Raw genomic sequence first — 531166 nt, 5'->3', positions numbered from 1 at the left:
ACCTGTCCGTATCTTAAGGGCTAGTCTTCCAAGTATACATCATGATGCTATGTCTATCTCTTTCCTAAGAGGAATTCTGCCTGCTGTTAAAATGACAATGTTTCTTCCTGAATTCAATTGGTATGTAGCTATTTATTTTATAATCATTACCTTCCAGAATTCTCCTGCTCTAATGTTTCTTCATTTTTTTCCTTGGAGTTTCTAGCTGAACAATTGTATTATCTGCAATAACAATAGCACAGTCTCCATCTTTCCCAACACTTACACTCCAGTTCTTGGCAATTTTAACAGAAAGGAAAAGTAAAAAGTTTTCATAAATCATGTGATCCTTAAAAAAATCCCAAGTCTAAGGCTTTGTTTTTCATGCTAAGTGATCTTTATCTATTTATCATTCGCACTCATGCTTAGCCTTAGCAAAGCTGAGAAATGAAGAAGCCCCTGACTCTCCAGAACTGAGGGAGTTTCTGGAAATCCTGCTGATTATGCAGTGAGTGCCGGGATTTGCAAGCCAACTTCCTACTTATTCGATGCTCCCTCTTGGCAACTTTCAGCTTCCTTAGCAGGGAGTTTCTGTAACAGATCAGTCCCCAGCTAATCAGCTTCTGAGAATAAGCAAGCAGTAAATTCAAGGGCGCATCCACTCCATGATACAAGCTCATATCACCCTGCCCTTCCATGTAAACCCCTCCAGGATTTGTGTAGAAACTTCCTTCGTTTCTCCACTTCTAGGTTCAGTGTGCTTCAGTGTAAAGAGCATGGGACTTGGCATCAAACCTGCAAGGATTCACATCCTGGATCTTCCACTGATAGACTTAGGATCCTGTCCAAGTTACATAAGATAGCTACGCCTCAGTTTTCCTGTTAGTGAAATGGGCCCAATAAAATCATATCTAGGCTTGTTGGGAGGACTCAGTGAGACAATGGATGAGGCCCACTTAGTATAATTCCTGGTCTTTGAACCTTGTTTTTTACTCAGTATTTTTTTCCCCATGAAGTTCAAAGCCACCTCCTTAGACTGTAATCTGCAGCTACATTCTGCATTTATAATTAAGATAAGTGACATTTATATTTGAGCACTGATATTTGTCAGATACTATGCTAAGTACTATACATGCAATTTCTCACTAGCTACTCACTTTTACTTCTGACCCTTTATTTCCTTAAAGAAGCAAAGTATCAGAAACAGTTGAAGCCCCGTTTGAATTCATTTCCCCATTGAATTCAATTCGCATTCCCCTCCCTCAAACTGAATTTTGAATTTTCTGAGCATCTTTCTTGATTTTTTTGTACCCTTGCCTCATATCTACAGGCAATATATCATGGACGAAATAGTACTGTTTCTGTGTTTTTAAAATTCACATAAATGGTATTATACTATACATTCCTTCTCCAACCTGGATTTTGGAATGGACAGTGTATTCTTGAGATGTACTAGTTTATTCATTTTAAATTGTGATATAATATTCTGCTGAACAAAAATACTATACTTCATCACTTAATTCCTCTATTAATAAGCAATTAGTTTGTTCCCAAATTTGCACTTTTACAAGCAGTTCTGCAATGGCTATCCTTGTGTTTTTCTCCTTGTACCCTAATTGTATTATTTTTTTAAAGATAAATCCCCAAGAGAAGAACTTTGGGGCACATTTTTCAGGCTTTTATTATCTACCACCAAATTTTATTCCATCCCTAAACATCATCATTTGTGGCATCACCACCAGGGGATGAGAATGTCCATTTCTCCACATCATCTGATTCATTCTGTGTATTGTGATTTATTTTACTTGCTGCTAATTAAAACCCCCAAAGCTACCATCTCATAGTTTTAATTTTCCTGTCTTTAGCAGTGAGGATGAACATCATTCTATATGTTTATTAGCCATTGGTAAATTTGTTTTGTGAGTTGCTTATTCATGTCTGGCATATTATCTTTACCTTCCATATATTATGCATATATTATATATATATATAATATTTCCACCAATTTTTTGGCTTCACAGTAATTTTTACATATAGAACTTTTGAATGTTTTCATAGTCAAGTGGGTCAAATCTATCAACACTAAATTGGGTCCTTTTTTTTTTTTTAATAATTAAGTTTTATTTGCGTAAACTCTACAATTATATCTGCTATGTGAAAGACCTGAGGGTTCCAAACAATAGTCTTTTCTAGTCTCAGGAATTTATAGTTCAGTTGTCAGACAAGATACTCAAATAAAGCTGTAGTCAATAATACAAGCTGTCTATGATGAGTGTCAAATACTTGGCTCAAAAAATGGGGGATTTCACTTTGGCTGCCAGGAGGCTGAGAGTAAAGAACACTATTGGATGCTGAATCATAGTGACTTGATTAGCTTAGGTGACTCATGGAAATGCAGAATGGCTGGGCTGGAATGATCCTAAGAACCATCCCAACAAAAAACCTCCACTTGAAAAAAAACCTTCTAGAGTTTTAGCTTTCAGTGTTGACTGAATTCCCACAAAGATGTCCTGTCAGCAAACCCAGCAGCAGTGCTAGCCCCCACCCAAGTACTCTCCCCAGCGCCCTAAAAGTACCCTCTTCATGCACTCTCCAGACTCCTCCTTTGTGGCCCCAGGTCCGGGAATGGCTACCATCTGAGCCACCAATGCCAGCTTCTGAGGGCTGCTGCTGATCCTGGAGTCTACGGAGAGCAAAGTTGAAGAAACCAAAGGGCAGACGATCTACCCCAGCCTGATGCGTCTCCTATCCTCACTCTTTTCTCTTCTACATGGAGCTAATAGAGCCTATGTTGGTTGAGTTTTTCATGCAGAACTTTCCATTTGATCTGAAAACTCCATATTCATTTTGGATTCTGATTTCCTCCTTTTTTACTTGTTACAATGTCAAACCAATTATTTCTTATTCACATGATATCCTTGTTACTGTGAGGTTATTTGCACACCTTCCAAACCTCCAAAGCCCAGGGCCTCAGGAAACTCTTTTTTAAGAGCTGTTCTAAGCATGACTACTTCTTCCTTTTTTTTTAAAAATAATTATAGATTTATATATCTCTATAAATAATATAGAAAGGCCCTATGGACCATCAGTTAGACTACAGCTCTTACTCATATTTCACCTGTTTTTAATGCATTCATTTTTTTGTATGTCTTTGTGTCTAATTCTATGATATTTTAGCAAAAGGGTGTATTTGTATAACCAATACCATGTCAATATGCAGAACTGTTCCATCCACTAAAAGGAACTCTTTTCTGTTCCCATTTAAAATCAAACCTTTATAAGTCCTGAACCCTAGAAGGCCCAGCCTCTCCAGAACATCAGCTAGTTCCATCTCCCTACTCCATATTATTGACAGCCCCTTCCAGCATGAAGAAGTTAGAATGGCCATAGCTCAAATACCCCTAAAGAAGTTGGACAAAAAGATCAAAGGTGATGGTGGAATTATACAGAGAAGGTAGGGTTTAACAAACGAATATGATTGCTGAGTCATTATATTGATATTTCTTTTAGTTTCCTTTATCTTAGAGCAGCTAGAACTAAAAACCTAAAATTGTGGAGTTGTAATCCATACCAAACTCTGAAATCTGTTCTACAGCTAGTTGTTGTGCTCTGCTTTGAAATGTATTGCTTTCTTTGTATATATGTTATTTTCCACAAAAAAGAAAAAAAAGTCAATTGTGATGAAAAAAAAAATTATTACCTCTAGCCTCCTATATTCTGGAGCAGCTAGAAGGAAAAATCTGAGATGATGGTATGGTAGCCCATGACAAACTCTGAGATCTGTTAAGAGTACTTTGAAAACTATTGCTGTTTTCTTTCTTTGCTTTGTATATATGTTATATTATACAATAAAAAAAATTTTACAAACAAGCAACAACAACAACAAAAATTAAACCTATCTTTCCTGTCCTATTGACTGGCAACCACTTATCTGTTCTCTATTTCTATAATTCATTTTAAGAAAGTTATGTAAATGGAAGTGTGGAACTTTTACATTTGCTTTCTTCCCTGGGCATAAAGCCCTTAAAGTCCTTCTAAGTGTTCTTTTTTTCATTGCTGAGTAGTATTCCATGGTGTGGACATACCACAGTCTTTTTAACCATTTGACCAGTGAAGGGCATTTTCATGTAAAGATGTTACATGAAAAGCCAATGTAAACAGTTGTGTATAGGTTTTTTGTATGGATCTAAGTTTTCACTTTGGTAGGATAAATGCCTAAGGGGACAATTTTTGGGTTGAATGGCAAACTTATGTGTTTAATTTTTTGAGAAACTATCAGACCGATTTCTGCAATTTCTGAAGTTTCAGTATTTCCACATCCTTACCAACATTTGGGCTTATCAGTATTTTCCATTCTAACAGTCCTATGTGGTGAATCCCATTTTTTTTAAGACAAGATGATGAATGTAAAGTAACAGTCCCAAGGATGCATGGCTCCTCGAGGAGCAGAGATGAAGAAGTCGATTTGTCCAGCTGGAAGTTGGACTATCATCATGGGTATAGCTCAAGTTCCTGGAACTAGTTGAATAAGTTTAAGTGTACAACAGTTGTATAGGCATTTTAGAAGTGAACTTTCTTAATTTTTGTTAATAGCAAAATATAAATATTTCTAGGGAATTCTTTCCTGCCTGGATATTTTAGGAGGTTTTTTCAAGAGTATCTGAGAAAATAACAATTACCAGGCCATGCTTCTGATATCTATCAATGTTTTTCAGATTTATATTTGGAAAGACCACACTGAACAGTGACTGTTTGGGGTGATTTTTCTGAAGATTCTAGTGACCAAGCCCATCCTCACTTTGGAGTCATGGTACCTTTTCACTTTGTTTTATTGCCTCCTAACCACTTTGCTCTCAGAAATTAAATTCCTTGTGGAATTGTTTCCTGGTTTATTGTCTGCCCTTTCCAGAAAGGCCGTGAGAGCTGGAAGTTTGTCTTGTTCTCCGAAATTCCCCAGTTCACAGCCTGAGGTCAGGCACATAGCAGGTGTTTAATAAATATTTGTGAATGTGTAAATGAAGGAACTGTATTTTCAACACCTGAAAGAGGCTCTTAAAACTCTCCCGGAAAGACTGGATTTAAGTACCTATAAATAAATCATATTAATTGAATAGTGTGAAGGAGAACTAGCTCTTCCCCTCACCAGCTCTGGAAGTGGCAGTTTGTGATTTAACTACTTTGTTTCTTATCTGCAATACCACCTTCTGCACAGGGTGAAGCTCAAGGGAGACAATTTGTGTACTTTGTGTGTCCTCCTCCTCCTCTTCTCTCCTCCTCTCCCCACCCCCTCCACTCCCCCTTCCTTCCTCATCATCACTACCACCATCACCACCATCATCTCCACCCTTGGGAGAAGAGAAAGCATCCAAGCAACTGCAAAAATAAAATCATGGTGGGCTTTTGACATTCCATCCAGTAGAGGGCAATAATTTCTACCTGCTGAATCCAGTGCCTTTAAGCATCAAGTTGATATACCCATTACAACATATAGTTGTTTCTATTTCTTTATTTTAAAAGGAAACACACATATCTACCCTCATCATCCTTCCATTCATCAATCTCCAGGTATTCTCGATGGGTACATTGCCTCCTAGCCCAAGTTTCTTTTGGAAACGTCTGACTACCAGGAAAGTTATTTTATTTTTATTTTTAGTATTTGCATTTTTTCCTCTCTTCTTGGTTGGCTGGGTAAAATGCAGATCAGATTTTGACTGAAGAATTATGGAACAGACATACTTCTCTTTTGAATATTTACATCCTTGGCCTTGGTATTAGAAGGCAGAGTAATTCCTTATGCTTGATTAGGTTACCTGAGAATTCTCCAAATCCTTAGGGATAGACCTAGATTCTCTGCTCTACTAGCATTTCATACTGGGATTGGTGGAGAGGGTTTTGAAAATAAATGAATCCTTTGAGTCTATCTTTGCAGATAGAAAATCCCCTTTGGAACTTGTCAGCACCTGGATCATTAGTACAGGGACAGACAGTGTGTGCAGTTGGGTCTTCGATGCACAACTTTAACCTGCTTCCAGGAGGAACCACAGTAGAGTAAACCAGTGCTACCTTCTCTGGATCAGCATAAGAAAGAAAGAGATACACAAGGTAGCCTGGTGCTTTCCAATAGTTAGAACAATTTGGGGATTCTCAAACACTAATAAACACTTACTCACTTACTCACTCTGGAGAGGATCATGTTTGGTCCATTATGGGGCAGAGGGTGGTGACTAAGTAGTCCCAGGATTCCTCTTTTTTATGGAACTTTACTAGCCCTCATACTAGATCCTTTCATTAAGGAAAGCACCAAGATATCTAAACAAGGTTGATAATACATTTGAGTATCAATCTTTCATTCATTCACTCATTCACGTAACATGCATTGAAGGTCTACTATGTGCCAGGAATCAGATATTCAAAATTAAGACTGGGACCCTTCCCTTGAGTAGCTCCCAGTCTCATTACATTAATGACCATACAGAAGAATAAATGCTATAATGGAGGTAAGAGCACAGAGCCATGAGACCCCAGTAGAGTGGTGATTACCTCGTCTATGGGAGGCTCCTCTGGAGATGGCATTGGAGATGGGTCTACTTCGTATGGGAAAAGTTTCAGGGGATGAAATTTTCATCTTGTTCCCTCCATGAGCAAACCTTGGTTCTCATCTATGGGGATGCTGGATGAGAAGGACACAGTCAGATTTGATCGTTATCAATCCCCTTCCAACCTTCTTGGGGTAATTTGTGATTTGACCTGACAGTCATGAGTTGGTTATCACTATGGCGTGTGCTGGCACACAGTCCCTGAGAATTAAGGAGTAGAAGCTAGAACTTGCGTGTGGGGCCTCTTTGGGAAAACACTATCTTTCTCAAATTTCCCATGGCTATGCAAAGGGGAGAAATGAATTGAACTTGTCTGATTTTCTTTGGTCGGAACCACCCTAACATGTTTCCAAAACAAGGCGTGCCTCCCAGTATTCTGCCACAGTGATTTTGGGGCCACAAAGAGCAAGTGCTGACTTAGGAAGAGGACACTGCCATCTTTAGATGGGAGATAAGGCCTTCCCCCAGAAGAAAAGCCCAAATTCTTCCACTGAAGCCTTATGTGAACTCAGGTAATTTATTTTCCCTTCTTTGGAACCACAGCATCCCAAATATTAACTTGGTCATTGTGTACAACATTGTCCTCTCAATGTTGGATCCCCAAGACACTTTAAGATATTCTTAAGGGCACAGGGTTTACCTTGTAGCACCTTGCATCCTCTGTGGTTCTGAGCACTGGCCTTCTGAGCAACGGGCATTGATTTTCTGTTCCTTGGTGGGGTAAGTGAGTAGAGCTGACACTCAGTAAAGCATCCAAAGCTGTGCACCCTCCAAGCTGTGATCAAGCCTGGAGCAGAGCCCAGCCCCAGGGATGGCGCAGCCCACAGTCCTGGGCTAGGAACATTTCAAATTCATATTGGCAGTGCTCTGGGCTGGCCATAGCCAGCTGGGACACTGAACCATTTGCTTGTTCTGTCAGCAGCCCCAGAGAACTGGAGCCCTTCCCTTATGGGTAAAGTCTAAATTTAGCCCTGAAGACATTGCCTTCCCATTTTGCTAGAGAAAAGCTCTTTTCACTAGAATGGGCCTCTGCTTTGATTAAGTGGGAGAACCCACATCTGGGAATACATAAACTTTATTGTCCTTGGATGACAAAACGGTTTCCTTGCCTACTGGTTTTCCGCCTTTTTAGCCTGGGGTGTGATCCTCTCAGCTGATGACTGTGCTGGCCAGAGCAAGCTATTTTGCTGTGGATGAGGCTCCTGAAGCTGAAGCTGATACCTGGGGAACACCTCCTGAGGTCAGCTCTGTGAGTGCAGAACAGGACAGACAGCAAGAGTCTGGGTTTCTCCAAATGATCCTGGGAGAAAGTGAAGCCCCAGTTTGTACCCCCCTTGGACCAGATCCCACGATTGTAGGAGGCCTCAACAGTCCTAGGCCTCTCTTGAAACGGAACCTTCAGTAGCCACCCTGGGCCCCCAACTAGAGTGAATGCAAGACTCCCATCTTGGAAGACACCAACCCTAAGGGGTTCACTGGACCAGGCACAGCTTCTAGGATCTTTCCTGGCCTTGAGCAGACTCCATGAGTGATTCCCACCCTAGATTCCCTCAGCCATTTGAGTCTTGCCTGAAATGCTCTTGAGTGAATATTCTTTTGAAACTCCCCCAGTGCATGGTCAGGTCCTTTTGAAAAATGTTGACTATGGTATCCAGTGATACAAACCCTGGCTAACACATCCACATAAGAACTTCTGAAATATAGGGCAAAGAATACTGGACTTGGATTCAGAAAAGCTGTGCTGCTGGGTGGTCTGCTTTTATTGCTTATTAGCTGCATGTCATCAGGCGAGATACCTTCTCCAAACTTCTGTTTTCTTGTTTGGAAAATGGCAATAATAAGACTGTACTCATAACTCAGTGTCAAGTGAGATGTTGTATATTTTCAAAGGCCCTTCGTAAAAGTAGATTGCTTTCTCTATTAGGTGATCTTGGCTGGTGGCAAATGTTTGCTTGAATATGATGGGTTCCCACCTCTTCTCCCGTGGCACCATGAGAATCCTCTTTTCTTTCAGTAAGTCCCATGAAGTACACTGGGGGCTTAGCAGACCAAGGAAACTCTTATTTTATTTAGATGCTCTGTCCCCAACTTTGCATGATCTAGTAAATACCACTGTATTTGCTAGCAGAATGATGGAGAGGAGGTCTGGGAGCAGGGCAACATGGCTTTTTAACTGATCCAGCTGCTGTTTTTGCTGAATACCCTGAAACAGATTATATTTGGTCAGTCTCTTTATCCACAGACTGGAAATAGGCCATGGCAAATGACTTAGTGATAACTCAGAGAGGTGGATTATAATTATTTACAGTAATTTACCTCTGTGGTTATTATCCAATTCTGTAATATTTTCTAATCACTTTCCTAGACTATCCTGCCTGGCACTCAACATTAGTATGGAACAAGCTTTCCTACTTAACAATTCATAAAATAGAAAGAAATCAGACTAAGTTAAAAAGACAAAAAAAGCCTCTGGGCAAAGAAGAGTCAGAAAGACATAAGCTTTTTGTAATTTTTCAGGATGCCCTTGATAGTCCCCAGAAGTTGTCAGTATGGAAAGAGCTCAGAAACATTTTATAAGCCAATAAAGCATTGTCTGAGGGGCAAAAGATTATTTGGAATTTATCTGCAATGTTGACATCATCTTTTCAGCACAAGGAGCCAAACCGTCTCTATGTCTGTGGCCCCTTTCTGGAGTAATTTCCCAGTAGTTAATCCCAAGTGACCCTTTAGGCCATTTTCTTGACAGAGCTGTTGGTTTGCAGCAAAAAGTGGCTCTTTTCAGGGTCCCTGAAGATGGCAATGAAACTCAGTCTTTAAGCCAAAATGAGAGGGAAACTGGTAGCTCCTCTGGGTTGTCTCTCCTGCAGACCAATATCCGGACCATCCAAGCCTCATCTTCCCCATCTCTTCACCTCCACACCTTACAGCAATGTTCCCCTCACCTCCAAGGGAGGTCAGCATGCTCCTCCACACCCACCTTGGAGGACAGGCATGTGACTTCCCGCAGTAGTAGACAAGGCAGCCCCTTGCTTTCTCTAGGACCATGCTGAGTCCCAGGCTTTGACATGGTTGACAATGTCACCATCTTTCCTGAACTTAAATTATTGCAAAAAGGTGTTGATTTTATTTTGGATATTTGGAAGAAGTGGCAGAGGATTCAGTGAGGGAAGGGAACGAATTAACACTTACTAGGCGCCAATTCTATGCCGGGCACTGTCCTTAAATATTTTAATGTACATAATCACATTTAGTTCTCAATCCAACCCCCTAGGCTAAAGCATTATAAATCCCATTTTACACATCTGGAAACTAAGGCTTGGGGCTCTCAAAGCAAAGTGAAGGGTTCCATGGCTTTATCTTGATACTCTTGGGCTCTGCTTCTCACTAGAGGTTCTGGGAGCACTAGAACAACAATTCCATCAAGTACCAGGAGGATTAGAGCCATGATTTCAATGTCACAGTGACAAGGTCCACTAAGGTCCTCTTGGACAGGTCCAGTCCCATCAAGAGGCCATCGAGAAGCAACCCAAAAGCACGATGGGAATTTCTGGGCAAACTACCCTACACCTTAACTCTGGGTCCAAAATATTGCCATTTCTTGCTGCCAGCATGGGGTGACCTTTCAGAGACAAGCTGCTCCCAAGAAACCCCTACAGATCCCCAGTCCTGGGAGCCAGCAGTATTCCGAAAGCTTCTGCTGCCTAGATCAGCCTTGGGAAACAGGCGTCGCTCTCCAGCTGGCCTAGACCTTGGCAGTGACTCACCTGCCCCTGAAGCTGGAGAGTCAGTATGTCTCCCCTCCCTGCTGCTGGGGCTGCCAAAGGGGATGGCAGAGGCTGGTTCCCATCCCAGGGCACTGTTGGTGGCCCAGCCACAAGATGGGGTGTTCCATGAGCCCTCTGCCCGCCATCCTTGTCTGCAGTTTACTCTCCCATTCTTTTCTCTAAAAGCCCTGTGACTCAGCCGAGACAAGAGGGACCTGCAGCCCCCTGTCACTCAGAAACAGCACAGATTTTGATTCTGAAGACACTGGAATCTCCTGGGTGTGAGGCGGTAAGGTTGAGAGAGGCTGCCACTGGCTGTCCTCAGAAAAGCTCTGCCACTTTCTGACCTGGTTTTGACCTTAACACATGAGGCAGCCACTCCCCTGCCATTTGCTCCTGCAGACAGAGAGCGGGACAGATGACGCCATGGCACTTTTTGGAGTGCTGAAGTGAAGTTTTGACAAATCCCAAGGAACTTCAAAGTGCAGAACAGCAGCCAATCCATCACCGCCTGTCACCAGGGCCTCCACCCCTGATTATCACATTAAATCAGCCAATGGGCAGATTTCAGCCGAGGCTCTACGGACGCCTAATGAAACTCAAAGCCTCTCCTCCTGGAGTTAAACAAATATGTCAATGGGCACATTTAAAAATCAGTGTTCCCTTTTCTGCATTCAGCAGCTGAGTCTTTCATTACAGACACACGTACACATGTGCTGTAACTGCCTGAGGAACAAAATATTTCTAAAGAATACCAACTACGGTGGGCCGCGGTGGCTCAGCAGGCAAGAATGCTTGGGTTCGATTCCCGGTGCCAGAGGACCCGGGTTCGATTCCCAGTGCCTGCCCATGTGAAAAAAAAAAAAAAAGAATACCGACTAATTTGGCTTAGTTAGTCCAGGGGAATAGATTTTGGAGCTGAGTTCTAATCTTGGCTCTGCCATTTAATAGCTTGAGATCTTTAACAAGTTAATTAATATTCTGGACCTCAATTTCCTCAGGGGGATATAGGGACAGCGAAACCTGTACTTCCAAAATTGGCATCGGGAGTTGTTACAGGGGTTCGACATTAGCTCTTGCCTGGTAGCCATGGGCAGCGTTTGCCAGTCATAATTGTTTCATATTTATTTCTTGATGTGTTTATTGCATGTAACTTTTTGGATCTAAGAAAGATAAAACATTCCTTTCCATTCCAGGTTTACTGAGAAGTGCCTGCGAGCGAGGGGATGGAAGCCATCGGGTTTGAGTTTCAGGTTATGAAGGAAATACTTGCCGGGCTGGTATTTCCCTGGGTAAATTCTCACTAGGGCTGGAAGCGGAAGGTAGCTTCAGAAAGAGCTTATGCTGATCTTCAGAACTGTTTTCCCCAAACTCTGGGGCATCCAAAGAAAGCAGCTGTATCTGCCAGAAATGTCTGAGAAAGAATAGCAGTCATGTGAATTGAATGCCACACGATAAGGCATAAGAAATGGCACATTTCTTTTATTACTTTAAATCAGATCTGATATGCTGTTGGAGCCCTCCTGCTGGGTGATAGGAAATTCAGTCTCAGGCCTTACTGGAATAGCGGACTGCCCTCTTCCCTTCCAGTTCCTGGGAATGCCCAGTGTCGATGTAATCCAGAGCATTCAGGGAGGACCCTCCTGTCTTCCAGCCAACTTGGTGCATGCTGATGTGGTGTTTTACCAAGTCTGCGTGGTTTTAGGAGGCCGGTGGCTTCACCCTTTCTCGGCAAAGCTTAGCCATCCATGCCTGTTATTTCTCCCCAAGGCCCTTCCTCCTCCCCAGAATTCTACCGAGGAGGGAGATCCTCTCTCCCTAGGATCAGTAAGTCTCCTTCCCCTTCCAGGCCTGGAGGTGGCCCCAGACCCCTTTGCAGGCTGCCTTCTCTTAACAGCACAGTCTCCCCCTCGGCCCACTGCAGAAGGTAACTGGTACTCTCCCTTTGGAAGACCTTTAGAAATGCAGTGATGGCCTCTCCTTCCTGGGGGTGGGGGAAGTTAAGTAATTTAGGTTAACTGGAACTAATTAATTTTGTTACTAATTAATAGGCTATGGGATGGGATTGGAGAATTGGCTTGGGGACTGAGAGAAGGAAATTCAGGAGAGAGAGTTAAAGAATTGTACGTAAAAACTGGATTAGATTCTGCTCCTTCCTAAAAACTTGTTGCTTTCTTTTCTTAAACTTCTACCCTTATAAAATAATCAGAGTAGGGAGGAGGGGACTTGGAGGGTAGCAGAGGAAGAGAAGTGCTTTGTTAAGTCCCATGACCAATAGATGAAACTGATGCCAATCATACAGCATTTATCTCTTTGTAAATGTACAAGGGGTTTGTTCAGGTATGATATGATTTCCCTGTCATAGCTACTCTGCAACCCTATTTTTTAGATAAGGAAACTGAGGTTTCAATTGTTTAAAAGACATGACCAAAGTTACAAGGCTGGTGATCGACAGAGCTGGGCATGATATCCAAGTCTCTTGACTTTTTCTTCAAGACCCCACAACATCACTCAATGTTTGGGTTAGACTTAGACTAGATCTTTCAGTGATTTATGATATTTGCCCTCTGCCAAAAAGGACTAACAGCCAGCTGTCTGGCCTTCTGGAAACTTGCCAGTAGAGTTTGTCTAACTCTTGTGGCTACGCTATTCTTTGCTATTTTCGGGAAGGGAAGCTAGAAGGAGAATGCATTTCTTATGAGAGAATATGCTCTGGACTTTGATTCATATTTGGTGGGTCTCCAAAGACCAGGTTATTGCAAATTTAAAACCATGTTGCTAATTCTATGTGCATTCAATAAATTACCCCAGCAAGAGAAGTAATCAGATATAAAATTATTAATTCAGGTCTCCAAGAATAATTGCAGGAAATGGATTTCTGACTATTTAGAAGTGACTCATTATGGGACTATTTGAAAACTATATATTATTTTTATCAGTTAATAGGATTGCCTATAGTCAATGTTATCTCTTCCCATCCAGGGAATTCTAAGATCCGGTTACCCATTTCCCTCAAAACAACTGAGAGCAAAGCTGGGAAAAAGAAAACCCACCAGCTATCTGCAAGGCTAACACCTCCCCTAGACCCCACTGCAAGCTGATAACACCACACCCTCCCCTGGATAATAACAGAAGGGCAGATAAGATGGAAATTTTCATTCCAGTTCTCAATAATTTCCACTGCCAGTGAGATATCAGGATCAGAAGAGGTTCCATAACCAGAAAAATCTTGGCTGGAGATTCACAGTCTGAAAGTAAGAAGGGAAAATTGAAGAGTGTCTCAGATATCCTTTCTAAGGGGGCTTATGTCAGGAAAGGTGATTTTGAACATTTAAGTTGAAACAAAGTATGGCTAAGTGTTCCTACTTTTCAGTCCCCTCCTAGTGAAATGTCAGACCGTATAAAATAGCCTTTTTATAGAAACTCTTTGGAAAATCCACTTTTCATTGGTTGGTATGTGGACTCACCAAGGTGACGCAGGAGAACTGAATTCCTTACCTGCATCAGCCAGATTCTCTCGGGCACAGTATCCACTTCCTGAAGCCTGCTGGTCCCTGAGTTGTAGAACTTCCTAGCCCTAGGGACCTTTGCTTCCAAGATGGCCTCCATGGAGCAAGACTGCCAATTGCAGAGCAATATCCCCAGGCGAGGTAGCTCTCTGGGGCTTGCTCCTCTTGGAGAGAGGTCGTCCAGGTCTGTCATTCATTCTCCCCAACAGTCCCTGGGCTTGACACTTCCTGAGCAAGCTGGGCTTGTTTCCTTTGTTTGCCACCACTCTGGAATGCAGCTCTTCCTGTTAAGATGATAGTCTTTACAGAAGGGGCAGAATTTGTAGGAAAGTAAGATGTGAACAGCAAAGAGAAGGGATGCAAACTTTGCAGGGAAAATAAATGACAAACCCAGAAATCCAGGGATAAGAACAGAAGGCGCGTGACTGAGGGCTGGTACGGGAAGGGTCCGCTGGGGCAGGGAAAAGGTAGGTCTGAAAAAAGGCGCGATAAGGGCAGTTAGGACCGCTGTTCAGGGTGAAGCAACCCAGAGTTCTCAACACCAGCCTTAGGAATCTGGGCCATCTTCTAAAGGTGTTGCCATTCAAGGCATGCATGGTCCCAGGACCTGTAGCATCCTTGTCACCTGAAAACTCGTTAGAAATGCAGACTGTCAGGGCCCACACGAGCTACTGGGACAGAGTCTGCATATTAACAAGATCCCCAGGTGAACTGCATCCTCATTAAAGTGCTCTGCCAGGCTAAGAGGCATCATGAAAGATTTTGGGGGTGGGGGAAATGCGACTGGAAGAAGTGTTTGGGCAGGAGCCTGCTGGAACGGGTGGGGGACGCTCGCCCAGGGGCCAGTGGCAAAAAATCAAGTGTGGACTCAGTGAGAGCGAAGAGGAAGAGGCCTAGGCCTGTTCACACTGCAGCGCAGGCATCTTCTAATTCAGACATTAGAAAATATGTTAGGAAAGTAGGCGCCCCCGGGATCCATGTTTTTGAAGTCAGATTGCATTGCTGTGGTTTATTATAGACCCTCCCTGCACTCCCCCATCACGGTCTTGCTCCTGTGGCCATGGGGAGCCAGGGATAGCTCTGAGTGCTGCCGGCACCCTGCGGCCACACAAATATGCTCCTGCTCCCAGTTGAGCCAGAGCTTCTGTGAAAGACATTTCGGAAGTTTCCTGTGGCTGCAACAAATTGTTCAGGTCTGCACCGCGGCACTGCCATGAACTGCTTTTCTAAATCTGAGGGAAGCCAGCTTTGAAACTGGAAACTCCCCAGTGGCCCCCACGGTCGCTGCTCCACACGGAGCGCGAGGACTGGCCTAACGCTCTGCCTCTCTGATCATGCATGGCAGCTCTGCTGAATGGCTGGGACAGACTGCGTTTCCTGTACCTCTGACTTCCACAGGGATTAAGAATAAGGAGGCAGGGATCTAGGTCCGGGATGGGGTTAAATCTGAATCTGGAGGCTGGGTGACATGGAGAGAACGCTTTCATTTGGCAGATTCCAGAGTTCTCAATTTGGATGTAATAGAAAGGGCATAAACTTAGTCGTCAGTTCATTGCTGCCCTTTTCACTCACTGCTGTGTGACCTTGGCAAATTAGTTAACCTCTCTGAGCCTGTCTTCTATGTAAAATGAGAGAAACTTCTTGAAGATTGTGAGAACCCATGCATCCTACATGGCACAAGATGACTAACCAAGTTTACATTGTCTACCCTCTTTCCGGTTGGGTTCTTTCATAGAACTTCTGCATTGAATAGTTCATGACTGAAACTTCAAATGAATCGGAGAGAAGCCAAGTCTTGAATACATAAAATTTTGAATTTGAAGACTTTATTGTAAAATAAATGTAACCAGTTGCTGAAATGCAGCTCTTTCCCGGAATGGAGTTCTTAGGGGACCCCTTCAAGAAACAGACCAGAATGTAATTAGCATGTTAATTATTTGATAAAAATGGGTTCTCTTAGGACATCGATATAATTAAAAACAGTTTGTTCTGGTGTCTGCAGCTTAAATGTTGCCCATTGCATGCTTGCTTCTACTTTTAACTTGCCTGTTAAATCCAAACTTTGTTAGTTCAAAAGCTAGTCTCCAGTTAGTCCTATTTATTCTACATATATTCTAAAAATAATGGTTAACACAATTTTAAGGTATTTTCTGTTCTTTACTCTCTGGAGACTGAGAGGTTATCAATATTGTGGAAAGCCTACGACCTTTTCCTCTAATATAGGCCTTGGGAGCACAGAAGACTCCTTGAATGTTCAGACTTACCTTTTCCCAGGCCCATAAAAATATATATATTTTTGTTTCCTACCCCCAAACCCAGTGTAACTCACTTCCCATTTTTCCTGGGAGATTGTGGTAATATGGTAGGCCTGGGGGGTCTCCAGGATAAAGCAGCTTGTAAAACAACTGTGGGGGATTCCAAATCTGACTTAATCAACATTTCTCAAGATCCATAGACCAATAAAACTGTTTGCTTTCTTACCACAGTTCGGCCGGCTGATTTATTTCTCTCATTCTGCTGAAGCCATCCCTCCTCAAAGCCGTTCTTTTGTCAGGTTGAGAGAATTACAATTCACAGGACCTCTCACTAGTGCTGTCCCAGTTTATAAATTTCACGAATTACAGTTTACTGCTGTGCACCCTGCAGAGCCTCATATTAATAAATTGTGTCTCATCTGCACAAGCACGTGTATACGGCTCCCTTGGACATAGACTCACAGTCCTAGAGCTATAGACCAGACCGCATGAGGCCAACACACCAACGAACTCCTTCTGAGGGAGCCAAGCCCCCAGCCACAGTGGCTTCAGGTTCCTTTGTCCCTTTCCTTACACTGGTCATTTGTGGGCCCCAATTTTAATGTTTGTATCTCTATAGTAGAGATGCTCTTCCACGGAAAGGAGGCCAGACACACTGTATCTGTCTGTGTAGTGGTTGCCACAGTAAGGAGAACTTAATTCCTTCCAAAACCCACAGACTTTTCCCATACAGGTTGCATCCATCATGGATACAAACCCTCCTTTCACCAGCTCTTGTTCTTATCAGCCACGAGGACCTCAACTGAAGCTTTCTGGGCATCCTGACTGAGTTTCTCACATGCTCTCCGAAGCGAGTCCCGTTGTCCACAAGCCGTTTTTCACATCTGCTTCTTTCCCCTGTGCTGGCGTCCCCTGCTGGCCATTGCTGCTGGCTCAGGACTAGCCCCTCATAGCTTCACCCATTACCCCTGTAAAGCTGCTGCACCTTTGTTGCTCACTGAACATCTGCTGATCAGGTCGCACTCCCACTCTTTCCACTACTCTCAGTCTCCCACCAACATCTAAGTCCCCTACCAGGAAATGACCTGAGTCTTCAGGTCAAGACTCAAGTCAGGTGTAAGAGCTTGCTGCTTCTATGGATAGTTTGCTTTGAATCAGGGGCCCCCAAGCTCGCTGCTTGGCCTAATGTCTTTCGGTGTTTTCAGGACTAGCCCCTGCCCCGCCTGCCCCACCCTTTGCTCCAGGTTCATCTCCCCTGGTTCATATACCCTGTGCTCCAATTGTAGTGGACCAACCACTGCTAGAAGCAACTCTGGCTTTTTGTTAGAGCAGAGGAACCTGGCACCACACTGATCCTGCTCCGTAACAGGGAGGGAGACACGGCTGCTGCCAGTGATGCCACCCAAGGCGGAGATGAGGGAGATGCCACCCTCAGTCTCCATTGGATGAGGGAACCTGCTGACATGGGAGCCTGGGAGACCCAGCCTGCAGGGGTCAGCCCTGGCAAATAGAGCAGAGCAGGGCAAGGCAATTTTGGGAATCTAGGAGCAAACGGACTCAGGACTGGCTTACCTTTCAGACATCTGTGTTGGTTCCCTGGGGCTACCGCACAAATTACCCTAAACTTGGTGGCTTAAAACAGCAGAACTTCTCCTCTCGCAGTTCTAGAGGCCAGAAGTCTGAGATCAAGGTGTCTGCAGGGTCCAGGGCCCCCCTGCAAAGGCTCTTGGGAGAATCCTTCCTGCCTCTTCCAGCTTCTCATGGCTCCAGGTGGTCCTTGACTTGGAGCTGAGTCACTCCCGTCTTTGCCTCCATCATCACATGGCCGTCTTATCCCAGGTGGCTTTCCTTCATGTTTCTCTTATAAGGACAAGCATCATTTGATTTAGCGCCCATTTGGGAAGTCCAGAATGATCTCATCTCAAGAAGACTCCTTTTTCTACATGAGGTCATGTTCATAGTTTCTGGGGGTTAAGATCGGGACATATCTTTTTGGGGGCCACCATTCAACCCATCGTGATCTCCTTACCTGGGAGAGCCCTTCAAGTCTCTGCTCGGGGGTCACCTTCAGTGTGAAACCTTGCCTGAACTACAGTCTCAGACAGACCTCCTCCCAACCCCTCCTGAAGGGCAGTTCTTTGTCCAGGATGTGGCTCTTATCGCTCCGATAGTCCTTTCCAGTTGGATCACATGCTCCGCAAGGGCAGTGCCTGTGTCCTGGCTCTGAGGGCCCAGGCTTCACTCTCTCAGCTCCCCTCTTCCAGGAGACCAAGATCTTTCCATCCAGACTCCACTTCCCTCTTCCTGTTTCCTTACACCCCCCTGAGCTCGCGTGGTGCTGCCCTCCATTTGACAGACATTAGTTAAACACCTCGCATGCCCTTGCCTACAGGGAATATGCACCTGGTTTACCTGAACCCCCGCCTTGCTGGACCTGCCTCAGGAGAGGCTCATCAGCAGTCACCCGTAAAGAAAAGCTGCTTTTAAAGAAGTTCTGTTAGAATCAATTTTGGCCAGGACTCAAGTGGAAATGAAGCTTTTGGTAGTCATAGCACTTCTGGCAGAGGAATTTATTTGTAATTTGGGATGAAGAATGGGTCTAGTCCTTTAAAAATCGTGTAAAACTGAGAGGCGCTTTTGTGTAGTGAACGAAGATTGCTTTTCATTCTGAGAAGTATTTTAAAAGCCTTCTGAAGTCAACCCTTGATGACCTGGAATACTCGGGAAACGGGGTGCTTTGTTGTTGTAATTTTGAGGTGACCTAGGGTTGACCATATCCCCTTTTAGTTTTTCATTCTTGATGCTATTTTTCCTAAAATGCATCTATCTTTCTTGCTTTCATAGGACTTGGGCCACACGTGGGGTGCAAAATTTCTGCTCAGACATTACCGCAAAACCCATTAGGTGTGGGTCTGGGGATGGATCTGAGTAATCCTGGGGCATGACCTTAATAAATCTCTTTATCAACTTGTTTGAGGGGGATTTTCTTTTCTTCTTCAAAAGGAAAAAATAGTCACATAGGGGGAGGTGTTTTTTGTTTGTTGCTAACCTGATTAATTTGGCTTCCCTTCTGATGTGCTCCAAATATTTTATCAGCAGTAATCATTGTGGAGGATTGAGAATATCATAAATGCTGTTATAGAAAGAAGTTTTGGCCACTTTTCTATGCTTCCTGGTGTTTGCGTTTTGGTGGTGTTAGGTGCATGTGTGTGTAACAGTGTGCAGGGGCAAAGGAATTAGCCTAAAGTGAATAAGCACCAAGGCAGAGTGAATGAGAAAAGCAGTGGATTAAGCACCAGAAAACTTTTTTGGGGGGTAGGATGGGGGGGTGCTTGGTGCATGGTCAGGGAATGAACCCGGGTCTCCCTTGTAGAAGATGAAAATTCCACCATTGACCCACCTGTGTACCCTTCAGCACCCGAAAATGTTTTGTCCCTAGTTTTGCTGTTTATCAGTGCTGTGACCTTCAGCAAGTAAATCTGGTATGCCCACTTTCTCATGTGTAAAACCAGGTGTATTTCCTACTTCTACGTGCCTTAGAGGACTGTTGTGAGGATGCACTAAAACCTTTGGAAATGATTTAAAAAGAAAAGACTGTACAGACTTGGGCATTACAATGACACTAAGTCCTCTGAAGTGGCGATTTTATTTACTAACATTGACTCTGCTTTTATCACATCCTAGTTTCTGCTTTGGGCTCTGGCACCAACAGGCCAGTTCAGGGTCCATATCTCCAGCCTCGATCACTCCTTCCCTTGCCTTTTCTTTCTACAGCCAGCCATGTGTGCCCACTTATCCTGGTACACAGCCATTTGTAATATTCCAGGGAGAAGCTAAACTCTGCTCTTTCACCCTACATAAAACCTCGATGCCTTGCTTATGTCCAAAAAAGAAAAAAAAAAAAGCATTAGACGCCAGAGAGACCCTATATATAGTTTTCCTTTGACTGCTGGAAAAGATAAGTGCCTGAAAAGAGACGGGAATTGTTTGCCTATAAACTGAGTGCCAGCAGGTTTATCAGCGAACGCCGTAGATTATGTTGAGTGGAGTCATCAGGAGGAAGACTGGGAGGCTACAATAACACTCTGATAGGGGCCTATTTGGGCTCCACAATCAAACCCTCCTTGACTTATGCCCCTTGGGTGGAAAGTGCTTAAGTTACAAAACAGCATGAGGCCTTGGCCCCCCGATACTCATGTGTCACGCAGGCAGTGAGGCGGTCCTTTGCCTGTTAGATCGGTAAGCTCCTTGGCAGGGTCAGATGTCCTTGAGAGGACTGAATGGGATGGCGGGGATGGCAGGGGCTTCCTCCCACAGGGCATGGAGGTGCCCCTGAGCCGGATTCCCGGGGGGCTGCTAAGAAGGGCAGGAAATGCCTGGTGTGGAATAATATTTGGGCAGGGTGTTCCTTGAACCATGGGAGACTTGGAGTTTTCCAGGTCTCCTTCCTCCTGCAGTTCTGGAAATTGCAGGTGATAAATAATTTCCCCAGTCCTAGCGGCGCCCTGTGTCTCCATGGAGCATCAGGTGAGGCACTGTGAGGGTTGCAAATCACAGCTGTGGAGCCTCAGGGACTCATGGCAACTCCCTGGAGCCCCAGAGGCTTTCTGCTTGGTTGGTGCTGTGGACTCAGTGCCGTGGTCTGAAAGCTGAGGTTCCTCTTCCAAATGGCCCCGGTGCAATGGAGGCAAAGCAATAAAGTGGTCAGAGAGCAGCGGGCTCGAGTGGGACACCAAGGATGTCCATGTTCAGCGGGTAAGCATAAATCAGCCCGGGGAGACTTCTCCTCCCTTATCTTGGCAGCAGGTTTGCTTTCTTGAAAAATCACCCTCGTCACCAAATGGAGTTGGCCCAGACTACGTTTCTCCTGATCCTGTTATTTACTGACATTATGTCTCATTTGTGACCCCAGTGGGCTCACAGAAGGGTCATCCTCGGGCCCCAGAAAAATGGACATTCTGCATCCCCTGTGGGGCCTTCTGAGTAAATAACCTCTGCCTGGTAGGACATGGCGCTTGGTCAGAAATAGGAGCCCATGGTAGAGCCTCTTCCAAAAGCCTAATAGCTGAACTTAATGCTTGCAGATATCCCAGGTGCTCCCAATGCCTTCAGAATTAAGCATGATCTCCCTTGTGAGGCACCTGCCTTTCCAGCCTCATCTCTTTCCACTTTCTGCCTGGGCACCCTTCTCTCTCTTTAAATTCCTCCAAATAGCAGGGTACTTATGCCTCTGGGCAATGCTCATGCTAATCCTGCTTCGACTCAAATGCCTTTCTTTCTAGTAAACTCCTACTCATCCTTCAAAACCTAGCTCAAGTGTGCCCTCTCTGTAACTTTGAGGGGCATCCATCTTCCCCACACACCGCCTGAAATAGACCAAAATGTTTCCTTGTCTGCACTCCTCACTGCAGATTGTTTATCTCTCTGGAGCACGATAACTGTTTGTTCAAGGTCTGCCTTCCCACTAAATGGCCGGCTCCTCGAAGGCTGAGGCTTTGCCTGTTCATCTTTCAAAACCCAATAATCTGCATATGCTAGTTCCTTAATTTCTAGTGATCTGAATTAAAATAATGTACCTGTAATACATGCAACAAAACCAAGTCCCAATACCTGGTTATTCACTGAAAAGTTAAGCAGTTAAAGATTATCCATGGAAAAATAGGCTCATCTATTAGCTGCCTTATAGCACATGATAAGTGAGAGTAAGAAGGAATAATAGTCAGATGGGCTGGAGACTTATGGATTGGGAGTGAGGGAGAGGAGAATCCAGATCATTTTGTGGGGATAATCCTTTGCCCTTACTTTGATTATCCATTTTATCTTTCATTCAAATTTCTCAACTTCTATTTTCACCAGCAAGAAGAAGTGAGAGTGTGATTGTTGAGTAGAGTAATAGTGGATTGCCAAGCAAGAACCCAGAGTCAAATCCTAACTCTGCCACAAATCATAAATCATCTTTGCCTCAGTTTCTCCACCTGTAAAGTAGAAAACAGCTCAGTACCCTCTCACTCACAGAACAGTTTTGCAGTTAAAATGAAATCAGCAGAGAAGTATTATTTTCACTCTACCACATGCAGACATTGTGGTGGGGTCCTTACACAGCTTACTTCTGAGGCTCATCGCACTGCAATATGTCTGGCTTCATTGTTATCCTCAAGTTTCAGGCAAGGAGTCTGAGGCCCAGAGAGGTTCAGAGGGTCCCTGTGATCAAGTGGGACCTAACAGAAGAGAGCGCTTCAGGCTGAGGCCTAAGTCCAGAGCTCAGGGAGGCATACTCTGCCCACTGGTCCACACTGCTCATATTTTAGATATAAGGTGTTAAATAGTTTGATTTATTTAGGCCTCTCAGAAAGGGCCCATGCTCTCTGCGAAACTTAATCTGATTATATAAACAGAATTTTCTTTTAAATATTCTAGGAAGTTACTGCATCTAGTTTCTGCTCCTCATTACAGCCAGAGTAGTGTTCCTTCAATATAATCTAATAATGACCCTCCCCTCCCTGAAACCTTCAATGGCTCCCCATTGCCTGTCAGATAAAAATCGAGATTCTCAACAAGAACTTCAAGACCCTTTATGAGGCAGCTCTTGCATAGATCTCCTACAATCTTCACCTCCCACCACCATTAGAGTGAAGCCATGCGGAAGTAATGGTGTTTGCCCCCTGTGCCCACGCTTCCTGTTGGCTTAGTGAGCTGTGCATATATTCTCTTTATCTGAAAAGGGCTCCCCATGTATGCTCCTTCTCAGCCTGCCAGACTCCTATTTATTCCTTTAAGCCTTATGGAGGTAGTTTTTTTCCTCTGCAAAGATTTGCTTGCATTCCTTCAACTCTAGAAGTTAATTATTCCCTTTTTGTGGTAGGCTCTTCTACTTGCTCAATCCATATCCCATCCATCTCTTCTTTCTTATTTACCATACTGGTTATCCATTGCTACTTTAAAAAATCACTTATTCAAAACTATAATCCTTTACAGTCTAGTGTGGTTTCTGAGGGCCAGGGATCCAGGGGTGGTTTAGTGAGGTGGTTCTGGCAGAGGGTCTCTAAAAAAGTTGCAGTCAGATTACAGCTGGAGCTGCAGTCACCTGAGGGCTGGACGTGGGCTGGCGGGTTCCCTTCTGAACTGATTCACTCACAGCAGGCGCGTACATGGGTGACGGTTGTCGGCAGAAGCCTCAGTTCCTCACCATCTGGATCTCTCCATAAAGCTGATGGAGTATTCCCATGACGTGGTGGCTGACTCATCCCAGCTCTTCTTCCTTTCTTACTGAGCTCCAACTTTGTACATTGCTTTAAGGGGTAAAGCAATGCACCCACCTTAAAAACTTGAATGCCCAGCCTCAACTGCTGAATAATATTCCATCATATATATATATATATAAATATATATATATATATATACCACATTTTGTTTTTCCATTCATTGGCTGATGGACACTTGGGTTGCTTCCATCTTTTGGCAATTGCTACAAACATCGGTGTGCCAGTGCCTGTTCTCTTCCCTGCTTTCAGATCTTCTGGGTATACCCTGAGTAGCGGGATTGCTGGACCATAAGGCAACTCTATACTTAGGGAAGCTATTACTTTTGTAGTAAAAACAGTAGACTCATTTGCCACACGCCTTTTAAATTTCACTCTTACCTGTTCTACTTCCCAGAGCTCATTTTTGATGTCTAGATGTGCAAGCAGCATCTTAGAAATGAAAGTCATACACTAAAGAGGGTGGAGGTGAAAAATAAAGGGAGTTGGTCCTTAATGGCTTCATGGAGCGTCTCTGTCTGACCATGGACTGTCCAGCTCTGCACTTCTCTTTACCTGAAAAAGATGAACCCTTTTGGTTGCATCACTGTTTTCTGTGTCTTCTTACATGCACTGGGACACAATCCTAACCAACACACTGTTTGTGTTTTTGTGAACTTGTGAAATTTCTATTACTACACATGTCACCTTGAATTTTCACTATTTATTTTCATGCACCTCTCAACTCTTCAGTGAGTTACTAGAGGGCAAACATTAAGGCCATACTTAGCCTTATACAGTACATTTTTATAAACTGGATGAGTTTATATTTTAAAGAAACTTTTAATGGATCCTTTGAGCTTTGACCTTGGAAGATAAGATCAACTCTTCTATTGGAGATCAGCAGATCTGGTCTCATCTGACTTTCTTTCCTGCCAGTGTCCAGACCTAGGTCAGAGAAGAGAGACATTAAAGGCGGTGGGAGAAGGGGAAGACCTGTTTGATGTGAAAAGAAGAGCGGCAGGGGCGGGGTCTTTGGGGGGTCGATTACAAAGAAGCAGTTCTTCTGAGAAAGTGGCTGCTGGCTCACCAGGTCATTATTTTTGCCATTCCCCTCGCATGGGTCAGAGGACTCGAAGACAGATTCCTGCAGCCAGAGAGTCTAAGCTGGTTGCAAACATGACTCGAACCTGTCACTGGATGACCCTCCTCCTTCTTTCTAGGGCCTCTGCCTTAAAGGATAAGCACGGACGAGTCAAAGTTGATTCCAGGGTGATGAGATAACTAAGAGGATAGCTTGTCATAAAGAGAAATAGGTGGCCAGGAGCAGGGGGGCAGAACAGAGCGGGCTTATTTCCACATGTTTTGAATTGGAGGTGCCGGCAGGACATCCGGGTGGAGATATGCAGCAAGCCGGCAGGGGTTTAACTTGGAGACAAGTCAGGTTGGATGTGACCCCTGAAATATGGGTCTAGAAGTGCTCTGTAAGAGGGAGGGTAAAACTAGACGAGAAATAGGGCAGGATCACAAGTTTGGGGACTCTCTAAACCATGGTGAAAAGAAAAAAAAAATGAGTAGAAGGGGAACAAAAGGAGTCCAGTGTTTTGACAACCAAGGGAGAAGGAAGATGTATTCCGGAGTAATGAGACTGACACTAAATTGGGAATCAGAATAACTTACATTAAGCCATTTACTGTGTGTGACTTTAGGAAGTTTATTTATCATGTCTGTCATGGCTGGGGTTCAGTGTCCTCATCTGTTGTAATGCATACATAAGACATTAGAGTGTTGTCCAAAGCTCGGTAAGCATATTACTATTGGGTTTGGAGATGCTTGAATGGCCTTTAATAATACTGAATCATCTACTGAGGAAGTTATCTGTTTTCCAGGTCAATTTCCTCCCTGATTTTGTTACTTGGGTGCTAGTATTTCTTGGAGGTAGTGGTTACTAGCTTGATTTTAGCGAGGCACTCTGGCAGTGAGGGCACCTGAACGAGGTGTCTAGCCTATCTTCCCAGGGCCACAGTTCTTTGCCTCTTCCATGGGCAGTTGCAGAAACCTGCAGGAAACTGGGTGTGGGCAAAGCCTTGGGCTCTGCTGCAGTACTTAGGGGAGAGATGGTGCTGGGCTCCGTGCTGCGGGCTGGGTGATAGTTGGGGAGCAGCCTGTATGCCTCGGTCCTAGGAAGAACATGGCATTTGGGAAGAGGGTTGGGGTCGTTATTGACCCTTAGCAAGTGAGCTGAGCCTCTGTAACCCGGAAAGCCTGGGCGGAAGCTGACTAAGTGGGCTGAGCCTTCCTAGTCTCTGAGTTGGGAGTAGTGGGGAAACCAAGGACCTGAAAACCTTGCTCCAGAAGCTCAGGAGTCCACCTTAGACCACAGCCAGGGCCAGAATCACTTCAGATTTAGAAGTAAATAACATTATTTTATTTTCACTGCATTGCTTTGTATGGGTGCTTCTTATTTTGGACAAATAAAGTTGATTTTCCACTTTTGAGATTAATATGCCTTTTTCTTCCAATTAACACAGGTTGAAAATATGTGCGTCAACTTAAGAAAAATGCTAAGTAAACAATTATTCAGGAGTAAATGGATATGGCAAAAATTGGGAAGGTGATATGATATTCTAGACTCAAGTTTGGGAATCTCTGAGATAGTATGTGCTTTTTTTCACCAGATTGTGAAGCTCAAATGATAAAATATGTGTGAAAGCATTTTATTGCTGTAATGCACCCTTTGGATGTAATATATCATCATTTTCATGACAAAGGCTGCAGAGTTGATATAGCAGGATGGTACTGGCAGAAGTCTGATTGTGGTGGACTAAAGAGTAAGCCAGAGGTTTAGAATGAAAACAGGTGTAGGCCATATGTTTAACAGGTTTGGTGGTGAAGGAAAGAAAATGAGGAGCAGTGTACTTGTTTATTTTTTTATTTTTTTTTTTAAGAATGGGAATACTCTGCTCTCTTAGATGGAGCAGAAGGAACCTCATTTGGCAATCCATGTGGGTCAAAGTACATGTAATGGAGCAATATTCTGGATAAGACATCTTGAGGTGGGGTTATGGACAAGAGCAGGAAAGATACAACTGTTTCTCAGAGGCAAAATTTCACAGAAAATGATACCCTGCAGGTGGAGAGGAGAGAGGGTGGAACACAGAGGGTAGATGGGGCTCTTGCGGTCCTCAAGGAAGTGCAAATGAGACTGCAGGGGTCTGCAGTTCACTCTTGAAATGCATGGAGGCCACTGGGAATGGAAACCCCGGGGTGATGCTCTGCAGACTATATGACCAGAATGCATATTTCTGACCTCTTCACCTTGATGCTACTTAAAAATTTTTGGCCATGGGCTTAGGAATTGCATTTTAACAAGCACCCAGGAGTCATGGTGCCAGTGAACAGCTAAACACACTTAGAAGACACAGCAAGGAAACAGAAGGTGAACAAAAGAGATTGTTGACAACTTGGTTGGACTTAGAGCTCATAAACACTTTTATTTATTTCACCCCATTTGATTTATCCAACAGTTATCTGTTGAGTTCCTGCATGTCCATAGCACTGTGGGCAACACAAATACAGGGGGTAGAGCTCCTCCACCCATCTGCGGAGGCCAGAAGAAATTCTACGCTCTGTTTTCCCTCTGTAGAGATTGGGGTTTATGACTTGGAGCCGATGCTGAAAAGAGTTTTTACCCTGAGAGGAAACCCTAGGTTTGAGTGTCCAGAGAAGTAAGGGGCACCGTTTCAGCCTGGAAATTTAATTTCCCCTGCCTATAAAGATCATTTTTAGATGGATTCAGGGTAAAGTAAGAAAACTGGATGACACAGCCAAGAGATCATAACTAGGATAGGGATAGATAGACGGTGACTCAGCACTTTGCAAAGTAGCAGTCTAGGGCCCTGGGTCTTTGATGATTTCTATAACATCAACTGCTATTTGTCACCTCATTAATGTGCCACAGCTGAAAGGGGCCATGGTGAGGCCACTAGCTTGCAGACCTGAGTCCAGGCTTTATTCTGCTTCCTTCCTTAGAATGACGCTGGCTCCTTCTGGTTTGGAGCTGACGGAGTGCCCCTCCTGATGCTGGTGGTAGAATCTTCCAGACAAGATTAAAACCTCAAGTGCATATTGAGTATGTCATAAACAGATCCTACAAGCAATCTTGTTTGTGGAGATATGCTCTCTGCAATCATTCTTGGGAATGGAATCTGGAGGTTTTTGACAGTAGCAGGTGAAATAGTGTGGCGTTGGTATTGAGGATTAAAGATTGCAGCATTACTACATTCAGATGGACATGATTCAGAGTAAATTCAGATAGTCTCCCCTTCAGAAATCTTTGCAAATCTGAACCCTGTGTGCCATGAGGCTTGTAGGTAGTTGGCTGCTCATGCATTCACATGGAATTTGGACCACGCATCTTGCTCCCTGCTGCCACCACCACTGGACTGTCATTAGCACCCACTCCAAGCCCTCGCCTTGCTGGTTTGGTTTCCTCTATTCTGTTGGGGTCTTGGTTTCTCTTCCCCAGTCCTACCTTCATGCCACATGACCTTCCTTTTAGCTGCACCAGATCAACTATTCAGAAGCAATAGCAGTTAGGCAATCAGAGACTGTTTTTTTCTACTGCTTTCCTAGAAAGAGGCCATAGCAGCTCCAAATAACGGCAGCTTTGAAGTGGGGAAAACTTGTTGTTTTTGCGGGGGGAGGTGGGACTGCCAAAACCCAGGTGGGTGGATGCAGCGTGATGAGGCAGATGATGGTAGAGTCTGCCAACCTTGGATTCCCTCTTCTAGAGGATAAAAATTCTGAAAGCATCACATTAGTTCAATATCAGTGACTGCCAAGGAACTGGGTAGCACCAACCATAACAAGCCAGAAGTAATCTATCAATTACCATATTTATTTACACTTTGTATTGCATAAATGCCTGCAAAACAAGATGTAATTGAATTTGAAATTGTTGGCAAAGGTATGACAAAGGGGAAAAGAAGGCTGGAAAGATAAGAGAGAGCCAAGAGTAAGGTTGGTTACACAAAAAGACACGTCATGAAGTACAGTGAACTTGCTGGGGATTGCAAGGACATTTGGCTCTGAGCTTCCTAAATACCTATAAGTAAAAAGACAACACAATCACACATCCCACAGTATCAATAAAATAAAAATAAATTGGATATTCAGAAGAAGCACAGCTATTCCAAGTACTAAAATGTGTCCTAGAAAAGACATAATTTTTTATACTTGCCCCAACCCTCCACACTTTCTTACACTGAATACAAATATGAGCTTTGTGGGACTCTTTTTCATAGTTTCCCTCAACATACTTTCAGGGAAAAACTCTGAAGTTCAAGTTGGGAAAAGCAGTTTAGGATGATACAGAGTGAGCTGCTGCAAAGGTACATTGTGGGAACACAGGTTCAGGGCACAATGGAAACTTTCAGCAAATGAATCTTTCATTGTACAGAATAAAGAGTCCAGAAAGGGTGAATTTCCATTTCACTTACATTAACCAAAAGAGCAGGGGAAGAAATCCATCACAGCTGGTCTCTTGGGTTGACAGGTGGCAGCTTGGTGCACCCCACTTCTGCCAGAGAAGAGGGACCCATCTACACTGTTTGCGCGTGGTTTTTACCCACCTGCCACTGAGAAATCCTGCTCTGAAAAGCATCTGGGGTTGCTTGTTTGGGTGTTTTAGGTTTGGCAGAACCTTTTCATTAAGACTCATCTCCCCAGGTTGTAGAAAGGCACACACTTAGAATAAGAGAAGGGGCCAGGCCAGAGGATGGCCTCTTAGCATGTATTTGTGACTTCCCCAGAGAATGAGGTGATGGTAGGTGAGGGTGGGTGATGGCTACTTCACAGGTGTCCGTGATTTCCCTAACAGATCCGGGTGAGGGCAGGACTGGGAACACAGCTAGATGAAAAGATGTTCCACATTCCCGAGAATCCACAAAATGCAAATGAAAACGTGGTGCCACTTTTCAGCTATCAGATTGGCAATGTATAAATAAAATTTCAACATAATAATATTGCCTAGTACCTAGGAGGGATGTGTGGAAAACAGCACTTTTTCTATTACTAAATTGATGCAACTTTCTTGGCTGGCAGCTTGGAAATATAAAACATTCATTAAAGTATGCATAGCCTAGAGGAAGACTCTTTCTAGGAAATTCACCGGAGATAATCATAGGTATGCCAATAACTACAAAAATGTTCATTGCAGTGTTGTTTCTAATATCTAAAAATTATTAAATAAGGAATTAAATACATTGTATAGTTCATCCATATGATGGGATACCACATAGGCATTACAAATCATGTTAAAGAAAAAATATTACAAAATCAACCATAGTGGAAGATTTTAATGACATGGGGAAATATATTTTTAATATATTAAGTGGGTAAGACAAGCATATTATCATCCACTATTGACTTAGCTTTGCCAGAGCTGCTATGAAAAATACCACACAATGGGGAGACTTAGACAAGAATTTATTGTCTCATAGTTTAAAGGCTAGAAGTCCAAGGTCAAGATGTTAGTAGATGTTACCAGAGTCATAGCATTCTGGAGATGGCAGACCTCTGTCACATGGTGATGTCCTTGGTCTCCTCCTATGGCTTCCTCTGAATTTTAACTTTTAGTCTTCTCGTTTCTTCTGATTTCTGGACTCTATTGACCATAACTGTATCTGAATTTCCTCTCTGTAAGGCTTCCAATAGTATACATTAAGACCCCCACCCTGGCCCAGTTTGGACACATAAGAAGATCCTCTTAAGGTCCTATATTAGTTAGGGTTCTCTAGAGAAACAGAATCAACAGGAAATATTCATAAATACAAAATTTATAAAAGCGTCTCATAACTGTGGGAATGTAGAGTCCAAAATTTGTAGGGCAGACCGTGAAGCTGACGATTCTGATGGAGGGTCTGGATGAACTCCACAAGAGAGGCTCACCGGCTGATGGAAGATGAGAACCTGTCTCTTCTGAATCCTCCTTAAAAGGCTTCCAGTGATTAGATTAATCATCATTTGTTGCAGAAAACACTCCTGTTGGCTGATTAGAAATGGAATCACCTGTGGATGCAGCTGACATGATCATGATTTAAGTCTATGAAATGTCCTCATCACAACAGACAGGTCAGCACTTGCCCAACCAGACAAACGGGTACCACCACTTGGCCAAGTTGACACATGAACCTGACCATGACAGTCCACTCCTTGTCAACTTGGCAGCTATACACATCACCTTAAACCATACTTAATTTCTAAATAATAACAATAAAACACACATTTTTTCTTTCATCTAACAATACTCAATTGTCCTGCATATAACCAGAAACACATTAAATCTCTCCAGAATAGGGCGCAAGTCCTTGGCCAACATTCATTCTTAAACTTACAACCTAAATAATATAACATGAACAAAACAGTCCTTGCTTCTGTAACAGATCATGTGGTCATAGTTCATATTTATCACTACCTTCTTCTACTACCCATTCCGTGTTCCCTTTACCTTCAGCAAGCACTTCACTGGCCATGGTTCTTTGCCTGGTGGGGTGACCCAAACCTTCATTCCTGAAATTTCAGAGACATTGGTAGTCCTGCCTTGATTGGGTTGTTGCAGTTTTTCATTGATTTTAATCACAGGGCATGGTAGTACTAAAAGACGCCCTAGGGGATCTCTTATACGCCAGGAAAACTCTTCTTTACCTCCATGGTGTAGCTGCAGTACTATTTCTCCCTGATAGTCAGGGTCAGTCACCTCAGCCAATAATGTAATCCCCTTCTTGGTTTGTCAATCCAGGGACATGAGTAGCCCAAAGTGACCAAGTGGCAGTCTTAGATTGCAGTTCAATGGAATCATTGTTGTTTCTCCTGGTGGAAGCACTCCCCCTTTTGGATCTAAAACCTGTAAACCAGCAGAGTTCAGGGTCACAGGGACAGGAAGCAAAAATTTTCCTAGTGGATTACTAGGGGTAATAGTGAGTGGTGCGACTCCCATCCCATGGATCCTGTCTATTGGAGAAACAGCACCATAGAGTGGATGCTGATTCAGAGCATACACAGCTTCCTGGAGAACATTACCCCAGCCCCTCAAGGTATTGTCACCTAGTTGGCACCATAATTGAGTTTTCAAAAGGCCATACCACCGTTCTATCAATCCAGCTGCTTCTGGATGATGGGGAACATGGTAAGACCAGAGAATTCCATGAGCATGTGCCCATTCCTGCACTTCATTTTCTTTGAAGTGTGTTCCATGATCAGAAGCAATGCTGTGTGGAATACCATGATGATGGATAAGGCATTCTGTAAGTCCATGGATGGTAGTTTTGGCAAAAGCATTGCATGCAAGGAAAGCAAACCCATATCCAGAATAATGTGTCTATTCCAGTTAGAACAAATTGCTACCCCACCTGACCATGACAGGTCCTATTTACATATGCATTCACACCCACAAAAACTCCAATTAAGGTTGAGAACCTATCTTAATCTTAATTACACATATACACATAAACCCTAGAATTATATACATCAAAATATAAACAATGGTTTTCTTCTTATAGTGGTATTTTGAGTAATGTACAGATTACAGTTTTTCATTTCATTTTGTTTGCTTGTTTGATTGCTTCTTTCTTTCTTTTTCCTTGTCTTTGTTTTCTAAATTTTCTACACCAGGAAACAACATGTCCTTTTTAAAGTGGGGATGGGAGGAAAGGGAAATCATTTTTATGCCATTCAGATACTCTTTTGTCATGAAGGCAGAGAGCAGAGGGGCAAAAATATATTATGCTATTCTCCAGGGGGGAGTGATATGAATTTTCTCTCTCAGAATTGTCTCCCACATTATTATTCAACACCTCCACCTCTGTAGTCGCTTGTGACAGGATATTTTCCATTTAAGTGAAATGTCTATTTACCAAAGGAATGGCTTTCAAGGAACTAACCCATCCAACATCCCCTGGGTTCCTTGACTGCCTCACCTTTTTCTCCCCCATTCAACTTCAGCTACTCATTCCCACAATCAAGCAATCAAGACCTGGTCTTTGTTATTTTCAGGAATCAAACATCTCGGAAATCAAATGCCCCACTCTCCCACCTCTAGACTCTAACCCTTTCCAGCCATTTGTTTAACAATCTCCTTTCCCTTTTCAATTGTTCTTAGACTTGATTGGAACCTCTTGTCCATTGACCAGTCCCACTCCCCCCGCTTTTTCATTATGCATTCCTGCCTCCTGTCTTTATTTTCTTATTATCCAGCCCAGATTTTATAAAAGCTTTTCTCTTGCAAATGCAGTAAGTTTGTATGCCAGCTTGTTTTTCCAAGATGGAAGCAGAGAAATCCCAACCTTGTATCAATCCAATATCCACCTTTCCCTGGCACCTGCAAATCACCAGGGGAAACTTGCCCAAATGGGTAGCTTTATAACAACATGTATTCTGGAATAACAGAGCTAACTGGTCTCTCAGTGGAGTGCAGCAAGCTTACCTTGTGTTCCTAGAGAGCTCGCTCTCCTTGTTCTCCATCTTTGTACTTCCATCCTTTCTATGTTCCCTTCAAATCTTGGTTCAACCACAACCCTGCCTCAATTTTGGCCTCATGGTGTAGTCATCAGTCGCAATCTGCGGCCATATCTACAACCCATTCTTCACTTCTGATTTCAACCTCACTGGAGGAATATGCTGGGAAATACTCCTCTGTCTTCTCAGGGGTTGCCTTAAAGGAGTTAAATCCTCTTCATCATAGCTTCTCTGCTCAATTAATCCCACTCACGATTCAAACATACCTTAGCCTTTCAAGTCTCAAAAAAAAAGACAAGCAAAAAAGACAGCATCAAAATCCATCAGAAAGTGTGGCATCTCAGACCCTCACTCTGGAACTGGCTAAACCCCAGGAGAGGGGTTTTGGTTGGTGAGAAACAATAACCTTATCTTGTGCAGCCACTGCTGCCATTTTGACTGGTAAAGCAGCTCACCCTGATTCGACCAGCCACATTAATCCTGTTAAAGATGGATGTGACTACTTCCATACTAGGGTGGGGCTTCTACCTAACACTGGTGAGTTCTGCACATAAGAAGAGTCTTCTGGATAACTCTGGAACAGGATGTTGGACAAGGTGGAGGACACTCAAGATTTCTTAGAAAAGGGCTAGAAGTTTCTTCCTTAGATTGGGCGGAAGCTATGTTTGAGTTGTACAATAGTGGGACAAAAACCACTTTAGGGAAAAGACGGCCCCCTGGCAGGATCCTGCAAAGGAAACCAACAAGAGTTTTGAATGGAGAAATGTATACAAAGATCTTGCTCATATCAGCTAAACTGGCATTTCTCATAGTATGGCTCATGGAACACCTGCATCAGAATCTCCTGGGGTCATGAGGCAAAAAATTCAGATTTCTGAACTTGTGTCAGATTGACTGAATCAAAGTGTCTGGGTGTGTTTGTGAAATTTGCATTTTTGAACACTGATAGGTTATGCTTCTATGTACTTATTGGCCTAGATCTTCAAGGTTGATTAAATGATCTTCAGGGACTCTACTTTCCCCTGAATAACATTCTATTTATCCTTATAAAAACAAAAAGGTGAAGGTCAGCCTTACCCACTTCTCTGTGCCTGAGAGCTTTATCAGGGGGACCTGGGCTTAAACACTGGAAAGGAATGAGTCTTCCTCCCTCTTTAATAGCTGATGAGTTCTGACAATTTTAGAAAATGCTATTAAGGATGCAAAAGTCCCTGATAACACACAAACACACATGCACACACATCTCCCAGTGACTTGAAATCTTCTCATTGCAACCACTTCTCCTTAGCTTTGTTAATGGGGGAAAATGGCTGGAGGAACAACTTAGACAGAATATTCTTAGGTGACTTTGCTGAGAAAAGAACAGACCAAACTGGAAAACAGACATTCTAGTGACAGTTGGAATCCTGGTGGACCTCTGCTGTTCTTTTTACTATGACTGTTTGAAGAAAAATCAGTATTACCTGTTTTTTCCTCAGGGTTGGGCCAGTGGTTCTGAACAGAATGCTCCTCCCTGAACATGGCACCCTGCCATCCCTCCTGGCATGCTGGTGGCAGTTTGTCTAAAATCCAAGGACATTACATACACACACACACACACACACACACACACACACACACACACACACACAGATTCTAAACCTGCAGAAATTCCTATAAGGCTCGGTGGACAAGATGTCAGGCAGGAAAACTACTGCAGTAGCTTTTGTGAAGAATAGTCACAGAACCATAAGCCCAGGAAGGATGAACTCATTCTCCACAGGTAAGTTTCCTTTCTCCCCTTCTCCCTCTCTTGTCCATTCTTAAAAAGGGGTGCATGAGTGGTTTAGTGGTAGAATACTCTCCTTCCATGCAGGAGATCTGGGTTTGATTCCTGGACCATGCATGGAAAAAAAAAAAAAAGCTGGGAAAGTTACCGGTGGCGCTGGCAAAGGACAGGGAATGCCACGGTGGGGGAAGGGTTCAGGTATCATCTTAGAGGTGGCTGGCAGGACAGCCGGATCAGAGAAGGGCTGGGAGAGGTGGAAAAGTCGTCTGAGGAGAGCAAGGAAGTCCCTGACCTTGTTTCCTTCTCTATCAGAATTTGTCTTCCTGGATATAAAAAAAAAAATGAAATCAAATAAGGGACAAATAGAAGAAAAGGAATGCAAGAAGAAAAGAAAGGCAAAGAAGAGGAAGAGGAAGAGGCAAAAGAGAGAGAAGAGGAATTCTTTTAGAATTAAAAAAAAAGGTAGAGTTACAAGGCAAACTAAAACATTGCCAGCAAGGCCAGAAAAAAACAGAGTAAAGGAAAAGGAATAAAGTACTACCTAAAAGTAAAGTTTAAAATATTTTAAAGATAAGGTACATGAAATAAAATGGGCTACATTTAAAATAAAAGATAAGAGACAGAACTAATTAGATAAAAAGCTAAAACTATGAACATAGAAGAGGTAAAATATTGAGATAAAAGGCTCATGAGATGAAAGGCTAAAAATGTAAAAGAAGATGGGATTAGCAATTAGGTTCAGGAATTCAGGACTAAAAAGTCTAGGGTAAAAATACTAAAACTCTAAGATCTCCGACATCTTTTAGAGTTGAATGCTTCAAGAAAATAATAGGCTTCCCTGTGACGCTGTCAATTCTCCAGTGGCTTCTGTGACATCTGGGGCTTTGTCATAGGGTCAGTTTGTCCCCCAGTGAGATATGTTCAAATCCTAGTCCTCAGTACCTGTGAGTGTGAATTTATTTGCAAATAGTGTCTTGCAGGTGTAATTAAGTTAAGAATCTCCAGATAAGATTATCCTGGACTTAGGATGGGCACTTAGTCCAGTCCCTGGTGCCCTTAGAAGAAAAAGGAGAGAGAATTCTGAGGCACAGCGACTCAGGAAAGTAGTCATGTGATGGTGGAGGCAGAGATGGGAAAGATGCTGCCAAAAGCCAAGTAGAACCAGGAGCCACCAAAAGCTGGAAGAGGCAAGGAAGGATCTTTCCCTACAGCCTCTGGAGGGAGCTGGATGCCCCTAGCACATTGATTTCGGACTTCTGACCTCCAGAAAGGTGAGAGTCATTCAGCAGAATGACTGATGGAAAATGCTCGTTATTCCTCGCCTACCTCCTTCTTCCTTATCTCCAATGGGTCCAAGGACCGCTCCGGAGGCTGTGCAAGGCAAGCCCAGTCTTTCTTCAGTACCACAGCTCTTCGGATCCTTGGAAAGGGCTCTGGAGTTTTCCACACTTGGATCAGCACACCAGGCTCCCTCTCTCTTCTTGTCTCTCTGTCCTCCTCTATGTCCCTAGCACCACCACCCACCTGCATCTGCCTGCAGGCTCCTGGACTTCAGTTTATCATCTCCTGGTCCTGATATTCATTTTTACAAATATGATAATCATTATCTTCCTTTTCTAGAACATTAAAACAAACTTAAATCCCCACATTAATACTAAGATATCTAAGTCCAGCCTTCAATTAACATTCCCTTTTGGGGCAGCTTATCCCACAGAGTGATTCAGGAAGGGTTTCTTTCAAGGGGTGTCTCTGCAATTGCTGCTGGGTAGCCCTAGGAAACAAGTGGATGTCCTGGAACACCCCCACCCACCCACCCACTGCCCAGCAGCAGTATCAGGTTTCCTACTTGTGGATTTCTTTTCCTTACCTTTGCTCCCTACTACCAGTTTTGGGTTTGGACTTAAAAACCTAGGGTGTCCTTACCTGCTCTCTGCAGCTCACAGCTCTCAGGGCACATGTCAAGCTCCTCGATTTACTTGACAAGAGGCAGAAGCAGGAAAGTATGCAGCCCTCTTCCCCACCCATTTATGTGCCTGGCCAGGCTGCACCACGATCTCATGCTTCTTTGCCTATTACATTCTAATCCCTTTGCCTGGAATGCCACTCCTCCCTGATTTTGGCTGGTTAGGTTTTACTCACTATATGCAATTTTATTGCAAGAGTTATTTGCCTTTGGAAAGCTTTTCTGAATCTTATTGCCACCATGCTCCCTCTCATCCCCAGTTTGGTTCAGTTATCTAACACCCTGCAGAATAGCTCTTACCTTGCTTCTCTCTTTAGTCTTCTCTCAGGAGATCAAAGATCAAGGACCACTGAGCAGTAAAATGAAGTAACAATAATACTAATAAAGCACAGCCCATCCCTTTTCTCATTGTGTCCTCAACAACCGTACAGAGAGGCCCTGATAGCCACCTTCTTCAGGTTAAAAATCACCAGTTCAGCCATTTATTTCTTTGAAAACCTTTGCAGACCTCTTACTGTACCAGGCATTAGGAATTAAACAACTTGTCCCAGGTCACCCACCTAGAAAGTTTCAAAGCCATCTGTCGAACTCAGCTCCCTTGGATTCCAAGCCTGTGTCTTTTTACCACATAGCAGGCACTCAATAAATGTTTGTTGAACAAATGAATGAATGAGTGAAGGCTGCAAGTGTCTCAGGTAATATAAAAGAGAGTGAAGGCCTTGGGAATCCATTCCCTGCTCTCTTCTGGGTGCCCCCTCTCACAATTGGCTATGATATGACTACTCAGAGGCATTCGTGTTTGCATCTTTCCATCTTCTATATAGGTTTCTAAATAAGGTGCAGCTGAGTGAGTGGGATGTGTTAGATTCCAAAGGTAAACATCCAGGTTGCACTAAAACTTCCCTGGGAATCTTCCTTTGAGAAGACAAACTGGACATAGACTCTAGAGTTTTCAAGTCTTTGTGACTTGGAAGATTCTTTTTTATGGTTTGGGAGTGGAATGCATGGTTTAAGCAAACACAGTTAAATCCAAATTACCCGTGTCCAAGCAGCTACTTGCTATCTTTCCGTGTGAGGAAAGACGGAGCTTTTCAGGGCTAGAAAAATATCTGATAAAGTTATGAAATGGCTCGACCTCTTCCTTTTGCTTTTTGTAAATGTTCACTTAAAGCACACCAGATTCCCAAGGCGGGGACTGTTTATTTTTATTTTCTTTTTTAAAGAATTTTAGTGGTGTAGAGCATGAAATCTATTTGAAAGGCCCTGCTTTTTACTGAGAAAGATGTATTCTCAAAGTCTAAGTTGAGAAACCAAATGTAGCTTCTGCCTCTCTGTGGTCCTTAAAATGTCCTGGTGTTTTTCCTGCTAAAGATTCTTCAGAGACACAGTGCAAGCTATTTGCTGTAACCCATATTGAGTTGATTTATATGGATATTGTTGAAAGCAAGCCCCAGATTTTCAGTAGAGTGTGTCCCTTGATACTTCGTATAGTGTTAGAAGGTCCCCTCTATATGACTGAAGTAAGCCATTTGAATAAAGTACCAGATGGAAACCATCCTTCAAATTATTCCTTTCCCACCACTTAAATGCAAACAGCAAAATGGGAAGCATCTTCCATAGCTTCCAAAACAACAACAATAATAGTAACAATAACAATAATGAAAGTATTAGAACCCTTGGCAGATACCGTAAAATAATATGGTATTATAATGACTGTAGCTGCTGTAATGGGACTCGTTTATAGACGGCAGCCAAGGCTGATCAAACCCTTCATTAGTCTGTCTAAAAACTGTCATATACTTTCTCTTCTTTATGGTTCAAAACACAAAAGTCCCTTTGTGCCCTTAGGAACTTAGCTGCAATTTCAAATAAAAAGAGAAGCACATTCACTGCTGTTATGCATGAGCCATATCATCAGCATAAAAATGAATTTGTAATATTTTGCCACATGTGATGTATTATTGCCAGGCTATGTAAACAATACTGGGTCTGAAATTGAGCCTTGGGGACTCCCTTTACAACTGACAAATTGAGAAACAAGGCCATCAACTCTCACACATTGCATCCGGTGAGTTAAATAACTCAGCCAAGATCCATTTCCAGCCCGGTCTGAGATAATCTCTGTCCTGTAATAATAAATCATCATCAAGGGCATTGGATGCCCCAGGCAGATCTATAAACCTGTAAACACTGCTATGCTACACAATTTTGATCTCTTGCAAAAGCTCAAGCAAATCATTCATGGGTTTAATCCCCGCATTGGTCATGATTATGGCTCACAATTCCTCTCTGCCCATCAAAAATAGCTGGGTGGCTGTTTGGAATCAATCAAGGTAGTAAGTAGCCTTCTCTCTCTGTGGGTCCTTCTACTTTCCCTTCTGTACTCATGGATTCAGTGAGAATTGGTATCTGTCTTGAGAATCATGTCATGGAGATTGCAGTGACAAACTCTATTTATTCCGGAGAGAGGAAGCAGAGAATGATTGGATGGCCAAGTTGGGTTGTTGAGGCAAATGATTCCATAGTCACAGGGTTTGCAATGAAGGTTTCAGCCAGCACTGGCCTAGGGAGTGGTACATCTGCTCAGTTCTTATCACTTTTCTTCACTTGGTTTTGGTGGAGTATGCATGTTGTGTCAAAGTCTCAACCATTCAAATAGCAGCTATGTTGGGCACAACAGAATTGTTTATACTTTTTGTTTGTATAGAGTCAAAGATTATACACAAATGACGATTGGCTGCTCAAACTACGGGTCTGGTAATTCTCAGTCTATTTAGTTCTTTAATTTACCCTAAAATTCATAACAGAGTTTATCTATTCCTCTTTTCATGCTTTATCTGCTGAACCCAGAACATATATGAGCCAAGAGCCAAAGCTAGGGATATCGGCAGAAGTACTGAAGGGAGAATTTGGAGTTATTGGCAAGATGTACAACTCATTTGATGAACAAAACTGGCAGGAGATGGAATTAATGTTTGTTAAACACATACTAAATTCCAGGCACTGTGCTGTCTGGCTTGGAAATGTTATCTTCTTTAAACCTCACAGTAATCCTAAAGACGGATGATATAATCCTCATTTAAGAGATAATAAAAATAAGACCCAGCAGGCAAATAATTTGCCAAAGCACAAATAGCCAATTGAGTGACAGCTGGGATTTGAACTCAGGTGATTGTGATTGTGGGTCCATTCCTTTTTTTTCTATGCCTCCCAAGAATGATATCTTAAATGGACGTGACCCCTTTGTTTTAAGGCTGGGCAGGCCAATAGGATTTATGCCCAATTCACTCAGTTAGTAGTAGTGCCTAGATCGCTGTGCTGAGAATGACTCTTAGTGGGCAGAGTTCTGTGGTTGTTCAATGATGTCTGCACACTGCTGCTGGGGGTGGGGGTGGGAGACTGGGGGCTGCTTGCGGAGGATTTCCTGCACTGTCCTCCGGCTACTGGGAGACACAGACCACCTTTAAGCAGAGTAGTGCCTGTGTAAACTCTGGGTTAAATAGTGACGCATGTCCACGTGTAACCTGATGGTTATATAAATTGGTAGGAATATTTTGTTTCATGTCTTGTTGGGAAGAAACTTCCACCAAAAAAAAAAAAAGGCCTCCCAATTGCTGCTTTGGAAATCATCAAATTGTGGTCAATCTGCATTTCAGGGACTTCAGGTTCTTGGAGTTAGAACACACCTGAAGGCACCCTGGCCATACTTAACGACACCCTGCCCTTAAAGCCTCCTACTTAGAGAACACTTATTTTCCATTTTGTTGAGCTGGAGGAGCAGTGATGAGTGAACGAAGCCCAGGTAAATGATCAAAAACAAAAACCCCTCCACACATTACATGGTGCTAAATTAATGGCTAAATGTATAAAAAGCTTTGTGGCTTGCTTGCTGCCTACTCTATTTTCTTCCCACATTCATTTTAGTTCTCTGTCTCCTTTCCACTGACACCCTGTCCCCTCCAACCCCCTCAAAATAAGTAAACCAGACAATGGTGCAACGAACACATATCAACACCAATACTCCTTTTATTGTGGTTTTTTTTCCTTTTCTTCAAAGACCCCATATTTTGAATGCTTTGGTTTAGCAAACTTCATTCAGGAATAAAAAATCATTTTTGAGTTTTCATTGATCGAAGACTATTAGAGCTTTTGCTCAGAATATGATAACGAGTGTTAGAAATAGAGTTTCTCCAGCTAAAAACAAGAAATTTAGTATTTTAGATAGTAGGCCTATATAGTTCTTATCACAAGATAAACATACAGATCCCACTGGATTTTGAAGCAATGGAAATTGTTCACCAATACTCATTATCCCTTTGAAGACTTCTGGGAGGGGGTGTCTTCAAACTCCAGGTTGAGAGCCAAATCATTAGTTCCTGGGTGCCTGGTAGAAATTTTATAAATACCAAGATACTGTATTATTGTAATGTAATATTGCCTTCCTAAATGCAATACTTACTGCTTACCTTTATTGCTCGAATTTGTTGATACATTCAAGCTCCTTCCCCAGGATTCAATTTTCCATTTCAGATGCTTGCTTGCATAAAATAACATCTTACGTTTTGGGATCTTAACATTCACAGGAAAACTAGGCCACATTTAGTTTAAAAGAAAGCACTAAAGGTCTTGAAGGATTAGTTGCTAATAGTAAAAAAGACTGGAATTCAGAACACTAGGGAATCACTCATAATTTTAACAATTAGACAATACTTCCTTCCAGCTACAATTTTTAAGACCTTCAATTAAAAATAAACAGATTTTTTTTTCTGCAAGACTCCAACTTTGGTTTTATTTCCAGTTAGACTGGAACTCAGGAGTCCAGATGTATCTGAGAGAGGAAAGATAGTAAGACCAAATGTTGCTCAAAACCTTGGAGACAAGCTTGGTTCCAGCAGGAACTTGAATTTTACTAGATTGGGGATTAATATGAGCCATGTCCCTCAATTCCTCTGCATTATTTCCCACTGCCTAGTGAGCATTATAGCACAAGGGCCAATGACATGAAACTCCTTAGAAATCAAAATTTGTGAATTCAATCACAAAGCACGTTTATTATATGGTTTCTTTCACTGACAGGGAGAAAGAAGTTTCCTATCAGACTAAACTTAAAAGAAATGAAAGTTTTATGGCAAAAGCAATTCCTAGCCAGTCTTCACATTATGAGCCAATCCCAATAGTCATCTAACCAAGGTTGTTTTTTTCCAGAACTCTATCCCTGACTAAATATCTTCCTAATGACATGCTCCAAACTGTTTCAGGTGGACTCACACCAGACTCAGACCAGACGAGAGAGTTGATTTTTTATGTTTCCCCAAAAGAAAGAAGCTAAATAGGATTTAAGCATAAACATTGTCAAGAAAATTAAAGAAGGCCTTTAAAATTTATCATTTGCCATTTAATCCGTGCAAGGAGATTATCGGTCTAATAAGAATCTTTCAAAAAAGCTTTATTGGGATGATTGAAGGAAGCCACTGAGTAGAGCCCCAGGATGAGATTTTTCAGAGCCCATTTGCTATATTCTCAGTATCTAGATTGTAGAGCGCTCAGGAGGACAGCAAAGTGCAGCTATGTCTGAAGAACCATCTAACAGGTCGAGAGGTTGATGGCTCAGTCAATGCAGACCCAAAATAAATGGACAAATTTCAGAGGCACTGAGTTTATGATCCACAGGATCCAGAAAGCAGTGTATGAATGAGTGAAATTTGGTAACCTTCACAGATGAAAAGAACCCTCGACTCCCCAGAGCGGTGCTAGATGTGGCTGGAGTCTCCATGTGGATAGCCATTCAGGTATAGTCCATGATCCTGGAGCAGAAAGTATGAACGGAGATCTACAGCTCCATGACTTTCTTTCTCTGGGGCTGTGCCTGGTCTGAATATAAAGATGCGTTGAGGAGATGATAAATCCAGCCCATGACTCTGGCTTCAGTCCGGTTCCTCACATCTCCCTAAAAACAGGTCTCAGAGCAACTTGGAGCTTAATGCAGAGGAAGGTGATTCTTCTAACTGTGGAAAATCTTGGACCGTGAAACAGGTGGTCAACACTGCTTGTAAAATCCCTCTAACAATTGGGAAGAGTGGAGAGGAGATTTAGACCAGTTCTCTGCCCTATAAGCCTCAGTTTCTTCATCGGCAAAGTGGGGACTGTGATGGTATCTACCTTACATGGTACTTGTGAGGATTAAGTGAGGAGTGTAGGTAAAGCACCGAGTCATGTTTGTTGTAAGTGATCAGCAGAAGATATTTTGGAGAGAGGCTCTCCCTTCCTTTCCTAGAGGCTGGAGATTCTAGCTCATTGTTGAGTTCAAGGACTCTTTCTGTCTCTCTACGCATACACACTCGCACACATACACACACACACACACCTATGGCCATAAAGGAAAACTGTACCTTTAAAGCTGTCTTGTGCTTCATCTTTTACGGCTTAATGAAAACTACAGCCCTTCTGCTTGAACAGCCCCTTAGACATTACTTTATAAAGTATTAAATGATGGATGGTGAAATGTTAGACTAGTTTCTCACTGAACTGAAACATATCGTTTTTGTTATCATCCTTATGAAATAAAATTTTCAGTTTTTTTTCAGTGACTTTAGTGCCTGGAGATATGCACGCTCGTCCTGAGCCTAGCCAGAGGAGACACCATTACCAAGGGCACGGATCTGGTTCTGGCACAGCAATCTTTTGATGACTATAAGCACTGTGCTAAGTGTTGCACACGCGACCTGGTGCAATGTTCACACTGACCCTAATGGGTAGCCATTATTTGTCTCCCCATTTAATTTAACCAAGGTCAGAGAACTAATTTATGCTGAGCTAGGATTTGAACTCAGATCTGTGAGAACCAGAAATCAAGCCCCTAATCCCTCCCTTTTCTGCACTGCCTCCCATTCTGCCATGCTGACATGAATTAAACCATACTGCAATATTGACTTGGGCCCTAAGCTTCAGAGTGGGGCCTTGGGGAAATGGGCTGTCATGGGACTTTCAAGATTGTTGCCTGTTGCTTTCCTTTTCCAGAAAGCAGGTGCTTTATCATCCCAAGCCCTTTTCCGTGAACTCTGCTTGCTGTCCTTTAATTTCATGATTCTGGCTGTCCCTTCCCATTGCAATTTAAGAGAGATCATCAAAAGTTCATCTCAGCTATCCCTCTGCCTCTTAGTGGCCAAATCAAAAGCACAAAAAGATCTGATGTTCACTGAGAATTGCAAAATTTATTGAGCATCTTATATATGGCAACTCTTTACTCTTACCCCATTCCTATGAGGTAGGTGCTATAATCACCAGTCTGCAGATGAGGAAAACAGAGCTCAGGTCTTTGGACCTTTCTGAGGTCAGAGAGCCAGTTGATCTAGGTCTAGCTGAATACAAAACTTTTGTTTTTTACTTATGCTCCACTTAAATGCAGTGGTTCTGAACCAGTGGCGGTTTTACATTTTGGAGGTTATTTGGCCATATCTGGAGTCATTTGGGGTTGTCTCAACTTGGAGGTGCAAGAGATGTTGCTAACTATCCTACAATGCACAGAAAGACCTCCCATAGCCCAGGAATTATCGGGCCCAAAATGTGAATGCTGCTGGGGTTGAGACACTCTACTCCAACAGTCCAGGGGAGGCTGTGTGGCACGGTGGAGAAAGAACAGGCTTTTTAATGCTAGGCCACCCACAGAGAGTGTGTCTCATACCCTGACCCTGAAGAGATGTCTGATTATTCCCACTTCACACATAGGGAAACTGAGGCTCCGAAAAGCTAAGGGACTTGTCCAAGATTACATAATTCGTAATCAGTGGAGCAGAAATTCCAGCTAAGGCCTCCTGATTCAAGTGCACAAGTTTTCTTCTTTATCATAACTACTTCGCTGGACCCTTGCTTTTCTTGTCAAATTTAGGCTTTTAGCCTACAACTCTCACATACATCAGATTCACAGATTACTGAGCCCTACACAGAGTTTCTGAGTCAGTAGGTCGATGGTGGGGCCTGAGAATTTGCATTTCTATCAAGCTCCCAGATGAGGTTGATGCCGCTGGCCCAGAGGCCGCCCTCTGAGAACCACTGAGATAGGCTGTGCGTTTCCTTTTCTTCTTTTCACTGGAGTCTCCTTCCTCCTCCTCCTCCTCCTCCTCCTCCTTTCCTCTTCTTCCTCCCAACTGTCTGGGGACATGAGAGTGCTGAATTTGCAGCCTGGCTCCCAAGGACAGGCTGAGGCTGACAGGCCAGTGAAATATTAGTGGAACATGTGAAACCTTACGAAGGCTCACTGCAAAGCTCAGCCAGATTACATGTCTTGCTGGTCCAAATGTTCCTCATGGCCTCCTGGGAGTGAATTAAAATCATTTGCTGGTGACACGGGCAAGCAAGCTGGTTCTGGGTCTGGTCTAATATGGGTCAAAATGCACAGGCTGAACTGTCATTTGAAACCCTGCCCTTTCCCTGGCATCTCCTGGGGGACTGTGACCACCTGCTGTGCGCAGAGACCTAAAGCAAGAGGGTGATGGTACCGATGGAGCTCTGTTCCTGTCCTTTTGTCCAGCAGCCGCTCTCGTCACAGGGTGGTCTGCTTAAGGGGTTGGGAAGCCAGGCTTCCCACAGCACTGGCGAGTCCCTCCAATTTATTACCTCTGAGTGCTTGGAACATCTGATGTGCCCAAAGTCCAGGAATTTGTGATGAATGTACAGTTGAGATTTATGTTGTGCTTAAGCTAGCATTAAGTAGGCCAAGGAGGGAGAGATAGAAACTAGTATTTATTGAGCCTGATTATGTGCCAGGATTATGCTTGATGCTTCACAAACATTGTCTCATTTAATCCTCACAGCAGTCTTGCAAATTAGGTATTCTTACTCACATGGAAAAGTTGGGGCTTTGAGAAGCCAACTGACTTACCTAAGCCTATAAACCTTGTAAGAGGAGGAGCCAGGATTTGAACCCAGAGTAATCCATTTAGCACCCCTCAAGCCCCTGCCTTAAAGAGACTTGAGGTTCAGAGGAGGTAGAGATATTTTATGTCTTGTGACCTACTGGGCAGTTCTTAGGCCAACTTTGACACTAGTCAACTTTTGTCGGGTAATTTTGGAAAAGCTTTTCACCTTTTGCTTGGTGCAGAGAAATTTGGAATGAGGAGAGAGAGAGAGCATCAGTATATATGCTGAGAAGAGTTTCTTTCTACTGTTAGATAAGTGACATATGAAGTAAATAGTCCCCTAAGAGCTTTGTAGAGGCACAGTAAATCCCAAAACTGTTGAGGGGGGTTTAGAAGAAGGATGAGGCAGGATATTAGGAAGCTGAGACTTGCTTAAGATAGAGCTGTAATTTGTTCTCTTCCTAATCAAAATTCACTGTCTCTTCTTGTGTTGGGTATCTACAGACCTCCACCCACTGCTTTTTCCCTTTTTGTGAAGAGGAAAGTTAAATCAACATTCTCTCCATAATTTCCCTGATTTGTGAAAATGAAATCAAAATAGATCTTTGTGATTTCATCCCAGCCCAGAAGAAGATGAAAGGGCAGTGAACCCGAGGATTTGCCATTTTTCTCTCTTCTCTGTGTGTGTAATCCCCAATGCCAGGATCTTGATTGCAAGTAGGATAGGCACTTGAAATTACAAGACCTTTTAACATTCATTCAATCTTGAGGAAATTGTGACATTCATGGGATAGAAGAATCAAAGATTTAAACCACCATTGTGGATAATTCACCTTGAGCCTCCTAATTCCCTAATGTGCTTAGTGATATCTACAACAGGCCCGACTTCTGATGCTTGCCATTGAAATTAGGCCCAATCCACAACACCAATAATAAGACCTGTATTAGTTTCCTGGAACTGCCATAACAAAGTATCACAAAGTGGCTTAAGACAGCCATGATTCCTCACAGTTTGGGAGGCCGAAAGTCTAAAATCAAGGTCTTGCTAAAATGAAAGGCTCTGAAGGAGAATGCTCCATGCCTCTCTCCTAGCTTCATATAGCGGCTAGCAACCTTTGCATTCCTTGGCTTGTAGGCACATCATTCCAATAATCTTTGCCTCTGTCTCCATGTAACATTCTCCATGTGTGCCCATGTCTTTAAGTCCAAATTTCCCTCTCTAATAAGGACACCCATCATGTTGGTTTAGGGTCTATCTTAATCAAGTGTGAACTTGTCTTAATTTGACTATACAAGCAAACCTATTTCCAAATAATGTCACATTGGCAAGTGCTGGAATTTAGGGCTTGGATATATTTTGGGGGAAGGAGGGACACAATTGACCCCATAGCAGTACCTTTCATTATTTAATGTCTTTTACAGTCCTTAAAGTATTTAGTCACATTATCTCATAGAATTCTTGGGCCAACTCTATGAATGAGATATTTTCACCTGCAATTTATAGGCAAGGACACCAAGCCTTGAAAAGAGCACACTGTCAGTAAGGGGCAAAGTCCCAACTCAAACCTTCAAGTCCTTGTCCATTATATTCTATATGTCTCTTTATTCTGTAAATTTGACTTTTTTTCTTTCAACTTAGTGAGTATATTTTGTTTAGAACTGCTTTTTCACAATAGAATATAAGTATATTCGTATAGGAAATAAAGAAAGCTCAGTAAAAGAAATGGAAAGAGTTTTATTGACTTAATGAAAGCAATCACTGTTAGCATTCTACGGCATTATTTTTCTATGCATAGATCTTCACTATTGAATCAGTATCTCTTCATTTTGTTTGCATTCTAATTCCATGTGTATCTTTCAGCTTCTTCTTCCCAGGAGCACCTAGTGCAGTGTCTGGAGCCTTAACGTTTCTCTGAAGAAGTTTGCTGGATGAATGGAGATATTGAAGGCGAGTGTGTGCATTCATAGGCTTGTGCGGGACACAAAAGAATTAGAAGAAATTGTCCAAACCCTTGAAATTTTTGCCATCTAAATATGATAAGACCAGACATTTATCATGCATCAGCATTTTGGAACAACTAACAAAAACATGGACACTTAAACTCAAAAGCAATAATGTACTATGAGTATCATATATACCTGTTGAGGACTAGCCAGGGAATATTTCCTAGGGGAAACAATCTTTAGTTAAATCTTGAGGGAAATGATACTCGTGGTTAACAAAGAAATGATTGGTTATCTTAGGTCTTTTTCAAAGTGAGAGACAACAAAGAAGCAACTGTATTACTATTACCTGACAATTGAAATTTACGTATATTCTAATAATTTCCCTTTGGTATTTGGGCCCCTTGAGTGAGAGCAGAGTTCATTTAGTGGACAGAAGGAAACTATTCTTTTAATCCATCTATTGAAAATACATATGTGGCCTGTGTTTCTGAAGAATGCTACTTTCTAATCACTTGGGGAACTACAGAAGGAAATGAAAATGGCTGATTTACTGTTTAAGCTCTGGGAAAAAGAAATGCTGCAAGTTAAATGATCTGCAGATTAAATATCTCAGTGCTAAGGAAGAGGTTAGCTTTGTTGCTTTTAGAAGAATGATTTATGGATCTACTTAGCTTTTAAAGACCTACTGTGACATTTAGGAACATGCTTTTCCATTGATAAGTAATATTGTAGTGTGATAAATGAGGGAACAATAGCATGAGGGTGGCCAAATAGCTATTTTAATGTTTATTTAGCAGATAAAGAAGTCAGGTGATATTTTCCATCAGAGTGTTGTGCAATCCTGCAAAACTAACAGCTCCAAGATTTAGTATAGAAAATGAGAAATTCCCAGGGAAACCCTGGGTTGGCAGGTTGAAAAGGCCACTGAACATCATTTGGATTCCTTAAATACCTCTTCCTATGGTCTTTATGATTTAGTGGAAAGAGCTACAGACTGTAAAGTCAGATTTGTGTTCAAGTTCCAGATCTATGACCTCCTAGCTGTGGGGCTTTGGAGATGTGGCTGAACCTCCATAAGCCTGTTTCCTTACTTGCTAACTGGAGTTATTAAGGGCTGTATTACAGGGTTGTTGAAAGGAGGAAAATAGTTATATGTGCAGAATGCTTTATGCAAACACTTGGTGCATGTGGCACTCAGTACATTCATTCATTCATTCAACAAACATCTAGCATGGTGCTAAATGCTCTCATAGAACTAATGTTCCAGTGAGGAAGACAGACAAACAATTAAATAAACAGATATATATTTATCATCATTGCAAATTTAGCAAAATGTTATAAAGCACACAAAGGCTGCCAGCAAGAATATAGTCTGGAGTGTTTTCAGAGCAAGACCAATGGTTGGGGCCAGGTGAGCATAGAAGGTAAACAGGAGAGAGGAGGTAGGAGAGGTCAGCAGGAGTGGGTCATGCATGAACTTGATAGAGAGATCAGATTTTATCCTAAGTGCAATTTTATTCTTGGATTTCTTCCCCTCCCATTGTTATTTCAACAATTGGTTAGCTCCAAGAACTTGCTGGCTGGCACCTAATTCTGTAGGAATTCCAAGAAGTATCTGCTCCAAGGTTTAGGGAATGCGTACCAGGGTGGCAAAAAACATCACTGCTGTGAAGTTAAACCCTGAAGCGGCAATGAGGACTGTTGTCTAGTGTTTATTTCTTTAACTCACAACATCTCAGAGCTGCAAGGGACTTAAAGCCCCTCCAATCCTGTTCCCTCCTTTATTGATGGAAAAGGAAGTGTGGACCAGGCATGGTTTTAAAGGAACTGGGCGAAAGTGACTTAAATTACTGATTTATCAATAGTCTTGTTTGCCAGAGAGGGTGCTGGATGCTTTCTTGTTTATCTTCTTTAATCTTCACAGCTGTCTCTAAGTTTAGACATTTTAGCCAGGTTTCATGTATGAGAAAACTGAGTAACTTGACTAAGAAAGTGACCCACTGGTGCAACTGTTTTGGGAAACAAGCCGGTTATGTCCTGTTAGGTTGAACCTTCACATGCCCTTACAATCTCAAAATTCCACTTCTAGGTATATTCCCAAAGAAAACTCCTATACGTGAGCACCAAGTGAACATGTAAGTGTGGGCAAAGCAGCATTGTTCTTTTTTATTTTATTTTATTTTATTTTTTACATGGGCAGGCACCGGGAATCGAACCCGGGTCCTCTGGCATCGCAGGCAAGCATTCCTGCCTGCTGAGCCACTGTGGCCCGCCCAGCAGCATTGTTCTTAATAGCAAAGAACTGGAAATAACCCAAATCCCCATGCTCAGGGAAATGGAATTGTATAATCACACAGTGGAATATTACACAACCGTGAAATGGAATGATCCACAACAATGAATTTCATGCAACATAATATTAAATGAAAAGAAGTCCCAAGTGACCTCTTAGAATATTATAATCTTTTTAGGAAGTTCAAAAACAAGCTTGAATACTAAACTATTATTGTTTAAACCTGCCTATATATGTGAAAAAACTATTTTTTAAAGCAAAGGAATGATAATCATAAATATCTGGATAGTTGCTACCTCTGTTTGAGGAGGCAAAGGAGAGGATGGTAGAAGGACAGTAGGGTGCATATAGTTCAAGTTCTTGAGTAAGGAAGTGGGTTCCTGGGTGGTCATGGCATTGTAGCTAAATGAATGAATAAAATGAGTGCATGGAATACAAGCTTGCCCTACTGTGACCAATGATGACAATGTCCCATTAACTAAGGATAATGAGTATTTCAACTTTGCCATTGATGTCTACTAAGAGAAAAGAAGAGAGAAATTGACCCTCGCTTTAATGGTTTTGCCATCATGCTGGGCAGTGTGAGGAGTAAAAACAAACATTTGATGCTATTTTAGTAGCGCTCTCAGCTGCTCACTAGATGGCTTTCATTATGCATCTACAGTCACCACTACCCACATACCACAATAATAACAGGATATTTTGTATCTATTACTGATTGTATAGATTTGTGGCATTCAAACTTTTCTGACCATGCACCCAATCAGTAAAAAGTTGGGGAACATCCATCCCTAATATCTGTGAATTTATTGATAAATTAGATATCTCTACAACTATCAATATGCCTTATGTATTTTTCCTTGTTTTAAGACAAAATGAAAACATAATAATAGAAGTTTGAATAACTTCTTCCCATATTCCAGTGGACTATCCTGCGCATTCCTCCTTGGAGGAATTTGTAGATCACTAAACTGTATTAAATTAGTATTTTACTTTTGTATTTCAAAGTGCCCCACCCCCACCCCTTAACCCCTGCCATCTATTTCCTTATTTAATGCTGATGACCTTCCTGAGAAACAGCAGAACTAGGCAGTTTTATTCCCACATCACCAACAGGAAAAATGAGACCCAGAGAATTCTTGGCTCCCCCACGACATCGCCAAGAGTGTCACCAAATTGGAAGCAGGAAAGAATTGCCTGCCCCCCCCCCCCCCCCCCCCGCAAGGGCTCTTCCACTTGGAGTCTATCACTGGCCCTGTGACTCATGACTCCTAAAGTCAGAGCAACTTGGCTTCAAATTCCAGCTCCAGCACTTAGCTGTTCTGTGAGTTAGTCAATCTCTTTGACTCTTAATTTTCCCATCTGTAAAATAGAGTTGAGGGTGGCATAGTGGCTCAGTGGTAGAATTCTCACCTGCCATGCTGGAGACTCAGGTTTGATTCCCGGTGCCCGCCCATGCAAAAAAAAAAAACAAAAGAAAAACAGCCTGGCATTACAAATCCAATCCTGGGCCACACAGGCCTTGCATCTCTTCCTTCTTTTTTTGGTATCACACGTTATAACACATTGAAATATTTCATGAATGTGTACCTATTAATTAGCTAAGTTCTAGCTCTTTATCATTTAAAGATTTTCTTCCTTATCTTTATCTGAAGGAATGGAAAAGAATTTTTGTGTCTAAGAGACCATACCAAAACTGGCAAATCTTGGCATCAAAGAATCATAAAATTCATATACCAGCCTTGTCTGTGAATAAAATTCCTATAAACACAGGATATAATAACACGTCTTTACAGAGCTGACCTATTGAATGCCTGCACGTGTTTCTAATTTATGTGGGATTGTTCTCTAGGTAGATTCCATTCTTCCTTCAAAAACACACACATACAAACACAAAACTTGATTTAAATGAAACAGACACTTTAAGAATCTTAACAAGTAAAGTTGACCTTTGGACATAATTCTACAAAACCATATTGTGCTCCTCAAGTGTTGCCAGGAGGCCTTGGACAAACCGATGAATGACAATTCCCTCCCTGAACCTCGGTGAGCTAAGATATTAGATCCAGAGGAAAGCAAACTCTGTGAGATCCAAGGGCAACGGTGACTGGGTCAAAATCAAATGGCACTGTTTTCCCCGCTGTGTCAGGATGTAACCAAGAGCCTGTTTTCTGCGTGAAATCTAGCATCAGGCGTTGCCTCTCCTTTGACAGTAGTAAGGCCTTTTTTAGTTCAGGGACCACGGGGAGTTGACCTGGGAACACAGTGACATATGTGTACGTGTGCAAGGGTGTACTTTAGAAACGTATATCTGTCCGTACATGCACGCTTCAATTGATCAAGGTTTTTTGCAAATCGTAGCTAGATTTTAGGGAATGAGATAATAGAACGAAATATATTAATTCCATCCTGAGGGCAATTTAAGGTTTTTCTGAAGACGTGTTGATATTTTTAAATGGCTTGGGTCTTTTTTTGACCATCATTTTTCATGGTATTGGCCAAGCGTGTGTGGCCCAGAAGGCCCCTGTTCACCTTTCCCTGGCCTCTGCTCCCTGCTCCCCTGTCCCAGTTAGCCTGGTTTTCCTGACCTTATGTGATGTTCTAGATACTAAAGCAGGCAGGGAGCCCTCCCTTAAGGGCCTGTCCTCCCAAAGCACACCCTCTGCCTTTCCCTGCCTGAGATGGAAGCCATGCGGTATCGCTCGTCTTTATGAACGACTGTGCTCGTCCCGTTAGCCTGTGTCAGTGATGAAACGTGGGATGCCAACGTTCCCATGGCCAGGCCTTTACACATGCTGACGTAATGAGCATTTCTCCTTGACAAGTGATTCCGATGTCATTTCTGAGTTCAGTTCAAGAGGAAACCAGTTTATTTCTAAAGTAAATTAAGTTGTATTTTTATTTGGAAAACTAGAAAGTTGGGGGCTAACTCCTGTAGATTTTTTTTTTTGATCGGCTCTCTTAGGAAAAAAATTGTGAATATTAGGGCTGAATTGGGAAGTATCATTTAAAAGGCTTTTTAAAAAATTTTGTTTATACCATGGGACTGAAATGGTCTCCTCTGTCCTAAACGCTTTTGTCTTGAAAAATACCAGAAATTAATGCTATGAATTTCTGTATCGGAAAATCTGAATCACTCCAGGATCCACACGAGCTCCTTGATGAAAATGTGAAATTAATTTTGTACTAAATAGAACTTGAAAATGGTTTCAATTACAGGGGGAAAAGGAAAAGTGAAATGGAGACAGTAATTTTACTATATTGTATTCTCGTTTCATTATTCTGAATAAAAAAGAAATTATCAGGGCAGTGCAACGGTGGTTCAGTGGCAGAATTCTCGTCTGCCATGTCAGAGACCTGGGTTCAACTCCTGGAGCCTGCCCATGCCAGAAAAAAAAAGAAAGAAAGAAATGATCATCATTTCTAGATACTGTTGCATTAAAAAAAATTGGGAGTGTGAACACTGGGGATTGTAGTAATGGTTAATGCAAACCTGTCACCTTGTAAAGAGAGTATGTGAACGCTTCGGAGTTTGGAGGAAAAGGAAGGAAGACAACAAGCATTTATAGAACATCCTAGATCCCTGATCTTGGTAGGAAGTTTCACATATGTTCTCTCATTTAATGCTGATGACCATCTGATATAAATATTGTTATCTTTGTTTGTTTGTGATGGAAAAATAAAAGCTTAAGGAGATTATCTAAGATATCAAAAGTGACACAACTTGTAACTGGCAGAATTAGAATTCAAACCTGGTTGTGACAACATATATGTAACATGAAATTTGCCATTTTAACCCTTTTTAAGGGTACAATTCAGTGGCATTAATTATATTTATGGTTGTATCATCCAACACCAAAAATTTTGTATTACCCAAAACAAAAATTCTATGTCCATTAAATAATAATTCCCATCTTCCATTCCTCCAGCCCCTGGTCACCTCTAATCTATTTTCTAGCTCTATGAATTTGCCTGCTCTAGATAATTCATGTAAGTGGAATTAAACAATATTTGTCCTTTTGTGTCTGACATATTTCGCTTAACATAATGTTTTCTAGGTTCATTTATGTTGTAGCATGTATCAGAACTTCACCTCCTTTTATGGTTTGATACTATTCAATTGGATGTATATTTACTACATTTTATCTATCCATTTATCTGCTGATAGGTGGAAACTTGTTTTCTTTCCATCTTTTGGCTGAAAATGCTACTATGAATAGTATAAACAAGTACCTGTTTGAGTAACTGCTTTCAATTCTTTTGTGTCTATGTCTAGAGTACAATTGCTGGGTCATATGATAATTCTATATTAACTTTTGGAGGAACTGGCAAACTGTTTTCCATAGTGGCTGCACCATTTTACATTCTTACAACAATGCACGAGGGTCCTCCAGCCCAGGTGTATTTTAAAAATCCTAATCTAAAGCCTGTTCTTCTTTGCACCATATAATCCATCATTGAGGAAACCCACTCAATGCCCTCTCCCACCACTGATGGCTTAAAGTAGTGTCATGTGTCTAGCACTGAGCCTGGCAGAAAAGTGGAAATTAAAACATATTAATTCTCTTCCCACTACTACCTCTGGTTTTTGGCAGATGGGGAACCTTCCTAGAGACATTAAAAGGTGGATAGAGTTTGAAGAAGATTGAGGTTTTCTTCTACCAGAAGCTACCGTAATCTTGGTGTACTCACATAAGTACATTTCAAAATTGAAAAACAAGTTTGGTAGCACTTATAATGAATGGAGTAATTTGTAAAAAATCTTTGTGGTGGAATTTCACGTTGGCCAGGATGAGTCTTGAATGGAAAAGGCTTCTCCGCCTCACTTTGAATGGCATACCACTTGGGATCCTGGTATCTACCACCATGTCAAGAAAGGGTCAAAAGCAGAGAAGGCAACGGGGGACATTTAATCACTCTGACATTGAGCTCTGGTTTTGTTCAAAGGAAACCCTTTTCAAGGAGCCAACTTTTCTGGAATGAAATGGAAGACTGTCCGTTATTACAGTCAAGACTAAGACTTTTCATTGCAAGTGTTGAAGGTCCCCTCCTAGGGCTGACAAGTGAATAAAGATAAACAAACTAAAGAAAGAAAGAGTGAGTGCTGGTGTGTGTCAAGATGAAGAGGCCCAAGCTTGAGGAATTCAGAGGACTTATAGTGGCCCAAAGTAGAGTTTTAGCAATGGTCTTGCTTTGTCTGTACTGAACACTCATTACTTTGAGTTTTCTAAATTCTTAGAGACACGTTCATCCATGTCCTTCCAAGTCGCCCTTCCTTGAAGGTAAAGCAGATGGAAGAGCTGAGAAAAATTAACATCTGAAATTGAATTTCAAGAATGTGTTGGCACTATGCTAAATGCTTTCACTTGTTTTAATTTTACTTGGTCCTCAGGGTCATATCAGGAAGTACATGGCATTCTTCTTTCCATTTTTCTGGTGAGGAGACTGAGGTTCTGTTGAATATGGGCTTTTTGTTTTGTAAGTATTTCTGCTTGTGAATAGTTATAAGATGAGGAGAGCTCACATAAAAGAGATCAGGGAAAATTGTCCATTTTTAAACCATATGCCTATATATATTGGAGAAAAGGACAGGGAACCTTAAAATACATAGACCTGATATCATCTGGCCTTTTGGGGGTAGGGCAGAGTGTTACCAACTGCTATGCTTAAGCACCGTATCACAAAATTGCATCCCCCTAATGCGGTCTTTAGCCCAGGCCACAGTTTGCTGTCCGTATACCATGATCATTCACCTATATAGCAGGCTTGTTGTGTTGCAATTAAGAAAATGCTAGGGAGTAATGACAATGATCCAAGTCGATCTAAATTTGGCAAATTTATCACCTAGTCAAAGTCCATTGAAAACCAACCCCAACCAAAATGCAAGGGGCTTGAAATTGACCAATGTAATTTAAAAGCGGAGGGAAGAGTTAAAACAGACTTTTATCAAAAGCCCCCAGTATCCTGGATTCAAGTTGTCCTTGTTCATTATCTTAAAGACAATAATGAAACATCTTGTCACTCTAAGCTCACGTAGCCAAGTGGTTTTCCTCGGAAGATCCACTATGGGAATCCACTTAAGGGAAGCATAGGGTTAATCTGGAGGGACTCCCAGCTGTCTCCTTCTCCCACCCTCCACTTTAATCAAAACAACTCTTCCTTTATGGTTTTAATGTACTGTCCTTCCCACCGGGTTTTAGTTTACATCGAGAGTAACAAAAATCAAGGCTCTGGGAATGGTAGCTCTTGGAATCCAAGATAAAAAGCCTTCCTCCAAGGAGATCTGTCTTGAAGTTCATTACTAGAACTTCAGGGAGAGTTTCACCTGAGGGAGTTTGGGCCAAAATTTGGGGAAACACATTTCCTTTTCCAAAATTATGTCAGTTTTATGGACTAAAGTGAAAAAAGCACTGTGAATATAGAGCATATCAGAAACAGAACAAAGTGTGGCAACACCACCAGTGAGATCAGACTCCCTTTAGCCCACAGACTCGGTGATTGGAGCTTTCTGATGAGGCAGACAGAATCGAGGAAGGCTGCCAGGAAACTCTGGACATCAAATTGCTTTTGCTAAGCCAGCCCAGCGGTGTAGTAAAGGGCTAAGGAGTCCCAGGAGAGGGGTGGGAAAGGATTCGTCTCTGTTTCTCTACCCCTGATGTGGGACTTTTTCGATTAGGAAGTGGAGTGTGAAGGAAGTTATCGGGGGTGAAATCAACTCAGCAAGAAACCCTTTTAGACCAAAGCCCAAGGAAAACTAATAAAAGCAGTTGGGCTGCTTCATGGTTATCATATGTTGTACATGCAAAAGTCAGACACCCCCAAAACCAAAAACTCAGTTCTACAAAAGGATTTCCAAGCCCCTAAAGGATGACCCAGTTTTTTCAAGGGACAATTGCTACATGAAATCTAGTACAAGCAAATATCTGACACTATTTCTAAATTAATCATTGAAATGAAATGTCACCTATTTTCAAATAAGGGATTGTCTTAGGCTGGAAGAAACAGAGATCCCAAAAGCAGAACCTGAGACAAATTACAAGCTCTCTTTTTCTTAGCTCGTGAGCAGTCTGGAGGCAAGCAGCTGCTGATCTTGGAACTGCTGCTCAAGGAAGTGGGGATCCAGGTTCTTACAGCTCTCTTGGCTTTCTCTTCTACAGACCAAAGTTTGCTCCAGCTTCTCCTTTGGCATCTACTCCATGTTCTAGGCAGGATGACAGGGGTAGACAAAGGGTGAAAGATCAGGAGACAGCTGTGGCTATGCTCTTCCTTCATCCTGTCCTCTCCCCCACATTGAAAGGAGGTTTTCTAGACGCTTCATCCAACAACCTCAGTTTATCTGTGTCACAGGGCCATTCCATCTATCAAGGCGGCTGAGAAATGTAGCATTTTAGCTGGACATGTTGTTCTCTCCCAACAAATGTGCAGCTCTTTTCCAAGGAAGAAGAAGAGAGGGTATAGCAGTCTGACAACTAGCCAGACTCCTCTGGACCCATCCATAGCACATCCTGGCATGATCTGTTCCACCTTTTTAAGTACTTAGTTTGCCATTTTTTTTCTTCTTTTTTTAAAAGGGGTTCTGCTTTTTTTCATAGGTTTAGGATCCTTACTGGAGCATCACCCAATACAAGTTACATAGGAGGCACATGTCTGTGGCCCCTGATGATCAGAAGCCCTACTTAAGCTGAGCCATGTCTCTGGGCAGGAGTGGGGGTGTTGAAATCAGTCCCTTGCAAATGAAGCAACTACTGCCAGGCTTGGGAGAACCACTTGGTGACTATTGGGTTTCGTTAAGGTTTTGTTGTCATATGTCAAATGTGCACCAGTGCCAACATTCATTCAGAGCTGATTCAAGTTTAGCTGCCATTCCACTGAAGCAGCAGAGAAATGGTACCTTCCTGTCTCAGTTGTGCTAGAATCTGTTATTGATTTCTTATGGCCTAATTCCTACAACAGATGCTTCAAATTCACTACCCCTTTCCAAAACTCATTCTCGTCCCCTTCTCAGTAGCAGATGACCTCAAAGCCTGCTTTACCCCCCAAAAGGCAAGATCAGTTGACTTGCGCTCTGTCCTTTGTACCTCAGAGATCACTCTACTTTCACTCTCACTCTTGTTTCATTTTGACTCTGAGGAATCTAGTCTCTTCTTTTTGTTTCTGAACTCTTTCCCAGGGCTCTTGACCCCTTCCCCCGGGCCTCCTTCAGTGCTTGGTTTCACCACCTGGCCCTCTTTCCCTTAGCTTTCAGCCCCTGCATCTCGACTGGCATCTTCTTATGTGTCTATAAACAGATCAAGACCATTCTTGTCTAGATAAACTTTCCTCTGTTCTGTTACCCCTGTAAGTCTCTGCTCTTTCTCCCATCCCTTTTCCAACATGCTGGTTACTTCCCTTACCTGAAGGTTCCATCTGCTTTCAAAGGTTGATGACCTTCTATAGTCTCTCTCTGTCTCTGATTTCCAGTGCCCACTCCCTCACCTTCACACATAGGAGTAGTAAGTGTGCAGAAAAAAAGAAATGAAAAAAAAGTTAATAATCATTGGCTCTGGATTGGGAAATGAGGGGTGATTTTTTTAAAATGTAAATCATTCTTTATTCTTGCATACACTTTCTAATTTTTATGCAAAACATAATTTTTGTGTGTGTGTTGTATGGCGAGGTCACATTTCATTCTTTTTCCATGTAAGTATCTTGTTATTGCAGCACCATTTGTTGAATTTTTTTTTTTTTTTTTTTTGTTAGCTTCTTTGTTTGTTTGCTTTGGGAAGTGCATGGGCCGGGAATCAAACACCGGTTTCCCACATGGCAGGTGAGAATTCTACCACTGAACTACCCTCGCTGCCCCCTAATTATTTTTTATAATCAGAAAAATAGCTTAAAATTGGATACAAGTCTGTTTACCTGGAAAAGCAAAAGAGAGAGAGAGAGAACAGAAGTCAAGAGCACTGCACTCAAACCATCATTGGACTTGGTTTCCTCAACATAAAATGGCAGTCATATCTCCTAGGGTTTTTGCAAGGACTAAATAAATCAATATATGTTAGAGCAATTCCACTTAAATCTTCTGTCCTAAGGACCCATTTGTTTCCCTCTTTTTTTTTTTCTTGTTCTTTAAAAATTACCATTACAATTAAAGTCCACAGTTTATTTGGATTTCCTTAGTTTTTACCTAATGCCCCTTTCTTTTCTGACCCATGATCTAGTCCTGAATAACACATTATATTTAGTGGTCATGTCTCCTTAGGCTCCTCTCAGCTGTGGCAGTTTCTCAGACTGTCTTGTTTCTGAGGCTTTCTGGTGAGGCGTTTTGCGGAAAGCCCCTCTAGTGGGATTTGTCTGGTATTTCTCTTATGATAAGACTGGGGTTATGGGTTATGGGGAGGAAGACCACAGAGGTAATACCATTTTCATTATACCATGTCAGGGGTACAAACTATCAACATGATTTATGACTGTTGATGTTGACCTTGATCACCTGACTGAGGTCTTTATTTCTTGTTTATTCCCATTTCACACGTGGTCCTGCTGCACACGAGCCCACGGTTCATGCCAAATGCAACTCATCGCACAAGACCACTGATCGCGTGCTTGGACGTCTCAGCAATGTCAGATTGCCATAAACGTTTCTAAATGCTTGCTCTCAATTTTCCTACTTATCTCATCACAGACCCGTAACAGTTTGCAGACCTGCATGGGTTCCAGGGATCACAATTTGAGCAGCATTGTGTTAAAGCGTACAATACAGGAAGTTCAAATAAATCATTTTAAATCAAACTGAGTATGATTCAGGAGCACAAGTAATATTTGATTTAGAATCTTGGAATCATCATGGTTGTAGTAGGAAAGGGATTTGATGAGAATTTTCTCAATCCCCTCAGCCTGCAGACGTAGGAAGCTGAGTCTCAGAGGCTGTGAGCATTTGGTTACACGTGGGAGTGAGGTGGCAAGTGGGTGAAAAGCCCAGGTCTCCTACGCCCAACCAGGGCTCTTCCCACCATCTACATGTAATTGGAATCATGTTCTGCCCCCACTTCCCCCACCCCCCATGAAGAAGATCGGGGAAGAAACCTGGGTAGACAAGGAGGGCCTTAGGTCTACAGCACAGCTGAATTTTTTCCCTGATGTTCTGAACTTCCACAACTGCTTAGTTAAAGGAGAGGCAGAGGCACTCACTTAAACTTAACAGTATTCTGATAATTGGAAGTTATTTAGGCTTTCAAGATAAATAAGTGTCTCTCTCCTTTGCAAAGTCCCATCTGTCTTGTCTCAGTGCAGGTCAGAGAGAAAGAAATCCAGGGCTGAGGATGGAAAACAAATTAGTAAAGGACTGACTGAATGCCTTTTCTCACCTCCCGGTGCACCTCTATTCTTCCTGAAAAAAAGAATGGAGATGTGGGTGAGGAGCTAGAGAAAACAAGAAATCTAAGATGTAGGAGAGGTTTACTCATTTGGCCCCTTTTTCTATGGAAATGCATTTAGGATTAAATTAGACATGACATTTAGTAGACTCCCAGTGGAAAAATATTTTCTTATGATACCTGAAGGGGCTCTGGGAAAATGTCATTATCAGAGTCCTTGATGGAACAGCCTGGCAACGAGCACAGCCAGGGTATGCTGGGAAGCTTATACCTCACACAGTGCAGGCTCCTCGGTGGGAGGACAGAGGGACTTCTGGCCCTGCCTCTCCCAGAGAGGAAAGTTAGTGCAAGACGTAGATGTTAACTGACTAGGGAGCTCCCCGCTTCTCAAGCTTCCGTGGCTCCCCACGGCCTCTGTTCCTCATTGGGGCACACAGGCAACTCCAAAGACTGGGCCCCACTGTCCCTGTGTCCTTGCCTCCCTCTCCTCACCTCCAAAGATGCACCATGCTTCTGCCTATGGCGATGCTTTTGCACATGTTGGTTTTTCATCCTGGAAAGCTCTCTCTCTTTCAGCTGTCACAGTCCTCCTATGGGACACGTAACCCAAGTTCTCAGGTAAATTACTGCTACCACCCCCCAGGCTCCATTCTCTGCTGCCCACTGAATGTGCCTGTAGTCCAGCACTTATTAACAGTGTTTTCAACCCTGTAACTACTGAGCCCACTCCCTTCCCTTGGCTCATCTGTTCTACTCACCACATTTGACCCTCTCTTAGTTATTCTTGCATCTAGCTCCTTCGCCTGCCCCACCCTCGGGCACATTCCTCTTGAGAGCAGAATCCTCATCAGATTGTTTTCTGCATTTCCCTTCGTCCAAAGAAGGAGCCAGGGACTGTTTATTAGCCAATATAAGCTTGCTGCTTGAGCTCTCTTACTAAATCTTATCTCTTTAAAACCTTTGACTCAAAAGACTGTAGCTGATCTTACATGCATAAAAAACAGTCTCGCACTTGGGAAGATCCAGTGTTAGAGGTTGGCATTATGATTTCCTTGATACTCAGGGCTTTTGTGGTTAAAAACAGAAGGCTTTTGGGTACAAGCCAAGCTTTTTTCTTAAAGACCAAACACACCTAACTAATTTCAGCTCTGGTCATTGCAGATCGGCTGCAAGAGTTGAAAATTTGACGTCATCCTTTCTCATGTCCGGCCTGCGCAGAGGTCTGTTTTGAATCTAAAACAAAACCAGGCAGCTGATACCTCCTGCGCTATCAGGGGGATGCATTTGGATGCCACAGGGTTGTCTCTTTTTTATCTTTCTTGCCAGGGACAAAATTGAAACCCCAGACTTCTGAAGTAGCTCAAACAAGGGGAAGGTGTGCTTAAAATAAGAAAATGAGTGAAAAAAAAATAAAAGACTGCATGGGTGTGATTATATGTTAACCTCAACAGCTTTTATTGAGTTTCTTTATACAGAGTTTCTTGGTATGTCCTTGAGAGAAGGCAAAAGAAGTGGACTTCTTTCTAGGCAAAGATTCTTGGTATCTTCAGGGACAGGAAAACCTTTGCCATAAGGTTTTTTTTACAAACCTAAAAACGTACTTTTATTGTTATTTTGATAAATTCTTTTTTTTAATATTGTTTAATACAACATATTTATTTGCTTTTAGTGTTTTGAAAAACAGCAAATTAAACATAGATACAATGGAAACCACCTGTGCACCTTCCCCTAATTCTATTACCCTCTTCTTTTTTCCAGAGATAATCATGTACCTGAATTTTTTTTGCGAATTTGTTTTTTATTTTTTATTTTCATTAATAAAACCAATCAATATACAATATGAACATTCTTTTTTTATCACATAGTTGTATGTTCATCATCGTGATCATTTCTTAGAACATTTGCATCAATTCAGAAGAAATAAAAAGAAAACGGAAAAAAGAAATTCATACATACCATACCTCTTACCCCTCCCATTCACTGATCACTAGCATTTCAATCTACTAAATTTATTTCAGCATTTGTTCCCCCTAGTATTTATTTATTTTTACTCCATATGTTTTACTCATCTGTCCATAAGGTAGATAAAAGGAGCATCAGACACAAGGTTTTCACAATCACACTGTCACATTGCCAAAGCTATATCATTATACAATCATCTTCAAGAAACATGGCTACTGGAACACAGCTCTACATTCTCAAGCAGTTCCCTCCAGCTACTCTGTTATGCCTTAACTAAAAAGGTGATATCTGTTTAATGCGTAAGAATAATCTCCAGGATAACCTCCCGACTCGGTTTGGAATCTCTCAGCCATTGACACTTTATTTTGACTCATTTCTCTCTTCCTCCTTTCAGTCAAGAAGGTTTTCTTAATCCCTTGGTGCTGAGTCCCAGCTCATTCTAGGACTCCTGTCCCATGTTACCAGGAAAGTCCACACTCCTGGGAGTCATGTCCCACCTAGAGAGGGGGAAGGCAGTGAGTTTGCTTGTTGTGTTGGCTGAGAGAAAGAGGCCACATCTGAGCAACAGAAGAGGTTCTCTTGGGGGTGACTCTTAGGGCTAATTTTAAGTAGGCCTCCCTCTATCATTCTCACATTCAGCTTCATTCAGTGTTCTAACATTGTATTACAGTTAGGCAGTATTGTGCTATCCATTTCCGAATTTTTACAGTCAGTCCCGTTGCACAATCTGTATCCCTTCAGTTCCAATTACCCAATATCTACCCTATTTCTATCTCCTAATGACTTCTGTTCTTAACTGAAATTATCCAAGTTCATTCATTAATGTTAGTTCATATCAGTGAGACCATACAATATTTGTCCTTTTCTTTCAGGCTAATCTCACTCAGCATAATGTCCTTAAGGTCCATCCACCTTGTTACATACTCATAACTTTACTCTGTCTTACAGCTGCATAATATTCCATGACATGTATATACCACAGCTTGTTTAGTCACTTGTCTGTTGATGGACATTTGGGCTGTTCCCATCTCTCAGCAATTGTAAATAATGCTGCTATAAACATTGGTGTGCAAATGTCTGTTTGTGTCTTTGCCCTCATGTCCTCTGAGTAGATACCTAGCAATGGTATTGCCGGATCATATGGCAATTCTATACTTAGCTTCCTGAGGAACCGCCAAACTGCTTTCCACAAACTGTTGTACCATTTGACATTCCCACCAACAGTGGATAAGTGTGCCTCTTTCTCCACATCCTCTCTAACACTTGTCGTTTTCTATTTTATTGATAATGGTCATTCTGTAGGGTGTGAGATGATATCTCACTGTGGTTTTGATTTGCATTTCCCTTATAGCCAGGGAAGTTGAGCATCTTTTCATGTGCCTTTTGGCCATTTGTATTTCCTCTTCTGAGAAGTATCTGTTCAAGTCTTTTGCCCATTTTGTAATGGGTTGTCTGTCTTTTTGTTGTTGAGTTGAATAATCTCTTTATATATTCTGGAGACTAGACCTTTATCCGATACATCATTTCCAAATATTGTCTCCCATTGTGTAGGCTGTCTTTTTACTTTTTTTGATGCACAAAAGTGTTTAACTTTGAGGAGTTCCCATTTATTTATTTATTTCTTCAATGCTTGTGCTTTGGGTGTAAGGTCTAGGAAACTACCTCCTATTATAAGATTTATAAGATATTTCCCTACATTTTCTTCTAACAGTTTTATGGTCTTAGATCTAATGTTTAGATCTTTGATCCATTTTGAGTTAATTTTTGTATAGGGTGTGAGATGTGGATTCTCTTTCATTCTTTTGCATGTGGATATCCAGTTCTCTAGGTACCATTTATTGAAGAGACTGTTCTGTCCCAGGTGAGTTGGCTTGACTGCCTTATCAAAGATCAATTGTCCATAGATGAGAGGGTCTATATCAGAACACTCTATTCGATTCCATTGGTCGGTATATCTATCTCTATGCCAGTACCATGCTGTTTTGTCCACTATAGCTTTGTAATACGCCCTCAACTCAGGTAGCATGAGCCCTCTGACTTCATTTTTCTTTCTCAGGGTACTTTTAGCTATTCAGGGCACCCTGTCCTTCCAGACAAATTTGGTAATTGGTTTTTCTATTTCTGAAAAGTAAGTTTTTGGGATTTTAATTGGTATCGCATTGAATCTGTAAATCAATTTAGGTAGAGTTGACATCATAACTCTATTTAGTCTTCCAATTCATGAACATGGTATGCCCTTCCATTTATTTAGGCCTTCTGTGATTTCTTTTAACAATTTCTTATAGTTTTCTCTGTATAGGTCTTTTGTCTCTTTAGTTAAGTTTATTCCTAAATATTTTATTTTTTTGGCTTCAATTGTAAATGGAACTTTTTCATGATTCCCCCCTCAGATTGTTCACTACTAGTGTATAGAAATACTACAGATTTTTTAGTACACTTTGCTGTACTCATTTGTTAGCTCTAGTAGTTTTACTGTGGATTTTTGGGGGTTTTCAACATATAGTATCATATCACCTGCAAACAGTGAGACTTTTACTTTTTCTTTTCCAATTTTGATGACTTGCATTTCTTTTTCTTGTCTAATTGCTCTGGCTAGAACTTCCAACACAATGTTGAATAACAATGGTGATAGTGGGCATCCTTGCCTTGTTCCTGATCTTAGGGAGAAGTTTTCAGTTTTTCCCCATTGAGGATGATGTTAGCTGTGGGTTTTTCATATATTCCCTTTTTCGTGTTGAGGAAGTTCCCTTCTGTTCTTATCCTTCAAAGTGTTTTCAACAGAAAAGGATGTTTAATTTTGTCAAATGCCTTTTCTGCATCAATCGAGATGATCATGTGGTTTTTCTGCTTTGATTTGTTGATATGGTGTATTACATTAATTGATTTTCTTATGTTGAACCATCCTTGCATACCTGGGATGAATCCTACTTGGTCATGGTGTGTAATTCTTTTAATATGCTGCTGGATTCAATTTTCAAGAATTTTATTGAGGATTTTTGCATCTATATTCATAAGAGAGATTGGTCTGTAGTTTTCTTTTTCTGTTATATCTTTTTCTGGCTTTGGCATGAGGGTGATGTTGGCTTTGTAGAATAAGTTAGGTAGCTTTCCCTCTTCTTCAGTTTTTTTGAAGCATTTGAGCTGAATTGATATTAATTCTTTCTTGAAGGTTTGGTAGAATTCACATGTGAAGCCATCTGGTCCTGGACTTTTCTTTTTGGGGAACTTCTTAATGACTGATTCAATTTCTTTACTTGTTATTAGTTTGTTGAGGTTGTCTACGTCTTCTTGAGTCAATGCTGATTGTTCATGCCTTTCTAGGAAGTTGTCCATTTAACCTACGTGGTCGAGTTTTTAGCATAAAGTTGTTCATAGTATACTGTCATTACTTACTTTATTTCTGTGGGGTCAAAGGTATGTCTCCTCTTCCATTTCTGACTTTATTTATTTGCATCCTCTCTCTTTTTCTTTTTGTCAACCTCACTAAGAATCCATCAATCTTATTGGTTTTCTCATAGAACCAACTTCTGGTTTTGTTGATTTTCTCGATTGTTTTCATGTTCTCAATTTCATTTATTTCTGCTCTAATCATCAATATTTCTTTCCTTTTGCTTGTTTTGGGGTTAGTTTGCTGTTCTTTTTCTAGTTCTTCCAAGTGGACAGTTAATTCCTCTATTTTTACTCTCTCTTCTTTTTTGATAACAGCATTTACGACAATAAATTTCCCTCTTAGCACTGCCTTTGCTGCATCCCATAAATTTTGATATGTCATGTTTTCATTTTTGTTTGCCTCTAGATATTTACTGATTTCTCTTGTAATTTCCTCTTTGACCCATTGGTTGTTTAAGAGTGTGTTGTTGAACCTCCATACATTTGCAAATTTTTTGGCACTCTGTCTATTATTGATTTCCAACTTCATTCCTTTATGATCTAAGAGAGTGTTTTGTATAATTTCAATCTTTTTAAATTTATTAAGGCTTGCTTTGTGTCACAGCATATGGTCTATCCTTGAGAATGATCCATGAGCACTTGAGAAAAAGGTACATCGTGCTGTTGTAGGGTGTAATGTTCTATAAATGTCTGTTAAGTCTTGCTCATGTATTTATTATTCAAATTCTCTGTTTTTTTATTGATCATCTGTCTAGATGTTCTGTCCACTGATGAGAGTGGGGAATTGAAGTCTCCAACTATTATGGTACATGTGTCTATTTCTCTTTTCAGTGTTTGCCTCATGTATTTTGGAGCATTCTGGCTCCGTGCATGAATATTTATGATTGTTATGTCTTTTTGTTGAATTGTCCCTTTTAGTAATACACAGTGTCCTTCTTTGTCTCTTTTAACTGTTTTACATTTGAAGTCTAATTTGTTGGATATTAGTATAGCTACTCCTGCTCTTTTCTGATTGTTATTTGCATGGAATATCTTTTCCCAGACTTTCACTTTCAACCTATGTTTGCCCTTGGATCTAAGATGTGTTTCCTGTAGACAGCATATAGATGGGTCCTGTTTTTTAATCCATTCTGCCAGTCTATGTCTTTTGATTGGGGAGTGTAATCCATTAACATTTAATGTTATTATTGTACTATCTTCTACTATACTGCCTTTTGGATTTTATATGTCATACCTAATTTTCCTTCTTTTTACCTTTACTAATAGTCTTCATTTCTATATTCTTCTTCACACCTCTCTCTCCTGTCTTTTTGTTTCTGTCTCTAGTGCTCTCTTTAGTATTTCTTGCAGAGCTGGTCTCTTGGTCACAAATGCTCTCAGTGATTTTTTGTCCAAAAATGTTTTAATTTCTCCCTCATTTTTGAAGGACAATTTTGCTGGATATATAATTCTTGGTTGGCAGTTTTTCTCTTTCAGTAATTTAAATATATCATTCAACTGTCTTGTTGCCTCGATAGTTTCTGCTGAGAAAATCTATGCGTAGTCTTATTGGGCTTCCCTTGTATGTGATGGATTGCTTTTCTCTTGCTGCTTTCAAGATTCTCTCTTTTTCTTTGACATCTGACATTCTGATTAGTAAGTGTCTTAGAGTATATCTATTTGAATCAATTCTGTTTGGGGTATGCTGCACGTCTTGGATCTGTAATTTTAATTCCTTCATAAGAGTTGGGAAATTTTCAATGATAATTTCCTCCATTAGTTTTTCTCCTCCTTTTCCCTTCTCTTCTCCTTCTGGACACCTACAGCATATATATTCATGCATTTCATATTGTCATTCAATTCCTTGAGTCTTTGTTCATATTTTTTCATTCTTTTCCCTATATTTTCTTTTGTTTGTCAGATTTCAAATGTCCCGTCCTCCAGTTCACTAATGCTATCTTCTGCCTCTTGAAATCTTATATTGTAGATTTCCATTGTTTTTTTTTTTCATCTCTTCTACTGTGCTTTTCATTCCCATAAGTTCTCTGATTTGTCTTTTCTGAATTTTGATTTCTTCTTTTTGTCCTTTCAGTCCTTGCCTTCTTTATATCCTCCCTCAATTCACTGATTTGACTTTTGCTGAGGTTTTCCATGTCTGTTTGAACATTCTGAATTGTTTCAACTCCTGTATCTCATTTGAATTGTTGGCTTGTTCCTTTGACTGATATGATTTTCCACATCTTCAATTTTCCTAGTAGGATTTGTTATTTTTTGTTCACTTCTAGGCATTTAATTACCTTAATTAGTTTATTCTGGAGATTGTTTTCACTTTTTTATCTAGGATTTTCTTGCTGGATGACTTTGTTGTCTATCTGTTTTTTGACATTCAGTTCAGTTTATTCTGGACCTCTAGCTTAGGTTTTGTTTAACATATCAGAATTTTTCAGTTCTTGTTTTCTTGTTTCTTGTCCTGCTGGGATGTTGCCTTTTTCCCCCCTTAGGAGGGTCTACATAGGTATTATAGACCTCAGACAGATTTTCCCAGATGAAACTGGCCTCCTGTCAGGAGGAAAGAGTCACCTGCATCAGTTTTCCCTGAGGGTGAGATGCAGCAAATTGAAAGTCTTTCCTATGAAGCCTCTGGCTCTCCTTTTTTCCTATCCTGCCCAGTATGTGGTACTTGTCTGCCTGCAGGTCCCACCAGCATAAGGTGATGCAGTACCTTTAACTTCAGCAGACTCTCCCTCTGGGGGCATGGTGGAGAAGAGGAGAGGTTGTAGTCTGGTTTTAATTGCTTCAGTTTTCCAGACTCTGGGGTCTGAACTCCTTGAAGGAGGGATTCTACCTGGGCTGGGCCACACTCCTCTGCTGGGGAAGGCACAGGCTCCAGACAAACACTCCAACAAACTCAATTCTGCCTATGCCTGGGGCAGTGGAGCCCAAGAAGCCCTGCAGCTGTATCCAAAGAGCCATCAAGCCAGAGAAACACAGCCACCAAAACAAAAGAGAAAAATCCTTTTCAGAGCAGGACCCCTGCTCCTTTGGGTTTGCCAATCAAGAGTTTAAGTTGATACATTGCTGTGTGTATCTCCAGGTCTTATGTACCTCTTCCTTTCCTTCAGGGCCCAGACCTTTTCAAGTCCAAAAAACCTGTGTGTGTTTTTTTTTCTTTTTCTGTCAGCCCTATCCTCTCTGTGCTGGGGCAAAACCCAGCAACCTTTGCTTTTACTTGAGGTTCAGCTGAGCTGGGGGCCTGTTTTTAGTGGTCAGAATTTGTTAATTAATTCCACAATTGGAGTTTGGTTGTGCTCAGCCCCTGCTGCTGGTAAACTCTCTTTCCTTTCTCCTCTGGGAAGCAGCCTGTGGGGGAGGGGTGTCGGCTGCCACAGCTTGGGGATCTCATGGTTCTAGGGGGCTCACAGCCAATCCAGCTGGTCCAGACTGGTGTATGCTGTGTGTCTGGTCACTGATGTGGCCCCAGCAGTTGTTCCTACTATTTTTGGCTATTTATTAGCTGCTCTGGAGGATGAACTATATCCCATAGCTCGCTAAGCTGCCATCTTGGCCAAGACTATGCCATAAGGTTTTAACTGTGCTTCTCTTTTTTATGAAAAGTATTTCTTGGTTATTCTCAAGTATTTATTTTTCCACATGATGTTACCAAACTCTCCTCACTCCCAAATTCCATTGGGATTTTAACTGGAATTATATAACTTCCATTGTTTAATTTGGAGGACTGGTATCTTGACAATACTGAGTTTTCCCTTGTAGGAATACTGTGTATTTTCTCATCCATTCAAACCTCTGTTTACGACCCTCAATCAGATGGCATGTGTGTCTTCATATAAGAGTTTTACATTTCTTATACCTCATTTCTTGAATTTTCTTTTATTTGAGCCATATAATTGGGATCTAATTATGAATTTGTGCATGCATGGCCCAACTCTTTTTTTTAAAAAGGCATATTCTCATGGCCAGTAAGGTACCTAGCACATGCTGGGAATTAGAACAGTGAGGATGTGGGTAGGTAGAGGAGTCCTTACTCATCAGACTAGTGAAGGTTGAGACCAGTTAGCTATTCCCAAACACTCAGTGGTTTAAAAAATCACTTACTGTTGCTCATACCTCTGCAGATTGGCTGGGTTTCAGTCCTGCTGGAACTGAGCTTGGCTGGGGTGCTCTGTATCAGTGTGCGGCTGCTGGGTTTGCTCTGCTTTTCTCCCCAATTCTATACAAAGCAGCCCAAGAGATTAAGTGGAACTTAAGCTCTCTCCAGGTCTGTGCATAGAATTTGCATTGTCACTTCTGCCTACCTGCCACTGGCAAAAGCAAATCACATGGCTGAACTCAAATCCAGGGGGCTTGGGGCAGCTTAGTTAAGCTGAAACTATGATTTCAAGAGTCCCCTTCCCTTCCTAGTTCTGGATTAGGGTTGGCCACAAGAACAGTTTGCACACGATTTGGAAGGCGGAATTAAAGTCACAATCATGTTTACAACTGTTGCAAATCACTGTTCAGGAACTGCTGCATGACTTTGCTGGTGTGGGGCAGCAGTCAGACTGCAGCTACTTTAGCTGCCATCAGATCTTTTCTGCCTTCTCCAAATCTTGGGCTGGGTTCATGGGCAGCTCCAACAAGAAATGCACCAACTCTTCTGCAGGTCTCCTGCATCACCAATGTTGGAAGTTTTGAGGGAGTGAGACACCCACGCGGGGTCTAGTTCATCCTTGTGAGCGCCAGTTTGTCATTGCTCTCCCCCCACTTCATTACATCTTTCCTTCCATCTGTCAGCGTTGCTGACCTCAAGCCTCACTCCAGATGTAAGGACAATGCTCCTACATGGACAGTTTAACTTGCCCCGAAGGTGACACAAGATCTAACCCTCATCATAAATCCAGTATGTCTTTCATTATGATTCTGTCTTTCTGTCTAAACATTTACTGATGCAAAAGGGGAAGTGCATTCTGCCCATGATGAGGCACAACAAGAACAGGGCTAAGAATTGGGGCCATAATTCACTCTACCGTGATCATGTTAGAGTTCTTGCAGAGACAGGAAAATGCATGCAAATCCCTTCTGAGTATTTTTTACTAGGGTTAAAGCAAACGAGGGTTTAGGTTACCTTTCAGAAAATAGCAAATTTATTAATCAGTATTGCCCATATTGGTTAATGACAGATTTAAGTCTGCTACATTGTCCATTTTAAATGATCAGAGAGATTTTGAAGCAGTGACCCTTCAAGGGGAGTTAGCAATACTTCATCATAAAGGGATTTTTTTAAAAAAATAGACTCTCCTTTCAATCAAAGTGAAGGTCAAATTGCATTCTCACAAACACTCCTCTAGTGAAATTATGTATAATAATTAAAATGTTAAGGCCTAAATCCTGGCCCACCCACTTCAAGGAATATTTAATAAAATAATATGGTAGAACAATTAAACAACCCAGTCTCTTTAGAGTTCTTTTTAACAGGATTTGATCTTTTATATAAATATTTTCTTCTTTGATTTGCCTTCCACCATCCTGGATTCGCCAACCGACTGGTCCAAGCTGTGGGCTTAAGTAACATTTGAAATGTGAATTTCCTAAGAACCTTTTGTGTGTGTATTTTTTCTTTAAACACTTTTGGCTTCCTTGGCCTGAGACACTGGCTTTGGGGGAGATAAGACACTTCAATGCTTTCTTGACAGCTGAACTAAAGAAAACCTCTCACCCACGTCATCTGATTTGCTTCATGTCATTTTGATTGCTCCTTCTGACAGTTCCGATCTAATTTTTCTTTCAAAAAAACGGGTATCAATTTCAAGGTCTAGAGCTCTCAGGATTTAGGGTCTTTGATTTAAGAAAGTGAAATTTAATCTTGAATCAAGGGTTGCAAATGTAAGGTTCATGGGCTTCTCTTCCATAGAAGACTCCTGGACAGATATTTATTATGGTACTGCTCTGTTATTATAAACCATCTATGAATAATATTTTGGGGAAATACCACACAACAAGGCTCATATTATAGCACTCGGGTTGTGGGGGGGGGGGGACATCAATGGACTGAGAAGCACAATTATCTCATGCTTATGCGTGTCTATAAAAAGTGTGTTAGTACTTTTGTTTTTTACAACTCGTGGAATATTTTCATTGTAGGTGAAGCATCAGACACACTTTTATTCAAAGGAGGAGAAACAAAACGAAGGCTGTGTCTGCTCTATGTGCTGAATGTACCCTGGTGGCCCAAATCCTCTAGTGGTGCCTCATTTATAACCAGAATGTCTCACGGGCGCCGGACATACTGCTTTAATGTCTGTATCATGGTCTTCTGGTAGTCAGGGCACAAAAGGAGTCATTATTTGGAAATAGTGATTAGTCAGTTTGAACAGGAGGGATTGCTGGTTTGCTTGCGGTAGGTATCATTTTTTAGTTGATATTTCATAATACTAAAAAACAGGTTGATTTAATTAAAAAGTTCAATAAAACTTAGTTTGGTTTGGTTTGGTTTTGCTTGGTGTCCTGGAAAGCCAGGAACCAGAAAACTGACAGTGACTTCTTAGCCAAAAGATTTCAGGCTGTACAGACAAGCTCTAGGTTAAATATCAGATGACACTGGAGAAAGAAAATGAATTAGCAAGTAATGAGTACTTAAAGGGTGCCAGGTGATTTACTTAAGATCCCCCTTCAAATCCTCACAACCTGTAAGTTAGTGTTACTGTCTGCATTTTGCACAGATGAGCAAACTCAGGTTCGGGGGGCTCAAACACATTGCCCACATCACTTAAAAAATGGCGGAGCAGATATTCAAACACTGTTCTTCTTGATTCTATAGCTTATGTACATTTCCACTGAGGCAGGATTTCTAAAGTGTTCTTAGAATGGCAATGCTGTGAATGATGTGCAGAAAAGAGACATGGGAAGGGACCGACTATGATCATACACATTTCACAAATGTTGGAGCAAAGAAAATTATATACTTTTTTTCAATTGCAGGACTTCTCAGAGCTTTTCATATACCACTGTGTTGCATTTCCCAAATTTATTTGATCTGCATTTGCCTATTTTTTTTTCCAAAAGGGGATAATAATATTAGAGTTATCATAAAGCCATTTGCCCCCAAACAATTTAGAGCATTTGTGGAACTAATATTCTGAAGGTCCGTACCCTCCATCTGGGTGCTCCCAAGGAACCGATGTTCCTGATTTGAACCCAAAAACCAGATTCAAGAAGGATGCTTCTTTTTTATTTTTTTTATCGTTATTTTTATTTGTTTATTTATTCATTTATTTTGCATGGGCAGGTACCAGGAATTGAACCTGAGTCTCTGGCATGACAGGCGAGAACTCTGTCACTGAGCCACCGTCACACCAGGAGGCTTTTTTTTTTTTTTGCCATTAGGTATGGTTCTGTGACCGTGTTGCTTTGAAAATAAAAGAGTGCCCAAGATGCCCTGTATCTGTATTGAAGCATTTAAAATCCACTCCTTTGCTTGCCTTTTCATTTTGAGGGTGGAGCCATTCATGGATTGCATGCCTCCCTCTCAGTCTTCTGTCTCAAGCCTGTGGGGAAGGCAGGCACAAAAATAGGTAACTATGATATGATATGATGTCAGATGGTACTGGAAAGATACCCAAAATATAATCTGAGCACAGAGGAATATGTAACTGAATTGGAGAGGGAGGAAAGACAGGAGATATCTTAGTTTACCAGGGCTGCTGTAGCAAAATACCATGGACTAGTTGGCAAAAACAGTGGAAATTTATTGACTTGGATTTCTGGAAGCTAAGAGCCCAAAATCAAGATGTCAGCAGGGCCATGCTTCCTCTAAAAAAGGAGAATCTGTTCCAGGCCTCTTCTGGCTTCTGGTTTGTGGCTGGGAATACATGGTGTTCCTTAGCGTATGGTGGTATAACTTAATCTCTGCCTCCATCACATGTCTCTCTCTCTCTCTCTCTCTCTCTCTCTCTCTGTGTCCAAATTTCTTTTCCTTATAATGTTTCCAGTCAGATTGGATCAGGGTCCACCCTAATCCAATTTGGCCTCATCTAATAACACCTTTAAAGATCCTGTATAGAAACAGGATGATATTCATAGGACTTGATACACAATTATATCCATAACAGGAGATGAGGAGGAGGACATGATGCCTAAGTCTTAAAGATGGAGCAAAATTTCATCAGACATAGAGGAGAAAATGGGCACCTATGTCAAGGGAACTGTATGAGCAAAGAATGAGACTGTTGTCCTAAGGAAATAGAAGGAGTTTGAGCATGGCAATATGTAAAATCAGAGGTGGAGTATGTAACAGCTAAGGCTCCAGAGATGGATGGAGGTCAGATCATACAAAATTTGTATGTTATTATTTAAGAATCTTGAGATTTCTCTCGTAGTATGTAGAGAAACATTGGCTTTGAAAGAAGCAAGTGGTAGGATTGAATGTGGGTTTTAAAAGTTTACTCTATAGCCACAGACAAGCCCATGCCAAGGCACAAGCAGTTAATAAAGCAGTCAAGGTGAGAGGTGTTACCTGCACTAAGAGAGTGCAGAGTGTTGGGGGAAGAAACACATTTGCTCTATATTTAGGAGGACACATGATGATGTGGGGCTGATTGAATTTGAGGAATGGATAAGAAGGAGAATGATGAGTTCAGCTAGGTTATGGATTGGAAATGAGGGGCATGCCCATTCATTTTTATCTTTTCATAAAAACCATGGGATAATTACAAATAAAGAAGCACCTCTGTTAGTATTCTCTTATTCTCCTTGTTCCCTTGTTTTATGCTGAGGCCTGGAGAAAAACTGCTAGGGCAGCCTGGGAAGAGGTCTTAACTTGGACTTGCATGATAAATAGTCAACAACTCAACTTGGGATGCAGAAAAGTCACAGGGTATGACATAAGACTGGTCCCCAGTTTTCACGTGCACTGTATCCTGACAGTGTGGCCACGAACTAGCTCTGAAAGTTTTAATGTCCTCATCTGAAGAACTGGAACACTATCATTGGCCAGGATTGATGTAACCAATCTGGCCAGCTCAGCAGGTGACCCCTTCCTTCCTCACCTGAAGACTTGCACCTGGCCAAGAAGGCAGCCTCCTTCCTAAACAGCAAAGGACCACTCTCTGACTTGGGTATGTGGGAAGTTACACTTCTCTAGTAGTCTTTCAAATGACCCCTCAAGGCCCAAGAAGAAACTTGCAGGGTATGTGTGAAGGTTAGATGGATATTGCAGATGTAAAACACTTTGTAATCCCCGAGGGTTTGTACAGTTGGTTGTTATTATCCTGGACATGGATTCTGTTCTGTTCAGTCATAGAACTTACCTAGAGAGAAGACTGGTAGTTTTCTCTTTCTCTAAAATGACATCTGTTCCTTTTGCTTTGTAATGGATGCTCCGTAATTGCTCTGACAGTTGTGGCTTGATGTGTTGCCTGATAACAGTGGGTTACAGCAGGACTTTGGCTTATTAATTCTGTATCAAGTAAAGGAAACACTGGGGCCACTGAGGCAGCCCCTTAGGTGTCTGAGAGCCTCTTGGGACCTGTGATTATCTTCAATGGCTCCCTCTCCATCTGAGACTACAGAAGTCTGGTATTAGTTTTCCTTTACAATGTAATAAGTTACCCCAAAGCTTAACCATCTAAAACAACATTTATTAGCTCATAGTTTCTGTGGAATCTGGGTACAGATTAGTGGGGTGCCTCTGCGTCAAAGGCTTTCAAAAGGCTGTAATCAAAGCACCAGCCATGCTGTGTCCTCCTCTGACAGCTGAAGGAGGATCCACTGCCACGTGGCTCTTGGCAGGATTCACTTCTTCTCAGGCTGTTAGATTGTTCCTTGCCTCCTGTTGCCCAGAGACTTTCCTCAATTTCTTGCCCTGTGGCTCTCTCCATGGGGCTGGTTGCAACAGGGCAGCTGAATTCCACCAACGCAAGTGAGAGAACAAGAGAAGGTATGCACAACAGAAGGTACATTTCTTTGTAACTGGTTGTGTGTTGAATTGTGTCCCCCAAAAGATATGTTCAAGTCTTTGCTCTTGGTACTTGTAAATATGACCTTATTTGGAAATAGGGTCTTTGCAGATGTAGTCAAGTTAAGACAAGGTCATACTGGACTCAAGTAGGCCCTAATCCAGTGATGGGTTTCCTTATAAGAAAAGGGAAATTTGTATACACAGACAGACACACAGGGGAGAAGGTGGAGGCAGAGATTCAAGCAGAGCATCTATAAGCCAAGAAACTCTAAGGATTGCAGCAATTGCCAGATCTAGAAGAGGCAAAGAAGTATTCTCCCCTAGAGCCTTTGGGGAAAGGCTGGCCTTGCTGACACCTTGAATTCAGATTTCTGACCTTCAGAACAATGAGAGTACATTTCTCTTGGTTGAAGGCATCCAGTTTGTGATAATTTGTTGTGGCAGTCTTAGGAAACCAATACATGACCTAATCTGGGAAATAGCCCAACACTTCTGCCGTATTCTCTTTGTTGGAAGTGTGTCACTAAGTCCAGTGCGTATGAAAGGGGATGAGATTATACATAGGCATAAAAACTGGGAGGAAGGTGTTTTAGTTTCTTAAAGCTGCCAGAATGCAATATACCAGAAACAGAATGGCTTTTAAAAAGGGAAATGACTGAGTTTCAAGTTTACAATTCTAAGGCTGTGAAAATGTCCAAACTAAGGCACCAACAAAAAATTACCTTCACTGAGGAAATGCTGATGCCATCCAGAACACCTCTGTCAGCTGGGAAGGCACATGGTGACATCTGCTAGCTTCCTCTCCTTGCTTCTCATGTCATAAGGATTCCCTGGGGGGTGTTTTCCTTCTTTATCTCCAAAGGTCTCTGGCTGTGAAGCTTTTACCAAAATGGTTCCCTCTTAAAGAGCTCCAGTAAGCAACCCCAGCTTGAATGGGTGGGGACACATCTCCATAGAAATCACCTAATCAAAAGCTACCATCCACAATTAGGTGAGCCACATCTCCATGGAGGCAACTTAACCAAAAAGATCCCATCCAACAATATTGACCAGGATTAAAGAACATCCAGGCTTTTCTGGGGCTCAGAGCAGTTTTAAGCCAGCATAGTAGGGCTATCTTAGAGGTTGTATGCCTCAGATTCCATCAAGAGTGGTCTTAAGATCCCTTCTTGGAGGCCACCTCAGTCACCAAACCACTGCTGAGCCCTCAGCTGTCCCTCTCTGCCCAGCTCCAGTTGGGTTGAGAGTTTAGGCTTTGGCTTCAGTGACCTTCCCTCACATCTCTCCCAAACCTATACCCTGCAGCCCTTTGGCTTCTGCCATCCAATCCACACTTGGCCTCTGACTTCTGCCCCTTTACTCTACTCTGTGGACAAGAGCTCCTGGTTCCTGCCTGTCTGAGAGGTAGATCAGATGGGAGCCAAAGCCAGGATATCACCTGAAATATCATACTTGGGTTTCCTGAGCTTAGGGCACTACTGGTTCATGAACCAGACTTTCTTGATAACACAGCCCCCTATATCTGTGTCCCCCTGTGCCAGTTTGAATGTATTATATACTCCCAGAACAGCAATGTTTTAATCCTGATCCAATCTTGTGGGATCAGCTATTTATTTTAATCCTGATTCAAAATTGCAGGGTGGAAACCTTTGATTGAATCTCCATGAAGATGTGACACACCCGGTTGTGGTTGCAGTCTTTTGATTAGATGGAGATGTTACTCCACCCATTCTAGGTGTGTCTTGGTTAGATTACTAGCGTCTTTAAAAGGAGAAACATTTTGGTGAAACCTCAGAAATGACAGAGCTGACCGAAACTTGAGAGCAGAGCTGACACAGATACCAACACTTGCAAAACAGAGACATGGATGTTTGGAGATGCTTGGAGCCCAGAAGACATTGCCATGAGATGTTAAGCAAACTAGAAACTGGAGAGAGCCAAGGGAAACTAAGAGATGAAAGCCAGGCCCAGAGAAGCCAAGTGAGGAATCCCCACAGGAACAGAGGCTGAAAGCATGGAGCCCAGGAGCAAGGGACCAGCAGATGCCAGCCATGTGACAACCTAGTTGACAGAGGTGTTCCTGATCCATGGACCTTCCTTGAATTAAGTATTTTTTCTTGGATGTCTTAGTTTGGACATTTTTATAGATTTAAGACTGTAAACTTGTAACATTAAATTTTTCTTTTTAAAAGCTGTTCCTATTCTGGTTTATCACATTCCAGCAGCTTGCAAACTAACACACCCCCGAACACAAAGAAATAATAGGTGCAACGGATGTCCCTTCTCATTGCAGGTTAGTAACAAGAATCCGTAATCTTTATCTACCAGTTCTTAGCATTTCCTGGCTGAATTACTGAGGCCTAGGATCTAGTAAAATTCCTAAATGAGTCTTTAATGCCCAAGAACCTGGAGTGACCTGTTGTTTCCACAACATGCAAGCAATCCTTTCTAACAAAGTTGAACATTTTCCTTTTGGGCTTACTAAATTGTGGAAAATAAATATGAAAGAGCTTTTAAGATGCCTCCTAATCCTAGGCTGAGTACAATTGCCCTTTTGTTTACCTGAATGTAATAGGATCATTATCTAGGTGCTCCATTTGGATGAAGCCTTGAAAATATATTAACCTGTTGACTTTGTTAATAGCAATTTAGGAAAACCTCTCAGGCTGCAAGCCCAGCTTTTAAAGCCAAGTGCAAAGTGGTCTTTCCTTGTTTTCTATGTTGACTTTCATTAAAGATTTGCGTAAACATAGCTGAACAGTGACTGTGCTACTTTTTGGTGCCAGCCAATTCTGCAAATTGGCATTTGCTGGTGGAGGGTGTTTTTGATCCTTAGAGTCTGTAAAAGGGGGAGTCTTTGGGGGTTGCTTGACCCTGACCTGAAAAGGCAGAATATGCACTTCTATTTCTTACGGTCCAATAACAAATGGAGGTTAGAGTGCTAAATGTGGGGGAGCATTTAAAATAATCAGTGGCTTTCCACCCCAGCTGTTTCAGTCTCATTTCCCAAAGCCTCCACAACTGCCAAAAGGAGGTTTTGTGTCTCTCTTCTCACTGACCCACTACGTGCGTCTGTCTGCCCAATTAAAGCAGCTGAGGCCGGGCGCCTGCTGCCTTCACAGTTTCCCTCAGTTGACCCACCCTTCTCGCCTTTGGAAGGCATGATGGATTGGTTTGAAACAAAACCATTTCATTCCCAAACTGAAAGGTTCCTTTTTTACATTTGGGAACAACTTGAAACCACTGGAGAAAATCATGTGCCAATTATGTATAAACTCCTCTACCACAAGGTATAAAGGAAGCCATAATTCGAGGGACTTATGTTTGATTGAATTCATCTGTTTCCATTTTGTAAATAGAGAGGAGAGAGAATCTATAGTGGTGGACAGTTGATATAATGCAGCTTCTATTCCTGGGCGAGGGAAGGGGTGGCCCTGTCCCTTCACTCCCTCAGACCCTGCCTTCTTAGGTGTAAAGAATCACAAGAAACTCCTATGCTGGCAGCGAAGCCAGCATTGTATGTGGCAGTGCCAGATTCTCCCACATCATAGGCATCGAAGAGAAAGAACCAGGTTTTGTCAATCATCCTGCCAAGAACAACAACCTTCATCAGGGGAAATAACCTCGTTCCCCAGCCTCCTCAATCCAGGATGAGATTTACCCTGATGGGTCTGTTTGCCAGCAACTGACAAGTCAGACTTTACTTTTAACATCCCTAAGTGTGTTGGTACTAATTAGGTGAAAAATGAGATGCATTGTTAAAACTGACTTTCCTTTCCTGCTTGGCAGCTTGACATCGTGGGACATTGAAACCTCAAATTGTCTCGCATAAACATGCCCGAGGGCAACTGTATATTATGGGAGCAGGGAGGACTCAGTAAGGGAAAAAATAAAGGTCCCTTCACCTTCGTTCTCTGTCTACCGTTAATGAAAGCCTAGCGTGTTACTGGGCATACTGGATTAATTGCTGCCCCTCCCCAAGTGTGCATGGCTGGTCATCTCTGACACTTGGATGCACTAGTTTGGAAGTCACACAAATTTGGGTTATAATTCCAGCTTTTCCATTTAACTGGTGGCAAGACTTTTGGTCCTTCCCTGAGCCTCAGTCTCCTTATCTGTAAAATGGGGATACCTGCTTCATTGCTATAATTTGAACAATATCTGAGAATCATGTAACAACAGTGACATAAAAGTGAGCCATTGGGAATCTCTCCATTCTGGGCCTTTCATTTCCTAAGAAGCTCTCCACAGTTCTTGCATCCTCTGTTTTAAGCTCCATCTGATGAACCAAGGGGATTCCTTTGCAGTAGAACAGGGAATGGCCATACTCAAAGTCTGCAAATAAACCCTTTCTAGATCTTTTATCTCTCCAGGCCATTTTTTGGTTGCTTGCCTCTATTTTGGCAATTGTTCTGACCTTCTTTATCACTATCTTTTCATCCACCTTAAACCATTTTCTTTTTTTTTATTTTTAAAACATGAGAACATCTTTCTCCAAATCAAAAATGGAAAGCTTTTAGACTGTTGCTGTTGGTTTGGTTCTCCCAGGACTAGGAGTTTAGGGCTTACATTTTTTTTTTTTTTTTTTTTAAACATTTTCTTGTTTTATTGTATTCTGTTTCTCCGTTTTTGTTACATGGGCTTGGGCCGGGAATCGAACCGAGGTCCTCCGGCATAGCAGGCAAGCACTTTGCCCGCTGAGCCACCGCGGCCCGCCCTAGGGCTTACATTTTATGTATTATGCAGACCCTGTTCCTTCCTCGTCTTCTCTAGTCCAATCTTAATTCAATCTTGCAGATATTTATCATAGCTAAATGAGTACATGGATGATCTAATTTAATCCTCTCTACTAGTTTATTATTATTCCTGTTTTACTGAGAAGGAAAGAGGGGACGAGTTATTGAGTAACTGTCCCAAGATTATCCAGCCAGCAAATGGCAGAGCCGGGATATGAACCCAGGTAATCTCCCTGCTGAGCCTGTTGTCTACTGATCATTCACCCCATTAGGAGAGATTGGGCAGGGGAGGGTCAAGTTTTAAAGTGAAAGTCAGACTTCCAAATCAAAGGACTTGTTTGTGATTGGTGAGGACAGAATAGGAAATGGAATGTGAGGTTGTAACACACTTGAGGGATTCGGAAGGGTTGAAACCTCCAGGCTAGATCTGGAGATCTGCAGGCTTTCTACTTTAAGAAGGAATCAACTCTCAATTCCTCTAATGTAAATGTTATCTTATTTTCAATGGAAAAAAATAATTGGAATTCACCATAGCCTCCCAGGGCAAGTTCCTCCTGAAATACTAAAATAAACTTGGTTACAAACTGCCTGCCTCTCAGCAGTCAAAACTGTATTCAATGGTTATCAAAATCTGTACTCAAGCGCTCTCTCCTCTTGCTTCTATGGAGTCTAGTAATTGTGTTTTAGTGCATGATTTATGTCACAACCATAAGGCTGACATATTTTTCCTGTTATTTGTTTTGGGCACCAGAATCTCTAAGGCTTTCCCTGGGTCTGAGACATAATGGTTCTATTTTATTTTTAGTATTCCTGCCTCCCCGCCCTCATGAGGCATTGAGACTTTCCTGGGTTTGCTTGGTGATTTCAAGGAGATTTTTTTCTTGGGGGCAACCTCCTGGACTTGCTGCACTGTCCTTTCTCTTCCACCTGTTTTGCGAGCAGAGGACCCTGACTTGGAGGGCAGACTTAACATTTTTGGAGAGTCAATCCTATCAGCATTTCCAGGGTAATTTGTCTTTGTGGGATTGGTAATGAAGGGGTCTCCAAGATTGTACAGCACAGTAATTTGGTTCTTTCCAGACAAAGATGATCTTATCAGGGACTGGCTATCCATGTTGCCGAGACCATGGGGCTCTGACAATATTTGCTTTTGAAAGGCTGGAAGTCAGTGAGCCCCAGCACTCTGGCTCCCTTCAAGGCAGCTGACCTAATCTTACCCTGATGTAAGCAATTTTAATTCATAGAGATTCCGCCCAATGATTCTGGTGATTTACATTGTTGTCATTCTTGAGTGTTATTATGCTTTCAAAGAAAGGAATCAGGCCTGTGGAGACATTTTCCTCTAAATGCTTCCTTTGAAGGACTCTGTTCACCATGTGAGGGAGAGACGTGAAACATAAGAGGGTCTTCTGTAAGTCAGCCAGTGTCTCTCCTAACTCTGAGAAGAATAGTATCTATTGTACTCACATGGCACTGAGATCTCTCTCATTCCATATCTCTTGTATTGAACCTTCGGAGTTCAGCTTGGATCTGTAGATTTTTAGGTATCCCCTTGGTCAGCCTTGATTTGAACCAGTGTTGTTCTCCAAAGCAGGGTCTCCTTAATCTCACTGAAAGGGAGCTTCTCCCACTCCTGAGATGGATCAGGCACTCTGCAAAGCACTTAAATTCAGAGAGGTACAATGAAGGGTGAGTCAAGGTGACTTGTGGTTATTTGAAGACTTAGAGGAAAATCAGAGCAAAAAATGGGGAGATATCATTGATAACTATATTGACAGCTGCAGAAGAAGGGGAAAGTTTTGGTTTGGTCAGCTGGTTAAAAAATATTTATCTTGCATGGATGATATAATGCCTATTTGTGTTTTCTCTTCAACATTGGTTTTTATGTCTATTCTACATCAGGCATTGCTAAGACCTAGGGTCAATAAGCCACTTGGATTTTTGCAATAGCCACCTACCTGGTCTTTCGGGTTCCATCCTTGTCCCCACATCTGAACAATCTGTTATCAACACAACAGCCAGAGTGATCCTATTAGAATGTACATTCAGATCACATCCCATCTATACCCAACCCCTCCAAAGGCTTTCCACATTGCCCATAGTAAAAGTCTTTAAAGTGGCTATAAGGCTGCACAGGATCTATAACCTGACATCCCCACCCCTCACCCCAGCACCTCCAAATTCTCATTCAGCCACTGAGACCCAATTCAAATATCATCTCCTGGAAGAGGTGCTTGGACCTCTGTGCATCCCTAAGCTCTTTGCTTATGTGTCCATTTTAGCTATCATGTGATTGTTCTTTGTTGCTTTGGGTTGTGCTACTGGCCTCTGAGGACCTTGTAAAGGGATTTTCTTTATCTCAGAATCATCACTAAGTGCTCAGTAAGTCACTGTTGAATGAATGGATGAACACATGCACATGTGAGTGACCTCTTCTCCTTGGGTGGGCCGGTGTCTGGCTTTTGTGTTACCTGGAAGACAGCATATAGAATCCTGAATGAATGGGGCCCTGTTCATGTTTCATGCAGTATCTCATGTACTGTGGTTGTTCAATAGCAGTAGCTAAAGAACTTCATCTTCCAGCCCCAAGAGAGACTAGAGTCTGACCAGAGTTCTATACCTGGGCCCTTGAGAAACTAAGCATGTCCAGAATATGCTTCCCTGCTTGTTTGCTCAGTCTCCAGGACTGCTCCCCAGTAGAGGATGAGTGAGAGGAGGAGAACACCTGTGGAGTTGGTGCTGTCCTGCCCAGCCCCATTTCAGACAACCTTCCCCCAGAGACCCTTTAGTTGAACCCATTTCAGTTTTGTAGCCTGGCTTCCCGTGGTCTGCGGCTCTGTGGGCGTAAATATTATTCTTTGTGGTGCTCTACTGTGGAGGGACATGGAAGGAAAACCCCTCACCGAAAACACGTGTGTCTGCTTGTACCTTTTTCAGAAGATCAAATGTAGTCTCTGGGCAGACCCAATTTTGCAGCCAGGCTGTTGCTGTACCCTGCTCTGGGAGAAACCCATCCATCTTCCCTTCCCCCACTGCACACTAGTGGTATCTACCATAGGCCAGACCCTCCTCAGGAGCAGGCGCATGGTGGGTTCCTGGCACCAAAAGGGTTTAGAAAAAATATAGGTGCAAATGTCATTTGTTCATGGCACAATGCCCAGGTGGGTTAATATGATCCCTTGGAGAGTGTTCTTCCTGAACAACTTGTAATTAATCTGAGATTTCATGGCCACAGGAGGTTATGGAACCAAATTACTCATTAGGTTTCAAAAATGAAGTTGTTGTCCATGTGTAAGAATAACATCTTTTCTTAGACAAACTGGGAGTAGAATGGCAAGGATGGGGGAGTCAGTCGGAGTAGAGAGGAAATGTAGAGGCCTGGGGTAGAATAAAGATAATGATAATCATTCCAGTATTTAATTTTTAGTGAGCAAATATTATGTGCCAGACATGCTGAACAATTTAATTGCTTGTGTTGGTGAAATCTCAGAAGCAGTGGACTCTGCTGTCATTCCATTTGACAGACAAGGAAAGAGAAGTTTAGAGACATTAATTAACTCACCCATGGTCACACAGCTGGAACGTGCAGAGCCGAGATATGAACTGAGGCAGACAGTCTTTAGATCAGCCCTTAACAACTGGGTCTTAGTTCTGAGACTGGAGTTCTGAGATTGGAGTGATCTTAACCAGACCATACACATTCTTTCCCTGTGATTTAGCTCAGTGTGTTAGGAAGAACTCTGGATTTGGAAAGTTCATTTAGTCATTAACAGCGTGACCTTATAGCAAGTTGCCTAATCTTTGAGCTAGTATGCTCATCTGATACAGTGGTTAAAATATAATGTCTCCTGTATCACTTTTGGGAAGATAAATGTAGTAACATATTAAAATATGCTATGAAATTGAAAGTGCTATTCAAATGTCAGGTGTTGTCATAAAATCATCAATAATCGTTGAGAAAATGAGAGCCTTAGATTCACACTGTCCAACAGGTGTTTCCACAATGATGGAAATGCTTTTTATCTACACTGTCCAATATAAGTAGCCACTAGCCACACGTGGCTGGTAAGCCTTTGAATTGTAACTAGTGTTACTGAGCAACTCACTCTTAACTTTTATTTAAATTTAATTAATTTAAATTTAGACAGCCATGTGTGACTACTATATTGGTCTACACAAAAGACAGTTTCTGCAGGAAGAGACCTTGGAGACCACTTAGGCTGTTCCCTTTGTTTTTCAGTTGAAGAGACCAAGGTTCTGAGTGGAGCCGGAACTTAACTTACATAGTAAGCAAGCAGAGAGCAGGTCCAGAGCCCGATCTTCTGATATCCTGATAATCTCCAATTTAAAAATTCTGAATACCCCTAATTTAGATCAAGAGATAAGAAAAGAAGATTGATCCTTGATAAAACGTAAAGTCCAGGTCAAATAAGCAGCTAGTGGAATACCATGAAGGCCTTGATTTTGAGAGTTCCCTGAAGGCTGGAGAGGGACAAGTAAAGCAGCGTGTGACCATGTCTACCACGACCAAGTGGAAAGCTGCTTCCTTAGCATCAACAAAAAGAAAACCCTCTTTGCTCTTGAAATCTATCCTGACAGGGATGCAGAGGGCCTCAGAATAGGTCCATATAACCAAGGAGCAACCTTGCCAGGGACGGGGGCTCGGGGCTCCAGTGGACTGTAATGGTATATGGGTGGAAAGAAAGAAAGGGCCTGTGGTGAGGCTGTGACCTTGGTGCCAAATCACATTGTATAATTGGGCCTGATTTTTTCCACATGTATCAACAAAAACAGCCTTGCTTTCATGCGAGATGAAAGCAACCCCTTTCTTTGGCTATATTTCCTTTTTCTGTGTAGTTCCCAGGTCTCTACTGGATCCATCATTGTCTGTAAAATAAACCAAAAAAGAAAAAGAAAAAGAAAAAAATCAGAAATCAGAGATATGGATAATTACGGATAAATGATCTTTCCTTATATTTTCCATGGCTGAAAGACTTGCTTTTGGCTGTTTACTCTCTTTTCTTAACAAAAATAAATTAGATTAATTTGTTCAGCGTTTTGGTAAAATCATACTCTTTAGGTAGTGAAAGTGAATAACTGCTTATAACAAGAGATTAATATATGTGTGTGAACTATTGTTCTTAAAGGGCATTCATTCATTCAATACTTCTTTATTGAACACTGTCTGTGTGCTGGACCCTGGAGATACAGAAATAAATAGCAATATGGCCTTTTGAGAGATGGGAGTCTTACAGACATGTCCAAAAAAGTGCAGTGTGCTAGGCAATTTATATACACCAAGGGCATCAAGGGAGAGAATCTACTTTGCTTTGGGGGATGGGGAAGGAAGACTTCAGAGAAGGCTTCAAACAGTAATTCTGCGTGATTTGAGTTTTGAAGAAAAGCCTGGCATAGTAGGCTGGCAGGAAAAAAGGAGAAGGCATCCTTGTCATAGAGCTGAAAAAAAGGGGAAGGCATCCTTATTGTAGAGATGAAATAAACCTCGCCTCTCTTCTGAAAATACTCTCTCCACCTCCAAAGACTTATGAATGCCTAAGCTTCTACAGTTAGAGATGATTTCTGACATTAAGTTGTTTCCTTAAAAAAACAAAAGCATCAGTTATAATATTTTTTGTCACAAACATTGTAAAAATGTGACACAGGCTGGCCTGAACAATGGAGGCAGAAGTTATTTTGGGTGGCTAGAAGGTCAGTGGTGGTTCTTCTGTTCCATTTTGCCCTCTTTAGCATTGGCCTTGCCTGAGGCTGGATCTTCTACTGGTTACATCGACTGCCAGTGGAAACTGGGCCTACATGTTTCCTTATTCATACCCTGAAAGAGAGAGAGAGAAAAATCCTCTCCTCCACTCAGTGATATGTTGGGGCTGGTTGTACAAGCTTATGAGATCTGATTGTCAATTTTTCAGAGATTTTGCTAGTTTGTTTTTAAACACAGCTGTTATTAGAAATTAAGTGACATGAACTCACGGTGAAATAAACTACATTAAAAACAAAGATGGTAAACACTCAAAATGCATCACTTGCTAATTATTTTACTATTGTCTATGCCCTTGACATGATTGACAGCTATCACTGTGACATCCATTGCATTCAGTGACATCAGGTTGCCAGCTTGATATCAGCAATGATGGCTGTATTGATACTCTAGAAATGGGCAAGCGCTGAGAATTAGATTTTGATTCAATGTTTTCTGGATTGCCTATATTTAAGAAAGCAATGGAGAAAGTATAAATAATGCAGCCTAAACTGAAAAAAAATGTGTCTATAACTGTTACATAATGAATAGAATAAAAATTTAAAGAAATATTTTTCCAGTATTATCTGATTCGATGATGAAATTGCTCACATTTTTGAAATTCTGACATATGTCTTCATTGTTTCACTTTCATCTTACTCATCAATGTAAACAAAAACAGTCAACGTTCACACCGGTTTTATAATCACTTATCAACTGCAACCACTGGTTGGCTATAGATACAAGAGTGGCAAAAATCAATGAAAGTATTCAATTGGCTATGGGCAATTTATGATAAAGAATATTGGATGCTTTGTTTTTTTTGTATGTTGGGTGCTACAATCTGTTATATTTGCAAACATTTATAATAAACTTAGGTATATCTAAATGTCTATACATTTGTTTTCCTGGAAAGCCAGTTGTTAAACATTTATCAACAACACTGTCCTGACTCTTTAGTTAGATTGAACCAATCTTAAAACAGTGAAGCCATGTGTAAATTAATTACCCTTTGTGCCTGGGAATGGGTGATTTTCTGAATTAAATCAAGGATTCCTTAAGAAAAAGGAAGTGGGGAATGGATTTGGGGTAGGCTAACAAATGTGTCCTTTTCAACTGTAAAGAACACACAACCCCTATCCCACCATCAAAACAACATAATCCAAGGGGTGCCAGGGTAATTCAGTGGTAGAATTTTCACCTGCCATGCGAGAGACTCAGCCCATGCTGGGAATCTTTCCTTATATTTTCCATGGCTGAAAGACTTGTTTTTGGCTGTTTACTCCCTTTCCTTAACAAAAATAAATTAGATTAATTTGTTCAACGTTTGGTGAAATCATGCTCTTTAGGTAGTAAAAGTGAATAACTGCTTATAACAATAGATTAATATATGTGTGTGAACTATTTTTCTTAAAGGGCATTCATTCATTCAATATTTTTTTTTTTTGCATGGACAGGCACTGGGAATCAAACCCGGGTCTCCAACACAGCAGGCAAGAACTCTACTGCTGAGCCACTGTGGCCTGCCCAATACTTCTTTATTGAATAACTGCTTACATGAAGTTATATTATATTAACTTATATAATATAACATATTTTGATAATTTCCCAAAACAAACGAACAAAGAAAAAACAAAAGTTCAAACAAGTGGTGCTGCGATAACGGGATACACATGGAAAAAGAATGAAATGTGACCTTGCCATACAGCATTCAAAAAAATAATAATAATAATCCAAAATCAGTCTTTAGTATTTTAGTATGAAGCAATCTGGTAGGACAGGTAGCTGTGAGCAGGTTTGAGAAAGGAATTATTGACAGTTTGCATCTGATAATTCTTTGTTCATGTTTTTTTTTTTGTTTTCTTCTGTGCATTGCAGGATGTTTAGCATATACCCACTAGATGCCAGTAGCTTCCTGCACCTTAGTTGTGGCAATCACAAATGCCTCTAGACATTGCCAGATGTTCTGGCTTCAACTGGCTGATTGCCAGATGTTCTGGACTTCTGGCTTCAACTCTGAAAGTTTTTAGTTTCTGTCCCACTGCCTCCATGGTAAAACTATATGCAATTGATGCTAAATTATGGTCCGAAGGCACCACCAGGGAAAGAGGCACATCCTTGAGGACTGAAATTTCAAGCATCATGACATGGAGACTGGGAGTAAATCTTCCGGGCTTGGGCGAGAGGGAGGCTCTGCCCAAAGCTCCAGGTATTAGCATCTCCTCGACCTTGCAGATTTTACCAAAGCTTTTTCCAGCTTGCGAACTCAAAGGATGTGAAGCTCTTTCATGAATTTAAATCTTAAAAAAGCCTTGGTTGCTTTTAGAAAACTTAAGGAGATTTTTAGGCCAACTCAGAAGGAACATTTCATGTACCTTGTACTTGGGCTCCGACGGACCAACCATCCAGACCATAGCTTAGCTGTGATGCATGTTCTAAAGGAAACAAGCAAAGGCATCTGAGCAATCTGTAAACTGTTCAAAGTCTGGTAAATGTCCTTATGCCAGAGACCATTGATGTTTGTGTAAATTAAGCTTACCCAAAGCCACCTTCTTCTCAAGAAAGCCTCCCTTAGATCTACTTCCTTTTCCAGCTATCAGCTATGCTTTACCTTTCTATGATAGCTACAGATCTCAAGAGATTAGTCTTTATTTGCTGTCACAACTTGCTCTTCTGTCATTCCTTGTATTCTGTCCCCAAACGCCAATGATGATCTCATTCCATTGTCATTAGGACAACTTTTGGCCCTTCCTCTCTCCCTATGTTTCTTGCGTCCTACAATTTCCATGCTGCCATGGTTTTCCTCCTACCTCTCTGTTGAATTCTTCAATGATTCCCTTTTCCCTGACTGCCCCTTAAATGGATACGTCCTGCAGAGCTCTGAGCTGGTCCTGTTCTCACCCTCAACTCTCCCTGTGTTATCTTTTCCACTTCTTCTCTCATCTCCAGGCACATTGTGCCATGCCTGCCACTGTGGCCTCTCTCCTTGGTTCCAGAGCTGGGTGCTTGGGGGGTACCACAAGCTCTGCAAATACAACACACCGAATACTTCTAGTCTGTCTTTCTCTCATCTTTGTCTTATTTAACTGAATCGCTATCTTTTCTGTCTCCCAGGCTAGAGACCCTAAAATCACCTTGGATTAAACATTCCTTGTAACTCAATCCCATTGTGCCATCTGTCCCTGAATCCTGTGGATTTCGTCACCATTATTTCCCTTATATACGTTCTACCCTCTCTACTCCCTCCACCCCAGTTTAGACCAGAGGCTGGCAAGCCTTTTCTATGAAGGGGCAGAAAATAAAAATTTTAGTTGAGACTGTGTCTGTCTCAACTTCTCCACTCTGTCCTTGTAGTGTGAAAGCAGCCATTGATAATATGTAAATGAATAGCCATGACAATGCGCCAATAAAACTTTATGTACAACAACAGGTTTTTGATCTGATTTAGCCCAGAAATGTGACTTGTCACCCCCCTGCTTAGATGATTGCTATCCCTTACCTGGCTTATCTCATTTAGTCTACTAGCTGAACTCCCTGCTTACTTTCTTCAAACCCAACTTTTTTTTTATTGTACTGTACAAAGTAAATATTTGTCAAATGAGTGGATGAATGGTCTTTCTAAAATGCAGGCCCAATTAGACACATCAAAAATTGAGACTCTAGTTAACTCAGTATTCTGTGAATATGCCACATGTCCACAGTCTAACTCCCTTAAATGTGTTCACCAGGCTGGATTGCTTTCTCCTGCTGCCTCCCACCCCCACCCCATCCTCTTCCCTGTCAATCCATAAAACCCAGTCTATAAGGCTTCAGTGAAACACTCGCCGCTCAGAACACTTTCTTCTCAATACTGTCTTGAATAATATTACCCTTGTCTCCCCGTGTCCTATCACAATGTGATAGGGAAGTCCTTTCTACCTGTATTTCTCTCCTCCCTCAAACAAAAGCACCTTAGAGGGCTAAAACTGTCTTTAAAAAAAAAACACTTTATTGTTTAAAAACTTATCTTTTTTATTTCCCAACATATTATTCTGCTCAAAGAGACAAGCTCCTCTATTTATATATTCTCCAACTTCAGAATTTCAGATACAAAATATATGTATTTCCAATTCACAGTTACAAAAATCTGTGGTCGAGAGCTAAAGCAAGTCTATTCGACTCACCAGAAACAAACAGCATTTGGGATTGGTCCTTCAGTCTCAATCACTGCTTGCTCATCAGTCTATAGCATGATTGCTCAGTCTGTGATCAGAAGTTAAGGAAATGGGGAGGATGTTGAAAGAATTAGGAAGAGGAGATCAATGGGGGAAATAAAAGAAGAACATTTAAAAAAAATGAAATTGTCAGGGAAATGACGAGTGTAACATGCGTACATGGAATCATGTGTCCATAGACATGATTTTAAAGGACAAAGAATGAAACAATTTGTGAAGCAACAATTTCAATGGGAAGCCAATGTGGTTCCATCATAAGCATGAACAAAGAAAAGTGGGTACTGAAGAAATGAAAAAGTAGTTTGAGGGCTTGTTGATAAGGTAGTTACTAGCCACATGTGGCTATTTAAATTGAAGCAAATTGAAAAGAAATAAAAATTTAAAATTCAGCTCCTCATTTGCACAAACCACATTTCAGATGCTCACCAGTCACTCAGCACTGGCAGCTGCATATTGGACAACGTGGGTACCAAACATTTCTGGTGTCACACAGTCTGGGTGCCTCTTAGCCTAAAGCTAACTCAAAAAAGGGTGGGAGCTTGTTTGAGAAGTTGATGAAACTTCAGTCAAAAGCAAGGGTAGTTCAGGGGTAGAATTCTCACCTGCCATGCAGGAGACCCGGGTTCGATTCCCAGCCCATGTGCTTCCCCCCCAAAAAAACAAACCTACAAAAACAAACAAACAAAAATTCCACAAATGGTGCTGCAATAATGGGATACTCACATGGAAAAATAATGAAATGTGATTCGCATTATACAGCATACAAAAAAAATCAACCATTGGTTCTACAGAGTTGGAGCTGTGGGTCTCTGCTCATCGCCAGTGTGAAGGGGGACTAGTTTGCCCTGAATAGATACCTCAGAGCCTAAATAATTCTTGATACTTATCTAGAACATTAAGTATTACTAATATCATTGAGGGGTTTTTTTCAATGCAGATTTAAATGTCTATTTTGGAAACAGACATACTATAGAGAATTTTTCAATAAATGAGTGGGTCATGAAATTCATTTAAAGGGGCACAAGCAGAATTTTTTTGTGAAATAGAGCTGAATAGAATGTATCAGGCCGTGTCACATGTTGTAAGGGCAAGTATTGTTTGGTACATTTTCTTTCAGTTATAGAGGTATGCATACCTTGATGTGGGTCAGGTCCAAAGAATTTGAAAGCCAACTCCTTTTCAGAACATAGGTTAGCAAGGAAGGGAAATGTGTGTCTAGTTTTAAAAGTGCAAAATACGGACTCACACTTCATTCTAATTGGCTGCCTGGAAGACTACAAGCTCACACTCTCTCAATCACTTGGACTTTGAAAAACCAAACTTAAAAACAACCTTTCAGAATCTAATCTGTTTGGTATTTACTCTCACTTATTGGAAATGTTATGTGGAATTTTACCCATTCCTAGACGGTCTGCATCTCCGAAGAAAAAAAGGTTTTCTGCCACAGAAGTTAACTTGCCCCTGGGAAATTGCTTGGGCCTTTTTTTTTAACCAGAAGTGGACTGCCCCTGCAAGCCAGAGTTAGCAACTCAGAGAGCAGGTGTGCTTGTCTGAGCTGTTCTGTGCCCCAGGAAGTACCATGTTCTTTTAACCCATCCCTGGAGGTGCAGACCTATCGTGGGTAGGACCTTGTGATTAGGTGGTTTCAATTGAAATGTGACCCACCCAATTCAAGGTGGGTCTCAGTCCTTTCCTGGAGTCCTTTCTGAGAGAAAAAGCCAGAGAGAGTGCAGAGAGAGAAAAGCCCCAGAGCTGCTAGGAGAGTACTCCCAGAAGCCCACAGAGGAAGCTTCTGGAACCAGAGCTGAAGGCAGCGAAACCCAGGAGTGAAGGACCAGTAGACAGCGACCATGTACCTTCTCATATGACAGAGGAGTCCCGGATGCAGGTACCGTCCTGTTGGGACATTTTCATAGCCTTATAATAAATCCTCATTGTAAAAGGCAACCCATTTCTACTGTATCGCATTCTGGCAGCTTTAACAAACTGAAATAGTGGGCATGACCACCCCTCAGCCCCCACTGCCACCTCATGTGAGACACAAGACTGGAAAGTGCTGCCTGTTTCCCCAGCTGCACAGCCCGACAGTCACCTTCCTACTTGGCAAAAACAAAAGCTCTATTAAATTTTGAAATGAGCGAATAATGCCTGTCTTATTCACATATTAATATGATTTATTTAAAAATCCTTGGTCCTGTTGCCTCAGAACAACTTATAATACTCTGTTTATCTCTTGGAATGCTGACAATGAGAGTTCAGGTTTCTCCCTCCAGCTTTCTGAATGATCTTTTTTGGAGCTGGGGGAGCCCAGTGTACTGTCTGTCTTATACATTACACGCTGACGTGGAAACCTTGATTGCTGACTTAGGTCAATTTAATTAAAAATTAAAAGAAAAAAAGTCCAACCTAATGAAAGTCCCTATGGATGGCCACCCAAATTTGCAGAAACCTTGAACACTTGATTAGTCACTTGAAAAATAGCATTGATTACTTATAATTGTCATTAAATTTCAGTCTCCAAATTCTTTCCTCAGGTTATACATCAAATCAGTTCTGACTGAAACATATACATCTGCTTGGTCTAAATTATCAACATTTCCATAGGCAAGAATTTTTGCTTTGATGGGGGTAGACATTAACTGAAATTTTGGAAGTAATTTTCTCAGGGCATTTGGATGGATGAGATGTTCCTAATTCCTTTGCCCAGGAGCTTTTATTGTACATGGTTTTATTTTATTTATTTATTTTTTTAACATAGTGGCTAACAGTGTTTTACTTCAGAATGTTTCTATATATTTTCATTTACCCCTCAGTTTTCTCTCGGAGATACTGTATTACCTGGCTCAGTGGCCTACATGCATTAATTCCAAATTAAATTAATCCTGAATTTATATCACCTAAGGAATTTAGACTCCTGGACCCTATATTCCTGAGGATCTTTCCACCTGACCTTCTATAGCCACCTCAAATGCAACATGTCCAATCCTGAACTAGTCACCTTCTGGATTCAAACTGTTTCCTCTTTGAGGCATAATCCCTGTTTTAGGAAGCAGTGTCAGCATTTACCTCAGGGCTCAAACTAGCTGCCTTGAAGTGTCAACATCCCTCCTCATTCAGCTGTTCACCATTTTATCAGTTCTTCTATGGAAATGCATCTTAAAGCTCAGACCCCCAACCCATGCCTGAGGCGGGGCTCACGTCTCTTACCCACAGTACAGCCACAGCTTCCTCACAGCAATCCCTGCCTGCAGTTTCCTCTCTATTCCAGTTCTGGCATCTATGCTTCCTCTCTGCTACCTTCCTAAAACAAACAAACAACCTAGTCATAACACTCCTTGTAGGACACTCCCCTGCTGGACAATCCTTGTTAACTCCCTGTTGCCATAAGAAAGATAAATGCCCTTCATCACTGTCCCCTTACTGGCGTCTCCTCCTCTCTGCCCTTCCAAGACTTGATGCTTCAGTTTTCCCTCCGCTCCCCTCAAGTGCCAGGGGTTATCTGTTCCCTGCTTTTACAGTGCTGTTTCTCTTAGAATGCTAATATCCTTGTTCCCCAGAAAAACAACTTGTCATCTCTCAAGGCTAAACTCAGATATCACCTCTTACAATAAATAACCTTTTGTGATACTCCAAGAAGTTGGTCAGTTTATTGCTCTCTCTTTTTTCCATTTCTTTATTATAGATCTTCTCACATTGCATCACTCTTACCTACTACCATGTGCATAGTATTTATTTGGGATGATCTCCAAATGTTTCAGGGTCAATTCCAATCCAGCTCTAAGGTAGTATTGCACTTCCTGATTTCCTTGTGGTTGGGTGGGACCAGCGGCTGTTTCCAGACAATGGAAGAGATGAGCGTTACTTCTAGGCTGGAAGATTTAGATGCCCTGCAAGACTCTTCAGATGTTATTTCTCTTCTAGTTTGGTGCCTGGCAATGTCAAAAATAGTGTCTTCTCCATTTACCTGGTTGTCTACTAACCCACAATGGACATTTAACATGAGCAAGAACCTCTGCTAGTTTTGGCCAATGAGATGTTAGGATTGCTTATGATGGCAGCATAACCCAGCCAACCTTGCCTGATATAGAGTGTGTTATCCCAATGGGATGGTGAACTCTACAGTAGGCTATTATTTAGCAATCTTAGTGCCCAGCAAGGGCATGTTAGGTGTTCAGTGAAAGGTTTCTTGAATGAATGAATATAGAAATAAGTTACTTAAACCCAAGGAAGATAACGATGCTACTATGCATATAAAATATATAGTGTTTCCATGGCTTTTAAAAATAATGACCACTTGGAAAATGTACCTAGATGATCCAAAATTGCTCTTCGGTAACAGTTTTCATTTAATTTTCAGTGCAATGAGGGGAATAGTTGTTACAAAACAAATGACACCAAAACAACATGTTTCATTGTAAATCTCTGTACCATTGGATGATTGATTCCCCTGGACCATCAGTGCCTTTTAGAAAGCAGCACTCAACAAGTGTACATTGCCTTGAATAGATAAGTCCTTAGATTGGCCCAAATGTGGAGGAGAACCAGTCACTATCTTCAGATGTCTGCCTAGTGACATCTAGCCCTTTTGGAGCAACTTGTTACCAAGACTTCCTTTTTTTTTTTTTTGGTGATGAAAAATGGTATACACTGTCCTTGAGCCAGCTGTGTACTTGCCTTTGTTAGTGACCAAAACTCTGTCAAAACCCCCACATCCAAGCTAATCACTTTCATTTGTAAGTAAAGATTCCAGCTTAGGAGTGAAGCTCATCTCTTCTACTCTCAATTCATTGCCCAGAACTAACCATTGGTCTCACCAATCACCAGGAAACCAGGAAGTACAGTCCTACCTTACAGCTGGATTGGGAAAGGCCCAGAACCATTTGGAGAACAGCCTAAATAAACACTATGCACATAGAATGCTTGCATCTTTGTGAGCAAGAATTCTTCCTGGCAGAATTTCAACATAAGGGAATTGTGACTAAGGGCAAGGAGACAAACTCTGGAGGCTTATCTAGCTGGTGAGGGCTTTGAGGGGATTTGTATAGAAGCCAGAGAAAAGTGAAATATGGCTGATTAGCCAAGATAAGATAAGGACAAGCAAAGTGGACAATCCTTTGAAAGACAACAAGTGTAGACAACAGAGACTCCCCAAAAGAGGCACTTTTAGTGTCATTGTTATTATCTCATTGCATTGGGGCATGCACAGCTTGTGCTTCTCTAAACCAATAATCCAGGCAAGATTTCCAAGACCTTTGCTAGCTGTGACACTTCTCTCAATAAGGCTTTTCCCTTAGGACGACAAAGGGATAGGAGAGGCAGTGCACTTCACAGAGGAGGATTCGGCCCTGGAATCAGATTCCTCTGGCTGGAAGCTGAGTCCCAGCGCTACCACCTGCTAGTGATGTGCTCTTCAGGAAGGCGTCTACCTCACTGTACTTCAGTTTTGTCATCTAGAAAATGTTATGCTTATTACACCGAATGCTGTGAAAATCAAACAAGGTCATGCAAGTATAACTCTTATCCAGACTAAATGCTCCAGTAAGTGTTAGGAATTATCCCATTCTGAAATATTCATTAGGAAGTCCATTAGTTAAAATCATGATCAGCTCCTTGAACTAAAGAGGTGAGGAATTGAAAGTGAAAGACCACTTTTGTGATACACTATAAGTAAACTGTTTTATAAGATATACTTTTTGGTCCTGTTATCTCTGCAGAAGGCAGCAGCAGCTTAGAATCACAAACTCCTACTGACAGTAATAGCCTGTTCTGGTGGTCGAACAAAGCCCACAGTTTTTGCTTTTCTAAAGCACTGGCCCACTAGTAGCTGTAGGGTTTTTTTTTTTTTCAAAAGCTGCATTTGAGCTTTGTCAGCTGGCTGGGCTGAAGTTTATCCTGTGTCCACTTCCCTTATCAGCCACCCATGACAGGCACACGTTTCTTTACTCAGTAAATGGCAGGATTTGAAGACTCCCTGTTAACAGAGTTAATCCATCTTCCTGCCGTTTTCCATATTGAAATAACTTTGGAGCAGCTCATTGCAGAAAATGGAAATGGCCATGACTTCTGGGAAGTTTTCTCAGGCAGGGAGGAACACTTACTTCTAACAACCTTTTTCCGTGTGGGAACTCCAATGAGGATATATCGAGGATGTTGCCCAAAACATCTGGGCTCATTTATGGTGGGGAAGAAATGGGTGGCTTTCACACTTCTCTTAACTCCTTATTGGAGGGAGAAATTTCCCATGGGTCAGCCCCTTGTACCACAGTTATATATCCTCTTAATATCCTCTTAATACATCTTCTAAAAAAAGAGGTCTAGGGCCCACCTTCCAATATGAAAAAATTAGAATGGGCATAGCCCAAATACCCCTGAAGAGTGGGAGAAAGATCAAGGGCGATGGTGGAGTTATACAGAGAAGGTAGGGTTTAACAAATGAGTATGGTTGCTGAATCATTACATTGATAGTTCTTTTGGTCTGCAGTATCTTAGAGCAGCTAGAAGTAAAAACCTAAAACTGTGGAACTGTAACCCATACCAAACTCTGAAATCTGTTCTACAACTAATTGTTGCGCTGTGCTTCAAAATTTATTGCTTTTTGTATATATGTTATTTTTCACAAGGAAAAAAAAAGTCGACTGTGATGATAAAAAATATTTATTCTTCCTAGCCTACAATGCTCTGGAGCAACTAGAAGGAAAAAATCTGAGATGATGGTATGGTAACCCATGACAAACTCTGAGATCTGTCCTGTAACTACTTGTTGAAAAGTACTTTGAAAACTATTGCTTTTTTCTTTCTTTGCTTCATATATATATATACATATATATATATATATGCTATATTATACAATTAAAAGAATAGTTAAAAAATTAAAAAAAAAAAAAAAGGAGGTCTAGGGACTTGCCTTCTTAACCTCTGCTGCCACAGCTGTATGATTTCTCCTTTGTGTCAGGTCTCAGAAAAAGAACTTCACATATAAAAGGGATTTTTTTATCCAAGGGGCCCCTCAGCTTCTTTTGCAGAACCAGATGTGATGGCAAGATCCCCAGGCAAGCTGGTGCCACAACCTTCAGAAGGCACCACACCTATCCGAAGAAAATAAACAGCCATGTGGTCAAGACCTGTCCTGCTTGATAACTCTCCCCTCCTGGCACAGTTTTTCCTTTAACCTGCAAGCTCTCAGAAAGAGAGCTGGAGTCATTTTCTTTCCTTTTGCTCACTCCCACCTACTTTCTCCCTGCTTTCTCCCCTCAATAAATCTGTTAAGCTTTGACTCACTGTCCTAAATAGAATCCTTAATGACTCCATGCCCAACAGGTTGCTCTTTGCCACTGGGCACAGCTGTTGTGCTCCTGTGGGCTGGGTGGCAGCAAAATGGAGGAATTTGACTCTGAAGACTTCCCCACCTCGGAGGATGAGGACTACGTGCCTTCAGGTGAAGACTGTAGTGAGGATGATATAAATGGATTAGTTAAGGAAGATGAAGTGGATGGTGAAGAGCAGACACAGAAAACCAAAGGGGAAAAAAAAGAAAGTCTCAGAGGATTCCAGCCAGGAAAAGAAAGCAAGGTGGTCTCTCATTAGAAGGTGTGGAAGAGGAGGATTCCAAGGCAGACTCTGGAGAATGTAGCAGTGAGGAGGAAGACAGCTGCAAAGCAGGAAGAAGGCACTGGGTCAGAGGATGCAAGAAAAAAGAAGGAGGATGAACTCTGGACCAACTTCCTCAATAATGTGGGACCAAAATTAAAAGTGCCTCCAACTACACAAATTAAGAGAAAAGAAGAGACAGGAGAGGTGAATTCAAGCAAATTGTTGGTCAGAGTAGGAGAGCTAGAGAAACCTAAAGACAAAGAAAAGGTTAAAATCACCATGGTGTTTGATTTTGCTGGTGAAGAAGTCAAGGTGACTAAGGAAGTGGATGCTGCATCCAAAAAAGTCAAATCCTTCTTCAATCAAAATGAGGAGAAACCTCAGGCTAATGTTCCCTTAGCTCTGCCCTCCCCCACTGCAGGGTCAGGAATTGTGCAACCATTACCACAATCATTTTTATCATCCCCCCAAAGAAACCCTGGATCAGTAAGGTCCACCCCAGTCAAGATGGCAGTGTGAAATGCTTAAAGGTTCCATTTCCTCAACAGAAGATCTGAACAACCAACAAGAACTGGCAGAAATGTCATCCTAAAAACTCCAGAAAGCAACTAAATGACTGCAGGAACCAGGTGAGGGGCAAATCAAGAAAAGGTTCACTTATAAGCAATAGAATCACATACCTTGCAAAATCCCCTCGGGGAATGGTGAGAAAGGAAGAAAATTCAACTTCCCCAAGTAGAGAATTCTTGATATTCTCACAAGCAGTGGAGACAACCAAAGTAATAGGCTGAGACCCCAATCTTGGGGTTTGTTTATATGAAACTTAGCCCCACAAAAGATAGAACCTCTTCTGTTGCTTAGATGTGGCCTCTCTCTCTCAGCCAACACAACAAGTAAACTCACCACCCTCCCCCTCTCTACGTGGGACATGACTCCAGGGATATGGACCTTCCTGGCAATGTGGGACAGAAATCCTAGAATGAGCTGGGACTCAGCACAAAGGGATTGAGAAAACCTTCTTGACCGAAAAAAGGAAGAGAGAAATGAGACAAAATAAAGTGTCAATGGCTGAGAGATTATCCTGGAGGTCATTCTTATGCATTAAATAGATATCACGTTTTTAGTTAGGTATGACAAAGAGGCTGGAGGGAACTGCCTGAAAATGTAGAACTGTGTTCCAGTAGCCATGTTTCTTGAAGTTGATTATATAATGATATAGCTTTCGCAATGTGAATGTGTGATTGTGAAAACCTTGTGTCTGGTGCTTCTTTTAACTACCTTATGGACAGACAAGTAAAACATATGGATTAAAAATAAATAAATACTAGGGGGAACAAATGATAAAATAAATTTAGTAAATTGAAATGCTAGTGATCAATGAAAGGGAGGGGTAAGGGGAATTTTTTTTTGTTTTCTTCTTATTTCTTTTTCTGAATTGATGCAAATGTTCTGAGAAATAATCATGGTGAGGAATATACACCTATGTGAAAAAAAGAATGTTCATGTATGTTGATTGGTTATATTAATAAAAATTAAAAAACAAAAAAGGAATCACATACCACTAAGGCTAGGCCCTTTCTCCACCCCCTTACAAACTTAACTCAGACCCAGCCCCCTCCTAGCGCCAATCCCTGATCCAGAGGGAGCAGCATAACCCTCATACACATACTTGAGCATGTTCGTCTGGCCCAATGTGTCTGATGGTGGCCTGAGACTCACTGTCTTAGAATTTACTCCATATACAAAAAACAGCTAAAGAGCTCTCCTACAGATTCTGTGGGAAGTCATTTAAGTCACATGCCTGGGGTAAGGGATTGCTATCTATGGGACTTAACAGTGCGGTACTAAAAACTAATTTAGGGAAGAGGAGAAATTTGGAACCCTACAGACTATGAATTCCTAGGGTCCCAAAGGCAAGACCATGAGAAGATGCTTGAGCAGAAAGGAGGCCTTTATGCTTTGGTCTAGAGCTATTCTCTAAACTCATTGTACGGATAAGACCTGAAGGAGAGCACTGGTACCCCTCACTCTGCAAAGACTGAAAAAGGTGTTTCATTTGTTTGTTTTTGGTAGCTCCTGGCATTCCAGAAAAGCTCTGTCATAGCACTAGTTGGATACAAGCTTAAGGATAGATGCCTCAGAGTCTAAATTCCAAATATCAAAAATGTCCATGTGTCAGTGCTCGCTTCAGCAGCACATATACTACAATTGGAACAAAAAATGTCCAGGTTTCAATGAAAGGTCACAAACATTAAAAAAATAGGAGGCTATATGGAGTAGCATTACCAGCTCAGCGTTACCAGTTCAGCATCGCCAGCTCAGCATTGCTAGCTCAAATTAGTTCTTTGGACACTCACGCAGTATGGCAGAAGTTCTTTTATTTCTTTCTCATGAGAAAGAGCACTCACAGGAATAAGGGGTGAGCAAGTGCAAAGCATGCAAGTGCAGGGTCCTTTGTCTTTGTCTCTAATGCAAAGGAGTCCCTCCCCCGTTCACCATTGACTGGCTACTTAGGAGTTACAATCTAGTCTCAGAAACTAATCAATTAAAGAGTGAATTTTCTGTACCTTATTATCATAATTATTCATTTGCCTTTGACCAATCACAGATGAATCTATGCTGAATCTTTCATTTGTGTATTTAACGGCCCTTAGAGGGGACCAATCAGGTAAGCCTCATACTTGACCAACCCCAGATGAAGGCATGTTGAGTCCTTCATTATCATATGTTATTTCGGGGGTGAGGACAGGGGTGGGGGGAATGTGGGCCAGGTTAGAAGGTTAAGACTTAAGTTACTTCTTACTTGAAAGGAAGGAGTCCACCACCCTGTACAAGGTTATAGTCTAGGCAAAGTAGAAAATTGAAGCAATAGCAACAGTCAATGAGGAGGACCAAATCTGAAACATACTAGACAAAGACTTCTCTAAAAACTGTCCTGGGGGGTGCAAGGTTAGTTCAGTGGTAGAATTCTTGCCTGCCAAGCAGGAGACCCAGATGCAAATCCTGGCCTATGCACTTCCCAAGCAAACAAAGAAACCAACAAAAACAAACAAAAAATTCAATAAATGGTGCTGCAATAACCGGATACTGACATGGAAAAAGAATGAAATGTGACTTCACCATACAGCATACAAAAAAAAAATTGTCCCAAACATGCTCAGAGTTAAAGGAAAACAGGGACAAAAAAAAACTAAAGGAAATCAGGAAAATGGCAGGTGAATGAAAAAAGAATAGCAATTGAAAGAATGGAAATTTTGAAAAGGAACCAAACAGAACTGAAGACCTCAGGAACAGAAATTAAAATTTCTTCAGCAAGAGCAGATTAGAACTAGTAGAATAAAGAATCAGATAATAAGAAGATAAGAATATTGAAATTAGTCAGTCTGAGGAGAAGAGAGAAAAAAAAAGAAAAAAGTGAGCAGAGTCTGAAGAAACTATCTGGCAAAACTGTCTTTCAAAAATGAAGATTTCCTGGAGCCTGCCCACACCAAAAAAACAAAAAGGAGATTTATATTTTCTCTTTTTTTCTTGAAGTAATGAAAATGTTCTAAATTTGATGTGGTGATGAATGCACAGCTATGTGATCATACTGTGAACCAGTGATTATACACTTTGGATGATTAAATGATAAGTGAATATATCTCAATAAGATTGCATTTAAAAAATGAAGGAGAGAGAAAAAGAGGTCTAATGGACAGGAAAACCCATGAGAAAATCAAGACATTCTGTGTCCTTCTCAGCCTCTTGGCACTGGCTCTTTCCCATATCACCCATTGTTAGCAGAGAAGGGATGGAAATGGATCCTGCACCCACCTCAGAACTCCCAGGGTCCCCATACTTGCTAGATCTCTTGGGAGTGCTCTGCTATAGTGTTGTTTCCATGTGATTTGTCCAAGGGTTTGGAGCCCTTTGACATCAGAAAGCAAGGAGGTAGAGACACACGTTCTCAACTTTAATTCTCCCTCCTCTTGCTGTGGATCATTCTCCATATTAAAGATCCCAATTTAAACCAGGTAGTTCTGAGGACAAATTAGAATGGAAACCAGCATTCCTATCTTTCTTTTCTTCCCCCAGATTCTTAGGTTAGGTTAGGGGCTCCCTTGCAGAAATGGTCTACCTAGATTGTCCAGTAGGAGCTTAGCCTGAGAAAAACGAGCATGTAGGGGGTTCTCAGCTGGTTCCAAAGGCCAACCTGGGCAGACTTCTCATTACATAACTTGCATCATGCACATCATGAGCCACACGGATGGTCCCCTCTGGAGTTGTGCAGTGCACAACCTGCACAGCAAGGACCACAGCTTGAATCAGAATCTCAGTTCCTACCAGACTAATGACTCTCAACCTCATGTTGAGTTCAACATACTGCTGCATCAGTGCACGAGGAGGTGATTGCAAGTCTCTCATTACCAATACATTACAAATATTTTCAAATGAGTTATTTCTTTATTATGAGTCAAGATCATCTTTAGGTCACTCTTGTTGAGGATGGGTTATAGAGGTTTTGAGAGAGATAGAGAGTCAGAGAGATAGACAGAGACAGAAAGACAGAGAGGTACAACTACAGAATGAGAATTAGGCACAACTGAGTGTTGGGGTCATTTTTCCTTTCATGCCAAGAGTAGGAACATCATTGGTCAGGTATTTCTGGAAAACAGAGCTCTCCAGACAAGACCAATGACTCTGAGGGCAAGGACTATTTCTTAGCCATTTTTCTAAAGTTTAGCATGTGCCTAGTACAGATCAAATGTTCTGCCAATATTGATTTGAGAATTTTGGCACCAATCCTCCTGGCACCACTTTGCATTTCAGGGTCTAGTGAGATATTGGGTTCTTCTCATCAAAGGTAGGAAACTGTAGAGCATGAGGGGCCCAACCCATTCCTGATCACTTATCTTGGATTTCATTTCTCTGCTTAGAATTTAGAGAACACCATTTTTGAAAGAATAGTTTCATAGAAGAGTGATAACCTTATTCAAGTTAACAATGTAGTTATATCCCTGCTTTTTCTCAAAGGCCTTATTATTAATCTTCGTCTTTTTTTTGTTTAGTCATAAGTGCATCCCTCAGGTATACGGCACATACATGGAGAGAAGTAAGTGGTGGCTTGGTACAGATCTATTTCTTGAAATGGAAAAATTAAGTCAGTTAATTCAGAAATATACCAAAGGTGAACCTATAATGGCCATTTTCCCCCTCTCTGCTGTTTTTTTCAAGCAGCCCCACCTTGGCTTAAAAATTACATTAAACCTCTGGCAGAAATAGAGTTCATGGGGTCCTCAGAGATCCTCTAATACAGCCTTCCCTTCACAGAGAAGGGCCTAAAATGGCAAACGAATTTGATCATGATGAAAAAGTAATTTAGACAAAAATGTTCTGCCCTCTGCAGTGTGGGGAGGTATAAATGAGCATGGGCTTGGGAGTTCAACAACTTGGCATTCAATTTTTGGTTCTTCGACTTGCTGAATGAACTTTGACAAGTTCCTTCTTAATTTCATTCTCCTCGTATGTAGAATAGGGGTACAATCTTATGCTGCAGGGTTATACGGAGAATTAGAGGAGAAAAACATCTTTCACAGGCCTCGGCACACATTAGACTCACAATAGCTATCATTTAAAAGCACACTCTGCTAAGTATCCCCCAAACTGTTATTTGTCCCTGATTAAATTGATAGCTCTAAATTAAAACAGTAAAATCATCTATAAAAACCATCTCCCCCAACCCCCCCCCCCCCACATACCCCCCAGGCAATAATTGGCATAGCTCTTTCTTCACCATTACTATCCATGCATTGCAGAAAATATTCTGGGCTCATTTAAAGAGTGAGTGCAAAGACCTTTTATAGTGCCTCAGCAACATCGTCGACCTTGTTGTTCAGAGTGGTGTAGCCTATTCTGATCCTTTATACTCCTCAGAAAAGGCAGACAACCATAGATTTGCATTTTGATGAAGTTCCATATCTTATCCAAAACCACTCACCAAGTGTGCATCAGGAGCCAGAAACCTAGCACGGCAAACACCAGACCATGTTGACTCCTTTCCTACCACATGAGATAAGAAGATTGTAACACAGATGGCCAAAGACCAATGACTGATGCAATTTGAGGCTGTGCCAAGCAAATGAAAGGCTCAAGTTCAAAAGGACGTTTCTCCCTGAGTCTTTCTGGGGCTCTTCCTGTATTCTCTCTGCTGCTATAACTTGGATTGGGACTTGAAGCTGGGACTTAAAGGTTTATGGTACAGTATTGATTTGTGTGGTTGCTTAATTGGCCAAAGAGTATGTAGAAGATGAAGAGATTTAGGACAGCCTTCAAGTTATTTTCAGCCATGTTTCATGTTCTGCTTTCAACTTACTGGGGACATGGAGCTGTGACTTTAGGAATGATGTCTTATGCTTCTTTGCAACCTTGTATCCCTAACTTGGTTCTGAAATCTGAGTATTATAGGTACTCCACCATGAACTAATTCCATAACCCTAGAACTATGATTTTCTCACCCAAATCTTGTCTCCCTCATTCTTTCCTTTTTCAAGAAATGGCATCACTCTCTATCCAATTGTCCAAGACAAGCACGTATGGTATGCACTGATTACTCTCTTTTTTTTGCCCAGCATCTCACCATGTTCATTTCTGTTCAGTTTCCTCAGAGCTGGCCTTGGGCTTGTACCCACCAAAGTGGTCGTATCGACTGTTAATATGTTGAAATCCTTCCAGACAAGTTGGTAAATAGTCTCTTCCACAAACCACCTGAGGACCTCTAACTCACCAGCTCAAAACCCCTGTCCCTCCCATGGAATCCCCATCCTCTGTCCTTTCCCATGGGCTAAGAACCAAGCAATTAATGCCTAGCACAGGAAGAATGGATGGGGGAGCCTCTAGATATTAGCAAACCCAGTGCTGACCGGCAGTTGCTATTTTAACTATCAGTACTGGCTCTTCCTCTAAAACATACCTTGGCTCTACTCATTTCTTTCCGTATGCACTCCCATTACCTTAGTCCCAAGCGTCCACCGTCTCTCTTTGGGTTACTGCAGTAGCTTCCTGGCTCGTCACCTATTTTGATTTTTGTTCTTCAACCAGTAGCCAGAGGGATCATTTGAAAACATAAATCAGATTGTATCATTTTTCTGCTTAAAATCTGTTGGGTTCCTCGTTTCTTTCATTCCATGTTCCTTACAATGACCTATATAACTTTACACGGTCAGGTTCTGACCAAACTCCCAAATCCATCTCCTAACCCATTCCCCTTTACACACTCTTCTTCACCCACACCTAGAAGCCTTTTGGTTCCTGGAACATGCTAAGATTGTGCCCATCCTGGTGCCTTTGCCCTCACTGACTCTTTACCTGCAACTCTCCTTCCTCTGGTTTTTCTGTTTTCCTTTTTTTCCCCTTTTGTATAGTGTAAAAAGTATAGATTTTAAGTGTAAATTTTTTTCCCAATGTAACTTCTACCCAAATGAAGAAATAGAAAATTCATTCCTTGCTGAAAGTTTCCTCGAGCCTCTTTTTAGTCAGCACCCCATCACCCTACAGGCACCACTGTTCTTACTGCTATCACCATACATTCTTTTTGCCTCTTCTGGAAAGTCATAGAATGCAATCAGATATTATGTATTCATTTATTACTCACAGCATAATGCCTTTGAGATTCATCTATGTTGTTCTATGTATCAGTAATTCGTTCCTGTTTATTGCTGAGCAGAATTCCCTTGCATGAATATACCACAGTGTATGTATCTGTTCTCCTGCTTAATATTGTTTGGATTGTTGACGGTCTGGGGCTACTAGGAATAAGCTTCATGAATTTTCAAACTGCTGTGAATATTCTTGTTGCAAGACTTTGTGAACATAAGACTTCCTTTGTCTTAAGTAGCAACCTAGGCATAGGACTGTAGGGTCACAGGATAGGGCTATGTTTATATGATGCTGCCAGACAGTGTCCCAAAAGAGTTGTGCCATTTTACACTTCCACCAGTGATATATGCGTATAAATTCTCATCATATTAGGTATCATCAGCCTTTTATATTTTAGCCATCCTAGAGGGTGTGCAGTGGTATCTTTTATGGTCTGATCTTTTGTATCAGACAGTCTTTATTTTATAATTTAGGCCTCACTCAAATGTCATTTCCTTCAAGGGAGCATTCCTGACTCTCTGTCTGGAGTTATTTCCCGAGTCACTTTCTGTACCTTTACATTATTTTATTGTCTTCATAACATGCATCATGGTTTGGAGTTTTCTCATTCTCTTGTTTACTGCTTATCTCTTCCACCCCTCCTTCCCCTTCAACTAACTTCATTAAGATCAAGGAGCTTGTGGATCTCATTGGCTACTGATTTTCCTGGGCCTAGATTAGTGCCTAACACAGGATAGGTGCTTAATAAATATTTGTGGAATGAATAAATTTAACTAACCTTTCTGATCTTCACTGTTTTCAGCTACTGAAGATGAGGACAATAATGCCACTTTTAGCCTTATTATGAGGATTAAATGAGAGAATGGATTTAAAGTTGGGAACCTATAAGGCCTGACTTGCCCCAGGTGGGTACTTCATAAAATGTGAGTTTACTTTTCTTTCTGCTTTGATGGGTGATAAAGTAGGAAGAGCAGGGGCTTTGGGGAAAGAGAGGCATGAATCTAAATCCAGGCTTCACTTCTTGATAGCAGTGTGACCTGGAATATTAGCCAACATTTCTGAATTTCTGCTTTATTGCTTGTAAATTAGGAATAAGAAATGTCTAGAATAGCTTCTGGGCATAAAGTTTATATATCTTCACTAAATATCAGCCTCCCTTGATGAATTGAGTTTGCATCACTGGATGGATTTGAAATGAAAAAAATGTAATGCATACTAAAAAAAAAGTCTATAATGCAGATGTTCTATAACTCCAATTGGCCTGCCTCCTAAGAATTGCCTTAGAGATTTTGAAGTGTTTTAACAGGATACGGTGGGTGTCATACAGCGCATGAGAGTAATCCCCTCCTCCAATGCCCATACTACCATTGCACATTCTCCTTTGGTAAACTTGAATGAACTTTCTCTTGCTGATATTCTGCTGGCCCATGGTTAAGGCAGATATCACAGTGAATGAAAAGAAGTACCAGTCTGTGGCAGGTACAGTTTGCATTAGGGCAGAAAAGCCATGACAGAATACCCTTAACCACTAGAGCATTTTCCATAGGTGGGGCGTTTCTAGATTGGGCCTGTTGGTGCATTGGTGGTGATTGCTTCTCAGGTCTTGTTCTGTGTTTTTTATATCCTCTAGTTTGGGTCAAGAGAATAACAGTCATGGAGCGCTTCATCCGGACCTTTGAAAATGAGTAGTTTTTCCACCTCAAATCCTTCGTAGAATGAGGCAGGCTATAAATACTTCTGTGGTAGATTAAATTACATACCCCAGAAAGAATATGTTCTCAATCTCAATCCATGTTCCTGTGGGTGTGAATCCATTTGTAAGTAGTATCTTCTAGTATGTTAAGGTGTCAGGTGTTAACTACATTATGACTGGGGTCTTCTAAGAGCCTATTTAGGTATGACCCACTGAAGCAGATCAGACTTTAATCTGTATTACTGGAGCCTTGTAGAAAGAAAGCCACAGGGAGAGCAGCTAGAAGCCAGAAGTCAGAGGAAACTGCAAGAGGGGACGTGCCATGTGATGGGAGGCAGAGATCCCAGCCAAGGAACCCCCAGGATTTCAGCAAGCCAGCATCAGAATACTGCACACCTCAGGGAAAAGCATTGCTTTGCTGAGGCCTTGATTTTAGACTTCTAACCCCAAACCACGGGCCAATAAATTCTTGTTTAAGCCAACCCATTCTGTGGTATTTATTATAGCATCTTGGCAAACCTAAGACAGCATCCCTATGAGAACAAGTAATTAAGCAACACACATTTCTGTTGTGTAATTCTATCATTCATTTTATTTTGTTAATCTCATTGCTAAATAGAAAAGCTGAGCTGTTCACTAAAGGCCTGGGGGAGCTGAATGAGCGGCGTCCTGGACATTTGCACATGAACCTGTAAGATTTGCTCATGTGTTCCTTACTCCTGCTTCTCTGCTGAGCATCAGGGTGTTTGGGAAAGGGCAGGGTTAGGTAGGGAGGGTATGCCTCTATCCTCATCCTGACCTGAAAGTCCAGGCTGCTCAGTTCCTGGAACATTCCTTACCGAGTGATGAAACTACCAGCAATCAGGAGGGAAAGATGGTATATTATGGTCTCAGTTTGGTACTTATGGGAGCTCTAAGTGTTCTCAAAGAGGATTTTTCAAGGCTTCTTGAGTAGATCCTTGAAAAGCATTCCTACCTCTGCATAGTCACTCAGTGGATTTCCCTGTGGTCTCAGGGCCTCGTCCCTAAGTATTAGGTTCTCAATCAGAGAAGCACCAATGAGTCAGGTGTAAGAATCCTTTTTTTCTATCTTCCTTCCCTCCACCAAAGTACCCCAATAAATATGGGAACTTCTATCAGATGAAATGGTTTCCTAACATTTGGATGGATATTCTCTCTCCAAATTCTTGAGGCCCAGTTGTCTTGGTGTCCCTGGCCCAAGGGCCACAAAGTTTTCTGGAAAGAATCCATCTAGTCTCCATTTTGGAGGCGTGAAGGAAAAGGGACCTGTGTGAAAATGAAAGCTGCCTCTTTTTCCACAGGAAATCAGGGCTTCTGAAACTTAAGCATCTTCCTCTGTGTTGGCTTCGAGTTTGGGGTGAAGGTTCCCCTAGATGCTTCTTTTCCCTAAACCGTTCCTATAGATATGCTGCCTAACAAAGTCCAATTATATGATAATTGAAGCTGGCAGTTGTTTTGCTGAAATCACTAGTAGTTCGGCGTGAACAAGGAGGGAACATCAATCTCAGAATAACTTCCTTGGTCCCAAAAGGTGAACTGAGTTTCTGAGACCCACATTTAAAGGGTTTTCATCCAAATGGCCATCCATCATCTGCATGTTGGACAAAAGAGATTTTGGATATTTTTAGTTCCCCCCTTAGTCCACTTCTAAACCCACATAAAAGCAGCTTGGGACTGGTTGGAGCCCCACAGAAAGAAATAGGAGACAGATTTTTGGATAAAACTTTTTCCTTTTAATGGAGATAATTTGCAATAATACGGACTTTCAGCATAGACCTATAGCCTTTATCTTGATCAGAAAACATTTCGGATAGGGCGGGGGGTGGGGTGAGCTCACTGCCTGCAGTGACTCCCACACAGGGACCCTGAATAAGACATTCATTGGCAGAAAAGCAGCGGTTGCTGCAAAGGCTGGGGGAAGGTGGAGAGGAGGGGAACTGAGCCGGGCTTGGGTTCCCTCCTCCTCAGGGGAGCTATTTTTTCCTTTACATGTAAAGAATTGCTTTGTACAGCCAAGCTGATCTCAATCCTGTTTACATAAAAGAAATCGAACATTTATTTTGTGCCGGGTTATTTTTTTCTTCCTTTGCCAGTCAGAGGGTCCTAGGCAAATCAATAAACAAAGACCCTGCTCTGTTTTCACTTTGTGGCTGGGGAATCAGACTGGGTAACCCTTCAATGACTGGATTAGCTACCTCTGCGGGAGCTGAGTTTTGCTGCCTTGGGTCAGATGGGCTGTCAGTGACAGGTGAGTCATGCTGGGAACCTGGTGTCCCAGAGGGCAATGGGAGGACCTGCACTGTCCTTAGTTTCTTGGGTTCTGGTCGCAGATGATAGAGTAGGAGAGAGAAAACTCCTCTTTGGCCTCGGTGGAAATCAGCTGAAGCTCTGAAGCCTGATTTGATTACTCCAATCTTAGCCCAGGCAACAGCCAGCACTCTGGTTGGTCATTAAATTAACCAAAATGCTGTTAAAACTACAGTCCTGATATTTGACTCTGCAATGTTTCATGACTTGGAATTCCGTAGAGGCACTTCATGCCAGGAGGCCAAAAAAAAAAAAAAAGAAAACTTTCTTAATTTTTTTCTAAATTTACCTGCCATGAATTTGGACCAACCCTTTGTTCTCTCGTTCTGGGACATGAAAAATAAGGGGGGCGGGGAATGTATATTGTCAAAGCATTTTCTTAACCAGTGTTAAATGGGCCCAGTTTCCCCCTTTCAAAGTTCACAACAGTGATTTTCATGATGTTTCATTGTCTATCAATCCTGATCATTTGAGTTCTTCTTTTAATCCTGTTAGCCTTGGTTAGAGGAGCACAGATAGGGTCGGGGAAAGCAAAGGCTTTGGTAATAGGCCTGGATTTGGATTCTTATTCCATTTCTTATTGGTAGGTTCACCTGAGACAAGTCATATAACCTCCCTAAGCCCCATATTTCTTATCTATAAATGGGAATGCTGTTACTCACTTTAACGATATTACCTACAAAGAGCCTAGAAGAGACTAGCACAAAACAAGCTCCCAATAAACCATATTCAATATTGGTTTGATTCTCTAACTTTGGGTGACAGGGTCCCTCAACGCAAGAAAACCTATGTCACTGATTGATTCTGGTGGCTCTGTCTTCCTCTTGCGGCTCTAGAACGACATTTAGGGGCATGATCGGCCACACAGCCGTCAGACACAATATATGCTTGTGCCTGTATAAACATCTGACATATTCCAAATGTTACAATGTTATGCAAAGCACCCACAAAACTAAATTAAATCAAATTAGTCTTTGTGCCTGAATTGGACATAGTGTCTTACTTTGGGTAAACACAGGCTTGAGGAAGAATATGATTGTATTAAAAAAAAATTGAACTACTAGTCAAGAGAGCCCTGAGGCTAGGTTTGGCCACTTACTAGTTGTGTCTATACAGGTAAATTAATTAACCACTTAGCCAGCTGGAAACACATGCTTGAGGAAGAGTAAAATTGTGTTAAAAAAAAAAATTGAACTACTAATCAAGAGCTCTGAGTCTAGGTTTGGCCACTAACTAGTTGTGTGTATATATGGGTAAGTTATTTAACCACTTAGCCAGCTGGAAAAGACTATAGAGTTGTTTTGTTTACATGGGCAGGCACCGAGAATTGAACCTGGGTCTCCAGCTTGGCAAATGAGAACTCTGCCTGCTGAGCCTCTGTGGCCCACCTGCCTATGGAGTTTTAATCATTGATATTTAAAGAGGTCTTAAAATAGGCAAGGCACTGTCCTACACTCTTCACTTGTATCACATTCATTTAACAATTATCTGAATAGAAACCTATGGAATAGGTATATTATCCTCATTTTACAGGTGGGGCCACTGAAGCTCAGAGAAATTGCGGGTGTTGCTTGAGGTCACACAGCTCGGAAGCGGCAGAACTAAAATTCAAATGTGAAGAGTCTGGCACCATAGTTCATTATTTTAGCCACTACATTCTTTTCCCTTTAGTAGTGATGGAAAGATCTGTGGGCAAACAGACCTGAGTGTCAGTCTCAGCAGCATGCTTTCCACCGATGTGATCTGGCTGAGATTTCCACTAGACTCTCTGAATTCGGTTCAGATAATGGACTGGCAGGAAATTAAGTGCCATAAAATGATATGATGAAACCTAGCAAAGGACCAAGTGCAAGCACAGAATGGCTAGAATGAAGTCATATCTCTGAAAAGATTAGAATCTGGAAGTGATTGCCAAGGGTGAAATCCCATGTAGTCCAAATTACCCTCGAAAACCCTGGAAATTGCTCACTACCTTCAGTATCCTTTGTTCTATGACATAGCCTGCTATGAGGATGATAAGCTAACATGTGACGGGTTCTCTGCAGCAAACTCCAGTGGGCACTCCACACATTTCACTGACTAGCCTTTCCCTCCCTGTGACAACACAATTTAAATTGATATTTTTCTCTTTTACTGACTCTCTTTTATGCATTTCAGTGCATAACTGAAATGATGTCCTTAAACACAAGCAACATGGCTCAACTGTCCTGTGCAAATTTTAGCTGAATTAGAACCACACCTGACAGGTGAGAGACTGTCAACATTTCCCACCCCCAGAATTGTTACTAGTGATTAAATATGAAGGTGATTGAAAATCCTTTCTTTAAAAAGGGCCATCTAAATATACCACCACATTATGTGAGCCATGCATTTGAGTTCATGTTGAGTCACCATTTTAGATCCCTTATGCTCAGCTCTTTGCTCATTATCACAACCATTCTGCCCTCTGGGTTTTCTTTTTGTTTTTATTTGCCTCCTTTTCTGTCTCTAGTTTTCCTCCCATACTGCAAATGTAGTACCCAACAAGGTTTGAGGTTTGTCCTTAAATTTGTGCTCCTTCACAATATGACTTTCAGCTCTCACATGGCATCATTTGGTTCAATGCAGGGAACATTTTTCAAGGGTCCCCTGTGTTCCAGGTTCTGTGTCTGCTGCAGTCCTCAGGAAGCTTCAAATCTACAGCCCCCTTCAGAAAATGTCCATGTAGAAGTGTTGCCATCTCTTCCACTCAGTCTGTTTGATCCCTCAGATGAGCTGGCCATCTCCCTTGCCACTTGGAAGCTGCTTCCTGAATTTGGTTGCAGGCAGCAGCCTCTCTCTGCCAGTTGAACCTGAATGCTTTATGGCTAAACAGGCACCAGGACCTGATTTTTGCCATCTTTCTATTTCTTTTCTCCCCAAACCACTGTGGGAGCCTCCAGTCACTCTCTAGACCTCCGTGTCTCTAGTTTCATTAGGATAACCATGTTTGTGAGATTGATTTTCTTTATAATGCTTTGCACTGCTTCCAAGATAAATCCAAATGTAGTCTGGCCACAAACTAACAGTCCAGTCTTCTCTGTCTCTTTGCTTCTACAGGATTCTGTATGAATACTTCATTTGTGCAGCTGGGGTTCTTATTGTCCCCTCCATATACCTGGCATTTCTGTTCCTGCATGTTCTGTACCAGTTGAAAAGATGTCAATTCCAGCCCCACCCCCAAATTAATCTACATTCAATGGAGTTGCAACTGAAATGCAAACAAATATGCTTTAGTTACATCTAAAATTCATCAGAAAGAACAGAGTCACATGAGTAGCAAAAATATTTTTAAAAAGAAGGAATTGGAGGGAAAACTTACGCTGCCAGATGTTAAAATGTAACCTAAATTTGCATCTAAATAAAAATGCATTATCTGTAACAGAGTTCTAGAACACTGAAATAGAATAGACAACTTCAAATGCAAAGAAAGATATGTGTATTTTTAGTATGTGAAGACAGCCTTTAAAAAAAATAATGTGAAATTATGGATTATACAAAAAGTAATGACTGGATATTTTTATTTACAATATTAAGTTAATATGTTACTTCTCAGCATATGCTAAAACAAAGTGAAGGAGAATTTAAAATAAAAAGATAAAATATGCCATAAAAGTATCAGAAGAAACCTTAGTTAACTATTTATGTAATCTGGCACATGGGAGGTCTTTTTAAGCATGAGCCCAAGGCAAAAACCACAAAAGAAAACATTTAGATATGTAACTACATAAAAAATGAAATTATGCATCAAAATGTATCATAAACAAAACTGAGAGGCAAATGGCAAAACTGAGAAAAATATTTGTAACATATACTACAAGTTTAAATTAATACTTTCAATATATAAAGCCTATCAGATTTTACAAGTCTATCACAAAAAAATAAACACAATAGAAACAAAGGGGAAAAGGCTATGAGAAGGCAATTCATAGCGAAGAACTATAAATGGTCATTAAAAATATGAAAACTTATTTAATCTCACTTGTAATTAATGAAATAAAAATTTGAATAAAGTTATCTCTGAACAGTAGGAATTTTACTTTGTAAAGTCCATATTACTTGAAATTTTTAAAAACATTAAAATAAAATAAAAAATAAAATACGCTACTGTGAAATTAGTGTAAACATATAAAACACTATCTTTTGAGTTTGTAAGCATGATCTGATAGAAATATATTTATTGGAAATATGTTTGCTAATAAATCCATCACTAAGGGAAAAAAGTAGGCTATAGATTAGATCGTGTGATGAGATCTTATTTTAGTGAAAATACACCCATGAATATAAAAATATGTAGAAGAAAATCTTGATGCATAGAAAATAAATTTTAACAGAAGTTGTCTCCCAGTGTTGGAAATATACTTTGCTATTCTAGCTTTGTTTATCTATTTTCTAAGTTTTCAACAATGCAATTGTATTGCTCATTGGTTGGTTCTTTTAATACTGAACATTATACTTATGAGCTTCACTCATGTTGCTGTATATAGCTGTGGTTTGCTCATTTTCATTGATATATAGTTTACTTCATTGTGTAGCAAATATTTTATTTGCCCATCCTGCTGTTGATGGACATTTGGGTTGTTTCCAGGTTTGGGTTATTATGAATAATGTTGTTCTGAAAATTCTCACACATGTTTTTTGGTACACATATGTAAGCATTTTTGTTAGGCATGTACTTAGGAGTAGAATTGTTAGATCATAGAGAATGTGTAAGTTCAGATTTAGGAGTTACTGCTAGTTTTCCAAAGTGGTTGTGTAAATTTGCACTCCCACTGTGAGGCGTAAGAAAATTCTGGTTTCCCTACATCCTCACCTTCACTTGGTATTGTCAATCTTTCATTTCAGCCAATCTGGTGGGTGTGTAGTAGAGTCCCCATGTGGCGTATTTTCCTGATGACTGATGATGATAAGCACATTTGCGTATGTTTATATATAAAAGTAAGAGTAAAATTGCATTGAAAAATTACTCTTCTATCATAAACATTTCCATTGAGTTATCCAGGAGAGGTTGTTTGGATGATACATCAAAAACAAGCTCGTGAGAGAAGACTGATCTTTTCTTCCTAGATGTCTGCCAGTTGTCTTTTTTCCAACTATCTAGGTGATGCCTGAGATTTTTGGTTGTTTGTTGAACTTATTTATGGTGAAATTCTCTGGAAATATTCTGAAAGTTTTCAAAGGTCCACCACCACCACCCCAACTCCTATAAGAAATGGGCTCTAGCACCATGGAAGCCTAAGAGAGGCTCAGTTACCCATTTAGGCTCTATTTAGGATTGATTGTTTTTCTTTACTCACTGCTTGCTCCCCTAAACCCCTGGCAGAGTTGGAGAGCTGTCACCTTCTCTGTATTGAGCTATAATGAATCATATCGGCCATAAAGCATTTGCCTTGTTATCAGAGGACAGGTGTGGTTTTGAATGATCCAAATCTGGGAAAGATGGTGAGATACTGGGTGACATCTCTGGGCCCAAGCTATGACAACTGCTAACATTTCTTGTAAGCTAACACTCCTTGCATGCTTACTCTGTGCCAGCAACTGGGCTAAGAACTTCACAGATATGGCCTTAAATTATGCCTTTCAATAGTGTATGAAGGCAGTGATGGGAAATTAGGCTATTGTTCCCAATTCTTCCCTTGTCTTTTGGATATAAAATTACATAGCTTACCCTTTGTCATTTGACTTGGCAGCACTGCAGGTAGCAGAGTATACATTCCCCTCCCATTAATTTTGACCTTGGCTGGGTGACTTGTTTTGGCTGATATGATTCGTTATCAAGCAGACATTATAGGAGTAGTTTACAAAGGCTTTGGCAATTTAACATAGCTTTTCTCACTATTGTGATCTGCATAAGAGGAGCACTCTTCAGGTAGCTGTACCCCTTAACCTGGGCATCAGCATGGAGCTTCAGGTAGAGCAGACCTGAATGCAACTGCCACCCTGGGTCCACCTGAATTGGAGCCAATCTGTAGACCCAGGAGTGTAAAAATAAATTTCTGCTGGTGTAAGCCATTGAAATTTGAGAATGTTATTATTCAACAGAAATGGACTAATATAGCAGTATTCTTTTCTACCCATTTCCTTAGTGAGTAAATTTAGGCTTAGAAAGCTTAAACGGCATGCTCAAATCACATACCTAATAAAAGAAGGAACCAGGATTTGAGTAAGGACCGTATGAACCTCTGTTTGTAACCTCTATGCTATATCTCCTTTCAAACTCTCAACAGGCTGCGGCAATGGGCCAAAACAATAGGATGGGATTTTATTGGAATGAATATGTGGCACAACATCTTAGTTAGAACAACAACAACTACAATAACAGTAACTAGGATACAGCAGTCGTATTCAAGAAAATGAGCAAGGAGTTCTCAAAGACTTCAAAGTCAAGATGTGACTCAAAGACTTGAAGCTCAATTGAGATGGAAAAGGTGGTTCAGTATGAGGCCATACTAATGAAGTACCCCCTGGATTAAGGAAAATGACAAATCTTTTTACTCTGGTTGGTCTAAAGACACCTGACGTGTTACATTAATTCCAGGCAACACATTTTAAGAGGGATATTGACAAACTAGACTGTGTCCAGACGAAAGTGAGCAAGATGCTGAGAAAACTCAGATGCTGTAAAATCAAAGAGTCTAAGTATTTAATCTGAAACATAGAAGACTCTGTCTTAGGACATCTAAAAAGCTAAAAAGGACAGCAAGGAGGCCAAGCTGCCATCTCTCATGTGCATTCCTGCACCCCATTCTGTTCACCACACACAGCCATGAGAGATCTTTTCAGAACACAAACCTGACCTTGTGGTGGCCCCACCTCCTTTTCCACTCACCAAACACATCTATGTGCATATGCATGTACATGCAAGCAGACATTGAAGCTTCAACACACACACACACACACACACACACACACACACACACGTACACGTAGTCTTCTACACATAGGTTCTTCAGAACACAGAGCTGGATGCAAAGGTTGGGTGTTAATGCTTTACTGCTTCACCGGGAGGTCTGGGAGAAAGAATAAGGTAGATACAAAAGAAGGAGACGCAAATGTGAAGTGCTAGTACTATTATGAGACCAAGTAAAACTCCACAGGGACACAGCTGGTAGCTCGGTCATGCCATCATCTCCAGACAGACTGTATGGAACCACTGGGCCTCAGACATCCTATCAGACGAAGAAGGGGCAGGGTGGGAGGATTTATCTGTTGATTCCTTCCCATCGTCTATTGAATCATCCCCTCCCTACTGCTCATTCTGGGCTGTAGCTCCCAGCCTATTGGAATCTGCGTCCCAGTCCATATGACATAGTTTTATCAATTCTGGAGGTAGTAAGAGGAGACAGAGGATCCATGTGTCTGGTAGGGCTGGGGCTGGGCGCCAAGGGCAGCATGGAGCTCAAGTTGGAACTGGCATGCCCCCTGGGGTGGCCTGGATGGCTAATGGTGTTGGGAGTGAGGGGACAGTTCCTATGGCTGCACCCTGCAGGGTTCTCTGTGAGCTAGCAGCCAAGTGACTGGGAGAGGGTTGAAGCAGATATATTCTGAGGAGATACATATATTGGGTGGCCTACTGGCTTCTGCCCATTTGGCTCTTGTTGGAGTCACATTGAATTTCTTTTGGTACCATAAGCACACCTTGATTTCTCCTGCTAAAAGCTTATGCTCTCTGGAATGTCCTTGGCCCCTACTCCCATTCACGAGTTATTTATCGTTTAGCTCTCAGTTCATCATTGATTCTTCTGAGGAGGTTTTCAGCTATATCCCCTGCTGTCACCTACCCCAAAGCCTGGGTTGTACCAAATCATAGAACTCTGCCTTTTTTTTCCTCCAGAGTACTTAGCCCATGTGATATTTGATTAAGGTCTATCTCCCCAACCAAGCTATAGACTACCTGGAGGCAGGGTCCACATTGCTGCATCCCCAATGTCTGACATGCAGGCATTCATTAAATACATATTTCAATATGAAAGAAAATTACATAGATTTCATGTGACAAATGAAGACCAGCTTATACTTATAGTTATCCTAAAGAGGGGTGGGCTGACCTTGATGGTTTGATTTTCCTGATAATGAAAATTTTCAGATTAGGAATGGCTCAGATGATGCCAGAGACAGCTCTGAGAACCTGTGCTTTGACTTGATGTATTCAAATCAAGCCCTGGTGCATAACTTATTCTGAAGGCTCTTGGCACCATTCTTTTCCTCTGAATTCTCCAGCCCCTGAAGCATTTAGGAAGCATTCTGTTGCTTCCAGTGGTTGGTCTTTCCTGTTGGTCTCTCTGTTTCTGGTGGATTGAGTCTGTGATCCAAAGAGTGGGGCTAACTTGGTAATCAATTCTGTTTATTCTGCCCATTCCAAGGCTTGAATTTGGTGAGAGTATGTGGGTTGGAAAGCTCACAGAATATCAAATTCAGTGTGGGGGGATGCCTAATGGAGGCAAGGAGGAAGCCAACAGGAAGTGAGAGGAACAGAGCAAGGCAATGTGTCCCTAGCTAACAAACTCTGAGAGGAATCTGCAATTTCTCAAAGGCTGGATATCAGATGTCCCAAAGATGAACACATCTAGCGCTGCATAGTACACTTCTGCTTTCAGGGGTTGGCTCCAGCTAGCTAAGCGTGTGCAAAAAGCAAGAATCCCCAAAGGCTGGCCCCTGTAGCAGTGTATCTCTTTAAGAGTTTATCAGTGTTGCAAAGTTCTAATGTTCATTGCCTATGGTTTGCTCCAGTGAATGCTTGTTAATGCAATTTCATTGTTGCCTGGGGAAAAAGAGCCCCTGTGACCCACCGTAATAACTGCTTTAATGTGGGGTCTCTGCTTTGGGTCTGTATAGTATCCTTTAACAAATGAGCAAAAGTGGCCAAAGTTATATCAGGCAATGCTGCCAGAGGTTTATGATAAAAATCTCCAGTCACTGCCAGGGACAGTGTGAACCCCGTCAGTCTGAGGATTAACTTTTCTGTAGTAACAGCTAAGACCTTTTTGGTATTGTTTTAGGTCTCACTGCATGCCAGGCTCTGTGCTTGGGGGGTGAGGGGAGGGGTCAGAGAGGGGGTTGCTTTACATGTATGATGTCAATTAGTCTTCATAATAACTCTCTAAGGTAGATATCAGTGCTTCTACTTTGCCAAAGAGAAAAATGAGACTCAAATTGGGTAGGTGACAAATATTGGAGCTGCCCTTCCCTTGTGGCTACCTTAGGATGACCTGAGAATATGAAACCATAAGGTCAGAGGCTGCTTGTCACCCACTGACCATCAGAAAACCTGTCTGTTTCCCCACTCCCCTTGAAAGCTTATGAAGAGGGTGAATTAGGGGTGGATGGGATGCATGGAAGCTTCCAGCTCAGCATTCTCCATCTCTCCCAGGTAGCACAAGACCTAGCTGTGACAAATGCTGGAGTAAATTAGAAATGTTATGATGTCAGGAAAATTAATGAGATGCAGTAGGACCTCATTTTATGTAACCAATATGTTCCAAGACTCTTCAAGTAAGTTGAAAATCACACATAATAGTGAACTCCATTATATAATAAATATTTCATAAACGGACATACCTAGCACACTTATTTTTTAAATAAATAGGGAAAATAAACACTCTAGAAACAATAAGTAAACAAAATCAGCCATAGAAACACTTTTTTTTTTAATTTTAATTATCTCTCACACAGACCCCAGCAGCCTACACTTCCCGGAGGTCTCTCTACCTTCTCCCCCAGAGGAAAAAAAAAATTGGAGGGGCCCAGTGGGAGGCCTTAAAGATGGGAGACATAGGGGAGCTGGGAGGTGATGTTGCCTCGAGACCCCCAGCTCAGTCAGCGTTCTGCTCCCTCCCCCCCACATACCCCTTCCCTGCCTTAGCCACCCGGCACCTGCTGAGCTCCCCAGCTCAATACAGGGCACACATTACAGCAAACCCCGTTATTTAACATGTATTTCTTATATGCACATAACTTCACTTGTTTTTTTAAAAAATAAGGCACATAAACACTCTAGCAATACTAAATAAACAAAATTAATCATAGAAAACATTTTTCGAAATCTTAATTCTCTCTTTCTCTCTGCCTTTAAGTTTTTCCGATGGCCAATAGCATATACCTGAATTTACATGTGTTGAGTTCGTGTAAAAGGAGATCCTGCTGTATGTAAAAATCCCTGACAGAGTGCCTGTTCCTTTTTCCTCTCCCTTTCTCTGTCTAGGTTGGATAGAGTAGAGTTCTGCCTACAGGTGGGCCATTTGAACCAAAATTATAGTTGTTCTTTAGATAAGCCTCAGCAGATATAATAGCCTACCTCACCACAGCGATGAATGGAGAACAGGACCTCTCAGGGACTATTCCCAAGTCTGGGTTGTCTGTATTATAGTTACTAAGTATTATTTGGCCAGATCTAAAACATTTTTGGACTCCAGCCAGTAAAATAACGTGCACATGTATTTTGTGTTTTGCCCAGAACCACTTTTCTCCACAAGAGATATGTTTGCTTTTTCGTGTTGTGCACTCCTCTTGCCTCTGATGTTGTTTGATTTACTAGCTGTGGGCTCTTGGGCAGGATATTTCCCTTTAGCAGACTCAGTCTCCTGATCTGTAAAGCAAAAGGCTGAAACCAGATAGTTTATAAGGTCCCTTTTATAGCTCTAGCATCCTGTATTATGAGAACTAATATTCTTTTATTCATTCAACAGATACTTATTGAGCATCTACTGGGGACCAAGCACAAATGTACTGACTGCGGATATAGCAATAAACAAAACAAGCAAAGCCTCTGCTCACGTGGAACATTTATAGCAGTGGGGGAGACATAAAATAAAGAAAACATAAATGAATAGATAATATTTCAGGGGTGGTAAGCTTTGGGAAAACAAAGCAGGGTGAGGGGGTAGGGAGTGACGGTGATGGTGATGGTGGTGGAACAGGGCAGGGGAGGGGGAGTCAAATAGTGCCGTTTGCAATGGGGTGATCCAAAAGGTCTCTCCAAGTAAGCTGGCATATGTGCAGAGACCTCAACGAAGTGAAGAATAGGGTCTGCAGATAACCGGCTTGGAAGCAGTGGAAACAATAAGTGCAAAGGCCCTGAGGTGGGCCTTTTGCATGTCTTTTCACAGGCTATCAAAGAGGCAACCGTGGCTCTGGATTGTGTGAGCCAGGGGAGAGCGTGAGAGATGAAGTCAGGGAGGTGGCTGGGTGTCTGATTATGGAGGATATAAAGAGTAAGCTCACCATCAGTTTAGGATCTGTGATTAGCAAATGTTCTCATGCCTATCCCAGCAGAGTATCAAACAGTATTGGGGGCTCCTATCTGATTTCTAGGTGCTGGCTTCTTACCATCCCTCTTACATGATCTGTGCTCATTATCCTGCGCAAGGTACAGGAGATCAGAGCTATCAGGCAAGCCATGGCCTGGGAAGGCTCTGAGGAATGAGTGTCTGGTTTATTCCTCACAGCAGCACTTACAGTGACTTAGGGCTTGCCCAGTCTGGAAAGGTCCTCAGATGCCTGAAGCGCGTGGTACTTTCCATCACACTGAAACTAGAATAGTGTGACAGAAAGCAAACTTCAGGGAAACTTCAACCCTAATTTTTTAATCCCTTGAGGGAATTTCCCTCAACCTATTTGTCCCTCTGTAAACTGGATTTATACTGAGACTGTTTTCCCCAGCATCTGTTTTTCTCTTAAAAATGAAAAAAAAAAAAAAATGTTCTGGAAAATCTCCACTGAGCTGTGATAGGTGGAGAAACCCCAAAGCTTGACCTTTGTTTCCTCACTTATGGCTAAGACCATCTATGTCCCACTAACTCCACTATGTCCCTAAAGGAATCTGGAAATCAATGCTCTTTTGTCGGAACAAATTTTGAAGGAATTGATAGATGACTTTCCATTGGAATTGGTTGCCCCTTTCTTTCCTCCCATACTCCCTGAATCTGGCAGAGTCCAAGAAAAAGCCACCCAGATCTTAAAGCATTTGAAACCATCCTTAAGCATTTCATGTTCTGGAAATTCTCTGTATTAAATAGGAGGATGTTAATAACATTTTTAGGATGGCTGCACAGCTCTAGGAACAGTGCCAGGTACTTTTAACATAAATCTTCTCCTTCAGTCTGGGCAGGACACCATGACAGTGCATAGGAAAGACGCCCCCTTCTCAAGTAATGCAGGTGAGGCTTGGGTGCAGCATCTAAAGTCCTGTAGCTGGTAGGTGATAGAAACAAGAGTTTTTCCTCATTGCCTCCCTTCGAATGACCAACCTCCTATTATTCTTCTGGACATTATCAGCCTTTGCTCTAACGAAGACTGGTTACTTCACAACCCATTCTCTCTTTCGATGCCAGCTAGATTGGAATTAAGGTTTTTGGGAAGGCCTGGGGGAGCAGAACTTGTTTCAGATGATGGTTTTTAAATAAAGATGGTGTTTAAATAAAGGCTTGTTGCCACACCTAAGCTGGACTCCCCCAGCTAAAGCAGAAAGTGGGTTGTACAACGCTTCAGCAATGCAGAGCCTGAGAAGGGCTGGTCTTGCTTCCTCACCTTGCAAACAATCCCTGGGATTTGCAGGAATCCAACTGGGAGCCTTTGCTTCCTTTGCCTCCCTTAGCCATGCTACAGGTGGGCTGTGGTTGCTCTGAGGCAAACAGAATCCCTCATTGAGTTTTGATTCCATGCAACCCAGGTGTTTTAACAGCCAATCCTTTCTCTTGTTGTATTTCAGCTGGGTTGGAACTTCTCTAGTTAAGCAGGAGTTAAGTGAGTCCTGCTGGTTTGGAGGCTGGGTCTTCCCATTTGTTCTTTCTGGCCTTGTAATGCCTAGTGCTTGGTGTTGGAACAGACATTCCACGGTGTCTGCCTGCAGAGAGCTCAGCTAGTGTCAACGCCGTCATCTTGGATCCATCAGCACTCGCTGACAAACACGGAAACTGGATTCCATGTTGGACACGAACTTTACTCAGTTACGGACTTTGTCTCTCTGTGATCCCTCCGGTATTGACACACAATGCTAGTGGGCGCGGGCGGCAGGGACAGCCCCGGCAGACAGCCTGCATTAGCAGCGCATTCTGTCGTGCGTCCTGACAGCCGGGTGGGTACTAGACGCAGGGGGAAGCGATTAGTGTTCTGTATGTTACAAGCATATTTTTATTCCTTGTGACTTTTCAGTTTTGCTCACTCCACAAAGATGTAAAGGGAGGCTCTGAGTAAAAACAGATGCATTGATACATTTTTGGGGGGTGGAATCTGATGAGTAGCATATGCCTCATACATTTGGACAACGTTGAGACATTGTCAAGTTTTTTTTCATGAATACAGCCAATTATCTTGCCTTTGCGACAAGCATTCATTTAAAGAAGCTTTGAGGGACTATTAATTTAGAAAACAAAATTCCATTTGAATCTCTGACTTGTTATATTTGATGGGTTCATGCAGGCAGTTTAGATAATCACTTTATGGACTTTGTTCCCTGGAAATTTAGTAAAGGACAGATGGGTGTCAGGAGAGCTTTGCCCCTGAGATGTGATAGTTAAATGTAGCTATTTCTTATTGCAATTATTCCTAATCTTGACCAAATTCTCTGGAACATTTATCCTCAAGAAATGACCCAAAGAAATGTCAGTCATATCTCTCAATATCATTTTTACGAATGATAGCATTTTATATATTTTCTGGAGTAGAAAAGCCAATTATAGTTGTTATAAATTAAGGGCCTTTTGACTGTTTTATAGAGTGTGATTTTTAGCTCATAAAATGCCGACCTCTCATATTCTATATTTTCATTTCTCCTACTTTATTCATTCATTGAAGCAGTTTTTATTGAATACCTACTATGTGAAAAGTGTGGCTCCTGGCAGTGGCATAAATCCAGAGTAGTCTAAAATATATTCTTTGCTCCCCTAAAGCCCACATTCCAGTTTGGGAAAGGTATTAACACTACATGGATCCTAGAGCTGTCACAAGGTAGTTTATAACTAAGAGTGGAATAAATTCACTGCAGGTATGAAACAGTGGTGGCTGGAGAGGATAGACAAGGCTTTATAGAAGAGGAGAATTTAGATGCCCCATGGACAGAGAATAAAAAAGTGTTTGCAAAGTCCCCTTGGGGGACTGGGGAAAAAGGAAGAAATATTCAAATTCCCTATTTGGGGAATTCCTCAAGCAGTGGGGACAACCAATTCAATAGGCTGAGCCCTTGATCTTGAGGTTTGCCCCTATGAAATTTATTCCTGCAATGGAGAAGATAAACCTACTTATAACTATGCCTAAATGTCACCACCCAGAGAACCTCTTTTGCTGATCAGATGTGGTCTCTCTCTCTTTAAATCAACTCAGCAGGTGAACTCACTGCCCTTCTTCCTACGTGGGACATGACTCCCAGGGTGTAAATCACCCTGGCAACATGGGACAGAAATCCTGGGATGAGCCGGGACCTGGCATCATGGGAAAGCCTTCTTGACCAAAGGGGGAAAGAGAGAAATGAGACAAAATAAACTTTCAGGGTAATGGTGGCTCAATGACAGAGTTCTTACCTGCCATGCCAGAGACCCAGGTTCGATTCCTGGTGCCTGCCCATGCAAACAAATAAAAAATTAAAATAAAATTAAATAAATAAAGTTTCAGTGGTTGAGAGATTTCAAACAGTGTTGAGAGGTTATATAGATATCCCTTTTTAGTTTATGGTGCACTGGAATGGCTGGAGGGAAGTCCCTGAAACTGTTGAGCCGTTCCAGTAGCCTTGATTCTTGAAGATGATGGTATAATGATAGAACTTTCAAAATGTGACCATGTGACTGTGAAAACCTTGTGTCTGATGTTCCTTTTATCCAGGATTTGGACAGATGAGTGAAAAATTAAGGATAAAAAATAAATAATAATAGGAGGGTTAAAGGATAAACAATTTGGTAGATTGAAATATTTTAGTGTCAGTGAGAGGGAGGAGTAAGGAGTGTGGTACGTATGAGTTTTTTCTTTTTTCTTTTTACTTCTTTCTCTGGAGTTGTGCAAATTCTAGGTGATGAATGCAGCTATGTGATGATATTGTGAGCCAAGTTTGGATTTTATGTCACAGGAATGGGGAGTCTCTAAAGGAGAGGTGTGAATAAGTACATGATTTGAGAAAATTGTATTTGATAGGAGGTCACAAGATAGACTGGTGGGGGGATGAGGTAGGTGGGTGTTGACCAGACAGACCATTGCCATAATCCAGTGGGGAGGTGAAGAGGCCTGAGCTCTTGTTACCATAGCAGGGGACAGGGCAGAGTTTTCACAGCAGAGGACTGGCTAGGAGTAAGAGTAGTGGCCGACACTAACGAACACTTTCCATGTGCCTGCTGAACTGCCAAGTGCTTTACACATATGTAATCCTTGCAGAAACTCTGGGATGTTGGAACTGCCACCAGTCCCATTTTCAGATGAGTAAACTGAGGCTTAGAGGGGCTCAAGTAACTTGATCAAGGCCACATGGCAGGATGTGGGAAGGCGGGGATTCAGACCCACTCTCCAGACTCTTAACCACCGTTTGTGGGCCTGACTGCCTGATTGGAGGGAAGGAGGAGAAAGTAACTTCTTTTTAATATTGGAAAAAATTTTTTTTGTTATTATTTCCTTGGCCTGAGTTAAATGGCTTGCTTGAAATAGAAATGAATAAACTATGTTTTCATATAGAAGAAAGATACTCTATGGGGTTAAAGTGAAGTCCATCCAAAATATCCTGTTCTAAAATAGACGCATTTTCAGAAATGCAATGCGTGATGTTTACTTTGATCCTCATTATTTAATACATAGAATACTGTGTAGTATGAGGATGTGCACACGTGTGTAAGTGTCACACAGGGACTCGAACAAATTTAAACCAGGATTCAAACTTAAAGCAAAATATGGCTATATTTTTGACTTGTGAAAATTATCTGTTTATTTCCCTTACTCTATAGATAACTCCTGGTTATAATGCTGAAATTTTATAAATACGGCACAGTTAACTTGCAAAATGAGCTTAGTGTTCTCGGGGCAGTCCAAGCTGAACAACACATAATTTGGCACAATTCGGCGGGTCTGAGTTTAAGACAAATACAAGACTGAGAAAGCATAGAGGCTTTATTATTTCTAAGTGAGTTGATGTAGTGTACCCGGGTTGAACTGATCAGAAACCCCCACGTGGCCCTCCACCCCATCCAGGGCATTCAGTCCTGAGCTTTCATAAGAATCGTATTCACAGCACAACTTTTCTCCTTGCCAAATAGGAGTGACTTTGCTTCAAATTACCATCTGTGCTTTTGGCAGAATGCTGAATGCCATCTCCTTTTGCCTCCCTCTGGCCCTGTTGGTGTCACTGAGAGGTCAGAAGGACAGAGTGAGAGCAAGGCAGGGCTAGTACAGAATCACTGGGCCAGAGTTTCGGGCAGGTAATAGGAAAGGGATAGTTGAGGAGGTGTGCTGCATAGAGCTGATACATAGGGGCTCCACTACCTATTCTTAGCACTCAAAATTACATTTACAAACAGAAGAGAAGGATATAAAGGTAGAATTGCTTGACGTCTTGAAAAAAAAGAAGATAAAGAAAACCAAACTTTGTCAGGTACCTCGTATTGGGCGCCATGTTGTATAACTAAGGTAGCCAAAGACCCAGCTTACTCAGGACAGTGCAGATTTTGCCTGTTTGTCTGGCCTAATTATCAAGACTTTCTTTCACTTTCAAGGTGTCCTAATTTGGGCAATAAATTATAAAGTCACCTTTCCTACAACTTGAACTAGAACTCTTTAGGGAAAACCTCATTATTTCTATCATTCATGTCTAGAAACTGAGCCTCTCAGAGGTTAACTGGCTCAAAGTCACACAGCAAGGATCTGACCACATAAGCAGTATCTGTTTCATCATGGTATTTCCCAAAGGGTGTTTTATATATACTAAAAGGATGGTACTCATCTAACAATAGGGCAAATGAGTTTATTTTCAAAGCTACTCGAAAAGTGAGCATGTTCTCTAAGTTGGCCTCCAGTGGCTGGGCGTTGAATTTGTCCCGTGCACTCTCTCTTTGTTCCCTTGTACCAAAAGGTGAAATTTTGGAAAACAAATGGGGAATTGATATCATAGTTGAGCTTGTGCTATAAACTCATGGACTACAAGAAAGCTAACAGATCTGTATAGGAATCAGACCCAGAACTGCTTCCAGGTACCATGAAGTCGGTGGCTGGGCCAACCTACACAGAGGTGGGACTTCAAAGAAGCTAGTATTTATAACATAGTGCTTTGGCACCCTTTTCTGTCAGTAAGTAATAAAGTACTTTTATTCAGTGGATGTTTGATACATCTTAGCCAATCACAGGAGACTAAGATTCTTTCAGGCATTTTGGGTAAAATTACACTAGAGGAAATATGGCTGAGAATAAAGAGCACTGTGTTGGGGAAAGGAGCTCTGGGAACCTTGAGTTCCACCTCCATCTCTCACATTTACTGGCCTTGGGACCTCAAACAGGTCAATAGACCTTTCTGGGATCCTGATTAGTTATCTTAAAAAAAAAAAGATTATAAGGGGTTTTGCTGGTGGTCAAATTTGCTGGTGGTGCCACTTTTATAAATGCAGTTTTCTTGGAACACAGCCACACCTAATGGTTTATATATTGTCTATATGGGCCTCCCAGCTGCAAATGCAGAGTTCAGTAACTGCAAAAATGACTATGTAACATGCAAGGCCTAAAATATTTACTATGCAGCACTTTGCAGAAAAAAAGTCTGCTGATCCTGGATTAGATGATCTTGGAAGGTACTTGGAAGTCTCTACCCTCAAGAAAGATGAGAGGGAGGGTGACAAAGGGCAGAAAGTGAAACTAGTGTTAGAAAGTTTAGTATATAAAAACAGAAAGAAATTTGTAAGCGATTCATAACCAATTGCAATTGTTACAATTGCAATTGTGCAGCAGTGACAGATCCGCAGCTCCCCCTCGTGGCTGGGAGGACTTTTTGAATGTTTAGACTCATTTTCAATATGGTGGTCACTGCAGACTAGCTGGGAAGATTCTGTTGCCCCTTTAAGTTCACAAAGCACGTAGGTTAAGTAGGGAAGCTGGGGGAATTTGGGTCCTCCAGCTAGAGTGTAAAGCTTCTTGGGAGAGAAATAAAGCCAAGAGAGGACAGGGAAAGCATGCTGAAAAGAACTTAATCATGGTGAATGAAGCCAAAGCTAATAAACAGCGCTGGATGGGCTCTCATGGCCTCAGACAGTGGGTGAGGATGGTTATTGTTGTGATTGCATTAAATCATAAATTGCAGTGCCAAAAGACATTTTGAATGATGAAGTGAAGCAGCCCTCAATGGCGACCAGGAGTTTCTCCTTCGCTGCCCTGGCTGGGCGGAGCTGCCATCAGCCCTCTCAGAGGGACTCTGGATTCTGTCGTAGGGGGCCCTATTCCACCTTCAGAGGAGAGTTGCAGAACTGGCAGATTTCAGTTTGGTTTGGAGTTTTTTGGTGTGTTTCTTGGCAGGAGGTGATCAGCCTTCTCCATCTACAGAGCGCCCCGGATTAATGGCTAAAGTAACACCTACTGGCAGGACCAACTCAGGCTGGGACAGCCTTTCTGCTGTTGACTCATGAGTCCTCTTGATTCACAGCCTCACTCTGTTTTGTTGACTCTTGGAGGCTCCTGCCCTCAAATCCAAAATGCTCATTTCATGATGTGAGAAACACACTAAGGATGTACTAAGGAGTACATGTGTTTTCCTCCCCCTGAGTACAGCACACACTCCTTAGTAGGAGGAAAACTTGGGGGAGATGAGAGGAAGTGTTTTGTACTATAGTCAATCCTGAGGCAAAAAATAAAGTTAGCTTTAACCCACCAAATCTTGACTTGTTTTCTTTCTTTCTTAGACTTCTTTGAGGTTGCCAGCAGAACTTCTGCTCAAAATCTTGAGGAATGGTTAAGATGGATTTCTTGGAACCCAAACACAGAAATGAGGTTTGGGTTTTCCTTTTGGCTCCAGTGAATTGAGGTCAAAGTTGCTATACCTTAGTCTGTTTACTTCTCCTCCATGATAAATCCTTTTTAGAAACGGGTAAGATATGAGCATATGTAGATATATGTGCATTTACTTATATTATTTTGCCCTTTCTTTGAACCTAAATTCTTCTATGCCACTTTTTTCCTACTTGGTAGAGAGATGGAGATATTTATTCTTCCAATCTCTTTCTTGGGAATCAAAAGAAAATCAAAACATATAGTTTTAAAATGTGGGTGTGCGTGAGGGTAGTTCAGTGGTAGAATTCTCACTTGCCATGCAGGAGACCCAGACTGAATTCCTGGCCCATACACTTCCCCAAAAAACAGACAAGCAGAACAAAGAATCAAACAAAAAATTCAACAAATGGTGCTGCAATAACGGGATACTCACATGGAAAAATAATGAAATATGACTCTGCCATACAGCATACAAAAAAAAAGAGAAAAAGAAAAATAGGTTAATTTAACTTGGAACATGGCAATCACACTCTGCTATATATAAAGCATTTATTTATATCATGTATAGAGGCTGAATAATGACAATTTTCTTCATTTTGAAGGATATAATCTAAACTAAAAGCATGGTATAACATCTATTGACTTAATTTTCCCATTACGAGGGTAATTACAAAAATGGAAGAAACAGGAATAAAAAAATGCAATGAATTTAAGGAGAAACTAAAAGATAAGTTTTCACTATGTAAAACGGCATGCACGATGCGAGTGAGAAGCTACTGGGTCACACTCAGTGTGTGTGTGTGTGTGTGTGTGTGGTGAGAAGAAGTTGAGGATCTGACTGGGGTAACCAGGAGTGGAGTGCAGGCACTAAGAGAGAGGGTTGTGCTGTTTGTGGTGTTGGAGTAGGGAGGGATTCCATGTCTACCTCAGTTCTTTAGCATGGCTGTGCATGCAGGCCTTAAGGAACAGCAAAAAACACCACTTCTGAGCTTCTAGGCAGGAAATCCCCCTTAGAGGTATAAGAGAGATCAAAGTTTGGAGTGTGGAAGAAAATGATTTGCCTGGTGGGCCTCTGAGAAGAAGACAATGAGATCCAACATGAAGTGCAACCCCACCCACCACCTTTTACCTCTCTTCACCTGAGAGGGCAGCTGGCACTGGAGTGTGCTCTGCATCCTCAAATGAACAAGTGGCTTGATTGTCCTATAACTCAACTGGAGAGAAATCTGTATTTCTGAGGTTATTCGATTCTACTGAAATTTCCCCTTTGTGAGTCACCTTGACGTCAGGATCTCGAAGATGTCAAAACCATCCGCTTAAGTTCATTATTTTCCGCATGTCATAAACCTCAAAGAGGAAGATTTGTTTTTATCTCACCTTCTCACTCTGTGCAACTGCATGCGCGGCAGCTGTCCATGGACTACGGGAATTCCCATGGAGTCCCCGTTCTGGGAGGAGAAACCAGCTGGCCTGGTGCCCTCACCATTGGAATTCATTTCAAAACTGACACTCCAGGGGTACTTTCCATATGCCCCACCTCCCAAGCACAGTGCACACTTCTAAAACTCTCAAAGACGTTATTTATAACAGTGTCTGAGAAATGGTGGCACTGCACCAAAATGTGTAGCTATGGATTTTCCACTTGTCGGCTGTACATGCAATTCTGAGCCTCCCAGACGCACATGGAAGTCTTCTGGCCCACCTGAGCCAAGAAATCTCGTCAAGCTGATACTGCCTATAAGGACTGAATGGTGAGGACCTTGGGCACACATACTTGGTAGTCAGTATGTATCGAGTCAATCAAATATTTTTGCTCTTAAATAGAAGATGAAGAGTTTATGGGGAGAGGGTGTTTCAAAAGAAGCAAAGTGAGTTGCAGCAAGGTCCACCCTATTAGCTGACTCTAAACATGAGCAGTACATTATCAAATTGATGTTTAAAAGAATATAGTCTTTTCTGGGGTACATAATAGATTCAAACCAGCAGAGAAGGTAAATTATTATGGGCTTTTGGTTATCCAAGTGTTAAAAGCATATATGCAATGTGATCCAGTAATAATGCCTCTTTTAATAATTTATCCTAAGGACATCATCAGTGATATATAGAGAGGTATATATATGTATGATGATTTTCATGATAATATTCTAAAATGAAAATTAGAAATAATAAGTGTCCAATAGAAGAGAATAGTTAAATAGCTCACGCAGATTGCTCACCTGCCATTCCGTTTCCAGGTCCTGTGTGAAGAATCAGGGCTGCCTCCCCATGACTTCCCGTCCTAACCACCTGCTACTTTGAAGTGCTTCTCTGCCACCGAGTCCCCGAGTGCACATCTGAGTGGGCCCTCATGTTCCCGGTTTCAGTGAAAATGACAGAGGAATTGGATCTCATGGGACGGGATTCTCATGGGGGGAGAGGAGGTTGTCCTTACTTCTGCAGAACTCATTGAAAGGCTGGAGTAGGCATCAACAAGAGGATTCCTTCACCCAAGAAAGGCCAGTCAAGTCTGGGATTTCTCTGTCACCTGGGAAGGCACATGTTGACGTCGGCTGTCCTTCTCTTCAGGCTTCTGGTTTCAAACAGCACTCAGCATCTCCAAGTGTCTGTGTCTGAGCTTTCTCCGAAATGTTCTCTTGACAGACTCCAGCAAGCTAATTAAGAACCCACCTTGACTAGGTGCCACCCACAATAAGTCTGCACCCACAAGATTGGATTAAAACAGCACGGCTTGGGTGCACAGGTGGTTCAGTGATAGAATGCTTGCTTTCCACACAGGTAGACTTGGGTTCAATTCCCGGAGTACCCAACAGTTTGAAACCAGCACAAAATCCTGAAATAATTATAATTGCTGGACTAGTTATCCTTTTAGTCACAATAACTATGGTTTGTTGAGTAAGTCTTATGTTCTTTCTAGGAATTGCGTTAAGTTCTTTATAATTCATCACACAGGCAATTTCAGAGTTTCAGTAATTTCAGAGTTCAGAGTCCAGATTTAAATACCTCTATATCTTTGGTCTATTATTTGACTTTTAACAAGATATATAGCTTGTCTCAAGCCTTTCCTTGATTTAAAAATGGATGTAATAATAGCGGCTACTTCACATAGTGTGGAAGGTGAAATGAGATATATAAAGCACCTAGCTTGTTGTCTGGCCATAGTAAGCAGTCATCAAATGTTAGCTATTAGAAGTAGTAGCACTCACAACAACCCTGTAAGGCAGGTATTACTGTTATCCTCATTTTACAGATGAGGAAACTGAAGCTTAGAGATGTAAAGTAACTTGCCCAGGGTCACACAACTTGCAGCAGAGCCAAGATATCACTCAGGTCTCTTTGACTCCAAAACATCTGCTGTTAGCCACTATACCTATTGCCTATTCCCTCTTTTCTTCTCCCTTTTCCCAGAACTTTTTCCTGTTTGTTACTTTAGTATTCTTCATTCTTTCCTACTGTGTTAGTTTGTAAATTGCTGGAATGCAATATGCCTGAAACAGAACAACTTTTTTTTTCTTTTCTTTTTTTAAATACCAAAAAAAACACCTAACAAATGCAAGCATTCCTGTTTTGATCTTTCCATTCTACATATATAATCAGTAATTCACAATATCATCACATAGTTGCATATTCATCATCATGATCATTTCTTGGAGCATTTGCATCTATTCAGAAAAAGAAATAAAACGAAAACAGAAAAAAAATTTTATACATACCATACTCCTTACCCCTCCCTTTCATCGATCACTAGCATTTCAAACTAAATTTATTTTAACATTTGTTCCCCCATTATTTATTTTTATTCCATATGTTCTACTCATCTGTTGACAAGGTAGATAAAAGGAGCATCAGACACAAGGTTTTCACAATCACACAGTCACATTGTGAAAGCTTTATCATTATGCAATCATCTTCAAGAGACATGGCTACTGAAGCACAGCTCTACATTTTCAGGCAGTTCCCTCCAGTCTCTCCATTACAACTTGATTAACAAAGTGATACCTACTTAATGCATAAGAATAACCTCCAGGATAACCTCTCAGCTCTGTTTGGAATTTCTCAGCCATTGACACTTTGTCTCATGAAATGAAACAACTTTTAAAAGAGGAATTTATTAAGTTGCAAATTTATAGTTCTAAAGCTGTGAAAATATCCAAATTAAGGCTAACAGGGAAAGATACCTTGGTTCAAAAAGGCCGATGATGTTGGGGGATTCTCTATCAGCTGGAAGACATCTGCTAGCTTTTTTTCCAGGCTTCTTCAGTGACTTCCCTGGGGGCGTTTTCTGTATGCATCTCCAGAGTTTTCTGGCTGCTTTGGCTCTAAAGTTTTTTCCAAAATGATTCCCTTTTAAAGGGCTCCAGTAAGCAACCCCACCTTAAATGGGTGGAGACACATCTCCATGGAAACCATCTAATCAAAAGTTAGCACCCACAGTGTAAATCTCCCTGGCAACATGGGACAGAAAGCTTGGGATAAGCCAGGACCTGACATCAGGAGATTGAGAAAGCCTTCTTGACCAAAACGGGGAAGAGAGAAATGAGACAAAATAAAATTTCAGTGGCTGAGAGATTTCAGACAGAGTTAAGAGGTTATCCTGGAGGTTATTCTTATGCAATATATAAATATCCCTTTTTAGTTTATGGAATATTGGAGTAGTTGGAGGGAAGTACCTGAAACTGTTGAGCTATGTTCCAGTAGCCTTGATTCTTGAAGATGATTGTATAAAGATATGATGTTTACAATGTGACTGTGTGATTGTGAAAACCTTGTGTCTGATGTTCCTTTTATCCAGGGTATTGATAGATGAATAAAAAATATGGATAAAAATAAATAAATAAATAATATGGGGGGAAAAGAATAAAATGAATTGGGTAGATAGAAACACTAGTGTTCAATGAGAGGGAAGGATAAGCTGTATGGTATGTAAGAGTTTTTTCTTTTTCTTTTTATTTCTTTTTCTGGAGTGATACAAATGTTCTAAAATGATCATTGTGATGAATATACAACTATATGATGATATTGTGAGCCATTGATTGTGCACCATGTATAGAAAGTATGTGTGTGAAGATTTTTCTCAATAAAAAATTATATTAAAAAAAAGAGATAGCAATTGAACTCCAAACAAAAAAAAAAAGTAACGACCCACAACTGGGTGGATCATATCTCCGTGGAAACAATCAAGTAGAATTCTTGATATTCTCACAAGCCCCAGGTTGGCTGCCTCTTCCAGGGAGTGATCGGGGGCTCCTGGGAAGACAGCCAGACAATGATGGGCTGTGACGGCACAGCCTCAGACTAGCAGCGGGTGAGCCCAAGTTGCCTCGAATGCCAGATGCTCTGCGGGAATGCCCCAAGCACAGCCAAGGAGATGATCTGCCACCTGCACAGTTTCTGCAGCCAGATATGGATCATAGGGTGTGTGGTGCAGCTTTATAATCTGACAGGGACACTGGGTAAGGCCACGGATGAACACAACAGTAGGCACTTACATAGGATACTCTTGAATGCATGTAAAACATGATTTTAAAGTTATTAGCTACAACTTTTACAATGTGACTGTGAGATTGTGAAAACTTTGTGTCTCTAGCTCCTTTTCTCCAGGGTATGGAAAGATGAGTAAAAAAATATGGATAAAAAATAATAGGAGGGATAAGGGGTAAAATAAATTGGGTAAACGGAAATACTAGTGGTCAATGAGGAGGGAAAAGGGGTTGGGTATGCATGAGTTTTTTTCTTTTTTCTTTTTATTTCTTTTTCTGGAGTGATGCAAATGTTCTAAAAACCAGTCATGGTGATGAATACACAACTATGTGATGATATTGTGAGCCACTGGTTATGCACCATGTATGGAGTGTATGTATGTGAAGATCTATCAGTAAAAATGCATTTAAAAAAATAGGTTATTAGCCACAAAAATAAAAATTAAAAGAATTATGATGCACATAGTCTGCAAATGTAAAAATCATTTTTGAAAGCATTTAGTGGCACAGAAAGGAATCCTTTTACAATATAATAGAAGTGAAAAAAGCAGGGGATGAAAGTGTATTTAAATAATTTTGGTATATAATATGTATATAGGAACAGATTAGAAGAACATATCACTGATAACATTTTGGTTTATCTCTGGCTGGTGGGACTATAGAAATGTTTTTTCTATGTGTCTATATTCACCATATTTTCAATAACAAATATGCGTTACTCTTATAATTAAGGAATTCCTAACTGTGATTTTTTTTGGAGTATTGAACAGTTCATTAAAATTTATAGACAAAAGTAGCATTATTAATTTAACCATGCCCTATTTTAACCACAAAAGATTTAATGTTGCTTATAAGAACAACATAATAAAATGATTAAATATAATTAAAAATCATGATCAAAGAAAAAATGAATTTGAATGAAATATCAAGACTAAAAGGTAAAAACAAAATCCACAATCCTGGCCATAAAGGCCTACTTAGTAGCATTAGTTGAGCTATAAATTGGAAGATGTTTCCTGGTGGGTGAAGGAAAGAGGGAAGCCACTGAGTATTGTGAATTTTACTGTCTCTGGGGGGAATAGACATTTCCTCAGGAGAAGCAGAGTTTTCTCAGTCCTCAAAATGAGAGAAATCAATGTGGAACTAACTGGTAGACACTGAAAGGTGAGGAGAACAAATTCTTCGGCAACACCCCCACTCTAGAAGCTCTAAGACCTGCCGTGAGACTGCTTTGTGGCAAACTTCAATGAAAGGCAATGGTGGAACTTTAAATATGATTGAGTGAGCAATTTCATAAGGCCAGTCCCAGTTTGTGTTCTTCCTAAAGCAGAGCCTAAGGCAAGGACTTGGGTGCAGTCAGTTTATCTGGGAGATGATCCTAGGAAGCAGTGGTGCGGGAGCAGAGAGTGTGGGGCAAGGAAGGAGGAAGATAAAGAGTTTATTATTAAATCAATTACTGGAATCACCAAGGCTCTATCATGATGGGGACCCTCGGAGGACCCAGTAGCAGGTACCTCAGAATTGCATTCCAAAGTTGGGAGGCTGGGACATTAACCACTAACTCCTGCCCTTCCCTGAAGCAGGTCGTTTCTCTGGTGCCAACTCCACTGCACTCTGGGCTGTGCCTGAGCTACAAGCCTCACAAGCTCCTGCCACCTCAGAGAAAGCCCTGAGGCCACTGTTTGAGATATACCATGGGCCTTGAGAAGGGGAGCTGTCAGCATGCACAGGAACTACCCTCCACAGCTGCAGCTAAGTCAGCCCCAGCTGTCCCAGTCCATCTGCTGTGGGCCCTGAAGCAATGTCACTCAAGGCCTCACCTCTCTGATGCTCTGATTTTATCCAAAGGCTAAAACCATGGCCAGCTGACATCATTTGCAAAATGAACTCCTCAGAGATAATGTATGTATTTCTTTCTTACTCTAATCTCTGCTTCCTTCTATTTTATTCCATCTTCAGTGTGTTTCTCATCCCTTATTTAGCTACTCTCCTAGTAATGCTTTATTTCTTGCTTGTAGAAGCCATGTGAAACTTCTCATTCCTCAAGAATCCTGTCCCAAATGGAAGCAGGGCCCTGTCCATTTCTTGACTCCTCACCCACACTTTTATCTCACACTACATGTCCATTTGCAGAAATTAATTGTGCCTGTGCCTGTGCCTGTAAAATTGTTTTCATCCCAAAGAGATTTTTCCATAACATACTGTACCCATCCATGTTTTCATAAAGTGTCAAGGACATGTGTCTGTTAACATTCTTTTTTACCTTGAAAAATAATCTACTATCCATTGTAGGTAGGCAATAAATACTTTTTAAATGTGTTCTAGCTGGTTAGCTGCCAGAATGCAATATACCAAAAGAGGAACAGCTTTTAAAAGGGGAAATGTATTAAGTTACAGGTTTACAGTTCTAGGGCCATGAAAATGTCCCAATTAAAGCAAGTCTATAAAAACGTCCAAATTAAGGCACCAACAAGAGGTTACCTTCACTAAATAAAGGCTGATGAAACTTAGGTTTCTTTCTCAAATGGAAAGGCACATGGCAAACACAGTGATGTCAGCTAGCTTTCTCTCCAGGCTTCTTGTTTCATGAAGCTTTCCAGGGGACATATTCCTTCAACATCTCCAGAGGTCTCTAGTTGCATGGGCTTTGGCTCTCATCATTCTGAAGCTTTCTCCGAAATGCTTCCTCTTCTAAAGGAGTCCAGTAAACTAATAAAGACCCACCTGGAATGGGTGGAGTCACATCTTCCTCTAATGAAAGGTTAATAAAATTGGGTGAGTCATATCTCTATGGAGATAACTTAATCTAAGTTTCCAACATACAGTACTAAATAGGGTTTAAAAGAAACAGTTGCTCCCCCAAAATTGGACTAGGATTAAAACATGGCTTTTCTACAGTACATAATTCTTTCAAACCAGCACAAAATGATTCAAGTTAAACTTATCTCTAATAACCAGCAACAGCTCCAGATCATCACAACAGGTCCCCTTCACTTCCCTACTGCCTGCCCTCTAATACATGAGCTTTTCTCCTTTCTTTGAATACAAAAGGTCCCAACACATCCTCATGTTTTCATCCATGTTGTTCCCTCCAACAGGAATATCTTTACTCTCTTTCTCTCTGGCTTGAAGGTTCTTACACATTTATAATAATGGGGACCATAATAAAAGGTAGTATTTATTAAGCACTTTGGACCAAGCGCTGTGCTAGGCATTTAACATGCATCATCTCACATAATTCTACAGCAGTCTTATGTGTTGGAACTATTATTAATCTTTACATTATAGACCGAGGCTTAGAGAGGTTGAGCCACTGTGGCAATAGACTTGATAATGGCCTCTGATGAGCCCACCTCTTAGCATTCATGCCCTGAGATGAGATCCCTTCTCCTTGGGTGTGGGCTGGCCTGGTGACTTGTGTCTAACCAGGAGATTATGGCATAGGTGATGGGATGACAATTCCATAATTAGATTATAGGAAATTGCAACTTCTGTCTTACTAACATGATTTGTCCTTACTGGCTAACAAGTTGTCATGTTGGGAAGGCGCACATGTCAAGGGACTGAGGATAGTCCATTATCAGCAACCAACTAGGAAGTGAGGCCCTCAGACCAGCAGCCCCAAAGGAACTGAATTTTGCCAGCAACCATAGAGGTGAACATGGAAGTGAATCTTGCCCTGATGAGCTTTTGGATGACACCGCAGTCCTCAGTGATGCCTGATTATAGCCCAATGAGAGAAAGGAGCAGAGGACTCAGTTAAGTTGTGTATGGACTCCTGGCCTACAGAAACTGTCAGATAAGCAATGTGATTTTAAGGCAACAAGTATGTGGTAACTGGTTACACTGCAAGAGATCACTAATACGGTCAGATTCACAAGATCCTGGAGTTTAAACCCGGGTCTGACTCGATCCAGAAGCCACACTATCAGCTTCTTGTCTGCCAGCTCAGAATTAATATCCTTTAGGAAATTTTTCTTCACTTCCTTAGCTATAGCTAGCTGTTTCTGACCTTTATCACTGCTTATGCCTTTATATAAGCACTTTCCATGTGAGATTGTAATTTTCTGCTATCTGTCTCTCCTACTAGATTCTTCAAGGAAAAGGACTGATTTATCTCTGTAGCCCTGGCACCTAGCCTAGTCCTGACACTCAGGTGCTTTGGAAATATTTGTTGAATTAACAAATAATTAATTATTTTTCAAAACAATGCAAACAAATCAACAATTCAATTCCGAAGATTTTTTTTCTTTTTTTGATATGTGTTTTGTGGCAGATGTTGGGACTGGTACCAAGGATTCAAAAATGAATAAGTTACTAATTCTTACCCTTGAAGTTACCAGAGTCTAGCAGAGGAGACAGGCACATGAGAAGGAATTATAACAGAGAGCAATGAGCAATATCAGAGCGGTATTAGGTTGGACCTCCTGAAATAGTCATTTTTGTTGGTCAGAAGCAATAGAATATTAGCAGTGCTATTTGATTCAACCTAGTGAACCACAGGCTTTTGCAACACGAGACAGAATAATTAGTGACTCTGGCACAGTCTTAATTTGTAAGGACTTTCATTTTGTAAGGATACAGTTCCTCACAGGCTGGTGAACTGAGGACATCATTTTCTCAAAGGCTTAGAAAAATGACAAAGACACGCAAGTCCTTAGCAGATGGTAGAGGAAGCCTTGGACAGACAGACCAGAGAAGTAATTATATCATGGACAACCAGGGTATTTGGTACATTAATGGAAGTGAGCAATAAACAAGGATAAGGTGATGGACTTCAAACATCAAATCAAAAGCATCTTCTTTTGCAATATCTCACTTCCCTAGTCATTATCAAAATAAATTGTGAAAAAAGGGTATCTTGTGCAATTTAGCTCAAGTAAATTTTTGCTGTTACCTAATAAACAAAACATGGATACAAGTATATCATTAGCTATCGCTACCCACGACAGCATTAGCTATCGCTACCCACGACAGCATTTATTATCTCATATTTCTGTGGGTCACGAATCCAGTTGCAGCTGAAATGGTGCCACCAGCTCAGGATATCTCACAAGGCTGCCACCAGCTGGGTCTGCTGTCATCTCAAGGTTTGACCGGGACAGGATGCACTTCCAAGCTCACTCACATGGTATATGGCAGGATTCAGTTCCTCACAGGCTGGTGGACTGAGGACATCATTTCCTCAGTGGCTATTGGGTGAAGTTCACCCCAAGTCTCTCCAGGGCAGCTCACAGCATGGCAGCTGAATTCCATCACAGAAGCAAGTGAGAAAGCAGAGAGGGCAAGAACGAAGTTACAGTTTTTATATTCTAAACTTGGAATTAACTTCTTTGTTACTTTTATGGTATTTATTCATTAGATTTAGAAGCAAGATCCCTAGGTCAGCCACATTTATCCAAGGGGAAGGAATTATTCAAGGGCCATTTAGTGGGGACCATTGGAAGCCATTCTAGAAGCTGTTTAGAACACCAAGCAATTTTACTCGACTCTGACATGGTCTTTTGTCCCCTAGTTAGTTATCTTGCTCCCTGTATTTTGTCATCTTCTGCCAGACCTGAACAGAATATACTGGCTGGCAGGGAAGGGGACAAAAGGCTCAGAGCCAGGAAAAGGAAAATCACTCATTAATGCACAGTCAGGTACACAGAATCACATCATGTCAGAATGGAAAGAAAGTCCAAGGACATTTAAGTCAATACCTACCCCCCTCCCAATTCACTTACAGATGAGGAATCCAAAAGACCTGACTGTTCTAATTGGGTCAAGACATTAAACCAGAATGAAACAACGATGTGTTGAGACAAAACTCAGACTGTATGAATTGAGTGCTCACAGGGGATTGAGGTCAGAGAAAGTGTTCACTTCTGGGTACTACGGTTTAAAAGGGACCTCAACACCTGGGGATTATCTGAAAAAGGATGAGCAGGATTTAGAGAAGACTGGACTCTGGAAGTGGGAAGAACCAGAGAGGCTTACATGTGGAACAGAAGACTTTAGGGAAATCTGAGAGCCAGTTCAATGGGCATAGAAGCAACGGAAATTGTTCTGCATAGCTCCAGAGGACAGAACAGAAGCTGCTGTGGGGCGGCGGTGGGGGGGTGGGGGGGTGGGGGAGTGGCTTCATGGCCTCTCTCTCTCACAGGAAAGAGTAAGCTGAGGCTGGGATATGTAGAGTGATGGCAACCCCTCCCTGCCTTGGTGAGTGACAGGTACCTAACTTAAGCAAGCTTGGGCAAAAAGATAGTTCCCGCAATCTAATATGGAGAATGTGGGGACACACGAATTGGCCACAGATTTTTTCCCTCTTCTCTCATCTTTGCCTCTCTGTGCACACTGGATCTCTTACCATGAGGTGGGTGCCAGGAGTGTCCACAGAAATGGATTCAGATCTTAAGAATCTCATGGTCAGCTTGGAAAGGTGACCAAGCTCCAGCTCAAAAATCCAAAAACTTATTTAATGTTTACTCCGTATTGACCTCTGGTCAAACACTAAGACAAATGTCTGTGTCCATGAGGAGCTGATGCACTAGAGGAATTGTCCTGCTATGATTTAGGTGTTCACCCCCTGACCAAGCACCTCACCAACCCATTCTACATACCAAGCCACCCAAGGAACCGCTGCACATGTCTGCTTTTGCTCAAAAACCTGTATGGCATCAAGTTCTTACAGCCTATGATTCAAAATCCTCAGTTTGGCAGTCAGGGTCTCCACAATTGGATTCCAACTCATCTTTCTACTTTCTCTGTCATGCTCTCTGAAAAAAAAAAAAATAACTGAAAAGGATCCTGTGGGCAGGCCATGGTGGCTCAGCAGGCAGAGTTCTCTCCTGCCATGTTGGAGACCCGGGTTCGATTCCCAGTACTTACCCATGCAAAAAAAAAAAGAAAAAAAAAAAAGGATCCTGTGGTTCCCCAAGCAAGTTCTGCACTTTTGTACCTCCATCCTTTATCTGATTATTCATTTAGCTTGGACTGGCTGTACTTCCATCTCTCCCTGAAATCCAACTTTCTTTCAAGGTCTATCTCAAATACTTACCTCCTTCATCAGGCCCTTCCATTCTCCTCCCATTTATTCTATTCTATCTCTCTCTCTCATCTATACACATAAGTTATTTCCCCTATTGCATTCTGAGCTTTAACTCATCTTTGTATCCTTCGTAACACCTACATAGAGGGCCAGGTTCATATGGTGCCTACCCCTGCTCATGCTGTTCCCTTAGAAGCATCATCCCTTTCCTTTTAGCTCTGCTTGTTGAAAGACAACTCATCCTTCACATCCCATTTCCTCTTTGATCATACTTACCTCCATGCTCAGATATCATTTTTTGGTACCATTATTATATATTTTAGCACTTCCTCCTTTGTCACTGAATCTTCTGAACCTGCTATTTATTCTCCAATTTGATCATCAATTATTTAAGGACAGAAGGCTCATTTTTTCACTTTTATAAATCTGCAATGTATGAAGCCCAATCCTTTGCACATGGCTATCATTTAAAGGAATTTAGTTGAGTTCAATGGAGTTGAACATAAGCCCCCTGAAGACTAAGTTTTGTGGTGATTGTTCAGTATGAGTACTTAGAGAATGTTGAGTCATACCAAAATAATACTGATAATTTGATTGCTATTGAAATACATTTTTAAGGTGTCAAGAATTTTTATATAAGAATGTTTGCCTTGTTATAATATTGTTGCTAAAAATCCTGCTTGCTAATGCAACAGGAAAAGTTAATATGGCAAAATTCATATTTTGGGTAGTGCATTTCCTAATTTAACTTTTATGGTCAGTTTAGTTAAGCACCATAAATACATGGAATCTTGAATAAGGACTGAGATGTCGTTGATTTGTCCAAGTTTGTGTGATACCCCAATAAATCCCAGAGTGATTTGGGCAGTGAATAAAGAAGTATTTGCAGGGTCCCCTTGGGGGAATGGGGAGAAGGGGGTAGATGTTCAACTTTCCCATTCGGAAAATTTCTGATATTCTTGCCAGCAGTGGGGACAGTCCTCAATCTTGAGGTTCGCTGCTATGAAACTTGTTCCTGCAAAGGATAAGGCCAACTTAAACTTAAGCCTAAGCAAAGTCTCCTGAGAGATGGAATTAAAAATATGGAACTATTAAACTCTACCACTGGGAAAAACCCTGATACTGTGTCAAACATTAGGGTCACCCAAATCAATAGCCCAAGTCCTTGATCTTGAGGCTTACTCTTATGAAGCTTATGTAGGTAGTGGAGCTTAGCCTGCCTATAGATGTGCCTAAGAGTTATTTCTGGAGGACCTCTTTTGTTGCTCAGATGTGGTTTCACTCTTTCTAAGCCCAACAATGCAAGTGAAATCATTGCCCTCCCCCCTACGTGGGATATGACATTCAGGGGTGAAAGTTACCCTGGCAGCATAGGAGATGACTCCCAGGGATGAGTCTGGCCCTGGCACCAAGGGATCAACAATTCCATCCTGACCAAAAGGTGGAAAAGAAATGTAACTAATAAAGTATCAGTGGCTGAGAGAGTTCAAATAGAGTCAAGAGGCTACTCTGGAGGTCACTCTTACACCAGCTTCAATTAGACATTGCTGCCTATCTTAACTTTTCAACCCCCAGCCAAAACCATTCCAGCCAATCCAAAAGAACACCTAGGACAATATATAAGATTCTACAAAGGTTCCACGCACTCAGGTAACTTTCCAGAAACCTACAACCTATGAATGGGTCCCTGGACCAGATAAGTCCTGAAACTTAGAAGGCCAGTCTCTCCAGAACATCAGCTAGTTCCATCTCCCTACCCCATATTACTGACAGCCCCTTTCAACTTGAAAAAGAATTGCCATAGCCCAAATAACCCTAAAGAGTGGGATAGAAAGATCAAAGGTGATGGTGGAGTTATACAGAGAAGGTAGGGTTTAACAGATGAATATGATTGCTGAATCATTAAATTAATATTTCTTTTAGTATCTTAGAGCAGCTAGAAGTAAAAACCTAAAATTGTGGAACTGTAACCCATACTACACTCTGAAATCTATTCTACAACTAATTGTGCTGTGCTTTGAAATTTATTGCTTTTTTGCATATATGTTATTTTTCACAAAAAGGAAAAAAAAGTTGATTGTGATGATAAAAAAAATTATTACTTCTAGCCTCCTATATTCTGGACCAGCTAGAAGGAAAAATCTGAGATGACAGTATAGTAACCCATGACAAACTCTGGAATCTGTCCTGTAACTACTTGTTAAAGAGTGCTTTGAAAACTACCGCATTTTCCTTTCTTGGCTTTGTATTTATGTCACACTATATAAAAAAAAAAGTTTTAAAAAAATTATGCCTAAGAGTCACCTCCAGAGAACCTCTTTTGTTGCTCAGATGTGGCTTCTCTCTCTAAGCCACCTCAGCATGTAAACTCACTGCCTTCCCTCCTACATGGGACATGACTCCCAGTGGTATAAATCTCCCTGGCAATGTGGGACAGAAAGCCTGGGATAAGCCAGGACCTGGCATCAAGGATTGAGAAAGCCTTCTTGACCAAAAGGGGGAGAAAGAGAAATGAGAAAAAGTAAAGTTTCAGTGGCTGAGAGATTTTAAATAGAATTGAGAGGTTATGCTGGAGGTTATTCTCATACTATATAGATATCCCTTTTTAATTTATGGGGTATTGGAGTAGCTAGGAGAAGTACCTGAAATGGTGCTGAAGCTATGTTCCAGTAGTCTAGATTCTTGAATATGATTGTATAAAGATATAACAATTAGAGTGTGGCTGTGTGATTGTGAGAACATTTTGTCTTATGCTCCTTATAGCCAGGGTATGGACAGATGAATAAAAAATAGGGATAAAAATATACAAATAATAAGGGGGGAAAAGGGTAAAATGAATTGGGTAGATGCAAACACCAGTGGTCAATGAGAGAGAGGGGTAAGGTGTATGGTATGTATGAATTTTTTCTTTTTTCTTTTCTTTTTCTGGAGTGAGGCAAATGTTCAAAAAAATGATCATGGTGGTGAATACACAACTATGTGATGATATTATGACCCCCTGATTGTGCACCATGTATAGAAAGTATGTGTGTGAAGATTTTTCTCAATTAAAAGAAAATGAATATGGCATGATATTCAGCATTGTTTTGTTTTATGAGATAACTAAGGAACTGAGGGAATGAGCATATCCCTAGGTCTCCCTGATCCCGTGACTGGGTTCCTTCCCTTTTCTTCAATTTTGTTAGTCAGGGGGCATGGCCTATAAAAGTTTTTTAGACTGGCCATGCTTTCTGGCTGGTCTTGGGCTAAAGTGATGGGCATTTCATTCATCCATCCCATAAAAGTTTATTGCCCCTGCTTGATGCCGACTGCTATTATTTGCTCTATGAATATGGGGCATTGACCAAAAACAGACAGTTTTCCTGCATGTCACAGAGTTTATAGTCCAGCATGAGAGACAGATATTAATCAATAAGCAGATACCAAATTCATAAGTGCACACTCAAAGCAGTGCTCTGAAGGAAAAGAACAAGGCTATGCAAGTGCTCGTAATGAAATAATTCACCTAACCCTACACATTCAGCTCTGAAGGAAAGGTAGGTATCAACTAAAAAAAGAGTTGCATTCATCCAATACAGACTTCCAGATAATTCTGGATAAAACCTTGCTCAGGAAAATTCCACCAGGGAAAAGTTTCAACACTAGATCCACTGGGTTGCTAAGCATTTCAAAGGAAGAGGTGGAAATCTCATTTATTGAGCCATTAAGATGGAACAGAAGAAAGCACTCAGATGTCTCTTCCGGGGAGTCCTGTACTAGCAAACAGATGGCCAGTTGATTTAGCCCAATTTTTCTCATTTTTTTCTCTTGAAATTCCCTAGTTTCTTCTCAAGTTATGGCCTGAGAGTCAAAGGGGCTAAAATGCCTCCTTTCTAGACATTTCTTTCTTCATAAACCTGATCATTTAGGGCTAAGGAATTAAGATCCCTAAAATAAAATGAGGTGATACTTAGGCAAAATCAGAATCATTTAGGGATTTGCAGATTCTCCATGAGAAATAGCTGTGTTATGAGGCTGTATCTTCAGGTGAATCTGGCATTTGGCCACCTAAGGGTTCTTACCCTCTTCCCAAATGAAATATTACTTGGCAGTCCAAGTGCCTTAAAGCAGAAGCCATTCCTTTAGAAGATTTTGAAAACCACCTTAACTATCAAGTTGAAAATCTCAGTGATGAGAGTTGATTCAGTTGGCCTATGAATCATCTTGTATCCAGGCTTTTTATAACTTCACATCCCAAATCTTGGGTGCTCAGAGCTGCACTGACCTTTGAAATTTGGTAAATGTGTCAAATAGTTACAACAAGCTGAAAGGCTTGCTTTTGTTTGGTTTTCTACACACCACCTCAGAGCAGATAAACGTTTAAGGCACTGATAGTCTCTTTGCCACATGGACTTGTGTCATTGTAGTTTGATTTGCTGGTAACAGTGGGCTGTGAAAACATAGGCAGGTATCAGATCATGCTAGCCAAAGGCAGCCAAGTAGGACTTCACCCCAAATCCCCTCATTCTGAAACCTGGAGCTCACTCAGCCTGAACTGTGGGGCAATGAAGACGCATGGTTCCAAGACTCTTGCCTTCCTGTGAATGCAGGAAGGATCTGTCTGCTTTGTCACATTTCCCTGAAGTCACTACTTTCTCTCTGTCCACCTTAGTACCAACAATCCTTTTCCCTCCATAACCCTCCATAACCCTCTGCTTGTGGATTTTATGCAGTTTCACTCAGATCATCTGAGTGATTCTCCTGTGCCAGCTGCTGGAAGTATTTATTACATACTCTGCCCAGGAAAAAACATCACAATTGTATCATGATGGACCAAATGATGTGCCCTGGATTCTGACCAGCCCCAATACCTGTGTACCTTCCAATGTGAGGGGTCAGAAAAGAGTGGCCTTTCTGGGACGGGAACCTCAAGTCCTCCCTGGGATCCAGGTGGCAAAGTTTCAAGAACAACAATGTGGGTGGTCGAAGAGAGTCCATGGCCCTTTACACTATTGGTGTGCTTAGAGATGATTGTGCCAGACTGCTGGTGTTTTAAATGAGGTTCTGAGCCCTGTAAGCGTTAGGCTACAGTAGTTTGGGCAACAGCAAAAGATTGTATGAAATCTGAGGTTAAAAGTTGTGCATGGGCAGGCATGTTACCACATGCTAATGATGTTTTGTGTACATTTTCCATAAACCTGTATATGAATTGAGGTGTTCTCACTCTTTCTCTCTCCGTGCCTTTTCTTCTTTCACACACACACACAAACACACACATACACACTCACACACACAGGGTGGGTACGAGGTGGGGGCAAGTGAACCTCTTGCTTTGGGTGCAAAAATTTAAGGAGGTGCCAAAAAAGACAGTAACACAGGTAAATAATATTTTAATGCTGTATTTAAAAAAATCAAAATTAGTGCCAAAAACCATAGTGAACAAAAAAAAATTGAAATAAAGATGGGATCCGCATTACAGATTTTCCCTTTAGCACCAACATGGCTTGCAACAGCACTGTAACTGATTCTGTCTTTACTTAAAATTTTGTTATTTTGTTGATTATGGATTTTTGCACTAGTTCTGACTTTTAAAATATTACATTAAAGTGATTAATTAACTGTGGGTTTTGGCCTCCCTTTGAATTTTGAACCAATGCCTCACTCTCCTTCCCTTAGTTCTGACCCTGCAGACCCACATAGACAGGCAGACAGACATGTAGACATACATACATCTCTTCTCTATAATTCACAACAAATGTAGTCTTCCTTGCCTAAACATTGTACTACCCATTATTTTGCTCTTCCTTTCTCCCATTCTGATGAGTGGTGGTCCATGCAATTCTCTTATAAGAGCCACTCTGCCAGGTCAGGAACATAGATTATACTGTTTTCTTTATTTTTATCTCATATTATTAGCTTGCATACAAAACTGTGCTTTGGCTCTCAGGTACTGATTTCTATTGATATAAATAACATTCAAGCCCTTCTGTCCAAAACTCACCTTTTAGATGTCTGCACAATGGAGGCCTCCTGGGAACTCAAATCTAACAGGTCCTAAAACATATTCATGGTCCCCACTGCCCCAAACCTTCAGCATAGTTAAATGCTTCAGCATGGTTAAATACTCATATTTATCTAACCTGGAAACTTAGCACCTTCCCTGTTCCCCTCCATCTATCAAGCCCTTTCCAGTTTGCTTTGGCAGGATCTTTTGATTTCTATCCCCCTTCCATTCCTGCTGCCCCTGCCCCATCAGGCACCTGTCTTTGCTCTCCTCTCTTCAGCCCACACTTCACATTGTAGCCAGAGGGGAAGTTTGGAAGGATTTCTTTGCTGGTGGACCTTCCCTTTGCCACCATTTCATGAAAGTTGATTGAGGTGTTGTATTTGCTGAATGTCTTCATCTGTCTGGCACTAGGTCAGAGCAGGGAATACACAGATGGTTTGCCCGACCTCATCTCCACTACTCTCCTCCTTGCACCATATGCTCCAGCCACCCTGGCAGACTCATCGTCCTTCGTATTCAGAATGATGAAGATCATAAATCACTCTGTTGTTCTCTGGGCTTTAGTTGTCAGATCTCCATCTAGTACTTCAATAGTTGGAATTGAATTTAACTCCAATGATTCCTGATGTTGATCCTTTGCCACCTGAACCTATTTAGTTTGGTACAATTATATGTTATCTTAGGTTTGGGGAATGAAAAGAAGATCTAGAAAGAAGAGGAAGAGAGCAGTAAATGGTGATATTAATAATGCTCTGTCTAGAGGAATTTGGCAGGGCCAGGACTAGAGTTGTTTGTTTTATTTGTTTGTTTGTTTTCAGAAACCACAGAGGACATCTCAAACAATAAATAAATAGAACCAAGAAGAGAGTGAGATATGGGTAGAAGTTGAAGTCTTAATCTTCAGTAAGGGATGCTGGAGAGCTGCTAACCAAAAGGAGTCAGAATTAGCATAAGGCCAGGATTCCAGGAACCAAAGGGATGACAGCAAGGAGACCAAGGGTAATTTGAAAGGGACATTGGGGTGACAGGCCAGTTTGGGGTTAGCCATTAGGTTTTACCTGCTGTCTGGGACAGGGTGCATGTTCAGGTCAGCTATATCCGAGGATTAGTGATAGGATGCATTAGCTAGGATCCAAGCCAATGGCCCCACCAGAAGAGGGGCAGAAGAGGGGTGTGGAGAAGGGTAGGCTGAGTTGGGCTGTTAATCCACACCCTGTTCCCTTGGACCATCAGTTTTCTGAAACAATCTACCCTGGAACCCTGCTACAGCCACTGTTGATAAAATATCACCACCTCTTAAAAGAGCTCCAAAAGCTCCTTTGGGGAAGAAATAGAGACCTTGAATGACTTGATTTTACTATTCTTAGCTCTTTGTGTGAATTTCCACAGAGCTGGATAAAGGAAAAAGTTGACGTTTTAGGAACACTGAGTTTCAACACGTTTTACTATTCAGATAAACCCAGAACCAAATCCAAGTCCCATCTTCCCAAACCTAACCAAACCTAATGCACATTTCTTCATTTTGGGTAATGCTGATAGATGGGTAAGGAGGCACTGTCAGTTCTAAGCACCACATCTGAGCAGCAGTCGCTTCCCTTCTTTGCAGCTATTTTACAGCCCTGCTAATTGCATAGTGAATGATCCATTGACATTGTCAGAACCAGCAAGGATTTCACAGTTAGATAAAATGGACTGTGTAGAGTGTGGCTGGTGGCCTGACTCCACCCTCCTCAATGAGGGTAATTCTACTACTCACAGCCGTGCTTTGACAGGTCATTTGAATATGTCCAGTTATTCTGCCCTCAAGGGAGTCTATGATCTTGGTTTTTTTCCTGTGTAGTTTGGAAACCTCCTCAGGGGCTTCCAGATAGATATTTGGTATGGAGATGAGGCAGCATGGGATCTGGGAAATGGCAGTGCCATTTCTTAAGTTCTGAGAGAGCAGAGACTGCCCATCTGGATCATAACGGTATCCCAAGGATAAGCATAGCTCTTGGCACTCAGTAGGTCCTTAACAAATATTACTTGAATAAATGGATGTGAACCTTTTAGCAGCCTTATTTAATCACTATTAATCACAGATGGAATAGGTACATTAACACTTGCCCTGCCTTCATTACAGGGTGCTGTCAGAAAGGTGCCTTATAATTATGCAAGAATGTAAGCTATTATAATTTGACTGCCACCATAAAAGCAGTATGCTGCTTTGTGATGATCACAAAAATGCAGCAATTGTCATAAGGTAAAAAATGCCCAACAACAGGGCAATAAAACCTGACTAACCAGAATGCTTACAGAATTGAGGTGTTCTACCTAACTAAATTTCTATTTGAGTAGGAGACAACCAGAAAATCCTTTATTTCAACCTATAATGAATCTACAATTCCTTGCCTTAGGAAAAAAACAGCTGATCATAATAGCAATTAACAATTAAACATACTGCTGCACCTTGAGATCCTAAATCTGAACAATAATCCTTCTACTGCAGGACTCAACCTAGACATGGTTCTGTCATCCTGTCACAGGCTTGGGTATGACCCATGATAAAGGTTAGAAATGCAGAGTGTTGGAGCATAGATCTAGGCAGTCAAAAATAATCTCATTGTTAAGTAATCCATATGTGATATTAGAACAGTCCAGTTCTCAAATTCCAAAGAGCATTCTTGCTGTGTTGTTTTGTTTGTAACTCAGCAAACATTTCTTGGGTGCCTACCAAATGCAAGACATTGGGCTGGGTTCTGCGGTTGCAATGATGAAGATGACATGGTCTTAGCACTCTTCATGCTTGTGATCTTGTGGGAAGACAGAGCAACACAGAGCATTAGGGTTATTGATAAGAGGGAGCTGATCACAGGGTGCCAGGGAGCACAGAGATAAGGTGTGCTCAATTGGGCTTCTGGCCTGGAAGAGTGGGTACACCTGTCAGGAATGGCCCAGCTCTCAGGAAAGAATGCTATTCAGGTGGGCCAGCACAATATGATTCTGTGCAATGGGCAGGATTCCAGGGTAAGAACCTGGTAAGTTTAAAGACAGGCAATCTGGAGTTTGGGGAAGAACTACCCAAGCCCCAAGGAAACTAGAGTTGTGATCCAGCAGCCCATGGATTTGGCTGAGGACATGGTGACTGGGTAGGCAGGTGGGCCCTGGGTACATCAGATACCCTGACCCCCGCCTCAACTCTGCTTAACATTATGTTGATTCACTTAATCTTTCATTTAGTTACTTAACCATTTGAACACCTGTTATCTCATCTGTGATTTGGAGATATAGTCAATCTTGTGATTTGCAGTAGACACTGCTAAGGCTAAATTAGTGAATACTGAAACATTGCTCCCAGGGGAAACTGTTGCTTCTGGATTAGGTTCCTGTGAACCTCTGGTCATGATATTTTTTTGTCAATTTATAGTATAAAACTTCGCTTTATGTGCGTTTCTGTCTAAGGACACCTTATTTAATATATATTGTCGATTTATTAACACTGAATTTATGGCCAACAACACTGTAACTCATGCCTGAATGAAGCTTAATTTAACCTAAGTATTTTCTCCAGATGGCACATCCCAGCCTTCTTGTTAATTTAAGAACACCAGACAGCACCACACTTAGGAGGCATTTTAAATGGTGAAATTACCAACCACATAAAAAAAAATTTTTTTTAAAACCTGCAAAAATGTGACAATATATATAATGAAAAAGACACTCATTTATGTGAGGGCTAGTACAAGAAGGCAGAGAATTGCTTTCAACCTCAGCTAGGAAAATGTACACTGGGGTCCTCAAATGGCTGCTCTGTGCAAGACCACACAAGTGTCATGTGTGGATTTGGGTTTGGGGATTACAAATACATCTTAGCAAGTAAATGAATTCACAAATACAGAATAGGCAAATAATGAGGATCGACTATAATAATTACAGCAAGCACTATTCTTAGCACATACCAGACACTGAATGATTGATAGCTGGAACCCCAATCCTTTATTCCATTATAGTTTTCAACTGTTTTCCCTTTTCTCTTCCTGCAGCTCTCCTTCTCCATCTCCAGGGAAGGTTTCTTGGTGCCTTGTGGGCAGAGTCTCTTTTGAAGCATCACTATACGGTTATATTTTCTCATTCTGAAAATGGTGAGAGAGCCATTTCGTGCTTGGTGTGTGGCATACTTTTAATAATAAGAACATGATAGTTGAACTCGATTTTTTTTAAAATGTGATCTTGAAAAAGATGTAAAGGCCTGAATCTAACAAGTTCGTAATGGACTTCCTTCTCAAGGAAAGTATTTTGGAAGAGATGACCTAAATTAAAAATCAAAATTAAAAAAAAATTTTGATTAGGTTGATACCATGCCAATTTCTGAGTAAAGAAGGTCACTTCCATTCTTGGAGCAACTGTAGCAGAAATTTCTTGTTTCTTCACTTACAATATGCAAAACCTTCCTGTTGACACCACAGTCTTCCTTTTGGGGGAATGACTTTTGTGTATGGGTTGGCAGGAGAACAATTCCAAGATATGTCTCACATTATGGAATCTGCAGGTCCAGATTCTTCCTCTCTACCTGCTGGTTGGCATTTCAAGGTCTGGGTATATGATCTAAGATTGACCAACTAGAAATAATTTCTGGGACTTGGAATCTTATACAAATGACACAATAGAGAGGGAATATCTCAAAGTCAGTTTCATTGCTGCAGTGGTGGGCGTGACTGGTATGTGGTTGTCCCAGCCCCATGGCCCTCAGCACTCCCTGGTTGCTGCCCAGATCTAGTTCTTCAGCATCCCTTTGATTCTATGAGTTCTCCTGATTATCTTCCAAAATTTGTTCTTTTTTTTCTTAAGTTAATGACAGTTGTATTTATACAGCATTGCTGTTTAGGTAAAACGTTGGCAATAAGGAAAAATAAGGTGGAAAGGTTAATCTCTTTTTTTCTTTCTTCTTATTCTTCTCTCTCTCTCTTTTTTCTTTTGAGCTCTCTTACAACAACAGTTCTTAAGCCCTTCTGGATTGCATCAATTCAATGACTTGGTAGAAGAAAGTGAAGAGGTTGATCCAGTTTCAGGATGTGAGTCAGTAAGAGTGTTGTTCAGCGAGAGCTCTGGAATCCAGAGCCTTCTATATTTTATCTCTTTTCTGAAATTCTCCACCTCTACAAACATAAAGCTTTTAGGCTATAACTGTGAACCTTCACACTGGCTTTACTGACCTTTTAATTGTTTTTTTTTCCCCATTTGCCGAATATGCTCTAAACAGAGTTTATTTAATTATATACTTAAAAATAAGTGTAAAATACCAAGATATTGAAGTTTCCAAAATGACCACTACTCATGTGATACAAGCTGGTCCACAGATGGAGATTATTATGGACAGGCATTTATGTTGTATGAATCAGCCCATTGCAGAAGAGAGAGTAGGAGGAAGTCTCGGCAAAGGCGGAAACATTGGTCAACATTTGCTCTTTTAATGGTTTTTGGCTGATTCCTACTCCAAGCCCTGCTGTCACCCTTGGATTAAGTTGTTTCTGATAATAAAATATAGTGATGTGTAAGTGAGATGGGGTTGGGATGGATCCCAAATGCAATTCTTTTTTGAAGTCTCTTTAGCTGACCTAGTTCTGGGATCATGAAAAAAAAAAAATCATGGTGAAAGAGATCTTCACTCAATACGAATGAATTCAACCAGAGATTATCAAGGCCCTACTCAGGACCCTGCACTGTTCCAAGCTCAGAGGATACAGAGATAAATGATGACCAATTCCTGTCCTCAGCAGGCTTAGAATCTCCTATAATTTGCAAGCATGGATTGGGTAAATTTATTCTAAATAACTCATGCTGACTAGAGGTGGTATAGGGTTTGAGGTGGGTTTACATAGAAGCAGGAATTGTCATCCACTCCAGACTCCACATGCCCTTAGCTCTGACCACAACTGTCCATCTACCATCCACGGATTATGAGGGGCGTGGCAAACACATTGTGGATGAAGGAGAAAAGACTAGAAGAGGAAGGGAAAGTGATACAATAACTACAGAGCAGAATAAAGCCAGCTTTGAAATGGGGAAGAAGGAAGAGCAGAAACAAATGTCAAAGATTCCAAAAGTCAAATCTATGGGCTGATGCCATCTTGGTGATTATTTATAATAAGTGGCAAAATGAGAAATAAAAGGACATCATAGTATTTTCCTTAGATTTTTTTTTTCACATGGGCAGACTCCAGGAATCAAACCCACCAACTCTGGCATGGCAGGCAAGAATTCTGCCTCCGAGCTACCATTGCACCGCCTAGGACATCATAGTATTTTATTATGTATTTGTCTGAGGTTGCTAGGAAGTCCTTTGTGGGAAAAGCTATTATTTATTCTACCAATATCTTCTTCCTAACTTTAAACATATCCTCTATTTTATGAAATGATGGTGATGTCCTTAATTGGCAAAATTAGAAAATTGGACAACTCTAGAAGAATTGCCCAAAGTATATTATATTGGTCTGCACAATCTGTCAGTTGGGGACCACTGGTTGGGTGAGAAGATAGAGCACAGTTTCAACTACCTAAGGTCTTTCTGCTCTTCAGAAGTTGGAGGCGTTTCTCAGGACAGAATTAAACAACACTAGATTCTTTGAGTAGAAAATGAGGAGGAACTGGAAGATGAGATCCTTTAACCAAAGCTTTCCTCACAGTCTGCAGATGTGATCCATTCAGCCCATCACCAGTTTGAATTTCAGAAGAAGCTGGCCTGGTGGCAAAGGGTCAGAACAGTGTTTATGCTGCGTGTCTACAGCAGTGCTGCCCAAGGGAAAGCGTGGGGGAACAGGAATTGGTGAGTCAAGATGCATCACACTTTCCCACCGCAGTTGGAATGAATTCCTATCTCCTTCAGCAACATCATTCATCAACCATCTACAGAAAAGACTAGAAAACCATGCCACCACTGGGGGAAAAATGTTGCCTTAACTTTCTAAAAAGTTCACATCATGTCCTCATCAGAAGTTAGGAAGGCTCCTGAAACCAGAAGCCGCTTCAGATGGTAGAAGTCTATAGAACAGTGAGTTTTTACCCCAAGACTTCCTTTTGGAGGTTGCAGAAGTGAGCTGTGCTTTTCTTTGGGCACTGACAGAAATTCTGAAGAAAATGCTGATCTGCCTCATGGAGGTGCAATCACTACTCTCTCCTTCCTGTGTAGATGCTCATGCTCCCTCTTATTGCTTGATATGTCCAACAGCACTGTCAATGAAAGCAATGCATTACATTTCTCCACAGAAGTAGATTGTGGTTTAAGTGGTGCTTTGTTAATAGCGTTAATTAGTAATTATCATGGATTGACCTTTATTCCTTGGCAATGAAATGTTTAGCCACAGGAAATGATTGAGGTCTCCCTAGGTACCACATTGCCACGTAGGAGAAAGTACTGACATTATTTTTATTTTTGCGTAGTTGCTAGGTACAGTGCCAATCATTTTATATGCAAGATGGATGGGAAGGTGAGGGTCAGAGAGGTTACTTAACTTGCCCAAGATTACAGTAAGTAGAAGGTGCCCTGGGTGGAATGTGCCAGTTTTGATGGGCTCTGAAGCCAAGCTGTATCTGTTTGTTCTGCCTTCTGTATCATCCAAGCCTATATCAGACTGAGTTCCTCTCATCTTCCTCCTCTAACTTCCTACTTTTGCTGTAAAGATTAATGCCATTTAATACACAAACTAAGGTTCTTTTGGAGTCACCAAGAACCATTGTTTCCATGATCCCAATTTTGAAAATATAAAAAAAGAACAAAAGAAAACAACATAGGATATTTGCTGAATAAAAAATGTCTGGAAGATTGACATCAAATTTCTGATTAGAAGGAAATCAGGGATTTTTATTTTATTCTTTGCACTTTTGTGACACTTTCACTTCACTCTCAACTTTTGCAGTCAGAAAAAAAAAAATTCAACAAAAAGCAAGTTTCACTGTTCTCTTCCTGCAACATGTTTGTGCTCCACCACAAGCTTTTGCAGGCCTCGAGCACAGGAGGGTTTGACGGCTCCTTGTCTGAGAGTCTTGGCACCAAGATTGGGGCTCTGGAAAGCCCCAGAAGCAAATGGCAGGGAGCTGAACCTGAACAGAATCCCATTACAGAGGGCTGGGGGTAGGGGGGAGATGCTGACACTGGTGCAATTCCAAACCTAACTGGGAAAACATGAAAATGATTACCATCTGGAGCAGACTAATGATGGGAGGTGAGGCGGGGAGGTGGTCGGCCGCCATGGCTGTGGCTCCAGCTCAGGCGTTGCCCTCCTGGGTGTCCCTGCGTTTGTCTCTATATTGAGGCATGGGAGTAAGAACCACACCTGGTTGTGACCTTCAGATGACCCAGTGATTCAAAGGGGGTAGCCACCATCAAAGTGACATTTCCAAATAACGGAGTGTTCCATAGATGCTGACCCATATCATTGCAGAGTGCCCTATATTAATAGTCAAGATATGTACAGCAAATTCTCCATGTGTGCTCTAGAGAGCGTGTGGGCAAGATGGGTGGTATTATCCATGGTTATCTTGGCAATAATTATTTCTCATTCCTCTCTTAGATCTTCTGACGTGCCATTTTTGGCAAAAGTACATGACAAAAATATATGTTGAGGCAAAGGAAACTGAAGTGTTCGCTTCCCCCAACTTTTCTCTCAGTTTCATGATGAAAAGTTGTAAGCAGTAGAAAGCTAAGATTTCTTTCAAAGGAAATCGTCATGGTGAATGAAAGATTCTCTTAAGTGCTAGGATATTCTGGAAGGGATTTTGCTAATTAGAAAGTAAAAGAACTATGTTGTATTCTCCAGGGAAAACTTGAAGGCAGGTAAGGACCTGAAATCAGCAACACTTCTAGAAGGATTTCCAGTATTGCCAAGGAAAGACTCTCTTCTTTGGGTAGCTATTTGTTGTTGTTGGAAGAGGGCAGTGAAAGAATGAGTTTTTTTTTTTTAGGACTTAAGTCTACATGAATTTGTCGACATTTGCAATTAGCTTCTCTAACTCTTAGAGGGCAGGAACCCCATTCTATTTCTTCATTTGCTCCTTCAACAACTATTACTTAGCATTATGTAAACTCAGTAAAATATACTAGACATATATATGTGTTTGTGTGTATGTTTGTGTGTGTGTTTACATATATATTTAGAGAGAGAGAGAGAGAGAGGATATATTGCACTGGGCTGAATAGTGGCCCCTTTTCCCCTCCTTTTCTTCCTCCTTCCCTCTCTCCCCACTGCCTCCCTATCAACCCCCACCCTCTTTTCTTTCTTTTTTGGTGTGGCATGGAGATACATGGAAGCCAAGTATCTCCTTTGATATCTGGAGTCTGGTGGGGGAAGAACCTTTGGGCCCTGTGTGTACCTCGTGGTAGCATTTAATTTGATCTTTATAAAATCAAATGTGAACACAGCTCCTATACATGTAGAAAATTGTTACCAAATCCTCTATTCATGCTACGGAGTTGGAGATAGTGGGAAATGGACCTCTTTGCTCTCCCACACATATGTCTGGGATCACTTTCTCTGGGAAATAGGATCTCAGTGAAATTAATTGTTTGGGGGAAGGAGAAAGAAAATATTTTCTTTAACAATGCAAGAACCCTCGACATCCGTAGAAGGGGGGGTCATCTCCGGAGGCCTCAGAGGACTTTTAGGAAGAGGAGGTGTAACACCATCTCCATAATCCCCCATAAAGATAAAATGTAATAAACTCCACACCTTTAGAAGTAATAACAGCTGTGAACCGCTTCGGAAGTCCTGTTCTCAAACTGGGGCCGGGGATCCCTGGAGGGTGCTGGAGGCTGAAGCTGTCAGCACTTCACAGTGTTGCGTAGTTATAGCAAAAACCAGGAGACGGCCGGTCCTGTGGGGTGGGGAGTAGTTAATGGGGCATAGGTGAAAGACAGTGGGGAGCACAGAGGATTATGGGAGTTCTCTGGAAGAATCATGGGATTAAAGAGCTGCAAAGTTGCTGCTTTTGCTTTATGAGAGAAGGCACCCGGAACTGTGAAGTCTATGTAAATACGGCAGTTGGTGGTGAACACCATTTTCCTTTCTTTTTAAGTCTTTCACTAAAGGTTAAAATACCTTGCATGGCCTCTAATAGCCATGTAAAGCTGTGGTCAACCAGTCTTAGTGTATCTCCTCATGAAGGCGAGTGGTGAGTGCCTCAGGCCTCATTTGGAAAGGAATTTGAAATCTCCCTCTGTAGAAAGCCGCATATTTATAAGCACAAAACCTTATTCATTAATAATAAACTTCAGTGGAGACTCTTAATCATGTTTTTTAAGGACTGCAGTTTCAAAGCAATCCAGAAGAACCAAAGCTTTCATTATTTGAGAGACGTTTTTATGCAAAGTCTGTTGATACCACAGTATAAGAATGAATTAATGTGAGTTTGGGTAAGTAGGGTATTCAACAAGAAATCAAGGAAGGCCCACCCATTGGAAATATGGAAGTGTGATATTAAATAGGGTTCCTGTCTCAACCTCACATGTCATAGCTCTGAACTCTGGTTCCCCTTCTATTGGGTTGCCTTGCCAAGAAGGGACCACACAACACTGTATTTCACTATATGGCGCTATTGTTACTTCTATTTGAATATTAATTTTTTTATAATCGGCTGGTGGTGCAACTACATACATATCACCAGGAAGTCTGTGAAGAAGTAGTGGATGGTTTATTGCAGCACATAGATTTCTGTGTTTGGTCTGAAAAAGCATTAAATACAGAATGTTTTTAAATAGGCGAAGCTTTAAACCTCAATGGACTTCGGTTCTTGGGCTTGTCAGAACAGTTTGGTCTCTGAATCACTGAGTGAGCTCTTGGGGAGAGCTGAGCTTTTGGAAGCTGGAGTGTGCACATTGCAAAGCCAGCACTGGCTCCAAGAGCTAAGGGTATACTGGTGCAGCACAGCATCCAGCAAATAAAGCCAGTGGTTCACTGTTGTCCAAATGTCTGATGCTCACATTGGAAAAGTTCTCTCAGGTCATCTAGTGAAAAGTAAACCTCTTCAACTTTAGGCCATCAGATTCTGTGCTAATCCTACCCAATTTTAGCTGTTGCTAATGAGGGTTGCTGATATGGAGGTTCAGCTCTCACAGCAAACTGTCTTCTGCCTCTGAAATACCACCACCAGGTAAGTTTCACGGGAACAGTTGGAGTTTCTCCCTTCATGGTGGCTTCATTCTCTTACTCCTGGTCTTATCACAGGTACCCACTGCTTGTCCATTGTACTTCCATAATGACAGTCAAATCTGATGTGGAGGGGGAAGAGGCAGAACTTCTGTCATTTGTGGAAGAAAAGGTTCTCACTCTCACTGTTCAGAAAACAGGCATTGTAGGGAGACAAGGGTGGAAAGTAAGAAAGGCAGGTCAACTCTGCTCAGGCCTTTTGTGCCAGGCTCAAGTCACCCAAGTACCCACTGGCTACTAAACACAGACCACAAGCACCTCTGGGTGCTTGTGGTGCCATTCTTCAAGAAAATTAGAGGTGGGAGGGAGTGAAACAGAGTATCTAAAATTTTAATTTTACTATATGAGAATTTTTAAAATTGCGTTTATTATCACTATCACGTCACAATGTTACGCCCCTTCCTCCCCTAATGTGAATGCATTGTCCTAAGTTGTCTTGTTTTGTCACTGTCTGGTGAAAATGTTGGCACTGGATAGAAATAATAGCTCATATTTGTTGAGCTAACTAGGTGCAGGCCCTCTTCTAAGCATTTACATGTATTATCTCATTTTTCACACCCGTTTAAAGTTCTTTGATGGCTTTAGATGGCCTCTTGCAAGGATGACAAATGATCATTTCTGTCACAGCGGATTGAATGATAGTGCCGGGTGCCTGGTCCTGGGTGCCTAGAACATCGTATTGATAGGGATCTGGAGGATTAATTTAGGTCTCAGCTGGAAAGAGTGATTAATTAACAATGTCTGCCAGGAATGGGTGGAGGATGGGAGGTAGAATGGAGGCAAGGGGTGGGAAAAGGAATGAATATGTGCTATGCCATGCCCCTCAATGATAAGTTTCAAAATCCTCAGTAGGCAAGTTAGCTTCTTTCTTCACCTACTGTTGATCATTTCTCAAACTTTAATGAGCATAGGTATGAGCTTGTTAAATCTCTTGCTAAAATGCAGCTTTTTGTTCAGTTGGTCTGAGGTGGGATCTGAATTCTGCATTTCTGATAAACTCCCAGGTGATACCTCTGTTGCTGATTCCTGGACTACACGTTGAATAGTGAGATTCTACACCCTCTCAGACCACTACCCTTCCCTGAACGTGCCACATGCTTTCACTCCTCTGTTAATAAGATTAGTCAGGTTCTCCAGGGAAGCAAAACCAAAAAAAAGGTTTTATATATATAATGTAACTATTTTGAGGCTTATTATAAGAGTTGTCTCATGTGTCTGTGGGGATGGGCAAGTGCAAATTCTGTTGGGCAAACCACAAGCTGGGAACTCTGATGAAGGTTTTGATGAATTCCTCAGGAGAAGGTGATTGACTGAAATAGGGATGGAAATCTTTCTGATTGCTGAAATCATCAATCCTTTCTCCCTTTAAGACGTCCAGCTGATTGGATGAGATTACTCTCATGGTTGAAGGCCATCTTCTTAGTTGATTGTAAATGTGATTAGCCATAAATGTAATCAACTGATTGATGACTTAAATCCATGAAATATACCCAAAGTAAGAATCAGGGCAGTGCTTGCTTAACCAAACAACTGGATACCATAACCTTAACCAAGATGATACATGAACTTTACCATCACCATAGGTAACCTTTTATTATTTACTGGGTCTCAGCCCTAATGTCAACACATAAATGATCTCATTCAAACCTGACAAGATCCACCTAGGTAGGTAATGTTATTATTGTCTCATTTTGCAAATGAATAAACTTAACTGAGAGGTTAAGTAACCTGCCCAGGTCTGCTGGATCACAAAACATCTATTCTAATTCCTTGTGAGAAATGCAGAAGCACAGACACACTGAATCAGAATCCGCATTTTAACAAGATCCCAGGTGATGCCTTTGCACATTGAAGTATGAAAAGCATTAGTCTATGTAACTAGGTCTCTTCATATTTTCTTATGCTGTTTCTATCAAAATAGGAAGTCTTGAATCATCGCTTTCACCACACTATTTTGATCTTAAGCATTTTAATATTCTGCGGTTTTGACCCAAATCTTGATCCAAAGGGCATTTTTACTAGGTTATTTGGGTAATTTGCGACTTGGTAGAAATAATCAACACAAAATAAAACTGATGATGACTAAAGCTGCAACTGGTAAAACTCATTATAATTGAAAACCTGCCTGGAGACTCATATCATGTTGGCCATATTGAATGCTGTAAGAATTGGCTCAGAAAAAGATTAGACTCGGTGAAAATAATCAACATGAAATAAAAATATCAACAGTATAAGTTGCACATGGTAAGTTATAGACCAAAAACTGATAGAAGAATCAACTCTTGTTAATAAAAATTAAATCTGAAAAATTGTGCTCAGAAACATTGGACTTATTCAAAATAATGGGCTTGAAAATAAAGTTCACCAAGTTAGAGGCTAATACTTAAAAATTATTTCTAAACAACAACAAAACCCTGATTCATGATTCTGTGTTAAGTTCCTTGACTGCAAGAATCTGTATCTGTTTTATTTACTGCTGTTATCACCAGCACCTGAAACACTGGTCAGCACATACTAGTAGATCAGTAAAAATGTGTTGAATGAAATCTTAAAATTTATAAGGAAAAGGATTAATCTGGTGAAAAAATTCAGTAGAACAAAAATGAAGATGGAAAAAATATTGAAAAAGATTTAAATGCATGGTATAAACTTTAATCAAAAGAAGTAAGATAACATAATAAAGTTTAGTTCAGAAACTAGTTGTCTTCTGAGAAAGATCTCGTGAGAAGGTAATTCATCAGTGTTGGCAAAATTTGGATGAAAAATTCATAACCATGAGTCAAATGGGTTAAATGGTAGAAACAGACTACCCACCTGGTCAAATGCCAGTCAAAGATCTGAAACCAAAGGAGCAACCTGGAAATAACCTGTATTCCTTTCTTCTGTCAGAAATAGTGACCATCCTTCAAACGACTAGCTGAAATCAACATCTTGCATAATCTTTCTCCTGATCCAAAGCAGGACATTTTGTTCCCAATGTTTTCACTGCACCATTTTGATTCAAGGATGTTTCGACCCAACCATTGAGTCTACTGAAATCCATCAAAGTTGAAAGAAGACTTTGAGAGTAGTAGGCTGTTTTCATAATAGAACACATAATAGCAACCTTGCAATACCTGAAAGGAATTGCTTCTAATTTTAGTATAATTTAACTAAGAAATAAATACAAGCCATCAGACTGTTATTCAACTTAATATATATATATATATATATTACTATGGATAATTTATAAAGTAAAAAGTGTGGGATTATTTTAACTGCCTGAAAAGACACATCATGGTAGTAACATTGAAAAGCATAAAAAGTCATCCACAGACAAAGAACTTTGTAGAAATATGCAATGTAAAAATAAAATTGTTCATGATTATCTACACAGGGTAACATTGGTTTCAACTAAAATACCAGAATAAAAAATTCTTTCAAAATTCACATCTGAAAAGTTGAACCGAGAAATTGGACTTTATAGAAATAAACAATGGTAGAATAAAACTTAGGATAACAATATAACTATAATCTTTAATATTGACACAGAGTTCCCAATCTTGATTGATTAATCAAAAATTGGTTATAATACACAGAAAAGTGATTCTGATTAAGAAAATTTCAGCAAAATAAATATAAAATCAGAAATATTTGAGAAATGTTTTAATTGCCTTGCATAGAAAATTTACTTAAAATCTCCTTAATGAAAATTCATCCATATTGTTTCATTTATTCTACAAATATTTATTGAGCATCAATTATGTGGTAAGCTGTAAAGATTTGACAGTATGTAAGATAAAGTCTCTCTCTCAAAGACTTCATATTCAAGATGGAAATCGTTTCTGCTTAAAATATTAGCATTCATCTACATAGAGTCAAAATATCCATTGGGTCAAAATGCCATGTTCTCTCTTTTGGAAGACACAGGTGTGAAGCTGACGATTCCTTTGTAATGTTGGTTTTGTTGGATAGTAAGACAAGACTGGGTGATGAAATTCTCATGCATAAGGATGATGAATACAGAAAAATCTTTGTGGATGAAATTGATTTGCTGGCTAAATATTGCTCTGAAAGCAGTGATCCATGGTTGGCAACATGCCTTACCAGAGAAGGTTGGCGTCTTCTCGAAGGTGAGGGGAGAAAATCGTTGGGGAAAGCAAGGCCTTTTCTCCAGTGTAGACCAATCCAAAGACACAATTTTATTGCACAGCTAAACTTGGCAACGTGGGGGCATTTGGGGCCAAGAGGTGGGCTGAAGCTATGGGGTTCTTGAGGGGTAGACTAATTCAACAGAGAAATCTCACAAATTATTGCCTTTTGTTGTCCAGTCAGCTGAGCTCACATCTAACTATCCTCGCTATCATGACCAACTGGTTCCTTTTCTCTAGCTTCTGAATAGGCTTCAGTCCCTGGTTATTATTTTCTTCAGGAAAATAATTTCCTTTAATCTTCATCCCTTTAATTTTCTTCTGTCCTTCTGGTTGGCCTACATTTCCCAATCCTCATTGTTCCTATTTCTTTCCAATCCTTCCTCTTTTCCACCTCACACACAATTATCATGGCACACATGGTGTACTCCATGCCCACGCTGCTGTCCACCACTCGGAGTTTAAATTTTCTTCCTGCTTCTGTCTGACCCTTTTATTTCAGGTTCTTGGCCAGAGGAAGAGTCATTTATTCCTTTGATGCATTTTTTTCATAGCTATCTAAAATACATCCATATTTGTAAAGTTATTAATTGTCTTTACATTTTTAATATGATATAAGATTTACACTTATGTGATAGAAAAATCTCCTGTCTGGGGATGGGTGATAGATGTCCATCTGTAAAACAGCATTCCTCTGTATTAGGGTCAGTCCTGATGTTTATTCAATTATTCCTTCATGGAGCCAGATTCATGTGTGAGGGTCTGAGGATAGGGAGGTAGAAGACATAGTCCCGTTCTGAGAGACAGCTCACAGCCCAGTGAGAGAGACAAGGAAGAAAGCAGACAATTTCAATAGAGTAGATTACATTGCTGTGCTAGAGATCCAGAAAGGATGCTGTCAGAAGAGGGACCCTAACCCAGCCTGGAAGGGTCAGAGAAAGCTTCCCAGGCTCAAGGGTAACTAGCAGTTAACACTGTAATAACAGGTGGAGGAGGAGCAATACAAATTGGAGTTCTCAACTGAAAATAAGAGTTTTAGAAAACCTTTGTCTTCCACTACAAACTTCAGAGAACTTTTCTGGTATTATTAACAAATTTGATTTTTAAAATTCCTGTATAATGAGAAGTGTCAATATTTGGAAGATCTGTTTAACTCAGTGTAATATTTTCCAAATGAAGAATGCATCATGTTATGAAATCATGCATGAATAAAAGATCCATTAAAAATGCAAGATAGTTAATGGATTTAATGTAACAGAGTATGAAATGTTCAGTTATATGGTTTCAAATTCTACATTGCAATTTGCCTTTAAGAAACTAACGTGTAGAGTTTTGGTGTAGTACCAGAGAAAAATATCTAAAATTATCTAAAAAGGCTATTAAAATAGTTTTTCCCTTTTCCAATGACATAGCTGTGCAAAGTTGAAGTTTCTTAATACATTTTAATCAAAACAATAGATTATATCATATTGAAGATAGAAGCAGAGAGGAGAATACAGCTGTCTTTATTAAGATAGACATTAAATTGCAAATCTGCAAAACAAAGCCACTATTATCATCATTATTATTACTATTTATTTATTTGTTTTGGCATGGCAGGCATAAATTCTGCCACTGAGCCACCATTGTACCACCGCTCATTGTTTTTTGTTTTAGAAAATACAGCAATTTTTCTAAAATGTTTTGTATGTTAACATGTAACATGTTTATTATTGTTATTTTAAAATAAATTAATACACAGAATATTTTAATTTCTGTTTCAATATCTTCTATGGTAAATGTAGATGGCTATAACCCACATAAACTAAAGCTCTTTGGGGACCTTGATAATATTTAAGGATGAAAAGAGGTTGTGAGACCAAAAAGTATGGGAACCACTGGACTAGACAATCCTTTTTTATTTACCTCCCATGAAGTCTAACTACTCATCAGAAACTTATCGGGGCAGTGTACCAAAGGCAATCTAGAACATTCTATCAGAGGACCATCCCTAACTTGGAGGAAAGTGGTTTTGATTTTTTGCCAATGAACGTCTTTGTACTACATCCTAATTATCATTTTTATTTATCCTCCCTTCTCCATGTGGGAACTCTTTTCCCGCTTCTTGTCAAATATGGGAATTTTGATTGCTTGGTGTTCGCCATCTTCTCCCAGTCAAATTTAGTTTTCTGTCTTTGGCACTGTCTTATGTGACATCTTATGAGACACTGTTCTTACCTTAAAGCTGTACAAATATTTACTGAGTATTTCCCTCATGCCAGACATTTTCTAGGGGGTGGAGATACAATGATAATGAAAGAGATGCTATCCCTATCCTATCCTTGTGCATTTGATAGTCCATTGTGAAAATAGAACAGATAATATTTATTTGAACACTTACTCTATGTCAGATTCTGTTCATTTTACATATGGTATGTCCATTCAATTAGTACTAAAATTCTACAAGGTTAGTGTTAGTTTTCCCATTTTAATAGGAATAAACAGGCTCCAAGATGTTAAGTTAAACAGGCCTAAAGTCACTGTAGTAGACACTCTTAGTGCCCCACCCAGGTCCCCTCTGAAATCTTCACCTGTGCTGTGCCTGCATCTCTCGTGGTGGGTCCTATGGCTTGCTGCCAATGGTTTGTAGCTGCAAAATTCTTCAAAGGATTGGCAGGGGTTATGGTAGCTGCCTCCCCTATTTCTGCCACCCAATAGCTAATGACTCATTGATGCCCAAGTACAAAAGCCCAGCTTCCTTTGCCTCTGGATAAACTTAGGGTATAATTTACACTCCCCAGGAATCAGGATGAGGCCAGTTTTCAGCTGAAACTGGGAATTTTGAACTGTCCCTTTCTTTGATTCTTCTACTTCCCTAGTTTGCTTCCTAAACTTTTACCATTTTCTCCAGGGAGCTCTTTGTTGATAAATAACTTCCACTAGAACCTTGGTTCAGGATCTACTTCTGGGAAAACCTGACCTAAGACAGTCACACTAGAACCTTGGTTCAGGATCTACTTCTGGGAAAACCTGACCTAAGACAGTCACACAGCTAAGTGGCAGAAGTCAGAATCTGAACCCATGGCTGTTTGGTTCAAGCATATGTGCTTTTAACCAGCCAACTTGACTGCGTGTTCTCTGTTTCTTGGTGGTGGGTCTGTTGACAGGTTGGTCCATCCAGATGTTGATTCTCCATAACCTCACATATTATTTTGCCCCATGCAAGGGTGTCTCTTTTTACCTTAAGATATGCGTTCTTCACCTTGCTGAAACAAATCCTGCACAGAGGAAATCAACATTCAGTTAGTCATCATGCTTACTTAAAACTAGTCAGCTGAATACAAGACTGTACAGGAGCACACCAGTGACACACCCCTCCCACCTTGAAGTAAAAATAAAGGAAATATTGGTAAATTTTTGCTTCCTACTACCCATGGTGGCAATAGATAAGTTAACGGAGAAATAGCAGTTTGGCAATAGCATTCCATAGACTACTTCCACAGGATCAGCCACAGCAGTTAGAATTTCATAAGCTGTCACCACCTCAAGAGAGGAGAAGCAGTAGCCTGGTGTACATGTGTGGGTCACACTCCACTGTGCTGAGCTTTGCCTTCTGGGCAGTGTTGAATGCATGACCAAACAGAGCCATCAGTCCCTATTCCTGAAGTTGGTTCCCCTAGACCGACAGGACGGAATCTTAACTATCTATCAATTGCCTTTACAGAAAGCACTTTTGGTTGCACTCATGTGCTGTGGGATTCTTGAATTTGTCTGGTGTAAAAATTTGCCGGAGCACAAGAACACTATCACCAAAGCAGGCTTAGCATCAAAGAAGCTTCTGTGAAAAGGACCCTCTGCGCTACCACAGAATAGTTTATTTTTTCAATTAACATAGGATAAGGTAGTCCACTGGGGAATTTTGGCTTGGAGCTCCAGCATTTAAATGCGTCTGCTAAGTGGGAGGTTACAACATCCATAGCTTAATCCAGTCCTTATTTATTTCTTACATCCCCTGTAAGGGGGCAGGAGGCATTAATCTAAGGGCTAATTTTAGAAGAAGAGGTTATATCCAAGTTTTGAGGCATGGGGTCCAGCTATAGTTGCAGGCTTTAGCATTTCACCTAGCTGCACTCAGCTGACAAAGAAATGAACCCTTTGGCATCCCTTGGTATCTACTTTCATCCCTCTATTTTACTTTTACTCTTCAACACATAGTACCTCATGCCTTACTTGATCCTTTGCATAAGATGCGTTTCATGTTTCCAGTTAAGGAAGAATCAGCCTCAGTGTGAGTTATGTGCAGGGAGCTCTTCTATGAGCCATGTCCTTCTTAGGTTTGACTGAATGCAGGACTCTCCTTCCTTATCTCTGCTAATAGCTCTATCGAGTTTCAAGAGGAGACCAAGCATTATGTGCAGAAATGCAATAAATTCTGTAGTTCTTTTCAGGGCAATATTCTGTGGCAGAAATCTGCAAAAGGAAAGGGCTCATGAGGATCTACTAAGAGTACTAATGAAGGTCCAGTGAGAATTCCAGTTCTGAAAACTTTCCTTCTCTCTCCTGTCTGAAAGTCCAGATTTTTGAAACCCTCAAGGTGATGGGGACAATCTTATCATGACAAAACGTTGCCTTTAATAGAAAACCCTAATTAAGATTTTTAAAATTTGCCCTCAAATTCAGGACACTGGGAAATTTTTCACTGTTATATCATTTATTGATTTGAATATGTGAAATCTTTCAGAGGAGATCTTTCGTTTCATCATGACATTAATATATAATAAAAGGGATCCGGTCTCTGGTTATGTCTCCACTCCCTCAAATTCCATTTACATTTATTTGAAGAACTAGTTCCTTGAAATAATGTGCTCTGATCTTAATTCCCTTGAACATATTGGAAGCCTCCTAGGACACCTCTCTTCTGGACATTGGGCACTAATGTTTACATATGAAACTTAAAGAAATAGAGAATGGGTACAGTTTAAGGTCTACACTACCTATAATATGCCACCTAGAGGGTGGACTTCCATCTGAGATCAGGAAATACATTACTACTTGGTGCTGAGGCTAGCCTTGGGCAAAACTGTGAAGTGAGAGGACTTGGTTTATCTTCTGCAGCCCGTCTACTTCCCAGTGAAAGTTCTGTTCTCTTCCACCTCTCAGTTCATTTTATCTCTTCCTGTTGCCCTCACTGGTCAAATCTGGCGTTCGGTAAGGTTGTCGTTGTTTTTTTTCCAGCTTAGTGTCAAAGTATTTAATTCAATGTGTTAACTTTCCCTCTGCATTTAGGTCTTCTCTTTCAATATGGGAGAAAAGTTTCTACCCCTTTAAAGGCATGGACAGGGTCTAGAGGAGTATTGAGGAGAGACAAAGGGAACTTCTTTTGGGACTCTTGACCAAGAGAAACACTATCTGAGAGTGCCCAGAGCCAACAAAACTGAGTTTAGAACAATTGCTTTTGGCTCCTCTCATTAACCACCAACTCTTTGGAAACTGGTTTTTCTCTTAATATGGTGAAATATGCCAAAAGCAAGTAAATTTTCCTCTGGGATCTAAAGGATCTAACTGAATCACATGGAAAGACATGAGATCTTCTGAATGATTTATGTGGTAGAGGCATGATTCTATTTGGATGACTCTCTTGCTGTATCGCAGGAAAACAAAAGCAAAGTATTCAATATATACTCAGCAAGTGGTTCAAGGGCCTTGCCTTGAAAGAAAAAGCATAGCTGCTCTCTGAAGTTAGTTTATAAGTGTAAAAAAAAAAAGAAATTATATTCTAATGGGAAGATTTATCACATTGCCATTTTTTTCATCAACACCTGTAAATAAAGTCGTTTTTCTTGTTAGCACATCATTTAATTACTCGTAAATAAAGGAAACGTGTGTAAGTGTGATCCTAATCTAAGGAGTAACACATTGGATGTAAATGTGAAGGCCCTCAAATTGAGACCAAACACTTTAAACACATGAAATAAATTTTAAAAGCTGGAAACCAAAAAGAAATGCTAGGTCCTAGATCTTGCTCCCTCAAAATTCTGCAGCATCTCTTAAAAGTCAAAATTCAGGAGACAAAATATAGTGTCAATGACTGAGAGATTCCAAACTAGAGTCAAGAGGCTATCCTGGAGGTTATTCTTACACATTATATAGATATCACCGTTTTAGTTAAGGCATAAAAGAGAGGCTGGAGGGAACTGCCTGAAAATGTAGAGCTGTGTTCCAGTAGCCATGTTTCTTGAAGATGATTGTATAATGATATAGCTTTCACAATGTGACTGTGTGATTGTGAAAACCTTGTGTCTGATGCTCCTTTTATCTACCTTATGGGCAGATGAGTAAAACATATGGCTTAAAAATAAATAAATAATAAGGGGAACAAATGTTAAAATAAATTTAGTAGATTGAAATGCTAGTGATCAATGAAAGGGAAGGGTAAGGGGTATGGTATGTATGAATCTTTTTCTGTTTTCTTTCTATTTCTTTTTCTGAATTGATGTAAATGTTCTAAGAAATGATCATGATGATGAATATATAACTATGTGATGAAAAAAAAAAGTTCATTGTTCTAGTTTGCTAACTGCCAGAATGCAATATACCAGAAACAGAATGGCTTTTTAAAAGAATAAGGTGCTAGTTTACAGTTCTAAGGCTGAGAAAATGTCCCAATTAAAACAAGTCTATAGAAATGTCCAAACAAAGGCATCCAGGGAAAGATATCTTAGTTTAAGAAAGCCAATGAAGTTCAGGGTTTCTCTCTCAAGTGGAATGGCACATGGCAAGCACAGTCAGAGTTTCTCATCTGGAAGGGCACATGGTGAACATGGCATCATCTGTTAGCTTCTTCTCTCCTGGCTTCCAGTTTCATGAAGCTCCCTGGGAGGCATTTTCCTTCTTCATCTCCAAAGGCCGCTGGCTTGTGGACTCTCTGCTTCATGGTGCTGCTCTCTCTGAATCTCCCATTCTCCAAAATGTTTCCTCTTTTATAGGACTCCAGTAAGCCAATCAAGACCCACCCAAATGGGTGGAGACATGTCATCACCTAATCCAGTTTAACAACCACTGTTGACTAAATCACATCATCCAAGGAGATGATCTGATTACAGTTTCAAACATACGGTATTGAATAGGGATTATTCTACCTTTATGAAATAGGATTTTGATTAAAACATGGCTTTTCTAGGGGGCATACATCCTTTCAAGCTAGCATATTCATATTGTATATTGATTGGTTTTATTAATAAAAAAAAATTCAGTCCAGTTCCACACAAACAGGCATCATTTCCACCCTTAACCTTATTTAAAAATGAAACAGCAGAAATGAATTCCACTGGGTGGTTTCCATAGCTTAACAGCTCTAATCAAATCCACTGAAAGGGTACTTCTCAATAAAAAATGTGGGTTCTGTAAAGGCTCTGGGCGTTGCATGGTATATTTCAACAACTACATCAAAATCTGTTTCTAAAGAAACAGGAAAAAAGTCTTGCTTTTCAAACCCTGAGAAATATAAAGGCATCTTCAACCAGAGAGGCAAGAATTATCAAAGACTTTTCTATTGTCATAAAGAAAAGAATTATTTGTTTTTAAAAGAGAATAGAATTGGGGAGACCAAATGGAGTTCAAGTAATCATGATTATGTTCTGCAGGCCAGTGTGTGCACTGGGACTGCCGTGGGATGACTCTGCATTTGCCTCCTCTCTATGTTCTACGTTACAAGAGTCTATACAGAAGTATTAGTCAGACCGTGTGAAAATCAGCAATGGTCCAAGGAAGGTACTTGGATGCTTATATATCATAAATGACTAATCCTCTTGGTCTAGAAATGGGATTCCTAAAATTGGGGGGTTATAAATCATTTTGCAAAACTGATGTCAGCCAAGGACTCTCTTTCCAGGAAAAGGAACAAACATCTCCCATGCACATTGCATATTTTTTTTTCCAGCATGGGCACGCACTGGGAATCAAACCCGGGTGTCCAGCATGGCAGGCAAGAACTCTGCCTGCTGAGCCACCATGGCCCTGCACATTGCATTTTGCATTCGGTTTCAGGGTTCCAAGAACTTCAGGTCTAGAACGGTATTATGAAAAGATTTCCGTTAGGGTCTGCCTTAAAGAATGTCCATGGCATGTGAGGAGGAAGAAACAGGGTTCTGATCAGTGGAAGCAATATAACTCCTTTTACTAATGACCAATTAATCCAAACAATCAGTATAGCCTTTGCCCTTGCTTTTAAGTAGTTTATAAAAAGGAACAACAGGAAATGGCACTCTTAGGAGCTTTTCAGAACTTGAAATAGTATCAAATTAACTGACTCCAAAGGCAAATAAATGTAATATATTATAAGCCAAATTCAAGTTTTCAGTGTTATTCAAACCAGAGAAACAAAGAAGGAAATGTTGATTATTTGGGAGAGAAAGGGTAGCGGAGGGGAGGGAGATGGAAAGGGAAGACCAGATGTTCAATTTTCAAGATCAATGTTTCTGAAGCCAAGAATATATTGCTGACCCAGGCATGATAAAACAGGCAGGGATTTCCAGCAATCCACAGTCTGCTGACTGCTTAAGGAGACAAACAACAATTTTAAAATAATAAAGTTAGGTTGTAAATACAATTTTCTGACCTGAGTTTCTGGTTTTTTATACCTCAAAATGAATCGCTGCATACAGATCTTATTGCTTCTCATTAGAATAAGCTTTAAGCTCAGGGAATGCCTTGGCTTTGTGAGGTTATCAGACACAAGTGTTGTATTTTTATGTGATAGACCAAAATGGATTTTATTCAATAGCCCATTTGACATTTACCAAGATGCTGTCAATGATATCAAAACAAATAGAATCTTCACTTTATTGCTGGTTAGGTGACAGTAAAGTTCTCCTTCCTGGAACTGGTGGGAACAAATTTTTAAAATTGTTTTTTATTTGAGTTGTTTTACAAATTTATTGTTGCTTTTAGAATAAAATGATTTAACCAATAACACTGAGTGATCTATATATTGCCTTAATAATGAAATACTTTGTAGGCTTGGCTGCTTAATGACACCATTTAAAAATCTGAACTCTGTCCACTTTTGATTTGACCTTGCAATTACTGAGCAACAAGCTGAAAGAAAAATGACTTTCATAAGGTCGTGAATCCAGTTGAAACTTTGCAAGATTGGAATCATTTAATATTTGAAGTTGTGCTCTGTCCAAAAGCCTTCAGTGGTTTGAATACCCCAAAAATGATTTTCTGTCCAAGTCATATTCGAATAAAGCAATGGATAACCACAAGTCCTAGCCTTCCGAGAAACCCAATCTGGTGCCAGGGATGGTGTATGATAGGGTGGAGAGGTCTATTCTCTTTGTTTCTAACACCCGTCAGCCTGATAGGAAATTTGTTTGGGAGCTCTCCACCTGAAACGAATGACTGCATTCAACCAAGTCACACCACAGAAGTTGTCAATTTTATGTCAGCTTTTAAAAATTACATCCTGAATAAGTATATTTTCTTTTTTTGACAGAATATTCAGTTTATAGTTTTCAGTACCAAAGACAGATTATTTTCAGGAAAGGGAGTCTTGCAGTTCTTTACTCTCTCCTCTATTCAAGATTGGCAAAAAATATTTTCGTTGCTTTCTCCTAAAAACGACATCAATATCAACTGTCTTTTTCCAGGTACAACTTTGGCAACTTACGTTCATTTGTGGTAACTGTGTTGCATCATATTGTTGATTTAAACCCTTTATGCAACGCAAAGAGATCCCAGCTTTCCGGAGCTGGGCCTATTTATTTCTGAAGCTTGACTTTTCCTACTTTCTCACCAGACATGCGTGGAAACAAGTCTGATTTAAGGCCTCAAAATCTGATTAACTCAACAAAGTTGCCAGTGATTACAGGAAACTTCTAATGAGAAATAAAATTACTTTCAACAGAAACCTCTTTATATTTGGTTTGGTGTCCTGGGCAAAGCGTGACAGTGCTTGTTACACTGTCTCTAACACACTTTCAAATAATCCAACACAGACTTCAAGGTGACAAACACGGGAGTTAATTTTCTTCCATAGTCTAAGGTAGGCTAATTGGTGAGTTAACTGAAGCTCCCTAATGGACGGGGAGGGGTATTAGAAAGAGTCTAATCAAGGCATCAGCGCAGTTATTTTAAGGTATGGTAGGCTGTTTCCTAAAATGGGCTCCTGATAGCAGTACTCACACCCTTGTGCAATCCCTCACCCTTAAGGGTGGGCTGGACCCAGTGACCTGCTTCCAACAGATAAAATACAGCAGAAGGGATCAGACGTCACTTCTGAGATTAGGTTTTAAAGGATTGTGATGTCTGCCCATCTGGCATATTCTCTCTCTTGCCTTCTAGGCTTGCTGGCTTTGATGAAGCAGATCGCCATGTTGGAGAAGCCCACAAGGCAAGGAACCAATAGTTAGTGAGGACTGGAGAACCAACCCATAGAGAACTGAATACTATCAGTAGCCACAAGTGAGTCTGGAAGCTGATTCTTCCCCCGCTGAGTTTTGAGATGATCACAGACTATACTTCAGTTGCACAGGTGAGAGACTGACTCCAACGTGGAAGACCCAGTTAAGCAGTGCCTGGATTCCTGGCCTTCAGAAATTGTGAGATAGCAAATGCTGTTTAAGCCATTATGTTTTGGGTAATTTGTTATGGAGCAATAGATGGCACATACACAGAAGCTTCAGGATCAGGTTTTAATCTATGCTACTCTATCTAACTGTACATTACAATGGGTAAATTATGTGATAAGTGAATTACATCGCAATAAAGCTGTTAAAAAATCTATACTTGAGTGTTCATGAAATAGAAAAAATAATGTTGGAAACACATACAAATGTATCTGTGAAAGGAGTGGTGCTCAAAATAGATGAGTTGCCTAGAAATAATGTGCAATAGAGTGCCTCTGCCTTTGCAGGTAGGAGGTATAGAAACACTGTGAGAACCCAGGCTTGGGCCCTGCCACCTCCTCCATTTTGAGAGCAAGTCACTGCACACAGCTGCCTTCATGACCCAGGGCAGATGTTAAAGGTCAAAGCCCCTGCTCACTCCACCTCTCATAAGACTCTGCTCAACCAAATCTCATGAGCCTCTTGAACTTTATAAGACTTATGCCTCTCTCCCGTTCATGGATTTGGCCATGTCATTGAGGGAATATGTGGTTTTATCTGATTTCATTAGCTAAGATTTACTTCTAGAACATTGTGGCCTTTGTCTCAAGTAAAACTTTCATGCAAGCTACTTGTTAAAGTGTCTCAAGGATAGAGGTGAAACTTACCTGAGCTTCCAGGAACAGATTCTGTAATATTTTTGTGCTAGCATATTAATAATTGCTGGTTTATGAGGCAGAATTTTGGGTCAGGGATTTGCTTTCATTGTAGCACATTTTCTGCTATTGAGGATATAAGAAACTCATAGTCTTCACCTACCTAATAGAATCTAAATAAATCAATGAAAAAGAACCAGACAGATGTGAATGATGAGATCAGCTCAGGCCATTCTGCAACAGTGCTGATATGCCATGAGGTTAATGCATCAGCTGTCTGGATATGCCCATGCAAGATAGAGTGGCACCTGTGTGGTTCCTAGCATTTGCCTTTTTTATGACAAATAATTGATTAAATTTGCCCCTATTCCCAACCATCAGTTCACTTTCAGTAGACTTAGGGAAATAGTAGTACCAGTCATTCTCTCGCTCAAAAGTTTTCATGGTGTCTAATTTCCCTAAAATTAAGTCCAAACTTTTGGTCTTGAATACAAGGTTCTTCCAACTTTGACTTTTTTTTTTTTTTTACCCTCTTACATAAGCCAAATTGGACATCTTATGAAAAAAATGGACAGTTCTTTTACTTTCTTACTTCCATGTGTTTGCTCATTTACTTTCCTCCATCTAGAATGATTCTTCCCAGCCATTAACTTTGGACAAACAGTGCTTATTATATTGCAGGCCCTTGGATACAAGGATAAATAAGAAGCTTACTGTTTAGCATGTGAATCGACCATATCAACAATTTCAATATAATTTGGTGTATGATGTGACAGGTCTCTATGGATGGATTAAATATGGCTGCCAATCCTTTTGGCACTCCTTGAACCTGGGCTGTCCTTGTGCCTTCCTTGCCTTGACAAATAAAATATGGTGAAAGGGACGTTGTGCCCTTTTTAAGACTTGGCCTGAGAACCCTTGCAACCTTCTGCATTCCTTCTTGGACCCCAGCTGCCATGTAAAAGAAATCCAGACTAGCCTACTGGAGAATGGGAGGTGATATGGAAGAGAACTGTGGCCACCTCAGCTGACAGCTAGCATCAACTAGCGGGACTCTCCGGCTTCAGTTGAGCCTTCAGATGATTGCGGCAGCATGAATGATCTCAGGCACAACCAGCAAAGCTGCACAACTGTGTCCAGGCCAAATGGTAGATGCAAGAGAAAATAAATGTTTGTGGCACAGAAGAGAAACTGCTCAGTGGAAAACTATGCACTTCTATACCACACCCTTCTGGGTTCTCAGATTCCGATTCTATGGGAACTGTTTTACAGCTCTGTAAGTATAGATAATTGATGCCAATCCAAAATAATTCTTGTCTATAGACATGCAAATAAATTCAGTCCCATAGAGGGACAACACTCTTTCCCTTTCTTAAAAAAAAAAAAGTCAGTTTCATTTCCATTTGTACCTTCCTTTCAACATTCCTTTACTCTAGCTAAATTTAAACTTCTTTGATTTCTCCTTTGAATTAGTTTTAACATCTACCTACTTCCCTCTTTTAGTTAATTACTTAAATAAAATCTTTAACACATGCTCATTATATGATGTAACAGAGTCATGGTTTCACATTATTTTGAGAATTATCCCTCAATAGTCATTTTAAACCACTAGGTTTATGAACATTAAATAAGATAATATAATAGATACCTTTGATAATATAAAAGACACCTGGCATCCACTTCCTCCCTTCTAGACAGATCTCCCTCATCTCCAGCTCCAGAGGAGGAACAGGAACAAGTTTCATCCCATGCTCGGGGGAGAACACAGTGTTCCTTATTTTTTAGTTCTTGATGAGTGTGAACACTGACTGCTGCAGTCAGCCACCTTGTAACCTTGGGAGGGAGCTTCTGCTGGGAGTCAGAGAGCAGAAGGACCAAGGCTGTAAGCGCAGAGCCTGACCTCTTGTTGGTGTTCAGGAAATGCAATCTAAGCAGCGGTCTGGGTTCTGCTGAGTTGGAGAGGAACCCTCATTTGAATCTGGACCAGAAGAACTCCAGACTCTTGGCCAGAGGGAATTGGAAGAGCTATTCTATTTCCCATATATTGGGCAAGGAAAGTGCAGTTTTATCACTTGACCAGTCCTAAAGGCTTGTTCCCCTTAAAACCAGAACTCAAGTACAACCAGGACATTGGCCTCTGCACTCATTGCCTGTAGCCATAATTCATTTCTGTAAAAATACAGTCTTTTTTTCTGCCAAACTATTGAAATTATACTTTCAAAAGTCTGGCATAAGAGCATTTTCCCACGAGAGATAGTATTTCTATTGTGATTTTTCCCCCCATTAAATAAATAAATAAATATGGCTAAAGCCTTGCTTCTAGTGTCTTTTAAGTATCTGCTAACACAGCCACAAGTGATACTTCCAATTCAAGTCATCTTGGGATGTGCTAATGGAGTTGGAAAATTTCACTCCTGGTAGAACTTGGCATATTATATTTAAGCTTCCAAGCATTCTTCTGAATATAGCTTTGCCAAGTTGCAGGTGCACACACACACATACACACACACACACACACACATACACACAAACCACATTAATGAGACAGGGAGTTCAACCAAACTGATGCACATTTTGCTAGAGTTTTGAAATATGGAGATCAAATGGCAAATATTTGGAGTTTGAAAACATGGCTAAACGTTTTGAAATGGACTTATAGGACTGATCTTTGTGTGACTTTAGGATGTTTTAACTCTAATTGAGACCTGGGCTCCCAACCTCTTTCCATACTTCCTGTGGGGTGGGTCCCTGTCCCTTCCCAATAGTAACCAAGAAAATCTCTGAGGCCAAATGTCAGTCTAGTTTCTATTCAATTATCTAATCCCTCTAAGCCCATGCAGAGACTGAGAAGAATTCCAAGACCCATTTAGGGTTAAATGTAAAATCCTGTCTGTTGGTGCAATTCATTAAAAGGCAATTTGCCTATAATAGGTACTTAATGTGTCTGTAGTATATTTTCACCATAGACAAAATCAATAGAGGCGATCAATACAAAGAATTAACACAGATTTCCTGACAACTCTATGGTAGCAGCAGCTGGGAACTATGGCTATGGGGTAGTCCATTTTCTGAAGTTGAATGGGTGGGGTTGGTCTCTCAGCCATTGGAAGACAGTCTAGACTGATGGTCTGGTAGGGTCCACATTGCAGCATCCCAAGAGAGCTGCCCACATTCCTTCTCTGGTAGATTCCCTAGACCTATTCCCTTGACCTCCTCCTGCTTCCCACCCTGGCTCCCAGCTCTGCCCTTGGTGGAGGCAGGATGGGATAAGGCCCTGAGTCAGGACTGTTTTGATTTTCATGCTTATTAACCTCAACCAGGAAACTCCAGAACATGGGTAGCTGCTTGCTAGGTCCAGCTGAGGAAGGTTGCTTTGTGAAGCTCAGCAGAATGGGGTCATTCTTTCATTGACGGGTTCTCTGCATCATTTGTTTATTCATGTTTACCAAATTTGTCTATGCATAAAAGATTTGAAGCACCTTATAGTAATAACAACACAAAAAATAAATTATAAATGGAATAGAACAGCAAGACCCAAGACCAGGATAGGTGGAACTATTTAGTGGCTACAGCTGTGTTGCACAAAAGGTAATGAAGACTAAAAGGACACAGGATCTGCTATTCAGCTCTTGTCTAAAAGAGAAATCACACATGTTCCTCAGTCATGCCTGCCTTAATTTCTTCCTTGCTCGCAGTGCTAAATCTAATCAGGTAATGGGTGAATCTAATCAGGTAGTAAGTGGCAGTCCTGGGGTCTCAGAAAAGATAGCCCTTTTCAAAAGCCCCATGGAAAGCCCAACATGGAGTTTCATTACCTTTTTTTCCAGTTCCTTTTCAGAGAGAGGTGGCCATGTTCAGACCAGTGACATGTAAGGGAAGGTCTGACAAGGGTCCCCAGATAATCTGACAGAAACACCCATGGGGAGAACCTACTGCAGTTATACTTTCTTTTCCTTCTGGTGTAAAAGCTTAAAGACTGGAGTTTTTGCTGCTATCCCGCAACCTTGGAAAGGCCAGAGGAAGTGCAGAGCTGCAGAACCAGAGCCCTGATGCCTCTGAATGCTGAATCTAGCCATCCTGGGGCTACTTACTATCTCCAGATTTCTCATTATGTGGGAGAATCACATGCTTTTATTATTTAAGACACTGTTGGGAATGCTGGTCTTTGCAACTGACCATATCTTACTGATACAATAGGCCCTATTGTTATCTCCCTTGTGTAGGTGTAGATATTGAAGTTTGCTCAGGGTGATGCTGGCAATAGCAATGCTTTGTTTGGGATCCTCCACTGTTTGTTCCTAGAGCTGGAACTCATGCTCCCTCTTACAGTAATTTTTTCACTTCATGTGAGGTCCTTGTGAAAACACAGATTCCTCCACCTTACTTCCCAAGATTCCATTTAGTCATTATGGGTTGGAATCTCCATCCTGTTCAGGTGATGCCGATGCAGCAGGTTCCGGAATTATCACCCTATTTTAAATACTCCCCCAATCCAGCTCATTTCTTTCCAAAGATTATTCTCCCTGCCCCTGCTCCCCACCACCGCTCTGGTCACTGATGTTACTACAGTATCTGCACCCCCATTCCTACCTCTAGTCCCCAGCACCAGAGTAAATTCAAAAATAGCCTACTTAAGTATAAAAGTATCAGGTTACACAGTCATTTGGTATCTGAGACTCAAAAGTACAGCCATCAGAGAGGGAAATGTGGAGGACAGTCTCCCCATCTCCCTTCTACAGCCGCATTTTCTTAGGCCAAAGTGGACATCCTGGATGGTCACAGGTTGAAACAACCAGTTCTAAGCCTTACTTACTCAGCTGATTGACCAGCTCATTACTTGGGTGTCAACTCTGAACAACCATAAAGTGTTATGAGTCTTTGTTTATAGGTGGCATGATGTAGTGAGGGATAAATAAGTGCACGCATTCTTTTTTTTTTTTTTTTTTTTTGCATAGGCAGGTACCGGGAATTGAACCCAGGTCTTTGGCATGGCAGGTGAGAATTCTGCCACTGGGCCACCATTGCACCACCCCATTTTTATTACCTAGGAAACCCAAATAGCAATCCATAATTCACGTATTCTGTATGCCTGAGACACACAGAATCCAAACTTTAATACTGTAGGAGGCTGTGAAACCAAAGTTTTGAATTTTTCTCAAGAATTTCATTTTTAATAATAAAGAAAAATTACCAAGCCATGTGTCCCATAAAAATAAATGAACATTTTCACTCTTGGACCTTATAAAGCAGATGAAAACCAGGAGCCCCATAATGTTTTCTGTATAGCTCATTTAGGCCATGCGGGGACTTGGAGAATAAATTTCTTTATGTTTTGCAGATAGGAGAAACTGAAAGCATCGTGTCCATGTCCCTGGGTGTGGCCAAAGGAGAGTTGCCTGCCAGCTGCTCTAATTGGAAGACCAGCTCTCTTGAAGGTTGCGGATTCTGTAGCATAGTGTGCTTTGGCCCACCAGTGTGTGCAGCTGTGTTTCTGGCTGGGCCCTTCTTGCACTCAAAGGCTTACAGTTCTTTGCAGGGTCGTGCTCCTTCTCTCTGAAATACTCTCCCTGTTTGTTCCCACTCAGCAAACACCCTCTCATGCACCACTCACTCATCTCCAGAAGCAGTGGGTCTTATACTGCCTGGACCCGCCACTGCTCTTCAATATCCAGTGACATTCATGTGTTTTCTTGCAGCCAGCCAGCCCAGCATCTCCCGCCAAAACATACACAGGGCATCTTTGAAGGCTGGACCCTGCTACTTTTTTTTTTAATGAGAGAAGTTGTGGTTTAGAGAACAATCATACACAGAATCAAGAATTTCCATATTCCCCCCATTATTAACCCCTGGCATCGGTGCAGCACTTTTGCTACAATTGATGATAGCCCATTTTTATAACAGTACTATTAACTAAAGCCCATGTTCTAACTTAGGATTCACTGTCTGTGCCATGTAGTTCCATGGACTTTTCTTTGAATCTTTATTCTGTCACCGTATATTACCATATATACAAACATTTCCCCCATTTGATTTCATTCAGATATATATTTCAATACTGATAATGGCATTCAGTTCACAATGTTGTGCCGTCCTCACCACCATCCATTACCAAAACATTTCCACCATTCCAAACAGGAACCCTGTACTTTTGAAGCTTTAACTTCTCATTCGCTTTCCCCACTCCATGACATTTTTCTTTACGTCACCAGAATGGGCCACATTGCCAGGTACAGAATAATTGCCCATTAAGTGCTCCTAGAAAGGATGGATGGATAAATCAGTGCAGACATGGGTATTGTGAGGAGCAAAAAAAGACGAAACCTCCAACACCATTAAAGAAGTTAGAGTAAAAAGGAAGCCCATTCAACTCTCTGGCCAATCTTTTCCCAGGAAATGGGTCTCCTCTCTTGGTCTAAGGAATGTAAACACTTCAGATTTCTTTCACTGATAAATAACATTTCCTTCACTAAAAAAAAATTTTAAAAAGGGAAGGAAAACTGACATACAGTTTGACGGTGGCTGGAGGGAGGTGTTGATTTCTGCCAGGTTGCCAGAAAATATGTTTGTGGCTGTGATGGCTATTTGGGCAAAAGACATTTCCCCGAGGGCTGGGATCACTTAAGTCCTACATCATTTAGGGAGAGAATTTTGTAAGGCTTTTCTTTCCTTGGGAGGGTGTCTCACACCCCAGCAGCTGCCGTCACGGCTACGCCCAGTTTAGTTCTGAAGGAGAAAACCCTGGGCTTTGGCAATATCGCCCCTCTTTCTCCCTCAATACAAAGGCAGGAGAAATGCGGTAGGAGGGATTTTCCCTCCAGCATGTGGGTGTCAGCCTCCCCACCAGGGGGCTGGAGCCAGGCTGGGGTTCACTTATTTACCCAGGCCCCAGGCAAGACAGTCGGCTGTGATAGCAGCTGCCCCCAGCCTAACCTGGGCCACCCCTGCTGGCTTTTTTCTAACTGATCCTGTAGATCACTCTATCTCTAAGCAACCTTCCCTCCTCCAAGAAAGTTTAGGTATTTGGATTTTCATGGTGGGAAACTGGGAAATTGGGAATGGCTATTGATGGGAGAAGTTCATGAGATGAGGCTACAGAGAAAGTTCTGAATCTTCGGTAGCATGAATTTGCTCATTTCAGTGAAGCACACGTTGTACCAAAAAAGAAAATCGGGGATGAGGGGTGGGGGGTGAAATGGGGCAGGTAAAGGAATGAGCTTTTCATGAGAGCTTGTTGTGTGCTTGGTCTGGTGGTTCTGCTTTATATGTGTAATCTCGTGGAATCTATTCAGACCCTCCTGAGAGCTGTGTTACTATCCACTGCACACCCAAGATGAACTGGGGCTAAGGGGGGAAGTGCCTTGCCCACATTACACAACTGGTATGTTTGAGGTGGGTCGGTGGGGGACAGGATTGGAATATGGTCTATTTAGGTCCAAACCATGAAGAAAATGTAAGGAGCAGGAGGCTAGTTATAGAAGTAAAAGAGAATTGTGATAGCACAGTTTTTTAAAAAGGCCCATTTACATTTTCTGTAGATTCTTTTCTGCCAGGCATCATCCATTTAAATCCTTGTAGAGCTTCCACTTTGTAGTTGAGGAAACCGAGACATAGAGAGGTAATGTCATTTGTTCAAAGTCATATGGCTAAGAATTCCTGGAACTCAGGACTCCACCCTGGTCTGCTGGAATTCTATCTATTCTGGTAAAGCAGGGAGTAGTACATTTGTGCAGAGAAGTGAAGAAAGTAAAAGTGAAGTTGTAGATACTGATGAACCATCTGGAAAAAGCACAAAGTTAAGTTGGGTAGAATCCACAGGGTTTCAGATAATGAGTAAGAGGGAGAAATGGCAAGAGAAAAAGGTATAGAGGACTAAATGAAAGTATTTCCTACTGGACAACTGACACCTCTCTCAGGTTCCAGGAATCACCTACTCTTCACTGACCTTGGGATAAATGCAATCTCCTAAATGCCAGGATATTTTAAGCTACTTTGTAGTGCTTTTAAAACAAGGATGCAAATTCTTCGACTGCTCCCATTGAAAGGTCCCTTCCCTTGAGTCTGGGTGAACTTGTGACTTGCTAGTAAAACCAATAAAATGTATCACAAGTGATGTAAGATTTCTGAGGCTGGATCAGAAATGGTGAAGCAGCTTCCACCTTGTTTTTTGGGACCCCTAGCTTTGGAGCTCTGACTACCATGAGGCTGCCATGTTGTGAGGATGCACAGGCCACACAGAGAGGCCATGCATGGGTGTGCTGGGCCAACAGCCCCAAAGGAGTTTACAGGAGACTCCTGTCATCAAACACCAGATCCATGAATGAAGACAGATGAGTAATTGCAAACTGTGGCCAAGTCACCTCCCCCACTTCTCAACTCTTCCCAGCTGAGGTCCCAGACACAAGACAGCCCCACTGAGCTCTTTTTGAACTCCCAACACATAGAATCTGTGGGCAACATAAATTACTTGTTTTATGCCACTGAGTGTTGGGGTGGTTAGCTGTGCAGTGATAGTAACCAGAACATCATCTCACTTTATTTTCAGAAGCTGTTTATGGTGGTTTGAAGCTATATGTATCCTGGAAAAACGTATTCTTAAATTTAGTGCATTTCGTTGTAAACAGGACCTTTTGATGGCATAACTTTGGTATAGGTTCAATCCACTTTAATCAAGATGCATCTTAATCCATTACTGGAGTCCTTCAGAAGAGAATGAAATTCAGAGGGGGTGGAGCGGGAGGAGAGGGGGAGGGGAGAGAGAGAAGGACAGACAGAGGGAGAGAGAACGAAAGCCACAGAAACAAGAAGCTGAAATCAATGAAATCTGGAAAAGAAAAAAGAGACCAGGAGATGCTGCCATGTGCCTTGCCATATGACAGAAGAGTGCAGGATCCCTGGTAATGGGTCTGCAGGAAGAAAGCATCACCTTGATGATGTCTTGATTTGGAGATTTTCCTGGACTCAGAACCGTGAGTGAATAAATTGCCATAGTTTAATCCAACCTATTTCCCGGTATTTCCTTGAGCAGCCTAGGAAACTAAAACACAGTCCAACCCCCCATCTTTGTCCCCATGCCGACTCTTAGTTTTCAACAAACTATGATGGGTACAAGTGGCAGCAATCCTCTATAGGCTCCATGGGCTGACTTCCATGGCATTCTTTCATAAGAGCACTTTGGACCTGACAAACATGAGCTAGTTGCTTTACAACAGCTTCTCCTAATGGGCTCCTGGGTCCCACTTCCAGCCCCTTTTCCATTCTCATTTCTAGCTGACAGCTCCTCCCCTCCTCCCCTGTCTTCTTCATTTGGATGACAGTTACCTTTCCATCCATTCTGCCCCCAGGGTGAAAGCTTCCTGTCAACTCTGGAGCCATTCACGGCAGTCACGCCTCCAATCACCATCACCCCTGAGAGCAGCTGGGGGCTCCTGGATTCTGGTTTTTTGTGAAAGTGGTTGGTATGAAATAGTCGTAGCAGGTATCTATCCTAATCAAGTTCTATCTTATTGGAGTAATTCTGCAGTTGTTAAGAACTCTCCAAAGGACTACGTGAACTTTATCCTAAATAAGTGCCTGGTAGGAGATTTCTCATTTTCCCAGGACAAGGTTCATTATGGTGCCCCAGTGCTAACTCACTATCAGCATCCTTTTCAACCACAAAACAGAGAATATAATTCAGATTCACTCTTTTACTTTTTCTTAACTGACTCTGAAGTTGAGCATCCATCCAGCGTGGAGTGCTGGAACAGTTTTGGATTTACGTAGGTCACCTACATTTACGTAGGTCTGCTCACTGTTAGGTGACCAGAGCAAGTTTCATAAATCCTCCAACTTCCGCTTTACTCATCTGCAACACGGAGATAATAATGCCTACACAGGGTTATAGCGAGGATGGGCTAAGATAAAATTTGTAGCTAAATCAGCCAGAAGTTAGGCTACTTGAAAGATGTGGTCTAAGATCTTGTTATTATTTTGGGAGTGGTGGTATTAGTATTGATTGTGGTTATTCTTAAGCAAATCCTATGGGCTCTCCCTTCCAAAGAATTCCAAAATCTAGCCACTCCTCAGTACCTCCACTATCAATCACCTGGTTTGAGCTATTATCATCTCTATTTGCATGATTTCAGTCTACTCCTAACTAATCTCTTAGGATTTCATCCTAGAGGTGCCCTTGGTGCCTCTCCACACAGCAGCCAGAACAGTCCAGTTAAATCTTGTCATATCAGCCCTGGGTTCCAAACCCTTCAATCAGTTCCCTTCTCACTCAGAGGGAAGTTTTTGGTCACGGCTTCTGAGACTGCGCAAGATCTTCCTATTACTTCCTATTACTTTATTGTTTCTTCCTCTCTCCCCCCTGTCCTTTCTTTTCTTTTTGTGCTTTTTAATTAAAAAATTATTTAAAACATAACATACAAGCATGAACATTCTTACCAAATGATAATTCCATTCTTGGTATATAATCAATAACTCAGAGTATCATTACGTAGTTGTGTATTCATCACCATGGTCATTTCTTAGAACATTTGCATCCATTCAGAAAAAGAAATAAAAAGAAAAAAGAAAAAAAACTCATACATACCATATCCCTTACATCTCCCTCTCATTGATTGCTGGTATTTACATCTACCCAATATATTTTAGCCTTTATTTCACCGATTTTTTTCTATATCCCTTATCACTCCCTTTCAGTGATCACTAGCATTTCAATCTACTAAATTCATTTTAACATTTGTTCCCCCTATTATTTATTTATTTTTAATCCATATGTTTTACTCATCTGTCCATACCGTAGATAAAAGGAACATCAGACACAAGATTTCACAATCACACAGTCACATTGCAAAAGCTATATCATTACACAACCATCTTCAAGAAACATGGCTACTGGAACACAGCTCTACACTTTCAGATACTTCCCTGAGCCTCTCCAATACACCTTAACTAAAAAGGTGATATCTATATAATGTGTATGAATAACCTCTAGGATAACCTCTAGACTCTATTTGAAATCTCCCAGCCATTGACACTTCATTTTGTCTCATTTCTCACTTCCCTCTTTTGGTCTAGAAGTTTTTCTCAATCTCTTTGTCCTTTCTTGCTACTTTTCAAACAGTTCACTCCTGCCTTACAGCCTTAACACTTGTTTCCTCTGCCAGAAAGCCATGTGATTCATACCTTTGCTTCCTTCAAAGCTTGGCTCAAGTACAATCTTGTTGTTGAATTCTTTCCAGAACATTCTATTTTAAATTACTCCTGCGTCCTCTTCCCTGCTTTAGTTTTCTACAGTTTATCACTTTACAATGTAATTAGCTTATTGTCTATTTTTCCCAACTACAATATAAGCTCCATAAGTACAGGGTTTGCTTTCTCTTTTGTTGACTGCTACATTTTCAGTGCCTAGAACAGTTTGGCACATAGCAGACCCTCAACAAATATTGGTTGAAATGAACCCTATGGAATTTGCTCCATAGACCACAGAAGCAGTTTGGTAGTCTGCCTACTAGGATTTTTTTCTTAATGAAGATGATTGCTATGCTTTCACTGAACAGTTTTATTTAGAAACATTGCCAATGTGTTGCCCTTTCCTTGTTTGAGAATATGATAATGATAAATGCCTAGGGTAAAAGTCCACTGAGGTCAAAGGCCACGGGTATAATAGGCCTGGGTCTTGTGGGTCAGAAGGACCCCAAGCTTACTCAGTACCGTCTATATGCTTTGTGGGGCCCAGTGCAAAATGAAAATGCAGCTCCCTTGTGCAAAATTATTAAGAATTCCAAGATGGCAATGGCAGAGCATTAAATCAAATGTGGGACCCTTCTGAGCTCAGAGTCCTGTGTGATTTCCCAGGTCGCATCTGATGCTGGCCCTGCACATTTTCTAGAATGCTATATTCTCTTGCATCCGATGAAAGCAAACTTTAGAATTTTGTTTACTTAGTGAACTTTAACCATACTAATATCTCTTTAAATTGCCCTGAGGCTGGAAAAGTCAAGGGTATCCATTCCATCTAAGGCCCCCTGATAGTCAGGCTTCAAAGTGTTACATTTTTGTTTTGTACTGGATCATATGACAACCTTGGTTTTAGAGCAGAGAGATAAAAGCTACTTAAATTATTGTCCCTACCCTTTGAAGGGGTCACAATCTAATTCTGAAGGCAACGCTAAGTGCTGAGACTGGGAGGGTCCAGGGAGAAGGGGCTAGATAAGCAGAGATTGTTGCCTCTGAATGAGATGGGAGCAATTCTGGACCATTTTCATGTTTATCCAGGGCCTGCCCATCGGCAGCAATCTCTGGATCAATTATTTGCCAATATGGACCAGACTGAGAGGTAGCCAGAAGAGAGAGTGAACTAGGACTGAGACAGGGTTCAGGATAGAAGCAGGGCCGGGAGACATCAGATGTCATCAAAGCATTTAGGCTAGGGATAGTGCTAAGTTGCTTGACAAGTCAACTTCTTTCTTTGGGATTTATTTTCCCCACCTTTCAAAGAGAGACCATACTGTTCAGAGGTTATTTTTGAACATTCACCAGACTTTGCACATTCTATTACATTTTGAGTTTTTTGGAAAAGGGCATTATAAAAAACACAAGTCATTGGGCTCCATTTATTCATATTTCCCTGAAAAACAAAGAGGAACCTTTTCAGTATTTTTATAACCGGCCCATCTCAACATCCTAGATAAAAATGACCTGTTCTTTGGCTAGGAATATGGTCTGGCTGATGTAGGTTTTTTCCAGACCCCTCCCCAGATATTTTTAAAAACTTAATTACAAAAACCACATTTGAGTTGAAGAAATATATAACCAGAATGCATTATTTAAACTCTAAAGTTGTCTCTAGATTTTAGAAAGTTGCACAAAGTTTTTTGAAAATATTAAATGAAATGAACAGAGAAGTTCAATATTTCAAGGGCAATTTATCACTAAACAAACTATTTGAACCTTTGGAGATTGTTCCTACAAGGCTTCAAAGTCTTTACATAAAGATAGCTAAAATAAATATCATATACTATTTTAAAAATTCTATGTACAATTAAAGTGAATTGTTTTATGCGGGTCAGTAGTAATTCATTTTGTACCGGAGAACCCGTGACTATCCAGATTTACAAGGGTAAACTTTTCTTCCATTTTTGTCTTTGATTGGGGCTTTTAACACTTTAAGGAAGAGGCTTGGCTTGTAGTAATTCTTTAAATGTGTTTATTAAACCGTAGGCAGTTTAATAGGAAGTGAAATGTCACATGAATTCCCTACTTAGGCAAACAAATTTGAATCATAGGCTATTGTTTCTTCCCTTTTCCATAAATATCCTGGGAATTTGACTTTCTCTCTGGTTCTCACAAAAGTAATACTGACTTTCATTTTGACCATTCTGATTCCGTCATTGTCAAGGGGGGGGGGGGGGGGGAGCCGGTTGCACAAGCTGGAGACCGAGACAGGAATCGCCTTGTTTCGGTGCAATGTTCACAAAACTGCTGTATGGGTAATCAGCGTATGTATCAGGAGAGACATCCTTGCCACTGTAAGGGCCAGGGTCAGCTCCTGTCCTCAGATTCCCAGCCCAGGAGTCTTCTTTACTAAGCTTCTCAGATCTAGCAAGACTCCCTCTTCCCCTGGGATCCACACATTCTTTCCCAAGATATGTATAAGTCCTCTCCAGGTAGTTAACTTCTGCAACCTCTCAGATTCCTTGAGGGCACTTAAAATCTCTGCTCAGATCTTTTGTGGCTTTTGTGACAGTGGAATGCTCAGAGGGTCACCTGGTTTCCCTGTTTCCAAGTTCTTCTGAAAGCAGAGGATGCCATTTCTGTACCCCAGAAGTCTAAAAGGGATTTTAAAGGATTTATACTTGGATTGTATTCAGTTCAGGGTTAGAGATCTTATATAGTCATTGATTTGATGATCAAAATGATTCTTGAAATAGAAAACTGCCAACATTTAACCAATGGCAATTTCCTGTGGTTCAACCTAATATTGCAAAATGTTTTCAGACATCATTGAAGGGATATTGAAAATATTTTTTGTTTTGGCTTTTCACTATATGTTCGTGTCTCCCGAACTTCTTTCTTTTCTGCACCTTACTTGCCTGTACTAAGACTACACACATGTGGGTGCATTCCCAAAGTATACCTTATTCTTCCTTTTCTGGGACCTTATAGTTGAACAAACCAAATGACAATGAGGTAACACATTTACGCGATGAAAGACTTGGGCAGTTCTACTTGCAATATTCTTTTGTCCTTTGTTCACGGACATCAGCCCCATCTCCCCAACTCTGCATGACATCATTTTATTACCTTAAAAGCAATGAAGACAACATTAGGGAGCAGATTTGGGGAAGGCTGCATGGGTATGGAACAAACCCTGACTTTGTGTCACAAGGATCTGGAATTTGAATCGAGTGTGATTACTTCTTGGTATGTGATCTCAGTCAAATTACTTCACCATGGTGCACTTCAGTTTTCTCATCTGTAAAATGGCAAGAATAGAATAATGCTGAAGAGGCCAAATGAGATATGTAGGTAAAATCCCTAAAACTGTGCCTCGAACATAGTACATGCTCTAAACTTATTCAAGACCAAGAAGATGAACTTTCCTATTCCCTCGAGTCTGCAACCATTATCTATATTCATCTACCACACATGGCTCAGAAACCAAAGAGCAGCTTTACTTGAAGTGGCATGTGGCATGGGACATTGGGTGTCTCAGTGGGGACCAGCCTGGTGGTGACTCATGGCTAGAGGCATCTCTGCTGCTTAGGGAAAGATAACTTGCAGCCAGGGAGGCACAGAAGTAGCTTTGTGGCATCCATGACATTTGGGCTGGTCCCCAAGGGTAGTTATGATTTAGGCCTACCCTCTAGGCCAGTGTATGTAATCAGATTTTCCACACTGATGGAATAGTACACACACAGTACTGTCCAAAACATGTGGCCACCGAGCATTTGAAATGTCTCCAGGGTTACTGAATTGAAGGGACTTTAAATTTAATTTTAATTCATTTAAATAGCCAGGTGTGGCTTGTAGCTACCTTATTGGACAGCACAGGGCTAGGCAGAGCAAACAGTAAGAGTGAAGCAGAAACAGAAAGTCACAAACACAGGATGCTGGGGGTAAATGCAACTGGAAAGGGACATGTGGCCAATACTGGCTGTCAGTTTAAAGAGATTAAACATCCTTTTTTAGACCAAGGAGGTAGTGTAGTTTTGCTGGCAACAGACCACAGTCATAGAACTCTGCTTCAGAGCGATTATTCTAGCAGGGGTTAACAGAAGTGGAACCTCTTTGATCAGACCTGATAGGAACCTGAAAATAAGAGCACTTAGAAAGGTTCCTGCAAAAATCCAGGTGAAGCTTCCACTGTTTGCTAAGAGCTCTACCTGGATTATCTCATATCACTCTGAGATAGGTACTATCAAGAAATCCATTTTACAGCCAATGAAACAGGAGCTTTCATAGGTTAAGATAGGTGTCGTCCAGGTAAGAGGAAAAACAAATATTTCAACTCAGGTCTGTTTTATTCCAAAGCTGATAAAAGAAAGTATTTCAGATTTTCTAGGGGAAGAAAGAAATGTAAGTCTATCTCCACTGACTGTGCAATGAGTCAGACGATCTGACATTAATCTGACTGGATGTGGCTTTTTTCTTGACTTTGTGAAACTCTTCTTTCTTTTCCACCTGCATTTCTGGATAGGACTCCTATTTTGTTGGCAGACATGGCCCCTTTCCCCTCCCACCTTCCCATTCCTTTGGTTAAAAGGCTCAAATTATGCCATGATCTGAGCCCATTAGCTTGATTATGTGTAAGCCACAAGAGTTATTGTTCGCATTTGAGGAATTCTCCAGAAGAGTAGAAACTTATTTCCTTCCTGAGATCTCTTAATTTGCAGGCAATAACTTGAAGTTTCTGGTTTTTTTTTTTTAATTTTTCGTTTACAATTTTCCTTTAAAAGGCAGCTCAGGATGGTATTAAAAGCATCAACTCCAGAACAAGACTGTCTGGGTTTGACTCTGGTTTGCTGTCTCAATTTGGGCAAACTATTGAAAATTACCTCTTCAATAGCCTAATTTTAAGGATTTAATTAGGTACTTTAAGTACCTAAAGTGCTTAGAGTTGTACATGGCTTGTATTATATAAGGGGTTTACAAGGCCTATTATTTGCCAAGTTTTATTTTTAGCACACCTATCTCGACCTACGTGTCTGAGGTGGGGTTGGGGGCCGCAGTGCCCCCAGCAAGTCCAGGAGGAGGAAGAAGCAACTCTAAAAAAGATCATTCTATAAAATTTGGGTGTGAATCAAAAGGAATCGGTCAGTTTTTCAGAGCTACATTCGGTTTTCAGAACTAAATTCAGAACTCACCCTTGGAGAGAAGCTACAAAAATGTGAAAGCACGCAGAGGTTAGGCTGGGAGGAAAGAGAAAAGGAAATCTTGACAGTACTGGAAAGAACAGTTTTATATGCGTGGGAGCGCACTCCTTGCACGATCCGACAGATGGCCGGGGTTTAACCGCGGTCCAGAGAGCGGAGAACGCATCTCCAGCCGGCGAGGCTCCCGGGCTGCGCGCGCCCGGCGGTCCCCGTGCTGCCACCTACAGGCCATGCGAGGCAGAGCGCGCCACCCTCTCAGCAGCTTTGCAGCACAGGCAAAGGATCCATTGTCTCCTCACTGGCCATTAGCTCCCCTGATTTGGTGGTTTTGAATGCTTCTGCCTTTAGACACAACAGTTCTGGAACACGTTTGTAAACATTTTTTCGAGAAGGTGGGGAATGAAATATAAAATAAGATAACGCTCAACACACAGGAGAGGAGAAAGGTCACGACTCATAACCTTGTACCAGGCACTGAGTTAATGCTGTGGCTACGTTATTACAACCTTCCACATAAAATTAAGACATCGATAGTATTATTATCCTTACTTGACGGTAGGTTAAGTGATCCGATTCACAGTTGTTTAGCACCTAGACCGTTCAAATTCCAAAGCCCATCTATAACACAGGACGTGATTTAAGTTGTCTATTCTTTCCTCAAGTATAAAAACACATGCAATCGAATTGACCAAACGGGACGCACAATCGCAGAGTTTGCACGCAGCAATTTTGAATATCATTTTGAATATCAGGACACCTTGAAAGAATTTTATGGCAGAAATTTTTAATTACATAAGGGAGTCAAATTCTTCTATCCCCATGACCTAAGTCTTTCATTTGTAAATTATTTCTATTCATTCAGACTAACCTGAATGAATGAATGTTGTGGACTAAAACACAAAACATGGTGTCCTGTCTAGGGTTTCACTAACTCAAACTCTCCGTTAATTAATCAACATTTTGGCACATGCATACTACATTTATACTATGATGATGATGTTCAGATTGACCATCCTGTGATATTACAGTGCTTCTCAGGTTTTAAAGTGCACAGGCATCACACAGCACAGAAACCTTGCTAAAACATAGATCGTGATTCAGTGGGTCTGGGTTGGGTGTGAGATTCTGCTTTTCTAACAAGCTCCCAGGTGATGCAGATTCTGCTTGTCCAGGAATTACACTTTGATTTTCAGGAAACGAGACGATCCCGAAGTTCCTTTGTGTCATCAAAATAAAATTTTGATTGCTTGCGTATTAATTATGTTTTATTTTTTCCTGATGTTGTAAGAATCAATAAACTATATATTCCAAATATCAAACTTTCTGCTTTTCCAAGTTTTTCAAGCCCACCCTTTTGCCCTCTAGGAAACTGACTGTGCGGAAGAATAGAGCAGCAGCCCCAATAGTCCACTTCGGAAGCAATAAGCACCTTCTCATCTTGATCAGATCTGGGAGTTCATTAACGCTTACACTAATCAGAATCTCCAGATGTTGAAGAGCAAAAAGCAACATATTCACATGTGATACAGAGCAAATACCTATTATGACGCCCAAAGGACAAGCTATTTATAGCAGCAAAGAAAAAGTGACCCATAAATAGACTGCCTTTTACTCGCTTGTTTTGTCTGGAGCCCATTTAACAGCATCTGTCAGTACTACAATAGCTAATGACCAGCCATTATTTTCATCTGAAACCTCATTGGGGATGAGGAATGCAATGGAACGAGGGCCTCCATTTGGAATTGATTTTTTTTCCCACATCAATTAAAATATCCAGTAAAGGTGTTGGGTTCTCCTTACTCCTTTCTATTTACACAAATTAAATATACATCCTTTAAATGGCTAAATGTAAATTACAGCCTCTTGTGTCTTCGAAAATATAACGTCTAAAATTAGACTAGTGGACTACATGACAATTTCAATGAGAACAAAATGAAAGCAATTATGGCAACTTCAATGGGAACAAAGTGCCCATTATATACACAGTAATTTTTTAATAAGTGTGGATTTACAGGCTTGATTGTGCTTAAGATTGATGGCTAGGTTTGCATAGCCAAGGCTGACATGGTGCATAGCCAAGGCTGACATGGATTGAGAAGGTAAGATAGGCTCCAGAGTGGGGAAACAGGCTGCTGCGATCCATGCCCTCTGATCTGAGGGGGCCTAAGAAGGCCAGCCTGCCCGCTCTCTTAACTCCATTGCAGTTCCTACTCTATTGCTTACCATTTTCTGGATTTAGCTCAGCCCTTTAGGTTGGGCTATTATTTACAGCACCTGCTGTAGTACCTAGAAGTTGGCTTGGTTGGTGTAGAATTATTAATATCAGTGAAATATTTATGCTGGCTGACATTTACTGAGGGTCAACCACATGACAGCCCAGTGCTAAGTACTTTATATGATAGGCAATTGTCTCTTTATTCCTTCCCAGTTCTTAAAAGATTATGGCATTGGTATCTACATTTTAGAGAGGAAGAAACAAAGGCTTAGAGATAGTTTCAGTAACTTGTAAAACTCACCCAAACAGTAAGTACTTCACAGGAAATAAATATTACTTTACCAGAGGAACTGGGAAAATGAATGCATTTCACAATAGCTTCTCTAATTTTTTTCATTGGCTGAGCGTTTGCTGTGAGAACAGGGAAGGCACTGGAGTAGGATTCAGAGGATCTTTTATTATGCCAGACTTTGGATTTGTCCTGACTTTTTCAATTCACTTTTCTTGGAAGATGTATTTCATTTATTCACAGACAAACTTCTTCACAGGGTACAGGGCATGGCCTGTGAAAGCATGCACTTCTCACAACTTTAGTTCAATCAAAGAGGAAAAGGCACTTCCCCTCAGCTCACCTGAAAAATCCAGGGGCAGGAGGGGGGTCTGATTAGATGCAGACTTCTAATTTAGGACCAATAAGGTGATCAGAGGGATGAAAGCCTGTGATTGGCCCAACTTGGGCCACGTGATATCCCTCGTGGCAGGATGTGTGCCGGGGTAAAGTTTGGGGAGTATAATGATTGGCAGATCCCAGTAAAACCACGTGTTTTGAGGAATATTTCCCAAAAAGGTGCTTGTTGTTCTGGAAAAACAACTTTGGGCAAGTTAATTTATTTGAACCTTATCTGAATAGCTTGCATAGTGAAAGAGTTGGACTAGATATTTTCTGAGGGCTCCTTTATATCTAAAAGCCTCTAATTTTTACAGTCACCTTTTGTTTGTGTAGCACTTTATAAAATGATTTTGCATCCAGCCCAGTCAAACAGTCAGAGGGGATGCTATCCATCTGTTATATAGATGGCGAAACTGAGGCTTACAATGTTAACTAATTGGTTTCAAATAAATTAAAATGGCAAGTGGCAGGACTAGTACTAAATAATAAGTCACTGGATTAGTTTAAAGAATTCCCTTTGAATGTTTCCCACATTAGTGAAATTAGTTTTATTCATTTGATAATGGCCAATAACTAATCTAAATGGAAGTAAGCTACTATAAATTAAGCTCAGGTTGATGGGATACTTCTGATGAATTAAATCTTGGGTATCTGAATTTATTATTTTGCTGCCTATTGAGAGCTACCAGAATTGTTCGTTAGTGTGATTATTGTCTTTTTTGATGGGAGATACCGGAAAGTACGGTTTGGAGAAAGAAAAATACTTAGAATTCGAGTTGAAAGAGACAGCTTTTAGGAAGAAATTGAGGTAAAACCTAGGAGGAATGATTACCTTCTAGTTCTCAGACACTTGATATTATACCACGAAACTGATAGTTGTCAAATAAGTCACCATTGTTTGTTTTAAGATTTCTCTAAATAAATATATCACACAATCAATGAAGTCTAGAAAGTCATTGGGATGTGTTTTATTTTTAACAAGTTTTAACTGTATACCCTCAGCATCTAAAACATCTATTAAGATAATTCTGAGAAATAGCTTAGAGATGATCATGACTTGCTCTCTTTTTGAGCAAGCATATCAGTAAAGCATACACAATTTTTAAGACCAACTTGGAAAGAATCATCAGTTAAGAATGCATAGTAATATGATTTAAATGCCTTAATGTACATGTCTTTGGTCTGCCAATGAAAATTCTTAGGAACTTATCCTTAAAGAAATAATACTGAATATTGAAATGCTGAAGCATCCATTATAGTAGTAAAAAACTAGAACCAGCCTAGTTGGGAGATTATTTAAGAGGGTTATGCTACTTCATACAGTGGGATATTATACAATCATTACAAAAGATGCTGTCGAAGAAAAGTTAGGGGCAAAAGCATTCATAATAACTTAACTCGTAAGAACATGAGCTTTGGAGGGAGCCTACCTGTATTTTGATTCTAGCTTAACCGCTTCCTTGCTGCATGACCTGGAATAATTTATTTACCCTTTTGTTCTAAATTTACTCAGATGTAAAATGAGGAGAATGATAGTACCTACCTCATGAACTTGTTGAGAAAACTGAATGAGATAATCCATACAAACTGCTTACCACAAGGCCAGGCCCTATAGTAAGGTGATAAAAGAGTACAATCTTTTCTTTCTTCACTAATCTGCATTTCCTAATTTTTGGCCAAGTGTCATATGTGAATTGATAATGAAGAAGAAAACACAAAGGTTAATTAAAAAAAATAATAATGTATGCTCTCCTAAATTTCTGAAAACTCAAGATACATGGGTTTCCAGGTGATTGAGATCCTGTTTCTGTTCCTCAGCCTTGGAAGTCATTCATTCATTCACTCACTCATTCATTCACATATTTAACTATTTATTGAGTACTTTTTCCTTGTCTGCAGTATGTTCTAAATATTTCAGAAGTTTTTAGGTTTAGCTGCAAATAATAGGAAAAAACAAACAAAACTAACAGGGGCTGAAACAAAGATAGACACTGCTTTTCCCCTCATAAAGGAAAGCCGGAGGCATTCAGTGCTGGCCTCATATTGCACTCCATAGTGTCAGTTTAATCTCTCTTCTTGGACATATCCCTCCTTTAAAGATACTTTCCATTTATAGCCCATTGTCCAGATTTAGTTATGAGCTCACTGTTATATATAGGAGAGGCTGAGAAAAGTGGTCTGTATTGCTGATAAGCCATTTGCACAAGCACAAATTGAGATTCTGTACTGAGGAAGAAGGGAAGAGTGGATCTGGGGGAGCCACCTGGAGTCCTTGCCAGAGTCTACATAGACATTAAACAGCATTGTGGTTGTACACAGCCTCAGGTATGTGCGGTGGCTTGAGCTATGTACCCCAATTTTAGACATATTCTTGGTCTTAATCTGCATTTCTGTGGGTGTGAACCCACTGTAAATGTGATTTCTTGAAGATGTCATTTTTAGTTAAGATGTGGGCCAAATTAATTAGGTTGCTTCTCAACCTGAATTACTGTACTCCCTTATAAGCAGAAGAAATTCAGTAATAGAGAAAGAGAGAAAGTCACCGGCAGAGGCCAGAACCCAGAAGTCAGCGGGAACCCAGCAGTAAAAGGAGAGGACATTCTTGTGTGACAGGAAAGCCAAGGAACCCCGAGGATTACTTACTTGCCAAGAAGTAGCCACCAGGAGGCAATGAGCCTTCTAGCTTCTGAAACCCATGAGCCAATAAATTCCTGTGGTTAAGCTGACCCATTTTATGGTATTTGCTTCAGCAGCTGGGAAACTAAGACAATAGGTATGTTGGACTGTGTTGCTTGGAGCCTCTTGAATGACAGTTCTGAAGAAATGGTGATTTTCTCTGCTCTCTTGATGCTTACTCCAAATGAAACTGATTAAAAGTTTTGTAGGAAAGTTGGTAAAATCTAAAACAATAGAAACAAGGCATTGCTTTAATATTCTGGTGCCCTGTGTTGGTCCTGAGATTCTCTTTATAACCCTACTCTGCAGATAGACAGACAGGGTTGCAACTCTGGTGCCGATAAAACTGGCGATCAGGCAGATTTGGTTGGGAGAAGGACTAGAATGGGGAGAATAGGACCTTTCACAAAGGTGGTTTTCTATAAAATGAACAGCATTGGTACCTAGTGATGGAGTCAAATTTATATCTGATTTTTATAACTAACAATCCCAAAGTGATTTATTCATTCAGTAATGCTCTGATCAGTACCTGGAAATGTTTGTTTGTTTGCTCTTTTGTTTGTTTGTTTTTGCGTGTGAAAATTTATTAAAAAGTTTGAAAAATTGCTTCTTTTATTTTAATTGTAGAACTGGATAATTGATGATACACCAATCTGGTTGTTTTGGTTTATGGGCATTTAAATGAACAAGTACTATGTGAAAAAGGCAAACATTACCCCATTAATCATGTTGTACTTCATTCTTGAGGTGGAATTAGGGTAGAATTGGGGATGTGTCAGGGTCAGGGAAGGAGTGAAGTATGCTGTATTATAATATTAATTCATAACCAGCGATTTTGTTATTTGAGAGACTCATTTTGATGCATCTGTGTTTAAAATTACTCGGCCCCATCATCTTCATTAAAATGCTCTCTTTTAGAACTAGATCAATTCTGCAGTGGGCACAGACAGTTGAAAAGAACTACATGGTTACAAACAATAGAGAAAAACAATGCAGAAAAAGTAAGGCTAATGACTTAATTCAATTTTAATAGTGATCATTTAAATAACTTGGACTGACACCACTGAAATGATGCTTTTATCACTGTTCCCCCTAAGCCTCCCTGCCACCCTCTGAAAAGTAATTTCAGAGCCTCTATTTGGAATCTCTTTAGAGCTGACTACCCCTCTCAGTAAGATGTAGAAACTAAGCAAACCAGTTGCAAAGTCCAGGAGAAAATGCAGTTCTTCAACATTTTATCCCAATGACCTAAGAATAAATTCACTGTTCAACTGGTGAGCTAAGTTTCAGTCTGCTTTTTGTGGCGTTACAACTGGTATTATCGGTGCCAATTCAGTTCAATAAATCTTTGAGTACCTATTGCACTAACTCTATAACTTTTATTTGAATCGCATCAAAAACATCCAGTGGTCCTTTCCTATAATCCTTATGACTCAAAGCAAGAAGGCAACACATTTGTAATGAACGGAAAACATGGTGTTCAGGGAGCCTTAGGCATTCTGTTAAATCGTTAGCTGCATGAACCTGGGCAAGTCATTTATGTCTTAGCCTTCAGATTTCTCCTTTTTAAAGTGAAAGGGCTGGGATTTGGTTTATGTGATTTCTACAATGTTCAGAGCTTTAAAAAGCAGTTAAAAGGAGCATCCCAAGAAGAATCCCATAACCATTGCTAAAGAGGGTGAGAAACAATGGTTCATGTGTGTATTATCTACTGTTATCACCAGGAACCCTATCAAACAGATGAAGGTGAAAATGGTGCTTCCTCCTGTTATCAGGATTAATACGGAAATAATTTTCATTCTAAAGAGATGAGGTCTGATTGTTTCAGAGAAAAATTAGGCCCTTGCTCCAGGGCAAACTTCCTGTTGCTAAACCTGGGGTGAATCAATCTGGGGTGAATCCTTCAAGTGCTCCCTTTCCATCATCCTTCATGATTCCCCTATCAGAGCAGCTCCTGTTTAGCCTGCAGCTAGAGCCAATTGAATTACTGATCCTCATTCTCTTTACAAGCCCCAATTCTCCCTGCTGTCACTCCCTGCTGTTCCCAGATTGCCTTTCCCCCTTTAAAGCCTCCCCCTTCTTCAGGGCTCAGCTCCTGGGTCACCTCCTCCGTGAAGCCTAATCTCTCCTTTACCCTTCCATGCTACTTTATCTCCTCCTCTTATGTTCACTTCCTACTTTGTACTGCAGTCATTTATAAACAAACTTTATCTTGCTTCTGGACTATAAGCTCCTTGATAGCAGAATTCCTTATCTTTGTCAAGTCTAAAATGCCTAACCCAGTGTCTTTTATTGAGCAAAACACTCAAAAATTCATGAGATATCATCAGCTCTCCCCTAGTGGTTGGCATCATAATTCCTTTACCTTGCTTATGGTTTAGTTTTATTTTTAGGAAGATGGGTTGATGTGATTTCTCTTGAAGTAACTTTGGAATTTGAATCCTTTTTTTTTTTTTCAGTGAGAACATAGTATGCCAGTTTCAAGAAGAAATAAAGAGAATTTCTCTTACCCATTTCTGGTTCCCTTTGAATCTGATGACGCTATACATTTTATTTCAAAGAGGAAGAGATGAGACATCACTTTGTCTAACAGCCTGAGACAGGTTGTGAGTTAAATATTGCTCTTTGGGCACCAATACCTTCTTTCCCTTGCAAGATGTAAAAACAGAGCCAAAAACATATTTTCTACCCTTTGTTTTCAGTCCAGGTCATCTTTTGTGACTTTGATGGCACCATCATTTATTTTAAATTTGAAAGCAAACCTATGTGCTTTTCAGGGCAGTTTTTCTTTTCTTTTCTTTCTTTCTTTCTTTTTCTTTTGACCCCATTATATCTCAGTTTTATGTAGACAGAGACTAATTGGTGGCTGATAGACTGTCACTAAAAAGGAATAGTGCAAGGACTGTAGATGCACTTGGAAATGTTCTGATAAGCCCTTTGGGGAAAAGGCTGCTCTTTCAGAAGCAGAGTCCATTTGCCACAAATCACTGGTGGTAGCTGATTTTAACAACAGGAAGAAGAGACAGGTTTGCCAAAGTCTTCTGTACATCTTTCCCGTTTGCAAACTTCCAAGCTGAAGAAAATGGTGGTTTTAGATTTGCACCCACAGGGAGACTAAGCCCAAATGCACCATGCCATTTACTATATAAATGCCACACACACCTAGATTGTGTCAGAAAGAAATTTATCATGCAAACCTGTGGGTATGTATGAGTGGTGCATGGGGTAGACAGAGTAATTTGCACATACCCTTCAAATGCCCAGCATTTCCATGATATGTGCTCATCCAAATCTAATGCCAAAGTCTGAGGCCACGAAAGATCTCTCAGCTTCTCCACTATTCAGTTTTTCTAAGTCATGATTTAACATCCAGGGAGAATCATTGTAAGAGTTGTTTTTTTGTGTGTGTGTGTGGGGTGGTGGTGGTGCAGGCACCGGGAATCGAACCGAGTCTCCTGCATGCCAGGCGAGAACTCTGCCTGCTGAACTACAGTGGCCTTTCCCGGGCATAATCTTTTTAAATTGAGAAGATAGTGATTTCTACTGATTGTACTTATCTGAGGTAATGCAAAATTTTTATTTCTTTATCAGTCGTGAACAATTTGGAGGTAAGGCGGTGTAAGAAATCATTTTTGCAACTTCGCTTTCATTATGGTTGCTAAATACATAAACACATTGATTTTCAGGAAGCTGGCTGGCTATGGTGTTTTGGGGGGAAAACAAAGCAAGAACACATCATTTTTCTTCTCTTTTAATTAAAGCTTTAAATTAAAAATCTGAAACGAAAACGGAGCATGCTAACCTAATGACAGCTTTTCCTGATCTTGTTTTTCCTTCGTCTGGGCAATGCTCTCCTATCAGCTCCTTGGTGTGCCGGGATGCTGGTAATGCTGCACTGATTAAGTGAAGCTTCCAAACCGCTTGAAAAAATGAAAACAAGTAAACAGCCAAAAAAAAAAAAAAAAAGGCGGGGGGCGGGGGGAGTCAAGATGGAGCTCGACTAAATGTCAGCGAACAGACTAATTTATTTTCAAAGGTATAGTTTCTACGACTACAAACAACTACGTTGCGGGGAGGCTGTCAGGTCCGTTCAGCTGGGGAAAACAAAATGCTTAGCTTGTCACTGATTTGTCGTTCTGATCCACCCAGGCAGACGCGCCGCTGGGAAGATGGGCGTGCGGGGACCCAGTTTCCATTCTTGGTTAGAGGAAACCGGTGGCCACGGTGAAGGCCCGCTGCCCTGAAGAGAGCTGGCCATCAGGTCCCAACACTTGTTGAGTTACCCCTCATCCCTAGTCCGCGTCTTTATGATTTGGTCACAAAAATTTTTCTCGCCTTGCTTGAAACCGCTTTTTTGGCTTGGGCGGGGAGGTTGCGACGCCCTGGGTGATTCTCGAAGTACTGGGTCTGACTCCCCGACACCCAGGGCTGCAGAGACAAAAAGGGCGCACCCGGCAGCAGCGGCTACAGAACGCCAAGCTGCCAAGACCGCCGCCGACGCGGCCGGAGCCTGAGACTAGCCTCTCGGCCAGACCCTCCCTCTTTCGCCGGTGAATGAATGATTAGTCAAACAGCACCTCCCAGTCTCTGTCCGCCTGAGATTGGAAGGGAGGAGTCTTGGAGCAACTGTTTTCTCTTTTTAAGGGTGAAAAGGTTTCGCTTCTGAACATGTCTTAACCGACCTTGCGTATCGTTTCAACTTCTGTCTTTCCTAGTGTCAGGACGTGCAAGTAATAATGTCCCAGTGTCAGGGCGCGTAGGGCACTAATACCTAAGGCCACTAGCCCCCTCTGCCTGGTTCGCCCGCGAGTTTATTGTCGCGCCCCCGCCAGAGGGAACCAAAGCAGGACGTGAAAAGTTGCGGGGCTCTTCCTGCACCCCGTTTATTGCTCCTTTCCACAGCTGGGACACCCGGTTGCTAGAAGGGGTGGCGAGGCTCCCCGTTTTCTGCCGCCACACAGGGTTGGGGAACCCGGGCGTGAGCAGGAGTGGTGCGCACCCCCTCCCTCCGGGGTGCTCCTTAGGGAAAAGGAGGAGGCGTCCCGAGCGCCGGGTGGTGGAGATTCGCCTTCCCGGCCCGGCTCCGCACCCCGGGCTGGTTTGGGGGTGGGGAGGACTGGGGAGTGGGCTAGAAGCTCGGCTGAGGCTGTCCCCGGTGCGAGGCTCCCGCAGTCCCTCCTGCGCGGGGGCGCCCACAGAGGGTTCTGGGACGTGCTGGGTGCGTCCCTGTCTCCGGCACGAAAACTAGGCTGAGCGCGGCGCGGCGGTGAGCTGTGGGGTCGGCAGTGGGTGGGGAGCGCGGGAGCCGAGGCCGCAGCGGCAGTGGCGGCGGCAGCGCCGCGGGCAGTAGCTGTAGCACCAGCGGCAGCTACGGCGGCGGCGGGGGAGCCGCCAGGCGCGGCCCGCAGCGCCGCTGCTCCTCTCAATCATCTCCCGCAGCTCCGCACCACCCCCCCCCCGCCGGCTCTCAGGCGCTGAGGGGCTGACTGAAGCAACTCCTTGGAAAAAAAAAAAAAGCCGCATTGGAGGAGCCTGGCCGCAGGACCCCTCCTCCCTGGGCGCCCCCTCCCCCCCTCCGGCTCCCGGGCGCCCGCCTCCCTCCTTCGCGGACTGTCTCCCCACACGCCGGCTGAGAGCCTTTTTTGACTGCTGGAGGCCGTAGCGGAGTAGAGGCGGCGGCGCGGGACCTGCAGTCGCCCAGGATTCCCTCCAGGTGACGATGCTCTGGTTCTCCGGCGTCAGGGCTCTGGCTGAGCGTCCCTGCCGGCGCTCGCCGGGGATTACCTGCTGCGTCTTGCTGCTGCTCAATTGCTCGGGGGTCCCCATGTCTCTGGCTTCCTCCTTCTTGACAGGTAGGGGAGGGGACGGGAGGGACCGGCCTTCCCGGACGCTGGCTTAGTACCTGGGAGAGGAGGCGCTGGCTTGCCCCGGGGATGGGAGGGTGAGCAGCGCGTACCTTGGCGCTTTCCCTTCGGTGGCTGATGGTGAAGAAAAGTCAGGGGCGTAAAAGGGTGTGAGAAGGCTGGTTGATTTCAATGCAGTGTTAATAGAAATTCTTCCATACTACATTTGGAAGTAGTAGTATGGAAACATTTTACTTTTAATGTTTTTCTCAATCCTTATTTTAATCAGTTCTCCCTTTATACAATTAAGGGGGGAAAATCGAATCGTTTTTACGCCCATCTTCCTTTCTCATTCTGTAAGGTTCCGATATACCTTCTGTGCTACTACTGGTCCTTTTTAAAGCAACCGTTCTCCAGACCTTGAATTTAAATAAACTATCATATTTTAAAAAGGTGATGATATCGGAATATAATAATTATATGTTTTCAGGCAGGTGAAAACCTTAGCTGCTTTTCTGAAGGACATACTTTACTGACACCTGGTGCAGAAAAGAAAATATTGAGTCAATTTCTAAGGGAAGAGGAAAGAGGATTGTGTTTCAAAAAGTGGTTTCAACTCAAGACAATCTGAGGCAGATCCATATAAAGGCCTGTTCATTGACACATTCTGAATTTTGTTCAAATTGAAAATCTACCCTAATGGCAAATTTAATTTTTATTTTTACAGGAGTGGAATGTGATTAGTTGAAATGCCTTCATAAAAGCCTATTATTAACAGGTCCAACAAAATATTTGGAATTGTGCTTAAGTCGATTGAGAACAGAAAATCGATTTACTTGTCATAGTTTCTTTTAAAACTTGTACAAATGAAATTATTTTAAATAGTTTTTTTTTGGTAGGTTCAATAATTCAAAACTCATTAAGAGTTTCTGGAATTTAGAATAGTGATTTAAAAAAGGATTAGGGTAAACATGTAAATTTTGTAATAATGCCGCTATGCTAGGTTTAAGTTAAAATTTTTTCTCCTTCTTTTCAGGTTCTGTTGCAAAATGTGAAAATGAAGGTGAAGTCCTCCAGATCCCATTCATTACAGACAACCCTTGCATAATGTGTGTCTGCTTGGTAAGTGTGGAGATCAGGAAATATAAATTCAATTGCTTCTTCTGACAAGGTGAATCCATTAAATGTCATAATATAATCAGATCCTAAAAGCTGCATCTGGTTATTAGAAGGTTGCCCAAAGTAGGTGCTCACCAATAGCTGGTGAATTGAATTTAGATTAATTTATAAGTTTTGTTGACTATGGCAGTTTCCATTTCAGCAGACTGAGAACGCTTAACTTTGGCATCATGTTAAGATAGACTTTTTATGACGTTTTCTCAGTGATAATTACAGTCTGCTATGTCTGTTCCAGGTAATAGCTATTGCTACCAATCATAGGTGTCACCAAAATTTCTGGCTTGGGTTTATCCTCTGTGCTCAGCAGGAAAATGATGAGATAACATTTAACTATAAAGGTCAAGGATAAGGTATGTGGTCAGGGAAGGGAGAGGTGACAGCCACAAAGGACAAAAATGAGGATAAGATGTAATCTTGGATTTCGTTGCCTGTTATACCCCCTAAGCTCTCAAATACAGTCTTTATTTCTGATTTAAGAGGGTAAGTCAGAAAGGGTAGGTCTCTCCTTAATAGAGAAGACATTTGGCCATCAGTGGCTTAGTTTATGCTGGCAATGGTTTGTACATTTTTTTAAAAATAGTATATTTCAATTTATTTTAGCTTAATAGTTAGTGATAAGTTTAATAAGTAACCACATGGGGGAGATTAAGTTATATGAATAAGAATTTCTGAGATGAAATATAGACCCACAAAGAGTAACATTTTTGCTCAAAACTGTTTTACATGCCACTCACTTGGCAAACCTTGATTAAAAACTACCACATCACAAAACCCTGCTGGAAATGCACTAAGGCAATCAAAGACGAAGTACAAAAGTGATAGATGATTACTTGTTGCCAGATCGACATTCAGTATGGAAATGGAGAAGGGATCCTCCTCTGTTTAAGCAAAAGCTAAGCCATCTAGGTTTAAACTACCCAGACTTTTTCATGACAAGAGATGAGGTCAATGTAGAGAAGTGATAAATGGGTTAAGGTGAATGCCTGTAAGAAATGATTATCCGGTTTTGAGGACTAAGGAAATCAGCAGAAATGGTAGAACATGCATTACTTTTGCTGAGACCATACATATTGCTGCCTAATAAAAAAGAGCTAAGAGACTGCATTTATGTGTTGCCGTGTTAATTAATGATCTTTCACTAAGACCTGTTGGAAATTAAACTTTGAATTTAAATTTTTACTCAATTGTAGATTTACAAATGCTGGCGGCAGTGGTGGTGGATAATCTCTTTTTCATTTTTCTTATCTGTATGAGTGAATTATTCTATCTTAATCTCTTAAGATTTCAGAGGAAATTACCTTGACCAAGTAATATTTAAATGTGCTTGGAGCTCCATATGTGAAAGTATTGTTTTTCTCCCCAGCAATATTACTATTTATAAAGTTCAAATATACAGTTTGGATTTTACAAACCGTGGCCAAATTACATTATGAAAAATTTTCCACACAGCACCACCCCCTTGCTCCCTTTTAGCACTCTTTCCCTGGCTAAAAATAGTGCCTTTCTCTGAAAATTGAGACTTAGTGATAAGAATATAGATGTTTACAGCCCTGTCTTTTTGAAGGTAAAAGAGTGAATCTCGAGAAAAGAGTTTCACAAGGGCGGCAGGTTCATTTATGTCTTTAAATATTTTATAACATTTGGAAGGCTCTGCCTTGGGTGAGAGTTGTCAGAAATCCTTTCTAAACATGTAATGCCCAGACTCTGTCATTCATGTATTCTGTCTGCACTCATTATTAGCAAGATACCTTAGAACTCTTTCATTAGCCGAAGGGCTCAGTGATGTTTTTGGTGACTTTTGCAGGGGCTTAGAATTACGACGTCTGAGTTGTCACAGTCATTGTTGCATCCCAAACATTTGTAATGATTTGGTGGGTGTGAATAAATATAGATGGACGATCATTTCTCCATGTGCGCATACTTTTGCAAATTTCTGTGGGACCCACTTTGGAATCCATGGATTCCAAAGCATCTCAGACTGCCGGGACGCTGCTTGACATTTTTGTACATGGCCTGGAAGGTAGATACACTTAGCGGATTGACAATAAGCAATACAATTAGTATTTATTAAACACTTGTCTACTTTCCAAGCACTTATGCAAGCCTGCATCATTTCATTGAATCCTTACAAAAATCCTTTGAGGGTTATCACTCCTATTTTACAAAAGAGGAAACTGAGGCTTAAGGAGGTTAAGTAGCTTGTGTGGGCCGCATTTTAGTAAATGGCAGGGCTGGAACTCGCTCTGATTCTAGAGTACATGTCTAAAATCATGAAAAACAGGTTATCTGTTCAGCCAAAGATGTGTAAAAGCAAGGGGGAAATAGATCATCGAGTTATTTTACCTGTTGGCATCTCTCAAGTTATTTTGTTTTTCCCTTTGTGCCATTTAGGAGTCTGGTTAGTTAACATTTGTTAATCACATTATATGAAAAGAAAATCTCATTATGAATTCAGTTGACCTGCAGGGAGCTTCAGTTGTGAGCTAGTTTTATGTATGTACATTAGGAGGGTATGTAATAGTCTAAACTGTACTTCGGATAAAGAAAATAGTCATACTTAGTTTGTGTTGGTCCAGCCTTTTGGCAGAAAGTCACCTAAGACTGAGCCTAAGCTCATATCTTATTTCATAACATGTACTAAAAAAATCTAACCTCCACATAGACTTAAAAAAGACATAAAATGTTACAGTTGGGAGGAAATAGGTGGCACACAGTTCTGTATATAATTACAGTGTAAAAGCTTGAAAAACCTCACAAAATCAACTTGGCCTGATTTAAACTTTTAAGCTCTGAAATGTTTCGAAGGTGGAATGAGCTCATTTCTGTGGGAATTTTGAGGATGACAGCAGGTACAGTGTCCATAGTCAGCAGAGCTGAATGATTTTATTCTTGTTTATTATCATCATTTGCATAGACTCGAGCATCTTGCCAGAACAGATGTGGTCCAAGAATAACCAGTTGGGTAGCTGGTGATGGATAGAATTTTAAGGTACATGGGCCAAAGATCTTCAGCTCATTTATTCAAGGGGAAGATAAGACAGACCGTAGTCCTGGAATCCAGAGAACTAACTTAAGTTAAAGATGCAAGAGCTTTACTGTTTAGTTAGAAAGAAAAACATGCTTTTATCGTGCCGTATGAAATGATGCTTTGGGGGCTGAAGGAAGAAGGCTCAGACTTATTGCTGCTTTGTGTGATTGTTTTTGCTTACTAGAATTATTTTTCCTCATAATGCCTATGAAAATACACTGGGGCTTCCCTGAAGTATAGCTGGTGGGAGCCAGCAACACCAAGATAAATTAATCCAGTTCTCTGGATTTTTAGGGCATCCCAAATCCACCAAGTGTGCCTGAGGAGTGGTACTCATACTTCCCACCCTTTTTCCATCTAAATGTAGAACAGAGGAAATGGTGGAAGCCAGTGTGTTCAGCACAGCGCTGGAAACCTGAGAAAACTTTGGAGGCTGGGACTCAGAAACCAGAAGTCAGAGCTTAGTTTGGCATACATTTTGCTCAGCAAAAAACATTATTCTGAGGTCTAGATTGCTTTTTTTAGCTCCAGAGGTGCAACATAGAAATGGACCCTTTGCTCATAAAAAGCAAATGTGAAATTCGGTGTTACAAGAAGTGGGGCTCTGCCTACCTTGGAGCCAACCAAATGGTGGAGACAGAGGAGAACTTGTCTGCTGTCTTCTGAATTTTAAATCACAAAAATCTTCTCTCATTAAGCCAGTAGTTACTAGCACATTAGATTCTCTTGGTGCCTTATCTTGAAAATCCTCATGGTTTTCATTGTTCAGATTAGCTGGCTAGTTAATAGATATCTATTATCTGAACAAATGTTAGGCATATGTTTGAAGAGGAGGTAGATAACACTTTGGATCAGGATTCTATTTGTGAGTGTGTGTTTGAGTGTGAGAGAGAGGTAAAAAGAGAGAGAGAGAGATGAGGGATGTCAAGAGGGAAGAAGGGAGGGAGGGATGGGAAGATATAAATCTGTATGTATTCAGAGAGATATTACACTTAGTATATGTACAAATAACTATATTGCCATCATTTTTCAAAATTGTTTTCTATAAGAGTGGTTTTTTGGGGAAGGGAACTGACTTATAGGAGCTCATAACAACATCAAGGGTTGGGCTGGGTGAATTCACAAATGCCTATTTATTTAATACCTCTGAGGCTATGATTTTTGCCCTTGCTTTATTGAGGCTTAGAGAGGCAGAGAAAAATCTCCTGAGGCCACACAGTACTAAGACATAGAGCTCGGATATGAAGCCAATTGCTTTCTCCACTAAACCCATTTGCTTCTCCTGATCATTTACTACTTAAAAAATGTCTGCAAATGCCTTCAAGGGCTTCAACCTCCACAAAGAGAAAATAAGCTAAGCTCTCTTTGGGAGCAGTTAGAGTGGTTTTGATCTTGTAGCACAAATCAAATTTGGAATTAGGAGAACTGTTTCAAAGGAAGACGTAATTTAAGCTGTTCTTTGGCCAGCATCCTGTCTTTATGGCAAAGAGCTTTGGGTCTGGCATCAGACAAGACTGGGTTCAAATCTTAGTGCTGTCACCTACTGGTGGTGCACTCGGGTAAGTTACTCACTTAACCTTTCCAAGCCTCAGTTTCCTCATCTGGAGAGTGGGGATGGACATGAACATCTAGCTCGTAGGGTGGCCGGAGAATGAGATGAGATACACTATATAAGAAGCTTAGTTCAAAGCTTGGCATCTAGTGAGTTCTCTAGAATGTTTATTGTTGATGAAGATGATAACATTTGTTTATTCTTATTTCCTCCCATTGAATAGCATACAAAGGCTTATCTGAAAAGGAAAACGTGGTAGCTCATAGAGAAAAGGCAGGGTTAAAGATGCTAAGCCTACCCAGCATTACGAATGAACAGGGTTAATTCATAACATCTAGTGGGGTTTTCTGGCCCTCCAAACTTGGCCTGGACCAGTCTAGGCTGCTTCCTGATTGGTCCTGGGGTCTGTGAGCCCTGGTGTAGATTTTCCCCTTGTTCTCCATTAAACATTAAAAAAACTTTCCATGGAAGAGGGACCTCCTTTTTGCAAGGTATTTACATCTCTATGCCTGTGGGTCACCTTCACTTGTACTTTTATTGGCAGAGGGATAGGGTTGGGACTCCGATTGCAGTAATTCTGGAAAAACTGCCTAGTGGTCTGGCATCATGGGGATTTTCCTGGCCCACCTTGTGGAAGTGTCTCGACCCCTTTCCAGACCTGAGTGTGTTTTTGCTGCCTACTTATATGCTTTCTTTCCCTGTCCCCATCCCGTTATAAATGCACTTTCATTTTGTTTTGTGGCACAATCCTTACGGCATGCATGGACCTTCGCTGTGTTTTAAATGTAGGGACTAACGCTAAGGGAAGAGAGCCTGATCCTAGACCAAATACAATTATGATGAGGGCAGGAGCACGGGAGATGATGAGTAGAGCCAGGCAAGGCAAAATGTTGGAAAATATAGCCAACTAACAAAAATTTAATGAATAAATAAAGGCTTTCAAATATTTGGACCTTCTGTGGTGCTTCCTTCCGTCTAACTGATAGCATATTGAATACCTTGTGCTCTAAAAGAACACAATTAGCATCACCTTTCATGGGACCGGGAGGTCAAGTATGCTTCTTGAACTTAGTTAAGTCAGCAAATGAGCTGGGTTAGTATTTTAAGACCTCTTGATTCCTAGTTCTAATTCTATAAAACACCACTCAAGGCACTAGGGATATCAGTCATAAATTCAATAATATTATTCTTTCTTCCTTCTCTCCACACCTCATCTCTCACTTCCATTTTATTTTATTTTGTTATTTTTAGCCTTTTTTGTGTTTGAAGCATTGTGCTGGTTGGGCGTCTTTGGGGAGACCAAGACCGGTAGGACAGATTCTTGTGTGGAGACAGACACATGGGTAAATAAGTTCTATAGAGGAGACAGGAAAACATCGTAATAGACTGGAACCCAAGTCCTAAGGAAAGTGTAGGTGAATTCTGACCTTGGCAGCTGGGACTTTGATGGGGGAGGAAATTTACTGCAAAGAAGGCATTGTTTGAGGAAAGGCACAGAGGATTGTGCGCCGACTGTGTGGGAATGCTAGAGTCCACGAGACCAGCGAGGATGGGGGTGGGAGTCGGGAAGCTCAGGGGGACCTAGATGGGAAGCACCTTGAAAGACTCAATCAGGAGATCAATTCCATTAATAAAGTCGCGGGGGAGCCATTTAATATTTTTGTGCAGCACAGACCAAATAAGACGCGGTTTATATCAATGCCTCTAGGAGTACTTGTGGGGGATGCTTAGAGTGTGGAGAGGCTGGAGTTTGGACAACAGACTCCAGGGATGTTGTGTTATTAGGTGAGAGCAAATAGGTCCTGTAACAGGGATGGGCAGTGAGAATAGAAAGAAAGCATTAGACCGTTGTCGCTCACTGTTTGAATTTCTTTAACCATCTTCCAGTCCTAGAATATCTGTACTGAATGATTCCAAACCACTTCCAGCAAGACATGGTAATTAAAATGCAGTAGTCATTACAGTGGAATGATGTTTCTGTACCACGACATTTTGCAAATCACTTGGCATCTTTACAGCAGGTTGCTGCCTCTTGAATAGAATGGTTTACTTCCCAGAGCTGACTCTCAAGATTTTATTTTGGGTGCCAGCTCTCTCTTCTTACTTGCAATAAGTGATATCTTTTTTTTTTTTTAATATTTTTTATTGATGACTCTTAACACACAAACGTTCCATACATGGTGTACAATCAGTGGCTCACAATAATATCACAGTTTTGTATTCATCACCATGATCATTTTTTAGAACATTTGCATCACTCCAGAAAAAGAAAAAAAAAGAAAAAAGAACAAAACTCATACATACCATACCCCTTACCCCTGCTTCTCATTGACCACTAGCATTTCCATCTACCCAATTTATTTTAACCTTTGTCCCCCTTTTTATTTGCTTATTTTTTGTCCATATTTTTTACTCATCTGTCCATACCCCAGATAAAAGAAGCAATAGACACAAGGTTTTCACAATCACATAGTCACACTGTAAAAGCTATATCATTATACAATTATCTTCAAGAAAGAAGGCTATTAGGACACAGTTCTACAGTTTCGGGTACTTCCCTCTCGTCACTCCGATATACCATGAACTAAAAAGGGATATCTATATAATGCATAAGAATAACCTCCAGGATAGCCTCTTGATTCTGTGAAATCTCTCAGCCACTGACACTTTATTTTTTTCTTATTTCTCTCTTCCCCCTTTTGGTCAAGAAGGTTTTCTCAATCCCTTGATACTAGGTCCCAGCTCATCCCAGGATTTTTGTCCCACATTGCCAAGGAGATTTACATCCTAGTAAGTGATATCTTACTGTACACTCTGGCATGACCCTTTTGGCAAATTATTCACTCTGATAGATATTACCATGATAATAAATGTCCCCAGTCATAGCACAAATTTTATACATTCATCAAAATTGAGCTGCTCACCTTAAAAAAGATACACCAAAGTGCCGTGACATTGAGAATCATTAGATTTGTGGAGATGTTTTGGAGCACTTGGTGATAAAGTGGATGGCAGAAGTTAAAGATGGAGAGAATTGAAGGTGACTTTGAGAGTTGTAGCCTAAGTTATAGGTGATGTAGGTGGAAAAGTAAATGACCAGGGATGTGGGTGGATGATGGTGAGTTTTGGCTTGATGGGCTAGGGGTTGACAAACCATCAAAGTAAAAAAGTTGCATAAGCCAAGGCCGAAGATATTTGAAGTCAAAGTCTTATTGTATTAAATATTGCAGGCAGTTAGACTGAAGATTCTAGGGGATTATCAAGGAAAGAACTTACTCATCTTCTTATTCCACATTTGACATAATGAGAAAGAACATTCACGGCCCTTATACCAATTCTGCTGAATATTTGTATATGGAATGGAATTGAATTGAATTGATTCCATTTGTTAGAATCTCATTTGGCAAGAAACCAAAACTAAGATTGCTGTAGGGATTTTGAAAATTTAGTTCAAAAATCACAAATTTTCCAAGCTTTGATTTTAAAAGATCTTAACAAAAGCGAATGGGCGGGCCGCGGTGGCTCAGCGGGCAAAGTGCTTGCCTGCTATGCCGGAGGACCTCGGTTCGATTCCCGGCCCCAGCCCATGTAACAAAAACGGAGAAACAGAATACAATAAAACAAGAAAATGTTTAAAGATGTTTCCCTTTCTTCCTTCCTTCCTTCCTTCTATCCTTCCTTCCTTCTCTCTGTCTTTCCTTAAAAAAAAAAAAAAAAAAAAAAAAAAAGCGAATGAATACCATATGGAATCCAGAACAAAACTAATTTCATGGGTAAAAAGTAATATACCTTTGCAAACATCTTAAAATGTTTCCACAGTAAGTGCAAAAATGGGCTAGGACACACTGAGGCATTTTTTTAATAATGAATAAGATCAATAATATTAAAGCACCTGACCAATATATAAGCATCATCTTATAAACTTTTAAGTTTGCTCTATTAAACTATTAATGATAGTTTAAAAATATTATGATATAGTTTAAGTATTAGAACTGAGGTCTTTAGGTAAAATATTTTTTTTTTTCATTAAATGTTCATGTCCATTTTGTCAGAGAAGTGCGGCTGTGGAGTGTGGCCTTGGAATCTGAAGCTATGGGTTCAAGTCTCACTTGGGCTGGTGGCTGTGCAAATTTGAGCAGATGCCTTGCTGTCTCTGAGCCTTCACTGTGTGTACTGAGCAAGTCACAGCGCTATGTGTGCCCTTCACCTTCATCTATAAAGAGAGATAATAATACAAATCTCAACTGCAGGCTTTAAATTAGGTTAAAAGAGATAATATTGTGAAAGCCCTTTGTAAACAACATAAATAAAATAGTTATTCAGAGCAAGAACTTAAGTGGAAGAAAGTAAATGTCATAATTCAGTTTTTAACACCACTAATGTAGTGAGTGATATGTGCTTTAGGCACAACAGTGTAGTAGTTTCCATTTCTGTCCCTTAATAGTTGTGTGGGTTTCAGTGAGTTACATGATATTTTTGTGTCTCAATATCTTCATCTTCATTACAGCTCTCTTGTCAGAAATGTGATGTAAAACATGTAAATTCTTACAACTAGATCTGGAATGTGGTGAGCCCTTCAGAAATGCCTAAATGCTATATACTTACTGCCTCAGTGGTACTTCTAAGAATAATTAAACAGTCTGCTTTTATTACAATTTATTGTCAATATCTATGTAATGTATTTCCTCTGAATCTCTCAGAGTAGACAATGGAACTTTAGTAGAGGTGTCTGCTGCTTTTTGTGTTAAAGCATGAAAAATCCTGGTAGCATTTGGCTCTTAGCAAATGATCTGCTCCTCTATTTTTCATCTTCAACAATCCTGCTTCATTTGCATCGATCTATGGACAACTTATCACGTGTTGCTTTCATTACGGGACCCAATTGTCCTTCTGTGGCACTTGCCAATGAATTGGGAAGGTGGGAGACAAAACTTGTAAAGCTGATTCCTGAGGGGACCTGTTGATTCTGAAGCTTCTCAGTCCTCTCCACATGGAAGAGTGTGGCATGGCATGGCATCTTGCTTTCCAGCCAACGGTGGACATCTGTGTACATCTGAAGTAGAGGGCCCCATTCTACAAATTGTTGGACCAGATGAGCCGTTGTGACTGGACGTGGACACATGGGTGCAGACACACAGCTTTGTGTGTTTGCAACCAACTGTCTTGCCAACTCCTCAGAGTCTTTTCTCGTTGCTTCCAAGTGCTGTCTTGTAGTGTACTTATTTGAGTGAATTCATGTCTTAAAAGATGGAGTCCTCAAGTGCGAGAACCTTGTCATGGCCACCTCTGTAAGCTCCATGTCTTAGGGAGAGGTCTACAACCTTGGGACTTGGAGGGGAGTTAGACTGGAGTTTCCTGTTTATAGTTTGGTTGTGAGCGCTTGGGAGAGCTACCCCCAGAATGGAACTCCAAGTTCCAAAACACGATTCTCCCAGAGCGTTTGTGACAGAAGGTCAACTCCTCTCTAAAAGACATCCTAAATAATCATTACAAAAACGCTTTTTTTTTTGTCTTTTGAAGGGAATGTAATCACATTTGAAAATAGAACATCATACGAAAATTGAGACTTGCTTTTTTTGTGCAAAAGGGATCATTTCCTCTTATGGAAATATTCCACTGTCAAAAGCAGAAACGTAGGTGACAATGCAGGAGGTGCTGAGAGTGGACAATCCAGAGTTATCTTGCTTCCCCTTTCAAAAGTCACAATAAAAAATATCTCCCATTCCCTGTAGCTGGCATTTCCCAGCCATTTCCTCTCTTTTCCTCTCCCTTTCAATGAGGCTAACTCTGAAATCTTGACACAACTTTGATGTTTATATTAGGTTTTGGATGTTCCCTTGGCTTCTGGGAGCTGACTCTGTTGAAAATTATGTTTTTCTTTTAAGGACAAAGGCCTTATTGTATGCACATGTAGCATAAAGAGGTGTTTTTGTGTGTGTGTGTGTGTGTGTGTTTTTGATGTTAGGTAATGAGGAATACTAACCCAGATCTGCCAAATGGTGAGTTCAAAGGTCTGTAATCTGAATGGCAATTACAAGGCAGGTAACTCAACAAGGAAAAATAAGAGGGTGGGATGAGTGGCATTGACCATAGTGTGTCCCCAGAATGCCCTCTCTGATGACAAAAAATTGCCGTACAATAACTCTCTGGAGAGGACCTGCAACTTAAGTGTTTGTATCCCAGAGACACGGTGATGAGAATGTCAGCGATGAGAATGACGGTGATGACAAAAATAACGGAGGTAGCAGTCATCAACATTTTAACTTATAAAAGCACACATTTTCAAATTAACATGTAGTTTTGGTCAAATAAATAGATTTTGGTTGCGTGGTTTCTCATGACTGCTAATGTGGTAGGTGTAGCCGAGCATCTTATTTTTAGCTCCCGTGTGGCGGCCTCTCCGGGTGTGCTGGACCTCTCTGGGTATGCTGTGGGTGACCTCAGAAAAGCTGTTTCCAGGAGAGATGGTCCTTACCCCTGGGAAGGCATGAAAACCAGAAGACCCAAAGGGCTTGTACATTTCTTTGGGCCTCAGTGAGAGGCATTATTACTATCTTTACCATATTTTAAATTTTTTCTTTCTCTTTAAATGTTTTCTTTTTTTAAAAAAAAGTCATCTCTCAGGTTCCTCTTTGAGGCGAATCAAAAGATTGCAGCGTGATGCTAGGTTTCTTTAACCCTCTCACTGCATTTTCGTCTTTGCGCATATTTATTCTTAGAGCCTCTTAATAAAACATACTGAGGGACTCATTCTCTATTTTTTTTTCTAATTGGTTGGACTATTGGAGCCGAGGTATCAAAGTTGCTCCCTCTTGGCCCAGCGGCTGGGGGTTACACTGTGCCAATGGCACGTGAGGCTGCAGCTTCTGCCTTCAGCAAAGCCTCCCTGACCCTATTTGACTCTTTCTGGTTTTACCTTTCAGAAATTCACAAATTCTAGAGGCTCTCACAGCTTGTCTTGCTTTGTGGATTTATGGGACAAAACAGTAGCTTCAAGACCTTGGTTTGAACGTTAGCCACGTTTCTTGGTCTCAGTGGGACAATCTTTTTCTGAAATGAAAGGATAGGGAAGATTCATCAGGCATCCCTCCACTCGAGAGCTGCTATGCCAAAACAGTTAGGGTCCTGCCATGCACCTGTGTTTATGCTCCTTGTGGGGAATGGAGCTTATTAGAATTGAGATGTGGCAATTTCCTGTTTTTGAGGACATGTGCAGCAATGGTTCTGCTGCTCTGAGCCCCATCATCGCATAGGTGAACCCCTAGCACGGTAACGCAACTCAGAATTTGGAGAAGGGCTGATTGGCAGAGGAGGGTTCAGGAGCCTCTTTGTGTGTCTCAGTAGTTCCAGGGGTGGCCTCTGTTGGAGGAAATAGCCCTTCTGTCTTTCTGGGCTGGGCTGGAAATGCGTATTCCAGATGGTGGGGACTTCCTTTTCCACTGTGGGTGCATGTGCGTGTAGAGGAATGATTGGGATTTATTTAAAAATGTGAATAAAGAAGATAGCTTCTTGTAAACCATACACTGGGCAAGGGCAGAGAGAAAGTTGCTCAAAATATTTTATGACTTAGCTGGCTCTGCTGCAGAAGTATAGAGCTGCCAGGTTTGGGTGTTAAGTTGAACAATAAGAAATTTAAGATATTTGACTTTTTAGGACCATTAGAAACAACAGTTTCATATGGTTCAACCTCATATGTACTTTGAGCACCTTCAAACTTTTGCATTGGTGATATGCATCCTGACAGGCTATTGCAATGTATTTGACAGAGGGGTCCTTTAAATTCAGGGTGAACTCACGTTGGGTTCATAAAACAAAAATAAAACATGGTAATATAGTTTAAAATGCTAGCACATCTCAATCTGTCAATCCCCACCTCTGAATTAATGGGCTCTTCTGTTCATCCACAAGACCTCTCTGGAGGAAGGGTCAGTTCTTAGCTTAGTGCTGGGAGCATATGGTAGGTAGGCAGGAAATGTGGGAACCAAACTGTTGGACTGCAGTAGGAAAATGATTGATGGTCATTAAACTCGGCACATATTTATTGCACATTTATGTTAATAATGACCCGAGGCACTGCAAGATTGGAAAAAAAATGTCCTTACATGAAAAAGAGATTAAATTATGTCCCAGATAGTTTTGAAGTTAGATATTTTTTATTGCTTTTGAGTTCTTCGACAATTAATAGCTTATGCAAACTATAGATTCTTGGCTGGAGTATTTGATTAAACAGAACAAAATATTATTCCTTTACTGTGCTAAAGTATATATATATATATTATATTATGTATTATATAATTATATTTATTTATAGATGTAATAACATACTAAAATATATATAGACATATACATATGCATTTAACATAACACTTTCATAGTGGCTTTAGTTTGCAAACTACTTTTCTACCACCACACAGTATGAAGAAAAGTGTGAATGGGTGATTAACCAGTAATTATGATGTGGGAAGCCTAGAGAGTGGAGTTTTGAACACTGGTGGCAAAGGTGGACAATTGTGTTCTCATCACTTGCAGCCTCTCCCCTTCCCTCCTCCCTACACTTCAGTTTTGACGAGTTAGGGTGCGCTTTGACCTGAAATGCTGTCTTCTTCCACAGTTGTAGATCCTTACCAAGTCAGTGGCAAGAATTTTTGCCTTCAGTTTTTCCTGTTCTCCCCCCAGGGCCCTAGAAGTGGTGGTTCTCAGATTTTAATGTACGTAAGAATCACCAGAGAGCTTACTAAAAATTCCCCGGGAACTCCTCCAGAGATTCTGATTTGGTAGGTCTGGGACAGACCACAGAATCTCCATTTTTATTAAATTCTTCCAGTGATTTTTATCCAGGGGCCAATTTTTGAAAAAAAAAATTTTCCAACGGAAGCTTAATGAAAAGGGAAGTCTATATAAATATAACTATAAACAAAAATAAATAAATTCCCCAATGAAAGATCATGTTAAATAGTGGCTGGGTACAGTTCAGATTCTGTTATTGGTATAGAATTTTATAATAGGCAAACTCATTTATATTGCATTGCTTCTGTGGAGCTTTCAAACAGCTGTCTTGCACGCTGACCGTCTTTATTGAAGTGCTACTTTTTTCTCTTCCTCTACTAAACGTCTCTTCATCACCCAGTCAGAATTAATTACTTCGTTTTTGAAATCTTTAAGTTGGTTGCTTTTATTACAACACTTCCTCATGCCTCCTTGGATTTTTTTCGAATTATTTATATGTTTTCTCTCCACTGGACTTGCAAATTCTTCAGGGCAGGTATGGCGCCGCATTCTTCTACCACTTAAAGCATCTGGAACAGCACCTTTTAAATTTTAAACCTCAACAAATATTTTATGAATAAACTCTGTGTTCTTAAATTGGGGACAGTCTGAACTTCATTTTTCTTCAAAGCAATCCCATGACGTAGGATGATTTTTTGGGGAGGAACCCATTTTACAGTTGAGAAAACTAAGCCCAGAAAAGTAAAGCGGCACGATGAGAAAACACTGCAAATCAGGGAATGAGTTAGGACTACAATTGAAGTCCTAGAATCCTGTCCCATCCTGGGAGACTCTGCTGGGATATCTTTCATAAATGCTTCCTGACTTCAAGGGCTGAGAAAGCATCGCAAGGTGGCGTTTGGGAGAGAGCCAGGGAATAACTTCCCTGGGGATTATATGTTTAGCAGTCCGTTTTGGTAGAGTTCTGACTGGCGCCTTTGGGTGGGACAGGCTGACCCCCTGGGTTGCTGCCAGTCGTTTCATGGGATGGATTCCCACAGGGATACGCTCTGCTTCCTCTGGTCTCTGTGATGGGCAGCAGCTGCAGGATAGAGCTGATGTGACGTATGTTTGTTGCTTCTTCGGCATGAGCCAGCTAGATGTAGCAATTTGACAAAACAGCCTAGGTTTTATGACGGACCTGCTGGGAGCCAGCAACATCTGGAGGAAGCAGAGGAAGCAATGAGGAGTTGAGGGCAAGGTGAAGCAAGAATCAGAGATCCCCCACGACCCCATGCAGTCCCAGAACCTCCACGAAGAGCCATTTGCTTCGGTTAGCAACCTGTGTCCAGCAGGTGCCTTTCTTGTCCATATAGAAGCAATCTGGGACATTTTAATTCTCTTTATGCCATCCCCCTTCTGCCCACACCTTCCTCTCCCTGCTTAGGAAGAGCTTCAAAGTCAAACTGACCAGTTCTGATTCACCTTGTCTTCACATACTTCTGGTCACATTGCTAGACACTTTCTCATGCTTTTAATGAGAATCCTGTTTTGTTTTGTTTTTAATTTTAAATTAGTCTGGTGTTCCATTGTTCCAGGGTTTCACCTTTATCTTTTCCATCTTTATTATTTTTACTATGTTATTTTCATTCTCTGTTATTAACCTAGCATTTCCATGATGTCACTATTCCCCATGTTTTGTGTCTTGTTTGCTCAGTCTCAGTTTTGAATTCTTGGTTTCAGCCTGATTCTGCAGCATGCCCATGGAAGTTTCAGTGGGTGATCGTTCCACGGTGGCCAGGTTGTTGTTATGATAGTGTCCAGCTCTGAGCTCTGACCTAGTCAAGATGTAGACGATCTAATGGAAGCCAGAGGAGAGCTGCTTGTGATAATGATGAAGGGTCAAGAAAAGAATTGCTGGGAATACTAAAGGCTTTGCTTAGAGCAGGGTCAAGCACCCAGGTTGAGGGTTAGTAAATATTTTTCGCCTAATGATAACATGCAGATATAATTTAGCCCAGTGAAGAGAATGCCCAAGGGAAACTTTTAATAGCCTTCAAATACATGCAGAGGAAATATTAAAAGTTGCAACATGTCTTTAGCTTCAGTCCCTACATTGGGTTTTGCCTCTGTCTCTCACTTCCAGAGTGAGCCTCAAGCCAGTTGCAGAATCTTGGCTTCTCTGCCTCTTGGCCTGTGACTGAAGGCAGCTTCCTTAGACCTTTGGGTCCTACTTACTCTGCTGTAGATAAGCACGGTCCCAGCTTTGAGCTGTACTTGTGAAGATCAGAAATTAAACCCAGGCAGGGTCTGGTTCTGGTCAGCTCAGATTTGTGGCTTCAGGACATCATATAACTGAGAGAAAAAACTAAAATTGAGGGATTCCCTCTTTCCTTTCTTTCTGTTACCTTTAAGACTTTAATGTTCTCTCACTCCCACACCCGTCTTTAACTTTCATCTTGACTTTGGTCACTGGTCTCTGGTGGGTCTGAGCCTTCTTGGTTGGGGTCATTGGCCTAGAACTTTTCTCTGGCTTTTTCAGCTCTTGTCCTCAGTCAGAGTTGTCCTAATCCATTCACTCCGAGATGAGGTTTGGCAGGCACAGTGGTCATTTGTACCAACAGTAGCCAAGACAGCATCTCTTGCGAGCCTGAAATAGTGGGCAGCTGCAGAGTCTCATCCTGAGTTATCTTGTCTCCAGATGCCTGGTGCCAGTGGTAGGTGCTGAGAGAAGGTGACCTCTGGTGGCCACTGAATTAATGTAATAATCCCAGCCAGTGATCACAAACAGTTGTGCCCTTGTGTGCCCTTATACTCATATAGCTCTTTCAATTGCTCGCATGATGGATTTTTAAGAATTGTTCACTTGACTACTTTTTTTGGACCTGTTTTTTTGGCTCTTCCTTATCTTCTCTTTGAATATTACAGGGCCCTAGGATTCAGGACTTTTCCGAGGTGATTTTATACAGATCCAGAGTTTTAAAACCATCTACAAGTGACAGTCCCCAAATTTATGTCTGCAGACTTCTCACTCTTCAAGTCCAGATTCATATATCCAAACATCTACTCGGCATCTCCACATAGATGTCTACTAGGCATCCCAAACTTAAAATGATCTGGTTTCTCACCTCCCCAAACCTAACTCTCTCCAGCCAGTGCCAACTGCATTCCTCTGTTTTTTCAGACCTAAGGGGTCCTTGAGTCCTCTTTCTCACACATCCCATGTTTGATCCACTAGCTGATCTCGACAGTAAAACCTTGGAAATATATCTGATAATTTCTAAACTACTTCTGTTCCCTCTTTCGCCTTCAAACAATATATTCTTCAGTTTTCAACTGAATGACCAATTAAAAATATGCACCAAAATATTTCATTTATTTGCACAAAACCCTCCAAAGCTTCTTGTCTCTCAGAATGAAGTTTGAAGGGTCACCATGTCTATGTGTCCCTGTGGGATCTGGCTCCTGGTGATGTGTCCAGCCTAACCTCCCTGGGTACCTTCCCTGCTCACTCTGCACCGAGCATGAAGCTATAACCCTGGCTTCGTGCTACTCCTGCAGGATACAAACACCCTTTCAAACAGAGCTTTGATTTTTGCTGTTTCCTGTGCCTGGAACACACTGATCTGATACATTCACTCAGCTCTCTGGGCAAATCTTTCCTCATTAGAAGAGTCTTTTTCTGACCAATGCCCCTAATGGTTCCACATCTCATCCCTTGTCATTCTGTTCCCTTGTTCTGCTTCATTTTCCTCTGGCCCTCATCAATGCCCGTTACATCACCCACATCTTTATCTCTGCACGTCTTCCCTCCTAGAATGTCAGCTTTATGAGGGCAAGGACTCTCTTATTCATACTATCCTCCCAGTACAGTGCTGGATCCATTCAGTGTATAATGTTGGGGCATGTGTGCATGCAGTCGGTGTCTCATTGTTTTATTAAAAATAATTTAAATATATAGCTCATTCTGCTCCCCAAATATAAATTGCTAATTTCCCTTACTACTGTAATATCTGATTTTTCTGTAATGATATCTTCCTTTTTTTTAATAGTTTGCTTGTCATATTTAGTGGTAGGACAATTATATAAATAGACTGACTAAGAATGAAGATTTGTCTCCAGTGAAAAATAATAGAATCATAAAAATTTGTATAACAAGCGATGAATTATAAAATAAATTACTTCCTAGAGAAAATTATTTTTAAAACTAGATACTTATGCTTCAAAAGAAACTCCTTTAGTGCTGAAATTCCGGTGTTCTCCAACATCATGCTGCTAGCATGATGAATGGTTTTTAATTGTAAATTAAAATCCAGTATGTTGGTATTTTATTCTTCACTTATAGATAAAAGACTAACAGCGTATGTTAAATATCAATTTTATAAAACAGGAAGAAATGGCTCAAAATATACATCCCCTACTTGCCAATGATGTAGGTCAAACAAACCATCCCACTGCTCACCCACGTCGGACTGCACTGGAATGTCATTATCGGAAGAGATTCTTTTTGTGGGTTGTCAGATCCCAGGATGCTGAAATAAGTAGGTCAAATTCTGTCTCATTGAGACAATTGCATAATAAAACGTTTTAGGCTTACTGAGTGGCCCACATGGTGTCTGAAGAATCAAAGTGATTTGGAAGATCTCAGGAAGTTCGTGGCTCTGGAATGTGGTTGAAAGTGACCTTTCCCTCCTCTGGACCTGGAACAGTACTTTGTCCACCTCTTGGTGTAACGCGGGGGGTGCCTTTGTGCTCTGGCCCCGTCCCTTTTGGACTATAAGCTCTTCCAAAAGATGGACCTGATTCACATTTGCTATTCCCAGCAAGTCCTGCACAGTCCCTGCCTCAGAGCACAAAAATATTCATTAAACAGATTCATGGATTTTTTTTTTTTCTGTCAGATAGGTCTGAACTCTGCAGGGAAAAGTTTAACCTGTAAAAATTTCCAAATTGAGAGCCAAAATGTTACATTTTCTAACGGCCATTTGTTTTCTGTTGACATTTTTGTCTTGTTTTAAATTTTAAACCTTCTGAGAGCCTGTTTTATCCTCAGCTCTTTTTCAGCCAATTATCAAGGGCAATAATCATGGGTGATCTTTTTCTTTTTTAAAATGGGGGATGTGTTGTGAGTCTCTTATGCAACAGGTTTGTGTTAATGTTTCATGAATAATCGACCACTTTCATTTCTTTGTAGCCCTTAATCCCAGAAGGCAATTATATGCATAATTGGGATTTCTTAATTGTTTAATGAGTTTGAAAATGGAAACTAGTGGATTAAAATTACATTCTAAACCTATAAAATAAATCTGTGGCACCTCCAGTTCTTTCTGACATCTGCAAGTGGCCCTTGGGAAAGTCTTAGTGAAGAGAACACGCTGTTAATGTCCCTGGTGAATAAGTCAGGCCAACCCTAGCTCACAGGATTGCTTTCATATGGGCGATGCCATCTGAGGCTGATTTTTTTTCAGCTGCATGAATTTCCAGCCAGCCAGAAGTCTCCAGCCCAGCCTGTTCGCCTACCTGGTATTACTCAGGTTGCCTGGACAGCCTCTGCAGGTGGTACGAACGTTAATACAGCCCAGGAGCAGAGGTCTTTCCAGCACCTGATCACACCACACTTACCATTATTTGGAAGCAGATTGGCAGCTCTAAAGCTGGAAGGTCCCCTGTCCCAAGGGCGCCTTTGAGAGGCTCTGTGATTGCTGGTTGTCAGGGTCAGTTACGCAGATGCCTTTAAAAATGTCTCACTGGTGACCAGAAAGTTACTTTGTCAAAATGACAGATGGGCTGGAAGCAGCTCCTCTGTCCTGCTTATTCCCGTGATGTCAACTCTATTTACTTGCCCATTTCAGGTATTCGGGTGCATGGGCGTCCACAGGGCAACCTGTGAAAAGTTTTCTTTTTATCTGCCCCATGGCTTGTTGTTGACCTTACAAGAATGAGGGGCATTTGAGGACCCATTGAGGTCACTGTGGGTGCAAATCCTTAGCGGGGACACGTGCTGTCAACGAGAGCAGCTGCCCTGTAGGCTGGCTGTGGGAAGAAGGGGTTTGGTCACTACTGGTGTCCAAGACAGGACACGGATGGAATCTAAGACCCCCAGCTTCCATGTTTTGGACGTGTTTGCTGTCTTTAGGCAGAGAACCATCTGTGTGTGTAATTAAAAGAATCAGTGACGTTCTCCACTTTGTTTTGTAGTGGGAAAGCCCAGCTTATATCATGGTGGGTCAAGAAAGGAATGGCCAAAATAATATCTCCAAGTATCCTTTAACATCATGTCATAAGCTTTCCCACGAAAGTTACTCTAATTTCATTTATTTATTTTTTAACTCCTGCTAAGCTGTTCAGTAGACTCTGTGGCCACCAGAGATTAGAAAGCATGACTGGTCCTCCCGAGGCTTATGTCCCCGATGGTGGTTGGTGTTGGGCCCACAGAATAGGGTCCATCATCCTCTTGTTAATTCAAAGGAATTTACCAGAAAGGCATAAAATTGGTCTTAGAATTTCACCCCCACCCCCACTCCCTATACTTTTTTTAAAATTGCTTTTTTAGTCAGAGGCAGAAGCTGATTCATTATTCGGCACGTGCTGAGGGCGCCCCACAGTGTAAACTAACCAGAGGTGCTGGGAGAGGGAGCTGGGACCTCATACATGAAGCCACACTCTCGGCTGAGCTCTGCTCACCCCTGGTTATTTCACACCTTCTTCCCAGGCCACGGATCTGGTGGAGATATCTCTGGAACACTGACTCCATCCCATCTATTTGAGCCTGTCTTCCCATCGGGGGCGAGAGAAGGGTAGAATTAGAATTTGGGCAAAATAAAGGATGGATGCCAATATCTATTGCTCTCTGTTCACATACCTGGTCCTGTCTCCTGGCAGAGGGAGACACAGTCTTTCTTCTGGTTCTCCAGCCTTGCTTCTGGGCAGCTGAGGTTGGTGGCAAAGCTGAGTCTGGGAGGGTACACCGTGTTAAGTCTCCAGCTGGGTCCCGTTCAGTCCATTTTCAGTTACATTAACATGGTGTTGCCGGTAGACCCTTTGCTTCTATCATGTATAGTATAATAAAAAACAGGCAGTGCTACTTTCTTTGGGCTACTATTTTTTTATTTGGTGGTTATTTCTTTTGTGTTCTGCCATCTCTAATGTTTTGGTTCTCTTTCAAAATATGATTAAACAGAATGAGGAGCTGTTTGACACTGTCCTGTTTTAAATCAGAGCTGTGCTCGAGCAGCCGGGACATTCTAATGGCTTGTGTTTCTTTGTTCTGAGAGTTCCTTGAAACGGCCAAGAAAGAAAAAAAAGCCAGACCTAAACTCTTAAACAGAGTAGGACCCTAAACAATTCCTCCAACAAACTAAAGCCCCGTTAAAGAAAAATTGAACTGCTAGGTAACTTAAATATAAAAAGGGCCTCCTTATTAATCCCCCGTTGCTTCTGCTGGCACGTGTCATATTTTCAAGGTACAGTATCAGGAGAATACTGTCATTTAGTGATGTATTAGGGCAATATATCATCAGAACATCGCCTTTGTAGAGGATATGGGTACTAAAAGACACGATTCTGGCCAGACAGAACAGCAGGGGGTCTTACTTCTTTTCTCCACCCCCCTGCCTTTTTCTTTAATCTCCCTCTGTTTTGTGTTGCAGAGAAGTGAATTTCTTCATGGGATATGACTTGTTGCAAAATAATCGGGGGGCCCCAGCGGGCTTCATAAAGTCTTGTAAATGGCTGAGCTTCAAGGGCAGCTTTGTTCAGAGTTTGCACTGTTAGCTGGGCCGGAGGAGGCCGCGTTTGCCAGCATCCAGCCTCTGGGGTAAAGGCTCGCTGAGCCTAGACAAGAGGGAAAAAGGACAACACTCCCAGATGTAGTACAATGAATTTGCATGATGTTCTCGCAAGACATTTTAACATTAAGTCTCCAAAATTATGGCGGTAGATGCTGCAAGCCTCAGGGGAGTGTCCATTCTCCTGCTTGAGTCAAGAAAGAAACAGAGGTCTCTGAGGGTTCGGGTCGGGTTTTGCTTCATCTTGCAAATGACTGGGCACTCAGAGACGGAGACTTGTTTAGAGTTTTTAAGCTGGAGGTTTAATCAGTCTTTCTTAAAAGGTCCTATTTTTTACTCGTGTTAAAAATGAAACCATATCTCTCACCAAGGTTTATTACAGTCTGAAAATGGGGAGTGCTTAGCAAAGGCAAACATTCAAATTCTAAGCTGCAAGCACGAGGTGCCTGTCTCAGCCTCCACCAAACTGTAGGGAACAGTGTAAGTCACGGGCTTTGATATCAGAGACTTTTGGGTTGAACTCTGTCCTGGCTGGTTACGTGAACCTGGACAAGCCATTAACCTTTCCGTGCCACACTTTTCTTATCTATAAAATGGGAGTAAATCAGTGCCTTCCTCAGGTTTGCTGCAAAGGTTGAATGACATAATACCAAAAAAGTGTTCAGCAAATCTGACACATAGTAGATTTTCTATAAATGTCAGGTGCAATTATTCTTCATAGATCAGGAACCTGCCCAGAAGTCTATATACCACTTCACTGTTTGATTAGAGATGGCCTTGGTTAGGGAAGGGATTTGCAAAGGTATTGGAGGTCCAGTGGGGACACAGAAAAATCCCAAAGTACTTAAAAGTTGGAGGCACAGCATACAAAGGCTACCATCAACACCTCCCTCCTGTGTTGAACTCTCTCAGTTAGGGATGAGTGGAAGCCTGGAGAAGCCGTTCCTCTCAACTGGGGAGTTTGGGTCCTTTTCCCTTTCACCCTCACTTTTCCCAGCTTGGAAATGATTTTCTTAGTGTTTTGGGTTTTTTTTCTTTCTCCCTTTTTTTCTAGTCCCGTTTAGCTGAGAGATGTGACCCAGAGCCTCGTGCTTGGATACTTAGGCTTTGTGGCAGACCAGTTGCCTTTCATTTCTTTTCTGCTGGTGTTCTCTGTGCTAGAGTTATGAGGACCAATTGTATTATCAGTAACAGACAACAAGCTATCCAAAGCTTAATTAAAATAATAAATCATCAATCACATTTAATACTGCCATTGGCTCAAGACTGAGCCATCACGGTTTCCCCAATGATTATTTTCTAAAAGAGTAAGAACAGCTTTTGTCCAAAGGAGACAGGCTGGAGCAAGTACAAGCTTGCCTTGTTCCCTCCCGGAGTGCTTATGCTCACTTGCAAAGGATTTCCCTTGATTTTGTAGGTTCCTGAAAAGCAATCATTTTATTTTCATTTCCAATGATCGGCACCTCTGAGAAGCAATGGAATCAGCCCCCTTTGGGTTTTTGGATGTTGCCAAAACACTTTGTTCTTCAGCTTTCATCTACATCACTGCATTATGGAACTTTAGCGTACTGAAGCCAAGCCTGTTTGCTGAAGTCCCCACACATTCCCTCTCTGGCACCTTAAATGGGTTAATTTATAACAGGGCAGGCAACACAGCAGGAAGTCTCACTGGTCTGACCCAGGTGGCCTATCTTTTCAGAAAATTCCCGGACTAGCTCAACTAAGTATCAATCGATTCCTAAAATCCCAACAGTCATGTAGGATCTAACCTAATTCTTATATGATAAGCCTATAAATTTTAATGCTGTGCCTTAGGAACTCACTTTCCTGGCTGGCTCCTTAATCCAGGCCTGGGAACCAGATTCTCTTCCCAACTCCACTGCTAGCTAGTTCCTTGAAGGGCCTGAGACATTTAACCTCATTGTGCTCCGTTCCTCCACCTGCAAATCTTAAGAAATGTGCGAGGATTAATGAAATAACGTCTGCAGAGCTCTTCTGAAGAAAAATACTATGTAAACATGAAGTATTATTCTTCTGTTTATGAGAAGTTGCATATTATTGCTTACGAGGAATTGTGACCCATGTTCAAAAGTACGAATGAAATTCCCTTTGGCTCTTTTGGGGCTGGAATTGGGTTACGATGGGGTACTGCAAGGAAAGGTTGACCTCTTTGACTTCATGCCTGGGGATACTAGAAATTCCAGTGAGAATAGGTGCACTGATATTGTGTCTTCTTCCACTTTCTCCCTCCTCCGTATAAGAACGAGAAACTTTAGGAAGCTTGAAACAGGACATCCGTGATCCTAAAAGCAAATTCCTATGTGAGCAATTTTGTGACTCTCCACATGAGTTACTATTGTGTGTCTGCATTTCAAATAAGTTTCTAGCAGTAGGAATTAAAAAAAACTTTTTAAATTGTATAATATAACATATATACAAAGCAAAGAAAGAAGAAAAAGCAATAGTTTTCAAAGCGCTCTTCAACAAGTAGTTACAGGACAGATCCCAAAGTTTGTCATGGGCTACTTTGCTTTCGCTCAGATTTTTCCTTCTAGCTGCTCCAGAAATTTGAAGGTTAGAAAGGATAAATATTTTTTTTATCACCACAATTCACTTTCCCCCCTTTTTTGTGTGTGAAAAATAACATATGTACAAAAAAACAATTAATTTCAAAGCACAGCGCAACAATTAGTTGTAGAACAGATTTCACAGTTTAGTATGGGTTACAATTCCACAATTTTAGGTTCTTACTTCTTGTTGCTCTAAGTTACTAGAGACTAAAAGAAATATCAATATAATGATTCAGCAATCACACTCGTTTGTTAAACCCTCCCTTCTCTGTATAACTTCACTATCACCTTTGATCTTTCTCGCACTCTTTAAGGGTATTTGGGCGATAGTAATAGGAATTTGATTAAGGACGAAAGTGTCCTGTTGGTGCTTGCCAACCTCGATGGCTTTTGAGTCAAGGTGAAATCCTCTTCTGTGCTTCTCATTTGAATCCGCAGCGTCCGCTGTGACATTTGTGTGATCTGCTAATGTCCCATGTCTTGTTTCCCAAATGGATTGTAAGTTTCTGGAGAATAGGAACCTTGTGGGTTGGTTTCTTCCTCTCAACCACAGCGCTAAATATAATGACATCTGCACCAAGATTTTGCTTTTGCTGCTCTAGACCCGCCACTGCTGGGTAGCCGTCCCCTCACGGTAGCTGATAGTGAAAGGGAGAGCCCATTTGGGATTAAAGTGGGGCTACCCCCATGGATATTTGCATCTTGGTGGAGAATTCTTGAAGATGGCAAAAATCTATAATCTCCCTCCCGAAATGAGACTGCAGGGATTACGGGAAGCGGGGCATGCATACATCTAGGAAGAGAGGTGGGATAGAGGTTTTCTAATTTAGAAAGCGCTCTGCCTCAGTATTTATTTTCTCTTTTCTGATGATACTGCCTGGCCCATGTGCGTCATGGACATGTTGAATGTTGTTCATATGGGCAGAAATATATTGCAACTTCATGGGCTTTTTAATTTTTGAAAAAGGGATGTGGCATTTTGAATTTGCTAGTTCGCCAAATGACAGCTGTTTGCCTCCAAGGCAGACTTTGTTTTCATAAAAGATAGGGTTTGAAAAAAGACAATGCCTTCTTCTAGGGAAAGAAACCTATGGGGATTGCCACCTTTCTGATATGGCTAGTCAAATGGAGGGATCAGCAGGCAGGGGACCAGATATTTTAGTTTCCACTGTAATCTTGAGAGATTTGTGATGCTGTTTTGGAGCCTAAAAATACAATGTCTGCTGGCTGACATTTCTCCCTAACCACTGTCATCATATTAGCTGCTGTATTTGCTTCTCCAGAATTTTATTTTATGATTATTTTAAAATATAAATGAAAGGTCAGGTAATACTTTCCATATTCAATAACAGAATTGGTCCTGGAAGAATCTTTGAAAACACATCTTCAAGATATTGGCTTAAAATAGAACAAAGCTTTCTCAAAAACATTTTTTTTTCTGGTTGAGGAAAGAAAACAGGAAAATTTCACAATGGTGATTTGCTATCTTCTCAGTATCTCTCTCTCCTTCCCCTATCAGGGAGAGATCATTTCCCTCTACAAATGCTCCAGAGGCATTAGCTGGCCTCCTGGCTGCAATTCCTGAGGCCAGGGAACTCTCTTCTGCCATCTAGTGGCACAGCTCAGACACAGCAACCTGGCTGCCGGGAATCCTGTTTGAACTTGGCTATGGCTGGAGCTGTGGTTTGGCTCGCGTCTTCACACAGCTTTGTTGCCAGCCATGTAGATGTTTTTTTCTTTTTTATTCCCTATGCCCCTCTTTTATTTTTGCATGTTGGCACTTCATTTAACGCGCCTCCAGAGGCCGTGTGTTGGGTTTTGAGATATTTGGTCAATATTAGGGAATCTGTTGTTTTCTTTTTGGAAGGGAGGTAGATGTGCAGACAGACGCCTCTGACCACAGGTAAATCACTGGCTGGTGATCCTAGAAAGTGATAAACACGGAGACGTAGAGACTGAAAATGAAAGATACAGAGGTGTTCACCACCCTTATTCCCTGGATCGGTTGCTGATTCTTTGGAGGGTTCTTAACTATTCCTTGAATGCATGTTTTGCCACCACTTCTTCTGTTTAGATCTGGGGAGACTTAACACTCAAGTTAGAATCTTGGGGGAAAATCTGCCTGAGGATGCCGATCTGGCTTTCACGGGAGTTACAGTCACAGAGCCCTGTCGATACAGTCACAGAGCCCTGTCGATACCCAAAGTGAGACAGCATCCCTGGTTACCCGGAGCAGAGCAGGCTCTCCGATTGACATGCAGCTCATTTGGAGTTGCTCTGCTCTTGTTACAGGACTCTTTTCAGATGCAGGGAGCCACGCCAAATGCCAGGCTCTCCTCGGGGCCTCAGGGCAGCGACGCTGTTTTCTTCTTGTCTGTATCCTGAATGCCTGGGAAGCAGCAAAGAGCAGGATTTAAATGCATGGTGGCTTCGGAGTCAGACAGACCCGCTCCTTGTGTGATCCTGGGCAAGTTTCTTAACATGGGTTCCTCATCTGCAAAATGAGGATGATGTGGAGTTTTCATGTGAAATAATTGTATATAAACTTCTTAGCAAAAGAAGCCCGGCCTACAGGAAGCATTTAACAAGCGTGAGCCAGTTTCAGAAGTTTCTTGAATGAAAAATGAACCGAATGAGCTGCAACCAGAGGATGCTGGATACCAGGACAGCATCCCCGGCACATGGTTTTGCCTGTGCCACCTTCTCACCTGGGCCGCTGGCTCCAGGATAAATGTTTTTGTCTCGAGGCAGAATCAGGCAAAGCAAAGTGAGTGGCCTTAATTAACCTGTGTTGGAATTTACTATGTAGCTACTGGACTTAATTAGCCTCTCACCATCATTCTCTGAGGTTTCTATTTCTTTCTTTGAGGGCACAGGATCCTCAAAGAAGGCAGGCACCCTATATCTACACCAAGCGGACAGCAGTGAAATGATCAGATGTGGCTGTTCTGCAGCAAAATGACCCTTGGTAGAATATAAAGAAACACAGGGTGTAATCAGAAGGAGGACAAACCCACTAAACCTACAGCTAAGGTTTAGGTTTGTTCTGTGTGTGTGTGTGCGTATACAAAAAAAAAAAAAAAATTCCAGATGTGAATCCACAGACCATCTGGTTGGAATAACTTTTGTGCTGGATTGTAATTACAAGTTATTTATTATGAATCTCGGGTTCCTGTTAGGGATTTTGACTGACTCCCAGATTTCTAATTCAGCAAAGAGTTCTTACATTTAAGAGAATGTGTCTCTTCATATTTATCAGATTCCAAACTGTGATTTTGCACCCACTCTGGCTACCCTCAGAGCTGTGAACTCCCTGTGGTTGCGAGTTCTTTGGTTCAGAGACGAGTGGTACATGGGGAGTGGGTCTTTCCTAAGGTAGCAGCCAGGTTTGCTGAATGCGTTAACCAAATGAGTTCAGCTGAGCTAAGAGAAGCTCCACTTGTGAGTGTGAATTCACTTCCCAGATGTCCTGGGGTGGGGGAAGTAGGTATCAAAATATGCTGTTTGCAAAGTGAAATCACTGTTAATACTGTTAAGCAGCAAGTCTGCTTGACGGTTATTCTTGCTTGATTACTTTGGTGGAGGTGGTAATTTCTTAAAAATATACCTCTTAAATTACAGCTGTGACCACGTACTAAGGTATTACAAGACCAAAGACTATGTAGTATCTTTATAATCTAAAATCAGTGTGAAAATCCATCTGAGGGCCGTGGTGCAGAGTTAGCCTTGATGATTGTGAAGAAGAGAAGGGGAGAGAAGGAGCCTTGGAGGGCTTGAAGCTAAAATACCTGGGGTCAGACTAGGCCTTCTGGTTAGTAAGGGACTGTGGACAAGTTCCATAGCCCATCCCAGCCTCACTGGGGACAAGGATACTTCCCATACAGCAGCCATTCTCAACCCTGGCTGTATATTGAAGAGTTTAAAATACCTGCACATGCCTGATCCCTGCCTCACCCATCAGACAGAGCTTCAGGCAGTGGAGACCAGCATCAGTATTTGTTAGGAACTTCACGGGGGGCTTGGAGTTGCAACTAAGAGGGAGAACCACTTTTCTCCTAAGATTTTAAGGACTAAATGAAGTTAGCTCCATGAGGGCAGGGTGCGTGCTACATAGCAGATTCTGAAAAGGTAAAACAAATAAATAAACAAATAAGTGAATGGATTATTCAGGTCATCCACACACCCCTATCGGGCAGTGGTATCCAATACATGAAAAAGCAAAACGTCAGCAAACAACAGCCTTGTAGGTGTGGGGTACAGGTGTCTGGAGCTGTTGATGCCCGAGCTCTCTGGGTGGCTGGGCAGTCCTGGGAAAGCCTTGCCCATTACTCAGTTTATTGCGTTCCCTTCAGGGTTCCTTTCATAGATTACGATTATCCTTCTCTTCATGTGTCTTCAGTGGACAAGTTTGGGCAGCACTAGCCATGACAGGCTCATTAATACCCAAGCCAGAGTCGGCCTTGCAAAACCTTTGGAAAAGGTGGCAGGTCAGTGAAATAACAAGACAGATCTAGAAATAGAGCTGCTGGGAAAGTGAGGAGCCCAGGTCAAGGCCCAAGCCTCTGCAGGCCTTTTGTAATTCACCCTGGGTGGTTGGGTCAGGCAGTTGGAGGAGGTGGTGTCTGAGATTGTCAGAGGTTTCCAATCATTTGAAGGGGGCATGACAACCTGGTTTCATTTCAGAGTAGGGCCGTGGGAGCATCTTGTTGGGCTCTGGAACGCCCAGGGAATTTGAGGGCAGCACAGAAGGTGGTGTATTTTGTTTTGAAACTGCCCTGGGGCTGGACTTTGGTGTGTGACTTGGCTCGGACCCACCCTGTAATTCCCAACACACACGCACACACCTCTCCTTGGATCTGGAACAGACTTGGGGAGATCTGCTGGAGGCTTCTGACCCGGAGGTGCCCTGTATCTTTGTGAATCTTCCCAAGGTCACTGTCAGGGCTGAATTAGGATTTCTCCTGGACATAGTCCAGAAGGGGAACTAGCAGGTCCATCCCAGTGTGAGCAGAGCTGCTCTGACCCTCCTTTCTGCCCTCCACCCTAACCAGTCAATGGAGGTGGTAGTACCAGCCTTGACGCATGGTAGCATGTGGGCATGCTGTGAAGCTCTGCAATCTCAGAAAAGGTATCTACCATCTCTGAACAGCAGCTTTCCTGTTTATAAAGCAGGGAGGATGGTAATCCTTATCTCATGAAATAAGAACGAAAGCAGCAGCTCCCAACATCTAGTAGACACTTGTTAAAGCTCAAATCTTGTTGAAGTTTTAGAATGTGATATTTTTCTGGTTCATCTGCGTACAATCTGTATCCAAACAGTCATATACATCATGTTTGTATCTTAGCTAAGACATTTTAACAGCTAACATTTCAGGATAAAACTAAAGATGCAATGCTCACCACACTTTCATTAGCATAAGTGCTAATATAATGCAGCTGTCCCGCGGCTATAAAACACTGACGACTGTGTCTCTACTTGGCGTGTGGAATATTATTTTTTCTCTTACTGAGCCGATTCAATACTCAACTTTGTCATTATTTGAGTTGGAACTTTAGATTGCTGCATTTTAATGCACTTCACTATTAAGGATTGCTGGACGGCCGTGTGCAAATATTTTTGTTCTCACGATGCAGGCCTGGCCCAGGTAGCCCAATGGGCAGAAATATGATTTGCACAAATATTATCATTTCTATAGTGTGTACTAAAAGGAAACTTTAGAACAGAGAAGGAGAAAGCATGGCCTTAGCATTGGGTTATCTAGGTTAAGCTGGCTTTTAAGGGAGGGACCTTTCAGCCCCCCTTGTCTGCAAAAAGTCCTGCGTTCCCAGATGGTTATTTCAGTTCCAGGAAAAGCAAAATTCTGTGTGCTATCACAGGGTTTTCTTGCCAAGTTGAAGGCTGGGGAGGGAGAGGGAAGCTAGGAAAACCTTGGCCTTGGGTCGGGGTTCTGGTGATTCTTGTTCAGTGTACTTTAAATGTCTCTTGTCTCTTTTTGCCTAGAACAAGGAAGTAACCTGTAAGAGGGAGAAGTGCCCAGTACTGTCCCGGGACTGTGCCCTGGCTGTCAAGCAGAGGGGAGCCTGTTGCGAGCGCTGCAAAGGTGATTTACGGTTTGGCCGCTTTCTCTCTTGGCTGTTGCTTCAGGCATTTTTATTTCCCTTGTTGGGAAGAATGCCGGGGTGCATGAGCGTGTGGGAGTGTCATAAGGGGGCCATCCTGGTGGAAGGTAGCAAATATGGTGAGCATCTGCAGAGTTGGTTTATTTTCTCAGGCAAACTGTTAAAATGTCTTGCAGTAGGAAGCTGCAAGGGTAGGAATTCTCGCCTGCCATGTGGGAGACCCAGGTTCAATTTCCAGCCCATGCACTTCCCCCCCAAAAGAACATATCATGGAGTAGATTGACCACGATGCCTGTGCATGTTTGCACATGCACACAAACGTATTTTGTCAAGGGCTTTCAACACTCACTTATTTTAGATTTCCCGCTCCTTCTACACCCCACCCCCACCCCGCCACGGGAATCGGAACGCCTGAATTTTATCAATTTGGTCCCAATTAAGTGTTTCTTTCCTTCTGAATTGAAGCATCTCTAAACCCTCCTCACTCCAACCTCCTTTACATCGCCCTCCAGCTGTGAGCTCCTGCTCCCCTCCTCTTGCCCCGGGGATGTCTTAGCCCCGGTCTTTCCTCCCAACCTGAGCAGGTGCTCCCTGTGCTCAAGGCCACCCAGGTCCTGTTCACCGCTTCCGCCTGGAGACTTTCACAGCACAAGACATCCGCGGGATCTTCAGTGACCTGCTTTCCCCTCATTGTCTCACTTGTGTTGGGTAAATGGTCAGCCCCCTGAGGGCAGGGGCCAGGAGGCACTTTGACTGCAGGTAGTGGGAGCACAGGCGAGGCAGGGTGAGCCCTGTGGGTCGAGGTGTGGGCCCCAGCGTCCTGCTGCCAGGCGAGAATCGGATGTTAGCCCCGGAGCAGGTGGAGACATGAAACCTCTCTCTGCCGTAGTTCCCTCCCCTGTAAAATAAGGATAGCGATTATGTTGGAGGGGATTAAGTGGGAAGATCCACTCAAAGGCTGAACACAGTGCCTGGTGTGTAAACCCATCTCTCAACGAGTACGTGATGCCCTTGACTATGAAAACACACATCCTGAAATCTTTCAGAGCAGGAGCGAATGGGCTGGGACGATATTTTGCCCAATCTTCTGGATCAACCATTTATTTCCTACGTCTTTCCTACAGAGTTCATAGTCAAATATTTTACCAATATGACTTCTGAGAGCAATTGGTGCAAGGTATGAAATGATAACTTTTTAAGAATTCCCCAAGTGAACGGTGAAATCAAGTAATTAAAATTAAAAACACATTCCTGGGCTAAAGTTACTGGTGTTTCACCATAAAGAACCACCTCTATTTCGTTCTTTAATTTTTTTACATCATTCATTTATTGTCTTTGTCTTTCTCAGATTAGCAAGTCTCCCTCCCCAGGGAGAGGTCAGTTGGATAACTAGGTTGGAAACAGAATGTGTCAAGAACATGTGCTGGCGGGTCTCGGTTCCTTTCCCCAGCACCAGTAGTACAGAAGGGGACATCCTGCTGACGTATGTGCAACCTTTCCCCTTCGCATTGTTTCCCTGTCTGACCTACATGATGTCACATTTACCCCGGGCTAATTTATCCTGCTGTTTTGTCCTTTATCATCACCCCTTCCTCCAATTATCCTAATCTTCCAAGGGAAAAGAGACACCCGAGATAAATACTTTTCCTAAGCATCCTTTTTAAACTTAAGAAGATAAATTCCTTCAAATTAAACTGGATCCAAGAATAAAACTGTGAGTTCAGCGTTCTGTGTTGTCTTTCTGATAGTGAGGTGTAGGCCTTTGCAGAAAGGTTCTAGAATCCCGACTTGCCCTGGGGTGGACCTTTGCGAGAGAGACTCCAGAACAGATTCGGCATTTTAGGGGCTTTCAGGTGGAGGTTAACGATGCACTCCTTATTTCCTCTTTCTACCCCATAGTATATTGCTGGTCTCTGGGTTTTCGGAGATACAGTTGTATTCGCGCTTAGGTACTGGAGACTAGCAGTATGCGGGTTTGTTTATGCTTTTCTCATTACAACAGTAATCTATGCTTCTAGTAAAACTTTGAAAGATAGTCTTAAACTGTGGAAAAGCAGAAAACAAATTACTCATAATCCCGCCACTCAGAAGCAACAATTGTTAGTATTTGATCTATTTCCATATTTTTTTCCTCATGTAAAAGTATGTACCTAATTGATATATTGCTACTCATATTGTAGCATTTATGTGTTTTTTTTTATATTTGGGCATAACATCTTTTCAAATTCTTTGGAAATTTTTTTTCTTTTTTAATGAATAGTAAGATTCTGTTGTAGGAATGTACCTACAACATTCATTTGGTCATCTGTTCACTTTGGGACATTTGGGTTGTATACTGGATTTTAGCATTGGGTGTGGATAAAGACAAAAAGCTGAAACCAAACAGCTTTGGGCAATGAAGGAATAAAGACTGAAAAGTTAGCATTAAGAGGTGTGTTAACTGGTTGTAGAGTAGATCTCAGTGTAACCCAGAGACCTGAAGAATCTGCATAAACCCTTCCTTTTATCCCTTGTCCCACACAAGGAGAGAAAAGACCTACAACAGATCATTTATTTGTAGCAGAAATTGTGAGTCAACACCAGCAGCTGTGCTTCAGATAACTTCTCTTCCAACAAGCGTCCTCCACACCAACCTTATTATTTTTTTTTTTCACTTTTCTCACTTACTCAGAGTGATTCAGTGAGAAATCATTTTAACACACAAGATGCTGACAATGCTTTATTTTAGAACAGAATGATGTCTAGGCCAGGTTGTCTCAGGGTCAAAAAATTTTAATCAGATTAGGGAATAATGGGCAATGAATTTTTCCTAACAAAGGAGTGGAGCCTCTAATTTTTTGGTATCAATTAACACATTGCCATGGGTAATTGGAGTTGTTAAAGCACCCTGGGTTGTGAGTTGTGAATCACTAGGCTGATTTTGAGAACTTTACCGCCCTCTATCATCTTCATGGAATTGCCACAGGGACTTATCTTTCTCCAGGGCTGGGTATTGGGTTTGCTGTTTATGTTTGTCATTTAGTCCTCATGACAGAGAGGTGGTTTCTCTCTCGCTTTTGACACATGAGGACACTGTGAAGTGAGGTCGTTCATTTGTCAAGGTGTTGCGACCCAAAGATCAGCCAGAGGATGTCCATGTCCTGAAGGAGCTTAGTCACCTGGGGCACAGAGAGCAATGCCATCCGGCAGGAAAGTTCTCTATGGAAGGTCCTGCAGAGTGCAGAGGGAAAGGGAAGGTGGGCAGCCCATGGGCTGGGTCTCCAGAAGAGGCATCTCACTTTTAAGGATGTCGGTGTTAACTACATCCAAAGAGGGCTGTTCAGGGGAAGGCTCCTGGATGAAGGCCACAGCACACACGAGACATGGAATTCTCCTTAGACATTGCTGCTTATACTCAGCCTGTAGAACTTGTTAAAAAGAATATTCCTGGGCTTTACTCCACACCTGTTGGCTCAGGAAGAGTCTAGAATGAGTTTTTATTTGCTGTTGATTGTTTGAGGGAGGCTAGAAGGGTCAGACAAAAACATAACAGAATCCTACCATGACTTCTTATTTTACTCTCATATATTTTGCTATTGAGAAAGAAGTGGTAAGTAAGACTGCTTGGATATATGAGTTAGAAAGGTTGCATGTGTGTATGTGTGTGTGTGTGTGTGTTTGTGTGCATGCATCTTGTTTCCTGTTTGCTTTATTCAGATGGCTCATATTTTCCATTCATTCATTCATTCAGTCATCAAGCATTTACTGAACTATGTGCCAGGCATTTCTGAGATGGCACTGCTCTCCCAGTTGCTCTTAACTTTCAGAATAGTCTTTAAAACCAAAAAGTAAGTGACCATAATCTATGATTAATTCCTCTCAAATCAGCGAAATTTTGAGATTATTTTTATGCTAATAATGGCTATAAATTAGTATCCAAATAGCCTAACAACAGAACAAAAAGATTAATCTAATTTTTTTAAAAACTCAATATTGTTTAATGAAAACAAATGAGATCATAGGGAGTTAAACAGGCAGTTTTGGCAGCTCTTCTGTATTTACTTGGACTGAGAATCACCCTTTAATTTGGAGTTCTTTCATGAACAATAATGTATTTGTTATCTGAATATATGTTTGTTATTAGTGGATCATAAATGAATAAGTTTTGTTTCAAACACTTATAAGTTGAGTTCTATCTTCATTCATCATGTAGAACATGGAATATTAATTGTCCACAATACTTAGGTGAAAAAAATAGAAGAAATAATCTTTTATTTAAGTAGGGTTTATTTTTCACAATCTTCTATTGTCTTTGATTTCTCTGTGCTTTGTCTTGTTTTCCTATGAGCTATGATCCCATGGGATGCATTTTTTAATAGTTTTAATTTCTTACATTTGATTTTGAAAATATTTCATGATGTCTTGTTAAATGAAAGGACGCAAACATATGAACACATAAATATCAGCACACTGATTTCCAAAATCAAGCCCATACCCTAGGTTCTGATATACAGGAATTAGAAAGCAAAACATGCATAGGGCGTTTTAAGGGGATTGGGATCATTTGTACAGACCAATAACTGACCAAAGTAGAAGTGGGATACAAGTAATGGGAATATGTTGAGCCCTCTGCATTACAGGCTGCCTTTCATGCAGTGCAAGGTCGTGAACGAGGTGAACTTTCTCAGGGCTGCTCGGAGGACGACCTGGTGGATAACTGCGCCTTTCAGACCACTGCTACGTGGCTGCTCTGCAGAGAAGCAGCCAGTTACCAAACACAGGAATGAGCATTAAAAAAAAAATTCTTATTTGAAAATAATCATACTGCTTGTGTTGACAGAATAAATTGTCCCATTGTTTAAATGTTATAAGACAGAAAGTCTGAGTTAGCCTTGTGCCAGTCTGATTGTTTGCTTCTTACCAAACTTCTTTTGGCAATCAAAACCGTGCACCGTCTGCAACCCAAACGAAAGAGTGGCTCTTTCTTCGATCTCCATTTTCCTTTCTTTTAGACAACATGACCAAATTCTTTTGTAGCTATTATATGTGATTGAACTGGACGCAGTTTGACTTCCCACATAAGGAATGACTTGCCTTTAACTTAGTGCATTATCAGTTACTTATGCAATAGTGTGAATGAGTTTTAGAGAATATTTTGGAAGAAAATACAAATCCCACCTCAGATTTTCATAGATATTGTTTTATTCAGCCATGAGATGGTGTTTACTATTATCCTGATTTAACAGATGGGGATGTGGATGCTGAGGAAGTTGTGATTTTTTTTAAGATCTCTAAATGTCTGAGAGGTCGAGGGGGCTCAGACTCAGTTCCAACTCCAAATTCTGGTTTCTTTTTCCTTATATCACACTGCCTGTGAGAAAAGAAGAGAGCAGAGAGAACAGGAGAGATCTGAGGGCTGCAGAGATGAAGAAGAGAGAGGAATGCCAGCATCGTTTTCTTTGGGTAGTCCTTCCTTCATCCATGGTGTTTTATAGCATGGGTGGGTCTACAATTGCAAAGGACAGACGTGGGCAGAGAAGATTTGTGGAGATGATTGAAAACAATATGTGGATTAGGAGGTGGTGGGTTTTCTTACTAATTGGCATTGTTTTTGGAACTCTAACTTAATTTTTTTCCACCTATAGTAACTACAACTTTTCATACCAGTCAGACAATTTAGATTGAGCTCTACTCTTAGTGATGTGTATGCCTTGTTTCATAAAATATTTTCAATAGATGAGGCTGTCACACAATTAAAAGTATACAAAAGTGTCTATAGTGAAAGTAAGGTTCCCTTCTGCTTTTGACCCCAGTCACCTATACCCTTCCCTGGAGACAGCCATTGCATCATATTCTTGGATATTCCTCTAGAGCAACTTTTATGCATACTATGTGTTGTGCATTAGTGTGTGCGAATGTGTGCATGTATGAGTGCATTGTGAGAACATGTGTGAGTGTGTGCATTTGTATGTGTGCATGCATGTGGCATGTCTATGTGTGTTTGTGTTTCCAACCAAATAGAACCTCCACTAGGTTTATGCTTAGATATTTTAATGCTGAGATTCTAATTTATCACTTGGGAAATTGCATTGCTTTGAAAGACATCCCCTCTGCTGAGCTACTCAATTCCAATGCAGCTGTTATTTTTAGTATGATTTTGAGCTTAAAATATCTGATGTTTCTTCATGACAGTTGTTAGACTATTGAATGTATACATCTTCTAACCTTTGCATATATAATTTTATCTCCCCAGCCCCAGGAGTTTTAGAGTGGGAATCTTAATATATTTTTTAAAACCAGAAAAAACAAAAACAAAAACAAAAGTAAAGGGGTTTCCTTTCTCCCCACCTTTTCTCTAATTGTAAACAAAAGCTTCGTAAAACATTATACTTCATAGATTGGTTTTCCCTAATATAAACCAGGCTATTTTGGCATGTAAGTAAAAATGACTCTATTTGTTTAAAAGGACCTTGTTAACATTAAACCCATACTTTACAAAAATCTATTTCTGTTGTTAAAACTAGTAAGGAAACCTAAAACAGAGACCAAGTTTCCCTTTCAAGTTTGTCCCACCCCATTTTTTCAGGTGCTTTGTTTTGTAGATTTTGCGGGACTATGAGCGGCAGTTTAAGTGGGGAGTTTATGGTTGCCTTTAAGTTAGAAGATTGAATTTCCAAGACTTGCCATGGACTTGGAGTGCATCCATCTTCACTTTTCTAAAATGGGCAAAGTTGGAGATGTTCATCATGATGGAGGGGGCTTGGCTCTGATCTCCCAGGGATGGCCCTGGCTGGGGATCAGAACAAGGTGTTCTCTCCAGTAGCTTCCACCCAGCAGAGCTGCCTTCTGCTGTGGATGCCCAGAGTATTCATTGTCTATTGCTGTATAACAGGTTACCACAAACTTAGCATCTTCCAGAAATACCCATTTATCATCTCACCATTTCCGTGGCTTAGGAGTCTGGGCACGGCTCAGCTGGGTTCTCTGCTCAGGGCTCACAAGGCTGCAGTTAAGATGTCAGCAGGGCTGGAGTCGCAATTGAAACTCAAGAGCCTCTTCTATGTTCACGTGGTTGTTCAGAATTCTGCAGTTGCAGAACGTTTTGCTTCTTCTAGGCCAGCAGGGGATCCTCTCTCTGACTTGTAGACCCTCTTTTTTTTTTTTTTTTTTTTTACATTTTTTTATTACATAATATAACATGTACAAAGCAAGGAAAGAAAAATGCTATAGTTTTCAAAGCACTCTTCAGCAAGTAGTTACAGCACACATCCCAGAGTTTGTCATGAGCTACCATACCATCATCTCGAATTTTTCCTTCTAGCTGCTCCAAAATGTATGAGGCTAGAAGGAATAATTTTTTTTTATCATCACAATCGACTTCTTTTTCTTTTTCTTTTTTTTTTTTGTGAAAAATAACACATATGCAGAAAAGCAATAAATTTCAAAGCACAGCACAACAATTAGTTGTAGAACAGATTTCAGAGTTTGGTATGGGTTATAATTCCACAACGTTAGGTTTTTACTTCTAACTGCTCTAAGATACTGGGGACTAAAAGAAATATCAATTTAATGATTTAGTAATCATATTCGTTTGTTAAACCCTAACTTCTCTGTATAATTCACCATCACCTTTGAGCTTTAAAGAGGTGTTTCAGTTTTTGTTTCTTGGCACTTGCATGGACTGGGAATTGAACCCATGTCTCCTGCATGGCAGACGAGAATTCTACCACTAATCTACCTTTGCACCATCCTGTAGAGCCTCCTTAAAGGGCTCAGGCATTAGGTCAGGCCCACCCAAGTTAGCCCCCATTTTTATTAATTGAAAGGTAAACTGATTAGGGACCTTAATTACACCTGCAAAATTTCTTCATCTTTGCCATCCATCATGACCTAAGCACAGAAGTGACATCCCATCACATTCGTAGGTCTTATCCACACTCAAGGGCAGGGGATGATTACACATGGTTTGTATACCAGGAGATGGAAATCTTGGGAGCATCTTAGAATTCTGCCAGTCACACCCAGAACAGTCATGGTAGATGCAGGATGCGGAAGCATCATCTATTGAGGATGATGCTTAGACCTAGAAGGGGTCTTACGGACCACTGCACAGTAAGTGCTAGCAAGCATTTGCTCTCAGCCTTTCCCCCACTTCCTGGTTTTGTATCCACCAAGGCTGGGAAGATCTTTTCTCCCTTCCCTCTCGTCTCTTCTTGTTCTGTCTCACCCTTACCCATTAGGGGGCTTCTTTTGTTTCTCCCAGTGTTCTGTGCCTGTTTCTGTCGTGGGGTTTTGCACATACTGTTCCCTCAGCTTGGACTGATCGTCCATGCATGTCCTCTAGTTAAGTTCGTCCTTTTCTTCAGATCTCACTTCAGGCAGAGCTACCTGACCTTCATGACCACTTGTCTTATATTTAAGTATCTCTCCTTCTTAGCCTTGGCCACAATTATAGGTTAGCATTTTTTCTTTTTCTGTAGCTCCCATTAAACTGCAAGTTCTGTGAGGGCAGGGAATATAGTATTCTCAGCCCTGACCATTGTGTCTGGCACATAGTAGGTGTCCGCTGAATATTTATTAGAAAAAAAGGGGAGTAAGAAAGAAAGGAAAATTGGTACCAAATTTCAGTGTACATCGCGTTTTGCCAACTAAATACATAGTGTCTTACTGTTGAGCCACATACATTGTAACACATCTTGAGTCCTTTTTGGATTTATACAGGACTTTTAAAAAGTGAGTGAGAATGGGAATGAGAGAATGAGAAAAGATAAATAGGAATGCAAAATGAGAAAATCTCTGTCAGCTAGTCCGAAGATCTTGGTATTTTATTGTTTCTTTATTGACTTCCATAGAGCTTAAAAAGATCCTTAAACCACCACTGTGTAAGCGTATTTTCATGAGGAGGTGCCCATAGTGTATTTTAGTACTGATAGACTTAGCAATAGCCTAAATGTAATTTTGGTAGATTTTCATTATATTATGCAGAGCTTCTAAAAATGTCATACAATTCTGGCTTCAGATTTCCCAGTTGCCATAACTTTATATGATTATCTTCTTTTATAACATTATAAAAAATGTGCTTCTAATTTGGCTTTGAGTTTTCTATAGTTTCTCCTAAAATTCTTGACATTTTATAATTTGCCCTCTATAAAATAAAGTAAGCTGCTGGGCACGTTAAGGTGACTTTCCCACTTCCTGTTTTCTATTTCACTGTGGGAATGAAATAGCAGTGGTGCTTATCATCTCAAAATTTCTGCAAATCCAAACATTTGTATCTCCTTCAAGGCTCCTAATGACATTGCCTCGTGGAAGCTATCAAACTGAGGAAAGTAAAGCGAGGCATTCCAGGTCGAAAAATTTTTGTGCATCAGAAACTGCAGGAAAGAAATGAATTGATGCAGATGCCCTGTCTAGTTTCTCATTTATTTGCTGCCTAGCTTTGGCAATTCTGAAATTGAGAATAAGCTTGTATGTGTGTGTGTAATGCACCTATTTAGTATTTTAAAATAATCATCCTGCTGAAATCATAACCATTCTTATTGAAATTTTGATCAGATGATACTGTCTTGAGTCTCTTCAGAATTTGGCATGTGTATAATTTTTAAGATCAAATAGGTTCCACTTTTGAGAAGAGCTGCATCTTGAGAACTAATGTATACTTGCCTTAGGAATCTATTAGAGAGGCTGGTGTTTGATGGGACTAATATGATAATGAAGGTGAGCAAAGTACATCGGTATGCCCATGAACTTGAGCGCCTCCTCTTAATATATGAGCTTATTTGCATTGAGCCAGTTATGTTTCCAGTAGCTTGGTGGTTAAAGGGTGTAAGATGTTTATCTGCAAACATGCTTGGGCATCCCACTGGCTGATGTTTAAGTCATGAGACAGCACTCTAAATGCCAGAAAATGTCTGGGCACTTACTGAACTCTACCTGGGGCAGATTGAGTGGTCAAATAAAAATGCAGCTTGAATTTTTGATATATTGGGTGCTGGGGACTGTGGCATGGCTGCTGTCATGAGGCTGGCAATGCAGAAATGAGGGTCACGTGTTCAGACCTCTGGGGGTACGGTCACACTGACGCTTTGAATACAGAGCCAGAGTAATATTTTCAGGCATCTAGACAGAGAATTTTGGTGCCTTGAGCCTGCAGATTGCAGAATGGCTCTAAAGATCCTCAGTTATTTGAGAAATGAAAAGAGGACTGGACTTAGAAGATGTGGATTCAGTTCCTAAATCTGCTACTTCTAGTTATTTGATCTTAGCCAAGTTATTTCTTTAAGGGCCTTGGTTTCTTCTTCCGGGAGTTTAGGAGTTGGGGTGGAAGCAACCCAAATGTCCACCAACAGATGAATGGACAAGCAAAATGTGGTGTAGATATAAAATGGGAATATTATTGGGCCATAAAAAGAATGAGGTTCTGATGTATGTAACAACATAAATGAACCTTGAAGACATCATGTTGAAAAGTTCTCATTCATATGAAATAAGCAGAATACATAAACTCAGAAAGTCAGAAACTAGAATACAGGTTACCAGAGGGGTCAGGAACTTCATATTTGGTTGGTATACAGTTTCTGTTTGGGATGATGGAAAAATTTTGGCAATAGATGATGGTGATGGAGATACAACTTTGTGAATGTAATTAATAAAACTTAATTATATATTTGAAAGTGGATAAAATGGGAAATTTTAGATTGTATGTAAGTTACGGGTAGAAGAGAAACAAACCATAGAACTGAACAACACAAAGAGTGAACCCTAATGTAAACTATAGATAATAGTATAATTATAATAGTATTGCTCCATCAATCGTAACAAAGGTATCACACTAAAGAAAAATGTTAATAATAGGGAAACTGTGTGTGTGAGGGGGAGTATACTGGAATTGTATTTTCTGCATGATTTTTCTGTAAACCTACAACTGCTGCTAATATATAATTATATATATTAGTATAATAAGGAAGGGATCCATGCACTTCCCAAAAAATAAAACAAACAAGCCAAACAAACATAAATGAAGAAACAAAAAGTCAATGAAAATGGTGCTGCAATGATGGATATTCACATGGAAAAATAATGAAACGTGAACCCGCCATACAGCATACAAAAAAACAAAAAAAAAGGAAGGGATTGGGCTACTCAGTGGTCCCTGAAGCTGACTGCCTCAAGCCTTACCTGAGCTGCTTGTTAAATATTCAGATGCCTGAGCTGTACTGCAAACCAAGTTAATCATAACCTATGATGAATGGGGCCCAGGCGTCTGTGTTCTTTCACCTTTTTTTGCTTTTGTAGTGCATGGGCCAGGAATCAAACCCGGGTGTCTCATATGGTAGCAAGCATTCTACCACTGAACCACCCATGTACGCTACTTCTGGGTTCTTAAACAGCCTGGTAGGTGTTTCTGATGTTCAGCAGGCTTGGAGTCACTAGAATGAATGTTCTTTGCAAAACTGAGTGTTTGTATACCAGGTGTCTTAGTGTTTCTGACCTGCTATCACAAACACCACAAAGGGGTTTTGACTTAATGGCAGTAATTTATTGGCTCATGGTTTTGAGGCTAGAGGAAATCCAAAGTCAAGCTATCAGCCTGTCTTACTTTCTCCTAAAACCTGTAGCATTCTGGTGTCTTAGCTGTCAGCAGTCCTTGGAGTTCTTTCGCTTGCATCTCTGCCTCTTGTCACATGGCAATGTCCTCTCCTTTCTGGCCTCTGTGACTTTGGGTTCTCTTTATAAAACCCCTCAGTGGTCTGGATTAAGACCTATCTTTGTTCAGTTTGCCACACCTCAAGTAAAATTAGCATCTTTGAAAGGTCCTATCCATGTGGGCTCACACCCACATGGATACAGATAAAGATTAAGAACTTGTGTTGTTGGGGTACATGATTCAATCTCCCATACCAGGTTTAGGGAAAGGAGGGCCAGATACAATGTTATAAATGAAAAGGGGTGACTTTGTTATTCTTAAGTATTTTTATCTAGATATGTGGAAAAAACCACATGGCCCCTCATGCCAATAAAATGCACTAAATTGTTGTCACATGTTCCTAATCTCCTATTAGGAAATGCAAAGGTTTCATAGACTCACCAGCATCTAAAGTTGAAGTAATTGTTCCATTTTTTCTAGTCTGTGTTTGGTGACCTCTTGCAGGTAGCTTGAAAATGGACCATGGTGGAAGTATTTACAACTTAGAAACTGGAAAACACTGCAGATCAGGGCTTTTCCCTCTCAGAGAGCTATACCAGCACATGACTGACTATACCTGTGTTGGATCTATTTCTTCTTTTTAACAGATATCACTAAAACAGAAATACAGTTTTTTAAAAAATAAGTCTTTCTTGATAGGTTAAAATCCAAAAACTCGTGGTTCCTCTCAGACTATTGAAGTGTAGGAGATCCACACTGCAGAATTCTGGTTAAGCCCCTCTCCAACTCCATATTGGATGGGGGGCACTCGTCTGTCTATGGGTGATTTCTCCCTCGTTCTTCTCCAGGTGTGATCACGCAAGTCAGTAGCTTCACTCCTGCCCATTGGTTAGAGCCCTTTTCAGTTTTGTTCTGTTTTTAGAGTGGGTGTCTTTTTTTTTTTTTAATGCCCTTACCCACCCATGTTTTGAATGTAGCGAATATCCCCTTACTAGCAGAGCTGCACACAAACTCCAAGAGAGCTGTGTCAATATGGTGGGTGTTTCATCAGACATCCCTTCTGCTGGCTACACAGCTTTGTAATCATCCCTATCAAATGAAGGTCAGCTCAGACTTTCCAGTAAGGAGCCGAGGTACAGGAGGTGGCAGATAGGAAGAAAGAAGGGGTTCTAGGAATCTTCTTTTTTCACAAACCCTCCTGGATTGTCCTTATTTTGGGACTCTTATTTGGTAAATGTTTCCCCCAAAGAGTGCCTGGTAAACACAGGCAGTTTTATCCCCACAGTGGGAGAGACTCATGGATGATGCGAATGTTAAGCCTGATGTTCCCATCACAACAACTTTTAAAATGGTATGGCAAGGGATAGACCCTGAGGGTATTTTGTAGACACAGACAAGCTTATTCTAGAATTTGTATGGAAAGGCAAAGGTCCTAGAAGATTTGAAGCAATTTGAAAAACAAGAATAAAATGGGAGGAATCAGGCCTCACAATTTCAAGACTTATTATAGCTACAGTTATTAAGACTGTGTGTATTGGTAAAGGTGTAGTCACACACCAGTGAAATGGAATAAAGAACCCAGAAATAGATGCAAGCATGCCAACTGTTTTTTGACAAAGTTGCCAGAGTAATTCAATGGAGGAAGGATAATCTTTTCAACAAATGTTGCTAGAGCAATTGGACATCCATAGGCAAAACAAAACAAAACAAAACAAAACTGTCCTAAACCTCATACCTGACACAAAAATCAACTCAAACCAGATCACAGACTTAAATGCAAAATGTAAAACTGTACGATATGTAGAAAACACTGTGTAGGAGAAAAACCTAGGGTTTGGTGAAGAGTTCTTCAACTTGACACCAAAAGTACAATCCATAAGAAGGAAAAATTGATAAATTAGACTTCCAAATAAAAAAGCTTTTGCTCTGTGAAAGACCCTGTGAAGGGAATGAAAAGAAATCTTAGAGATTGGAAGAATTTATTTGCAAGCTACATATCTGACAGAGAGTTAGTATCTAGAATATATAAAGAACTCTCAAAACTCTACAGTAAAAAAATAATCCAACAAAACTAGATAATGTAATTAGAAAATTGGCAAAAGACATAAAGAGACATCTCACCAAAGAGTATGTACATATGGCAAATAAGCATAAGAAAAGGTGTTCAACATCATTAGCCATTAGGGAAATCTAGATCAGAACTATAACAAGGTATCACTATTCACCTATCAGAACAGTTAAAAAAAATTTAATAGCACTGACACTGCTGAGGATTTGGAAAATCTTTCATACTTTGCTGGTGGAAATGTAAATTGGTTCAGTTGTTCTGAAAATGGATTTGGAAAATCTTTCATACTTTGCTGGTGGAAATGTAAATTGGTTCAGTTGTTCTGAAAACAGAATTTATTTCAGTTATTTATTTGCATAAATAAACAAACTGTTTGTTTATGCACTTACCATATGACTCAGCAATTGTACTCTTTGACTATTTCAGAGAAATGAAAATTCATGTTCATACAAATTCCTGGATGCAAATACTCACAGAAGCTTTATGTTATTTTTTAAAAATTATTATTAATAAAACCAATCAACATACAATATGAACATTCTTTTTTTCATCACATAGTTGTGTATTCATCATCATGAGCATTTCTTGGGACATTTGCATCAATTCAGAAAAAAAATAAAAAGAAAACAGAAAAAAAAATTCATACATACCATACCCCTTACCCCTCCCATTCACTGATCACTAGGATATCAATCTACTAAATTTATTTTGACTTTCTTCTCCCTATTATTTATTTTTATTCCATATGTTTTACTCGTCTGTTGATAACGTAGATAAAAGAAGCATTAGACACAAGGTTTTCACAATCACACAGTCACATTGTGAAAGCTGTATCATTATACAATCATCTTCAAGAAACATGGCTACTGGAACACAGCTTTACATTTTCAGGCAGTTCCCTCCAGCCTCTCTGTTACCTTAACTAAAAAGGTGATATCTATTTAATGAGTAAGAATAACCTTGAGGATAACCTCTCGACTCTGTTTTGAATCTCTCAACCATTGACACTTTATTTTGTCTCATTCCTCTCTTCCCCCTTTAGGTCAAGAAGATTTTCTCAATCCATTGGTGCTAAATCCCAGCTCATTCTAGGATTTCTGTCCCACGTTGCCAGGAAAGTCCACACCCCTGGGAGTCATGTCCCACATAGAGAGGGGGAGGGCAGTGAGTTTGCTTGTCATATTGGCTGAGAGAGAGAGGCCACATCTGAGCAACAAAAGAGGTTCTCTTGGGAGTGACTCAGGCCTAATTTTAATTTGGCTTAGCCTATCCTTTGTGGGGTTAAGTTTCATATAAACAAACCCCAAGATTTGGGCTCAGCCTATTGCTTTGGTTGTCTCCACTGCTTGTGAGAATATCAAGAATTCTCTACTTGTGGAAGTTGAATTTTCCCCCTTTTTCATTATTCCCCCAAGGAGACTTTGCAAATACTTTTTTATTCACTGTTCAAATCCTTCTGGGGTTTATCAAGGCAGCACTGTGGACAAACCTACAAAATAAGTTCCATGTACTTATTTATGGTATTCAATTAAGCTGTCCACATAAGTTGCATTAGGAAATGCACTAGTCAAAATATAAATTTTGTACCAAATAAACATTTTTTGCTCTAGTCTCACACTTAAGTTAAAGTTTTAAAATATTAATTACCATTTGTTTTCAAAACCCTGCATTATTGACATTCCTTTGTTCTTCCTCATGCAAAATATTTTAAAATTTGTACAGTTAGTCGCTATCATTATACACTCCAGGCATTCCTAGATTATACCATCTCAGTCTTTATCATATATCTTTCCGTCTGATTTCATTTGTGCTCCAGACTTCCTCCCTCTATCATTCTCACATTCAGCTTCATTCAGTGTTCTAACATTATTGTATTACAGTTGGGTAGTATTGTGCTATCCATTTCTGAATTTTTACAATCAGTCCCATGGCACAATCTGTATCTCTTCAGTTCCAATTACCCAATATCTACCCTATTTCTATCTCCTGATGACCTCTGTTCTTAACTGAAATTATCCAAGTTCATTCATTAATGTTAGTTCATATCAGTGAGACCATACAGTATTTGTCCTTTTCTTTCTGGCTAATCTCACTCAGCATAATGTCCTTAAGGTCCATCCATCTTGTTACATACTCATAACTTTATTCTGTCTTACAACTGCATAATATTCCATCGCATGTCTATACCACAGCTTGTTTAGTCACTTTTCTGTTGATGGACATTTGGGCTGTTTCCATCTCTTGGCAATTGTAAATAACGCTGTTATAAACATGGGTGTGCAAATGTCCACTTGTGTCTTTGTCCTCATGTCCTCTGAGTAGATACTTAGCAATGGTATTGCTGGGTCATATGGCAATTCTATACTTAGCTTCCTGAGGAACTGCCAAATTGACTTCCACAGTGATTGTACCATTTGACATTCCCACTAAAGTGGATAAAAGTGCCTCTTTCTCCACATCCTCTCCAACACTTGTTGTTTTCTGTTTTATTGATAATGGCCATTCTGGTGGGTGTGAGATGATATCTCATTGTGATTTTGATTTACATTTCCCTAATAGCCAGGGAAGTTGAGCAACTTTTCATGTGCCTTTTGGCCATTTGTATTTCCTCTTCTGAGAAGTGTCTGTTCAAGTCTTTTGCCCATTTTGTAATTGGGTTGTTGGTCTTTTTGTTGTAGAGTTGTACAATCTCTTTATATATTCTGAATGCTAGACCTTTATCTGATATATCATTTCCAAATATTGTCTCCCATTGTGTAGGCTGTCTTTTTTACTTTCTTGATGACGTTCTTTGATGCACAAAAGTGTTTAATTTTGAGGAGTTCCCATTTCTTTCTTTCTTTCTTCAATGCTTGTGCTTTGGGTATAAGGTCTAGGAAGTCACCTCCTATTTGATTTATAAGATATTTACCTACATTTTCTTCTAACAGTTTTATGGTCTTAGATCTAATGTTTAAGTCTTTGATCCATTTTGTGTTAATTTTTGTGTAGGGTGTGAGATATGGATCCTCTTTAATTCTTTTGCATGTGGATATCCAGTTCTCTAGGCACCATTTATTGAAGAGACTGTTCTGTCCCAGGTGAGTTGGCTTGACTGCCTTATCAAAGATCAATTGTCCATAGATGAGAGGGTCTGTATCTAAACACTCTATTCAATTCAATTAGTCAGTATATCTACCTTTATGCCACTACTATGCTGTTTTGACCACTGTAGCTTTCTAATATGCTTTCAAGTCAGATAGCATGAGACCTCTGACTTCATTTTTCTTTCTCAGGATACTTTTAGCTATTTGGAGCACCCTGCCCTTCTAGATAAATTTGGTTATTGGTTTTTCTATTTCTGAAAAGTAAGTTTTTGGGATTTTAATTGGTATTGCATTGAATCTGTAAATTAATTTAGGTAGAATTGACATTATAACTATATTTAGACTTCCAATCCTTGGACACCATATGTTCTTCCTTTATTTAGGTCTTCGGTGGTTTCTTTTAAAGATTTCTTATAGTTTTCTCTGTATAGGTCTTTTGCTTCTGAAGTTAAATTTATTCCTAAATATTTTATTCTTTTGATTGCAATTATAGATGGAATTTTTTCATTATTTTCATCATTTTCTCCTCTTCATACATTGTTCACTACTAGTGTACTTCTTTCTTTCCAATTTTGATGCTTTCTATTTTTTTTTCTTGTCTAATTGCTCTGGCTGGAACTGCCCACACAATGTTGAGTAACAATGGTGATAGTGGACATCCTTGTCTTGTTCCTGATCTTAGGGGGAAGTTTTCAGTTTTTCCCCATTGAGGAAGATTTAAGCTGTGGGTTTTTCATATATTCCCTTTATCATGTTGAGGAAGTTCCCTTCTATTCCTATCCTTTGAAGTGTTTTCAACAGGAAAGGATGTTAAATTTTGTCAAATGCCTTTTCTGCATCAATCGAGAAGATCATGTGGTTTTTCTGCTTTGATTTGCTGATATGGTGTAGTACATTAATTGATTTTCTTATGTTGAACCATCCTTGCATACCTGGGATGAATCCTACTTGGTCATGGTGTATAATTCTTTTAATGTGGTGCTGGATTCTACTTGCACGAATTTTGTTGAGGATTTTTGCATCTATATTCATAAGAGAGATTGGTCTGTAGTTTTCTTGTCTTGTAATATCTTTGTCTGGCTTCAGTATGAGGGTGATGTTGGCTTCATAGAATGAGTTAGGTAGCTTTCCCTCCTCTTCAATTTTTTTGAAGCGTTTGAGCTGGATTGGTACTAGTTCTTTCTTGAATGTTTGGTGGAATTCACATGTGAAGCCATCTGGTCCTGGAATTTTCTTTTTGGGGAGCTTCTTAATGACTGATTCAATTTCTTTACTTGTGATTGGTTTGTTGAGGTTGTCTGTTTCTTCTTGAGTCAACTTGGCTGTTCATGCCTTTTTAGGAAGTTGTGTGTTTCATTTACATTGTCGAGTTTATTAGCATAAAGTTGTTCATAGTATCCTCTCATTACTTCCTTTATTTCTGTGGGGTCAGTGGTATGTCTCCTCTTCCATTTCTGATTTTAATTATTTGCATCCTCTCCCTTCTTCTTTTTGTCAATCTTGCTAAGGGTCCATCGATGTTATTGATTTTCTCATAGAACCAACTTCTGGTTTTGTTGATTTTCTTGATTGTTTTCATGTTCTCAATTTAATTTATTTCTGCTCTAATCTTCATTATTTCTTTCTTTTTGCTTGCTTTGGTTAATTTGCTGTTCCTTCTCGAATTCTTCCAAGTGGACAGTTAATTCCTCATTTTTTGCTCTTTATTTTTTTTTGATATAGGCATTTAGGGCAATAAATTTCCCTCTTAGTGCTGCCTTTGCTGAATCCATATATTTTGATATGTTGCGTTTTCATTTTCATTTGCCTCAAGATATTTACTGATTTCTCTTGTAATTTCTTCCTTGACCCACTGGTTGTTTAAGAGTGTGTTTTTGAGCCCCCATATATTTGTGAATTTTCTGGCACTCTGCCTGTTATTGATTTCCAACTTCATTCCTTTATGATCTGAGAAAGTGTTTTGTATGATTTCAATCTTTTTAAATTTATTGAGACTTGCTTTGTGACCCAGCATATGGTTTATCCTTGAGAATGATCCATGAGCACTTGAGAAAAATGTATATCCTGCTGTTGTAGGGTGTAATGTTCTATAAATGTCTGTTAGGTCTAGCTCATTTATTGTATTATTCAAATTCTCTGTTTCTTTATTGGTCCTCTGTCTAGATGTTCGGTCCATTGATGAGAGTGGGGAATTGAATCTCCAACTATTATGGTAGATGTGTCTACTTCTCTTTTCAGTGTTTGCCTCATGTATTTTGGAGTGTTCTGGCTCGGTGCATAAATATTTATGATTGTTATGTCTTCTTGTTGAATTGTTCCTTTCAGTAATACGTAGTGTCCTTTTTTGTCTCTTTTAACTGTTTTACATTTGAAGTCTAATTTGTTGGATATTAGTATAGCTACTCCTGCTCTTTTCTGATTGTTATTTGCATTTTATTTGCATCTTTTCCCCAACTTTCACTTTCAAACTATGTTTATCCTTGGGTCTAAGATGTGCTTCCTGTAGACAGCATATAGATGGGTCCTGTTTTTTAATCCATTCTGCCAGTCTCTGTCTTTTGATTGGGGAGTGTAACAATTAACATTTAGTGTTATTACTGTATGGGCAGTACTTTCTTCTATCATCTTGCCTTTTGGATTTTATATGTCATACCTAATTTTCCTTCTTTTTACCTTTACTAATAGTCTTCATTTCTATACTCTTCTCTGCACCTCTCTCTCCTGTCTTTTTGTGTCTGCTTTTATTGCTCCCTTTAGTATTTCTTGCAGAGCTGGTCTCTTGGTCACAAATTCTCTCAGTGATTTTTTATCTGAAAATGTTTTAATTTCTCCCTCATTTTTGAAGGACATTTTTGCTGAATATAGAATTCTTGGTTGGTAGTTTTTTTTCTTTTAGGAGTTTAAATATATCATCCCACTCTCTTCTCACCCCCATGGTTTCTGCTGAGAAATCTATGTATAGTCCTATTGCTTTTCTCTTACTGCTTTCAAAATTCTCTCTTTTTCTTTGACATCTGACATTCTGATTAGTAAGTGTCTTGGAGTATGTCTATTTGGATCTGTTCTGTTTGGGGTATGCTGCACTTCTTGGATCTATAATTTTAAGTCTTTCATAAGAGAAAGACTTAAATTTTCAGTGATAATTTCCTCCATTAATTTTTCTCCTTCTTTTCCCTTCTCTTCTCCTTCTGGGACACCCACAACATGTATGGGTGTATGCACTTCCTGTTGTCATTCACTTCCCTGAGTCCCTGCTCATATTTTTCCATTCTTTTCCTTGTCAGATTTCAGATGTCCATCCTCCAGTTCACTGATCCTATCTTCTGCCTCTTGAAATCTGACATTATAGGTTTCCATTGTTTTTTTCATCTCTTCTACTGTGCCTTTCATTCCCATAAGTTCTGTGATTTATTTTTTCAGATTTTCGATTTCTTCTTTTTGTTCATTCCTTGCCTTCTTTATGTCCTCCCTCAATTCACTGATTTGATTTTTGATGAGGTTTTCCATGTCTGTTTGAACATTCTAAATTAATTGTTTCAACTTCTGTTTCTTGTCTGAATTGATGGTTTGTTCTTTTGACTGGGCCATATCTTCAGTTTTCCTAATACGAGTCATTATTTTTTGCTGGCATCTAGGCATTTAATTACCTTAATTGGTTTATTCTAGAGATTGCTTTCATTTTTTTTACCCAGGATTTTCTTACTGGATGACTTTGTTGTCTGTTCCTTGACATTCAGTTCAGGTTATTCTGGACCTCTAGCTTAAGTTTTGTTTAACACATCAGAAATTTTCAGTTCTTGTTTTCTTGTTTCTTGCCCTGCCTGTAGTGCCTTTTTATTCACCTTAGGAGAGTCTACTGAGGTATTATAGACCTCAGCTAGATATTCCCAGACCAACCTGGCCTTCTATCAGAAGGAAAGAGTTACCTGCATCAGTTTTCTCTGAGGGTGAGACCCAGCAGAATGAAAGGCTTTCCTGTGAAGCCTCTGGACTCTCCATCTTTCCTATCCTGCTCAGTATGTGGCACTTGTCTGCCTGCAGGTCCCACCAACATAAGGTGATCTGTTACCTTTAACTTCAACAGACTCTCCCTTCTGGGGTTGTGGTGGAGACAGAGGAGAGGTTGTAGTCTGGTTTTAATCACTTCACTTTCCAGGGGTCTGAACTCCTTGACGGAGGGATTCCACCTGGGGTGGGCCCCATCCTTCTCCTGGGGAAGACACAGGACAAACACTCAAACAAGCTTAATTCTGCCTATGCCTGGGGCAATAGAGCTGGAGAGGCCCTGCATTTGTATCCGAAGAGCAGTCAAGCCGTAGAAACACAGCCACCAAAAAGAAAGAGAAAATTCCTTTTCAGAACAGGACCCCCCGTTCCTCGGGTTTGCCAATCAAGAGTTTTAGTTGGTATGTTGCTCTGTGAATCTCCAGGTCCCATGTGGCCCCTTCTTTTCTTCAGGGTCCAGACCTTTTAAAATCCAAAAAAACCTCTGCTATTTTATTTTTTTTCTTTTTTTGTCAGCCCTGCCTTTCTGCACCAGGGCAAAAACCAGCAACCTCTGCTTTTACTCGAGGTTCAGCTGAACTTGGAGCCTATTTTTAGTGGTCAGAATTTGTTAATTAATTCCACAATGGAACTTAGTTGTGCTCAGTAAAACTACTGCTGGTAAACTCTCTTTTCTTTCCCCTCTGGGAAGCAGCCTGTGGGGGAAGGGTGTTGGCCACCGCAGCTTGGGGAACTCACGGTTCTGGGGGAGCTTGCAGCCTGTCCAGCTGGTCTGGACTGGGGTACACTGTGTGTTCAGTCACTGACATGGCCCCAGCAGTTGTTCTATACTGTTCCCTGCTATTTATTAGCTGCTCTGGAGGATGAACTAAATCCCACACCTCACTAAACCGTCATCTTGGCTAAGACCCCCAGAAGCTTTATTTTTAATACACAAAAACTGCAAACAAGATGTCCTTCAGTGGGTGGATGGTTGAAACAAAATGTAGTACATCCAAACTGTGGAATTCTATTCAGCAGTGAAAAGGAACAAGCTGTTGATATAGGCAACAATTTAGATGTCTCTCAAAATAATTATGCTGAGGGGGAAAAAGCCAGTCTTTTTTTTAAATATATTTTTATGTAAACAACAAACAAACATACAAATGTTCTTGATATCTTGACATGCAAACATTCTTGATATGGTGGTTACAATCAATGACTCATAGCATCATCACATAGTTGTGTGCTCATCACCATGATGTTTGTTTGAACATTTGCTTCTATCCAGCAAAAGAAATGAAAAAAAAAAAAAGAAAAAACTCATACATGCCCTACCCCTTACTACTTCCTCTCATTGACCACTAGTATTTCAGTCTACTCAATTTATTTTAACCTTTGTTCCCCTGTTATTTGTTTATTTCTTATCCATACTTTTTACTCATCTGTCCATACCATAGATAAAAGGAGCATCAGACACAAGGAAAAAGCCAGCCTTAAAAGACTGCATACATGCTGTATGATTCCATGTATATAACATTCTTGGGTTAACAAAATTACAGAGCTGGAGAACACATTAGTGGTTGTCAGGGGTTAGGGACAAAGGCTGGAAGAGGGGGCTTGAGTGTGGCTATGACACAGTTCTGCATGTTGATTGTGGTGGTGGTACACAAACCTACGCATGTGATAAAATTACATAGAAGTACACCCCCTCCCTCCAACCTTGAGTGCATTTAAAACTGGTGAAATCTGAATAAATTCCATGCATTGCACCAAGGTAAATCTACTGGTTTTGATGTTGCCCTACAATTATGCAAAATGTTAACACTGGGGTCCTCTGGGCAAAGGTTGCATGGGACCTCCATGTACATTTTTTGTGCAACTTCCTGTGAGTCTATGATTTCTTTTAAAAATGGTGATGGTGGAATATTTTTGACAATTTTTTGGCAATGATTCTTAAACACCCTATTTAATCAACCATAAAGTTTATATCTTTGTAATATAATGCTTCCCAAAGTATAAGAATCATGCAGGGCAATACATTAATCACACAAATGGTATTTAATATGTGCATTGTATATAACTCATTTCTTCTTTGTGCTTGCTTTTTATTGTTGGAAAGATTTTCAATGATATCTTCACAATTGCTTTGGGAAAACTAAGGGCTTCATAAGTGACATTTTGAGAAATACTCACTTTTACCTGTGCCCACTATAATTTATCCTGTGAGGTTGTTGGTTGTTGTGCTGTCTTCTTCAAATTAATTTTGTTTACTTAGGCTGCCACCCTGTACCCCAAACTGTAAAACATATTTCTATTTTGAAAATGTATGAATGAAACCTTAGTTGCTTGAATTTAATCCTTTGATCCCTCTTTTTTTTTTTTTTTTTTTGCTTCGTAATGTTAAAAAGCCTAAGGCTTAGCATGACTAGTGGCCAAATGTAGGGGCATTTATTGCAGTTTGAACATAAATCCACAAAATCAGGTCTTGCCACTTCAGCCACAAAACCTGCAATTTACCTGGCTTTCCATCATCACTGGAACCTGATTTTTGTCCCTTTATCAAAAATTTAAAAGTATTACTGCAAGGCAACATACTGTCTTCATCAGAGATGTGAATCTTACAATTAACCTACCACTTTTTTTGAGCTCCTTCTGTGTGTCCAGAATGGAACAAGGGTTTTAGAGTCAAAAAGAATAACCATGAAACTTTGGCAAAAAGTAATTTAGCTGTTCTGAACGTTGGCATCTATCTTTAATAAATTAAGATAAAATGTTTTCTGTTTTATAGTGCTTTTTATGGGAATAAAATTGAACATGTGAAAACTCCTCACCTATAATAATGATGCATTGATTTTAATCCTCTCTCTTCTTTCCCTGTCTTCTTCTTGAGAAGTATTCACATAATGTTTCTCAAAATATTTTTGGAACTCATCTTTGAAAATAGACTTTGATGATATTTTCCCACTCACATAAGAAAACCTGCTTTATGACTTCACAGGATAGTCTTTCCTCATGTAGTACTATGCCTTCTTTCTCCCTTTTTACTCAGTGTGAACTCATCTTAGTTCTTTTCCCTTTGCCATTTGAGTGGGTATTGGCTATTTGATTTTGGCGTATTAAGGTTCGAATGCTACAGAAGAAGCATATCCATTTTTAGAAGTGTTTGTGGTAAGACCAGATCAAATGCAGGAATGATGGCTGGTGTGAGCCATTCCATTGGCTCATGGAATCTGCTTTATTGCCTCAATTTCAATGGCAGACATTATATGTGTTATAATACTATATGAGGTTATGAAAATGGTTCCTAACACCACAATCCCATCATTTTATAGCAACCAGTAAACAATAGATTAGAAATCCCGGTAGGTTACATGGGGATTTTGTGTTCTTTTGTACTGGTGAAATGAGTTGAATCTGCCAGTGATTCACTGGACTTATCTGGCATTTCTGTGTATTTGGGATTTTAGTCATAAAGTTGTAAAAAATGAAATAAAATGTTTTTCTACCATCACTTTTTTATTGTTTATTAATTCATTTCAATCATACATATAATTCTTAATTGAAAAACCAAACAAAAAGCTATGAAAAAGAATGTTGTGGAGATGGGGCACACACCACCTCTTAAGAACTTAGTTCATGGCTCTCACTCCTTTTCTTGGGATTGAGGAAATGGTTTAGCTATAAAATTCCCATTAGCCAAAAATAAGCAGAATTGCCTGCAGGAGTCATGGTAGGTAAGTTCTTGAAGTATAATAAAAGTCTGTTTTAAATGAACTCCTAAGGACACAATTTAAGCCATAGAATGGCTGCTCAGATTTTATGTTTATACCTTTTGATTATGCTTCCATATGTTTCTGAACAGCAAGTCCGAAAAGCGGTTCATTAAAAAAAGTTGTACTGGACTGGAGTAATTTGGGGCTTATTGACCAAGTCCAGGGGGTGGTGGCGCCCTATCAGGTGGCCTGGAAGAGTGACAGACCTGTCTGCTCTGCTTCCCTGGACCATGTGGCATGAACTGACTTCAAAGCTCCCAAGTTTGATTTAATTTAGGTAAATAAGACCCAGTTTGTATGTTTTCCCCACGCCCTAAAAAAAGACAATAAATCAGTAGTTTGCGGAGACCCAAAACGCATTTTGGAAAGAAAAAGCAGTCTACTAAAAATCAACTTAACATAAGGCTTGCACAGCATTGGAAGAAAGGACTGAGAAAGTCCTGATGTACTTCTCATTTTCAAGGTTTAGTAGTGGCTGGGATGCTCAAAGATTTCCCTTCGTTGAGTTCAACCCTAGCCTGCCTGGTCCAAGAGGATTGGAGGTAGAAGTCTTAGAAAGAGACAGAATTTAACATCTGAATACCCAAGGAGACTTTGCTATGTTTGGAAGCAGAAGAGTGACTCAAATACCCCATGTACTCAAGAGGAGAAAATAGGAGGTCCAATGAATGTCAGCCTTTCTGTGTTCTTCTGTGGTTTGTAGGAATAGTTGTACGTTGGTGCTTACTATTTATTAGGAGTAAAATTAATATTTAAAAGTACCCTCTACATACAAAGGACTGTAATGGAACTGGAAATTCATGTGCAAGACAAGGTGTGCATGGAGAAAGAGCCCAAGAGTGCATCCCGAGGGGGCAGGTTTCAAGGAAGGCTTCCAAGGTTATGACCTTGAGCTGTGTTTTGAAGAAGGAGTTAGCCATGCAAGAATGGGGAGTCTGGGTAACTGATTGGGGCATTATGGAGGGAATGGATGGGGGCATTATGGAGGGAACTTGACTCTTTTCAAGTAGGGACCAGCATATGGAAAATTGTAGGATGAGATATTCTGGTCATATTTGGGGGAATTCTAAGTGCAACATGTCTGAACCTTAAAGAACATGAGGGTTTTAGAACAGCAGAAAGGAGAATGGGAGAGATGTGTTTAGGCCAGACCTTGGTACTGTATATGCTAAGAGGTTTGAATTTTAGAGTAAAGGACAATGTTTTTCAATGTTGCCCACACACTGGATTCCTCTTCCACTTTCTACTTCCATAAATTCTGGCCCAGTTGGATTGGAGAAGAAAGATTGGAGGTAAGAACTGGTCTATACCTCAGCTAGGTTGAGATCAGTCAGTCATTGACAGAGTTCACATGTGCAAATGACATGATGAAACCTGCATTTAAAAAAGCATATAGTAGCGTCCACAGGAGGATGCCTTGAAAAAGGCCCAACCACAACTAGAACAGTCAGGAAGGTTGTTATAATAGTCCAGGTAAAAAATAATTAGTGATTTAGTAGAGGTAGTATTGAATAAGTAGAGGTAGTATTGAATAAGTAGAGGGAATAGAAAGATAATTGGAAGAAAGCATCTCAGAAGCTTGAAGAGAAGCTTAAGAAGAAAAGCATGGTTACCACTGGGAAATGCCATTGAGAGGTCCTGTAGAGTAAAGACTGAGAAACCAACTGACTGGGCACTTACAAGGCAGCTGCGAACCTCAGAGGGTGAGTTTCAGTGAGGTGGTAGAGGTGGAGCCCATAGCTTTGGTTGAGGAGCTTGAATTTGTGTTCAGAACCATGCAAGGTCATGTGTTCAGGGAAAGGTGGATAAACCCAGGAATGTAGGGAAGGGTCATGGAGGTGGATGGGGGCTACATTGTGAGGCCCTTGGATGTTGGGACTTAAGTTATCAGTAATGGTAAGATGTGCTGCTTCTTTAAATTCACTCTTAACGAATTTTAACATGAAACTGAGAGGATTAAGACCAGAAGGTTGAAACTTGGCAGAACCAATACTTGTTGAGAGACCAGTACCATTTTTTATGGTCCTGATGATTCTTAACAGCTATTTTAACAGCAGAATGATGAAAATGTGTGATATTCTCTCCCCCCTGGAATAAAGTGGCCACTGAAAAAGGTCACAACTAATAAGAAAAATGAATGTTATTGCTTATCCATGGATTTAATTTATTTGTGTTCTTTCTGCTTCCAGGGACACAGGCTTTCTGAGTTGACCAGTCAACTAGGCCAAGATTCTCTATAACAATATGTAAAAAGTACTCTGAAGTTCTTCCCCACCCTGAAAATAATTAACATTTAAAAAAAGCCAAAATACATACAAAAGGAAAGTGTAGCTAGTGTGGGCTCATTTTGTTTAGATGTAGGAAGAATGATTTTCAGCTTTGTGTGATGTTTTAAATCAGGGTTTCTCAACTTTGCACCATTGACTTTCTGAGCTGGATAATTCCTTGTTGTGTATTCATTGTGGAGTGTTTACCAGCATATTGGCCTCCACCGTCTGGATGGCACAACAGCCCCCACCTACCCCCCCCCCCCCACTCCCCCATCCTGAGGACCAAAAATATCTCCTGACATTGCCCAAAAGCCCCCTGTGTAGGGCGTGGTGGGGGAGGGCAAAATCACTCTTAATTGAGAACCACCAATTTAAATATATCATAGTGAATTTATCAGAGAATAACCCTTCCTCCTGTAGTACTGATGGTTTTACTGAAATTTGTGGAATATCAAAAGCCTTTTATCACCAGAAGAGAACTAATGAATGCTTACAAATCCCCTTGTAGGAAGCTTATTTAAAAATATTTAAATACAAAGGAAAAGCTTCTTTAATGGTTTATGTTTAGCCATTCTTCTAAATACCCACTTGCTTTCTTTTCCATTTTGTTACTGGGTCTGATGTCTAATTTTCTAAGGACAGTGTTGGCTATTTTTTGGGGGACAGTTAAGTCCTTGAGGCAAAGGACTAGAGTTAGAAAATGCCTTAATGATACTACTAGTTTAGACCTGGATATGAAAATGTGAATTTCATCCAAGACATGGCTTCTACTTTAGGTTTCATACCTAAATCTTTCAACTTTGAGCAAGCTACCTTAACTTTCTGTACAAATTTTTCATCAGGAAAATGAAAGAGATACACTCTATTTGTCTGTAAGTTTGCTTCTAGTTCTACAGGTCTAAGATTGAAAATTTTTATTGTCTCTCCCTACCCAACAGCCTATCTCCCAATGCAGTGTGAATGAAAATATGCTGTTCAGGACATCAGTGGTAAATGGACTATAATGCTGGCCTTCAAAGAGATAAAGACAGAAACTGAGAGTAAACAATTGGAAACTTTTATTATAGTTTGACAGAGTAATTCTATCAGTTACATATAATAATAAAAACTTGGGCCTGCATTTTGTAGGTCTTAGATTTTTAAATTTAATTTTCTAATAGTTCATTTTTATTATATTTTATAAAAACATCGATCCATAGTAGGTTGGAAAACACCTAAACAAAACAAATTGATCTTTCACTGTGGGTGGCTTGACAAAACACTGCATCAGTGTTTGATGGAAAATTTTCTCTGCCTCTTTCCACCCTAGCAATGAGATATTTAGTATACTCCTCTTCTGAGGTTTAAATTAAAAGATAGGCAAGACATTGCCTTTATTTCCTATTAGCAGCATGAGATTGGTGGCAAATAGAATTTATTATAGAGAAACTTGCCATACAGAAAATGAGTTCATCTATTTCTGAAGTAAATTAGAGGTGCTCTTTATTTGTATGTTTATTTAAGTTTCCATATAGCTCTTGCTAGTATCATATGTTAAGATAACGTTTTTATCTTGGAACACAAATCCAAAGGGCAGTGAAAATGTTCTTTCTTTAATAGTCTCATTCCCAAGAATCCTTTTCATATGAAATTAACTATGATGCTTGGTATATCTGAGTCTCTAACTAGCTGATCATAGAGAAGTGAGGTGGTGAAAGAAAAGGTATGGGTTACATTTGTTAAAGAGATTATCAGAGTTTTCTTAGAGTCTATTAAGTCATTCAGATACAACAAATGTCTGGGAAGATTGGTTATATGGCTTCAGGTGTAGTAGACTGACTAAACAAAGATACTTAAGCAGTGAAGCACTTCACAATCTGACCTAGTCTGACTTTCCCATATTATTGCACAATCTTTCTTTACATGTTAAAATATGGTGTAGTAGCCAGCCTTCCAATGGACAGTTATTTGAAACAGGAAACATTGTTGGGTTTGCGGCACTGTGGACCTCTTTTCCAATACCTTTTTATCCCATGCAGAATGGAATAATCCACAGAGCCCTGTCCTACTCCCAGGAGTCCTTTGAGCATGACCTGGCATTGCTTAGGAACAAGCTCTTGGCCTGCAATTCTTGCCTGGTCTAGATAGGTTTTGTGGTATACTTTCTCCTCCAAAGTGAAAAAGGCAAAATCGTTGCCTGCCCTATTAGTGGGATAAAATCACCCTTTCTTTCAGTTTTTAAATCCAGATGATGAAAATATAGAACATATTTGAAAACTCCACTCGCAGACTTGGCAGCGTCTCATATTTACTTGCACTTAGCATGAGTTGGATTTGGTTCTCTGAATTCCCCACCTCCATCTCTCAGAACAAGTTATTTATTATCCAAGCAAGTCTATGTTAGTGGATCAGACATGCACATGACACTTCTATTGTAAGTGCATTTGTTCAGTAAGATTTATGCTAGCCCAGAGTGTTTTATATTGGTTTTCATTGTTGAAAATGTACATATTCATTCTTGGTTTATCGTAAGTATTTGTAGTGGGCTAGGGGTTCCTGTGGTTGAACATTTTATCTCTGTAACACTTCATGCAAAGGAAATTAAAAAATATATGGTGAAAGCATTTCCCTAGTATGTTTCCAATTATCTGTGTACTTTGGTAATTTGATTTGTAGGCACTAGAGAAAAGAGTATCACTGAGCTCTTTTCAATCATTCATAGTTCTCTGGGAATTCAGACCATGGTTCCAAGTTTATAAAAACATCAATTGAAATTTTCCTAAGACTTTTTAAAATTCTGCTTGTATGTATTAAATGGGTTTTTACTACACCAGTATCTAAAAGAACTCAGGCAGGGAGGTCAGTCACTTCCTTGTATCTTGGACAAGAAAAACTGATGTGAATTGTGGTTGATGGGCTTGCCAGAAGTCATCATTGGTATAGTAAGCCAGCCCCTTTTCTTTCTTTATTATCCCACGTGTGTATTCCTCCTCTGTACTCTTTGGGCTAAGAAATCCAGGCTGGAATCTATAAATCCCTTTACCTGATGGGCTCGGAAAGATTGAATATGTAGTGACCAGAGGCACATTCAGGTGCATCTTCCCAGAAGATGAAACCCACAGCATGGAGGATGTTATTTGCATAACCAAATCAGGAACTTGCTTGTGATCTTCACACCATTATTTCTTTGATTCTTTCCACAGTGACTTAAATGAATTTGCATGTTTTCTGTTTTGAGGATCTCTGGTCTTTGACTTCTCTCTCTCTCTTTTTTTTTTTTTTTGGTCAATGAATTAACATATGTTAATCCATGAATTGGTAGTTTTTTTTTTTTTTTGCATGAGCAGACACTGGGAAACGAACCCTGGTCTCCAGTCTGGCAGGCGAGAACTCTGTCACTGCACCACCATTACCCACCCCATGCATTGGTAGTTTTGTACTTTCCTAATCACATTTACTACCTAGTGATAAAATAAAATTAACAAAAGATCGTAGTTCTTAGAACTGGGAGGCAAGGCTGGGGAGATTTGATTTGGTGAAGACAGTAGCTCATCAAAAGTCTTGGATTGGTGTACAATTTTGCAATCAATTCCTTTATTTTAATTTTCTGCTTTTATCTTCCACTGTGTTTTAAACTTATTTAAACAGTATATGTAACATTTGAGCTTCAGCCATTTTTCGTTCATTTAGTCTCATGGAAAACCCTCTGCCATAGTGACATTTCTAGCTCTGGTACTTTTCATAATGTCTTCGGTATAAATAAAGTCATGAGGTTATGCATTTTGATCAAGAGAGTGTTTCAATTTATGGTTTTCCATCTAAAAATATAGTCTGTGGGGTTAATCTTCCTTTCAAAAGTATCCAGAGAATTTTAATATAAGTGAATGTCAAGTAGATACTTGGAAGGCTTAGCTATTTTGGGAAAAATAGCCAAGGAAAGTGGTGGTTCCTGTGATCACTAGTCCTGGCTTAGAAGATGTATGTTTTGCTTCAAAGATAAAGGAAATTCACATTCATTCTTTGCTTTTCTTCCTGCTTTTGTGTCTCTTCTCTAGGCTGCAGCTATGAAGGAAATACCTATAATAGCTCCATCAAATGGCAGAGTCCTGCTGAACCCTGTGTTCTGCGCCAGTGCCAGGTAAATCCCAAGGTTTTGATCTCCAATAAAAAGGAATCCACAGAGTCTTCCTCAGAAGCCACCTTCAGACAATATGAAACAAAACAAAACAAAAAAGCCAAACAAAAATGAAAGACAAAACACCAATATGACATAGTATTTATTGCAACATTCACCATTAGGATTCAGGTACAGGATAGATGTTGTATAGGATTCAATTGCAGAAACACACAGCAGAATTGTTCACTATTGTTAAACTGTGCCTGGAAAAGCTCTAGTTAGATGCATATGTCCTTGGGGGAAAATTCATGTCTTCCTGTGACGTCAACTTGAGCAAAACACCAATTGCTGTTAGCAGAAAAGAAGTATTGTCAGAGGATATTTGTTTTCCTTCTTTGATTTAGAAACATTTTGAATTACAGCCAATCTGTAAACTGTATTAAACGTAAGCAATTAGTGTGCTGTGACCTGATTTCAACCTGAAAAATATAAGAACCACCAATTCAGCACCTAGGGAGTTCATTGTAACTGACCCTGCTGAACTCTGGAAAGAGCAGAATTCTGTTTGGCGCTAATTGCTACAGGTCTTAAACATGGCAAGATAAAGCAAGTGGGAAATGAAGAACCTAAATTTTAGAATACCTTTTCTTATCTCTGTAAAAATGCTGTTAAAAAAAAGGTTTATCTAATTTTGGTATAATTAAAAAATTCTTCTCAGCAGAGAAGATGCAGCTAAATCAATTTACACACAGTCACATGTCACTGTCCAAGTATACGCGTTAGCTTTTAAAGAAAATTGAAAGAAGATTAGTAAAATAATGGATATTTTACTCTGATCTTTGCTAAAGCATATTGACATTTGGTTTATTAAAATCTGAATTTATGAAGTTGTGTTCTTCTTAGATGCCCACAGCAGGCATGCTGCACCTAAGAATTTAAATTATTTATACAGTTAAATATCCAGCCTATTTGTGTGGTGAATCTAAGTTATTTGTGAAAATAAGCAGTAGATAGAACAGATTATAAATAATAGTTCCATTGAATCAGTAAATATTTGTTGAAGTTTTTACTCAGCCTCATGGAACAAAGAGATAAGAGCCATATTAATTTTATATAATTATGAGGTCCATTAGTTTTAATAACGACAAAAGTCCATCATCACTCCAAAATTTGTACAACCCCCACCCTACCCTGCTTCTTGGCCATTAAAATTTCCCCTTTTGGTAATAGTACTCTGAAAGCCACGATTATAATATCTTTTAAACAAGTCAGCTGCATGCCCTTTGGATTCTAGTATAACATTTTTGTGTATTAGTCAGGGGTCTTGAGAATTCTCAAGTTGATGGACTGGAAATGATTTTTGCTGCCTTTGGATGAAGACTTTGTTTAAATTAAATGGGAACTATCATTTGGGGAGAGAATATTTGGTTGACCGAAGAACATGTTATCTGCTGATTACACCAAAACTCCTATTTGCCTACCATCTTTGGTCACTAGCCACACAGAAAAGAATGATGCAGGAGCATTGAATTATTATCACAAGGGATCAAAAACTCAGTAGCCCTGGGAATACAAGAGATGTTGAACTGCACAATGGCGTGCAGTAAGGGGATGTTACCTGTCAAAGATAAACTTTGCCTTTTTTCCCTCGTCCTTTTGCCTAACTATTTTACCTAAAACCCTGCTAGCTAGTATAAAAATATCATTTCATTCAATAACCATAAAAACAAATCTCTGTTAAGGTAGTTATCAAATATCTCTCCACTTTTCAGCTGGTTGCTTCCTATTCTTGGTTAGGGAGTGAGACCTCATATAAGAGTGCAGGAAATGACCATTTGCTGGTGTCCATCAGGGACATCTTTATATAATTATGAGGTCCATCTGCAGAAGGACACAGCTGCAACCTCTCTCTTCAAGTGCATTTCTTCTCAGGGTGCACAATCAGAGGAGACAGTGGAGTGTAGTAGGTAAAACAGGGCTCACTTCACTTTTTACTTAAATCTGGGCACCTGGCTTTCATTACTTGTGAAAAGGAACAAGTGCTATCTCACATGGTGGCTGTAATCAGTAGGCAAGACAGACATTATAAACATTTCTGGTAGAGTACCTGCATCTACTAGATACAGCTGGGTACCAGTTAAAGAGCAGCTAGTCTAATGATCTGGTCTTAATCCACCTGAGTTGACTTCGAGTTCTTTCTTAATATCTTACCAAAGAAGTTCTGATGCCTTCCCTAGAATGGTGAAAAATTTACCTTTTTTCCCTGCTTTTAATTTCTTCCTGGCAGAGAAAAATCTGAAGGACACAGGCAAGAAGTTCATGCTGAGAATTAACCTGAATCCTCAATCCACATTGCAGACACTAAAGGAAAATTGATCTCAGGCAGAGTTTTTGCTTTGCTTTGCTTTAGTTATATAACTAAAGCATCGGTCCTGTTTTGATGTATACTGCTGGCATTATGGAAGTTGTTTTTTCTCTCCTAAATGTGATATAGACCCCAAAAAAGTTCCCTGATATATAAGCCTCGAATTGAACATACATGAAGACATTTATGATATAACTTTCTTTGTTGAATGGAGATGATCACATTGAAGAAAATTATTAATTGCTAAATTATATGTTATATTTTTTAGCCTCTGCTTAAAGCAAAATTAAACAAACAAACACACACACCAAACAAAAGCATAAATCCATTCACAAATCAGGTAGAGAACATGCAGAAGACTCTTCAAAGGCCAAGTATGAAAATTAGTTTTAAAAATACAATATTGTAAAAATACAATATGTTTAAAAATACAATATTGTAAAAATACAATATGAAGTCCCAAGTTCGATTTCCAAATGACTCATTTGATTTCACGATTGGGACTAATTTTGACATGTGTAATATACATATGAAAATAAGTTAGCCTGATCTCTTCATTTGATGGGTGAGGACACAACTAAACCAGCACTGCTGTGTGCTGGGCACTAACGGCCAGGTTTGCAAAGCTGGGCTGTTATCTCTGGAAAGGTTCTCAAGACCTGCGTCTCTGATGTCAGTCTGCCGTGTTTTGCATTGTGCTCCATGCCCCACTGGTAATGGCTTGAAATATTAACGACAATTATGAGTAATGCCGTAAGTACTGAGAGTTAAAAAAAAATGTCGATGAACAGTCAGGTTTAAAACAAAGAAATAAGGACCCCCCCAAAAAAGCAAACACAAGAAGAAGTTCAGAGCACATTGAGGGGATTTGCACCCTGAATTCTAAAGCATGACTCATGGTGAGTGGGGAAAATCTTGCTTCGTTTGTTCTGTGCACCTCTGGACGTGCCCCCACCCTACTGCCTTCACTATTTGTGTTAGGACTCTGATTCTGCCTAGGGTACTTTCCAAAAGTGAATGACAACTTCAGTGGGGATAGGGACATGGGGCTGATCCTGCTGGGGGTGTTGTGTTTTGCAGGAAGGCGTCATCACAGAGTCTGAGGTGCGATGTGTTGTTCATTGTAAAGACCCTTCTAAGCATCTGGGAACATGCTGCCCCACATGTCCAGGTAACATTCTTGGGAAGGAAAAGCCTTGGAAGTTCCACGCCACTGGGAAATACTGTTGAAATCTCTCTGAGTTCTCTCAAGAATGCATGATCCCTCTCCTTTTTTCCACTGGAATTTTCCTCCCTTTACATCTGTGTCCCTACTGGGTTTGGAGAGCAAACTCCTTTGCATAGAAATGTCCTGTTGGCCTCCTTGCTGTGCCCGGGGTGAACGCAATGTGCTGTAGGTCTTGGAACATGGAGTCTCCAGGCTCAAGAGGCCTGCTTTCCACTCCACAGGGCCACAGGTAATGCTTATTTTGGAAGGAAAGGCTGTGGCTTTCTCTTGCTTCCAGAAATGTCTTTTTTACTGCTTCATATTGCAATACTTTGGCCAGGGCTTGCCTTGGTGATGAGGTGAGCAGATGTTTTCTGAAAACTGAGAGTTGCATCTCTAAGTGAAGTTAGCTTTGGGGTTTTGCTGGTCTCAGTTTTCTGCATGGCACATGTTGGACACTGTGCCTCTTTCAGAGGGCCCTGCTACCTAGCTGACAGTATTTCCCTTCCAGTGGCTGGAGAGTTTCCTCTTATTTTTCTGAACAGGAGTACAAAGACCTCCTGCATCTTTTCATGCCCTTAGGTTCAAGCCTAGGGATTTTAATATGAGAGATTCTTTCTTATCCCTTAAGCCACTGACCTGCAGTCTCAGGCAGATGTTCTGCCTTTGAGGTTTGAGTGCCTTTTCTCACCGGTGGTGAAACTGACAATGACTCCTCTTTGCTTTTGAGATTAATCTCCAAAGGGCCTTCTTTAATCAGAGTCTTCCTGTGAAATGGCTAAGGCCCCACAGTGGGCTGCTCTGCAAAGAGTTCCCTGGCGCCTGCCTCTCCTGTCATATACTCTGTGATGCATTGTGGGCGTGAGTCCCTTTTTCCATGCCAGCCTTTTTTATTCATCCTTGAGTGCCAATAAGGACAGTTGCTCCATTACTTCTAACCTGCACTAGATTCCTGGGCAATCTTTATACAGCCAACCTTCCTTTCCCCACTGGGATTTCTGTGACGCTTGTATTATTCAATAAATTTACATGAAGACAAAACCTGTTGAAAATAAGATAATCCTTTCAATAACTCAAGTATTTTTATCTGTAGAAAAGACTTTGACTAATTTTTTCCCACAGAATGTGTGTATGCTTATCTTTTTCCACTAAATGTTTTGCATCACACAAGCAGACCCTTAAATCCTAAAGCATGTTTATTGAATTAGACCAGTAGTTACCTTGGTTACACATTAGAATCACCTGGGAGGCTTTAATAAACTAAATTTCGATGCCTAAACCAATGAAGCCAGAGGCTCTGAGGGTGGAACTCAGACCTCTGTAATTTCCAGAGCCTGAAGATAATTCCTGTACGTAGCCAAGCTTCAGACTGATAATGGTGCAAATTATATATATACTGTGTAGATGTAAAAACTCCTAAATAGGAATCTGTTGTGCTAGGTAGGCTGTATGATACAGAACTCACTCAAAGCCACCCCATTCACAACCACAGGACTCAAAAGACACAACAATAATGAAAAGGATGCTTTGAAGCTCAGCACTTCTGAGCATCTATAACACTCTTCCTCATATAGGAGATGGACATATTTTTAGTCTGCGTTTGAGTGAAGCTGTGAGGCACACAAACAGCAGAGCGAATTTATTTCAGCAGCTGGAGTTGCCGTGTTTGAGCAATTGCTTCTTTTACTCTATCGTGGTTGTCGTTGAGTTCCTAGGAAGGAGAGGGGCTGAGCTCTGTGACTGCACATACTGCTGTGCTCTGTGATCACCACCACCCCTGAGGGGGTAGGCATTGTCCACAGTTCACACAGGAAGAAATGAGGCCCAGGGGATTCTGTAACTGTCCAGGTCCATCAGCACGGAAGGGCAAAGCTGATCCTTGCCATGCACTGCACAGCCTCGCCCAGTCCTCAGCACATGTCCCCACCATAAGAATTGTTCTCCCTGGGAGTGGGTGCACCTTCTTTAAAACTCAGCATGCAAGTACCACACACTAGCCCCCTGACACCTGGGCAGGCTCTGAACCTTCTATTCTGGGCCCAGACATAAGCTTAGCCCAGTCTTCTTGGCTCCAAAGGCCAACCTTTGTGATGCAAATCAGAGGATTTAGACTGAGCCCCATTCAGAATGTGTTCTCCTTGGTGCAGAGTGGGAGGCCAAGTCTAGATAGGGACAGTCCCTGGGAGCCTTCGGGTATTCTCCTTGATAATTCAGAAGAACGGGCATCTGTCATTGATCATAGAATGGTATTCTGCATAATGATAAACACACACAGTCTGTGGTCAGTTTCTTCCTGAAAAAGATTTCAGGGCATTCTTGGTTGTCTGCTCCTTCCTTTTCATCAGACTCTTTACTCAGGGATAGCGGGCCGTGATGGGGACAGTTTGTGCAGGATTTTCATTTAGATTTCTCTAGTGAAGAGGACAAATGTACATTGTTGTTCTAGTTTGCTAGATGCCAGAATGCAATATACCAGAAATGGAATAGCTTTTAAAAAGTGGAATTTAATGAGTTGCTAGTTTACAATTCTAGGGCCGAGAAAATGTCCCAATTAAAACAAGTCTATAGAAATGTCCACTCAAAGGCATCCAGGGAAAGATACCTTGGTTCAAGAAGGCCGATGAAGTTCAGGGTTTCTCTCTCATCCGAGAAGGCACATGGCAAACACAGTCTCAGTTTCTCTCTCAGCTGGAAGGGCACATGGTGAGCACGGCATCATTTGCTACCTTCTTCTTCTGGCTTCCTGTTTCATGAAGCTCCCCGGGAGGCGTTTTCCTTCTTCATCTCCAAGCACTGGCTGATGGACTCTCTGCTTCATGGTGCTGCAGCATTCTCTGCTCTCTCCGAATCTCCCTCATTCTCCAAAATGTTTCCTCTTTTATAGGACTTCAGAAACTAATCAAGACCCACCCAAATGAGTGGAGACATGTTGTCACCTAATCCAGTTTAACAACCACTCTTAATTAAATCACATCTCCAGGGAGATGATCTGATTACAGTTTCAAACATACAGTATTGAATAGGGATTATTCTGCCTTTACAAAATGGGATTTAGATTAAAACATGGCTTTTCTAGGGAACATACATCCTTTCAAACCAGCACAATTGGTAATGTTTAATCTGCCTGGTCATCTGTATGATGGAATCTGTGCTGCAATGCATGAAAGAATTTAAGATACTCTTTTAGGAGTGTCCTTTGAAGAGAGATGATTGGACACCTACCACTTTTTTTAAAGAATGTTTTTATTGATAAAACAACATGCAAACATTCTTAACATACAAATATTCCATACATGGTGTACAGTCAATGGCTCACAATATCATCACATAGTTGTTTATTCATCACCATGCACCTACCACTTTTAAACTGCAGTTTCACTTGGCTGTGTACCTTCAGACTCTGTGGCATCTGTCTATGTGTTTTTTTCAGTTGGGAAGAGGGCTCTATATGTAGCTTTACAATGAGTAGGTCCTGTGGCTGCATTAGGTGGGGTAATGCTTATTTGCTTTGATCATGAAGCAGCTGCTCTGAGAGTTTGGTAGATCTGGTGATGAGTTCAGCAGGCCAGCCTTGGTCACTTATGGTCAGGGGCGTGAATCAGTCACTCACTAGAGCCTCTGTGAATTTTGCTTGTTGGTATCACTGCCTCCAGCATTGTCTTCAATGTGGAAAGTGACCTCAGCTGTCCTGGCAAAGGGCCTCATGAGAATGGTCCTGAGGAAAGTGGATTTGCCATTAACTGACAGTCCTCATATGTCCTGCATGATATGGTGTCACTGGCCAGCCTATGCTTAGGTCTTAAGAAACTGACAGTACCCTGAGACATCCTTCTGAATAGGAGACACCATCTGGGCTTTAGGTCCTGTTATTACTCAAAGCTGGTGGGAGCCACTGCCCATTTAACAGCACACAGAATGGGACACAAAACCCAGGTGGGACTTCCTGCCCTGCCTGTGCCCCTCCTGTCTTTGTGCTTCAGAACTTATTGAGATCCCAGCTCTGCCAAGTCCCAGCTTGGGTGAATTACTTCATCTCTCTGAGCCGTATTTTCATCATCTCTGCGAACAGTGATAAGAATCCCCACTTTGGAGGATTACTGTGAAGACAGTGAGATCAGGAGTGTAAAGTGCCCAGTAGAGGCTGGGCAGCTCCTGGGCACTCAACAAGTGGCAGCTCCTACTGCCAGTTACTCTTTCTCCCTTTCTTCCTTCCCTCCCTCCCTCCCTCTCTCCCTTCTTCCTTCCTTTTTTTTTTCTTTCATTTTTGTTTTTTATTTCAAGTACTTGAAAAGTCCCTTTTGCTCTCTGGGACTCCCCAAGCTCATGGCCCTTTTACCCCATAGTCTTGCCCCCCTACCCACCCTCCCCTGCCCTGCAAATCTATTTCAAGAGAACAGCATGTTTTATTAACCATTAACATTGAATTCTCAGTTTTCCCTGAAGAACCAGAGGAGCTGTCTACATCTATATTATTTACATGGACAGTTTCTGTTATCTGATACCAGGGTCTCAGCCACATCCAAGCAAATAAGGCATTTTTCTACAAAGCTGAATAAGAAGTCCTTACCTTTAGTCCACTGTGATTGCTCCCCCTCACGCTCATCCCTGGGATTAAAAGGAATATAGTCAGGAATGTTTTTACCAACTCCAAACCTTAATTTATATTCCCTAAAATACCCCACCCACCCCATCTACCCCCAAGGATTTCATTGAGATTTCTCCCAACTGCTATTTGGAAATAGTTTTTTATTGGAAAAAAAGGAAAAGTGAAACAGTTTCAAGGTCTTGGTGCTCAGCCCAAGGTTCTCCATGTGCTGGGACAGAATGGCCAGGGGCTTCTGCCTTTCCAGCCTGCACCGCCTCTTGACCTCTGGTTGCAAAAGCAGGGAGGGGCAGGAGCCAGCACGGAACCCAGGTGGGGCAGTGTCTCAGGGTCCTGTGGGAGCCCCGGGCAGCGTCATTCAGCGCAGCCACCCTCGAGAGGACTTTCTCTGGGGCAGAGCCTGTGGGGTGGGGATGTGGTCACGCGTCACCAGGTTCTCGTCTGGCTCTGCACGTGACTGCTGCTGGTCTTCATTGTGACTTTGACCATGTTGTAGCCTCCTGAGTCCAAAGTAGGTTTGCCCTTCCTGGAGTCTCTTCAGGAGGAAATAGGCGCTTGCAGGCTTTTGCCCTAGGCTTGGATGTTTGGCCTTTCGCTTTGTCTCCTCAGCTCTCTCAGGGAGAATACCTGCCCTCTCCTGCGTGTCCTACTTCTCCTCACCACTTTCCTCTGAAGGGTTCTCCTCTTCTTGTTTCTGGGACATGGCAGGACGGGGGGACTGTAGAGTATAGAGGTGTCTGGAAAGTCACTTGGAGAAGGGAAGGGGGAGAAGAAATGGGGACAAGCTGCACTGCTGCTCCGGCTCCTGTCACTATGGTCGCTCAGTCAAAATGGCAGCCCTTGCCCTTCTTGCCATTTGCTTCTTGCTGTAACGTTTCCTTCTCCCTCTTGGCCATATATTTGCCTCTTCTGTTCCCCTCTGAGGCTTGATTCTGGGGGCTGTGATCAGGATGCTCATGACTGGCTGCTTTTTCTTTTAATATTTTTAATGACAAATCTTCACACACATATGGTCTGTAAATGGTATACAATCAGTGGCTCACAATATCATCCCATAGTTGTGTATTCATCACCGTGATCATTTTTAGAACATTTGCATCACCCCAGAAAAAGAAATAAAAAGAAAAAGGGAAAAACCCATACATCCCATACCCCTTACCCTTCCCTCTCACTGACCACTAGTATTGCAATCTATCCAAATTTATTTTTTATCCCTTATCCCCTGCTATTATTTATTTTTTTGTCCTTATTTTTTCACTCATCTGTCCATACCCTGGATGAAAGGAGCGTTAACCACAAGGTTTTCACAATCACATGGTCACATGTGGAGAGCCGCCACCCGGGTCAGGCCTAGTGGACGCGCTGCAGCCTGCTCTAAAGCTCCCCCCGCCCATCGAGTGAGCCAAGATGGCGCCCACATCCTGCTTCCGCGTATGACACACACGCCCACCAACCCGATCTACCAATCACCCTCTTAGACGCGGCAACAACCTATTGGGCTTGAATTATGTATATAAGGTATTGCCCGGACGAGGCGGGGGAGACGACCCACAAGGAGCCGTGCCTGACGGCCGCACAGAGGTCGCTCCCCCGCGGGATGTATTCACCCGGTCGGGGAAAGTTATAGATAATGCAAGCTTAGACCCAGTAAAGATTTGTACTTACAACTGCTGCGTATTCTGGACTCGTTTTCTACCGCCAGGACCGGTTTGTCTGCGTCTCTTTCTCTCTCCCCCTTTTCTTGTCGTACCCTCCGCCGGCCGGGGGCCCGACGTTGAGCGAGGAGACACGGACAGTCACATTGTAAAAGCTATATCAATACACAATCATCAATAATCAAGGCTACTGGAATACAGCTCAGCAGTTTCATGTAGGGTAGGCAATGGTGGCTCAGTGGAAGAGTTCTTGCCTACCATGCCAGAGACCCAAGTTCAATTCCCAGAGCCTGCCCATGTCAAAAAAGACAAAACAAAACATGTGTTTCCCTCCAGCCACTCCAATACACCATAAACTAAAAAGAGATATCTATAGAATGCATAAGGATAACTTCCAGAATAACCTCCCAACTTTGTTTGAAATCTCTCAGCCACTGGAACTTTATTTTTGTCTCATTTCTCTCTTCCCCATTTTGGTCAAGAAGGCTTTCTTAGTCCCATGATGCCAGGTCCCAGCTCATCCTGGGAGTTCTGTCCCATGTTGCCAGGGAGTCATGACTGGCTCTTAAAAGTCCTTGTGTGGCTCACACAGTGCACTGCTTGTCCTTGGGTTGACCCAGATTCTGCCATCTTCTTTGCTTTTTAGCATCTTCGGGGCTCCTTGCTCCATATCCATCTTTTGCACTCTATTTTTAACCGTGAAGCCATCCTATCTATTGACACCCAGTGGGCACTCTGTAGGTGGGAGTGGGGGTGGGGGAGATGAATGGAGCAGAGAAGGTTTGTGTCAGCCTCAACAAAGGTGTGGCCCTAATTCTCAGTTCTTCTTTGCTTTCCAGGCTGTGTGTTTGAGGGTGTGCAGTACCAAGAAGGGGAGGAATTTCAGCCAGAAGGAAACAAATGTACCAAGTGCTCATGTATCGTAAGTACTGCAGTGGCTGTCACAAGGGTGCTCCTTCTGGGCTAACTCCTGCTGGCACTCACCAAGTCAGTCTTGACTGTACAGCCTCTGTCCTGACATGGCACCAAGGGGCAAGTTTGTCAGCCTAAGGCAGGGTTTCTTAACCTTTGCACTGTGGACATTCAGGGCTTTGTTGTGAGGGCTGACTGCCCTGCGCTTTGTGGGATGTTCAGGAGCATCCCTGGATTCTACCCATTAGATTTCGGTAGACGCATTAGCGTCACTAGAGCCTCCCAGACCAAAACTAGTGTTTGGTTGTCTCCAGACACTGCCGCATGTCCCCTGCAGTCCAAATCACTTCTGATTGAGAACCACTGTTCTAAAGAGTGGTGGGGAGAGGCTGATTTTCCTCCACCCTGCCTCCCTGGGGAATACCATGGATTCTCTGTTCCTCAGGGCAGAGGAGCTTCTTTCTGAGCCAGCTGTTGAGATCTTTAACGCAATAAAATGGGAAGCAGATGGGAGTAAGCACAGCTTGCCTCAGTGTATTCTGTGAGGTGAAAGAATCTGATCTGAGGGCTGGTCTTTTATGGCTGGGGGAAATGGACAGGAAGAAACCACCACTGAACTGTGGGGCCAGGGCAGAGTGGGGTGACAAAGGCACAGACTTGCTTTGTTGACTTTTAATCCATGTATTAAAGATATCCTCAGAGTGCATAGGAATGAAAAGAAGGAACTTGTTGTGTGTTATACTTTCAAAGGGATCTTTTTCATTAATATATTAAAAATATGGAGTAAAATCATTGTTAGTGGCAGCAGTGGTGGCGATGGGGAATCTTGGCTTAACCAGCTGCCCGGCTGATTTACAGTAGGGAGTTTGTACAACCATATATTTTTAAGCCTTTAATCTTTTGTAATAAAGAACATACATTTTCCAAGTCACTTGTGACTCAGTATGCATCTCAGAATATTAAAAAAAAATACATGGGGAACTCCACCAAACCAGAATCATATGTGGATTATCATAAATCATGGTGTTTGTCATTTCTCTACATGTCTTTTTAAAAACTTTCCCTCTTCCCACAGCACATACAACCTAGAAGGAACCTAGATTAAAGTAAACATGACCAAAGGTGATGTTTTATGTAAGAAAGCTGGGGAAGGAGGGAGGAAGGGAAGAGAAATGAGGAGTAATATGTATATATATAATTATATATATATAAATCTATGCATATATAATGCACGAAAAATAATTTACTAACAAATGAGTATGAGCTTGCATATTCAGTCTCAACCTCTGTATTTTTCCTCTCATTAATTATGTTTAAATAGCTTTATGTTTTTATTGTTTATGTTTTATGTGAACACTTGGCCATTAAATGTTTCCTATTTTTTCAATATTGTTTCTTGCATATTGGTAGTTCTTAATGATCTTATTTTGGGGAGAAATGATTGAAAGTCAACAAGGCGCATTTTGATAGGAAATTCCAAATTTGCATCTGATGGAATTGTCTTTTCAGTAAAGCTATGCCAAGGTCAGACTATTGAGCTTCCTTGGGGAAGAAACTTAGAAGGTGAAAAGGAAGAATAAAGCGTCTGCAGTTTTACCAATGATGGCCATATAAAATTATCTAGTGTTGAAACAGGAAATGAATTTAGAGATTATGTACACAGGGGTCCAAGCTCAGGTGCACTCAAGGCATTCCGATTTCTTCTATTTTAAGCACAATGAATGTAAGCCAAATGCCTGAGGGCTAAGTTCAGGCCCCTGGATGCCCTCCCTTCATTTTTAGTTGAAGAAATAAAAACCCAAGGATGTGACTTGTCCAGGCTTTCCTGCTTTGTGAGTTCTCTCCAAACATTATATATAAAAAATGCATATCCTTTCCTATATTCCTGTATTCTGATTTCCTATATTCCTAATCCTATATTCTTTTCATTTCTTCATATTGCCACCCTCAGCAGTTGAGGGGCAAGTAATGGTTTTAATTTTGTTCCTGATTTCAGTTTTTAGTCTAATAGCATAAATGGTGCTAGGACTTATGTGTAGGCTTGGGTATGGGGAAGGGTTTTGAGAACTGTTTTACTGTGTGTGTGTTTGAGTATAAAAATTTAAAATGTAACCTTTCCTTTTTTCCTTATTAAAATGACCTGGTTCTTAATTTTCTTTCACATTTCATTAAAATATATGAACTTTCCTTTTCGTGTCTTTTCATGCAATACACTAAAAAAAAGAGTAACGTCTTTGTGGCCAATGGTAATACGGAGATGTTGTCTTCAGAATGCAGCATTCCAAACATATGGTCTGGCCCTGTAGCCCCCGGACACAGGATTGGCCAGCGTTGCCCGGTGCCACTTGGAGGCCTTAGCACAGAGGGCGCGTGGAGGTGCGAGGTGCCATCTTGCTGAGTGAGAAGGCAAAACTGGAGAAGGGCTTTAGACAGGATACGCTTTAGACCAAAGGCTCCACTGAGGAGGTTACATGGAGGGGCCTCTGGAACATTAGGCTGCAGGTTCTCCTGTAAAAAATAGAGGCCTGTGTATAATAACCTGCTTGTGTTTTGGTAAAAAGGCGAATAATATTATCACATAAGAAGGTAAAAACACTTTTATACTTATATGATTTGAGCATGTATATAGTATTTATGTGTATACACATTTTTGTGCATATATCTCTATATCTGTGAGTGTATATATCCATGCACACATGTATATGCATAAACATAATTGTTTGTGTAAATCTGTATAGACATAATTATAAATGTAAGTACGCATTGACATGTGGCAGTTTTGGATTTGCCCCCAGATGATACTGTATTTGAGTATAAGTGGTTTACGTGGCTGACAATGGAGACACAGAGGAGTGTGGAGATGAGGCAAGGAAAAGGAGGCAGCTGACCAGGATATATCCAGCCCTTTGCCCTTGTGACTGACTAGAGCTTAATCCTGCTGGGGAAACTGTGGAAGCCAGTGTGAAATTCATGCCTCAGGATTTTCCTACTTGAGAGGTTGAGAGAAATGAGATTTTTATATATCAGCATCTATCAGTCTCTGGTGAGAGCTGTTCCTGGTGGGTAGTACTTCTGCAGCATTCGCAGTTGCCACTCAGGTGGTAGGTGACTTTAGCAGCAAGAAGGAGAGGTGCAGGTGCTGGCAGTTGGAAGTCTAGCTGTATTTATTCAAGGGGTGAGTGTGAGACCATATGGAAGGGACAGCAACCATATGGGTTACAGTATATGTATACTTACATGCATGCATGCACATTCATATATATACCTTTGTATATTCACGCCTGTGATTATGTGTGCGTTTGTAAGGGTATATACACAGGTACATATGCACGTAGGTACACACACCTTTGGAACATTGGGTCACTTGCTTTTCTTCAAGCCTATCAAGCTCTCTTAGGCCTCCACTCCTTAGGTCATGCTGCTGCCTGTCGGGAACACCTGGCTTTTGCTTCTCCTGATGAGCACTTGGCCTATCAATGTCAATTATCATCATCCCTCTGCAACATTCAGTCCGTCTTGTTCCCTCAGGCAGAAGCAACTGCTTACTTATTTGCATTTCCAAGGCTTCGTGGTTCTCACTTGCTGGTCCTCCTGCCTTCCCCCCTCACACTTATACACACTAATACACACACACACATATTTCCTGATGAGCACTGTCGTGTTGTACTATAGTTACTGGTTCATTTTCCTGTTTTCTCTTTAGATTGTGTACTCTGTTAGGGAAGGAGCCGCATCTTTGTGGTTGAAGCACACATCTGCTTCCCTGTGGCTTTAGCTTAAGTTTTTATTACCTTCCTAAAGGGAGAGCAAATGATTCTCTATGTTCATCTCCACATCCGTCTTCTTTTCTCAGTGCTTAGCACCGCAGGCACTCAGCAATAAGAGCATTCTATCCTTCTTTCATATTGTTATCTTTTGAAGTAGTGCACTAAGATAATGTCTTCTCTTGCAAGCTGTGACGCTTCTACCATTTATGCTAGCCAGTCCATTCTTGCCTGAGAAAAAGATAAATGATTGTAAGATGTCCCACTGTCATGAGATTACTGTTTGCCTTGGAGCACTCCTTATGGGGGTGTGCATGGGTGAAGCATCCCTGGTGAACATCTGCCTCTGATGTGGCTGAAGTGCTAGGTCTATAAAGTATCTTCCACTCGCAAGTGAATATTATGTACACCACATGACTTGTATGTTCAAGTCCAGCCCTCCAAATTTGTGAAAATTTGTCTACCAGTGTATTTTTGATGTGGTGATACAGAAGTAGACCGCCAGAATGACGCTGAACCTTATTAGACAGATTCCTTAGATAATGAAACAAATAACTTACATAGGATTTTATATCCTTTATTTTGGATGGGATAGTATATATGGCATTCCAGGCAGCTGAGAACATGCTAACCTTTGAAGATATCTGGAGAGGATTTCACAAGCTCTCAGTCTTATCCATTCCAGAAGCAGAGTGGCTAACATTTATAGGTGTGAATGTCATCATGATTCACTTATAAAATGCAGTGCTCTACTATCACTTGTTAAACTCTATCACCCCCATTTGTCCATTATATAAAGAAAAGTGCCCAGTGAATTACTTCTCCAGAGTCCCAACACTAATCAGTGGAGCAAGAACTCAAATTTAGCTTTAGTGTTTCCATATAATTGTCTGAGTCATGTTAGAATATGTTCCCTATGGGATGTGTTCAGCATGAATAAGTCTTACGTTCATTTTAAAATGGAAAAGTGATGGTTCTTTCTTTAGATTGAAGCAAAAAATGGTTTATAATGCATACTGATCATTGGTTAAAGCACACATTTGCCTCCCTTTGATTTAAGCTTGAATTTTTATTACCTGCCTAGCTGAACAGCAAGCAGTTCTCCACTTCTTTGTTCAGTTATATTTTCAAGAAACAGGATAGTGGCAGTTGGCCCAGCCATTTTTTAAGACCCAACATCTCCAGGGCTGCACGGCTTATAACCAAGGTGCCAGTGAGAGATGTTTGTGTTCTTTTTTACCAAACTATTTTAAGAACCCTATGGGCTCAGCATTCTTGGAAATCACTTACTGAAGGAAGTATAGCCATCGTGTTGTAGGATACTCTTAATAGAGCAGCAAGTCCTCAGTCTGTAAAACCAGCCAAATTAACTGGCCAAGATCAATTACGTTTGCTGACAAAGGCATATTAAGTTCAGAGGATTTTTACCAATAAACAGGGGTTGTTAATGGGCTGTCTGTGATGAAAGAGCTGGTCTTTACTGGCTCCTAGAAGCCCTGAAGTCCATAAACACCTTTGCTCTCACTTACACTGTAGATATTGCAAATTGCTGTCTCCCATGGAAAATGAAACTCCTGGGAAAGTTATTTGGAGAGAACAAGGAAAATGGAGATCTTCCCGGCCCCTTCGAGTGAATTCTGTATGCTGGTCTGTTCAGCTTGGTGGGACGCAGCCTCTGCTGACCTCTCTGACCTCATCAGCTGCCTCTCTCTTGTTCTCTCTGCTCTGGCTACTCTGGCCTCTGGCAGATCTCTCTATCCTCCATACAGAAAATGCAGTCTTCTGGGCCGGTAGCTTTGGCCCCACCTGGGAGTCTATTAGAAATGCAGAATCTTGGGCCCCACCCCAGAACCACTAAATTGGAAGCTGATGCTTAAAAAGAACCCAAGGGGACTGATTTGTCAAATAAAGTTTCAGAAGGGCAGGTCTGATATCTCATGGTCTAAACATCAGCTGCTTTTTCTGTCCTTTTTCCTCACTGACCCCATACCCACCTCTCGCCCACTCATCCTGCACTTTCTATTCTAATTATTGCTTCTTTAAGGAAGCTTGTCCTGACTCCCAAGGCCAGGTCAGGCGCTGTTGCTAAACCCTTTCTAACACCCATACTTTACCTTTCAAAAAATTTATAAGGATTTGTAATTTGATATTTTTGCTCTTGGCTATTTTATTAACTCCATGAGGGTAAGAACCATGGCGATTTTGTATCTTCAGTGCCTGGCACATAATGGAAACTCAGAATGATTGGTAAATTCATGAATAGTTGAATACTGACTTTTAGTTTTCTTTCTTTCCCCACTGCCTCTCTCCCCCGCCACCCACCCCCACTCTGCACTTTTAGGCTTTCCCAATTCATCAGGGAATTGAGAGAGGCACATCACAGTGGATGAGCTCAGAAAAGAAGATGGATTTATGCTCAGCTGCTGTAGCACTTATTATAAACTGCTTTTTTGGAATGCGTATGACTTCCCTGGGGATGTCTTGTTTGAAAAGTGTTTCTCTGAGTCTCAAAGATTCTTACAATTCATGGCAGCAGTAAGATGAGGCAGTGGGAAGTGCTTGCCAAGGTTCAGAGCCAAAGGCTGCAGCAGAGCTTTTAAAGTAGAGCATAATCTTCCATCCTCAGAGGTGACCTTGCCTTGAAATATGGGGGAGACATTCTGCTTTCTCCCTGTTCTAGTGTCTGCTACTTCAGGTTGCACTTCCCTGTAATAGAAAGCAGAGGGATACCTCATCATTTCTGGGACCACATAATGCTACGTCAGTCCAAGTTATATATCCCCAGCTGCGCTATTTCTCCTTTGACATGGGTACTTGGGACCCTCAAGGCCTGACCCTTTTCTCATGGCCTCTGCCTTACTTGTGGTCATCTGTGCAATTTGGCACATTTTAGTCATGGGTTGTCATTATATTTTCTCTGTCCACAGGGAGAAATTTGGCTACATTTGGGCAATAAATTGGAGAATTGCACAATTATCAAGTGAATTAGATCAACGTGGGCAGTTTATCTAGCTGGTATAGGCCCAAAACCCTCAAAGTAGTTTTAAAAAATAATCTAAATTATTGGTATAAGGACCCTAGTTTTCCATTTTGCATTGTAGATGTACCATCACTCTGTGGACAAACAGGTCTTGGTTTTGAAGTCAATTGACAAAAAAAATCTTTTTTTTAAGGGTTGGTTAGCACTTGGCAACTCAAGAGAGGCCTGACTTGCTTAGAAAAATGGAAGGTATTCTGCTTGGCTGGAGCTCTATATGGACCTGAATCTTGGGGTTAAATCTTGGCAGAATCTGAGCGGCTGCAATCTTCCTGTCAGCTACAGTTTCTTGGAACATCTGTTGTAGTGTCATTCTCTTTAGTTTGACTCCATCAAAGTGCAACCGTTTTTGTAGAATTGTCAAATTTTCGCTTCTTGAAAATACCATCCAAATAACCTGTACACAAAGCAAAGTGGAGTTTATTGCTCACCCTGGTACAGGAGATGGTTACCTTGACAGAGCCTTAAATGGTGTCTTTGAAGAAAGAAGGCAAGGGTGGGATATTTGTGAGGTTTGAGGGCGGTTTGGGTTGTGGTGGGTCTTTCAATGTGTTTCATGATATAATAGTTTAGAATTGATGGAAACAGTAACATGAGGGTTTTGAGGCATATCTTAGAGTTCATGAGCCTACTTGAGTTATCTTTGGTTACCAGTTGAGTATATTCAGTAAGTTCCTAAAACCAACCGGGGGACTTAAATGGTTTTGATGTTTAAAAGGTTGGGAATTACTGTTCTGCGTTTTAAATCCTATCTCACTTCTGCCTCATGCACAAAATTCAGTTTAAATCCTGAATTTCAATCCCCATATGTGTTTTCAGTGTGTATGTCTTCTAAAATTCCTTTATTATTTCTTCATATAATTTATAGCTAAAGTATCCTGTAAAGCTGGTTTTCTACACCGGGAGCCAGCACCTTTATAAGGGGCCCAAATGGGAAAACAGTTGGAAGGGAAATTTCTCATATGATATTTGAGCATTCATATGAAAACACAATTTGAAAAACTCAGCAATTTATTTACAGAGGAAATAATAGTAATAGCCTCTGTTATTGAGAGTATACTCTGTGCCAGTTACTTCTAGTAGTTTCATACTAATTTTCAAAATTATCCTGCCCCAGAAGGAGGCATCAGTCCCATTTTTTGACACAGCATGAGACTCTGAGCAGTTTAATGACTTGCCTTAAGACAGGCGACTAATAACAATTGAACCCCTGAACTGCTTAATTATAAAGCCACATGCAATTTCTATCCAGATCCACCCTCCTCCCTCACCAATCACTGTAACTTAAAGATATTACCTATGAATGGGTTATTATCTATGAATCTGGGAAATGACCTTCAAATCTGTGGAATGAAGAACAACCAGGCATTTTGAGAGCTATATGGTGGTAAAAGGAGCATCTAAAAGGAGCCCACAATCTGGTGCAAGAGATATGAATACAATAAAAGAGCAAATTTCGCTTCCTCTCTCCAAGGCTCACAAGTCTAAACAAGTATAAACTCACACAGAGATTTCAGCCTTGGGCATTCAGCCTCCGTATATGTCACCATGATGCCAGAATGGATGAAGAACATGTATCCGCTACCCTCTCATTTGTTGGAGAATGGAGACACTATGATCCGTAGAGTGTTTTCTCGCCAAGAAATTCTGAATACACAAAGAAAGCGTGCTAGTTGCTGGGACAGAGCCACCCTCATTGCCTTTGTTTCCAAAGATGGATAGAAATAAGTATAGTGTGTTGGGGCCCATCAGTCCCTTGCAGTAGTCACCGATGATGTGTAAGCATCAATTTTGAATAACCCTTCTTGGAGATTTTAAAGAGGAGGTGGGTTCACCTAAGCCCTAGTGTTTGTTGTTCTCTGAATGCAAAGTCTTGGTAGAATGAAAAGAAATTGTGTAATTGCTTTTGAGCTCTATTTGCACCTGCATTTAGAAATTTGGAATAAGTAATCAAAATTGGCAGAAAAATTGGTTCAGCTGATTAAATCACATCCCATCGTATCTTCGCAAAGACCACTTATTTTGTTTATTCTTTCCTCAGTCTGGTATATGATAAGTCCCTTTCATCTCCTAAAATTCCAGGAAAGATAGCAATTTTAGTAAACTCTGAAGAGTTTTCAACCTATTTGTCTTCCATCTTTCTATCCATTATTCATCTCTGCCGCCAACCAGTCATTTATTAATTTATCAATTATTTGAGGTCTACTAAATGTTAGACATTATATTAGCATTGGGTTTTCAAAGCTGGAGAAGACACCACTCTTTCTCTCCAGGCAGTTACACTCTCTCAAATTGGCAGTATTTCTTAAAAATAAGCCCCAAGTGACCCCAACCTGCAACATTTTGTGTGCCTAGTATAGAATATTATATGACAAGTATAAAAATAAAGAACCCCCAGAATTATTGAAAAAGAGAAATTCTACAACTCAAGGAGAATCACAATGTAATTTGTTAGATTTCCTTCTAATCTGTTTTTTCTGCATATTTGTATATGATTATGCAATTAGATATGATCATATTGGATATGTAGTTTCATGCTCTATTTATTTTTTTAAACTTTTTTTATTAATTAAAAAAATTAACAAACAAAACATTTAGATATCATTCCATTCTACATATACAATCAGTAATTCTTAATATCATCACATAGTTGCAAATTCATCATTTCTTAGTACGTTTGCATCGATTTAGAAAAAGAAATAAAAAGACAACAGAAAAAGAAATAAAATGATAATAGAGAAAAAAAAGACTATACATACCATATCCCTTACCCCTCGCTTTCATTTACCACTATTTCAAACTGAATTTATTTTAACATTTGTTCCCCCTATTATTTGTTTTTATTCCATATGTTCTACTCTTCTGTTGATATAGTAGCTAAAGGGAGCATCAGACATAAGGTTTTCACATTCACAGAGTCTCATTGTGAAAGCTATACCATTGTTCAATCATCATCAAGAAACATGGCTACTGGAACAGCTCTATTTATTTTTATTTACCACTATGAATGTATCCCTGTGACATTGAAGTCTATAAGAATAATTTTAATGGCGACATAATATTCCATCAGTGTACCATAATTTATTTAACTATTTTTGGCACCTTAAAAATTAGAACTTTTTTTTTCTATCATAAATAATACAATTAATATCTTTGAAAATTAATCTTTCTTTAGGTTGATTTTTCCTTAGGTTAAATTCATAGATGTATAATTAGTAGGTCAGGGATCCACACACTTTAAGTTATGTGTCTGTGTTGCTAAAATATTTCATGTAAGTGACATCCTAATTTCTACTCAAGTCAGCAGAACATAGGTATGTATCTTCCTGCATCTGTACTAGCACTGAGCATAAAGTATTTTCCTATTAGAAACCCTGTTTTTCATTGACAATTATTTGACTTCTGAAACTGAACATTTTTCATGTGCTTCTTAACCATTTGTGTTTCTTCTGTGTCTGTCCTTGTATTTTTTCCTTTCATTGTTTTTGCAGATTTTGTTAACGTTGATATATTCCTGAAGGATATTAATCCTCTGTTAGCTGTGTTAAGATGTGTTTTTAAGAACACTGAAAAACATGCTTTGTGTGCAGTTTGACGTTAGTGTGCATGTCGCGTGGTAGATAGTGACAGAGTTTGTTGAACGCCCCCCCCCCGCTGCGTTTTCTTCCAGTCTTTTCTCCTCAAATCCTGATCCAAATATATTAACCAAGAAAAAGGTGAGTCCACATTGTCAACTTCCAAATTTAATTTGTCCAAGACTTTTGTTGACTTAAGCTCCCCTTTCCATCTCTAGCCCCTTCATTTTGAGATAGTGACCTCCCGTACTGCTCTAAAATGAGGTCATTCCTTTTAGTTTCTACAGTGCTTTGCCCTAAAAGTGATTCTGCAGCCTGATACCTCTCTTTGTCTTCTCCCTTTTTCTTTTTCTCTCTTGGCTCAGATTGGGCAGACTTTCCAAGTCTGATCTCCTATCCGTGCTCTTGCTTCTATCCCTTCCTGTCCCATGTAGGTCCTCGTTCTATGTTTCAGGTGTTAAATTTCTTGTGGACAGATATAATGGACCTCACGCCCATGAGTACAGTGTCTTGCACATAGGAAATAGCAATATGTATATATATATTTGACAGGTGAGAATTCTGCCACTGAGCCACCATTGCACCTCCCGGAAATAGCCATATTTTATTAAATGACTATTCTAACATTTTTTATTGGAGTTTCTGTGTCCTTGAAAATGAATTATGTGATCTAAACTTTCTACCTTCCTTCTTGTGTCTTGGTGTCAATTTTGAAGGTAATAAGCTAAATATTAATTCTCTTTTTTTCTTTTATGAAGAATATGTGATAAACCTGTAGAGGAAGACTATCTAAACTAAAGTATTTTTTTAAATGGTGAATAGATTTTAAAGTGGTTGTACAAAGATGATGGAGCCTTGAGCTCAGACTCCCTAGATGAAGCATCCTCCCATAGCTCATGGGATGCCAAGGCAAAGAACATATCTGTCCATGGGGTGGAAGGAAGAAAAAGGAAATGCTCTTTAAGGAAAATAAAATATCCTACTTTGTCAGTAAAAATAGAACACATTATTAGTGTTATAGTACTTTTAAATATTTCCACATTTTTTTCTTCATTATTCCTCTGAGAACTTGATTTAAAAAAAATGATACTTATGGGTCTGCTGCTCTACCTGTTGCTTTTTTTTAATTTCTGCTTCATGGTTCCCTTTCCTTTCCATTCATTCTTTCCATTTTCTGTTTTAACCTGCCTCTGTTTTCACTCTCATTTCCAGTCCTCCTTTGGCTGCCCCTCCTTCATTCTCTGGGTAGTTCTGAACAATAGAGTGGTATTAGGAAAAGAGCATAATTAATTTCATTACTCTCTTCTTCTATCTTCACATAAACCTTCTAGACTTTTGTACATGCTAGATATTCAGGGAATATTTTTTGAATGAATTGATTACACGTTTTGGCACCTTTTAAATGTCATTGAAATGTTCGATTTGAAGGGTGGCTGTGCTTTTGTGGTCCTTTGAATGGCTTCAATTACCTCCCTTCCCTTTGAGTGGAATTTTAAGTGGTACCACTTGTTGGGCGTATTAACAGCAATGTGTTTGGTTCACAGGGAGTCATAATCCTCCCCAGTGACTGGGGGATTCAAGAACCACAAAGTGGAGGCTATTTCCCTTGCACCCATCCAACATTCTCTTCTGAAGCCCCACTCTGAAAATACGTTGAATAAGTCATAAGCAGCGGATTATCCCTTCTAAAGCCACGTAAATTCTCTGGCTGTGGTTTAGAAGAACCAGCTTGAAATGCTGAGTAAACTTTACTATTTGGAAAGGAGAGAGACTTCCAGAATCTGGGTGAACTTTCTGCAATAAGGAATACCACGAAGTGAATAAATAGCCAGGAGTCAGAGCCATTGTTAAGCACAGCTATCATGTAATTCTACGTACTACTTTTTCAATTCAGTCCTTCTCTTCTGGTCTCTATGATACACGTAATAGAATCAGACAATGTGATCATGATTAACAATATTATATTCCAGATGCTAAATTATAAAAAGCTATGTGAGGACTTTTTAAAGCTCTGAATATTATTGAAGTTAAACAAAAGAAAAAAAGAAAAAAACCCTGACATTTATAATGAAAAAATAAAAAAAGCTAGAAAGGCCATAGTTTGACCATGACGTTCTCTTTAGTGGGGGAAAAAGATATCTGTTTCATTTTTGGTCTGATTAAATATAAATTTGTAATAAAGTCAAAGATCAATAAAACTAGTTACTCATTATAAAGTAGTATCCTTTGTTCATATTGGCAGAACTAAAACTCAATACTAGAAAATATGCTTTTTAATTTCAAAATGAATATGAAAAATTCTCACCACCTCATTCATGCTGATATATATATCTTAATATATTTATGCTTGAAATTGATGAAATAAGTTTTTAATATACTTTCAAATCTTTCATTATTGGACTTTATTGACTTTAGGGTTCTTTTTCCTTGCCAGTCTGAGTTTGAGCATGATTGGTAGATGACAGGAGTGACAGTTCTGACATTGGTGGGAAATGTGTTTCTTTTCAATTTCAAGTTCAAGAAAAGGAGCGGGAGGGGACTCTTGAGACTATTTGGTTTTGTTATTAGGTTTTCAGCATCCATAATATTCATAAACAATGGACACAGCTGTCTTTAATAACTAAGTTCACTAACTGAAAGAACAGAACACACGCCAGAGAAACATCAGGCTGAAGAGGATTTTTTCCAACAAAGAAATGGCCATATACTGAATCAAGATTTCTTTTATGATCAAACTGGATGTTTACCCTAAACTTCTATCATTAAGTGAAATCATTTGACTAAGAACTAGGAAAAGGGCAATAATTTTTGGCAGTTTTAAAGGTTTTGACTTTGCTACTATGTTTTTCTGAACTGTTTTAGAGCATGCAGATGCATTCTCTATGCCTTAGGAGAGCTTGCGGCTGGGGAAAGGTCTCTGGCCTAATAGTGAGGATACTTGGTGTGCCAGTTTGAATCTGTCATGTACCCCAGAAAAACATGTCCTTTGATCCTCATTCAGTATTGCTGGGTGGGATCTTTTTGATCGTTTCCATGGAGATGTGACCCACTCAATTGTAGGTGGTACCTTTTGATTATGTGGTTTCCATAAAGATATGTCTCCACCCATTCAAGGTGAGGTTGCTTACTGGAGCCCTTTAAGAGGGAGCCATTTTGGAAAAAGCTTTAGAGCCCACATAGCCAGAGATCTTTGGAGTAGAAGGAAAATACCCCTGGGGATGCCTTATGAAATGAGGAGAGAAAGCTAGCTGATGTCACCATGTGCCCTCCCAGTTAAGAGAGAAAGTGCAGACTTCATCAGCACTTTCTTTGAAGTTAAGATATCTTTCCCTTGTTGCCTTAATTTGGACATTTTGATGGCCTTAGAACTGTAAACTTGTAACGTAATAAATTCCCCTTTTAAAAAACCATTCAGTTTCTGGTATATTGCATTCAGGTAGCTAACAAACTAGAACAGTTGAGGTACTGCTTGCCTCTACAAACAACCCAGTATGAGACCTGGGACCTTCCCATTAACCTTTCTGTGACTCAGTCTCCACATAAATAAAATGGAGACACTGTATCAGATTGTTTATGAGAACCCTTCCAGTTCTACAATTCTATAATTCCCAAAGTTTGGGAATATATTTTCCCCAGGCACCAAATTATTGTGTGACTCTAAATACTACTTAATATATATTATCTTTTCTATGTATTAATAGAGCATCACTATGTTTTTACATTTATTTTTCTAATTTAAATGACAAATTTTATGTGATAAAATTCACTCTTTGGTACATATCTGTGAGTTTTGACAAATGCAAGGAGTCACATACTTCATTTTCAAATAGCTAATTTTATTATAAATTATATTCAAAGTTGCAAAAAATAATCACCTGTTATTGCAAGCACACTATAACTTACCTTATAAAAAACTAAAAAAAAGTTATTTTTGTTTTTTGTTTTTTTAATGTTTTAAAAATTGTGAAATATAACATATATACCAAAAAAGTAATAAATTTCCAAGTACATTTTAACAAGTGGATATAGAACAGATTTAAAACTTTGGTATGGGTTACAGTTCCATGATTTTTTTGTTTTTTCTTCTACCTGCTCCAAGACACAGGAGACCAACAGAAATATCAATATAATGATTCAGCAGTCATGCTCATTTGTTAAATCCTACCTTCTCTGTTATTCTTCTCCTTTTCTTTAAGTAACATTTATACATAAAAACAATACATTTCAAAGTACATCACAACAATTAGTTGTAGAATAGATTTCAGAGTTTGGTATGGGTTATAGATCCACATTTTTAGGTTTTTATTTCTAGCTACTCTAAGGTATTGGGGGCTAAAAGAAATATCAACATAATGATTCAGCTCTCATACTCATTTGTTAAACCTAATCTTCTCTGTATATCTCCACCATCACCTCTAAACTTTCTCCCACGCCTTAGTGCTATTTCGATTATGTTTATTCTAACTTTTTCATGTTAGAAAAAAAGTTATTTTTGATTCTAAAAGCATAAAAGTTTCAATGAAATATTAAAACATGTCTGGGACTTCTAATATGTCTAGGATGGAGTGAGAGGTCTCATCCATTATGGATGGCATGGCATTCCCCAGTCAGGAAATGTGCAGAGCTATGATTACAGGTGGAGGAAAGAAAAGGGTAGATAAGAGAATGGGGTGGTAGTGACAACCTAGAGAGAATGACCATTGCAGGGTTCTATCCCTTTTGTGGCTGAATGGATAGAGACTAGTGTGTCTGTGTCTTTTATATAATCCTAGAGTCATAGCTTAGAGATGGAAAGGCGTTCAGCAGCTTGACATGCCTCCACATTAGTATAAAACCAGGTGGTATGAGATTGATGGATTTCTGGAAGTGTTTTGAGGTTCACTAAGGAGAGAGAGATCCCTTGGCCTTCTTAGCTGCATTTGCTCCACATGGCCTGTGTAGATGTTAAGAGGCTGCTTTATTCTCCTTGTTAACCCTTACTGCTTCCCCATTCCAGACATTGTCCAAACTCTGATGCAGAATTTTTCTTTTATTTCTCTATTCAAGAGGCTTGACTTTCCCATGGGTTGGGGTGGCCATGACCAGACTAGTAAGAGAGTCTGGGGCCAACTCCTGATTTCCATATAGTCCATCCAGTATCTGGCCTCATTGAAATAGCACATAGGAGGTGCTCACTGACTATTGCCTTCCATTTCCTGAGTGACTAAATAATTTTTAGTCTAGTCCATTCAATGGTAACCTACTTAAATTCACTTTCAGGTCATTCATTCATGAATGGATGAGTGAATGAATGAGTGAATGGACAATGCCAAGCATATGAAATTTCTAAGGATTTAGAGTTCTAACTGTGTATTTACCCCACCCCACCCAAGATAATTGAAGTTACCTGGCTTAGTTTGGAAAATTCAATCAAACTATCTATGCATTAGCTTTGTTCTGGTTTAGAAGATCCAATAATGGACCGTTATTTTTTTTTGTCCGAGCCAGCTAGACCCCAGGAAGTCTGACCACTGCCCTCAAATGCAGGCATTATGGGCCCTTAATTGAAGACTGCTGGGATGTCAGAGCAGATCCAAATACTTATTCTTTGTGTGGATTTTTTAATGCTTTTCCTGCTTGGCAAGTAGATACTTAGGAACACTGAAACTTAGAAACTTTCAACTTGAATATTTGATGAGGGGCAGGTTGGCTTACCAACTCTATCTTTACAAAATATACAGACCCTTAAAAAAAAACAACAACAACCTTTCCCATTCAATTTTAGCAGAGTCCTGAAGAATGTCGTGAACTCACACGGCAGGGTCACAGCTGAGTGGTAGGAGAGAGTATTGTTGTTGGCCAGAGGTGCGTGGGGAGCAGGGCTCACCATGCATTTGTGCAGCCAAACAGTGTGATGTGATCCCCCGGCTGCCGAGGGCCTGCAGACGGTGGAGTCTGGTTCAGGGCTGACCGGCTCTTCAGAGGAAAGGTCAGTCTAATTTAGGAGCCAAACAACTTTCTTTTTGTCTTTCTTGTTTTTTCTTCCAAGAAGGTGAAGTTTTGAAGGCCCCAGCCAGAGGGATGATATCCCAGTGAGAGTAGCTCTCCCAGGACCTCGGAACTTGTAGGATAGAGGTTAGCAAGGAGCTCTCGGCAGCTCTTTGTCCCTCCCTTCCTACTCCCAGTGCTTGAATATAAAATTGGCAATCACTGTAAATATATTTCACACTAAGTCATCCTTTCTAGCAGTGGAGTAGCCTCTTACCATTTTCTTACATGTTCCCAGAGATTCCTCAACCTTTGTCATCAGCTGATCAATCAAAACTCAAAATGGGCAGGTTCTAGGCAATGGTTGCCATTTTTTAACTTCTCTTTATCTGCCCAGGCCCTGGGAATGCAGTGGGATTCATTTGCTAAGAACATACAACTTGGTGAATGAACACATAGAATTCTGAGTCAAAGAAGATATTGTGGTTAAATTAAAATTTGATAAGATAGTTTTGTATTAAACCCAATGATGTCAAACTTTGACACGTCTTTTCTCATAAAGAGGATCAAATAAGAGGGTTTGTTCATGAACCTTGTTTTTATTATGTAATAATTTTTGTAAATTCAAATTTTAATCAATGTGAAAAAGGCCTTACTATACTTACTGGTTTATAACATTTTAACATTTAAAAAAGATGTAATTTGAAAAACTTCTGAAGTCATTTAGAGAAAGTATAAATTGTCTTGAATACAGTTTGCGCTTTCTCTCAAAAAGCTTTTCCCTCTGGGACACACTCAGCTCGGACCATTATAATCTAGATACGAAGAGAAAATCCAATTTGTTAGCTCTTAGTTCCTGACTGAATTTGTCAGAGTACTACAGAGAAACAAAACAATAAGATATATTAAATTAATATTTTATTACTATATAATATATCATTTTTATTATTAAGAGATTTATTATAGGAATTGGCTCATGTGACCATTGGGATTGGTGATTCTGAATTCTCTAGGGCAAGACACAAGCTGGAAACTCTGATGAAGGTGAAGTTGTATTTCCCAGGAGAAGCCAACTGGCTGAAGAAGAAGCAGAAATTTTCCTCTCTGGTTTCTAAAAGTCTTTTTGACCTTCTGGCTTTTATGACCTCCAACTGATTGGATGAGGAGATTTCCCACATTACTGAGGGCCATATCCTTTGTTGATTGTAGATATAATCAACCATAGGTGCAATCAACTGATTATGGATTGAAAAAACATCTGCAGAATACCCTCCAGTAATGATCAGGCCAGTGCTTGCTTGACCAAACAACTAGACACTATATCTTAGCCCACATGAAACATGGACCTAACCATCTCATTGATCTCATAATTCTAGCTGAACAAGTCCAAATGAATTTGAAAGGCTGATGTTTGAACTTCACCTAAACCTGAAGTTTGGGAGTGATGGGAAGTATGATGGGTGGGGGGTGGGAAAGTCATAGAGAACCCATTTTTTCCTCCCATCTTTTCTTTTTACTTTCCCTCTATTTCCTTCTTTTAAATACCCCCAATTCTTCCACTGCCTCAGAACTTGAAGAAGAGATAGCAAGCATTGGAAGACCTCCTCAAACCCTCTAGAGAAGATACTCTAGGAATTGTCTCATGTGACATGGAATTGGCTCACATGAGCCAATTCTAGAGTATCATATATAGACCTTAATGGGCAAGATCTGCAAATTTTGTATTTGTAACTAAATCACAAAGTGCTTAATTACTGTATTTATTTATTTTTTAATCTGCTAAATTGCCCCTTTGTAAACTTTTCCTGTAGCAAACCAAGAATCCCATAATGATCCTGTCTTGTTTAATACATCCGTGTAGTGATGGCTCATTAGGTTGATACTCATCAAAAGCCAGGCTTCTTCCAGATGCACATAACAGCCGATCTGTGACACCCAGTTTCAAAGAGAGAAAGAGTTTATTGCTAAGTGGGACGCAGATCATATAGCCTTTTCGCCTAAAACTCTGCCTACCCAAATCTGAAGGATTCAAGGTTTTTATGGATTCAAAGGAGGGGAGGTAGAGTTGATAACATTACAATAACAAGTGTAAGCAGACACAATCTACGAACGCTAGAGCGAAGCTAACTATTACAAGAAAAAGTCAATGATTAGTTCTGAGTTGACTCAAGTTCCTTCATTAATATTAGGGGGTTACCTTATAATTAATTATAAGACTATGAGAAGGTTCAAGATGGGGCCATTTCCCAGGTTTTAGTAATTTTTCAATTCAGTGGATTTCACTAATTTCAAGTATTTCTTTTTCGCTTTTCTATAAGATACTAGAGAGTAAGGGAAAAAGTCTATATAATGATTCAGTAATGATAATCATTTGTTAATCCTTCACTTCCTGGTTACCAGGTGTGGCTTAAAAACCTGACTGTTCAGTAGCTAATTTTATTACCTCATTTGAACAAGACAGCATTCCTTTTTCTTAAAGTAGGAAGTAAGAAATTTAAAACTTTTTCTAAATCTGCCCTCATTTTTATTTCTGCTATGTTGTGCAGTGGGTTTGAGGATATTCAGTGGCCTACAGATGAGACCCTGGCTTTTGTAGAGGCAGAATACCTACATCTGTGCTGTATAGTTTCAGGGGAAGCAAAAGACATGTCTCTATCAAACCTTCTCCTCTGCTTAAATGGGCTGTTTTTAAGATTAGAGTGATTGTTTCCAAGAAGGCAGACTTTCTATTGGTAGTTTCAAAAACAAACAAACACAGGAAACACATTAGTGACTGTTAACATCACAGACAGAATGGGGACTCATTGATTCAAAGATAAGAGTCACATCTAAGGGCATGAGTTTCCGAACAATTATATTGAATGGGAAATATATCTGTTTTTAAAAGTAATGTACTTTCATTATAAAAAATACAGAAATTAAAAGAAAAAGCAGTAAAATTTACTTTCAGTCCCACCATGAGATATTTCAGTCTTGGAATATCTTTGTGAACTTTTGGTTTAATATTACAGTCCCCTTTTCTATTCATGTACAAAGTATGTATATTCAGTAGAATCTTATACACAGAGATTTATAATAATCTGCAATTTCCTTTAAAACATATGACTAATTTTCCGTGTGACTAATTTCTCTTCTACAGAATCATTTTTCACTGTTTTAAAAAAATTCTATTGCAGTTTTATTGAGATATAATTCACATACCATAAAAATTTACTTTTTAAAGTATAAAATTCGTTGGTTTTTTTTTTTTTTTTTGTATGTTCACAAAGTTGTACAACCATCAACACCAATTCCAGAACGTTTTCATCACCCCAAAAAGAAACCCTGTTCCCATTAGCAGTCAGGCACATTTCCCCACCCCTACGCCCTGGCAACCATAATCTACTTTTGGTCTCTCTGGAATTGCCTTTTTTGAACAGTCCTATAAATGGAACCATATAATACGTGGCATGTGGTATCTAGCCTCTTTCATTTAGGATAATACTTTAAGATTCCTCTGCATTGTAGCATGTGTCAGTATTTCTTTCCTTTTCCAAAGAATATCCCATTTACAGATTTATCATATTTAGTTTATCCATCAGTTGATAGGCATTTGGATTGTTTCCTTTTTTTTGGTATAATGAATAATGCTATGAACATCACATACACAGTGTAATGTAAATATATATATATATATATATATATATATATTTTTTTTTTTTTTTTTTTTTACATGGGCAGGCATGGGAAATCGAACCTGGGTCCTCTGGCATGGCAGGCGAGCATTCTTGCCTGCTGAGCCACCATGGCCCAGCCTAAACATATATTTTCAATTCTTTTAGATATATGCCTACAAATGGAATAATTGGGATATATGGTAATTTGGTTTAACTTTTGAGGATACCAGGCTGTTTTCCAAGGTGGCTACATTAGATTTACATTCCTACCAGCAATATGTGAGAGTTCCAATGTCTCTGCTTCTTTCATTAATGTCTTTTTGATGATAACCACTTGTGTTGGTGTGAAATGGTTTTATTGTGGTTTTGACCAATGATTTTTAAAAAAACATTTTTATCGACAAGTCTTCACATACATACAGTGTACACTCAATGGCTCACAATATCATCACATAATTGTATATTCATCACCATGATCACTTGTATCACTCCAGAAAAAGAAAAAAGAAAAAACATACATACCATACCCCTTACCTCTCCCTTTCATTGAGCATGGTATTTACATCTACTCAATTTATTTGACCTCTTATCTGCCCTATTATTTATTTGTTTTTTATCCATACTTTTTTACTCATCTGTCCATATCCTGGATAAAAGGAACATCAGACACAATCATTTTCACAATCACACAGTCACATTGTAAAAGCTTTATCTTTATTCAATCATCTACAACACAGCTCAACAGCTTCATGTACTTCCCTCTAGCCACTGCAATGCACCATAAACTAAAAAGGGATATCTAAATAATGCATAAGAATGACCTTCAGGATAACTTCTCAACTGTTTGAAATCTCTCAGCCACTGAAACTTTATTTTGTCTCATTTCTCTCCCCTTCTTTTTGGTCAAGAAGGCTTTCTCAATCCCATGATGTCAGGTCCCAGCTCATCCTGGGATTTCTGCCTCATATTATCAGGGAGATTTACACCCCTGGGAGTCATGTCCCACGTGGGGGGGGGGCAGGGCAGTGAGTTCACCTGTCAAGTTGGCTTAGAAAGAGAGGCTGTAACTGAGCAACAAAAGAGGTTCTCTGGGGGTGACACTTAGGCTTAATTTTTTTTTTGTGTGCTGTATGATGAGGTCACATTTCATTATTTTTCCATATGAGTATCTCGTTATTGCAGCACCATTGGTTGGATTTTTGTTTATTTGTTCTTTGTTTGTTGTTTTGCTTGCTTGTTTTTGGGAAGTGCATGGACCAGAAATCAGTCTCCCTCATGGCAGGCGAGAATTCTACAATTGAACTACCCTTGCACCCCCTATGCCTAATTTTAAGTAGCTTAGCCTATCTGTTGCAGTAATAGGTTACATAGGGGTGAATCCCAAGATAGAGGTCTGATAGATTAGATAGAGGTCTCAGCTGATAGATTTGGTTGTCCTTATTGCTTACAAGAATATCAGAAATTTTCCAAAAGGGGAAGTATACTTCTTTGTTCACTCACCAAATCACTTTGGGATATATCAGGGCATTACAGTAACCTGGACAAACCAAGAAAGCTTCATGCCCTATTCAAGATTCCATGTACTTATGGTGTTCAACTAAACTGACCATACAAATTAAATTAGGTAATGCACTACCCAAAATATACATTTTGCACCAAATAAACATCTCTCCCTTTGGAGAACCTGAAGCTTTAAAATATGAACAATATCATTCTTTACCCTGTATTCTGCACTGCCTTAGTCCTATCAAAATCAGCTTCCTTCATATCTCTACTTGAAGTCTGATCCCTTTTTTCAACTTTTAAACAGTTGCTGTATGGAGTACTGCTGACTTTCATAGCTTCAGAGCTCTAACTCTGAGAATGAACAATGATTTTGAACATTTTTTTTTCCTCATGTGCTTATTGGCCATCTGTATATATTCTTTGGAGAAATGGCTATTCCAATTGTTTGCTCATTTTCCAAATGGGTTGTCTTTTTATTGTTGTTTTTTTGGGGGGGTGCATGTTCCAGAAATTGAACCCAGGTCTCCTGCATGGAAGGCGAGCATTCTACCACTGAACCACCCACTATTGTTGTATTTTAAGAGTTCTTTATATATTCTGGATACAAGTCCCTTATCAGATATATGAGTTGCAAATATTTTCTCCCATCATATGGGTTCTATTTTCACTTTCTTGGTGTCCTCTGAAACACAACATTTAAAAATTTTGATGCAGTCTAATTTTTCTTTTGTTATTTGTACTTTTGTGTATCATTTCTAAGAAATCTTTGCTTAATCCAAAATCAGTAATATTTACATCTATGTTTTCGCCTAAGATTTTTATGGTTTTAACTCTTACATTTAGGTCTCTCATCCATTTTGACTTTATTTTTGCATGTGATGTTGGGTAGGGGCCCAAATCCATTTTTTTATGTTGGGATATCCAGTTGTCCCAGTACAGTCTGTTGAAAAAATGTCTTTCCTCATTTTTGGTTCTCATTGATCTGTATGTCTAGACTTATGTCAGTGCCACATTTGTCTTGATTACTGTAGCTTTATAGTAAGTTTTGAAATCAGGAGGTATGAGTCCTCCAACTTTCTTTTACTTTTGGAAGTTTGTTTTGGCTATTCTGAGTCCCTTGCATTTCCATATGAATTTTAAGATGAATATGCCAATTTCTGCAAAAGGCAGCTGGGATTTTGACTGAGATTGTTTTGAATCTGTAGATAAACTTGGAGAGTTGCCATCTTAATAGTAATTCTTCTGATCCATGTCCATGTGATGTCTTTCCAATTATTTAGGTCTCCTTTAATTACTTTTAAAGATGTTTCATAGATGTCTACATACAAGTCTGTACTACTTTTGCTAAATTTATTCTTAAATATTTTATTCCTTTTGATGATAGTGTAAATGGAATTATTTTCTTAACTTCATTTTTAACTGATCATTGCTAGTACATAGAAATACAGTTTTTTTTTTGTACATTGAGCTTATATCCTACCACATTGGTGAACAGGTTTATTAGTTCTAAGTTTTTTTCATGGACCCCTCAGAATTTTCTATATACAAGATCATATCATTTGCAAATAAAGGCAGTTTTATTTCTTCTTTTCCAATCTGTATGCCTCTTATTTCTTTTTCTTGATTAATTACTCTGGCTAGAATCTCCAGTAAAATGTTGAATAGAAGTGGCAAGAGCAGAGTTTCTTACCTTGTTCTTGCTCTAGGGAAAAAGCAATCAGGTTTTCACTATTAAATATGATGCTAGCCCTCATTTTTTGACAGATGATTTTTATCAGATTGAAAGTTCCCTTCTATTTCTAGTGTATTCTCTAACATAAAAAGATGTCAAATGCTTTTTTGCATCTATTGAGATGGTCATGTAGTTTTGTCCTTTACTATATTAACGTTTATATATGTTATATTTTTAAATTTTGTTATTTCTACTTTGACTTTTAGGTTTTTAGGAGTGTGTTGTTTAATTTTCATATACTTGTAAATTTCCCAAGCTTTTTTTTCTGTTACTGATTTCCATTTTTATTCCACTGTGGGCAGAGAACATATTTCATATGATTTAAATCTTTCTAAATTTATTGGGACTTGTTTTATGGCCTAACATATGGTCTATTCTGAAGAATGTCCCATGTGCACTTGACAAGCATGTGTATTCTGCTGTCGTTGGGTGGAGGGTTTTATAGGTGTTTGTTAGATCTAGTTGGTTTATGGTGCTGTTCAAGTCTTCTGTTTTCTTGTTTATCTGTCTAGTTGTTCTATCCATTATCAAAAGTAGGGGTATTGAAGTTTCCCACTATTTCTATTGAATTGTCTTTTTCTCCCTGTAATTGTCTCAGTTTTTGCTCTATGTGCTTTGGGCCTCTTTCCTTGGGTACATATGTTTACAATTGTTATATCTTCTTGGTGGATTGAATATTTAATCAATATAAAATGTCCTTATTTGTCTCTAGTAATAATTTTTATCTTAGTTTTTTTTATCAGACGTTATTATAGCCATTCTTAATCTCTTTTGGTTACGTTTATATGGTGTATCTTTTTCCATCCTTTAACTTTAACCTAATCGTGTCTTTGAATCTAAAGTTTGTCTCTTGTAGGCTGCGTATAGCTGAATCATACTTTTTAGATCTATTCTGCTGTTCGTTTTTTTTTGGGGGGGGGGTGCATGGTCCGGGAATCGAACCCGGGTCTCTCGCATAGAAGTGAATATTCTACCACTGAACCACTATTTTGCCATTCTTTACCTTTTGATTGGAATGTTTAGTCCATTTCTATTTCGTATAGTTTTTGATAAGGTAGGATTTTTGTTTTCTGGGTGTTTTATGTCTGTTTTATTCTTCATTTCCTCTATTACTGAGTTATTATTTTTGTTGTTGTTGTTAAATAGATATTTTCTAGCATACCATTTTAATTCTTTTTGTTTTATTTACTGTATTTTTTGAGTTTTTTTTTTTTTTAGCAGTTGCCCTGAAGATTATAATTAACATCTTAATTTAAAACAATCTAATTTGGATTAATACCAACTTAATTAGAATAGTATATAAACTTTGCTAAGTCAAGGAATATTAATGTCTCTAAATTTCTCATAATATTTTGCCAATTAATCTTCCAAAATTAATCTCCAAATTCATACTTTAGCCATCAGTTTATATAAAGGAATGTTTTCCTGCATGCCTAGTTGCTCTATTATATTTTTTCTATTCTGAAATTAGAAACTACATGGTTCTAATTCCACTGCCCCATTTTTTTCTTATTTCAATAAACTATTGTAATCACTAGAATAATGGACAAAAATATGGTCTCAATAAAAATAATGATTGATTTTTTTAAAAAAACACAATCACTACATTCTTCTCTATTTAAAAGTATATACACAATACTAATTTTTGCTTTAAAAGAGTTAGAAAAATTACAGGTAAAATATTAAGAGTATTTTAATTCTGTGAGAGAGAATTTGGTTTATGTCTTCTTAATTAGGAATTAGACTTTACAGTGTGTGATGAATCCCTAAAATCAGCATGTATTTATGACTAGGCTTTTGTGGAAATAAGACATCCTACTCAACTCTTCAACTCTATCATTTGCCAAGGAAAGGAGGAAGACTAATGATAAAACCAGAAAGCAGAGCATATGTAAGCAGCCAGAGCTAAATTTGATGAGTTCTCCAGAAATCAGTATCACTCATCTGTGATATTCTCTCTTGGGTGAAGCTACTGCTGCTGGGAGCAGGAGATACTTTTGAGGAAACATCACCGGCATATCATGTTTAACCAGCAATAGGACAGTGATTTGACAGACAGACATCACTTAGTCAGCGGGAGCCTATTGGGAGATGTGCAGTTAATGTTGGTGTATTACTTGCAAACAGTGGTATTTCAGTTCTTTCCCATCTACATTGCAATTTCTCTTAGCCCCTTTGGGACCTAATTAGAGAAAAAGTTCATGAATTTGGTGGCCAGAGCTTGACCTCTAGCAAATTGGCATGGATAAAAGAGCAATCAAGTCCCACATTTGATGTAATTTTCCTTTTGTGCTGGAAGTGGAGAGCAGGCCACAATGAGGGGGATTTGAGGGGTATGTTGGGCTAGATACAGTCCCCCATCCACCTGCTTCAGGGCAGACCAGCCCTCTTTCTGCCAACACATCTTCCTAGTACAATTCTCTGAGAAACTCTTCATGACTTTGGTCAGGATTCAGTGAATGGCATTTGAGTTAGCTCTCCTGTATCCAATTCACTATATTTATGCTTAACATAAAAAAGATAAGGTCATAGAACTTTAGCATTTGGAAATGATATGGAGGTAATCTAGCCATCATGGGCATGTTTCATTGTCTATAAATGAATCAGTTGTCTATAAATGAATGAACTTTCTCATTCATGAAATGAGGGGGGTTGTGTTTAGTCAGTGGTTCTCAATCTTTTCTATGCTCTTTCTTAAGTGGATTACAATCTTTAGGCTATCCTGTATTAAAATTTTAATTTTAGTTTTTTGAATAGGGTTTCACATGTCCACGTACATTCCTAAAGTAGAAAACGATCAATGGTGGAGATGAAGTCTCCCATCCTACCCTGTCTCTAAGTCTATTAGTTCTTCCTGGGGGTCACCACAGTTTCCAGGTTTGCCTTTATTCTTCACAGATGGTTTATGCATTTACAACCATATACATATTTGGTTCCATTTCCATAAACATATCATCCTTACGAATGGTGGTATTCTCTGTCCTCTGTTTTATGCCAGTTAATGTATCTTGAATATTGTTCTAAATCAATATATTTAAGATCTGCCCCATTATTTTAAATGGCTTTATGGTATTCCATTTATGCATACAGGATAGTCTACACATAAATATAGGATAATTTGCTTATGGATGTAATTGTACATTTTCCCAGTATTTTGCTATTATAAAAAATGATGTAACATTTTTACCTGTTTAATTGCACACATTTGAAAATATGTCTTTAGGATAAATTCCTAGAACTTGAATTGTTGGAGCAAAGAGTATATGTATTTAAACTGGTTTTGGTATCACCAAACTGCTCTCCATGAAGGTGGCAGTGACTTTCATCTCCACTGAACTGTGACGGGTGCCTGCTGGTTCAAGTTTGTAAATAGAGCTTTTTACTATTTTATTTCATCAATATGATAGGTGAAAATGAATATTTAATTGTATTTTTAATGGGCTTTTATCTTATATTGAGTGCAGTTTAATATCATTTCTTTTTCTAAAGTAGTCATCAATTGTTAAGACATATCTGGATTTCAGAGATGTTAACATTTAACTAACAAACCAGTGAACTTTAGAATGGATGAGCTATAATATTTGAGGCAGATGTTTGTTCACTTTTGCAGAGTCTTTTGTCTATTTCTCCACAGTTTTTTTTTTTTTGCCTTTTTATAATGATTTGCAGAGGACTGTGTAAACTAAAGAAACTGGTCATTCGTTATATATGTTGCATTTCCCAACTTGTCATTGTTGATTCTCTAGTATTTTTTCATCCAAAATTATTTAATTCCACATGATTAAATTCATCTCCTTTTTTTTTTTAACGGAACCTGGATTCCTTGTCATTATTAGGAAGGCCCTTCATACTCTGAAATTAAAAAGTAATTTTATTATTTTTATGGTTTTATTTTAATAAGATGTTACTCATGTTTTTATTATTTTCCTTAAATTTATTATTATTGCTTGTTTTGTAAACAGCCTATCTAATTCTAAATAACATGCAATTGATATGTTTATTGGGTCCATCCTTGAATATTTCATGTAAACTAACATAGTATCTGAGAATAATGATTTTTATTTCCTCTGTAATGTTTGTATATGTCTTGATTCTTCTCGTTCTATTGCTGCCCATCACCTGGAGAACCATGTTAAATAATACTGGTGATTCTGAACGCCTTTGTTCCTAGCTGAAATGGGAGTATCTCAGTGTTTCTTTATCATCGGTGGGACTGGCTTTTGGGTTAATATAGCATAATTTAGTACATAGTGTCTGTGCATCCTTATTTTATTGTGAGTAAAATTAACACTTTATAATAGAATTCTTCGATATAGTTTTGTCATGATACTGTTTCTCAATTACGTATTAGAATGCTCTGAGATTATACCTCATTCTTTCTGAACTCCAGCTCTTCTCAAACTGCCAGACTGTGCTTCATGAGGAGGCTCTATTATTGGAAGGGGGAATTTGCTTTTGGGGAAGACTCTACATTTGTTTAGTAACAATTATTTAGTCTCCTCTTGGCCATTTGCATGCAAGCTTTATTGTCTGTTTCCAAATGAAATTAACAGACTGGGTTAAGTAGGATTCACTATTATTAATCAACATAAAACATTAATATTCATGTAATAAATTAATGTTTAATATAATGGAATATACAAAATAAATGTAATCATGTAAAAAACTGTCCTGGGACAGGAGAAGAGACACAAAGTTTATAAACTCTGTATCCTCACAGATTTTTGACATCACTACTCTTTCATTCATCAAACATGATTCTCTAGGGTAAACCGTCTTTTTTTTTATCTCTCAAACATGGTCTTAGTGTAATTTTATTGTCTTCTCTATATCTTTCTGTATTTTATGAATTACGTAAGGTGAGCCTGTATTATTTTTTGCAATCTGAAAAAGATATCAAAATTATTATTTCAGTTTTAAATTAATGAAGGAAAAACAGACTTGTTCATATTAGCAACCTATATATATATATATGTATATCTTTTTTTGGCTGTCAAATGATTTTTTTAAATTAATTAATTAATTAATTTAGTTTTAATCACATAGTTGTATATTCATCATCATGATCATTTCCCAGAACATCTGTATCAATTCAGAAAAAGAAATAAAAAGAAAACAGAAAAAAAATCCATACATACTGTACCCCCCACCCCTGCCTCCCACCTACCACCAGCATTTCAATCTACTAACTTATTTTAACATTTGTTCCCCCTATTATTTATCCATCTTCAATACTCACGTTTTACTCATCTGTCTATAAGGTAGACAAAAGAAGCATCAGACACAAGACCTTCACAATCACACAGTCACACTGCGAAACCTATATCATTATACAATCATCTTCAAGAACTATGGCTACTGGAACACAGCTCTACATTTTCAGGCAATTCCCTCCAGCCTCTCTATTACACCTTAACTAAAAAGTTGATATCTATTTAATGCATAAGAATAACCTCCAGGAAAACTTCTTGTTCTAGTTTGCTAGCTGCTGGAATGTAACACACCAGAGATGGACTAGCTTTTAATAAAAGGAGATTTATTTTGTTAGTTCTTCAGAGGAAAGGCAGCTAACTTTCCACTGAGGTTCTGTCTTACGTGGGAAGGCACAGGATGGTCTCTGCTGGCCTTCTCTCCAGGCCTCTGGGTTCCATCAGCTTTCCCCAGGGTGATTCCTTTCTGCATCTCCAAAGGCTAGACTGAGCTGCGGGTGCTGAGAGGAGGTATGCTGGGCTGCTTGGGCTGTGCTATGTTGCACTCTCTCATTTAAGCACCAGCCAATTAAATCAAACATCATTCATTGCAGCAGGCATGCCTCCTAGCCAACTGCAGATGTAATCAGCAACAGGTGGATTTCTGTCTCATGTTGTCAGGAACGTCCACACCCCTGGGAGTCATGTCCCACGTAGAGAGGGGGAGGGCAGTGAGTTTGCTTGTTGTGTTGGCTGAGAGAAAGAGGCCACATTAGGGTAAACCATCTTCATTTCCATTTTAGTTGTTTAAACCCAAGTATAATGTTGTCACAAGCATCCACTGATATAGCATTATGGATATTAGTTTTTCCTTTCCAATCATTCATTCTAGGGTTATATTCATGAGTTTCACAACATAACCATATACTGTGCTACTTATTAATGTGATCTTTAAAATAATTGTTTAGGATGATATTCTATACTTATAAATGTTAAATTTCTCAAGGAGTAAATACCAAGTCCTTGTTAAACTTATCTTATTGTCTGATTCCATCAGGTGATCTCTCAGCTAATATTGGTTGGCACACGTTCAAGCTAATGAATCTTACACTAGCAGTAATTTATCATTTGGAATAAAATAATTTAGAAAATGACTCCTTAATATGACAGATTTGTGCTCTTTCTGAAGTATAGTTTTTGGTTTAAAGAAACTGCTCAACTTATATTGGGTATATATGGTGTATCTTTGAGAATAGGATATTGTATTACCCTTCTTTTCAAAAGGTTCTAATTCTAGTTAGGTTATCTGTTAGGAAATAAAATGATTGAGATGACCACTGTTAACGTGGCTGTCTTAGATCATGGGAAGAGGATAAAATCAGAGCAATTGGCTTTTTTTTTTTGACAATTATTTTGGAGTTGGCTAGATCTGGCTTTGACTCCAAGCAAAATGTTAACTTCTTGTGTGATTGTTGAGTTAAGCTACTTAAACTCCATGTGCCTCAGTTTTCTCTTCTATAAAAACATGAAAATACATATCTTGCAGGGTTATATGATTTATAAATTAAAATATGCACATATACATGTATGCATGTATCTGTGTGTGTGTGAAAGGCACTCATTACTTTCTCCTTTAAGAAAAAGACTTCTTTTTCTTCAGTTGACAAGCTGAACAACTTTCTACAAATCCTCTACTTGATAGTTGATGGGGTGCAAAATTGCCTGGTATTTTCATCTGGCCAGCAGTGGTGCTCTTCTCTGCTCTTCTTTAGCATCACTGTACTTTTTTTTTTAATTGTGAAAAATAACACATATGCAAAAAACAATAAATTTCAAAGCACACCACAACAATTAGTTAAGAACAGATTTCAGAGTTTGGTATGGGTTTCAGTTCCACAATTTTAGGTTTTTCCTTTTAGCTGCTCTAAGACATTAGAAACTAAAAGAAAGAATATAATGATTTAGCAGTCATACTCATTTGTTAAATTCTATCTTCTCCATTATAACTCCATCTTCTCCTTTGATCTTTTTTCTTCATCTGTAGGATTATTTGGGTTTTGCTCATTCTGACTTTTTCATGTTGGAAAGGGCTGTCGATAATATGGGATAGGGGGTTGGAACTAGCTGACGTTCTGGAGAGACTGGCCCCTCTAGGTTTCAGGGCTTATCTGGTCTAGGAATCCATCTGAAGGCTGTAGGTTTCTGGGAAGTAATGGAGCTTTTGTAGAATCTCAGAGTCTGAGGTGTTCTTTAGGGTTGGTAGGAATGATGTTGGTTGGGGTTTGGCAAACCATGATAAATAGCAATACCTAGCTGAAGCTTGCATAAGAGTAGCCTCCAGAATAACCTCTTGACTCTTTGAACTCTCTCAGCCACTGATACCTTATTTGTTAATTCTTTTCTCCCTTTTGGTTGGGAAGGCATTGTCAATCCCACAGTGCCAGGGAACAGGCTCATCCCTGGGAGTCATGTCTCACATTGCTGGGGAGACTTTTACCCCTGGATGTCATGTCCCACGTAGGAGGCAGGGTAATGCTTTTACTGGCAGAGTCGGGCTTAGGGAGAGAGAGAGGCCACATCTGAACAATGAAAGAAGTCCTCCAGAAGTAACCCTTAGGCGTAGCTATAGGTAGGCTAAGCTTCTCTGCTATAGAAATAAGCTTCACAAGAGCAAGCCTCAAGATGAAGAGCTTGGACTATGGTATCCAGGGTTTCTCTGGTTGGTAAAGTTAAATAGCTCCATTGTTTTTCTCCAATCCCTCAAAGGACTTGGCCAATCCCTGTTAATTATCTATTTAACATACTCTGGGATGTATCCCGACTACTGTACTTTTTCTTCTTTCTTTCCCTAGATTCTGGCAGCTCGAGTGTAGACCATGGACCAGCAGCATCCGTGACACCTGGAACCTTTTTGCAGCATTTTTTTTACTTTAACATGCATATGAATCATCTATTGACCTTGTTAAAATGCAGATTCTGACTTAGTTGGTGGGGTGAGGCCTGAGTTCTGCATTTCAAACAAGTTCCCAGTGGTGTCTGTGCTGCTGGTCCAGGGACAACACTGTGAGTAGCAAGGATGGGGAATGATGCTGTAGCTTTAAGAATTTGTTAGCAACTTGTTTGGCTGCTTTTAAAGGTATCTTTGGAAGGAAATAAAAAGCATACTTTGCCTATGCACAGTTTCACAATATTCAACTGGGCTCACTCATCCACATACCAGCTCTCTATGGAAGATGAGTAAAAATTTCCATTAAAGGAAAGTCTTTTAAAACAGAATATAAATAAGGGTTTTGCTGCTTTAATTTGGTCAGTGAAAATGAAGCACGTTTACATTGTATCTTGAAATTCTTTTGGATAAGGAGAAGCAGCACATTCCAGAGATCCACATCCCTCTTAGAAAAGCCTGTTACTTTGGTAGGATTTTTACATGGCTTGAGATTAAAAAAAAAAAAAAAAAAAGCCAAATTCATTGCAGCGCAGTATTCAGTGTTGGAACTTTTTTAAGCCAGTAATGTTTTCCCTGTAAAATATCTTTGGAAAGGCTTTTAGATCTGAGTCAGCTAGGGTGAACCCATTTTCAGAAATTTTGTTTCTGGAAGCATTTAATTGAAAGGAAAAACCCCAAGAATGCATCCAGAGTTGAATGTCATGCAGCAAATTGAGAGGGCCTCGAAATAGCAACAATGGGAATAAATGAAGCCAAATGAAATCTGTAAATTATTAGGATGGAACTGGTAAGGGACATAGAAATTTAATAAGAGGGAAATAAGAGAAATCAGTTTTCCAATACAAACTCTGTGTTGAGAAGTTGTACAAAGGAAGGTTCAGAACAAGAAACTTCTGTATGCTAAAGAGATGGCAAAAGCTGAAAGTTCAGTAGAGACTAGATGCCTTTTATTTTACTTTGATTTCCTATGAGAGATTTTAGGTTCAAAATCTCATTTAAATGGCAGTCTTCAGTGCAGCCTCTTATAGCTTCACAAAATGCTCTCAAACACCAAAGAATTTACTCTCAGGGACCCTGAAAATTAAGATAGGGAGAAACTTAATGATGGTATCTAGAAGAAACTAGCATTAATCATAAGGTAAATAGATATTAATTAAGAAAAAGTGACTTAACTTCAAGTGAGTACATACTTAATCATCCTTTGTTTAAACAGCTTGCCAGAAAAAGAACAGAAGATGCTCTATAATTCCCTTCCCCATCTTGCTACTATATGTACAAACATATAGATAACCAGGATGCCATTTCTTTCTATACCCTTTCCTTAAGACACTGAATAAAATCAAAGAAAATATTGATAATAGGCTAATAAGCAAAATATGCCAGTAAACATACCAATCATACAAATAAACAACTAATATAACAGAAATTACAACAAAATAAAATGATCAAGGAAGTATGAACAAGTGCAGAAAAGGCTGATAGAAGGAAAATCAAAGTTATCAATCATACCACTAAAACTAATTGGGCTAATCTCTCTTTTAAAGATGATCTCAAATGGAATCAGTATGAAACATCTAAAAACATATAATTTCCAAACTATAGTTTAAAAAAATGACTAACTCAAACTTCTTGTTAGGAAACATCTTTTGCCTTTCAGATTCTGGAATCCTCAGATAACTCTGCCTTAAGGTTCTGGCTCAACAACAGGCAGACATTACTGAAAAGAGAGAAATACCTAAAAATTGCACACAGAACATTGCACTCTCACCATGCCTCCCACAATATCTCTATTTGATGTTCCTCAGACACCATAAGGAACTTTTGAATCATCCTTCACCCATTTCTCCAGAGTTCCATGTCTGAGTAAGTGGCACAGTGCTCCATCCACTCTAATGCCAAACACCTGAGAATTATCCTCAGCACCTCTTTCTCCTTCTTTTCCTCATCCAACAAGTCCTGCAGAGTTGATATAAATATTTCTCGATTCTAACTACTTCTATCCTAGTGCAAGCTCCTATTATCTCTGAGCTGATCTACTGTGAAGCTTTCCTAACTGGTCTCCTTATCTTTACTATTTTTGTTTTTAAAGTAACAGGTAGATGTCATATTTTGTATTTTAACTGCTTTATTGAGATATAATTTTCATATCACAAAATTTATCCAAGTGTAGAAATTAATGATTATTAGTTAATTTGGAGTTGTACGACCATTACCTAAAGTGCATTCTTTTTTGAAATTCTTCTTCTGCAAAGCTGTTAACATATATATAAGTAGATGAAACAATATCATGAGCCCCTAGGTACCATCAGTAGTTATCAGATATAGCCTGTCTTGTTTCATCTGTCTGCCACCTGCTTTCCTCATATACACTGGATTTTTTGAAGAAAATCCTAGACATTGTACCATTTCATTTGCACATATTTCAGGACATATTTTAAAAGTCAAGGACCCTTGAAAAAATATAAACACAAATCTTTTATCACATCTTTAAAAAAATACCATGACTCCTTAAGGTTACTAAATATTCAGTTAGCATTTAAATTTCTTTCTCACTTGTTTTTTTTTTTTGTACAGATGATCTGTTTGGACCCAGATAATATCCATGCAGTACAATTGGTTTATATGTCTCTTAAGTTTCTCTTAAAATTCCTTCCTCCCTCTTTTTTTCTATCCTGTAATTTATTTGTTGCAGAAATCAGATTGCATATCAGAATTTCCCAAGCTTTAAGTTTTTGATGATATCCCCATAGTATCATTTAACATGTTCTTCTGTCCCTTGTAAACGTGTATTTATATCTAGAAGCTTGATCAGACATAGGTTTAGGTTTGATTTTCCAAGGAGATTACATCATAGTTGACATGAATGTCCATTAGTACGCACCTAATGTCTGGTTGTGCCTCTTTTTGTGAGGGGAATATTGAGCTGGCAAATATCATCAACAGATCCATCCATGCTAAAGTTTCCCATCAGCCTTCCACCTAGATTTAGCAGTCATTGGTGATCATTGCCTAAATCCAAACTACAGCCATAAAGAAGTTTTTAAAAAGAAAATCTGATCATGTCTGTCTTTTGCTTGAACCTCTTAAAGTCTTCCGGTAGCCCCATCTCCTTTTCCTTATTACATTTACCACTAAATCTAATTATAGTTTCCTGGGATTACTGCATTCCCTCTTTCTGGATTAAATCTCAAGCCCCATGAGGGTATCTGTTACTGCTCATCGTTGAAGGCTTATTCGAGTTCGTTTTATACTCATTGAATGGGTGAAATAAATGAATAAATGCAAAGGAGGATTACAGCATCTATAAAAAAGGTGCATTGTTGTTTTACTTCAATGTGAGAAATATGAGAAAAGTAAGTAGAAATAGAAGGAACAAAAAAAGAAGAAAGCCAAAATGGGATGGTTTTAGAAGATATCTGGCTCTTTTGGCCATGGTGATGGTAGGCTAGGAGAAGAGACAGAGAAGAGGTAGCACATGGGAAACTTCCTTGGATACATAGGATGGCATTAATGTCTGGGAGACAGAAAAGGGGGCTGTCCTTGAGAACATAAGACTTTCTATGCTCTGAAATGTGTGTAAGGCAGGCAGTCACCTGTGTCCCATCTCAATGTTCCTTGAAGGCTTTTTTTGTGATAGAAAGAACTTGGGCCAGTCAAAGCGCCCATTCATCCTTCTGCTGGTCTATTGAGCCTACTCATTTCACTGTATGGCACTCTTCCAGGCCATGACCATGGAGCATGGAATTTCCTTCCAAACTGGGGAGACTCAGGCCCTGAAAACACTGATAGTATAACAACCATGTATTCTTAGCTAGGTAGTTTAGGGTCTTAAAGGAAAATGATATTGAGCAACTAAGGTTGTAAGTAACCCTTCAAAAGCCTTTATCAAGGTTCTTATACATTCACCAAGTAAAACAATCAAGTTAGCACAATAGAGAGAATGTTTGGATATTTTACATGTTATGTTAGCAAGAATACATATCTTAATTTCCATTTATCATGAATCTTAGCTTAGTGGAACATTTTCAGCATTTCGCTCCTCTGCCATTTTAAAGGATGCTCATAGATTTGTTTTCTTTTTTTTTTTTTTTACAATTAATATGCACACTAAGAGGTAGTGTTCCCCTTTCATACCCACTCCCCATTGGCAGAGATTGAAGGTTGAATACCCTTGTAATTTTACTCTAAAGGACCTCTCACATCACACTCCCTAGGCCATGGCTGGTTATTTTGAAGATTCATGGACTGGAACTCTCGTTGGTCAAGGGACAAATATAGTGAAGTAAACATGAGATGAATATAATGTGGAGGTTAAGAAAATTGGACTCTGGAGTTGATGACCTGGTTTGAATTATAATTCCACATTTATTAAATGTGTGACATTGGATAAGAAACTCAATTGCTCTACATCTTAGTTTCCTCACATGTAAAACAGTGATAATAGTAATATCTCACAGTGTTTGGTGAGGATTAAACAGCTTGTTACAAGTGCTTAGAAAAGTGTGTAATGTACAGTAAGAGGTATACAAGTGATAGCTATTAAGATGTATATTATCAGTGAAGTAAATCCATGACTATGAGAGTTTAACTTAATGGAAATTTAAGATTGGGGAAGAGTGATTATGGTACTTAATAGCCTTCATATGTTCACGAATACAAACAGTTCATCAGAGGATATTTCTCAGTTACTGCCTGTGATAGAGATCCCAGCTTTCCATAATCAAAATGCAAATAGAAAAGCAAAAATGTTTGATTAATCACAAAAGGGGAAATGCACATTACCTTTACATTGAAAAGGTTGAGCCCATGATTGACAAGAGTAAGAGCAGTTCTTCTCTATTATCTGCTGATGCTGGCCAGAAAGAGCATCTGCGAAAGAAAGAACCCTTTAACTGAGTGGAGCTGAAGAATGGAGCACATTTCTGAATTTATAGTCCAAGACCCTGCTCAGATCAATGATGCAACTCAAGCAGAGTCTCAAGCAGAGCTCAAGACAGCTCAAGCCCCTACCTTCATTAGACACAGAGCTCCAGAAAATGACAGATGTCTTTATGAGGATCTAGAGTAGCATTTTTGAAATGATGTCTCTGGCATTTTATCCAAACATGACATTAGAAAGCTAACCAAAAAAATAAAAATAGAGCCACTGTAAAGTTTTAAGGTTTTTAAAGAAAATTAATCAGAACAATAATCTCTTCCTTAATCATATTTATTGTACAGATGAAAACTTTTGTTTTTGGGTGACATTTCTTGTCATCCCACGTCTTTTTATCATCTCCCCAGGAAAATCATGGGGTATATTTTCAATTGCCTTATTGAAATAGACAGCATGACTCAAATATCCTTTGATTCCCCAATAAACATATAAAACAGATATGAGGATCTTTGGGCCATGATTAGTTCTTGATTTCTTTGTTTTCCTTCCTGAGTACTTAGACTTGTTTTATGCAATGACTAAAATATTCCTAAAGAAAATGATTAAACCATCTCAGTCTTTATTGTTTATCTTTCTTTCCGGTATAATCTAGGAATGCCTAGAATGTATAATGATAGTGACTAAATGTACAAATTAAAAAAAAAAAAGAAAATGATTAAGTTTGCAATTTTCTCTTCTTTTTAAAAATGAGGATGGTATTTGCCCTTATCCCATTTCTGGCACTTTCTCAGTTCTCCATGTTTTCTCAGAATACTAATTGCATTTTAAGATCATATCTGCAATTTCTTTCAGTTCCTGGGGTGGAATTTACCTTCATTTGAACCAAGACTTGAATTTATTTTAAGTGATTGGGTTGTCTTTGTATCACCTCACCTATATTGACAGCTAGATTCTTCATAATGTGTTGTTCTCTGCTCGCCTGTTTTACCTGAGTGACTTCACCTCCTACAGAACTCCTTTATTCATGTTGCAACCCACCTGATAAATGCATTACTCTAACTCTTAGGAAAGGCCTTGTTTTCTGAGGAGGTGGGGGAACACTGGGGAAGTCCATTTAATATATTCATTGTAAATTCAGTGTTAGTTATTTCTTAAAATTAAAGCCCGGAAATTAATTTAAGCTATCTTAAACCCAGAAGGGAATGTTTTGGCTAGATTGGGGGGCACCTTATAGAGATTGAATGAAACATGGGCTCTTTAGAAACTAGAACCAGATACTGGAAAACTGTGCATCCTTTTGGAGGGCCAGTAACTCCAAAGAGATGTTTTGTTACCGTGTTTGTTGAGTAGTGTGAGTTAGTCAGAATGTCTGAGCTTGTGGAAATTCTAGTTCACAGGTGTGGGTAGTATTCACAATCAGGAAGTCACGGAACACTGCCACATGATTCCAATGGCTAGGTTTGGGAACCATTGTAACGATTCGTCCCAGAACACTGTCTGTGTCCTGCACTGTGTTTACCGAGTTGGAAATCACCACCAGCAAACACCTCCAGTTTGCCGTTCAGGCTCCCTTGTTAGGAGAAAACAGAGAACATTTTGGTTTGAAGACTTTAACTATGGACTGCAGAAAAATAGGTTGACTTCAAAGAAGAGATTTGAGAATATAAAGGAACATTTCCTTTCTTAGCAACCAAAATGGGGATCTGTTCCTTCTTCTGATCTCACCCCACTGTCCTGAAATATAAAGGGAAATCTCACCTTCAACACATAGTTAGGAGTTTTATATGTTCTAGCCTTTTAAAGTCAGAAGGATTAAGTATCAAGGGTGGACTTACTTTTACAACCTTCAGATCTTCGTTTAGGAAAATTGTATATATATCTTAACATCACCTTGGAAATGCCCTGGCAAAATTCTGCACACCTCACAAAAGTTTAGAGGTGAAACTAGACACCAAGACGAGTCCGCTCGAGTTACATGTTTCATTTCCAATCCTAAATGTGGCTCGCACTTGTTTAATGCTTCAAGTTTCTGAGCCTTTTGATGCAGCTGCCTCGACTTTATCAGAAATACTTCCTGGGATGTTTAATGCTGAAGGTAAACTTTGTTGGAGTGATGTTTTTTCTTGGAAGTTGTTTCAGTTTTCCCCAGTAAATCTGGAAGATGAAAGACAAATTCCCTAGAGGTAAAATCACAAAACTAAACAACAGAAAAAGAAAACTTGCAGTTTTATGCCTCATATTCCTTGCCTCACCTTGGGATTGAAATGTGCTTCTTGCCTCGATTCAGAGCAGAATCAGTCAGGTGTGAAAATATGAGTGTTCTGCAGCACAGATGTAACAGGAAGGACCCCAGCACTTGATCTCCTTGTAAAATTCTCTTCAGTGGTTGGGATGGGAAAAGAAAACCAGAGGTTTCCAGACAACTGATAAACAATAACCCCACGGATGGATGAGCTGCTTCACAGTTTATTTAATTATTCCCAGGAATATGTTGCTCTTCAAGGATTGTATGTTGTGTTTTGTAAAGTAAGTAGCCTGCAGGATTGAGTCACGTGTATCTACAATATACTTTTGGAGAAATTGAAAAAGAACATCGCTATCCCCCTTCAACGTCCGAATAACTCATGTATAGTTGAGGTGTGGGTTTTTGTTCCTTCATAATTACATGGTAAGGATGGCTAGAATTAGGAGGAAATTGTATATAGTGGATCGAGAGTCATCTCTTGGTCAGAAGTTCGAGATCGAAGGTTCAATGATCCAAGATTGAGTCTTATCTCAACATTCCCTAGTTAAAATTTACCCACAGTCTGGAAGCTCATTAACCACCCCAATCTACCCTCACTCTTATGTGCGTAGTTTGTGCACTAAAGCTGAATAAAGTCCTTGGAGAATGAGCTCATGCAGCCTTCATAGAAAGCTGCCTGATGTTGCTGAATTTAGTCTCATCCTTGGAGAAATGTCACAAAAACATCCTTCTCCTGTTTGAGGAAGTTTTAGGCAACAGGGACCTTTCGATTGTTCATTTATTCATTTTGCAAATACTTACGGGGTTCAACTATGTGCTGACATTGGGCTACAAACTAGAGGTGCCATTGTGTACAGGGCAGATGTGGTTCCTGCCTCATGGTGTGCTAGTGAGTAATAAATGTAAATAAATTAGCATTTACAGAACAGTATAATAAGGACTGGAAAGTAGTATGAAGCACTCCACCCAGATAATAGAAATTATGCACAGAGCAATTGGTGCTCAAAATTCAAGTAAAAGGTGCCAGTGAGACTACAAAGGGGCCACTCACCTCAGTGGGGTGCAAAGGGGGCTCTTCTAAAAGGCTTTTCTGAAGAGTTAATAAGCTGTAATCTGAAAAGTGAATGGATGTGCCAGGGGAAGAATAATTTGGAAGGAAAGCCGAGGAAATAGCATGTGCAAAAGCCCAGGGATCAGAGAAAACATGAAATATCCTGGAAATGATTTAGGATGACTGGAGTAAGCAGTGGAGAAGTAGGAAATTTCCTTACCAACTTTGGCTTTATGTTGATGCCAGAGAGGAACCACTGAATGATTTTAAAAGTACTGAAAAATCTTGATCAAACCCCTGCCCCCGTCATGTAGGCAATAGATTTGGGGTGAAATGGTGCCAAGTGTGTTCAGTTTTTCTTGTCTATTGGAGATCCAGGTATAGGAATCAGTCAGCAGTTAACTTTAGGGGGCAGAAGGCAATCTTGCCTGGAGTTACAGATTTGGGAGGGGAGGTAGTCTCCAACCTGTCTCAAGGTTGAAAATATGAGAGTAGATGACATTCACCTTGGAAGCATGTGTACATCATTGATGCTCACATTGTAGTGTTTTAGAATCACATGGGGGTGCTTGTCAAAATTCAGCTTCCTGGGCCTTGTGCCAGATTTTGTTCCTAAAGTTCTGGGCAATCTGTAAGAATCTGCATTTTAAACAAATTCCCCATGTGATTGTAATACATATGGTCTCTGAGACATACTCGGAGAAAATAAAACATGGAGGCAGAATGAGAAGTCCTGGGAGAGCAGTAACTGAGGAGCAGGGTGACTAGACTGAATTATCTGGAATTATTCCCTTAGGAAAATGACCACTACTAAAGTTCCAATCATAAATGGACAAAATGAGGACAGAGAAAGCAATTCTGTGTGCTTTATAGGCAGCATAGATAATTTAATGGGAATTTTACGTTTTATAGAGGCATTTTCCAAAACAGGAGAAGCAAATTATTTCTCTTTGAAAAGTAGATTTATTTAATGATGAATATATACTTAGACATCTGTATGTGCATATGTTATATGTGTGTGTATGTGTGTGTAAAAACAGAGGCTTAAGATAAATAAGGGTTTAGTTTTGTTAATTGCTTTTTAATTAATTATGTTTGATATAGGGGAAGAAGCTTCACAAACCATGATACAATAGAATCATAGAAGTGTGGAAGAAATGGCCTCTGAACAAAGCCAATAGAAATGTGGGAAGGGGATTTTTTTTTTAACAAAATAAGAAACTTCTGGAAAAATATTTTAGGATGGCTAGCACTTTAATATGAGTTCCAGATGCTGGCATTTATTATCTCTGAATTCTTTGGTCACACAGAATGATTAATTATATAGAAGGCTTCTTTCATCTAATTAAGTGAGACTAATGCCTTGTGCAACTTGGTAATAACACGTTTTTTATTCTAAATATTCCCTAGGTTAAAAGATTTTAATCTAAATTAATTAATTCAGATCTAATCAAAATGAACAATTTTATACAGTCATACCCCAGAGAATTAAAATGAACAATTTTATATAGTGATATCTCAGAGAAGAAGTCATACCACAGAGAAGTAGCAATAATATAATATAGATCATATTATTGAATCTGTACAATCAGGGACTATGCATAATGGTTTATGTAGGATATTTTCCTTAGTTTCCACAACAACCAGGGGAGGTAGTACCACTTTCAGATGAGACAATTATACTAATGCTCACACAACAATTAAGTGACCGAGCTAGAACTGGGACCCAAGTCTGGCTTTAAAGCCAAACATCATAGAATTTGTTGAAGAATTGTGACTCCTGTGTTTATTTGCTCATGCTTTGTCAAAGGCATCAGCTTAACATTCCTTGTGTTGATGCAGTGGAAATGGAAAAGATCTTTACCCTGTCTCTTATTAATTCTTTATTCTCGCTGACGTGATTATCCGAAGAGAAGACAACCAGACTGTATAAAACTGTACTCTTCAGTTTGCAGTTGGGACATGCACTCATTCCTTCATTCACCGAATGAAGTGCCAGATGCTATACAAAAGCTTGAAATGTAACAGTTAACAGAACAATGAGCGCTTACCATCATAGAACTTACTTTTTTGTGGAATATCCCTGTTCTTGAAATGTGATTGGCCACCACAGGATCCTTGGAATTAACAGGTAGTAAAATGAATTCATGTTAAAGGCCTTTCTCAAAAAAAATTAAATGATTGTTCTGGTCCATGGTCGTTACCTGTCAAAGCTTCTGGAGACATCTTGACATTGATGAAAGGCATCCAACTTATATGGAAACTCCCAGAGCCCTGCCATCAAATGGAGGGCATGTTAGGGAATCTTTTCAAAGTACTGGACTCTGGAAGCTGCTTTAGTTATGGAAAGACTAGGTAGCATACAACTGAAAAAAAAAACCCTCTACAGTAGGCATTACTGGACTTGTTCTCATTTTGCTGGGAATTCTTCATGAAAGCTTGTTCCTAAGGATGTAAATCCTTTCCCATGTGTTGTCTTCTCTTGCCCTGTGTTGGTTTAGGGGTTTTACTAATGAAGGGAGCTGCTCAGGAAACCTCTTTCCCCATCACCTCGGCTTCTTTGGGGAGGTGCACTCAGGGCAGCATTACACTTAGACTTCACGACATTTGAGGGCAAGTCAGAAGGAATGCCATCATAAAAGTTTCCTCAATCAGGAAACTCAAATCAGAATTATAATCCAAAGATTTTTTAAGGCCCTAGAAGACATATAAAGGACCCTTGTTATAGCTGGCTCTCTGAGTGTGGCTGCTCAGTCTGGAGGAAGAAATAGCTTGAAAGAATAATTTAGATTTGGCCTCTCTTAACAAGAGATTATGACTGGGTGGACCAATCCCTTTAAGGTTTTCCCAAAACAAAACAAAGCGAGGCCAGAGAAGAGCCATAAAAGGATCCATCACATCAGCAAGATGCTTAAACAACCCCCTCCTTTCCCTTGCAGCCATCCAGAGTTGGTTTCCGATACAGTAGTTGCCTCATACTCTCTGTGCTGATAACATGAATGATCACCCTTCTGGGCTTCCCCGTGGAAGTCAAAAGCGAACAATAGTATATCCTCTGTCACAGATGCTGATATGTGATCCAAGGGGGTTTGAGCCAACTTGGAATGCTTTTTGAAACTAGCAGTAAAAAGAATTAAGACTGTTTGGGAGGACCACAGAGGAAGGGTATAACCTGAAGTAACACAGACTTCACTTTATAAAAGGTCTTCTCAAGAAAGTGTCTTCATTTTGGAGGTATCCAGGTTAGTCCTCTTTAATACCTGTAGACCTTTCCGGTTCCCCATGTGACTCAGAAAAAAATAATGGCATAATGATAGATAAACAATTTGCTCTTTTGGCACCAGTGCCCACAGCTGTTGCAGTTTACCACTAATGACTGCTCACCATACAGCTGGGTTCACACTGTAAGCTGACATTGTATAACAATGAAGGTGACACAAATTTAGCTTACTCCCTTCTATCATTTTCCTCCAGCCTAGGAAATAAATCTGGTGTCCTTGGGTTGTGTGCCTTTTCTTGTGGGTAGAGGGGTACCACTGCTGCACTGACTGAGAGCAATGATAGTCATGGAACCAGCTTCTCCCCTTAACTATCTATCCTTTCCCATGTTTCTCCAGTTCTCTATCTCTCTCTATATTTCTGTGTTTACTGAACTGAGCACAACCCTTCCAACTTCCAACATCCTTTGCCAAACTTCTAAATAAGTCTAAGCCTCCTGAAGTTTTTAATATGATGAATTCCAACCCCTATTATACAAATTCAACATAAAAGTTTAGGTAAAGAAAAGAGACAGGAATTTCTAGGGAACATCAAAGTATTCCTCATATATGTGACACTTTAGTAGGAATTCCATGGCTATTGCCCAGAAAATTGGAAGTGGTCCAAGATATTGTTACATTTAAAATCAATTCTTGATCCACTGGTAGGAATTTGGTGATGTTTTTGTGCATTTTATTGGGAGAGAAAGTTCTGTTAAATTTCTTTATTCATTGCCTGGGGTAGATAGCCAAGAATTTTTTTTTTAATTTTTAATTTTTTTTTTAAATACCAAAAAACACTAAACAAATGCAAACATTCTTAACTTTTGATCGTTCCGTTCTACATTTATAATCAGTAATTCACAATATCATCACATAGTTGCATATTCATCATCATGATCATTTCTTGGAACATTTCCATCTATTCAGAAAAAGAAATAAAAAGAAAACAGAAAAAAATTTATTCACACCATATCCCTTACGTCTCCTTTTCATTGATCACTAGCACTTCGAACTAAATTTATTTTAACATTTGTTTCCCCTATTATTTATTTTTATTCCATACGTCCTACTCGTCTGTTGACAAGGTAGATAAAAGGAGCATCAGACACAAGGTTTTCACAATCACACAGTCACATTGTGAAAGCTATTATTGTAACACAATCATCTTCAAGAAACATGGGATAGCCAAGTATTAATGGTTAAAAATGTGTTGAGATATTTTGTCTTGTCAATTTCTATTAATGAAAGTTGGAAAAATTGGCATCCTTGATTTCTATGGTTTTTTTAAGAAGTACCGTTTTTGTACCATAGATTAATGGAAAGAAGATGGACATACTAATCTGAACAAATTAAAAGTCTCAAATAATAGAGTATTTTATTTCCCATGGGTTTTATTTTTTAATTAAATTAATGCTTGGGTATGGTAAAAAGTAACCAAATAATGCTGGAATATTAATAACAAAGCCAATAGTGCCTCATTTCCCCTATCCCCACTCTGTGTCCTGGTCCCCATAGATGACCAGTTCAATGCTTTTAGCTGTTTCTTCTGATGTCTGTCAGTCAATATTATGCATATACTGTTCTTTCTTGATTAATCAATTTTAGATATTAGCCATGGGTGGCCTGTAGGGGTAGAAAAGGATTATTTTAACTTTTTTTTGCATGTTTCTCTATTTATTGCTCCCATTATCCCAATATATCTACTACTAATAACAGTAACAACAATGATAGTATTATAAAAGTTCTGAGTATGAGGATGTTCACTAAGGTCCCAGATTCTGAAGTCAGATTCTGATGCAGTAAGCATGAGGTGGGCTCCTCAGTGCATGGTTTTAGCAAGTGCATTGAATAATCTTGATGCATGTCTCAAAGAAAATGTTTGGAAGAACTCTGGCCTAGGGCTTGGCTCTTGATTCTTTTTTAAGTGACAGGTAATGTAGGATTTCCATAATTGTGGAGGATATAATGGCAATGTAAGCAATGACTCAGGCATTCTATTTTTTTTTTTTTTTTTTTTTTTTTTTTTTAGGGAGGAAGGGAAGGAAAGACAGAGAAGGAAGGAAGGATGGAAGGAAGGAAGGGAGGAAGAAAGGGAAACATTTTTAAACATTTTCTTGTTTTATTATATTTTGTTTGTTTGTTTTTTTTGTTTGTTTTTTACATGGGCTGGGGCCGGGAATCGAACCGGGGTCCTCCGGCACGGCAGGCAAGCACTCTTGCCCGCTGAGCCACCGCGGCCCGCCCAGGCATTCTATTTTAATGAATATGTAAAATGAACTTGTAGACTCTACACTAATTGCATGTAATTGTATGTATCATAATTATACTGTTTATAACTTTGCTTGAATATGGCTTGGTCCCCTAAACGTAACAAACATGTTCCCCTCTCCTCCAAATTGTTTGCCAAGGAAAGAATATACTTTACCTTGACCTTTTAATCAAATGACTTATAATTTTTAAAGTGGTGTCCCTGATTGTTCCCATTGAATTCTGTGTGTGTTTCTATCTTTCTGGGACACACTATGGCTAAGCTGAAGCCTAGCAGGCCACATGTGATGGTTGTGGGGAAATAAAAGTGGAAAGGCCCCCAAAGTCATGGTTCAACCAGGCAGAGGGGCTAGTGTCAGAGGAGAAAGACCTCCACAGCACAGCCTCAGGCAAGTGGGGGGTGCAAGCAGCTGAGATGAGGTGGGGGGATCCCAGGAGAGCAGCTCTACCTCAGGAAGGCAGGAGAACCCTGTGTTCACCCATGCAGTGAGGCAGGTGGCAAGTCCTCTTTAGGAAGTTCTACCTAAAGAGGGAGGGGTCTGCTCCTAGTTTGGGTCTTGTGTCTCAGGGGCAGAGGGAGAAGTGGCACTAGGTTCTGCTATGGAGGAACCACAGCAGAGGCCTGAAAACATAAGCCAATTTGGATGAGAGCAGGTGGGAAGACACGAATCATTTCCAGAGCAAAGCATGCTTGTCCATGAAGATTTGCAGAATACCAGGGGGCCCAGAATATGTTCCTGTGCTGATAAGGCCTGAAAGGTAAGTGCTAGAGGGAGAGCTACCAGGATATTTCTTAACTACCTACTTTGTCTGAAAGCTGATGTCTATGAAGAGGAAGTTTCAGGATAAAGGCTTAAGAACTGTGTTTTGAGTTTGGGATCCCTTAACATTGGGTTCAACCTTAGAACATTTCCTCCTGGCCCAACCTAATAAGAAGGTTGATTCAATGTCAAAACCCACTGGGGAGTTGGGAAGGTAAAGGAACAAGACTGAGTGACCACCACTTTCTTTTTCCCTGACTAGTTTAGGAGCTGGGATGGCACTGAAGCTCTGGGTGGATAGATTTGGAGCAGTATTGGGGCATGGGGGTCAGGACAGGAGCAGGTGGAGTCAGGGAAATGAGGCAAAAGGATGACCTTACTACACAATACAGACATTCAACTCTCATTGTTGTCATGAATCATAGGTTCTCTGTTGAATTATTTTCCTTCTTTTTGAATCACCTTAATACAAGAATTTCTTAAACTGGAATCAGGGGAATTCTTATTCAGTTCTCTTTGAATAAAAATTCCAAGCAAGAGGCTAAAATAGCCATGTTGTTGACTTCATCACATAAGATCTGATTCTTTTAGGTTCTGGTTTACTCAAGACAATGGCCATTTATGAGGGCACCCTTCCTAAAGCATATTGGAGAAGGGTTTGCTGGTTTGGGGGGACCATCATATTGGTTACCAAGAATTCAAATTCAGTAAAATGGAAATGGCCCTGTGTTTATTTATAAAAGTACTTTGTTGGTCTTCTAAGTTGAAGTTGATGACAGATATGTTTTTAGAAAAAAAGTACAAACTCTAGAGACATTAAGCATCTGCTCTTTCTCCATCTTGCCTTCTAGGCTTATACTTCATTTTTACCCATACAAAGAGCTTTCTTTTTTCCACTGAATACCTGAAAATATGGGTGTAAATGACTGATATTGATTCTTGACAGTTTTACTGAAATAAGACTGGTGTTTTCAGGCTTTGATTGCCCATATCTGGCTGGCTCTGTGGGTGGCTGTTGCTTACCCCTTTTTCACCCCATAGCCCACACAGCCATGCAGTGTATTAAGTGAACTTGCCGATTTAAGTGATGATGTACAGTGTTTCCCTGGGACCAAAGAGTTCATTTTCTTTGACCCAGATGTGCTACTATACATTGGCTTGTTTATCATGGTTGTAAGAATTACACTATGGAGGTACCCTTCAAGAATGTAGAAGTCAAAACATTTGAGTCAGGGTGGTCAAAGTGTGGTCCATGGACCCCTAGGAGCCCCCAAGATCTTTGCAGGGGTTTTTGCATGGTCAAAAGTATTTTTATTATAATACTAAGATAGTTTTTGCCTTTGTTGCCATGCTCACATTTGCCATCATGGTGCAAAAACAATGGTGAATAAAAGTGCTGGTGCCTTAGCACAGATCAAGGGAATGGCACCAAAGTATACTTGTAGTCATCAATTCACCACCATGTACTCTTTGTTTTTTTTTGGGGTGGGCAGGCACTTGGAACCACCATGTACTCTTAGTAAAGATTACAGAAGGAAAAGAAAAATGCCATTCACTTAAAAATGCCCTGGATAAAACTAAAGTTACTGATTTTTATTAAATCATACCCTTAAATACACATAATTTTCATATGGGAATCACACACACACAGCACAAGCAAGAAGGACAAAAACATCTGCTACATTTTGAAATGTAGTTAGATGTTTAGATGTGAAACACTTATAAGCTTGTTTGAGTTGTGAATCGAACCAGCTACATTTTTTATGGAAACTTTTTTTTATGAGAACTTTTTTTTTACTTGAGAGAACTACTAACAGACAAAATTTGTAGCTATTCAGACGTAAATATTCGGCTATTGTTGGGAATGAGTCTTGTCTCCCACAAAGACATTCCTTAGCTTGAACCTGCATTCCTGTGAGAATGAACCCATCATAAAAAGGATCTTTGAAATATTTTTATTAGTTTAGGAGTGGCCAAACTGAATGAGGATGGCCCTTGATCCAATATGGCTGAAGTTCTACAAGCAAAGAAAATTGGCCATAAAAGCAGAAACCAGAAGCCCAAAGAAACCAGAGAGTGAGGTGGGTTACCATGTGATGGAGGCAGGGATGCAACCACAAGCCAAGGGACCCCTCCAGAACTCTACAGACTCCAGGAGAAAGCATCATCTGTCAAGTCCTTGATTATGAACTTCTAGCCTCCAAAGCCATGCAATAATAAATCCCTGCTGTTTATGCCAATCACTGTATGTCATAATCCTGTCAAACTAAAACAGCTATTTTATTTGAAAATTTTAAATGTGAGCATGTCACTTTAAGGAGGACAATGACAGTCTGTTGTCAATGATAAACTTTGAGCCTTTGAATGAAAATTATAATTTTGGAAGACTTCAATTGCCACTGGGATTGGGATATCTTCATAATATTTAAAGACTTCTCTGAAGAGATTTAAAAATGTGGTATTTAAAATTTTTCTTAAATGAACTATACTAATATATGAAGGGTCTGTTTAAACCAGTACTTTCCAAATGACCAATGCATGGTGTTACAAAAATTATGCATGGGAATAATATTTACTCAAAGTGTAAGATAGACCTATAAATTTAGATGTTAACAGAAAAAAGTTTATTGATATGATATCAGATTCTATATTATAACCAACTTTTAAGATATTGCCTCTTGTTGAATTTTGGTGCAGTATCAAGGAAGAATACATGCAATGGTATGAAATGGCTATTAAAATCTTACTCCGTTTTTCCTATATAAGGTCAGATTTTCATATACTGCCCCCATAACAAAAGATTGCAACAGATTGAATGCAGAAATAGATAGGAGAGTTCGATGTTTTTTTCAATTAAAACAGACATTAAAAAGATTTGCAAAAATGAGAAACAATGCCGCTCTGATTACTAATGTTTTGTGTTTTGGAAAATATAGTTACTTTTCATAAAAATGTATTATTTATATTAACATATAGGGGATTTTGTTATATTTAAATGAATCTTCTTTTTAGTTTCTCAGTTTTCATTTCTAAAATGGTAAATATTGATAGATATAACCTTTGGGAGGTTCAGTCATTTTTAAACAAAAAACCTTTGGGAGGGTCAATCATTTTTTTTTTTTTTTAATTTTCATTCTTCCCATACTTAATTTATTGTTCTCACACATCACTTCTATAATATAATAAACCCCACAATTATTATCATTTTGCTATAAAAACCCACTTGCATGCTTTTTTATTAATTTTTAAATTTTTTTTAAATACCAAAAGCACCAAACACAAACATTTGTAGGTTTTTTTTTTTTTCATGGGCAGGCACCGGGAATCGAACCCGGGTCCTCAGGCTTAGCAGGCAAGCATTCTTACCTGCTGAGCCACTGTGGCCCGCCCAACATTTGTAACTTTTGATCATTCTGTTCTACATTTATAATCAGTAATTCACAATATTATCACATAGTTACATATCCATCATCATGATCATTTCTTGTAACATTTGCATCTAAGGTTCAATCATTTTTAAGAATATAAAGGAGTTCTGAGATGAAAGATCAGTCATTTAAGCTAAGTTTCTATACATGATGGCCAGATTAGGAATCCATGTCTAGCTTAAATATGAAGGAGGCTATTTTCCTGTATTTTTTTTCCTTTCTCCACATCACCTTTGCTATTTGGTTCCTGTCCAGAGATGCCCATAAAATTTTTGAGTTCCCAGATTGCCCACCTGGGAGCATACACCAACCCCGGGCTTGCTCTATTCTAGTGGAATAGAGGAGCCTTGTGCAGCAAAAGGGTCATGAGACCTTTCTTAGCTAAAAACAGAATTAGAATTTAGAAGAGTGTTTATGAGTTTGCTATCAAGAGCAACATCACCATAATGGAATAATAAATGAATAGTAAAACTTTACTTATGGAAAAATCACGAAAACCACTTGATAGGCTTTCAAGTCGGCAAAGTAGATGACCCGCTGGCTTTGCAGTCTATCAACAAAATCTTGACATTATTTATTAAAAAAAGAAGCTATATGCTATACCTTGAAGATGCAGTAGTGAACAGTAGACACAGCTCTTGTTTGTAAATATGAAATTGTTTATGCACTTTGGGTCAAATTAGAAGGCCATAAGCAAAAATGAAAACAGGTTAATGGGAAAGCTGGTTCCAATATCTCACACTTTAAAATATAAATATTTAATGATTATGATTTTAATTTCAGTTTCAGAGGGATGAAGGGCTAGAGGTGATTGTGAAATTCATGCTATATTGTTCCCTACCGTTTCAAAACCTTGTGGCACTGGACAAGACACCGGTTCTTCTTGCTACTCCCAGCTGGTGGTCCCCTTACCTGGCCCCCAAAACTTCTGCTTTAGATCATTCTCTTCAAGGCAGCGCCTTGACCTCACCTAACTCTCACCTTGTCCCTGATCCTAGTGACTTTTGACCCTGTGATATCCCACTGAAAAGATGTAAACACGGTTTAAACAGGTTTTTCCCTTGGATCTTAGTTTTTGCCATCACCACCTACTAAGGATTCTACAAGGCAACAATCTGTTTATAATATGTCACTTTTAAAGAACTTATAGAGGTAAGGATTGAGGGGCAAGTTTATTTGACTACAAGATAGGAGAAAGACATGGATTCCTCTACATATCCTACAAAAAACCCCTTTAAAGATGTGGAAACCACATATCCCACATAGTCTACCTGGGGAATTTGTAGTCGGATATATTTTCAGAGACTGTGGGAGGTAGTTTTCATACTATGTATTTATAAGTATCCCAGAAATGCCAGGCTTTGGTAGGGTGACCAAGTTTATTGAACTGGAAAAGGGCCTTGATGAAGCCTAGAATTCTTTTTTTTTTTCTGTAGCAAAATGTGTAAAAGTTCTGAAAATCAAGAGAATTCTGAAAACAGAACAACATGAATCAGAATCCTGAGATGACTTGTATCAGCAGTATCCTTAAAAAAAAAAAAAAGCTCAGAAAAGGCTTGGAATATATAAAAATATAATCTTAAATTGAATTTGAAGAGTATATCATTTACTACAGTATTTATGGGGTGAGGAGGAAGACTTTGCGGAATAGAGGAGCCAATTAGTTGACTGCTCAATATGGTAGATTGCATTATGTACCCCAATTTAGATATGTTCTTATTCTTAATCTACACCCCTGTTGGTGTGAACCCATTACAGAGAGGATCTCCTGAAGATGTTATTTTTAGTTAAGGTATGTCCCACTTGTATGAGGTTGGGTCTTAATCCAGATAGCTGCAGTACTTTATAAGCAGAAGAAATTCAGACATAGAGAAAGTCAAGGGAGTTGTTGGAAGCCAGAATTTAATGGAACTGAGAAGGACATTGCTGGGTGACAAAGCAGAGACACAAGCCAGGGAACTCCAGGAATTGCTGAACAAGCTGCACCAGAATGCTACAGTCTTTGGGGAAGAAAGCATTGCTTGCTGATGCCTTGATCTTGAACTGCTTCTAGCATCTAAACCATGAGCTGATAAATTCCTGTTGTTTAAGCCAACCCATTGTATGGCATTTGTCATAGCAGCTCAGGCAAAACTAAGAAACTCAGGGCAAGCACTAATTTAACCAAAAATTGTTGCCAAGAAATTTTTGCCAATGAGTGGGCTATTATTACTGCAGAGCCTTAAGACAGACCTCCAGTAGCAAAGTTGAAGTTGAGTTTACAGTTTTCCAAACTGTGTTCCTCATTATTTTGCGTTAGAATATGTTCATGTACCACAACCAAAGGTTCCAAGTAAATTTGAGAAACACCATCTCCCATGTCCCACTAATTGGATATCCATATCCATTACAGGATAAGAAAGCAATAAAGGAACCTATTTAACTTTGTTAAAATTTAGTCATTTCTTTGTGGATGTCTTGTATCATGGAACCCCTATTATGTTCTTATGCAGCTATGTTCTTCTGCAAAGAACTAGTTCAGAGATGCTATGGGAGGTTATTGAGTATAAATTACCTCGATATGTTTGATGGTAAAGCATTGGCCAATCTGAATTTTTAGTGCCTTTGAAAGAAGATTGAGGTAAAAGTTTGGATTTGATGGTGAAGAATTGTCATTGTCTTTCATTTCTGGCTAACTCTTTATATGAAGAGACAGAGATATAATTTAGCTTGCATAATTCTGTATGTTAAAAATCACAGCCATCTATTTCATCCTTTCCTTTAAACATCAGATGGGCCATGGTTACTGTACCCATCGATGCTGTTTTTTTATGGAAAAGGTGTTTTATACAAGTGGTAATTTTATAAAACTACAGAAATTGACTTTCTGTATCTATTCTGGTTGCCTCACGTATTAATAGAGAACACCAGCCTATTTTTGGCATTGGTAAAGGGAGCGTGTCAGAATGTGTTACTTTCTATAGTGAGATGAAATAATTATCCTCACAAAGCCCCAAACAAACCCCTCCTTAGGAAAACAAACATTTGCAAGTTTATTTTATAAAATCTGCGTAGAACTTACATAAATATATTGTGACAGCAGCTGTCGTTCTGCATATATCAAGAAAGTGCTTTGAAACTTAATGCAAATACATGGGCAATGTATAAACCACTGTGCACCCCAAAGACTACTCCATGTGTTCTTAGAGCCAAGGAAAACACCAGTGTTCTCCAGCTAATTCAGAGGAAAAGCCACCACAGGACTGTACCTTCCACAGGCCTGTACCTTCTACAGCTCTGTACCTGCCACAGCCCTGTTCTCTTGGCCAGTTAAACACACTTTCACTGGCTAATACTAAAGAGAAGGAGTGAGGGTGCCAAGATCTCCTTTTTATCTGTAACTATTATAGGCCAAGCACCATGTTGGTCTCATAAAGCACATTCATTCATTTAATTTTCACAGCAACTTATAGATAAAGTAACAAAGTTTAAATAAAGGTCACTCATTTGTTAACTCATGTAGCTAGCTGAAATTCAAACGCAAATAATGAGCATGTTCTATAGGCAAGACCTGAGGCTAAGAGCTTTATCTATATCATCTTATTCTTCATATGGACTCTCTTAAGGCTAGATACAATAGTTTTCTCCAAAATACAGAGGAAGAAATGAAGGCTTAGGGAAGGTAAGCAATTTTGGTGCAAAATAGTAAGGGGTAAGATAGAGATCCTAGTCCAGGAGTTCTTTTTTAAGTTTATTCCTTTGAACCATGTGGGTTTCCAGTTTTCCTTCTTGACTGAGAATCTGGAACCCTTTATGCTTTGCACTCAGTTTAAGGCACTCATATGTTCATGTCTTCAGGAACTAGGATTTCATAAACATTCTAAAGACATTATTTTCCCTCAACTATTTGATTCATCATCCATTACCTGGAGTTTGGTATAATTTCCATATCCATGCATACTTTTTATTTCTACAACACTAGCAATAGAGCAGATTTAGAATTCTTGTGAGTATGCAAATACTCCAACTGTAAAAACTACTTAATAGAGAAAGTGACCTCTTTACAAAAATTTGCGGCTTCTCACATCTAACATTAAGAATGATACATTTGTAGCTGGGGGTCCCCTCCTTTGTGCCTATGTACCATTTGGAGTTGGGAACGTTTGAGAAAAGAATCATTTTAAAATTTTACTGTGAATGATTGTGGTGCAAATGCTGCTGCTTTCGTTTCTGGGTTTTAAGAACTCCTTTGCTTTTAAAGTAAAACCCACTGGACCCTCTGAGAATGGTTGACTTTGAACCCTTATCTTGTGGTTGCTCAAGTTTGTCTACTCTCGCCTGTTTCGTTAGTATTATACACATTTCTTGGGCCACTTGTGATTTCAAAGTTAGAGTCTGCCTGGGAGAATTTGAGAAAGAGAGAACAAGAGTTGATCCTAGAGACTACCTCAGGTCTGACCACTTGAAAGGCTTAGTAGCTCAAAGTCCTTACCCTGCACTACCTGAAACACCTTCATTTAATGAAACGTACACACACACAATAGTCTTTGTATATGAATGTTCACACCACGCATTTTAGGTGAAGTATATAATATAAATGTGAGTGTGCTTTCCATCTTAAAACTTTTTTGGGGGGTGGATGGGGACATTTTTCTTTGGAGTTTCGACCACAAAAACGTGAATGGACCTTATCAGCCATCTACCTAATTATAAATACAAATTGTATGTACAATCTAAAAATTAAGAGACATTTTTCACTGCCAGGGCAACTTCCATAATCTGTATACTTGTGGATGTGCAAGATATTTTGCAGACCACAATAAATCTAATCGATCAGAATTGGCAGTGTTCTGATCACGAGCTGGTCAGAAGCTTTGAGTTCCTTGTTTATCTTAGTTTTCTGAAATCAGTAAGCAAACTGTAGTGCAAGTTCATAAGGCCTTTTATAATAGCATAGATCTGTTTCAAAAGTGATTTTCTGGATTTCTTGGTTGAAAGTGCTGGTGTCCAGCCTTCTCCAAATAAAGTGTAAATCTTGGCATACAACTTTCACTTAACACACCCGATTTCAAGACGTTATTGTCACCCTCAAGTTGGCCTGGTAGTGAAATGTTGGATATCTCTGAACTGCTGCCTCCCTGAGTACTGGACCTTTGCTCCAAGAATCTTCTCTTTCAACAACCAAGTGCTTAGCCCTCTGGTCTTTAAAGAGAGCCCCCAGGCATGTTCTGAGTGACTTGCTCTCTGGCTCACTGACCACAAAAGTCCCGATAGTTTATTTTTAGTGGATTGGGCTTCCTCTGATTTCTGATAAAAAGTGGACTTCCACTTTTCTTGTATTTGCTTCATGGGAACCGTGGACATTGTCCTTGGTTTGCATTGTAGCATTTAGGGTACTCTTGGCAAGAACTGGGATTGCTGTCCTTCTAGTTATGTCTTAAAAAAGAACAGTTCTGAACTGCTGTCCTTTCTGAACCATTTTCTGAAATAAGGTACTAATTGTATTGCTCATGTAGAACAATTTTTCTGTACCTCTTAGGTTTAAGAACTAAAAGTCCAGTTCTGTGGTTCTCCATCCTTAAAAGAATCATTGGGGTTACTAAGCAGAGTCACAACTGTGGAGCAGTTGTCAGCTCAGACCTCAGACAGGACCAGGCGAGCATTCCTTCCAGCTGCTATCTCACTGAGGTTCCTGCTCCCATCCAGCATCTCAGCAGCAGGTCAGGCAAAGTTACAAGTCAATCCCTCAGAAGCTGGTCTAATATTTTTCCAGGAGAAGGTTAGTGTTATGTAACTCATTGTTTCTGCAAATGGCAAAACCGTTCTTTCTTTCTGGCCAACATGTGAGTCAATTTGTCAGAGAATAAATGTATGCATTGTCTATAGGTGCTTTCACCTACCTTCAAACTCTGGGAATTTTCAAAGTTCCTGATAGAAGAAACACTTCCCTGGGATGGACAAAATTTCATCCTCTTCCAAGTCTGCCTACCATTCTTTTCCCTGCTTGGCACTGCCATGTTTCCCAGCCACTTTAGTTGTCAGCCTGGCATAGCTACTACTTTCACCATCTTCAGTTGTCTATTACCGCTAATATCCTGAAGGCCTCAGATAACAACACAGCGTGGCAGTCTCCAGTGAAGTGTGAAAGATCAATATTGCTTTCCTTTTTGTGTCTTTTACTCAATTATAGACCTGTGCTCCAATATCTCAATGAGGTTTTAGTGACACAGTTCTTTTAGTTTTTACTTTTAGTATTCTTTTGCCATAAGCCCAACATATGTATCCATGGGGCTGGATATGGGATGATGTGAGTACAGATACCAAGTTATATTCATGGTAATCCTTTCATTCTGTAACGAGTCTCAGTAACTAAGTTGATTCTGTTGTGCTTCCACACTTCCTCCCTTCAGATGGATTTTCTCTCAGAAGGAGTCAAACAGGTGCACTGCTTCCCTTCCCTGGACTTGCCCAAATGTGTCAGAACTTTGCCTTGGCTCAAGCTTGGATTCCCCACCTTAATTGGTACCAACAGAACACACTCTTCTTTTCTTTGATCCTATTTAGCCTAGTTAAGACCATTCTGAGAGTTTACCAGGATTGGGTTGCAGCTTGATTGCCTCAAAATACAAACTCAGAATTGGTTGACCAGACCAATACCCAGTGGGTCATTAGTTTTGAATGGACAGTGCCAGAAGCTTCTAGTCTCCTGGACAGTGTTCCTTATTAGAGAACTCCATGACATGGTAATTGCATCTTAGTTTTTATTAGAAGTCTAGAAGCTTATCACATGATGTAAAATAGAGAACAGCACATGATATTGTACATCGAATGGAGATAACGAAATTTTTCATTTAAAGACCACAGTGCTCGACATATAAAAACTCAGATGTTTGTGGAATGGGGGAATGACAGCCTAGATGCTGTGCCTAGTCAGTTGGCATTAAAAAATTAAAATGAAGTTTAAATGTGCTCTTATTTTTCCTTAGTTCTTTCAGGCATACTATACTTAGGGAATACCTTAGAGCCTTCAAAGTATAGTTTCGGCAATACGGCTAGGAGATTCAGATATATCTTAATTAAGAGCAATTTTCTTCAAGACAACAGATTTTTTTTGTTGTTCTTCAAGAAACCTCACTTGAATACAAACATTTTTGGGTTATTCTCAGCTTTAACTGATGACCCAACAAGTAGGTGTTAAGCTGCAAACCAAATACTCCCTGTTGTGCTTTTGTTCCGGTATAAAATCAGGTGCTGGGAAAGACATAAGATACATTAATATGGCTTCTGCCCTCAGTGAACCTTCAATCTAGTGTGGGGCAAATGAGAAATCCATATGAAACATTATGGAAACAAAATAAAAGAGTATATAAATCACATAGCATAGGTAATAAGCTTTTCCAGATAGCCGAAATATAAAGTTTAACAGCAAGCTTTTAAGGAAAAAAGTTCAATCAATGGCATTTAGGTGATTGTCTTTATAGTGCAGTATTTCCAGAGACAATTCTCCCTGTTCAAATCTTCAAGTGGCTTCTTTCTAAGGCAGATTCAGGTTTGCTGTGGAATAGACAATCTGGGGAACATGAAAATGCCCTTTCTCCTGCCTAATGATGTTTTTTCCTGCCTTTCAGGAAAGGCTCATAACTTATAGGAGGTGTGAGTCCTGAATGATTATTCTTTTCATTTCCCTGGAAGTGGACCTAACTGTAGATAAAGCATTTGATGTGTCAGCAGTAGGCTTGTAGCAGCTTTGATTACTTACATGATGATGAAAGGTTTCACTTTGATAAAAATGGCAAGAAAAGGATAAGTGTTCATTTCTTTATTTTGCTCTTTGTATTTGGGTGGCAGCTGAGAAACATTCTACCAGGGTGGCCTGCAGGTCTTGCTGGTTTATATGTTTATCAATTGTTTGATAAGCAAGAGGGGATGCTCTTGCTTGCCTGCAGGCAGAGCCAGTCTCTCCAGGGCCCTTCTCAGCAAGCACTACCTCTCCTCTCCATGAGCACTGGAAAGGGGTATTGCTTTCCCAGGGCAGATAGCATATGTCCCAGCCATCCCTCAGCAGCTGCTCCCACACCAAATCAACCATGGTTGGCAAATGTATTACAATTCCTAGGACTTTGCCTCACCCCTTGGTTCCCAGGGAATTTGTTCAGAAATCTCATCTGAGCTGGGTCCTTAGGGTGACCTTTTCTTCTTGCTTTTAAAATTGACAAAGAGAAGAATAAAACATTTGTAGAAATCCAGAACCAACCAGAGTTTGCCTTAAACGGTATCCCACACTTACCAATGATTTTTGTGTGGATAGAAAGCTGTGTTTGTGGGAGAGGGAAGAATTTCCAAGTTTTCCTTTTCGAAGCCAAAAATTTCACCTGGTATTAAAGAAGAAACTGATATCAACTATAAAACTGCCATTCTGCTAAGCTACAGGGAAGGGTTGAAATGAATAGTTCAAAGAGGCCTTTTACCTTTAACTATGAGGCTTAAGCAAACATAATCTTGAAATCCTCTTTTAAAATGGGATTAGTGGAGCAATAGTAAAGACATTTCCATGGTCTGTTTATTTGTTCATTTAATATTTACTTCACAAAATTATGATCTGCCTCTGTGTGGGCTTGAAGTCCACACTGTCTCTGCCCATCGGGCCTGGTCTGCTCATTTACTGCTGATGAAAGATGGCATCTAGCTAATGCTGCAAATGGGATAGGGCATCACAGCACTGTGTCATGCAACCCCCTTGCCGAGACCAGGGCAGGCTTTTTCATTACAACTTTCTGCAAGAATCTTGGAATATGGTGAACATAGGCAGTCTCTTTGGATGTCATCTGTCTGACCATGAGAGGATATTTGAGTTCTAACAGGGCTCACAGACCCAGAGCAGAGGGCAACTGTATGGCCAAGTGATACAGTTTAGTAGGAACTTCAATTTTAGAGGCTAATACTGGCCAGCAGGGCTGGCCCAATGCCCCTGAGGAGGCCTGTAGGCAACAGGACAGTCTTCTTAGTTGATTAAAACCCAAAAAGCTGTTCCTGAAGATATCTGTAGGCACTTCTTTTATTTTATTTTATTTTATTTTTTTATTAATTAAAAAAATTAACTAACACAACATTTAGAAATCATTCCATTCTACATATGCAATCAGTAATTCTTAATATCATCATATAGGTGTATGGTCATTTCTCAGTACATATGCATCAATTTAGAGAAAGAAATAGCAAGACAACAGAAAAAGAAATAAAGTGATAACACAGAGAGAAAACAAAAATAAAAATAAAAAGTACAAAAATATATAAGAGAAAAAAAAAAAACTGTAGCTCAGATGCAGCTTCATTCAGCGTTCCAACATAATTACATTACAATTAGGCAGTATTGTGCTGACCATTTTTTTTAGAAATCATACCATTCTACATATGCAATCAGTATTTCTTAACATCATCACATAGATGCATGATCATCGTTTCTTAGTACATTTGCATCGGTTTAGAAGAACTAGCAATATAACCGAAAAAGATATAGAATGTTAATATAGAGAAAAAAAATAAAAGTAATAATAATAAGAACAAAACAAAACAAAACAAAACAAAAACCTATAGCTCGGATGCAGCTTCATTCAGTATTTTAACATGATTACTTTACAATTAGGTATTATTGTGCTGTCCATTTTTGAGTTTTTGTATCTAGTCCTATTGTAGGCACTTCTTGATTAGACTTTGGCAATAAGAAGGAATGAATAAAATGAGGAAATCAGATTGCCTGGTTTGAAATTTACCTTCTAAAATGTCTACTAAAACAACTAGTGGTAGTACATAAGAAGGAAAACAAATAAAAAGTAGAAATGAACTTGTCAGTTCACCAACCATATGAACAGGCTTTAAGATGAGTTGGTTGCCTATTTTGTCCTTTCTGAAAAACATGGGGCATTCTAGCTTTTGCAGTGAGGAGAAGGCTGATAAAACAAATTGTTTTAGTGTGCTATGGTGACATTATATTGCATCTGGGATTACAAAGAGATAATAAATGTTATATATCTAATAATAATTGTGTTGGGCAGAATGACATACACTCCAAGATGCCCATGCCGTGATCCTCACAATGTGTGACTGTGTTGACCTTACCTGGCAAAAAGGATTGTGCAGATGTGATTAAGTTGAGGATCTTGAGTTGGGCAGATTTTCTCAGATTGTCTGACTGGGCCCAATATAATGACAAGTGTCTTTAAAGAGGGAGGCAAGAGTATCAGAGTCAGGAAAGAGATGTGGCAATGGAAGTAGAGGATTGGAGTCAGAGAGAGAGATTTGAGGATGCTATACTGCTGTCTTTCAAGACATTGTAAGAGGTCACCAGCAGAGGAATGCAGGTGGCCTCGGAAGCCAAAAAAGGCAAAGAGAGAAATCATATTCTCCCCTAGGGCCTCTAATAGGAAACAGCCTTGCCAGCACCTTGATTTCAGAATTCTGAATTTCAGAACTGTAAAATGGTACATTTGTATTGTTTTAAGCCATTAAGTTTGTAATAATTTGTTATAGCAGTGATAGGAAACTAATTCAATAATGTAAACAATATTAAATTGGTTATTAGAACTATAACTGATGAGAAAAATAACAGAGAATTGCTTCAAGCATGTGTGCTGGTTTGAAGGGATGTATGTCCCCTAGAAAAGCCATGTTTTAATCTAAATCCCATTTCGTAAAGGTAGAATAATCCCTATTCAATACTGTATGTTTGAATCTGTAATTAGATCATCTCCCTGGAGATGTAACCCAATGAAGAGTGATTGTTAAACTGGATTAGGTGACAACATATCTCCACCCAGGTGGGTGGGTCTTGATTAGTTTCTGAAGTCCTATAAAAGAGGAAACACTTTGAAGAATGAAGGAAATTCAGAGAGAACAGAGAATGCTGCAGCACCATGAATCAGAGAGTCCACAAACAAGCAATCTTTAGAGATGAAGAAGGAAAACGCCTCCCAAGGAGCTTCACGAAACCAGAATCCAGGAGAGAAAGCTAGCAGATGATGCCGTGTTCGCCATGTGCCCTTCCAGCTAAGAGAGAAGCCCTGACTGTGTTCGCCATGTGCCTTCTTACTTGAGAGAGAAACCCTGAACTTCATCGGCCTTCTTGAACCAAGGTATCTTTCCCTGGATGGCTTAGATTGGACATTTCTAGAGATTTGTTTTAATTGGGTCATTTTCCCAGCCTTAGAACTGTAAACCAGCAACTTATTAAATTCCCCTTTTTAAAAGCTGTTCTGTTTCTGGTATATTGCATTGCAGCAGCTAGCAAACTAGAACAGGCATGGTTCTCAGAAAAGAGCATCAGTTCACAGTTCTCCAAATAGGCAGCGAAATACGCAAAGAGTTTTTGTTTTGATCATCCAAGTAGGCCCATCTCAGGTTCACTGGTTTGCTCAGGATTTTAATGGGACAAAATAGCTCCCTTGGTAGAGCTTTCCCAACCTGCATTTGAATATCTGTGCGTAGAATCAAAGTTTCTTTTCTCACTTAGAAGCAAAACTCATGTGTATCCATAATGTTCAGTTTTGTAAGACAGAAAGCTCCCAGGGTTCTTGAAGATTGTGTCCCTAAAGTTTGCATTGATCTTAGCACAGACCATTCACTCACACCCACATCGACCTTATTCACAATTCCAAAGCCACCCCTGCTTCTCCTTGATCTCATCCTTCCCAAGACTGAATAAAAGTGGCCTTCAGCCACCAGAGAAGTGAAATGGCGCCTGGTTCTTCTCTCAGTGAGAATCCCTCCACCTGGAAATCATGATCCATCATTCAAAACACGTTTTCTGAGCACATGTTTATGCTATGATGTGTACTAGCTGCCGGGGGAACTAATTAAATAAATAAGATTAATCCCTGCTCATTGGCAGCTCACATTAGTGAAACATTTTGCAAAGTGCAGTGTCTAGTTGGGCAGCAACAAATACATCTGGGAAAGTTATTAAAGATGCAGGTTACCAGAATGTTGTCTGAGAAAAAACATTGATCTAGTAGAGAAGTTCTCAATTGGGGGTGGTAATTTTGTCCCCTAGGGGACACTTGACAGTGTCTGAAGTCATTTTTTGTTGTCACAACCAGGAGAAGAGAAATGCTTTTGGTATCTAGTGGGTAGAGGCCAGAGAAGCTGCTAAACATCCTACAATGCACAGAACAGTCCTTAGTGATAAAGAACTATCTATCACGAATTGTCAGTTATATGCCAAAGTTGAGAAACTCTGTTCTAGTGGGTAAGTCTGCCATGCACACAGATAATACACACCTACAAACACACACATATATAATGTACATACACAAAGTGTGCATCTTTATATTCATGCTTTTATGTATATAAATACTGTGCACTCGGGGAGCAGAGTGGAGAAAGCCAGGGGCAGGGGCAGGCTAAAAGCTGAGTTCAAGGTCACATGTATCTGTCAAGATCCTATCAGGAGGCATAAGCCATACCAGTTATTTGAGCAGACAGAATGTAATATAAAGAATTATAAGCCAGCTATAAAGTTCTTAATTAGTTAGCTCACGGGGCAAAAAGAGAACTCTGAGTTTTCATGTAGGTTAACATCCACAAGGAGAAACCATCCCCCACTCCTTCACTCCTCCTCCTCCTCCTTCCGGTGGAGATACAATGGGAGGAGTTAGAATTATCACAACTTAGAAATTTAGAGAAGGGGCCCTTTGTAGTTGAAAATTCAGACCACTGAGAGGGATGTGCCAGCTGGATGGGGTGAGATGATAAGATGAAGCTGTTTTTTCTTGCACATAGCATAGGAAAAACTGCAATCTGAGTTTAGGGGATGAAGTGGGATGGAACTGCTTCTGCCAGGGTGAAGAAGCATTGCTGGGGTGACTCTCACAGGAACAGGAGTCCTCAGGAAGCAAACTGGAAGGAAATAGTCCCTTTCTCCTCTGGAGCCCCCTAAGGGGATAGCCTAACCCGGAGCCTGCTGGCAGGGCAGGAACCTGATTTGCCAAGTTCCAGGCCCAGCACCTGAAAGCTGAATATAGAAGGGTAGGTCTTGAATTTGAGTCAATAGCTTAGTAACTGGGACATATCTGTAGAAAGGAGGGTTTGAAGTTGAAACAACAACTTAATAAGTAGGACATATTTGTAAGATACAGATGTCTGCATCCTACCCCGAAGTAATGCATCAGAATATTTTGGAGGTAAAGCCCTGAATGTGTTTCTTCCAAGAGTTGCAGGGGTGAATCTGACTTGCAACCTGCATTGAGGATCTTGTGTAGGCATGAAGTGTCATTTAACAGTTTTAAATAGGAAAATGGCACACTGTTATTTGAGGATTAAAAAGCAAATTTTTAACTGAGTAGAAGAGTCAAGTGAAAGACCTGTGTTGGTGGGTTATACATTAGATGTGGCGATGGTGAACACCTTATCCTTTATTGAAAGATGAGGAAGAGGGAAGCCCCAAACTTTCAGAATTCCCTGTTAAGTTGATCTTAAGATGTTAAAGAGGGGAGAAAAGGAAAGAAGGGAAGGGGAGGAGAGGAGAGCAGAGCAAGAAAGACGGTTTCTGATGAATAAGGTGGACGCGTGATTTGGATTTTATCTAAATAAAAAATGTAGATAATACATTTTTATCTAAGCTACTTAATCAAACCAGCAAAAATAGTGTGGCAACCCACATCGACCAGATAAGATTTGAGAAATGGCAAAGGAGAGGACGTTCTGACGGTCCAGTTGATTATGCTTCACATGCCAACTGTGAATTGTACTGCAGCCTTTGGAAAGCCATATTATATGGAAATCACTTGGCTCAGATGTTAGAACTGAGCTCAAATTTCAGTTTTGCCACTTTCTTGTTGGTTGGTGAGTTGTTTGAGCAGTTTTCCTCAGTCCATATAGTAGGGGTGTAATAGCTTTCCCATAGGATCTGTTGAGAAGCTATGTTAAAACAGTGTAAAGTACCTAAGTACAGTGCCAGTCACCACTACATATTGAGGTATTAGGATATCCTATCTGCCTTTGTCCATTATCACTTCTGCTCCCTGAATCTTAACTCCTTTTTTTTTTTTCTATTCTGCGCTGGTCAAGAATAGGGAAAACCAACCACCAAGTCCTTTACCCTTGGAAATAATTACTATTCTCTGAAACTATACCATGATAAGATTCCAGGCCGAAGAGAGACATTGCTAAAGACATTCATTTCTTTTCTGAAGTTTTTTTTTTTTTACTCCATTGGTAATTCAGAGTGACTCACAAGTCAGCTTTGCACCACTGGCTATTTTAAAGACAGAAATATGGGCCGTAAATAAAGCCTTCTCATGTAAGACATATTTGCCCCCTACTCTAACCCCTCCAGCTTCTGTCCTCCTTTTTCCACCTCCAGCTCAGAATCAATGGACTATCCTACTCTTTTCAAAGAATTGAGCATTGAAAAATTTGCTTTAGAATTAGTAGCGTGTTGCCGAATCACTGTGACTGTTCAACAACGCACTGTTCTGCCCCCAGCCCCTTGTTGGGGTGCCAGGCTCTGAATCCTGGTCAAGGGATGAGGCCATGCCACATGCTACCGAAAGGTTTCTAGCCACTAATTCTCAGAATTTGGAGAAGTATCCTGCGTGCACATGACTGTGGTTTTAGCATCTTGCACTCATTACTATATCCAGGAAGATAAAATTTTTATTATGCAACAAAACTGCTGTTCTAGGATAATTTTCACACAAAGCAATTGTGTTCTTGACTGAATCAGCTTAAACAGAAATAAAGGGGCAGGAAATAAACCTGGGGCAGGTTTCAGGTCTTTAAAAAAAACAGCTAATTTTGGAGAAGCACTTGGATATGCAAAGGAAACAACCTCTGAAGAATAAACTTGTTTTTCCAAGGAGAAACAAGTGGCCAGAATCATCACATCCAAGTACAATGGAAGTTCCTAGTCTTCCTTTCTTTGTACACCAGATGAAAATATAATCATTAGTCCTTATGCATTTTAACCATTTTGAAATTTTCAAACATTTAAGAGAATACACGGGATCCCAGGAATCCCACCAGCTTTCCCTGTGGAAGTTGAGTATTGTTTTTTGAAGGAACAGCAACAATAAACATTTAGTTAGCACCTAAAACGTACAAAACTCAAGGGGATACAAAGGTAAATGTGGAACTATGCCATCACATCAGTATCCTGTAGTTAAAATGGTCTGAATAAACTCATCCAGGTTCTAGACCTCATTATGTGTGGCAGTTCTTTCTTTCAATCAGGACATTTTTATTGAGAACTTTCTTTGATCCATCTCTCTCCTGAGTGGTATCTAGCACATAGGACCCAACCCCTGCCCTCCAAAACAGTCAAGCAAAGAGGCAAAATAAATGTTGCTTTACAAAGCTAAACTTTTATGTCTGCTTGATTATGTATTGAAAGTATAGGAGCATAGATGAGGAAGGAAGAGATATGGGAAGAAAGAAGAGGTCGTTGGGAAATGAATGGATTGAGAAAGCATAATAGTTCAGATGGCACTTAATATAGACATTGGCCAAAGCAGGATTTAGTTGGAGTCAATGACAGGGGAGAGAGGGAAAGAAGCATGTCTAAAGAAGATGAAAGCATAGGATATGGTTGGGGCCAATGAGGAAATGAGTTACACTAGAACCTTCTCTTTCTGTTAGGGTGGGGAAAAGAAGAGTGGAGAGAAGATTAAGGAGTATCTTGACAAAGTAGACTGTACTAAACAACTAATCTATCTTAATGTGTGTTTTCTGAACTGCAGTAACATATATACAGCATCAAATTTCTCCTTTTAATCACTTTTAAGTACACAATTCAGTGGTATTGATTACATTTATGACACTGTTCTACCATCACCACCATCCATTATGAAAATTTTTCCAACACTCCAAATAGAAGCTCTGTGCCTATTAAGCATTAACTCGCATTCCCTACTGCACTTGATAACCTGCAGTCCACTTTCTGTCACTATGAATTTGCATCTTTTAGTTATTTCATGTAAGTTGAATCATACAATATATGTCTTTTGTGTCTGGCTTATTTCACTCAATATGGCATCTTCAAGATTTACCCATGCTTTAGCATGTATATATCAGAACTTCATTCCTTTTCACAGCTAAATAATATCCCACTGTTCGTGCATATCACATTTTGTTTATTTATTCATTTGTTTATTCATTTGTTATTTGCTGACAGCCATCTCAGTGTTTTAACACAGTACAATTTCTTGCTCATTTAACAATTCTTTACAGATTTTTGGTGGGTAAACTTCCATGTGGTGACTCAGGGATCCAGGATCCTTCCATTTTTTGCAAGGCTTTTGATGTCCTCTCCATTCAACTGGCTACCCATCTACTAGAGGGAGAAAATAGGAGCACAGAAGATTGTGCATGAGAGATTTTTGTGGCCTAGGCCTAGAAACGTATAATATTATTTCCAACCGGCTCCCAGTCATATGGCCACACCTAATGCAAGGGAGGCTGGGAAATAAAGTCTTGATCTGTGTCTGAGAGAAAAAGAAATGGATTTTGATGAGTATGTAGTCTCTTCAACATTGACTTTCAATCTGAGTGGGTTGAATTCTATCCTGACACAGTGGTAAGCCGTCTTCCACCTCAGCAGAGTGGTTCCATGCTCACTGGGAAAGTAGGCTCCATTAAGGAACGTGTTTTTGCATGTGGCGGTCAATGCTTTGTCTCTGGTATATGGTAGGTCTTTAACAAATATTTGATAAAATATTGAAATGATGGGTGTATTAGTTAGGGTTCTCTAGAGAAACAGAATCAACAGGGAACACTTGCAAATATAAAATTTATGAAAGTGTCTCACGTGACCGTAGGAATGCAGAGTCCAAAATCCACAGGGCAGGCTGCGAAGCCGACGACTCCAATGGATGGCCTGGATGAACTCCACAGGAGAGGCTCACCAGCCAAAGCAGGAATGCAACCTGTCTCCTCTGAGTCCTCCTTAAAAGGCTTCCCATGATTGGATTTAGCATCACTAATTCCAGAAGACACTCCCCTTTGGCTGATTACAAATGGAATCAGCTGTGGATGTAGCTGACGTGATCATGACCTAATCCTATGAAGTGTCCTCATTGCAACAGACAGGCCAGCACTTGCCCAATCAGATGAACAGGTACCACAACTTGGCCAAGTTGACACCTGTCCCTAACCATGACAATGGGTGAATGCTGGAAAGGAAACCAGGACATCTTGAACCTTACAGGATGTATTAGTGGAAGAGAGTTGAGTCAGGGAAGCCAGTTAGAGGGCTTTTGTGGTCATCTGATAGAGCCTGGGTTAGCCTAACAACCATAGGAATTTGTTCATTTTTAGAAACAGAAATGTTTACTTCTGCTATTTTAATTTTGTTAGATTGTGACACAGCCATAACTTATGGTTTAACCAGAGATCCCTGCTGATTTGAAATTACAGAAGCAGGTTGTGAGCTGCAACTGTGCTCCTAAGAAGGGCCTGGGACTTTATTTAGAGGCATTAATTGGAATCCAGCCTTGGGACTTGGGCTATGCCACAATACTGCAACCCAAACAAAATAAAACTTGACTAAACCAGCAAGCCCAGATTGTAGTTCAAGTTACTTTAACAGACTCTTGGGAAACACAAACTGCAGTTGTATTATGTATGCAAAATTTGCTCTTTGACCTTACTGTAAGGAAAATTACTGGAGTGCGCATAATCCTTTGCCAGCTTTCCAGAATGTTGGACAAGTTAACTCCTTTGCAATTGTGCAATATTTTTCTTAATTTTAATTTTAAAATATGTTTGAAAAATAGATGCTGATCCAACAAGAACAGAGAAAGAATATCAATGAAAAGAATGTGTTCTCTGTGCACCTAAGAGAAGGCAACACACCAGGCAACCTCACATGGCCTAAAACTTCAACATTTTAGGAAGTTGCTCACAGCTGAATTTCTTTGAAATTAAGAGCTAAGGGCAGTGTCCTGTCCTGTTTGACTCTTGAGTTTTATGTATAAACTGTGGCAAACCTCAGAGTCTGACCTGGACTCAGGTTACCACCCTCTGAAATCTGGTGAAAGGCCCTCACTTTAAGATTATGCAGAGTTGAGTGAGGAATCTCACAATAGCCAGGATTCTTAAGAGATTTTTGATGATTCTTGCTGATCAGGAAATAATGTGCAAACCACAGAAAAGCTTTTTGTGGTATTTTAGCATGTTCTCTATTGGTTTGGGAAGAATGTACTATGAAAGAGGTTAAAACTAACAAATATTGAAGAGGACATATAAAATGGCCTCCCCTTTTCATTCTTCCCCACCAAAAACAAACTAAAATAATAAAGATGGTGAAAGGGAAAGGAGAAACACAGGACGAAGTAGGTTGGGATGGCAATGGATATGACCCAGACAGCTATGTCTGGTGTTAATGCAGAAAGTGGTGGAGAGCGTGTGAGGAAATGCCTGGAGGGAATCTCTCCTGTGTGGGGCCCGGGACTCTTTGAGGTGGGAGTTACTCATTTCCTGAGGCTTCTTGAAATATAAATTACCCACTTGAGACAAGCCTACCTGAAGTTTCCACTAGTGTGGTTTCTAGCTCAAATCCCAGAAAAGCCAGATCACTAAAATTCTATTTGCTTAATGAACTCTTAACCAAATTTACTGATTTTATGAACAAAAAAACAACTTAATTATTCATGAAAATAATAGGAATTCATATTTCATGAAAGAGATTTCACATCCTTCTTGCAAAGTTGTTAGGTGTAAAGTGACTGGAGAATACATTTTTTTTCCTGCCCCTGTTTTCTGACTATCCAGTTGCAGGTTGCTGAGGCTGGAAAAGCAGGTGCTTCTGGTGAGGGAAAGATGAGGAGGTGTTGGCATAATGTATTTTTGCATTCTTGAGAGAGTAAAGATCCTAAAGGGAAGAGAAAAGGGGTATACTCAAGAACAGAGGGGAGGTCTGGGCATCAGAGGTTGGTGATCTAGAGGACAGGGAGGTTGGAGAATGAGGGGCAGTGAAAATATCCGAAGACCCCAGAACTTTCTCCCATAGGCCTCTGAGGTTCTGCCAGTTCTTCCAATATCAGTCATCAAAAACTTTATTACTAGTTAATGGAAATGGATTTTGTTAGCTTGGCAAAGTCAATGAAATGATGCTTCTGAAAATTGGCTCTTCGTGTATAGATTCCAGCAGATTGGTTCCCTCCTCCAGCTTAAACCTCATTAAGCCATCCTAGCAGCACCTTCAAGCTGTAGGTCTGGAAGCCTTCCTGGAAGAAGAGGTCCCTAGGACCTAAAGAAGGATGGGGGTCTGAAAGAGGAAGAAAAACTTTGTTTCTATAGTAAGGGAAACTATAATGATATGCAAGGAAGTAATTACTATAAAAGTTAGGAGAGTGATCTTTTATGATTAGAAAGTGTTAAGATATGGACAGTGCATATGGAGACCTTCCAGAGAGCCTAAAGAAATTCTATTTCTTAACCTAATGGTAGTAGTTACAATGGATTTGAATATATTAATTCGTTAAGCTACATATTTTTTTCATGTGGTGGCTTTCTGCATTTGTATTTTATTTTACAATAAAAATGTAAAGGGTTCCTAGAAACCTACAACCTCCAGATGGTTTCCTAGGTCAGATTAGTCCTGAAATGCAGAGGGGCCAGGCTTTCCAGAACATCAACTAGTTCCATCCCCTATCCCATCTTATTGACAGCCCTTTCCAACATGAAAAAGTTAGAATGGGCATAGCCCAAATGCCCATCAAGATTGGGAGAAAGAGCAAAGAAGAAGGTGGTGTAATAACAGAGAAGATAGGATTTAATAAATGCGTATGACTGCTGACTCATTATACTGATATTTCTCTTGGAACAGCTAGAAGGAAAAACCTAAAATTGTGAAATTGTAACCCATACTAAACTCTGAAATCTGTTCTACAACTAATTGTTGCAATGTGCTATAACATTTATCGCTTTTTTGTATATATGTTATTTTTCACAACTAAAAAAAGTAAGGGGAATAAACTGTTAGCAACAGTAAAAACAAAACCAAAGGGCTCCTTTGCTTGTTTGGGGGTGAAAAGAGAGGCAGCAGTTCCACTCGGGTGAACAACTCCTACTGGTTTCTCTGGGATCTCCCTGCATTTTAGCACTGAAAGTACCATACCTGGGGACCCCTTAAGTCCTAGGCAAACTGATTTGGTTGGTCACCCTTGACCTTGGCCAAAGTCGGTCTTGAGAAGGAGAAAGATACAGAAAGATGGTGGTGGGTGGGGGACGTGTTGTCACAATCATCTGTTTAGGGACCATCTTTTTGCAGGTACAATTTGTACTGTGTACAGGGAGAAAACGTATGGACCCCAGTGCTCACTCCTCAGTGCTCACTTAATACTACAGAAGGGCTTAAGTTTGTTCTGGATATCAGTTTTGTAATATAAATGCATTTAACATCTCTAAATGTGTTTTTGTTGTTCTCTTTTCTTCAGGGAGGCAGAACTCGGTGCGTGAGAGAAGTCTGTCCTATTCTGTCCTGTCCACAGCACCTTAGTCACATTCCCCCAGGACAGTGCTGCCCCAAATGTTTGGGTGAGTGACTGTTTGCAGGTCAATGAGCAATGTGATTCATTCTCAGAAGTTCCGCTGAGAGCGTTTGTGCTCACTCTTATCTTGCATGCTGGTGTTCTCTGGTTTTCTGATTCTATGGCTCTCAGGAGACAAATGCTGCCCTAAGTACATGAACTAAATTGTGTACAGGGCTTGACTCTTTTTTGTTGCTTCTTATCTGTAAAATAATGGATACTTCTTACTTCTTATCTAAAAATGTCCATCAGACAAACCTAGAATAACAACCCGGTTGTTATTCTCAACAACCCTTGTTGCTGAGAACAGTATGAAATAAACTATTTTTAATTGGGTATGTAGCTATTAGTAGGAAGGTGTTTTTGAGGCATTTGAAGTCAATATATGGATGAATATAAACTAACATTACTGTTAGAGACAAGACCATGTGGGAAGTTATTATGCTAGAAAATGAGAGAATAATAGCCAGTAGAAAAGAGTATTGGCTATTTCTCATTGAGCATTCACTAAGTACCAGGCACCATGCAAAACACTTTCTATGCTTTTTCTCATTTATTCTTCTCAAGAAGCTGTGAAATACAGGTACTAAACATACTATGTAATTCCTATGTATAATATAGGTGCTATTTTTAGTTTTATTCTACTGAGAAGGAAATTGATTCTGAGTTTTCCCAGCGAGTATGTATGGCGTTTACATCTAGATACAAGTCTGTGTGATTCCACAGCCCATGCTGTGACCTGCTGGGAGGGCAGCACGCAAGTTGCCAAGGAAAATGTGAAAATCCATGATGGGAAGTTTCTAGAACAAGAGAAAGTCTGGCTTTTGTTCATAATCCATAGTTCAGCTCCTCAGGCCCCTGAGCTGGTTGAGGTCATATTATTTAAAATTCAAATGAAAATAGTTTAACCCCATCCACCATGTATGGTAGAAAATCCAGCAAACTCCTAGAATCTGCAGAGATCCTTGAGGGGGCTAAGATTTTTCAGGCTGCCTCTGGCTTTGTGTTTCTGCTCTTGATGATTCTCTCTCTCATACTTTCTTGCTCTCATCTTTTTTTTTTTTTTTTTTTTAACATAGGCAGGCACCGGGAATCGAACCTGGGTCTCTGGCATGACAGGCAAGAACTCTGCCACTGAGCCACGGTGGCCCGCACTCTCAATTTTTTTTTAATATCATTTTGTATAGGGGGAGGGTAGCATCTCCCTCTCCGAGTCTTTTCACATTTTGGGGTGCCACTGAATCAAGGCTTGTATAGCAGATTGTAAAGGTTTGTAACCAGTGGGGTTGATTACTTTACAGAGAAGCATGGTGAATAATATACAATGGAATATTAATTTTTCTTGTTCTTAAAATGTCTTAGCCATTTTGCTCCCAGGAAAAATTCACTGGTGATTGTCTTTGTTATTTGGACTCTAGCCTTCTCTGTTACTGCCCCACCCACCCACCCCGCCCCACCACTTCCTTGAATCCTCTCTTTCATAATTCACTTTCCCCAACTCAAAAAATTCCTGCTCATTTATTTTTCTCATTTCCAACTTATCATAGCCATACTCTGAAGTTTATCTTTCTACAACCAAATCAGCTAATAAAGGGTTTTTGTTGTTGTTGTTAAACTAAAACAGTTTTCTCCCCTTTGAGGGGTTCTACTGCTAAGTCTTCATCTCATAATCGTTTGCCTTCCTGCCACATGTAATACATGTATAACATATATACATACACACACATTTTATGTAAATAAGAAATAATTATAAGAACAAAGGAGAATCATTTAGACATGTCTGCTTGAAGACATTTCCACTTACATGTGTGCTCCTCGGGTTGCCAATGTGTGTTTGTGCCTCTGGAATAAAATTAACCAGTTCACTGTGGTCGAAGTCATCAATCTGTGGATCATGATGGAAGCAGTGTTCCATCCAGGTAGGAAGGTCATGACAAAGGAGGTGTCTTTGGACTTGGCCTCAAAGATGAGTAAGCTTTATTTTTACGTTTTCAAAACTGTTAGCATGTACCTGCTGAGTCAGCTCAGAAGTTTCCCACATGAGCAATGGTTGTAGTGTTGAATGCAGGTTTTCCTGGTCATTTGCGGTCATAAGACAGACTACAAAAGGAACAGTAGGTCTTTGTAAACTTGAAAATCATGATTCTCCCAAATGAGACCATTTTGCTTGTACTAAACCCAGAATGATGTGGAAATGGTTTTAACTGGGCTATACATGTAGTTTCTGAATCTCTTTCTTGAATGGTTTATCTTACGTTGGGCCATGATGACTTTGGGATAAAGGTAAGATCTGATGTTCTTTGGGGCTGAAAAGAAACATACGCATACAACAAAAGGCAGGAAGGAAGAAGCAGACAAGGACTAAGATGCTTTCTAGATACTGAAGTCTGAGACTGGTTAGACTTTTGGCTGATTGGACACTGGCTTGCTGCTACATTTTCCCTTGGCTAGGATTAGTTCACGACATTCTTTGCCTTTTGCATTACAACATTACCTTCCCCTCCTTTCTCATTTTCATGTAGCATGAGTTTAGAATAATTCTTTAGAGGTCAGTGTGCACAGAACACCCAGTGCACCTATTGGAGTGACACAGCCCAGGGTCATTGTTGGATTATGCAGCCACTCATAATGATACTTGTCATCTGCCATTTATTCAGGGTGATAATGAGAGCCAGGCACTGTGCTAAGAGCATTATACCAATATTTTTATGTGCAATTTACATTTTCTTGAGGGATTATTTAAGCCATTGGTCACATTTGCTCGGGGGACTAAACTCATTGAAAGGTCTGGTCATTCATTCATTTATTAATTCCTGCGTGCATGTAGCCATATTTAGTGCTATAATGGCACTACAAGAAGCAGGCTTTGAACACAGAGGAAGGGTCATTCATTCTAGAAGGTGTAAGGAAGTGACTTGGAGCTCAGCTGAGAAAAAGACGTGCTTTGATTGATGAAGGAAAGCTTGACTGTGTGAATATACTTATTTATATCCTGCCTTTTGCCTAAAAAGATTTAAGGCCACTTGCAAAATACACGAAACATATGTGGATAAAAGACAGGAAAAATATAAATAACTAGGTCATCACAATTTTTAAAATGCTCAAATGAAGCAAACCTATTTTTTAATTATTAGAGGGAAATATATCTGATGGATTGATATAAAGACGTTGATGTTTAAAATAGTGACAAAAGACAATGCCATCATTTTTATAGTAAATATAAAAAAAAGAATTGCTTAGGACTGTTTCTTATACTATCATACTCTAATATGAAGATGTGATTTGACAGAAGTGATTGTGATGGGGCAAGCTGAAGCCATGTAATTTGGGCTATACACAGCTTTCTGATGCTTCTGTGTAATCCAAGAGGAAAACTTAAAGAAAGGGTGGTTTTTAAAAAATTTTTTCCAGATAATTCCTTTATGGAGTCTGTAAGTTGTCAGGAAGTTCAGGAGACTCAGGACGGATGTGTGTACCTGAGAATTCCTGTGTCAGTGGGGAGATGAATACTTGTTAGGTGCAAATGTAATCGCTGTGCTAACTGTTGTCCAACCATTAAAGAGTTTTTGGTTGTAAAACCAACATTGTAGCTGATGGTTACATTGTGTTATTGGAAGGACCCATCACTGAGACCATTTTACAAGCAGAGCCAGTAAGACTCCAGGAAATCATACCCAAGGTCATAAGGAAATTCATATTGAGACAGATTATAATTCACTGTATCTTTTGAGGATCAACAAGTTAGCTCCTGGTGGTAAGAACTAAACTAATGATTTAGATCTGAGTCTATACTACGTCCTGGCCTTGAGGTAACTCCGATAAGAAGAAATCATTTTTCTTGACTCCTGCTAACAGTAATTACAACTCTAATTTTAAGAACAGCATTTAGTTTGTGTCTATAGATATTTCCAGCATTTCATTGAGCCTACTGATAGAGATTGCTGTTAACTATTTTTTTTTGTATGCTGTATGATGGATTCACATTTCATTATTTTTCCATGTGCGTATTCCATTATTGCAGCACCATTTGTTGAATATTTTTTTGTTTGCTTATTTTTTGATTGTTTGTTTTACTTTTTTTTTGTTTTGGAGGGGGAAGTGCATGGACCGGGAATCAAACCCAGGTCTCCCTATGGTAGGTGAGAAACTGAACTACCCTCACACCCCCCTGGCTGTTACTATTTTTATAAGACAGAAAAAGTATCTGTATGTAAATCTTAGGAGTGGTCATGAATGCTTGGCTTCATATCTTAGTCCTTAATTAAGGTAACATTATAGAGCTGTTTTGATATGCTCCAGAGAGGTAGAAACTTTTGAATACTGAAAAAAAAACTACAGGATTGCACTCCTCACTTGGGGTTGCTTCTTCTACCCTTTTGATTACCTGTCCAAGCTGACATCCCTGGAAAAGCAAGCAAATTCCACAGAGATATGATTACTGTGAATAGTTTGCCACTTGGTTGTGGAGTTGGATTCTGCTTCTCTTCTCTCTTTGTATTAACCTCCGCTTTAATGCCAGACAATTTGAAGTTTCCTTAACTGAGACGCTATTTCATTAGTTCCTCTTTTTTGCTCATTCTAGTCCTTCTTGGTATGTATTGACTTCTCCTGCTCCCCCAACCCCACCAATATGCACTTTCTGGATAATTTTGTGTGTTCTTTTGAATGCTGATCACACACCACATACTCAACAAAGTCTTCTCTGGCCTCTCTTGCCGCATGGTTCCCAAACTGGCCTCTGTCTGGGAATGTCCCATGTTACTGTAGTGTAATGATCTTTTTGTCGACTTGTCTCTCCAGTAGTGTCTTATTCATCTTGCACTTATTCATCATCATCGACTGCACAGCGCCATCTCTCCCTGAGAATAAAACCCAATAAACACCCTTCTCCATCTCTGAGGCCTACTTCCCACCACATTTTGCTTTCGAAACTCTCGGTATTTCCATACTGTGTTTTTTGTTCACCCCAGCCCCCTGTCTTCCTGCCCTCCCTCCATTTATAGATATAAAATACACTGTCTGCCTTCCTTCCCACTTTTTTGTTACATTGGTGTAAAAAATGTAAAACAAAAAAATTTTATGAAATAACTGTGGTGTGTGAAAGATAGAAGAAAAACTGGAAATCTGATTCCACGTGTGTTTGGGAGTTGCTTGGGGTTGGGGGTCAGGGGACAGGGGATGGCTCTGGGAGGAAGGAGAGGCAACCTTCGGTCCTGTCCTGTGCAGGCCGGCCCCTGTCCCATGGAGACCACATGTGGGGTGAGGGCGGGGAACCTGCTGATCGTTCTGCTCTTCTGGCCAGGTGCTTTTCTGTCAATTTTTATGGAATGCACAGGAGTTTGTTTTATTTTGTTTTTTTTGTAAAGCTTAAACAAAACAAAAATAAATCTACATCTTATACTTGAGCCTCCATACTTAAAAAAAAAAGGAAAAAAATAAAAAAAAATAAAAAGAAACTGGGACGCAGTAAAAAAAAAAATTATTAATATTCTTTGAACCTACAAGATTCAGGGTGGAGATGAAATTCTTTTTAGAAAGACTCCAAATGAATGGCTACTGGAGATCCCTTGAAAACATCTGCAACAGATTTATCTGATCTTCTGAGAGCATGGAGCATTCCTGTGATGTAATTGCTGATAACAAAATGGGGCACCCCTGGCTTCTGTCTTGCTGATGCTGTGCTGTTGCTTCCCTCTAGGTCAGCGGAAAGTGTTCGACCTCCCTTTTGGAAGCTGCCTCTTTCGCAGTGATGTTTATGACAATGGATCTTCGTTTTTCTATGATAACTGCACAACATGCACCTGTCGGGTAAGTTTCTCTGCGGAGCTGTGCGCTGACAATGTTAGGATTTTTATTTTTAGTGTTAACATTTCAGCCCGCAGTGATACTGTGCTATTGGTAAGAGGCATTACCGATGTCATTTCATGAAAGAAGTCAAAGTCCAGGAAGTCCAAATGTGTACCCCAAATTATAACTCACTGTCAACTTCTGAGGACCAGCAAATTAGCTTCTGTTGGTACAAGCCAAACTCTGAGGGGCTATCTTGAAGAACTTTACCAAATCAGACAAACACATGGGCAGTGTTTGAGTTCTCCAAGTTGAGTTCTGTGACATATCTGGTAATGAGCATGGCTTTAATCACCTTCAAGAGAAAATGAAGGAATATATTTACAGTTCACAACAAGGTAAGCCTAGTAGTTTGGGGAGAGAGTATTTATGTGTTGCTCATTGTGCCATTTCTTGCTTGAGACACTGCTTGCTTTACTTACATGGCACCTGATGTGTAATTTCTGGTAAAGAAAGGAATTCCATGGCTCCAGATTTTTTTTTTTTTTAATGAGACACCCATCATGCATTCATAGTCTGTTACTTGTGCAGTGATTTATTTTTGGAATCAGGGAGATAAATATGTAACATGGAGGAATTCAGAATCGTCCCTTACTGAGTTAACTCAAATATCTGTATAGCATGAGTTTAGAATAATTCATTTTGGTGGTGATGGTTGTTGCTGTTGCTTTGATTTTAATAGCTAAAGAGCTAGAGAGGGAAAGGGAGGAACTTTTCTTAGTGTGTCATGAGTCAGTAGCTGGGATTAGAGTTCAGAAGTTCCTGATTACTTCAGGCATGCTTTGTTGAGTAGCATGCACTTCATCAAAGGGGTGCCTGGGTAAGGGCTGAACTGTCTGTTCCTTGGCACTGAACACTGAGTAATTTCTAAGCCCAAGAATACTTTCCAAGGCTCCTTCTTCCCTCCTGTGGTCTGTGCTATTCAGTACTAAACATATAACAAGTCCTTCTCTTTGCCTTGCCCTCCATCCTCAGGTCCTTTCTCTTCCCCTCTAGGAATTTCACAGGTTATGACTTCTTCATGGAGATACTAAGACTTTGATGAAACCCATACATTCTCAATTATCTTGACTATAGTAAAGCCAGGCGTACCATGAATGACAATTAGTTATGCTTGCAGGGTTTTGAATTTTATGAATTCTTTGAGAGATGATTATGCAATACATCCTATAGCTCAACAAGAAGTATAATGATCTTTTTCTTTCAAGAGGTTGTTATATCAGAGTATGAATTTGCAGTCATTTTTGGGAGAATAGATGCTTGAAAAATCAGGCTGCAGTCATTCATTTGATGTCATCAGAATTATTTTCAATCTGCTCACAGCGTTTCTCTCCAGCACCACCATTCAACACTGCTCATAATTTACACAACAGGTGCAAGGAATTGTTTAATGTTTCTGTACCTTCACATTTTTGATTCCTCTACCTGCATCATACTTGTCTTCTTTAAATTTAATTAGCAACTTCCTCTTCATGCACAACAGTCTATCTCAGATGTTTCTTCCTCCAGAGAAGCTTGCCCAACCCATCTAGAGAAGTAACTATTCTCTCTTCTCTGCTAACTCTATACTTTTACTAGCTTTATTTATCATATATTGCAATTTATTTGTTTACATTATTGTAACCCCTCCTTGTCTGTGAGCTCCCTGAGAGCAGAAGCATATCCGTCTCTGTGGTTTCCTTTCTTAACACAGTACTAGGCACCTAGTCTAATGGTTGCAATATATATATTTACTGAGAGCTGGAGGATCTACAGTATATATTATCTGAGAATAAGTGTGTGTCCTTGTTATTTCAAACTGGAAATCAGGACATGCTATTTGACAGCATTTATCTTTTTCCAGCTTGTAAATTGCTCTTTATAATAATTTCTACATGCTAGGTACTTTACATATTTCATTTAAACCCCACAGCAAACCTGAGAAGTAGGTATTTGGAGATGATGCATATGAGGTTCAGGGAGATTAATTTCATCAAGATCACATACTTAATAAATGAATTGGAAATCTAATCTGGTTCTGTTTCATTCTAAATCCTTTGCTCTACTATAGTATCATGTAGTTAGAACCTTAAAAATAAAGGATAACGAATGCCATTGTCTGTTTGGAAAAGCAGCTCCTAGTCATATTAATTTTAGATGGATGACTCACTGGAATAGTACCTGCAACTGAAAGTACCTCTTGAAGCCATAAAATTAACATGGAGGCTACAGGAATTGCTAGGTTATTTTACACAAGCTGTTTTATATGTTAAGCACAGAAATGAATCCTTTTTCAAAGCTTTTTAGTAAAGGCTGTGTCTTGGAGATTGCTTGGTCTGATTTCTCTGTCGCTGATCTTATGCTAACTCAATACTTTGTTGGGATCCCTGCTCAGCTTTTAGACACTTCTTTCTTCTGTTGCTGTCTTCCACACATTTCATAAATGGTTTGCTGTTACAGCTGATGACCTATACCAGGTGAAATTGTATCTTGTCGGCTAGGGAACTAGAGAATTTTACTTTCCTTTAACCGTTCCAAATCTCCTGAATTTGTTGTTAAACTGTCATTCAGTAACAATTACTGAGCTGTTTCATTTATGGACCAACATTTCTTTAGAAATCAAGCCATACTCCTTTAAGTGACTGACATATACTTGTCAACATGAGAGGCTAAATGACCCACTTAGGGTCACACCATGTAGAGTAGAGTCTTGGAACCCAGGTCCAGTTTTGGAATTTTTCATTCAGTACTACTGTGGAGACAGAACACACTTAGAGAATTTCATTTTGAGTTGCAACATCAGTTCTTAATTTTTACTCTTAGATCAAAGATGTTCTACCTTTATGCCAGAGTCCCCAAAGGTAAAGCTGAGGAGGAGGCCCTAAAAAAATACAATCAGTGCAGGGCACAAAAGAGGAAAAGGGCAGGGAGAAACAGAGAGGTTGGCACACCGTGAACTGGACCTTCTCGCCACGTACCGGCTAGAGAGGAATCATCGGTCTCTTGAGCATTGCCTTATGAACTCTTGGATGGTTCATAATTGAGCCCCTCAAATTCAAGTCCAGGTCTTTAATCAGCATGGAACATTTGTAAATGAATGAAAAATGCATTGCAATAAATTAAATTATGGTACCTACTGATTTCTTTTTAAAGAAGTCAGTTTGCTGTGGGTTGTTAAAGGAAGGACAGATTGAATGTCTGTTTGGGTTGGAAGTCATTTTTAATTTGCAGTTTGCCTCTGGGCCCCCAGGACTCTACTGTGGTATGTAAGAAGAAGTGCTCCCCTCCTGGAGGCTGTGACAGAGGAGAGGAGGCCTGCTGTGAGGAGTGCCTCCTACAGGTGCCCCCAGAAGACATCAAAGTGTGCAAGTTTGGCAACAAGATTTTCCGGGTAATGTCACAAACAGACTTCATGGGAACAGCTATATTGACTTTTTTTTGGGTGGGTGCATGGTCTGGGAATCGAACCTGGGTCTCCCACAAGGAAGGTGAGCATTCTACCATTGAACCATCTGTGTACCCTGCATTGACTTTTTTTTTCCTTCCTGTATTGAGTTTTAAAGATAAAATACAAATTGGATCATCTCTATCTCTTGTATGTATATGTGTATATATATATATATATATATATATATGTTTATATGTGTGTGTACATATATATGATAGTTTAGAGCAATGCATATAAATACATACAATACACACATATGTGCACACACATAAAACATATATATTTGGAGCCAAATGCAAATAGGGGCAGATAAACAGTTTTTTGAAAAATGTTTTTTTCTCAGCTTTTTATTTGTTTTATGAAATATTTTAAACTTATAAAACATTATTGCCTTTCAAAATGTGGTGGGTTGGAGATTGGGGTTGAGCTGAAGAAGGCATCACCTGGACGGCATGACATTGGGGGCCTAAATTCCTGAGAACATCTCATCTGGCGGGAGTTGCTTCATAACATGTGTCAAGATGATGCCCCTTTGTCAAGACCCCCCATGGTTCCGTAGCTTGATGCGTTTAGAAGCTTTTCAAAAAAGCTGCCACTTCAAAGAGAGGTTTTTCTCATTTTGGAAAATGTTCAGGTGGGGATGACCATGGAGTAAGGGGCCGGCATAGCGGTCAAGCAAAGGTGAGAGCCCTGCCTTGGCCATACCACTTGACATCAGATACCGATTCCATGTGTGCTTACCAGGATTTTCTGATGGCCCAGTGGGAACTCCGCAGTGACCACTTAAACAGCAGGATGTAGATCATTCGTTGTCTTTGCCTGACGTGCCTCCCATCTAGTTTCTTCCCAGGGTGGTGGGGGACACTCTGTGCTTGAAGACACTTTTCCTGATACCAGTGAGACTTGAGACCCCTCAGGGCTCAGTCAGATGGGGAAGTGCCTCGGACAGGTTGCACTTACCTAGACTTCCTAGGACACTGATTTTGTCCATAGATGGAGGGAGAGTTTTTGTTAGTAGGGAATCCGTAAGAAGACATGACGTGTGTCCAAGGGAAGGTGCTACTTGTGTGCTGTACTCACTCCAGGCATTCAGAGCCATCATGTGTCCTTATAACACGGTCACTGGTTGCCCCAAAGCACTCAGATGAGATAGACTCATGCTCATGATAGCCTTGTAAGTGATTGCGGCCTTAAAGAATTTAGTGTCATCCTTGCAGCACTGAGTGCTAGAATTCACCAGAGAACTCGGAACAGTCAGGTACCCTTCTGAGCATGCTACTCTATTTTTAACAGTCTGCTGCTTGGATCTGCAACACAGGGAGGAATCCTCATTTTATTTCCTGGTCCAGCTCCATTGCCTGTGCACTCTCTCCCACAAACAAGGATGCATATCCCTGCATGTCCTCATGAGGTGCAGGGTCTTCCTGTGGCTGGGCATTTGGCAGTTGAAGATTATAAATTCAATGAGCTAAATCTTTCTGGCTGAGCAAGGGTCTAGTCTAAGAAATGTGTCCCAAAGCAGCACCTTGCTTTTTTGTTGTTGTTGCTTTTTCTTGTTTTTTAACATGGGCAGGCACTGGGAATCGAACCAGGGTCTCCTGCATGGCAGGCGAGAACCCTGCCAGTGAGCCACCATGGCCCCCCCAGCACCTTGTGTTTTGAAAGGAGAGTTCCAACTTGGGGGGTGAGGGGGAGGACTTATCTTTCTCAGAGTATCCTGTCTGGGGGCTGCATTTTCAGATGACTTGCAGATCAGGTGTCTGCCTGGACACTAGGGGTTATTCAAATTAGACTCTGTTCTTTGTATATTCATGATGTGTGTGGTCCAGAACAATATCCCATCTGGGAACAAACTAACCACCTCCAGACATCTCAATTAACTGCTGGTGCTGGGGACAGCTTAAACCTTTGGTACCTATCAAACAGGGAGAAATTAGATTTTTGTTACTGAATCATATATGAAAATTCATCTTTGTCTCCCAGGATGAAACTAAGTAAACAGTGCATGAGGAGTGAGATACAGATATGATTTGGTTAGACACAAAGCTTCTTTTTATATCCTGGATGGAGAAAACACATACAACCTCTCACACTCACGAGTGCATCCCCAAATCATCACTGATCTTCATCTTCACTCTGAGTGGGTGCAGTTAAACACTTCAAAGTGATTTAGTCTAACAGTGGTCTAACTCAATCAGGATAAGAAATACATTCCTCAAAAGATAGAACAACTTGCTGGATTGGTTCCAGGCTGCCTCTATCTGATAGCAGAACCCTGTGCTTTCTCTCACAGGATGGAGAGATGTGGTCCTCCGTTAACTGCACCATCTGTGCTTGTGTGAAAGGCAAGATGGAGTGTCGCAAGAAGCAGTGTGTGCCCATTAGCAGCTGCCCTCAGGTACACTTTGAATGCAGGTTGATTATCTCTTTAACTCAGCGTCTTGGGAAATGTCCAGTGTATGACGCGATCATATGCCTTCTTCAGAATACACATCTCCCAAAGTTTTCAAGTTCCTAAATGGCCAAATACCCCCTGCAAAGCTCAGCTGCTTCTTTTTTGCAGGACTCACCTTGCCCTTGTCCCAACTCTCCTATGTCTCATTGACTTCTCTCAATTCTTTGTTTTAACTTCTCCAACTCCTGTTAGATCTGCTCCTTCATTTTCCTTTGCTGGGTTTTCTGTCTGCTGGCATCATAACCACCCTTTGCTTCTCCTTTTTGTCTCTCTTCCAATATCAGAGTTTTCATCTAATAGCCATTTGATGTAATGTGAGTTGTTATTAAAATTCCCACAGAGTTTTCTCTTGCCTAGCAGCAATCCCAGCCTCTTTGCCTAAGTTTTCCCTCTATAACGCTGGCCCACATTGTAGCCCCAAATGGAAATAGCACCCTTATGGAAATATCCCTTTTCAGAAACCAATAGTTCCAGTGCATTGAATAAAGCAACCATTATCTTTTAAAGTATGAGCTTCATTGAATTCACCTCAGCAACTTGAAGCCTTTCAAGGTCTTGTGCATTTGGGGAAAATGTCACATCTATTCAATACCTTCCAGTGAATTAAAAAATATATCCTTATATTCAGGACATGTCCTCCCTTCTCCATTATAGAGGCTTGAGTTTTATTCACATCTGTTATTATTATAAACAAAAAGTTGCTGTTTTACTTGAGCGCCAAATGAGGCACAAAAAAACAACAGCTGTTGCTATTGCACAACTGAATAAAGGCGGAGGAAAAAAAGAAAGAAAAAAAACTTAATTAGTCTTGCTTTAAAAAACCTCAGACATAAAACTGAAAACCTCACATAAAAGAAGAAGAAGAAAAAAAGGAGATACAATAAGTAGACTTGACCATGGTCTGCTTATAAATATTCATTGGGAAAAATGGGATCATATCATTTATGCCAGTCCTCAGGGAACCCTCAGTGCTAATGAACTCTTGCAGCACATGTTAGTAATAATGGGCTTCCTTATTCTACAAGACAAAAACAGGGTGCTGTGCCAACTTGGTGGCTCAAGCAACTAGCCTCAGCAGGCTGTGTGGAGTTTCCAGTTTCACTTGAGTTCTGCCACTTGACGGTGTTCATTGTCTCCTTGCTGCAGGGAGGCCAGTGCTTCAGGTCACCAGCTTCTTGTTAGCATTGATCCTCTGTGGACCACACTGGGGCCAGGAGCACCCATCCCTCCAGTCGAAGGTCTCTCCCCCACCCCACCCCCTCAACATCTTGTTGAAGCTGGTCCCTGACTGCTTCTGCCCTGGGGGCCATCTTGACGCTTCTTAGGCATCTTTCCAGCCATTCCTCTGGTTCACACTTTCCCTTCTTGGGGGCCAACACTAGGCCTTTAGAAGACCAGCTGCCTCTCCCATGGAAATCCTGTTAAAAACTCATCACCCCACCACTACCTCCCTGCTTTGCCTGGGGACATCGAAAATAAAAAATAGAAAAAGGCCTGCTCTATCTTTTCTGGCTACTACACATCTCTTTTTCCAAAAGTATGTGTCTTGTTGAAGGATTTTATGTTTGGATTCCCCATCTACCCTCCACCCACCAACTCCCCCGGAAACAAAGCAGTGTAATTTGTGAGAAAGACTGTGAGGTGAAGGTTCCAGTGGGTCCTGGATCACTGTGACACTATCATCTCATTATTGCCCATGCACACTGAGCCTTTCTCTACAGACACAGGGTTAACCTTATTTAATGCACAGGCCCCACATCTGAGGTGCTTTTAGTAGACCCATTTTACAGAGGAGGTTACTACAAACTGGGCTCCCACAGCTAGTTAAATATAACCTGGGTGGTCTTACATGGCTTGCTCTCAGTTTACTGCCCCTCTAATTCAATGGTATTTCAGGTTCCAGTCTTATTTTCCTGAAGAAGAGAGGTGACAGATATTCCTGGGGTGCAAATGAAGGAAATCATTTTGTTGCAGCCCTTGGCTTTAAACAACTCCACTCCATTTGCATAGAATGCCTTGGTCCATCCCCCTGGGCCATCTTTCCATGGACTGGAGTTGAGTTTATTTGGCTTTGTCCTCAACTGCTTTCAATTATGAGAAGACAGAGGACACCTTTATGCCAAGCTACCTAGAAACAGATTAACAGACAACAGGCAATGAGAATATGTTGTGATGCCCCAAATATAGGGCAGCTGAATGAGGCTGAGTTTCAAGTTCCTTTTAACGTTATCAGAGACTTTAATGGACCACATTAGGCCTAGCTGATGCAAAAATAAATCAAACATGGCTGAGGTTTTTTTGTTTGTTTTCTCTGAGTACCTAATTCTACTCTTGATGCAACTGACAAGTTGTGTTTGAGCAATATATTAGTTGTGTGGCCTTCAGACGGGTCTTGGACAACCTCTCTGAGGCCTCTGTTTCCAGTTTCCTATGAATAGAGGGTAAGGAGGTTTGTTATGAAGTTTAAATGAGATAAAGTATGTGAAATGCTCAACATTTTGTCAAGTGTACAGCAGATAATCAAATATTAAATTCTCTTATAAATGGCTAAAGATGATAAAAATCTAAATTGGAAAAGGATATGACCTTTAGGATCATACAAAATTAAGCATGATTTTGGGTTCTGCCACCACTATGGTGAAGGATATAATTTCCTCATCTATGAAAAACGAAGCATTCAGCTCATGAGGTTAAAACGAAGCATTCAGCTCATGAGGTTACTGTGCTTTTTAATAACAATGATTCTAATACTGTCTAATATTCATTAAACTCAGCAGTGTTCTAAGTGTTAACTCATTTAATCCTCACAGCTAACCCCACATTAGATAGCATAAGTAAAATACCTAGTAGGATGTTTGTTACATGGCAAGTGCTCATGAAATGTTAATCTTTTTCTTCATTTCTTTTCCTTTGTGAATGACCCTACAAAGTCAGAGATAAAACAATATAATTCTCTGATATGGGCCATGAAAACATGCCTCCTGCTTTAAATGTCATGCATTAAGCATTTTCAAAAATGTAAAGTAAGAGATACACTGTATTTCCAGAAAGGTAATGGAAAATTACTCCCCATTTTAAACCTCAGCTTCATTGGCTTTGACTGGAGAAAAAAATGACTGAAAATGGATAACATACCACTTTCTAAAAGAAGAAATCTGACTAAACTTGGAGATTGCCCATATCCCTAAAACCAGATGAATTCTGAGCTTGGGTTACTGTTTATTGTTTGGGTTCTTTCAGCAAGCAAAGACAGAACGTAGGCCTTGCATGGATTGATAATTGACAGACAATTCTCATTTTTATGTGAGTGTGTGCTTGGTCTCTAGAGGGCTGAATTTGGATATCAGTGAAAAGGTTGGGTCCAGACTGTCTCCATCTTCCCTCCATGTGAGAAAAATCACACCAGTGAATTCTTTAGGAATTATATTTCTTGGAGGGCAAAAAAACAGGAACATTTTCTAAATGTCTTTGCCTGGCCTTCCTTAGAACATGATACTTGAAACTCTATTTTCATCATCATCATCTCTTTCTGGGGACTGAGTTCAAATACAGCTTGCACTGATTTCATTGGTTTATCTGGAATTAGATTTTAAAAGGAGACTTGTGCTCAGCGGACCCTGTTTCTTAATACTAATCTGTCTGCTTTTCTCCTTTATCAGGGTAAAATTCTCAACAGAAAAGGATGCTGTCCTATTTGCACTGAAAGTAAGTTTATTTCTTTGAAAATATGTCATTACTATTATCGGTTGTCCATTTTGTAGTGTGACAGGAAAAATTGTGGTGCATAGCATGGAATCTATTTTTATTTTATTTTTGTAAGCATAGTATGGAATCATACCACTTCACCAATTCAATTGTAATTCTCTCAGAAAAATAGTAATTTTCTCACAATTGAGAAACATGTAGATGTTTCCATCTAAGTTTATTGCTATGAAAAATTAAGAAATAAATGGTCTGATGGGGATTAAAAAGGACCAGATTACTTATGTACATTTTAGCTGTTAATAGCATTTGTAATCATAGAGGTTAAGGCAATGACTGCCAGTAAAATCAAACAGTAAAATCTAGGCAGGATTTTTCCTCTTTTTTTTATAAAACCAAGTGACTGCAGGTCTTCTTCCCTCAAACTGCACCCCTCTCTCCTCCAGTTACAGCAGCATTTCACCTGGGCACATCCAATATTGCTTTTGGCAAGGTAAAGCAAAAGGTCATCAGGCTGCCAGTTGTCTTGCCTTCCCGATGTTTTAAACTGAATTCTTAAAAGATTCTCTCTAAACATGACCTGTGCTGAAACTGCACTGATGATTGGTGTGGAGATAGACAAGAGTGTAGCAATGTGTTTAATATCATCTAGACACATGCCTTGATCTATTAGCAAATTGCCATTCTAGTCCTCCTCAAATTCATATGGTTCTGAGATACCTTTCTGAAGTGTTTCATTGAAAGAGGGGTATTAATAGTGTCATTGTCAAATTAGCTCTGATGTATGACAAACAGGATTAACAAAGCCACAGAATCTATTAGACTTATTTTACCAGACAGTCAGGTTTAGAGAAGTGGGCTTTGATGACAGTTGAAAGGCAGTTTTCATGTGGGAACAGGTTTGTTTATTACACTTGCCTAAAATTAGAGTTTGTATTAATAGGAGTTAACCTGGCTTTGTTACTTTTTCTAATTGTTTAGTGCTTTTGGTGTATGGATTGGTAGGGTCAGTTTCATGAGCAGTTTATATATATATATATCTATATATATATATATATATATATCATTATTTTTAGAGACAGAGAGCTATGAAAAAATTATGCAAACACTGAAGGAAAGCACTGGTTGAACTAATGAACACTATACTATAGATTTAATAAAAGAGGTTTCCCTTAGAGATAATGAAGTATATATGATAACTCAAAGGCACCCAACCAAGTTTGGTGCAGTAACAGCCAGGAATTAATGTGGAAAGAAAATTTAGCCATGATTAACATGACAGTTGATTTCAAAGTACGCTTATAAACTAGCAATTTAATCATCTTCCTAGAGACCTTCTGAGGTCACCTGTTTGCAGATGGTTCAGAGATTGACTTCTACTTAATTCCTCTCTGGTTGATCAGAGTAGAGTCTAATTTGACAGTGTTTCCCTCTGAAGCCATGTCATTGAAGATGCTTGGATCTCCCCACAAACTCTCTTAGTTGAAATAGAGACAGACCTCAAAGGGACTCCTACTATTTTCTCCCTAAACCTTTCTGATCTGTGTGGCCACCGATCATCATCTCATGGGGGTTTCCTGCTCATCAGCCTAATGAAACTAGATTGCCAGCCTTTTACAGAAGCAGCCAAATCTTGAATCTCTATGTTACAAGAATCAAGACCTTGCGGGCCATGGTGGCTCAGCAGGCAGACTTCTCACCTGCCATGCCAGAGACTGGTTTCATTTCCCAGTGCCTGCCTATGTGAAAAAAAGAAAAAAAGAATCAAGATACTGATTCTTAAGATAGTTGAGAGAAACACTATGTTTCCTTATTACTTTAACAGTTAGAGGCTGGCATTGTGGTAACTAGGAAACTGGTGGCTTATCAGAAAGGGTGGGAATAAAAAATAGATCAGTAATGACAAAAGAGAACTAAGTTTCTAACTGGCCATATTAAGTGCTGTATTGTGTTAAACATTTGATTGAGCCCATGACTTCTGCGCTAGACATTGGCAAGGGAGAAAACCACCTAGCTGGAGGGAGGGTACCTGGGAGGCTGTCACTCTCTGCTCCTGTAGCTAGCAGGGCACTGCTCAAAGAGCCCAGACTTATCGTCTCTGTCCAAATCTAAATTATGTTCTCAGATGGCTACTTCTCAACTTCTTTGCATGTCCTTTTCATTTGATTACTCTCTTTTGCTCTCCGTCAGTTCCTCTGTCAATGCTTTAAAACAAATTCTAGCTGGTGAGGTTTATTTGTTCAGGTTGAGTTAAGAGACGGGATGACTCCTAATTTTTTAAACAGTGCCCAGATTTTCATACGATGTTCAGGTAGACAATTTCTGTTGACCCTTAGCCATGGCTTAAAAGTCTCCAACTTACAGTTGGGCGATTCCCTAAAAAGTTAAACATAGAGATACCATATGACCTGGCGATCCCATTTCTAGATGTATACCCAAGAGAATTAGGGTGGGACTCAAACAGATATTTTTACACATGAATTCGAAAAACTGCTACTTTGAAATTCTTTTGTCATTATATCCAGGGTCCAGAACAATCCACTGGGTTCATTTTCTCTTTCAATTATGAAAACTTCTCTAATAGATGGGTTTCTAGGTCTGAGAAACCAAGGCTGACACAAAACACTAAGGCCAGTATTTTCTAGAACCAGGAAAAAGACTCATTTATATCTGATTAAGAAACAAATCCACACACCTATGCATACATAAACAATTCAACTACTGCAGGGCTCTCCACCTCAGCATCACTGACATCTTGGCCAGATAATTCCTTGTTATGGAGGCTTTCTTGTGCATGGCTGGATGTTTACCAACATCCCTGACCACTGCTACCAGATGCCAATTTCATCTCGCCCCCATCCCCCTGCTGTGACAACAACAATAGCTCCAACATTGCCAAATGCCCTCTGGGGTGAAATCACCCCTGGTTGAGAACCACTGTTTACGGAAAGCTCCAAACAGAGGTAATACCACGGATGGATACAGAAATAAGTGCCTGTGGTACTTATAACAATAACTTACCCTGAACGCTGGTGAGTAGATGAAGGAGGAGGGTAAAATGAGGTGACCCGGCTGCTAGTGTTAAAAAAGGCAGACCAGAATCCACTGGCCTTAATTGACTATGTTTCTGTATTTTCATTCCCCCAATCCTTTTCCTCCACTCCTAAATTATACAGGCATCATAATCATAAGCATATCTCAATTGATTAAAAGTCAGCATCTTTGCTTTAGTTGCTAGGAAGCTAGAAATAAAGATACATCTTGCTTCTCTCTGAGTAATGAATTTTGAATAATAAGCTTACACCTGACTTCATCCTATATGTTTATCCTTATATGTTTTTACATCCTTTTGCTTATACTCCCTGTCCTTCTGAGAAAGAGGCAAAGATAAGTACATACATATGTACATACATACATATATACATGCATAAATGAAATGTATTGATTAGAGCCTTAAATACTTTAAAACTTATTTGATTACCTAGTAGTTAAATGAGTGTTGCATTCTTTTTATCAGTGGTGAAATTGCATTATCTGTCTCTTAAAAGCCCACAGAATTCTTCTATTCTTTATAATATTAGTCTTTGTCTACATACTGTTTGGGGGCTCTCTCAGACCTCTGTAAAGTAGCAGCAAAGAGGAAACTTGGAATAAATGTTCAGAGCATTTTTATAGCCCTCTCTTTGGAATAATCAGTGATAATGGTAACTTAGAATTCTAAGTTACTTACTGAGTAGGTAAGAGGCAATAATTGAGATGCGAAATAGGTATTCACTCATGCAGCAATCTAAACATTAGCAATTGAGTGTGCATATGTGTATGTATGAGGAGTATTGCAGGGTTTGTGTGAAAGGGTGGGGATGATTCTATCCCAAAGGGAAAAAAGTCCCCTTAAATTCAGACCTGAAGAAAGTCTAAGGAGCATGTCTGTTTTAATAACATGGGTCATTTTCTCTTTCTTTCCCCTTTTCCAACTCAGAATAATTAAATTTGGTTTGGATAATTGATTTAAAATAAAATATTTGAAGTGAACTAAACAAACATTATAAAACTTTCATGCAAGTGCTGTTTCTTGCCAAAGTATGGGGCTATAGCCTAAAGCGCGTCTAGCTTTGCTGAGCATCACGTGACCCGGAGTTAGGTGCCAAGAATGCCACTTGTCTGTTCTGCGAATAGCACTTGGTTTATGTGAAATGTTATTTCACTGCGTGTTGGAGTAGTAAGTGCGATCTTGACCTACCCACCCAACAGAGACCTGAATCAGATAAAATCTTTCTCAGCAGAATGTCTGTTTTCAGGGCCTGTAGAAATAATACTTAGTGTCAAAGTTCTCACTGATGACGTGTGTGTGTGTGTGTGTGTGTGTGTGTGTGTGAGAGAGAGAGAGAGAGAGAGAGAGAAAAGGAGAGAGAAGGAGAGAAGCAGAAAGAGGAGAGGGGCCAAGTACATGAGAGAATTTAATCTCTTAACCACCTACAACACCAGTGGCAACAAATGGCAGCCTTTGTGGGTGCCCTACCCCTGGTCTTGTAGATTCATTAAGCTGTGCCATAGAGACATCAGACCTCACCATCAGATCCCAACCCAAACTGAAAGTCCACAATTATATAATACTGAGGCTGTGGGATATCCTGAGCACAGATGTGCATTTAATTGAAATAACCCCAATACGTGTCTTGCAAATAACAGGAAGTATTAAATTTCAGCAACTCAGGGTGCAAGGAGGCTCACACATGCCAGGTGACTTTTTAAACCCCACAGAGGGTTAGTTTCCAGCTGCAAACACAGCACGTTGGCAAGCTGTTCTCCAAAGGGTGCTGCTTTCCATGTGCATCTACCATCCTACGCTGCCCTGGCTGGTTTTGGCACATCTTATGGAAGCCCCCTGGCAGGCCTGCAGGTATTGCCAATTAAACAGAGTGGCTGTGGGAGGGAGGGTGCAACAACAAATTTCATTTATTCCCCTGGAAAAAAAACATCATAAAACAGTGACTGACCTTGGGGCCCATTTTATGAGCAATCTCCACTGACAAAGATTCTGCAAATTAGTAATTCTATGTTTGAGCAAGGCTTCTGGCCTCCAAGACTGTAAGCAGCTCCAGGTCCCTTGACACCAAGAATCTGCCCTTCACTCAAGAAAGAAGGAAATTTGAAACCAGAGCTGGAGATGCTTGTAGAATAAGAATTTGTGGTGTTGACTTTAACTCTGGCCAGGAGGTGTTAAGCTAGTGGCCAGTGGGAGTTTTGTGCTTGAGCACTGGGAGCTGGGTTTATCACAGCTCCCAAGGCCCCAACCAGCAGACAAGGGTGGCAAATAAAATCCAACAGTACCACCATGGATGCCTAGGAAATCTTGGCATGGAGTCTGAGGAAATGAGTTTGTTTTCTGTTTTATGGGATACGGATACTTTAAACTTTCTGGCTATACTTTGGTGTAGAGTTGAAGCAGGAGACTAACGTTATTAGAGGTCATCTTTTATCCACTGCATGTTGTCAGTTCCTACAGGCAGTTAGTACTTGACAGGTTCTGACTGTTCGGTTAACAGTCATCATCCCCATCTTCATAAAATAACAATAATGGTAATAATAGCAGCAGCAGCTAACATTTAGTAAGCATCTGCCATGTGCCTAAATACTCTTCCAAGTTATCTCATTTGGCCTCGATTACTCGATGCTTGCAGTAATCCTAAGTGTCAAGGAGGAATGGTATTAGCTCCATTTTATAGCTGAAGGAACCTAGGCTTAGTGACTAGGAAGGATGCTTAGGGTGGTGGTGGAGCCTGAATTCTTACCAGGCACCCGACCCCAGAGCCTGAGCTAGAATAACTGCCTTTGGATTTCTTGTCCTTGGTACTATCTGATAGCCAGTTGTAATGAGGAAGGGAAGAGAAATCTGGAGCCTTCACTCCTCTTAGAAATTGAAGAGTAGAGAATGCAGTTCGGAGGAGTTTCCTATATAACAGAGTATCCCCTGACCTTATCCTGGGAGAAATGGAAACTCAAGGGTCCAACCTTTCTTCTACCAGGGAACAAAAGTTTTCTCCTTAGGTACAGAACAGTGGTGGCTGGTATGCTCTGAGCACAACAAAAAATCAGACTGGCTTTGTTTTCAATGTCTGCTCATTTTTTTTCTTTATTTTTCCCTCCCTGGTAAATTTATGATTGAGAGACTTCCAGGGGCAAGGGAAGATCCCCAGTGTTTTTTTACTTCAAGTATTAAAAATATGTTGATTTAAATTTCAAATATATTTCTCCATAATTTCCACCAGGAGTATGAAAGAGCAAAGTTGCTCCACTGCTCCAGCTCATGACCATTTTAGAATACTGGAATTTTATAAGTGGATGTACCTTAATTGTGAGGCCAGGCTTGCCATTTCTCAGGTGTGGAAACAGAGGCTGAGATGAGAATCTGGATTTCTTGATCTCCTATTTAATTATATGACCTTTGTTTGGGAAAGTCACTGTTAATATAGATGCATCATTATTAGAATATTCAAATAAACGTCATTGCTTGTACAGAAAGAGATATTTAAATTCATTATTAAATGTACGTAGTATTGTAGGTGAGGCTGTTATCCTGAATCTCAAGAAAGATGCAAAGTACCCAGTGTTGACTAGGGATGCTGTGACCAAAATCTCTTACTGATAGTACAACTAAAATACAACTAAGTGTTAAGACAAACAATACAGTGCAAATCTCAAAGTCTGAAATGGTAAAATACACTGTGTGGAAAATACGGTATAATAAATTATACATTACTGCATTCAAAACTGAGGCAGATTTATTCCTCTCTGGAAATCATACTCCCCGTGACCAAAATAAGAACAGCAAAATTAGCTACCACTACAATTGTGCTTATTACTTACAGTGATTTATGGAACATAGCTCTGCATCAGGCCTCAGGGTAAATGCTCTCCATGCAGTCCGCCATTTAACTCTCACCATGACTCCATGAAGTAGCAGCCAGCGTTATTTCTTTCACAAATGAAAAATACGTGGGTCAGAGAAACTAAAACAATGTGAAGTCAGCTAATATGTGCTAAAGCTAGGATTATTAACCTAATCCAAAAGACTTCAAAGCCAAACTTTTAAGCAGTATTTTGTGTTCTCTTTAATTGATTTTGGAGGACATATATGAGGTTTGCCAACTCCTTTCTTTTATACATGAGGAGAGGTTTCTGTTTGAAGGCAATTGTATTTGCTTATCTTTTATTTTAAATGTTTTTTTGAGAAATTTTCACACATATACAGTCTATCCATAGTATACAATCAATGGCTCACAATATCATCAGATAGCTGTGTATTCATCACCATGATAATTTTTTAGAACATTTGCATTGCTTCAGAAAATGAAATAAAAAGAAAAAGAAAAAACTCATACATCCCATGCCCCTTACCCCTTCCTCACAATGACCACTAGTATTTCAATCTACCCAATTTCTTACCTTTTATCCGCCCCTATTATTTATTTATTTTTTTAACTCATCTGCCCATACCCTGGATAAAAGGAACATCAAACATAAGGTTTTCACAATCACATGGTCACATTTTAAAAGCTATATTGTTGTACAATCTTTTTCAAGAATCAAGGCTACTGGAACACAACTCATCAGTTTCAGGTACTTCCCTCTAGCCACTCCAATACACCATAAACTAAAAACGGGTATCTATATTATGCATAAGAATAACCTCCAGCATAACCTCACAACTCTGCTTGAAATCTCTCAACCACTGAAACTTTATTTTGTCTAATTTCTCTCATCTCCCTTTTGGTCAAGAAGGCTTTCTCAATCCCATGATACTGGATTTCAGCTCATCCCAGGAGTCCTGTCCCACATTGCAAGGGAGATTTATACCCTACTTATCTTTTTAAAACCTACCGGCATCAATGAGATCACTTGGACCTCTTCAGTCTCTTGGGTTATAATCCCTTTTGTTCCAACCTTTACTGCTAATATGAGAGAATGACGTTAACGTCACTATATATTTCTCTTTAAGTGAAATTTTTATTTATGAATGTGCTATCATTCTTCCTCCATATCTCTGTTCCCTTCTGGGTTACCTCTACTCTTCTCCTGGCCCTTTCCTACCTCTCTAGTACACATAACTGTTCTTTTTATATCTGGCCTTTTCATCCTGGGGGCCCACAGCCCCATGGCAGCCCCTCTGTAATAACCCACTCATTTTTGCTTCAGATTTGTCCATTTTTCAAAGTCCTTAACATGTCACTTCTTGGCAAAATGCTAGTATGCTAGATCTCAACTTCTGATATTTTTTGGAAACCCCATTTTTCATTCTTGGTGCCAAATTTGAATATTATTAAGAGTTGCTACCTTTTATTCCCCCAAATTGTCTGGGTCGAGGAGTTGGATGGAGGAGTTAATGACTGTTTCTAACCTGTCCTTGTTGACTGAATTCTGGCACCCCCATTATCCCAGCTGCATGGGTTTTGAACCTTAATGTTATTTCTCATACTTTTGGCATTTCTCTCCCATGTTGCTAATCAGTCATCAAGACTGGTTGATTGTCTCTTCATGTTGTTTTTCTAATGATTTCCTTTCCATCTCTGTGGCAGCCAGACCCTCATCCTATTGCCTGTAGCTAACCTTTGTCTTTTTTCCTTCAGTCCTTTCTGTCTGCCACTGTCAAAACCCAAACTTAGCTTCCATGAGGACCTACACTAGCTTCCTTCACTGGTTTGCCAAAATTTGTTTTTATAGAACACTAGTGCTGAGGGATAGAAATAAGTTATATTTTTCAAAACAAGGATCTATGATTAAATACACTAAGGAAATTTTGGGTCAAGCAAAGTTAAATATGTTTCCTTACTGCAGGATCTCAGAGCCCTTTATATGCCAATGTGCATGGTAAACTTTCAAGAGGGTGATGTAGTATAAAGAACCTCCTAAACTAATTTGAGCTGCAGAGCTTTTTTATTTCTACTTATTTTGGCAGAGCAACAGGCAGGATTGATGTTTCATAGGAAACATGTTAAGAAATGTTGGTTCTTTGGCATACATTTAAACTTCTCAGGCTGGCAATAAATATCAGGCTAGTTTATTTATACAACTTGGGCATCTCACATCTACAAAGCAACTCTCTACTCTGGCCATATTGGTCTCCTGTTCTTCATGTGCATGCTGCCTGATTTCCTATGTCTATGACTTCAGGAACATTGTTCTTTTGGTCTAGAAGGCTGACCCTATTCCTGCCACAAATCTTCATTTTATAGGTGTGTTTTAGTTTTATTCAACTCCATTTTAGTCAGCAATAGATATCTATTTGCTCGAGTCTCATGGCATTTATAGTAATAAAAATAAAATGACTGATCTCTGAGCATCTATTATGTTCTTGGCTATCTCTATTTCTGTGGCTACTTTGCAAGGAAGCTATTCTTAGACCCATGTTACAGAAAAATAAACTGAGGCTAAGTAGGTAATATGTGCATGATTCTATATGGACAGTACTGGAAGTAACAGGATTCAAATCCAAATGCTCTTCAAAGTAATATTTCAAAGTTTGTAAAGCTCTAATATAGATTTTTGGATGGAAGCCAGGTAAACCTGGAGATATGAAATCCCACCTCCTCATCCTAGGCACACAGCTCTCTTCACTGATAAATAGGAACTTTTGGTTGAAGCAGAGGAGGAATTTTAAGGTCAGGACTTGGATTGCAATGATGCATCTTCAATAAGTTTTTATGAATGGTTAGTGAGTGTTGAAAGGTGCTCAGGGAAACATGGATAAAAGCTGATACAGACTGTGCGTTTAGCAAGCTATAATCTAGCTGGGGAGATGAAAGATAAACACATTCAATTAGATGACTATGCAGTGTGGTTGTAGAACACTTCTAGATAAGGTGTTCTTAATCTGAGGTTCACGAACTCCTAGGGAGTCATTGATCAGTCCTGGGACATTGTGTCTATGCACCTCTAGATATGAGTGGATGCACTCATTTGGGGAGAGTTTTCAAATTTCTTCATATTCTCAGAGATTTCTGTGACCCCAGTGATTTTAATAACAGCAACTTTGTAGGATGCTGAGATATAGACTGTAAGCGGGAGCATCACGTCACAGTGAGGAAGGCACAGGAGTCACAGAGACGGCACTGGAATCTGACTTTTCTGCTAATGGCTGAATGACCATGTGACCATGGGCAACATGACAACCTCTCTGAACTCATTTTATGGAGTTCGGGTAATTGCATACCATGTGCAGAGAAGTAGTGAGAATTAAAGGAAACATTGAAAATATGAAAAGCATCTGGCACGGTCCTTGGCATAAACTAGTCACTGTATACATGGTCCCTATTATTTGCATTAGTGGCATCTGTGTCTTTTATTTTCCCTTTGACCAGTGCACCTTGGCTGTTGCTAAGTGTATTAGTTCCTGTATTAGTCATGGAAACAGAACCGACAGGATATATCTATGTGTGTATATATTATATTATATACATATATATGTATATAATGTAAATATTATGAGATTTATTGTAAGAATTGGCTCATGCGACAGTGGGGATGGACAGACCAAATTCTGCAGGGCCAGCCACAAGCAAGGAACTCCAGTGAAGGTTTTGATGAATTCCCCAGGAGAAGCTGGCTGGCTGAAGTAGAGATGGAAATTCTTCTTCCTGACTGCTGAAATCATCAGTTCTTGCTTTAAGGTCTTCGACTCATTGAATGAGATTTCTCTCACTGTTGAAGGCAAACTTCTTAGTTGGTTGTGGATGTAATCAGCCGTAGATGTAATCAACTTACTGATTATTTAAATCCATGAAATATCCTTATAATAGCAATCAGGCCAGTGTTTGCTTGACCAAATAACTGTACACCATAACCTAATCAAATTGGCACATGAACTTAATTGTCACATCTCCCTATTGCTGCTGTAACAGACTACCACAAACTTTTAGAGATTTAAACAACACATTTGTTGTAAAAAATCTGAAATGGGTCTCAATGGGCTCAAATCAAGGTATCAGCTTTCTGGAGGCTGTAGAGGAGAAGTAATTTCCTTACTTTTTCCAGCTTCTGGAGTCTACCTGCATTCTTCGCATGGCCCTATTACCCCCACTTCAAAGCCAGCCGTGGCAGGTTGAGTCTGTCTTACACTGCATCTCTCTGTCACTTTCTGCCCTCCTCATTTATTTATAAGGACCCTTGTGATTACATTGAGCCCATCTGGATAATGCAGAATAATCTCCCCATCTCAAGGTAATCTGATTGGCTATCTTAATTCCATCTGCTGTCTAATTCCCCTTTGCCATATAAGATAAAATATTCACAGTTTCTGGGGATTAGGATGTGGATATTCTAACTTAATATGACAAAGTGGGGGACCATTATTCTGCTGCCCACACTTTATCATATTAGGAATTAGAACTAAGTTCTTTCCACATGTTATTCTGACTCTGATAATACTCTTCCATGGGCGAGGCTGTCTTTATTCAATGAAGAAATTGGACTTCCAGAGAGGGGAGAAAATTGTTGCCAAATCAAGTATCCTAGTTCATGGATTTAAATTTCTCTCTTGGCACCAGGCATTGTTTCCTCATAATATTGCTGACTTTTCAGAGTTTTTCCTAATAATCTCTTTGTTCCGAGATAATTAATCAGTTGAGTCAAATTCTGTGTATTGCCTGCCATATGCCAGCCATCACACTTACCTATTTTAGTAAGATCTGTGTGGGCAGCTTATTTTTCCCCATAAAAATATATTCTTTAATTAACCAATTAATTCAACAGATATTTATTGATACCTGCTATGTAGTATACAAGGCATTGCAATTAGTAATGCAAAGACGAATCCAGTTATTCAACTTATGTTTATCCAGGTCCTTCTATATACAAAGAAATGTGCTAGGCATTGAGAAGTACACTCAAAAATTACATGTAAAGGATTGAAAGCCTGGTGTAGGATTTGATACAAGTATAAAGTTGGGTAGTAAATGATAGATCATAGTGTGTCATGGATTTGGGAACCTTTCTTTTGTCTCAATCACTGCACTATGTAGTGACTATAGGATAGAGTATTTGAGATTAAGATTGCCCCAGAAATCTGAGCTATATGGCCAGTTTCACTTTTGGAATTTAGAGGAAAGAGAAATGTCATGGGCTGAGGCATCAGGGCAGCTGGTGTGGGGGAGCTGGCATTTGTGCTGGGGCTGAAGGATCAGCACTTACCTTGTACTGTAAAGTACTGGGCTGGCACAGGTCACAGCAGGAGCAAAGGGGGAGAGGTAGGGAAGGACTGGGCTAAACTGGAGAGGCCCTGAAATACCAGCCCTCACTTTGGGGCTTAGATTTATTCTAGATTAGATCTGGAATTTGAAGTTAGGAACCACTTCCTTCGCTTGCTCTTATGTTTAACGTTGCTAAATATATGGGGTTATGGAAAAAGAAATTTATCTTTTTAATGGTATACCCATTCCACTTTTTTAAAAAAGCCAAGTTTTCATATATCAATTTGTAAATGTTTTGGGTGGATTTTGGGTTGGTGGAAAGAGACCCACGCATCCCCACACCACCCTTGCATACACACGCACACATACACAGTAACGTTAGATTAAGGTCTTGAATTAAGAAACTAAGGAGGTAAAATGTTATAGGAAAGCAGGGGCCACCAGCTGGAATATCATTTGGCCCTCAGGTCCTGTGTGGGCAACAGCTGATGGTGATACCCTATGTGCAGGCCAGAGCCTTTGAGTCTGAGAATTCAGACCCTGCTGGGTCGCAGGTTAGTGTTTTTGTACGTGAGGTTTCCATCAACATTTAGGAGGAGCCTAGACAGACAGTATGAGGGGAAGGCTTCTAATCCCAGCCTTTCCTCGTTCTTGATCCAAACTTGGCATCATCCAAACCCTTCTCACCAAGCGTTCCCAGGAGCCAGTGCACAATTCAGTGCTCCAGGGACCCATGCGGCCTGTTTCCTGCAGTTTGTGCTGAGAAGAGGGCAAAGTCAATGTTTGCATTTGATAGGTTTCCTTGTGGTTGGAGCTTCATTCATGAAATGTGCTGATCCGTGTGATGTGGTGTGTGAGGAGTTGGAGGAATCTTTCGCCTTCGGGAAGTAATGACCGTGGATAGAAGCTGCTTTCTGTGTTTTCAAAGTGATATTATTGCAGGAGGCTGGTTTGGAGAGGACTCAGTTTATCTTATTTTCTTCCCTATACCATGGAGTTGTATACTTTTCCCTTAATTTTCTTTGACAGCTGTTTTGAGAATGGCCACTGCTTTTTCTTTCCAATAAATATACCCATGGCAGAAGTAAATGTACCCGACGAGGTTAAGAGAAAAGCAGCAGAACTGTGTTTTAGGAGGTAGCATGACTCTTTTATTTCTCATAGCAGCCTCACTTTTTCAGTATTTTTAATTTTTCAAATATTCTTGTTCTGAAAGTATATATAATCATAGTAAATAATAAAATAATAGTGTAAATACATACACACTAGCAAAAAATGGAAATAAACAAAACACATAGAATAAAATACTCTCAATATTTGGGTTTCTGCAGTTCTAATTTTTTCTATGCCTCTCAATGTGTATACCTATACTTAAAGCAGAAACCTAAACAAAAATGAGATCTCAACTTAAAGGACCACCAAAATATGTATCACTACTGGTAAATTGGCATTTTTTTCTCTATCTTCCAACATGCATATTCAAATAATTTTGGTTTGGGAATAATCTCTTTATTTCCTGTCCGATCATTTGGAGCAATCCAGAAGAGTGTGACTGGACATCTTGAACTACAGGTCATTTCACTGAGTATGTTGGAAAAAAATATAGATGAGGCTACGGTGTTCATTTTTGTCCCCTAAGTGTTCCTTTTTCTTTTTCAGCTTGGCAGACTTTTGTAACCCTGAGGTCCTCAATTTCAGTCATTCTCCTCACAGGTGCTCTTTGCTCCTGGGGATCTGGCATAGAGAACTTGAGGTGCCAGGAAAATGAGCCAAAGTTCCAAAATTAATTCAACTTGTGGTACAAATGTCCCTCAATGCAGCACACAATTCTCAGGCATCTTCCCAGTTATGAAATTTTGTTGGCTTCTTCTACATTGCTGTCACACAAGAAAATCTCCTGATCTCCAACTCCCGCTCTCCCAAAAATGAGGACCTCTTGGAAAATATCTTGCCTCACAGCAATTATCTTTGCCTGTTGTCCTAAGCTCTGCTCGGCTATGAGCAAACTCAGTCTTCTCCTGGGCAACCAACTACAGGCAGTAAATTTTCTGCCCATGGAGGATTTGCTTTGTACATAATTGGTCTTATCTGTAAGTGTGCACATTTTGCCTTTTAAAAACAAAATAGAAAACAGAAAAGCATTAGGAAGAAAAAAGTATCACACATGGTTTCATTACCCAGAAATAACCCCTGTTTACGATTTTAGTGTGTGCATGTGTGTGTGATTTATTTTAATATAGTTAAGATTACTCTATAGGTATAAATGTTCCCTATTTTTCACTTAACCTATCATAAGCATTTCTTCAGTCATTAAAATTATTCATAACCTTTTTCAATCACCGAATAAGTGTTCATTTTATGGATCAACTACAAAGCGCTTAGCTGTTTGTCTAATGTTAGGAAACAACCTGAATGTCCATTTTCTTATGAGGTACCCTTGATTATTAGGCATGTAGAACAGTGCTGGGGCATGTGGTGAATTCTTGGTAACTGTGAGCTATAAAATGTTTTTATTAATGAGAGTTTTTGAGGCAAATGGTACTCAGAACATCAGGAGAAGCTGTGGGTTGTCCCTGGTGCAGGGAAAGGGTGGCTAGTACAGCCTCTGGGCAGAGAAGGTGGGAGTTTTCCCCATGCCTGCTTAGAGCAGAAAGGAAATTTCCTCAGAAGTATGATAGCCCCTTGGGGAAAACCCTGGCTTTCCCAGCTGAGATGCATCTATTACAAACTCCAGTGTTCAAATGCTCAAACGCTTTGGTTGGTTCTGGATTTTCATGCTGAGCAGGTGGAGTTAAGAATCCTGAGAGCCCTTCTCTTTAATAGGGGCATCCTGTTTTGTCAGGCTAAAATTTAGTCCTATTGTGTGGCAAATGGTACAATTAACTCTGAATTATAATTCCCCTGATGCTACTTGGGGTGTCTGAAAGAACTGCTGCAAAAAGCAACATTCTCATGCCAGTGAGAGATTTTGTTAGGATGTGAGGGAAATGTGTGAGAGGACGATTCTGAAGGTAGTTACATGGAGGAAGGGTTGGAAATGCTCTGTGGGATGGTCACAGAGACGGTAGCACTAGCTGTAAGGGTGTAGGATCAGGAACTGGGACATGGTACAATGTGAAGCAACACATTGGGTAAGATTCAGGCCAAAGGTGAAAACCATTAAAAAAAAGTACACGAAAGAAATAGAAATGGCATCCAATATTGTGGAAGGACTTACAAAGCTTGTCTTCTTACCTACTTCTTCCACCCTCCTCTCCAAGTAGGCTTCTTATATATGTATTTTAAAGTATTAGTTGGTTGAAACCATCCTCCATACCAAAAACTATTCTTTCCTTTTTTAATTTAAGAATCTACTACATATTCACAGAGAAAAGTAATTTAGAACAAGTCATTAATTTATCAACTTCCGAATACATGTTATTTGCACAGAGGCACATGTAATTGACATATGAAGTGACATAATGTACCAGAACATAAAACAACATTGCTCTCCAAACACTTTAGAAATTAAAAGCAAATGTTTGCCTGGGGTCCCATTAGTCCTGTCACATCAGTTGACACATCCTTTGTCTCGACTCTTAATCCTCGCCTTAGATATTCAGGGTAATTATTTAATATGATGGTCTCATATTCATGCTCTGTTTTGGTGTTGACTGAAAATTGCTCTTTTTATTATAGTTCCTTCATCATTTGGACTAATTTCTTGAAATGATTTCCTTATTTCCTAGCTGCTTCATGCCTCTCTGAAAATGGATAAAATGTCTTTACATGGAAAATAAATTGATGTCAATCTGTGTTTAAAAATAGGAACAATTCATTTTTATCCAACTTTATAGATTTGAGTATACAGATCAAAATATAGGAAACATGTACTTCTAGAAAATATGTAAAGGCTGGGTGTCAATATTAATTTGATCATTTCTTTGATTCTTGATGGTATTAAACGTGTGTTTGGCAATTCCATATATTTATCTTTAGTAAATACATGAATGTTCATAATAATAATAATATTCGCTAAAACCTTAAAACTAAAAATAAATGAGTAACAATGATAATGCCATCTGTTTCTAATTTTTTTTTTCTTTTAGTTAAATGGAAATGTTAAAGTTCTGGTATATTATCTTCTATATTGCTGCTTTTTATTTTTGCATCCCTTGTTTATGTAGCTAATGAAGTTAGGTCAGTTCTGTTTATAAAATTATCCTAGTTCAATTTCTTCATCCATTATGTTAAGACTATAGAGACATATCAAGGCTACAAAGATAGAGATGCTTTAAAAAGTCAGACGTGTTAAAATAACTTCTAAGAAGTAGTACATGTTCTGTGAGGTTTGGCACAAACTTTTAAAACAACCAAAAGAATTTTTTTTTTTAATTTCCCTCAGTGCGTCTCTAATAAGGGCCCTTCCGTGTCTGGCAGGGACCCCTGGTTTTCTCTTTGAGTCCTTGGTTTATGACCCTGCTTTTGTCTCTCACTCACCCGCAGAACCTGGCGTTTGCACGGTATTCGGAGATCCCCACTACAACACTTTTGACGGACGGACATTTAACTTTCAGGGAACGTGTCAGTACGTTTTGACGAAAGACTGCTCCTCCCCTGCCTCGCCCTTTCAGGTGCTGGTGAAGAACGACGCCCGCAGGACCCGCTCCTTCTCCTGGACCAAGTCCGTGGACCTGGTGATGGGCAAAAGCACCGTGAGCCTCCAGCAGCACCTCACTGTGCGCTGGAACGGCACGCGCATCGCGCTCCCCTGCCAGGCGCCGCAGTTCCACATCGACCTGGACGGCTACCTCTTGAAAGTGACCACCAAAGCAGGTGGGGCTTCCAGAAGCGAGGGGCCCCTGCCGCCTCCCTCTGGCTCTTCCGCTCCACCTCACCCAGCCCCTGCCGCAGCACTCCGATGTGCTGCTTCTTCGCCTCTGAGTTGGAAACGTCAGGCGTCGCCTTGTTTCAGCTGATGAGGGCAACGGAGGTCCCGAGGACACCACAAGTAACTGCAGGAATCCACACAACTCTGGAGCCATGCAGCCGGACATCGGCCACTCCTGCTTTGCAATCTGTGGCTATCCATTGCCTTTCCGTCCTCATTTTAAAAATCGCAGTCACATTCTCGGAATAACCTCTCCCTCTCTCTGTTCAGTTGCTAGTTTAGGCCCTGAATGTCCAGTTTGCAGTTGTGGCCTATCTCCCGCAACTCACAATCAATGATGTGCAGTTTCACATCTGTGAGAAAGAATGTTTCCTCCTCAGCATCTGCCCCAAAATGGGGAGATATCCTCCAAAGTAAATAGTTTATTAATAGTGATGTTCGAAAGACACAACTTCCACAGCAAAAAGGCTTGTTCTTGGAGATTTCTGGTACGCCCCAGGTGTACTAGCCCTGGCCCCCGTGGTTGTCCTGTGTGGGGGGGAATGGAGATGCCACATATGGGAGTGCAGACGCTGGGGACCGTGGACCACCAGTAATCCATTCCACAGTTGATGCTGGGGAAGATGTTCGCTGAGTCTATGGCAGGACCTGTTGGCTTCTACTAGAAGACCCTTAGCCTGCTCACACAGTAGGAGCTCCCTTCAGCTGGGCCTACGGGCACCTGGGGCTGGCCACTGAGGCCCTCTCTCGGCATCCCATGTTGCCAGAGGCCCACCTGATTCTGTGTGTCCACCCTGGGGACAGATCCATTTTTCTTAGTAGTCCAGTGAGTCTCAAATTCTCCTTGTCTGTGAGATGCTAACTGAGAGAGGCATTTAGGAACAGAACTCAATTTTTTAGCTAGCAGCCATGATTCAGTTCGTTTACACATTTTGTTATATCATGTATGGTTCCTTCCAGGTTGCCTTTTGTTAATATAAATTATTTGTCAATTGAATACTGAGCTGCATGGTCTCCTGGTTCATGCTATTTCTTTAAGCATGATGCTTGGAGGAAATCAGCGTGTTGTTCACTTTTTGCATCGATGAGAATTTAATGATACAAAAGCATGATGTGGGTCTAGCTACTTTAATTTATTCAGACTCATAGAGAAACATTTGGTAGAGTAGGCACCTTTTGGAGCACAACAAATCAAGAGGGTCAGCAGCCTATTTTATACTGCACCTTCAGAAATGTTAATTATTTCAACTCAAGCTAAAAGGTATTTGATAAATTGATTTGCACCTATGGATTGCCAGCTTAGCTAAACACAGAGAGCCAAGCAGAAGGCCAGGGAGCTTTTAGTTAGAGTTAGACAAGGATTCAGTGAGAAAATAAGTATTAATGTATCCGAATATTTTGTAAAGGGGGAGATTCCCACTCTTCACCTCTAAAGTGGCAGATGTGAAGAGCCGCACTTCTCAAATTTAGAAGGATTAGCCTTGCTCAGAAAATTCAGACACCTGTTCTTGTATTCAAAACGACATAGAACTCTGCACATGTAGGCCTCAGCTCATTCCTTTTAAAGGAGTCAACAGTTCGTGGCTCCTTGTGAAATACAACAACAATTAGAAGCCCCTTGCCTATCTGCATGCAAGCCAGCTGAGCACAATGGATTCTACCGATGTGGAAATGATTAGTTAACCACAGTCCAATTCTCAAAGGGATCCTGGATAGTTAAAGATTGCTAACAGCCCAAGAGGCTTGATACTGTTCCACTCCAGCTGGCAAAATCTTGTGGAATAGTTGTACTTTTTTGTAAAAGTTGTAAAAATGAGCAAAAGGATGAAGCCACTAAGAAAATGATAATACGTCATCTGTACCCTAGTTATATAGGCAATTTTAACTATTTTAGGCCTGGAACTCAGTTTTACAATTACTTTTATTTTTCCATCTCTTACCATGATATGAATGGTTTATGTGGCTCTCTTAATGCCCAGTTGAACAATCACACACACGTTCTGCTTCCTAAGGGAGAAATGCATTCCTCTAGGAAGTCATTTGCTTTGTGATTATCCTTTGAATGAAACAATTTCATGTCCAGACAAGAACATTTTCCACCCTAATCTAGCAATCTATCTGTATTACCCTTTAGGGTTATTTTCTCTTTATTATCTATTGATTGTCTGTTTAAAAATCACAGTATTTCATTTAAGTGTTCTTCTTCTATAGGTTTTTCATTTTATAAGCTCATATGATCAAAGGGTAGTTTCTTCAAAATTGTAGCTAAAATCAAGCCTACAGCTGGAGCATGGGTAATGGGGCGGAATGACTCTTTGCCCCCGTGGTTTAGGGACTCAGCACTATATGAGGGAGTGCAGGTGGCTGTGCAGTTTAGCTGGAATTAAGTCGTAGCTGCTCATTTAATAAGACCTGGGGTGGTACAGAGGTAGCAGAGGGAGGCTTAGTAGCTTGGGAAAGCACTACCCATCCCTGCCCCAACCCTCAGCACTTAGCAAATCATTTAACAATATTTCCTGTCTGCCATCTGTTCATTTCATCAACTCAACCTGAAAGAGTTACATCAGCTCCACCTAAAAGCATTGACACATGGGAACGTGGCTTTGTATTTAAGTTCTACACTTGAGGAACCTGCAGAATATATCCTGTTTTTCTGGTGAAAAATCTGAAAATCCAACTATTTTTAAATATCCCTATGGCATGTCTACAGATTTTGCATCTCCCTTTCCTTTAAGTAAACAGCAATAGCAAAGATAACCAAACCAAACACAGCAGAACAGCCACCATCAAAAAATACAAGAACTGTAACTACCCAAAAAACACAACTTTCTACAAGTCTGGAGCATGGTCACACGGCTGAAGGGTGAAGAGCAAGTTGATAAATCAGGCAATGGTGAGAAGGGGAAATTGGAAATCCCTTCATGACTACGGGAAGAAGTGATTGCATATGCTTCAGCTTTAGCTGAAGCTTCCAACTCTGCCAGTTATGCTACCCAATCTTCCATGCAGAGAATTGGGAAACTCATCCCAGCTGCAGAAAGGAGTATCTCCAGTCCTTCAAAGACTTCCACGTTTTCATCTTACGAGATGCCTATTTGAAATATTGGTCGGAGGAGCATTTCTCTCAATTACCACTTAAATTTTTTTTTTTTTGCCTTTCACTATTTTAAACCACTTTGCATGTATTTTACCCATGTAGAGGGTAAAATATTCATGGAAGCATAAATGTGAATGACAACAGGGAAAGGCATCTATAGGAGAATAAGTTGCATCTCTACAATGTGAAGCCTGGGTGTGGTCTGTGAAAACCCTTTTAATGTAATCATATCAAAGAGAAGGAAAAAGAAAAAAGAGTGAATTACAAATCATTCTCTTACTTGTGGACCCTGTATTATGAATGAAGGGACAAGAATTTTTGTTAGGGTTTACTAAAAACAGTGGGTTTACATCTATCCAGGTAAGGACCTCCCATCCACAGTAAAGAAAGAACAGAATTATGAGTTGAAGTCCTGTGAATTTTATCGTCCAAAGCCTCAAATTTATTGTGTCATTGTCAGTAATGATGTTGGATCTCCTTTGGATATACATTCTCAACCATTTGAGAGACTTTGAAGGACAGTACTTGCCTCCTGTCTAAGAATGAGATTTGCAGTTTGGAAAATTTCATAACATGGAAAAACTTCAGACTTATGCTCCAAAGATTATTGTATGGAATTGATTTTCTTCCTTCATTTTTCTTGCTGGGCAGCTGCCTGGCTGCAGACTAGTGAGGCCAAGTTTCTTCAATGCCTTAGAGAGTTTATTGCAAATTATCTTATATTTGTGGGTTTTTTTCCAAAAACGGTTATTTTGGTTTCTTAACTGTCGTGAAATTCACAATTATCTTTGGTTTCACCAAATCAATCTATCAATATTTCCAGAGTAATTTATTTATTTATCAAACACATTCTACATGCCAGACAATTTGCTTTGACACTGAGTAAGAAGAATGTAAATCATTTCATCTTATAGTTGTGCTTGTTAGAGTTGATACCACCTTCTCACTAAATCCACACAAGAAATCCATCCAGTATGAGGAGAGGGAGGCGATTCCAGCTGTGTATCTTGGATCACTTGGTCCCATGCTGCTGTTTTCTCTTCATAAAACTACTCCCAAGATTGACTTCAATATGACCTTCTTTCTTGCTTCTTAAAAAAATCTTTTTTACCTGCTTTTCTGAAGCCAGCTTCTTCTGACCAAGAAGTCTTTCTACCATTTGCCTTGGTCTAAAAATTCTTCCATTACTTTCATTTACCATGCAGTGATTTTCATATGGTCCTTTCCATTTATATCTTGAGAACTTTCAGACCATTTTTAGAACGTGGGTTTATTCTACCAGTCACTCTTTCCGTCTCTTTCTGAACAGGATCTAGAACTCTTTCTTGTGGCCATTGTACAGCCTACCACAAGCTTGCTGTTTGACCAGACTTTTCTCCTTTTGGACTGTGTCCACACTTAGGAAGTATCAGTTTTAGAATCTTCCAGACATTTCTTATAGATCTTATATCACCCTGATGTTGCTTTTTGCCAATTTCATATCCAGATTTGACCATCCATTCTCCTCATAGTCTCTTTCTCTTTCCCACACCCATTTCTCATCACCACCTCTTATTTTTAACTTCTAAACATTTGCTCTTCAGCCTGGTCTGGACCTTTCAGAAACAAAGACAAATCATCTGGGGAGTAAAGTCTTGTTCTTTCCAGGGGTTCGGAATAAGCAAAACTCAAGACTAGTGTTTGTCAGGAACTCAATAGGGTAAGTTTAAAAACATATACATGGGGAGTAGAAACCCTTTTGTTAAAAAAACAGAATTTATCTGTGAGTTGCCACACTTAGTAGGCAGTGATTATGAATAAGGAGAAGTCCCAGGGCAGGAATGTACACTGAATAGTTGTAGATAGTCCTTTGGTGTTCATGCCACATGCTCTTCATTCACTGGTATGTAGTTTACCCTTTCACTGGGGCTCATGCACTGCTAGGGTATAACTAGAACTGCAAGAACAACTTATAACACACACGTGAAACATAAAGAGAAACTCTATATAGCAATATGCTTTGGGATGAATCTCAAAAGATTTTTCATAAAGCCATGCACTTTCTCTCATGGAGAGTCTCTCCACACACGGCATCAGAGAAGTTATGGAAGCAATTCTTGACCTTCTAGTCAGACTGATTTGTGCTATGACTGCATAACCTGGCTGTCCTACACTTCACAGAAATTCTACCCATCAGTGGAGCTAATGCCTAGAATGTCTCCTGAAAGCGTTGGGGCAGCATATCTGAAGAAATATTTATGTTCTCAGTGAAACTTTTCAACTCTTTAGTTGGTCAGTTCAGCCAACCAAAATGAGTCTCTGTTCTTTGCTTTCTGGAGTGAAGATAGTCTAATGAAGAAGACAGCATTGACTGGCCTGCTGGTGAATGCCCAGGAAGAACTTCTGCATGTCATCTGGATTGCTTCCTTGCCTTTTCAAATGTTTAGGCTTATGAGAAGCCTAAGGATGGTGACCCCAGTCCAGGGCTGCTAGGGTTAGAAGGGTTTCATACCAGCTCAACCCTGAGAAACATCGATTAAACAGTCTTTTGTGACTCAGGAATGGCTGTAGAATAATGAGGGAGCAAATATTTTCATTTATATGAGTGTTGTTTTGAAGAGAATATATTCAGAAGCCATGTACCACTCTCATTATAGCAAATAATTTGGAAATTTTCTTTTGGCATTTGATAAAATTACATGGGGGATTTTGGGATTAAAAAAATCACATTAGAAAACTATCATCTTTGCTCCCTTTCAATTTATATATTGTAGTCATTGGATAAATGAAAACACAATTTGGACAATACAGTTACTCTAGGAAAGGGCAGAAGTATAAATCCTGGTGTAACATGGTCAAAGAGTAGTCATATATAGGTCAACTCAAGTCAGTTAAATAAAACATCATTTTGGGGAGAAACTATATAGTTTAGAATTTTTACACCTCAACAAATGAGTGATTCATGTAACTTCATACAACATTCAGTATGTCTAGATTAAAAGGTAACCAAGAATTTGGACAGAACCTCCTCAGTGTTTCTTATTCACAGATGGTCATATGTACTACATAAGAATGTACACATTTGGGAGTTATTGATCAATTTGAGAGTGGTTGATCCCCTTTTCTTGTCCTTTTCCTCTAGGTTTGGAAATATCTTGGGATGGAGACAGTTTTGTAGAAGTCATGGCTGCCCCCCATCTCAAAGGCAAACTCTGTGGTCTCTGTGGCAACTACAATGGACATAAGCGTGATGACTTAATTGGTGGAGATGGAAACTTCAAGTTTGATGTGCATGACTTTGCTGAATCCTGGAGGGTGGAATCCAATGAGTTCTGCAACAGACCCCAGAGAAAACCAGTGCCTGAACTGTGTCAAGGAACAGTGAAGGTAAAGCTCCGAGCCCATCGAGAATGCCAGAAGCTCAAATCCTGGGAGTTTCAGACCTGCCACTCCACTGTGGACTATGCCACTTTCTACCGGTAAGTTCCAGGGGATGGGTTTGGGTCACAGACCTTGAAACAGAGTATCTCACATCTCTTGGTGAGCAAAACAAGGGTCCTCAAAGCACAGAGCAAACACTCAAACGTCTTTCTCTTCAGCAGATATCATCTTGAAACAGTCCCATATTATGACCCAAATTAGGAAATTCAAGGAAGTATTTCAGAGGTATCTCCTGTAGATGATTATAAGTTTGTGTGTGTCTATAGGTTCATTGGGAAGCTGGTGATACTACCCCAGGATTTTTCCTAAAATAAGCTTTAAGATTAACTTGAAGATTGAGAGGAGCTTCCAAATTCTGGTCTAAACCTGACAGTGTATAGGGCAGAGATGATTCACTAAAATGGATTATCAAATTAGCATGACTGCCTTTGGATTTTTGAGTGAGCTCAGTTTTGTAGGTATGAGAAAGAGTTCTGGTCTGCCTCATGTCTAGCCCAGACCACATCTGCACCTGGAAAATAGGAAAGTGCAGTGAGGATTTTGGACTCTTGACCAACTATAAAACTTCTGTGTGGAAAGTAAAGGAGAGCAGCAAGAGGGCTTGTGGATCAAGGAAAGAAGGTCATTGATTAAAATTAGGAATTCTGTGACCTTTCTAAACTGATTAATCCCCTTGCGCAAAAAACAACTGCTTACAAAGAAGACTTCAGTCTGACTTCCGGCTGTGAGTAGCATTTGTGAGTTGATGTGTTTGGACTGGTTGCACTTCCACTTTACTGTCCAACTCCGCGGGCTGAGAGCTATGGCTGTCTATAACGTTAACCACCATGGGTGTGGGAGGAAATAGGAGACGAACACAGCCCAAAAGGCCTCGTTTAAGTGATTTGCCTGTGTCTCTTAAAATTAGAAAACTCCTGTGGTCTGAAGCCACAGGGAGGTTATTTTTACTCCTTAATTGCCACCAGTTTATTTCCCCTAGTTCTCATTAAATGTGATTTTTTTTTTATTTGATCTTTGGACATAAAAGATAAAGTTCTATAAAGGCAGCTCAAAATGGGGTGGAAAAAAGGCTGTCCCTGTCATCACAAATCCCTGAATATTGCTACATCTGCCAAACTGTTTGGCTTCCAGTCATACATTTCACTCTTTCAAGCCATTTTCCTGTTATAATTTGAATTCTCTGGGTTCCCATCTTTCTCCTCTATGCACCACCCTCTAGCTGACTCCACCTCTTGTCTGTTGAAACTGAGTGATCTTAATATAAGAATTTGGAATGAATTACAAAGCTGAACAGAGTAAATGGATTTTGTTTGGAATCGAATGTCCATCACTGGAAGATGGAATCTAATTCCCATCAGATGGGAAGCAGCAGAGCGTAGTAATTAAGAATTTTGTAATCTCCCAGGACTAAAACTCCAGCCCAGCTGTATGAAATTGAACAATTACCTAGTTCTCTAAACCTCAGTTTGCTTCTCTGTGAAATGGGGGATAATAAAAGCTCCTGCCTCAAAGAGTTGTCATTTAGAGTCAGTGAGATTATGAACCTAAATGCAGAAGGTTGACACAGTGCCTGCACAAAGCAAGTGCTCTATAATAGTTGACTGGTATCATTTTTCTACTATTAATTAAATAATAAAGAGTAAGTCCTCTTTTGGAGGCATCCCCATCCCATCTGTGCATTTGGATAGGGCTATTCTGTGCCTACAAAAGATGGAAAGGCTATGCTTTTCCCAGGCCCTCAGCAGCATGCACATTTGGTTTCAAAGGGATGTTTAAAAACAAAAATTGGAGAGGCCTTCAGAGATCAGACTTTTTTTTATTTTTGCAAATTTCTATTTCTTTTGCCTTCTGTAATTTATTTAGTGTCATAGTCTCTGGACGAGAAGCAGGAATATGATGAGCACCTTGGCAGAAGTCGTGAGAAATGACTTCGACATATGTGAATAGAAAGAACGATAATCCTTAATGGCCAATCTTTTAAAATCCTTCGGTCCTTTAAAGGTGGTATTGCAGGTACAGCAGCACAAAGGAAGCCAGCTGATCTGTAAGGCGCCCAGGCATGGAGGCTGAGTAGCTCATGAGAACACCGTTGGGATCTTTGTGTCCTGACATTCAGAGAATGGGACACAAATCATTATAGGACTAATGAGAGTTGTCTTGATATCATGGAAGATTATACAGATAAATTATATTAGGATTTTATTTCATTCACTTTGCCTCTTGTTTTGGTTTGCTAAAGCTGCCGAAAGCAATATACCAGAAATGGGTTGGCCTTTACAAAGGGGATTTATTAAGTTACAAGTTTACAGTACTAAGGCTATAAAAATGTGCAAACTAAGGCATCTAGAGAAAGACACCTTGACTCCAAACAAAGGCCACTCTCCGTCTCATAGGAAGCCACATGGCTGGCATCTCCTGGTTCTTCGCTCCTGGTTCCATAGCTTTCAGCTTCTGATTCCAGTGGTTTTCATCTCTTAGCGTCTGTGGATCTAAGCTGCTCTGGGGCAAAATTCTGGGTTTCCTCTCTTAGTTTAGCATCTCCCAGGACTGGAGATTTCATCTCATCAGGTTCTACTTCTGTGAGTTCTTGCTTAGCACCTGGGCTTTTTCTATCTCGATCACCAAACATCTGTGTCTGTGCCAGCTCTAACTCTTTCTCTCTTGTAAGCTCTCTTCGAGACTCCAGTGAACGAATTTTAGACCCACCTTGAATGGGCAGAGTCTCATCTCCATTTAATCAAAAGGTCACACCCACAATTGGGTGTGTCACATCTCCATGGAAGTCAAGGAGGCCCCATCCTACAATATTGGATGAGGATTAAAAGAACATGACTTTTCTGGGGTACATAACAGTTTCAAACCAGCACAATATCCCTCATCCTTCAAGGAAATATTTACATGTTCCTTTAATACAAGGTAGAATAGCATAAAAATGCAGTCTTCCAGTAACCACTGTGCTTATACTACACAGAAGGGAGAGAGCAAAAAGGGTATTTTTCTAAGGAAGTATTATCTGTTTTGGGTTTCTTTTTTTCCTATGGCAAATTCTATAGGGCCAGTTATATTAAATGAGTTATTTTTATAAGGTGAAAACATTAATTCTGATTTCTCTGAATTAGAGGTTCCTTTTGAGACATCTAGGATTTATAAACTCTTACTTTATTTTGGTCCTATACTCAGTTTAACATTTTCCGTAGTAAACTGCCCATTGTCTAAAAACTTGAAAAACCACTACTTCATAAATATTAAGAAATGACTGCCTATTAATCAAGACTCATATTTTTATTTTGGGAAGCTTTTTTTTAAGCTTTGCTAATTTTCTGATTCACAAATCAGTTCCACTCATCATGGCCTCATTTGGCATGAAAATGTAATATTTGATTAAAATATTTGTAATCAACTTTATTTGCTTCAATTAACTAATTGAATACATTGTGTGCAAAGTAATTTAATTACTAACCATATAAAATTTTTGACTGACTTCACTGATAACATGTCTTAAATATTAGCTTAGCTAAGATTTGTTCTTAAATCATCTAATTCCCTTTAATAATTGCTTTTGCATTTTCTAATTCCCTTTAATAATTGCTTTTGCATTATCCTTCAGTGACAAGTTGGGATGAAACTCCCTGTAGCTAGAATGGCAGCATATTGCGGGAAATCAATGTAAAAGCATTTGAATTACATTTGGATTCTAATGTAGGCTTCCCTGGGTGGAATGTTGAATGTGTTCATGTCTCTTTTCTTATTTTCGTCTCCCTCATCTCGTGTCACTTCTGCATTTGTGTCTTGGGAGGCCATTGAGAAATCCAAGAGAACAAGGCAGACCCCCATCCCGAAGGCTCCCTCTAGATCCATCAAATCCGTCTTCCCACGAACAATTCAGGCCACGCTTTGCCAGCTCAGGCTGCCTGGTGCTCAGAGAAAAGAGGGGAGAGAGGAAGGGGTGCGGTAGTTTGGACCAAACTGGGGAAAGTAAAGACCTGGCAAGCTTTGTGCCTAGGAAAGACCAGCGATGGGCTTTTTCTCCTACCTCAGACCCATCTGCGATGAAATAGTTGCAAGTAAGTGTAACCTGCCAACAAGGCAGTACTTTAAGTCCTGGCAGGACCGCATCTCGGAGAACTCAGAAAAATGAATATGAATTGTAGTACAGCCCAGGCGTTTACAGACCACAATCATCTCAGGACTATTTTCTTCCCTCCACTCTCCTTAGTGGGGTATAATTCACTGGAGTGAAAACTCCGTTCACTTGTTCAGTTTGGGAAAGTATCTGGGGATTCCCAGACTAAGAAATGTTCTCTTTCTATGCAGTGGTTATTACAGCTGTAAGGAATTGAAGTAATGCCAGAAGATTCACACATACCTCCTTTCCTGCCGAGGTACTGGGAGACAGGAGGTGGGAGGTAGCACAGAAGAACAAATGGAACTCTGACAAAACATGGGTGTTGGATATACTGGAGTGCTGGAAACTCCCATGGCTTCACTCCAGGAAGGATCACAGATTTTGTGGATGATCCTCTATGTGCTTTCCTATAAAGGAAACAAATCATTTATATGAAGCAAGAGAAGAGATACAGGCAAGGAGTATAGACTTTATGACCATGCGTGTTTGTTTATGGAAAAAAAAAATCACGTCTATCTGCCCTTGCTTCTTAGATGAACATGCTTGGAACATTTTCCTTACATCTTTTAATAACTTACCTTGAATTGCCACTAGAACTAGGTCCCTAAATCAAATAAGATGTTCATTTTAAAGTGTAATGTTATAGGTCTTGCTTTTTATTTTCCCTTTGGCAGACCTAGCTTTTAGTCCCTCTGAAGCTATAATTAAGGTATGCTGCCACCAGGTGGCAGTAGACAATGCAGTTGTTACTATCTATCCAACTTTGGTCCCGGGCTTAAAACTTCAAAATGTTCTCCCAACTAATTAGCACCTTCTATTTTTAAATTTTTTATTTGAAAATTATGTACTAGATTACTCTTTCCACTGTGTCTAAATGCACAATATACATGCATACCCCCTGCCTGAGGTGACTTTATTTTCTACACTGATTTAAGTTAAAGCTACGACTCAAGTTCCATCCCAGGCCTCTGTAAATGCTATCTCTATTTAGTTTCTTAGCTATGTGGATTGTGTTTATCCTCATTTAACACGTATGCAATTTTGCACTGCTATTGCCTCCCTCTGGTGTTGGATTTTAGGTTCATTGGTGGTGGGGTGAGGACTGTGTTCTTCAATCTTTTGGATTTCATCCAGCATCACCCTTGGAAGCTCTGTTCTCAAAAAATATATGTATTTCTTCTCTTTCTTCCCAACCTGTCTTTCATCTTCATGCTCCCTCATCTACTCAAGGCTTCAGTTGCCCCTAGTAACGGTTCCTACCTAGAATTTTATCCCCGCACTTGATTAAACATTTAGAGCCAAGGTGTGCACAGGCCAGTGCCTTCAGGGAATGGAGTGGTCAGAGCAAGCAGAGCCTTTATTCCTCCTTTGGGGCTTGAAGAACTTTCAGCACTTCCCTCTGCAGGAATTTCATTGTACTCTGACTTCCAATACCAGACAAGCTGACTCTCTGAATCTGCTCTGCCTACTCTCAGTTCACTTGTAAGGCGCTTGGATAATATGTCCTCCTCTATCCCTCAGCTAGCGTTCAAACTTGCTGTCTTCTTCTGCCATATTTTGATCTATAGATATTTCTGCCCTAGCCTCTCTCAGTTGATCTTAGAAACTCAAATTACCCTTCTCTCCTTGTGGTATCTTGCCAAAACTGCCTTGTCTGCAGTCCTGGCCACTCAGCCTCCTGAGGGAGAAATTACATCATTCAGCCTTGTCACTGACTCTGAGTGTCCAGCCAGGGTGGACCAACGCTGTGTGGTGGTTTCACCCCCAGCCTTTCATTCATTCTTCTCCACCACAGCCACAGGTAGAATCTTCCTTGTTTGATTTATCATAATGACCCAGGAGAAAGGCCTTAAAAGGCCTGGATTTCAGCTGAGAAGAGCCATTCCTGTTTAGTTGTTTTTCCTTGGGGCCAAAGAAAGAAAGGTGTAAGACACTTGGAATATCATTTTATCCAAGATTAACGTCTTCTTATATTTAATTTCTCAAATCAAAAGGAGACAAATACTATCCCTTGAAGAAGATGAAGGAAAAAAAATTGTTAGCCATTTTATCAGATAGATTAACCTTCCTGGCTCAAAGTTAAACGCAATTTCAATTTGATTTTGCGTTTAACTTTGAGTTCATTTTAAACATAAACTCCCTAGAATCCTGCAGTGTTTTCTCCTCAGAACACTGCATTTTGCGAAGCAATTAGATGAGGCTTTTGAACACAGATTTGAATGAGTGTCACTGTAGCAGGTAAAGCACTAATTATTTTGTAGCTTATCTCTTGGCTGCTTGGGGGACTTCTTGATTACTTCTTAGTAAGCAGGAGGCAGTGGAGTGTAGCTTTATTATATTTTCATTATCTATGGGTATAAAGCCTTTTTCATTCATGAGAGCAAAGCTGACATAGGTTGTGCTTTCCTCAGTCTGCTGTTGAGCTGATGGAGGCATGGATAGGTGACCATGCCTGCCCCCTCCCCGTGCAGCCCCCACCGCGTGCAGCCCCAGCAGCCGGCCTAGTAAGAGGGCTTGGTCTCGGAGTCTCTGTCACAGAACTTGTGACGGGTCACCACACTGCCATCAGGTTCTATTACTGTCCACTCAGGTTCTTTAATACCCTGCCTTGGCCATGAGCTTTCGGAGGAGGATTTTATGAATGATTTAATTCATTCCTTCATTTTACCAACTTCTGTTGCTATGCCTGCTCAGTCTGTGTCAGGTACAGCTGCAGGTGTGGTGTCTCAGGGCTGAAGAAGAGAGACACGTGCTCCACCTTGAGTCTTGAGAGGATTCTTACTCGAGGGTAGACAGATGGCCATAAATGAGAAACAGGGTCATTTCCAACTGGAAAGAAGGCTGTGAAGGAAACACACAAGGGGGTGCGACAGTGAAATGGGGGTGGGTGACTGAAAAAAGTGGCCAGTAAAAGCCTTCCTGAGGTCCCGCCCGAATGGAGACTGTGTGGGGGGCGGGGAGCCAGCCAGGTGTGGGAAAAGCTGCTGAAGAGGCCGGTGCAGGCAGGGCGGTGGGCAAGCCCAGGCTCTGGAAAGGGTGTAGCCTGTTGGAAGCCTGAAAGGAAGGTGGATGGCTGATGCTTTTAGAAAGTGAGGGGTGTGAGTGTGGCCACACTGTCAGGCATGCTTTGGAGAGGCTACCTGGGCTAACTCTGAGCTCTGGCATTTGCAAGTTTGTGCCGTTGGGCCACTTCTACCTCGTGACACCGGGGCACCGACGTGGAAAAGGGGATGGTGAGAAGAACGGCCCCATTGCTATGAGGTCATGGGCTATACTTTTTTTTTCCCTTCTCAGTGGCTACTAGAGCCAAGTTTGTGACTTACTTCTATCAAAGGTACAGAAATTCAGGGCATGATTTTGTTTTTTAAACTACTCTCAATCCTGGTTTCATTTATATCTTCCCTGTATTTCTCGTTCACTAAATTTCCATTTTATTTCATTCTGTATGTCGTTTTGTAAGCTAATTTACATTCTTTCTGGAATGAGCTGGGGATTAAGCTAACAGAGTCCATGAACAAGGGATCTAACACCTCTGAACTTCATTAAGAGATAGAGATAATATCATCACCCTATAGGCTGTTCATGAGGCTGGCTGAGGTTTCCCTTGCCAAGCCCAGATGGAAATGGTCAAGAAGTCCACTTCTGCTAGCAAGGTAGAGGTGGTCTGCATGCGGCCAAGCCTGGGCCCCACGGTTTCAGGATACTAAGCCAGCTGCCAGACTCCTGACTAGCAAGGCTGCCTGAGGCCAGGTGTCCCTGAAGGCAGCCCCTGTGTGGACTGGTTCAGATCAGACCAGCAGACTGGGTAGGAACTGGTCAGGTCTTCGATGTGTTGTGCATCAAGCTTTGTGACTCAGTGAAACCACAGGAGGGGCTGGCACTGCGTGCTGTGGCATCAGCTAGGATTCTGGCAGCACTGTGGGCTTCTTGAAGAAGCCACGTTGGTCCCTGTGCTGAGCTGGGAGCAGCATCACAGCATCTATCGAGGCTCAGGATTGCAGTGGGGTCAGGATTCGGACTGTTTCCCAATCAGTTTGTCAGAGAGCAAACCTGTGGGGAATGCGCAAATATGAAGCAGGACGGGAAGCATTTGCATTCCTGGACATTCCTACATTTTGTTCTCTGTTTTTATGGATATCGAATATTCATTCTCAGTTTTCTTCTGACCTGTCAGGTGTCACTGTCTATGTTGCAGGCATGCTCAGGCTTTCACACAGGCAGGGGGATGGCCAGGGGGCAGATATTCAGGAGTGTGTATATCTAAAACAAACAAACAAACAAGACACTACAGGGGACTGTTTTGTTAAAATAGAAAATGCTGATAGAATTGTTCTTGTATTCACAGGCCTTGTTTCTAGGCTAATGGTCAATTATTCATATCTAGGAGTCAATGAATTCAACCAATAATAAATCTAAATGGATAAATATTACCTACTATAAAAAAGGACATAGGTGCTTTAATAGTCGCAACTGATTGATTGGTCAATCAGATAATGAAATCAGGTACAGCTCAGGGTACTCAGGGACTCATGAGACCAATGAGTCCTGCTCTCAGATCCTGCAGTCCAGGCCGGTAGTGGAGAAGACAAACGGACAGGATGTATATAGAAAGATGCTGTAGGTTTGAATTGTGTCCCCCTCCCCCCAAAATATGTTCAAATCCTAACCTCTGGTACCATGAATGGACCTGTTTAAGAACTAGGGCTCTCTAAAAATGTGATTAGGTAAGATGAGGCCAAACTGGATTAGAGTGGCCCTTATCCAATATGACCAGTGTCCTTAGAGGAAGAGGGAAGTTTGGACACAGGGACAGACCGACACCAGGGAGAAGGCTATATGAGGATGGAGATTGGGTGATGCAGGCACAAGGTAAAAAGTGCCAAGGATTGTCGGTAAACACAGGAAGGTAGGGAGGGTCAAGGAAGGACCCTTTCCTGGAGACTTCAGAGGGAGCATGATTTTGATGACACTTTAATTTTAGACATCTAGACTTCAGGACAATGAGACGATGAATTTCTGTTGTTTAAAGCCACTGAGATTGTGGTACTTTGGTACAGCAGCTCTAGAAACCAAAGATGGAGGGATGCATTTTCTGATAGAGGGGTACAGGGTTCTGCCAGGGCCTGGCTTTCTGGAGGGGGTGACCTCCAAATTGAAACTGAAAAGATTTAGCTGGACAAAAGGAAGAGTCAGGGCTGGGGGAAGAGAGCAGAAGGAAACTATTCCAGTAGTAAGCAATTGCAAATTCTGAGCCCAGGAGGTCAACCAGAGCTTGGCATGGACAGCTAATGAAAAGATACTCTTCCAGGCAGTGTCCTGAGCTACAACGTGTAGACAATAAATCAGGTGGCAAAGGGGACCCCCTGCAGTGTCTTTTAGCCGTTATCTGGGAGCAAGTTATACTGAGCAGTGATTCGGTAACACTCCAGATGCTTCATTTATTCATCATTCATTCATATCCCAGACATTGTTTTTACACACCCATTATATATTCTCTGCATTAGGTCATTGTTCCAAAAACTTTAGCATAAATCAGAATTGCCTAGAGAGTTCATTCAGTAGATGTGGGGAGGTGCTGAGAATTTGCATTTCTAATAAGCTGCCAGGTAGTGCTGGGGATTGGGGGCCATACGATGAGAACCACTGGACTAGTGAAGGAATTACAAAGGAGAGCCACTTCTGGATTCTTTGTGAGTCCCCAAAAGATTTAATTCCTTCAGACTTTGTGTCCACTCAAAGACCTTTTCTTGACTGATAAGCTTTAGTTTTTTTTTTTTTTTCTTCCCCTGAACCGTCAATGAAAACGATATAGGTGCGTGGATGAGGGGATCGGGGCTGAGAGGCTTTGCTTAGGCCCACCCAAACCCAAATGTAACTGGAGCTCAGTGATATTGTCTTGGTGTGCATATTAAAGTACCGGCATCAAAGTAAACCTTTTTATGTCTGTTTTTGTAAGTGAAAGGGTCCTGGACTTAACTGCCTCCTCGTTCATAAAAGTCGGGCCCAGAGGAAGTGCTGGACTTTGCCTGGCCAGGGCATTTGTGAAGCCAAATTAGAATCCAGGCGTCAAGACCGAGAAGCTTTACACAGAGCCCGGCACAGGGAACCGCCCTGGAGACGTTTAGATTAATTACTCACGACCCGGCAAGTCAGGGAGCAGAAAATACTGGATACAGAGTGGCTTTGTTGCCGGGCAGAAACAGAGCCCAGTTTTCCTAAGAGAGGCAGAGCTGCCCAAAGTTTCTCTCCCCCACGCTCAGGATGCAGAGGCTGCCAACCAGGAGGCCAGGCCTGCACGCCCAGAACGGCCAACAGGATGTATCTGTAAAAATCTGCTTCCTTTTACTGGCTTCAGGCTTTTAAAGAGCTTGGTCAATGGGCAACAGAGAGTGGCAAAATAAATGCTTTGCAAGGAAACAGGGAAATCTAGCAAAGATACTGGAATTAATAATTCTTTTAACATGAAAGAGCCATTCTTTATGATCTTTATGGTCTTACCTAGCCTTTGGAGTTTTAAAAAAAAGGAGAGCGCAAGCGAGCTGGTCTCTTCATCGTCGTCCAAGCAAATGGCTCTCGTGTGTGAGTGCTAAGGTAGGATGCATTTGAGCTGCTCAAAGAATATGGGCCAGAAGACATTTCTGAACCCCTGAAAGCTTTTCCATGTGAAAAGGAAGCCAGGAAATTGGAGTCTTCATTTTGTCTTTGTGATCAAAGCCAGGAAGGGAAGATATTAAGCAGATACTGACCTTTATTTTTGTGGTCACTGTTAGGATTTATTGATCTGAATAGCAAATAAGGAAACTGTGGGAAACCTGAGATCAATATTTATTTTAGGAGGGGAAAAAGAAAATCAGGTGTTGACTGAAAACAGAGGGCTGTATTCCTAAAGTCAGTCCATAGCATGTGGTAATAGGAGGTAAACAAGCATGCTAACTAGCAGTTATCAAACTGTCTTGTGCCTGGCACTCTGCAAACACTAATAATATTAATAACACAATATTTTAAATGATGATGACAATAATAAGAACAGGAGCAAGAGCTTAAATTTTCGAGTACCTACTAATATCTCACTCTTTAAGATAAGGGCATTCTTTTTTTTTTAATATTTTTTTTAACATTTCTTCACACATATACATTCCATACATTGTGTACAATCAGCTGAGTCTCAGCACCAAGAGATTGAGAAAACCTTTTCGACCAAAAGGAGGAAGAGAGAAATGAGACAAAATAAAATGTCAATGGCTGAGAGATTCCAAACAGAGTCAAGAGGTTATCCTGGAGGTTATTCTTACGCATTAAATAAATATCACCTTTTTAGTTAAGGCATAACAGAGAGGCTGGAGGGAACTGTCTGAAAATGTAGAGCTGTGTCCCAGTAGCCATGTTTCTAGAAGATGATTGTATAATGATATAGCTTTCACAATGTGACTGTGTGATTCCATTCTAGGATTTCTGTCCCACGTTGCCAGGAAGGTCCACACCCCTGGGAGTCATGTCCCACGAAGAGAGGGGGAAGGCAGTGAGTTTGTGTGTTGTGTTGGCTGAGAGAGAAAGAAAGGCCACATCTGAGCAACAGAAGAGGTTCTCTAGGGGTGACTCTTAGGCCTAATTTTAAGTAGGCTTAGCCTATCCTTTTCAGGGTTAAGTTTCATATTAACAGACCCCAAGACTTGGGGCTCAGCCTATTGCTTTGGGTGTTCCCACTGCTTGTGAGAATATCAAGAATTCTCTACTTGGGGAAGCTGAATTTTCTCCCTTTCTCACCATCCCCCCAAGGGAACTTTGCAAATACTTTTTTATTCACTGTTCAAATTGACAAGGACATTCTTGGCCTGCATTCTTTCCTTTTCTGTGTACTAGAAAACTGAGCTTATAGGAGTTCAGAATATTGCCCAAGGTCTCCAGGCAAGAAAGAAATAGGATTTGAAAACAGATCTCTCTGACCCAGAGCTTGTACTTCTGAACAGTATCCACCGAATCTATTAATGGTTCCTCCCCATAACCCATCCCTGATCTCAAATCTCCTCCATTTGTAAAACTGAGCTAAAAAACAAGGGCCTTACAAATGTTTTGTATGCTACAATTTATTTTTATTTTAGAATGATACTATTTTTTATTAGAAGATTTGTTTTCTTTTAAACAAAACATTCAGGCTTTGGTAGTATGCTGTAGTTTAAGTTGGGCATATTTTAAATGACATCTTCACACTGTTGGACTTGGGAAGGAAAATATTCATTAAAAAATTATGGTCATTTTCTACTGATTTTCTTTGCCGGTCCACGGTATCAGTTCTAGAGAAAATACACACCACAGCCTGACCCTGCTCTGGAAGGCTGTGTTTATCATGATACTGGTAGTTCTTAATTCTAATGCTGTGTCCCAGCAAAATATTTTTTTATCTTCTTTTTCTCCCTTTTGCTTTTAAGGACTGCTTAAAAACAATTTCTAAAGAAGGAAACTGATTTTTATTTCACATCTTGCTTAAGCCATTTTCAATTGATGTGCTGCTAGAGACAGTGATTTGTAACTTTTGGGAGGCCACCAATAGATACCTTTTTCCAGAAAAATTCACACACCCATATACACATGTCAGGGGAGTCTCTGCCCAGGGGTCAGATTAAGAAACCATACTTCCTTCCTCCCACCCTCTGTCCCTTCATTTCTTCAAAAAAAAAAATGTTTGAGCCCTGTTAAATGCTGCCAGGCACTGTTCTATGTGCTAGGGTTATAGTGGTGTGTGAAAAAGACATGGTTCCTATCTTCAAGGAATTTCCAGTCTAGCAAATGAGAAAGATATTAAACCAATAAAGGCATTATCCTTACAGATAAGCATATGTGCATGCTATAATATGTGTGTGCTATGTAGGAAAAGTTTGGGGAATTATATAAGATCATGTAACATGAGAATCTTGCCTCATGTGTGTGCATGCAAGTGTGTATGTGTTGTATTCTGAACATAACAAAGTCCATTTCACAGAATCTCTCTTGTCAATGATTCATTCATTTCATGGGCAAAATTATATTTCACCTGAAGGTAAATCCCTTTCATAATGAGATGTGGAGTTTTTTTTTATCAAGTGGGTTTCCTCTTTGCCCTCAAAGGTTCTGGGTAGTGGTCTTAGGTTCCAATAATTGTTGCAGTTTATTTTTCTTGCTTTGGTGTGTTTAGAGTCAGAACCATGTTTATTCGGAAACTACATGTCTGGTATGTCAAGGACACATTTGCCCACCCATGTGGGTGCACACACCCAGCACACGTCCAGCCATGTGCACACTCCCTGCGCACATTGTGTAGTCTACATTCATCACTACACTGGTGTGCGTTTCAGACTTTTGCTTTTCACAGTACCATCGCTGGACCAGCAGCACTGGGAGCTCGTTAGAAATGCAGAGTCTCAGGCCCCATCCCAGGTCTGCTGGATCAGAACCTGCACTTTTAGCACAGTCCCCATCTGATGTGCATACCTGTTGAAGTTTGAGCAGCACCGGTTTTGTCCGGCCCGTTTCCCCTCTGATCTAGACTTACTATTGAATAATTTTGTCCGAATGCTTCCATTTAAGGCTTGGTAGCACACTGATGCTCTTAATTGTCTACATTTTAATAGGACCATGATTACTTTTTTTTTTCCCGTGCACAGAAAGGGCATCCAGGTAACGGTTCTGTGAGACAGCTGGAGTTGGGCTCTAATGTGTAACCGCGGTGTGTGCTGGTAGCGGCTGCAGGCATGCCTTCACGCTGCCCCCAAAGGCATTTTCACCGGGTCTAATCTGGGCCTTTCCCAGTCATGGCATTGTCCTTCATTATTTACATCAGATAGAGAGTCACTTAGCAGAATTATTTTTAAAATGACCAATGATGCAGAAATAGGACAAGGCAATTGCCCACTACTGGGCAAAACAGCTCATATTTATGGATTATAAGATCACTTGTGTTTGTATCATCCCTTGAGCCACAAAATGCCGGTGAAAGTCAGCCCTGGGTTCCATCTATCTCAGTATATGGTCTTCCAGGCAGGCCCTTAGCTCCTCTCTTGTATCCCTTCCTCCCTGCTCTGTTTCCTGGGCTCTTCCTGCAGTTTTTGATAACTGTGACCAATTCCCTGCCTCACCGGTCCATCGAGCCACCCTATTGTTGCTCTGGTTTTAGCAACACCCACACCTCTGAGTCGAAGACATTTCCCACTCCCATCTCAGCCCCAGCATACCTCGATGATGGGGAATTGGACCACCCAGGGCAGAGTGCATAAGAGCCCAGGTCTAAAGGTGGCAGTGTAATTTTTACTTTGCACTTTGATGACATCTTCCATTTCCTAAGCAGAGCTTGATTAAGTTTAACTGTAACATGTATTCTCACTCACCTTGTATTAATTAGGCCCTTTCAGCTGCCTATGAAGAAAGCCAAAATCAATCAGTTTTAAATCATGAAATGTTTAATTTGTGAAAATTGACTCATGTAACTGAAAAGCCAGAGCAGATTTCACTTTGCATGTGGTTTGATTCAAGGTTTAAATGAAGTGACTGGGATTTGTGCTTTCTCCAGTTCTTGCCACAGCTTCCTCTGTATTGGCTCTATTTTCAGTCAGGACCCTCCTCCTTCCCCAAACAAACACACACACACACACACACACACACACACACACACAAATCAACATGGTTATAGTTTCAGACGAATCATGCAGGAGGAGTCTTTTTCCCAAAGTCCCTCCAAATCTCATGCACCTCATGGTTCTGATTGGGTCTCATGTTCATCTCTGAATCAGTCACCATAGTTGAAAAGATAAAATGAGTTGACTGATTTGGATAAGTAGTTCTCCAAACTTCAGTAGCACTGGAAACCCCTGGAAGGCCTATTAAAATAGTTTGCTGGGCCTCATACCCAGAGTTTCTGATTCAGTAGGCCTGTTGATGGGTCTGAGAATTTGCATTGCTAACAAATCCCCAGGTGACACTGATCTGCTGATTTAGGGACTACACTTGGAGAGCCACAGGGATAGACCAATCACTGCCTATCCTAACCACATGGGCTGGGAGTGGGAAAGAGGTTTTCTCCCGGAGTTTAATTCCTGGTACTCTTTTACCTGACGATGAAAGAATGGGTGTTTCCCCTTCAGTCCTTACTCTGGAATCTTTGTTACATTCCTATTTAAAAACTACCATCCATTTCCAGTGTGTGACATCTATACACAAGCCATGGGAGACACCAGTGATAAAAACAAAGCTTCTGCTCTTTTTAACTGAAGGAGTAGTGAGGATGACAGGCAGTAACCAAGTATATATATAATATGTGAGATGGTTTGTGTGCTACAGAGAAACCCACAGGAGGGGAAGAAGATGGAAAAGAATGCTCGGGTCTGCAGGGATGTTTTATATAACGTGGTCATACAAGATCTCTTGGATGAGGTGCCTTCTGAGCTGAGACCAAAAGGAAGGGGAGGGGAGGAAAATTTTCAAATTTAGGAAAAATGCTTTCCAGGTAGAGGGAACAGAGTACAGAGGAATAATGCAAGACCACTATAACTGGGCAGAAGGAGCAAGGGGGAGAATGGAGGGAGGTGAGGGGCAGAAATGTTGGGCTCTGTAGTCCATGGAAATGGCTTTGGGTTTCATTTGAGGGAGACGAGATAATTCTCCAAGATATGAGCAACATATCTAGGAAGAGGGATTTGAAATGTGATAGAACAGCATGAATGTAGAGAAAATGAACTGAGCCCTTGGTTAATAGGCAACTGCGGAAAATCCAGCATTGGACTCTGAGTCTGGCATTTTTGCTCCCTACCCTAAATGATTCCCATGAACAGATGTTTTGAAACTCAGTATCCTACCCCAGAATGGCTTCATTAGTTCCTGAGGGCTGCTATACCACAGCATTACAGACTGGGTGGCTTGGAGCAAAAGACCTTTATTGTCTCACAGTTCTGCAGGCTCGAGGCCTGAAATCATGGCATCAGCAGGGCTAGTCCTGAAGGCCCTTGGGGAAGAATCCTTCCTTGCCTCTTCCGGCTTCTAGTGGCCCCAGGCATTCCTTGGCTTGTGGCAGCATCACTCTGTTCTTCGCCTCTGTCTTCACATGGCTGTGTTCTTCCTGCGTGTCTCATCTCTGTATTCACATTTCCCCCTTTTTATAAGGACGTCAGCTGTGTTGGATTTAGGGCTCACCCTAGTCCACTATGACCTCATCTTAACTTGATTATATCTGCAAATGCCCTAGTTCCAAATAAGGCCACGTTAGCAGAGGCTGGGGAGTAAGACTGAGTGTATCTTTTGGGGAGATACAATTCAACCTAAACAATTGCCCTTTATTTTTCACTCAGTGCCTCTTGTTCCCCAGTGCGAGTTTCCTTCTGATATGAGATTGTCTTCCTCCGAATTCAAACTTGGAGTGAACCCCTGCCATCATACTAACCTGAAGCTCAGCCATTTCTCCCTTTCCTCTTAGAGGCAAAGGAAAAGGGATTACTTTTGAATTTTTCTTGCTTTTGGAAATGTTTTGATTTTTTAAAATAGTTTCTCTTCGAAGAAAAAGAAGGAATGAAAAATAGATATGATTAAAATACAGATAGAGCAGCAGGAGAATGTGTGTACGGGTCTGCAGGGCTGCTGGGAAGGGGAGGCCTTGTGGGACCCTCGAGAGGATGAATCATGAGACTTCAGTAATACATGTGAACATGGTGAACCAGATGCCAGAGGTCATGCTCACCCGGGAGGCTCAGAGCTCATCCTGAGGCTGTGCTGGTGGCCAGTGGGAAAGCCTAGCACACTATTCCCATGCTCAGAAATTCTTAACAATGCCATGTTTTTTATTAGATCAAGTTCACCCTCCTGAGCGTGGCCTTCCCTGCCCCATGCCCATCTGGTTATAAGTTAGGTTTTGTGATTTGCCCGTTTTTACTTAATACTGTGCTTCAGCCGATCTAGCAACTTCTGAAAGTACTTGGTGCTTTCTCAGGAACGTGCTCCTCTTTGCATTTTCTGTCATTTCCTGGGAATACTCTTCCCTGCTGCTACCTGTTTCCAGCCCTATTTAAGGATCATTTCTTTCTAGGATTCTAGCCATTTCTCTGGTCAAAATTGATATGATTTTTTCCCCTTTTCTCTTCCTGTCTTTAGTGCTTTGGTTTTTCTGTTCTATGTACTAATTCCATCTGGTTTTGGATATGCAACTCTTATTCCTCCATATGGCAGCTTCCCTGAAGAGATGTGCACTCTGGAGGGAAGAGGTCATTTGCTGTCCCTGCTTTTATCTCCCTGTTCCTCTTCACATACTTTAGCACATCCACAGAGGCACAGGGAGTTGTGCGGAACTGAATGCTAGCTCTGACGATTGACAGTGATTGTGTGTGGTTTTTTTTTAACCCTGGGACTTGTCAAGTCATATCAATATTTTAGGATCTTGGCATTTTTATACTCACTTTCCTTTGGGACACCTGGATTAGAAGTGGCTAAGGCTTGGGACCATTTTCTTTTTTTCTCAGGGAAATTTCCAGAACCACCTCTGAGAAACAGAAATGGGATTCAACCCAACCAAATAAACAGTCTCCCATTAGGGCTGCAAAAAGAGTGTGCAATATTGTTTGGGGAAGCCAAACAGTGGGCTTAGACAATTCTGCTCCTGTATCTGCATTATTCCCTGACGTCCCATGTTAAGCTTGTCTTCTGTTTTGGCCCATTGCCTGGGCAGGAGAAAGAACATGAGATGTTATCCTCATGAATCTCCCAACTTGACACGTCAGCATGGGGCACATTTAGAAACACAGTTCAGGTTAGAAGGGAATGGAGAGAGCTGACATTTGTACATTTTTAGGACTGTGGAATTGCTTAAGATGTCCCTTACTACATCCATGTTGCCTTATTTGCTTTTCTTCACTCAAAAATCCGTCCTCTGGATTGATCTCCATTAGGAATCACCTCCTATGAAGAAATGATTGGCTAGGAGCACCAATTACATATGAAGGAGTGAGGTACGCAGTCTCTGGTGGGGAGAAGGAATGTGAGTGGTATGGTATTCACAGTGTGCGTGTGTTCTTGGCTCTTCATGAGTGTAATAGGTAGACTCCAATGGCTTGCCCTTTATGAATCTCATCTCATAGGAGTTACAACTTGAGGCCTGTCTTACACGATGGGTGCTATCAAGGTGATGATGCTGTGCAAATTCCGAACGAATTCCTATACATCTGCTGACGCTGGCAGTAGATTGCGAGTGTGCCATTGGAATAATCTATGCCTTCTTGTCCTGATTTGGACTTTCTTAGGAAAGGTCTATTCAGACAGATTCAATTGGGTTTCATTCTTCCTCCCTGTAGATTACATTGGAAGAAAACTATAAGCACCTGAAGATCTGTCACAGTCAATCATATTTATGCTAAAAACCCAAGTTCACCCTGAAGGGCCAATCAGGGATACTTGGACTCACCAGTGATGAGAACAGTCTCATCTTTGACTCATGCTTCATGTTTACTTATTTATTTATTTTCTCCAATGAAAGTTGAAATAATTTTTGTTATGTGGATTTCTCAGTGAGGAATTTAGTCCGTTTTTTACTTTTAGGCCAGGAAACAGCAATTTAATGTACAAAGTGGATATTTATTTCACAATCCCAGTTATGAAAGGTGGTCCTGTCTCTCCAAAGTATCCATTTTACCTTGAAGTGAGCAGAGTAGTTTTTCCATGCTAATCAGGAACACTCTATTTCATGCAAATAAACACATTCCCTGAGCCAGAGGGACATTAAGAGCATTTCTCATCACTGCCCTTTAGTAGATTAGGGTAGTGGAGACATCACACTGCAGAGTCAACTGCCCAAGTTGGCCTGGCCATGGAGGGGTAAACAAACACTGAAGCGATATCCAGGCCTTCAGAGTGCCAGCTCCAAAGCCTGTCATCCTGATAACGCTAGTGATTCTTAGCATGCAGGCCCGACCTCTGTGCCTTGAGACCAGGTGTGCAAGGCTTATGCGGAAGCAGGGTGACTTTGCAAGCCTGGCTGGGAACAAACCGAATGTGGTCCTTTGTGTAGTTCTGCTGGAGGCTAGGCAAACAGCTACCCTATATTGGAACCCTGTATTGCCCCCATGCTCCTGTTGGATTTGTATTTTTTATCAGAAAATATTTTTAGCCTTTTGTGCTTGAAACTTTGTAGACATAATTGACTCCTTCCCACCTGTCATACCCTCTTCAGTCAGTTTTCAGCTCTTTTGATTTTTCCTGTCTGAGGAATCATGCATACATCGCTTCTTGACATTTACTGGCCATCTGATTTTGTAACTTCCCTGAATCTCCCGTCTGCAAAACAGAATGCAAGAGAGCTATACCAGGTTAGGTGTTAGAACCAAATGGGATAATGAATAAATTATGTAAGTGCCATGCCCTATGTGTAGATAGCAGTGTGGCTCGCTTTCTTTCATTTGCTCACTCACATATCCAGTCTGAGGCTCCCAACCCCTCCAGCCTGCACTACTGCCTTAGACTCCTAACCTGTCCCCTTGGCCAGAATCTGTCTTCCCCTTCAAACCTCTCTGCCTGGTGTGCTCCACACTCGAGGACTGCTTTGAGTTCTTTGCTCCTCTTATCAGAAACCTTAAATGTAACCTTACCTAGAAATGAGTCCAAACTACTTAGCGTGGTATTCAAGGTTTTCTCTAATCTCTAGCACTTCATTTCCAAAACCCTCTGGTCCTTTGCTCAGTCCCTTTGACTGGAATCTTCTTTCCCATCTCATCATATCTTGCCCATCCTTCCATCTCTAGCACAAGTTTCATAACTTTGAAGTCTTTCTCATCTACCAAACAAACAGGCTTTTTCTTTTTTATGGACTTTTATATAACTTGACCACTCCATTGATTTGGCTATTAACCATTCTACCTAGCTTCTTGTTGTGATCTTTAATTAGAATTTAGATCCTTTGTTGCTGTTTAACCTTTCTTGAGTTCACTTCTCATCACCTCAACTGGAGGTTATAAGTGTCACAAAATTGGGGACCACATCAGCAGTTGGGAACTACATCACACTAATGTTTTACATTTCTGGCATATGATTCCTGGGGTAGTTGATTTGATGCAGGAGAGGTTAATCATAACTAGAAGAAATCTTTGCCTATAGATTTCTTTGTTTTTTGAATACATAAACAGTGGGTATGACTGCTCAACATGCAGGACTTTTACTACCCTGGTGCCCATTGGGTACCTAGTCTATGTTGAGAATGCCAATTTGAAACACCTTTTCCTAGTTTGCTAGCTGCCAGAATGCAACACACCAGAGATGGATTGACTTTTAATAAAAGGGGATTTATTTTTTTGGTTCTTTAGAGGAAAGGCAGCTAACTTTCCACTGAGGTTCTTTCTTATGTGGAAGGCACAGGATGGTCTCTGCTGGTCTTCTCTCTAGGCCCCTGGGTTCCAACAACTTTCCCCGGGGTGACTTCTTTCTGCATCTCCAAAGGCCTGGGCTGAGCTCCGAGTGCTGAGATAAGGAATGCCGAGCTGCTTAGCTGTGCTACATTGTGCTCTCTCATTTAAGCACCAGCCAATTAAGTCAAATGTCACTCATTGCAGCAGACACTCCTCCTAGCCAACTGCAGCAGTAATTAGCAACAGATGAGGTTCACGTACCATTGGCTTATGACCGCAGCAACAAGACTAGATATGCTCACCTGGCCAAGTTGACAACTGAATCTAACTAACACATGTCCACCCCTTGTCAACTTGGCAACTTCAAGCATCACCTTAAACAGGTGCAAAAACTTCTCTTCTTGCTGTGGGCCTGTGAATCTCAAAACAAGTTATCTGATGCCAATATGCAAAGGAGGATGGATAAACATGGATCCATAGGGAGAAACTGGAAGGAAAACCTGCAGGCAAACACCATTGGATTTCAAAGGCTGAAAGTCATTTATCCTTCGGCTGTAGAAAGTGGCAATCCCACCTTTTTCTGAGGGCCTATGCAGTGGCCCACCTCTTTCCAAATCAACCTCAGGGAACATCGAGGAGACCACCTCTGGGCTCCACTCTCTCCAAGCATCAGGGCCACCCCTCGGCTCTCTTCCATTTCTGGGGCACACGCTCAACCCCTCCACATGGTGGCAGCCAGGCTCTCCCAGTCCCCCGAGGAGCGTGCTCTACCTTCTCCAAGGCCTGAGGCTATACAACTCTTCCACTACAACAAGATGAGAGGCTCATCCTCACCCTTCAGGGTAAACTCGCCCTCTCCATGTATACAGGTAGGTCCACTCTCCTGGCCAAGGTTTCTTGGCTTCAGACCCAAGCATCCATGGTTCTCACTCTGCAAACTCCAATCTCTCCCTTTTGTGTCCTCCCTTGTCAAGATTGGCAGTGGTTCCATTTACACCAACAGTCCCTTCACGCACTCCAGGTCTTCTCCATCATTCTCTTCACAATTCCTCCAAAATCTTCCCCTTAGCCATCCAAAACACCATTCAAACATATCTGGCATCTGCAAACCGCAGCAGCACCCTACTCTCCAGTACCAAATCTGTTCTAGTTTGCTAGCTGCTGGAATGCAACACACCAGAGACGGATTGGCTTTCAATAAAAGGGGATTTATTTTGTTGGTTCTTCAGAGGAAAGGCAGCTAACTTTCCACTGAGGTTCTTTCTTATGTAGAAGGCACAGGATGGTCTCTGCTGGTCTTCTCCCAGGCCCCTGGGTTCCAACAACTTTCCCCGGGGTGACTTCTTTCCACATCTCCAAAGGCCTGGGCTGAGCTGCAAGTGCTGAGATGAGGAATGCCGAGCTGCTTAGCTGTGCTACATTGTGTTCTCTCATTTAAGCGCCAGCCAATTAAGTCAAACGTCACTCATTGCAGCAGACACGCCTCCTAGCCGATTGCAGATGTAATTGGCAACAGATGAGGTTCACGTACCATTGGCTTATGTCCACAGCAACAAGACTAGGTATGCTCACCTGGCCAAGTTGACAACTGAATCTAACTAACACACACCTCATTAACTGAACAGCATTATCAGATTAGTTTGTATACAGTGTCCTCTGGACATCAGAATGATAATTCTCTAAGACTTTACCATTTCTGCCAAACCTCTGAGCATAGATAGCCCTGGCTGACATCCTCTAGGGACTGAATTGGAACAAATGCAACTGGCTAAGTAAGCCATTTGGAGTGTTATATAATTGGACTTAGATTTAGTTTTCTTTTTCGGAAGTAAAATAGAAATATGACACCAACTCAAACCCAGGTGTTTTTCTCCTCTCTTCTGTGTTCTGTTCTAAAAAAAAGAAGAAATGAAAAGAAATCTAGAGTAGTTCTCTATGTTTTAGGATTGCTTTTCCAATGAAGCTCCTGTTTGTTCCATGTCATACCAGGCCCCTCATCTGTGTGTATATGGGGTCTGCTGCACCTTTGGTTTGCTCAAAGTTAGGTATATGACTATAAGTGAGGCCCTCAGTGTCAGATCATTTGGGCTCACTTCCTACCTCCACCCCTATTTTGTGGCATTAGGAAAATTATTTAAATTTTCTAGCCCCTAATCTCATCATCTATATAGTGTAAATGATACTAACATTTACTTCATAAGATTTTTGTTACTATTATATGAGATGATATATTACAGCACTTAGCACAGAGTCTTCCAGGTAGTAAATGCTCAACAAATGTTTGTAATTAAAATAATTCTATGGACCCATAGTTAACTCTCTAACCCAGAGTTAGAGAAAGGGAATTTTAAAAAGGAAAAAAAAAAAAAGCACAAAATACTTTCCAGATTGGGATCTGGATCTGTAAAATTTTTATGAGATTCTCAGGTTGATTCTTTAAGTCTAATTATCCGCAAGGATATTGACAAAGTTTAATGGAAAGAATTCTTCTCACAGTATACCAATCCTTGATGTAGATAACCTAGATGCAGGCTCTATAGTCTTGATTTTTCCATTATTGTATACTGGCCTTGACTTATGCCCTTGTGTAAGCCTAGAATACATGTGGACTCAGTGCAGTAAACCGGCTTGAAGGGTCTCCTAAATGTGAAGTTAGTTTATTTCTGGAACCCTGAGCTGCCCCTGAGGTCACACTAGAATTCCCCCAGCTTCCACATTAAATTTCTTTTACTTTATTCTCTTGGCCATAGTCTTACTCATCAATGTTCTTCATTATACACAAAGGAATCATCATATGTTGTGTGACATGTGGAGTATATGTTTGCTACTGACTCCCTTACTTAAGAGTGGATTCCCCATATTCTTAAATGTCCTTTTGAGGTTTCTCTGTAACCTTTAGCAGGGAACTCAACTGTGAGAATGGAGAAAAGAGAGGGCTTCACTGACTAGATCCTTTCTGTGGTTAGTTTCCTGAGTGTTTACCCAGGGAGCAGGAGGTACACTTTAGAGCTGCTTTTCACCTGATGTTAAATGCCTGGGAGGCTATAACAAGAAAATGACTGTGACTATCCCCATGGATTTTTTTCCACCATGGATTTTTTAATGTTCCTAAAATTAAATACTCCTCTAAATAATATTAAGTTCTAATTTCAGTCCCAACACAGACCACCAGATGGGCCCAATCTTATATTAAGCCTAAATCATTTCTTCCAAAAGAGTGGGCTGTCATGGGAGAGGGTGGAGTATGATTTTGAAATTGATTATAGAGTATGGATATCTACTTGAATCAATTCTCCAGATCATCCATCTGTTGTCCTATTAATGTGTCATCCTTTCTCAGGTTTCTTATCTGGCACAATAGTTAAATGTTAAGAAAACTTCAGTCCAACTGAGTAAGCAGCTACTGAGCTTCTACTATTTGACAGAATTGGTTAGGTTCTAAGGGTACAAAGATGAACTCGTGTGTGATTCCAGCCTCAGAATTAAGACTTTCTCCATACCACAAACTGATGCCAAGGTAGTTTAGAAATGCGTTTGTTTCAATTTAATTGATGTTCTACCTGTCATCACTTAAAAGGTTACTTTGAAAATTTGATTTTCCTTGAGTTAAACTAATAACATTGGGTTAGTTCTCTACCTGCTCTAACTTCTTTTCGTTCATTGAAAACTTTCCTTCCCCTGGAGAAGAAGCTGCTTTTTATCCTTCTCATTTTTAATATCATGTTGAATCTTGCTGAGAGCCACTCTACAGTGAGGGGAAAATATCATCCAACAAAATCCCTCTACTGCCCCAAGAAGCCTTTCAGATGAAATCATGTTTCTGATGGGATTTTGAGGCAGTGACCTGAATTTGAACTGTGTGTCATGGTTTCCACTCATTCTCCTGTGCAATGGACTTTGCTGGCTGTGTGGATCCCTTGGCTCTGCTCTGTCGTTTGCGTTTTTCATCTTTGGTCTTCTCATGGGCAAAGGCACCTGGCTTTACAAGCACAAACAGCTTATTACCTCAAATTGCCCATGCCAGGCCACCGGGTTCCAACAGTTTTCCTACAGTCTGCTCAATTCCCGCCCTATTTCCCACACCCCCTGGTGCCAGTATTTGTGGGGAGTAAAAGAGTGGGATGGCAGGGAGAGAAAGAAGGTGGTGCACAGGTTAGCTTGTGTTCCTACTCAGTTTAATTTGTGCAGCACAGAGGGTTAGTGCCAGATTGCAAAGCCTCTGGAGGGTTCAGGAAAGGCTGTAGTGATGAGAACAGCAGCTGGCCTGCTGGTTTGGAAATCACAGAAGCAGTATGTTTGTCACTTTCCTCATCACTATTGTATGTACTTTCAGACTTTATATACTGTGTGTTCCTGTGATATTTGGAAGAATCTGTGCAAACGGATTTAGAGTGGAAAGGTTTAGTTATGTCCTCTGGAGAGTCAGGGCAAGCTACATCTGGGATGGAAGTGTCCCATGAGAGCCAAAGATGCTGGCCTTACACTCCAAAATTATTCTTCCTAATCAGATCAGATTTCGTTTTTGATTTAAAAGCTTATAATTTAGTTTTTCACACCTGGGTGAGAAGTATATGTAGACTGAATAATCAGATGAGACTGTGAATTAAGAGTGGAACAATTAATATTAATCTTAAAGTGGTGAGACTATCATTAACTTCTGGGTTAAGGTATAGGAGAGACTTACTCAGACTCAAGAACCTCTGTAGGAAGATAAAGTTTGCTTTTGCCCTTAAAGTGTTTCCAAGGGAAAAAAAAAAAAGTTCTTCTGGTTCAGTAGTTTTCTGGTGAGGTTAATGGCTGAACCTGCTTTGAAAGCAAGGAAAGGAGAGGAAATGCTGAGATTTCCATATGAGAGATTGATGCTTAAATTAGTTTTCAGTGACATGGTCCTCTTAGCAATTCCTTGAAAAATTGTTGAGGACAGACAGCTTATTATTATTTTTTTCTTGAACTTTTATAGAATCTCCTGCTGTTTCATAGAAGTTCAAATGGGAAATCAGGGGTTCAGTAGCTTTCTCTTTCGGTTCCAGATGATTGGGAGAGATTTTGCCCTGGTGAGTTGAATCTAATACTTTACCTATCCAAGCCCCTGCACCAGCCATTTTTGTTCACACGTAATTTGTCCCTCAGTTACCTTGTCATGACTATGGTTTGTCTGCACAATCAGATGGACTTCGTTGTCGAGCCAGTTGGGTTGTAAAGACTTTGTTGATTGGCTGAGGCCTGAATGTTACAATCATCTGGCAGCAGCTGGGTGGTCTGCTGAATGTAAATCTCATCTGGGGAAAACTCAGTGCAGTAAATCTGGATTCAAGACTTAAGTTTGGGTCTGAGCTGGTATGGAAGCTGATAAGTAATTCCTTGGTAATCCCTGTGAATCTGACAAACTAAGATCCTTCTCAGACCTATGAAGAGAATTTAAGGAAAAATTATGTTCTGTTGGAACATAGAATTAACTTCTATGGGAATGTTGTCAATACTGAAAAAACTCTTGTATTATCTTAATGGTTACTAAAGAATCTGCCTGACTATTGTTTTGTAGGATTTATATAAATTTTAAAAAAAGATTTTTTTGCATTTAAACCCTTAGAATTTACAAGATTTATAAAATTCTTCCTGTTAGCAAGTTACACTTCAAACTCAGTATCTTTCAAATATATGTTATACATATATGATAAACATTGTAGAAAAATTAGGAAACAGGCAATAAAGCAAACTCACTCCATCCAGCTAACTGGCTTTTATTATTTGAAGTATACATTTTACTGTACATATGTATGCTCATTTTACAATAATCGGATCTCTTTGTATATATTATTCTATCCTGTTTTTCACCTACTAATGTATTATCCACATATTTATGCATCAACAAGTATTCTTCTATACTATCATTTTAAATGCCTGCATAGAATTTTTTTGAATACTGTATGATGGGGTCACATTTCATTCTTTTTCCATGTGAGTATCCCGTTATTGCAGCACCATTTGTTGAATTTTTGTTTGTTTGTTTGCTTGTTTGTGAAGTACATGGGCCGGAAATCAAACCCGGGTCTCCCATATGGCAGGTGAGAATTCTACCACTGAATTACCCTCACTCCCCCTAAATGCCTGCGTAGTATTTTATTTCCCTTTTCATTTAATAAATGCATATATGGAGCTTATTATGTGCCAGGCAAACTTCTAGTTGCTTTACAAATATTAACTCATATAATATGAATATAAATGTAATAGTTCATTTTACCCTTCTCCTAGTCTTGGGCATTTAAGGTGTTTTAAAACAATTATAAGTATCATTGCAATGAACTTAACTTGCAGCAAAATACTTGTTTATTTCCTTAGGATAAATATTCAGAAATGGAATTGTTAGGAAAAATGGCAGGCAAATTTTAAGGCTTTTGATAGATACTTTTCTAAACTGCCCCTCGAAAGACTGAATCAATTTTATATCTTACTAGCAATATGAATAAGCAGGCTCCTTTCCTGAACTCTTGATAAAACAGAGTATTTTCATTAAAACAAATAATAAACATTTGAAAACCTCAGAAGCATAGGGAAAAAACCTTCTTTCCAAAGTGCTAAGTAAAAATTGATTTCTCATTTTTAATAATATTCATTTTTTCGTATTGATTTTTGGGATTCTTTCAGTTAATACTGAATATATTAACCTTCTGTAAATGTATTGCAGTTTCTCCCCTAACTTTGTCATCTGTTTTATTACTCTGACTATAGTGGTTATTATCATAGGTAAGTGTTACTTTCTTTTGGTAGTCAAATATATCTATTTTGAGATTTATGTTTTTTCTCTTTACATTTATGCTGGTATGGATTTTGCTTGCCCCTAGATTATACAAAAATATACATAAATTTTCTTTGACTACTTTTATGGTTTCATTTATTTTATTTTAAATTTTTAATCCATCTGGAATTCATTTTGGTTGGTGTACATTTTTTCTTGAAACCATCTAAAATGCTTTCAGCACATAGGAGCAAATGCTGTCCATGCAATTTTGAAGTAAGTTGCATAATGGAATATAAAACCTTGGGCTTAATAATAATAACTATTTTTTTAAATTAACATTTCTTAAGTTCTTGCCATATGCCAGGCAGTATTGCTAAGGGCTTTACATGTATTATTTCATGGGCTTCCAATAATAAGCTCAGGTTAAAGTGTCCTTAGCTATCAAGGTGGCATCATGGTGACTGGTCATCTTCCCAAAATGACCTTGGACTCAGCTTGGTAAGGGGCATAATTATCCAACCATAGTCCCAGTTTCATCTACAGGTTTCTTCTCATCAATGCCTCCACTGCTGCTAGCTTGCTAGTCTGGGCAATGTAAGAGTCTCTTCATTTCCCCCTAGACTCTTTTTCTTGTAGTGGTTTGTAAATGCAACTGTCCCTGTGAATGAGCATCAATACCATCTTCTCTTTTACTGACAGCATTTATTGACACAATTGGCATTTTTATTGCTTTTCTGTTTTTAGTCTAGGAAATGATTTCTGCTTAATAAGCCTGGGTTTCCATTTTTAGACAGCTGTCTTCATGTGGTCATGTGTTTCATCCTCTTCCTCTTATAATCCCCACCACAAGCAGCAACAGCTGCACATGTTTTTCTAGCATCTCTGGGTGTTCACATCCATTCCTATGGGGCTCAAAGAGCCAGGGATTTAACTCCCAGACCATGCAGGTGCCAGTGCAGCCAGCCAGGCACTTTCACTTCACTACTTGTTGACCGTGAGTATGTCCAGCAGTTGCCAATTACAGATTCTCATTGACCCTTTTACATCTGCTCTTCAAACCAATATTTGGCACATGGATTGTTAATTTATGGAGTCTTGTTCTTATTAGTATTCTCTTTGTTTTTCTTTATTGACCATTAAGAGCCCAATTCATTAATTCATTCAACAGTACTTATTGAATGCCTAGTAGTTCCCAAGAACTGTGCTGGGCTTCACATACAAATAAAAGAGGCATGGTCACTGTCTTCACAGAGTTTGTAATTTAACAGAGAGAGAAGCATCAAGTAGTCATGTTATTTGTAAATTGTGATAAATGCCCTGAAGAAAAAGTGTAAGAAGTTGTGAGAGGTTATAATGTAAACCTGATGCCATCTTGGGTTTTAGGGAAGGCATTCTGAGAAAAGGAAATTTAAGGTGCCATCTGAAGAGGTGAATGTGAATCAGAGGAGGGGAGTACGGGAGAATGTCAGTACAAAGGTCCTGAGGTGGAAAGGAACAAAGTATATTTCAAGAAATGAAAGGAGAGAAGGTGTAGCTGAGAATAGGAGACAGGTGGGGGAGATAAGGCTGGAGAAATTGGCCAGGGCCAGCTTACATAGGCTGTAATAATGAGTCAGATCATTATCCTAAAAACAATAATAGGGAGTCCTAGAAGTGTTAAGTTGGAGCGATCATCATTCACTATGTAATTTAAAAAGGTTTCTCTAATCAGCCAGTCCCAATTGATAAAATAATTCTTGTTTATTTTAATGAGTTGTCCAGTCATTCAAAAGTATATTACGTGCTCACTATATAAATGACCTTCTACCAGGTGCTCCTGGGGATACAGTTCGTAAAGACGAAGCGGATCTAAGTTCTACCCTCCAGGTTCTTGCATCCTAGCAGGGGAAAAGAAAGACATGCATAAATAATTGTAGTCCAAATAGGAATAGGTCAGATATATAAAAAATAATTGATGTTCTTTTGCATTGATGAAAGAATGAGTTAAAAAGGAGGTAGGAGAAAAAGCCCCATGGGGTAAGAACATTCCTTTTTTTATTCACTGCTGAAATCTCACTACTTAGTAGTAGACATATTAAAATATTGGATGGATGGATGGATGGTGCTGTCTTCTTCTTTTCAGTGAAGGTGGAGTAAGGATTTCTAAAGTGGAATGATTATTCCATCTGCCTTTTCTCTTGCCGTCGTTCAGGTTTTTGACTCATTTCCAATTTACAAAGAAAGAAAATGTGTCAGGTATTAGATCACTGGAAGAGTTGGTGTTCCAGAGTTCAGGACAACTCATTTTCCTTATTTCTGTGACTTAATCATTGTTCAGAATTGCAGATATTAGGAGAGACTTTTGAGAGCTTTACTGTTCAAATTTCTTATGTCTTTAAATTAAAGATTTTATTCTTTTTACATTTCCAATTAAGTATGGGCTTCTTCTCTGAACTACTTATCTGTTCTCGTGATTCTTAACAGGAAACATAGTGAGAAAGAATAACAACAATGAAACGATCTTAGTCCTGGAATTGTACTTTAATATACCTATTTTTGTTTTTGTTTTTGTTTTTGCATAGGCAGTCACCGGGAATCAGACCTGGGTCTCTGGCATAGCAGTTTAATATACTTTTAAAAGCAAATTGAGGGTGGTACGATGGTGACACAGTGGCAGAATTCTTGCCTGCCATGCTGGAGACCCAGGTTCGATTCCTGGTGCCTGCCCATGCTAAAAAAAAGCAAACTGAAATTCTCAAGTCCTGAGTTTTCCTTAGTGGTATTGTTTTTGATACATACATGATAGCACTTATGAAAGCTGGAGGGGGGCAGACTTAAAATCCAGGTAAATCCATATGCTCCCAAGCAGAATCTTATCGTCTCTTTTTTGGAAATCATTTATGACACAGTAAAACGTGAGAACTTCAGTTATGCCAAAGGTCAGATTGCCTCATTTATCAATGGAAGGGCATTTCAGAAACTTAGGTATTCTAAATTTAAAGCTGAGCTCTTTCTATTCGTCACAGCCATTTTTATGAGACCATCAGAATCAAAAGTGCTAAGTTCACGTTCTCATCAGTATGTCTTAAATGAATCTGGAGTCAGAAATTCTGAACCCAGTTCCTCAAAAGGGGTATATCAAGGGGCCCTGTCTTGTCCCACATCCCTTCTAGGTCAAGAAGTAAAAAATAATAGGAAATAGGCAAGTAGGCTGTTATGTTGACAGTCATTCTTGATATCAGTTTCTCCCAAGATGGAAAATAAAACACCTATTCTTTTAACCTGAGAACCTTTATGAAAACTAAAAGAAAAGAAACTAAAAGAAAGGTATTTTAATTTTTAATTAATTAATTAAATTGCAATTTTTTCCCTCTTTACTATTACATTTTAATAGTAAAATATTGTATTTTCATTTTTGAAAATATATTTTCATTTCATAATACCTTGGAAACTGTGAGGCCCAAAAAAGTCTTTGCATGGCATAAGACAAACTTGCTTCAGAAATTTTTTCACTCAGAAACAGAAAGTTAGGATAGAAGAGGTTCTGCCAATTTGGCTTTAGAGGAGTTGCTGTCAGGCCAGTTAAAAGGACACTCTGCAAATGTAATAAGTACAGGCCATCCTAAGGGATGAAAGAGCATTTTCCAGAACTCTTATTTCTTATGTTAAAGATTTAAGCATAAACCTTCGAAGATTCCTGAGAACTAAATTTCTACCTTGAATATATCTCCCCGCTGTGGGTTTTCCAATTTCCATTTTGAAAATTTCCAATCCCATTCCAATAAAATGGGATTCACTTATCCCATTTTATTATAAAAACAAAACTAAACAAAATCTTAAATAGAGTGACAAAAGATAATTTTAAAGAAATATTCCCACTATCTTTGCACAATGCTTTTCAGATTTGCATCTTTTCTTTTTTTGCAGGGCCTTCCCTGTTCAAAGGGGAGCAGCATTTCCAGAGCAGATTCCCTGTAGGTAGGAGAGGGCCAGTTGCTCTGGAATTTATTGCCATGAGGGGAATGCATTATCTTGGGTGAGTGGGAAGAAAAAAATGCCTGGTATATATTTTGTAATCAGTGAAATATTGCTGGAAAGATGGGGTTATGTGTGAATGAGCAAAATGAATCACAAGGTGAATTCAGGAGAACTTTTTTTTTTTTTTTTTAAGGAAAGACAGAGAGAAGGAAGGAAGGATAGAAGGAAGGAAGGGAGGAAGAAAGGGAAACATCTTTTTAAACATTTTCTTGTTTTATTGTATTTTGTTTCTCCGTTTTTGTTACATGGGCTGGGGCCGGGAATCGAACCGAGGTCCTCCGGCATAGCAGGCAAGCACTTTGCCCGCTGAGCCACCGCGGCCCGCCCTCAGGAGAACTTTTGTGTAAATATGTGCATCCCTGGCTGGGACTGCTGAGTGCGGAAATCAGCAAGAGATGGACATGTGACACAAGCTGGGTCTAATGTTCAAATCGCATGTGCTAATTGGACACATGGCAAGGAGGGCAGTGAGGCTCAAAGAACCATACTGGGCTAACTGTCCTCCAACCAAACAATATTATCTTTACATAGATGAAAACATGGAGTACATGGAATTTTGTATTCTGCTCTTTCTCCTACTAGAACATTAGTAAGCATTTTTTCATAATGCTACATAGGCATCAAAATTATTTCCAGTGGTTATAAAATATTTCCTCATTTTGGACATATCACTCTAGCTCAACACTACAGATAATGCTTCATAGATCATCTTGATTCACATATGCTTTCTGATATCTTAATCGTTTCTATAGGGTAAATAACCAGTAACAGGATTACTGGGTCAAATGGTAGCAATGTTTTGTTTTCTTAGAGAAAACAGAAGGCAGGAAATAGAAAAAGAGAGAAGTGAGAAAGAGGTATAAATAGAAAACATAAAAGAGATCAAAGATAAACTGAGTAGATCAGTAGTCAAAAAATTATAAATGAATTAGAGTTTACTATTAAAGGTTAGAGACTCTTAAATTAGACTTTTGAAACAGTAGTAATGTGTGGTTATATATGATGTGTAAGAGGAATACCTAAACAGAATGACACTGAAAGATTGAAAGGAAAAGGATTGAAAAAATGTATATCATCCTAATACTAACCAGTGAAAGTTGATACAGACACAATACCAGCCAGAATAAAATTAAAGTTTAAAAAACATGGAAAAGTATAATAAAAATATTCCAGGAAGATATCACAGTCATGTATGTGTTCATCCTAATAGCATATAAATTACATCTATATATAAAATTATTCAACTTAAAAGAGAATTTATCAACTCCTTAATCATAAAGATTTTAACACAGTTCTCTCAAAAATGGATAGATCAGGCTGGAAATTGGCAAGAATATAGAACATTTGAACAATTGAAATTAATTAGGTGAATGGTTTAAAAAAGGGAATATTATACATTAGTTAAGGTGAGTGAGCTAGATATACTGGTATCAATATGCATAATGTTTGAAAATACATTTGCATGGAAAGATCAAGTTCAAGAAGGAGAGATAAACAGTGTGATAGCATTTACATAAAAGTAAAAACATAAAAGAATACTACATATTATCTGTGGTTGAAATTATGTGCAGCAAAATAAAAAGTATAAAATTATTTAAAAAAAGAGAATAGTGTTTGCCCCTGGAAAGAAAGGAAGGAGAATGAAATTAAAGACAGAGAGGGCCAAAGGAGAGTTTCACTATACTTCTATGTTTTCCTTCTTTTAAGACACTAAAACAAATATAACAAAACGTTAACATTTGTTAATTCTGAGTGCTGGGTATAGAGCTGTTTGTTATATTGCTCTCTATTCTCTTTGTTTGAAATATTTCATTATAAACAAAAGTTTGAGTTCCTTGCCCAGAGATACACAGCTAGTACTTGGTATTTTAGTTTCAATATTTTGATTTCTTTATTTTTTATTGTATTAAAATTCTTAAAGTTTATAATTTCAAACTGAATTCCTTCCATTTTTTCCTAGGTTTATTTATACTTAGAAATTGACTTTAGTCTTCTACTCTTGAAGTTTCTCCTTTGTTTGCATTCTTATTCACTTTTCTCCTTGACTCTGGATGGTTTTGGTCATGAATATTAAACAAGAAAGAATTATAGAGTGAGTTTTCATTAGGAGAACCTTTAGTGTAAGGATGAAATATAAATGTACCCTTATCACTAACTCAATTTGGGGTTAGGCCTGATTGAATAAGCATCATCCAGGATGTCAGCAGAAAAAGAGGGTTCTACTTTTCAATCAACTAACAAATACATTTACTGAGCATCTATTACATGCCCAAAGCAGAAATTCATATATAGAGCATTGCGAAGGACTTTTTCTACCCTCAAAATGATGCCAATGTACTTTGGCTTTCTTTAGAAATTTATGGTAAGCTGAATGCCTTTCTGAAACAAGGAAATAATAGAACTGGGAGAAGATAATTAAACCCTGATTAGCAGCATTTTGAAAGAAAAGGTAGAACTTTCTTCTTCTAAGGGCCAGTCTCAAAGAGTCCATTCCTTACTTTTCAGTCTGAGTTTGGTCCTACTTCTCAGTATTCCTTGGCTCAGGATTGGGAATCAAAGGTGGTTCATCCTACAGCATTCTTTATAGCATTGCGATAGCCTTTAACATACTATGAACCTGTGTACTTGACTGTTCCCGTGTCTTAGTGACATAAAGGCTGGTCTCCATTGTCCTGTTTACTGCCCTGTCCCTGGTCCTCAGCCCTGGTAAGTGCTCCATGCGTATTTCATGAGGGAGGAAGGCAGTAAATGAATCACATAGTAGACTCTTTGAGGAATGCAGGTGCAATTTCATACAATGAAATCACCATCAAAGTATGAAAACATTTAAATTTAACAACCATGTTGATGATATTAATATTTTAGAGATACACACATCAGAAGAGTTCCATCGCTGGAAGATTCATTTTTCATGTTTTGCAGACATCATTCGTCAGAATAGGGGGTGAGAAGCTAAGCTAGGGCCCACATTTTTAGTGTTTTTTTTTTTTTAATTAATATCATGGAGATTAAAGGCAGAAACTATGTTCTTCAAAACTTGACTGAGATTTCATACTACTGGAAATTTAATTCTGAGCTTTTGCCATTTGTTAATTTATCTTGTTATTTTATTCTAAAATTTTTAAGAAGCCAGGACCTGAGTTGCATCCTCAGGTTCTAATGGTAACTTCTGGCTGAGACATAGATGAGTTATGGGTATCTGAAGATACACCGCTCCCCTTTCTTTTCCATCTAATGCTCACTCAGCTTTGGTCTCAGGTGAAACTTCTGTTCCAGAGCATCTAACCTTGACTTCCAGACTGAGCTTCCCTCTCCTGCTAATGGGCCCAGCTCCCTCTGTACTTCCAATCACAACATCTGTCTAATTTTTGTGGCTTGATTGATGCCCCAGTTGGTAGTATTTAAGGGCAAGAATGCATCTAGGTGACTGTTTTATTCCCAGTAGTTAATAAATGCTGGCTAAATAGTAGATGACTGAACACAATAGAATGAATGTGCCCAGAAATGAGATTATTATGGTGATTTATGTATAAGAAAATTGTGAATTTGTGTATTTTAATTATTCATAGAAACATACTTCTGTCACCTCTCAAAGCTTATTTCAACACATCAGTGGGTCAGTAACCAGCCTTGGAATGTAAAATAAAATAGGATGGGATAATAGAACCTAGAAGTAGCTCTGTTCTTTTCTCCTTAATCTCTGGTGGATTGTCTTGTGTCTCAGGTTTGTGTTATAACAGTGTCATGGAGTTAGGGGTAGGTGGGGCAAAAACCTATTCTAGAACACTGCTTCTCAAACTGTGCTGTATGCAAGAATTGCCCAGAGAGCTTGTCAAAATGCGAATTCCAGGACCAATGGCTCCCACCCCCAGAAATTCCTACTGAATAGATCTGGAATAGAGCGCAATAATTTGCATTTGTAACTAGCTCCCTGGTGACACTGATGCTTCTGTTCCATGGACCACAGTTTGAGTAGCTCTGTTCTAGACCAGTACTTCTCCCACATTTGAACACAGTCAAAATCCTCCGAGGTCTTGTTAGAACACAGACTGTGATTCAATGGTTTTAGGATAAGGTTAAGATTTTCCATTTCAAATAACCCCCAGGTGTGCCCGCGGCTGCCATAGGTCACAGAGGTCAGGGTGCCCCGACCCTTCCCTGTAGCAATTTTGCCTGCACACGGTATCAGCCATGCAATGGCTTGGGAAACAGAGACTGCTGTGGCAGGAGAGGAATCCATTGCAACAAGAAACTTTTGCAGCCCTGTTATTTGCCCTTAATTCCTTTTACTCTCCACTTGAAAATTTTGGTTTCAAAGTAGTCTTTAGTTGAAGGATGATTGTGAATAAAATACCTTGAGAGAGATGAGTACATTTTTTTTTCTGAATGTTTTTAATATGACCAAGACTGTTCATATTTCTCTGGGTTAATGATATGTACAATGGGATGATTTTCATTAAAGATCTGAAATAACATTTTGCCTCAGCACCTATCAAATTCTTGTGCAAAGGTTAATGGGCAAATAATAATGTTCCCTTTTCAGAGTTCATCGAAACTCACCATATCAATTCTATTCCATTTTTAAATATCATACATTATTTATATATGTAATCTTGGATAGAAGGATAAAATTGTACGGGCTTGTTATTGACTGGCATTTATAAAATTAAGTAAAATATTTGTAAAGCTAATTTAAGGGGACCAGGCTTAGAGTTGACCCCACAATTTCATTTATACAACAGAAGTGGAAGAAAATTACCAGACTATAATGAACTTTTCGCACTTTTAGGGGTGGAAAAGCTATTTAGAGTGTAGAAGACAACAGAAAACTGTATCTTAGTTTCTCTGTTCTAAAAAAGGGAGTTTATTGACCGTGAGTATGAAGAATTAGAGGCTAATTCAAGCTCATGCAAGAGTTTGAACTTTTATTAGCCTCTAAGAGAATTAGAGGCTAATTCAAACTCATGCAAGATTAAAATAATTGGCAATCATTGAGTGGTTCCCTCTTCAATGAAGGCTTTTTTATTATAATGCTCATACTCATTACTTCCACTTCTGTTGCCTCTATCCATAGCTCTATTGTAACGATTTATGTATGCTAAACTTATTAGCTATGTTTTCTTGGAGTAAATATCCAGACTATAAACCAAGATCTACCAGTGATAAAATCTGCTAGATTGGGCTGCATGTTGTGATCATTTGGAAGTTTTCTGATGCCCGGGCCATTCCCCAAACCAACTGAATCAGGTTCTAAGGGGAAACTAGGCTTGAGAACCAGTGATCCGTTTACCCAGCTCCTTTTTCACTTCTAGATTTCACTTCTCTCGTCTTCCAGAGTATGGTTCTGGCTCTGATGCATTCACTTGGTCTAGACCAAATTCACAGATGAGTTTGACTTTTCTCCCTTTCTCTGTGTTCCATGCTATTATTTACATTAATTAAAAGCTTTTAGATTCCCCAGCTTATTATTTAATTTGAATGTATAATTTCTTCATAATTTTCAGCTAATCAAGATATTTCATGAATTCTTTTTTGTTTCTACTTAAAGAACTACTTATAGGCTTCTAGTGGTTTGAAACTGTATTTTTTCATTCATCCTCTTCTCTAGAAGGAGGCTGAGTTAATGTATATTCCTATTTAGTTACCCGTGGTGCCCAGTGACTCATTTAGTTCCTGGCACATAGAAAGTACTCAGCAAATGTTTGTTGAAGGAATGAGTCACTGATTCTTCCTTCTCTCTTCACTCTCCTGCTCAAATATCCAATCAGTTTCTGAATCATATTAATGTAAGTTCTTAAGCACATGAAAAATCAATTTCTTTGCCTTGATGTAGACCATCATCATCTTTTCTTGCTTCCAGCTTCTCCCCGCTTTTTTCCCATGATGGGCATTGAGTCTGTCCCCACACCCTGGCAATCACTGTGCAATCAAAGTACCTTTTAAAATTTATTTTCTTCAAATTATTTTTTCTGATTCATATCACATTATTAATACTTTATAATGCAGATTTTAAATATAGAAATGAAATCTACTCTATTACCCTGAAAACATTTCTCCATTTACAAGAGTAAATGTCATTGTTTGCTTTATATAGATTCTGATTTTTTTTAGTTTATTTTATGTTACATTGAGTGCTTGGTATTTTGAATTGGATTTTTTTTTACAGTATAGTTTCCATGCCATTATTGCTGGCATTTAGTAAAACTGTTTTTGCAATTTTTTGTTGTTTTTTTTTTTAATTTCCCAATTATAGACCATCATACTGTTTGTAAGCAAGTATGATTTCCCCCTTCATTAATAAAGTGTATGTCTGTTCTTTGTTTACTTGTGTGATTATAGAGAATTTAGGTCTATGTCCTCATTAAGCTCATTAAAAGTAATGTTACTTAATAGTGGTAATGGAGGGCATCCTTTGTTTCTGAATTTGCTGATGCTCTCTAATATTTCATTATTAAGAAATATTCCTTGGTTCCTGAAATTTGGTTATACACTGTTCATTACATTGAACATTCTTCTCTTTCAGTTTCATCATATTTCTTAAAAATTTAAGACCAAGAATAAATGTTGAATTTATTATATATTGTACTGCATCTGTCAATTTTAATTCACCATTCTTTCTTTAAACTAGTAATGTGATAAACTATGTCATTAAATATCATGATATCAAACCAACTTTGCATTCCTAAAATAAGCAATACTTGTTTATGACATATTTTTCTTTTAATGTATTGTTGGATTCTGTTTAATCATATTTATACTATATGTTTTTGCATTTATATTTTTAAATAGTATCTGTAGGTCTCCTGTCTGTGCTCTCTCCTTGTTCTATTTTTGATTTAAGACTACAATCCCTCCCCATATATATGCAATCACTCATGCCACATAAAATTAATTGTATTTCCCTACGTAGATTGTGTCATTTCAGGGATTAATGGATCTGTGTGTGTGTTCTCCCTGCTAAATTAAAAAAAATATGAAATTCAACTGTAAAAACAGTTTTACTAAATACCAGCAATAACTGCATGGAAACTTTCAAACTCATGCAAGATTAAAATAATCAGCAATCATTGAGTGGTTCCCTCTTCAATGAAGCTTTTTTTTAATATAATGCTCATACTCATTACTTCTGTTGCCTCTATCCATGTCTCTATTGTAATATTGAACATACTGTATCAAAATACTTTATACCTCTATATTTCTCTGTATATTTTAAGTCTTTGAAAGTAGAGATTTCATCTTCTCTTATTCATAGCTCCAGTATTCAGCACAAGAACTCCATGTGATAGATGCTTAGAAGATGCTAGATGGATGAATGAGTGACTGAAGGAAATTCATACCTACATTTACCTTACCTTATAGCAGGGATTCCTGAGAAGTGCTGAGTATTGCTCCCTGTATGCCATGAAGAAATTAGCACATACTGTGTAGGCCCTTTTATTTAGAATGGCCTGATTATTCTCCTTTGCAAATTCCCAATGTATTTAAATTACTCAATCTCATGATGTTATAATGTGGTACTTGTAGGGGGCAGGATATTATATTTAGATATAACAGAGGGCAGAGTGGTGGAGACAGTGAATCATTCTTTCATTAAAATGTGCTCAGTTAATGTTTTCTCAGATAGGGAAAGACCCATTCTTCAATCAGCAGGTGTTTATTGAGCACCTTCTTTATGCCAGTCATTGTGCTAAGTGCAGGGGATTCAGCAGTAAATTAGACAGATGTCGTCCTTCTCTACCTTCCTAAGTGGGGAATGGGATTACAAATAGATTAAACAAAGTAATCTCTGACGTGAGAGAGAGTGATGGATGGGGTAGAAGGTTATTTTAGATTCTGGTGGTCATGGAAGTACTGTCTGAGGAAGTGATACTGACTTGAATATTGAGTAGGAGGTTGTTCCAGGTAGAGGCAGCAATGAGCTTGGGATATTTAAGAAAAAGTAGGAGGGCCAGCCTGGTTGGACAGTAATGATCTGGGGGCTAGCAATGAGAAGTGAAGCTAAACCAGGTTTAGAGCATCTCGGGGTTTGTGGACTAGATCCAGGCTGAGTTAGATTGTGTGTTAAATGTGATGAGACATCTTTGGAAACTTTTGATTAGAAGAATGATATCAGCTTAAAAAGAACATTTGGCTGTTAGGTGGAGAATGAAGAGCGGATGTTCTCCCAAGTGTTGTTATAAGATGTAGTTATGCAAACATACCAACTTAGCTGCTTTTTCCTGTAATAAGTGTATGATGATGATTGTGCTATACATGTGAAAAATCACAAAGTTTCACTGGCGAGTCTTAATAAAACCCTTCTTGACCATCTTTTTTCCTCTTTCCCACTACTTTCCTCCCAAGTGCATGACTTCCACAATTCCTTAAATGGGCTATTCACTTTTTTTGTCTTTCAAATTTCTCTTTTCTCCTAAGTTGCCTTACAAACCTCAGAGCATCATTGACTGCCCCAATAATATCCAGTCATGATACTAGATCTTTTTACAACTGGAAAGATATAAGTATAGCTTACAGCTTCTCTTTTTTTAAGAAGCCAAATTACACCCGATGATTGAGAGCATTATTATGAGCCGTTATAAAACAGTAGAGAGCCCAGAGGTACTTGCACAGGTGGCAATGAAACAAAGCAAACTTTAAATTGGTTTAGCAAGATACTTAGTTACAATTTCATGGTAGGAAAAACGATAATACATCTAAAAGGCAGAATCTTCCTAGGATGTTATGAAAAATAAAACTAATGTAAACTTGTTTTTATGGGTTTTACATGAACGTTGGTAAGAGAGAGTGAGAGAACCTATTTGTGGCTTTTGGCTGAAGTTGGAAGCACATCAGTGGGATATGTAAATATGTCTATCTGTAGGTGTTAACTTTGTGCTACAAAAATATGACATTGTGTTTACTGGACAATGAGGTAAACTCTTGACTCAACTCCTGCTTCCCCTCTCCAGTGTCTGTTAAATATTTACCTGGTGCAGTGGCACACTAGAGCTGGCTCGTATTGGTTTACGAGAGCAATCGTTAGAATCTGTTCCCACCTCCATGTTCAGTGATCAGTGACGTCATGTAGGTAGCTTGAAATTATCCACAATGGGGGTATTTAAATCACGGAAATAAGCTTACACTACAAATCAGAGCTGCTTCCCACTCCCCCACTCCCACTTTAAAAGCCACTTGCTAAATGTTTACTACCACATCACTGCTTGAATGTGCCACCAGAAGTTCAGTGTGTTCAAATATAGACTCGTCACCTCTCCTCCCTCTTCTTTCCACTGTCACTTCCTCCTCCTTTGTTCCTCTTATTTACCCGGCTCAAATCTCCAGAGATATCTTTGACCCTTTTCTCTTTTGCCCCAATAAGCAATCCTTTTAAAAACTCTGTAGACTGTAACTTTCTCCCATCTCATGTGCTTTCCCTCTTCTCTCAATTTCTACTGGTGCTCTCCAGATAAGTCTCTGGCTGTATCTTTTCCTCTCATAATCTCTACTTGAGTCATCTCCATAGCTGCCTAACTCCTCATCTAATCCCCCCTCTCCACCTTCTTCAGTTCCTCTAACATAGTATTGGCTCACCTTCCAGCAATATGTTTTGTATCCTATCACTCTTCTACTGAAATCTGTCAATGATTTCTTCTGACCTCCTAAGTAATGACCGTAACTTGAAATACATAGCAGCCCATTATGTGAGCACAACCAACTTTTCCAGTTGATGTCCCATGATGCCTGTTCCCTTTATTGATGCCCATGGACCCCCATGGCACTTTATACACACACTCAAAGACATTTCTAATATGTGGGTGTCTTCTGAAAATCCCTTCCTTCCTTTTCGTTTAGGTAAATCTTACCCTTTCTTTTAAGACGTAACTCAAATGATGCCTCTTCCATGAAATCTTTCCTAAATTTCACTTATTCTATACCCTCTGTGCCAGGCTAATTACTGTCTCTTCTTGAACTCCCTTACTGATACTGTGCTGATTTTTATAACATTCACTATTTTTCTCCTTTTATTACAATTTATATTTCATGTTGCATGGTTTCTAGTAGAAACCCCATCTTACTCATTTTTTTCCTTCCTTGGAACAGGTGCCTTATTCAGTAGAGATTTGTTGAAGGAATAAATGAAAAGAAAGGGTTTATACTAAAGTTGAAATCCTTTTGCTACTAGGTGTAAAAGAAATAAAAGCACAGGAAGTAAAAAAAAAAGTGGTATAATAGAAATATTTCTACAAGTTCCCCAAAACTTTAACTTCTAAGTGGACTATTTTACTTTATGTGTTTTATTTGAAGAGAATGTCATATGGAAGCCAGAATAGAGGAGACTAATTCCACAAGTAACAGAAGGCAGAAGCTGAACAAATGGGTGGAAGTTACATTTTGGTTTAATATATAAGAAAACTTCCTGAGAGATAGAAGCCATAATTGTCCATTGCAGGAATGAGATTCCTGAAAAGCTACTGCGCTCACATCACAGACCGAATACAGATGTATGACCATCTGTCAGGGTGTTATGAAAGGAATTCCTGCAGAGAGTAAATGTTCTCTAAGGTCTTTTTTAAGACTCTATGATTCTATGATTCTGCGACCAATTGCTGAGCCATCAGCCCGTTGGTGAGTTTTTTGAGCACTCACTGTCCTAAACCAAGATGGATTGTCACAATCATTGCTATTAACATTTTTACTACATAGTGGGAATATTAAAACAGTCAGGAAGAAAGCATCTAGAAAGCTGGAAAAAATGTTTCCTAAATTTTGGTCCTTTCTCTGCTTTAGAGAAAAATATTTTGTCACTAATCTTAGTTCATAAAGATTTGAACTTGGACAAGCTGCCAAATTATCTTTTTCTCTGTAGCAGCTAAGGACAAATTTCTCCAGCACTAAATTTCTGCTTGATTTAAACTCTGATTTAGTTTTATTTTGGTTCATTTGCCGCAGGCTCCCAAGGGACCAGGGTTGAAGGAAAGCAGCACTCTGGTTCTCCGAGACTTTCCATGCCCCTGGTGTAGAGTCCTGCCTCACCCTGAAGAATCATTCACAGACTTCATTCATTTCTCCCTCTTTTTTTTTTTTGCTAAATATTTACATTGAGAGCATGGTCCTCCTCTGTACAACTGCTGCTGTAGAAAAAAGCTTTGATTTTTAGCATTTCTACTGCACCTTATGTAAGCATAAGGTCACTTAAGGTTTTTATTTTTCATTTTTTCAAGAATTTGACTACTAGTAACTATAGATAAATAGAAGGGTAGTTTTCCCTTGTATTCTTTTTTTTTTCTTTTTTATTACAGCAGTTGTAGGTTTGCAGAAACATCATGTGGAAAGTACAGAGTTCCCATATTCCCTCCTTTCACATAAATAGTTTTTCCAGTAGTAACATTTTGCATCAGGGTGGTATTTTTGTCACAATTAATGAAACAATATTATTATAATTATACTATTAACTTGAGTCCCCTTTTTACATTATGATGGGTTCACTCTTTGTGTTGTACAGTTCTATTTTGTTTTTTGTAACTTAAATATATCATAAAGTTCCTTTTTATCCCTTTTCAAATGTATAATTCACTGGTGTTAATTATGTTCACCTCACAATAATCCAGTGCCAAAACTTGTCCATCCTTCTAAACAGAAATTCTATAGCAATTAAACATTAACTCTCATTCCCCTCCATGACTTGTATTCTAGCTTCTGATTTTATGATTTTACATATTCTGCTTGTTTTTGTAAAAGTGAAATAATACAATATTTGTCCATTTGTGCCTGCCTAATTTCCCTCAATATGATGTCTTCAAGGATCATTCATGCTTTGGCAAATATCAGAATGCCATTCCTTTTTTATATATTTATTTATTTGTGCATGTTATATATGGCAGTGTCACATTTCATTATTTTTCCATGTGAGTATCCCGTTATTGCAGCACCATTTGTTGAATTTTGTTTGTTTATTTTTGTTTGTTTGTTTGAGAAGTACATGGGCCAGGAATCGAACCCAGGTCTCCTGTATGGCAGGTGAGAATTTTACCACTGAACTACCCTCACACTCCCCAGAACGCCATTCCTTTTTATAGCTGAATAATATTCTGTTGTGTGTTATAGCACATTTTATTTATCCATTCAGTCAGTTGATTGTGACTTATGTTGCTTCCTCCTTGTGACTACTGTGAATACTACTACTGTGAAGCTCAGTGTGCAAATATCTGTTTAAGTGCCTGCTGTCAATTCTTTGCGGTATATATCTAGAAATGGGATTGGCGGGTCATGTGGTAATTCTATACTTACCTTCTGTGCAAGAGCCAAACTGTTTTCCATGGTGGCTGCACCATTTTACATTCCCGCCAACAATGTACAAATGGTTCCTATTTCACCACATCCTCTCCAACATTTGTTATTTTCTGTTTTGTTTTTAATAGTAGTCATTCTAGTGGGTATGAGACAGTATCTCATTGGGGTTTTGATTTGCATTTTCCTGATGGCTAATGACTTTGAGCATTTTTTAAATGTACTTGTTGGTCATTTTTATATCTTCTTTGGAGAGATGTCTATTTAAGTCTTTCCCATTTTTTAAATTGGTTTGCTTGTCTTTTTGTTGCTGAGTTGTAAGATTTTTAAAAAGTATATTCTGCATATTAAACCCTTATCAGATGTATGGTTAGCAGTTATTTTTTCCTATTATGTAGGTAGTCTTTACACTTTCTTGATAATGTGCTTTCAAATACAAAAGTTTTAAGTTTTGAAAAAGTCCTGATTATCTATTTTTTTTTCTTTGCTGCTTGTGCTTTTGGTAAATAGTCTAAGAAACACAAGGTCCTGAAGATGCTTCCCTATGTTTTCCTTTAGGAGTTTTATAGTTTAGTTCTTATATGTAGGTTGTTGATCCATTTGGAGATCATTTTTGTGAATTGCGAGAGGCTGGGGTCCACCTTCATTCTTTTGCATATGGCTGCCCAGTTCTCTCAGCACCAGGAGATGACTCACTTCTCATTCAATGAACTTAGCATCCTTGTTAAAGATCAATTAGCCGAAGGTGTGAGGGTTTATTTCTGAATTTTTTTTAATTGGTCTAAATGTCTGTTCTTCTGCCAGTACTACACTGTTTTAATTACTGTAGTTTTATAGGAAGTTTTAAAATCAGAAAGTGTGAATCCTGCAACTTTGTTCCTTTCCAAGATGGTTTTAGCTATTCGGGACTGCTTACCCTTCCATATGAACTTGTTGATTGGTTTTTCCATTTCTCTGAAGAAGCGTGTTGGAATTTTGATTGATATTGTATCATATCCGTGTATCGCTTTGGGTAGAATTGATATCATAACAATAGTTGGTCTTCCAATCCATGAATGCTGAATGCCCTTTCATTTTTTTGGGTCTTCTTTTATTTCTTTCAGCAACATTTTGTAGTTTTCTGTGTTCGAGTCCTTTATATCCTTGGTTAAATTGATTCCTGTATATTTAATTCTTCTAGTTACTATAGCATCCCCACAATCTCCATCCCATCTTCTCCTATTTTGTTCTTGATACTACATTACCAATTACCTAACCATTCCATCTCTTTAGCTTAAACATCTCTTTGAGTTACTTTACCTTGGTGCAAAACGTGTTCATATCTCCTTGATCCTCTAACACACACACACACACACACACACACACACACGCACACTCATACACATAGTCTGAAGAAAGAATAGTCTTCACTCAATGCCTCACATATTTTCACCTTTGATATACTTCCAAATGATTTCTGACCCCACCACTCCCCTGAAGTGATTCCTTCTAAAGCCAATGGTCTCTTCATTGCCTAATCTAGAAGCCAGTTTTGAGAACTGATTCCACTTAGTCTGTTGGTGGTAAATACATGGGATCCTTATTTCTCCTTGAAAATCTCTTGGCCATTCAACCATCCAATTCTCATTGTCACCTTAGTAATCACATCAGCTGTACTGGGACTGTGTTCACATCTATAAATGATCCATTCAATAGAGAGATTTTGAGCATCTACTCTAGGCCAAGCATTGAACTAGGGCGAGGGGGCAATGATGAACAAAAATGGTGAGTTATCCCTGTGAAGTCAAGGCTGCACAGAGTTCTGGGGGCAACGAGACCCTCCCCTGTGTCCACCCTGGAGTGTGGTGGGGTGGATTGCAGATGTCATTAGTCATACAAGAACACAATTGCAGGCTGTGATAAGATCATACAAGAATGCTATGAGAGTGCTTAATAGCAACCTTTTCTAGTTTGAGGATCTCTGAAATGTTCTCTGAGAAAGCTAGGTGCTGAATATCAAAACAAGGATTTGATTTTAACGTAGAGAAGCAACTAGAGGAACATTCCAGGTGAAAGGAACAGCATGAGCTATGGAAGGTATAGTGTGGCAGGGGAGAGAACATGGACCTGGCTTTAAAGGCTAACTTTGCCACCTACTAACAGTATGATGTTTAAAAAAAAATGCCTCACTCTTTGAGCCTTATTTCCCTCTTCAATTAAAAATGGGATACACATTAACACTTCACAGTCAGCATTATATGTACTAATATATGGAACATATCTGGCACATAGTAAGTACTCCATAAATGTTGCCCCATTCTTGGGCTCAGTGTTCTGTGGCTTTTGGCGATTTTCTCTGCAGCGACTTATAGGAGACAAGCCTCACATTCCATCTCTTAGGGGATGATACCAGCACCTGGTGAGGATGCCTGCATGGAGGCAGCTGGCCTGTGGTGTTTATGATTTGGGTTTCAGGAATGTCTGGTCACTGAACCTCTTTTCTGTGATTTGAGGATAGCCATGTGCCCTGTAAGTGTAACCCTCCTCCTAAGGTCCAGGGGACTGAGTTATCCCGGGGAAGCCAAGGCTGCTCAGAGTATCGAGGGCAACCAGACCCTCCCCTGTGCAGCGAGCAAATGGGAGCGCTGGTTTACTGTGAAACCAAGACGCACCGCAGATGCACGATGAAAGGCACCCGGCATCTGAAAACGTCCACCACCACACCACATCCTCCAAGGGCCGCTGCCACTGCCGCCCTTTTATTAATGCCTGCCGTGGAGGATTTGTGCCTTTGCCTGTTTGTGGGACTTGGAATCCATCCACTGCCTAATGCAAAAAAGGCAATGGCAGGATCGGCCCCTTTGAAGCAGTCAGGCTGCTGGTGGCTGCTGCGTGTGGCTGGGGTGTGCCCTCCAGATGCTGGATGCCCTTACTTTCATAGGTTTTCTTCACAGCCACTTGTGACTGCACACACCCAGTGACTGCCCTCTCCACAGGCAGCCAGGGTCCCGACAGGCAGGCTCCCAACAGGCAGACACGTCGTGGCATAGGTGGACTGCAAATGGCAGGGTTTCATGCAGGCCCTGCTGGGGTAGAAGTCTAGCATGGCCCCTAGAATGACAGAAAAGAGAAACCAAAGTCCCATCTGTGCACACTGTTCTATCCCTACTTTAGCAGGGCCAGAGAAAGGGGTCACAGGTTCTGCCTTTCTCACTTCTCTTGCCTTCATTCCCATGTATGGATTAATTTCTTGCTTTTCTGTAGGAATTGGGGGTGGTGGGAGTGGGGGCAGGGACCTAACATTAATCAAATGCCTGTGAGTGCCAAGCACATTGTTAGGTGCTTCACATACGTCTGGTCATTTTTACTTTTCATGAGAACCCTATAAGAGAGATTATACAAAGAAAGAAAGGATTAAAAGGTGAATATTTTGCCTAAGATCTCAGAGCTTGGATTTTTTTTTTTTTCTGTATGCTGTGTGGTTGGGGGAGAGGTGTCACATTCCATTCTTTTTCCATTTGACTATCCCGATATTGCCCCACTATTTGTTGATTTACATTTTTTGGGGGGGAGGGAGCAATTGCACAGGCCTGGAATCGAGCCCAGGTCAATTCTTGCATGGCAGGCAAGAATTCTACCACTGAACAATCCTTGCATCTCCAACTTGGATTTTAACCCAATGTGCTCTTTGCTTTTCCATGGTGTGTCCTCCGACTCCCTGGTGGTTTGTGCTGTAGGAGCACACAAGTGTAGGCAGCTTTCCTGCCAGCAAAATTTAAGGAGGCACCTGCTCTCAAGTGCTGAGTCTTCCCTTTCAGGAGTGCGAGAATGAGGCCCTCCTTAAATGTTGTACCCTGGTTACTTCAGTGCTTCACTGGTTGCAGCCCTATTTTGCCCGCCCCTAGGTGAACTGGGAGGTTTAAGGGAAGGTCTCATTTCTTTCTGCATCCCCACAGGACCCAGTCCAGTGCTTTGCACACAGCAAACACTCAATAGCTGTTTGCTGAGTCGAATGGCGTGCATTTCAAGCTGGCCTGCATCTGTCTATATCTGTCTATGGTGGTGGTAGAAATAGTAGAAGAGGAGTTCCCTACATGGAGAAACTGAGACTTTCTGGATGAAGAGACCCTCTCATCTTTGGAAGGTCTTCCCAAGTGTGGACACCACCTGGTCATCGGGCTAGCTGAGCAAGTCCGTGTTTAGACCTGGTTCCTAGATACTAGCATAGGAATGAACTCTGCCCTTTCACTCTGATTTACCAGGGAACTGATATGTATCGGCAGTCTCCCGGCACCCTGCGCCTCTGCATTGCTGCCTTGGACTGGTAGAGGATGCGACTCTCCTGCTCAGGCAAAGGGTTCTATACCCTTTGGTACCTGAGATTCCTTTTAAAGGCAAAAGTCTGTGGGGCCACAGGCAGTGCACAGATAAAATGAGGTTTTACAGAGAAGATGGAAGAAGCAAAGTCTTTTCCCTGATATTCCACATGCCTCCGCCCTCTGCTAGCAGGCTGCCTCTGATATTTCCCGCTTTCATGGCAGGAACCCGATTTTTAAGATTACGCCTGGATTCTGTCCACCTCACTTACAGTTGTTTTATGGAGAGTGGGACGTTGATGAATTGAACGCCAGTTTGGGAGAAAAGTGATTGATTTTCTGCCAAGTGGGCATTTTTTAAGTTCTCTTTTATCAGCCGGCCTCCAAAAGAGTGAAGAGTAGTCTGAATTTTAGGTTGTAAATATGTTACTAGGATAAAAATTAAAGTAAATGAAAAACACGGGCGCGATTTAGACGCGAAGGCTGGAGTTAATTGACGATCTAGCTCTCGGCCACTAGAGGGGGCTAGTACCCAGGTTTCCCCAGTGAGGCCAACTTCAGACCTGAGCTGCAGGGTCTGGCCCAAACTGAAGGCAGGAAGAACTTTCCCTAGAGAAGTACTACTCATCAAATGCATTTGGCCCCTTTAAAGGCTGTACTTTTAAAAGGTGAGGTGCACACACCTACCTAATACTGCACCTAACTCCCCTTATGCCCCAAGGTCCAAGAAAATTTAACTATGGCTCCTAGAGATCATTCTCCACATGTAGTCTGCTCAGTGACCTCAAGGGAGAAAAGGTCTTAAATTCCAGAACAGGTGTGATGGTGGCTAAAAGTGTGACTCTGATAAAAGTGAGGTTGAGAAACTTCTTTTAAAGTTAGCATCCACAGAAAATCATGAGCACTGCTGCAGTTAAAGGGGATGCCTTTTTTGCACTGATGCCTACAGAATTTGTAAAAATCAATCTGTAGCTTTAGGAGGGTGTCAGAGGCTAATTGCCACTTATGCAGTCCTGCCGTGCTAGCTTTTGCAGGTGATGGCATTTGCCTCCTAGGGGATGCGATGAGGATTTTTAAAAAAATCAATATCTTTCGGTATCTAGAGAGAGTCTAATTTAGGTAAAAATGTAGAGTCCCTCAGTTTTAAAGTGGAGCTATACATAAATAGACAATATAAACCAGACAAGAGCAAAATACAAAGAGGCTTATTGTCAGTAATGATCAAAATGGTTTGGTGGGTTTTCCTTGTTACCTTGTAGTTGAATTTTCATTTTTATCCAGGAAGAGAGCAGGTTACAAGGAGGGAAGAACACCAAAGGCTCCAGAAGTCAGAATTAAGCATAAGATGATGGAGTAGGATGGTTTGGGTCCCTGGAAGAATTTAAATTTCATAGCAAGCAAACCTGCCATACAGCTCCAGGAAAACCCAAGCTCTGTATCCTCACAGGCCTTCAGGAAGAGGCTGCACAAGTGTCGTCACAGATCTTTAGGATGGACCACATGACTCTGCTGAATTTAAGATTCTATAATTAGGCGACTCTGGGCCTTTTCTCAGGCGCCCTCTTTTGTCTGGAATTTCCTCTCCTCTGTTCTCTAACCAGGCAAAATTCCATGGATGCTTCGTGGACAAACTCACATGTCTCCTGCTCTGTGAAGTATTATAGCCTCCCCCGCCCCAGCCCCATGGAATTAGTCCTCAGTGTCCCATCACACTAGGTTCCTGCCCATAATAGCCCTTATGTTAGTTGGAGACTGATTTTTAGTATCCGCACAGGCCCCCCCCTGCCCCCCCCCCCCCCCTTGTAGGTGGGTCAGTCTCCATTAGTCTCTGTGCCTTGCTTAGTGTCTGGAACAAAGGAACTCAATGAATTCCTTCTTCCCTCTCTAGACATCTAACTTATATGTGTGTCAGGAGGGAGACCAGACTGGGGATACATTCAGCAACTGACCAGAGAAATAGACTGTGCATCTGGCCCCTGCATTCTCCTGCCCCAGTCTCCCCAGATCAAGTTCATGAAATGGGTAGACTAATCCAGAGATGCCCGCATGGCTGTGCTCACCTGTCAACCCCTCCCAGCCACAGAACACTGAATAGTCTCACCAAAATTTAAGCCAGCGTGGAAAATCACCTCAGGTGGTATCAAACTGCAGTTGAGCCAGGAAGTATCTGGAGGGAGCTGTTGGAACTCTCTGCTGGCTGACTCAGCAGGCATGCTCTCAGAATTTTATTATCCTCACAACAAAACAAACTCACATTTTGCAAGGTTGAATCGTTTGGCCCTGTTTGTCGTGCTGGTAGGTATAGTGTGACATAGATAAGCCTTTTGATCTTTTTTTTTTTTTTTTTTAACATGGGCAGGCACCAGGAATCGAACCTGGGTCCTGGGGCATGGCAGGCAAGCACTCTTACCTGCTGAGCCACTGTGGCCCGCCCAAGCCTTTTGATCTTGACCACTATTTCTAGTTGTTTCTACGCGACTCAGGCTAGGGAAGTCAAGGCTGACATTCAAGGGTTAATGTATAAGTAGTGTCCTGCTAGCTAAATACATTTCTTTCCATTTGACAGAGACCCTGTCTCAGTCTCCTTGCCTCTCCATTTCCCATTGATACCCAAATACTAACAAGCTTCAGATGCTCTCACTCACATTGATGAACGTCTCATACCGCAGAACAAGGAAAGCCAAGTGACCCCAGTGTGGCTTTCTTGTTTTCTTCTTCCTGCTGCTGAGTTCTGCCCAAATCTGTCTTCGCTCTCAGGAGAGCCCACCTGTGACTGAAAAACACAGTCTGGGCCAGACTCTTCCTGGTGGCGGAGGGGAAAGCCAGAGCCTGGGAGAGCTAGCTTTGGATGGGGCTGTGGTCCCTGGCTTGCCTTCTGTTCTTGCAGAAGCAGTGTGGACAACTTCCCAGTGGTTAAGACTTCTGTGCTTCAGAACTGCTCATGCGCGAGCCATTGCCTCTCGCTGCCGGGGGTGGCCCTGGTGCCAGAGAAAGCAGAGGGAAAACCACTTGGATATGCTGTTGCTAGGAAGCAGAGTCATGTTTGGTGTTTTGATTTTAGCAAAATTGGCGGCTTGCCTTTTTAATAACATGAAGCCTATAAGTTGTTCTTGCAATATTGAACATATGCTTTGCTGAAAATGTGTCACTAAATCAGAATCCTCTCATCAAATCCTTTTTTCAACCAATCATTATTATTATTATTATTTTTAATCCCTAGTTGACAAGAGAGAAGTGCAAGGTAAAGTTCAGTGTGAAAGTGAAAGCAGAAATGTTGTAGAAGCAGTTTAGTTCAGAGGGCCCTGTGGTCAGCAGCTCTTGTAGCTGTGGCCCTGTTAGGGAATAGGAGCAGATATCCAAGTGTTCAACTGGGCTGAGGTTATCAGGCCATTCCCAGCCACTTGTGATTTTCCAAATATTTACTGAGCAACGTTTTCAAAGGATGTGCTAGAGGCTGGATGCGCAAACCACACGGTCATTGACCCCAAACAGGGAAAGAAGTATTTGTGATTCAAAGGGTCAATAATAAAGGGGTGGGGGTGGGGGACAGACCCAATGGGGTGGGGGCATCTTCCATGGGGTCAGCAAAGGAAGCACCACTGAGGAATTTGAATTGGGTCTTAAAGCAGGAATCAGATTTTTCCAATGGAAAAGACAAGAAAGGACATTCAAAGCCAGAATAGCAGAGTGGAAGGAAGGAAGTTTGAAGGTTGATGAGACTTTTCCTATGACTGCATAAGAAGGAGTAGAGAAGAAAGCGGGATAGAATTAGAAAAGTGGGTTGAAGTGTAGATTGTTAGGCACTTAAATTTGATGTTAAGACATTTGCTCTTTCTCTGGACGTCCCTAGTCAGAATGCAGGGTGAGCACAATCTGATCTTACTGCAACTATAAATCCCTTTGGGGAGGACAGGAATGTTTACTCAGTGTTGATGGAGCTGCATTCTTGGCAGTGCTTCCCATAGAGTCTTCTGGGATGATGGAAATGTCCCATTTCTGTGCCAACTAGTCACCTGTGGCTATTGAACACTTGAAATGTAGTTCTTGTGACTGAGAAACTGAATTTAAAAGTCAAACTACAATTTATTTAAATTTAAATATATCCATGTAGTAGGTTAGTGGTTGCTGAGCTTTGCAGGAATCAGTGGCTGTGGGTTGATGGAGAAATAAAGATGGGGACGGCTCCCGTGCAGGTGAGTTGTGATGAATTAGATTTCAGGCAGGCAATGGACCGCAGATGGATTCTGATCCCAAGGAATCTTATTGAACACTGTTCCAGTTTGCTGGTTGCCGGAATGCAATATACCAGAAATGGAATGGCTTTTAAAAAGGAGAATTTAATAAGTTGCTAGTTAACAGTTCTAAGGCCAAGAAAATGTCCCAATTAAAACAAGTCTATAGATATGTCCAATCAGAGACATCCAGGGAAAGATACCTTGGTTCAAGGAGGCGGATGACGTTCAGGGTTTCTCTCTCAGGTGAGAAGGCACATGGCGAACATGGTCACGGTTCCCCTCTCATCTGGAAAGGCACATGGTGAGCACAGCGTCGTCTACCAGCTTTCTCTCCTGGCTTCCTGTTTCATGAAGCTCCCCGGGAAGCATTTTCCTTCTTCATCTCCAAAGCGCTGGCTGATGAACTCTCTGCTTCATGGTGCTGCAGCATTCTCTGCTCTCTCTGAATCTCCCTCATTCTCCAAAATTTTTCCTCTTTTGTAGGATTCCAGTAAACTAATCAAGACCCACCCAAATGAGTGGAGACATGCCTTCACCTAATCCAGTTTAACAGCCACTCTTGATTACAGCACGTATTCATGGAGATGACCTAATTATAGTTTCAAACATACAATACCAAATAGGGATTAGAAGAAACAATTGCCTTTACAAAATGGAATTAGGATTAAAACATGGCTTTTCTAGGGTACGTACATCCTTTCAAACCAGCACAAACACAGTCACACACACAGGACAGTTAGAGAAGCGAGGCGATAGGTGTGTAATGAGCTGCCACCTAGCATGCTACCAGCTTCTGGGACTTTGCAGCAGCTCCTGGCATAGTTCTGCCTAGCGCTTAGCAGCTAGTTAACCCCACTAAGCAAGAACCTAGCCTGCCCTTCAATGCTTCCAGGAAAGTTGCTGAGAACAGGGCAGATAAATCAGAAAACTCTTTCTAGGTACATTATATAAAAGCTCCTGTGAAGGCAAAATGAAAAGACTTTTAAAGAGAGGTTTTTAACATTTAATAGAGTCCATCCATTTTTTGCTTTGTTAACTCCATTAAGGGGAAAACCCAAAGGGTACATGGGTACCCTTTACCTATGAAGCTTTTCTAGAACAGATCAGTGTAATACAATGTGTTTTCCCTTTGGAGAAATGGGGGATTGTGTTTCCTGATTAACAACTTAATGTAACAGAACAGCATATAACATTATATATATAACAGAATAGAATAATGTGAAAACTGAGATACCAAAGCCCTAAATCTCAGTAACCACTAAAAGTGACAAAATTGTGCGACTTATTCTATAAAATGAATATAAATGTACAGTATTGTGATACTGACTTAGGGAAGGTTGACAAACTTCCATGAGCATAAACTTCAAATTCACTGTGTCATAAATTAGATATTTCTGATATGGAATTAAATGTGATAAATATGAATTGAACATTTGAATAACAATAGCTGCACCCCTCTCCATGAATGTGAAGAACGTTTGAGGATACTTTTGGTTTTCCTTTAATAAATCCCTTTGTAACCAGTAGAAGCATGCATAATTATTCCATTATCCTTCCATTCCACCTGGGTGTCAAGATTAAGCATCAGTGGACCAATGAGGTGGAAGTGTAAGGACAAAGCAAAGTGAGTTCGATCAAAGTCTGTATCAAGAGGCCTCCAAAAAACAGGTGGAAAGATTTTAGCTGGAGAACCATTTAATAACTAAGACCTACCAATGGATGCTCTCATTTTCTCCTATTCTTTATTCTTTATTTTCTCTCTATATTTTCTAAATTCTGATTTTAATATTTATATTTCTCATGTGTTTTTTGTGGCTGTTTTAAAAATAAGTAGTCATGTTTATCTTTTTAGGAAAGTGATATGTACTTGTTGTAGAAAATACCGATAAGAAGAAATTAAGAAAATCTACAGCCCTACTGTCCAGATTTGACTGTTGCAAATGCGTGAGCATAGATCTGCTTTCCCTTAGTTGTGTTTTCTTTGTGTGCTCACATACTTTTGAAACCCAATTTTGTTAACCTGCTTTTTTCACTTAATCTCTCTTGAGTATTTCCACATATTTTAAACACATTTCCAAATCATCATGCGTTAGGCCCCTATTATAGTCAATTTAGGCTATTTCTTTTTATTTATTTATTTATTTTGGTGCCTGGTCTGGGAATTGAACCTGGGTCTCCCACATAGAAGACAAGCATTCTACCACTGAACCAGTAGGCTGTTTTATTTTTAACATTTATTTAGCATTGTGTGAAAATTGTCTTTGCACGTAAAGTCTTTGTCCATGTACGTGAACTTCCCTCAGGTGTACAATTGCTCATTGCAGGAATGAGAACCTTTCTAAATATTTAATAACTAAGCTCTTCTAATATGGTTAAGAATATTTTTTTTAGTTTGCAAATTTTATTGAGCTATATTCACAGCTCATATAGTCCATCCAAAATATATAATCAATATCTGACAGTATCATTACTTAGTTGTGCAATAATCATCACACTTAAATTTACAGTTTTCTTTACTCCCAAGAGAAAAAATAACATAGACACACTCACACACATGCACACACACACACACACACAAAAGAAAACCCCAAATACTCCATATCCCTTATCCCCCTGCTACTGACCCATAGTGTTGTAGTACTTCTGTTACCATTGATGAAAGAATATGGCATATAGTCCATAGCTTGAAATAGGTGACTTTTCCCCATATACCACTCTGTAATTGACTCTTTGTTTAAAAGTCATAAATTTGTAATAGTTCATGCAAGAACTTATGTATATTGCAGTTTAATCGATGCTATACGATGACTTCAAACAACCCTTTTCAATCAAATTCCCCTGCAGGATGGCACTATTACTTATAATCCCAATAACGAGCCACCATCACCTCTATCCAGTCCCAAACATTTAAGTTCAAACTCATTAAGAATTCTGTACAAATTAGGAAAACATTCCCCCTTCTTTAGCTTCTGTCTTTCTCTAGGTACCCTATATTCTGCATTTTAAGACACAGTTTATATATTCTAGTTAGACCATATTAGTGAAATCATACAATACCTGTCATTTTGTGTCTGGCTTATTTCACTCAGCATTATGTCCTAAAGGTTCATCCAGATTGTCGCATTCTTCAAGACCTCGTTCCTTCTGACTGCTGAATAATATCCCATCGTGTGTATATACCACATTATGTTTATCCACTCATCTGTTGATGATGGATACTTGGATTGTTTCCATCTTTTGGCAGTTGTGAATCACGTCACTATGAACATTGGTGTGCAAATGTCTGTTTGTGTCCCAGCTTTCAGATCATCTGGGAATATACTGTGTAGCTGAATTGTTGGGTTGTAGGGCAATGCAATATTTAGTTTTCCAAGGAACTGCCAAACTGTCTTCCACAGTGGCTGTACCATATTACTATCCCACCAGCAGTGAATAAGTGTTCCTATTTCTCCACATCCTCTCCAAGTGTGTAGCTTCCTGTTTGTTTAATGGCAGCCATTCTTATAGGTATGACATAACTCATTTTAGTTTTGATTTCATTTCCCTAATAGCTAAGGAAGTTGAACCGCTTTTCATGTGCTTTTTAGCCATTTGTATTTCCTCTTTGGAAAAATGTCTATTCATATCTCTTGCCCATTTTATAATTGAGTTGTTTGTCCTTTTATTGTTGAGTTGTAGGATTTCTTTATATATACTAGATATCAAACCCTTGTTAAATGTATGGTTACCAAATATTCTTTCATAAAGTTGGCTACCTCTTCACCTTTTTGACAAAGTCTTTTGAAGCACAGAAGTGTTCAAACATGAGGAGTTCCCATTTATCTATTCTTCTTTTTCTTTCATTGCTTGTGCTTTGGGTGCAAGGTCTAAGAAGCTGCCTCCTATCACTGGATCTTGAAGATGTTTCCTTATATTTTCTTGTAGGATTTTTAATGTACTGGCTCTTATATTTAGATATTTTATCCATTTGAGTTAATTTTTGTATAGGGTATGAGGTAGGGGTCCTCTTTCATTCCTTTGGATATGGATATCCAGTTCTCCCAGTCCCATTTATTAAAGGACGATTCTGTCCCTGTACAGTAGATTTTTGGGGGCCTTATTGAAAATCAATTGACCGTAGATGTGGAGGTCTATTTCTGAACATTCAATTTGATTCCACTGATCAACATGTCTATCTTTGTGCCAATACCATGTTGTTTTGACACTGTGGCTTTAAAATAAGCTTTAAAATCAGTAAGTGTAAGTCCTCCAATTTCGTTTTTCTTTTTTAGGATGTTTTTGGCAATTCAAGGCCTCTTTCCCTTCCAAATAAATTTGATAACTAGGCTTTCCAAGTCTGAAAAGTAGGTTGTTGAAATTGTAATTTTTACTGTGTTGAATCTGTAGATCAGTTTGGGTAGAACTGACATCGTAGTAACATTTAGCCTTCCTTTCCCTGAGCTGGGGATATCTTTCCACCTATTTAGATCTTCTTTGATTTCCTTTAGCAATGTTTTGTGGTTTTCTGTTTACCGGCCCTTTACATCCTTGGTTAAATTTATTCCTAGATACTTGTTTCTTTAAATTGCTATTGTGAATAGAATGTTTTTTCTTAATTGCTTCCTCTGTTAGGTCATTACTAGTATATAGAAACACTACTGATTTTTGTGCATTAATCTTATATTGCACCACTTTGATGAATTTGTTTAATAGCTCAAGTAGCTTTGTCATAAATTTCTAGGGATTTTCCAAATACAGGATCTTGTCATCTGCAAATCAAGAGAATTCTACTTCTTCCTTTCTGACTTCTGTGTCTGTTATCTCTTTTTCTTGCCTAATTGCCCCAGCTAGAACTTCTAGTACAATGTTGAGTAAGAGTGATGAAGTAGGTATCCTTGTTTTGTTACTGATTTTAGGGAGAAGGCTTTCAGTCTCTCACTGTTGAGTACAATGCTGGCTGTGGGTTTTTTACATATGCCCCGTATTAGTTTGTTAAGCTGGCAGAAGGCAATATACCAGAAATGGAATGGTTTAAAAAAGGGAATTGAGTAAGTTATAAGTGTACAGTTCTAAGGTCATTTCTCTGGATGCCTTGGTTTGGCAAAGATACCTTTGCTCAAGGAAGGGTGGTCTGGGAAGGTATGTGGCTGACATCTGTTGGTCCTTGTTCCCAGTTTATTGCTTCCAGCTTCTGAGTCCAGTTCCAGTGGTTTCTCCTTTAAGTATCTGTGGGCCTTCTCTTAGTTCCTCCGGGACACAGCTCTGGGTTCTGGCTTGCTTAGCATCTCATGGGAAGGCACATGGCTGGGCTTTGCCCATCTGCTCTTTCTTTCAGCTCTCCATGCATCTCCAAGCATCTGTGTCTCTGTCAGCTCAGAAGCAACTGTTTACCAAGTGTCTACATTTGTGTCAGCTCTGAGATCTCTCCAAAATGTCTCCTCTGTTAAAGGACTTCAATAAACTAATCATGACCCATCTGAAACAGGTGGGGCCACATTTCCATCTAATCAAAAGACCATACCCACAATTGGGCTTGCCACATCTTCATGTAATAATTTAATAGAAAGGTCACACCTACAACTGGGTGCATCACATCTCCATGGAGATAATTTAATCAAAAGTTTCTGCCATATAATATTGAATCAGGATTAAAAGAAATGGCTGCCCCCCTCCCCTACAATATTGATCAGGATTAAAACATGGCCTTTCTGGGGTGCCAAATAGTTTCAAACTTGAATATGCCCTTTATCATATTGAAGAAGTTTCCTTCAATTCTTACCTATTGAAGTGTTTTTATCAAGAATGAATGCTGAATTTTGTTGAATGACTTTTTTGTGTCAATGGAGATGGTCATGTGATTTTTCCCTTTAATTTGTTAATGTGTTGTATTACATTGATTGATTTTCTTGTGTTGAACCACCCTTGCATGCCTGGAGCCCCACATGGCCATGGTGTATATTCCTTGACTATGCTGTTGGATTTGATTTACAAGTATTTTGTTGAGAATTTTTCCATCTATATTCATTAGAGATTGGTCTGTAGTTTTCTTTTCTTGTAGTATCTTTATCATGTTTTTGTATTAGAGTGATGTTAGCGTCACAGAATCATTTATGTAGTATTCCCTTTTCTTCAATTTTTTGAAGAGTTTGAGTGGGAATGGTGTTAGTTCTTCTTGGAATGTTTTGTAAAATTCGTCTGTGTCTAGTTTGTTGGTAAACAGTTGTTCATAGTATCCTCTTATGATTTTTTTTTCCTCTGGGGTTCATGGTAATGACTCCCGTTCTCATTTCTGATTTTATTTATTTGCATCTTCTCTTTCTGACTTTGTCAGTCCATCTAAGGGTTTGTGAATTTTGTTAATCTACTCAAAGAAACACCTTCTGGTTTTATTTATTTTTCTCTAATGTTTTTTGTTCTCCAATTCATTTATTTCCTCTTTGATCTTTGTTATTTCTTTTCTTCCACTTGTTTTAGGGTTGGTTTGCTGCTCTTTATCTAGTTCTTTTAGTTAAGTCTTTGGTTTCAGCTCTTTATTCTTTTTTTTTCTTTTCTTTTTCTTTTTTTTATTAATTAAAAAAAGAATTAACAAAACAATTAGAAATCATTCCATTCTACATGTACAATCAGTAATTCTTAATAACATCACATAGTTGCATATTCATCATTTCTTAGTACATTTGCATCGATTTAGAAAAAGAAATAAAAAGACAACAGAATAAGAATTAAAACGATAATAGAAAGAAAAAAAAAAACCTATACCTCACATGCAGCTTCATTCAGTGTTTTAACATAATTGCATTACAATTAGGTAGTATTGTGCTGTCCATTTCTGAGTTTTTATATCCAGTCCCGTTGTACAGTCTGTATCCCTTCAGCTCCAATTACCCCTTCTCTCTCTCTTTTTTTTTTAATTAACGGAAAAAAAGAAATTAACCCAACATTTAGAAATCATACCATTCTACATATGCAATCAGTAATTCTTAACATCATCACATAGATGCATGATCATCATTTCTTAGTACATTTGCATTGGTTTAGAAGAACTAGCAACATAACCGAAAAAGATATAGAATGTTAATATAGAGAAAAAAATAAAAGTAATAATAGTAAAATCAAAACAAAACAAAACAAAACAAAACAAAAACCTATAGCTCAGATGCATCTTCATTCAGTGTTTTAACATGATTACTTTATAATTAGGTATTATTGTGCTGTCCATTTTTGAGTTTTTGTATCTAGTCCTGTTACACCGTCTGTATCCCTTCAACTCCAATTGCCCATTATCTTACCCTGTTTCTACCTCCTGCTGGACTCTGTTACCAATGACATATTCCAAATTTATTCTTGAATGTCTGTTCACATCAGTGGGACCATACAGTATTTGTCCTTTAGTTTTTGGCTAGACTCACTCAGCATAATGTTCTCTAGGTCCATCCACGTTATTACATGCTTCATAAGTTTATCCTGTCTTAAAGCTGCATAGTATTCCATCGTATGTATATACCACAGTTTGTTTAGCCACTCTTCTGTTGATGGAGATTTTGGCTGTTTCCATCTCTTTGCAATTGTAAATAACGCTGCTATAAACATTGGTGTGCAAATGTCTGTTTGTGTCTTTGCCCTTAAGTCCTTTGAGTAGATTCCCAGCAATGGTATTGCTGGGTCATATGGCAATTCTATATTCAGCTTTTTGAGGAACCGCCAAACTGCCTTCCACAGTGGTTGCACCATTTGACATTCCCACCAACAGTGGATAAGTGTGCCTCTTTCTCTGCATCCTCTCCAGCACTTGTGATTTTCTGTTTTATTGATAATGGCCATTCTGGTGGGTGTGAGATGATACCTCATTGTGGTTTTGATTTGCATTTCTCTAATGGCCAGGGACATTGAGCATCTCTTCATGTGCCTTTTGGCCATTTGTATTTCCTCTTCTGATAGGTGTCTGTTCAAGTCTTTTTCCCATTTTGTAATTGGGTTGGCTGTCTTTTTGTTGTTGAGATGAACAATCTCTTTATAAATTCTGGATACTAGACCTTTATCTGATATATCATTTCCAAATATTGTCTCCCATTGTGAAGGCTGTCTTTCTACTTTCTTGATGAAGTTCTTTGATGCACAAAAGTGTTTAATTTTGAGGAGCTCCCATTTATTTATTTCCTTCTTCAGTGTTCTTGCTTTAGGTTTAAGGTCCATAAAACCGCCTCCAGTTGTAAGATCCATAAGATATCTCCCAACATTTTCCTCTAACTGTTTTATGGTCTTAGACCTAATGTTTAGATCTTTGATCCATTTTGAGTTAACTTTTGTATAGGGTGTGAGAGATGGGTCTTCTTTCATTCTTTTGCATATAGATATCCAGTTCTCTAGGCACCATTTATTGAAGAGACTGTTCTGTCCCAGGTGAGTTGGCTTGACTTCCTTATCAAAGATCAAATGTCCATAGATGAGAGGGTCTATATCTGAGCACTCTATTCGATTCCATTGGTCGATATATCTATCTTTATGCCAATACCATGCTGTTTTGACCACTGTGGCTTCATAATATACCTTAAAGTCAGGCAGCGTGAGACCTCCAGCTTCGTTTTTTTTCCTCAAGATGTTTTTAGCAATTCGGGGCACCCTGCCCTTCCAGATAAATTTGCTTATTGGTTTTTCTATTTCTGAAAAATAAGTTGTTGGGATTTTGATTGGTATTGCATTGAATCTGTAAATCAATTTAGGTAGGATTGACATCTTAACTATATTTAGTCTTCCAATCCATGAACACGGTATGCCCTTCCATCTATTTAGGTCTTCTGTGATTTCTTTTAGCAGTTTTTTGTAGTTTTCTTTATATAGGTTTTTTGTCTCTTTAGTTAAATTTATTCCTAGGTATTTTATTCTTTTAGTTGCAATTGTAAATGGGATTCGTTTCTTGATTTCCCCCTCAGCTTGTTCATTACTAGTGTATAGAAATGCTACAGATTTTTGAATGTTGATCTTGTAACCTGCTACTTTGCTGTACTCATTTATTAGCTCTAGTAGTTTTGTTGTGGATTTTTCCGGGTTTTCGACGTATAGTATCATATCGTCTGCAAACAGTGATAGTTTTACTTCTTCCTTTCCAATTTTGATGCCTTGTATTTCTTTTTCTTGTCTAATTGCTCTGGCTAGAACCTCCAACACAATGTTGAATAATAGTGGTGATAGTGGACATCCTTGTCTTGTTCCTGATCTTAGGGGGAAAGTTTTCAATTTTTCCCCATTGAGGATGATATTAGCTGTGGGTTTTTCATATATTCCCTCTATCATTTTAAGGAAGTTCCCTTTTATTCCTATCTTTTGAAGTGTTTTCAACAGGAAAGGATGTTGGATTTTGTCAAATGCCTTCTCTGCATCAATTGAGATGATCATGTGATTTTTCTGCTTTGATTTGTTGATATGGTGTGTTACATTAATTGATTTTCTTATGTTGAACCATCCTTGCATACCTGGGATGAATCCTACTTGGTCATGATGTATAATTCTTTTAATGTGTTGTTGGATACGATTTGCTAGAATTTTATTGAGGATTTTTGCATCTATATTCATTAGAGAGATTGGTCTGTAGTTTTCTTTTTTTGTAATATCTTTGCCTGGTTTTGGTATGAGGGTGATGTTGGCTTCATAGAATGAATTAGGTAGTTTTCCCTCCACTTCGATTTTTTTGAAGAGTTTGAGGAGAATTGGTACTAATTCTTTCTGGAACGTTTGGTAGAATTCACATGTGAAGCCATCTGGTCCTGGACTTTTCTTTTTAGGAAGATTTTGAATGACCAATTCAATTTCTTTACTTGTGATTGGTTTGTTGAGGTCATCTATGTCTTCTTGAGTCAAAGTTGGTTGTTCATGTCTTTCCAGGAACCCGTCCATTTCATCTAAATTGTTGTATTTATTAGCGTAAAGTTGTTCATAGTATCCTGTTATTACCTCCTTTATTTCTGTGAGGTCAGTAGTTATGTCTCCTCTTCCATTTCTGATCTTATTTATTTGCATCCTCTCTCTTCTTCTTTTTGTCAATCGTGCTAAGGGCCCATCAATCTTATTGATTTTCTCATAGAACCAACTTCTGGTCTTATTGATTTTCTCTATTGTTTTCATGTTTTCAATTTCATTTATTTCTGCTCTGATCTTTGTTATTTCTTTCCTTTTGCTTGCTTTGGGATTAGTTTGCTGTTCTTTCTCCAGTTCTTCCAAGTGAACAGTTAATTCCTGCATTTTTACCTTTTCTTCTTTTCTGATATAGGCATTTAGGGCAATAAATTTCCCTGTTAGCACTGCCTTTGCTGCATCCCATAAGTTTTGATATGTTGTGTTTTCATTTTCATTTGCCTCGAGGTATTTACTAATTTCTCTTGCAATTTCTTCTTTGACCCACTCATTGTTTAAGAGTGTGTTGTTGAGCCTCCACGTATTTGTGAATTTTCTGGCATTCCGCCTATTATTGATTTCCAACTTCATTCCTTTATGATCCGAGAAAGTGTTGTGTATGATATCAATATTTTTAAATTTGTTAAGACTTGCTTTGTGACCCAGCATATGGTCTATCTTTGAGAATGATCCATGAGCACTTGAGAAAAAGGTGTATCCTGCTGTTGTGGGATTTAATGTCCTATAAATGTCTGTTAAGTCTAGCTCCTTTATAGTAATATTCAGATTCTCTATTTCTTTATTGATCCTCTGTCTAGATGTTCTGTCCATTGATGAGAGTGGGGAATTGAAGTCTCCAACTATTATGGTATTTGTGTCTATTTCCCTTTTCAGTGTTTGCAGTGTATTCCTCACGTATTTTGGGGCATTCTGGTTCGGTGCATAAATATTTATGATTGTTATGTCTTCTTGTTGAATTGTTCCTTTTATTAGTGTATAGTGTCCTTCTTTGTCTCTTTTAACTGTTTTACATTTGAAGTCTAACTTGTTGGATATTAGTATAGCCACTCCTGCTATTTTCTGGTTGTTATTTGCATGAAATACCTTTCCCAACCTTTCACTTTCAACCTATGTTTATCTTTGGGTCTAAGATGTGTTTCCTGTAGACAGCATATAGAAGGATCCTGTTTTTTAATCCATTCTGCCATTCTATGTCTTTTGATTGGGGAATTCAGTCCATTAACATTTAGTGTTATTACTGTTTGGATAATATTTTCCTCTGCCATTTTGCCTTTTGTATTATATATATCATATCTGACTTTCCTTCTTTCTACACTCTTCTCCATACCTCTCTCTTCTGTCTTTTTGGTTCTGACTCTAGTGCTCCCTTTAGTATTTCTTGCAGAGCTGGTCTCTTGGTCACAAATTCTCTCAGTGACTTTTTGTCTGAGAATGTTTTAATTTCTCCCTCATTTTTGAAGGCCAATTTTGCTGGATATAGGAGTCTTGGTTGGCAGTTTTTCTCTTTTAGTAATTTAAATATATCATCCCACTGTCTTCTAGCCTCCATGGTTTCTGCTGAGAAATCTACACATAGCCTTATTGGGTTTCCCTTGTATGTGATGGATTGTTTTTCTCTTGCTGCTTTCAAGATCCTCTCTTTCTCTTTGACCTCTGACATTCTAACTAGTAAGTGTCTTGGAGAATGCCTATTTGGGTCTAATCTCTTTGGGGTGTGCTGCACTTCTTGGATCTGTAATTTTAGGTCTTTCATAAGAGTTGGGAAATTTTCAGTGAAAATTTCTTCCATTAGTTTTTCTCCTCATTTTCCCTTCTCTTCTCCTTCTGGGACACCCACAACACGTATATTTGTGCGCTTCATATTGTCCTTGAGTTCCCTGATACCCTGTTCAAATTTTTCCATTCTTTTCCCGATAGTTTCTGTTTGTTTTTGGAATTCAGATGTTCCATCCTCCAAATCACTAATTCTATCTTCTGTCTCTTTGAATCTATCATTGTAGGTATCCATTGTTTCTTCTATCTTTTCTACTTTGTCCTTCACTTCCATAATTTCTGTGATTTGTTTTTTCAGTTTTTCTATTTCTTCTTTATGTTCAGCCCATGTCTTCTTCATGTCCTCCCTCAATTTATCGATTTCATTTTTGAAGAGGTTTTCCATTTCTGTTCATATATTCAGCATTAGTTGTGTCAGCTCCTGTATCTCATTTGAACTATTGGTTTGTTCCTTTGACTGGGCCATATTTTCAATTATTTGAGCGTGACCCGTTATCTTCTGTTGGCATCTGCGCATTTAGACATATTTCCCTGGGTATTGGATCCAAAAGTTTGGAAGATTTTTCTGTGAAATCTCTGGGTTCTGTTTTTCTTATCCTGCCCAGTAGGTGGTGCTTGTGGCACACGTTTGTCTGCGGGTCCCACCAGTAAAAGGTGCTGTGGGACCTTTAACTTTGGAAAACTCTCGCCGTCCGGGAGGTTCTCTAGCCGAAGCGGCTTGGAAGAGTGCGAGCCGGCCCGGGGTCCGAACGTTGGGAGCGTCGCTGGCTGCCGCAGCCCGGGAAAGCGCCCGTCCGAATTTCCTAGTTGGCCCAGGGTGACAAGCGTGGTGGGAAGGCGCCAGCGGCAGCGGCCCACCCGGGAGCGTGCACGTTCCCGGGGAGTCACGGGTTTGGAAGGGGCCTCCCCCACCCATCACCGTTCTCCGTGGCCTGGGGATTTCCGATCCAATGCTCTCAGTTGGTCCGGGGGGCCGCGCGTGGTGTGGGCGCTAGCCGCCGCGGTTTCAGGGGACCACCTCTCCAATTCTCCCAGCCGGCCCAGGAAGGGGGAAGGGAGTGACTCCGGCCGCTTGCCGCCCCGCCCGGTGAAGCCCACACCCCTCGGCGATCTCACCTGAGCGCTTCTCTCAGCCAGCCAGCCGTTCCAGGATGGGGTACGCTCTCTTTTTTATCTCTGTTGTGGCTTTGGGAGCTGTTCTGTATCGTTTCTACTCCCCTAGTAGCTGTCCTGGAGAAGAAACTGCATAACCAATTCCTTTGGCATTTGCATAGGGAACCCCAGAAGATCCAGGGCTATAAACAGGATTCATGATTTCAAGAACTTGGCGCTGCCCGGGGCCGGCCGCACCTATTCTTTTTTTTTTAATGTAAGCATTTATAGATGTAAATGTCCTTCTTAGCACTGCCTTCGTTGCATCCCACAAGTTTTGATATATTGTATTCTTATTTTCATTCAACTCAAGATATTTGCTGATTTCTTTTGCAATTTCTTTTTTGACCCACTGTTTTGGTTTGCTAAAGTTGCTGGAATGCAATATACCAGAAATAGATTGGCGAGTTATTAGTTTACAAATTTTTAGTTCTAAGGCCATGAAAATGCCCAAATTAAGACATCAAAAGGAAGATACCTTCTCTAAAGAAAGGCTACTGGCATCTGGGATTCTTCTATCACATAGGAAGGCACATGGCTAGTGTCTACTGGTTCTTTGCTCCTGGGCTCATTGTTTTCAGCTTCTAATTCCAGTGGTTCTCTCTCTCAGCTCTCTCTGGGCAATTCCCTCTCAACTCTCTCTAAATGTTTCTCTCTGAGCTCTCTCTTCTTTTCTGTCCTTATCTTCTCATAAAGGCCTCTAGTAAAGAATAAGACCCACCTTGAATTGTCTGGGTCACATCTCAACTGAAACAACCTAAACAGAAGGTCCCACCCACAGAGGTCTGCCCCACAAGATTAAAAGAACATAGTCTTTTCTGGGGCCCATAATATCTTCAAAACAGCAACCCACTGATTGTTTAAGAGTGTGCTCTTTAACCTCCATTTATTTGTGAAAGTTCTGGTTCTTCAGTGGTTATTGATTTCTACCTTCATTCCATTATGAACAGAGAAAGTACTTTGAATAATTTCAATCTTTTAAAAATTATTAAGACCTGTTTTGTGCCCTAGCGTATGATTTATTCTGGAGAATGTTCCATGAGCACTTGAGAAGAATGTATATCCTGGTGTTTTGGGGTGCAACAATTTATATATGTTTGTTAGGTCTAATTCATTTATCATATTGCTTAGGTTCTTTAATTTCTTATTGATCCTCTGTCTGGTGGCTCTATTTATAAAAGAAAGTGGTGTGATGAAGTCTCCCACTGTTATTGTAGAAAAATCCACTGCTCCCTTTAGTTTTGCTGGTGTTTGCCTCATGTACCTTGAAGCTCCTTGAATTGGTGCATAAACATTTATGATTGTTATTTCTTCTTGGTGAATTGCCCCTTTTATCAGTATATAAGGTCCTTCTTTGTCTCTTATGACATCTTTGCTTTTAAAGTCTATTTTGTCTGATACAAGTATAATTATCCCAGCTTTCTTTTGGTTGCTTCTTGAATAGAATATCTTTTTCCATCCTTTCACTTTTGACCTATTTATGTCTTTAGGTCTAAGATGAGTCTCTTGAAAACAGCATATAAATAGACCATATTTTAAAATCCATTCTGCCAATCTGCGCCTTTTAATTGGAAGGTTTGATCTATTAACATTCAAAGTTATTACTGTAAAGGCAGTTCTTACTTCAATCACCTTACCCTTTGGTTTTTATTTGTCAGATATATTTTTTTCTCTCTCTTTTTATCTGTTAAGTTACCCCTACTAATACTCTTCAATTCTGTGCCCTCCTCCAGACCTCTCTCCTGTCTGTTTTTCCAGGTGGCAGAACTCCCATTAGTATTTCTTGCAGGACAGGTCTCTTGTTAACAGATTATCTCAGCATTTGTTTATTGGAAAATTTTAAACTCTCCCTCACTTTTTTTTTAATTGAGAAAAATCTTCACACACATACTTTCTATACATGGTGCACAATTAATGGCTCACACTAACATCACATAGTTGTGTATTTAACACCATGATCATTTTTTTAGAACAGTTGTATCATTCCACAAAAATAAATAAAAAGAAAAAACTCATACATACCATACACCTTACCTCTCCCTCTCATTGACTACTAGTATTTCCATCTACCCAATTTATTTTACCCTTTTCCCCTTTATTATTTATTTATTTATTCTTATCCATATTTTTTACACATTTATCCATACTCTGGATATAAGGAGCATCAGACACAAGGCTCCCACAATCACACAGTCACATTGTAAACATTATATCTTTATACAATCATCTTCAAGAATCTAGGTTACTGGAACACAGCTCAACAGTTTCAGGTACTTCCCTCTAGCCACTCCAATACAACATAAACTAAAAAGGGATATCTATATAATGCATAAGAATAACCTCTAGGATGACCTTTTGACTCTGTTTGAAATCTCTCAGCCATTGAGACTTTATTTTTTTCTCATATCTTTCTTACCCCTTTTGGTTAAGAGGCTTTCTCAATCTCTTGATGCCAGGTCCTGGCTTATCTCAGGCTTTCTGTCCCGCTTTGCCAGGGAGATTTACACCCCTGGGAGTCATGTCCCACATAGGAGGGAAGGCAGTGAGTTCACATGCTGAAATGGCTTAGAGAGAGAGGCCACATCTGAGCAACAAAAGAGGTTCTCTGTCTTCCTCACTGTTGAAGGAGAGCTTTGCTGAATAAAGAATTCTTGCCAGGCAGTTTTTCTCTTTTAGAATGTTAAATATATTGTACAGCTGCCTTCTTTCCTTCATGGTGTCTGAGATGTTGTCAGCAGTTAATATTATGTGTCTTCCCTTGTATGTTTTGAATCACTTTTCTCTTGCTACTTTCAAGACTCTGTCCATCTCTTCCACATTTGACAATCTGATTAGTGTGTGTCTTGGAGTGTGTCTATTTGGATTTATTCTATTTGGAGTTGTTTGACTTCTTTGATTTGTATATGTATGCCTTTTGTAAGGGTTGGGAAGTTTTCCCCAATTACCTCCTCAAATAATTTTCCTAGCCCTTTACTAATCTCTTCTCCTTTTGGGACACCAAATAATTCTTCTATTTGTGCACTTCCTAGTGTCAATTATTTCCCTGGAATTCAACTCAACTTTTTCCATCATTTCTACCATTTGTTTTTTTGCTTAGTCTTTTTATTTATTTATTTATTTTAGGTGCATGGTCCAGGAATCAAACCTGGGTCTCCCTCTTGGAAGGCGATCATTCTACCACTGAACCACCCATGCACCCTTCCACCATTTTTTCAAAACTTCTTTATTGTATAGTAGAACATATATATAAAGCAAAGAAATAAAAAAGCAATAATTTTCAAAGCACTTTCCACAAGTAGTTAAGGACGGATCCCAGAGTTTGTCATGAGCTATCATATGATCCTCTCCTATTTTTCCTTCTAGCTGCCCCTTAATATAGGAGGCTAGACTTTTTTCATTCTTTTTTGTGAAAAATAACATATATACTAAAAGGCTATGAATTTCAAAGCACAGCACCACAATTAGTTGTAGAACATATTTCAGAGTTTGACACGGGTTACAATTCCACAACTTGAGGTTTTTACTTCTAGCTGTTCTAAAATACTGGAGACTGAAAAGGATATCAATTTGATGATTGAGCATTCATATTCATTTGTTAAATCCTATCTTCTCTGTATAACTCCACCATCACCTTTGATCTTTCCATCTCTCTCTTTAGGGGTGTTTGGGCTATGGCAATTTTTCATATTGGAAGGGTCTGTCACTAATATGGGGTAGGGAGATGGAACTATCTGATGTTCTGGAGAGGCTGGGCTAGGTTTCAGGACTTAGCTGAACCAGGGACCCATTTGGAAGTTGTAGGTTTCTGGAAAGTTACTCTAGTGCATGGAACCCTTGTGGAATCTTATATATTGCCCTAGGTGTTCCTTAGGATTGGCTGGAATGGTCCTGATTGAAGGTTGGCAGGTTATGATAGGCAGCAAAGTCTAAGTGAAGCTTGCATAAAAGCAACCTCCCAAGTAGCCTCTCGACTCTATTTGAACTGTCCCTGCCACTGATACTTTATTAATTACACTTCTTTTCCCCCTTTTGGTCAAGATGGATTGTTGATCCCATGATGCCAGGTTTGGATTTATCTCTGGGAGTCATCTCCCATGTTGCCAGGGAGATTTTCACCCTTGGATGTCATGTCCTGTGTGGTCAAAACAGCATGGTACTGGCACAAAGATAGAAGCACTGACCAATGAAATCAAATCAAGTGTGCAGAAATAGACCACCAAATCTATGGTCAACTGATTTTTGACAAGGCCCCCAAATCCTCTGAACTGGGACAAAACAGTCTTTGCAATAATTGGGCATGGAAGAACTGGACATTAATAGTCAAAAGAACGAAAGAGGACCCTATCTTACACCGTATGCAAAAAAATTAACTCAAAGTGAATCAAACACCTAAATATAAGAACTAGCACCATAAAGCTTCTAGAAGAAAATATAGGGAAACATCTTCAAGACCTAATAATAGGAGCTATAATAGCTTCTAAACTTTACACCCAAAGCACAAGCAACTAAAACAAAAATAAATGGGAATGCCTCAAAATCAAATGCTTCTGCACCTCAAAACACTTTATCAAAAAGGTAAAGAGGCAGCCAACTCAATGGGGGAAAATATTTGGAAATCACATATTGGACAAAGGTTTGATTTTCTGTATATACAAATAAATCATATAACTCAACAACAAAAGAACAAACAACCCAAATATAAAATGGGCTAAAGATGTGGATAGGCATTTTTCTGAAGAACAAATACAGAAGGCTCAAAAACACATGAAGAGATGCTCATTTTCATTGGATATAAGGGAAGTGCAGATCAAGACTACAATGAGATATCACCTCACACCTATAAGAATGGCTGCTATTAAACAAACAGGAAACTAAATGTTGAAGAGGATGTGGAGAGACTAGGACACTTATGCACTGCTGGTGGGAATGTATAATGGTGCAGCCATTTTACATTTGGCAGTTCCTTAGGAAACTAAATATCGAGTTGCCTTATGGCTCAGCATAGCACTACTTAGAAAATACATAGAAGATCTGAAAGCAACAACGCAAACAGACATTTGCACACTGATGTTCACTGCAGCATTAATCACAATCACCAAAAGATGGAAACAAACCAAATGCCCATCAATAGACGAATGGATCAACAAAATGTGATATATACATATGATGGAATATTTTGCAGCAGTAAGACAAAATGATGTCCTGAAACACATGACAAGATGGATAAACCTTAAGGACATAATACTGAGTGAAATTAGCCAGACAAAAAGATAAATGCTGTGTGATTCCACTATTATGACCAGCATAAATGTTTAATCAGAGGCTTGTATTACAGAGTATAGGGGACTTAGAGATACATAGAAGCTAGAGATGGGTGAACCGTTAGCTAATGAGGTTGAACTCCAATGTAAGGGACTAGATAGGAGTGAAGGTAGTTCTCTAGTGGATCTATAAGTAATGTTACCATATTGAAGATGAACAAGATTGAAAGGGATGTATAGACCTTCGTGTCCTACTGATTAACAATAGAAATATGAATTAGTTCATGCAAGAATTACTTCAAAGATATTTTGGAGGATTTTCCAGGGGGAAAACTGCTATTGTATGCTATGAGCTATGTTCAAAAGGAAACCATCAGCACTACCACAGCACAGCGTAGGTAAATAATGGAGGCAGGGACAAGAGTTAAGGGGAGGTTTTGATTTCCTATTTGGCGAGGGTGTGTTTACTGTTCTTTCTTGTTTTTTAATATAGGCATTTAAGGCAATAAATTTCCCTCTCAGCACAGCCTTTGCCACATCCCATAAGTTCTGATAAACTATATTCTCATTCTCATTCATCTACAGATAGCTACTGATTTCTCTAGCAATTTCTTCTTTGATCTACTGGATATTTAAGAGTGTGTTATTTAATCTCCATATATTGGTGAATGTTCTCGTTCTTTGGTGGTTATTGAGATCCAGCTTCATCCCATTGTGATCAGAGAAAGTGCTTTGAATAACTTCAATGTTTTTAAATTTATAAAGACCTGTTTTGTGTCCCAGCATATAATCTATCCTGGAGAATGTTCCATGAGCACTGGAGAAGAATGTATATCTTTCTGCTTTGGGGTTCAATGACCTATATATGTCTGTTAGGTCCAATTCATTTACCAAGTTATTTTACTTTTCCATTTCCTTGTTGATTTTCTGTCTGGTAGTTCTATCTATAGAGGAGAGTGGTGTATTGAAGTCTCCTACTGCTATTGTTGAAACATCTATCGCTCCCTTCAGTTTTGCCAATGTCTGTCTCATGCACTTTGGAGCTCCTTGATTAGAAGCATAAACATTTATGATTGTTATTTCTTCTTGGTGAATTGACCCTTTAATTAGTATAAAGTGCCCTTCTTTCTCTCTTATAATGTTTTTACATTTAAAGTCTATTTTGATTGATATTAGTATAGCTACCCCTGCTTTCTTCTGGTTACAACTTGCGTGGAAAATCTTTTTCCATCCTTTCACTTTCAATCTATTTGTATCCCATGCCTAAAATGAGTCTCTTGTAAACAGCATATAGCTGGATTATGTTTCTGAATCCACTCTGCCAATCTGTATCTTTTAATTGGTAAATTTGGGCCATTAACATTCAAAGTTATTACTGAAAAGACATTTCTTGAATCCACCATCTTATCTTTTTAATTTTATTTGTCAGATGTATATATTCTCTTCCCTCTTTCTCTTTTTATTCTTTAAATTACCCTTAGTGGTATTCTTCAATTCTGTGCCCTCCTCCAGGCCTCCCTCACCTGTTTTTTTGTTTTTTTTTTTCAGCCAGCAGAACTCCTTTTAGCATTTCTTGTACTAAAAGAATTGTTGACAAATTCTTTCAGGACTTCTTTGTCTGTGAAAACTTCAATCTCTCCCTCAGTTTTGAGGGACAATTTGGCTGGTTACAGAATTTTTGGCTGGAAGTCTTTCTCTTTCAGGATCTTGAATATATCATACCACTACCTTTTTGCCTCCAGGTGCTAGTTGAGTAGTCTGAACTCAGTCTTATTTGATTTCCCTCATAAGTAGTAGATTGCTTTTCTCTTGCTGCTTTCAGGATTTTCTGCTTCTCTTCAACGTTTGGCAGACTGATTAGTATGTGCCTTGGGGACGGCCTCTTTGGATTTATTCCGTTTGGAGCTTGTTAAGCTTCTTTAACTAGTATATTTATGTCTGTTCTAGTTTGCTAATTCCTGGAATGCAATATACCAGAAATAGAGTGGCTTTTAAAAAGGGAAATTTAATAAGTTGCTTGTTTACAGTTTTAAGGCCAAGAATATGTCCCAATTAAAACAAGTCTATACAAATGTCCAATCTAAGGCATCTAGGGAAAGATAGCTTGGTTCAAGAAAGCTGATGAAGTCCAGGGTCTCTCTCTGAAGTGAGAAGGCACATGGTGAACACAGTCAGGGTTTCTCTCTCTCATCTGGAAAGGCACGTGGAGAACATAGCGTCATCTGCTAGCTTTCTCTCCTGGCTTCCTTTCATGAAACTCCCTGGAAGGCGTTTTCCTTATTCATTTCCAAAGATCCCTGGCTGGTGGACTCTCTGCTTCTCATGGCTATGTCGTTCTGCTCCCTTAGAATCTCCTGGCTTTCTCTCTTGTCATTCTCTTTTATAGGATTCCAGTAAAGTAATCAAGATCCACCCACGTGGGTGGGGACATTTCTCCACCTAATCTGGTTTAACAACCACTCCTGATTAAATCACATCTCCAGAGAGATGATCTTATTACAGTTTCAAACATACAATACTGAATAAGGATTAGAAGAAACAGCTGCCTTTACAAAATGGGGTTTGGATTATAACATGGCTTTTCTAGGGTGCATACATCATTTCAAACCAGCACAATGTCCTTTATGAGGGTTGGGAAGTTTTCCTCCATTTATCCTCAACTACTCTTCCTAGCCCTTTACTCCTCTCTTTCTCTTCTGGAACACCAATGATTCTATTTGTGCGCTTTGTTTTGTCTATCATTTTCCTGAGATCCAAAACAAATTTTTTCATCTTTTTTTTTTTTTTTTTTTGTCATTTGCTGTTTTGAGTCTTTGAAGTCAGTTATCCTGTCCTCTGTATCACTTATTCTTTCTTCTGTCTCTTTAAATCTGGTGTTGTGTGTCTCTAGTATGTTTTTTATTTGGTCAACAGAGTCTTGAATCTCTGTGATATCTGCTATTTTTCTATTTATTCTTTCAAATTTCTCTTTATGCTCTTCTGCTCTCTTCTTGATCTCCTTTATGTCATTTGTTATCCCACTTATTTTATTAAGTAGAGTTGTATGAGCATCTTTGATTACTTGTTCCATCATCTGTGTCTCCTCTGGTGTTTTTATTTGTTAATTGGGCAGGGCTATATCTGTCTGCATTGTGATATGCTTTGTGATCTTCTGCTGTCTTTGTGGCATGTAAATATCTTGATTGATTTTCTTTGGAAGTTGATTTCTTTCAATAGTCTAAGGTCTTGTGTTTGCAGGATGGTTGTATGACAGGGAACAGGGTACGAAGTGGGGCACTCAGTGCAGTGATTTGTTTCAGGGGAGGTGTAGGTGCAGGTTGGGGATGTTACACTGATGCTTGTGAATATGGGCACCTAGCAGCCAGTGAGGATGTAACTGTGTGGGTGCACCAGTCTGGGGGGCATAACCCTGGTGTGCCCTGGTCTAAAGCATGGGGCCCTTTGTGTTCATGCGTAGAGTTGTGGCAGCAGGTAGGTGTTATACCTTTGTGGATTGGGGGCTGATGTGACTCAGCCGCACAGATCAACACTTTCTCAGAGCTGGGAAGTGTGGCTGAGGGCCATGCTCATTCATGGTTCTATGACTGCTGTAAGCTGAGGCTCTCAGAGTTGAATAGTGCGATTGGGGGCCCGTGTGCATGTGTGGGTCTAGGTGTGCTGTAAACTGATGCACAGAGCTCAGGGGGGCCAAGGTGAGGCTGTGCGACACTATGGGCAGGGGGGCAGGGGTAGCCTGGTTATGGAGCTTAGTGTCTGCAGCCTTTATGCACTGGCAATAGCCTGCAGGGTAGAGGGAGGGGGAGGTAGTGCTTGGAAGGGGTATAGGAGAGGTGGGTTTGGCTGCGCGTGAGGTGCAGGTATGTGCGCTGGGTGCTGGTGGGATGGGGATGCCTGGAGTGTGGAGAATGGGAGCAGGTGATGGGATTCAGGTGCGTGGGGTGTGGGATGAGTTTCTGGTCATGGGGCTGTAGTGGTGAAGGTCGTGCAGCCAAGGAAGATGGCCTGGTTTAGTTCCTAGTCCCTGGCTCCCGTCTGTGAAATCCTGCGGGCTCCGCACCTCCATGCCAGTCTCCAGCTTTCTACCTCTCAGTTCCTTGGCCTCTGCAACTATGGCTGCCCTGTGTGGTGCAGAAGGCTCTCCCAGGTCAGCCACACTCCTGAATCAACACCTCAGTCACCCTCTTGTCCCCTCTCTAACTTTTCCATGGAGCAGGGCTGATCTCAAGCTGTTCTATTCAGCCATCTTCCTGAACCTTTTTTTTTTTTTTTAATGCATTCAAGTTCAGTTGCTCTGTCCTCTAGTTCACTTAGTTCTTCTTCTGCCCCTTAAAATCTGCTGTTGTGTATCTCTAGTATCTTTTAATTTGATCTACAGTATCTTTAATTTTTGTAAAATCTATTTTTCTATTTATTCTTTTGAATTCTTCTTTATTCTCTTCTAGTGTTTCTTGATATCCTTTATCTCTTCAGCCAACTCATTGTAGTTATTTAGGAGATTTGTTTGAACATCTTTGATTAGTTCCAAATTCTTTGTCTCCTCTGGCTTTTCAATTTGGCTTAACCATTTCTTCTCGCTTCTTCATGGGCTTCGTGATTTTTTTGCTGACTTCTTGGCACATGATCATTTTGATAAGGTTATTTTGAAAGTTGATATCCCTCTTCGAACCCTGGCAGTGTCTGATGGGGTAGCGCTGAAACTGCGAGAATCCTGTGCCTTCACTTCGCCGGACAAAATCTGGCTCAGTGTGGGCCTATGTCCCCAGTTTATTTGTTGTAGAGGTTTCCTCCAGTTACCCCAGTCTGCAGCTGTTCCCCAGGCAAGGACTGGGCTTACCACTGCTATTTTCCTCAAGAGTGAGAGATGGGCACCAGGACCAGGGCTGGAAACACAGTCACTGTCTGTGTTTTTTAGACTCTTCCTGTCCCTCACTGACTTGAGCCTTAAAATGTCCTCTGTCACCTGGGTCACGATACAGTTGATTTGGATATTTCCTGCCTGGCTCCTTGCTGCTTTTAGGAAAGATTTTTCAGCTCCCTTCCTGCTCCTCCATTTTGGTAACTTTACCTTGCTACCCTGTTGTATTCCACCCTGTCCAGCTACTTAAGTCTTGCCGTAGATCCCTGTGGGTTTGAGCTCCTGTGTCTAGATAGACGTGGGATCTGTCTCACTGATGTGAGAGATTTTGCAGCCAGTGTCCCTAGTGGAGGTTGGCGGGATTCTGGCTGCTCTTTCTGTGTACTTTCTGAGCTGCGTGGAGTGAGTGAGGGAGAAGGGAGAAGACCCGCTGGTCCAGGATGAAGGTTTCCTACCTGGTATTTTTTCCTTCTTTGACTCAGTGTTTGTGGGATCTTTCTGCAGTCTATACCTTCCTCCAGAATTCTGAACAACTGAGAAATGCCCCGCTTTTTGGCTGAATCTCTGGGGGAAAGTTTTCAGTAACTGTTTACATCATCACATTGATAACACCATCCCCCAGAACATGGGTTTTAAGATAAAAAAGATCAAGTTGCTGTCCTGGTTTTGCATCTCTGAATCTGCCACAAGCCATGTAACCTTGGGAAAATTACTCATCTTTTCTGCACCACAGTTTCTCTACATGTTAAGTGGAGTAGTAATAATCCCTGACTTGTATCCCATTGCTTTGTGAATTATGAGACACTCCATGTAAAATGCTTAGCATAGCAAAATGCGCAACATACCACAACCAAAAGTCTGCCTAGATATGATTTTTAAACTTCTGCCAGAAGAGCATGGGAACATCTATTTCTCCATTCCCTCACAAATCCTTGGCACTATTGTGTGTAAAAGTCATCAACTTGATAAGTGGGAAAAAGACATATTATGGTTTTAATTTCTGTGACAAAACGTATCTATCAAGCCTTTAAAAATATGTAATATATTTCAAGTAAGGGCTGACTTTAATATTGCATTTCCCTCAATGATGCTGCTCATGAGTACCAAGTCATGTAATAAGCTCAACTCTTCCTTAAACTTAAAGGGTAGATCTACTGTTGATTATGTCTAGGGGGACAGAGGGGTCTGTTAGTAAGGTGGAGTTCATGTATACAATGATTACTGAATGTGTGCTTAAGACATTTCTCTCACCTGTCTCCATAATTTAATTTAAATTGTATAAATAGCTTCATATGCAACTAGTATAAGTCAAATAAAATAAAAAGTCTACAAATTAAGCTTTGTTTACTGTCCACACAACTTTAAAGCATTGCATTAAATGTTCTTTCAAGCTGAAAGAGATATTTTCTGATATTGACAACAGTCCCTCCCCAATGTAAGAAGCACCATCATTTTCTAGGCCCGTTGATCCCTTTCCAACCACGTAGCATCAGTGAGAGCTGTGGACAAGGGAAAGAGACCCAAACCCCATGGACCAGGCTTTGAAAACACAAGAAGGAGGGTGAGGGGTGAAAGTCTACTGGAAATGCAAGTGAAGCAGGAATGATATTATGGGTTAGAACCTGGGGAAGCCAAAAATGTTGCTGTGACATCTAAGCCTGAGTGTGTTATGTGAGGTGAGTTTGAAATGAAAACTGAAAGAAGCAGGGAAATGGTGTTGAGCTAGGGTTTGTACACTGACAGTTCAGAGGCCATTTCAAGGACAGGCTTTATTTGGGTTCTGTTTGAAAGTCCAGAGGCTCTACCCCAACGTAAAGTCACAGCTCTGTGTGTCTAGTGTCTGAACATGACCTCACAGAATTTCTGTAATGAAAATGGAAGAAGGTATTAAGAACTACAGCCTTGGTTAGTACAGAGAGGAGAGAAATCAGCTTTTCTGTCCTGGTTAGTGTGCCTTAAGTTTCACTCATCAAATAATTACTCTCAGTTGATGAATCAGAAGAAGCCGTTTATGTTTCTGTTCTATTTCTCTGTTGTCCCTGCTAGTTCATATTTTTTTAAGACTGTCATCTTGAGTGTTGGGCTATAGTAACTTTTCTGGGGTACTGAAGACCTATTGATCCCTTAATATGGTTTTTGCTGTTTAATTCTTGTTCTGAGCAGGCAATGGGCCAACTTCTACATGGAGCCAGCTGCCCACTCTTTATAATCTCTGTGTGTTCATATTACCACCAAGAGAAAATGTTAGCATATTAGCATTGAATGACCATGTCAGGATCATTCTCCAAAATTACTTGCACTTTTTGAAATTTGTATATTATTTTTTCTAAATATCCTAAGTAGTTTGTTTCAGCCTTAAATTAAATTCTGTAAAAAAGGGTGCTTGCTGAACAGGGTATGAAGAAAATCAGGGTATTTTGATTTTGCTAGTCTTGGTGGTCTCTTTCATTAAGGTTAACTGAAGATTGTTAGAGAGGAAGTTGCTGCAAGATAAGGAGGACGGTGATGTGGTATGATAAAAAGAAAACTAGTTTCAAAGTTAGGTGATGGAATTTACTTCCCTCTTTTGTCACTTTGGACCAGTCTCTTCATTTGTAAAATGGCTCAGTTTATAAAACAGGGATTATACTATGTGCTGTTTACCTTGCAATGGCAGATAGCATGTGACAAAACTTTGTAAACTGTAATGTTATATACCAACATAAAGATATATTATTGTCTTTGAGGTGTATGTTTTTGAAAATACGTTAGTTTGCATTTAAACACGTCAGTTCTTTTTGTGTCCTGATCCATCATTTCCATATTCTATTCCCTATCATTTCATTCTAATTAGTGATCTGTAATGCTTGCTTTATTTGGAATGTTCTAAAGAATTAAAGTTCACTGTTCCTCAAAAGACGAATATGCTAAGATATTGTCAATTTTAAGTGTAAAATTTAAGTGTAAGTCTTCGGAGAGCGGTGGGATTCTGTACTTTCATAAAATTGCTCGCTACTTTGGTTACCTTGTGGAGGAGCCCATTATTCTTATGTAGAAACTATTCAGAAAATACCACCTTAAATGGCAGTAACCCTCTTCCATTAGGTATCCTCTGGCGCATGTGGCAATTTACATTTAAATTCATTATAATTAATAAAATTTAAAATTTATTTCCTCAGCTACACTAGTCACATTTCAACTGCTCAATCACTAACTGTCGATAGTGGCCACTGTTTTGAACAGTGGAGATTACAGAACATCTCCATCATTGCAGAAAATTCTATTGAATGGTGCCATTCTAAAAGAAAGGGGACTTGTTCAGAGGTATCCAGTTCTTAGGTTTCATGCAGAAGTTTTATACCATTTTAAGGTCCTCAGCTAAAAAACCACCTTTAATGGCCATTCAGGGTTCCCCCCAACCACCGATGCAGCTCCTTCTGTAACTCACATCTAGGGTGCTTGACAATGCAACATTTTTAAGTGTTCATTTCATTCTGTTGGGTCCCACAGGTCCTGTGTGACAGACATGTGCGAGTGTCCAGTCCATAAAAACTGTTACTGCGAATCGTTCCTGGCATATACCCGGGCCTGCCAGAGAGAGGGCATCAAAGTCCACTGGGAACCTCAGCAGAACTGTGCAGGTGAGAGGGTCCTAGGGGATCCGTCCCTCAGAGGTCCCCTATGGTACTCAAGATGGTGGTGGAGCAGACTTGTTGGTATGAGTGGACACATCCCTACTGCCAAAGGGAAAATTCACCAGTGACCCAAATGCATTGCAACTTGATGTACCACAGGGGCTACCCCCTGGGCAGGGTAGAAAGTACTAAAGAGAAATGCTTTGCAGCAAGCACTCTTTAGAAATTATAGTATTCCCACCATTGCAAAATCCTCCCAACCTTAGGCTGCCAGCTGGATAAATTTAACACATGGACAGCCACAGCTGTGGCTTAGATTATGCTTGGAGCAAAGAAGCTTCAGGACAATTACAGGCATTAAAGTTCTTCAGGATAAAAATGATCATTTTTGGATGGAGGGAGATTGATATAAATATCACAGCAGAATGCTCTTTTCCCCCTGAGAAACAGGTATCTATAATAATTGCTATTGGCTCTTTGATTTCAAAGAAGTTAATTACCTTGTTTGATATCTGTGGAAAGGACTCCTCTGTTCATGTAACAAATAAATTATTGGGAAGTGTCTCAGTACTGGGTATTTTGGAGCACTGGGGGTGCTTTGATGAAGAAAAGATTTGAAGTCCCAGTCATTGAAATTTTGGCAGTCTGGCTAGAGAACCAGAAAAAAATAAATACAATAAGTACTTGCAAGTTATGCTAAGTGTATTGAAGGGGCAGAGAGTCAGAAAACAAATGTTGGAATGGAATCCACTGATGGGTTTAAGCAAAAATCTTTCTGCTTTGAAGAGATTATCCTGGCTACTGTGTGGAGAATAGACAGGAGGGGGACAAGATTGAAAGCAGATGACCAAACAGGAAGCTAGTTGTTCTAGTTTGCTAGCTGCCGGAACACAACACACCAGCAATGAATTGGCTTTTAATAAAAGGGGATTTATTTCGTTAGTTCTTAAGAGGAAAGGCAGCTAACTTTCATCTGAGGGTCTTTCTTATGTGGGAAGGCTCAGGGTAATCTCTGTTGGCCTTCTCTCCAGGCCTCTGGGTTCCAACAGATTTCTCTGGAGTTATTTCTTTCTGCATCTCCAAAGGCCTGGGCTGAGCTGTGAGTGCTGAGATGAGGTATGCTGAGCTGCTTGGGCTGTGCTACATTGAGCTCTCTCAATTAAGCACCAGCCAATTAAATCAAACATCATTCATTGCAGCAGGCATGCCTCCTAGCCTGACTGCAGATGTAATGAGCAACAGATGAGGTTCACATACCATTGGCTCATGTCCACAGCAACAGAACTAGGCACCTTCACCTGGCCAAGTTGACAACTGAATCTAACTACCACACTAGTTTTGTAGTCCCAGTAAAAAAAAAAAAAAAAAAAAAAAATTGATGGTGGCTTGGAATAAGATGGTGGCAGTTCATATGGAGAGAAGGGGAGAGATTCTAAATCTATTTTGAAATTGTATGATAATATCTACTATATAGAGTTATAAAGATTAGTTATCATGTGTGTGAAATATCAAGAAGAGTTGCCAAGTCACAGAAGTTGCTCAATAAGTGGTAGCTGTGTCTGTCATTTAGGTTTGAAGATGAGATGACTGAGTATTTGTTACCTAGTTTAAGGGTTGGCATATTTTTTTCTGTAAAGGACCAGATTTGCCTGGATTGAAGAAACCAGGATTTGCAGCACTCTATACTAACCCTGAAATCTTAACTCCAATATTAGAAAAGAAGACAGTCCATGCCATTGCTTACCCTGGAATGTCTATCTAAGAGGATATAGATGTCTGTATATGAAGGATAGGAATGGTTACCAGATTGGAAGAGGGGTCAAGAAGAATTGCCTTGAAGCTGTATTCACCGTATAAGGACACCGTTTTCACTTAGCCCAGTGGGTCTCAGCCTGGCTTGTCATTGGAGTCACTCCAGAGCTTTAAAATAATAAAGAAATCCATGCCCAGGATTTTGCTCAGATATTCTGCTTCAATTAGGTTTATGTCTGTTTAAAGCTCCCCAGGTGATTCTAACTTGCAGCTACACTTGAAACCACTGGGTTTGTGTATTTGGGTAGCTTTGGAGTAGTATTTTGGGGGTTGCTAAAGCTTCCTCAGGCTGCCCCTTGACACTGCCACTAGTTTGTGTCCCTGAAAATGCCCCAAATCCTTTTATCTCCCTTCTCTCAGACTTCCTTTTTGGATTTGCTGTCCCCTCTGCAAAGCTAAGTCCAATCTTTAGGCCAGAATTCACTTTTGTCAGCAAGAGTGCCTGTCTGAGAGCACTGCCTTCTCATGAGAGTACTGATTTGATAAAAATAATTTGCATTAACTTGTGGCTGAGACTGCTCAAGGATGAAGCTAGATGGCTGATCTCTACCTAACCTAACGCATCGGTGGTTGGTGGAACATGTATAGGAGACTTTCTGAGGAGCAGGATCTTTCCAGCACATTTTGACTACTCCTAGCTCCTTTTCTCTATTTGGAGTCCTCCTTCCCTGAAATCTATCATAAAATAAAGTAAATGGAGTCAAGCCCCCATCTGCCATCATGGTGTAATGCAGTAATCAGCAGAACTGTATTAATCTTAGCTGTGGTGGCCCTGTGGTTAGGATCATATTAGACAGAATAAATGAACCCTCCCTTCTTGGCCCAGAGCTGTGCTTAGCACATCAGTACACATATTGCATCTGAAGACTGCACATCTCAGCCCAGCGTTCTAATTTCAGAGACTGAGTCTCTGGAGCTAAAATTGCTTTTCCAATGGAAAAGGAATATGGCTCCTGTAAGGTTCCATTTACCACCTGAAATTAGTGGAACTAAGTGAAGTATAAATTTATCATTGTACAGTCAGAGGGAGAGGAATCTTGTACACACAGACACATTATAGACTTCCACAGGTTGCCAGTTGGTACGAGAAGAAACAAATTTAGACATATGCAGCATTTGAATAGATTTATTTCAGATCTCTCTAGAATATTGAATATTAATATTAAAATGTACTCTTTACTTGTTTTTAGGTTCCAGAATCTCTGACTCATGAAGACACTTAGGGCCACTTAATACAGGGAATAGAGAGTATCAAAAGTAAAAAGCTTGGAAGTTGAACAAATAAGCCAGCCAGGCAAGGAACTCCAGATGAACAAGTAACATTTAAAAGGTTAGCCTGGATTTTGATGCTCTCGTAACTATTGGCATATAGCATCTATCCTCTAACTGTGGCAAAAAGGAGTATAGGAATTCTAGTTTAGCATATGAATCACCAATTACTGCTAAGGACTGGAGTGAAGGTATATAAAGTTTAGTTATGACGATTTATATTAGCATTTACTATTTTCTGAGCGTGTCCTTTGCCTCAAGGACTACTTTAGCTTATTATGTTTTATCTTGCTTAATCCCCATGATAATGGATATGGTCTCATTATATTCCCCTATTTTACTGATAAGGACTCTGAAGTTTAGAAGAGTTAAACGATTAGCTAAACGTCACAGAGCTAGAAAGCATGGAAGCTGGGAATCCAACCCAAGTCAATTTACATCCTAATACTTGTCCTTAATCATTATGAGAACACAGACCAGCAAAAGCATTGTAGAAAAAAATATATATATATGAATGCATAATTATTTATGTATTTATATAGTGTCAACTAATTCATCTAAATATTTATCTGCATCTTTATTAACCTTAGTGACTTTCCAATTTCTATTCCTTATCTTTGGTAGTTGTTGCTTGGTATGTTCTGATGCTATAAATTTGTTATGATCTTGCTTCCTGGATCTTACATTGCCATCCATTGCAGACTTTCTGCCTCTCGCCCATGGCTGACACTAATTGTCAATACGCATTCAGGTAATACATTCTGGAGATTAAAATGGTGTTGGGATATTCCAAGGGGGTGTGCCTGTCTTCCTGCAGCTCATCAGAAGGTCTTGCTGGATTACTTGAGCAGTTTCCTCCTCCACAAACCCTAGGTAATTCTAGCCCCTCAAGATACCTTTCTCCCCTTCACATCTTGCAAAGGACCTTTCTAGTAGAGAACTATTTTGAAAGATTTCCTCTCCCCACCCAGTGTCCTTTCTTTTTCCTCACTCCCTTAGAGACATTAACTCTGCCCTCATTATACACACTGAGCTTTTCTTTGCAGAATAGATGCTTCTTGTAAAGGTTTAGGAGATAAAGTCTGATACTATCACTTTTGTATCTTCTCTCTCAGTACCAAGTTGGGGGACATGGAGAACTGTGAGTTCCTGTGGGCACAGAGCCATGCTTATTGATAAACTAGCACATAGCTCCTTTACATGTTATCAGATGCTGCCTGAATGCCACCTTGAGAGTAAATACATTGCAGACCCTACTCATTTTGATAGTTTCCTCTTTTTTTTAATTTAACTAAATGAACCCTTTTTAAATACATGTTTATAACTCAAATTCCATTGAAATTAAAAAAAAATTTCTTGTGCCTTTTATAAGTTTGGGAAAAAATTGGATTCACAAAAAGATAAGTAGTTCTGGGTTATTATTATCTTTCTAGGACCATTTAAAAGGTATATCATATTGAAAACAAATCTAGTTATATCACTTCCTAGCTTAAAACCCTTCCAAGGCTCCCCTTTGCCAACACTTACGGTTCCTTCCTGATCTCTGGTCCATACCTATTTCTCTGATTTTATCGCATGTACTCTCTCTCCTCACATTCCGTGCTCTCGCCCAACAAACCAAGAATAGTTCCCTCCCTCATATAAACATGGCAACTTGCTGTTTTCCTTGCCCCATATCTTTCTTCCTGCTGCTCTCTCTGCCTAAGTTCTTCCTGACATTGGCAAGTTTCTACTCACCTTTTAAGACTCAAGCAATTTAATCTCCGAAGTCTTTCTTGATGCCTTGTTCCCCACAAATGTTGAGTTGATATCTCTCTCTTTTCCTCTTCCACTGTACTTTGCTCTCACTGTCTAATAGAATACATCTCACATTTTATTAAGAATTTGTTTGCATACTATTTCATTATAAGCCCAGGTTCCTGAAACTATGGATTGGAAATAATAAGAGATTGGCAGAATTTAATCCCTAGGCCTGTCAGACCTGGGGGACACTCAGTAGATGTTTACTGATCTAATTTGAATTGAATTGAAGATGGTATCTGTAAAATGAAGGAGAAAACCAGAAAGGGAGATTTTTTTTCTCATAGTTCTTCATTTTCTGCATTCTACTCTCTGCCTATAGACAGGGAGGGAAGTATTATTCAACAGCCAAAGGGAAGATGTCACAGAACAGCAGAAAGTTAAATGGTAGCAATGTGAGAATTATGAGGTCAGAGAGGAGAGAAGCATGCGAGAGTTAATGTCTGTAAGAGTGAGGAAAAAGAAAGGACACTGGGTGAGGAGAGGAAATTCTTCAAAATAGTTCTCGTGCTAGAAGGGTCTTTTGCAAGATGTGAAGGGGAGCAAGGTATCTTGAGGGTAAGGTTAGTTGGAAGAGACATTATGGAAACAGCAGAGTGGAAAATGAGCCCCAGGCTCGCAAACAGAATCCATGTTGGGAATTGGGATGATGGATTACATACCGTTAAGATTAAATCATCATCCAACAGGAATTTATTGAGCTGCTCCTCTATGCTTGGCTCTGTACCAGAACTTTGGGTCACAAAAGATAAGGATGCTGGCTTTAGAAGTCCAGGTCTCCGTGGCTCACCTATCTTGAACTGGGGTTATACATCAGTTTAAGATAAACTGGGATCTTCTTAAAACAGGCCTAGATAAAAAAATCTGTGGGGATGAGGGTGAGGAAATTATATTTTAAAAGATCCTCAGGGGTCTCTTGTGAACATATCCATGTCTGTACTGTAATTGGGAAATTAAAATATAACAATTTATAATGTGAAAAGTGCTTGAGATGCAAAAGAGGGACAAGAATCCTGATGACATCCAGGAAGCTATTTGAAGGAGGTGACATTTGAGTTAAGACGTGGGAACTAACCAGATTTAGAAGAGAATCAGAGCTGAGAATAATGGATTTCAGATTTCTCTAACTGGAAGGTATAGAGATGCTCTTGGGGAGTTAGAAAAAACCAGGAGAGGTCAGTGTTGGGGAAATAAGATAAAAATTGACAAAAGGACCAAGTATTTTGCAGAGAGGTCGTGGAAGAATGAGGATTGCCCGTATGTCAGTGGATATAATTATTAGTGAAAACTGTGGAGAGAACTGCTTTGTAACATGGTGGGTACAGACGAAATATTACCAAAGTTTAAATATTGATTAATTGCATATGAATAGGATAAAATGAATGCATAGCTCTTCTATGAAGTTTTGGATTTGAAAGGAAGAAGAGAGTGGGTCTCATTCGTTAGGGGATATTTTAAAAACCAGGGTTGATTTGAAAATGTTCCTAATATTTAGAGGATGGAGTCAAAGGAGAGGGAGAAATTTAATATTTTTTATTATGAAATATATACAGAAAAGCAGTAAATTTCAAAGTACATTGTAGCGAGTAGCTATAGAACAGACTTGAGAGTTTGGTATGAGTTACTGTTTCACAATTTTAGGTTTTTCCTTGTAGCTGCTCCAAGACACTGGAGACAGAAAGACATATCAATATAATGATTCAGCAGTCATATTCAATTGTTAAATCCTATCTTCTCTGTGATAACTCCTCCTTCACCTTTGTTCCTTCTGAGAGGGAGAAATTTAATGTGCAAATGAGAAGGAAGAATAATGCAGCAAGTTCTTGGAAGAGAGGGCAGAAATTAGGGACAGCAAATCAAGGATGGATGAAAATGAGGAGGAGAGGGTAGTGAGGAGGGGGGCTGGTGAGTTGAGACCACTGAGCAGATGGTCTTAATCCTTAATAAAAGAGGCTTAGTACTTGGCTCTGAGAATAGGGCCGAGCTCCAATGGGATTTGAGGTGAAAGATGATGAGAAACTGTAGGTGCTTCCATTGTTCACATATTTCCACTTTGGAATTGCTGAGTGCCTTCTCATTTCCCCAAATGAGTCTCCAAAGTGACTAAAACACAGATGTGAGGATTGTTTATAGGGTCGGTTCTGAATCCTGACTGCATATTAGAATTACCTGGGCCAGGGGAGTATTTAAAGAAAATTACTGATGCCCCAGGCTCACCCTGAGAAATTCTAACTTGATTGGTCTGGGGTGGTGACAGGCATCAGGAATCTCCCCAGGTGACTCTAATTTGCATCTTCGAACACCACTGGTCTGGAGAAACATAACAATACATGGAGACAATTATTCTGTGAATATGATATTCAGCTACTATGTTTCCAAATCATTAGGCATGTATTCTGTTGGTCACTAAAAAGAGAAAAAAGAAGAGAACTTCAAAAGAGAGGTAAAAAGTCAAAGATTACCATAGAAACATAAATTGAGAGATTTAAAGAAAGAGTTGTGTTTATCTACCCACCCACTCATCCTTGCAACCATTCATCCAATCACCCATCCCTCCTGAGTATCTATGTTAATAAACACTGTGCCACATGCTGAAAATAAAGAAACTAAACAGCCTTTAGCTCTAGTAGCCTAGATTTTAGTTGGAGAGAGAGAGAGAAATCGATGATTACAATTTTTTTTTATTGTAAATGCAGGTAAATAGCATATGCTCTGAGAATCCAGTAAGGTATATCCTATCCAGACTGAGGGGGTGGGAGAAAAGTTTGAGGAACTCAGTCCAAAAGAAACTATGTGAGTTAGGGGACAATTGACCGATTGGTAATGGTGGTGGCATTTGCCAAGAGAGATAACAGCACTAGTATCAAGGCAGAAGGCAGTTCTTGGCTGTGGGAGGGTCCTTGTGGCCTGAGGTATGGAACTCAATTCTGAAAAGCAGAAACAACTTAATAAAATGTGAAAGTAATATTTGGGAGAATAGCCTTAAAGAGAAGTAGTAATTTTTTACTTTTCTCACCATATCAGTCAGGGTCAGGGTAGAAAACAAATGGCATATTCAAATGGACTAGTTTGAGGTAAGTTTAAAAGATGGGCTACATAAAAGGTATGCATAGAGTATAGAGAAACAACAAGAAATAGTGCAGTGTCCAGGGACCATAATAGACTGGCTGGTATCACTCCTGGCCTGAAAAGGCAAAGAAGAGGTTGGTTACTAGACTTCAGGACAGAGGGCATAGGAAGAGGGCAAGCCCTTGGAAGCTGTGGCCTCTGTTTGAGGGCTATAGTGGTCCACAGTGACCACACAAGGAGCAGTCTAGGGGAATAAATATATGGACCTTACTCTCCTCCCTTCCTCCAGTCTGGTAGAGATCAGCCCTCCAAGGGAGCCCATTGGAATCATCCATTGAGATCAGGCTCCCCGTGCAAAGAGCAGGGACAGGAGGATAGAGAGTGGATATGGATCTGGAGGGGCAAAGAGCAAATGGAAAGTATCCAACTTACTTTCTGTTGTGGTTGCATCTGTTTTATAACGCATTAAATTACTCAACAAATACTTAGTGCTTGTTTTCACATCAAATGCCTTCCATACCTAACTCCAGAAAATGTGCTAGGTGCTGTGGGTACAATGGTAGACTAGAAAAAAATTCTGCACTTAGGGAGCTTACATTCTAGGGGGGTGTGGGGGAGACAGATGGTGAACTATTTAATGGCAGGTAGTGATATGTGTAAAGAGTAAAAGATAGGGAAAACAGGTAGAGTGTGTGGGGGTGCTATATTAGACAGTAAGTCACCTTTGAGAAGACACTTCACAAAGGTAAGGAAAAAGCCAACCAAAGGAGTCAATAAGGTTACATTTGATGTTTTCAGTGTAATTGACTGGCAATTACCTACCAATTAACCACATCCCTCTGTTGGTATATCAGATAGCCATGTCATTTATCTCTTCCCCTAAAGTACCTTGTTCACTAGCTTTAATTCAGAGCAGGTTGGTAGTATATGTTAATTAACAGTTGGGACAGAGATAAAATAAAGCAATGCTTAAGATGAAAATAGAATCCATACTGAAAAATGATAATTATAGAGCCAAGTGTAATAAAGTTGATCCAATTCAGTTTCTCAAAATTTTATGTTTCATGCAGTTCAGTCTTATAATCATAAGCAAAAGCTTGTGAGAGTTAATGGAGCTCCCTGGATAGGGCACCTCTTTTCTCAGTTTTGCTTTGTTTTTTAACCTAATATAATGAGTGTTTGAAGGGCCTTCATAGGATTTAGTTTTATGGTTCTTATTAATTCATTGTTAGTTAAATACAGTCAAATAGAAATGTTCTGTCTAAATATATAATTTGAAAGACTCAAACTACACCCACTTGCTTGAAAACTGGTTCTATGTTTCAGTTTTCCCATTGCATTGTTCTTTGTCAGATACTACTCTGCAAACTGCATAAGCAACACTGGAGGCATTTAAGTTGATGATGATCTTCCATTGCTATTCCTTTGGTTTGGAGTAACTTCAAATGGGCCTGTTGGAGAGTCCCTGTTCTAACTTTTTGTGTGTCCACCTTCCTGTTCATGAGAATGAGGGGCTGCTCCACTGGTTGTCACTGGAAATAACTCAGATGGAAAAGTCTCCAAGTCAGAAAACTTCCAGAATGTTCACATTATTTTCCTGACAAATCTATTCATGAATTTTCAGAGACTCAGCATATTGACAAAATCATTTTAGCGCTATGTTAGCAAAGATAGTAAACCAATGATGACTTGGCTACCTTATCATTTTTATATTCTCTGTCCCAGCCAGCCAGCTTCTCCCTGGTTGTATATCTGGTTTTTCTCTGTTGGATTCTACCGCACTCTTGCTTATAACTTGCCTCAAATTGATTAATCCATCACACAGTCAATTTGATTAAACTATGTCACACATTTCCAATATCCTTGGTAGGATTTGTTGTGTGCATATATGTGCAATTTTGTATATTTGAATATTGATGTGTTTGTATAATATTTGCATGTTCATCATAGCTCAATACCTAGAAGGGCTATTTGAAGTTCATTTTTCATACTATTCTCAATAACTAAGTACTATTATAGATTTTCTTGTAGCCTTACTAATTTATAGTTTGTCTTATTTGAAAATAAAGCACTTTTGAATTTTGTTTTATTTTTGAGTTCACTGGCCCATCAAATGGAATTGATATCTTATTTATTATAGGTGCCAGTGATCCTCAGAGTGCTTGAAGAGTGTTCTGTTTGCTATTTCTTTGTTAAAATGCAAAAATGAAACTGTGTTTGGGAAAAGGCTTGTGAAGCCTTATGAGCCTGCAGGAAGGACACTTGGCTGAGAGTGAATTAATGTGGCCATTGCTCTATGTCACACCTGTGTGTCTTCCTCTTTTTCAGCCACCCAATGTAAACATGGTGCTGTGTATGATACCTGTGGCCCAGGATGCATCAAGACCTGTGACAACTGGAATGAGATTGGTCCCTGCAATAAGCCGTGCATTGCAGGTTGCCACTGTCCAGCAAACCTGGTCCTCCACAAGGGAAGGTGCATCAAGCCAGTCCTTTGTCCTCAGCGGTGACCTTTCTTCCAGTTCTTAAGACTTTGACACTTGGTGTCCTTGACACTGAAGTGGAACAGCCAATGAAAGACTGCAGTATTCGTGTGTTAATTCTGCCAAGTACACACACACAGAGTATATATGTGTATATATATATAGATATATAGATATATACAAAAAGCATTTCATCATTTATATGAGCTACAAGGTGGATAATTGTATGTATATTTTTTGCTATAAAACATGCATTATTTCTATGATCCTGATCTATAAGCCAATGGGTAAACTGTATAAATAAACCAGGCATTTTTAATTTAATAAGGTGGCATGCAGACATATTGGATGGCTTTAACATCGCATACATTTGTCATTTTTAAGGAAGTTTTCTAAGCGTTGTAAATTGCCTGCATGCATTAATTTCAGCTTTGAGTCAGGATTTGCAGTTGAGTGGGAAATGTGTTTCTCAGGAGGAGGGCAAATTTACATGGGGTATTTCATATTCCCAAAGAAAAGAATGTATTCATCAGCAAGATGGCTGTTGATTGGCGACAAGCCCTAATGGTGCATGTCAAGTGAGGGATAGGCTGTTGGACTTTATTGAGTCATGGTCCGATATTATTTCCAAAACTGGTTGGCTAGTGGCCAAGAAATATATATTTGTCACTAGGGCATAACCAAAAAATCAAATAACTTCTTGCCATCTTTACATATTCCTTGAGTCTCCTCATTATATATGTGTGTATGATGGATGTGATCACTTACATGTCACACATCGAGATTAATGGGTATCTGTATGACATGTTAATTTTACTGAACTCAAGCAGATATTTGGAGAAACTGTTGCACAGTATATAAAAAAATCTCTCTTGGGAGTCTCAGAGCAATTTAGGATGAGTTGATGTAAGCCTTCTACATATCATAGCTATTCATGCATAAATGAAAACCTTTAGCCATTTCTAGATGATTGTAAGTCCAACACTATTTGGTAACTCCTAACATGTTATAATTATTAAAAGAAAACCTTTAATGAATGGTTGATTTACCATCAGTCCAAAGAATAGTCCACACTTAATTCACTGGTAGGTTACTACTAGTCACCATGTGATTTTCCTGACTTGTTTGTCACTGAATAAGTGAAGACGTCAACAAAGCAAAGCAAAACCCATTGATGTCACCCAAAATAAGATGTCTTGCTATGTAGTAAATAAAGGATTTAAGATTTTAAATCATGTATTTTCTTTTCAAAGATGTGCTGTGATATACTTCATAAATAAGCTATATCAACTTCACATTAGTCAAATGATGAAGAATGTGTGATTTTTAAAGTTTTACTCAGATATGATTTGTATGCCCCACCATACTTTATTTTTATAGAGTATTATTAATAGACAATATCAGAACCCAAAATATTTTGACAGTAAACATGTTGCCATTGCTTATCTAAGACATTTGTGTTCCTTTTACATATATTCGTGACAACTAAAGGATTAATTTGACTTTCTTATTGGAGCACCTCAAGTTGTTTGAGGAAGCTGAAAAGAGGCAGAGGGTAATAGTGATAGGCAGTTGGCACCGGACATTCAGTTGGGTCATTGTGCTTTGGTCATAAGCAACCATGCATATGAGGTCTGAGGTGGCCACGTTGTTGTTTCAGTGCTGAACTTAGAAAAAGGACTTTGATGTAGGAGACTAGAGTTCTAGGACTGCTTGTGATCTTGTCCATGCTACTTATTCGTTTGGGGCTACATTTGTGCTTTATGTATGACTAAAAGAGGCTATGCATGTAGTGGGCAGGTTGAAATCAACTAGGCATCAGCCACAAGCCTGCTAGGTGTCTTTGGGCAATAATCTAATGCATTTTTTGTCTTGCAAACATTTTCATACTTGTAATCCCATTTATTCCTCCCACCATTCTGGAAGGAGGGGCAGGGCAAATCCATTGACATCTCCTTGTTAGTTTCTGGTTCTGTAAAATGAACAGATTCCTTTAGGTTAGCTTCAAATCACTCCCCTCCCCGCATACACACCCAGTTCACTCTGGGTTTTTTTCTATGAAAAAGGGACCTGTTTTAATGATGCAGAAGGGAAAATTGTAGATGATCATTTACGTTTGTGATTCATTCAAGCACTGACCAACCTTACCCAAGAAGGTTAGACAGCCTGTTTCCCAACACTTTTAATTATGGCCAGCCTCTGGTGAATGAATGATGGGGGTTCTTTTGCATTGACCAATTCCATTGCTTTGGGTGGCTTAACTACAAATTTGTATAACAAACTTTATCCAAGGGTTAATTTAACGTCTGCACATTTTTTTTCAGTCCTAACTCTAGAGGAAAGAGAAGGCAGAGAGGGAAGAGAGTTATACATGCTTATGCAAAGCAAACAGTTTGATGGGGGAGGGTGGGGAAATCGACAGAACATTCTGCATATTCTGCCTTTGATCATAGCTGAGAGAAGATTTTGTCTAATGATTGGTCAAAGTGGAGATTTACCAAGTGCTTCAAGTATAGTGGCTCTGCCTTAGTCACATGGGATATTTTCAGTGGATTCTCAAAGCCAAACCTATGCAAAGTTAAATGACTTGAAATGAAAATGTTCTACTTCCCCCTTTAATGTACATAACCCATTTTAGCAATTAGTGTTGGTTTCATGGTATGTATAGAATTAAAAGACAGATTAATATTTTATCTATCTACATCCCTACTGTGATTGTGCTATTAGCTGTGAATATCAAATTTAATGAAACACCTTTGATGATAAAACAGTCCAATTTGATGCTCTCTGCACATAGTTGCTGCTCAGGAAAAGTTGTTTCTCCCTCGCCATAGGAATGTTTGAAAGTCTTGCCCTAAGCGTTTTGAAGGAGAAACAAAAATGAATCTGTGACAATGACAACAGTCATTTTTGTTAACACTGTGGCCCTTTGAGCGTCACCAACTGTTTGGTACAAAGACCTCACTCCCTGTTAGTTGAGTGAGGGTTTCTGACCTTCTGACTGGCAGCCTGGAAGAGGACATTCCCAAAAGAAAAGAGAAAGACCCATGTGTTGGCTTCTCCCATTTTGGCTGGAAAACAATTTCTTTTTTTGAAATATTTCAAGCATTCAAAAAGCTTTAGAGAGTAATGTTATAGACACCCTTGAACACATTACCCTAACTAAGAAAAGAAAACCTGGGGGGTAGCCAATACATTTTTCTTGGCTAAATAAGTAAGAAAAAACCTGATAAAACCGCAAGTCTCATGGATACAGTGGCTTTATGCAGAGTTTTTTCTTGTTGATTTTCTGTTCCCACTGTCACTCACATTCATCTGGCTCTGAAAAATATCAAGGAAGCAGGCTGGAAAGCTTTTCGCTGGGAGAACGAGACTGCCTTAGGGGACAGGCACCAAGATATTTTAATTAGCTCTCTCCTCTAAACATAACCATCAGGAGCAAGCAAAAATAAACCCTGATTCTAAATCCTCAAGTATAAGCCTTTTCAGAACCCAGGATTTTAATTCTGAGAAATGAAAATATTCCAGTTGCTCAGAATAAAAAGCTGGGGAAGGAAACTAATGCCAGTGATTATGCTGACTCTGAACTAAAAACCCAGACATTTGCACCTTTAGAGGGCCTTTCTGACTTGTGAATTATGTTGTCACACTGGGTTTAATTAAACCAGTTGAATGACAAAAACATACCTGAAATTCATCTTCTCTGTGGTTCTCCTTAGGATTGTGAGCAAGCTAACTTTGAAAAGGTTAATGTAGGGGAGAAGGATGAGGTATTTGTATTGAGAGATGAGTTTTGAAGAATGATTTGGAATGAGCCTGGTTAAGAAAAGTGGGAAGAAGGCTCTAAGTAGAGGGAGAGTAAAACAATAAGGCAGGAGACAGCTCTAAGTGTGCGTGTCCTGTAGCATAGTGAGATGGCAGGAAGGAGAGGATCAAGCAAGGTAAAATAAGAGATGCGGCTGGAGAGGACCTCTGAGTCATGCCAATGAGCTGGGACCCCATTTTAGGGCAGTGCTTCCTAAAGCTTTCCATGCTATGGTATACTCAGAAAATAACACCAATTTGGGCTTTGGGGTAAATAGACAGGACTGCTTACAGCTGGAGAGCACATCTGGGGACATCGTAGACCTTGTCCAATGGCCTCAGGCTATAAAAACACCAGCATCCTTCTCACCCATGCCCCAAACAGCACTCCCTGACCCACTTTTCCCACCCCCACCCCCCCACGCCATGGGCTGTGGCACCCAGAGGGGAAGCTCTGCTCTGGGGTTGTGGATCCAGCTGTGGTAGGGTATCAAGCAAGGGAGAGACATGACCAGAACTTTGACCCAGATTGTTGGCATGAAGTGAAGGTGGAATTTTCAGTCAAAGAAGGAGGTGGGAACCCTCTGAGATAGTCCAGCTGAGAGATGATGAGCCCTGAAACTAGGAAATAGTAGGTAAAATGTGGAGAACTTTGCAACAGATTTGATGGCACTTGTGGGAGTGCAGACTTAGAGAAACATCTACAGTAAGTCAAAAGGTTTTCTGTTAAGTGTTTTTGGTTCCATGCAACTGACATCTGAGCATTAGGACAAAGACATGTTCCTTCCTAAGATGGTCAGAGTTAAAGAATAATGACTTCTGGTTGGACAGAGGAACACACAACTGGCCATCAGAGCCTCAGGAAGCCCAGTCTGGGGTTTTCTTTTGGGGGGTATGTCAAGAAAGGCTTGCCAGAGAAAGCCACTCCTGAGATAAGTCTTACTAGACTGAGCAGGCTTTACCTAGGCAAAGGTGAGTGCACATGTGTGCATGTGTATGTATGCATGCATGTGTGTTTGGGCATGGGGTGGCACAGTGTGCGTGTGGCCACTACATGGATGGACAAGCAGGCAGCATGGGTGTGCAGGGGACAGCAGGCTTTTGGTATCCTGGGGTGTAGGTAATGCAACTTTCTGAGGTGTGGTAATGCAACTCATATAGTCTGAGCAATCTTTGCAAACATTTCTGGATTTCTAGGTGTTCCTTAACCACAAGTGGAGTTTGCAAAATTTCAGCATTTTGTTATAAGCCCTTCTTGCCTCTTGCACCAGAATGTGTTCATGTTTCCTCTATCTGTTTCCCATGTCTTGGAGAGGAAAAGCAGAGTTTTCATATGAACTATACTGGGTCATGAGGAGGCCACCTCTGACACCCTAGGTTTGCTTTAACAGAACTGGTCCAAGATCCATTTAAGCACCATTTTTGTTGATTTTTTGGCTGTAGGCTGAAGGTGGGGGTGGGGATGATTAGAGCGCAGATAGCAGAACTAACCAGGGTCACCAGCTCCGACAATACCTTTGTGTAAAGCTTGGATACACAGCTCACCCTAGAGTTCTGGATGGAGCAATTCTGTCATATCTCAGCCACCTTGTGTCCTAACCCAGCTTTTGCCTTAAAAAGAAATTACATGGGCTGCTTCTCTGCTCCCTCCAACTGGAACTTGGCTTGCTAAGTAAATCCTCTATGGGATTCTTTTAGCAGTGAAATTTTGGGCTTTAGGAAATGTTTGTGGTAAAGAAAATGTTTCACTTTGGCTCTGAGAGTATAAATACCATTTGTTATATTGTCATTTTCACAAAACTTCTACATGTAATTTAAAGAATCAGATCCTGAAAAGCTCCTTCTGTCTCAGATGATTAAATGGGCATTAAGGGGAAGTAGAAAGAAGGCAGGAAACTGACTGGTTTCCGTTCCAGCGCTGGCCAGGCTGGATTCTAAGCCTGTGAAATGATGTGTTCCTGTCTGATCGCCGGCTCACTTCCATGGAGAAAGAGATTCAACAGACCCTTGCTATTCACTATAAATTCCCACTTCCCTCTTGGCAGCAGTCTGAGCTGTGGGCTCCATCTCACTAATCTTGCTTGCTCACTTCACTTGTTCTCAGAACTAACCAGCTGTGATAAGAAATTGAAGTGGGAAGGAGAACTGAGGATTGAAAGACAGGTTTACTCACAGCATCTACCACTCCAAACACACACCAACAGATTTCTTTGATCAAAGCAAAGGACATCGTCTGCTTCATTTTTGTGCGATGGCATTTGGGGAAGAAATGTTTTGCCGCTCAGAGAAGCTGAGCCTGACCAATCTCATTTCTGTAATGGGGTCTATGATTGGCTGAGATGCACTAGGGAGAGTACTTCTAGTGGTGTGTTAACACACAACGCCACCACATGCAAAGTTTCCGGAGGTGAAGACAAATCAAAAACAAGTTTTGATTTGTTTTTTGAGACCACCAGTAATTCATGGCATGATCGCCTTGTCCTTTGCTTTGCTAAGACCGTGAAGTTGTTGGGTTGCTTTGGGTAAAGGAGATAAAGATAGCGGCTAGAGAAGTATCCCAGTGGAACTACAGTGTGCAGCCAATCAACAAGGAGCTTGCTGTATGTGCATGGACAGTCCCAGATGGCCAGAGTAGTTTGTGGATCCAACAACTTCACCCTTTTGTTTGGAAACAGAGGGGGCAACAAGGGAAGGAAGGCATTTATTGTATTAATCACTATAAATTCTATAGTTATCTTCTATTTATTTCTTCCGACTTTATTTAGGGAAAAATGCCAAGGAATAATACAGTACACATATATTAGTTATTTTATCTTAAACAAAAAAAAGTCTTCAAATTTTGAGACTTTTAGATTTCACTGAGATGAGATTTTACCTAATCTAATTTGCTGAATGTGAAATTCATCATATGCAGTTGATTTCGAGTGCATCTAATTGGAATGCATACTTTCCAAAGTGAAACTTGTTTTCCGTGACATTGGTTCCATGACTTATTGTTCATGTGGCTAGCTCATTTGGGCTATCTGTTTTGTGAGAGCAAATGTATGGGAATATTTGCCTAAATAATGTAACATACATTATTTATTCCCATGCAATTTAACATTTATTATTTTACATTGGGCATACATGTGACTTGATTTGTTTCTGCTCTTCCAAACATAGGCGTGCATTTCTTTTAACCATGAAATTAAGAAGCCCAGGAGGAGACAGGGAGAGACTGTGAGGCAAAGAACAAAGCTGCAGCAGAAACAACCATGTGTATCTTTTTGCAGCCCATCCTGAGAGGAGTTGCATCCTGCAAGAGTTGTGCAGAAGTGACTTTATCTATGTTGCCTTAAAAAAAACCGGAGGAAATAAGCTGCAGTTCTGAGACTCTCATCCTATGGACTACCTTGCCTGACCCACTTTGACTGCAGGAATGTGCCTGTTATGACACATGGGAACTGGGTCCCTCTGCCTAAAAGCATCCATTGAGGTCTGTCAAAGTGTGGTCTGGTATCCAGATGTCTGGCCTGTTAGAGGTTAGAGAAAAACTTCAGACAGATGAACTGGCCTTCTTACTGTGTGGGCTAGCTGGATATTTGGGAATTGAGTGAGCCAGCCCTGACTGGATGCCTGGGCCACAAGCAGTGAGCAGGCACCCCAGGGCAATTGCCAAGACCATGGGCACAGGTACCTATGTGCCTAGAGAGAGGTTGCTGGTGCCCTCTCCAGAGGGCTTGTAAGACTAGCTTCCCTCCTTCCACTCATCTTCATTCTCTTAGAGAGAGGGGAATGGCCTCCATCACAGACTGGAAGATTTCCAGCAATTACAGCAGATCCCAGCAGTTGGCATAGAGATTCAGGACAAACAGATTTCTTCACTAGGAGAAACAGGTCACAGTGTAGCTTCCTGAGTTTTCACCAGGAATAAGACCAAATCGAGATGCTAGCTTATTAATTTGTGCCATCCTTCCCTCTGTTCAGTGCCCCATTCCTCTGTCTTTTAGCTTTATCCATTTCTTTTAACTTCTCTCCCCCTGTCCCCAATGGGGTTGCCCCATGCTTCTCACGACTGTCTCCTAGATCCTCATTCCAAGCTGGTCTGCCATTCTGGAAGCATCTTACGTATGGCCCAGACATTGCCTGGCACTTCTTAAACATGTTGCTCATCTTGTCAATTTGTCAATTTGTCAGCAATATAGTTTGGTTTCTCTGAAATTTGTGTATTATCAGTTTTTAGATATCATATTTTCATTTTCTTTTCTAGGGTCTTCTGACAGTTGACATCTTTAATCAATGGTGTAGATCGATTAAAGTTCACTCTGTTTCCACTGGGATTCTTCTCTAGCAGCTATCTTCATCTCCTTTAACCAAAGCAACCCAACCACTTTGCGATCCTAACAAAGCAAAGGGCAAGGCAATCATGCCATGAATTACTGGTGGTCTCAAAAGACAAATCCAAACTTATTTGGGGGTCTAAATTCACCTCCTGAAACTTTGCGGGGGGGGGGGGCGTTGTGTGTTAGCACACCACTGGAAGTATTCTCCCTAGTGCATCTCAGACAAATATAGGATCCATTACAGAAATGAGATTGCTCAGGCTCAGCTGCTCTGAGAGGCAAACACTTATTCCCCAAATGCCATCACATAAAAATGAAGTAGACGATGTCCTTCAGTTTGATCAAGGAGTCGTTGGTGTGTGTTTGGAGTGGTAGATGCTGTGGGTAAACCTATCTTTCAATCCTCGACTGTGGGCATTTTAGGGACAGCATCAGATCATAAGGGAAATATTTAGAGGCCACATGCAACTTCTGATGCCCCAACAAGGTATGAAGTATGTTGCACTATGTACTATAACCTAGTGGTCCGACAGAGAACTAGCTATGTTTGCCTGGTGTCTTTCGAAACCAGGCTTTTCGGTTGTAACACATTCCTTCCATCTGCAGAGTGAATGTCTAGAGTTTCTTATGTCAACTGTCCATTAGAGAAATAAAATATTGTTCAACTTCCTTCTCTCTTGTCTCCTGACCCTAACTTCCCTTCTCTTCCGAACCCCCGATCTCCTCCTCCCCAACCTTCCCTCCCAATGATAATGCATTTGGGCTTTTCTCTCTTCCTTATATGGATCACTCCCTTGGTTCACAAAGAATCTCATATGTAAATTAAAACTTAATCCTTATTCATTTATTCCAAGTTTCCTTTCACAAAGATTTGAGGTGGTTTACAACATTACATATACATAAATAGATTGAAAAATCAGAATTTGGGATAATGTAAATTAAGATAGAAGGGCAAGAATGAAAATGCAGATATTTAGGTTTAGGGCTAAAGTCATGTCACAAAGGGTTTCTAGGTATCTGGCAGTTAAAATAAAACATTAGGGATCCTTATTATTAATAAGGAGAAATATTAGCTTTGGGGGAAGACTCAAGTATTTTCTAGTGCTTGTCTGGGAAGAAAATAATTTTTTCAATGGAGTTTTATTTTGGGGATGTCAAATGATGTCATGAAGTGTGGCTTGGCCATCTCCCGAGAGCCAAAAATTAGACAATTTTGTAAGGCTTTTCCATTTAATGGCTCTGAATAAAAGTCAAGGGATATGCCATCAGTGTGCAACTCTGTGACATCAACTTTGTGGTATTTTAAGATAATACAGTTCAAGCAAATCATTTTATAGTGCAGGATTATTATGTAAACTTTATTTGCCAACCCCAGGCAAAATGGCTTACGTCTCGTATGAACTCCAAGTGACTTTCATTTATTCTTTGTGTTCTGATTTGGATTGTGAAGTCATTCCTTTACTTCGTGGAAAAGAGAGCCACAAGCAATCAGCAAGGACTGTTTAAGAAGAAACTAACTGCATCTGCCCTCCTGGGCCACCCCACTGGATGGATCGACTTCATGAGGAGACCTGCCATGCTCAGTTTATCCAAGTGAACTCTTTTAGCATTAATAAGGTTCTAAAATAGAGAAAAAAACAACAACAACAACAGAAATCCACTATTCCTTGAGGAGTCTTTTGGGTTAAATTTTATGTCCCATTTGACCTTTTGTTTGAGATACAAAAATTCCAGAACATAAAAACATAGTGAACCACTCAGGCTGCTTGTCAAATTGCAGAGTGGAAACCTCAGCTTACTACAAATTGGTCTAATTAAGCCTTATTAAAATTGGCACCCCAGGATGAATTTTTATCCCTTGTACAAAGGATATGTTGCAAGAGTTCTACATGCAATGCAGGCAAGTCTGATGCTGTTATGGGTCAATTTTTCAAACAGGGCGAGCAAATGTGCTGGGGACAGCATCCCTGAAGCACATGGGATGTATAACAGCACAGTAATTGCAGTATGCATTAGAGAAAATTAAATGGAAGTGAAAACAAAAGCCATGTACTCTCTGGACAATGTCTCAGGAATCCATGCAAGGCCTGAGGGAGGGAGCTGGGGGGCTTCAGAGATGCTGAGAGGCTTCCTGGGGCCATAGCTGCTCACCCCAACACTCCCAAACGCCTCTCGTTTGGTTTTCTCTTCCACTTTCCTGAAACCTCAGGGGGCACTTAAACAGAAGGAAAGGGCTCCCCACAGACAATGTCCCTCTGAAGGGGTCACCGTGTTGACATTCTCTGTCAAGCTTTCATTCCACTGTGACGGCTGATCTGCAGTGAGGACACAGGGCTATGCTGGGGAGAGACCAAATGCCCAGAGCATAGACCAGCTGCAGGAGGGAGGGGACCGCGTCTCTATCATAAGGAGGAAATGCTGCCATTTGCCTTTGCCACCTTGCCTTGCATCCTCTTCAGGTTCTCTGGAGGAAAAGGAGTCTCGTGCTGAGGGAAAGGTGGGAGAGGCCGTAGGCTGGCTCCTGTGAGGGCGGGGTGCCTGCCGCAGTCTCACGCAGCGGCCTGGGAAGGCAAGCATCTCTTCTGCACCCGGAGCTCTAAATTCCAGTACATCTACCTGCCTCCTCACCGCCACTTGCAGGTCTGATGGGCAACTCGAACTTTAATTTGTCCTGAACAAAACTCCACATAATTCCCCCCAAATGCCCTTCTTTCGCAGCCTCCCTCATCTCGGTAAATCTAGGTATGTTTCTTCCAGTTTTTCCGAGCCGAGGCTGAGGCCTTGACCGGAGGACATTTATTTTGAGAAGTGAGCTGGGGGAACAAGGGTAAGGAACTGGGAAGAGAGACGTGGAAATAGGGAAACCCAGTCCAAGGCAGGATGATGGAGCTGGTGACCACTGCAAGCAACTGGGGCTCAGTCTGCAGGCAGCCTCTGTGGAGCTGCGCAGGTCGAGCCTCAGAATTAATCATTTATTCCCAGCACCCTCAGGGCCAGTGCGGCCCCTGCAGCTTCCACATTTGTGCATCCCACTCAAGGGAAGAGAAGCCCTGGGGCAAAAGGCAAGAGATGCCATGGTCTGCTGAGACCGCGGTGCTGCAGGGCTGGATGCATGGCAGCTTGTTGCCACGGCAACCATGGGAACAAAAAAGGTGGGTGGAGAGGATGTGAGGGGCCTCCTTACCTGGAAGCTACCTTCCACTCCCATTTCTCTTTCACCTCACATTCAACTCGCCAGCAATTCTGTCCCCTTTACTTTTAAAATATACCCTGAATCTGATCATCTCTCACCACCCCCCAGCTACCAAGATATATTACCTAAATTGTGATAATAGTTTGCTAATCAGTCTCCTGCTTTCACCTTTACTCTTCCCACCACATTGCACTCGCAGACACACACACAGCCAGCAGCAGCCAGGGTAAAACTTTGAAAACACACATTGGAGCACGTTCTTTCCTCTTCTCAAAACCCTTTAGTGGTTACTAGTCTCACTCGGAATAAAATCCCAAATTCTTTCCAAGCTATCACCAAAAAGGATGCCCTTTCCTCCTTTTCTGACTTCGTCTCGGGCTTCACTGCCCCTCTCCCCCTGCTCTAGCCATTCTGACCTCCACTAGCCTCTTTACTGTTTTTCCAACTCCCTCATCTCAAAGACTTTGGACCTGCTGTCCCCGCCTCCTGGGAAAGCTCTCCCTTTGGAAATTCGTGTTTCAGTCCCTCACCTCATTCAAGTCTCTATGCAAATATCATCTCATTAAAAAGTTCTCTCCTGATAACTTTCTCTAAAATAGTTCTTTTTCCTCCATTAATCTATTTCCTTACCCTCATTTTTCTTGTTCTCTAAAATATTATGGATCTATTATTTTGCTTGTTGGCTTCCCCTCCCCACTGAGAAGCTCATGGGGACATCAACTTTGTTTTGTTTACTGACATGTCTCCGGCATCTGGAATAGTGCCTTGCATATAGCAGGCACGACTCAACTCTCTGAGCGTCCCGGGGGGGGGGGGGGGGGGGGGGGGGCAGCAAACCAATCCAACCAGAAGCTCTCTTTCGTGAATGTGCATTGTATACGGAGAGGGTGGGTGTGAGGAGACAGAAGGATCGTGGTTTCAGAGCGCGGTGTGGGTGCTGAAGTCCACTCCACTCCTCTTCTGGTCTCCATTCTCCATCTTGAGTACTACTGAGCCCAAGATGACAGCCTGGCCAAGGACAAAAGGCCACTCACTGCCACCCCGACTCCTGGGTATTCTTGGTAAAAGCCCCAGCATCACTGAGGGGGTTTGAGCACCAACACTTCTTCCTTCCATAATCCCAAAGTGTGACTGAGAGCCAGCCACCGGCCTTCTCTTAGCAATTTATCCTGGGGGACAGTACTGGCCTTTCCATGACTGTTATAAATTTCCACCTAATAGAGCACAGAAGTGAGAGTGCCCCCAGAAGTACTGATTTTAGATTTCAGATTCTTGCACTGAGCCAGGTGGGGGGGGCAGGGAAAGAGAAAAGGCAAGTTGGGTATCTTAGTGTCCAGTCGGGAGAGTGATAAGGGGGAAGTGTCAGGACCTGGCTAAGGAAGCAGATCCTGTCTATACCCACTAAGGTAGCGGTTATTGTAGGCCTGTGACTGCTTTCATATCAGAGGGGCAGAGTTGAGTAGTTGGGTCAGAGACTCACGGCCCGCAAAGCCTAAGATAGTTACTATCTGGACCTTTACAGGAAGGGCTGCTGACCCCAGGTCTCATGAGAAGAGCTTTGCACTGGAACCTGATAGAACAGAGTTCTGGTCCCTGCACTGCAAGGTACTAGTTATGTGAACAACTGGCTTAGCCTCAGTCAGCCCTGCCTTTTAATCATTAAAAACAGGGTATAATTTGGATAAATTTACATAACTATGCATGCATAGTTATGTAAGGTACTCAGTAACCATTTTCTAAATAACAACAACAGAAAAAAATAATTAAAAATGTATTTTGTCACTCTCACAGGGTCACTGTCATTACTGAAGAAAATAGTGGCTGGGACAAGCCTGCAGCCCTACAGTGGTCTCCAAGAGATCACTGAAGCCAAAGCTCAGGCTAGTCCCCTACCACGTGCCCCTGGGGAAAGGCCAGCGACTGAACAGATGGTCTCTCCCTGACACGGGAAATTGGAACTAGAACTTAAAACTGCCCTCTTAGAGTACGTAAACGAGGGGGGTTTCAAATGATTCCAAATCATACAGGGAGTAAGGAGGAGAATAATACTGGGGAAGAGTAGAGGTGGGAGAGATCACCTGAAACAGATTTACTTTCTGGATCTGGTCTCTTAGGTATTTTTGTTGTTTTTGTGTAGCTGAATCCTTCCTTTGGCTACATTTAAAATCCTTGGAGGATTCTATGCCTTTGTTTTGTTTTGTTTTGTTTCTCCTCCTCAAAGTGTACCTACCTACTATCCTGATGATTTATCAGGCTGGCTGCTTCAACCAGAGCCCAAAGCAAAGAATTTCCAGTCAGAGAAAGCAGGCTTTATATTGCAGTTCTTTATTAACATGTGGCATGACCTTGAAAAAGTTACCTAATCTTTCCAAACCTCTGTTTCAGCTACTGTGAAATGAAGACAATCCATCCTCATTAAATTGATGGGAGGGATTTAATGAAACTGCACACCTGCCCCTCACCCCCTTCCCTGCCCTTTATATAAATGGGCCAATTAGAAACGAGATACCTTAAACTCTGAAGCAGCCTCTATTGTCGTTTCCAAGAGACAAATCCTGGCAAGCCTGGTAACTGATGATTTTTTTTTTTTAACTTTGCTACCATATATATAGAAGATCGGGGGCGTTTATCACTCACTTCTTTTAGAACAAGCACCCACAGGTCTGAGGATGTTTAAAACAGAAATGTATTTAAATGCAGACACAGAGCACAGAAGAGTGTGATACTTATGCAGAGCCAGGTGAGAGAGTGTCCAGTCAGGGAGTGGACAGTCCGAGGCCCCTACATGGCCTGGGATTTCTCTCCATTGAGTTTCTTCTGGAAGGCCTGGTGTCAGGGGATCATGGAGAAGCCAAAGTCCCTATAGAGTAAATGGACATTCTAGACATAAGGATGAATCCTTTCTGTTTGCCAGAAAATATTTTTCCTTCGAATTGTGACCATAGAACTGACTATGATCTGGAAGCCTCTGAGAGGATATTGGCATCCTTTGGACCATGCCATGTGCATTGCCCACTTAATCTCACTGAGTAGATGGTGCCTCAGCTTCCCTTACAAACAGATAAATTTAGCTTAGAGGTGGAGGCACCTGCCCAAATATATGCAGCTAGGAAATAGCAGCACCAGGAACTCAAAAGCCCATTTGGCTCAGATGACTCTTTTACCTCCTTGATGCCATTGTGGTATGGACCACAAGGAATACCATATTGTGGTATTATGGTCTGGTCCACAAGGAACTGCCTATTCTACTTGAGTTCATCCATCCTGCTTATTTCCCAAGGGAGGGGACATCTAAGGAGGATTAAGCCATCAGCAGCCATTGGCATGGAGCCTGTAAGTATCCCAATGCAGTTACCAAAGTAGAAGGAGGAGTGCTGGAGCAATGGGACATGGAAACACTGGAATTGATGACAGGAGAGAAGAGAGTCGTAAAAGGCAGACATAACAGACACTCATTATCTTCTTCATTGCCTCTTCTAGTTAGAGAGGAAGGAGCCTATGCTTTAGAGTGAGAAGGCCCTATTCTCAAAACCCCATTTTCCATGTGGGTCAAGGGCTTGGGATCTACTGAGGTCTAGAGTGGCAGGGGAGGAGCTGAGAGGGTACCAAAAGAGGTCAGCCAGGCAGCTATGCAATATGGAAGTTCCTATGAGGATGCACCGGGAAGGCAGAAGAGGTGGGATAGCTCTCTACAAGACTTCTTAATGTGCCCTACGAGAAAAGGCTCCACTTGGATGCCTGCTACACCAGAGAGATTTCATTGCTTAAAGTGTACTACAAACAGCACCCGTTATGTAAAAAATGTCCTTTTCCCCTTTTATTGTAACTTTCCTGCCACTTCTCTGATCCCTTCCTTCCTAAACTCTGAGCCACCAGAGACGGAGACAAACAAAGGGGAAATAGTTGTTGACCTAGAGGGAATTCTGGTCAGGTCCAGGTTGGGAGTGGGAGATGAGAGAGAAGAGACAAGCTTTGAATTGGATGAGAGATGAAAGGTTTAAATTAGACTGGATTGGGCTTCTTAATGAGATTTAAATACCCTCCAATATTCTAAAAACTCAGAGATCTGTTGAAATGCTGACGAATGGAGAATTAAAGGAAAACCAATAGGGTTGTCTAAGGGCAGTGGTGAAGGCAGTGTTTTCTAATATTATCCTACAAAGTTTAACAAATTTCATAAAATGTTTCAATAATTGCATCCTCTAATTTTTTCTTAGCATTTTTAAAAAGTCTTAGCTTGAGCTAATTATAGATGCTTTTTTTTTTAAATTAGAGCAGCGATTAGGTTTATAAAACATCATGCAGAAAGCACAGAGTTCCCATATATCTCTCTCTTACACACACACAGATTTCCCTGTTAATGTTTTATGTTAGTGTGGTAGCTTTGTTCAATTCATGAAGCAATATTTTTATAATTATTCTATTAGCTTCTTACATTAGGGTTCATTCTTTGTTTTGTACTGTTCTGTGGGTTTATGTATGTATGTATGTGTGTGTGCGTGTGTGTAGTAACTTACATGCAACCTAAAATTTCCCTTCAAATCCTTTAATGAATATGCAATTCAGTGATGTTAATTATATTCACAAAGTTGTGCCTCCCTCCCCATCATCCATTACCTAAACTTTTCCATCACTTCTAACAGACGCTCCACACCAATTAAACATGAACTCTCCCACTCAGCCTCTGGTAACTTGTGTTCTAGTTTCTGCATATTCTGCTTATTTAATATAAGCGAAAGGGTAAAGAATTTGTCCTCTTGTGCCTGGCTCATTTCACTTGCCTTGATGTTTCCAGGATTCATTCAAGTGGTAGCATGCATCAAACCTCCATTCCTTTTTACAGCTGAATCATATTCCATTGTATGTTATGTAACTCATTTTGTTTGTCATTCATTTGTTGATGGAGAATTGGGTTTCTTCCACCTTCGCACTGAATGTCGATGTACAAATGTCTGTCCAAGTGCTTGCTTTAAATTCTTTGAAGTACCTAGAAGTGGGATTAATAGGTCACATGGTAATTCTATACTTAGCTTTCTAAGGAGCTGTGAACTGTTTTCCACAGTGTGGCTACACAATTTCACATTCCCAGCAACAATGTACAAGTGTTCCGATTTCTTCACATCTTCTCCAACATTTTTTATTTTCTATTTTTAATAGTAGCTATTAAAGATGGTATCTCATTGTGGTTTTGATTTGCATTTTCCCTGATGGCTAACAACTTTTGAACATCTTCTCATGTCCTTATTAGCCATTTGTATGTCTTTTTTTTTTTTTTGAGAAATATCTATTCAAGTTGTTTTCCCATATTGTAACTGGGTTGTTCGTCCTTTTGTTGCTGAGTTGTAGAAGTTCTTTATATATTCTGGAAATTAAATGCTTATCAGATATATGGTTTCCAAATATTTTCTTCCATTCTGTAAGCTGTCTTTTTACTTTCTTGATAAAGTCCTTTGATGCATAGAAGTTTTAAATTTTGATGAAGTCCCATTTATTTATTTAGTCTTTTGCTGCTCATGGTTTCAGTGTAAAGTCTAAGAAACTAGAATTTAAGGTCCTTAGGATGCTTCCTTACATTTTGTAGGTTTATTAGAAGAGTAGCCCTTATTTTCTATATGTGAAGAAACTGAGGCTAGAACAATGAAATGAATTGCCACTGTCCCTACGGTTTAATATAACTTTTAACCAAACAGCTTCTTTACGTTAGAAAAGATGCTTTTGTGTGTATCATATGCTTTGGGCACAACGCTTTATGTTCCATATCTCACTTGGTCCTCTCAGCAATCCTTTACAATACATTTTTACCAACATGAACATTACTTATCTTGCCCAAGGTCACAAACTAATTAGCAACTGGGTTGGGATCATAAATTAAGCTTTCTGATTCCCACTCAATTTTTCCTTCTTTATGTGTTCAGGGGCTGGAGTAAATTTTTCTTTACAGGATTATAGATTATTTAGAATCTGCTAAAATTAGGTCAAAAGAGCACTTTTACTGAGTATCAAAAACTAGGAACATGGAAATGCTTTAGATTTTTTTGAAACATGTTTGTGATGAATTTTTTTAACTTCCTCTTTCCATGAGAGGAAAGAAACAACACGGACAACCCAAATCATGAAAATATAAACAAGGGAGCATTTTAAATAATAGCCCAAATATAATTATTTTTTTTTCCTTTTAAACAAAGTATCATGATTGCCTTGAATAGGAGAAGAAAAATGCCATCCTTTTCTTGCCAAGTGAATTCCCCCCTTACCTCTTCTGCAAGAAGCACCTTTCCAAAGTAGGTAAATGGAACTTAAAGGAGAGGTAAAGTGAAAAAATTGAGAGAGTAGAAAGATATTTCCAACATAGTGTGAGTCATATCTCCACATGTGCCGGTGCAGGAGCCATTTAGATTTGGGGAAGCATGAACTGGATGGACCATGACTTGTGAAAGTTATAGAAATACTTTTTCTAAAGAAATTTAACAGGAGGTGCAAGGGTAGTTCAGTGGTAGAATTCTAGCCTACCATGCAGGAGACCCGGGTTCGATTTCTGTTCAATGCCCTTCCCAAAAAACAAACAAGCAAAACAAACAAAAATTCAACAAAGAGTGCTGCAGTAACAGGCTACTCACACGGAAAGATAATGAAATGTGATCCCACACACACAGCATACAAAAAAAAGATGTAACAGTTAGACAACAATGTAGGTGGAGGTTGAGGAGTGGTGAAAAGCAGAATAGAAAGCATTATGAGCTGTGAGCTAAGGAGCTCTAGGAAACAGGCTAGAATTCAGGTAGGAGGCTCCTTGGCATCACCTTCCTTCATGACTGGATGATAAAGGAACTTCCCATCCAGGTGCCTCTCACAGGTATTGCAGCCAGTTGGTTGGATGCTCAGTGTCCTTGGAAGATCACAGCTCAGCCTGTTAGAATACCCAGGCCTGGGACCTTTTACAGCAGTGGCAAAGATTGTCTTCTGGGAGTGTATTAGATAGCTGTTAGTGTAACAATTGACTCCAAAACATTATGGCTTAAAAATAACAATTTTTCTCATCTCCACAGAGCCTGTAATGACGGTGCCAGCTTCCGGGCTGCAGTCCACCTCAAGGCTCAATTGGGAAGGATGTGTTTCCAGGACCATTAATGTGTTGTTGGAAGGATTTAGCTCCTCATGGGTTGTTGTACTAAGAGCCTCAGTTACAAGGCTACCCACCATTCCTTGCCATGAGGGCCTCTCCATAGAGCAACTTCCAACATAGCAACTCATGAACAAGCGAGAGGGTAAAAGAGGTTAAGCAAGAGCGTGGGCAATGGTCTTTTTTTTTTTTTTTTTTTTTTTTTTGCATGGGGAGGCACTGGGAATCAAACCCAGGTCTCCAGAATGGCAGGTGAGAACTCTGCCACTGAGTCACCATGGCCTGCTCAGCAATGGTCTTTTTAAAGGTCATCTAAAAAACGACATCCAGCGTTTTTGCCGTATTCAATGTTAGAAGCAAATCGCTGAGGCCCAGATCACACTTGAGGGGAGAATATTACACAAGGACGTAATACCAGTGGAAGGGAGTTACTGGGAGTCAGAATAATGGTTAAAAGTGCTTAACTGAAGGAATTAGACTCACTCAAACCAGGGGCAGTAAAAAGATCCCCAGAGATTTCCAGGTACAGGGACAGCTAAGCTGATGGCAACAGGCTGCCCTCTCTTTCATGGGCTGCATCATCTCCCTTAGGACATCTCTGGTATATTCTGTGATGCTCAGCGAATCTTCTACTGTTATCTAATGACAGCCTTGTGCATGGACCGTCAGGTCTCTGTGCTGGGCTGCCACTTGTTCCATTTGCCTTTTAAATCCACTCTCACACTTCCACATCCTATTCTTGCCCAAGAAGCCTGCACTAATGGGCTCCTTTTCCCTCTGACTTCAGATTAGGTTTGGCCATCATAAGGATAATCAAAAGATTAGGGAGACTAAGGTTTGGATATTTATTCCTGACTCCCTTCTTGTCCCTCAATGGAAGGTTCTGGCCAGATGGTTCTCTCTTCAGAGTTCTGTCTGGATTCTAGTGGCTTTCCTTCAGGCTTTGGGGTGGTAACAGTGGCTACCATTACTAGACCTGCAATGCTGCATTATTTCTTGTGGTTTCCCTACCTCTGCTCACACATTTGTAAATAGTCATCAGAATTCTCTTCAAAATAATGAACTTGAGCATGACATCTGTTTTCCTGCAGAGACCCTGATGATACAGACTTATTTTACCCTCCTGACATTATAGAGTCAGTTTCTTCTACTAAGTGATTGAGTCTCTCACTTTCTCTTCTAAATTTCCAAGCAAGGACTCTGATCATTCCAAAAAATATTTTTATTGCTTGTACTACTTTGGGGTCAAGGGCCACCCCAAGACAATTAACTACCACTGAGCATTGGGAACAGGATTGGGGTCCCCACTGCCATGGGGAGTGTAGGTTGCCTCAAAAATTGATAAATGCTAGAAATGAAATTACTGTTATCTCTATGACATAGGGAGGTGGATTTAAAATCCGTTCTCTATAAAATCTTGTTTTCAGTGGCATCCCTGATGAGACACCTGGAACCCAGGATCCTGTCTTTGCTCTTTGCCTGATGAGAACTAACCTGAACAGTCTTTGCATGTCCTTTGCCCCTCTGATCCTCATAAAGGATCAGGGTGGGTGTATGTGCAGCTGCTTTATCATGTTCATCACGGAAGAAAGTAAGGATCTGAGTGAGCATGTCCTGCTTAAAATCACACATCTATTGAATGGAAGAAGTGTGATTCAAGACCAGATCAAATTGCTATTGGTTTCTAACTTATCATGACTCTTTCTGGTATTCTTTACATTGCTTGTCAATTTTTGGAAAAAAGGAATTAATTCTCCAGGGTGAATACATATACTAGCATGAAATAAAACTGAAAAAAGTAAATAGATGATGCTAACAGTGGAAGAAATTTAAGGGAGCAGAGGTTCCTTATGCCTTTGACATGTCAAAAGGTAGGCAAGTAGACTGCACTGACCAGATAGGTAAAGAGAGGCCGATTTCTTATACCTGTGACTTGGTAGAGGAAGCCAAAGCACGAGACTATTCTGAGCACTAATCATGGGAAGAAAGATGAACTCTTAAGCATCACTTCATCTGGGAAGCCTTCCATGGCTCCTCAAGTTATACTTTGGTGCCAGTTTCCCTCTAGTCCCCATTGCAACAACCAATTTCTCCAATATAACGTACACCATCGTCTGGCCTAATGACCTTCGAAAAGATTAGACACTTCATGAGGCCATGAAGATTGTGTTTTGTTCATTTCTGTAAAACATAGGTCCCTAAAGAAATGAAGCATATGTTTATTCAGTGAGAGACATAATTTATTCAGGGATTGAGCCTCTGGGGACTCTCCACAATGTTACTGTAATTTGAGGTGGATCAAATAATGTAGTCTTGAAAATTTCAGGCAAGAAAGCCTCCAGTTGTAACTTCACCAAGATGAAGACATTCGTAAACTTAATCAGGTGAAACTGGCTTCTCTAATACTTTGGAGAAGAAGAATAAGGAGGAGGAAAAGGAGGAGGAGGAGGAAATGATGGAAGGGGTGGAGGAGGAGCAGGTGGAGAAACATGTAGAGACAGTAGCAGATGCTACGCAGTTTCCACAAAGCAGTGTCTACAACCCTAACTGATGCCTGGACAATTTTAAAGGTGGCCAGGTCACATTGGCCACATTTTTGTAAGTCTCTCCCTTGTCACTGCTACATACAGAGAATTATGTTTAAAAAGCCTAAGTAGAGAGAGAGAGACTGTAAGACTGTAAAAGACCATTACTTTGGAGTCACAGACCTCATATAGACTTTAATAGCTATGTGGCTTTAGGCAAGTGGCTTAACTCTTTTGAGCCTGTTTCGCTTATTGTATGTAATTGGAATAATGCTGTCTAATCTCCCCAGAATAACTGATTAAAAATTTATATAAAGCACTAAGCATAGTGCTTTCTATGCACATGATATTCTTCAATAACTTGTAGATATTAATGTTATTAAACTATAAATTACCAACCATCTACTTAATTCAGATAGCCTGGTTCTATCAATGTTAGAATGATTTAATAGCAGAAGAACTTGTCCAGTGGCAACTACAGACAAGAAGAAGTAGGTTTCTGCCTCCAAGGAAAGTTTCTGGGGCCATTATAAACTTCCATCACATTGGCATGAGGAGAAAGGTAATTGTTGAAGGTTCCTCTATTAGAAACCTTAGTCCTGTCTCCACTAGAACAGAATGCTTTTTCCTTCTTTCCATTCCACATGTCTCAGAGGAGTGAAGTGGTAAGACATGTCTCCATTCTTTCTCTCAGTTCCTACAGACCTCATTCACTAGAGAGGACATGTCACAAGAAGTCTTTACTAATAAATACGTCCTACTTTGATTCCTCTATATCTAGAAGATGCTGTACCTGAGTGTTTTTTATCTCAAGGGTTCCTCAGATAGTTTAAAGACTACGTAGCTATGTATATTTAGGGGCAAAAGGCATCTATAAAATCAGAATTTTGAATGCTGCAGGCATTTTCATAGATTCTTTTACATTTTTAGGAGAAATCTGAAACTAGGTAGTTCTAGAAAAGAGCTGAGTGAACATATCAACCCCACCTCTCACCCATAACATCACACCAAGAAACCATTCCAGAGAAGATGTTGCGTTGCATCACCTGGGCTTACATGAGGTTACCGGTATACAGAGTGTCAGAATTAGATGAATTACTAGTTCCACCATCAACACTATGTAATTCTGGACAAATTACTTTGCCTTTTTGAATCTCCCACAGATTCTTTCTGTAAATTGGTTGTAGTGAGAACATGAGATGGTACTTAAAGTTTGCTGCTTAAGAAGATACAGTCTTTGCAGTCACCTTTCCCCTTTTCTTATAAGTTCTGGGCTATTCTCATGCTTTAGCAAAATTTGAATATATAGAGACTGCTAGGATAGGGAAGAGTGCTGTGGATATATAAGGAGGAGAGAAGTCCTCATACAGTAAACCAGATCATTGCCTAATAACTAGATCTTAATTTTTGGAAGATTTTAAGGAAAACTGTAATTTCAAAGCTTCCTTAGGTCCTTTTGGGATAAATGTCATGCTCCCTTGTGATTGTGAAAATTCCTATTCTAAAATAGACCTGGACTTCTTCAGTTATTTTGGCTGTGTTCTGATATTATTATTAGGATTAAAAATGATGAAATTTCCTGGTATGTTGGATAATTTGGGAACCAGGGAGAAAAAAATACTAAAAATTCTTAAAATATTGCTTATAGGTAGGTTAGACTATTTAATAATACTGCTGCTCAGGACAACTAGAAATTTGGGCAAAGTATACTAATAATCATTTTTAAAGCAATGGAGAGCTCCTGATGCAATGGGCACTAGATGGCAAAGATAATGGGAGATGAGAAATATGGAGAGGTGAGTTAAAAAACTGATACTGCTTTTTACCCCTTCGCTCTTGGTTGATTCTGGGAAAGGAAGAGGCTGAGAATCCAGCCTGACTGAAATAAAGAGACACCTCTTGGAGACAGAAAAATGAAAGCAGGGCTTTTTGTTATCTTGTGAGGCTGTAATGAAAAATTGGCAATTCAGGAAACTAAAATACAATCCAGTTTTCCTCTCAAACCATTTGCTAAATTCTGAAGATCCATGAAGCAGCAGGATAGAAAACTAAGATTAAAATCTCTGAATAGCAGAGAAAAATTTTTTCTAGTCTCAATTTTCTGAAAAAACATGAGTAGAGCTTAAGCTCCACCTTGGTGAATGCACCAGACTCTCAGTTAAAAGCCCTGGAGAATTATCCTCTAGAAACAAGGGTTCATCAAAAGCAGACTAAGCTTTATAAAACTTGCAAAGGAGCCCAGATTCATTTCAGTTACTGATTGGACTGAGGTAATTGGCCCCCAGTCTTTTAGCTTGAAAAAGAAAAGATTAACCTTCTTTGGAATGCTATATTAAAAAACATGTAACATCCAATATTCAATGAAATGTTCAAAAGCGTATCAAGAGACAGAACCATATGATTGAAAATCAAGAGAAAATTTAGACAATAGAAACAGACTCACAGGCAACCAAGATATTAGAGTTGGCAGATGAAGAGTTCAAAATAAATGTTCAATAAATTAGAAGAGCTGTTGAAAAGAATAAAAGTGTTTGAAAACTTTACAGATAATTTGGATTAAAAAAATTGAAGTGGATATTCTAGAGCTGAAAAGATTCAATATCTGAATATAAGAATTCAATAGGTAGGTTTCAAAAATATTCAAAGTGAAACACAGAAAGAAAGAAAAACAATAATGAGAAATAAATGAACATAAGGGTTATGGAAGACACAGCCCAAAATTTTAAAAACATATGTAATTGACATGCCTGTAGTAGAGAGACAATGGGGCAGAAGTGATATTTGAAGAGATAACTGGTGAAAATTTTCTAAAACTGGTAAAAATATTAACCTATAGATTCAAGAAGCTTTGTAAACCTCAAACAGGATTAGAAGATGAAAAGAAGCAAATATACCTGGGCACTTTATCAAATTGCTAAAAAACAAAGACAAAGAAAAAAATAGCAAATCATTCAAAGAAAAGAAGGTATTATGTTTATTTTACATGTACATCTATAAGACTTTCAGTGAACTTCTCCTCTGAAGCAATGAAATATGTAGATTAATGGAATAGCATTGTTGAAGTAATTAAAGAAAAGAAATACCAACTTAGAATTCTATACCCAGCAAAAATATCATTTAAAAGTGAAGGCAAAACATCTTTCTGAAAAGATATTTTATTGCCAGAGAACATGCACTAAAAGTAATACTAAAGGGAGTTCTTCAAGTAGAAGGAAAATTATCCTCAACAGAAGCATGAACATGCAGAAGGGAATGGAAAAGAAGTAGAAAGTGTAAATACTTGGGTAAATAAATATTTGACTTATAAGACAATAATCAGAATATCTCATAGTGTATATGAACATATATTTGAATATACATATATCTATACATACATGGAATTAAAATGCCTGACAAAATACAAAAAGTGTGAGGGGAAATAAATGGCATTTATGTATTTGGAAACAGTATTAAGTGAAAATTTGTATTAGACTTAGTTAAGAATTTGTGTTGTAATTTCTAGGGCAACCACTAAAGGAATCATCAAAGACTGCATATCTTAAGATACTAATAGAAAGGAAAATTGGGTAATTTCAAAGAAAAAAGATTGCTGTACTTCTGTACTCCAAAGCAGGCATTCTCATTTCTTAACAGATGGTTTCTTTATTTAGGAAAATTCCTTAAAAGGCCTCTTGAATGTGATAGGATACACTTTGGAACTGGGTTAGATGGGAGAAAAATGAGAAAATAAACACATAATTTATTCTACATAAAAGTACCTATAAATTTGTGAGGTGGCCCAGAGAAGTTAAAGGTAATTAAAAGAATCCTAAAAGGAGAGATCCAAATAACATAGTGTAAAAGGCCAGGGACAAGGTGGGACATGACCAGGGAGAAATTTGGGGGACTGAGAATAAAATTAAGAATTTAATTAATAATTTGGAATTAAGTTTGTAATAATATTCAGAATTGTAATCCTCTCTCTATTATCCTAATCATATTTTTCCTTCATAAAATTGTGGAATACACGAGTATAGGTGTACTAAAGGGAAAGACTGCACCCTACACTTGAAACCAATCGAGACAGGAGCAAGAAAAGCAGCTGCAGGAGATGAGACGGTGAATGGGTATTGAAGGTTTAGCTAGAGCTGGAATTTATAGCAAGTGACCCCTGGGGTGAGAAAAAGGCCTCTGGGGAATTATCAGAAACCTTTATGGCATGATTATGTTTATGTTGAGGGGTAGGGGAGGGAGACCCTGCATTTCCCTTGGTGCTTGGAGCTTAAGCCTTTTTATCTGGAGATTAAAATTCCCCAGAGGGCAAGAGAACTTGGAGGCATGTTGGCTATGGAAAGAAAGTGCCTCTGCCCATTGTAGCACTCAATAAATTTCACTGTTATCATTATGGCCATACCCAGACAATAAAGTGCTTTTGATTCAGTTACTCTTGTACCCCTCCTCTTCCCCAGTTTTCACTGCCCTGAATGATGTTAGCTTTAAGACAATTATCTGGAATTGAATATGTAGCCTTAATTATCATGGACAGAAGCCACTAAGGGGAAACAACATTATCATTCATAAATGAAGCTGTTTTGATGGAAACTAATTTATGGCAAACATTCTATCCTCCAGGCTTCATTAAGAAGGCCCTCTGTCCTTGCAGCTTTCTCCCTCCCATTTTCCCTATCACTTCTCAACTTTCATTAACTCAATCTCACAGGAAATCAAAGAGAGGAGACAGTGTTTTCCACACCTTTTATAGGAAAGGAAATGGAAGCAATGAGGTAGCGGAAACTGACTCCAGGCAAGATTGTCAAATAACAATGCTTTCTTTTTTTTTTTTCTTTTTTTTTTTTTTTTAAAGAGAGAGGGAGGAAAGGAAGGAAAGACAGAGAAGGAAGGAAGGGAGGAAGAAAGGGAAACATTTTTAAACATTTTCTTGTTTTATTATATTTTGTTTGTTTGTTTATTTTTTACATGGGCTGGGGCCGGGAATCGAACCGGGGTCCTCCGGCACGGCAGGCAAGCGCTCTTGCCCGCTGAGCCACCGCGGCCCGCCCAACAATGCTTTCTTTGGGGCCCCTCATTTCTCTTTTTGCTTCTTTCTCCTGGTACCTCTATACCTCTTCTCTCTCTGTTTCTATCTCTGTGTCTCTTTTTTCACCTATAATTGCCATCTGTTCCCTGGATGAAACCTGACTCCTACCCTCGCCTATTCTTCTTTCAGGCTCTTTGTTTATTTATAAATAAGAGTCTGGGAGAAGGGTCGGACCTGGCCTGGGGTCCTGGCAATCTCGTTGAGATCAGGGACTTTCACAGCCCACCAGTTAGGAAAGGATAAGTAGCCTTCAGGAGATGGGAATGGGGAATATGAAAAAGTTCAAAAATCAAAGCTGCTTGGCAGGAAAACATCCAGTGGGGCTTCCAGGTGCCATCACAGAAGGAGTTCGGAATCACCAATGAGTGATCAAGACAATTAAAAAAAATTACAGTTCAGTAGCCTCCCACAATCTTGTTTTCCCATTGCTCCCTGCACCCCACCCCATGCCACACAATAACTTTTCCCATAGCGATCAACAATATAATCCATACACTGGCCTTTGAAGCAGCAGGTGGGTTGGCTGAGGCTCCTCTTTTCAACTCCAGAACCCAGCATCAGCCTCTCCAGGGGAGGACTTGATGGTGGCCACTATGGAGACGAGAGGAGGCAGGGAAGGCCCAGTCCCTGGGGACTGTGGCACAGACAAAAGAAGAGAATGGAGAAGGTCTAAGGCTGGACAGTGGACCTCTTCTTCCAGAAGAGGGGCCAAGCCTTTATCTTAGTATCATTTCCTTTGTAGACCTTGACATGCAGTAGGAGCTTAAAAATATGCTGGAATGAAAGAATAAAGGGTTAAATGAATGAAGGAGACATATCTCCCTTAAAATGACTTAAGCCAATATTGAACTTGATGCATTGATCTATAATAGTTTGGCCCCTGGCTGCCCAGGCGGTGGATCCTTAGTGTGCCCTTTATGTTCACCTCCACATAGGGACTCGTGTGTGTTCCCAGCAGCAGTGGGCCAGAAACCCCAATAGCAGGAACCAGTGGTCTGGATTATCTGAAAGCTAGATACTGGAGAGCAGGCTGGAGAGGGCTGCTATTCTGAGCTGCGGCTAGTTTGAATGTGATGCATTTCTGGGGCAACACCTTAGATTCTGCCACTTTCTGGCTGCCTGACCTTGGGCTGGTCACTCCTTCTTTGCCAGATGTAACCGTCTAGCTGCAGTAGAGGCAACAACACAAAGCTCAGGTAGGGGCCAGGGCAGGATAAATACGGGCAAATATGCTTTAAGTCATATGTCAGTTGGTAGTCCCTTCAATAGGTGTGACCATCTAGAGGTCTGAGATGATTCTGTGGGTTAAGGGAAATGTGATACGTTCGTTAACAGGCTCTGTTGTAGGAAGTGAGGAGATAGGCCCACAGCCTATGCATCCGCTGACTCTGTCAATGCTTCTGTGCATCCAGTTCTGAATTTGGGCTGCCGGGTCCACCTACAATGGCATTGCAATTACTTAAAACACATACAATTCTGTCTTGGGTGAAACTACACTTTGAGAGTGGTGAATAAATCAATCCTGCTTTCCCTTAGTTGTGGGTAGGGTGGCAAGGAGGCCAAGACCATTTTCATGGGTAGGAAGAAAGAGACCCAGAGATAGATGCTCAATGCTCAGAGTAAGTCTCTGTGTCCCTGGGGCAGGGCACCTGTGCTTGGCTGGATGCTGCAGGCCGACTGCTTACTGAGGCCACCAGCTTTGAGCCTGTTCACTTCCCGCTGCACCCTTTCCACTCAAAGAAGTTACTCTCAGGCCTTGTCATTACTTTCAGATTGCTGAAGTGAGTGTTGGCTTTACCTTCCTTTGGCACTGTCTTTTCCATGAGCTGAATGAATAGGTTTCCGGAGGAAAACACTGAAGCAAGGCTGTTGCTGCTGGGTGATCACAAGGTGCCTCTGTTTTTCCAAGCTGATGGTGTGGCCTGCCGAGAATGATTAGATGTTTCCACAGGATCATTTGCTTCACTCCTAATCGGCTCGTGTGAAGTGTTTTCCTTTCTCCCACTACTTTAAGAGGGACAGACCGGCTCCCTTGGTCAGGCCCCTCAGGCAAGCACTTTGGGGAAAAGGAGACATAGAAAACCATGAGAGGCCTTTTAAAACCCTATGGGGGGAGAATGGTAAAGTCTGGGTGGAGGATGGGCTTGGTCTAGGTGTAGGAGACAAGGCAGGAAACCCAGAGGAACAGTATGTCCCAGGTGATTGGCCCAGAATCACCAATGGGAGTAACAGATGCTTATTCTGTGACTTGCCCCTAGTGTTAGATCAGTGACCAGCCCTCCAAATCCATATCTCTGGGCCAGAGGAGACTCTTGATGGGATGATTCACGAAGGGTAGCTTTCTCCTTGTGGCCTTCTGGCTACGGTGGATGTAAATGTCTTGAGAACCCAGGTGCCTGGCCCCATGGCTGCTGCAAAATGTTTCACTGCTTTGTGTTCTGGAGACAATGCAGAGATTGGGTGCAGCCTCTCTTTTCCCAAGAGTGACATACTCTCTTGTGCAACCACAAAGCAGCACTACCTGTGCCCTTTCATATACAAATGCTTTTTAATTGATTCTTCACTTTATATAGCTTTCTCTTTCAAGAACTCAAGCATCCCAGTGAGAACAAGGCTGGAGACTGATCTTGTGTCATGGCCTTGGGCTGCAGCCCATGGCCCCTCCCTTCTGTTCTGGGAGATGAGGTCCCGGCTAAGATTTTATATGTGGGTCTCTCCACTGGGTCTGCATCACTCTCACTCTCCTTTGGAAAATTCTTTAAGCTTGATGTTCTTCTACCACTTCTGGGTCTTTTTGGAAGGAGGTTGGTTATTACTTTCATAGCATACATGATTTGTCTTTTTCCCTAAACTTCCGCCTTCTGTCACATCAGTGGATCATTCCTATGCTATTCCCATCAGCCCTGATTCCACACCGATATGGATCACAGAGGGCTTATAAATTGGTTAAGGTGCCATGGTACCATTTCCCTTTCCAGCACTCAAGGCACGCCCTTTCCCATGGAGTCCATCCTCTGTCTCTGAACCCTCCTCAACAACGTGCATCACACTGATACTACCAGCCCCTTGGAGTTGGTTCTTAGAATGACCCCTTGCTGCTTTCCTTAGCTAAGGCTCCCCATTGCATTCTGTTCCCTCCATCCAATATGCCTTTGATTACTCAAAATTTACAGAAGCACCCAATGCCAGCTATGATGGTTAAGTTCATGTGTCAAGTTGGCTAGGTTATAGTGCTCAGTGGTTTGGTCAAGCAGGTGCTGGCCTCATTGTTACTGTGAGGGTATTTCCTGTACTTAAATCATTAGTCAGTTGACTGCATCTATGGCTGATGACATCTACAATCAACTAAGGAGATTGCTCTCAGTAATGAGAGAAGCCTCATCCAATCATTGATGGCTTTAAAGGGAGAACTGATGATTTCAACAGTCAGAAGGAAGAATTTCTATCTCAACATGATCCAGTCAGCTTCTTCTGGGGGAATTTATTGAAATCTTTATTGGAGGCCCAGTCTGTAGGTCCACCCTACAGAATTTGGACAGCCAATCCCCATGATCATGTGAGCCAATTCCTATAATAAAGCTTATAATATTTACATATCATAACATATATATATATATATATATATCCTGTCATTTCTGTTTCCCTGGAAAACCCTAACTAATACAGCAGCCCACCCATGAAGGTGACTCTGGTAGGATGTGCACTATGTCAGAAGACTTGCAGTTTGTTTCAGATACATCAGCACATTGTGATTATACTTGACTGGGGATAAGTGAGGTGCTAGAGCAAAACTCCATTAAGGATAGAATTTGTCCCTTTTCAGAGTTTGTGAATGCCCCTCTTCTTACTATTCATTTTTCTTTCATTGACCTCTTAGAAAAAAGGCATAGAAGGTTGTATTCTAGAATTTATTGGTCAGGATAAGCTATAACAGTCCATTGATGCAGAGAGGCCAAACGGAGACTTGACTAGCAACATCTTTCACATAATAAATCCCATCATCACCAGGCCAACCCTGCTGGAATAACTGTGGGTACTGGCATGTGGACACTTTTTCCCTGACACAAAAGAGGAGGGGGCAGTGAATTGCACCTCATTTATTTTCGTGGGTTGTCTTGCTTTTTGGATTCATCTAATAGGTGCCAAGGAAAAACATAGGTATATGAAATAGTAACTTAACATGTATGGTATCTAACATCATCTTCATTGAAGCATCAAAAAAAAAAAAAAAAAAAAAACTACAAAGCAAGCAAAAATAAAATAAAATCTTCACTGCTAGCCTTTCTTGAATTCCAGGAGGACTTAATGATTTAGATAATGTATGGCCAGAAATCAACTCGTTCTGAACTTCCTTGACCCTGTTGTTATACAGCCTAAGGTTTGGGTCTATAATATTTGCCTGAATTTGCTTCTGCTGCCTTTTCATTCCCCAGTACTTCTGTTTTCAGTTTAACAGCTTTGCTTAGGTTCCTCAGGCTAGCCTCACTGTCACTAAGGGACTGTATGGATTGCCACACCTTAAGACTGCTGCTCCTTCTCTGATGTTGGGCTGCCCCAGATCCTGACTACTTACGTGGCTCTTCCGTGGCTTTGTCCCAAGTCTTGTAACAGAATTCCTACCTTGCCTCTCTGCCCATCATCAGCTCCTCCAGGGTTGGGTGTGGGGCCCCCTCCTGACTTTCTCCAGCTCATCCCAAAGCTCCTTCTTAGGTCCAAGCCCTTTTCCCATGCTCCTCGGATCTCAGCCTAATTCCCTCTCTCCAGGTAAGCTGCCCCCACGCCCCTCTCTCTATTACATCAGGCCATCTGTCTTCCAGATGAGAAGTTGCTTCTCCAGTTTTTCCTTTGCTTTCCTATCCTTGAAAACAGTCATTTACCATTCCATCTTAACCAGGTGGCTGCTGTTTCACCCAGGGGATAGATAAAGGGTGACAAGGATGATAGCAGCCTTGGGAAGCAATGAAGCTAGAAAATAATGGCCCTTGGTTTGTGATTTCTAAAACCTTTTTCTGGAACGAAAGCTGGACTATCCCTTTTTAGCTGGACTATCTAATATCCCTTAGGTATTTGTCCCTGACTTTTTCCTCCCTAGAGGTGGATGCATTCATTCAATCTGGGTTAAACTTATAATTTATCACTTCAAATTGGCACAGTTTTGGAAGTGAAAGAAGGTGCTATTATTAATTATACCAGGACAGCAGTAATAAACCAGGACTACCCTAGACAACAGTTAAACTTCTATTCTTATGCTGACCTTGCCTGTAGCAGCCAACATAAAGCAAATTTCCTTTGGCCAGGGCCATTTCTCTTGGAACCTGTAGGCTTATGTAACAGCCGCTATGACCAACACATAAACATGAGATTTTAGAAACAGGGGGATCTTGGTGTGGCTTTTGGATTGGCACCTTGGGCATCTAAGTGCTTCAATCTGGACAAGCAATATCTTCTGTGATTCTCAGTTTCCTCAGCTGTACAATGGGCGCAGTGGTTAATTATCTCGCAGACAGCTTTAAAGATTGAGTAAGATAACATATATAAGGAATGTGACTTGGGATAGTTCAACAAATTCTAGTTTCATTTTCTTCATCTTTTCCTAATGAAGCCCTGTGAACATGCCAACCCTGATTACAATTCCTTTCCTTGATGGGGAGACTGTCTGTGATATGCTACTCAATATTTTTTGCTAAAATGAGTTCCCAGTTTTGCATCCTCAATGTTTTCTAATGTACCCAGTAAACTGGCTGCAATTCAGTACATTTAGTGAAGTGATTTTAATGTATGAGACAGACAGAAAGATTTAGCTTATGATGCAAATATGGAGGAACATGGGTGGATTCAGAGGAAGATGTGGCTGAATGATAAAGACGAAGAAGATTAATCCTGTGCCAGGGGAGAATTAAATGACTGAGAAGATGGCTAATGGTTTTAAAATGAAACCTTTTAGTTCTGGACTACCGGTTTAATTCCACACTGAAAGCCATTATTATGCGTTGCTGGCTTCTAAGAGAGGAGAGTAGCCAGAGCTGGCTGTAATGCCTTGGAAAGAGAGGCCTTGGGTTCAAATCTTTGCTCTGATACTCATCAGCTGTGCCTTAACTTAGACTTTCACATGCTGTTGACTTCAGTTTCCCACCCATAAAATGGTAGTAATACTACATACCATACAGAGCCATGATAAAAATGCAAAAAGAAACTAATTAAAAAGGGTTGAGCTGAAGCTCATACATGGAGACATTCAGTGAATGGTTGCTGTATACAAGCTGAAATGAGGTAATGATTGAATTTGTAAGTTTTTTCTTCTTCAAGGATTTGAATTGAATCTGGAAAGGCAAATATCCTGTTATTTGTTCTTTCAATTTTGACTAGATTTTTCCGCAGAGTTTAGTGACTATTTCTTTTTTTAAGTGCTTTGGGGCCTAGGTCTGTAATACCAACTGATTGGAGGTGAAGCGTCTAAGGGGTGCCCAGTTAAGAAATCTCCAAGACTTTTTCTTGGCTGGTCTGGACTGCTTTCCCAGGAAACATGAGTCCTATAGGATTTTAATAGTTGGTCCTCAAAAAAAGGGATGTGTGGTCAAATGTCATTGGGAATGCTGTGTATATAAAACGAAACCGATTCCCTTAATGCACGGTGTCAGTTTTCTAGGGCTGCCCTAACAAAGAACCACAACCTAGATGGCTTAAAAACAGAAATATATTGTCTCGTAGTTCTGAAGGCTGCACATCTAAATTCAAGGTGTTGGCAAGGCCATGCTCTACCCCAAACTTGGAGGGGAGAAGCCTTCCTTATCTTTTCCAGCTTCTGGAGCTTGCTGGCAGTCCTGACATTCCTTGGCTTGTAGATTTTTCTCTGCCTCTGTTTCCACATGGTCTTCTTTCTCATCTCCACCTCCACATGGCCTTCTCCCTTGTGTCGCCATTCCCTTCTTATAAGGACACCAGCTGTATTGGATTAGGGTCCACGCTGCCCCAATTTGGCTGCATTACAACTAAAAACACCTTTTATTTCCAAATAAAGTCACATTCCCAGGACCAGAGACCAAGACTTAAACATATCTCTTTAGGGGACATGATTTAGCCTCTAACACAAGGCATTTACATAGTTAAGTCAATAACATCATGACTTTCGAAGATGGGGCTGTGTCTCATCCACTCAACCCCAAATAAATGTGACCATGATCCCATATTTTTAGATACCAATGGTCTTAGTATGCTTTGGCATGTACTCTTTTAATAAATTTTATGTATTTGGAAAACATGTTTACATTATAATATTAAATGAGGAAGAAAGCTAGTACATTTCATGTACTGTAAAATCACTATCATGTTTAAATATATTTAAGAGACTGTAGGAAATATATTAAAATATTAACCTATTAACTCAAAGTAGTAAATTCAGGGAGGAAAAATTATGGACAATTTTGATATTTCTTTTATTTACCCGTATTTTCCAGTTTTTCTACAATGAACACATCTTCATAACCCTGACATTTTACTTTAATTTTCTCTTTTCTTTGGCTTTAAAATTCTAAGGAAGAATTGTTTCTTTCCTAGCTACAATATTGGATCCACCTGAATGAAATATGCCTTTCATTGCATCCTGAGAAAATGAGAGAACCATAAAAACAAAGCTTCAGAAGCCCTTTAGGAATTTTGAGGGCAATAAAAGCAAAGACTGTAAACCAAAGAAAAATACACAAAGTTGTAAGAGCTGTAAGAGAAAAGTGGGAGCAAGGGATATTGAGTATCTAAAAGGAAGAAAAATAAGAAACATAGCCTTTCCCAGAAAAGAAAATTCACAGTAAAAAACAACTTTTTTTCTGAGAACCCACAAAGGGAAGGAAGCTGCAATCCTAGCTCAGCCCTGGAGGTCCTACAGGGTCCCGAGGGCATGGGCCTCCCCCTTCCTGCCTTCAGGCGAGACCCCCTCTGAGCCATCCTGGGATTTATTTGCCTGAGAGCAAAGCCTGGAATCTGTTGATCTGTGCCCTGCTTGTATCTGTGTCAAGAACTCAGATCAGGGAAGCCTGACAAGAAACCAAGGACAGGAGGAAGGATTATCTCTGAATTGGGATGACTATGTGGTGAGAAGGTGTGAACTAAGTTTTGTAAGCCCCATGGAAGGCCCTGGATTCCAAAAGGAAACAGTTTAATATACTTTCATATATGTTGGAGGTTGACTGTCTAGATTTAAATCTTGGCTTCATTGTTTATACTGATGTGGTTTGGGATGCTTTTCTTAACCTCTGTGCTTTGGTTTCTATAAAATTGAGTTACTACTACTAGCTAAATTTATAGCTAAATTTAGTTATTTTGAGAATTAAATGAAATAATCTATGTAAAAGATTTATTAACAGTGAGCACTTTATAAATGGTAGTTGTTTTTATTAGTAGTACTGTAAAGAAGAACTGTAATATCTGTAAATAGTTGTCCAGGGTTTCCTAGATTAGAGCATACAGGTGGTTTTTAGATTTCAAATTACTTATATGGGCAGCATTGTCAAGTAAAAACAGGTCAGATTCTGTAAGATTGCATGTGGAGAGTTCTTTAATTATCTTACTATGGATACTGTGAATATGACTGCAATTATCAATTAAACTTCTAAGTATTATCTGAACTATCCTTAACTTGGGGCTTGTATTAGAAAGGTTTTGCTGTAATGATGCCATGTAACAAACATGCATATTATTATTTACCATTAAATGAGTATAACCTACCTAGCTTGGAACACCGGCATTTCTTTAGTTTCCTTAGGAAGCAATTCCTATCTGGGCAAGGCAATTTGCAAAAATGTTTTCCTAATCAGCTGAAAGGACATGTGTCCTACATTATAAGACAATTTGTTGTTTTGTTCATAAAACTTGTTCCTACTGGATATTCATCATATGCTTCTTTTTCCAAAGCAGAATGGAAGGTGTGCTGGTTTGAAACTGTTATGTACTTCAGAAAAGCCATATTCTTTTAATCTAATCTGTGCGGGCAGATCTATTGTTGGGTGGGGTCTTTTGATTAGGTTGTTTTCATGAAGATGTGACCCCACCCATTCAAGGTGGTCTTAATCAGCTTGCTGGAGTCCTTTAAGAGAGCACATGGAGAGCTAAGAGAGTTTAGAGAAGATGAAACAAAAACATCCCAGAGTGAAGCAAGAAGGAGCCACAGGAGCTGAGAGAACAATTTGAAACTAGAAACTGAGAGAGAAGGACAGCAGATGTCGTCATGTACCTTCCCATGTGAAGAGGAACCTAGATGCTATCAGCCTTTTTTTTTTAGAGAGGTATCATCCTGATGATGCCCTAATTTGAACATTTTCATGGCCTTAGAACTGTAAATTTGTAACTTAATAAATCACCTTTGTAAAAGTCAATCCATTTCTGATATACTGCATTCTGGCAGCTTTGGCAAACCAAAACAGATTTTGGTACCAGAGATGTGGGGTGTTGTGATTTGCAGATACCAAAAACACCGGAATGACTTTGTAGATAGATAAGGGGAAGATTCTGAAAGAATTGTGAAAAGTTTGATAGAAAGGGCCTGGGCTGCTTTGAGGAGACTATTGACAGAAGTATGGACACTAAAGTCATTTCCAATGAGGCCTTAGACAGAAATGATGAGTGTGCTATTGCAAACTGGAGGAAAGGTGACCCATGTTTTAAAATGACTAGGAATTTGGCAAAATTGGGTACTGGTATTGGGTGGAAGAGAGAATTTAGAGGTGACACGTTTGGATATCTAGCTGAGAAAATTTTCAAACTAAATGTGAAAAATGCAGCCTGGCTTCTTCTTGTAGCTTATAGTAAAATGATAGAGGAAAGGGATGAGCTGAGAACTGAACTCTTGGGTACAAAGAAACCAAAAATTGATGGTCTGGAAAATTCTGGGCTTCCAGAAAGTGAGACCCCAGAGAACAATGCTTCACATGAGGATTTAACCAAGCCTGGAAGCATTCAGCCATGTCAGGATGAGGTGGGTTTGGAGATGGAGTTATTCAGGAAAGATATGTGAGAGGACTAGTGTCTGATGGTTTTGACACTTGTATACTGCATGTCAAGCCAACAATTTTTTTGAAAGATATGTATGAATAGAACCACTGCTAGTCTGGACTAAAAGGGACAGAAAATGGACAAATTGAAGGAAAAATTACTTCAAAGGAAGAACCATGGAAACTAAGGTCTGGAGCCAAGAAATCTCAGGGCAGGAGAATGGGCTCACCCATGCATGTGAAGAAAGTGAGTGTGCCCTTGTTCTAGTTTGCTAGTTGCCGGAATACAATATACCAGAAACGGAATGGCTTTTAAAAAGGGGAATTTAATAAGTTTCTAGTTTATAGCTCTAAGGTCGAGAAAATGTCCCAATTAAAGCAAGTCTATAGAAATATCCAATCAAAGGTATCCATCCAGGGAAAGATACCTTGGTTCAAGAAGACCGATGAAGTTCAGGTTTTCTGTCTCAAGTGAGAAGACACATGGTGAACGCAGTCAGGGCTTGTCTCTCAGCTGGAAGGACACATGGCGAACATGGTGTGATCTGCTAGCTTTCTCTCCTGGATTCTGGTTTCATGAAGCTCCCCGGGAGGCATTTTCTTTCTTCATCTCCAAAGGTCGGTGGCTCATGGACTATCTGCCTCGTGGTGCTGCAGCATTCTCTGCTCTCTCCGAATCTCCCGTTCTCCAAGTGTTTCCTCTTTTATAGGACTCTGGAAACTTCTCAAGACCCAGCCAAATGGGTGGAGACATGTCATCACCTATTCCAGCTTAACAACCACTCTTGACTAAATCACATCATCCAGGGAAATGATCTGATTCCAGTTTCAAACATACAGTATTGAATAGGGATTATTCTACCTTTATGAAATGGGATTTTGATTAAAACATGGCTTTTCTAGGGGACATACATCATTTCAAACCAGCACAGCCCTGGAGGCAGAGGGCAGGCTTTCTGCCTCAATGATCAAGAAGAGTTCATGCTCTAGACTTCAGAGAGGTTGGAGCACATTCCCGGAGAATTGGGGATAGTCTGGCCACTGTTCTGAAGGGGTTGAGCTTGTGCCCTGGACATGGCAGAGACCAGGTGCCACCCAGATGCTTGAGGAGGATGGGGCTGAGAACAAGGTAGGCTCCCTAATGCTTCCCAATGTTTCAACCCTCATCCCAGTGTTTGGAGAGACAGGGTCACTGCATAAGCCCTTGGAAAGGGTGGGGCTGCTGCTGTCTCAAGCCCCACAGATAAAATGTCATTCTATAAGTGACTTTCATATTTGGAATCTAATAGAGCTTGCCCTGCAGGTTTTGGGAGCTGTTTGGGAACTCTGACTCCTGTTTTCTTTTCAATTTCTCCCTGTAGATATAGAAACGTTTATCCCATGACTGTCTCTCCTTTGTATACTGGAAGCAGATAACTTGTTGCATTTCACAGGTCCACAACTAGAGGAGAATTTTGCCTTCTGACAGATCATGCCTGTAGCTGATTTTGATGAGGCTTTGCAACTGCTTTTATTTGGTATCATATTTATATTGTTACAGAAATGGTTTAAAGCTTTTGTGATAGTTTGATGGAATGAATGTATTTTGTGTATGGAAAGAACATGCCTTTTTGTGGTCCAGAAGGTGGAATGTGCTGGTTTGAAACTGTTATGTTCCTCAGAAAAGTCACATCCTCTTAATACAGCCTTGTGGGGGCAGATCAGTTATGGGTGGGAAATTTTGATTAGGTTGTTTTTACTGAGCTGTGACCCAGCCCACTCAAGGTGGGTCTTAATCAGCTTGCTGGAGTACTTTAAGAGAACCCACAGAGAGCTGAGAGAGTTTAGAGAAGCCAAGAGTGGAAACATCCTGGGGAGAAGCAAGAAGGGCCCACAAGGCTGAGAAAGCCATTTGGAACCAGAGCTGGGAGAGAAGGATAGAAGATGTCGTCATGTGCCTTCCCAGGTGACAAAGAAGCCTGGATGTCATGGCCTTTCTTCAGAGAGAAATTTGGACATTTTTCTGGCCTTAAAATTGTAAACTTGTAACTTAATAAGTCACTTTTGTAAAAGCCAATCCAGTTTTGGTATATTGCATTCTGGCAGTTTTAGCAAACTGAAACAGGAGGCCTCCTCATGTCATTTTCAGGTCAGAGCTGTGCTCAGCTGATGCTCTTGAGGCATCCTATACAAATGAAGATGCTGCATTTAAACATTAATGGATGCTCAAGTCAGCTTGTGGGAATCAGGTCCTATTTATGCAAGCAGACAAGGTAAATTATTGAACTACAAGCACAGGTATGGTCTTTTTAGTGAGATCAATTATATATAATATTCACTCTGGCAAAACAATGAAGGAGCTCTAAGCCAGAGTATTTCAAGGCCATTGGAGCTAGACCCCTTTCAAAGAGGGAAGAGAAAGCTGGCATCTTTTTTTTTTTTTTTTTTTAACATGGGCAGGCACCGGGAATCGAACCCGGGTCCTCTGGCATGGCAGGCAAGCATTCTTGCCTGCTGAGCCACCGTGGCCCGCCCGAAAGCTGGCATCTTGTGTGGTATCTTAGACTCACTTACTCTGATGTGATGAGACACACACCAGACCTGCCAGGTAAACACAATGGGCTCTTCCCATTTGGATAGGATTCTTTCCAGGTCTCTTTGGAAGTTTTGTCTGTTATTTTCATCTCTAGCATATAGCAATAGTAGTGATAATAACCACTACCATTTTATTGAATGCATCAGATGCTTAGTTCTGTGTGCAATGATAGTATTAAATCCACCCAGCTAGTGTGTAATATAAGTCCTATTAAAATCCCTGTCTTCCAATGGAGGAAATGGAGTCTTAGAGATTGCCCTAATGGGCCCAGGAGCTCACATTTTTAACACTACACTATATTTCTATTTGACACTTAATATATTTTAATTCAGATAGATTGAGTGAATAAATGGATGCATGAACAACTATCAGAACAAATGGTTTCTTAGGGAGGATATGAAAGCAAAATGCCCTCTAGAGAATGAAAAGAGTCTTTATATCCTGTTAATTCCTGAAGAGAGAGAACAGTGGCTGCCCCTTGGCCCCTGACCATCTGCTCCTGGAAGTGAAGGCCCAGTAAACTGAAGGGTGTGTTGCTTCCACCCCTGCTTTGTTAAAAGGCCATACTCTGCAGTGCTACATCCCAGCTTCCTGTACAGTGGTGGCTGCAAACCAGGAGTTGAGAATATTTGGTAAATGAATGAATAAATGAATGAATGTGATGAGGTATAGAAATGCATCTATCAGTTTCTGGCACAGAGAGTTCAACAAATATGTTTATAAAAGTGGTTGGCTAGAGAAAAAAGAAGACAGGAAAGGAGAAAAGAAGGGAAAGTGACAGGAGACATGGCACTTGCATAGAATTAAGGGAATAGAATAAGGCAAGTTTAACATGCTGGGTTTTTCTCCCCCAGTTTATCTACCCCTTTTCTCTAGTTTGCTAGCTGCCAGAATGGAATATATCAGAAATGGAATGGCTTTTAAAAAAGGGAATTTAATAAGTTGCTAGTTTATGGTTCTAAGGCTGAGAAAATGTCCCAATTAAAGCAAGTCTATAAAAATGTCCAAATTAAGGCACCAACAGAGGTTTCTGTCACTCAAGAAAGACCGATGAAGTTCAGGGTTTCCCTCTCAACTGGAAGAGCAAATGGCAAACATGACGATGTCTTCCAGCTTCCTCTCCTGGCCTCTTGCTTCATGAAAAGGCCGCTGGCTGGTGGACTCTGCAGTTCCTGTGTCTCTGCTGCTCTGGTCATTCTCAGGCTTTCTCCAAAATGTTTCCTCTTTTAAAAGATTCCGGTAAAGTACTCAAGACCCACCTGGAATGGGTGTAGTCACATCTCCCTCTAATCAAAGGTTAATACTCACAATTGATTGAGTCACATCTCTGTGGAGATAATCTAATCAAGTTCCCAGCCTACAGTGCTGGATAGGATTAGAAGAAATGGTTGCTCCCATAAGATTAATTACTAGGATTAAAACATGGCTTTTCTAGGGCACATAATCCTTTCAAACTGGCATAACCTTCTACTCCTGCCCAAGCCCTGTGTCACCAATATGCTCTTTAGTGTTTCAGGAAGGCCCATAACAAGGAGAGTAATGCTATTTGGCCCATTTACTTTCTTATTCCTTCCCTCCCTCCTTTCTTTCTTCCCTTCTTCCTATTCTATTTTTAAGTTGGGAAATGCCCTATAGATATGTATCTATAATTTCCAAGCTCAGAGTCACCTCTGGGTGATGGTATATGACAACTATGAATTTCTGTTTACAAGAAGCTTAACTTTAAAAAATCTCTTTCTTGTTTTATACTGAGTATGGGAATCATTGGCGGACCTTCAAAAGAATTCTTGGACAGCTAATGACGCTTTAAAAGATATTGTTTTGATTTCTAAGTAACTGAGTCAATTTCAATTTTTTTTTCTGTTGAAGAAGAGCTTATAAGCTTGGCAAAGAGTCTTAGGAATTTGTTCGACTCCAAAGTATTTGAAATATGATTGAGATGTTTTCCCAACACATCTTGTCTTAGTCCTGAGTCAGTAATTGATTATCTTTCCTTCTATTCTGGGGGGAGAAGAGGTAGACCATGATTAGCATTGACCTTGAGAAGCCTAGAACTCTCCAGGCTGTCTTTCATTTGTTTTTATTTCTTCTTCATTTTTACTTTGTAGCCAATTTGAAGTAGCTTATACTATATTTTACCACAATTTCTCACTTTCGAGCTCCATCACATTAACGCTCTGGCCCTCACTCTCCTTTTTTGTAAAACCAATATGAAGTGCCTGTTTCTTGGGATTGATGTGAGTATTAGATGAAGTCTTAGCACGTGCCTAGCACAGAGCTGTGAGCAGAGTCCTGCCCAGTGAATGCTCTTCTTCTCTGCTCAGCGAGGCCAAGCCAATTCAATCCAGAGCACACATGCACAGTGTCCCCTTCCCCTGGGGATGACTCAGTTAAGAAGAGATTTTCAGAGACAGAGTGAAGATAATGAGATACGTGTGCTCCACATGCAGTAGACACTCAGTAAATGCCTAGTAAATGATGGCATGGATAGGCTGATGAGCCAGCTTAATGCAAAGGGTAACAAGGGAAGGAGTCACGCTGGTCAACACTGAAACATAAATGTCACCTTCAGACCCACAGCACAGGGTCATTTTATATGAGAGTCCCCTAATTGCAAGGATCTTTGCAGAAGTTTCTGAACGTAATGGAAAGATCTGGGTTTGAATCCTACCACCACCACATATCAGTGTAAACCCTGGCAAGTTAGTTACCAGTTAACTTATGTGTAAAACATAGATAGCAGTCCTCCATGGCATAGCAGCAGGACCCAATGATGCCTTCCTCGACGGAAGGCCTATAGTAAGTGCTCAATGAATGCTAGTTACCACTTTCTCCTGCTCCCTCCTCTTCTTCCTTTCCTTCTTCATCTCCGTCTCCTTCTTTCTCACAAAAAAGTGGGAATGGTCACAGTACCCTACCTGTAGAGTTGTCGTGATCAGATGCAAAACATTTGGGCAAGTCCCTGACACACAGTAAGTGCTGCCTTGCTTAATGTTATTCATTTATTTTCATTTGGCACTTCTGCGATGGAGACAAGAGAGGGCAAGAAATACAACTAAAAGAAAATAAATAGCCCATGCATCTTAGCTGCTTTGTTCCTTTTAGGACATTTGTTTTCTTGGTTGACTTTCCAGGGCTTTTCAAGGTTGGTCAACTTAATTTGGAAATGTTTAAAGAAACTATCATGGGGAACATTTTTCATCTTGCTCTGGCCAGACTTCTCACTCCAGGGCTGACCCCAGATGCTACTGATATCCAGGACCCAGAGCTGCAATTCATTTACTGAAATGTAGTGTCTGAAGCTCAAAACGAGGGGACACAAATGAAGAAAAGATGCTCAGCATCCACAGGGCATGACCTAAATGACTTCCACATTTAGGCATTCAGTGCCTAAAACGTCCCTGGATGGACCACGACTGGACCCCATGTGGCTGGTCCCCTGGGCTCATCGCTATTTGGCTTGGAGATACTGGAGAGGGAGAGATTGACTTGTAGCCCCTGGTTCCATTTCTGACAGGCTGTTTGATCTCAGAAAAGTGAGTCAGACCCCATTTCCTTTCCTAAAGCATGTTCTCAAAAATACTTACCTGGGAGGATCTTCTTGAAGATCAGAAAGATTAAAATCTTCCTGAAGACTATTAAGAAATCATGCAATGAAGTGTAAGGAGTTCTGTAAATGTGGGCCCTGCTTTTATTACAATTAGGCATTGTAGGGTTGACTAACAGGTTGATTATGCTGATTCGTATTATAGCGGGGAAGCGGCTTGGGGGCTGTGTTCGCTCTGGGGTCTCTTTAGCCTTGTTCTTTGCTTCTGCTTTGGCTCCTTTACTGGCTCCCTTCCTGCTTGTTTGCTGCCACCATTTCTGGGAAGTTTCTCCGATCAATGCCCTCCTTCCTTCCCTCTGCCCCGTGGCCCCATCTGCCTTCAAGGGCAACTGGCTGGGAGAAGGCCAGCCCACTTGCCCCACCTGAGAGGCAGATGGCAAGGCAGCTGCAAGTTTGGAAATGTGTGAGAGATTGAGAGATCTGCTTCCTGCCCCTCCTTGTGGAAAAGGGTACAAAGGTCACGGGAAATGCTTGCAGTGCCTCAGGGATATACAGGATGTTAGGTTTCACAGCAGGTCTCAGGAAGGAATTGTGACAGATGGGCAACTGGAAGGGCAGTTTTTAAGCCAGAGCTAATAAAGGTCACCTCTCCCTTGTGCTCCTGTTCCAGACTTAATATAACTCATCTTGTGCCCTAATTCTCTTTTCTTTGCCTGGATCATTCTTTTACCTGATACAAGGGACCCTTCTATCAGCAAAACTAGCAGCGTCCCATAGTTTTATTCAAAAAACAGTTTAGGTCCTTTCCAAAACTTGTGTGACTATGTATGCGTGTGGCAGAGACAGTCCCTTATATGTACACATTTTGACTCCAGCACTATAATTCCGAGGCTGTGACATTGCATCTCGCGTCAGTTTGGGATCTATATCTCAAATCCATTCTCACTGTCTCCTCCACTGCCTTCGCCAGGTCAGATCAAGTCACCACCTTCCCTCGCTTGCATCACACCAAGAACTTCCCAGCTGCTGTTCTTACTTCCATTTTTGCCTCCCTGTAATCCTCCTAAATTCTACTCTCCACAAAGCAGCCCGCAAAGAGTGACCTTTCACTAAGGTAAGTAAGATCCTATGATTCTCTTGCTCAAACCCTCCATTTCCAGGCTCTTTATCCAACCTTAGAGAATTATGCATCTTATAAAAATTACAAAGTTATAATTCAGCAGCCACTCACTAGCCACATGTGGTCATCGAGCACGTGAGATGGGCTCGTCCACATGGAGCTGTGGATGGAAGTGGAAAATGCATATCAGATTTCAAAGGTTTTGTATGAAAAAAAAAGAATGTAAAATGTTCCATTGGTAATTTTTGTATTGATTACATGTCGAAGTGATAATATTTCAGATATGTTAAGTTAAATCTATTATTAAAAGTAGTTTCATTTAAAAAAATGTCTGCTAAAGAATTTAAAATGACATGTGTGTCCACATTGTATTTCTACTGGACAGTGGAGGCCTAAATGTGTGACCACTGCCTGTCTCTGACTCCCCTCTGCCGTCCTCCTGGGGCCGGTGGGGGGACCTCCACTGAGCTCCAGGCACACTGCTTTTCCTCCTTTCCGTGACCAAGCAAGGCTCATTCTCAGCCTGGACATGTGCTCTCATGGTCTGTAAATGACTCTTCCTGGTCTCCGCATGGACAGCTCCTTCTTTCCATTCAGACTTCAGCTAAATGTCAACGGTTCAGAGATGTCTGCCTTAAACGTCCTATTTTTTTATTCCCACAGCAACCTATGTAATTCTCTGTAGAGCCCTTATCATGGGCTGATAACTTCCTCCCTTCTTTTCTTCCTCCCAATTCTTCCTCATCTCCTCCACACAACTCTATAGAAGCAAGCTTATTTTGTTCATTGCTGATTCCCAGTAACTAGATTAGATCCTGGCATACAGAAAGCCCTAAAGCAAAATTTGTTGAATGAATGATTATGCCTTTTGAGCCAAGGATTCAGCCAAAACAAAATAGCTAGGGAAGCATTTATTGGGCACTTCTTACGTGTCACACTGCCATAAAGATGATCTATGTGCTTTCTCATTTATAAATCTTCAGACAATGAGGTAGGCCTGGAGTTGGCAAACCACGGCCCATGGGCTGAATCTGGCCTGCCACCTGTTGTAAATAAAATTCTATTGAATATTAAGGTGCACATGTAGTTCAGTGGTAGAATGCTCGCCTTCCATGTGGGAGACCCGGGTTTGATTCCCAGGCCATGCACCCCCCAAAAAAAAATTCTATAGGAACACAGCCATGCTCATTTTATCAGGTATCATCTATGGCTGCTTTTGGAATACAATTGCAGCATTGGAAAGTTTCCATAGAGGCCCTATGGCCCTCACAATCTAAAATATGCACTATCTGTCCCTTTATATAACAGATTTGCTGATTCCCGGGGTGAGACAAGGGGTAACTTGGAAAGGCTACACTCTCCCCAATAAATCTAACCTTCTTCCAAATAAACATGAGATCAAAGTAAAATGAGTATGGTGCAAATGGAGCGTCAACACAACTTCCTTTGCCTCCCCTTCAAGATTGTGGCGCCTAAGCCCTTTTATAGAGACACGATAGAGCTGCTGCAAAACCACTGCAAATCATGTGACAGATAAAGTAACAGGTTTAAGCTAAGTCAGATGCAGAGCTGGGACTGAATTGCACCCTGTCTCATCATTAGCTATAAAAGTTTGAGAATTGCAAACAGAATGCCTCCACCATCCTGCACACACACTTCTAAAAAATCCCCCCAACTGCTCCCACTGTCTTCTGGAGCGTCTGATAGCTTTGCTTTTGCCTCAGCATTGGTAATTTATATCGAGTCTTGAGATGCTCTCTATAGACTGTATCTGGCTCCCAGCCAAGCTATTAGAGAGCCTGAAGAAGCTGTATCAAATCAGAAATAGTAATGATCTTTGGCTTAGCTGTAATAACCAAGCAAGTGCAAGCAATGCTTAAAAATTGCTACTGATCTTCCTTGACGTATACTTTGCTTTTTGCATATTATTTAAAAAATCATTTATATATAAAAGTTCTTTATGGTTGATATTTTGTCTTAACACATTTTATTAATGTCTTTTTTTCTTCTTCATAGTCTCCTTTTTCTCCTATTGTACAAATTTTTTAAAAAAAGAAAAAAAAATGCCTTGAATTGACTAAGAACAACCAAGAAAGGCATAGTCTGACTGCAAAAGAATCATTTGTAATAGTAAAAACCAAGTTTCTATGATTAGAGCTCTCTGGGCTCTGCCTCCTTCCCGGGGGGTGGCTATGCCCATGAGGAACCTGTTCCTTCACTCTGATCCAAATCCCAGCTCTTGCCCTGTTGTCCGAGTGACTCCAGTGCAGTGTCCAGCTGGCCTCCGGCTTCATGTCTTCTTGGTTGAGCCTCTCAGATCATTTGGATTTTAAATTTGAGTTTAACATCCAGCTTTTGGCTCCAGACTCTTGTCCTAGGACCGATTGCCCAGGGTTCTGGTGCCCATCTGCCCAGCAATCTGGAGTCACACGTTACAGCATGAATAAGGGCCCTTCTGGTGGTGACAGCAAGGGAGAACAGAGGAGAGAAGCTGTCACAAGCAGACTCCTGCCTGTGTGACTCATTGTCAGTTTCTGACATGTAAGACATGCTCACAAATGTTTGTGGGTCAGAAGATGACTGGATGGATGGAAGGATGGAGGCAGGATGAAACAAAATGAAGTTAGCGTCACCTGGACTTTGGCAGGCTCTGGGCAAGTTGAGCTAGTGGAGATGTTAATGGTAGTTTTAGTGTGCTGTTTTATACCCGTCAGTCAATTCTAAAGAGCATGAAATATCATCTGCTTGGTCTTCCATGACAGAACACATTAGCCAGTGTTGTTTATTTCATGACACTTAAACGACAAGCTGTCAAAACCAATCTGCCAACTTAATCGATTCTGGCTTATTCCGGAAAACTGAAATTTAGCCTTTTGTTGTTGTTACCTCTTACCCCTCTTCCACTTAATCCAGATTTTCACGGGTCATGGTAGATCACCAGCAGTATAATTCCATTGCAAGAGCAGTTACAGGCTGTGGGAAGCTAAGGTGTCTCTATGAGGGCACTTGACTTAGGATGCGCTCCACCTTGTGGGTGCTGGCAAAATCAACGCTCCTTCACTGGAGAGAGCAAGCCTGCTGGGGAAATGCCAGAAATAGCTTCACTTGTTTAAGATTCCTTTGTGGGGTAAATCCTGCATATAAAATACATACACAAAACTGGTTGGGCTGCCTGAGTTTGCTTCTTTCGATTAGCACACGCCTTTAGCACACGCTTTTCATTTAGGCCTCTATTTGCAGGGGTTGTGCATCCACAGGCAGTAGTGGGGCCTGTCGCATGAGAGAAAGTCTACTGTAAACTGCTGCACTGGTTCAGGAGTGTGTGTGTGTGTGTGTGTGTGTGTGTGTGTGTGTGTGTGTGTGTGGACACTACAGCCAGAGAGCCAATCCGTAGTGCCTGTAAGCACCCTTTCTCTGTCCTGACCACCCCTGGTGTCCTATCAATTTTGTTTACCCCTAGCTGGTTTACATTGCCATACCTTGCAGGGTGTCTTCAATTATCAGGAAATTCTGGGGCTAAGATATCAAGGAAACCCTTTACTGTTTTCCAACACATTAAACATTGCCAGATGATCTAGCAATGCCACTTCCAGGTAGAGTCCTCAAAGATTTGAAAACAGGGATCATAACACCAGTGTTCATAGCAGCATTATACACAAAAGCCAAAAGGCAGAAACAAACAAGGGTCTGTCAACCTTGGTTGAATGGCTAAACAAAAGGCGGTAAATGCATACAATGGAACACTCCTCAGCCATAAAAAAGGAGTGACATTCTGATACATGCTACAATGTGGATGAACCTTGAAAAATTTCTCTAAGTAAAACAAACCAGAACCAAAAGGACAAATACCATATGATTCATGTATATAAAATGCTTAGAGACCAAATTCTTAGAGATCCAAAATAGATTAGAGGTTACCAGGGGCTGAGGAAAGGGAGAAAGTGGTTATTGATTAATGGGTAGGGATTAGAGTGAGGAAAAAGTTTTTATAACAGATGATGGAGATGGTTGCACAACCTTGTGTATGTAAATAGTGCCACTGAATTGTATACTTACAAATGATTAAAATGCAAATTTTATATTATATATACATATGTTGCTACAATAATATTTTTAAAGAAAGAAATAAAATAAAGTGCTTTCCTAGGCTGCTTTTAGGAGACAGCATGGCTCATTGACTGAGGGTTGGGGACTGTGGGTAGGCAGGAGCAGGGAGAGCAACTTCTACTCCTGGGCACATAATCCAAAAAGTGCCCTTTCAGCAATTGAAAGTAATGCATTGATGTGACATAGTCGCTACAACTATTATTAAAAGAAATTAGATGGGACTGGTTGGAAACCAGACAGTCTGGCACACAAAGGAAGTAGTCAAAAGATTGCCTCGTGTTCCACCTCTGCTCCTTCTCAGTACACAGCTTGCCCTGCTTCCTGATGTTGGAACCTGGCTCTGCCTGGATATCAGCCCTCAGGTGCCATATAACACACAGAATGTGTCTGGGGGAAGGGGTAGGGAAGGGGGCTTGTCCTGAACTTCACTCTGTGGTCGTCCGGCCTCATGGCTTTGGGCTGCGTTCCCAAAACTGCCCCTCCACAGCGCAGGGGAGGGCAGGCATGACCCCGTGTCAGCTTCTGAAGCCACTATGTTGAGGGGGCAGTGAATTCATTGGGGCAGGCTTGGCCCTAGTAATGTTGTCTTAAAGTTCTTTCAAGCCATTGTTTCTCAATGGGAAAATTGCTTCTGACTTGTGTATTCTCAGGTGGGCACCCTTTTTCAAGGAGAGACTCCAGCATTATTGGAAGGTGGCACTGGGCGTGCCATGCTCTGTGTGAGTCAGGTCACCCTCCAGGGCTGTGTCCAGCTCTGCACACCAGTCTCAAGAGGTGCTGCTGCCAATCGGGGAGGAGGGAGCAGAGCAGGCTTGGGGCTGGGAGTGAGGCCTGGCAAGCAGCCTCAGAAACATCTCATGGTCTCTGTGCTTCCAAGGGCAGAAATGTGGCCCATGGTAGGGAGCTTAGACTTCTCTTCCAGTGTACTTTGCATGGCTTGGAATAATTTCTGATTCAAGCGGACTGCCCCATGAGGTAGAAATCTCACTGCTGCTTGGTGCGCTGGTTTGAGACTTATTTTATCTCTGTGATTTCCATGGAGATATGTCTCTACTCATTCAAGGTGGATCTTCACCCACTTACTTGAGTCCTTTAAGAGGGAACCATTTTTGGAAAAAGCTCAGAGCCAACACAGACAGAAATGTTTGGAGGTGAAGAAAGAAAATGCCCCCAGGGAAGCTGTTTGAAACCAGAAACCAAAGGACTGGCAGATACCAGCCATGTGCCTTTCTCCATCGGCCTTTCCTAAGTCAAGTTATCTTTCTCTGGATACCTTAGTTTGGACATTTTTATTGCCTTAGAACTTGTACATTAATAAAATCCCTTTATAAAAGCCAACCCAATTCTGGCATATTGCATTTCCAGTAGCCTTTAATAAACTAAAATTCTCAGTGTCCAAGCCAAAGTCAGATGGTCTTGGTAAGGGGGAGTTCTTAAACCAGGGGGACGAACTAAGGATTTGGGCATGCTCCAGGTTTTGTGGGACCTAGAGTTAATAAAATTAGGGGTGGGAGTTGGGGGGGAGGGTCTTCTTAAAAAAATAAAAAAGCATGAACACAAAATTAGGTGTGAAGGTAAATATTTGTGCAGAATGAGAAAACAAATTACAACAGATTACTGGGGACTTGGTACTTTAGGTTTCTTCCCTATGATATCTCTTTAGGAAATTTGTCATGTATAATTATCTAGAGATCATTTCTGATCATAACTGCTCCTTCCATTTTCTGCATAGAATGTTCTACACCTCTCTAGCAAAAATTCTAGAGCTCTAATGGGCCCCTGCTAGGGAGAGTCCTGAGGCTTAGACCTCATTAGCTCAGCAGTAAATCCTCCCAGGCTGGACTCCTACCTGGCTTTAGCATTGGAGGCATGGTCAGATAATAAGTGGGCCAGACCCTCCTTCTGGAAGTGGAAAGGACAAATTGAAGGTGGTGCAAGCTCTGGGGAGAGGGAGCTAACTCTCACTGAGTTCCTACTGAGATCCTGGCCCTGGGATTGGCACACTCTGTGCATTTCCCTCCTCTGACATTGTTAGCGATGCTCTAGTGAGAAGGAAAGCAAAGCTCAGAGATGCTATGACTTGAACCTAGACATGTCTGATGCTGGTTTCTTGTTTTTCTCTGGGGGCAGCTCAAGTCTTCCTGGACCAAGGGTGTCCTCACCTCTGTGGAGGGTTGGAAACTCATTCTCTTTTACTCTGTTCTGTAGAAAACAGATTCTTTGCCTTCCTTTGAGGACAGACTGGGCTCAGAGGGAACCCCAGAGGGTCTAGTCAGTGTCTGAGAGAAACCCTACACGTGCCCAGTACCACTCCCATCCACACACATTAAGTGTTCCCTGATGGAAGAAGACACCTTTACAGCCAGAAGGAGAGAGTTCCTAGCTGTGGTCAAAGGTCCATGGTGGTGAGGCTGCATTGTTGGTAAAATCACCTTTGACATCCTTGAGGACCTCAGCTTTTCCCCAAAACAATGGTCTGCATCTTGCATTTCATTCTCAAAGCTGTCTCTAATTCTTCTTTAAACTTAGGGATAAGTTTCAGTGACTGTCGGGGCCTCATTTTCTCTGTTCATAGCACAGCAATCCTCTGTCCCACTTCAAGTTCATTATGAAGATGGATGTGAATGGGGTTTAGCCTTTAAGAGGCCCATTTGGATACAGATCTCATGTGGCTATAAAAAGGCATTCTTATTAATTCTGCTGTTAATAAGGAAAACAATCACAAATAATAACACTAATTTAGTTCCCAAAGAATCCAAGCTCCCTTTGATAGAAGTGAAAGAATGTACTATTTGTCTTTTTTACTATGAATGTTATGTAAGTAATTCATGTTCATTTTAGAATACGTAGACAGTACAGATGAATCAATCATACGGGAAAAAAATCACCCACAAGATCTTTTCTCCCAGATAGAACCATTTGGGGTAAATTCTTTGTTTCTTCTCCCCACCCTGATTTAAGTCTGTTTATGCATGTGTGTGTGTGTGAGTGTGTGTGTAAAACTAGAAAAAAGACATTATACAATACCATCTTCTTATCGTCTTGTTGGCATAGTAATATATCATGAATACTTTTCTGCCAATGAAATCTACTTAATTACCTCTTTATGATAAATGGCTGAAATGTATTCCACTGTATTGGTGTACCATAATTTGCTGAAATAATTTTTGCTATTAACTTTAAAAAATTTATCATCCTATACAATGATGCAATGAACATCTTTTATTTGCTCATTTGATTGTCTCCTTGGGAAACTTTCCTAGAAGTAGAATTAGAGAGACAAAGGGTATGTGCATTTTATGGTTCCTGATACATAGGCCAACAGCTCTCCTGCCAGAAGGCTGCCCATTTGCTGCTCCCACAGCAATGCCAGAAAAAGTTCATTTCCCCGTATCGTTGCCAATAACAGACATTTTCGTTCTCTTTAAACTTTGCCAACTTGAGATGTGACAAAATGGTTCTTTGCATTCATTTGCATTTCTGGCTTAGCTGTGAGTTTAAATATTTTTTTTCATATTTCTTTTTCTTAGCCATTTCTATTTCGTCTGTCATAAATTGCCTGTGTATGTCCTTTGTACATGTTTTCTAGAAACTTTTATTATGTCTTATCCTCCCTGAGAAAGTGTATGCAGCAATATTTTCTTTACCCTATGTGGTAGTTTGGAATTGTATGCACCCCAGAAAATCGCGTTCTTAAAGCTAATCAATTCCTGTGGGTGTAACCTTATGGTAAATAGGCCCTTTTGATGAGGTTACTTTAGTTAAGGCGTGGCCTGGGGTGAGTCTTAATCCTCTTATTGGACTTCTTTATAAACACAATGAATAGAGAGAGAGAGGCAGAAAGCCATGGGAGCAAGAAGCTGAAAGTAATGAAACCTGGCACAGAAGAGAGACCAGCAGATGCCACAGTGTGCCTACTCGTGTGGCAGAAGAGCCAAGGATTGCCAGCAGCCAGGCTTCAGGAAGAAAGCACCACCTTGATGAGGCCTTGATTAGGAAATTTTTCTCAGCCCTCAAAACTGAGGCTGTAAACTAATACAGTCCCATTGTTAAGCCAATGCATTTCATGGTATCTGCTTTCAGCAGCCTAACAAACTAAAACGCCTTATTTAAGACTTAGAGGTTCAGATTCTCTTAAAATCTGATTTCCCCTAAGCAGTCTCTCCTTACTGAGGAAAGGTAGACAAAAATTTTCTGAAGCAAAAACATTTCCACAGAACATATTTAATTTTTTACTAGTATTTTAGTGCTCAATATCTTTATGTAGAGTCCATCTTTCTCTCTCTTTCTTCTATGTAAGTGTATGCATGTTGATGACCATATATTTTTAGTCTGAGTCCAAGCACAAATAGGACACCTAACCTCTGTGCTTAGTTTGAATCCCAAAATCTTTTATAGTAATGCATTTTTGTGCATGTGTGTTGGGGGTGGGGAAGAGGGGAGTTGGAAATAGACCATGTCTTATAGATGTCTGCTTATGTCAATACCTGAGGGGCTTCTGCAACCCGCATGTTTATGATAACAGCACAGGCAGTTTGTTAAAAATGAAAGAACGCATATTTTAGCACTGGAATGAGGATGATATACATAATTCACTATGCAAACTATTGAAGCAAAATTATACACAACAGATTATAAATTGCACATGGTGACTTCTAGCATACATTTCTAAGTCTCCATCAACAGTTACACACATGTTTGCTCTGGCCTCGTCTGCCTCATTCTCTGGCACTCTTCTGTCTTTGTCACTCCTTTTTGTGTCCAACACTCTTCCTGTCCCCACACTGATCAACTGGTCATTTTCTCCTGTCAAGGCCCCTTTTCCTAAGTACATCAAAATCTCATCCCTGAACCTAGCATCAAGGGATTGACAAAGCTTTCTTGACCAAAAAAGAGAGAAATGAGATAAAAGAAAATTTCAGTGGCTGAGAGATTTCAAACAGAGTTGAGAGATTATTCTGGAGATTATTCTTATGCATTATATAGATATCTCTTTTTTAGTTTATGGTATATTGGAGTAGCTGGAGGGAAGTACCTGAGAACTGTTGAGCTGTATTCCAGTAGCCTTGATTCATGAAGGCAATTGTATAATGATATAAATAATGTGACTGCATGATTGTAAAAATCTTGTGTCTGATACTCCTTTTATCCAGGGTATGGACAGGCGAGTTAAAAAATACATATAAATATAATAAATAAATAATAAGGAGGATAAGAGGTAAAATAAATTGGGTAGATGGAAATACTAGTGGTCAATGAGAAGGAAGGGTAAGGGATATGAGATATATGAGTTTTTTGTTTTCTCTTTTTATTTCTTTTTCTGGAGTGATGCAAATGCTCTAAAAACTGTCATGGTGATGAGTACATAACTGTGTGATGATATTGTGGACCACTGATTGTACACCATGTACGGACTGCATGTGTGTGAAGATTTGTCAATAAAATATTAAAAAAAAAAAATCTCATCCCTGAGGTCACGTATGTTACTGTCTCCATTCCTTACTTGGAATGGTTAAGGATGCTTGCTTTTCTCTAATGCTCTGTGTAGAATGAGTACCCTGACCAGTGATAACCTCAGGGTCTTGGAGCTTTCTGTCTCTCTAAGGACACTGTTTGCTACCCTTGGCTTCAATACCATGGCTTCACCTTCTGCTCATGCTGTGGCAGTGGGAAATAGTAATGAAAGAATAATCTTCCAGATAGGGGACTGGCCTGAAAATAATTTTACCTCATTAGTTAAAGACATGAATGCAGCGCATTTAACGGTGAGAGACCAGCAAACAATCTCCCTGGCTGTAGCAGCCTAGGACCTAACTGCTTAACTATGTAACTCAAATTGTACCTCCAGGAGCACTGCAAACAATGTTTTCTAAAAATGAAACAAAAAAGTCTGTAAAGTCTCTAATAAGCTATTGGTAGCTAATATTTTGCAAATATTTATCACCCATCCCCACCACCTTATGAGATTTCCTATTTTCCCTTGGTAACCCATTAGCTCATATATCTGCAGCTGAAGTAAGAGACACACTACCTTCACCCCAATGCAAATACAGCACATTTTTCATTAATCACCCAAGCCATCACAGATACAAGGTGGGTTATGTCTAATAGACTTTTATTGAAAATATCCAGGGGTATCAGAGGGATTACACCACAGAACAGAAAGCAACTTCTGATTGAATGCCAGAAGTCACTGTTCTGGATACTCTATCTGCCATCTTCTAACCCAGAGCAAACTTTACTAGTCTTGTTCCTCCTTGTGGGTTCTAGCTTCACACCATTTTGCCAACTCTTCTTCCCTTTCCTCTTGAGGGTTCACCCGTTTCTTCTCTTCTCTCAATTCCAGGGCCCTCACCTCCTATTAAAGGGCCAGCAGTCCTGTTTCACTATTAAGCAGAATAATCTATCTCATTTTGTCTCTATTTCTCTTCCTGGATAATGTTGAAACTTTGCCTTTCATAATCAAATGGGCCATTTATGAGATGGCCATTCACCATTGAGATTAAGCTCTCTCAACACAGAGTTGGTTACAGCCACTTTGGTGGCTTAGAGTTATGACCCCAGAAAAACATACTTTAATCTTAACCCATCCCTGTGGGTATGAATCCTTGTAAATGGGACCTTTGATGAGGTTACTTCAATTATGGTGTGCCCCAACTGAATCACGATGGGTCTAGACCTTATTACTAGAGGCTTTATAGAGGAGACCACAGAGAAAGAAGCCACAGGGAACGGACAGAACTGGAGGTCAATGGGACTCAGAAGAAAAATGAGAAGAAGCTGGCTTGCATATTGCTACAGACAGAAAAGCCAAGGAACCCCAGAGATTGTCATCCAGCCAGAAAATATCAACCCCAGGAGGAAGAAATGGAAGGAAGCAAGCCTTCTAGCCTGTGAAACCATGAGCCAATAAATTCCTGTTGTGAAGACAACCCAGCATGGTATTTGTTTTAGCGGCCTGGAAGCTGAAACAGTCACTAAACATATAAAATACACCCCACTCCCCACCAAAGATTGAGCAACACAGCCTTCAGAGACTGGTCTTCCAGAGCTTCCACTATGACTAGCAATGTCCATACATGCACCCTCACATTCTTTCCCTTCAGTCTTCCTCTCTCCCTTTGCTCCATTCACACAGTTGACCTTACAGCCTTTCCCACTTGGCTAGGGTTTTCATTGATAGACTCAAACCCGGGACCTCTCTCCCTACTCTTGAAGAGCAGATTCTGTGCCAAGATGTTTAATGCCATTTTCTTCAACACATATGATCAGCCAATATTCATTTCCTCTCTTTCCATTTCCACTTGCCCAGGGAATTCCTGGAACTGTTGGAGGGAGCCCAAAGAATACAGTAACCAGGCCTTCCTTGGATTTGTTTTTCTCTCTTTGACTTGTACCATTTAGTTAACAGCTGTTTAGCATATGGTTTAAGTAGTCTCACAAAAGTGCTTCACCTCATTCTTAAGAAAATCCAATTTTATGTTTGTTGATCAGAAGGAAACCTTAGCCACTACTGCCAAGTATTCTTACCTGCTTCTTCTTCAGAGAAGCCATATATCATCTGGCCTGGGCCGGTGCTTTTGGCCTAATGCTGTAATTGCACCGTGATTACCTACACTGGCCCTTCTGCCTCCCATAGATACAGTCATTTCTCATGAGGATAATTCATTGCTACCATTGAGGGCTTGGAGGTGATTCATTTTCACTATCTCCTGTGACTTCTAAATAAAACATTTTAAGCAACAAATAGACAAATGGGAAGACTATAGACACTGATGAATTGCTACATCACTCCCAACTGACATATACCCCTCCCAGACCAGGGCCAATGCATCAAGAGTAAAGAGATTATTCAATTCATGATATTTTTTGTAGTAAATTGCAATGCTCACCCTAGTGTGATCGAAACTATTATTAAGAGTGATGCTATTTAAATGAAAAAGTTCTTTCAGTATCATTCACCTTTTTAAAACATAGGCTTGCTGATTAAACTGATGCCAAGCACTCAACGAGGAAGATACTGGCTCAGTCCAAGGTGTCTGGACCCTGCTATACATCAATGCATTTTGAGCTTTCCTACACCTGAGTCCCAGAGCCAGCTGCAGCAAGTGATGTACATACTAAAGATGGTTGTCAAGGCTGTCGAATGGAGGGTTCTTCCTTTTTTGATTAGTCCCAGATACAACAAAAAAATTGCCCTATTTTTTCATTTCAGGAGGAAATACTATACAAAATGACTCTGGGCATCAGATTTGAGGTTGGGAGAGTATGCTCTGGATAGGTCTATAAACTTGGCTAGGCAGGAGGAAGGGTGAGGATGCCTCCTATGAGGGGGGCTACTCAATGTGTGGTTCATGGACCAACAGCATCAGCATCACCTGGGAGCTTGTTAGAAATGCCAAATCCCAGGCCCAAACCCAAACTTACTAAACTAGAGTCCACACTGACACCACATTCCCCAGGTGATCCATATTAGAGAGAAACTTGAGCATGACGATGGAACCCACACTCACACACACAGGGCTGGTGAATTAACCAGACACCAGGCATGCTGCCTGGAACATGGTGCATGTCTATGGGGCAGGGGTGAGATAGTTCCTAAGGGAGGAACAAAAAAACAAAATAACTTCTCTTTTGCTCTACACAGAGAAGAGCACCACAGACGAGAGTAAAGATACCTGTGGACACCAACACTATCTATCAGAATGAGTAAAAAAGTCAAACCCAGCTGTCATCACAGACATTTCAGAGGATGTAATAGCTGAGTTCCCACATCCTTTCTATTCCTTCTCTGTTATGTGGTAGCAAAGGCATTTGGGGAAATAGCTCCAACTTTTGCATTAAATCCTGACTGGCCTATTGGCTCTCAAGGTGATGTCACGGTGTTGGAATCACCTGGGAACTTTATGTAAATGCAAATGATCAAATCCCACCCCAGACTTACTGAACCAGAAATTCTGTGTTACAAGAAATGCTTCAAGAAATTCTAAGGCAGACTCAATTCCAAGAACCACTGGTTTAATCCATTTTCTTTGTAAGAAATTAGTTCAGAAATACAGACCTAAGGCAATCCAATGATAATCGAATTGTTTCAGGAATGTGTAAGGGACCCCAGCATGGGCTGAGTAGAAATCTGTTGGGGTTTTCTGAAGACAGCATCTTCACAACTAGAGGAAGCCTTAGAAATAGTTTATCTCCAGAGGATACTGTGGATCTATCTGGGGCAAAAAATCACTGCATCCGTCTTGTTGATAGCCTGAAGGGGTTGCTGGCACCAGGATGAGGACAGAGGAAGGAGGCAAATGGAGTGGGAACCTGAGTCCCTCTAGATTGTAATTACATGAGCCACTCTGTTTTTTTGCTTCAGCCAGTCTGTGTAGCTGTTGTGATACAGCTTTGATGTGATGAATCAGCTGCATTGACTCATTTTTGCCAGTAGCTTCAGTTTTCTTCCAAAAAGGGGTGATGTACAAAATATTTCACAGCAGGTGCAGTCGAGACACTGACCAGTCAAAGGGATGATAGTGGGAACATTTTATTATTCACTTGGTGGGGCTCACCAAGACCAAAGCTTCCTTCTGATTACTTGTGAGAAGGTGACAGCACCTCTTCCACAACATACATCAGGGCATAGCCCAGATATTTTTCTCCAGTGAGCCAATTTTGCTTTTCTGAAATCCTTCATGCTGCTGGCATGCAAAGGAAATTTCCTACTGAGAACTTCCTTAAACTCTCATTTCAGTCCTCTGTTCACCTCCCATTTTTATACATGAAAAAGTTGCTTCTAGTGCTCATATCTTAATAAATCATAAAATGTTTCTTTGTACTCTATTGCCTTCTTAAATGTTAAACTGTAATTAAAAGATTAATAAAATAAAATTATCAAATAAAGATTTGCTATTATTGTATTATATTATTAAAATGAAATGAGTCAGTGTTTAAAGTTTAGACCAAGGTGAATCTAAGGTATAGCCTCTTATCAGGAGTTATTTTAATTGAATAATCCTGTTCAAATTCTTTGAAAATTGGCAATGCCTGAATCAGTGTGCATATATGGTGATAGCTACTTATTAATTAGGCTATCTGATCCACCAGAAAATAACTGATAGATCTCAAATCAAATGGTAGGGGATTTTAATGTAGGCTATCAAGAGATGGAAAATTGCTAAATTAATTTATTAAAAATCAGGATCCATAACCTTTAACATAATGACCAAAATACAATGGCGTGTGAAGTGAGATATAGTTTTTGCATTCTTAGCTATTGATCATGAAAGCCTGGAATTGCAATCTGCTTGCTAACTCCTATGCCTCCTGCTGGTCAAGGCCATGCTGTTTCAAGTGAGCGCAAGATGTGAGCAATGAAGGCAATGATGATTGACAGTTAGATCTCGCTCTTCTGGAAGCAAAGGATCCTGTCAACTTTATATCCTATTTTCCTCAAAGAGAAATGCCATGGTGAGATTCTACATTAATTCAGATCTGGATGTAGCCCTGGTGATTCAATAGCTGTATAGACATGCCATGTAATGCTTTGCCTAAGGAATCAGCCATATCCTCTAGGCCCATCAACAAAGTCTTACCAAGGGGCTACTAAGAAAATACCCTTTGAGTTTCAGTATGACAAGAAGTATCAAAGAAGATCTGGTCCTTAAAATAACCTATATAATAGCAACCCTTCACAGGTACCTCAATTAGTAAGACATGAAATCGAGACCATGTGTTTTACTGTGACTTGGCAGCCTATACCTGATGATCACACTAATGAGCGACCTTACGGATAGGTTTCTAGCAATGTTATGGTGGGTATCCAGCTTGTGAGAATGAGTCATCAGAAGCCACAAATTAATTGGGCACTTTAAGTCTGGTTTTTGTTCTTTAACAATGGACAGGCTGATGGGGTTGGAGTTCATCGTAGGGTCTTCCAGGATGACTTCTTTCTCAGAGCGTGTGGGCAATTGAGAATATGGCTTTTACCTCTTATTGTTTCTTGTGCTGCTAGAATTGCAGAATTCTGAGCAGGAAGGTGACCTCTTTCATCTCAGGAATCAGAGAAAATATCTTTTCATTTCTTTAATGAGCTGAGAAGTGCATTTTCGTGACTGGCACAGGGTGGCACATAGCCTTAACTTGTATGTTCCTTTTGACACACTAAGTCCTACTATGTTGAATGACTCCTCTTTGTTTGCTCAATCTTATCAGGTAAGGCATCAATGTGTTCCAGCCTGGGAGATGAGGTGGTTTCACTCAGAGACTGTAGATGGTCCCTGTCAAATATTTCAGTTCCAGGCAAAGTGAAACGGGAGCCATGAAATAGGCTTTGTCTGTAGACATTGTCTAGACAGCTTTGCTATTAGTGGTAGGAAGAGAGTGGATTCAGAGGTACAGTCACAGCAGATTCCTGCTGTATTGAAGAATTTATTTTCCAAATCAAAGCTAGCTTGGGCAATGCCCCCTTCTTCTTTGACTGGCACAACCACATTGTCAGTTGCCTTGCTTTACTAAACCTGCTCTCTGCCCCAGGGAAAAGCTGGGAACCAGTGCCGCAGTTTGCTGTTTTCCATCCTAGCCTTCCCCATTTCCCAAGAAAAGCCATTATTATTTGCTTCTCACCAACTATGCAATAGCCTGTCTTTCCCTCCAGCCCCTATTGCAAACATCTGGGGAGTCCTGTGGAGCATCCTTTCTGCTTCAAGTGTTTGGGGGAATCCTGTGGAAGATCCTATCCCCTTCTTCTCCCAGCACACTTTTCTTTGTGAAAGGCAAATTTTGGGTTCTCCAATCCCTTACTCAGCCCAGTCTTTTCTCCGCTATATCTTACATTATTTTCCTGTCATTTAGATGACCCCATTCTCAGTTTCAGAACTGATAAAGATTTTCCCCTATTTATTTATATGCAACAAACATCTATGTTGGAATAGAAATGGCTTTGGATGTGACTCAAGTAGTTGCATCTGTTGCACTGATGATTTGTGCAATAATGTTTCTAGAAAAAAAAGAGAATAAAACTTAAATTCTGTTCATATTTCATGTTCAGGTGGGTTATTGGTGCCAGAGGAGTGAGATAACAGAAGTGAGATTATATGGAGTGACAGCTAATCTTCTGAAAAGAATCCACCCCCACAAATGCAAGGCAGTAAATTGAACTACCAGCAACAGAACCTGTTAGTAAGTGGAAAACAATGGGAGCAGGTACCATGTGGCTAGCAATACCAAATCAGTACCAGCCCAGCCCCTGTGTTAGATACATGAAACTTGGGAGATGGACTGACCACGGCTGCTAGCTAGAAAGGCTATCTCACTGAACTCTGTAACTCCCCATGGATGATGCCAAATAATCCAAGCATAACAAAGAAATAAACTCTTAGTTTTCAAGATTGATGAATGTCCATGAGCCCAGGAGAATGGA

The 531166-nt window shown here is 40.3% G+C and overlaps 1 protein-coding gene and 2 pseudogenes across 3 annotated transcripts; 2 read left to right on the top strand and 1 right to left on the bottom strand.

Moving 5' to 3' along the window:
* Window positions 1-97400: 97400 nt before the first annotated feature.
* Window positions 97401-199744, top strand: LOC143681001 (craniofacial development protein 1-like; annotated as a pseudogene).
* Window positions 199745-200807: 1063 nt separating this feature from the next.
* Window positions 200808-472855, top strand: BMPER (BMP binding endothelial regulator). 3 transcript variants are annotated; one of them, XM_077120067.1, is made up of 15 exons: window positions 200808-200903; window positions 202070-202155; window positions 231857-231956; window positions 262820-262902; window positions 266327-266417; window positions 273551-273633; window positions 343294-343393; window positions 349085-349194; window positions 352463-352603; window positions 354954-355058; window positions 358775-358820; window positions 375488-375817; window positions 382091-382427; window positions 460830-460960; window positions 471233-472853. In XM_077120067.1, exons 2-15 carry the CDS (start codon window positions 202141-202143, stop codon window positions 471412-471414), a joined length of 1854 nt encoding a protein of 617 aa, XP_076976182.1. In that variant the 5' UTR covers window positions 200808-200903; window positions 202070-202140; the 3' UTR covers window positions 471415-472853. The 3 variants fall into 3 exon arrangements, with proteins under 3 accessions (XP_076976182.1, XP_076976176.1, XP_076976191.1); XM_077120061.1 differs by having other exon boundaries at window positions 200815-201042; window positions 471233-472855; XM_077120076.1 differs by lacking the exon at window positions 375488-375817 and having other exon boundaries at window positions 200815-201042; window positions 471233-472855.
* On the bottom strand, window positions 271415-271759 carry LOC143678665 (alpha-endosulfine pseudogene; annotated as a pseudogene).
* Window positions 472856-531166: the final 58311 nt, after the last annotated feature.

Source organism: Tamandua tetradactyla, chromosome 1 (genome assembly GCF_023851605.1).
Source record: "Tamandua tetradactyla isolate mTamTet1 chromosome 1, mTamTet1.pri, whole genome shotgun sequence".
In the NCBI taxonomy this organism is placed as follows: domain Eukaryota; kingdom Metazoa; phylum Chordata; class Mammalia; order Pilosa; family Myrmecophagidae; genus Tamandua; species Tamandua tetradactyla.
This window is presented reverse-complemented; position numbering and strand designations above follow the sequence as displayed.

What these genes read in the sequence shown, in the direction of transcription:
- BMPER (XM_077120061.1), top strand. Translation starts at nt 200,910, where the DNA reads ATGCTCTGGTTCTCCGGCGTCAGGGCTCTGGCTGAGCGTCCCTGCCGG. An exon ending in GACTATGCCACTTTCTACCG is followed by an intron (nt 382,428 to 460,829) that starts GTAAGTTCCAGG and finishes TGGGTCCCACAG; the next exon opens with GTCCTGTGTGACAGACATGT. An exon ending in ACCTCAGCAGAACTGTGCAG is followed by an intron (nt 460,961 to 471,232) that starts GTGAGAGGGTCC and finishes CCTCTTTTTCAG; the next exon opens with CCACCCAATGTAAACATGGT.